Below are 545,272 nucleotides of genomic sequence, written 5' to 3'. Positions count from 1 at the left end.
GGAAGAATAGATAGATTGATGAGAAAGTGGATACATTAAGGAGGAGCATAAGCAGGGATGGGTACATCAGGGAGTAGGATGAGCATGGATGGATAGATGGATACATTAGGGATGAAACATGGATAGATGGATATGTTGGGGAGGAGGAGTAGATTTGGATGGATGGAAGGAAGGATGGACACCCTTCTGGAAGGATGGCTTAGCTAGAGGAGGAGCACACTTGCTTGGTAGCTGGGTAGCCAGCGTACCCATGGCTGGAGGTGGACAGAAGCTCTCTCTTGGAGAGCAAGTGGGCTGGGCCGGAGGGCAGCGGGGCAGGGGACATGGAGCTGCAGGTGTGACCTGGCTGCCTGTGGCTGCCCCTGCAGCTAACAAGAATGCAGTGGAGGCCGTGCAGTACGGGGTGGAGGGCAGCACCGCTTTCCTGGAGTGCCAGCCCCGCTCGCCCCAGGCCAGCGTCAAGTGGCTGCTGCAGAAGGACAACAGCGACCGGCGGAAAGAGGTAGGGCAGGGGGGTGCTATGGGGTGCTTGGAGGGGGCAGGGACCAGGCTACTGAGCCATGCCACCTCTCCCCCCACAGCTGCGGGTGGAGGGCCGGGTGCTGCGGACGGAGCAGGGCTTGCTGCTGCGTGCCCTCCAGCTCAGCGACAGCGGCCTCTACTCATGCACTGCCACCGAGAACAACTTCAAGCACACAGTGACCAAGGTGCAGCTCCGCGTCCTCAGCAGCCGCGCTGTCCACGCTGTGCTGGTGCAGGTGGAAACCCCCCCCGGCCTGCCTGGGGCCCCCACTCCCCGCTACCAGGACCTGCTGCAGCTCCTCACCCAGCCTGAAATGGGACTCCTGGACCAGTACTGCCAGGGCTACTGGCGGCACACGGCCGCTAGCCCCACCCAGCCGCTGGCTGGCCTCAAAGCCAAGGAGCAGCAGGAGCAGAAGAAACCTCGGAACCGCCGGAATCACCAGCCAGAGACCTACGGGCACACATGAAACCGTCATCAGGGACTTTGCTAGCACAGTGCTCTATTTTTCCCCCCTTTTAATATTAAAAATATCTATAAATAAATAAATAAATAAATATATATATATATATACATCCACGCACACACACACATGCAGACACACGCACTCTCCCCTCCCGCAGGAGACAGCATTTATTTGTAGGTTGTACGACGTCACTGGGGCAGTGCAACCCCCACCTCCTAGCCCCAGAGAGGAGCGGAGACCCCCAGGGTGGCTGCAGCCAGCGTCACTATCTTCCCACTCCTCCAGGACCCCAGGATCCTGGTGTGGGGGACCACCAGGCACCGTGGTTGCTGTCTCCCCTGAGCTGGGACATGTCACTGCACCAGGGACCAGAGGTGCAGGTCCCTATGTGGGATGGGGGTGATGCCCTGGGAAGGCGGACAAACTCCAGTCAGGGGGGAAAAGGCAAGGGCAGGGGTGAAGTGGTGCTGGAAAAAGTCTGACTCTCACAGCCTTGGTATGGCCCTCATAGCTTCCTGCCTCAGTTTCCCCACCTGGTTGTTGAGGAGCAAGTGCTTTTCGAGGAGAAGGTGCAGACCACTAGGCAAGCCGAGGAGAAGGGGGCTGTGGCGCCCAGGGGCTTGGGTGGGGCCAGACAGGACCCTCAGGACAGGACCCAGGTGTCCAAGCCATGGTGGGGGCTCAACCAGGGATTTTGGATGTGGAAGGGAAGGAGAAGGGGCTGTGCTGGGGTAAAACCTCAGGCAGCTGCCGATGCTTACTGGCATTGGCACCCATGGGTGTTCAGGGCACCCAGCCCATCAGCCGTCCCCTCAGGGCACCCTGGTGGGTGTGGGGGCCTGTAAATAGTTATACATGGGGAGCAGAGGGGCAGCCAGGGCTGAGCAAGTGCCCCCAAACACAGCCGGGGGCACCCCCAAATAAACACTGGCTTTGGGACTGATGAGGGCACCTGCTTGTGCTCTGTTGGGGAGTGGGCAGGGAGCAGGCAGCAGCCAGGGGCTGTGCTGCCACCTGCTCCCATCACAGGATCCATCCAGCTCTGCCCCTCAGCCCTGCCAGGGTGCAGAGGACTGGGCTGGAGCCAGGGAGCTGAGGAGCCTTTGGAATTCACATGGCAGGGCTGTACTGGGAACACTGGGGGTACTGGGTGGCATTAAGGGCACTGGACAGGCCATGGGAGGTGTCAGTACTGGCTGATACTGTCTAGGTGCTAGGAGTACGCTGGGAGGGTGGGTGCGCTGGGCTGGGCTAGTGACCAGTACTGGCTGTTTCTGGAGGCACTGAGAGCACTCAAGATCCAGTACTGGGAGCACTGGGGGAAGTACTGGAGCACTAGGATTCGGTACTTGGAGCCAGTACTTGGCAATACTGGGGCCATGGGGAAGGCTCTACCGGGGGCAGTGTCTGATACTGGGCTGTACTGGGGACATTGGTTGGTACTGGGGGCGATGTGGGTTGTACTGGGCTCCTCTAGACCGTCCCAGGAAGGCGCTAGGATCAGTGCTGGGAGGTCCTGGGCTAAACTGGGGGCAGTGCAGGGCTGTACTGGGGCGGTGCAGGGCTGTACTAGGGGCGCTGGGTTGCGCTGGGTTGCGCTGGGTCCTTTCGCCCCCTGGCGGCCGAGAACGGTTCTGCAGAAGCCGCACAGGACGGGGGGGACACTGTGGACAGCGCGGGGGGGTGCAGATCAGGACACGAGGGCACTTATATTTACTGGAAACACCTGGGAGAACCCTAGTAGGGCCTTGGAACACTGGGGACGGTGGCAGGGGGACACAGAGGGATTATTGGTGTGTCCTTGGGGACACGAAGTCTTACTGGAGGGGCCACGATGGCAATGCAGGGGGGATTGGGGACTCGGGAGACGGGGAAATAGTAGCCTAAGGACACTGAGGAGGGCTCTGAGTGGCCTGGGGACGCTGGAGGGGGGCGTCATTGCAGCTGGCATGGGAGCACTGGAGTGCTTCTGGACAGGGCTTGGGGGGGGCGGGGGGCGGTCCTGACTGGGAGAGGACTGGAATTTTTCCTTGGGATACTGAGGAGTGACACCAGGGAGGGGTTCTGGGGAGGGTACTCGGGTATCCCTGAGGACATTGTGCATGTGTTGCTGGAAGGTTCTGGGGACTCCGGGGGTGATACTGGGCTGGGGTGGTGACACTGGCAGTGTACGGGTGAGTGAGTGAAGACACTAAGAAGTGCACCTGGGCGTCCTGGGGACATTGGTGGAGGGTCCTGGAAGAGGTCCTGGGGACAGAGGATGAGGTGACTTGGGATGGCATTCAATCACTGAGTGCCCATGGCGACACTGGGCATGAGAACCTGGGGATGCTGAGATGACTTACTGGGGAGGTTGTGGGCACTGGTTCAGAGTGAGTGGCGATGACCAGCTTGTGCTGGAGACAATGGGGACATTTCAGTCCATGGCACCCAGCCCCTGCCAGACCACAACAGATTCGCCCCAGTGCCAACCCCCACCGGGGTCCACAGCAGAGACAGAGCTGGGGGAGTCCCACATCCCTTGGTCACTGTCCCCAGTCTCATGGCAGGGACAAAGCAGGGGGCTGGCCAGCCTTGGGCCCCCCCGGCAGAAGCGCTGACGCCGGGAGCCATGGGATTGCTGAGCTCAGCCCGCTGCAGACTTAAGGGGGTTTATCTAGGGGTGGACAGCTTAAGCCGTGGGTGCTGGCGCAGCACCGCACCGGGCGGCCCCCCGGGACCTTGGCCCCGTCCTTGGCCCACATTGGTGGGTGGTGGTGGCAGTGAGGTGGCAGTCGGCAGTGGGCACAGCAGGGAGGCGAGCGCTGGAGGCGGCGGGAGGCTGGAGCTCGCTGCCCATCCTGGTGCTGACCTCCAAGGAGCGGGTGAGCCGCAGGGCCGCGGGGCCAAGGATGGGTGCCGGGGCCAGTGCTGAGGAGAAGCACTCCCGTGAGCTAGAGAAGAAACTCAAGGAGGATGCCGAGAAGGATGCCAGGACCGTCAAGCTGCTGCTGCTGGGTATGTGGGGGACAACACCCTGGGGGAGATACCCGTCCCTTGTGCATCTACCCCAACAGCCCACCCAGTGTTCCTCTGACACCTCCTCGCACCCCTTAACCCAACCAGCCCACCTCAACAGCCCCTCCTAAAACCAACCAGCACACCCAACCTTCCCCTGGCCTCCAGACATGCTCCCTAACCTCCCCCCCCCAACAGGCCACCCAAAGTTCCCGGATCCCCCCCAAACCCAACCAGCCCAGCCCAACAGTCCCCCCAACAGCCCACTGCTCCTGAGCACTCCTAGACCTAACCAGCCCACCCTAACAGCCTGCCAACATTTCCTTTGTCACCCCTCAGCAACCCTAAACCCAGACAGCTGACCCCAAAAAACAACCCAATGTTTTCCTCTCCCCCAAACACTCCTAAGCCAAACCACCCTACCCCAACAGTCCCCCTGTTCCCATACTCTCCCAAACCAGCTCATCTCAATATCTTGCTCAGCAGCCCCCACCCTGCCAGGCATCCCAAACCCCACAGACCACCTCAACCAACCCTGTGATCCCCTGACTTCCAGGTTTCCCCCAAACCCAACCAGCCCAACACATCTTGAATCCCAGCCCTCCCCGCCCCCCAACCCCAACCAACCCATCTCAAGAGCCTTCACAAACACCCCCTATCAACACCATCCTGGCAGCCCTCCACCTTACCCCATCCTCCCAGGCACCCCACACAGCCCACACCAGCATCCCTGTGTCTGTCCCTGATGTCCCCCAGCACTGTGGGTCCCTCCCAGTCCCTCTCAGCTTCTCCAGTGGTGCCCAAGGACTGGGGTGCCCTGGACGTGGTGGGGTCATGCGTGCCATCACTGCCCCCCTGGCATGTCCTCCTGCACTGCTGCAGACTTGGGTATCAGGTGGTGTGTGGTGGGGTTGTGGTGCCACCATGTCCCCTACCCCTCCCCTGGGTCTCCAAGCACGTCCTTGGCTGAGCTGCCACAGATCCCATTAACCACAGCAGCTCAGCCCAACCTTAATGCCAGTGGCACCAGGCTGTAATCCCCTGCCCTGCGACATGGCCCTGGCACAGCCACCAGTGTCTCCAGGTGTGCTAGGCACTGGTGGTCCCTGGAGCCAGTGTGGACACTGCTGTGACCTGTGCTTTGTCCCCACAGGAGCAGGAGAGTCAGGAAAGAGCACCATCGTCAAGCAGATGAAGTGAGTACCAAGGGGTGCCATGCCCCACTGTGCCACATACGTGCCACACTGTGCCACATACCTGCCCCATGCCACAGCCACCCGGTGCCCATGTCCCACTGTGCCCAGCTCTGTCCCATGCCACATCCATGGGGTGCACCCAGCCCTCAGTGCCTGGCTCAGCCCCATGCTGCACCCATGGGTGCCCCCACTCCAGCTCAGCCCTGTGCCCCCCTCCCCGGCCAGGATCATCCACCAGGACGGTTACTCGCTGGAGGAATGCCTGGAGTTCATCGCCATCATCTACAGCAACACACTCCAGTCCATGCTGGCCATTGTGCGGGCCATGACCACTCTCAACATCCAGTATGGGGATTCAGCTCGCCAGGTGAGGAGCACCCCATGCCAGGCAGGGGTGTCCCCCCAGCTCCCTGGCCTTGCTGAGCTCCCCTGCCTGTAGGATGATGCCCGCAAGCTGCTGCATCTCTCCGACACCATTGAGGAGGGCACCATGCCCAAGGAGATGTCAGACATCATTGGGCGGCTCTGGAAGGACACGGGCATTCAGGCCTGCTTCGACCGTGCCTCCGAGTACCAGCTCAATGACTCGGCCGGCTAGTATGTGGGATATGGGTGGGGGTCTGGGCTGGGGTGGGTCTGGGGTACCAACCTGTGTCTCATGTTTACCATGTGCCTGGCCAGCTACCTGTCAGACCTGGAGCGCCTGGTGACACCTGGCTATGTCCCCACGGAGCAGGACGTGCTGCGCTCACGTGTCAAGACCACTGGCATAATCGAGACCCAGTTCTCCTTCAAAGACCTCAACTTCAGGTGGGGGCCATGTCTCCAGTGAGGGCTGGCACTAGGGGTGGGCAGGGGTGGGGCTGTTGACCTCTCTCCTTGTCCTGCCCAGGATGTTCGATGTGGGCGGCCAGCGCTCAGAGCGGAAGAAGTGGATCCACTGCTTTGAAGGGGTGACCTGCATCATCTTCATTGCAGCCCTCAGCGCCTATGACATGGTCCTGGTGGAGGATGACGAAGTGGTGAGAAAGGCTCACCAGCCCATGCCCCCTCCACTTTGCCCCCATCACAACATGGGAGGTCACCACGGGACTATGTCCCTCTGCAGAACCGCATGCATGAGAGCCTGCACCTCTTCAACAGCATCTGCAACCACCGTTACTTTGCCACCACCTCCATTGTTCTCTTCCTCAACAAGAAGGATGTCTTCCTGGAGAAGATCAAGAAGGCCCATCTCAGCATCTGCTTCCCTGACTACGATGGTGAGGGTGGCAGCAGGTCACCTGGCAGGTGGGGGGGTGATGGTGAAGGGTTGGGTGCCAGCACCCTGCAGCAGCACCCACCAGGTGTCCCCAGCACCCCATGCAAGCAGTGCTGAAGGAGCATTGCTCATGGTTTGCCCACCTGGGGGAGCACCCATGGCTTGGGGGAACACCAGCACAGGTGGGGCCCCCACTCACCCTCACACCACCAGGTCCCAACACCTATGATGATGCGGGCAACTACATCAAGCTGCAGTTCCTGGAGCTGAACATGCGGCGGGACGTGAAGGAAATCTACTCCCACATGACCTGCGCCACTGATACCGAGAACGTCAAGTTCGTCTTTGACGCCGTCACTGACATCATCATCAAGGAGAACCTCAAGGACTGCGGGCTCTTCTGAGCCCCAGCCCTAGTGCCCCGTCCCACCCTGGCCCCCCCCACCTCCTCTGGGGCCCAGACCCCCTGCTGTCCCCCACTCCTCCCCAACCATCCCCACTTGCCCCCAACCCCCAGGATTTGACCCACTCAGACCCGGAGCCGCCCCTGGGTGGGGGCATGGCCCCACTCCCCCCTCCCCAGCAGGCCTCCCGCCGACCAGCGCTGCAGGGCATCCAGTGCCACTGTATGCTGGGGAGCACTGGGTGACCCTGGGTGTTGGGGGGTCCTTAGGTTCCCCTTGGAGCTGGGGTGTCCTGGGGCTCCCTGGGTTCCTTTTGAAGCTGGGTGATTCTGGAGGCGGGGGGACCTTGGGTGCCAAGGGTCCCTGGGTGCCCCTTGGATCTGGGGGGCCCCTGGGTGCTGCAGGATGCAGCCAGGGGCATCCATGGGTCCCCCCTGTGGACTGCTTGGTGTGTGGTACTGGGGCCGCTTGGGTGCCAGGAACCCGTGGATGCCACCACCCCCCTACTGCATGGCCAGGGGGTGGTCATAGCCCCGACAGCAGCACCCCAGCTGCTGAGCCAGCACTCCTGGGGTCCACCCTCTCCCACCCCTGGGGATCCCCCAGCCCTCCCACAGAGGTGAGCCACCCACCCTTGGGTCATGGGGGGGATCAGTACATACATATTTCCGCTTTATTTTGTTTCAACATTTTATTATTTCAAACCATGTGAACGATTCGGTAAAACATCCTGTGGGAAAAGCGAGGCCGCGGGCACCGGCTGAGGGGGCCCCCCCGGGCTAGGGGGGGACAGCAGGGGCCACTCTGTACAGCGGGCTCTTTTCGCCCAACGCAACAGCTAGCCCTACAAAACTAGGCTTAGAAAGAGGGGGGGATACAGGCAGCGGGCAGCACCCCCTACCCACTCCCCTGCCCAGCCGCTGCCCACCAAGGGCTGCCCGTCCCTCGGGGTAGCGGGGCAGGGGGCAGCGAGGCGGGGTGGGGTGCAGACCCCCCCCAAGGCACACGGTTGGGGGGTGGGCTGGCCATGGAGGGCACCGCCACCACGTAGCACTTGACGCTTTTAAATAGTTTGGTAAAAAGGTTTCTGTAAAAAGCAACCTTGACCCAGCCAGTGTGGTGTGGTGTTTTTTTTGCGCACTGTTGTGTTTGGTTTTTTTTGTTTTTGTTTTTGTTTTTGTTTTTTTACTTTCTTCTCCTTCTCCTTTTCTTTCTTTTGTGGCTTACTAAAAGGAATGTTGTTGGTTGTGTTTTCAGCCGGGTGGGTGTCCCCAGGGGGACCCCTGTGTCCCCCCCACCCCGTGCCAGCAACACTTGCAATGTAAACAGTGAGAGCGCCAGGGCTCGGGAGCAAAGGAACAGGGGGGCTGGAGCAGTTCAGGAGTTAAAAACCAGGATGAAAACCTCATTTTCCGCAGGAAGGCAGAAAGGGTGACGCCAACAAGGAAAAGGAGGATGGCGGGGGGTGAGCGGGGCAGCGGAGGGGACACGGGCCCTGCCACTGCGCTGACACCCAAAAGTCTCTTTATGGGGTGGGGGTGGAGGGATGAATCCGAAGAGAAGCAGGAGGTGGGGGCGGCACGGTCCTCCCTTCGCTGGCATTGCCAGGGGTCCTAGGAGAGAGTGGGGGTGAGTGGGTGGGGACTGAGGATGGGGGACACGGTCACCCACCACCTGGTGGGGTCGGAGCCCCAGATGATGCTCTGCTCTGTGATCACCCCATTTGTTGGGGGCCACCACTGAGATCAGCACCCACCTGGGCAGTGCCACCCTCAGAAGAGCCCGCAGTCCTTCAGGTTGTTCTTGATGATGACGTCGGTGACGGCGTCGAAAACGAACTGCACGTTCTTGGTGTCGGTGGCGCAGGTGAAGTGGGTGTAGATCTCCTTGGTGTCCTTCCGCTTGTTCAGGTCCTCAAACTTGGTCTGGATGTAGCCAGCCGCCTCATCGTACTTGTTGGCCCCTGGGGAGGAGGAGGAGGAGGAGACACGGGGTTGGGTTTGCCCCATGATGCCTCCACCACTGGCACTGGTTTGGGCTCAGCTTCCCCCACTACCACCCCAATGTCAGATTGATGTTCCCCAGGCACAAGGAGCCTCAGCTCAACCCAGGGCTGCTGCCTCTTGTCTCCCCATCTTCCCGCATCCCTTGGGGCACCCCAAACACCACCACACCCCCCTCGCTGCCTCAATACGCTGCTCCCTGGGCACAGGAGAGCCACCATCTCCATCCCCAGCATCTCCTGCTACACTGCCTGGGCAAGGTGCCACCTGCTCCTCCTGTCAGGGCGACTGGAAGGGCACTGAGGGACCCTGCAATACCTGTATACTCAGGGAAGCAAATGGTCAGGGGGCTGTGCACGATCTTCTCCTCAAAGAGGTCCTTCTTGTTGAGGAAGAGAATGATGGATGTGTCCGTGAACCACTTGTTGTTGCAGATGCTGTCAAACAGCTTCATGCTCTCGTGCATCCGGTTCTGGCAGAGGAGAAAGAAGCTTGAGCCAGGCAGGGACCCCCAGGCAGCCCCCACCCCATTGCTGCCCCTCCTCCATTGCCACCTGCCCTGGCAGGGGATGCCAAGAGCCCTGCAAGGCTTGGGCCATGCTGGCCAGGGCACTGGTGGCCACCAGAGAAAAGGGTGCTCCCCAAGGAAGGGCTGGCTCACAGCACCGGCTCCAGCCCCTCCACTCACCATCTCCTCGTCTTCAGCCAGCACCAGGTCGTAGGCACTCAGGGCGACGCAGAAAATGATGGCTGTCACCCCCTCAAAGCAGTGGATCCACTTCTTCCGCTCCGAGCGCTGGCCACCCACATCGAACATCCTGGGCCGGGAGACAGTGTGGTGACGGGCAGCAGCTCCTGGCCCCACTGCCCTCACCCCACTCAAGCCTCAGCTTCCCTGGAGCAGGAGCTGTGCCAGGAAAAGGCGCCAGGACGGGCAGAGCACAGTGCCTCTGCCACAGGGGTGTTGCTGGCACTACACATCTGCCAGCACCCACTGCCCATCCCAGGGACAGGGCGGTGTCCAGGCTCTTCTCCCAGTCGGAGCAGACCCCAGATCCCCACCAGGAGCCAGGGCAGGACCAGGCAGCCTTTCCCAGGGGGTGTCAGCACAATGCTCCCTGAAGCCGGGCTCCAGGAGATGCTCTCAGAGACCCACTCTGGAGCGGGCACAGCGGGGCTTTGCTGGACCACGGGGAGCTGCTGGTGCTCAGCTGAGTGGCCGGCTCAGCGGGACGGCAGGCAGCGCCAGGTCTCAGGGGATGGTGCTGGAGCACTGCCTGCCTCTCCTGCTGCAGGCAGCAGAGGATGCTCTGCCTCCACAGACAAGAGCCTGGCAGCAGCGCCACATCTACAGCCAACCTCACTGCTGTGCTCCTCCCCACACCAGCCCCTCTGCCCCGCTGCCTCCTCCAAAGCACGCCCTGGCAACGGGCGACAAAACACTGCCTCCCCACCAGGGTGGCAGGGCATCCCTGCAAGCCCCCCGCACTCAGGGAGGATCCCAGCAGAAATTTCTGCCAGCAGGTCCGTTGCCAAGTGACTAAATCCCCCGGGATATGCACAATGCCAGCTTTTTAGCTTTGGAAACCAGAGCCCTGACTCTTTCCCACAGGCTTTTGGTGGAAAGCAACCCCAAGGTGCTGGTGGGCAGCGGCACTGGTTCCCAGCCCTGAGACCCCTGGTTTCCGCCCAGCGCTCTTCCCACAGCGGAAGCAGCGTCACAGCACCGGGAGGACACCTTCCCCCTTCCCCTCCTCGCCAGAGGCTGGATCCGCCCCCGGGCTGAGCCCTGTGAGACGTTTTTGAGGCTGCTCCAGCTATTTTGGCGGTTTCCGCTCTCTCTGAGGCAGCAGCTCCTGCCATGAGCAAAACCGGGAGGGTTTGACGTGTGCAGCACGCAAACAGGATCTGGTCAGCCATGGGCAGGAAAGGGTATTTTTTTGCCTTGGAAAAGGCAAAAGTAAATGGGTTGGACTTACTTGAAGTGCAGATCCTTGAAGGTGAAGTGGGTCTCTACGATGCCAGTGGTCTTCACCCTGGTGCGTAGCACATCCTGCTGCGTGGGGATGTAGTCGGCACGGGCTATTCTCTCCAGGTCATTCAGGTAGCTGGGGAGGGAGCAGAAAGGCACGAGGGAAGCTGGACTGTGGGGCACGACCCACCCAAATCCCATGGGGCATCCCCACACCACTCCAGAGTCCATTGCCCACACTCCAGCATCGCCCACTTGGGGTGGGCAGCGCCAAGCCAGGCAACACTGCAGACCCCATCCACACCCCAGGGTCACCCCTCGGCCCTACCAGCCACAGGAAGGGCAGGGCGGGAAGCTGCCAGGGTGGCAAGGAGACATGCGGGAACAAGGGCTGGGGGCAGAGTGCCAGCACCAGTGGTTGGGCAGAGGATACAGCTGGGGCTGGGGGGCTCCCCCCCTATTTTCCTGGCCGTTTGCACAGGGGAAGCGGCAAGAGGAAAGTATTCACTGCTATGGCAACCGGTCGCAGCGCCGGCGGAAACAATCGATGGCGCTGTGCCATTTATAGTCAAAAACACAAAGGGCCGGAGCCCTGGGAGGAAGCAGGAGGCTGGCGGCTGGAGGGACCGGGAGCAGCATGACCCGGGGGGCTGCCGGCCGTCCCGGGACCCCCAGGACCAGTACTGCCTGCCCTGCAGACCTCGGCAGCGATGATGCCTCAGTCTTGATGGTGCGGCAGCTGCCAGGACCAGCAGAGGGATGCCAGGAGGATCAAGGCGAGTTTCCATTTCTCCAGCTCACGTTCCTTTAATTGGGTTACAATAAACGGGCTCCTTTAAGCAAATTAGGCTTGTGTTAATTAAGGCCTTTGCAGCCCTGTAATCTGGTGAAAGCCAGATTACAGCTTGTGAGGCCACGGGGATCCTGGGCTCCAGTGGCAGCACGGCCGCTCGCCAGCTCCTGGGAAGCCTCTGGCATGCCAGGGCACAGCCGGAGCCGTGGGTGCCCCGGGACCCTGCAGCAGCGCGAGGGCGTGGGGGCCGGCACCCGCCACCACCGAGCAGCTCGACAACAGCCGGAAACACAGGCGGCTCCGGCTGACACAACAACAGGAAACACCGCGGCAGGGCCCTGCGCGGCACCAGCAGCACTCCGACTTCACACCCACCCGGCACCCCAAGCTCCTGCACCCCAAGAGGCTGCAGAGGAGGTGGCTGGGGGCTGCCACAGAGGGCTGGGTGTGGGGGGCTGAGTGCCGGGCACAGCGTGGGGCTCCTCATCCCCAGGGTGCCCTGTGCTGGTGGCACCATGGGTACAGCATGAGCCCCGCGGGGACAGACAGGGCATCGGCTGCCGCACTGGCACCTGTGTGGTGCTGGAGAAAGGCTGGAGCAACAGCTCAGCGAGGGCTCCTAATTAATACTTGTCCAACCCCCATAATGCACCAAACACCTAACAAATGCGCTTAAGGTGATAGTTGATTTGCAGACGTATTTGCTCAAACTGTGCGTGTGAGCTGCCAGGCACCTGCCGGGTCTCCACTGCCTCCGGATCAGCCCCCACGGCACAGCACGGCACTGTTGGGGACATGCCGGCACTGGCTGGGAGCGACGGGGCTGAGCAGGAGGGGACTGGGGAGGTGGGTGGATGCTGGGCTGGAGGAAGCGAAAGCCACGGGCGCTGGAGGAAAGTGCCAGCAGGAGCTTCCCTGTGGTTGGCGTTTGCCAGGAGCTCTCCTGCAACATCTTCCCCCCAGTGACCTCAGTGCAGAAGAGGGACCTGTTAGTGCCAGGAGGGAGGGGACAGCGGGGCTGGCACACAGGGGCTCAAGCAGCCCCCAGGATGGCAGCCAGTCTTAAGGGTGCTCAGTCCCTCGTGGGGCCAGCCTTGGCAGGGGTGTCCTGGCACAGCACGAGCTGCCCCCGGCACTGCTTTACTGCACAGGGTCTGGGCAGAGAGGGCAGGAGGGCACTGTGCGAGCTGAACACAGCCTTGGCCACGCCACCCACTCCAGCAATCATATTTTAGGCAGATTAACTTATTTATTAAATCTCTTCAGGGATAAACCCAAGCAGATGCAGGCAAATTATCCACACAAGTTAGCTGGCTAATATGCCTGTGTAATGCCAAGTCTTTCCATATAAACTTGGGCAAAAAGAAAAAGAAAAGCCTCTTGTGCATCCTACTGATCCTGTTCAGGCATAAGGGTCCCCAGTGCTTGCTTCGGGGCTTTTTCTTGCCTTTCTTTTGCCTTCATGGCCCATGGCCCATGAAGGGCCACAAGGACGGGGAAGCCCCCCGGGCTGTGCTCACATGGGGGGAGGCCAGGGGGAGAATCCCCCGGTGAAGCGCAGTGGGCACTGAGCAGCAGCAGGAGGGGGATGCCCTGGTGCCCCCCCCCGGGGGCAGCAGCACCCCACCAGAGGAGGAAACAGCTTTCGAAACATCTGCCTTCCCAGTTCTGCTCCAGCTCAGCCCCAGCGCTGGACAGGAAGTGGCAGCACCAGGCCCCAAGCCTGGCCACGGGGAACAGCAGCCTCCAGGGGGATTTTCTGTTGCTCAATAAAAAGGCTGTGGGCCACAGGGCTGGGATCCAACTGAGCTGAGCCCGGGTACTCACTAGGCAGCAGAGTCGTTCAGCTGGTACTCTCTGGAGCGGTTAAAACATGCCTGGACCCCGTTGTCAGCCCACAGCCTCCGGATCACATTGGCCAGGTCCTCCGGTAGGATGCCTTGCTCCTCGGCAGTGCAGGAGAGCGCAAACAGCTGCCGAGCGTCATCCTGCGGGAAAAAAACAGGACTCAAGCATCAGCTACGGGATACAAAGCTCATTCTGCCCCAAATAATCTGACTGGAGCCCTCTATGTGCCACCTGGACAGGAGGACAGGAGCTCCAGCGGTAGACAGGAATGAGACCCAAGGGACCCCCATCCTTGTACACATCAGGGGCTGTGCCAGGGCAGTCCACTCACAGGTTATGCTTTGGGTCCCCACATCCCCAGTGCCAGGGACAGGCAGTCACAGCCAGACAGGGAGCAGCAGGGCTTGGGCAGGGCCACCCTTAATCCTGGCCCAGCTTTGGGCACATCTGCTTTTGCTCTCCAGGACACCCCACCCCTGCCAGGCACAGCACAGTGGGCACCCACCGCTCTGGAGGAGTCTCCAAAGTCAATCTGCAGGTTCCCCATTGCCTTGATAATGGCCATGATGGACTGGATGGTGTTACTGTAGACCACGGCTTTGTACTGCCGGCACTCCTCCTCCGAGTAGCCATCCTCATGGATGATCCTGGGGACATGGGAGAGACACGGGCAAGGTCAGCCCTTTGCTGGGCATCCCAGGGTGCGTTCCCCCACCCACGCTCTGTGGCAACACCAATGGGAAGCTTTCCCCAGCCACCACTGGTTTCGGAGCCCGTGGTGCAAGGATCACTCACTTCATCTGTTTGACAATGGTGCTCTTCCCAGACTCGCCAGCACCTGCAGAGAAATGAGAAGGCAGGATGAGCAGTGAGGTGCTGCCTGAAGCCAGAGACCCCCACCCCACTGGGACCCCCAGCCCTGGGCGGGAGGGCAGTGGGCACCTCAGCCATCAGAGAAGAGCTCCCAGCATCGGCCAGAGCAGATGCTTGGATGGGCACTGGGAATGTGAGGGCCAAGAAAGGGGAAGGAAAAGGGGAGCCTGGGTGGGACCTAGCAAGAAATTACACCTGCTCCAGGCCATGAAAATGACACAAACACACTAACATTTGCCCCATGGTCCCAGTGTGCTGCAGCCAATACAACTGGCATCCATGGCTTCAGTTGAGTTTGGGAGTGGGGAACGACTGATGATGGGGGGGCGGCTAAGCCCTGCCTATCACCCTCTATCCCAGCTCCAGGCAGAGCTGCATCCCAAATCTGACATCCACATTGTGTCGGGGGACAATGGAGCATCAGCCCCACCACGTGCACACAGCTGGAGCTGGCAGCGGCCAGGACAAGGAGATGCTTCTGCCACCAGGTAGTGGCAGGGGCCTGGGCACCCCCAGCCAAGCACCCCAGGGAGCTGGGGAAGAAGCTGCCACCTCCACCAGCCATCTCGAGTGGCCCTCGGTGGGAGCAGCTTCCCCCAGGCTGCTTTTGAAATCGCGTGGACTTTGCAGCCTGATGGGTCCCACAGCCCAGCCCAGCTGCGGAGGAGGCTGCCAGCAGGAAAAGCTGGTGGATTTTGGGGTGGGTTTATTTTTCAGCATCCCAATTCAGAATGCCAGGGGTTCAGAGGAGACATGCAGCTCCCAGTCCAGCCCTTCCTCCCCAGGCTGGGAGTGGGGAGGGAGTGAAGTCACCCTGGCTGCAAGAAAGGGGAAGCTCAAAGGGGAAGCTGAAAGACACAGTGCATGTCCCTTGTCCCCTCTCCAGGCAGGGAGTGTCACTGAGATGGAGGAGCGTCTGGCTCGCCCCGGCGCTGGCAGCAGGACGAGCCCCCTTTGGCTGGGGACGAGCATGATCCCTGCCTCCAGGTGCCAGTCCCAGAGGAACCCTCGAGCCGAACCCGTCCCTGTGTCACTCCATCCCTCTGGGGGGTTGCCCCCACTGCTGCCCTCAGCCCTGGCACTACCCTTACAGGGGGCCCCAAGCACGCAGCAGCAGGGCTGTGCCAACACGGCCACAGAGGGGGAAGAGCGATTACAGAGGAGCTTGTTTTTTTTTTTTTAAATTGTGATTATGCTAAAATTAACCAGGAAAAACAGAGCCCATTATCATGGCAGCCAAGACACATCAGCACAGAAAAAACACCCTCTGCCCGTGCTACTGGCATAAACACAGCCGCAGTGACGGGCACACACACCTGGGGACATCACCGCAGGCACAGAGCCCCCAAGGCTGGGGCCATACTGAGGCTACACAGACCCTCTGTTTACTGCTGCAACCATCCCACTCCACAGCTTCCACACTGTACACGCTGGAGTGTTTTTCACGCAGGGCTCTCCGGCACCGCCGGTACCAGTGGCTCTGCTGCTCCAGCCTCAGTCGGCACCCCGGGACGCTGACGCGGCACCGGCGCAGCCCCGCCAGCGCGGCCAGGCCGGCATTCGTGGTCAGTGCTGGCAGCTCCTGCGCAGAGCTGGGGAGGGAAGGACTCTGCATATCCCTTCATTTTTTCCATTAAATATCTCTGGTTTCTGGCCACACCACCCCATACCACCCGGCTCAGGGATCATGGCCAGCTGCATTCACCGTGCCTGACCCCCCTTCCCTGTGGCTGCCCAGACAGGGAAACTGAGGCACAGAGCAAGTGAGGACCCTGCTGATAAGCAACCCCAGGGCAAGCTGCCAGCCAGTGGTCCCCCAGCCTCCTGATCCATCTGCCCCGCTGCCACTTGCTCCCTGCCCAGGACAGAACAATCTCCCAGGGACCTTCTGCCTGCTCCTGGCACTGTGACAGTCACCGGCACAGTGGCAGCCACCAGAGCCGGTCACTTCTGCCCCCCTGCAGAACACAGCCGTGCCATTGCCTCCCCAGTTCAAACCAGCAGCTCCACTCGTGGCTGGGAGCTCGCCCAGTACCACACGCCTGTGGCGAACATTAATTCAGGCCTGAATTAATAGCAGGTTCCCGGCTTCCCCCCGCTGTACTCCCCCAGCACCCCCAGAGAGGCTATTCCCACCCCACCGAGGGTGGGCAGGCCCTTCCCAGCCCCCCCGGGCAAGCAGGGTAGAGGGAAAGGGTTTCCAATCCCCGGAAAACCTCGGCTGCCGTCCATTCAGCCCCAAAACAATCCCTGGGCAGGGTGCCAGCCACCGGCTCCCACCCTCCTGCCCAAACCAGGCGGGAGGCAGTGTGCGAGGGGCTTTGCTTCCTTTGGACCCCCGTGCTGGCCAGGCATCGGGCGGACGGAGAAAAACCCCTCACCATGGGGTAACCCCGCGGCTGGGCTCCCTTCAGTCCTGCCCGCCGGGACCAGGCAGCGCTTGTTCCTGGAGCGGCGCCTGCCAAAAATAGGAGGAGACCTCTCTCTCAGGCTGATTTCCCTCATTTTTTTGTTAAAAATAATCATCAAAAATTTAAAACAAGCAAGCAGCTACCCCACTCCAAAACGCCCTGTTAATCCACCGGTGAAAAATCTGTTTAGCCAACATGTATTTTGCAGCCTATGATTTAAGATGCTTTCTGGCAGGCATGTATTTAATGTCGTATATTTAAGAAGTTGGTCACAGGTTCCGGGGTCCACCTCACCCGGCATTGCGGAGAGGGGATTTTCCATCTTGCTGCACAGCACTATCCTTTCTTATGCTGTCAAATATCCGGGCATGGATGGAAGCGATGCACAGCTGGAAAATATTCCTTATTATGAGAGAGAAGCTGGAATTCAATCCACCAGTGGGTCCGGGGCCCTCCTCATCCCCACAGCCCCATCCCCAGCCGCTATACCGGCAAATTTTCCCGGCCCAGCAAACAGCAGCTATCATTTGTGCCTGGATTTACTGAGGGTTTTTACAGCCAGACAGACCCACTGACCCCCTGCCTTGCAGGGCAGACAGACAGACAGCTGAAGAGCTCACCCCCTTGGCACCTATGAGGTCCCCGTCATCAAATGGGATTTTCAAAGGTGTGTGTTAAAAGCAGTTACCCTAAAGACTGAAAAAATAATAATAAAAAGAGATTCCCCTCAACATTTTCCTTCCTACCCAAAATAGATGGAAAATTGCTGTAAAAATAATCGCATTTTTTTAAAACCCCACAGCGACACAGGGCGTTTTTCCCAGGGGCCATCCCATTCCGGCACAGGGCTGGCCGCTTCCCAGAAGGAGCCTGCACGGCCGGTGGGATGCCACGTCCCCAGGCAGGACCCCCAGAAACTGGGGGACACCAGGGAGGTACAGATGTCTCTGTCCAAGGCAGCCAATGGAGACACAGGGAGAAAAAAGTCACAACAAAGAAATAAATAAAATATAAATAAATTGTCAGCAGGAAGGATGTTTGGAACACATGGGGAGGAGGTGGCGGTTTCCCGGGGGGAGTATGGCAAATGCACCCCCGGTGCCGACAAGGGCCATTGGTGTTCGCAAGCTGGACAAAACTATCCTTGTGCCCAGCTTTTTCCAGGAATCCCAGAACTTTGCTGCTCTGTTTCTGCCCCTGCCGTGGCCGCAGCCACCCTGCTCCCCACCAGCTGGCACCAGCCACCCCCGTGCCCCCATCCCAGCTGTGCCGTGACCCCGCATTTGGGTGCCGTCATCCCCCCCATCCCGCCCTGATGGGGCTGGGGCTCACCCAGCGGCACAGCCGGGATCCCGCCGGCACCCTGCTCCCCCAGGGTTTCCACCGGTGGGGATGGGGGGTTACTCGGCTCCCCCGGCCCCGGTGATTCAGCCACCTCGGGCCTGGAGCAGGAAACCTGGTGGCTGCGGAGAGACCAGGCTGCACCGGCTACGGCACCCGGGCACATCCCGGTCCCAGCACCCGCAACCCTGGGCGCGCTCAGCCCATGGGAGACCTTCCGTAAAAATATACATGTGTGTAAAGCTATATATATATATGCTTTTTAAGACATATATAAAAAAATTGATATACATATTACTCCATATAAAAAACCAATATGTATATACAAAAGAGCAACAAATATTTTTAAATATATAAAATATATTTCTAATACATATGTGTAAAAAAATATGTAAAATATAAACATATAAGCCTGCCGCCACTCCTGAGCAAAGGCTAAGCACTCATCTTGGAGTGGAGGGGAGCTGCCTGCACCTGGGACACCACCAGTGGACCCACCCCCATCTCAGTCACCAGCTCCAGGGAGATGGGTGCAGGGTCCCCCTGGATCTAACAGCATTGAGCTCTTCTCTGCCCACACCCCACCACGACACCTCCTGGTTCACAACCAGAAACACCACTGGGACCCCAACAGTGTTCCCATCAAAGGGAGGGCCCAGTCCCCTCCCATCACCCTGGGCTGGGGCAGCAGGAGGGACAAAAGCAAAACCCCAAGACCCAACAAAACGTAGCAAACCCGTCTGCTCGCACGCAAGCCCAGGGCAGGGCTGGGGCAACGCAGCCTCCGAAAGTCACAGCTGGTCCCTCCCTTCCTCTATTTTTATGCAAGCCCAAAACAAAATAAATATAAAGCTGCCAAGCCCTGCCTGTGCTGCCCTCGCCCCAGCCACAGTGCAGGATTCGGTACAGGCAGCTGCCTGCATGACTTATCCCAGTGTGACCCTGCCCAGGTGGGGTGCAAGGGGAGCATCCTCCCCCAGGGTTTGCACCTCCACCTAAACAGCACCGAAAACCACTGGGAATCAACCCACCGCTGACTTCCACTGCCCCAAGCATCTTCCCTGCCTCAAACATCTCCTGAGCAGCAAATAAATCTTTTTGCTTTCTTCATCCTTTGTAGAAGGATGAGAAATTAGGGGCTCTGAGCACAGTGGCCGCTTGCCTGCCACTGATCTTGCATCCCCCGGAGCATCCCAGCTCCTGTGGGCAGGGAGCTGGGCTGGGCAGGACCTGACCTCCTCTTCTGCCCAGCAGAAACGGCTGGTGACTCCAGCAGTCTGAGCCCTGGCAATGCCAACAAGCTGGCAGTAGCACCAGGAGCTGCTGGCAGCACCACTCTGTGTGGTAGGTGAACCGGGACCGAGGACCTTCAGGTGCCAGTGGCATCTCCCAGCCTTCCTCGGCATCAAAACCTTAGGAGGCTCTTGGTTTCCAGTGGCAGGGAAGGGGACAATGCTTCATTATGGACTTCTCCGCATCAGAGACCAGAGCTTCAAACCATCCGGCAAGCAACCTATTTGCCCAAGCCAGCAAACAGTGGTAGGTGCCGCGGGCAGGAGCAGTGCTGTGCCGGGTGCTGCCAGGGCGTCCTGCTTCCCCCACCGCACCAATGGCATATGTCCGTCTGTCCCTCTCCAGCTCACCTGCTGTGGAGGAGTAAAGGCCGAGGCAGGATCACGGCCACACACAGGGCACAGCACCAAGCCGAGGTGGCTCCACCAGGCAGCCCCAAGCCCTCTGCGGTGCCGGTGTCCGGCACAGACCTGCATTCCCGCACACCAACACCAATGCTCTCCACTCACACCGCGTCCTGCCCAGCTGCACCGGCAGCTCCAAGCCAAGTTGCTGGCAAAACCACGTGGTGCTTGGAAGAGGCATTTCTTTGTGCTGTGGGCTGATGTGGCACAAAGGGTGAAGCAATTTTCCTCCTTAATTTTTCCTTCCAAATTTTCCCCCAACCATGGGGAAAATAATAAGCCACAGGAAGGGTGAGGAACAGGCATGTCGGGAGTACCTCCTGGGCACTGCATCCCCACCTCAAGGGGTTCTTGCGGAAGGGGGAATGCTGCGAGCAGCAACCCGTGCGGGGGGGGACAGCCGGCCCCACCTCCACAGCCACTCCCTGACAGCTTGGGAGGATTTTCTGGCTGTGGCTCAGAAATGGGCAGCACCGACCCAAGGTTCCAGTGCTATTTAGACCTGAACAGCTGTGAGGGGAAAAAATAAATGCACATTAAAAACAAAAAATAGTAAAAAAAAAAAAAAAAAAAAAAGACCTGTTTTGCTCTATTTTTGGCTTTAGAAACCTGCCAAGATCAGAAACACCACTCATAAATGCCAGCCCCAGCAGATGGGAGCATGTCCATCCTCCTCCTATCCCGCTTCAGCAGAGAGCGGGACACGGGGTAAGGGATGCTGGCTGGCCGGCCGACACGATGATCCTCACCAACCAGTGAGCCCCTGGCTGCCCCTTGGTGATGCTCAGCACCCACCAGGCTCCCCAGTGCCAACAGCACTGGAGTGATGCTGCCCATCCCAGCCAGCCCTGAAACCTCCCCATGCCCTGAGAAATGGAGGTGCCAACCCCCCCGGCCAGCTGCACCCCAGCACCGTTATTTTGTGCCAGGCAGCAGTTCAAGAGGAGCCGTGGCTACAGCAAGGCCCGGGCGGTGAAGGGGGGACCACGTGTTTCCCCACCAGCCTGCAAACCCCGTGGGGTTTCACTCCGTCGGCACCGTCCCCTCCCCGGAAACAAGCAGGTCAGCCAGCTTGCACAACCAGCGAGAGCCCCCCCGGTAGCGTAGATGCCTGCCCGGCCCCCATGAGGATGGGTCTTGCCGCCGGCACAGCTCACGCCAAGGCAAAAATAAAATAAAACCAAAAAAACCTAAGCACTCTGTTAAACGAGTGCTTCAAGGCGTTAATTACGTATTTCTCAAGGCAGGCAGGGGTTGAGCAAATAAAGGACTGCCGGATTTCGGCGTGACTTCCTGCTGCTGGCGGCTTCCTCTGCCGACGGCGACGAGCCCAAAGACATTTTCTGCCGGCACTCCCCAGGCAGCAGCCGGGGATTTCTCTGCCCATCCCGGGTCCCGCCACCCCGCCACAGTGCCGTGGGAGCCCCCGTGCTCCTGCATCACAGCCGGAGCCAGGATCTCCCTGGGAATTTCGGAAAGGGAACAAAACCCTCAACTGGGAGTTATTAAAAAAATAAATAATAAATTAAAATAAATAAGTGGCTGCCTTGCCTGCAGGCACAGGGCAGGTCTGTGAACGCCCACAGGAGCATCGCCGGGCCGCTTTGAAGAGTGCAAGCGGCCCGTTATCGGTATGAAAATCGGGTGTCCGTGGGGCAGAGGGCCCGTGGGCTGTGGGCGGCCCTGCCCGCTGTGGGCAGCACATGGGGCAGAGCCAGCTGCCCAAGCCCTCTAACTCCGCAAGGCAAGTGGAGGGCAAAGGTTGGATGGAGGGGCTCGGCCTGTCCTGGTGCCCAGGCAGGGGGAGGTGTGGGGCAGCGGGTGCACATCAGCCCCATTACCTCCCCCCCGACCAGCCTAGGGCCAGGGCAGCCCATGGAGGAGCCCCCTGGCATGGCTTGGGGGGTCCTGGGCAGGCAGGATAGGGTGCCCAGGCTCTTTGCTTGGGGGCCCCAGCCACCAGGAGGGTAGGGATGCCCCCATTCGCACCCCAAAGGAATATGCCCAGGCTGGACACCGACGGGGCTGGGTGTACAGTACCACAGCTAGGTGGGATTGGCACTTCATTTCCGGGGGGAGCCCCACAGCCCAGGGTGCGGCTGGTACCCTGCTCCCAAGGGACACCCAGGGCTTGCTGTAGGGCCAGCGCCACACTCCTAGGGAGATGCTCAAGGACTGGAGTGGGGCTGGCACCCCACTCCCAGGGGAGTTACCCAAAGCCCAGAGTGGGGCTGGGACCCAGCTCCAGAGGAGATTCCCAAGGCCTGCTAGGGGGGCAGCATCTCACTCCTGCGGGAGAACACGGCACCCTGGGGCGGGGCAGACACACCACTCCAGGGGGATCCCCGAAATGGGGCCGACACGCCACTGGGGGGGAACCTCGAAGGATGCGGCCAGCATCCCACCCCTAGCGGATGCCCGGGGCGCGGCCGGTACCCCGCGGGCTGGTACCCAGGGTCGCTCCGGTGCAGCACGGTGCGGGTGTGGCGGGGCTGCCCGGTTCCGGCAGGGCCGGGCGGTGGAGCCCCTGCGGTGTGCAGGGGGAGGGGCCCGGGGGGCATCACGGAGGTCTCACCCAGCAGCAGCAGCTTCACCTCCCGCGCCGCCTTCTCGCCGTCCTCCCGCAGGTTCTTGTCGATCATGCGGGAGCGCTCGGCGGCCGCCTTGTCCTCGGCGCTCACGGTGCAGCCCATGGCGGCGGCGGCGGCTGCCTGCGCGCGCCCGCGGCTCTGCCCTGCCCGGCCCCGCCCGCCCCGCCCCTGCGCGCCGCCGTGGGGCGGGGCCGACGGAAGGGCGGGGGCCATGGGTGGGGCAAGGCGAGGGGCGGGATCTGGTGGGGCGGGGCCGCCGCGGCCAGAGGGGCGGGGCCTCATTCCTGCCCGGCGAGATGGGCCCTCCAGCGGCAGCTCCGGGTACCGGCGTGCGGGGATCCACGGTGTGTCCCGCGACAGGCGAGCACCGGCCACGGTGTGTCCCGGGATGGACATGGGGAGAGAGGTGGAGTCTGGGTGCTGCATTTTGAGACTGAGGTCCTTCGGATACAGACAGGCGGGTGCAGCCGTGGGACCAAAGTGGGGGGATGCTGTTTCTCGGAGAGGACACAGTGCCACAGGGTGGTGGTTCAGCCCTTGGGGACCTGCTTGTCCCATAATTCGCCATGGGGCTCAGCACTCGGGGATCCACGTGCCATGTTGCTGGAGGAGGGAGCTCCTTGGCCGGTGCCGAGGCCGGGGATGCCCGCGACAAAGGATGGAGCTGGGTGGCACTGGGCAGGATGGGGCACCCAGCAGCTCTTGCCCAGGGCGGCAGGAGATACCACTGGCACTTGACCCGTCCCCGGCTCCCAGGTTGGCTCTCTTGGGAATCGGACCCCCCACGCAGCCCGAGGAGGGATCCCGGCTGTGCCAGCTGCCCCGCGGGGCTGGCCCGTGCCCAGGAAGCCGCCCCAGCTCCATGTCAACCCCCCGGCAGAGCCTCGTCGCCTGCCTGGGCTCCCCAGCTACTCCTCACCCCTCAAGCTGGCACCCTCAAGCTGGCTTGGGGAGCAGCAAGGGATGCTCCACTCTAGAAGCTGCCATGCCAGCGGAAGGGGCGCAGCATCGTCCCACACAGCCAAGACGTGTGAAGGGCCCGTGGGCCCGGTGTGGAGGCAGCAGGGCTGTTCCCGTGGGAGCGGGACGCGGTGCTAACGAGGCTTCGCTAACGAGCTGGCGCTGTGCCCAGGCCTGGGGCCGGCTGCAGTAAAGCGCTGTCCGTGCCCGTGTGCAGGGGCAGAGAGGGGCCCGGGCTGGGGCTGTGCGGAGGAAGCTCTCCACGCCGTGCCATGGCACAGGGCTGTGGGACTTGGGGCTGCCCACGGGGGGTACTGGGGGGCACCCGCTGCCCTGGCACCGGGAACAGGATGTCCCCAGCCCTAACTACAGGAGTTCGGCTGCCGGGGGTCTCGTTCCTCGGGGTCTCACTCCCGGGGGTCCCGCCGGCCGATCCTTGCGTGAGAGCGCAGCGCCCCCTGGCGCCCGTGGAGCCCAGCGCCCCCGGATGCGTGTCCCCGCGGGTCTGCTGTTCCCACCGCTGCGCTGCTGGCCCCGCGTCCCTCTGCCTGTGTCCCGGCGAGCGTCCCGCTGTGTGTATCCGTGTCTGCCTGTCCGCGTGGTTGCGTAGGAGTGTCTGTATGTCCGTGCCGTCCCGTGCACATCTGTGCATGAGCCCACTGACCCTGTGCATGGATGTCTGTGTGTCCTTTGCTGTCCTCGTGTACACCTGTGCATCCATATGCATGTGTCTGTACATCCATGCCGTGCATTGATGTGCAGATGCTGTGCATGTATTATTTATTGTTATATGGACTTCTTAATATGTGCATGCTGCCCTCGTGTATGTCCGTGCATCCATGTGCATGTGTGTCCACATGCCGTGCTGTCCCGGGATGCTGTATGCCAGCTGCCAGCCTGTGTTCCAGCTCCTCACCCTCCCCAGTGATGCCCGAGACCTGGGCACATTCACATCTTTATTCTCAGTGCCAGAGAGAGCCAGCTGGCCTCCTCGCCAGCACAGACATCATCCCCACAGATAATTTAAAAGCGTCACCTGCCCAGCGTGGCCCAGGGGTGGCCACAGGGCAGCTGGGCTGGGGATGGGGACACCAGGGCCACGCTGCAGCCAGCAGCCCCAAGGAAATTGCAAGGGTCTGCCGAGCCCCTCACCGGCACCAGGTCATGGCCATTCCCCTCCACCCCATATAGATACATACATTATAACAGAGCTACCCAGAGCAACACAACACATTAAAAAAAATCTACTCTTATATACAGTATTTATAAAAAGCATCCCAGCCTCCACCACCCTGGTAAAAAAATACGTCTCTTATGAACTTCACTGCAGGACAGCCTCCGACCCGTGCTGCCCACCCTGCCGGGCTGTCCCCCCATGGGGAAGGGAGGTGCGGGGTGGGAGAGCTGCTCTCAGGATTTTGGCATGGCATGGGGCATCCCAGCAGCACGGATGGATGGTTGGATGGATAGGGGGGTAAGTGGGTGGGTGGATAGGAGGTGGGAAAGGCCAGTGGAGGCCTGCGCGCTGGCCCTGGGTGCAAGGCGAGAAGGGCCAGCTTGGGTTCAGGGGTGCCCCTTACCCTGCCATCTGGGCACACAGAAAGGGGAGTGGCTCTGGAGCCCCAAGCTGACCCCCAGTGAGTGATGCCCCCAGCGAGTGATGCCCCCAACCCCCACAACCCCACCCGCACCCCTCATAAGGGCCCAAGCCCTGGGCAAACAAACTGCACCATGGGCAGGATGCCAGAGGGCGTCGAGCCCCTGGTGGGCACGTCACCTCCCCAGAGCAATGCAGTTGGTTTCCAAGTATGGCCTGGGGGTCACCAGGGTCCTGTCCAAGGGCACCGGGAGCCAACAATTCCCTGGTGGGCTCAAGAGCAGCATGCTGGGTCCCACCAGCCATGGCAGCAGGACCATGCTCACCCGTGGGGCCAGGGTGCCCCCCGGATGCTGGAACAGTGGGGCAGCATGTCATCAGAGACAGGGGGACTAGGGAGAGATGGCAGATGGCTTGGGCATGGGCACTTCCAGGGTCTCACTGCCCTGCCAGACCCCAGTCTGCTGCAGACACTGTTCATCAGGGTTCTTGGTGCTGCCCAGGGGGACCAGGACATTGCCCCGGCCCTCGGCCCCCGTGGGGGGCAGTGCCCACTGCCGGCAGCTCGGGGTGTGCAGAGACGAGCTCCAGCTGACAGCCAGCTCCCGGTGAGGTAGGGCAGTAGTATGCTCCCCATTTTACAGATGGGGAAACTGAGGCGCGGAGCAGGGAGGGTACCCACTGGAAAAAGCAGGGGGCGCACAGCATCTGCCCCAGGCTCACTGCCCCATCCTGGGCATAGGGCAGGGGGTCCCTGCACCTGCCATGGCTCATGCCCCCACCACCACCACCATGGGTGACGGGCAGTGACAGCGGAGGGTCCCCAGGTTAGCCCACTGGGGCTGAGGAATGGGGCTGAGCGCGGGGTTGGCTCTCCCTGGAACACCAGTGGGTGGGGGGCAGGTTGGTGTGGGCATCCAGCGCCAGCTAGTGGCTGCCGCCGCCCTTCCCCCCACCTGTGGCCCAGTCGATGATTATGAAGCTCAAGCTCATGATCATGAAGAGTACCCCAAGGAGGGCAAAACAGGCAGCCTGTGGGGACAGGGCAGGGGGTCAGGGACAGCCAGGGTGATGGGGTCTCCAGCCCAGACCTGGGACCCCCATCCCTGTCCCCATTTCTGTCCCCCCACCTTGCGCTTACCAAGATTTTGGGGGTAGAGCGCAGTGGCTCCTTGTCCTTGGGCATGATGCGGATGTAGAAGATGGCAGGGAAGATGAAGATGAGGCAGGGTGCAGAGGTGGCACCTGGAGCAGACAGGGACAGAGCGGGCAGAAGCCCCCACCCCACAGCTCAGCCCCACTAGCCCCACCGCCAGGCCAGGTCCTGTCCACTCCCCATTATCCCCAGCCCTGGCAAAGCTTTCCAGGAACCCAGGGACACCGTGTCCTGGCACTGTCCCCATGACCCCCCCCAGCCAGAGCCTTGGCACCAAGCCGGGTGCTGAGAGGAGGGAGCTCAGCTTAGAGGATCGAGGGAAATACCCAGAGGAAGCACAAGTGCTGGCTGGCTATTCAGCAAGCAGCCAGCACTGCACCACAGGAACCAGCTTGCTGGGACAGGAATGGGGTTCCCCGTACACCGTCCAGTCCCAGCACGGTGAGGAAAGGGAAACTGAGGCACAGGGAGATCAGGCAAAGCCCAGTGCCAGGCAGGGGCTGCCTGCCATGCACAGTGCCTGGGTGGGGACAGGAGAGGGGCGCTGCCACACACCTATCAAGCCGAAGATGCCGAGGATGGAGGGGGCAAAGATGACCAGCAGGTTGATGAAGGTCAGCAGGACCACAGCAATGGCAATGTGGCGGATCCAGCTGAAGTCCTTCCCTTGGAACAGCATCTGCTGGATGGCACGGCGTACCTGGGGCCAGGGACAGGGTGTCACTCTCTGTCCTGGAGCTAGGGCCCATTTCATGTCCTGTCCCCACAGTCCTGACGGTCCCTGTCACTCCTTCCCCTGCTGAAGCCCTGTCCCCATGGCACTGCTGGTCCCCATCCCCCATGCCCCAGGCCTGTCCCTGACACCCATCCAGTCTCATTCCTCAATCCCTGCAGCCCCACCGATCCCTGCCACCCTGTCCCCATGCCTCAGCCCCATCACTGTCCCAGTTTCCCCTCTGAAAGCCTGGTGCCAAAGCCCTGTGGCAGCCAGGGGTGGCAGTATCAGCTGGCATCCCTGCAGGGTCACTCACCGGGAAGAGGACGATGGGAACAGTGAGGGTGACAGCTGTCAGCACAGCCACCCGCACGCACAGGATGAGCACGTCAAAGGGGTCCACCTTGATGTAGGTGTGCAGCAGCTCCGACTCCACACCACCTGCAAGCACCAGTGGGGAGCCACTGGGTCAGCCCTGGCCCCACCACCATCCCGGTACCGGCATCCCAGCAGGACCTCCAGCCCCTTCCCCCAGGGCTCACCGTAGAACGTGAGGTAGCCAAAGAGGGCAGCCAAGAAGTACATGAGGTACATGACAGCAATGGAGATGTTGGAGATGCACTGCATCTTCTTCTTGGAGGGGCTGCAGGGGACAGCAGTCTCAGCATGGCCCCCACAGCCAAGTCTACTCTGGTGCTATCCTACCACTGAGTACCCGCTCAGCAAGGAGGAGTGATGCTGGGACACCCTGGGGTGCACAGAGACTGTGCAGAGAGGCATTGTGTCCCCCTCCCCAGGCTGTGTGGTGGGTCAGATCACACACTACCAACCACCCACCCTGGGTCATAACAACCACCTCCCAGGGATGATACCACCCACCCACCCATTCCAGATTGTATCACCCACCTACTGGGACTGATGTCACCCATCCCAGGTCCTACCACCCACTCAGGTTCGTATCACCCACCGTATCCCCACAATGCCCTGGTGCAGGTCCCACACCCAGAGGGCACTGCCTTGCAGTGGGTGCCAGACAAAAGCCACAGATCACACTCTCCATGGGTGCTCCCATCCAGGACTCACTCCTTCAGCTCGGTGTAGATGGGCAGGACCTCTGGGTGGCAGACGAAGGCGAAGGCCATGATGGGGATGGTGTACGCCGTCTGTGTGAGAGGGGGGCAGCTGAGCAGCAGGACCCAAGCTGGCAGGTGCCATCAGCACCAGGACCACCTGGCTTCATGGGGTGCACAGGGTGGGGGCACACCCAGAATCCCAGGGCTGCATCCTGAGCACCCACCTGGGAGTTCAGGGTGAAGAAGCTGGGGGTGCAGGTGCCCTGCTCAGGGGTCTGGAGGACAGTGTAGCCATTCTGGTAGTCGCTGGTGCTGACAGGGGTGGCATTGAGGCTGCCCGTGAGGTTCCACTCCTGCTCGGGGAGTGGGCAGGGGATCTGAAACTTCTTATAGATGACCTGGGGTGGGAGGTACATGGGGACAGTCAGTGCCTTGTGCCAGCACTCCCCAGCACCACCTGTCCGAGCTGCAACAGCACTCTTTGCCAGCGGTGTCCTGCAGCGTTGCTGTCCCCCCAGCAATGCTCCCTCCCAGCGATGCTGCCCTCTGGCCTGCCCCAGCAAAGGTGGCAGCGGGTCAGAGCGGAGCAGTGGCACGTGGAGGGGCTGCACGCGTGGCTTTTCCCCCGGCACCCTCTGCCTTCCGTTTTGCCTGACACTTGGCTCCTTCAGCCAAAAATAAACCAGCAGTGTGACAGCACCACCACAGCATTTCCACAGCCTGGAGCACCCGCTGTCCCCGCTGATCCCACTGCCACTGCAGCTCGCAGCCTGGCTGCACACCAGTGGAGCCGTGCACCCTGGCAGAGGGGATGCTCAGTGTCCACAGCTGCCGGCCGGTACTCACCGAGATGAGGAAGAAGCCCATACAGCTGAGGGAGAAGCCGCTGGCGTAGCCGAGGTAGCCTGCAGAGGGAGGAGAGCAGCTGGTGGGTGCAGGCAGGACCCCCACACTGTCTGGGTGCCCTGTCCTTGCCCACCAGTCCCAGGCTAGCACCATCACCCCATGGGAGCCCTGGGGTCCCATGACTTACCCAGCTGCTTCATGAGGGCCAGGGGTAGGATAACAGTGATGGAAACCAGGATCACCAGGTAGTTCCCGTTCATGTACCAGTCCCTGGAAGCAGAGGGTCTGCTCACCACCAGGGCACAGGCAGCTATTGTGGGGGGGCTGTCTGCTAACAGTGGGGACCCCAGAGCTGGCAACACCAGAGACCCTGGAGCTGACATTGTTGGAGCCCTGAGCTGGCACCCTCAGAGACGCTGGCATCTCTGAGGCTGGCATCCCTGCTGTGCCAGCATCCCCAGGGACCCCTGAGGCCAGCATCCCTGGGGACCCAGAAGGTGGGGTCATGCCTACCCCCACAGTGGCACACACCCAAGGGCTAGATCTGCTGCGGGCAGGCTGAGAACTGCTCTTCTCAGTATATCTATTGATGAGCATCCTGGCAGCAGGAGGACATTAAGGACAAGGGTACCAGCACCTGCAAGGGGGCTCAGCCAGGTTCTCAATGCCCCAAGTGGAATGAGCTGCCAAGTCACCCATGGGGCAGGACCCCTGCCCAGCCCCAGTCCCATGTGCAGTCAAGCAGCTGGAGTCCAGCCTGGCTGGGACACCCAGCCCTGGGCTGGTGGAGGTCCCAGTGGCAGCTCTGCCCAGTATGCGCCCGGCTCTCACCCCTGGGGATGCGGGCACAGCATGGGGGGAACTCATTCCCAACCAGAGCTCCTGTGTAACCCCCGCTGCCCCAGGCTCTGCTCAAGGAGGAAAGCTTGATCCCAAGGGGATGTGAGGAGCAGGGATTGGAAGTTCAACCCGGTTTAATCCCACTCAGGGGCTTATTCAGCACTGACAGTTATCAAAAATAGTAGTGGCTTAATGGTACTAAATCCCTGCCATGGGCTGCACAGCTGGAGGTGAAGTCCAGCGCCTGCCCAGGGAAGGCACGCAGGCAGTGCAGGCAGGAGGCACTCACGTGGTCTTCTCCTCCAGGTTTAGGAAGGTCTGGATGACAAGAGGCACTTCAGATTTGATGATGTACAGGTAGCTGGACATGGCTGCAGGGCAGAGCAAGGTCATGCTGCGCTGGTGTGGTCCAGTCCCATGCTCCCCGCCAGCCCCACTGAGTCCCCTTCCCAGTCCTGTCCTCACCTCCGATGTTCTGCAGAGTGATGGCAATGGCTGCAGCCATCTTCCCCGGCGTGCCGAAGGCTCGGTAGCCCAGCTGCTCATAGGCACGGATGCCTGTGGGACAGAGAGTGATGATGGGGTGAGGGTTGGGAGGGGACTCCCCGGCATGGCCCCACCAGGGACCCAGCACTCACCCACGATGCCAGAGGACTTGAGAAGCAGGTGGATGGAGTAGCTGGAGAGAAGGGCCACCGCTGTCAGGAGGAAGCTGCAGGAGGACAGAGATGTCATCAGCAGGTCACAGCACCAGGCTCAGACACAGCCTTGGGGCAAACACACACAGGCAGGCTCTGCGGGCAGGCAGCTGTCCTGGCAGCCACCAGGCCCCTCGCCTCAGCACTGGCTCACAGGAAGGAAGGGCCAAGGGATGTGGACATCCCACAGCCATGGTGCTGCCCCAGCCCAGGTTGTCTGTGTCCGCACACCTGAGGGAGGCCAGCACCCACATCCTTTGGGTAAATCTGGTCAAGGCAGTCCAGCCTTCATCCTCCTCCTCCTCCCCAGTGAGGCACAGTGCCCGGTAGGGACAGACAAGGTCATGCCACGGACAGGCATTGCTCAGGTAGCAGAACACTGGTCGCTGTGTCACCTGTGCCTCTGGCACCCACCGATCCCCTTGGAGAAGCCCCCCACACCTGGCACCCCGGCACAAGGCCCTGCAGGCACATGGCACTCACAGGAAGAGGATGATGCCAGTGTTGGCCATGGCATAGGCCAGCCCCAGGATGCCACTGCCCATGATGGCATTGCTCAGGTTGAAGACAGACATCCCAAAAGACGTCTTCCCTTCGAACTGCACACAGGAGACACAACAGGGAGGGGATACAATGGTCACACCAGTAGCCGCCCACATCCCACCACCACTGTGGTTTACCGCAACAATACTCACATCAGTGAAGTGCGTCTGCTTCTTCTCAGCGCCGTGGGGCAGGAACTCCTCCATCTCAGCCACACCAGACTGATTCTCCTCAAACCTGGTCACCAGAAGGAGGGGATGAGGCCAAAGCAGAGCCGGGGCCTGCCATGCCCCCCCCATACCCAGGCAGCACTGTCTGGCATCACATGAGCAGGGAGCAGCTGGGAGGACATCCCCAGCATTGCCAGGATGCTGTCGTCCCTGCTTGTCCCCATGCCTCTACCTGTCACCCGTGAGCGAGGGGATCGTGGAGGCAGTAAGCATGGCCGAGTGCTTCCCATTAGGCACCAACTCCACCATCTCAGCCTGGAGGGGCATGTCCGTGGTGTCCATGGTGAGGAGGCTGCTGGGCTCACTGTGGGCTCTCCTTGGTCTCTGCAAGAGGGGAACAAAGGGGTCCAGCTCTGGGCAGGAGTTCCTATAGGTCCCTCATCTGCTGGGCATGCCAGAGTCAGTCTCAGCACCAGCGCTGGTGGCAATGCAGGGACAGGCACCCCAGGGATGTCCATCACCACAGCTGGACTTCTCTGTTCTACCCTCTCAGCACACAATGCCCTGAGGACCTCACTCCATCTCTGACAGCCCCACAAGGGTCCCCAGTGGGGACTATCCCCTTGCCAAGCCAGCTGTCCCACAGGCCACCCTGTGGGGCTGCCCCATTCCCCTGCCTGCAGCACAGTGCCAGCCCTGCAGCCTCTGCCCAGCTCCACTCCCGTGCCTGCAGCTCTCAGTGCTGTGCCTCAGTTTCCCCTCATGGAGACGGGTACCAACAGGCAAGTGGGGGCATTTAGGAGGGCAGCTGGGGACAGAGTGGGGAGCTCAGGGACCCCCCAGCCACCGCTGTTACATAAAGCCTGTGGCGCTGCCCGACGCAAAGGGCTCACTCGTGTCCCACTGCCTGAGGCTGGCGCTGCTGGGATGCCAAGGCAGGGGGCTCGGGAGCACGTCAGGGCTGGACAAACGGAGCAGGAAAGAGCGCAGGTCCGGGAGACAGCTCCTTGGCAGGGGCAGGCAGCCAGGCTGCCGAGCGCGGGACGCCTTGGCACGCCGCACAAAGCTGCCTCTGTGTGAGCCCTGGCCCTCCCCGTCCCGCTGGGAAACGGTACAAGGTGGCTTTCTGGGGCAGGCTGGCAGCCGGGTCAGGGTCCCCTGCCACCCCCAAAGCCTGGGGGGGCTGGGGTCCTGTCTGCCCGGCTCGGGGGGCTCCACCTTGGCTCCACATCCAACTAAGGAATGATGCCGCTGGGTCCGAGGTAAGGGCTGGCTGGGATGCAGCCATGCAGTCCCTAACCCCATGAGGATGCTGCTGCCCAGTCAACCCAGTGCCTGGGTTCCCTGCGGGGTGAGCAGGGGATACACGCGTCTTTGTGCTCCCAGAGGATCAGTGGCCCCAAGGACCAGGCGAGTCTTCCCAAGGCACTGCTGGTGTGGGGAGATGCTGGGGACAGCAGCCCCCTGGCATGCGGGGGAAGGATGTCACAGCGGGGTGTGGCTGCCAGCACCTCCGGGCTCCCGAGCTGCTGCCCTGCTTGTCTGTGCCCGTCCAGGCTACCAAGGAGACCTGGCAGGGTCATTCCAGGCCACATGCTGGTTACTGGCAGTGCCAGGGGGACAAGCCACTAAGGCTGGCATGAGGTGGGGGGCACATGGCCAGGTCACTCCGACAGTGGCACCCATCCTGGTAAAGGAACTGAGGCAGGGCACAGGCCAGTGGGGACCAGAGCAGGGAGACTCAGCTGTGCAGGGGAAGAGAGGGAAGAGCAGGACAGGCACTGGGTGATGATTTACCCCTTCTGCTAGGCCTCCACTTGGGCTGGATCCAGCACGAACAAGGCTGCCAGCACGTTCAAACCACCATTAACTCTGCATCTTCCCGCCCGCCTCAGGCGGGCATTGCCAGACCCACTGCTCCCAGTACTGGACTTGAGGGGCGTCACCAGATCCCTGGTGCCCCATCACCTCCTGAAACCCCCAGCACCGCTGGGCTGCCTGAAGGATGCTCCGCTGCATCCCACAGCGGTGAGCAGGAGCTGCCTGCTCCCCCTGCCCACTCCCCCGCGGGCGCCAGGGAGGCTGGGCGCTCTCCTCTGCAGCCCTGTTCTTCTCCCAGGTTATAATTACACCTAGCCGGCGGCTCAGGAAATAGCACTTTCTTCCCTCAAGCGCCTCTCAGAATAGCAAGCAACACAGGGCTCATTCGCATGCACCAGGCTTAGTGCTGTCACCCAGACGCTTCCTCCCGCTGGGCAGCACTGGCACAGCTCTGGTACAAGCCCAGCACAGCCCTGGCACTGCTTACCACCACTTCCCTGGCTGTTCCTGGCCTTTGCCCTTTGGCCAGGGTCTCCCAGTGGCGGCGACTGTGGACAGAGGGGAGATGAAAGGGGAGGTGACGGGAGACGCTTCGATCGGGCAGAGCGTGCCCTGCCTGTCGCTGTTTGCCTTGTGATAAGGCTGGGCAGAACAGCAAATACATGGAGAGGGTGGCCCTGTCATGAGTTCTCCCAGGGCTGGGGGCGGTGGGTTCACCCCTGTCCCCGTGTGCCCACCTCAGTGGGGACCCTCTGCTCTGGGCAAAGATCATCTCCCTGGGGATCTCCTCCTGCAGCGTGCCAGCCCCAAGAGTGCCAGCCCGTGGTGGGGCTGCAATGCTGCTGCATGGATGGCGTGGGCACAGTCACATGCATGGGCTCAGTCACCCCCACTGTGGCACTCAGGGCCGTGTCCCTGGGAGTGCTGAACCAGCTGCACTGGTTTCCCAGTGTGCGCCGCTCTGCTGCCTGCCAGCTCCGGCTGACAAGGACGGTGACAGCCCCACTGCACTGAGACCTCCCACCTCTCCCTACCCAGCCCAAGCTCTCCAGGGGGCTGTTCCTACTGCCCCACTGCTCGGTGACACTGGAAACATCATCCACCCCACTAACCCTCTTGTGTGGCCAAGCAGCCCCAGCCGGGCCCCGGTGCCGTCCCGCAGCCCCCCCTAGGGGGAAGGCCAAGCTGTATGCGAGGGGCCGCACGTACTGTCCTCGCCGGCCACGTCTGCGCGGTAGGGGAGGCTACGTTTGGTCTCGCACGCCGCGTCCCCGCCAGCACAGACGCCTGCCCAACCCTTGCCGGGACGGGGAGATGCATGTGGAACTCCCAGACCAGGCAGCCCTGGTGTCACTACAGCCTTCCCCAAGGACCAGGACACGGCCGCGGGGGATCCACTCCTGGAAGGCACTGCATCCCTCTGTTGACACCTCACTTCCACCCGGACTTGTTTTGAAAAGTGGAAGATCCCAGCTGGGAGTGAGGTGCAGCCGGGAGCGGGGTGGCCAGGAGAGGGGCGCTCTGTCAGCAATGCCAGTGGGACGTGTTGGATGGGGCTCCAGCACACCCACAGCGTCACCAGGAGGATTTGTACCAGCCAGGAAAGCCTGGCCCTTGTGCTGTGCCGGTTCCCGTGGTCAAACCTCAGCATGGCACGGTCCCTGCCGCAGCACACCGTGCCGTTGGGAGTATGGCACACACAAGGACCAGCAGCTGCTGCCTGCCAGTCCTGTCTGTGCCACACGGCACCAGCCCAGGGTGCAATGACCCACTGTGTCCTGTAGCACCATCTGTGGGCACCCACTGCTATCACCTACTGGGGACAAATGCTTCTGCCCGCCCTGGCAGTGAGGGGGTGCTCCCCCAGGGCTGCAGACCCCCACAGGGCAGACTCCCTCTCCATCTCTTCTCCCTTCGCAGATGAATCCCAGCTAATCCGTCCCAGCTGAGGCCGCGGGACTATTCCGGGTGGTAATCCGGCTTTAGCACCAAGCCTGCCACAGCTGCCAGCCTGCGTGCTCACAGCCAGGTACCCCACTGCTGCTGGTGTGTGCTGAGGGATTGGCAGCAAGACCTCCCCGCCTGCCTGCCCAGGTGGCTGTTCAGGTTTCAGCTGAGCCAGGCATGCACAGGTCTCATGTTCCCTGGGGCTGCGCTGCTGGCAGAGCCCTCCCAGAGATATGGGCAGGGATGCCCGCCATGTCCCTCCACTGCCATCAGCCCCCAGACCTGGAACTACCTCTGGCACTGCTGCCGAGCACAGGGTGACCCCCAGCCTGGGGTCCCTTGTCAGTCCCCTGGACTGCTATTGGGATGGGGTGACCCCAGCTTGGGGTCTCTGGCCAGCCCTCGGCACCACCACGGGGCACAGAGCAGATCTGGGGCAACAGCCTGAACATCGGGGCTCCCTAGGCATCAGCTCCCCAGAAAGGCTAGTCACAGCAGGGCAGGCACATGCAGCAGGGATCCCCACATTCCTCTCTTTGCCCCTCCACAGAGAAACCCCCCGGGGGTGGCCCTGGGAGCTCAGGCACTGGGAACAAAACAAGTGTGAACCTGCGGGAGCTGGGCCTGCCCTTCCCCTCTCCCAGCACACACAGATGTGGCTTTCCCCTGACTTGCCTCCTAAAATTAGCAGCTCAAACCTGTTTTTAAACCTAGAGCATTTCTCTGCCAACATCCCAGCCAAGTGAAGGTGGTGCCATCGTCCCACCTCCCCCAGCTCTGGTGGGTACTTAGAAGAGTAATTCCGTCCACCCAGGAGCATGGCTGGGCATCCCACCTTTGGAATGAGGGCTCTGGGGTGCACCCCGATGTGCATTGGGATACCATCAGCCGCAGGGAAGGACAGTTGGAAACAGCCTGCACAGTGCACAACTGGAGAGCCCCACTGTAGATCCTCCCCAAACAGATCACCTGGAGACCCCCATGAGATAGCCCCACCAGCCAGCCGTGCCAGCCAGCCCCACTCATGGTCCCAGCATAAGCAGGGCAGTGTGGTCGTCACTCCTGGGCTCACCTAAGCCCAGGGCAGCCCAGGGTTCCAACCACAAATATTGCACTGCATCTCAGCCTCGGGCCAGGTGGCGCTGCCGGTGCTCCAGCAGAGGCAGAATTGTCAGCAGCAAGAAGGAGTGGGTGGCTCTTGAAGCCACCATTGCAGCTAGCATTGTAGCAGGGCTCCAGTGGCACTGACACCTGCCTTGGCAGCTCCAGGCCACCCCTGTCATGCAGGGAGTGGTGTCTAGCCAGGGTCTTTCCTCAAAGAGCACAAGTGGCACCTGTGTCCTCAGGGGCAGATCTGCCCAAGCCTGGGGATGTGCCTGCAGGCAGAGCATGCCGGCTAGGCTGGCTCATGGCCACCAGCCCTAGCACCATCCTGCAGCAATGGACATGCAGGGTCTGGGACACACCAGGGAGGGGAAAGGCACAAGAGGGGAGAGTGTGGCAGAGCCAAACTGGAGGGTTTTCCAGTTCTGGAGCCATGGCACAGCCCAGTTACAGCAATCCACTGCCAGTCATGTACCCCAAGACAGGGACACAAGGAGAAGGAAGGGACCACAGGACAGGTACCAGCCACCACCATCACACCATGTCCACCCACATCCAAGCACTGGTACCGAGGCATGCTGAGAAGAGTGGTGGGGAAAGTGAGGCACATATAGGCCAGGCAGTGGCACGGGAGCCATGCCCAGCACCAAGACAGCCCGGCCTGCTGCTGACACAACCGGGCATGGAAGGAAGGTGTTGAGCCTGTGTGGGACAAGGTCAGGCAACAGACGAAGGTGGCAGCATGGGGACCAGACAGGGATGGGGACATGGTAGGCACAGCACAAGGCTGGCGGCACCCAGAGTGACTCTAGGGGAGGCTGGATGAGACAGTGGCTTGAGCCCAAGGTGTCTCAGTTGGCTCCAGGCTCCATGTCAGAATTTGCTTTAAACTTAAAACCTGTCAGGAGCTCAGGGAAAACAGTGGCATGGATGGTGGCACTGTAGGGATGTATGGGCAGGTAATAACCAAAAAAACATATGTTAGGTTTTCTATCACACCTCTGGAGATGCATTTTGCCTTGGAAGAAAGGTGCTTTCCAGGAGTTCCCCCTCCCTGAAACACACCCAGCCTTGAGCAGGATGACACAGAGGGCTCAATGGCAAAAAATCCGAGCTGCCATTTGCTGTGGGCATTGCTGGAGCCACCAGGAGGGACAAGCCTCAGCCACAGCCTCGTGTGTCCCCCAACACCCCCAGCACAGCACCCTGTCCCAACCGAGGGCCATGACCTGCCCAAGCTTGGTGGGACCACCACTGTCCCCAGCCCTACCACTGGGCCACCCCCATGCCTTCTCCCTGGTTTGGGGACAACAGGACCATGCTGATTGTACCCCCACTGGCACAGGGGACCCAGCCAGCCCCAGACCTACGTCAGTGGATGGGGAGGTGCACAGCGACCGAGATCCATGCAGCGAGGAGGGCTGGGGACATGGGGGGCCCGTCCTGTCCCCAAACCACCTCTGTTTTCTCAAGGGCTGCATCTCCAAAGGAGCCCGTGGGATCCCACTCCTACCCCCCGTCCCCACGCGCCAAGGAAAATAGGCTCTGCTGGTGCGTGTTTGTTTGCCGTGGCTGCGGCCCCGGCGTGTGATTACAGCTGCAGCGCGGTCGGGGGCTGCAGCGCCCTTTGCACCTCAGCCAGGCTCCCCTATGGTGCCGGCACCCCCACATTCTGCCCCAGGGCCAGCCAGGTTGCCCCCGCATCCCTGGCCATGAGAGCCAGGATGTGCTAACACTCAGTCCCTGGGGGACAGGACAGCACCATGGAGCACGGAGGTCTTTCTCTGGGGTGCCCCCGTGAAGCTGGGGGGTGAATGCACACTGCTGGCCAGCAGCAGGGACCAGGGAGATCTAACGGCTCAGTTTGGGCAGGATCCAAATGTCAGTGGAAAATTCCCCATCTCCTCCGTGGCGAGTCGGCGCAGCCATGCCCTCCACAGCCAGTCAGGGCTCAGCCTCATGCTGGGGCTCTGCCTGCCCTCCATCCCACCTGCCAGTGACTTACCAGGTCCCCTGGCTCGCCCATACCACCGCAGAGCCAGTCCCTGGCACGGGGAGCCCAGGGCCAGCAGCCGCATACTGTGCCTCAGTTTCCCCTTAGGGAAGATTTCTCTCTGGCAGGACATTTGCAAGCCAACCCAGGCAGAGCAGGCCGCCTTGCTGGTTGGCATGGGACACGCGTGGCCGGTGGGAACGCAATGTGCTGCCTGCCTTTCCACACTGCCATCCCGGCCAGCCAGGCTCTATAAATACCCCGCGTTTTGGAAGCACTGCACGCAACAGCCAAGTCGAGCCCCGGCAGACCCCGTGGTGACTAGCATTGCTCTCCCTGGCCGTGCCCCTCGCTGGGCATCGCTCCTCACCCCAGCACCCTGACACCCGATCCCCGCCACAACCGCTTCCAGCCTTAAGAAACATATGTCATTCCCACGGGCAATTAAAAATTAAAGCGGAAAAAAAGTGAAAGAAAAGGGGGTTTGTGTGTTGGTGTTATTATCAGAGAAGTGAGTGGCGACGCCGAACCCTGCCGGCACCACACCGCGGGTAGGAACTTTGCCTGGCCGTTAGGGTGGAGAGGAGGCAAGGCAGGGCTCTGCCTTCGCTTTGCCCTCGCAGGATTTGTTACCCATCCGCGGGCGGGTTTCAGCAGCTGGAGAGGGAAGTGGCAGGATAAAAGCAAAGCAAACAACCTCGGGGCGCTGCCACCTGCCCGGGCTGTTGGAGCCCCCGAGCCCGGAGCCTGCCTGTTCGGCTCCGGGAGGAGAACGAGAAGGAGGAGGGGAGCGGGGGATTGTGGAGAGCGCCAAGCTAGGGGAGGAGAGTGGGGCCGGGCAGAGGGTGAAGCGAGATGGGTAGGGGTGGAGGTTAAGAAGGGGTGAGGGGCGGCGGAAGAAGGGAAAGCGAGGGGTCCAAACCCTCGGCAGCCTCCAGGCACGGAGTTTCCCGAAGGAGAAGGCAAAAAGCACGGGAGTACGTGCATCTGGGGAGACTGGGAGAAACTGGGAGGGAGTAGGGGAGAAATTTACCTGCCCCCCTCTCCGGCGGTGCCTCTGCTGCGGGCTGGGGCGAGCAGCCCCCGGTGGCCGGTGCCGCGGATTAGAAACTATCCTGCGGCCGTAATCCCTGCCGAGCCGGAGATTAAACCGGAGCCGAGCCCGCCCCCAGCGCGGCGGCTCCCAATCTCCGCGCCGCCGGGGCAACGTCAGGGCAGCGCCGGGGAGGGACCGGCCGCGGCGGGCAGAGCACCCGGCCCCCGCCCCGGCCCCGCCTCGCCCACCACCCCGTGGGCTATCGCCGCCCACTGGCCATCGTCGCCCCACCGGGCATCCGTACCCCACTGGGCATCACCACTCTGCCGGGCATCAGTACCGAACCATGCATCCCCATCCCACTGGGCATGGCCACCTCACAGGGTACCGGTGCCCCACTACGCATCACCATCCTACCTGGCATCATCACCCCACCTGGCATCACCACCCCACTGGACATCACTACCAGCAGCACCTGGGGGCTGCTGCTGGACACCAGTGGCCGACACTCAAAGCAACAGGGCCATCACACTTACTCTAATCTAACCTGAAGGGCTAAATCCATTAGGTGTCAAGTGTGGGTGCTGGCTTTTCTCTCCTGTTAGGGAGAGGCAGATTCACTCAACAGCCAGGGAAGGTCCTCCCCAGCTCACCCCACAGTCAGCTTCTCTCCCCAGTCTGGGAAATTCAAGACACCTCCCCATTAAGGCAGTCCAGCTGGCTGTCCCACTCAGGGATGCCCTCTGCCCCTGAAGTGACTGCCTTGGCATCTCCAAACACTGGGAGCAAATAAACCAAGTGGGACCATCCCAATATGATGGGGGTGAAGGAGGAGGGCACTCCAGTTTCCTCCTCCAGTCTCCATCAAACTTCCCTGCTTGAGCTAAAACACCTCTTTTTTTCATGGAGGCAAAATTTTGGGGTCTATTCTTATGAAAGTGCCCCAAAGAGGAAATTTCTTCTCCTAAGAGCACCTCACAGACTGCAGGGAAAGCCAGGAGCTCCTGGCCAGCCAGCAACCATGTTCCCACAGGTTCCCTGCCCCTTCTAAAGGGCTGTAATCCCCAACCACCTTCTGCCCCACTCAGTAGAGCACCCCCTTCCTCTGCCCTGCCTCACTTTTACTTTGGAGGAAAATCTTTGGGGTTCTCACCACAGCGAGGCAGGGGCTCAATGCACCCACCTCCCCGTGCAGAGCAGGGAACCCTGTGCAGTGCGTGGGATGGAGCTGGACAGCCGCTGCTGCACGTTGGCAGGACAGCTCTGTGCGTTGCTGGGAGGCTTTATTTGTGTTACGCATATCTTTCATAAATCCTCGAGAAGCCTTGGGAGGCCTGGGATGGAAATGGCTCTGCTGGCCAGCAGCAAGCGTCGCCATCAGGCTGGGAGGAAGAAAACCTCCCCTCGCCCCGCCAGCAGCGGTGGCACCCTCTCGCCTGGCTGTTGTGGGACGTTAAATATTCAGCAGCAACTCTGCTCTCGTGCTCCCGGCAATCCCACGGCTCCTGTTACTGCTGCTCTCCTTTGGCCAGGGACATCCATTAACTAATTTCTAATAACAGCAGCATGCGTAAGTGCTGAACCAGCGCTGGCTGGCACGCCAGGGGACTGGAGGCAGCCAGGTTTGGTGGGGTGGTGAGGGGGGAGTCGGAGGTACACAGAGCCACGGGCATGGCTGGGCTTGAGCCGTCTGTTTAACCCTTCCCCTGCCCTGGCACAGGTGGGCACTAGCCACGTGGCACCCGTGCAGAGATGTCCTGGGAACGGGCAGGGATGTACCTCACCGGGGATTGTAAAAGGAGGTGGAGAGTTGCCGCCCTGTAAGCAAACACAGTACAGGCGGCTGCTGGGTACAGGGACAGGCAGCGCAGCCCCACAGCACATGGAGTGCAGTGTCCACCAGAGGGGTGGACAAGCCAGGGGACTGGGGACTGGGGTGCAGGTAGCGACTCAGAGATCTGCCTGCTCCTTTCCAGCCTCCAAATGCCACCCTTCCCCTTCTCTTGTTGGCACAAATGAAGACATGTCCCCTTTTCATCGTCCCTTCTCTCATCCTCCACCATGTTTCTCCATCATTTCCCCCTTTTCAGCTGGGCAGAGATGTCCACACCATCCTCATCACACCCAGCTGTAGCTTTGCAAAAAATCAAAGCAGTGAGAAGGAAAGGAGGAAAGAGGAGCAAAGACAGTCCCAAACCTCCCAGAGAATGCCTGCATCCCACAGTCAGCACATGATGGCCCCAGCCCCACGCTGCCAGGCTGGTCACACAGCAGGGAGCTGGCACAGGGACTGGTTCCCTTACCACAGCTGGGGGCTACCCGGGAGAGGGATGGACTTCTCTCGGTGCCCCAAGCTCTCCAGGCAGTGGTCCTTGCACGGTGCAGCCCAGGACAGTTTCACCACCAGCCCTGGGGGTGTCAGGCTCCGGCAGATTGTGAAACTGCAGCCGTGTGGTTTTCAGCAGAAGGCTGGAAAGTTTGACGCTGGATTCCCGGATGTGAGGAGCCTTTGGGGGAGGGCAGCACGGCACAGCATGGAGCGTCCCGCCGGCAGCATCCTGCCTCGCCGGCAGTGGGGAGCTGAGTGCCGTGTCACAGCCCTCACCCGCAGCCTGGGTGGTTTACTCTCTCACCAATTCGCCAAGCCAAAACCTTCTCTATTTTCCATTTTTCAGCTACGCTTGGAGACTGAGCAGATTAAGGTGAGCCTATAAAACCCCTTGGTCTCCAATGTGTCCTGCCACAGGATGAGGCCGGCCAGAACCCATGCACGAAGGAGGGGGTGCTGTGCATGGCTGGGGCGTGCTCTCCTTGTCATGCTTTGTCTCCTTGCCCAACCTTCGCTGCTGCTGCCTGTCACTGTCCACCACTGCCTGATGTTCCAAGGGCCAGGATGGGAGATGACAGGCAGAGGTGGCAGAGATAATGGTTAGGTCTGCATTCAAAGCGGTGTTACCCTCAAAATGCTGCCACCCTGACCTCTTGAGCAAGAAGCCACGCAGTACATGTCCTTGTTGGGAACATGCCAGTGGGTGCCTCTGGACCCTGGCACCAGCCATACCACAGGCACAGCCTCAGTGGCCAGTGGGGGCTACCTCCAAGCCCATCACGAAGGAACAAGTGAGGCATGAAAGGAGCTGGGAATGCCGGTGGCAGGAGGAGAGGGATGCCCGTGGTAGCAGTGCAGGATGGGGGATGCTGGGGTGACACCTGCCTGAAGCTGTGCCATGGGCAGGATCCTTCCTCCCCGCCAGCCATCCCCTCTGGAAAAGCCCCCAATGCCGGCAGCATGGCCACCTGGGCCCAGAGCTGGCAGGGGACAGGTCCTGACCCCATCCCTCGCCCTTGACCGCCAGGTCCCTTACAGCACATGCTGTCATGTGGCAGGGCACAACAACAACAAGGACAAATTGGTTAATGCGATTTCAAAACATGATTTGCAATTATAACTTGCCAGAGAGCATTCAATGATCCCATACATCAGGGAGAGTGGGTTTTTCTCCTTCGTTTGTTCCTGGAACCTCTAAACCAATTACCTTTACAGAAGCCAGAAGCAAAGCACTGCTCAGCAGACTTGAAGGGTGGGTTATCTCTGCACTCAATCACTTCCCTGCCAAGTACGGCACTGGGAACCAAGTACCCGAGGACAAACCCCGGGGTAACCCCACCACTTCTCCGTGCAGCACTGTGGGGTTTGGAGTGGGTCCTGGGGCCCCTCAGCTCCCACAGCCCCCACCAGGACCTTGATACCACACAGGCTCCTCCAGCTTCCAGCCATGGGAGGCCCTGAACCCTAAGAGATGGGAACAAACTCTTCCTCTTGGCGTAAGGGGACCATCCCTTCTGTCACCTCTGTGCCAGTAACAGCCGGCTCATCTCTGCCACCCAGGAAGGGCAGGATGTCCTTGCTGTCCCTGCTGGCAGCACCCACAGCCCCATCGGGGCCAAGGACTTTGCTCCTGTGGGCTTGCCGTTCTGCAGCAAGGACTTCAATGCCCTTAAATGCAACTTAAACACCTTTAAAGCCAAACAAGCCCTAGTGACCACGATGCTCCTACGACTCAGCTCCTCTGAGCCTCAGCCTGTTTCCCCAGTGTCCCCAGTTGCTCAGCATCCCAATGGAAAGCTGGGCATGGGTCCAGCAGCATTTTCCCTTGAGCAGGCAAAGCGGGACTCGGTACCAGCTGCTGGAGGGATGCTCTGGCAGCTGTCCCTCAGGAAGGTGCCAGGGTCCCGCTCTGCTGGGGGACCCCTGCTCACAGGGGGACCCACCAGCCCACAGGGGACACTCCCACATGCACAGGGCTTGAGGGTCTCCAGGCTGCAAACTGCTTTCCATCAGCTGCCCCAGCCCCAGGGTCTTCCATCCCATGTTTCAGCCACGAAGGGTTCCCAAGGATGGGAAAGGAGCCCAGGCAGCTCCTAGAGCCTCTGAAGAGGCATGGGACAATGCCAGCAGTGCAGGACAGCTGGGCTGGGCTGCACTACACCCCAAAACCTGCCTGGACCAGGCACAAAGCCAGACCCCCAGCCAAACCCCCCCCAGGATCTGTGTCTGAGCGGCAGCTGAGGAGGGCAGTTGACGTTTAGCAAAGAAGGAGCAGGGCTGCAGCATGGGACAGTGGAAGGAAATGTGGAGCAGTGTTGGGGGGTCTGCAGTGCCTGGGGGTGTCTCCCGTTCAAAGCTGAGTTCCCCAGCAAGCTGTCACAAGTATGGAGCCGGCTGGGAGAACCCCAGGTGGGGCCAGGCGTGCTGCCCAGGGCCTGAGCAGCAGATGGTTGGGGAGCTGGAGACCACGGAGCAGGGGAGGACTGGGGCCGCCTTTCAGCCCACATGACTGTGGCATCCTTGTTTAAAAGATATAAATAACTGGGCCAAAACCAGAGATGTGGCCACAGCCATGTCCCTTCTCTCCCCAGGGCAGCAGTCAGTTTGGAGCCAGCCCAGGAGCAGATACAGCTCGTGCATCCCCAGTGAAGCTGTGGTTTGCTCCAGCTCCCCAGGGGAGGCATCATCAGGGCCGTGCTGGGCCCCCACCCTGGGGTGACTGGCGATCCCGGGGCCAGACGGCAGCACACGGTCCTGCTCAGTGTGATCTGGCCACGAGGAGGAGAGGGGATAAAGGCCTTTTCATGGTCTGCCAGGGAAATGGATTCAGCAGGAGAAGCACAAAAGGACATGTTGGTGCTCAGGAACGAGGCTGCCATGTCCCCCAGCACTGAAATCCCCAAGCTTCTGCAGCAGTGGGAGGTGGGGGCAGTTGCCTCAACTAGGGGGCAGCTGGGGAGCATAGGATGCCAGGGTCCTGGTGGGCAACCCCCAGGTCCATGGCAGCATCACCCAGCTTTCCACTCGGGTGGGCTGAGCCTGGCATCGTTTCAGGCCAGGCAGTGCTGGCATGGTGGCTCCCTCCACAGCTGGGAAAGCCCAGAGGCTGCCCCTCTCCCTCCCCTCTGAGCTGGCCGACAATTGGCTGCCCAGCGGGACGCCGGCCTTGATCTGCATCGCTGGCCGTCCCCACGGCTGAGCAAACAGAGAGGGAAACAGCCCCAGCCAGCCCCTGCCACTGCCGGCACACAGCCAGGCACCCGGCACCCCGTCAGCACTCCCATGCGCGGGGACCCCTGCCACCGAGCAGAGCTGACAGCATCACCCTGCCTGGCAATACCAGGGGGGTTAACAATACAGACCCACCTGCCGCACAGCCAGGAAAAAGTCTGGGGGGCTGTGAGGGCTGAGATGAGAGGAGGGAGCAAAAGCTGGCATAAGTGCCCACTGCACTGGCAGAGAGGCTGTGCCAGGGTGGCCAGCACAGTGTGGAAAGTGCCAAGGCACAGCCAGAGCAGCCCTGCAACCACTGGCCCCAAGTGCAGGGCAATCCCTCCTTGCTCAGCCCAGAGGCTGGTTCATCCAGTTCAGTGCTGTTTGCTGTGGGGCTGGGCCAGTCCCCAGGGCCTGTGGGCTAGTTGGGGCCAGCTGGTTGGCAGTGAGCAGCCAGTGTATGCCAGGGGCATGTGCCCCAACCCTGCTCAGCCGCCCCATGCACTTCCCCCAGCAGCCTGATTCCCTGAAACCCTTTTCCATCTGCAGAGTATCACGGAAATTCACCCCCGGCCCCTTCCCAGAGCTCCCCGTCAGAGGGGCACCCCACTCCCGGGGAGATGCCAGAGGCTCCAGTCCCATTTTCCCCAGTGCACTCCATGCCACACAGAGTCCCACCTGCCTGCTCTGTGGCACCCCTGGGACAGCCACCCCGCCTGAAGGCAACAGGTCCCACCTGTCACCAGCATCAGCCTCGGATTGCTGCCGGAAGCCGAGGTGGCCAGGACGGGCGTGGGGGACACTGCCACCAGCTCATGGTGGCACCGCGGCCGGCGTGGGGATGGGGACACGGTCTTCCAGCCGCTCCCCTCGCACCGCAGCTTCGGCTGGTCCTCGGGGCGTGGGTGCCGGGGCACAGGCGGCTGTGCCGGCTCTGCCGAGAGCTCTGCCCGCTCCCCGTCCTGCCGCCGGCAAGGTGAGCGCGACTCCGTGGCCGCCACCGGCCAGCCGCTCCCGGTTCCCGCCGAGCACGGATCTGGTGACCCTGCACGCCACCCACGCAGGAACGCCGCCATCCCGTGACGGCGTGGGCAGGGGGAGCCGGTCACGGCTGGAAGAGGGGCGGGAACCCTGGCACCAGGAGCCCGGGCCAGCCCCATAGCAGCACCGGAACTGCCCCACGCCGGGCTCCCGCCGACCCGTCTCAGGCTCGGTCCCCACCCCGTCGCTCTGGGTCCCGCCCGCCCCGCGCCGGGCCCGCCCCGGCCGCGCCACATCGCGGCTCCACCACGGCCCGGCCGCGCGGGCCCTGATCGCCCTCTGACGGCAGCCGGTGGCACGGCCGGGCTGCTCCGGGACCCGCCAACTCGGCACACTCGTGTGACCCCCGGCCCGTGTCCCTCCCGGCCCGTTTGCCGCCGAAAGCCCTCTCTCCCCACACACCCTCATGTCCCGTTGCCAACCTGCCCACGGGGCTGCTGTCCCTTGTCCCCCGTGCTGGGGCGCTGGCAGGACAGCGCTAGCCCCTGAGAGCAGGGTGCTGGGACAGGGCAGGCAGGAAGGGTGCAGGCAGGGCCCTGGCAGATCCCGGCTGTCCCTCTCTGAATTGGGGGCAGGGCCCTCGGGAGTGGCAGTTGAGGAGGCTTGAGGGTGTCCCCAGCATCCTGGCAAACTGGATGCTCTTCTAGGGGGCAGCCCTGGCCCCTCCCAACCTCTCCGCAGACCCCCACCGTGCCCAAACGATCCCCGTGTAGCTCTACATTGTGCCCTGTGCCTTCACATGGTGCCACACAGCACGGCATGGTGTGCCATGCATCCGCACCCTCAGCAGCTCCAGGCCGTGCTGGCCTGCAGCGACACAGGCAAGAGCCCGGCTCTGTGTGGGCAACGTCCCGGGCTCCATGTTCCCCCAGCCCCTCTCCTCCCGCACAGGGCACAGCTCCTGGGGAGAGAGGCTGGGGTTTGGCGCGGTTCCCCAGCACAACTGGTGCTGGCAGAGCTCCCCAGCTGGGGGCTCCACAGCCTCTGGGGCAGCACCTGGCCACCGTTGCAACAGAAAAAACAAAACAAAACAGTTTCTTCAGATGGAATGTCCTGTCTTGTTTTATTATTGAATTGGTACCTCCCGTGCTGGCGGGCACCGCAGAGCAGAGCTCGGCTCCCTCACCCTTACGCCCTGCCACTGGGCAGATGGGCTGAGCCTGAGCCTCCCTTTCGGAGGTTGGGGCAGGCGTGGGTGGAGGGACAGCCTCCCTCCTCTGGGGACGGGCTTGTTCCTGTCCCAGCCCAGTGTGCTGCCCAACTCCTGCCCCGGCTGCGTGGCTCCCGCCCGGATAAAGCTGCCGCACCCCCGGCTCCCGGCACACTGGGTGGACGAGAGGAGCCGTGCGGTTTGAACTGCCCTGGCCCGGCCGAGAGCTCGTTACACATTTACCCCGCGTTAATGAGGCAGCACGGCTGCTCCTGTCCTTTGGACCACAAGGGTGCTTTGCAGGCAGCCAGCCGGCCCTGGGGCCCCAGCCGGGCAGGGCTCTGGGGGTCCCGCGGGGTGAGTCCCCCGGACACAGCCACCGCGGCAACAACCACGTCCCCGTTCTCTTCCCCCAGCCCCGCTGGGCCGGGCTTTGCAGGAGCAGATGCGGTGGAAGGACGGTGACAGCACAGTCGCCCTGGCACCCTTTCGGGCATAGACAGGACGAAGCGGGCAGGGACAGGTTCTTGGGGATGTCGGGATGCTCCATGGCTGCGATCGGGGACTCAGGGCTTGCCCACGGCTCTCCTGACTTTCCAGCACAGGCAGAGGGGTTGGAGGCACCCTGAGAAGCCACGGCGTCCCGAGGGGCTGTCCCTGAGCGGCCGGCCGGGTCGCGGGGTGCACAGGGAGGACACGGAACACAGTTGCCTTTTGTTGGTGCCGGCCCCGGGAGCAGGGACGGGGGCTTTGCGTCCCCTCCCTCCGCCCCCGCCGCCGGCAGGACTGGCGCCCGGCACCGGGGATTTGGGGTTTAAAGAGCAGGAGACAGCCGCAGCCCCAGCTCACCCACCAGGCGAGGAGGCAGGAGAGCTCCAGCAGAGCCAGCGTGCCATAGCAGGTGAGATGGTGGCTGCAGGGAACCGGGCTGCCCTGTTAAGGGGGGCTGCAGGGTCGGGGTGCCGGAGTGGTGGAGCTCCTTTGGGGGATGCCAGGTCACTGTCTCCCCTCTGTTGGTCCTGGGTGCTGGTGGTCTCAGGCACGATCCCGAGAAGGGTGGGGGGCATCATCAGGCATGTGCCGCCTCCTTGTCCCTGTCACCCCATGTCTGAGAGGGGGGTCCTTGAGCCCTCTCCCAGCTGGGGTGAGCATTGCTTCATTGGGGGTTTTCTATGCCGTGTCACTTCCCCAGGGCACTGGTTCACAGAAAAAGGGGGATTTGCTCAGTGCCTTCCCGTCTGCGGCTTCTCCACTGCACTTGCCGGCTCAGCCCCAGGCAAAGCTTGCCCTGGCTGGGACCTGGGTGAGCTCTGAGCCATTCAGGAAAGAGGGGAGCCCAACCCTGGGCACTCGGCTGGGCAGAAGAAGGAGCTGGGCCGGCAGACAAGGCCCTATTGTGCCCCACTGGGGCCGCCAGCTCGCCCATCAATAGCCGCATTATGCTCGGTGGTGGCCCCCCCAGCCTTCCCAGCCGCCGTGGCTCTGCGGGAGCACCGTGGGAGGCAAGCTGAAGTAACTGTTGTGTTCAGGTCCAGGGGTGAGAGGAGAAGGGTGGGCAGGGCAGGGTGCAAGGACCCTCCTGCCACTGCCTGTCTGGGTGCTGCTGGGTGCCGTGACAGTGGGATGCTATGCTCCACTCGCTTTGGGGGCATGATGCCCTGGATGAGGAGCAGGCAGGCTCAGGGGGCACCCAAGCACCCCTGTCCTCCCTTCCCTGCCCTTGTCATCCCACCAGGCATTGGCTGTGTCCAAAGTGGCCATGGCCAGGCTGTGCTCATGCACACTCCCCCAGGGCAGGGGTGAGCAAGTGGGCAGTGAGGGGCTGACATCAGCCCTGGGCACAGATGCCGCTGGGCCAGCAGGAGCAGATGCACAGTCCTGCATGCTTCCTAGTGAGACACTCCCCGGCTAAAATTACCGACCCCATGGCAGGGACACCAGCTTATTTTTAAAGCCTAGAGGAGCTGGATGCCACTGTTTGGTGTGCCACAGGGCAGGGCAGCAGGCAGGGGGGCTCAGCCAACATCTCTCCTGCCCTTCTGCTGGGACGGGGAGAGGGCCAGGCTGGGGCCAGAGTGCTGGGGTCCTGTGTTCCACACACTATGGCTCCACTGACACTCCTGCCCCATTGGTAAGGTTTTGAGGAGCTTCAGGCTCAGCATTTTTTGATGCATGGGATACAGCCCGTCTGCCTGCCCCAGAGCCTGGCTGCCAGCAGCCACAAAGCCAAGGGCAGATGTTTGCCCCGGGGCAGCAGGATGGGATCCTAGAAGCCCAGGATCCCTCCCTTTTCCAAAAAAACATGGTGCTGCATCGGGAGGATGGACATCTCCTTCATCACCAACCCAAAGGCTCACCATGCACCCCACAGCAGGGATACTTGGCACTCCAGAGATGTTCAGGCACAGGAGTGCACCCACATCCCCTGACCAGCCTGGCTCTCCCCAGCACAGGGTGAGGACAATTAAAAAGGGATTAACCAGCCTACACTGGTATGGTGCTGCCGGGAACCGGTACGTAATCCTGGCAGGAATGCATCGGGGCCATGCGGGTCCCTGCTGTGTGGGTCTCACACCAATGTGCTGTGATGGGGGGTGGATGTAGGGTCAGGAGGGTATATTCATAGACGCAGTGTGAGCCCTGAGCTGGTGACCCGCTGGAACATCACCACCACACCAGGCTATGAGGATGCAGCTGACTCAGGCATGTTTGCTCACCATCAGAGCAGGCCCTCTCGCTGGCACACTTGGCACCCCATGGGTCCTGTCGCCTGCCTGGTGTATCCTCCCTTTGTACCAGGGATGTGGCAGCCACTCGAGGCCGATGCCATCCTGTGACTGGACACCACATCCCATGGGGACACACAGCCACTTCACTGTCTTGGTGCACAGCCAAGCCAGGAATGATGGCAAGGAGACACTGGCATAGCCATTGAAGTGGTGATGGGAGAGATTCCTGCAGTGCTCATGGTACAGCAGGGCTCACCTCAGTCCCCTGGAAAAGCCAAAGGCTGTGGTAGGGAGCAGGGCTTGGGATGGGGACCCAGCCTGGCCGGGGATAGAGGGACCACACAGGCAGGTAGTGAGGCACCCTGCGCTGGGAAACTCCCAAAGGAGTCCTAAAGCTGGTGCTGTCACAAACCACTGAGGGCTTTTTGGGGTGGCCAGGCCCAGGAGGTACAAGCTTGAGAAGTCATCCCCATGCCCGGGCCACAGGTGCAGGCTGGGGTGAGGATGCCTCTCCTCCTTCTGCTCCCTCCTCTCCCCCGGGCAAGCTGGCAGTGTCACCAGAAGTGCTAGCAAAGGCCACCCTGCTGCACAAGCACATCTCTTGGCTGGGGAACAGGGCCATGCCAAGCACAGGTGGCACGAGGACAGCTACAGAACCAGTTGTAGCTCACCTTGCCCCCCCTTCATTTTGGCTGGCCCTGGCCACGATGGCTCCAGCAGGTCAGAGGGTTGATCCTCAGCCCTTACAGAGATGGGGGGGGTACCCTGAAGACACCTTGCTCCGGGTCACCCCACAGGTCCCTGCGCCATCGCCAGGGCCCTCCCAGTGGCTAGCAGGATGGGGACAAATCGCGGCTCATCTCTGTGCAGGCTCTCCAGCAGCCACTGGTGCTGGTCACCCACATGTTGGCACACATACATCCCATGCTGTGCCAGTGGGCAAGCTGGCACAGGAGGTGCAGGACATGCTGCCTGCTGCCTGCTGCCATGCCACTCCTGGGAGCCCTGCGGAGGTGGGAAGGAGCCATTTCCTACCACAAACACCGCTGGGGGTTCGGCTGCTGCTGGCAGAACTACCGATGCACACCAGAACCGGAACCACCAGGGGAGATTTGGCCGAGGCAGCAATCCCCCAGCATGGATCTGCCGGCGGCAGAGAAGGGATCAAAGAGCGAAGGAGCCGGCACCTGCTGACGCTGCCAGCGGTGACACACCCACACTGGCAGGGAGCCAGGTCGCTGGCACCTGGCCTTGCCGCCCTCTGCAGGGCTGGCAGTGAGCACAGGGATGAGGGTGGGATGCTGGTGGAGATGCTCATTCCAGCTGGGGACTGTCACCATGTCAGCAGCTAGCAGCTTCAGTGCTTGCCAAGAACACCCGGCGAGGCAGAAAGGGGTGGCCGGCGGGCGACGTGGCGCATCCCTCCAGTGCCGTTTTTTCCGGGATAGAAGCCCAGCCCTTCTGACTCCTGATGGTTTCTCCAGGCAGAGCTGCTGCCAGCAAGGTCCTTGCCGGGCTCTGGGGCTCAGTGACAGTGATACCACACAGCCACCTCAGCACACATACCGAGAGCAGCACCAGGTGGAAAGGTCCCACCTGGGTGGAGGGAAGCTGAGGCACAGTGCTGGCACAACAAAGGAAGATGCCCACTGTGCAGGGCTGGGCACAGCATCGCTGTCCCCCCTGCCTCAGCTGGTCCTGATGGCTGGGACTGTAGGGACAGAGACACCATGCCCAACCATGTCATGGCCACCCAGCCCAAAGCCCTGTCACAGCACCTGGGTAAAGTCTTGCCAGCCGCTCCCCTGCCACCTGTCCCCTTGATGTCCCCATCCCCTTTGCCACCCATGACACTGGACTGGCACTTGGCACTGCAGTGCAACTGGGAGGAGAGTGGGCGGTACACCCGTGCCAGCAGCAGGAATGTTACCGGCAGTGAGCCGGAAGGGCATTGCTTGGGCAACCAGCCTGGCACAGCTCCTCCTGCGTGCTGCTGGCCTGTCTGTGCCTGCCTGCATGGCTCCCACTGCCTGCTGAACCCACTGCCTGCCTGCGGCAGCTGTCTACCCACACCTGCACCTGACCTGCCCGCAACCACTGCCAGGCTGCCGGCACCTGCGGCCAGCCTGCATCCGCTGCCTGCCTGCGCTCACTGCCCGCACACCTGCACCCGCTGCCTGCCTGCACCCCCTGCCTCCCCACTCGCCCTGCGCCTTCCTGCACCCGCTGCTTCCTGCACCCACTGCTTGACTGCCCGCACCTGCTACCACCCCACTCATGTTGATCCAGTCTTCCTGGACTCTGGCAACCACAGGTAGGGACAGCCAGGGGCGCGGGAGGAATAAAAGGCAGGGGTGGCCCCCAGGGCAGCCCATGTCCCCCCCAGCCCCAAGTTCTGCCTGCCGAGGCACGCGTGGCCTCGCTGCCGGCGCCGTTCGGCACTTGCTATTCTTGGCAGTGGTGGCTGGAAAATGGGAGGCAGTGGAGGAATTTTGTTTGCTCCGGGCTGGGTCTGGGCCAGACATCTGGGCTGCAGCTGAGTGGGGTGCAGGACCAGCCCCCCACCGTCCACGGTATGGCCCCCGGTGCCCTTCAGCACCCCCTGGCACAGCCCCTAGCCCCCCACACCAGGGCAGACAGCATGCAGCCAGCAGCTGCTCACCCCAGGGACAAGGCAGCTGGGCCACCCGTGTGCTGACCGTGGCATGCTCAGCTCTGCCCCAGGGGTGGTGAGTGTCACCGCGAGTGTCACTGTGGGCCACGCGTTGTGGCAGCACGGCTCTGTATGAGTGGGTGTGAGGGTGCCTGGGGGTGTGTGCACGAGTGTGTTTGCACGTGTATGAGTGCGCGTTTCCACACGAGCGTACGTGTGCACGCGTGTTCGCGTGTGCGCGTGCCCCCGTGCCCCGCCCCGCCCCGCCGGGGCCGCCCCGCTCCCTCCCGGCGGACGCGGAGGGCGGGGCCGGGCCGAGCCGAGCGGAGCCGGGACCCAGGTGGGTGCTGAGGGTCGGGCAGGGTGCGGGGGCTGCCGGGGCCGGGGGGCTCCCGGGGCCGGTACGGGGAGGTGTCCGGGGCCGGGTTCTCTGCGCTGCCGTCGGGGCTCTGCCCGGGCTGGCACTAGGGCGCTGGAGGCGGGGTCCGTGTCCCCGCTGGCAGCGGGGTGCTGGGGGGAGCTGGGTCTGCCCGGGCTGGCACCGGGGGTCTCGGGGAGCTGCGTCCGTGCCAAGGCTGGCACTGGGGCGCTGGGGGATTGCCGCTGCGGGTCTCAGGGACCTCGGTCTGCCGGGCTGGCACCGGGGGTCTAGGGGCCTGGATCTGCCAGTGCTGACACCGGGGGTCTCTGGTGCTGCCGCTGCTGCCCACCCCCTCCAACTTCCCCCCGTACCAGCACCGGGCTGGGGCAACTGGCGTGTGGGGTCCGTGGCCGGGGGTCTGCCCTGACCCCTCCATGGGGGCTGGCAGGTGCTGGGCAGGTGAGAGGACCCTTGGTGCCCCCACGATGGCCCTTGCTCACGACAGTGGGGGTGTCTGGCAGAGCCTGGTGGGTCCCCCGCCTCATCCCGGCACCTCTGGAAATGTCATTAGCGCCTCACGCCAGGCCGCTGGGCAGCCCAGCCCTGCGGCACTGTGCCTGACTGGGGCTGCTGCCTGCCCAGGACTCGCTCCCCACCCTGCCAGCCCGGGACGGGGCTGCCCCTGCCTGTAGGAGCCCAGGGCAAGCCCCAGCCGGTGTGCTGGGCAGCAGGCAGACGTGCCCAGATCTGTGTTGGGCACTGCCATCCACACATGCCCTCTGGCCCGTCACCCACTGTGGCCAGGCTCGCACCATGCTGGAGCAGCGCAGCAGACACTGAGGCAGTTACACCAGCCCCAGTGCTGCAGCAGGGCTTCGGTTGTCACCAGTGTCCTGGCAAGGCCTTGGTGGCCACAGCACGGGTGAAAACCTGTTGGCTGTGCCGGGGGCTGATGACCAGCGTGGCCGGGCTTGTGCTTCACACTCAGTGCGGGGAGGTGCTGGCTGGCACATCCTGGCCGCCTGTAGCTGCCCGGGGCTGCTGTGGCGTGGCCGGCAGGTGAGGTGAGGAGCTGCGTGTTGGTGCGATGCTTGTGATAATCATCACCTCCTGCTCCCTGGGGGAGAGCGTGCCAGTGCCGGAGCCAGAGAAACTCTTCTCCTACCCCATGGTGGGCACCTGTGAGGATGGTGGGCATACCTGTGTGGGCCTCTTGGGGGGGATTTGGGCACCTGTTCAGCCAGAGCCTCCCTAAACCCAGCTGTTTTTCACATGCTGGTACAAGAAGGGCCAGGGGCCAAACAGCAGGGGCTGTCACAGTGGGGGAAACTGAGGTACGAGACCCCTTTTTTCCCACAATGGCCAGCTTGCGTGACACTCAGGAGCCCACCGCCTGTCTGGCATGCCCTGGCTGGCTGGCATCACCCCAGTGCTCGCCCTGTCCCTGCAGGACAGCTCTGTGCTCGCAGGCAGCAATGGGCAGAGCCCAGCGCCCTCCTGCCAGCAGGGCTCAGGCAGGCATGGGGAGGGGCTGGGTGCTGCTCAGCCACGCTGCCTCAGTTTCCCTTCAGGCAGGAGCGGGAGGGCTGTTCCTGGAGCCTATTTGGTTCAGGGTCAGATTAACAGGGGCTTAAAAAACAGAGAGGGGTGTGGCTGGCCTGTTGCCCCCAACAATCACCGGGTCAAGCCTGTGCTGTGCTGGGGTCGCCCTATGCCAGTACTTGGTGTTCTCCCAATCCCAGCAGCAGCGCCAGGGAGGGATTGTGGTCTGGGGGCTGTGGGGAGGGGGCTGTAACCTGAGCTGAGGTCTCGCTTCTCTTCCCCAGCCGCGGGGCCGCCAGCCAGGCCCCGGCCATGAGCCGCACGCTGCTCCTGCTCCTGCTCCTGCTGCGTGGCCCCGCTGCTGCCACCAGCCGCCCCCCACCTGCTGCCACCCCCCGCCTCAAGCTGGCCTTCCACGGTGAGTGTGGGACATGCGATCAGCCGTGGGTGAGACGGTGCTGGGTCAGCACCCAGCATCATTCCGGGGGACAGGGGACAGCATAGCAGGAAGGGTGCAAAACCCCCGCACTGCCTTGCACCAGCACCAGCGCTGCCCTCCCCCCAGGCTGCCAGGCATTGGCATGGGCTGCTGAGTTCCTCGCCTGATGCCAGCCCCCCAGGACCACCTGCCTGCCCTCGGGGCCGTGCCTGTGCTTGGGCCTTCACCCTTGGCCCCCAGCATGTGCCGGCTCAGGTGCCTGTCCCCCTGTGGTGCACCATGGCAGCACTCACCGGGCCTGGCTGCTCCAGGCCAGGCAGGACACCGTGCTGGCCGGGGAGCCAGTGCCATGTCCCATCTGGCCACCCCACGGGCTGCAGCACAGCGCAGGGGGCTTTGTCTGGTGACGGGTCCGGGCGAGCACTCTCCTCCCAGCCTGACAAAGGGCTGTTTGTTCCCGCCACAGTGGGATTAGCTCCACAGGGCAGGGAATGGCCCCTTCTCCCCCGCCGCCTGCTGCCAGGGTGGGGGGCATAGGAATGGGTGCTGAGGGATACAGGGATGCATGATGGGGGGTGTGGGGATGGCTGCTGGGCAGTGCAGGGATGGGTGTCAGGCTGGAGTGGGGATGGGTGCTGGGCCGGCTCAGGGTTGATGAACCCGGTCAAGCCAGTGGGACAGGTTTGGGGGAGGGGGCAACACAGCCAGGGGACCGTAGCCAGATCCAGGTCTGCCTGGGGCACATGTCCAGGGCCAGGGAGCACGGCGGGCAGCGGCAGGTGCTGTGGCTGGCCCGGGCTGAGCAGTGCTGCGGGTCCCACAGAGCTGCGGGCTCGTCACGGGCTGCGCCTCTTCACGCTGGAGCGCTCCTGCTGCTACGAGGCCCTGCTGCTGGACGAGGAGCGTGGCCGCCTCTTCGCTGGAGCCCAGAACAACCTCCTCTCCCTGGCACTGGATGACATCAGCCAGCGGGACAGGAAGGTAACGCGGGGGGAGACACACATGCCAGCCATGGGCCCCAGGTGCACCCCAGGGCTGTGAGTGTCCCCCCATTTTTTCCCTGCAGATCTACTGGCCAGCACAGGTGGAGTGGAGGGAGGAGTGCAACTGGGCTGGCAAAGACATCACTGTGAGTGCTGGGGGGTGCTGGGAGGGGTGCTGGGGGGCTGCCCCAGCATTGCTTCCCCAGCACTGCCTCCCCATGCATTCTCCCCCAAGGCCGAGTGCATGAACTTCGTGAAGATCCTGCACCCCTACAACCGGACCCACCTGTATGCTTGCGGCACTGGTGCCTTCCACCCCGTCTGCGCCTTTGTGGAGGCTGGCCAGCACCCAGAGGTGAGCCCCTCAGCACCGCCATGACCCCCAGCTGCTGCTGTCCACCCTCCTCCTTTTCTTACCCCCCTCCAGGAGCCCATCTTCAAGTTGGACCCCCGGCACATAGAGGATGGCAAGGGGAAGAGTCCCTATGACCCCCAGCACACAGCTGCCTCCGTCCTCGTGGGTAAGGGAGAGCTGAGCCCAGTGCTGGTGGGCAGTGCAGTTGGGGTGTGCCAGGGGGCCCCCATAACGCTTCCCTCCTGCCTGCTAGGCGAGGAGCTCTACTCCGGGGTGGCCACCGATCTGATGGGCCGTGACTTTACCATCTTCCGCAGCCTGGGCCGGCGTCCCTCCATCCGCACTGAGCAGCACGACTCCCGCTGGCTCAACGGTCAGTGCGGGGGAGCAGGAGGGTTGGGGGGCTGCTGGGACCCTGGCATGGCATTACTGCTCCCTGGATGCATCAGGGTAATGAGTTTTCTAGGCTCAGCCACAACCTGTTCTCTGCTGCCTGTGGAGGGTGATTTGGGGAGTCCCCATGCCTGGTGGGGTTCCACCCTCACTCTACCTCTGCCCTGCAGCTGGGCATGGGGCGTCTGCACCCTCCTGCAGCCCCAGTGGGTGCTCCAGGGTGCCCAGGGAACAGAGCTAGCAGGGACACTGGACGTAGCACCCTTCTGCCTCCAGAACCCAAGTTCGTGGCCATTTTTTGGGTGCCAGAGAGCGAGGACCCCGATGATGACAAGATCTACTTCTTCTTCCGCGAGACGGCGGTGGAGCGGCAGCAGGGGCTGGGCAAGACCAGCTTTGCTCGCATCGGCCAGATCTGCCGGGTAAGAGCATCTGTGGGCAGGTGGGCTGGGAGGGCCCTGGGGTGCCACCCACTCCTGCTGACACCAGCGCCCACTCTCTCCCCTCTCTCCCGGCAGAACGATGTGGGGGGACAGCGCAGCCTGGTGAACAAGTGGACAACCTTCCTGAAGGCTCGGCTCGTCTGCGCCGTGCCAGGACAAGATGGGGCAGACACCCACTTTGATGAGCTCCGTGAGTTGGGGTGGGAGTGGTCCCCCAGGTTACCCATGGGCAACCATGGCATGTTAAGGCAGCGCTGATGCCTTCCCGGCTTGCAGGGGACGTGTTCCTGCTGCAGACAAGGGACAAGCGCAACCCTCTGGTCTACGCTGTCTTCTCCACCTCCAGGTTGAGCCCTCCCCCTACTCCCCCCACTATGCCCAGCAGTGCCTCCCTCTCCCCTCACATTGTCCCCTCTCTCTCCCGTCAGCTCAGTTTTCCAGGGCTCAGCTGTCTGCGTCTACACCATGGCCGACATCCGCCGGGCTTTCCTGGGCCCCTTCGCACACAAGGAGGGTCCCAACTACCAGTGGGTGTCATACCAGGGACGCGTGCCGTACCCCCGCCCAGGCATGGTATGTGGCACAGGGGTGTCCCAGCTGCTGCCATCAGTGGGTTCCAGTACCTGAGGTGTGGGCTGTGGGGAGCAAGACCCCACTCAGCCAGCACCGCCCCCCCACAGTGCCCCAGCAAGACCTTCGGCACCTTCAGCTCCACCAAGGACTTCCCAGATGAGGTGATCCAGTTTGCCAGGCACCACCCGCTGATGTACAACCCAGTGCTGCCCCACGGCCAGCGTCCCCTTTTCCTACAAGCTGCTGTGCCCTACACCTTCACCCGCATTGCTGTGGACCGTGTCACTGCCGCTGATGGCCACTATGATGTCCTCTTCATTGGCACAGGCATGTGGTGACCCTGGGGCTGAGGGCACAGCTGGGGGATGTTGCAGCTGTGACCCCCAGCCTAACCCCTCTCTGCCTGCAGACATTGGCACGATGCTGAAGGTGGTCTCGGTGCCCAAGGAGAGCTGGCACCGCATGGAGCCGCTGCTGCTGGAGGAGCTGCAGGTCTTCCAAGTGAGACAGAGCTTCGTGCCCTTCCAGTGGGACCCCCCGGGCACCCCCTTGTGCTGCCTGTGCTCTGGATCATGCCGGAGTGCTCCAGCTACTGGGATACGGGGGCCGGCAGCCTGGATCACCCACACACCCTAACCCCTGCCCGCACTCTGCCCACAGGATGCTTCACCCATCACCAGCCTGCAGCTCTCCTCCAAGCGGGTAAGGAGTGCCCCGGGGGGTTCCCATGATCTGCTGAGGCTCTGCCGGGCCCCGTGCCACAGCACCGGGGTGCTGAGCTCCACTCTCCACCTGCCCTCCAGCAACAGCTCTACGCTGGCTCAACCACAGCACTGGCCCAGCTGCCCCTGCACCGCTGCAGCGCCTATGGCAAAGCCTGTGCTGAGTGCTGCCTGGCCCGCGATCCATACTGTGCCTGGGATGGCGCCACCTGCACCCGCTACATCCCCAACACCAAGAGGTAGGTGACATGCCAGGGCACGGTGCTGGGCTGGCCAGCCTGCCCTGAGGCCACAGTGACGGGCGCAGGTGATGCTGCTGCAGCCCCTGCTCCTTCACCACCTTCCCGCAGGCGTTTTCGCCGGCAGGACGTCCGCAATGGTGACCCCAATGCACTTTGCTCTGAAGGTGAGCTGGGACTTGGCCAGGGGTTCAGCCCTGCCAGGGTAGGGGGCTGATGGCCAGGCCATGTCCCCACAGACCCCCGGCGCGGCAGCGTGCCCCAGAAGCAGCTCTATGGGGTGGAGGGCAGCACCGCCTTCCTGGAGTGCATCCCCAAATCCCTGCAAGCCCACATCCTCTGGACATACCAGCGCACCCGGGATGATCCCCAGCGAGAGGTAGGCTCTCCCCAGCCAGGTGCTACCGGTAGGACCGTGTCATGCTGTGCCAACCTGACCAGCCATTGCCGTGGCTGCCACAGGTGCAGGTGGATGAGCGGGTGGTGCGAACGGAGCGGGGTGTCCTGCTGCGCAGCGTGCAGCACGCCGACGCCGGCTTCTACCTGTGCCACGCCACCGAGCACGGCTTCACCCAGCCGCTTCTGCGGCTCTCCCTGGAGGTGATCGGCACCCGGCAGGCAGCAGGCGTGGCCCCCGCCAGCGACACCCAGCTTGTCGCTGCTCCCCCTGGCCACAAGGTCTGGTACAGGGACTTTCTCCAGCTGGTGGAGCGCCCACCGCTGGGGGCTGTGGACAGGGTCTGTCAGCGGCTCTGGAGCCGGGGGAGACCTCCACCGCCCCCCCGTGCCTACGCTGGACCCCCCGGCCGCAGGCAGGGCGAGGAGCCGCGCAAAGCCCGCCGCCGGCGCACCCATGAGGGGCCGCGGGCCGAGCGGGGCCCCCGCAGTGCATCCCCCTGGTGACCCTGGGGCTGGCCCCGGGCACCAGGCTCTGCCTAGGAGCGGGGCTGCGGGCAGGGGCAAAGCCCCCACCAGTCTCGGCTGCCCCACCAGCAGCACTGGAGCAGGGCACGGGCAGCAGTGGGAGCTACAGCTCTGGGGCCAGGAGGGCAGCCGGGCTGACCACCGAGGGGCCACCAGCCAGCCACCTGTGCCACTGGCTCCAGCGCCGGTGCGGGGACTGAGCCAGCTGCTGGCACCGCAGTGTCACCAAAATATTTATTAACAACTGTTACAGATGAATGTAAACCTGCCCCTGGGCATGGCACCACTGGGGACAGGACAGCAGGGCCACCCTCGGGTCCCAGGGGTCTGTGTGTGGGAGCAGGACCCTGGGGGGGCAGGATGGGCATTGGCGGGATGTGGGGGCCAGGCTGGAGGAAGGGTGCCCAGAAGGAGGTGTCGTGGGGGCACAGAGGTGGTGCCCAGCAGCCCAGGTACAGAACAGCAACACATATGGGCTTGTACTAATTGAGCACAATAAAGCAGAGGATTCAGCCCAGGGTTGTGTGTCTGCCCCAGAAACACGGGGACCACTTGGGGGGAGCAGCCCAGTGCCCTACAGCAGGCACCCTGCAGGGACCCTGAGCCGAGAAGGTTGGGGTGCTTGGCAGCCCCTGGGGATGGGAAGGCCAGATATCACCAAGGCCGACCGGGTGCCCCTGGGCTCCCATCCAACCATGCTTTCGTTTCTGGAAGATGGAAACCGAAACTAGACTTGACATTTCCCCAGCGCTTAAGGCAGTGGCAGGAGATGACCTCGGGCTGTGCTGCCTCCTGCTGCCTGCGGTGGCACCAGGTGACACTGGAACCAGCCACATCCCATTGCCTGGGGTGGCATCGGGCCTCCCCCCGCCCCACCCGGTGACACCCAGCAATGGCAATGTCCCAGAGATGGCTGTGCCCCAGCCCAGACCCTTGAACCCCCGGTGTGGGCACAGGCATGGCACCCCCAGCCCTGGGACGCTGCCTCCTGCCAGCTGGACACCCAGGGGACACCCTGGGCAGAGCTGCCCTAGGGAGCTCCGACCACCTTAACTGCTTGACAGTCATTGGGGTGGTGGTCTGGGAAGGTTTAAAAGCTGCTGCAGGCAGAGGATGGAGCTGTTTTTTTCTCCTGAGGTCCAGCTGGCACCAGGCTGGCTCCCCTGACCCCACCTGCCGCCTCAAGCTCAGGCAGCAGCACTGCTCTGCACCCATGTGTCCCTGTGCCATCCCAGCACCTTGTGGCATGGAGGCCCCCCCTCATCCCAGTGGGGAACAGGATCCCCACCTGACAACCACCCCCATGCCACTTGGCACCATCCCCAACCCAATGAGCAGCACAAGGATCTACAGAGATTAATTTATTTGCAGCACGACGGGGGGTACAGAGGCGAGGGTTGGTGCCAGGGGCAATGCTCAGGAGGGTAAGCAGACAGGGAACTAGGCATGCCAGGGGCCAACACCCCCCCGGAGTCGCAGGAGCATGAAGATGGTGCTCCTGGGCTGGACGTCGTAGTGTGCCAGCGTGTACTGATCCTCCAGCTCCTTGGAGCCATATGTTAGGCGCTGTTGATTGGCGGGAGGCCCCTGCCGGGCATGGATCTTCTCCTTCAACTGCCAGACGGTGTCGGTGGGCAGCACCATGTAGGTGGTGGTCTTGTTCTTGTCATCCTTCACAAAGACCTCCATCTCCAGGGGCTCGGTGTGCAGCAGTATCAGCGTGGTGCTGTAGAAGATGCCATAGGAGGCCAGGGTCTCACTGTCCTGCAGGATGAGGGTTTTCTCACTCGTTTCCTGCAGTGTCAAACGCTGTCTGTACCGGGGGATGCCCCAGGTCTGCTCAATCTGCTCCTTCAGCTTCCAGACAGTGGTGCTCGGGCTGATGGTTCTGCTCAGGCTGGTGCCCACCAGCTGCTTCACCTCTATTGTCACGGGCTGCGCTGGCTGTGGGGACAGAAGAATGGATGGCCAAAATCGGCAGGGGCGGGGAGGGGCGCATTGCTTGCAGACACAGGCTGCCTTACCTGCACATCCCAGGGCTGGACACCACGGACACAGGGCAGCAAACGGTGGCGAGCAGCTTCCTGTGCCACCAGGTCCCAATTCTTGCCTTGGCCCAGGATCCCCGTGGGGTCGGCAGGGTCCAGGATGATGGGGCTGTGAACACAGAGGGTAGGTGCTGCCATCAGCCCTGAGCAGTGCCACGGGGCAGGTGGCAAAGGTCTCACCAGGCAGGGCTCTTACCAGGGGCTGCGCAGCAGCCTCTTGATGTGGGCACCAATCTGGCTGTGCTGGAGGGAGTAGCATGTCTCCCAGTAGATGCAGATCTCCTGGTACCGGCACAGCAACTCCAGCACTGTGCGAAAGCCCTTGGCCATGACGAAAGACTCACTGGAGTCCATACCCTTCTGCCAGGCATAGATGGTCAGCAGCTCCAGGGCATACTTGGGGGGCAGATCTGCAGTGGGGTACTGCGGCTTCAGCATCTGGGAAGAAGAGGGGGATGGGGTGAGCACTGGCTGGGGTGGGTGCCTGGTGGGTGCCAGGGGAGTTGGGCAGCCCCTCACCTCCTTGTACCAGTACTTGACGAGGCGCAGGAGGCTCTTCAGCTTGGCGGGGTAACGCTTCACAAACTTCTTCTGCAGTTCGGTGAAGCAGGGGGAGAACTCCCCGGGGCCACTACCGGCTTTCAGGAGCCCAACGTACGCCTCCACATACAGCTCTGGCTTCAGGGGGTCATCCCGTCTCAGTTGCCCTGTGGGGCAAGAAGGAAGGTGAGAGCCATCCCAGCACTGACACCTCAGCCCATCCCTGCACCAGCTCACAGCCCTTACCCAAGGCGTCATAGGCAGGCAGGATGTCCACCTCGATGGACTCCAAGGTGCTCTTGGAGCGGAGGGTGAGGCTGAGGGAGCGTGGCGTATTGCCAGGACCCTTGTACCGGGGCTCGCTGATGTCCACGGTGAATGTCAGGCTCCGTTTGCAGGCATGCAGCCTCCTCTTGATCAAATCCAGGATATGCTTTCTCTTTTGCTTCTGCTCCTGGTAGCCGGAGAAGCAGTCAAGGAAGAGCACCACATCGGCATCGGAGTTGTTCTGCAGGGCTGTGCCCTTGCCTGCCGAGCCACCCTGTGGAGAGATGCCCTGCCTGCTCAGCACCGCTGCCGTGACAAGCCAGAGGGACACTGCTGCTCCCCGTACAGGCAGCACCTGCCACCTTTCCTGGGGCTGCCAGGGGAAACTGAGGCAGGGCATGAACTGGAGTGGCAGGACAGAGGGAAGGGTGGCAGCAGCGGTGCTGGCTGGTCCCTGAGCTAGGCAGTGCTCACCTTGACCGTCTTGAGGACATGGATGTTGTTCTCAAAGCAGTTCTCTTTCAGGAAGTCACAGATCTGCTTAACAGTCTCCTTCACTTGCTTGCGGAAACCCTCGCTGGGCTGCAGGACCTCCATGATCCAGCTGTCCAGCCTGTTGGCAGGCACCGTGTTCAGCCCATTCGTGGGTATCATCTGCCCCACCTCCATCCTGCTCGGTGTGGTTGCTCCCACTGCACTCTCCTGCTTCGCAGCCTCCCCTCTGCCCGCTCCTGCCTGCAACTCTCCTCCCCGTCTGCAGCAGCTTTTAAACCTTCCCGGGTCACCTCCCCGATGGCGTCACCGCTGGGAAATTAAGGTGGCTCCAGCTCCCGGGTTTCGCCTTTCCCCGGCCGCGGCTCCCCGGTTTGGCTCCTGCCCACGGGATCCCCGGTGTCCCCGGTGCCACCGCCGCGGGGCTGGGAGGGGGCAGGGGGGGCTGTGCGGCACGGCCATCACCCCGGCTCCCAGCCGAAGGGTAGTGGTGACAGCCGTGGTGGCAGCACAGGCAGCTGCCTGCGGCTGGGTCTAGGGAGCTGCAGGGCTTCATAGCCCGAGGTGTCTGCGGTGGCACAGGGTGTTCCCTGGGTGCCCAGATGGCAGGAGGCAGCGTCCCACCCAGGGGACCCCACGCCAGACCCTGCCCGGGGGCTGGGGGTGTCCTGTCTCTGCCCCACGCCGGGAGGAGGCACAACAAGCACTGGGACATAGCTGGTGCCAGTGCCACCAGAGGCCCTTAGTATTACGCCAGGCAACGGGACGTGCCTGGCACCGGTGCCACTGAAGGTCCTGGTGTCAATGAATGCAGCGCAACATGGCTGATGCTGGTGTCACCAGAACCTTTGTTGTCACTGCAGGCAATGGGATATGGTTGGTGCCAGCATCACCGGGGGTCCTGGTGCCCCCCAGCAGCGGGACACGGCCGTGCCAGTATCACCGATACCCCGCGGTCCCCGAGCGAGCAGGACGCGGCTGCCCGCGCTGCCTTAAGCGCCGGCTGCGGCAGAGCCGGGAAACGGGAGTTTCTATTTCTGCGCCGGTTTCGGTTTCTGCTTCTGCCGGCTGGAAACGAAAGTGCAAAGGGGGCTCCGCGGCGCCCCTGCTCCCTCCCCCCGGCCTCTCCCATCGCCCCCGCGGGACCGTGGGTGTCGCGGGCAGCCCGGGTGCCGAGGAGTGGGTGCCCACGGGAGCCCCGCTTGCCTGCTCTGGGTCATCCCGGGAAACTGGGATGGGCCAAAACCTGAATGTCAGGCCTGGAAACTTAGGGCGGGGGCAGGCAGGGGCAGGAGAGTGGGCAGGGGGTAGGGAGAGGAGGCAGGAAGGGGCAGGGATGGGACAGGGCAGCAGCGAGTTCAGGGACAGGTATAATGATGGGGAGGGACGTGGGGCACTGTTTGGGTCGAGGATAGAGATAAGGATATGGGCAGGGACAGCCACAGGGCAGAGGGAGAGATGGGCAGTGACAGGGGCAAGGACAGAAGAAGAGATACTGGCGGGGGGAGTGGTGACATGGCCAGAGCAGGAGCAAGGATGGGTGTCCCCTTAGTATCAGCTGACAATGAGACAGCGACTGGGGCAGGAGTACAGGCCAGGGCAGAAGTATGGGCAGGGCTGTGGGCAGCGCCAGGGGTAGAGACAGGGATATGGGCAGCGTTATGGGCAGGAACAGTGACAGTGGCAATGGCAGAAACGGGGACAGAAGCGCGTATTTGGGCAGGGATACAGGCAGGGGCAGAGCCGTGGATAGGGACAGGACTCATGAACATTTCACATCTGGCCTGTGCAGCCTGAGGACTGAGGACAGGTTGCCAAGGCAAAAATGACAAGAACCATTTTTTATTTGCACCCGTAGGGTGTCTCAGCCAAAAAGGGGCACCCCAAATGTGGTTTCACATGTGGCTCTCACACCCTTCGAGTGTTGGGGCACAGAATGGTTCAACTAATCCCCACTTACCCCCCCACTTGCTTTGCAAGGCCATTGCGGCTCAATGGTACTTGTCACCCTTGTTTCCTCATCCAGATGTCACTGGAGTCGGTCTCACTACAGGTTCTTATCTGTGAGGCCAGGTCTAAGGGAGCTGTCGGAGGGGCTGGGGTGCTGGTCTTATCTCAGAGCAGAGCCTTCCTCCTTCATGGTGGGGCTTTCCGCCTCCTCCTCCTCCCAATGACCTGAGGTCCTGTAGCCATGCCTACTGAATCCTAACTATATAGCATAAACTGAAGAAATATATATCTTAAGAAAAGTTCGGACCATTTCATACTATAAAGACTAATTGGTACAATAGTTAGGGAATGAGATTTTCCTAATGAGATGCAGGCAGGGGCAGTGATGGGCAGAAAAATTGATAGGGGCAGGGTGGGGGTGGAAATAACGACAGGACAGGGGCACAGGCAGGGATTTGTGAAGGGACAGGGGCAAAGATGCAGGCAGGAGCTAGGATTTGGGTAGGGCCAGGGGCACAGGCACAGGGACACTGGGCCAGGGGCACAAGCCAGGACCAGGGTACAGGGACAGGGGTACAGGGACTCGGGCACAGAGACAGTGGCACAGGGACAGGGACAGGCACAGGGACAGGGACACAGGGACAGGGGCACAGGGTCAGGCACAGGGACAGGGGTACAGGGACAGGGGCACAGGGTCAGGCACAGGGACAGGGGCACAGGGACAGGGACACAGGGACAGGGGCACAGGGTCAGGCACAGGGACAGGGACACAGGGACAGGGGCACAGGGTCAGGCACAGGGACAGGGGCACAGGGACAGGGACACAGGGACACCCGCAGCCCCGGCTCGGCTCGGCTCAGCGCGCCCCCCGCAGGACACACGCGCAGACGGCGTCGGGCGCTCCCAGGGGGCCGCGCGGCGGGGCGGGGGGCGGGCTCGTGGGCGGGGACAGAGGCGGAGCCTCCCCACGGGGAGGGGCGCGGGGTCCGCGCGCGCCGGCCATGCCGCGCTCCCGCCGAGCCGCGCGGCGTGAGTGGGGTCCGGGCGCGGCGGCGGGGCGGGAAGGCGGCGGACCGGGAGCGCGGCTGGGAGCGGCGGGGCCGGGAGGGCCCCTGGGAGCCGCGGGGCGACGGGGCTGCGGGGGCCACCTGGCCGGGCCGCCCTGCCGTCCCCTCCCGTCAGCGGGACGCGGGTGGTGGCAGAGGCCCCGTGGCCCGCACAGGCCTCGGTGGCCCCCGTGCGGCCGGGGCCGCGCTGACAGCGACCTGTCCCCGGCTCCCCGCGCAGGTGGTCCCGGCAGCGCCCGAGCGGGCTCGCCCGCCAGCGAGGAGGAAGCCGGCAGCGAGGTTCTGAGCCACTGCAGCAGCGCCAGCGAGGGGGCCAGCCCCGCCGAAGAGGGCGCAGGTGAGCCCCGGGGGCTGCCCCTCTCCACCGTCCCCCGCAGTGTCCCCCTGGGGGTGGCGGTGCCGCTGCTGGGTCCCCCACCCGTTGTCCCGCCGCCTTCGTGCCCGGGCACCCCCGTGACGTGGGTGCCACCCCGGCAGGGAGCGAGGCAGCGTGTGAGCAGGGCCAGGAGGAGGAGGCAGAGGACAGGCTGAAGGAGCACATGGACAGCCTGCTGGACAAGAGGTGAGCGGCGGCTCTCGCCCTCCGCGGGCGCGCCTGGCGCGCTGCTCGTCCCGCCGGCGCTGCCGGCCGCAGCCGGGGCCGTGCCTCGTCCCGGGCCACGCCACCCTGTGACCGCCCGCTGTCTCTCGCAGCGCCAAGACGCGGCAGGCGGCACTGCAGAGCCTGCGCCTGGCCTTCTCCTCCAAAACCCTCTCCGAGTTCCTGCTGGAGCGCCGCCTCACGCTCACCGACTCGCTGGAGAAGTGTCTCAAGAAAGGTCTGGGCACAGGCTGGGGGTGGCAGGGCTGGCGGACCGGTGTCTGAGGGAGGTCTCTCGTGCTGCCCGCAGGTAAAGGGGAGGAACAGGCACTGGCAGGAACTGTCCTCACGCTCCTCTGCCTCCAGATGGGCTCTGGTCCAGAGGGGGAAGAGGTGTTTCGCAGCCTGAAGCCCCTGCTCGTCAGTGTCCTGACAGACCGCGTGGCCAGCCCTGGTGCACGGCAGAGCGTAAGGCCTGGTCCCTTTCCTCCTGGGCATGAGGGACACGTTGGTGGGGGGGGAGTCCAGGTGATGCCAAGAGAGCCCTGCAGTCGTGGGTGGGCTGCAGGATTGGGTGCTCTGGGGAGCAGTGGGGTAAAGCAGAGGCACCCTAACCCTGCCTCCCCTTGGCTGGGCGCTGGGTCTGACCTGGCACTGCCTCCTCCAACTGCCTTTTCCCCACATCTCTTGCCAGTGTGCCACGGCCCTGGGCATGTGTTGCTACATTGCTGCTGCTGACCTCGAGGTAACTAAGCCCATGTGTTGCCTGTACCCCCGCTGGAGGGTACCCTTGGGGCTGCCGTGCCACCCTCGGCCCACAGTGCCAGGGCAGCTTGGAGCTGAGCTGGGGAAGGGGCGTGGGGACATCAGTCACAGGTCAGGTCCTTTCCCTGGGCAGCATGAAGCTGAGCTGGGGGAGGGAAACCTGCCTTGCAAAGATGGAGTGTCCCAGGTGGAGGGGACCCTCCTGCTGAGGGGAGCTCATGGTGCCCCTGGGCAGGGTGGATCCCCTTTGGTGCACAGTGTGTGGCTTTGCTTTGGTATGTTCCTGGCAGTTGTGGCCTGATGGGTGGGTTTCCCCACTCCAGGACCTGATCTCGTGCCTGTCCTGCTTGGAAGGCATCTTCAGCCCTGCCAGCACAGGTGAGGGGAGCTCTGCACCCACCCAGCATGGCCCTCTGCACTGCAGTGCGCTCCAGTCATGGTCCCTGCTCCTCACCATCTGTCCCCCCTCTCACATTAAGAGCATCGTGGACAAGTGAGTTGGGCATGGTGGGATGTGGGGGCTGTTCTGGGGCAGCTGGCTGCAGACGGGGCAGCCTCTGGAGTGGCACCTGGCCCCCCTGACTGCCCTGCCTTCCTGCCCCAGTCGCTGGCTGAAGCTGCCACCACTGCTGTCCAGCAGCAGCGTTGCTCTGCGCATCTTGGCTGGGGAAACCATCGCGCTGGTCTTTGAGCTGGCCCAGGACATGGAGGTACGGCAGGGTGATGCGGCAGTGAGCGGCAGAGCGTCAGGGAGCTGTGGGCACAGGCACCCTCCCTGTGGTCTGGCTGAACTGGCACTGATGGTGTTGGGACACTCCAGGCTGGTGTCACCAGCAGGTGCCCAGGCAGAAGGGCTGGCCTTGGTGATCCCCCAGCCCTGTCCTGGTGATGGCAGTGGTGGGCAGTGCCTGGAACTGCATCCCCCCTGGAACCTCTTGGTTTTTGGACAGGAGGACTTGGGCCACCAAGATACAGAGTTTCTACGTGCCCAGCTTAAGGTGCTGGCTACTGAGAGCAACAAGTACCGAGCCAAAACGGACCGACGGAAGCAGCGCTCCATCTTCCGGGACATCTTGCGCTTCATTGAGGTACTGGAGGCTGACAGTGCCCTGCCGAGCCTGTGACCATATGGCAGCTGCCTGGTGATTCACCGCACTCTGTGGGAGCTGGGGGATGCGCTGGGCTGGCGCCCAAGTTCTTGCTGATGCCCCTCTCTCTTCTCAGACTGGGGAATACCAGGAGGAGACCATCCGATTTGGCCTGGAGTGCATGTACCTGGACAGCTGGGCACGCCAGCGGACCTACCAAGCCTTTAAAGAGGTGCTGGGCTCCGGCATCCGCCACCACCTGCAGGTAGGGGCCAGGCAGCCGCACAGGGTGATGCTGGTGGGTGGTGCTGGGCTGGTTCTGGTGGGTGCTGACAGGCCCCTGCTTCCACAGAACAATGACCTCCTGCGGGAGATCTTTGGCCTTGGGCCCCCCTTGGTGCTGGATGCAGCTGCTCTGAAAGCCAGCAAGGTTTCACGCTTTGAGAAGGTGGGTGCCCCCACGCAGATTTGTGCCCTCAGTCCCCTCCTCTGCTGCTGTGGGCTCCAGCCAAGCACCTGCCTGTGACCGTGGAGCCCTGAGCATGGTGAGCACCGGTGCAAGGGTGAGCAGAGGGACAGCTGCTAACCCATCTCTCCTTTGCTTCCCTCCCAGCACCTCTACAACTCGGCTGCCTTCAAAGCCCGCACCAAAGCCCGGAGCCGGGTGCGGGACAAGCGGGCAGACGTGCTGTGACGGGTGGAGGGGGCACAGCCCCCGGCCCACGTGGACTGCAGACCCACCACTGTGAGGGGCAAGTGCCCCCAGCCCCCTCGGGCTTTTATTCGTGTACAGCAGAGTATTTAATGCCTGGAGCTGCCCCGCTGGGGGCTGCCCCCTCTTTTATTTTTTTAACCAAAAAATAAGGATAAAAGAAGAGCAGGGAGGAGGTGGTCGTGTGCTGCTGCGTGCCTGCTCTGCAGCTGGGGCTCCCTGGGGCATGGCGGGAGGGGTCTCACAGGACTCCTGCAGCCCCTTTCGGCGGCAGGGCTCGTGTCCCCCCTCCCTCGTGCTGCGGGGCACTGGGGTGGCCTGGCACAGCCTGAAGGGCTGGGTGGGAGGGCAGAGCTGTGCAGGGCTGCGGGGCAGCTGGCCCTGGTGTCCTTGCCCGTGGCAGGAGTGCTCCCCCCGCCACGCTGGGCATGCAGGGGTGTTGGCAGGGCAGCGCAAGGTGACAGGTACTGCCCAGCCCTACCAGCTACCCGCTCTGAGCCCTTTTCCAGCCAAATGCTTTATATGAAATTGTCCTCTTGTGGGGAAATTAGTTATGAGGGGGTGGCACACCAGATGAGTCCTGGTGCTCCCCATGCAGCCTCAGGGGCCACTGCCTGGGTGAGCATGGGGCCACACTGGCCAGGAGTGCCTGTCACCCCAGGAATGTACCTATGGTGGTGATTTTCTAAGACTTTGATTACAGGAGGTAATTAAAAGACTAATTTGAGGGTGCCTTCTTGCCTTGTTGCGAAGAGGAAGGGCTGTCACTGGGGCAGGTGCTGGTCCTTCCAGCCCTGTCCCTTTTTCTTGCAGCCTGGGGTGGGGGCCAGCATTTCCCCCGCTGCCCCCTGCACCCCATGGGGTGATGCTGCCAGGTCTGAGCGGGCTGCAGGGGTGGTAGGGCCGCCAACTCCCCCCTCCTGCCCTTCGGTGCCCCTTCCCATCGTGTCCCGTTTCCCATGCTGGTGCTGGGAGCAGCTCAGCGATGCCCGCCTGGCTCAATGCTGGTATTGAGGCGAGCCCAGAGCTGCCCGCTGGCTGCCCGCAGCTGCCGCACGGCCTCTTCCTGGCTCCGCAGCCACTGGGCCAGCGCCCGCACCGACTGGCTCTGCAGGACTGCAGGGACAGGATGGGGACACGCTGGGGACGGGCGGCTTGGCCCTCCCGCAGCCCCCAGGGCCCCCCCCCACCTTGCCCAGTGCCACGTACCACTCAGGTAGATGGCCAGTGTGGCCAGGACCAGGCTGGCGAGTGCCAGGAGTCCCAGCAGGGCCAGGAGCAGGGGGTGGCCAGGACCGAGGCAGGGGCAGGGGCCGGCGGGGGGCACGGGGCGCAGCGTGGGCAGGAGCACCGGGGGGCTGAGGGGTGCAGGGCGAGGCGGGGGCCGACGCAGGCTGCTGGAGGGAGCCGGGCTGTTGTCTGCAAGCAGGGGAGAGAAGAGGTCAGAGCCCAGCTGGGGGCACTGCCAGGGCTGGCACAACCTCCCCGCACCCTGCTCTCACCCTCGGCACCCTTGTGCCCGCCCGAGGCCCAGTGCAGGTCGCTGATGGACTCCACGGGGTGCAGGCTGATGGCTCCGGGCTCACCACCGTCGGGGTCCCCAGGCTCTGCTGCCACAGCACTCTCAGCCCGTCCCATGCTGTCTGCCAGGAGCAAAGGCAGAGGGTGAGCGGGGGCCCTGTGGGGACCATTCCCCTCCTGGAGGTGACCCCAGCTGTGACACCAGCATGGTGCTGTGCCAGGGCAGGCAGCCAGCAGTGGTGTTCCCTTGGCACAGCCCCGTGGCTACAGGCGGGCAAGCATTGGCTGTGTCCCCTGGGCCCCAGTGCTGTCATCAGAGCAGTTAGCGGGTGCCTGGTGGCCATGATCCCAGAGCCTCGTTAGTGGGGCTGGAATCTGGCCCTGGCTTGAGGGCAGGAACGTGCCAACCCTGCAGCCCGGGTAGCCCAGGCACTGCAGGACCGGCTGGGACTCCCCTGGGCCAGTGGGCAGGACAGAGCCAGACCAGCCAGGGGCATGGCTTGGCATGCACTATGGGCACCATGCTTAGGGGTGCACGGATGAAGATTGGGTGTGTGTGCTGTGCCAAGGGGTCCTGGTGCCCCCTACCCAAGTGAACACATCCCCCATGGGAGTGAGGGGGGACAAGCACCATCTTGGGAAGCGACCATGCCCACGCTGGGGTAGAGGGAAGGGTTTTTTTTTCTGGGTGTCAGTGCATTTTTGAGCAGTGGGCAGGGCCCCGGCGCTGTGCCCATGGTGGAGCAGGGCAGGGTGGCACGGTGCCCGCTCCCAGTCCCTCCCAGGGCCAGTGGTGTGTCACAGGGTGCTGTGCCGCTGCTGTCAGGGCGGTGCGTGCCGACAGCTAGGTTGGCAGGCATCAGTGCTGGGGGGGCTCAGATGGTGCCCAGGGTCCCCCCCAGCCTCTCCCCAGGGCTCTGCCTTTGGCCGGGGACAGGCCCATGGGTACCCCCATAACCCCTGCAGCCAATTTCCCGCACAGCTGCAGGGCACAGCTGCTCATGAAAGTTTGATGTGGGAGGGTGTGCCAGCCAGCTGCCTGCCCCCTCCCCAAACCCTGCTGCCCTGCACCTGCAGCCCCCCCTAGGACCTTCTTCTTCCCCAGGCAGGCAGCTCTGCCCACAGCCCCCACAGTGGAGGGCAGCGTTTGGCCACTGCTCACATCCCGACCCCGTGGCTCTGTGCCCCACGGTGCCCCCCAGGGTGCCAGGGCCCCCACCAGCCCCCCAGCCTACCTTCTCCAGCCTCCCTGGGCATGGCTCCCCGTGCCCGGGCAGTGTGAGCGGGCAGCGAGGCAGTGCAGGGCCCCCGAGAGCTGGGCACTGGGTTCCCGGTGCGCCAACTGCACCACTTAAAATAGAACAGTGAGAAACACAGTTGGGAGGGGATAAAAATAACCGTGGGGAGGGTGGCCCAGTGGCATGGTCAGGGCTGCTGGCAGCACAGTGCCAGTGTGGCAAAGGGACAGCAGCCTGTGGCAGTGCTCTGTGCCCCCTTCCCAGGGTAAAGGGATTGCCAGCCCACCATAGGATCAAGGCAGAGCCTGTGCAGGGCAACCAAGGCACCAGTGGGCCCGTCCAGACCCAAACTGGGCTCTCTGCTGCCTCTCAGCAGCAACAGCGATTGCTCCCAGCCTGGAGCCCTCCCAGCTTTGCCAACAAGGACCATGCCAGTTGTACCAGGAGGATTTATTTAAGTTAATGAGACCCCAGGAAGCTCCAGGCAGCATTGCTGCCAGGGTAGAGGACTGCAGCGATCCCCAGCCCTGGTCACCAGCCCCATGTGCCTCGTGGTGGGCAGGTGTCGGAGGGCGGGAGGTCACTGTGCCCGTAGAAGCCATGAGCATGGGTGGGTGCCAGGCAGGAAGTGGCAGGGCTGGGCTGAACCCGCCGAGCACAGCCCTTGCCAGCCCAGCCGCGGTAGCAGTGGCAGCGGAACGCTGCTGGCGGGCTGGCGCTGATGCCGAGGTGCAGGAGGCTGTCCAGCTGCTGGGGATGCCGGCGCACACAGCGCCCGTGCCCGTGGCACTGCCCGTAGCTGCACTCCTGGGCTGCTGCCGTCACGTTGGCCACATAGGGACCCAGGGTGGACACGAGGTAGTGGTGCAGGCTGGCACAGCTCTCCTTGGGGAGAAGCACTGGTAAGAACCTGCCCTGGCACAGGGCATGTGGCTGCCCCATGCCCGTGCCACCACCACCGCATGGCAACTGCAGCGCAGTGAGGGACCATACTCACAGCCGAGCGGGAGTACGACATGTCTCCCCAGAGCACGAGTCCAGCTGCACCCAGCGCTGCGCTCTCTCCAATGGTGTGCACCAGGTCAGCCTGACGGGGAGAGAGATGTGACAGGGCTGGAGGAGACACAGGATGCCCCCAGTGCTCAGCGGGACCCTGGCACACTTGCAGTGCTTACCAGCTTCAGGAATCGGCGTGAGCGGCGGAAGGAGAGGCGGGAGTATGCGACCACGGGCAGGGGGCCCTGTACCCCGAAGGCAGCCACGCGCAGGGCCTCACGCAGCCGGTGGTGCACGTAGCGGCGGCGCAGGGCGGGCGGCAGCGCCAGCGGCAGGTAGATGCTGGGGTAGAGGGCGGCCGAGGCAGCCCAGAGCCAGCCCAGCTGGTTGTTGCGCTGCACCTCTGCCGGCCGACACTGGCCAGTGTAGTTGGTGTCCTTGGCCCAGTTGCTGTTGAGGCAGTCAGGGAAGCGGTAGAAACCCCAGAGCCCCCCCGGGCGCAGGGTCCGGCCCAGCAGAAGTGTCTCCTCCATCAGAGCCTGCGCTGCCTGCTCAAACTCCTGCCGGGCCAGCCGGAGCTGCCGCCGCACCGGCAGCAGGCCGTGCCGGTCCTGCACCCACTGCTCCGAGGCCACCCGGTAAATCCGCTTGGGGCCCCAGTTCTGGGCCCAGAGGGGCCTCCACTCCTCCCAGTCCACCACGGCCAGCCCACGGAAAGCAGGGCGTAGGAGGTGGCGGATGTCCCCAGCCACCCTGGCGAGGTGGGCGCCAAGGGGGACACGCTGAGGGATGCCCCCATTGCGGGATACACCCTGCTGTGACAGGTAGGGGTACAGCCCAAACTTGTTCTTGTAGAAGATGGTGATGTTCTGGCCGGTGAAGCGGCCATCCCGGTTCTCTATGATGCTGTAGTCGCCAAGGGGCAGCCCCACACCAAATCGGCGCTGGCAGCGGCCAGTGGGGACGTTCCACACCACGGCAAAGGGCTGTCCACCTGCCAGGGGCTCCGGAGCCGGGCTCTCCCCGCTGGCCAAGACCAGCGCCAGGCAGGCCCACAGCACCTGCACCATCCTGCGTCACCAGCTGCCTGTGGGGCCGGCACCCTGTGGGGAAAGGAGAGCGGCAGGGTGAGGTGGCAGGGTGCACCGGGCGCCCTGGTTGTGTTGGCACTACCGCCCTAGCATGTGCTGGGCAGGGATCGGCCACAGGGACTGGGCTGCCCCACAGGCACATGCTGCCCACCCCAAAAATCTGATGGGAGTGAACAAATTTGGAGGTTTCAGACACCCCCTGCCTCAGGACTGCCAGTGGGCACCTCTGCCTGCTGCACCCTGGTGCCCAAAGTCCCCGCCTGCACTACCGCAGCCATGGCACGGTTCTGCTGTGGCACTGCAAACTGCCAGCCCTGGTGCCTTGGCTTCCCTGCCAGCTCCCAACCCTGCCCATAGCAGAGACACCACAACCCCCTTTTTCCCATTTTGTAGCAGGGCTGAGCCAGGCTGGGAGTCCTGCTGAGGGCCTGAGCCCCTGGCTGGCATGGTGGAGTCAAAGGGGCAGCTCTGTCCCCTCAGCGCAGGCAGGGCCAGAGGGGGCTGGGTGCCCCTGCCTGGTGCTGGCCACCTGCCCAGGGCCGGGGCCGCCTGACGCCGCAAAGACGGTGCTAATCCCCCGGCGCCGGGCCTGGGCGCTCTCCCTGACCTTCCCGCTCCTGCTACCATGCCTCCAGCCCTTGCTGCCGCTGGCTGCCTTGAGGGGGCTGGGCTGCCTGTCCCCCTCGCAGCGTGAGGCAGGACACCCTGCAACTGCCCCACTCCCCCAGTGCCACTCCAGCCATCGCGTGCCTCAGTTTCCCCAGGCTGCTCAGTGGGGAGAGCAGGCGTCACACCGGCAGACACAGCATGCTGTCAGCCCCACACTGAGGCTCCTGGGTGGAGGACACACTGGTGGGACTCCAGCAGGACTCCTGGGACCAGTCCCAGCCCCAGTGCCTGAAGCGGGGCTGGCTCACTGCTGTGATGGTGGGCCCAGGCCCAGGACCTGACTGGGCTAGCCAGGGGTCTGGCAGGAGCGCAGCTGGCATGGCAGGGCAGGGTGTGGGGACCACATCCACACTGACACCCCAGGACAAAACAGGAAGGCTGCGGGAGCTGGTGCCAGCCCTGAAGAATGTCAGGCAGGCAGCACCAGGGCAGGCAGCTCCTGCCCACACTTGCTTTTAATCACCAGCTTGGGGCCCTGGCCCCTCAGATGTCCTTCTTCATCCAGAAGATGGGCAGCCCTTTGGCGTCACGGTGGGGGGTCTCCAGGAGGTTTTCCCCAACACTCTCGGCCAGAACTCCCCTTGCCCACACCACAGTTGGTGGAGGGGGTGGCGGGGGGGCGGCTGGGGGTGGGAGGGGAGGCGGGGGGCCAGAGAGCACCCTTGGCCTGGTGGTGATGGTGGTGGCAGTGCCAGGAGGAGCAGAAAAGAGCTGCAGCACCCCGGCGGATATGGCAGGGCTGAGGAAGGCCACACTCTGCACTGGCTCGCCCAGGACAAAGCCCAGGTGGGCGTAGAAGTGCTGCTTATCGTGGGTGGTGAGGTGCAGGCAGCTGAATCCCTGGGCCCGTGCCCACCGCTCTGTGGCCTCCATCAGCTGCCGCCCATAGCCCTGGCCCCGCAGTGCCCGGGCCACCACCACGCTCTCCACAAAGAGGTCACGGGGACGACCAGCCACACGGGAGAGCCGGACGTGGCCCACGAGCTGGCAGGGACCGTCCTGGGCAATGGGGGCCTCGGTGGGGCACTGGCTCCGCAGCAACAGCAGGCAGGCAGGGAAAGCATCCGAGGAGCGCTGGAGCGTGTGCAGCCGTGACGCCCGGCTCTTGCCCCACTCCTCGCGCAGCAGCTCGGCACAGGCCTCCAGCAGCTCCGGCCTCTGGTGCAAGGGGACCAGGGTGAGTTCCTCCGACATTTCTTCTCACTGATGGGAAACCAAGGAGGCCACAGCTTAGAGGTGGTAGGGCACAGACTACATGTGTGTCTGCTGGCCCAGCCCCGGTGCAGCTCCCCAGTGGCATGGTTGGATGGGTTCACGGGGGTTAGCGATGGGTACAAGGTTGAACGATGGCACTGTGATGGGGAAGTGCTGCATGGTGCCAGATCAGCCACCCACACCATGAGACCCATAGGTCGGTCTGGCACTGCCAAACCAGTGGAGGGGCAGGAGGCCAGGGCTGGTCTTGTCCCCTCCCCAGCCCTGTCACTGGCCCCTGCCACCTGGGCACTCACCTGAGACCAGCCAGCTCATCACACATGTCCCCAGCCTGTGAGAAAGAGCTGCAGCACCATGGAGCTGAGCAGACCCTGCCATGCTGCACCAGTGCATGGGCTCAGGGGGCCAGGAGCCCCTGCCATAACTGCTGAGCAGTGGGGACCCCCTCCCAGCCCAGCAGCCATTCCCCTTGCACAGGAGAAGCCAAAGGCAGAGGAAAGAAGGAACTACTGCACTGGCTTACCAGCGGAGTTGAGCAAGCTGCCCTGCTTCCCCCGCTGCAAGCGAGGAGGGCCTGGCTCTGACCCCCACACCCTCAGGGGGTCCCCCAAAGTCAGCTCCCCAGCTCCAGCCCAGCCCGCACTCCCCTCTTCACAGGCCAGGCAGCACCCCAGGCCCTGCTGCCAGCACCCCCAGCCAGATGGTGTTCTTCCTTCCATCCCCCCGGCTGGGACCATGCTCTCTACTCAGGGGGGGCCTTGAGTGCGGGGGCAAGCCCCTGTCATGCCTGTCCTCCTGCCTGCCGTCCTGCCTGCAGTGCCCCACCAAGCTTCACCCACCCTGGTGACCAATTTCCCATGTGTGCCCCTCTCCAAGCCCCGTGCAGGGGTGCAGGGCTGCTCACCTTGCCCGCTGCCCACCCTGCCCGCTGCCCACCCTGCCCGCTGCTCACCCTGCCCGCTGCTCACCCTGCCCGCTGCCCACCCTGCCCGCTGCTCACCCTGCCCGCTGCTCACCCTGCGCTCACTCCCCTGCTCTCACTCACCCTGCCCGCTGCCCACCCTGCCCGCTGCCCACCCTGCCTGCTGCTCACCCTGCCGCTCCCCCTGCGCTCACTCCCCTGCTCTCACTCACCCTGCCCGCTGCTGCCGGCTCCAGTGCCCTCGGTGCCCGCGCAGCAGGAAGCAGCCCAGGCTCGTGGCCAACCACAGCGCCTGGTTCTGCTTCCCCACTGTGAACGACACGTCTGACCAAGGCCTCACACATCCCCGCCCTCCCCTGGTACCCAAACCAGACCACACACCTGCAAAGAGATCCCCACGCTGTCTGCACCGCCCGTCACTCCAAACCACACCGCACCCACACACGGGGCACAAACCTGAATGGCGCCAACCTGCTGATCGCTGCCCTCAGCCCACAGCTGCACCAGCCGAACACATGGCCCCATCCCATCCCTGACCATCACAGACCATCACTGACCATCATTCACCTTCATTCACAACCACTGACCATCATAGACCATCACTGACCATCATTCACCTTCATTCACAACCACTGACCATCAGTGACCACCACTGACCATCACTGACCAATCACTGATCACCATAGACCATCACTGACCATCATTCACCTTCATTCACAATCATTGACTAATCAGTGACCACCACTGACCGTTCCTGACCCGTCACCGACCCACCACCGCCCCCTCTCCCTCTCGCCTTTTCCCCTCCCCTCTCCCCGCTCCCGTCCCGCCCGTACCGCTCTGCCGGCCCCGCCGCCACTTCCGCCGCCGCCACTTCCGCCGCCGCCGCATCTCGGCGCCCGCACCGCGCCGCCTGGCGGCCGGAGCCGCGTTCCCCGCGGGAGTCAGGGAACCGTTGTGGGGAAAGACCCTCGGGATCATCGCTGCAGCCGTTACCCGTCCAACCGCTACCCCAGCTCTGGCGCTCACCGCTGACCCTTGGAGCCTCGTCTGCGCGTCTGTTCAACCCCTCCAGCGCTGGTGGCTCCAGCCCTGCCCTGGGCAGCTGTTCCACTGCCTGACAACCCTTTCTGAGAAGAAATGTTTCCTCATAGCCAACTTAAACCTCCCCTGGTATAACTTGAGGCCATTTCCTCTCGTCCTGTCGTTTGTTGCTCAGGAGAAGAGACCAACACCCTCCATGCTACAACTTTCTTTCAGGCCGTTGTAGACAGCGAGGAGGTCTCCACTCTGACACCAAAAAATCAGACAGAAAACACCTTAACACCATTTTGGAAGTGTTAAAAAGCAGCAGACGTTCTTTATTGCAGCACGCCAGGCACTCTAAGGATCCTTCCTCTAACTGAGAGCACCACTTGCTTAAACTTCCCGGCATTTATTACAACCGAGAACCTTCCCCCCACCACCCCGTTTCTGGGCAGATGAGCCCCTGCATGGCAAGTGTGAAGTTCCAGGAAACATGGTGCTTGTTGCACATCTGTATTGCAAAAGTTATAGTTCCCTAAGGACCAGCGGCCTCCTCCTTCAATGTCCCTGTCACCTCAGCCTCCTGTTCTCCAGGCTGAACCACCCCAGGTCCCTCATCTGCTCCCATCACACTTGTGCTCCAGACCCTTCCCCAGCTCCATTGCCCTTCTCTGAACTCGCTCCAGCACCTCAAGGTCTTGCCATGAAGGGCCCAAAACTGACTCCAGGATTTGAGGCGCAGACCCGCCAGTGCCGAGTACAGTGGGTCGACTACTGCCCTGGGCCTGCTGGTCATACTGTTTCTGACACACCTCATCCTTGCTGTTGGCCGTTTTGGCCACATGGGCACACTGTGGCACATGTTCAGATGACTGCCGATCAACACTCAAGTGCAGGACCTGGACCCCATGTCTGCCTCCCCATGGCCGGGTCTGAAGAGCACCTCTCTGTCCTCGCAGCAAAGCAAGGCTGCTTAAGGAGGAGGACAAGAGCAGCCTCCTCCAAGTCTGCTTCAGCAGCATCTTCCACCTGCCTCCACAGAAGGCCACCGAGGAGTCTGTCTATGCCCAGGTATGCCATAAGGAGAACCATGGGGAGCTTCCCAACCCCCAGGCCCCTTCCTGGGCACTGCATGGCCACAGCCATGCCCCACCAGGCTACTGGGGTTGCCCCCCAAGACTCTGTCCACCTTGCAGACCCTGGCCGCAACGGATGATATGTTGAAATGCTGGTGTCTAGTGCTGGTGACCTCGGCTTCCAGGAGCTGCAGAACATCTCGGAGGTCTGACCTTGGCACAAGACCCCCATGGGCAGTGACCCCTTGCTTCAGTGGTGCCCCCTCAGCACCTGCTGCAAGGACAGAGGCAGGGAACATCCCTCCTTCCCACCATGCCTCCCCCACCAGCTACCTGCCTGCTGGCTACTGCCAGAGCCCCTTCTCCTCATGCCCCAGCCCACCACAGGTGGACCTTCCTGTGTGGCAAGGGGCACCCAGGCCTGGGGCTTTCACCCTCTGGCTCCACCACGGGCCACATCGCAGAGCCCTGACCCAGATGTGTCTGGGAACCCTCTTTCTTTGCCAGCGACTTTTCTGCCCAGTGCTTTCAGACTGCACCTCCAGCTCTGCACCCCCTCTCTGAGCACCCACCCTGCTTTTGCTCCTCCACAGGCAGGTGGCCTGAGTTGTCTCTGAATTATCAGAGCAGCAGCAGCACCTGGAGTGCTGGCAAGAGAGATATTCCCACCAGCTTTGGCTAAACACCTATGCCAGACAAAGTTTTAAGGTAAGAAGTGCCTTTGGCTCTTGGCCAGGGGCATCAGCATGAGTGAATGGACATCTGACACGCCCAGGGGGTGGAGCCCCGCCGAGGGGGCGGGGACAGGGCGGGGCTCAGTGCTGAGGGGCGGGGCCAGAGCGAGTGACAGCGCGACCCGCTGGTAGGAAGCGGGAGCGGGGAAGGGGAGGTGGGGCCTGGCCGCCTACAGCCAATAGATGTGGGCGGGGGCGTGGCCTGGCTGCCTGCAGGCGGGCGGGGTGGGCAGCACGTGTGGCAGCAGCAGCATGGCGGCGGCAGGAGGCCGGAGAGCCAAGGCCCCGCGCGGGGCGGCGGGACGGCGGCGGCCGCGGGCGGCGGTGAGGGCCGGGTCGGGCCGGGTCGGGCCGGGCCGGGCCGGGCCGGGGGCGCAGAGAGGGGGCCGAAGAGGGGCTGTCCAGGCGGCTGTCGTCGCGGCGGTTTGTTTTGCGCCCGTCTCCATCCTGTCCCGTCCCGTCCCGTTCTTCACCGCGGTTCGTCCCGCAGGTCCCGGGCGCCGAGGGGAGGCCACGAGCGGCGGCCGGCCGGCCCGTCGACGAGGAGGTGTCCAGCGACTCCGAGCCAGAGGGGTACGGGCTGCGCCGGGGGTGTGTTGGTGGGGGTGCCGGTGCTGGTGCCGGTGCTCACACGTGTCTCCGCAGCGCGTCGTTGGGACGGCGTCGGCGGGAGGCGGCGGAGGAGGAGGTGGAGGAGACGCCGCAGGAGAAAAAGCTGCGCCTGGCCAAGCTGTACCTGGAGCAGCTCCGCCAGTACGGTGAGTCCCGCCCGGTGCCCCGGTGGGGCGGCCCCGGGCGCTGAGCCCGACCCTCATGCCCCGTGTCCACCGCAGAGGAGGAGCGAGCAGTGGACGAGGAGGAAGAGGAGACAGAGCCGGTGGATCTCATCGGTGACCGCCTGAAGGAGGACGTGGTGAGCAGGGGGGCAGACGTGTCCCCTCGGCCCCAGTGGTGGCAGTGGGCTCTGCCCCTGTCCGGCGGGGCCAGGACCGGCATCACTGAGCCTCCTGCTTCTTCCTCAGCTCGAGCAGAAAGGCCGGCTGCAGCGCCTGGTCGCCAAAGATGTAAGTGCATGTTGCCGGGGTGCTGGACTTAAATGCTGGGTTTGGGGGACACCAGCCATGGCCAGTGCCCTGAGTTGTGGTGCCAGCTACGGGACAGGGCCCTTCTCCTAGCCGGGGGAAGGGACTGGGGCAGCCCAGCTCACATCCTGCTCTCCCTGCAGGTGCAGCCTCCAGATCCTGCCAGCATCCGAGTGCTGCGGGGGCACCAGCTGCCCATCACCTGCCTGGTCATCTCTCCGGATGACAGGTTCATCTTTTCTGCCTCCAAGGATGGTGCCCTCATCAAATGCAAGTGTTCCCTTGGGGCTGCAACTGGCTGTTTGCCCAGCCTGAACCCTGGCAGGGACCCTGCAGCAGCAGGACCACAAGTGCCCATGGAAGTGCCTTGGTCCTTCCAAGGACATGCCTGTGCACCGTTTTGGGCTCTGTGGAAGGCTTATTGGTGCTTTCCAGAGTGGTTGGAGGATCACAGGAGGTAACAGTGATGCCTTTCTCACAGGGGAGGTAGAGAGCGGGAAGAGGCTGTGCGTGGTGCCTGGGGGGAAGAAGGGCACTGAGGAGCAGCACATGGGCCATGCGTCCCAGGTCCTTTGCATGGCCATCTCATCAGACGGCAAGTACCTGGTACGAGGAGGGGGGAATGGCACTGCCACATGGAGTGGAGAGGTGGCTGTGGAGAGTATATGTCCTTTTGGGGTCCTGGCGTGTCTCATGCCCAGATGTACCTCACTGGCTTAAAGCCAGCCCTCCCCCTGCCAGAGTCAAAGGTGGGTCCCTCGGATCCCCTGAAGCACATGGGGTAGGAGCAGAGGCTGGGGCGGGCTGTGGGTCCCCAAGGCAGAAGTATCAGGCATCCTCTGCTCTCTGCCAGGCCACGGGAGACAGGAACAAGCTGATTATGATCTGGGACACAGCCACATGCAAGCGCCTGCACATCTTCACTGGGCACCGCGATGCCGTCTCGGTGAGTTGGAGCATCAGTCACAATGCCTGTCGGGCCGGGCAGTACTGTCCTCCCCAGAACCCCTCACTGCTGTCCCCATGTCCGTCTGTCCACAGGGCCTGTCCTTTCGCAAGGGCACGCACCAGCTGTACAGTGGCTCCCACGACCGCTCTGTCAAGGTCTGGAATGTGGCGGAGAACGCATACATGGAGACCCTGTAAGACCCGGGGAAGACACCCTGCTGACCCTGCTGCCGTGGGACGCTCTGGCAGCCCCGAGGGATGCAAGGCAGCAGGGAGCTCTGCCCACCACAGTTCTTTGCCACTTTCCCCTCCAGGTTTGGGCACCAGGACATCATCACAGGGCTGGACAGCCTGAGCCGGGACTGCTGTGTGACAGCAGGGGGACGTGACGGCAGCGTGCGGCTCTGGAAGATTCCCGAGGAGTCACAGCTCGTGTTTTCTGGGCACCAGTAGGTGTGGGATGGGAGAGGGGGCTGTGGGCAGGTGTATCCAGCTGGGGCAGCGGTGTGCAGGTACCAAGCATCACCGGGAGCCTGCCGGCACCTGGGGATGCTGATGCCCCAATTGACCCTAAATAAGGTTTGTAAATAGGATCCCAAGGCACACTTGTAACTGGTGGTAGTGCTCTTCTCCTCACAGGGGCTCCATTGACTGTATCCAGCTCATCAACGAGGAGCACATGGTGTCGGGCGCCGATGACGGGTGAGCGCTGGGCTGAGGCCTAGGCTGGGCAGGCACTGCCCGCATGGCCCCCTCACCCCTCCCTTCCCTGGCAGCTCCGTAGCCTTGTGGGGGCTGACGAAGAAGAAGCCACTGGCGCTGGCCAGGCAAGCACATGGCATGCAGGATGCCCAGGGCCTGCAGCAGCCATACTGGATCTCGGCAGTGGCTGCTCTGCGCAACAGTGACCTCGTGGCTACAGGTGAGCGGCTGGTGGTTTGGAGCGGGGGTTTGGCAGTGCAGGGTTGGCGGTCCTGCTCCCTTCTGCGCGTCAATGTTCATGGTAGTCTCCTCTCTATATCCCAGGCTCCCACAGTGCTAGCGTGAAGCTCTGGAAGTGCGGTGAGGGATTTCGGAAACTGGAGCCCCTCTGCGACATCCCCGTGGTATGGATGGGGAGGTTGGGGATACTGTAGCTGGGCTGGGGGTTGTTCCTCACTGGGGGCTGACCCTGGGCAGCGGGAGAAAGCTGCAGGAGTCCCTCACTCTGCCTTGTCCCTTCCAGGTGGGTTTTGTCAACAGCCTCAAGTTCTCAGCAGCTGGTGACTTTCTGGTGGCCGGCCTTGGGCAGGAGCACCGGTACCGTCCCTCCTCCCCAGCCCTGCCTGGGGGCACAGGCCCTCCCTCCACGGGGCTTGGTGAAGGGTGACCCCCATTTCTGTCATCTACAGGCTCGGACGGTGGTGGAGAATCAAAGAAGCCAAAAACAGCATCTGCATCATCCCCCTGAAGCAGAGGGTTGCAGCCCCCAGCCCCAAAGCCCCTGATGGATCCTAGGTCCTGAAGCTGGGTCATTAAATCCTGTTTCTAGAGCTGCGCCCTGTGTCCTTTGTGTGATGACCTTCCTGTGACCAGCAGGACATGAGCAGAGGGTGTTGTGTGTCCCCCCAACCCTGCTGGTCCCTGTAACGTGATGTGGGTCTGCCCCATGCGAGGGCCTGCTGCCTTCCCTCACATTCAGCCAGCCCTGAGCTTTGGAAGAGTCCTTTTTTTAAAAAACAAAACCACTTTATTTACATAAGTTACCAAAAAAAAAAATCACATTCTTGCTCACAGAAAAATCTACTCTTAAAAACTTGGGCTTAAATACTTGGGTCCTGTTACTCACACCCAGCCCTCCAACAAATCCCTGGCCCGGCTCTGCAGGGGCTGGCGGGGCAGTGGGCATTTGCCCCACTCCTGCCCTGTCTCCCACAAAGGGGTGAGAAGCAGCATAGCCAGCAAGGGGAGGGATGGAAGGGGCTTTGGCCCAGCCCAGCAGCTCTCGGCAGCTTTCCTGGGGCCAAAAACAAGGAGGAAGAGGTGAAATTGTGCAAAGCGCTGGGGGAAGAGTGACATTTGGCACAGGGGGGTAACAGGGGAAAGTGGATGCAAGATGGGGTGAGGGCAGTGGGTGGGTGATGTGGCAGGGGCACGGGCAGCGTGTGCTGGCACAGGGCTTGGTGTGAGCAAAGCGTGAGTCGGGAGGCGGGTTAGGGAGAGAGGCAGGTTGTGCACCATGGCCAAGTGCCGGGGGCAGGGGATGAGCACCAGGGCTCAGTGCAGTTGGTGCTGGGGGCGGGATTTGCATCAGGGCTCAGTGCAAGGACAAGGTGGGGGTCTTGCACCGCAGTTTGGTGCAGGGAATGGGGAACGTGCACTACAGTTCGGTGCAAGAGACGTGTGATGTGTGCTACAGCTCAGGACAAGGGCTGGGGGACACTCACCATGGCTCAGTGCAGGTGACTTAGAGGGACATGCACCATGGCTCGGTGCAGGCAATGGGGGGATGTCCACCGTGGCTCAGTGCAGGCAATGGGGAACGTTCACCATGGCTCAGTGCAAGGGACAAGGGCGGATGTTCACCATGGCTCAGTGCAAGGGACAAGGGTGGATGTTCACCACGGCTCGGTGCAGGGGATTGTGGCCCAGGGCTCAGTACAGGGGACATGTAACGTGGCTCAGTGTAAGGGCAGGGTGACATGTACCATGACCCAGCAGTGAGATTTGTACCTCTGCCACCTCTGGCCCCTGCACTGGCCGTGCCGTGGGCACTGCTGTCCATGGGGTGTGACGTAGCCGTGGGCAGGAGTGGTGTCACCACGGCCTGGTCCCCCCATCCTTCACAAGGACGACGTTGTGGAGTCCACCACCTCCCGACCATTGCACACTGTGGGCACGGACTGCGAGGCTGAGCCTGGGCCAGGAATGCAGAGGTCAGGGATGAACCATAGGGGATACAGCATCCTCCATCCCCCCAATTCCAGCTGTGCCCCACCCTGCACCCCAATTTCCTTCAGGAGCCCATGCTGGGGTGCTCCCCCTCTCAGCCCTTCCCCAGCCCCCCTGCACTCACCATGGGACTGGCTGGAGCCAGCAGCTGCCACACTGAACCGAGTGGTGCCCACGCGGTGACTGGCCACATTCTTCTGGGGCTGGAAGAGTATGATGTGGAGCTTGGGGGTGAAGAGGCAGCCAAGGACCACAGTGCCGCTGAGGCTCACTGAGATGCACATGGTGGTGGTCTGGACCTGGAGACAGGGGTGGGGGGTCAGGTGCTCCTGCCACCAGCCCTTTCCCCTGAGCAGGGCAGGATTAAGCCTTTGCTGTGGCACTGGCCAGCCCCCACCCAGCCGGGGCTGCTGCCTGTCCCCCACAGACACATCCCACCTCACACCAGGTCCCTCTGGCAGGGTGGACCTGCTGGAGATCCATAGGCAGAGAATGGGCACTGCCCTGATGGGGACTCACTGCCCCTGCAAAGGGGGTGCACCTTGAGCTGCACCCCCACCCAGCCTTGTCAACACTCCTCACCCCCATGCCCGCTCCCACGTGGGGGGGGTGCAGGTCCTCTACAGAAGCTCCTGACTGCAGCTTCCCCATGCACTCCTCCAGGCCTGTCAAGAACACAGCTGGGCGCGTTGCTGGGGGGAACAGAGGTGCTGCAGTGTATACCCCATGGTCCCCCAACCCCAGCACTGCTCAGCTCCCCGGGCACCACCATGGTCTCAGGACCACTTCCCACCCTTACTCTAGCAGTCTGCCAGGGCAGGGGTTGTCTCCCCAGGACTCACTGGCCCTTCAGCCACACTTCACCTTCTCCCAAGTACCCCAGTGCAGAGGTGACCATCACCAGGTCCACAGGCAAAGACCCTTCCCCAGGCCCATGCATCTCCTAGCCACAAACCCCACAGTGCCCAAATCACCAAGGCCCTGTCAGAGCCTCTTACTCGGTAGTCGCTGGAGGTCACGTAGAAGATGGGCAGGAAAGCCAGCCAGATGATGCAGGTTGTGTACATGGTGAACCCAATGAACTTGGCCTCATTGAAGTTTTCTGGGCATTTCCGTGTCTTGAAAGCATAGACCGTGCAGAGAATGATCAAGAGAACATTGTAGGTGAGTGAAATGAGCATGTTGGAGTCACGGTTGTTGCACTTGAGGGTGACGATGTACCTCTTGTCAGGCTCTGTTTCCTTGCCTGTGCCTGGAGTCTCCACCAGCAGCCAGATGATGACGATGATCAGCTGGCAAGAGATGAGGGCCATGCAGATGACCACCTGTGATGTGGGGCTTATGAACCGGGGGCGCTGGACCCCCTCCTTCACTCCACTGAAAATCCTGGCAATGCGATTTGTCTTGGTCAAGAGGGCCGAATAGCAGACAGCAAAGGATGTGCCCAGCCCCAGCCGCCGCAGCGTGCACACCTCGGTTGAGGGCTTTGCGATGAAGATGAAGGTCATGCTGTAGCACATAAGGACCCCAGTCAGGAGAATGTAGCAGAGCTCCCGGCCGGAGGCCTTCACGATGGGTGTGTCATTGTTCTTCAGGAAGACTCCAAAAACGAAGAGAGTGGAGATAAAACCCAGGCAAGAGATAGTGACAGGACCAATGGCCCAGACGTCTTTCCAGCGGATGTACTCTTGAGGCAACTCATAGCAGCCATTCAAGGTCTCGTTGGGCCAGTAACCCAGACCACAGTCCACGCATGTGAACTCATCCAGCAAGTACTCGTAGGGCTGGCAGGGGATGCAGATCCAGCAGCAGATGTCTCCAGGCTGCATGCTCTTTATCTCATTCTTCTTGCAGGGGTCGCTGCACTGGGACACAGGGATGGAGGTCTCAGCCCATGGGATGAGGCTGGTGTTGAGGATGAGCCCCTCAGCCCAGTAGCCCACCTTCTGGTACCGATACCGCCCATCCATGTGGTGATAGTTGAAGATGTTGTAGCGCCCAATCCCATCGCCATAGCGGTCAAATCGAACAATGCTCTCGGTGTCTGCTGGCCTGAACGGAGCTGGAGGGAGGAGAAGGGGAGACAGTCACTGTCGTGGGGCGGGAGACTGCTCGCTCCCAGCCTGGAGGCAGGGCTCCATCAAAGGGTCACATCCTACCATGGCCACAAGCAAATGTCCAACCTGTTCCCTGCCTTCACTCTCATACTTGTTGCCTATACCCGTGTTAGGAGAAGGAAAGCAGTGGTGGAGAACTATCTTCCCATGTGCCCGAGAGCTCAGCAGCCCCAGCCAGCTCTGAGGAGGCTCAGTGTGGGGTTTCGCAGCCTCCATGGCTCTCAGTGACTTCTGGGTAGTTGGGCTCACCCCAAGCCATGGAGGACACACTTGAATGCATCCCACTATGTGGATCCCTGGTGAAGGGTCTCCCTCCAGTTCAGTTTCTGGAATATGAATAAATTGTGGTGCTTGCAAGTGTGGTCTCTCAGGACCCACGTTACTGGAGGGTCCCCTGTGGGGTGGCCCCACCCACCGCTGGCAGGATGGAGCTGGTCACCAGCTTCTCCACACTGGGAACAGAAGGCCTGGATTGCTGCCCAAGGGTGACAGTGGGCTCTTGGCATCCTGGGACAACCACAGCTCACAGCTCCCCGGGTGTGGGCAGGCTGGAGGAACTGGACAGCACTGGGCCAAATCTGGATGTCTCACCTTCTTCCCTGCCCCTCCGCCCGTCCCTTTCCACTTAGACAGCCAAACCTCATCTCCATTTCTGGACTCACCATCAAAATTAACATTGAGCATAAAGTCCTTGTAGAACCTCTTGCCATTGACGGGCTTCATGGCATCGCAGAGCTTGGTGGTGTTGGGGCACAGTGCCTGGTGCATGTTGTGCAGAGAGTGAGCCATGGCATAGACTGCATTGACCACAAATGTGACCTTGGACTCCGGCTCAAACTTGCCTGTCTTGAGGGAATACCGGCTACAGTCCTGGGTGTGGAAGCTGCACCTGAACTTCTGCTCCCAAAACTCCCGAAACCAGGGATTTCGGCTGTTATTGTAGGGGTGGAGGTTACGGAAGTAGGCAGCAAACTCCTTGATGGGGTAGGCTGCCAGCTCGATGGTGATCGCTCCCTCCGCCACTGCTTCACTGCCAGCCACCACACTCTCCAGGGCTCCCCACCCATCGCTGGCCACCCACAGGAAGGACACGTTGGCTCTCTGGGCAGCCGTCAGCAGCTCCCGGGCATCTTCGCTTCGGGTGAACAGAACGACCACCCTGGCATTGGGCTTCTGCAGCAGAGCCCGGACCACCCCATCATAGGTCTTCTTGTTCATGGAGCGCCCCACCTTCTCCGAGGTGGCGATGCAGATGTTGCGCATGCGGGCTTCTTGCTCAAAGGCCTCAATCCCCGTCTCCCCGTAGTCACCCTCTGAGGCCACCGTGGAGACGTAGGTCCAGTTGAAAAAGCGGAGGATCTCCGCCATGGCTTTGGCTTGGTAGAAATCTGGTGGGACAGTGCGGGCAAAGTAGTCATAGCGGGACTTGTCGCTGAGCTTGGCACTGGTGGAGGCGTAGCTGATCTGTGGGATCTGGAAGAGCCGCAGCAGGTTGGCCACCTGCATGGAGGAGGAGAGGTGAGTGCCTGAAGACTTGGCCCAGGGAGGGGCATTCCCACCAGAGGACCCCTGCCCAACACAGAGTGTTGCCTCGTGCTCCCAAGCACGACCACGGGGCTGATGAACAACCCCTGCCATGCGTAGGGTTCCGGCTCACAGGGCAGACAGATGGACAGCACATGCACACGGTTGCCTGAGCCCTCAGATGTGCCCATTTCTTTTATTTTTTTTTTTAATATTTCATGCACTGCCCTCTGAAATTCAGGGCTGGGTAGAGGATAAATGGATTCATGGCAAAAGCAGAAAGTGCCCTGCAGGTGCCTGGTGGGAGACGCTCCTGGGCAAGGAGTGAGCCAGGGAGCCTGGCAGCCCCGTGGTGTGGGGAGAAAGGGCTGTGGAGGCCAGGAGGTGGGACAGAGCCCTCCATGCAGCCTGGGGACCAGTGCCTGTGCACCTGCCATCAGGAGCCCCAGCGGGACCAGGACCTTGGGCAGAAGCCCTCGTTAGCTTCAAAGGGGAAAAAAGCCCCACTAATGAGGCTGTTAAAAAGCCAGGCTCTTGGAGCAGCAAGGGGGGGCTTGGGCATGCCATGAAGACTTCTGAGCCTGCCCACATCTCGCTGCTCCCCAGGCAAGAGATGTGGCTTAATTAACGTGGACAAATGTTCTCCATGACATAGTCCCCGAACGGCAAGAAGGCCCCCGAGCACAGCAATGCTGCTGCCTGGCCTCGCTGCACAATGGGAGCTGCCAGCCTGCTATGCCACTGGGGTTGGGACGGTGGCCCTGGCCATGGGGACATGCCAGGTCCTCCAGTAAGGGAAGAGACGAGTGCCCATGGGGGCTGGACTGGGATGCTGCCTCTGTCACCCAGCCCTGGCTTCGTCCACCCCACAGCCAGGGGGATGCGGGGACCCTGGGGACCAACAGACTTAGTTTGACGCACCATGGGGACTCGTTAAATCTCAGCGAGTGTGTGGCCTCTACCAGCATCCCACAGGACTCCACTGGCCACACACAGCTACCTACATCCTCCAGGGATGCCTTCTCCCTGTCGAAGCCAGCCCCTGGCTACAAAGAGCCGCGGTTTTGGGGACTGAGCTGTACCCCAGCCAGGGTGACAGCTGCATCCCAGCCAGGGTGACAGCTGGGTCCGAGGTCTGAGGTGCCTGTTGCCCTGGGATCACTGGGACATGGGGGCAGTGGCCCCTGAACTGGCCACACCTCACGGGCTGGTTTGCGGGGGCAGAGGGGATGGTGCCCACTCATACCAGGCAGCTCTGCCTGCTGGGAGCAGTGTCCCCACATTCCCACTGCAGTGTCCCCAGCACCATTCTGACACGACGATTGTCATCACCATGCCGGAACGTGCCCCTGTGCCTGGCCACCACCCACCCATCCCATGGGGGACAGGACCCACGGGGCTGGGTGTGAGCAGAATCCCGCTCCCACACCACGGCAGACCCTGGAGACAGACACCCACTGGGTGCCAGGGCACCACAGCAGCTACCCCCGCAGCACTATGCTGGCCAGGGGGTACCAGGACAGCCACGGCGCAGCTGTGACCATCCAGGCCTGGTGGCGGGGGCAACTGGTCCGCCGGGCACTAGAGGTGGCCAACGGCAGTGCCCACCGCATCCAGGCCTGGTGGCATCGTGCTGTCAGCCGTCAGCGGGAGGAGCAGCGCCGGCGGGCGCTGGCAGCGTACGTCAGGAGGGAGAAAGCCATCGTCCTTCTCCAGGCCTGCACCAGGATGTGGCAGGCCAGGGAGCGGTACCGGCGCTGCCGGGAGGCAGCTTGCACTATCCAGACCCAATGGCGGCGGCGAGGGACACAGCAGCGTGGTGGCACTGATAACAGCGTGGACCTGAACATCAGGATTTGCCTGGCCTGAGGAGCTGCACTTGCTGCTACGGCCCCAGGAGAGGAATAAATCCCCATCCCAGCATGGGACGGATCCACCAGCTTGGCTGCCATGGATTACAGAAGGTGGAGGGGCTACCCACAACCCCCGGGGGGACCCCAGCTGCCATCACGGCTGCAGCTCCACCATGGCAGTAGCCAGGGACCACCCTGGCACCTCCCCAGTGCTGGGCTGGCTTCCCCCCACCATTGTGGAAAGGGGTACAGTGTCACCGCAAGGGACATGAGAGGATCCCTGTGCCATACCAGTAGTGGCATCACAGCCTGGCCACCAAGATTTTACCCCCCCACCCCATTTCTGCCATCCACCCAGCCCCATCTGAGCCTCTCTTGCCTGGGGGGTACCTGGATGGAAACGTCACTGTAGGAGCCCCCGATGACACCGGTGATGGCAGTGGGCACGTCATCGTGGACAGCATAAGAGCCGTCGGGGCAGATGTGCTCAGAGCCGTCCACTCTGGTGAGGGAGGCGCGGACAAAGTCGAGGGACTGCTCAAGGGCGTAGGTGTCCTTGGAGCAGGTGTCGAGGATGTGGGCACCCAGCCTCACCCCCGGCAGGATGCTTCTGTCCTTGTTGATCTCGTCCAGGGCAAAGAGCATGGCCTCCAGGCGCTGGATGCCCCGGTGCTCGTTGATCTTGCCGCAGTCTTCGCTCCCCACTCCTTTTTCGTGGACAGGAAATAGGCCCCCGATCACCAGATCCCCGTCTGTGCTGATCTCCTTCTTCCCAGCCATGCCGTGCCCGGCAGCCAGGCAGGTGGCCAAGCACATCAGCCACAGCCAGGCAGCCAAGGGGACCGCCATGGGGTGCGCTGGGCCAGCCAGGGGTCCCGTGCCACCCCCGTGTCACCCGCTGCCACCTGTCAAGGCGAGGGCAGGCAATCTCCAGGCATCGGGGGTGGGAGGTGACACAGCGTGGTGTCCGCAGGAGGGGGATTGTGCTGCCCTGGCAGAGCTCTCAGCACCTGGAAAAGCAAAAAGCCACTGGGTCTGTGGGCTGCGAGGTGAGGCAAGGACTGTCCCCCAGGGACAGTGTCAGCGCTGCATGGGTAAGCAAGGGCATGAGCCTGCCTGTACCCCCGCCTCCAGTGCCCCCCCAGCACAGGGTGCCCTTAGGAAGGAGCCCTCACAGAAGGGTGAGCTGAGCAGATGCAGCATCTCCCACAGTGACCCAGGAACCCCAGGACAACCGCAAGTGACACAGACCCCAGGGGACAAGCAGGAGCACAGGGTCTGGTCCCCGCACAGCACTGCCTGGGCTGCACCAGCATGGGCGGAGGGGCACAGAGCTGGGTCCCGCAGCACCGGGCAGAGCAGCCTGCCAGGGGGCAGCTTGCCAGACCCTAAAGCATTGAGGGTGGGGGAAGGAGTCAGGGGGGGTCACCCAGGATAGCGACATCACCCTGGGCAGGGGGCCTGGGCTGGTTGGGCAGAGGCAATGCAGGTTCCAAGCCAAGCCCTGGTCCATGCAGCAGAATTAGGGGTTCCGACAGCTCCCCACCTCCAGGCAAGAGTGCTGCCAAAAGCAGCCGGCCGTGAGCCGGCCGTGCCTGTAGCACCCAGCACCCTGCCACCACTGTAGCTTAATTCCCACCTCATAGCCCCGCAGCCCACCTGCTCTGCCACTGCCACCAGTGCTGCCCATGGCACCGGAGCTGGGACACGCCACTGGCTTCCTCCTCCCACAGCAACGTGCCAGGCGGGCACCGGCAGCCACAGTGCTTCGGAGCCTGCTCTCTCACCACCGCCCCTTCCTTCCCTTTATACTAAATTCAGAGATTTCAGTAAAAGTAAGAGCCAGGTTTGCTGACTCCCTCTGCAGAAAGCACAGAGGCGCGGGGGAATCAAAGGCTTTTGCAGCAGGCAGGCCTTTTTTTGGCAGGAGATGCAGTCCCCTCTGAGATCAGTTGTCTTTTCCCAAACCACAGGAGAGATTTGTTTCCCATTTGAAGCTGACTGCTGAAATCCCACAGGGCGGTTGTTTTGGGGGTCATGGGAGAAGGAGATCCCCTGACAGCCCAGAAACCTCAGGCTGTCTCAGCACGGGAAGCTGCCGTGGCAGGTCCTGGGGCTCCCTCGCAGAGCAGGGTGCTCGTGAGGGCACACGGGGTGGGAGGGCGATGCCAAAGAGTGCTGGTCCCCCCTGCAGCCCCCACATCTTCTACCAAGGCCACTCCCCCCAAGCAGAAGCAGGGCACCCCTCCATCACCCCATGGTGCTCCCAGGTTGGTGATGTCTGTGGCTACAGGAGCCCGCTGGCAAGCAGCCAGAGCTGGCGGTGATGCCCAGGGGATGCAGGCAGCAGCATGGCATGGGGGAGAATGGGATGGGGTGGTGAGATGCTTGCAGCCCTCCTCAGTGCCCCCAAAGTGCCTGTACCCAGGTGCTGCCTGCCTGCAATGATCCCCCAGCCACTTCAGGGCATCTCACACCTGCCCCTCCAATTTAAACGAGTTTGGGGAAGAGGCTGAGGAAGGGTTCCTGCCTCATTTCAGGCAGTGAATGCTTTTGAGGGACTTGGGATTTCCTCAAGCAGGGAAGAGGCTGCAGGTAAATTGATTGGATTGATGGAGCCCATGGGCAGCAGGCTGAGCCTGGCTTAGAGGTCCAGCAGCACCAGGAACCCAGCTCCTTTGGGTCCATCTCTTCTGGAGCAGCTGTCAGCACTCGCCAAATGAAAGGCACTTTCAGGCAGAGCTCTCCCAAAAGGGCAAACCATCACCCACCCTGCAGTGAACCCTGAGGGATTCTGTGAGCAGGGCTGTGGCCATCCCTGCAGCTGCTCAGCTGGGCTGGCACAGTGCCAGGGGGAGGACAGTACTGCAGGAACATCTGGGGAACTGCTGCGGAGGTGAAGCACTGAGCAGGGCAGAGCCCAGTCCAGCCTGATAGCTACAGTGCAGTGAGAAGACTTCTGCCGGCTGCCAGCAGCCTCCCCTTCCAAAAGCATCAGTGAGTAGGATGGGTGAGAAGGTGCTGTTGCTCCTACGTGCCCTAAATGCTTCCCACCCACCCCCTGCCAGGAGACCTGACTCTCTCCGACACCAGCACCCTTAGAGGTGGCATGGGGTGCGTGTGAGAGCAGCCAGGCTGGGAGGGCACGGGACGAGCCCACCTTGCATGAGCATCCATCAACACCTCCCCTGGGGGTCCTGGAGATCCTGCCAACACCGAGATCTGCCAGGACCCCCACACCTCTGTTCTGCCCCACAGCCTGCGAGACCTGGTGCTCCATGAAGCCAAAGCACCTTCCCCGGGACGCTTACCCTGTCACCCCCCACCATCACGGCCCTTCAGCTGCTCCTGCCCAACCTGGCAAAGGTGAGAGGAGCTGACGAAGCCCTCACCCGTGCGCCCCATCAGCCAGGTGGCAGAGGAGGGGTCTGCCCACCCCACCGCAGCTCCTCGAGGGGCTGGGGGTCACAGGCTTAGGCAATCCACCCCAAATCCCATCCCAAACACGCTCTGAAGTCCGGCTGCCCCCCAGACCCACTGGTCTCCCCATCTGCGGACAGCTGGAGGAAGGACCCAGGAGTCAGCAGCCGGGGGGAGACTGTCCCCGCCGCCCGGGTGGTCACCCCCGCTGCCCTGTCCCGGTGCCGGCGGGCAGCCGCTGCCCGGGGCCGGGGTCTACGGCGGTGGGGCCCCTCTGGGGGCTTCTCCCGATGTCCGGCGCCCCGGCGTCCTGCGCCGGCCATGGGGAAGCCCGTGGGACCCGTCCCTGTGCCCCCCGCCCGCCCGCACCTCCAGCCCAGCCCGTGCCGGGGCTCGGGTCCTCTCCCGCAGCCCCGGGAGCCCCGACACCGGCTCCGGGCACCAGCTGCCGAGCCCCGCCGTGCCGCGGCCCCGACGGCTGCGGGGGATCGCTGGTCGCAGTGTCCCGCCGCCGCGAGCACCGAGGACTCTGGGGACGCCGCCGAGCCACAGCGCGGCCCGGGGCCACGGGGACAGGCGCGGCCGGGAACGCCCGGGTGGGACCGCAGCCCTTACCTGGGCCCGGCGGGCTGCGCCGGGAGCCGGTGCCGGTCCAGCTGCTGCCTCGGAGCTGCGCCTGCCGCCGCCTCCCGCCGCTGCCTCTGACACTCCGCCAGCCCCAGCTGAGCGGAGCCGCTCCGCCCCCCGCCCGGCCCGGCCCGGCCCCGGCCCCCGCCCCGGCCCGGCCCCAGCCCGGCCCGCTCCACCTGCCCTCCGCCCGCTCCCGGCACCGCCGCGCCGGGCAGGGCACCGGCAAAGCCGGAGGCTGGCAGGGCTTGGGCAGAGCAGGGAGGACATGGCCAGGTCCAGGCAGGACATGGTCAGATCGAGCCGGGGCACAGGCAGGATACCTCCAGAGCAGGCAGGACCTGCTCAGCATCCGGGCAGACCCGCAGCTCAGCACCTGCTCTGCCGCGCCCCCGTCTCAGTCCCAGCCCACCGAGAGGGGTCCCAGCCCCGACTCCAGCTCCACAGCTGCAACCCGGTGCCCCTGGGGCCGTTCTCCCTCTTCCCAGAAAGACCTCTGACCCCAGGCCCCTGGGGGACACCCAGTGCCCCAGCATCACCCCACCATCCCTGTGCACTCAGCGAAGCCTCCAGCACTCACTGTTGGCCCAAGCACCAAGCTGGGCAAGGCTTTGGACCATCTGAAGGTAGAAGCAGCAGCTGGATTTAGCATTCCAGGTCTCCACTGCTTGCACAAACCTTTTCTGGAGCTATTTGGCCACCCAGTAACCCACCACACTCTGTCCCCATTGCTCTCACGCTGGCAGGCCGGCCGTCCCAGAGAGTACAGCATCTCAGGGACAAGAAATGACACAGGACCCGCAAGGATGGGCAGGGATCAGGGGTGCATCCAGGTCACCACCCCAAGCGACCACCTCACTGCCCTGCGCCTCAGTTTCCCCACTGTCGGCTGCTCTGCTTGCAGGCTCGGGTTAGGGCGCTGTAGCAAGAATCAGATCTGCTCTGTTCCCCTGCAGCAGTTGTGGTTTGAGGAGGGGGGAATAACCGAGGAACTCCGTCACAGTGTCCCCCCTGGGGATCCACAGCACCAGGACCCCGTCCCCTGCCAGCTCGTCTCCTTCCAAGGCTGTGAGCACAGAGCAGGCACTGGGGAGAAGAGGGTGCCTGGCTGGGGGACCTCAGTGCTGCTGGCTGGGGGGCAGAGCTGGGGAGGGCTGCAGACATGCTGTGTTGAAGGATGCTGGCACTGCCGAGGTGCCGCTTCCCCCGCAGCAGACAGGACCTGGCATGAGCCTCGCACGTGCGCTGGCACCGGCTGCGTCCTCCCGGCTGCTGCTTCAGCACTGCTGACAGCAGAAGGATGATGGCAAAACCTCCCCGGCCCCATCTTCAGTGGGGTTAGGGGACAAGCGGCGTCAGGATCTGCTGCCTGGCTCCAGCCCCCCCAGAGCCTCAGCCAGCCATAAATATTTCAGGGGGCTTGGCAGTTTTGTAATAACCGGCAACAAAGATAAACACCGGGAAGAGCAATATTTTTCCATGTGGGCTGGAGGAGTTTAATATTTTATCACTGAGAGCACAAAATATTTATGAACAATCTCATGTCAATCACTGGCTGAGGACTAATCATGACCTTTCCAAGCCAGGGAGGACAATGTCCCCACCACAGAGGGACAGTCAGCCGTCCCCTGCCCCTTGTCCCCCCACCTCAAGCCCTGGTTTTGGGCCACCATGTCCAACCACTGGGCTGCCAGAAGCACCGTGGGCACCAGGGCAGGGGCTGAGCTCTGCCAGTCAGGCAAGGCGCTCCAGCCCCTGACTTTGCCCCAGGGCACCGTGGTGGCAATGTCCAGGCTGCTCCCTCATCCCCATGCTGGGTAAAAGGGAACTGGGAGCAGCATGGGCAGCCCCATGGCTGCAGGACCAGGCAGATGAGATGCTAGGGGGACACTGCACAGGCAGGCTGGTCCCCCCCACCGTGGGACCTGATGCAGCCCGCCAGCGGGCCAGGGACCTGGCTTTACTGGTTTTACTTAGTAAGGTCCCAAGATGAAGAGGGGCACCACCTTCTTCCAGCCCAGCCCTGCCCAGATCAGCATTGCGGCCAGGACCCCTCCCCACTTCCCCCACAGCTTGCAGAGCTGGGAACAGCCCCCACGGCCCCGCCGGGTTGCCCGGGCAGGGAGCGAGCCGAGCAGCGGGGAGGCAGAGCCATCGGGCAGCTCCCCAGCTCAGTTGGGGCACAGGGGGCAGCCCACCAATAGCCCCCCACCCACAGCCCTCTCTCCACCACAGGGCAGGACAGCACGATGGGCCGAGGGGCAGTCAGCAATGCCACCGGCCACCAGCGAGGAAAAGCATCCACTTTATTACAGACCCCAAAAGCACCTGTGGCAGCTCCAGCAGGACCAGGTTTACACGGGATGTTTCCATTTTTCAGGAAGGGGAAGCGGGGAACAAACCCAGCTGGCCCTGCTCACGGCTCTTTGGTGCTAGAAAATACAGGGCGGTGCGGCAGAAGCTGTGGGTGAGAGGGGCACCGGCAGAGACGAGAGGGGACACCTCTGACACCCATCACCACCCCCCGAGATGCCTGCAAGGAATTTTCCATACATCTAGAGACACACAAACGGCAAATGCGTTTTGCTGCCCCCGCCCCAGTCTGCACCTACCCCACATTGCTGAGCACTGCAGAAGTCCCCCCCAGTTTCCCGGCACCCCCAAAACAGTCAAACACCCTTTCTGCAAAGAGGGAGAGTGGGTCCCAGGGGGAATCAGTGACCAAAATCTCTTGGTTGGAGAGGAAGGAGGTGGAAAAGGCAACTGGTTCCCAGTAACTCAGGCCCTGGCGGGAGGTGAGGCAGCTTCACTCTTCTCCTCTCTCAGCAGCGACAGGCTCCTTGGTCCACTTGTCTGTGACCTCCTGGTTGCCCACATAGCCCACATCAGGCAGCAGGCCTGGGGCTCCCTCCCCGTCTACGGTGACCTCCAGATCCAGCTCCTCGAAGGAGGAGCCGCTGGCTCCCGACTCGCTGTAGCTGTGCTCACTGCGGTTGTCCGCCTCCTCCCGGCCCCGGCTGGCTGGGAAGGGCAGCAGGACAGAGGTGGCCACTGAGGTGTCTCTGCTGTCGGTTGTGGCTTCCATGCTGATGGAGCTCGTCTCACTCATGGTGTCAGCCCCTGGGATGGATAGAGAAGGGGAAGGAATGAATGAATGCTGCGGGAAGGTGATGTGGATGGGGTGCCACAGCCTTCAAAGCCACCAGAAACCTCAGAGACGTCAGGTCACAGTGGAGAGCAGCTCTTACCTCTTGTCACCTCTTGTGCCTTTGAGACTCAACCGGGCCAAGAAAAGCATGAGCTGGACTTGTGCAGCTCCCTGAAGCCAAAGCACCACCCAGCAGCACAAACAATCCCTCTTCCCAGCCATGCCCTGACCTCTCGCATGCCCGGGCCCCGCCGCTGCTCCCTGCGCACACACCGAGCACCCAGAGAGTCCTTCCTTAGGGAGAACACATGGCCTGGGAGCTGGAGAACACCCCTGCCCCTGTCACAGCACCAGGAACGAGGTGAGGAGCGGGACGCCGTGCTGTGAGGGTGATGGGGAGCAGCAGCATTGCTTGAGCACCCAAGGAGAAGGTGGCACGTGGGCAGGTCCTTGCATGTGCCCCTGTCAGAGGCAGGTGTACATCCAGCCCCACTTCGGGGAGCCAGAGGATGGAGGGAGTCTTCCCAGCTCCCTCAGCACTTCTCCGTGCCACCCGGCTGCCAGCCCACAGCCCCTCTCATGGCCGAGCCCCTGGGGCTGCCCTGCCAGCCCAGGTGGAACCCTCAGCCCACAGCCCCCTCCCTGGATCCCTGCCCCGTTAGTTCAGTCGACGACACAACTACGGAGTCGACAACAAGACGAGCATGTCAGATCGAGACCAGCAGCTCAGTGCTGTTGCCGGAGCAACCAGCCAGAAGAGAAAACTCTCCTGTAAAACATTAATCATTGCTAATTAGGGCATCAAAGATCCACATGGTTAATTATGATATCACAGATCCATGTTGCTGATTACGACATTGCAGATCCACGTTGCTAATTACGACAGCAAACACCGGGTGGACTCCTCCATCACCACCTGCCTCACGCTGGCGGGACACGCGTGCCGGGCTTGGCCGCTTCCTGGCACCGCCGCTCCCAGGGGCTCCATCCACACGGGGCTGGACGCCCCTGCCCAGGACCGTGCCCCGCACCAGGAGGGAAACCAGGAGGAGCCCTGCTCGGCAGTTGCATTGGTGGAGGACCACAGCTCATCACCAGAGAGTCCGGGAAGTGGCAAAGAGGATGGTGATGCCGGCAGAGGGGTGAGAGGAGATGAGGAGGGAGAGAGAGGAGAGAGAGGAGAGAGAGGAGAGAGAGGAGAGAGAGGAGAGCCCTCTTCTCCACCCTGGCTCCTGCCCCGTGGCTCCATCTCCAGCCACTGACACGGGGCTGCCCCAGGACCCCACAGGCATCTCCGGCCTCCTCGGGCTCCTCACCCTCCTCCAGCTGCATGGCAGCCACCCATCTCCTGGATGAGACCTGCCAGGGAGGGAACTTTCCTTCCAAACACCCTTAAATCCCTCTTTTTGCTGTTTTTCTTCCCAGCCTGGGGAGCTGCCAGCAGAACTCCTTGTAAATGGCAGTCCTCTGCCTTCCGAGCAGCATCATCCCACGGTCCTGCAGGCTGAGCGAGGGCTGTTCGGAGAGGACTGCGCAGCAGTAGCAGGATGAGGAGCAGCTGGGAAAGACCCACAGACACAGCATACCCTCTGCTTCACCCCACCTGCATGGGGTATCGGCTCCATCCCACCCTGTCAGTGCCCAGAGAGGAGCCTCCACCCTCTCACCTTGCCCATGGCACACAAGCTCTTCGGCAGATGGCATGAGCCGAGCCCTCAACCACCTACCTAAATGACGCCTGGTGACCCCCCCATGAAAAGGAGAAAAGAACTGTCGCCTGCCGACACGCTCTGCCCTCGCTGCAGCATCAGAAAGCACCTCGACATGGAAACTACATTTACTCTAAGTTAAAAAGGATGTTCTGCACGCTGCTGGTGAGGCGCTCACTGAAGGGGATGGTGACCACCAAGTCAGCAGTAGAAAGGTAGGAGATGTCATTCCACCCGGCAGGACCATGGCAGGGCAGTGGGTCAGCAGGAGCCGCTGGGAAGATGGAGAACCGTGGGGGATGGAGGGGAGCGTGTGACCCCAAGCCTTGAAGCCAACTAGGGGTTTGCAAGGTCTCTAGTGGGGATTTCAAAATTTAAAAAAAAATCCAGTTTGGCCAAATTGGTGGCCTGAGTTGACACAGACACATTACCACCATGGCTTCATGACATTCATGGTCACCTTGCATCCCTCTGAAATCCAGGACAAGAATGAATCCCAAGCTATGCCCTGCCTGTGCAGCACCCCTCTTGTGTCACCCCGGGGACCCTTTTGGCTGGGAAGCCACCACGTAACCACATGCCATAAAGCAAAGGAGCTTTGGAGAGGAGCAGCAGCGTGGGAAGGGCAAGACAAGAGATGAAGCCGACCCACGTGCTGCTCCGAGCCGCCACCGTGGGACAGCACCACTGTCCTCACCCCTGGCAGCCACCTCCCTCTTCCCCGCTCTGAGGGCGACAATCGAGCCCCGTTTCCTTTCAGCCAGGCACTTTTCCACCGCTCTGTCAATTCTGATCATGTTTGAGCAGCCTCAGCTGGCGAATTTACCCATTTCAGCAGCCTCGCTCTCTGCGCAGGACAAGGCTCCGGCACGGCCACCAGCGTGGCAGGGGATGGATGGCCCGGGTGGGCAGGGCGAGAGATGGAGCCGCTGCTGCTGGGGACGGTGTGGGGTCAGCTCTGGCAGGGGGACACGGCAGGAACCCCCAGCTGGCCCAGCACAGCCCGGAGAGGCCAGGCACAGAGTGTGGTGGGGCTGCAAGTGGGCAACCAAAGCCTCGTTGGAAGGCGCCTTGTGGGCGAGCAGGGGTTCAGCTCTCATCTCCTGGGCACAGAGGTTTCTGTCAGCCCCCACACCCATCTCTCCATCCTGCCCCATCACCTTGCTTGGTGCCCCAGCCAGCTGCATCCCACCTGCCAGGGCCGATCCCTGCACCGGCAGCTGGCCCAGCACTCGGAGCCAGTGTGGCTTTTCTGTGGCACATGGCGAGGTGCCAGCCGGCCCACGGGAACTCCCCCCTCCACTCCGCTCCCCCGAGGACAGTGTAGCTACCCCGCTGAGCCTTCACTCAGCAGAAACGAGGAACCTGGGAAGTCTTGATTTGGCAAAAAGAGGCACAGCTTGGGCCTAAGGCCAACCAGGGTATTGAGTAGCCCCACAAAGGCCAGGGACACCTAGGAAGATGGGAAGCCAAGCAGCCAGCACCAAGATATCAACCAGAGGTGGGGGCAACAGGAACCACTCACCCCATGCTGCTGTCAAGCCTGGCAGGGAGCCGGCACTCCCAGGCAGCTCAGCCCTGTGCCACCACAGGACCCTGCATCCCCAAACCCCCGGGAAGGACCCGCTCCCCTCCCACATGGCCCCAGCAGAACACGGATGCCCGAGCGTCACTCCCTTCTTGGTGCACCGGGGCCCTCTCCTTCCATCCATTCAATCAAATATTCATTGTCTCTGTTGCTAAATAATAGATCAATGTGCTGCCAGGAGGGGCACAGGCCTCCCGCGCTTGCCAGGGCACGCACACAGCCGTCACTAGAGGGGCTGGGGCAGGCAGAGCAGCAGGAGCTGCCCGCTGAGCCCCTTCTCGTGATGCACAGGCAGGCAGAACAGGCAGGGCTCTTCGGAGGATGGAAGCAAGCGGGGACGAGGCAGAGCACGCCAGGGAAGGTGCCCCCTCCTCACACTGGGGGTCAGCAGGTAATGCCATCAGTTGCACCCAGATGTTACTGGACAGACTCAGCTCCAGGAAAATGAGCACCTGAGACGCTGGGCAGAGCCACGTGCTCAGAAACCATCTGTGTTCATGCCAGCACACCCGTGTCGAGAGGCTGCTTTTGTTTGCTTTTACCTTCCAGGCGGCGCAGCGGGGTCACGCTGGAGAGCACGCTGCTGAGCGCCCGCCGGGAGCGAGGGCCCGCTGAGCGCCGCGCTGACGCCAAAGCCCTGGAAAATAATTAAGTACAAAACAACTAATCGTGATTGACACTGGCCCCCTGGAGACCTGTCAGCCGCCTTCCAAAAATGCTTCCTGTCTTTCCGATGACCCTGACGATTGCAAAGAAGAGACAGAATCTGTGCAGAGGCAGCTGCAGCCCCCGGCCCCTTCATTGTGTGCTGAGTGTGTCCATCCTCAGCAGAGCTGCCAGCATCCTGCCCTCTTCACAGAGCAGCACCAGAATGCAGAGACCCCGTGCCACATCCCACAGCATTTATGGCCACTGGCTTTGCTTGGAGCCGCAGGCACCCAGCACCTTGCAGGGAGAGCTCAGGAGCAAGAAGGACAGCAGACAACCTAGATGGAGAGATGTGCTCCAAGGAACAGTGGAAGAGCTAAGGTGGGTCAAGAAATAACCCAAACCCAGGCAATCAGGTTTGAGGGGGGACCGCACTGAAAAGCGGACGTTGCTGCACCCAGCCTCCAGCTGGCAGAGGAAAGCTTGAAAGCTGCAACAGACACCCTGAGATCTGCAGGGTCAGGAAGATCTTATGGCCATCATGCCTGTTGAAAGTGTCTCCCTTGAGCGGCTCCCCAAGCAAGAAGGGAGTAAAAAAGGATGGGGAAAGTTTGTGGCTTTCTCTTCCTCCATCTCAGAGGTGGTTGCATGGATCCCAGCACAGAAAACACTTGGGAAGGGAGGACCAGTCTCAATCCATAAGGCATCATCTTCAAGGTGGTGTCTTCAAGGCATCTCCAGCGAGCAGCTGGGCACAGAGGAGATCTGCTGGCTGTCCCCTCCTGCTGGATCTCCTCTCGCACTGGGGCCAGAAAACCCATGCGGGACTTCAGCAGCGAGATGTGAACCCCGAGCAGGCCAGACGCTGCCTCCCACCTTGCCCCCCAACTTCGACCCTGCTGCTGAACCCAGGGCAGCCCCACAGCCACTCAGCTCCTGCAGCAAACCAAGTCCCTGGTGTAAGCAAGCCAGCAGTGGTGGGACAAGGATGGTCACCAGCCACCACCTCCCTTTGCACAAGCCCAGGACCTCCCCATGAAGTGTCACTCTCCCCAGGTGACAGCTGTTGTGCTGGTCCAAGCTACTGTGATGTGACAGGGATTCAGGAGATCATGTGGACCTCCAAGATCCTCTGGCAGGAGCAGCACAAGCAACCTGAAAGCTTGCCATGTCCTCAGCCCTCTCCGACAGCCGGAGGAGGGATGTGGTGTCCCGTCACACCTGGTTCTGCTGCCGTGCCCAGCAGTGACTGTGATCACAGTGCTGACATCCAAGCTCAGCTCTTCAGTCTTAGAGGCAAGGCCAACCTCTCACAGCTACTATTATTTTAAGCTGGTTTTGTGCAGACTCAGCAGGTGACACCACATCAGACTGCACCTACAAAAGCCCGTCTATGCGACTGGAAGGGGAGGGGAGGTGGAGAAGCTGCCAAGAGCTGCTGCTGGGAAGCCCAGCCTGGGGTAGGGGTCTCTCACATGAGAAAGTCCAACATCATTTGCCATCTAAAATTGGAAAAACCTTCCCAGCCCTTCTTCCAGCTGGGCAGGAGACTCCCCCACCATGGGCGCACTGGCGGTGGCATCCCAGGGAAAGCACCGAGACAGCCGGGGCGCAGGGCAGTGGCTACACCGAGCATCCCCCAGCGGTGCAGAAAGGAGCACGCACAGCTGCTGAAGCCACCAAACTGACACAGCTTTTGCTCACACGGGTCCTGCTGTCCCTCTCCGAAACCACAGGGCAACTGTGGGAAGGTGCTGAAGGCAGTGGACTGCGAGGAGCCTTCAGCCAACCCGGCCCGGTACCCAAAGCTGCCACCTCGACAGCAGGCAGACAAAAAAGCAAAGAGCCAAGTGAGTGCTGTGAAAACACGGGACCTTGAAGCACTGGGAAACCACTCCAATTAGACTCTTCATTGCAGCGCTAAATGGACAGAGCTCCCAGAAAGCAATTTCCAGGCTTGCTTTTACGCTGCACGCGATTAAGAATTAAAGCAATCCAAACCTGAAGATGCGTTAAATAAAATGACCAAACTCCCCGGCAGGCGAGGAGAGCCGTCATGGTTTTTTCATGCCCGTTACGCAAACGCGGGCAACCTGCGGGGCAGGAGGAGGCGGCTGCCCCCGCCAGCGGCCAGCTCGGCCATTCTGTCCAGCGCCTGGGAACGCTGGGCCAGCCGCTCCTGCATCTCGCAGACACGTGAGCACGTGGGCTGGCGATGGCAACTAGCATTTCGGGTTACTATAGCACTGCTGTTCTGCGCCTACAGCCATTGTGGTCCCTTCCTGTATGAATACATCCAGGCTCCAACAGATCTCACTGAGCAGATGCTATCAGGCAACTCCACCACCAGCTACAGCAACCTGGTATTTAAGCTCTTCGCAATTCCAATATGTAACAGATGAAGATGAGATCAAGGAAAATGTATATGACAAGGAGAAAAACAAGCCCAGCTGCAACCAAAAGCTGCAAGATCCAGCTCTGCTCTGACAACTGTGGGTCGGCAGCTTGGCCCCCATCCCGATGCCACAGGGGTGCCCGGATGCTCCCCAAGGAGCGATGTGACACCTCAGGGTTGAGATCCCATCTCAGTCCGGGGTGAGGGGAGGAGGTGTGCTGAGACTCAACTGTTGGGTGCCAAGTGGGCGCAGGTGGGCCCCTCTCTGCCTGCCCAGGTGGCAGCACCGGGGACACCAGGACCCCCACCTTTGGAAGGGCTGATGCTGATCAAAGACAGAGCCCGTGTACAAGCCACAGATACCTGTGATGTCTGTCTGGGCATCCTCGGCCTCAGCTGCAGCAGCCCTGCTCTTCCTCTCCAGTTCTTTCATTTCAGGCACGTAGAAGTCCCCTTGGCGGGCGAGGGGACACACAAAGTAGATGCGGTCCTCCTTGTAGATCTCGATTCGGGGGTGGGCGCACAGCTTCCTCTCCTGAAAGACAGCAGGCAACTGCAGGTCAGGGATCTGCCCCCCCAGCAGCCCCCGCCACGTGGACCTGCTGGCCTGGGAGTGTCACAGACAGACCCGCTTCACCCACAGATATGGGGGCCCAGGGAGAAGCAGTGGTTCCCATCCTGAAACCGCAGTGCTGCTTTCCCTATTGCAGCAGCCCACCATGTGCCAGGGCCGGCGGGTTTGGCCCTTGAGGGTGAGAAGGTGGCCGGGCTCAAGGAGATGCTGAAGCCCCAGGGAGACTCAGCTCCCCTGGCTCAGCCTGTTTTGGTGTGCTTATTTGGGGCTGGAGCAAGGGGGTTTGGGGAGCCCAGCAGCTGCTTCACACAGACTTGCCAAGTCTCTGGTTCCTCCTGGCAGCACAGCCCCACAAGCAGGCGTAGCACTTCTCAGCTAATTAATATAATCCAGAGCCGACAGCTCAAGCAGCTCCTTTCAGAACGGCGAGGGCAGGGGGACTGGGAGATGAATCCCTGGCATTTCAGACAGCTCCCCCTCCTCCTTTTCCTCACCCACCTCCCCCTGGCAGTGCACTTCAAGACCTCAGCCCCCCCGGTCTGCCAGGGACACACAATGGGGGCTCATCCCCCCCAGCCATGCCCCAGCCCACACCGAGCTGGGGCTCCAGGGACTCTTGGGGTACCAGGGCCTGGCCGAGGAGCAGCTGGACCCCTCACACCACCCCCTCTTTGCCTGCTGGCTGCTCGCTGGGAGAGGGGGAGGCTGATTACAACCCTGGTGAGAAGGGAGAGTGTCTCTTCAGTGGGTTTTCTCTTTCTTTTTGTTTTTTTTTCTTTCCCCTTTTCAAATTGCTGACAGCTTTTATTTCACCCCACAACCACCCTGATTATCCTCCTTCTCCCTGCCCTGACTACCCACCTCTCCCTCCTCCCTGCCCCAACTATCCTCTTCCTCCCTGCCACGTCCCCCCAGCACAGTTTGCCCAGACACCCTCAGTCAGGGTCCCCATCCCTCTGAGGCTCCCCAAATCCAGGGCTGACCCCTCTCTACGGACACATCAATCGTGACCTTACAAGAGCCTGTTCATTCCCAGCTCCTCTCGTTCCTGGGGATGGATGGGGCCAATTTCAAGTTATTTATTTCCCAGTCAAACACTGGCACCAGGCAGAATTGATGACAGAGGGGAGCCAATGCTGACCCTCTCCCCGCTGCTGGCAGCAAGGCCACCTGGAGAGCCACCTCCATGATGGCAGGATGCTGGGGAGAAAACCCCACATGAGCCATTTTTGGGTCTGTTTTCCCAGGAAAGCCCACAGGAGCTGGCTCTGCAGAGCCCGCTTCACCCATTGGTATCACCATGGCAAAACCCAAAACTCAGCAGAAGCTTTACTCATTCCATTCCAACACCTTCCAGCCTGCATTTCAGCCGAGTTCCTCCAACCGAGGAGGAACCACATTCGCGATCCTGGTGCAGCAGGGACACGCAGGGACACGGGAAGGCTTCCACGGCACTCGGAGCCCAGAGTTCCCACTCGCAGGCAGGTGAAACACTGACACACGCAGGTCAAAACTGTATTAAATAAAAACACGCTGGGCTGTTTTTAGCAGCAGAGCAGAGGCGGCTCATATCACTCCTGCTTTTTCAGCAACAACACAGACAAGAAGCCTCCCCGTTGCTCTGCCCCTTGCTCTACCAACCACGAGCCCACCAACCAATCTTCAGCTGAGCTCGTTATTTTAGGTTACTGCAGCACATAACAGAGATGGGTATCTCCAAGGTTCTCAGGATTTTTGGATGCATCCAGCTGGCTCTCCACCACTTAATGCAGACAGGGACAACCCAAAGAATCTTAAAGAGACCTTCACTAAACTCATATGAGGTCTCTAAACAGTCTATAACCTCAGGGCTCCAGTCCTGCCGCCAAGACATCCCAAACTGACTTCCCAAGCCCACCCAGGGATTCCTACAGAGCAGACCTGGGACGTACCCTCTTCCTACAGTTTACCTAGGCTGGTACAACTCCCCTTCCCATTACACAGCCATAGTAATGACTCCCCAAAAGCACAAAAAAATGCCCCCTCCACACACATGAAAGGTGGGAATCATGGCTTTTTAAAGAATGAAAATGCACACCTGCATAAAGAGCAGGGTCCTTGACTGACTCTAGCATCAAATGCTGCTTCACACTCAAGGACTATCCTACAAGAGAGATGAGGATGATCCCCAATGCCACGCTGGGAAGCGGCTTTGTCTCCCTGCAGCCAAAACCCACAGCCATGGACCAGTCAGTGGGATGATGCTGAAGTGGCTGGATATTTACAGTTGAAACCAACCCCTGCCTCGTTACAGACAGCTGCAAGGATGCTTAATACTTGACTTCTTCCAAATTCACCCAGGGGTTCTCCCCAAAGGAAATGGAGGGAACCAGAGCCTGGCAGTCCTAATTGATGCCTGCAGAATTCAATCTGGGAGCCAGGCTAGCGAGCTGGCCCCTGCTTCTGTGCTTCTTCCCGGAGCAGCCCAGCTCCTGGCAAGGCTACTGCAGAGCTCAGTGCTGGCAGCGGGCGCAGGAGAGGACAATGTCCCCAAGAAGGAGCAAGGAGGTGGCAGCTGGAAATGCTGTCCCATCCAGGCTGAGACCAAAGTGATGAGGCTGCATAAAGACTTGAGGAAAGGGAAAAGGTGATGATGTGGGGAGCAGGACAACAGAAATGGATAAGGGGATCATCCAAAGGGGATCAGGAGGCAGGCAGAGGCCAGGCAAGCACAGGCAGAGGTGCAGGAAAGTGTAACTGAGAGGCAGGTTCAGTATAGGATAGAGCGAGGTTAGGATTGTCAGAGCACAGAGAAGGGCTGAGAGGATGCTGCAAGGGAAAGAAGAAACCTGGAGAGACTACAGAGCAGAGTCCAAAGGCGAAGGCACAAGCAGAGGGTGAAACAGCGGAGGCTCAACAACATGGCAAAACAACAGAGACACTCAACAGGCAATAAAGCGCTCTGCAGCCGAGAAGGAGCCCCTCACTAACTGTGCAGCTAAGCCAACAGATGGAGCAGTGAGGTGGACGTGGAGCTTGCAAGGCAGAGCCCTCAAGTCAAATCAAATGCAGTCTCACACGGGCGGAGGAGCCCAGCGAGAGGTGAACAGTGGGACGGTGACAGCGTCAGGGCCAGGCTGCTGACCAGGACAGCAGGACCCGGTAAGTAGGGCAGGGAAGGGGACTTGTCCCTTCGCAAGGTCACGCTGTGCCACCTCCCTTCCCAGCCTCTGCTGGGAGCTCGTCCTCCCTATGGCCAGCAGAGGTGGAGGCGGCAGTGCAGTGCACAAGGCTTATTTCTATGCAGGACCCTCCGCCAGGCATCTGGAAAGTGGGATTAATTGCACGTAATCCATACTGTCAAGCTACACACACAGAGCAAAGGGCAATGCATACAGAGCTCACCAGTTCAGTGCTGACACGTGCAGCAGCTCTGGCGTACGGCTGCTGTGTCAGACGTGCTGCTTCCCATGAAGCCAAGTCCTTCTTGGCCCACCCGAGGGCCATGGTGGGTGCTGCTCACAAGCCCCTGGGGAACAAGGGTTCATGTAGGGGAAGACTCCTGCACTCCTCTGTCTCAGGTGAAATTACACCCCACCTAATCTTTACCCCTGGGTTGTTTCCAAATCATCCACCACCCCCGACTCCCTGCAGGACTTTCTCCAGGTTGGCCTCATTCCTCTATGGATACATTCCCTGGACTCACGCATCAGAAAGGAGGACAAGGATCATGGTCCGAACCAGCATTCTGGGACACCTTTTCCAGCAGTGGGAGGTGGCACCTCCCCAACAGCACAAATTTTCCTCTCCCCACTTGTCTGTTAAGCAACAGACCACATAATCTGTCCATGGAACAGCTTGGGCATGGCCTCCTGGCCAGAAGTTACCCCTGTGTCCCTGGCTGGGCAGGAGAGCAGTCCCAGCACTATGGGACACAGGATGAGGCAGCTGAGACATGACATGCAGCCATAAAAAATCCCATCAGAATCGTGCCAAACCAGAAGGAGGTGGCAGAGCGCTTGTGCTGTGCCCCTTGGGGTTGCCGGGAAGCAGAAGGCGAGCTGGGGCACTGCAGGGACTGGCTATGTCACCCTGTCAGGCTCCTCTGCTCAGGAATTCAAATGCCACCAACTGGGTCTGCTTCACCTGCCACTACTAGAAGAATTCAGCCTGTCAGATCAGCCAACAAGCTTTGCAGATGTTCTCAGGATCTGTTCCGAGCCTGGGCACGCTAGCACCCAGGCTCCAGCTGAGCCCACTGTCTGCCCAAAACAATGTCTAGGGTCACTGGGAAAGCAGTGGGGAGACAGCTACTGTCCTTGCCCTGCTCTGGGCCATAAGCCCTCTGGCTCCACACCCATCTCAACTCATCACCTGGGCCTCCTAGCACAGCTCACATGGTGATGGTTAAGCCACATCAGCCCACTGAGTCGCTGTTTTGAGGCTGCAGAAGCAGCAAGGAGAGGCTCTTCATGCCACCTCTGAGCTTCCACTGGAGGCTCCGTGCCACCTGGCAGCTCTTGGCTCCAGTGCAGATGTCCACCAGCGTGTCACATGCACACAGCTGTCACCCGCCTATGCCCGAGGGCCTGCCAGTAACACAGAGAAAAACACAAAAACACACAGGACTGGCAAAGCTGTGCGAACAAGCAATTGGTCACCTGGTAGGTGCTGCCTTTCTTCTGCCTTTGGGGAACCAAGCAGCTCCCAGAGCTGCCACCAGCCAGCGATCAGCTGCCACCACCCTCAGGGCATCGGCCACGGGGCACTGCCAGAAAGCTGGGCCAGGCTGGAGCCCGCCAGCCACTGCGAAGGCGGTGGTGCAGGATCCAGCCTAAGCATCAGCTTCTCTCCACACAGTCCCAGTCGATAAAACAACTTCCCGGAGGGGCCAATGAGCACATTGCCCCAACCTGCACTGGGAGGGGAGCCAGGCTCAAGGAGAAGCCACAGGTTGTTTACCAGGGGCCATCTGAACATCAGTTTGGCACAAGTGCCCATTGCTGCTGCTCGCCTCCGCTCCCACAGCGATGGGATGTGCTGCTACTGATACAGCAGAGCAGAAGGGCACCGGGCACACGGGGTCAGCTCCGTCCGCATCCTGCTGTGAGCCGAGCAGCATCACCCGTCTGACAGGGCTTCCTGGGGGCAGGTGCAGAGCAGGGTCTGCCCACCCCAGGTTACGGAACCCGACCATTTGCTAAACACCAGTGACGCAGAGCGGGTGTTTGGCTCCTGCCCCAGGGGGATGTGAAGGGACACCCCTCCAGCCCCCACCACTGCACCGGGGCTCCCCTCCCTCCATTTATCGCACCTGGAAGGGGAACAGATTGTGGGTGCACACACATGGCGGGCTTGTGCCCATCACGGGGAGTTGCCCACCAGCACCCCCCAGCCAGCTAGCCAAAGCATCATCACACCCGCATTGTCACCTCACTCCCCTCACCACTGGCACTTGGGTCGCTCCGTTTAGTGCTGGCAAGTCAGCTGGCACCCAGGGGAGTGCGGGGGACCCCAGGGGACACACCAGCCCTGTCCCCGCGCACCAGCAACTCCTGCCTGCTCAGGCAACACGACTGCCCCACGTCTTTCTCCCAGCTGGAGGCGATCTCCCTCTCCTCCTCCAGGGGAAGGGGTTGGATGCTTCATCCCAGGGATTTTATAGAAACAACAAAACCACATGGAGCCGAAGGGCCCTAAAATCAGTTGCTAAAATTAGAGTTGAAACTGAGCCACCAGCGAGGACCGGAGGGAATGTGCGGCGTGCCACATCCTCCTCTCTTTGTCACACGCTCCATGCTCGGTGTGTCATCCCCGCTTATCTTAGACCACAGGCACTAGGTAGTGCAGAGAGGCTTTGCAATTCAGCTTGCACAGCACCCAGTGCACACAGCACCCCTCGGTGCTCTCCCAGTTCAGCCAGGGGACAGGCTCCTTGCTGGGCCATACCGCCGTCCTAGTCCCCGAATGGGGATGTCCCTGTTCCGTTTCTCCTTGCCCGGGCAGAAGCTCGGGATTAACAGCTCCTCAGCCCCAAGCCCGAACTGATGAAAGCGTTCAAGGCCAGGCTGGATGTGGCTTTGAGCAATCTGATGTGGTGTAAGATGTCCCTGACCACTGAATCATTTCGGTTGGATGAGACCCTTAGGATCATTGAGTCCAACCATAACCTAACTCTAGCACTAACCCATGTCCCTAAGAATCTCATCTAAATGCCTTTTAAACACTGCCCTGGGCAGCCTGTTCCAATGCCTGACAACACTTTCCGTGAAGAATTTTTTCCTAATATCCAATCTAAGCCTCCCCTGGCACAACTTGAGGCCATTTCCTCTTGTCCTATCACTTGTTACTTGGGAGAAGAGACCAACCCCCTCTGTGCTACAACCTCCTTTCAGGCAGTTGTAGACAGTGATAAGGTCACCCCTCAGCCTCCTTTTCTCCAAGCTAAACAGCTCCAGTTCTCTCAAGCGCTCCCCATGGCAGGGACGGGATGATCTTTGAAGATCCCTTCCAACTCAAACCCTTCTGTGATCCTGGCCCTCTCTGCCAAGCTGCAGCCTGGCCACAGGAGACAAGGATGGAGCCTGGGTGCCCGGGGCTGAGGAGGAACCACCTGCCCGAGAGATGGTGCGGGCAGAAAGGAGGACAAGCTGCTGGTGGGCAGATGTGCTTTCCACTGGTAACACCTCAAGCATCAAAGAAACCCCAACATCTCAGCTTGCTGCTCAAGGAGGGTGCACATGGAGCCAGCGCCGGCACAGCCATGAACACCGGGCTGCCAAGGGCTGCGGAACAGCTGCTGCTTCCCAGCCTGGAGAAACTCCCGTTTCAGAGGCGGTGAGACTGCTCCCACGCACGTGCACTTTACTTTCAAATCCTCCGGGGTGCGAGGTGTTTCAGAAACAGAAGGTGATATTATTGCAATCAAGAAAAGGCCGTTTCTATCAGCGAGGAGGAAAAACGAGAGCCACCACCAGCACTACAGCAGCGGAAAATAAAAGTCTCACCAAAGGATAGCAAATCCTCTAGGTAGCAAAATACAGCACCTGGCAATTAGCATCTCCCATGCCCATCAGCATCAGCTTCCCCCTGTCCTGCCTGCAATCAGGACACCATCCTCCTGATGCGGCAGCACCACGGCTTTGGGACAGGCAAGTGAAAATCAGCCCTCACCATCTTCTCCACAGCAGCGAAAGGCAGCACAATTGGGCAATGGGAGCTGTGAAATGCCAGGCTCGATAGCTGGGAGAGTTTTTCATTTTCACCTTGGCGAAGGCAGCCCGCCATGCAATTTACACCTTGCCTGCCTGCGCTTCCCAGGGCCGAATCTCCCGGCTGCTCCCGCCCCGGCAGAGCCGCAGGAGCTGCAAAGAGGCAGCTGGTAGGCACGGCCAAGCTGAGGCGAAGGAACGAGCCCGGGTGGGTTGGTGGATACAGAAAGTCCCAGTGCCCCAAGAGGGCTGAAGGGGACCAGACACAGGCTCCGGCTCCCAGGTCACTGCTGGAAGCTGCTGTGAGAGCCGTGAACGCTCTTCTCCTCCCTGGGTTGGAGATTCCTTCCCGTCCCGCAGCAAAAGGGAAGAAGCTCTAGTGCTGCCCTGCTGCAGGTGCAGACGTGCTCCGGGACCCCTTCCCCTTCCAGTGCCCGGCTGAGCTGAAAGAGAATTCCCACAGCACATCCAGGAGCATCCCCCATCTTCAGAGATGAGCCTGGCAACAAGTCTCAGTGAGACAAAACCTTTCAGAAAGCAGTCACTGGCAGCGAGAGCCCCTGGCGTGGGGGAAGGACAAGGCTGTCAGCCCGGACATGCTCAGGTACCTTAGTCCGTGTGCTTCCAGGGACATATTTGACTGCCCCCAACTATGGGAACGTCACCTGCAGAATAAGGAGCAGATGGTGCAAACACTCACAACTCATGGGGCTTGGGTCCCCCCTGGTGTGATGGTTATTTGGTAGTAATTAGTCCTGGAGCAGAGTTTCAGAAGTGAAGCAAACTTTTGCATTAAAAAATTTCCTTAAAACTCAGTGCTTTCCAAGTCACCAAGTCCTGCCTTGCTCCTGTACCCATGACGGGTAAGCAAAGCCAGTTAGGCAGACAGTTCTCACCAGCTTCCCAGAGCTCCACTGGATGTTCTCACACTCTTCCTCCTACCCAACCCCAGCCGCATCCCTTCCTCTCCTCCTCCTTCCCCATCACCGCCACACACAAGCTCTCAAAGGGGACTTTGGTTTTAACCACTCGGAAAGCTCAAACACTGCTTTTTCATTGTAAAACAAGAAACCTGCACAAACCCATGTAATCTCCTTCTTCCAGGAACCAGTGCTGGGATCCTATCCCTAGGAACTCCATCGCTACAGGAGTGTGTGGGTCAACAGCCACACGTGAAAGGAGGTGGCTGAGGCTGCGGGAGGACCACAGCTGGAGAGGGCTGCCTCTGCTTCGGAGCACACATCTCCGGGGACCAACGCTCTCCCTCCAGCCCTCAGAGGATGCTTTTTCAGCATTAATCACAAAGCTGAAGAGGTTGATGCAATGATCTCTGCCATCACGGATGGCTGGAGCGATGCTAAATCGCTTTGTCTGCTCTGCTGCCTCGGCAAGGCTGCCAGGAGCAGCAGCTGTGGCAATTTCTCTGCCTCTTGTCAAGGCATGATCTTTGAGGAAAGGAATCATCACCCCTGACATTCTCCTGTCTGAGACAGGTAGCCCACCGGACAGCAGCCTCCCACCCTGAGACATCCAACAACAGGTTGGTTCTTGCAGTGAGGGATCTTCTTCCATGGCTAACTCACAGCTGAAAGCCCAGAGCGCTCCTCACTCAGGTAGACATTCCCAACCCACCTTGTTGGCTTTATCTCCTAGGCCACCATGCGCTTGAGTACTTGCCCTTCCGCAGCAGGGATGTCCAGTGGTGGCTTGTTGTTACCAATCTTCTCATGCACATCCTCGCCTGTAAGAGGTCCTGTGGTGGAGCCCTTGTGCAGCAAAACCAAAGTGACAGAGATGGAGCAGGACTGCCCAGTGCCCGCAGCAGTAGGAGCTCTTGATCTCCTGAGGCAAGGTCCGGGCCATTTTCCACAAATCTCAGCCCTTTCCTCTTGCTCTTCAGCTCCACAAGCTGTCCTCTTGGAATCACGGGCATCTCCAGCTGCTCTTCTATAGCTTGTTTGTCACCAGGACAAACTTAGGACATGTGTCACCTAAATGCCCCCGGGAAAATGGCACAGTGAAATAAATACCCCTTCATCCCTTCCTACCTCCTTGAACAACCTCGTCTTTCTGCAACACCCCCAGCTCCCAGGCTTCATGGAATATATTTCACGATGAGCTAAGCTCAGCCTCACACCACCCCTTCACAGCCGAGAAAGCTGAAAAGAGAAGCTGAAGAACCTGACCTTGCTAAACTTGCACAGATAAAGCCACTGGCAGACCAGAGCAAACCAGGATGCAACCGCCTCATTCCCAGACAAAACAGTCCTACCCTTCCCACTGACACGGACTTAATGTCAGGCTTACCGGTCAGGCTTACCAACCTCATTTAGTAAGCAAGGAAGGCCACCAAAGAGGAAGATCAAGCGGGTTTCAGCCTTGTTTTTCAAGGAGGAATGGTTAAGATGACCACAACATCCATCAGCACATCCCCAGTACAGCACGTCGGCAAATTTGAGGGCAGAAAGCAAGTTTCCAGGACAGAAGGATCTTCTAAGCTATCGGCTAAGTGAAGCCAACAGTGGAGAAAGACCATTTGAGCTCCTGCTCAGCAAGGTCTGGGTTTGCCTCGGGTGCCAGAGCTCCCTCTCAGGCTCTGCTGCAAGGCACTTGCTCAGGGGCCACCACTCACCCTCGCTTCACTGCTCCTCCTGCTTCTCCTTCTCTGCCCCGGGGGACAGATGTCCCTGTGTTTTAACAGCAAGCCCAAGCCAAGGACAAGCACCTTTCTGAATTTTTATGAACGAACAAGAGACATTTCCCTGCAGGCTTCTAGGAAAGCCAACTTTAAACCCCCATGTCAAAGAGCTTGCACCTCGACTCCAAAAAGCCGGCAATTCTGTGAGGCAAACAGCGAAGGGCCAGTGACCCCGGCGAGCCCCAGTGTGGTGACAACTCCCGCCAGGGAGCTCAGCTAATTAATCCCCCAGAGCCTCCAGCCACCACATGCTGCCAGCGGTAGCGATTCGCCCGAGGAAATCCCCAGCGCGAACAAACAGCACTGGCGGGCAGAAAGCAGAAGGCAAAGAGACAGGCAGGCTGCCTGCAGCACGGGAGGAGCTGGAAACACAGGCAGAGGTGAGCGGGGGGTAAGGGAGGAAAACATCCATTGGGGACCTCAGGACAGCTTCAGACAGCTGGAACAGCTCTGCTGGGAGGACAGGATGAGAGAGTTGGGGTATTCAGCATGCAGAAGGCTTGGAGAGACGTTACTGCAGCCTTTCAGTGCTTAAAAGGGTCTATAAGAAAGATGGGGACACACTTTTTAGCAGGGCCCCTTACAACAGCACAAGGAGTGATGGTTTTAAACTAAAGGAAGGGAGATTCAGGCTGGACATGAGGAAGAAATTTTTTTACAATGAGGGTGGTGAGAGCCTGGCCCAGGTTGCCCAGAGAGGTGGGTGGATGCCCCATCCCTGGAGACATCCCAGGCCAGGCTGGACGGGGCTCTGAGCAACCTGAGCTGGTGAAGATGTCCCTGCTCATGGCAGGGGGGACACTGGGGGAGCTGTGAAAGTCCCTTCCAACCCAAACTGTGCTATGATTCCACGAGCAGAGAGACAATCCTGCCCCGCACCTCTGCAGCCCCATCCTGGGAAGGCTGCTGGGTCTGGAAGGGTTTGGACACTGGTTCTGTGCCCCACAGCACAGCGTAAAGCCAGAGTTGAACTGATGCTATGGATACCACAGTAGCTCTCACCAGGAGACGCAGCTTTGTAGGGGAACTGGTGGGAGATGCAGGTTGGGGCTTCTTGGGGAGGCAGAACCCCAGCAAGGGAGGGACAAGTGAACGTGGCATATAGAGATACATGTGAGAGAGGAGGAGAAGGATGCAAGAGCAGAGAGAATTCAATGGCCGCGCTCCTCCACTGCGAGCTCACAGCACCAGGCAGCTCCCGCAGCCACACCAGCCGCTTCCACACGGCTTGGCTCTGAACCGCTCGGCAGAGAAGTACCAGAGGAAGTCTTTCTCCAGCACTGACCTCTCGGTAAGCTTTTGCTAACTCACAGTCTGGTTACTGTACTGCTGGGCAGACGCTACCCCAAGCTGTGAATCTGCACAGCATGAAAAGAAGAGCAGCTGGCCACAGCAGATGATGGATATCTACCTTCCTGCATCTCAAGGAGCTGCCATCAGCTCCCGGCAGAAATAAAACCCAGAGGAGCAGCTGAGAGTAACCGGCCATCCAGCGTCAGCAAGAAAGTGCCAGTGTCCATAGTGGGAATGAGGCCACAGTTTCCCTCCCTCCAGCCTTCCTGGGACGCCCTACAACCCCCCGGAGCAGGAACAGAGCCCGGTGGCAAATGCACGAAGCTGGCAGACAGCTGCTGACAGGCTCGCTCTGTGAACAGCCACAGCGCATCCTCTTCACCCCCATGGGGCCAGGACACCCCTTTGGGGTTCATCTGAAAGGCAACAGCCCCCAGCACCACGCTGGGATAGGGATTCCCAGACCGACAACTCTCCCAGATGCCTTAAAGGTTTGTCCTTGACCTTCAAACAGCACTTTTGCCTTTTTTGCCTGCAGAGCTGTGAAGATAAGGGAAATGGACACTCTAATAGCTTTACATATACCAAGAGATCTTCCGGTTGGCAGTGCGTGGAAGGGGGAGACAGAGGCAGAAGTTTCCAGGGGTCCTGTGAACACGTTATCACTGCAATAAGCAGCCAGAGTCAGGGATGTGGAGCGGTTACCAACCTCCTCTCCCTGCTGCACTTGGTTCTGCCACCCCCCTTCATCCCCGTGGGGTCATTATAATTCCTCACATTAGCAGAAGATGAGCAGGTAAAACCATCCATCTGCAGAGCGTGCACCCAGCGGGCATTGTACAAGCCATCCAAAAAAAAATAAATCACCCCAATTACTCCATAGCACCAGAAACTCACAGGTATCCTTCCGCTCCCTCAGACCCTTTGAAATGTAAAGCCGCACTGTTCGGTGTCATTTAATTTGGAGCTCAGCCTCAGACCGGCAGAGCCTTGCTGAGCTTTAGGAGGAACGCAGTCATGCAAAATGTAGATGTGCCAAATCCAGATGTCAGTGGCCTGAAAGACAAGCACACCCCAAGCCCCACCAGTGCCTCCATTTCATGGCCCCAGCGTCTCAGTTTTGCCATCCCAGTACCAGGGGACGCTGCTGCCAGTTCCTGCCCGCTCCGTGCTGCCTCAGGACTCCCGGCTCTCCCAGAGCATCGAGGAGCCCAGGAAAGGCAAACGTTGGCTGGGTTGGGGACAAAGAGAGGGGACGCTGCCTTGGCACAGCCAAAGGCACTGGTCCATCAGGTGCTGCTCCCCTCTTGAGGGTAATAGGTACCTTCAGTCTCTTACCAATGCCAGACACCACAGAAGAGATCTGGAGAGAAGTCAGCTCAAGGGTGACAGAGGACAAGCAATGGCGCATCCCTGAGCCGGTCCCCAGGGAGCCGCTGCCCACTGGGGTCTGACAGCAGGGGAACGAACACCTTTTCTCACTCCTATGCGATCAGGCGAAGAGGAGAGGTAGTAGATGCCTATGCACCCTGCCCACTGGCCATAAAGGCAAAGAGGCTTGCCACAGCTTGCTGCTCACCTGGGATGGAGCAGGGGAAGCAGTGCAGAAAGCCTGGGCACCCCCACCTGTCTGCAGACCTCCATCAGCTGCCTCGGGGCACTTCTTATCTGGAGACATCCCTGCCAGCTCTGGGTATGGGTGCTGGAGTTACAAACTGCCAATGTTTCTATCAAAGGCTCCAATTTTCTCCAGTTTGGCTGAAGTAGAGAGGCTATAATAAGCTGCCACATGCTGGAAAAGAAATGGGACAAAAGGAGTCCTGGAGCTGAGGGCTCCCCGGCACTCTCCAAAAGCCTGTAAGCCAAGAATTGAGCACAGCTTGACCTGCCTCTTTCAAGGAGCTCACAAAGCAGGCTGCAAGCTGTTCCGGAGCCCTGCGATGGCAGAGGCAGCTGGAGACCACAAAGATGAACTCAGTCCTGGAAAGTCCAGAGGAGTTCAATAAGGATGGGATTTGGCAGCATGATTTTCCGCAGCCTTTTGGGACAATGTGAGTTCAGCACCAGGTGTTTGCTCCTCAAAGCAGGATGAGATGTACTGGTCGTACGTAGGTCTGCACCAAACCATTTCACCTCTCCGTACTCTGCACCTCCTCAGCAAAGGCTGCAAGTCCCAATGGGTGCGGGCAGAGTGATGACCATCAGGCAGCAGCACAGACAGAGGAGAAGCACACGCTGAGCCCATGAAAGTCTCCCGAGGCGCGAGCGGCTCTGCAGACCACCGTGCCTGCCGCTGTCACGAGGACTGACAGCTCGGGACACCTCCAGCCTGCTGCCTCCAAGTGCAGCCACCAGCACACAGCGGCACCAACTCAGACAGCATCCCAAGGGCAGGCGGGCAGAGACAGCAGGTCAAGATAGATATATAGACATCCCTGTCGAAAGGAGAGACCCTGAGGGACTCTCAGTGCAACCTCCGCAGCCTTGCTGGTGCTCCAGCCACCAGTGCAGCCCCAAAGCCTGAGCCTCGCCTATGGCACGTCCGCTCTCGGCACAGGAAGGAGCGAGAGCTGATTCTGTTCTTTCATCCCTGTGATCTGATCACCACCCAACCTCGCGACTCATCCGTCCATATTTTGACTCAGTGCAAAAGAGAAACGTTTTCTTTCACCTGCCCTCCCTGAATTGGGACCTTTCCTACATTTTATACCTAACTAGCATTGAAAAAGTGCAAGTTAGTCATAGCACAACGGTCCCTTTTCTAGAGGTAAAAGTGCCACTGCTTTCAAATGTATTATTTCCCTGCTCCACAGGTTTCAAAGTGGGAGCTTCATAGCCACGGAAACTGGGCCAGCAGCATTTGCTGGAAAAGAGCAGTATTTCTAAGAAGATGTTTCGCATTTGATCAGGTTCATTTTGCTATTTCTCAAGCCTGGCACAGCTGGCAAGGTCTGGCTCGAAGTGCTACGGGGAAGAACCAGCCCAGAAAAAACTCATTAGGACACTGCTAAAATAATTGCAGAGAGGCAGATCAATCTCATCCTCAAATTAATTGACAAGCTGGCAAGGAGGGAAGACTCCAGGGTTTGGGACTATGTCGCTGCTTAAGAGAGCTGGACCGGTCTCCAGTGCCTGACAAAGAAAATTTTGAGCTGACTGCATCCTCTGGGATTCTCTATAAATACATCCAGGGAGAGCACACGTACACACTGAGTCGATAAAGAGATCTGACAGAAAAGCACTGTAGTACTTTACCTCCTTGCCCAAGGCAAACCATTTCAGTTCTTTCTCTCCCTTGGACAGCTAAATGAAACATCCCGGGCTTGCTCCATGATCATTAATCCTCGCTGCAAAGGCAAGACAGGGAGCAAATCTTTGTGACAATTTTGCAAGGCTGGGTAAGTTGTTATGAGGCTGCAAGCCCCAGCTTTCCCCAGCTGGGTGCTCCCCCCAGGATGAAAAAGACCCCCAGCAGGACCAGCAGCTGGCAGGCAGCACTGGGCTGGGCTTTGGGCCGCTGGGCCAACAGGGATGCCTGTAGTTTGGCACGTGTGGGAAGGCAGGCTCTTGAAGTTTGCTCTCCTTCCAGAAGCTGCCTTTGGAAATACTTCTGGAAAAGGCGCTGGGATGGGAATAGGATCAAGATGCCAGATGTCCCAGGAAAGTACCCACGATGGGAGAGACCTGGGGCTGAGCTGCCAGCCAGAACAACCTCCCCAGGGAAGTGGTGGAGTCTCCATCACTGGAGGCTTTTGAGACATAATCGCGTGCTGGATAACCTCATCCGGGCTCCCTTTGTCACAAAAGGTTGGACCAGATGATCTTTCCAGGTCCCTTCCAATCTGGGCTGTTCCCATTTTGTGATCAATTAGAACTGAGGGAAGCACAGCAGCCAGAAGCCTTCAACGCACACCAGCCGCTTCCTCGGGACCAGGACTCCTCTGCCTGCTGCTGGGGCTGATGCTTGCACAGACTCAACAGAAGTTGTGGAAAAAACAGATGATTTCAAATAAGACAAGCTGCAGAGGCAGGGAAGGCCTTTGTAATTACCGGAGCTCAAAGCTGGCCAGAAAACCTTTTTTCTGTTCAAAGCAGCAAAACTGCCATAGCTGTGTTTTTACACCTGCCCCCGTGGAACCGAACGTCAGAGCTGGAACAGAAGCCGTGCGCTTGTGTGAGGAAAGGTGTTTGCGACCACAAGGCACCAGAGCAGCAGGTTTGGTGCTGGCACACAGACCGACCAGCCCGAGTCGGCCATGTCAGGGCAGCACCCAGCACTGAACACGAGGCACGGCCAGCGTTAAGTCACCGCTCGCCTGCAAGGACCATGGAAAAACTGAAAGCAGATGAGTAGTGGCCTGGGGTTGCCAAACTCCTCCTGGAAAAGTGGGAAAGCGGGGATACCTGCTGCGAGCGGCAGGAGACGTGATGAAGAGCCTCGGATCCCCATATGTTCCATTAGCGGCGCAGGAGGAACGTGTTTCCCTGCAGACACAGGTTAAGCGGACCTGCTCTGCTCAACAAGCTGACCCTGAGCCAGGTCCAAAGGTCCCTACGGCATGAAATGACATTGCGCATGAAAATCTTTCCACCTGGCTCAGCTCCTGGTCCGACCTCATAGGTGTCCTGCCCTCCCCTGCACTGAAGGCAAGGTCACTCATGCTCGCAGGACAGAAACTTCTTAGAAGGGTTTTGTCACTGAAAGTATTTAGTAAATAGAATTCACTGCAAACGTACGAACTGATGCGATGTGACATGCAGCTGGGGGTTGCCAACCAGCAGCGAGAGAGCGGCTCGCTGGACAGACGCTGCCGAAAACCAGCTGTCAGTGCAGGTCAGCGGAGGGGAACATGCCCGCGAAGGCACCAAGCCCGTGCAGAGACATCTCAGGTCCGACTCCAGCTCCTGCAGTCGCATGTCACCTTCAGAGGGGCTCAGGCTGGAGCACCGCGGAGCCCAGCCCGGCATCAAGAGCTTCACTGGCTCCTGGCAGACAGCACCACCAGCATTGGGTGACCCCCACGGCTACTGGCCGAGCTGCTTCAGCGCTCAGTCACAACATCAGCCAGGCTGGTGAGGAAACAGGGATGGGTAGGGAGAGACATGTATCTTACTGGGATCCCTGTCCTTACAATGTCTTTCCTTAAAATCAGGTAAGGCCAAAATCTCCTCTGCTTACATCACCTATTCTACCAGAAACAAGGTCCATAAAGCCCAGGTGAGAGGAAAGAGAGTGATGAACCCAATGTGCACCACCACATGCCCCAACACCCACCAGCCCCCAGGCAACCAGCAGCACTTGCTCAAAGCCATTCCTCACCTTGCCCTCTTCTGCTGTCCCTTCCTTTCCCGTGGCCACGAGCAGTGGTGGAAGACCTCAGCAGCACGTGGCAGGTTGGATGCAACACTCCCCGTGCCTCAGTTTCCCGGGCTGCAGGGAGATGCTGTAAGCATCAGGCAGTGCTCCACTGCCCTTCAGGGGAGCAGACTGTATCCCTAAGCCCACCGTGGTCCTAAAGGAGACAAGAGACTCAATCCACTATGTAGTACTCACGGATATGAGTGACACATGACAAAGACAACACCATCAAGGGCTTCCTTGGTCATAGGATAAACCAAGCCAGAGCAACATTTGAGTTTCTAAGTAAGTGAGGAAAATAAGTAGGATGGGTCCTGCTTCTTCCCCCTCATTTTCAAACCCTGCTGCTGGCTGGCTGTCACCAGCAGGGAAAAACCAGGGAGGTGGCTTGTCATCAGTCCCCGACTCTGAGTCAGACCATAACGCTGAGGTCAAAAAACAACAAAAGTGAAAAAAATCTGGAAAGGAAAAAAGTCACACACTCCACCAGGAGTCTACACCATCCACACCTCCCCAGGGTTTCCCACCATCTGCCATCCCCACCGCCCAACCAAGCACCAGCCACTGGAGCTCTTACCAGTCTGTGGCTACACCCACACCAGCCGTACCTGAGGGACAACCACTGGGGACAGCCCCAGCCTGCCACTGCTGCAGCCCCCAGGTGCACAACCAGTGGCACCAGCGCCAGCGAGGTCCCTCTGCAGTGCACAAGCCACGTGTGACCTGACCTACATGCAAGGGCTACCAAAACACTTCCCTCAGTCTGTATCCTTACTCCAAGCCCTGCCAGCCCAGGGCCCAGCAGCCTGCCACACTGTCAACTCTGGTCTCATCTCTGCCATCAATACGGGTTAGACACATCAAATCTTCTGTGACTCTCAAGGGCTTTTTTTTTCCTCACCCTGTTTTCATTTGATGCATGAGGATCGCTTAACAGCAGCATCAGACAACTTCTTGTCTTCCTAGAAACTCTACAGACTGATATTCAGGTGCATGTGGACTTAAACTGGAGGTCATCCAAGCTATCCAGGCAGCCGAGGCACCACCTCTCTCCCCAGCACCCCAAACCTTTCTCAAGGCACCCACAAACCAACCCCCATGGTTACCTTGGGGCACGGGAAAAGGGAAGGAGGGGGATGAAGAGCTCCATCTCTCAGAAAGCTGCAGGCATATTCTGCAGAGTGACCCACTGATGCAAGCAGGGAGGTGGTTTTCTGGATGAGTCCTTCCAGGCCCACGTGATGAGACACTGAGGGCAGCAAAGCCACAGGTTGGTGGTGATAGGTTCTGGATAAAGATATCCTGCTCCTCAGCCTCCCTGGGGAGATGGATACACAACTTTGGATGGCCCTGGCTGACAGCACTGGCAGAGAGGGCTGGGCATCTACAGAACTTCCCACAACCCTGGAGGAAAACCTCATGTGGGAGTCGATCGGTTGGAGATGCCTCTGCCACTGGGTCTCTCACAGACGACAAGCTGGTGTTCAAAAAGGGTTCATCCACAGAACCCAAAATAAATGAACTAAATCAGCCAGGAGAAAGAATTTAAGTAGAAAAACATCCCAATAATTGATCCCTCTTTTAAATGTTCTACCAGCTGCCAGTCCCTGACCCCAACCACCTGACACAACCAAGCAAAAAAGATTGCTCCATGGTTTTGCTGTTAAACACAAATCACCTGGGATGGGAACACAGATCCACAGACCTTCATTTATAACAAGTGGGAGAAAAGCAGCATCAACAGATCTGAGCAAAGGCGGCAGCAGTGGAAAGGCGGTCAGGGGAGCAGGAGTGGAAAGACGAGGTGCAGCCAAACTCGCCAGGGCACCGAGGCTGAGCTGCTGTACAACACCAGGTGTAGGTTCCCAGTCCCCTACAGACAAAAAGCCCTTCACGTTAAGAAGCCGTTCGGGGCGCTGGGTAGGGGAGGAGAGTCTGGAGGATCGCACAGACCCCAGGCACGTCAGCCAGGGGAAACCTCGGTGGCACCACTGAGAAGGGAGGAGCATTCAGCGAGTATTTCTGCAGTGGATTTAGGACAAAGCCTAGGACAACATGGGCAGAAGACACGGACAAAATATTCGCTCTTCTGTGGGGAGATATAACACATGGCTCACAGGTCCAGATAACATACATTTAAAACATGCTGGAGTCTCAGCTGACAAGCTGTCCACATGTCAAAGAGTGATCTCTGGCCAGCTGGAGATGCTAGGAAGTCCCAGGAGAAGCAGCAGCCTGTACCTGCCAACATTCAAATGCATAAATAGCTGACTCGGGCAAGCACAGGATGGCAAAATAAAGGGATGGCTGCAACTGGACCAGATCACCAGAAAGCAAAGGAGACCAACATAATTAATGCCAATCAACACACATTTACAGCTGTCAGATCCTGTTGGCAAATGTGATGTAATTTGGGGGGTTGCAAACTTGACTGATAAACAAACCAGCACTTGTGCCATTCATTTGAACTCAGAGAAGATGTAGGACTTGGTACCATTTCCCATTTTTAATCAAGAAACCACAACTCCATCAAAGGACAGGGGCACATGTTTGAAATCAGAACAAGCCCATGATTGTGGGGTGCAGCAGCAGGGGCCAATATCTCCACCAGAGATCTGGGCACCACAGCAAAAAGACCACTGCTGAAATAAAGCATCCATTTGTGCTATTGACAAATCAAAGAACTTTCCAAACTGACAACCAGTCAAAACAAAGGTCCAAAAAGGGACCCAGGAATTAAGATTGGAAAATACGTCAGTGGAAGACTTGACTCTGTATATTTAGGTTATCAAAGACAGAGCCAAGAGGCGACTGCATCCTGAACTGCCACAGCCGACAAGGGAAGCAGAGCTCACTCCAAGCTAGCGGCCAGAGGAATAACCAGATCACCCCAGCTCATGCCTTAAATAACTCACACTGGGAGCCACAAGCCAGCAGGCTCTCCTGGGCTTCTCCAAAGCCACTCCTGCCACCAAGTTGCTACAGCTTTCCAGAGGAAGGACGTCCTCTTACCTGCTGGGGACAGCCTGGAGGGCTCCAGCCATTTCCCCACAGTTCCCAAACACTCACAGAAATGCCAGCTCCTGAGCCCCAGGAGAGCCAGGGGAGCAAGGAGGCACACTGCAAGGGCAGCCGGGCCGCAGCGCATCGCACTCCGCATCAACCCGTCTCCCTTCCATCCCTAACAAAAGAAGACTCTGACAGCCTATTTACTTTTCTTCGTTACTGTTATAATTTTATTTTTAATCTTCCTGTCTCTCTGAAGCAACAATAGGCCAGGACACGTGAAACCCAGGCTGCTGAAAACTGCCACCACTGCTCCTGCACTCCTCAGGAAACCTGATGAGGAGCATCTGAGGGAACTGGGACTGTTCAGCCTGGAGAAAAGGAGGCTCGGGGGAGACCTTATCGCTGTCTGCAACTGCCTGAAAGGAGGTTGCAGCATGGAGGGCATCGGTCTCTTCTCCCAAGTAACAAGTGACAGGACGAGAGGAAATGGCCTCAAGTTGCACCAGGGGCGGTTTAGATTGGATATTAGGAAAAACTTCTTCATGGAAAGGTTTTTCGGGCATTGGAACAGGCTGCTCAGGGAAGTGGTGGGGTCACCACTCCTGGAGGTGTTTAAAAGGCATTTAGACAAGGTTCTTAGGGACATGGTTTAGTGCTAGAGTTAGGTTATGGCTGGACTTGGTGATCCTGAGAGTCTCTTCCAACCTAAATGATTCTATGAGCCACATGCAGCCCCAGTAACTTCAACATCGTACCAGCATGTCCAGAGGGAGCCACACCAGCCTTCAGCCTGATGTCCCCAACAGTTAACCTCAGGGGACACCATGGGAAAGGCACTGGAGGGCCACCTGTGGTGAGGCTTCCTCCAGCTCTGCCCAGACCTCCCCAGCACCTCCCACCATCCTGCTCCCTCTGCCAGTCCCCAAACCCTTAGCTCCTTCACCCCACACATTCCTTCCAGTCCCCTTCTCCTGTATTTTTCAGCATCTCCAAAGCTTTCTGCATGCTCCTTCCATCTTCCACTCCTCTCCCCTGCTTCCTCCACCTCCCTCTCCTTCCCCTGCTCTTCCACACCTCTTTCCTATGACTAGACAGCCATGCCATCCTCCCTCCACTCCAGCTAATTCCCTCTCTCCGTGGGAGCCAGTGTTTCACCCCTGCTGCTGAGCACCCTCCTTTCATGCCTCCTGGCTTTTGGCATCCTATCCCCCTCCTCGCTGCTGCCACCAGGATGGGAGGGCAGGGGGGGGACCAGCATGCTTGGCAGCCTTGACCCCAAGCTCTCATTAATGGGGCCCTTCCCAAAGCAGGCACAGCATGAAATAAATAAATAAAGCAAATCTCTGTCTCGCTGCTGTCTCGGGTTGCTTAAGGGAGCTGGGCGTCAGGGGTGGGATGAAGGATGCTATTTGGAGAAGCTGTCTCCATGGCAACCCCCATTCCCACCACCAAGCGGACACAGGTCATCTGTTTCCATGAAAGTTTTAGTTTTCCCCCTGCCTCCCCATCCCTCCAGCCCAGGTAGTGCCAGCACAGCCCCAGGGGTGCAGGCGGTCCAGCCAGCGCAAGAATCAGCGGGGGAAGGCGGGGAGCGGGGGAAAAGGCCTCCAAAGGCCCCAATGCCATGTCAGAGGAAGCCAAGGCATCCCCATAGTGCAGAGTGCAGGGACCAGCAGCACCTACCCCCCTCTGTCCCACACCAGCAAGGCAACCCCACTGCCTCCCTGCCTGCATCCCCATGGTCAGTATAACACGGGCAGGGCAGCCACGCTCTGCCACAGGACTTGTGGATGGACACAGGCACACACCCCAACACACGTGCCCTTGGGACTGGGGTAGAGATGAAAATGTGTCACCTCCCTCTGCATGTGGCCCTGGGTGCTGCGTTTCTGTACGATTTCAGTTATTTATTTTAATTTGCAATAAGCCGCTCCCATTAAATGCTGCCAGGTGCTCCCAGAACCACCCGTGGTTCCCCTTCTAGCTCTAACAGCTCCATCTCTCATGCGACAGATGCGCTCGCCGGGACCTTTCCCCAAGTACAGCAGCGTCAGCCCCGCGTCGCCAAGCGCTCCCGCAGCCAACCTGGCGCTCCCACCTGCGCCAGCCCCCTCCCCGCACACCCACGTGTCCGCCGCAGGGCTGGCAGCAGTGCCCAATACCCCCGCACCAAAACAGCCGGCAGAGCTCCAGGGAGAGTCAGAGAGAGGATGGAGAGAGGAGAGAATGGGGAGCTGGTTCTGCTCTCCACCAGCTCTCCAGCACGGGATGAGGACAAGCAGCAATCTCAGCCACTGCCGGCATCTTCCTCAGCAGCTGCGTAAGGCCGGGGTGGACAAGAGGGTCGGCAAAGAGCCCCCAGCTAAAGCTGTGGGGTTGGCACCCAGGCAGCCATCCTGCAGCACAGCACAGGCTGGAGGGATTCGCACAGTTCCCCCACAGGCCTGGGAGCTTTGCCAAGAAAAGCAAATGTATAAATAGTGCGTTTCAACACGAACAAACGAAAGCAGCAGAACTTGACAGTCGGATAAGGCAGGGGCTGAGCGTCAGCCCCTCCCCAGCATCCACCTCCTCCAGAAGGACAGTCCCGTCCCTTCCCTCCACCACCCAGCTGGCCAGGACCATCCTCGCTCTCTGGAAAGCTGGGATCTGGACGCGGCTGTGTCAGATGTGCTGCTTGGGAACACCCTTGCTGCAGCCGGTCTGGCAGCCAGAGCACAACAGCAGAGCTGGCTTCAAAAAGACCAGAAGCAGAGGGCAGAGCCACCTGCTCCGCTCGGGGGCAAGGGCAAGCACAGCCCACAGCGGCCGGCTGCACAGCCAGGGCCAAGGGCCACAAACTGCCATGTATTGCCTGAAACCAAGTTTTTATAAGCCCACGGGACAGAAAGTTTCTAGCTTCTCCCTCCACCCCTGCAGAAGACAGCTGCCCCATGGGTGAGGCTGACACTCAAAATAGAAGTTTTATGGCATGATGCATTACACCAAAGGGCCACATACCTCCCAGATCCTAACAACAAGCAAGACGCTCAAGGGGAAAACCAGCTTTTATCTCTGCGTTAAGCAGAAAAGCAGCAAGTCACCAGATGAGAACTTGCTTCTCGTAAACACAAAACAGCAGAAAAGACACCCCTGTGAAGCAAATGGGAGGACATCCCTGCTGGGGAACTACCTGCCAGTTTGCAAAAGGAGGAGATCTTGATGGTAGTGCCCTAGGGAAAACATGAAGAGATGACAGATCTGAGCAGCCCCATCAGCTGTTGGCAGGAGAAGCCTCTGACAGTCCACCAGACACGTGAAATGCTCTTCGTGGTACACTTGCTTACCTTGATGTAGACGTCAAGGGCTGGGTGGACACGGTTGACTGCTAGATGGATGGACAATGGCGTGGTGAATGGGAAGCTCGCCATGACCACGTGGCTGGGAGCAGGGAAGGTGAAGATCTTGAAGCCATACTTCTGGAACCGCTTGATCTGCTCTTCCGATGGTTTTGAGTCTCCCTCACACAAGATTCTGCCTATGGCAAAGCGGCACTTCTCTGGAGACACCTGATTGAGGGAGACAGACAGATGGCATCAGGAGAAGAGTCCCCTGGACACATGACCCACCAGCATGGGCCACCAGCACTAAGCTGGAGAGAAATACAGAGGCTGCTGGGTCACTCCTAACCAGGCACACTCAGTCAGGCACAGCTTCAGGGGTGGGGAAAATGAGGCACATAAGACTTGCATGTCATCACCGAGCTGTTTGTAGCAATACAAAAAGAAACACATCCCCTTCCATCCTCGATTGCAACAACAGGCAAAGCATACAACATGCTCCTTCCAGATTTGGGGATGGCTCCCATTAAGCCAGGAGGCTGCAGGGCTCCCAGCCCAGCAAGGGTAGTGTTGAAGGCTCTGCTACCAGCACAGTGATGGCCCACAGGACTCCTGCCATCTCTACGCCAAAGCTGACCCAGGTTAAGGCTTTCATTTCTGGTATTTATCAAAATCCCACCACTCTAGTCCCCATTTACCTGTGGTACTTGGCAGGAACATGGCAGGGGCAGGAGAGCCTGGGAATTTCCCCCTGAAGTATCACCAAAGGACAGGATGCACCTTCCTATGGCTGGGGAGCCCAGGTCCCTCCCCTAACTCCAGCCTCTGTCCCCAGCACAGCTGCTGTCCTTTCCACCCTCAAAGAGATGCTTGAGGAAGGAGCCCGCAGGCAGAGACAAGGCTCCTTCCACCAGGGGACACTGGCCTAAAAGAGGAGCCCCCCGAGAAGAGGGAATATGGGGGCACCCAAGGAAGGAGGCATCATCCGGGTGTTTCTGCTCCTGCCACCTGCTCTCAAGCCTGTTGGATGGAGAGACAACATGGCAGCAGTGACCAGGAGTGGCAGATGCACGAGCCTGGCCACCTTCTGCTGACCATTCCTCTTCTGGCAAGGCCTGGAGAAACGAAGTCTCCAAACTCCCACCATACAAGGTGGCAAAACTCACCAGGACCTGCCAGGACACCTGACAGTGGCAGCAAGACAGATGGACACCCTGTAGGTACTGACATCACGAAGCAGAGAGAGGGTTCAAAGAGACCAGCATGTTACCACTCACCCACTTCCCATCCCCACGTGCCCCCCAAGGAGATCTCTGCTCCGCGCTCCCCAAACCTCTGCTCCGTGCTCCCCAGTGTCATCCCTAACTTTGCCAGTGCTAGAGCTCAGCAACCTCTCCTCCCGCAGCATCAACCACCCCACACTGCACTCCCCACCCTCCCTTTCCCTAAGACAGCCTTGAATGTTGCACGGCAGGACCATCCCAATGGGGAAGCACCAGGAGGTGTAAATAGGCAGAAGCCAGCCCGTGAGCAGCAGTGCCTGACAGCTCTCTCTTGCCCTCCTGTGCTGCCAGAGGGAGCTGCAGACCGGCTGAGCGCAGCACAGCAGCTTTGGGGCCAGGATGGAGAAGCAGATCCAGCCCAAAGACAGAAAGAGGCAGCAGAAAAAGTATCCATGGGGAAAGGGCCAGGTGAAGCAAGGAGGTAAAGGAAATCTAGATAAAATGCCTTTAAACATGAAATCCTTATTTACATCCGGAGCGAATGTAACCCCCGACCCCAGAGGAATCAGCTAAAGGACTTGTGCTGCCGGAGTGGGCAGCACCATTGGCCAGACATGTTCACTTCTTCCCTTCTTAACTTTCTTTTTCATAAAAAAAGCCCTGCAGGTGCTTTCTCAAGGGCAGCAGCAAAGCAGATTTGCCTCCTCCCCTGCGTGGCAAAGCCCATCTCAAGGGAAGGAAGGAAATACTCCAGTTAAAACCAGCCTTTCCCTAGCAAATTTATCCTTTCAGGGTTAGCAGATGCTGATTAAAGCTCCTGCTCCCCCAAGCACCACAACAGAGAAGGTCTGGAAACTATTAGTTAACCTACTCATCTGCAGCTTTGCCTATGGGAGCAAAACCCATTCCTGCATCTAGAGAGCATTTTGGACTCATCCATCCAACACCTGGGCGCAGGCTGGGTGCTGAGCACACGACCATCCAGACTGCAGGCAAAAGGCCCTAGCGTGTGTCTATGGCTGGAGCGAGCACAAACCCACCCGTCACATCCAGTCCTTGCTAGAGGAGTTATTTTTGTTCCTGCCAGAGGCGGGAGAAGAGGGAGAAGTCCTCTGGGCTGCTAAATATTAAACAAAAAGGAAGAGAGGAAAAAAAAAGTGCAAATTAATATTAATCTTGTCCATTAAAACACATAAAACATTGCTGGCAGGGGTTCGGCAGCACTCGAGGAGCATCCTTGTGTGAACACCAGAGAGCCAGGAGCCAGCAGAGAGCCCTGGGGACGTCAGCAATGGCCCCAAGGCCTGGTGTGACCCCCCCCCAGCAGCCCGCATGCTCTGGGCCACGGGGCTGCCCCCGGCCCCGCTCCCAGCTGAGAGCCAGCACACAGCCACCGCTCCCCAGCTCTCGCATCCCCATCTTCTCTCCTCAGAGAGCCTCCTTTGGACACAAGTCCACCAGCACAGCAAACACCACACTGGTACCTGCTGGTCATCCTTCCTGCGGCAGCACTGGGAGCACCAAACCTCCACAGAGCTGCTGGCCAAGAGCCCAACAGGAGGGTCTGCCTGGCCAGAGCCCACTGGCCCTTGGCCAGGGACACTGCAGGCAGCAAGCACGTTCTGCTGCCTGACAACAAAAGGTCTATTTTTGGTGACAAGTCAACATCTGTGGCGGGTGGCCAGCTCTGGGTGGACCAGGCTCTGCAAGAGGGTGCTTCATCAAGGTCAGGAGAGCAAGGAAGACAAAGAGGAAGAGGAGGAGGTCACCTCTTCTGGGCAGCATCCTTCCAGGGGAAAGGCAGCCTGGGGCACTGATCCCACCCTGCTGGTCCTCCAGGAACGAGGAGCCAGCAGTGCATGTCATCTGCCGCACCACCACGGCTACAGCAGGTACAAGCACACAGGGGCACCCCACGGGACACTGGGGTGCTCAGCGCCTGAGCCAGCACGCCCAGCACAAATGTTGCAGCCATTAGGCAAGGGACCCACCAAAAACTGGGCCCTTCTTTAGCTGCCTGGAGGCAAGGCAGCCCTCTGCCCCTCCTGCCCAAGGACACCCTCACTCCAGCGCCCTGCCTGACCGGCCCGTCAGCGAGACGCAGATCTGTGCCAGAACAGGGCAGCACGGAGCACAGACGCCGAACCCTTCTGACAGCATCGACTGCCGCACTCTGGCCCCAGGGGAAGAAGCAGCAGCACTGGGGTCCTCAGCTCCAGAAGACGACTTTGACACAAGGACAAGCACACAAATTAGTGGCAGGGAAACTGGCCACTCTGACCACAGGCACCCTAGTGCACCAGGCTCTCCCCATGGCTCCCACCCCTCACACCCTCCAATGCAACACTTCTGGCAGACAAAAGTGTTGAAGCACATCTAGTGGAACCCTGCCTCTGCCCGAGGACATCCTCCTTGCCAGCCCCCTTCCCAGGCCAGGAACAGGCACTACACTGTCTCTTCTCTGCCCCCATCATCCAGAAGCAAAACCGGGAAGGTAAAGATAAGTCAGCTCCCCACAGAATACAAAGACACAAGGTGGCTGAGCACACCAGGCTCCGCTGAGCAGTCAGCTCAGTGTTTTCTCACCTCCGGTATCTTCCTGCTACAGCGCTCCAAGGAGCCACTCAGCATTTTTTCATGGACATGTTCCCTCTAACAGGGTCCAACCCTTGGGAGAACCATCTTGCAAGCAATTAAACAGGGGCAGGTACTGACTGGCAGAAGCACTGGGCAAGAGCTATCAGCCAAACACATGCCCTACACCAGCCCCCAGCACACATGCCCAAACACATGGCTGCTGGCCACCCCACTGTCCCTCCCCGCCACAGCATTCCTCCACGGTCACACTAGCTACAGCAGAATTACTGAGGAGCCAGGCTGTCTGGCACAGACAAATGCCCACATGCTGTTATCCGGAGACCCCGGTGCCACCAAGCATCAGCAGCCAGGCTCCCCACCTCCCAGCAAGTTCTGACGAGCTTTTGTTTGCTCCCTGTCCAGAACCACAGCCATTGGAGCACTGAGCTCTGGCTGGCAGCCATCAGGCAATGCGCTTTCTGCTCACCTCAGCCTGAAGAGCATCATGGAGCAGCTGTTTCATCAGACAGGAGCCCTCAGCACGCACCACCTGAGGTTTCAGTAAGAACTCTCAGGGGATGTAAGGATGACAGGGAAGCTCAGAAATACATGAGAGCACTAGAAACAAGAGAAGGACTATGGATGAGGTGACAGCAAGCTGAAGTGACCATCTGCTTTCAACCACAGAGTGACAAGTCCAGAAGAAGCCTTGGCTGCACTTCCTGCAGCCAGGGGATCTGCCAAGGAACACCTTGCCTTAGGGTTATGGACATTTGCCCCTGCTCCATAACCAGCTCCGTTATCCTGCTGATAACCTGTTCAGCAGGAGCTACCAGAGGACAGCAAGCTTTACTTGCCCAATGCCTTCCAGTCAAGGTTATCCAAGAATCCATCTGCTTTCAGGTGCCTCCCCACAGAGCGTCGTCTACAGATCTATGACACCTTGTGAACCCCAGTGCCCATCTACAGAGGATAAGCTGCAAGTGCCTAAAATACAGTCAGGGAGCATCCTGAGCCAGGAACCCAGGTGCTGACCACAGGAGCTTGCCAGCCCCACCAGGCACACCTTACCGTGTGAGGGTTGTCATAGTAGACACCGATGGAGTAGAGCTTCGAAGAGATGCTGCAGCCATCCGTGAAGAGCTGCCCGGATTCGCCGTACGGGCCCACCCTGAACTTGTAGGCCAGCGTGATGCTGCCGACAGGCGGGGAGCCGGCACTGACAACCACCTCCGTGAAGAGCCCCGAGTAGACAGCGAAACCAAAGACAGTCAGCAGCAGCAGCGTGACCAGCACCGCTATCATCCCGAGGAGCACCCAGTCGGACATGATGGACACGTGGTGCTCCAGCTTTCCAGATGTACTAGCAGCAAGAGGAGAAAAAGGAGGGGAGTTAACGCAGCACTAGGACAGGACAAGCAACCGCTCTCTAAAGCTTCTTATTTGCAGCAGAACACACCTACTTCCAATTGCTCTTTCACGTGAAGCTTAAAAGACAGTGAAGCCCTCCCTGGAACCTCCTGTATATTAGTCCCATGTTGCATCAGCCTGTTCCAATTGGTCACCAGGTACAAATTATACTGTTCCTGCACCCCTTGGGAATGAGGTGGTTATGGAGGGGGGAGGGAGAGGCACTGTCCCCATCGCCCCCGAGCCAGGCGCACTACTCGAGTCCAGCCTTGCATCCAGGAGACTAAAAACCATCCTGGGAGCCCACATCACCCAACAGATACACAGCACTGGGCTAGGGATTTGGGACCATAGTCAAATAATTTATCATTTATAGGTACCAGAGAAATACTGCGATGAGGGCAGCCTCTTTGGCAAAAAGTCTAGAAGCCCAGGCCTTTAATGTCCCAAACGAAGACCATGCTGGTCCAGAGCTGAGCCCTGCATCCAGATCCAAGCACCCAGAGAGGCCTGGAGGAAGCTGAAGCACCATCTAGAAAAAGCAGCCCCAACACACTCAGGTGCAACAAATTATCAGTATTCCTTTTAGATGTCTCTTTTTCAACCTAAAAGAGTTTTTATAACCCCAACCAAGGCTTCCTATTTGGCGTCTCTTCCTCTCTTGCGCTGACTGCAGGACACAGCAGCCTGGCGAATGCCTCCTGCTTGTTTTCACCCACAAAGCACAACCGCTCTAGGGAGCTGTGACCCAACCCAGCGCAGGAGAGTTGTTTGTGTTTTATTCTCCCTTGAAACACGGCTCTGGTCACAAGGGCTGGTTGTGACGTTCCCCTGGGACTTTCACAGGAGCCAGGTTTGAAAGCAAAGGTTGAAGTAAACAATTCACCTTTACCTCTGTGTTATAAACACACTTCGTGTAAAAAAACAGTCACTTGTGGCAGCTGCTGCTTGCTCAGCTTCACGGTGAGAGAAAAGCCACATCCTGGTAGGAATCGCGGGCGGTTCTGCCCACCCCGGTGAGCTGGGGTGCAGCAAAACCAAGCCCTGCAGAGCCAGCACCGCCGGGCACCATTCCGTGCCACAGCCCTACTCACCTGAAAAATCAGCTCAGCCCAGAACCAGTTCACGACATCTGATCCACAGGGGTGTGGGATCCGCGGCGCTGCAGCAGGAAAAAATAAATATCATTGCTTCCTTTCTAACTCAAGAGGCCAAAAGCCAAACAGAGCGACGGCAGAGCACCCAAAAGGGGTCTGGTCACCTCCAACCTGCCCCCCACAGAAAGGGCGTTCCCAGGAGCAGGACCCCAAAGGCCAAGATTTCTTCCCAAAACGCTCTGGCCAAAGACACAAGCACCAAGAAACACAGAAACTAGAAAGTGATGGTGAAGGAGGACCACGGCCTGCAGCCACCTCTGCTGGCACGTCCGAGCCGGGGTGTCCCCGCTGCCCCGGGACACCTGAGCCGCACCTGGTGCTGCTCCCAGGTGACCCCAGAGCAGGCGCTCTCGCACCTACAGCTGGGCCAGAGCCACACATCTGGCGCCAGAGCCACACATCTGGCCCGACCCCGCAGCGCCTCGGCTCCTCCCTGTCCCCGGCACAGATTTATTGCTTGTAAATCACGGGTTTGGCGGTTCCCTGTGAGCCCGACGCCCGGCCCGCGAGCCGGAGTACAGTCGGCCCCGAAAGGAAAGGGGGAATTCTCGGCTCCACTTCCCGGTTCCCGGGGCCGGTTCCCCACCGGCGGCGGGCGCGGGCGATTTCCCACCTGCCCGTCCCGGAGGCCGAGCCCCCGCGGTACCCGTGCCCGGGCGCGGGGGTCAGACCCGAGCTGCCCCAACAGGTGCCCGCGGCGGGCAGCACCGGCCTGCGCAGCTGCCGGCCCTGCCTGGCTGCTGACACCGCCCTCGGTACCGGTACCGGCACCGGCTGCAAACCCCGTCACCGGCCTGGCCGCCGGGCAGGAAGGGACCCGCTGAGCCGGCGCTCCCCGGCTCCCAGCAGGCCGCGGCCTGAGGGGGAGCGGAGTGGAACGGCGTTGCCTGCCCGGCCCCGCCGCTGCCCCGCAGATCCCCCCGTCCGCGCCGGTAACAGCCGAAGAACTCCCGGTGCCCCCTGCTCTGCTCACCCGGGGCTCGCCAGTGACGGCCGGGCCGGAGCGCTCCCGGCGCCTCTCTCGCCCCGCCCCCTGCCCCGCCCCTCTCGCGCCGGGCCGCCAGGCCCGCCCCGGCTCCGCCAGACGGCGGCTGCGCGCGGGACCGGCGGAGGAGGGGCGGGGCCGGCGGGAGGGGCGGGGCCGCTGGGCTGTGGCCACTGGCAACGGGGAGGGGCGTGGTTTCCTGCGGGGGGCGGAGCTTCCGGGGACGGTGCCGCACGCCGCGGTTCAGTCTGTCTTGCCGGGGCAGAGGAGGCGGCGCCCAGCGGATGAGAGCGGCCCCTTGCGGGCGGGCGGGCAGCGCCGGAGCCCGGTCCGGCGGCCGCGTCCCGGCCGGGCGGTGCGGCGGGGCCAACCCGGCTCCCAGTGCCTCCCGGCTCTTCCCAGGGCCTCCACGCCACGCAGCACCCGCGGCCCGCAGCCTGGGGCCCCTCGCTGCGCCGCGGGGGTGCAGAGCCGGCGGGGCTGGGCCAGCGCTGGGCAAACAGGAGCCCCCGTGGTGGGGGACGCACCCGCCGCTGTCAGGGCCCTGAGCACAGGGCTGGGCCGGTCGGGGCAGCGGGCAGATAGTTCAGCAGACACAGACAGCACTAGTCAGCAAGGGGGAGAACCAGGAGAGTTAAGTTAGGCGTTTGTTTGATTCGGGGGGTTTGGGGCTTTGGCCAGAGGTTCTCGGCTCGTTCGGCAGCCCCTCAGCGCTGTGCAGGCGTGGGACGCTCCCCAGCAGTGGTCAGGAGCTGACCGCTTGCTTTTCCATCAGCTGGGCCTGATCACCCAGAGGGGAGCTGCATTAGCTGGTTGCTGAAGGTCTGGAAAGCTTCAGCCAGCACAGGAGTGTGCCAGGAGCACCATCGCTGCCCCCGGCTCCGCTGTGCTCGGACAGCTGCCCCATGGCGGTGCCACCTCTGGGAGCCCGTGCTGCCCCACAGCACCACAAAGCCCACTTTGCCACTTCCCAGGCAACTCCTCAGGTCATCGTTTCTTTTCAAGGAGTGGAACCAGGCACAGTACCTGAGAGGAGCACAGTCCTCCCCACCTCCTTCAAGAGAGACATGCTAGAAGGGTCCAGACTTAATTCCTGTTTTCCTTTTCTTCCACCTGTATAAAAGCAACCTTCACACTGAGCTTTCTCCAGCCCTCTTAGCAGGGAATGTTTGCTCTCTGCTGGCACTCCCAATAACCTGCCCAAGCCACCTCCAGGTGCAGCAACAAGAAGCAGTGACGTTTGCTGCTGTCTCTCCTGCTGCAGCATCACATCCATTTCCCACACATCTCAACCCCCTCCGTTGTGGCTGAGGCAGTTCCAGGTGCTGCTTTTCACCCATGTGAAGCTGAAGAGCTCGTTTATGAACAGTGGTTTGAAATACAGTAATGCTTGCCTTTCTCCAGCAGTTCCCTAGTGAGGATCTTGAGCCTCTCTGTAAACTGGAATTAGCTAAACCTCAGAGGCCCTCCTTGTACTGGTGTCACAGCTCTTTTGCAGCTGGAAGAAAATACTTCAGCCTGGTTACGTGTCTTGCCCGGAGCCATGCAGTGAATCACAGGCAGGAAGAGGAACAGAACTCAGAAACCCTTTAACTGGCAGCCTTGGCCATCAGATACTTCTCTCTCCTCCAACCTTGGAGTTATTTAACTCAGGATGCATTTAGTACTTAACATGTACATTTTCCCATCACAATAGCAAATGCTAAAATTTGGGTCTCATTTAACAGCTTTGTGCCTTTGCTCTGAACCAGCACATCGAGAGGAGCCGAGGCAGAAGGACGTAAAATGTGTGCTCGCTGGCAGGCTCCCCGGTTGTCCCCACCTGCTCAGCCATACCACACACCCACCACTGGCCCTTGACGATGGCAGCCAGCCAGGCCAGCTCTCCGGCGGGACCCTGGGTGGCCAGTTATGCCGGACACTTGGTTGCATCAGACTTGTTTGAGTTGTGCTGGGCCCCACAGGTCTCTGATGGGGCATACAGATCAGCCCCTTCTCATTTAAATCCTCTTTTTTGGCAGACAGAAATGGGGCAGGTTGTGAGCAGGAGCAGATGTGAGCAAGCTGGCCCTGCGCCGTCACACCTCTCAGGCTCTGGGCAACATTTCTTCGTCCACCTCAGCCGTCATACGGAGGAACTTCAGCTTCCTTCCAGCAGCAGCAGCTGGTGGTGACACCCAGCAGGGCAGACCCTTCACCCCACCGCCCCAGTGCTCCACATCATCTCAGCAGGGCACGTGGGACCTGTGCAGGGGTACTCGTGCCCCAGGCTCAGCCTGTGGCCCAGCCCCTGGCTTCCCAGCTCTGCTCTCACCCGCTGGACCCTCCATCCCTTGCCCCAGCAAGCTGGGCTGTTGTCCTTCCTCTCTCAGTTGCCCCGAGTGCCTTTGTCTGCTAGAGAAGGTGAGCTGAGCTTTGTAAAGTTCACTTTTGGATGTGGTAAAGATGCTTATCACCTTGGGAACAAGGCAAAATGCAAACAGCTCTGACTAACTCAGCATGGAAATACCCTCCCTAGAGGGACAGGCAAGAGGCCAGAAGAGAGCATGCGGCTCTGGGGAATTTCCATCAGCACCAACACAGACTTTGAAAGTCCTTCCTGGCTGCCAGAAACATGGCAACTCTGCATCAACATAGATGAACCAACACCAGCACTTGGTCCCTTACAAACAAGGGGGACGGGAAGTTATGGGACTAAATGGAAGGAAGGCAGTATAGACATGTGGAAAATGCTCATCTGGTGGGCAGGAGGCTGCCTGCAGGGGCAGAGCCAGAGGCCAGGGGCTGTTTCTCAAAGAAGCCCAATGCTTCATTCCTCAGAGCAAGCTGCATGACCAAATGGCACGAGCGTCCCACACACTCACATATCGTGACATGCCGTTTGGCCCACACCTGCCCCACGAGGCAGGCGCCACGTCCCAGGAGCTGCGTGTGCCACCTCCAGCCGTCCCGCTGCCCGAGGATCTCCCACCGCCCTGCTGCCCGCCCATGCTGCTGGGACAGAGTCCCAGAGTGCCAGGGATTGGAAGGGACCTGGAAAGCTCATCCAGTGCAATCCCCCCATGGAGCAGGAACACCCAGATGAGGTTACACAGGAAGGTGTCCAGGCGGGTTGGAATGTCTGCAGAGAAGGAGACTCCACAACCCCCCTGGGCAGCCTGGGCCAGGCTCTGCCACCCTCACTGGGAACAAGTTTCTTCTCATCTTTCAGTGAAACCTCCTGTGTTCCAGTTTGCAGCCATTGCCCCTTGTCCTATCACTGGTTGTCACCGAGAAGAGCCTGGCTCCATCCTCATGTCACTCACCCTTTACATATTTATAAACATCAATGAGGTCACCCCTCAGCCTCCTCCAAACTAAAGAGCCCCAGCTCCTTCAGCCTTTCCTCATACAGGAAATGCTCCACTCCCTTAATCATCTGGACTCTCCCAAGCAGTTCCTTGTCCTTCTTGAACTGACCCGCTCGGAAACCTTGGGACCTGCTTGGAAATCTTCCCTGTGTACCGCCTGCCCGATCCACCGCTCTCTGGGAGCTGGAGAAATCCTCTCCAGAGGGGAGGTGCAGCAGAGCGCAGGGGCTGTGCTGGAAGGGCGCAGGGCAGGACTGGGCGCTGTGGTCAGGGTGAGGGCACAAAGGGTGCTGCTTGGGCCAGTGAGCCAGGAACAGGCTGTGGCTCAGTATTTAAAACAGGTTGGCCACTGGCCTCCTGACACACAGGTTGGTGTCACTGGGGTGCCAGGAGCAGGAGACCCTCTGGAAATTGTCCCCAAAGCCACACAAGACAGCACAGGTTTACTCCTCTGTGTAACTGCTTCCACTTTCTCATCACCCACCATCGGCACCACAGACTTTTATTTGCCACTGTGGAGGTTCTTGTACTGATTGATAAGTTTTCTAAAATATTATTAATTTGTTGAAATGAAATTGATTTCCATGGGAAAACCTCAACAGGAAACTAGGAAGGGCAAACACACGTCCTGGCACCCTGTGAGAGCCACACGGCTCAGGGACAAACAGCACGAGGAGCACAGGGACACTTCAGCCCTTCAGCTTGTGGTGCCTCTGCTAACACACAAGAGGAAATACACTGAGGGATTAACTATTGAGCTGTTGTTTTGCCCTCAGACTTAAATTCATTTCCCACTGCATTCTTCTATGTTTCTTTCTTGGGACAGGAATTCAAAATTCACAGTGTTAAAGAGTTTCAGACAAACTTGAAAGTGCTAAGAAATATGCAAATTAGTGTTATGGTTAACTGCCTATTTAGGCCACAAATGCTAAATGCTAAATATTTTCCTCCTGGATCTGTTAGCTAAAATGGTTTTGTAATTAAATACAAACTTTTAAAGTTATGGAATGAAGTTTTCTGGCATACACGTAACCTCCCCCACTCCTGCCTGCTGAGACCAGAAGGGTCAAGTTTAGATTTTCATCTTGTTTTCAGATCCCAGTCCCGAACCACATGAACCTGGATGGGGTAGGGTCCGCTTGCTAAATTAGAACTCAAGCTACCAAACCAAACAGAACAGGCTACAGTGATGGACAAAACCCACTCAGTAATGCCCGCACAGTGTCTTGAGCAGCAAAGATTTACAGCAGTGGGACAAGGAGGAATGTTCCGTTTGGAGACCAGTCCTGTCCAGTCTGATTCATGGTGTCCTAGGATTTCTCAATAAATTTACCATGTGCTACCTTTAAAATAACCAGGCTCCTTGCTCCTGTAAATAGCTTTTCCAGATACTTCCTTTGAAGAGATGGGGGTCAGCAGAAGGTTCCCAACTCACTTTTATTTAGAACTAGTATGTACCTATCTTTTCCTGTGCGTATATTGACTTTGTTCTCTGGTGAGTTCTATTACTTTCAGGGGAGACATCTCATTACAGCTTGAATTTTGCTGGGGAAATGAATAAAAAAAAATCAGTGTTCTTACAAATCACTCTCTATTCCCCTTCTCTACACCTATTCCATTTTGACTTAATATTTTCAGATAGTAATATATAGAATTAGATAGATCACTCCAGGTGTTTTGTTAAGCCCTTTGTCTTAATAGTGACTTCTGCCACAGGGAGTTTCCATGGATATCACAAGCAAACTTTCCCAAAGTTATGTAAGAAGAATCATTTGCAGGTTGTAGCCTATGAGCTTCTCCTTTTGCTATTGAAGCACTGAACAGCAGAACAGAATTCTGCACCTCTGATTGTCAGCTATTTAGTGAGATACCGAGATGGTTTTTATTTAACAAACTGTGATGGAGCTTTCATCTCCTCCTTTTAGATGCCACATCACCTCTGGTAGCTACTGTGAGAGGGATCAGCAGTCATTCAGACCCCCCTCCCCAAGGCCAGCAATCGCATTTGTACATTGATTTTCTGTGAATGCAGAGTTTGGCAGGATGCATTATTCAACTTTGAGCTCCCATGAAAATAATTTTAAACCATGTATAGCTCCAGTTGTTTGGAACTAGAGGACACAACTCTGACTCATGGCCAAACGGGTCTGGTCAAATCCCTGCCGTGACGCCGAGCAGGGCTCAGGAGGGATCTCTGCTCCGCAGCGCTGTTCTGTTCTCCTGAACTCGGCAGTGATGCTTCTCACCGCTGTCTGTGTGTGACCCAGAGGGGAGTACCTCCCTTTACCTGCGCTCTGAATATTTGCACCTCCTACCGCAGTGTATCGCACATGTGAAGAACAGGATCCTGAGCATCTTTTCCTGGTGGAAATGTATTTTGGGGGGCCATTTGCATTGAAATATTGTCTTAGTTTCTCCCCTGTGGCACGCCTTCAACTTTCATTGTCTTAGTGGCAATTGTGTGCTTCCTCCTTCATCCTCAGGATGATCTTATACTGTTTTCGAGCTACAGAAGAATACACATATACAAACCACATTTTTCTGTCTTTGTTTTTTTAACCTCCTCTCTTGTTTGTGAAGTTCAGATTAAGTTTAGGTTTTTTTTCATGCTGAAAACATGAGATATTTTACCCATCCAGACAGAAACCAGAAGGAAAGCATGAACACCCTGCACTCTGTCTCATTGGGTTTGCAAACTGCGCTTGCAAAAAGCGCTGGGCTTAATGCATCTTGCCAACAAGCTCATCCTCTAAAGCGAGTGACACTGCCACCCAGCATTTCTAATGATGGTTCTCCTAAGAGGCTGCAGGGATTTCAGCAGGATGGGAAGGGCTTTACACAACCGCACTCTAACCAGGGAGGAGCAGAGCAGCCCAGCGGGAATGACACCAGCACAGCTTTCATGTCAGTGGTTTCCCTTCAGTTTTACAAGAGTGACTGCGGAAGGAACAACAAACACGAGCATTTGTCCCACCCTTAATTGCTAGCTTCAAAAACGGAAGATTAATTTTTTAAAGCCATGTTGTGCTCCTGCTTTCAATGCACACGTGCAAATAGTGCTTTTATAAACCTCCCTGGCAGCTCTGTGAAGAATTACATTACAATGACAACTCCAAACTTAGAGTTGAAAGACATTTTTGTTTTAAGATCTTCATCTCCTTCCTGGCAAAATAAAACTGTCTTGGAAAAATACTTTGTAAGCCTCTTCCAGCTAAAGAACATCTGTGGGGAGCTGCTGTAAGTCTGTGGAGCGGGAGCTCTTCCAAAAAGACCTTCAGAAGCCCTGGTAATGAACGCTCTCCTATTTCCCTTTCTTTTCCTGCTACCTCAGCGTTGCAGTGGACACAGCATTCATAATAAAAGCTATTAAACACAAGCGATTTCTGACATTATGCCACTTCAACGTGACCCCCCTTCCCTCCTACAAGTGTCGTTGCCTGTCAAGTGCGCTACCACCCGCCATGGGTGCACTTCTCCCCGGTGACGTTTTTCTAGATAGAAATAGCCCTTTACTGACTTAAAATGTTCTTCAAAAAAATTCAGCATGAAATGAAGAGATAAAGCCCCAAGTTTATATCCTGGTTCTTCTTAAGGAGGTTTTTGTGCAGCTCTACATTAGTCTGAGCAGAGTTGCCTGGAACAAAGGCTCCTGTTGGTCCGAGTGACCAATTTTAAACTCTCCTTAAACTGAAGAGTCTAGCAACGTGCTTTACCCAATCCCCATGTTTCAATATGAACAACTTCAGAGGAAAACTTACAAAAATTGCCATTATGAGTTGCAAAAGCTCTGAATTCACAAATATTTCAGTGTGTCAGGGACATTTCTTTGGCAAATTTGAGTGTTATTTTCCTGGAATAAGTGATCGAGTGAGCTGATGTGAGTCAGTCACCGCTGTACAAGGCACACAAGTTTTACCATGAATTCAGACCAGCTCAGAACCATTAACGCTAAGCTGATGCATCAGCTGAGGTGGAGGAAAGGCTGCTGATTTCTAGCACCAGGACCTTGTGGAAAGACAAACAGGATCTGGAGGACTGACTGGGGCTGAAAAAATAGTGCATTTCATATGGCATTTGGTATTCCCTCCTCATTTAGCCTTAGCCAAATAACAAAATCCATCTTCTTTGGGCACAAAGTGACACACCAGAATCAGAGCCACAATGAGGATGGTGTGTGCTCCTAAATCATCAGCTCAGGGTTTTATGATAATTTAAAATTATGTCATCTAACAGAGGGATTATTTCCACGGCTGGAGAAATAAAGCACAATATCCTGGGTAGGAAGACACGCTGCCTTGACTTTCAATCACTCAGCTGCTGTCAGAAGACAAGTGTGGTGGAAACCAGTCCACAAACATGTAACACGGCCACCACTTTTTCTTACTTGCCTTTTCCAACGGCTAACGAATGAATGCCTATGACTCGCAAGAATTGGGTCTAAGCCATATTTCTGAAGGCAGAAAAGACTGCATAAAGAGAGCTCCAGTATAAAGTAGAAAAAGATCTTTGTGGCAAATTGAATTTAGCAACGTCACCAGGAGCTTCTGACTCAGAGCCCCATTCTGCCCAGCTGCACACACCAACCACCACCACACACCTGCCAAACCAGCGCGATTCAGCCCACTTGGAGCTCCGCCACGAGCAGTTGGACAGAAGACGATGGATGCAGCCATAAAGCAACATGTAATGAAAATATTTTTATTTCAGGGTGTAATTAAGCCGTATTTTGTCACACTGCTACTGGCTGAGGCAGGAAGGCTACTGATGAGTTGTACCAGGAGAAATGGCAAATGGGATGAGGTTGTTATTCCACTTCAGACCAGTCCATGCTGGCTTGAGTCAACCTCAGAACTTGGATATTTCTTGCCTGTTTCTGCTGCCTGGCAGATATCCCAGATAAAAGGGCTGCTTGCATAGCTCAGACACAGAGGAGGGTGCTCTGTCTCATGCCATTAGCAGGAAGGTGTCGCACTGGCTGTAGTTTTCTGGGGGTTCTTGGGGCAGCAGAGGGGGGCATTGCTACAGCAACAAAAAGCACCAGAGCCCACAGCCAAAGATTCCACCTCCAAACAGCTTCTCAGGACTGCTGCTCCCACTGTCCCCACAAAGGAGTAATTGTGGTTTTCATTGTACAGGGACACAAAAACACTCCATATATACAACTAAAGCAAAACATTTAAGCACTTTCAGGCTAGCATCCACCTCCTGCAAGCCAGGCTTAACATCTTCCTTCCGTGGGCCACCTAGACAGCTTAACCAGCTTGCAGGTGGGCATCCCTGCTTGCAGAGCAGTTCAATGGTGAGCTGACAGCTCCCTCCTCTGTCAGAAAGCACTAAATGCAGCCTAAAAATCTGTCCTATCGTCACTTGGAACAGGAGACTTGAATAACAGAGGATATTAGGCATTTTCTCTCATTTTTTACACATAGGTAGGGAGATTCTGCAGACAGGTGGTACAGGACATCCCAGCCAAGCACACTCAGTGCTACTCAGGCTTCAGTTCTCATCCTGCTGCACTGCAGCTTATTTTGGGGAGCCTTACAGCCAACAGCAGGGCATGGCCAGGACTTACTTCCCCTTCCAGCTGTATAAGCACACGCCAGGTGTCCTGCTTGGGTCCTCCTGGGATCTAGCTTCTCCAGGGCGTAGCAGCACAGCACAGGAAGGGAGCAAAGCAGGGGATCTGTCCTGCTCAGGCGGGACTGCAGGTTCTGGCAGGTCACGGGCAGGTCTGTCCTTGCTGCTCAGGCACAGCGTGATTCACGCTGAGGAGGTATCACTTAGTCCTTCCCTTCTGCATGCAAGAAAAATAGTGGTCTTACTGAGTGTTAATGACAGGTTGAAATTACATATGAAAATTTAGTCCCAGCAGGATGTTATTTCTGCTGTGTTCCCTCTGCTGACAGGCCAGCCTGGGATATAAGCAGAGTGTGCTATACACTTGTGCCACCTGCAGAGGTTGTATCTGGAATGGAGCAAATAGCGTAAGGGCTTTTTTGCTGGTTCTTGAAATAAAACCAGAATCGGGGGGTGGTGGAGGCACTTAACAGACAAACAGATTTTAAAATACTGGTAAAATGGTGTGGAAAATATTTCAGAATCAGGTTGTATCAATACATTCTGTTCAGTTTCATAGCATCATAGAACAGTTTGGGTTGGAAGGAACCTTCAAAGCTCACCCAGTCTAACCCCCTGCAATGAGCAGGGGCATCTTCAACCCGATCAAGTTCAAATGTAGAGTTTTCTGATGGAGTTTTTAATTCAATTAAATCTCTCTGCACATACCACAAGGTAATTTTATTTTCATTGCATTTTCTTGCCATAACACAACTGTGCTCTTAAAGCCTGTAGAATGCCATGTACGAACTTAAAGCAAAGGTGCTATGTTGGTGTGAAAGAAGCTAAACAATTGTGACTTGAAATTCAAAGCAGCTTTCAACTGAAGTACAAGTTAAAAGAACCGTGCAGAAAAATAACTCGCAGCAATAAGAAAATGAAAGTGAAATGTAAGAAAGGTTTTCAGAGCCATGACCAGCTGCTTGTGCCCTATTTGTGGGAGAGAGGAAGGTGGGTCAGGCTAGGATTAAGAGATGAGCTTGTGAAAGTCACTGCTGTCTGAAGCCATCATGCCCAAGAGCCAGCCAGGGTCTCCAAGAGGTTCAGACCTTTGGGTGCATGTTCCTGGGTAGGAAAGCCAGATGATAAACTTTCAGTTCATGTAGCGAATCACCTTCACATGAGGAGATCAGGAGGATCCCACAGCTGAACAGGAAATACAGAACACAAAGAACTCTGGTCACTTTGCTGTAGGATTTTAAAGAAGGCTTGCTGCAGCTGGGGAGGAAGGGGAGCAGCTGGGACCCAGCCTGTTCTTGGAAGGCCTTTGCTCCTCTGGACCTTGATGGTTTCTGTACCAGGTTTCTCTTGGAGGGAACAAAGAGCTGCCTCCTCCTCCAGCCATCCCGCAAGGGAGCTCACTGCTCCTGGCAAATGCCGCCTGGGAGGTGTCTTAGCCAAGAGCAAACCCATGCCAGTGCTACAGACCTCAGCTGCACCAAGCTGGGACTCCAAGACTCCGTTTCTCCCACTGTGGATAAGAGCCTGCGTTTGACAGAGGTCAGCAGCTTTTTGGAGCTTCTGCTCCCCCTGTGCAAATCAGAGGCTTTGCATTTCCTGGTCCCCGAGGAAGGGCAGTTCCTTCTTCTGTGAGAATCCCCCATCCAGAGCACCAGAGTTCTCCCCGTCATTAAGGCTATCACGACAGCAACACTGATTAACACAGTGCCCATTGGTCCATCTGCAAGAAAACACCTGTGAAGAGACATAAGTGAGTTAATTGCCAGAGCAAAAGGGAAAGAGGATACTAAAGGACTGGCTTGTGAGGCCACCACTTCCTTTAGGACTTTGGACAGGCAACTTGGCCTTCAGGCTTCTTTGTCTACGAGACAGGTCAAACACCAACATCATCAAGGCCTGTGCTTGGCCTAAATGCTGCAGAAACTGGGAGAGGGGAAGCATGTTGTCCTAAATGGAAGAAATAGGTCTGTCCTTTTGTTTTGGACTCTGCTGGTTTTACCTTTTTTTTTTTCTTTTTCCTTTTTTTTAACACTGGCACCATTGGGAGAGTTCCCATTTGCTTAACTAGGCCACATAAGAGGAACCTGGGAAGACACGTAACATGTTTGGAGTGGCTTGACCTGCTAATTTTCATCCTTCCTAAGTCTGAGCAGGCTGGGTTCAGATAAAAGTTCTTGGCTTTGAGAGGAGCTGGATACCCAAATCAGCTTGGAAAAGTAAATAGTTGGTGATTTTATTTTTAAACAGCACATACACCACCACCTTATAAATACATTGTTACTGGGGTGGACAGATGCTTCACACTGCTTAGCTGATAGTTCTAAAGCAATGACAACATGAACATACCAACATGTTATGTTGGTGAGCACATCTGAAACTGGGAATGGGATCTAGAAAAAAAAACTTATAAAAGCAAATTATGGTACAATTAATAAAGAGAAAACATTTGAGCCAGGTAAGTTTTGGCAGGACTTCTGCTAAATAATGTCATGCTGTGGTGTTAAAAGTAAGCTCTCATACTTTCCTAGCATGGAAACCGTTCACTCTTCAATCAAGTGTATAGCTTAACTAAAAATATAACCCTTGTTATGTTCTCCAAGAAAAAAGAAATCTTATCAGCTGCTTTTTTCTATTATTTTCTCTCAGTTTTCATTGTTGTTTATGGTAGCTGTAAATACACTTGAGAGACTGCCTGACTTAAGTGGAATTCATTTCAAAAGGTATCTTCGCAATAAAATATATCTGCAAAATACATTCTGGAATGTTTTAGCTGCTACTGCTATCACTTAAGAAATCTTTTTTCCCCATATAGACTCTTATCTTGGCAAAGAATAAATTGAGAAAGGAAAAAAAACCCAACAACTTACAGTTAGGACCAAAGTAATTGTTTTGAAACATATTGCTCTAACTCATAAATGAAGCTTCCGCACGTCACCCAAGAAGAGCTGCTGCTCTCCCCACCTCCGCGTCCTCGAAGCTGACACCTAGGGGTGTCCTGACCAGAACATAAAAGTCAGGAGGAAGACTTTGTTTTGAACCATGACGCACAGGAGACAGAGGTAAGAGAACATGGCAAGATAGCACTATGGACACCTTGAAATTGTGTGGTTTAACGGCGAGTTAGACCGAGGATCCTCCTAGCTGGTAGCACAGCTCATTGGCTACCACCTTCATTAAAATCAAAGCTCTCAACCATTAAAAGCTGCCCATTTACCAAATTGGAAAAAAGTATCTCCTGAAGCACTTCTATTAACATGATGTCTGCAGGAACAGGACTCATCTGCCAGAACAGGACCTGGGGCCATAGAGTCGTTGAAATCCAGAGAGGTCTCTCCCTCGGGCAAGGAGATACTGTGCTAGAAGGAGGAACACACACACACGCTGTGATCGAAACACTCAACACTGTTCTGTAAACAAAGGACAAACTTACCACTGGAGCATGAAAACAAGTAGTAGACCACAAGGATCTCTATCAGACAGTAAGAATTAAAAAAAATATATTTTGAAAAGCCCATATGACCTAGGAATGACTGATTTGTAGTTAGAGCCCCAAGCTGGTGTCCAAACCACACAGGTGATTTCACTACTGACTTCAGACAAATGAACTTCTGTCTTATTGTTCCTATAATGTTAAAGGTATAGGAAGACACACCTCTGCACAGGACAAACTATCACAAGACCTCCTGAGCGCACACACCATTGACTGCGCATTGAGAATCGCTACCAAGCTGTATGCATTCAAACCAGTTATCCGTTTGAATCAAATGTTTGCTCTATTAAAAACAGTCGGCTTCCTCAAAATGCTTAATAGAGCTAGTCCTGGAGACTTGTTTACTGCCAGGGGTTGGGGTTAAGCAGCTCCTTCCTCTACAGACACCAGAGAGCGGTCCCTAAAAAGGTCAGTCTAAAGTTAGCTGGCAATGCAAATGCAGCCAAATGAGGAGGGAATAAAAGAGGCGCCTACTAACAGGATCACATACCAGGATTGGCACAGCACCCAGTTTCCCTTAGGGGAACCTGGATTAACCAGGCTACCCCCAAATGCCAGCTAAGGGCTTCCATGCCTGTTGCACAAGGGAACTTTGAGAGCCATACAGAGGCTGTGTGTCACCAACCCCCTCCATACGTGTGAACTCCGTGTCACCCTAAGGCCAGCTTCACCTCTTGAACCTTCTCAGGTGTGCAGTGAGGGAAACAAGACAACAGGTGACACACAGACCTGCACTAGGGGATATAAAGCAGGCACTGCATCAACTGGGAGGTTTTGCATCCCAAAACAAGGGCAACCCTTGCCACCAGGCACATCAATAGTGTGATATTCAGATGATACTGGCAGCAAAATGTGGTGCCAGGTCTGACCTTTCCAGGTCTCTCTCACACCACCTGCCAGCACCCCAGCTCAGCTTCTGTGCAGAGCTCAGTGGCTCCACTGGAGGAAATACAGAACCAACTCCCAGCCTCAACAGGCACAGCTGAAAGGCTCATAGGAAAACGGGGCACCCAGATACACCACCTCCCCACCACACCTGCCCAGCAAGAGGGAGTTCTGCACAGCAGCAAGGCTTGAGGGCTGCTGGCTCGGCTCTGCCCTACCCAGGCCTCGCACCGCCTGGGACGAAGGGAGCTCTGCAGGAGAATCACAGGCACCTTTTCTCAGCCCTACTCCACCAGACAAGGCCTCGGTACGTACGCCAGGCCCTGAAGCGAGGGCGCCGGCGGCGTTAGGACCCGGCACAGCACCCGCCGCCGAACACAGACACAACCACACAGCCCGCGCGGCGTAAATAGCACCCGGGCTTTTATAGCGCCGCTTCCCGGCAGCCCCCGCGCCCGGCCGCGCCGATTGGCCATCGGGCAGGCGGGGGCGCGCGCGCGCGCGGTCCGGGGGCGGGCGGGGCCGGGCTGAGGGAGCGCAGCGCCGCGTCGCGCCGGGCCGGTGAGCGCGCACGCCCCCGCCCCGCCCGTTTCCGTTCGCCGCTGCTCGAGCTCGGGCCTGTGGAGCAGGAAGCGGCGGGAGCGAGACCCAGCGCAGGCCGCAGGTACCGGGAGGGGCTCTCCGCTGCCTGGGGTGGGGGAATGCGCATCTCACCGGCTCTCCCCCTCCCCCCTTTTCTCGGCGCCGCCATCGCTGCCGCCGCCGCCGGGTGGGGCCCGCCCGCCCCCGCCGGGAACCCGCGCCGCGGCCTGCCGGCGGGGGCGGACGGGCCGGGCCGGGCCTTTCGCCGCCGCGTCCGGGCGGCATCGCGCGCACAAAAGGGGAGGGCGTATGCGGCGGCACGGCCACCCCCCTGAGAGCCCCCAAGTTTCCGGGGCCACTAACGGGGCCTTTTCCGGGCGGCGGGAGCGGGAAGGGGGGGCCGGGTGCGCTGGGGCGCGGCCCCAGGGGCTCCCCTGCTGGAGCCGCCCGCGCCTCGCCTGGCCCTCGGCGCCTGGGCCGCGGCGGGGACCCCGCTCCCGCCAGCTCCGCCGTGGGCGGTGCGGAGGCGCTGCTGCCCCCCTCTCCTCCCCCACTGTGGGGTGTGACACGAGTGGGTACCGGGCGGTGGGGGTGACCCGGCTGACTGGCAGCTTGTTGTGGTGACGTCACCCCGGCGCGCGGGAGGCGCCGCCACGCCGGAGCGCGGGGCCGGGGGTGAGCGGGGCCTCGGCCGCGCCTCGCGCGTGGGGCATGCGGGGCTCCGCGCGTGTCCCGCCAGCTGCGCGGGGCCGGGCCGAGCCGGCAGCTCCTGCGGAAGCGCTTCCCGGGGCTTGGTGGCGTTTAAACTTTCCGCTGGGCCAGAAAAAGCCTTTTGGAGTAGAACTGCAAACTTTTAATTTTGGTGGGTTTTTTGGGTTTGTTTTGCTAGGTTTTTTTTCTTCCGGCAGCCGAAGCCGGTGCAGCCTCAGCAGGCCAAGGGCACACAGACAAGTGTGTAGCAAAGAGCTCAGTTTGGGATTGAAATGAACTGGTAGCGCATTTAGCTTCATGTGGCACGACAGCCTTACCTTACTTAGACTGAAAATTGCCCAGCTTCAAATTATTTGCTGCCTAAACCTTCTTTTCCAAGAAGCCCGTTCCTTCAGGGGCAAGAGGAGCCTTGAGACCACTTCAGTTGTGTTTGGCTCTAAAATAGCCCCGCAAAACTAATTTTACAGATTCACAGAGTTAAAGTTATTAGAGAGACTCGGGGAAAAGTATTGTCCCCAGCGAAATGATGCCGTACCTACTTTGATATCCCTTGAAGTCTGTCTCTGTGAGGTATCTGGAATGGGGGGTTGTTTGTTTTTAGTTTGCTGCCTCATATCCAGCTTTTGTTTCGCTCCTAGTACAGTTCACCTGTTTGTGGCAGGGAACCCTTCACAGGCAGCGCTTCCCACATGCTCTTTCTGTATGGGATGCAGGATTGGGAGAAAACTAAATCCTAAGACCTTCCTAGGGAATGTTAGGTTTGTTGTTGCCTTTTTTTCCCCCCAGAGCATAGGCTAGGTAACAATTCTGCTGTTTGTGTGATTTTTAAGACAGTGCATGTCTTCTAAAAACAAGCTTTTATAACTCTCTTTTTATCTCAGAAATCTCAAAAATTAGTTTTACTTGTCCTAAATGTTGTTTGTGGCTCAAACTATTAGGCTCTTCAATAGCCTCATGGGGGATTTGTTTTTTCAGTAGGGAAATATGAAGTGTCTCCCTCCCTAAAAAGATTGTTTGTGAAAATTTTTTCTTTCTGTTGAAGGCTCTTTTAGTGCATCTGTGCCCTCGTCCTGCCCTGTTCTGGCCTTACCCACATCTCCAGCTACACAACACTAGCATTTCTGTTTCAAATACGCAGGCTAATTTTGGCTCTGATTTGGACCAAGGTTGCATGTTTAAAAAAAAAAAAAAAAGTTGCCATTAGCCTTATTTCATTTTAATTAGTTCACTGGAATGCTTGACAGCATATTCAGCATAAATGCTTGACATAAATTAATTTTAATGGGTGATTTGTATCATTTAACACTAGAATATGTGTTTGGGTTTTTTTTTTTTTAGTAATTTCTCAACACATAAATGCACCTTCACACAAGGGGCAAAAGAAATGTAGTCGGAGAGCTAAGCTGAGCAACTATTATGTTATCCCTCCTAGTTCACCAAACTTACGCTCTGGCCGAGTGCCACAGCAACTGAGCGCCAGAGGCGGGGAGTTCTCTGAGCCAGGAATTGACAGTAAAAACATCCTAAATGATCTTAACCGCCACCAGGATGCAGGACTAGCGATGGCTCTTCAGATAAGCAAATTCCAAATAAAAACAATTTGATAGTTAGGGGCTTGGAAATATCATTGTCTTTACGCATTTTTAAATCGTAACTTGTGTTTTTCCTACTTTTTACGCTTCATCTTTTTCCCCTCAATGTATTAATGTTGCCCCAAGTCCTGTTGGCTTGTCCTTATGCCATCTCTGCTCTCCACTCAGCCCTAGAAATTTCTAGCCTTGACTACAACCTTCTCACTAGCCTGTGGATCTTCTCATTGAGTCTCTCTGTAATATTTTATTCCCTGCTGCTCTGATATCGTTAGGTTCTTTCCAAGCTTCCACTCAGACACTTTTACACTGAATTGTAATCTATCTTATGTGTTATTCCACATCCTTTCAAGCTCTCATGTACTGTTCTGTTCTCTTACAACTTGTCTTCAAATGCAGTTCAGCTAATGGGGAGGAAAAGTTTAATCAGTGAGTGTGAGGAAGTCAGTATGTCGATAAAGGTGAGCCAGCATGCCCTTTAAATCTTAAATTGATTCATGATGAGTTTGTCCTAGTAGACAAGTAATAAGGGTGAAACGCCGTAATACAGAACAGTGCTGCGTGAAGTAAATGCACCTGATGGCAGCTCCCCTTCTGTCCCAGAGATACCGCTGTGCAAACGTGCACACTTGGATGCACCATGAAAATCCTCTGCTGCTTGTGTATTGGTGGGATTTCTCTCCTGTCACAGGGGGTGTTATAAATAGCTAGGCAGCTGAGTAGCAAGCAGTAGTTGCCTGTTACTTTTGGGATCATCTTAAAAATAAGCACAAATATCCCCAAAGACTGTCTTCAGTATGCTTGTTATCATTGCTTTAAGCCATTTTACACCACTGTTGGGTGTCCGGGTGCCTTCTAGCCTTGATATGATCTCTGTTCTCACCTCATTCTGATCTGTGAACAAAAGCATAATTGGGGTTGGTAGGGCAGCTCTGATGTGTCAGGACATCCTCTCTTCTATCCTTTTCCTATCACAATGTTTTCACTTGAGAAGGGCACTTGGGACAGTAAAAGAACTAAGATATCCATAGGCAACCTTTTAGTTACAATCTTTGCTATCCACTGTTGCATACGCACAACTAACAGCAAGTTCTTCCTAAGTTAATCACCTAATTAAACTAATCAGAACAAGGTTCACTGTCCTTCTCTGACCGGTCTTCATGACCAAGGTCCCTGGTAGAAGGAATGGATGGAGAGTCACTAGTATACCAAGCAAAACTGGGCTCTGTGCCCACGGGCTTTCTTTTACCTTGAGCTCTGACAGTTTGGGGGTTTTCATTTGTTGTTGTTTTTAATCAGAAAAAGGGCTTAATTCAGTCTCTTTGCTCAGTTAATTAGCAGTGCTTTGCAACAATAGGTAGTTCTGTCTCTCCTGACCATGTGCTGACTGATTGAACTGTCGCATTTGGAGCAGATCTCTAGGTATGGATGTGGACAAAGTGATTCCTCATCCTCACAGCTTTAAAGAAGGTTGTCTTTGCCTGCATCACTAGTTTGAAAAACTCGCAGCTCTCCAAGTACCAGTTATCTCTGTTTGCATTCTTCGCTAATGTTTCATTTTTCTTATATTTTACACCTGGAGGCTCTTTGTTTTTCACCTTCACCCTCTGTTCAGTTGAAGTTGTGCGAGATAAGAAGGTCCTCTTACAATAGGATCTTGACTTGGTCCTGACAAAGTGAATTGGCTGGTTTTTTGAACCTCAGTCCAAAAGCTGTTTGGAAAGGCAGGGTTCCATGTAAACCACAGCAGAACTAGGCTTCTGTGCTTGAAATTGACGATGTTGTTGGGAAGATTTTAAATTATACTGTGGAATGTTGACAGATGAGAATGAGCATGTCGTTTGGGATAAAGAAAGTATTAGAAATAAGAACACAGCCTTCAGAAGGTTCAAGTCATGAAGTTGACCAGAAAAATAAATAGGAACGTGAACTCTAGCAAGTTAAATGAAAAATATAAGGAACTGCCAGAAAGGCTCTGAGCAACATCATACTAATAGCAAAAAAAATTTCTTTTCCAAGCAGGAAGGTTGTTGGAGTCTAGAGGGCCAATAGACGATGAAGAAGGGAAAGAAATATTTGATGATGAAGCCATCGGTAGAAAGTTAAATGACTTATGTGCATTCCTGTTTACTGTGGAGGAGTCCAAAGAGGTTCCTATGCCAGAAATTCTCTTTATAGGGAACAGGACTCATTGGACAATCTGTCTCTGCTTGAAGTGTCAGCAAATAAGTTTTTAGAGCAAAATGATAAATATAGTTGCAAAATGCCAAGGCCAGATGGTGCTTGCCGAAGTGTTCCAGAGGAAGCTCGGGGATGAAATGACTGAATTATTAATTATGCTATGTAACTTTTTACTTAATACCTTGAAGCCAGGGAAGTAGAAGATGGCTTGCAAGGCAGCAGTTCAGCAGGATATTACAGAGTTCAGTGCCCTTCTTAAAAACAAATTTAAAAAAAAAAAAAAGGAAAGTAAACAGATGGACCAACAATTTAAGGTGGGAGAAAGTCAACATGGCTTTTGCAAAGGAAACAGTGCTGATTAAATCTACTGAAGTTTTTGAATGACTTGGCAAGCACAGAGAAGGGAAGTTTGGGACAAGAGAAGAATAGGGATCTGTGCTGCACCTCTGCTGTTCAGTGTACTCACAAATGGTCTGGTGAGAAAGGCGTTGAGTAGTAAGGGAAGAAAAGACAAGGGCTGACTAGGGAGAATTGCATCTTAGCCTTCTGAGACCGAATGACAGGCAGTGAAATGTTGAATGAAATTTGTGCCAAATAAATACAAGGGGGGGTGGGGGGGTATGTATCTTAGCTTTTTTTATGCAATGATGGGGTAAAAGTTAATTATTGCCACTTAGGAGGAATAGCTTGTCATAATTCTATGAAAATGTGAGTTTAATGTTCAACAGTGATCATATGAGCACAGGTGAGGGGCTTTGGGGAAAGGAATAAAGAAGAAAAGAGGGGATAGCATCATGGCTCTCAGTTCTTAGCACACTGATTGCCATGGGTTTGTGTAAAGGAAGATGGACTTTGAGATACAGTGCAACTGGAAAAGCAAAGAAGAGGCTGAGAAGAATGATCGGGGTAAGGAATGAATTCCATAGAAGGGATGCTTAAAACGATTTGAACCCTCCAGTTTGGCAGAGACATGACTGAGCTCAGTCTGATCTAGATCAACACCAATGGTGCCTCTCCTGCAGTCTGTACAGACACCACAGACTGCACACACAAATTGTTTTGAATGAAAATGGTTTACATGGCTTCAGAATCCAATAGATGAAAACACAGGAGAAAATGCTATCAAACTGGCTGTTGAGCACAAAGAGGAAAAAAACTGAGAATAGCCCCAAGCTGGAAACTGAGAAAGTAAACTTGCAGGGGTATCAATAAATTTGCTGCTGCTTCTGGTCTGTGTTTGTCATCTGAGAACCCTGCATGTGGGGTGCTGAGCTTGATGGGTGTTCGATCTGAACCAGCGCAATCTTGACAGGTGTCTTGCGGTGGGAGAAGAGGAGGAACGCAGGTCAGAGTGCCAGCTCTGGGTACAGCAGGAGTTGGGTTTAGTTTCTCTTGTCCGTGTGTGCTTTTGCTGCCAGCTCCGGGGCACTGGTGGGTGCCTAAAGACCGTGACCTCAGCCAAGCAGAACCTGCCTTGTTCAACGCGTGGTTGCCCATGTCCTCTTTGTCATGCTGGGGGTCTCTGGACAAAGGGGATTCCAAGAAATAATGTCACAACTGTCAAGTGTTTTGCAGATTGCACAGGAGTGGAAATCCACAGATCTACTATAATTACCTCAATATTAAGCCCTAATCTCATTTTGTTCAAAGTAATCTTGGGACTTGGTATTGCATAAGATAAGTGCTCTCGTAAGTCATCGTACCTACAGATAACAAGGATCTAGCCAGCAGTGGCAAAGTAGCAAGAATGTGAAGTGTGTGTGGAAGGATGGCAATGGCAGCCATGGGTCCTGGGGACAAAATAAAGCTTTCTGACCCCATAGTCCCAGCTTTGCCTTCAGCCTTGGAACAGGGACTTGTCATGGTAGAGTAAGGCAGGGGAGAAGTGCTGTAATTAGACTTCTTTCCTGGGTTCTGAAATGGTATTAATTTACTAATTGTATAGAAAAAGGGAGGTGAACAGCATAGGGGTGAACTTTGCAGGTAGCTGAGAACAAAGAAAACTTGTAGTAGACCAGGAGGACCTTGCTAAGTTTGGAGTTTGCAAAACAGAATGCATTATGACAATGTTAAGACAGAGAGTTTTGCTTGCATATATTGCTGTTTTAGTTTCTAACAATTTTGGCGTAAACAGGCTTAAAAAATACATTTCAGGAACCTACTTTTGTGATATTTTCCCCCCAATCAAGTGTTGAAAACAAACTAAATAACCTGACTTGGAAAGGAAATGGAGGCATCTGTTTTGTTTGCACTTAAAAAAACAATGCAAGTAAGCCCTACAGCTGAAATGGAGAAAAGTAAAAACTGGAAGTAGAAATATAAAACACAAAGTCAAAAGCACGAAGAGCAACTGGGAGAAAAAGGGAGCTCAAAGAGAAACTTATGGCAAAGAAATGATGAGCCTGAAGAGTTGAAATGTGTCAGAAACAGCGAAGCCTTGCTGTGTGCCCTGCCATGAACCTGGCTCGTCCCCGGTGCCCTTGTCCTTGTTTTACCGACTGAACGCTCAGGCACCAGCTTTTCTCACCACTGCTTAGGATCTTAGAGAAGGGTCTGTAGTTGTTTTCTTCCTTGGTTGTCTCTCTTCCGGATTGTCCTTTTTCCAGTTCTGCCATAGTTGTTCTTCATACGGACGCTGTGCTGTAGTTAATCATCTGTGTTGCTCTGCTCTGAGTCACTTCCAGTTCCTTTGTAGCCTTTTGACATGGGGAGGATCAGAACTGCACACAAGAGTCAAAAGATGTAGGTGTGCTTGGGGATTCCTGTGTCAGCTTAATGATTCCTGATTTGTTCATTTTTCCTAATTCTTAATACTGGAATTTTTAGTGTGAGGTGTGATTTTTTTTTTAATTATTTAATAGCTCTTCAGAGTGTTGAGCTTGTATTTCAAAAGAATTAACTATATAACCCTAAAATATTGCCCTTGAATAGCAGCGATCAGCTGCCAGTCCATCATTTCATATCAGAAGTTGAATCTGGTTTTTACCTTGTATATCACTGCACATTTATCTATTTCAAATTTTATTGGTTAGCCACAGAGCCTGTTAAGGTTCTGAAATTTATCACAGTAAGCCCTTGCCTTTATTACCTGAACATCTTGGCATCACCAGTAAATTTTATTGTATTGCTATTTGTCCTCGCGTTTTTGGGTCATTTATGTATGTCAAGCTGTGCAGGTTCCACTGGTGATCTTATGTGAGAGCTGAGCATTTCTTTCTCTCTGGTTTCCTATCTTGCACAAGTTATTTATCTCTACACAGGGAACTTCTCTGTAATCAGGTATTTTGATTATCTCCTTAAATTAAAAAAAAAAAAAATTAAAATAATAGAAAGATTGAATGGTGTTGCAGGCCTGATCTGGCCGGGCTTGGTAATTGACACCTCTGTTTTGATACATAACTCAGCTCTGAAGATCTCTGGCCTGAGAATGGAGGGGTTTTATATAATTTTTCTTTTCCCAGAAAGTTCTTTACCTACTGCAGCAGTTTAAGGAATCTGAAAGAATGCTAATATGCAGTAATAATAAGGAGAAGTAGGACAACCTTAATGATTATAATCCCATCAGACTAAGGTATCAATCCCAGGTACAATAATGGAATAAGTAACAAAGCGTTCAGGAAAGAATTAAGGCAATGTCACTCAACCTGGACTGGGGGAAATAGAAACAATTAGTGTTAATTGTTTCAGTTTGGTTCTTAAGTACAGGTGTTCATCTTAGCCTTCAGCTGACACTTGACAGTAATTGCATGTCATTTTCAGTGAGAAACGAAGGCAATAGAAAATCAATATGGTTCATATTAAATTTAGTAGAAACAGGACACTTTAAAAGGCAAGTGGAGACTGCAGTGCATCTGTGTCTAGTGAGAACATGAAGGAGTTAGCTCTTGGGCTGTATTTCTTACCAATCACCTGAAAGAAATGCAAAATATCAGTATGAGGAGGCCAAATAAACGAGGAAGTGACAAATAAAGCCCCATTAGTAATGCAGAAAATGTAACTAACTGCTGGAGCAAGAAGCACAGTAGGGGATTCTCTGTTATCACCTGTTAAAGTCAAGCTAGTCCCTGCTTGAGTCAGTGCAAAGAGTGAAAGGTGTACAGGGAATGGCCCAGCTGCTGCTTGTTTGCACTTGAAACGCAGCTCAGGGTGTGGTTCTCTGATACGGGCTGAGTGGGTCTAACAGCACACCCTTGTCAAAACAGGGGCGTCTCTGGGCTCCAGCAGCCCCGCTGCCCTTGGGGGATGGCATGGGGTGGGAAGGTACGTGGTGCTGTGCTGCTAGGCTTCCAAGGGCCCTCCTGGCTGAAGCACCGTGACACCTCTACGGCTTTATTACTGCTTATGCTAGGAGCAGCCAGCTGACAGATAAGGCAGTCGCTACTGTTGAAGGTGTGAAGGTATTTAAAAAAAAACCATACCACCACCAAAAAACACTGCAACTCTGTGGTAGGATGCTTCAGTCTGGAAGGTCTGTTACGTGAGCAGCAGAAAGAGGGTGAGAGGCATAAATTGTTCACTCTCATTTTGTTCTCTCATTTGGGGGTTAGGAGGCAGTAAAAGAAACTTACAGGGACAATCCTGAATTTGAAGGAAGTGGCTTTATACACAATATGTAATTAGGCTGTGGGAACTCCCTCCAACAGGATATTGTGAGTGCTGGAAGTTTACATGGGTTCAAAGGGAGTCTGGGCAAGCTCATGGAAGAGAAATCTGAGGTTACCAAATTCATGGGCACCACATCTGACCCAAGAAGATCCTGAGCTGAAATGGTTGGAGACTGGAGGGCGCAGAGGGGGAAGTTTCTCACTCTTTTTTTCCCGCTTTTTTTCTGTAGGAATCCACTCCTAAGCTGGTTCTGAATGCCAGGCGCTGAGGTGGAGAGACCAAAGTCCCAAGCCCATGCACCCATTTTTATATGTGTGTAGGCCTGTAGTGAAGGATGGTCTGGGGGTCTTTATATGTAGGAAATATAAGTTTAGCTGCAGGGACAAGTTGGTTCCCTGGTCGGTGTTTGTGCTGGAGCTGCTTGCAGGACATAATGCTGGGTGTAGTGGGCTGCAGAGCTCACAGCTTGGGTGTTAGAAGATAGTTTGTGTTCCTGGGAGAGTTTGGTGCTGAGGTGTTATTCCTGCAAAGCATGGGTGGGTGGGCTGTACGGCGAGAGCGCGCAAAGCAAAATGTTTTGCTCTTTCCTGTGGTGGTTAGAAATCAAGAAAATTTATCAGAATCAAAAGCAATTTTCTTTGAGAGTCAGATAAATTGTATGTTGTCATACAAGATCTATCCTGAAGAGGAGAGCAAGGGCAAAGGCTGTAATTTGATAGGATGAATCCAGCTTTGAGGCTTCACATGATATCTCAGATTAGACGTTCTGTGTCCGCATGACACACAACACGGATCTAGTACTGCCTGCCAATTCAGGTTTCCTCAAAAATTTTGCGCTTGGCAGGCTTTATGCTGGATGAGGTATCACCTGCCCCATCGCAGCCATCATAGAGGCAGGATAAACAACAGACTGTGTGCTAACTGAAATGCATTGTATGCGTATGCCTGTTAAACACCAATGTTGTACCTCTGGATAACTCTTTATGACTGTATAAAATTCATCGGTCGTTAAGGGTTCACCGGGGCTGGCACTGAACCAATGTTGTTAAGACCTAATGTAGTTAAGCTGACCCTGCTCCCGGTTCTGGTGATGTGGTACAAAGAGGCTTGAGCTGGTTATTTGTGGAGTTAGCTGACACCTGATGAGGTTTATTGGCCAGGGTTGTAACACGGTTATAGTGCTCCCAATTTAAAACTGGCTCTGGAAGTGCACGGCTATGCGTGCAAAGCACTTTTTGTGAACTAGTAAAACTTGCTGGGCTGGAGCCTAGTTAACACACAGTCTGAATAAGCTGCTGGCAGAAAGCTGAATGCTCTGCTCGCCCTGTCCAAGGACCTTCCTGAAGGACCTGTGTCCAGTATTTTAAACCTGTTGGATACTACGCTGACCTTCTGTGTTATTTTTTCAGTTGTACTTCAGTCTTACAATTGATAATTTCTGTTTCATCATGGATTACATTTAATGTGCAATGTCAGTAGCCTGCCCTGTGCTTTGCCAGTTTTGGAACTTTTTTCAAGTGTTAAATTTCATATGTAATTCTCAAAAAAAACCCCCCATCAGCTATCTTTTTCTTAGCAACTGCTCCCACATAGAGCCATAGTTGGAAATAGGTCTATTCTGCAGTACTGTCAAACTGCTTTATGTGCTGGATGCTGTAAGGCATATAAATATAGTTGTTTCCCAAAGGCCTTGTTAGCAATGCTGTAAATAATGTGGCTTATCAGTTTATGAATGCATGTGTCCACAGGCAGATTTGCACAGAATTAAGTAAGTGTTAATTATTGAAATAAGCTGTGTTTACTGTCTCCTGTATAGTGGTGACTGCATTCATGTTTTTAGAGTTTGTATCCCATTGGCTTGTAATTGAACTGTATTTGTACCCCAGTAATACTTGATTTCAAGTTGTATATGGTACCAAGTGAGCATGATTACTCTGGGCATGGAGTTCATTTGTCTTTACTTGCAGTGCAGCTGTACAGGTGGGTTCTATTCTGGATGTCTTTAGAAATAAAGACAATAAATAAGTGGTCACTTGCTGCATGGTTTAGTGTGTGTAGTTTTTCCAGGACTTTTTAGGAACCTGTAACAGAAGCATAGGATGTATCTAACTCCTTCATGTGATTGAATCTCCCTCCTCTCCCCCTTTTTTCTTACTGCAGTCCCATGGTGGTTTGCTACCCATTTTGCAACTTCTGCAAGAGGTGAATTAGGGTCATAGTTTCCTTTACTTCACAACTGTTGCTATTTAAGAGCATAGCCCATCCTGTGTGGGTTATGTAGAAAAAAAAAATAGCACATATGGGATTACGTATGCTCAAAGGAGCTGATTTAAAGTAACATGGATAGCATTTCAACAGCAAACTGCAAGATTTCTGACATTTGTTTGTACATACTTTCACTAATGAGAAGTGTAGTGGAGGGAAAAAAAGGTACAGAATATATGGTTGCTGACATTTTCCATTGGTACTTCCATGCAGGAGAAGGTTTTGAGACACTCACCTCCTGTTGGCAAATAAGCAGCTGGGAGATGTGGGAGCCGTGGGTTCTGCGCTAGAGGAGGGTGGATTGGAGTGGTTACGTCCTTCTGCTGTCCTCTTCCTGGCCTGTTTGCCTGCACCCTCCCCATTTTCTGCTCATGGTCTTTGGACCATTTCTCCCACCAAATGCTCCAGTTTCCTCACTGTCTGTATGCAGCTGCCCTAAAAGCTGAGCTATTTGCTTTTTGGGCTGATCTGCTTTCTGCTCCAAACTGTTTTGGTGGTTCTTGGTTTTTATGCCAGACTTTGCTAAACAACCAGAAGAAAACTGTGGAGAAAGCCTGTTCATCCATGTCCTCTTCATCACTGGAGTCCTTGGGGAAACTCATTCCTCCTCCCACTCAAGCTTGAACAAAAGTGAGCATATTTTAAGAATAAATGCAGATCCTGGTGCAGAGGCAGTTCTCCTCTGTGGTAGGTAGAGGGCAGGGCTTGACTGGTCAGGATGGGGGACGCTTGAGTAAAGCTTCATCTTCTGGTCCCTCAGCCTTGCTCTGGTTCCTCCCGCTGGCCGAGGGCAGGGGAAGTGCCGCAGTTGAGAAGAGGACCAGGCTGGGAGTGCTCAGCTGCAAACCCTGCGAGCGCCGGGTGTAGGGGGGACAGCGGCAAAACAGCCTCTACAAGGTTTCAAAACCCTCACCAACATTTTGGTTTGAAGGACTTCAGCAAGATGAGGTGGGAGAGAATTTAAAAGATGTTTCCCCCTCAGCATCAGAAACATCGTTAATGGTCCTGCTGAACTGTTTTTTCTGAGTTCTTGCTAACATATGCAGTCATCCAGATCTTTCTGGACAAAACTGTGCATTATACAAGGGATCTGCTGGTATGGCATAGCAGGCAATAGAAATTTGCTAGTAGTTGACTGGTAATTGACATTAAGTCTAGTTGGGATGCCTATGTGATGGTAAAGGGCTGTTTCTCTCACTTTATTACTTTCTCCAGGATGAGATCCAGAGTGACACAGGCAAACCTGGCATGTTTGTTACCAGCTTATCCAACTTCAGAATGTCAACAGTATGTCCGTAGTTCTCACTCGTGCTGTGTGGCCTTGGGATTTGCAAGAGAGGAGGCACTGGAAATGTTCTTTGGAAAAATACGTAGCATGCTGGAGAGGCAATTCCATTGCAGTAAACAATACTTGGGGGGAATACGTTTAAAACATGGAAAAAAAATATTTTCCCTATTTATCATTCTTCTGGAGTATTTGCTAGATTCCCTTAACAAGCAAGGCTTTATGCTGCGTGAGTCTTGGAAATAGCAGCCTCATGTAACAAGGATATTAGTGTGGCAACTCTCAGCAAACAGGAGCTCCTTGTGTTGTAACCTCCTGTGATGTTATTGGGATTGAGTAAACGATGTCTAAAGCTCTTGTAATATCCGTGAAAGGCCCTGGCCTAGGTTGAGGAAATGTCATAATTGAATCTCTTCCATTCAGATGAGTCACTTGACTCATGTTGTGAGAGTTTCCACTTTGAATCTAGCAGACTAGCTGGTTTTAAGAAACCCGTAAATGCAAATGTGGGAGGAGTGGTTCATTTAAGAGTAGGAAAAACTGCAGATCTGTCATCTTGCTGCAAAGACGGCACAGATTCCTCTAGACCAGCCATTGTCCATGTACAGTCCTAAAATGACATTTGGCCCTTTGAAGACAATGGCGAGGTTGATGTGGCACTGGTGAAAATGCGTTTGACAGCCCTGCCCTAGAAGGTCACTGCAGCCATTCTGCTGCACTAATTGGGGTAGAGTATTTCTTGCTCAGTGTTCTGTGTGCATCGTCAGTGATGCTTTTCCAGCAGCTTTCTGGATTTATTGGTCTCTCCCTACTCTATGCATTGCATAAAAGGATGAATGTGTAATACGTATGTTCAGTTACAGTGAGGCAGTAGTACCTTGTATTTGGTCTGTTTGTAATATCCTCTTAGGTAGTTCATATAGTTTGGCATTTTTTTAACCTCTGAATGTAGACACATACTCACTAGCGACATGCTGTACTGCAGCAAATTCTGGGTTGCATGTAATGTGAGTACTGTATGTCTGAGTATTTGCCAGACCTGACGATCACTTACAGCTCCCCACTGGATAGGAATGTTTTTATTTTATCTAAAAATAATTTGATAAGAGATGCTGATCTGTACACTGAATTCTCTAAATTAGGAATTTATTATTGTAACTATGCTAATGCATGGATTACAGGAGGCCAGATATCTGCTAAAATTTGAAGACCACAGATGGGGGTTTGGGACATTGTAGCACCACTAGGACAGTTTCTGTGTGCACGGAGGCCTCCAGCACTATGGAGGAGATGAGTCTGTTGTAAGAAGAAAGCTGGTGCAGGCCTAGCAGCAGCATTCCACCCTTGAACATCCACATGTTGAACAGAACTGAAATATATTGTTCTGGCAGCAAGTAAGGGTTCAGCCTCACCAGCAGAGAGGAAACTTCAAGTACCATGAAGCTGTAGAGTTTGTAATCACTAGTGTCCAGGAACGAGTGGCTGTGATGTTTGGTGATTTCTGAGGTTGATGGAGGGGTCTGTCCCGTGATCAGACCTGGCATCCTGAGGCACCTCTGTCTACCCAGCATTTACAATCTGAGCTGTTTCTGAAAATCTGTTGAGATCCATAAACAAAGGAACCTCGGCCTATGCTACATGCCCAGGGAAATGCCTGAGGTGAGCGAAGCAAAAGCAGGTGCTAGGGCTTTGGAGACAAGTGAAAGCTCCAAGGATAGCAGTGGTGATCTTTGCATCCTGAAATGAATTGTATACAACATATTTGCTCCAAGGACATTATGCAGAAGGAATTATTCACTGGTAATGCTCTGGAAGGTGAAACTAAAGTAAAAAAGGTGAGAGTGCCACAGGTCACCAAGAACAGATAAGGTAGCCAGGGCTTTCTGTGAGAATCTTGACGGGATGCTCTAGAAGTTGGTGATGAGGGAAGTTGAATTGCTTAGATGTTCAATGTACTAGACAGAAGGGACCGTTCAGCAGGTTTGAGATGTCCTGGTGACCATCCTGCACGTAAAAGACTGAGCAGAGGAGTCTCGGGGTGGGTGGTGAGCAGCGGGAAGGAGGCGGCTGGGTGCACGCAGCTGATGGGCACTGGTCACAGAGCGCTCTGCCACAGGGGGTCCAGGTAACGTCAACAGAGCTCAGGAAGGGTTCAGGCAAGGAGACTTTTCTCAGGAAAGGGGTACTGAGATCAAGTAAAACTCCTGAAATAATTTTTTAGATATATAATTTTCAAGCTGTTGGATTTTGGGGGTGGTTGTTTTGGTTTGTTTGGAGGGTTTTTTTTGTTTGTTTGGAGTTTTTTGTTTATTTTGGTTTTGTGTTTTGGTGTTAGGGGGGTGTTGTTGTTGGTTTTAGGGAAAGATTTATAGAAATCATTAGTTCAAATTATGATTTTTTTTTACAGAGTTACAATTGTCTTGTAGACTTTACACATAAGTATGTAGAAGCCAAAGCATAAAATGAGATCCAATGGACAAGGAACACTTAAAAAAAAAATCTAGAGTGACAGAAGTATTTGGAGGAAGGTAAAGGCAGAGTTGATCTGATAATCCACAGAAAAAGACAGTTATCCGTAGGTGATGCTGGAAAGGTCACCTGCCCTGGGTACTATTGCAGGTCACACACGTGCTCAGCATGGGAGGGAGAGGAGGGAGGATCCTGAGGAAGGACGTGTTATCCCATTCCCACATCCACCTGCGTTGTCTCCAGTGGCGTTTCATCAATGACCTAGATAATTACCTGGGAATCGTGATTATTAAGCTGGCACCTGAGAAGGGCTGTGATTAAGCTGCAGGACAGCACTAGAACTTGGAGGTAGAAAAAAACGTCAGAGGTGAGAGAAAAGCATGACAGAAGAACATTTAGCTGGGTGAATAGAGAACAACTCACTGTGTAGCAGTCCTGATGAAAAGACCTGGGAGTTGCCATGAGTTAAAAGTGGAATGTATCAACAATGTTGTCTTCTGGGAAGGTATGGGGGGCAAAGATGGACACTTCCAGTATGGTGTTTGAGCAGTAGTATATCCCGGAATATAAATAAAATAATCCTTCAGCTCTAATTAATGTGGGTAAAGCCCTAAGTGAAATACTGGATTCAGCTTTTAGGCTCCATGCTTTGGTAAATTTGTGCCAATTGGACTGTGTTCAGCAGGGAACAACAGGAAGGTCTAGGAAATATGATTTACAGCGAAGGCTTAAACAAACTGGAATTGGTTGGCCTGAAGACTACATGAAGGCATATATTCTCAATGGCACTAGGGAAAGGGAATAATCTCTTCTCCTATGCCTGTGACAAACAGGATAAACAGTAGTGGGCTTACATTGCATCCAAGAAGGTTGAGGTTACATGTTGGGGGTTATTTTCTCATAGTAAATATTGTGGAGCACAGGAGTAGATGGCTTCAGAGGTTTTGTAGGACTCAGCAACACAGGTTTTAAGGTCAGATTAAACAAAACTGAGAGTAGGTAGAACTTGTAAGTAGTTGATCTTGACTTGGTACAGAGGACAGATGATTTTCAGTTCTGCAAATATCAAATATTACCAGTGCTAGAAACTCTTCAAAATCATCTAAAATGAATGAAAGAATACCTTTTTAAAGCTTGGATCGTTTAAAACCTTCCACAGATTTAAAAATAACCCCCAGTCCCTAAGGTAAATAACTTGAATGTGTGAACATATATATTTACAAGGTGAAAGAAGCTTATTTTAGAGATAGATTTGAATTACTTGAGCAGTTGTGTCTGACAAGCTCTGCAAGCCCTTGAGCCCTTCCTGCTTCATGTGCTGAAATGGTCCTGCTCTGGCTGCACCTGGAGCAGAAGGACAGAACCTCTGTAACACCCACTGCTGCTTCACCACCTAATAGTGCTAAAGGTTGCTTCTAGGTAGTTAGCTTTGCCTTTCTACTTAGAGAAGAAAAGAGGTGGAAAGGAGAAAACATTTTTGCAATGTCTTTTAATTCTCTTCTGTGCCTCTTTGTACCCTTTTGCCCTTGCCTTGTCAGCAGCCCTAGTCGTCCTCACAGAGCTTTGTACTGGGATTGTCATGGAAAAAGTTAACTCACAAGGGTGCTCCCCTGTGCTGTTTTGGTCATGCAATGGGAGGTATTATGATGGCGTTGCTATTTGCTCCATTTCCAGGAAGCTCCATGGGATGACTAAGCGGCTTCCCCTGGAAACGCCTTCGTGTTCTAGAGAAGAAAGTAGTTACGGGTCTGTCCTCATTCCAGTCCTTGCAGCCAGATCCCTCCCTAAATCTTCAGCTCATTCCTGCAATGGCTGCAAGTAAATGCCCAGAGAAAAGAAATAAGAGAGCAGGCGCATGTATAGTGCTTTCCAAAGTACTCTCACAGCCCCAAAGTACTTTTACTGTGGGGATTTTCTAAGGCAGATGTGTTTTCTGCATTCTTTAACTCACGCAGGAAGCTTCTTCCATGTACTTGCCCAGTCTCCTTTAGGCCTGTATAAATTTATTGTGTCCACAACATCCTCTTGTTCCTAAGGCTCCTTGCCTTGAACCTCATTTGCTTAAACCTCATTTACCTGAATCGTTTTCTACTGTCTTTTTATCCCGCCCCCCGCTCACATTTGTTTGTGGGAAGTGTTGATGAACAATCAGTCTCTATCTGTACTATTTGGGTTCACTTGTGACTTTGTAGAAGTTTGCAAAATAAATCCAACACAATCATCTCGTTCAGTCCCACCCTGACTCTAGGCTTTTGTTAAACCTTTAGAAGCTTTTGTAACATCTTTTTGAGGTCAAAGCTGCATGTAAGCAAGCCATGAATTTGTATAGTCCTGGTACAAATCAGTATGTTGAACAGCACAGGTCTGTGGAGCATCAGGGTGGTGTCTCCCTCTATGTCCCCCTTTGCTTACAGTAAGCTGATAGCAGGCAAAATAACCTGGTAACAGTGATGTCCCGGAAAGCAGGGTGCGTACTTCCAAAACCCTTCGCAGTGTGGCGGCTGTAACCCGAGGAACAGACTGGTTGCCTTGAGTTCCTTCCGTGGGTGCTCTGATGAGGCAGCGGCTCCTCAGCTTATGGCACTTTGTCATTAAGACAATTCAGCGTGACAGGAAAACGTTACTGCCCCGCATCTCATATTCGATTACCTACAAGACACTTTTCAGAAGGTGCTTTAGGGCAGCGCTGCTTGCTCACTCGCAGTCTCTGGACATTCCCATCTTAACCTTTAGAATGCGTAAGGAAATGCCAAACCAGGCTGGGCTCCTCTCCGTTCTGTTATTTTTGCACCCAGTAGCTCAGTGGTGTGTTGACGATTCTAGAGAATGTTTTTCTAAAAAAGAATGGGAATTTCAACTTGCGTGATTCCAAACACCTCTCTGCGTCTCTAATGGACATGTAAGCTCAATTTGAAAGTTCTTATTAACTGGAAACTTAGTGCTTGTTAATTACTAGCATCTCAGTTAAAAGCTGCAGTGGAAGAATTAATAAGTTGTCGTTTTGTTTTTCAGCTATGGCAGCCATTCGAAAAAAGCTGGTTATAGTGGGTGATGGTGCCTGTGGAAAGACCTGTCTGCTGATTGTATTTAGCAAAGACCAGTTCCCTGAAGTGTATGTTCCCACCGTCTTTGAAAATTATGTAGCAGATATTGAAGTGGATGGAAAGCAGGTATGTGTACGTTTCTGTAACAGTCAAAATGAACTTGCATTTATTCAGAATAGCATGGAGATCTCTACACTTCTTTAATAAGTGATTAGTACACATGCTTAGTGTTTATGTTGTAAATACATTTCTAAGTATTAAGCATTTTCCTGTGGAACAAATATTAGCCTTGCTAGGACCTGCTCATGTCCAGTGTCTGTTTAACATCCTATTTCTAACCTTACACAAATTGAAATGCTAAAGTGGCCAAGCATACCCACAGCTCCCTGAGCTTTATTCATAGTTTATACTTCAGTAAATCATTAAAATATTTCATTTTAGTTTAAAATATTTTGAAAATCGGTTTTCAATCCGTATGACCCCAGCTCCTTTCGTTTGCCAAACCAGCGAGCACGCTGGACCGCGGCTGCAAGGGGCAGTTTTCAGCAGGCTGCTCTCTGAACGCTGGATGGGTTGCCTTCTGCATTTATGTCACGCAAGGTAATAGATGACATGTAAAAATTGCCACTTTCAGGGATACTCTGGGAGCACAGAAAGCTCGTGCCTTGAAAGCTCAGCTATTTGAGCTCACTGCCTTGCCCCTTGCTGCGACGTGCGCCTTTGCACTGGGTTCAGGTGCAGCCAGAACATCTTTCAGTCAGTTCTAGTTCAGATGCAAAGGCAGATTGATTGAAACTGTTTTGATCCTGATTTGAACAAAAACTTTTTGAACTGGTTTTGGGCTTTATGTTAAATTTGATTTCCTACTGTTACAGGCACGGGTTGTTTGTGGGTTTAGTCATGGTAGTTTACGCTATTCGAGCCTAAAAAGATCTTTTGGCTCCCTTATATGAATCGGTTAAAAAAAAAAAAGGCTTTTAGATTAATATTGGAACATACTTTCCCCCCAGGTGATAGTTTCTGCAATTTCTATATTGTATCTTAGACTCTGAGGACTATTGGTTAAAATATGCATGATATCAATTTCCCTCTCTTATTATCTAGTCAAACTTATCATTCCCTTCTGCCTAAATCTCTGCATCTCTAAATGGGTTGAACAGAGTTGTGCCCTATCAGCTACTTGCAGCTGGCATCCAAATAAAAACTATGTGAGCAGCTTGAGCAATGCATTTTCTGTTGTGGAAATAAAAGGTGCATTTTTTTGTAACTAGATGACATACCTTATCCAAGCACTTTGTCTTCTGAAGACCTGGTTACAAAAGTTGATAGGAGAGCGGTGCTTCAGACCGTTCTGTTTGACAGCCACTTCCCTCTGCCGTCCCAGAAGAGCGTTGCCAGGAATGTTCAGAAGCCTCGTGAAGACAAAACGGTGATGGTACAACATGTAGTTTTTTTAGATAGAGCCATGGGAGCTGATTTCAGCGCCCAGACATCGCTGTACAAAATATGAACATTTGCTACAGAATTTGCATTTGCAAATTGGAATGCAGAAGTGACTCTGAGAGAAGCTAAGGTTTGGTACCTTCGCAATATAACCAGACAGTTGCATCGCACATTCAGGCTCACATTCGGATTCCAGTTCTGCCTGCCTGTCTTTATCTGAGCTGCTGTTGACTTTTTTTACCTGAAATTTTTGAACATAAGAGCTTAAACAAGAAGGAACCCATGCTGTTGCAAAGGCAGATGCATCAGAGGATCTCAAGCAAGAGTATGCCTTAGGAGCTTGATTATAGTTTTAAAATTTCCTAGTTTAAACGTTGGCTATTCCTTCTGCAGTGCTAAACAATCCTATTAGGGTGTTCTCCCCTAGTTCCACTCTAAGTAGAAATATTGAGAACATTAGCTGCTTTACTCAGTTCTTGGTAAGAAGCTGCTTTACACACATCAGGTTTATTTCAAAGCAAATTGCAAGTGTAAATTTCTGCTGTGGTGGGGCTTCAATGAACTTGTGCACAAGTAGGTACAGTCTTGACATTTCTCAGTCACTACAGGTTCCAGATGTAAACCAATTGAAAATATGCATAGTCCTAAAAAGCATATACTTAGAGCCTATTTTCACTGAAAATGGGCATTTCTTGAATGCTTATCAGAGAAATTCCCAGCCCTTTGGAGCCACTTCCCTTTGATTCTTCTGTCTTGCTTTTCTGCTGGTAGGTTTTATGTCCTTTCAGAGAACTGACACTGGTCATGGGTATAAATAAAAGCCCCATAAGGTGCAGTAAATTGGTTTTTTTTTGAGTTATGGCAGGTAAAGTTTCTGATAGTTCTCCTGTCAAAGTGGTTTGTTCTGTAGTCTCCTCCTTTTGAGTGCTGTTGACTGAGATATTTTACCCACTTCTCTTGGGTTACTAGCTTCAAAACTTCCCTGGTGATCTGACTAACTGCCTTGATCTTTCTTCTGCAGGTTGAGTTGGCTTTGTGGGATACAGCAGGACAAGAAGACTACGATCGACTTAGACCGCTTTCTTATCCAGATACCGATGTTATACTTATGTGTTTTTCAATTGATAGCCCTGATAGTTTAGGTAAGCAGAGCGTTAACTGAATTGTAACTATGTGTCGCTATATTCTCATTGGAAATTGTGCTGTAAAATATATTTTCATGTGCTGTAATGGCTGCCAGCTTTCCTAGTTTCAAAATTCACACCCCAAGCGAGCGGGAAGGCCCTGGCTGCGCGCTGCTGCGTCTGGGTGCAGCCACAGAACCGCTGCTTTGACTGTAGTGCAAAAGCTGGCTTCAAAATGCTTGCCTAAGTTGTTCTTTCAGGCAAGAAAACAGTGCCATGATAGCTAATGTCTCTTCAAAAGCGGAATGGAATTTTGTGAAGAAAAGCGGTTACGTAGCCTGCAGGTACATCCAGTGCTGAATCTCAGGTGTCTGAGAGCTGCTGAAGGCAAAGCCAAATGTTTTGGACTGTTCAGCACTTCCTGCTATATAGAATTTATCAAGGTTTTGCTTTCAAAAGCTCTCAAGTTTTCCTGTGTACAAATGTGGATTAATTTGCTGCATATAGGGAGAAATGGCAAATCTGCAAGTGACTTACACAAAGTCTTTGTTTCTGTGCATCTGTAATTATAAGGAAGAAGTGATGTAAAAACTTGCGCTTCATGGTTACACTTCGGGGTTGTGCCCATCTTCAGTTTCGGAGAGAAAGAAAATGTTTCTCTTGAGGCAAAATATTCTGTAACGCTCTACTTAGAATTCTGCATGCTGTTCTTATGCCGACCCTAGTCAAGTAGCTACTGAGAGATGTAGAGAAGCCACGGGTCTAGGCGTCCTTCAGCCTTAAAATCACCATAGGCAGGCTTGACTTTTTTGGTAATACCAGAACAGGTCTATTTGCTTCCCAAATTAAAAGTAGAAAAAAGGCATCGGTGTGGATTAGCAAGTTAAAACCACCCAGGCAGCAGGTAAAAGCTTTAAAATAAAACTCTCCGCAGAAGTGGGTTTTGGTACAGTCACACTTCTATTGATTTTTTTTCAGAAAACATCCCAGAGAAGTGGACCCCGGAGGTGAAGCATTTCTGCCCCAATGTGCCTATCATCTTGGTAGGAAACAAGAAGGACCTGAGGAATGACGAGCACACAAGACGAGAGCTGGCCAAAATGAAGCAGGCAAGTTCCTTTCTGATAGTCGCACAATGAATGAAAAAGGTGTAGTGGTTGTAGAGCATTAAATGAGTGGCCGCAGCCGCCAGCTCCCTATGGGCTGCATAATGAACACTTCCCCGTGACAGAAACCAGAAAGTATGTGTTAGCTTTAATCAAGTGTTTGTTTTTTAATATTTGGAGATTTAATTTTTAGAAAAAGGCACTTTCAACAATGAAAATGGCTTTATGGGGTTACTAGCAGTCAGCTGCTCTCCATGCTGGAGAGCCGGATCCCTGGGCTAGAAAGGAATCCAGTAGCAGCCATCAACACATCAAGTGCACGCACACTTGCGTTGTTCTTTATTCTGTATATTCAGGATATGAAATGAAACCATTTAATGGGTAAATGTTTTGAGGCAATAACCACAGGTGCTGCAGCTTGTTCCTGAGCCTATCACTATGTTTCATATTCCAGTTGTGTCTGAAACCCCCTGCTTGGGTATGAGACTGCAAGTACTCTGCTTTGTCCTGGAATTATTGTTCCTGTTGCATAATATTTGTTGTAAACAAAGACTGAGGCATTAGTTTTGGGATTTGTTCATAGGCTTTTGTTACAATTGTGGCAAAGAGTTGCATAAACGTTTCCTCAGAAATAAACAATTTGCTCAAGTTTCAAAGAGTCTTGCAGCTTTCAAGCTCAGAGGTGTTAGAAAACCAATCGTGCCCTCAAGCTTTGGCGCAGCACGCAACTCTGCGTCCTGTCTGTGTAATCCAGTGCGTGCTGCACCTGGAGAAAATAAGCAAATTTCATTTTAAACCTGCTCTTGTTATTTACAGGATCGCTCTCAGGGGAGCAATTAGTTACTAACTAACCAATTACTTAGGTGCATTTAATCCAGAAATTCCTCTGCCTTCGTTGGGAAGCTGGCTGGGAAGGGGAAGGCGGGTGTGCGTTGCTGTGGCTTTGGATCGCTCTCACCTGTGGCTTTTGTGCTGTTGCAGGAGCCTGTCAAACCCGAAGAAGGAAGAGATATGGCAAACCGCATTGGTGCATTTGGGTATATGGAGTGTTCGGCAAAGACCAAAGACGGTGTGAGGGAGGTTTTTGAAATGGCCACTAGAGCTGCTTTGCAAGCCCGGCGTGGCAAGAAAAAGTCCGGGTGCCTTCTCTTATAAAATGTGGCCAGAGGAAGATGGCCAAAGCAGCACCCTGCACTTGAGTAATTTTGAAGTGCTGTTTATTAATCTTAGTGTATGATTACTGGCCTTTTTCATTATCTATAATTTACTTAAGAGATTTAAAAATCGAGTCATCTTGCTACCAGTATTTAGAAGCCAACCATGATTTTTATAACAATCTGCATCAAATTCATCTGTGCACCCAAGGTTAACCTCAACATTCCTCTAACAAACCTTTTCTGCACTCACAGGATATGCCAGGCGCTAATTGAAGACAATTCTCTATCTCGTTTCTTCTCTCTAGAAAGAGAAAAAGCTGTCAACACAGAGGATTGCTCTGTAACTACTTTATAACTAACGTCCTATTCTAATTGAGTACAACAGTTACATGGCTGTATGTGGAATCAAGTGTAGCTTCAGTGCTATCACATTTAGGAAGATCTGATTTTCATGGCTCAGTGGTGTAAAACATTAGTTTGAAAATGTGATCACTCTGAAATGACCAAGTCCCATTCAGCTAAGGAAAAGTGAGGGTTCTGTGGTTTCATGTTAGTTACCTTTTAGTTACTGTGTAATTAGTGCCAGTTTAAATGTATGTTACCAAAAATAAATCTATTTACCCCAGCTTAGATGTAGTATTTTTTGTATAATTGGATTTCCTAATACTGTTACTTGTAACCTCTGCGTTAAGGTGTTCTGGGTTTTTTAAGAAACTGTATTTGAAAATAAAGTCCGATGGAAAGCAGCTGATCCTCTTCCCCTGTTCGTTTGTAAGTGTCTGACCCATCTGAGTTACTTGAGCGGTCTGCACACCCAGGAAGAGCTTTTCCGTGATGTGCCGTAGGGATGAGAAAAGACAGCCTGCTCACACTCAAAGCTTCTGAACTGTTCAGTTGCCTTAAGTTCATTGCTGGACCCAGTTTCAAAACAAAAAACAACAAAAAAAAAAGAAACTTTTTGTGTAAGTTTGGTTACCATGTAGTGATCAGACTCCTAACCTGTGAACTTCTTGCTGTTCTGCAGCCAACTAAACTCTTTCTGTATTTTCATTTTTCCAACAACTAATAGAATAAAGGCAGTTTTCTAAGCTCCCTGTATCCTGGTGTCTGTATTCCTCACTCTGGGTTTTTGGCCTGGCATCTGACAGCTGGGATCAGAAATACCATTTTTTATACAGCTGTGATAGGATTTGCTGAGCAGTTGCAAGTGCTTTAATACTTATTGTTTCCCAGCAAGTGACACCCATCTGCTGCTTGCAGCGGTTTCCAAACGCCGCAGCTGAGCAGAGGTGGAACTCCCGGCCCCCGCGGGGAGTGGCAGAGCTTCCCGAGACCTGCTTTTGACATCAAACCACATGAGGGAACGTCGGTTGAGTTGAATTTGTTCATCTCGAGCATGGGAATAGACGCGCAGGAGGAGGATGTGCAGGAAGAAGGGAGAAGACAGCGGTGTTGCGGTTGCAGCGTGCGAGGGTTTGCAGCGTTGCTGGTCTGCACGGGAGCACGCTGAAGTGTTGTGCTGTGCTGTTTTCAAGAGGGGTGGGCTCCAGGTTTGGGCTGTTGTGCTGCTGCTGGGTGAGAAACTACATGGAACAGCAGCACGTGTCCCTGCGCTTGCTCTGGCATTTACAGCAGCTGCTGTTGGGCCGGGAGCCTCTGCCCACAGGGCTGAGCAGGGGGAGTCCAGGTGCCGATGGCAGCCCATGTCAGTGACACCGCACTGCATCCCAGTACTGTCCTAAAAAGTGCCAATGTAGCATGTTTGGTTTGTTTTGTTTGTTTGTTTTATAATATTACTGATTCCAATCCCTGCAACAGAGGAGAAACAGACGTGGCCGTGGGGATACCCGGTACCTCTGATCCTTGTCCTCCCTCTGCAGCCACAGACAGCCCCGAGTGAAGCGTGTGGCCAGCCCGGCGGTGGCACCGTCCCCCCTGTCCCTCCTTCCTCTCCTGGGTGCCCGTTCTCCACCCACGCAGGGTGACAGGGTGCAGGCAGTTCCCAGCTGTGGGCTGCCCATGAGGATTTCACTGTCTGCTCTGTTAACAAGCTCAGTCGCTTCCCTGCAGTTCCCTCTTTTTAGGGTGGTTTTTGTTGCTGTTGGGCAGTTTGAATGCGGGCGCGTGGGGGTGGTTGAAATTGAGCAAAAGTGGGTTTTTTCAGTCTTGCAGAGCCACTGGGTTGCAGTTCTCTGTGGTCACAAGAGCAGCTCTTCAGCCGCAGGGGTTTTGAGGAAGGTCTGCACACGCTTCAGACCCAGCTCGTGGGTTGTGGATCTGCCAATGCGCTTCAACCCAGAAGAGGTTGTTATCCCAGTTTTAATCTAAGCTTCTGTTAACCCGTAGCACCACCTCCCCATCTCCTCTCTCCTGTCCACCACCTGGTGTTAGGTTTCCAGAAGTTCCAGCTCCTCTCCTTGTTCCTTGGACCACTGGCATCAGAGTGGAAGCCTGCATGGTTATTTTCAGTCCTTCTCGGCTCTCCTGCCTACAAGGGCTGGCAGCCTGGATGCCCTTGGGTTCCAGTCCCGTCTGTCACCTCTGGGGGCCACGTTTGTTCCAGATCGAAACAGAGCTGAGGACACAGATGGCCAGATCAGAGCCAGAAACTGAGAGCTCAGCACTCAAGGACAGCGACCCAGCTGGGCAAGGAGCTGCGAACAGGGCAGGGAAAAGCTGGGAGCCCGGAGTCAGCCCCCTGGCCAGGGGAAGGAGTGAAGGAGTCTGGGACCAGGAGTGGGGGGAAGATGGAAGCAGGAGGGTGTGTTTTGCAACCTTTGCCATTACCCATTGCTGTGACTGTTCAACAGCAATCTTCTGACCCCACAGGACAACCGCCACTTGTAACGCATCTCAAAAGGGGTCCCTCGAACCCATCTAGTCCTTTGGGAGCTCCTGGCACCCCAGCTGGCTCTACAGCATGTGTCCAGGCACAGGGTGTAGCTCCAAGACAACAAGGAAGTTCAACTCGGTTTCCTCAAAACTCACTCATAGAGGAAGAGAAAGCCTTATTCTGCTCTTGTCTGAAAAGGGCAGGGCCCCTGAAGAGAGCTCCCTCCTTCAGATGAACTCCCCATGTCCAGCCAGAGGACTGGAGGTGCCAGCCTGAGCCAATGTCAGACGTGTCAGCAGAGGTGCCTCTGTGGCACTGCCCTAGAGGTGACCTCTGAAGAGAAACTCCTCTTCTCCAAGCCACTGTGGCTCGCCATGCGGCTGAGGAGTCTGCATGGACTGTAACCGTCAGTTTGCTCAAGAGCAAACACGGGTCACGTGCCGCTGCTCGTCCCATCAGCCGTTTCCTGGTTGCTCTGATCTCCCTGGGGACACTCTTCATGGCTCCTACAATCAGTCCTGCAACGCACTGCAGAAAAACGCAAGATAATTAGTTGAGCCCCCAAAACCCGCTGCAGCCAGGAACTGTTCCAGTTCTCAGTCACGGGGGCAGGTGCCAAGAGCAGCCCAAAGCAAAGCCCCAGGATCCTGCGGTCACCGCACCAGGGATGCAGCGTTATATGGTGGCACATTAGTGACAGCTGGTGTTTTGTGACAAGTCCCCGATACCAAGCGTGAGAGAGAACAGACGGCAGCAGAGGGGGCCCTGAGCGCACCCCCCCGCGCTGCGGGGCCCAGGGTGCCTTGGCTGGGGGCCAGCACTGATAAGCAGCTGTCTGACCTTGGGGCTGCTGCGAATGGAGCTCGCTTGGTGCAAACATGGGCAGGAGCCTTGGCGGGGGCTGCCCGCTTCCCTGGGGAAGCTGAGGCCTTTGCTCCTGGTCCCTGCCGAGCTGTGCTGCCCCACGGTCGCTGTTGGTCCAACCCACGGACATCACCTCTGGGCCTGACCCTGGACCTGCCTCTCGCAGTGTGCTCTGGAGGGGGGTGATGCTTCAGCACAAAGACCCGTGCAGGAGCAGCTGGGCCATGTTGCCTGGTGTGGGTATGGTCAGCAGTCGGTGTAGCTCACCTAGGCCTGCCCAGGATCCATGAGAAGAGCACTCGCTGCTGCGTGATTTAAAACTCCTCAAAATAGGACAAAGCATTAAGGCAGGAAAAAAAATGAAAAGCCAGGGACAGGGAAAGAAGCAACTGCTAAAGTAAGGGAAGACTTTACCAGCCTCAAAGACGTGGAAAATCTATAAAAGGAGGCTCAATAAGGGAATTTGTGGGCCCTTCTTGACCGTGGCACTTTGGGTTCAGCATACCTCCTATTCCTCCTCCCGGCACACAAACTGAAGGTGTTTCTCTGCCAAAAGCTGCTCTCAGTTGGCAGCAGGAGGATGCTGCCGCCCGTGGTGCTGCACTGTGCCACCTCCATGCTCTGACGGTCTTATTACCCCAAGCGTTTTAGCTCCTGGGACCACTTTGTGTTTTGCTGATATTCACAGCGGTTTTGAGAACCAGTGATACTTCCCCGTGTATTAACCGCGGATGTACAAATCACCCAATTCTGAGCTTTTAATTGATCAGAAAAACGCCAAAGCTTTTCCGTGAAGACCGGAGGAAGGCGCGGGAGGAACGGGGGTGCCGGGGGGGCGGTACCCCCCGGGCAGCGCAGCGGGGCGGTGCAAGAGGCGGGGAAAGGGGAGCGGCGGGGCGGGGCGCAGCGCTGGCGGGGCGCGGAGCGGGGCGGGCCCGGCAGTGCTGACCATGGCGGCCACGGGAGCGGCGGGAGCGGGAGCGGCCGGGCTGGCTGGGATGTCGGCGCGGCCGCTGGGAGCGGCGGAGCCGCTGTCGCTGGGCTCGCTGCGCGGGAAGGTGCTGCTGGTGGCCAACGTGGCGTCGCTCTGAGGCACCACCACCCGCGACTTCCTGCAGCTCAACGAGCTGCAGCAGCGCTACGGGCCCCGCGGGCTGCAGGTCCTCGGCTTCCCCTGCAACCAGTTCGGGCACCAGGTAGGGCGGGCGGAGCGGGGCGGGGGCCGGGCCGGGCAGCGGGGAAGAGCCGCCCGTCCCGCCGGGGCTCTCACGGGCTTTGCTCGGGGCGGTTTCTTGTTTTTCTTTCCTTAGGAAAATGCTACGAATGAGGAGATCCTGCTGTCGCTGGAGCACGTCCGTCCTGGCAAGGGGTACAAGCCCAATTTCATCATGTTCGAGAAGTGCGAGGTGAACGGGAAGAACGCGCACCCGCTCTTCACCTTCCTGAAAGAGGCGCTGCCCTTCCCGCACGACGACCCGTCCTCGCTGATGACCAACCCGCAGTTCATCATCTGGTCCCCGGTCTGCCGCAACGACATCTCCTGGAACTTCGAAAAGTTCCTCATTGGCCCGGATGGCGTGCCCTTCAAACGCTACAGCCGGCATTTCGAAACCATCAAGATCGAGGCCGATATTGAATTGCTTCTGCAGAAGGTTGCCAAGAATGTCCTTGAATAAAGCAAAGCGCCACAGAGTTTGCTGCCTGGCCCCCTCACTTCCTGCTCAGCTCACTGTGCTCCTGCTTGGTTTTCTCGCAGGTGGCTGCTGCTCTGGCAGAAATCCCGATGTTTCGTGCAAGTTTTGCTTGTGATGGTGCATCTTCCAAATTCTCGAAATGTACCTGATGTTTTCAAAAGTTGCATGTGAATGTTTGGGAAACTATGCTGGGGAAAGTGGCTGTGAGTTTCAGTAGCTTACTGTGATTCTCTGAATAATAAAAAAAAAAAATAATTAAAAGAAAAAGTGTAGTTTCTTTAAGGCTGTGGCTTAATACATCTGGGCAAGCTGGGTAAAGCATGGTGGCCACGTTACTTGTTCATCAGCTCGCATGGGTGCTCACAGGGGCCGACTGAAACCCACGCAGTGCAGTCAGGCTGGAGTCAGGATGCAAACGCAGGGCAGCGCGATGGGCAAACAGTGACTGTGAGCTCTGCAAACTCGGATTGGGTGCCATGTCCTGCCTGTGCGTGATGAGCTCAGCAGAGCGGGAGGGCAGCACAGAACAGAAATACCTTGCCAGACGGCTCACTGGGCCTCGCTGGGGGCTTCCCTGTAGAGGAGAGACACGGTGTCGCACGGACAGGGGTGATTTTACACTGGCTGATGAACTCCCAGCTTGGCTACCAACAAGCCGTGACAGGATAATAACTATTCAGACAGGCAGAGGAGCTCTTCTGCAGCCACACTGGCAGAAGGATTGGAGAAGAGCCCATCAGCCAAGGCGCATCTCGTTATCCGGCCCCTGTCATGGATACCCAGGGGACACCTAGAACAGGAGCAGCACCCACCGGCCCCCTCCTTGTGGCGGAGCTGCCAGCCCCTTGGCTGGCTCAGCTGTGTCCCGGCTCCATCCCATTTTGCACCGGTGGCAGCCCAACACAGCTCACGCTGGCCCAGTCCTCCAGGAAGCCCATATTGCCTTTGTGCATCCCCAATGCCTTGCAACGCAGGGATTCACACAAAGAATCATAGAATGTCCTGAGTTGGAAGGGACCCACGAGGATTATCGAGTCCAAATAAATGGTTCTTTTGTGTTCCCAGTGCAGAACACCAGCCTGTTCAACCACTTCTCCCACCGAAACCGTGCCTTGCCTCAGGGTGTCCTTGTTGCCCTTCAGGCACAGGAATTGCATGTGACACTCAAGTGCAGGTACACCGGGATTCAGGCAATATTTTCTTCCTCCTCCTTCCCTAACACATTTTTTTTCCACTGCTGCCAGTCACAGAGCTGACAGGTGTTTCATGTAGTTGTTAAAATAATCCTGACAGGTTCCTGAGCAGCAACCCTGGGTTTACAGCGTGCTGCGGAACAGCTGGAATTAGGAACTGGGATGGGCTTTCCCTGGGAAACAGCGAGCCTGTGCCAAATTTCACCTGCCGTCTCACTGCCCAGTGGCTCGCGCCCATCTGCAGGTCAATTTTCACTCCATAAATGACTCTGCGAGCATATTTTGTTTACAATTCACCCCTCACAGGGCCCCGTAGCACTGAGTATAAACTTGGTGCTGGACTGAGGAGTACCAACGCCGTCTGGAAACTCGGGCTTTCAAAGGGAAGGCATAACATTTTCAAGCATTAGTGCACTGTTTCTGTTATTAAAAACACTTGAGATTTGAGTTTTGTTGGGGTTTTTGTTTTGTTCTTTTTTTTTATTTGCTTTTTTTCTTTTTGTTTTGTTTTTTGGGGGGGGTTGTTGTTGTTGGGTTTGTGTGTGTGTTGTGGGGTCTTGCCTTTTTCTCTTTTCTTTTCTTTTCTTTTCTTTTCTTTTCTTTTCTTTTCTTTTCTTTTCTTTTCTTCTTTTCTTTCTTTTCTTTTCTTTTCTTTTTATTTTTTCTTTTATTCCTTTCCTTTCCTTTCCTTTCCTTTCCTTTCCTTTCCTTTCCTTTCCTTTCCTTTCCTTTCCTTTCCTTTCCTTTCCTTTCCTTTCCTTTCCTTTCCTTTCCTTTCCTTTCCTTTCCTTTCCTTTCCTTCCCTTCCCTTCCCTTCCCTTCCCTTCCCTTCCCTTCCCTTCCCTTCCCTTCCCTTCCCTTCCCTTCCCTTCCCTTCCCTTCCCTTCCTTCTTTTTCCTTTTTCCCTGTTCCTACCATCTCACCTCACCAATTCGCTGGCTGTTTTGTTACTGTACCTACATGCCAGACCCCCCCGGGCTGACCTGGGACACGGGGGCAAACCCTCCAGCTGCCTCCACCGACCGGCTGCCCACTGAGTCATCCAGCTTTGAACTCACATTGCACAACCCTCACCGGCTATTTTTTAACTTCCAGTACAGGTCTGCAGAAAAAAAACAGATGTTTTCAGTAGCTGTTTCAGCTTTGGAGCAGAAGCTGCTGGACTTAGGGCATTATTTTTTCAGTTACTTCCCTCATTCAGGCAGGATGTTGCGATACGCGGAGAGCACAGAGGATCACGGGCAGCAGGAGCTCATGGTGTTGGACAACGGCTCTCCGCATGACCTGTGGAGCTTCCTTAACCTTGACTCACCAAACTCAAGCCATTTGAGCGGGACCTCCTTTGCCTCGCCTGCTCCTATCAGCCCGCGGCCCCCGATGGGCCCCCCAGCAGGGGAGCAGATCACAGCACCGGCTGCTGTCCCACCCCATGGCACCCTGCCAAAAAGGGGCTCTGGAACGAGCCTGCAGCTCAGAACAGCACCTTACATCATGATTATTCAGTGCTGATGGCCAAGGGATTTATTCTTTCTGGCTGTTGGGGCTGCGCGAGCAGAAAATCAAAGCGGCAGCCCCCAACAGACACGGCCACACCAGCAGAAGCGCAGCGACGCGGTTCTGGGGTGAAAATCAGACATGCCAGCTGGGAAGCGAATGACCCCAGTGTGAGCACACCGGAGGAACGCTGCAGTGGAGATAGAAGCCTCCCAGCCCCGTTATCCACCACCTCGTCCCAGACCCGACTTGTAGCCCTGCCGAGGAGCAGGACCCGCGCAGGCCCTGAGCGCGGCCGGCGCTGTGAGCGGAGGGGACGGGGACGTTTCGCTGCAGGCAGCAGCTCAGCGCTGAGAGCAGACCTGGGGAACCCCAGGTGATTCCTCAGGGCTTTTAAAATGGGCCAGTTCTGCTTCTGCCGTTCCAGACAGAAACAGACTGACTCAGTAGGAAAGCTTAAAATAAATAAATCAATACTGCCGCTTCAGCATGCGTGGAGGCTTCTGTGGCTTGAGGAGGTTGTCCCATCAGCATCTCCTGTCTGTCACATCTACACTCCTACACTCTTTTTCTGCTTCTACACTTCTATTGCAAACAGCTAACCTCTTAGTGTTCACCCTACTTTCCCATTCTTCTGCATATCAGAGTCCCAAATATCCCCATTTCCAGAAAATACACCTGCTTCTCCCCCCCGCAAGAGCCCCCTGCCCCCTTCCCTGCTGATAGTTGCCATCAACTTCTTAAATCTTGAAAAAGTTCAGATATTTGAAGCTGTCAGGAGCTTTCCCAAGTGGGTTTTTGGGGTTTTTTTTGGCTACCTATAAGACACTTGTTTATGGGTAAAAGAAAGGGGTTTTTTTTTATTTTATTCTTAGGTTTTTGCAGTGCCAGTCTGTGGAGCTCATGAATGCCAGTCATTACACCAGTAATAACCACCTGCAAGGAAAATGATCCTTTCTGCCCTGTCTCCTTCTCCTGGGTCCCCTGGTGTTCTGCCCACCAAACCCCAGCACATCTGCAATCATGGCTGTGAGATGTGGTGTTCAGAAGCGTCTACTCAACGGAAATCCCATTGAGTGGAGCTGAAGATCTTTCTTACTCAGCCTCTTAAATGGTCTTTCAGCTATTTAAAATTCCTTTCTCCTCCTGCTGAGCTTTGTTGCACCCACTCACTTTTAAGACAGCTTCCAGTCCCCGGTTTTGAGCATTGCCGGCTGGGATCCCCTGGGCGCAGGAAGGCAAATGGCTGAAGGGAAGAGACAGGAGAACACAGACACCCCCATCGAGAGAGAAACTGCCAGAATGTCATTTCCTAGGACTGAATCAGAAAGTTTGGAACGAGGCGGTTTTAATTGTTTACTGCACTTTCTATTAGGAGCAGGTAATTCATTGGCAGAGTGAGGTCAGCCGTGTTACTGTCTCAGGATAGCTGACTCATTTCAAAAACACATCCAGGCTTGCCAAAACAGGGCGTATTAGCTTCTTGAAGCCCAAAGGGGCCCTGCCCTTTGAGAAGAGCAGGACTCAGTGACAGGACTCAGCTCTTCCTGGAAGGAGAAAATGGTCTTTCTTCTTTTTTCAGTGTTAACTGGATGGACTTTCCCTGCTTTCAAAACTACAAGAGGCCGCTGGCACGTTGCGCTGGACACTGCAGCGCTGCCACCCAGCCACCCCCAAACCCGCTGCCTGGAGAGCGTCCCCTGCACACACAGCCCAGCACGTCACCCCCACATTTCTTTCCATGAGATAAACCCATTTCCACCAGATACCGACCGTGCTCTACGCAGGTGCCACGCTGCAGTTCCTGTGTCCCACTGACCTTCCACTTTTCATTTTTTGTGAGAGGCTGTAATACCCCACAAACCTACTGCTCTGCTATACTTCAACATTTTTCTGCATTTCCATGAGATAAGTGCATTTCAACTGTAGTAGTTACAGTCCTAAAATGACATTTGGTGCTTTGAAGGCAACTGCAAAGCTGACGTGGCCCCCCGTGAAATGAGTTTGACAGCCCTGGTCTATCAGTTTAAAGGGGGTTTTGTAAGTGTCTGAATCGCCGTGCGAATCCTTCTGTTTTCCCGCTTCCCGAGGGTGGGCTCCCTGCACAGCACAGGACGTGCTACCAGAGAGACAAATGCCTACATCACCTATCGAGAGGTTCTTTCCAGAGACACCTCCGCACTCCTGAGCGGTCCCCAGCTGGTTACTCGGCCTGTTCTCAACAATTTGAAGTCTCCTTCCCCAGCCAAGGCCCTGACCGTGAAGTCTGTTATGGGGGAAATGGAGCCCTTATCACTGAAACCACACAGCCCACACCCAAGGCTTCTGCCACCTGCTTTGGAAGAGGCTGCCCGGGGGTCCCCTTTGCAGGAAACCACCATCTTGCCAATGTGAAAGGCCCAGGCAGGATCTCTATTTTATTAACGTATTTTATTAACGATTTTGCAAGACCAGGTGTCCTGCCTAAAGGGATGCACACAGAACAGGGCAAAAAGCCCCTGCTTACATTACCCGAATCCCGGCTGCAAATTCCCTGCCCTGTCCCCACTGGTTGGCGCTGCAGGGTTCACAGACCACCCGACCCTGCCTCAGTTTACCTGTCTCATTCATCTATTTCTAACAACTCCCCCTCCTTATGGATTTATTTAAAGTATGGATTCCTGGCTCTTTGGCTACCCTTCCCCCCAGCTTAACTTTTTAAATACAACAATCGGTTTGCATCCCAGGATTGTTTGGAGAGACTCTGTTTCACACGAAGGATCCACAGCCTGATGTCTCTCAGTCCTTCTGTCCCCGCTGGGACCGGGTGCCGGCTCCCCAGCTTTGTAAAAACCAACATTCCTTCTACAATGGCTCCTTATGGAACGAAGAAATAAACTTAACAGCAGAGTCCGTTACGCTATCAAGTGCTTTATTTTATCAGCATCGGATCATCCTCCATGAGTGCTCCAGCAACTGGATGCTCATGTTGCTTACATTCACATAATTATTACATAGGGATTACAATTTTTGAAAATTTTGGCATCCATCTATACTAAGAAATAACTGATGATGTTAGTTATAATTGTTTCAGTTATAATTATTAGTTAAATATAAGCTAATCTTCTGTCTCTTGTCATGCAGAAGGATCTGAAACTTGAAAAATATCCCCCCGTTTTGCAGGTGGTCAGAAAGCATTTTTAACGTCAATCGGTTAACGATGGGTACGTCTTTTACAACTTAATCACAGTACACATGAATTTGGCAGCTTCACTTCAATTACACCCTTGGCCGCGGAGCCACCCCGGGGACACGGCCCAGGCTCGGAGCGCCCCGAGGCCTCCAGCCCTGGCTGCTCTGCTCCCCGCCGGCCGCAGAGCCCGGGGGGTGTCCGTGGGGGTGTCCGTGGGGGTGTCCGTGGGGGTGTCCGTGGGGGTGTCCGTGCCGCGGCCCCTCAGCGCAGACCCCGCTCGGGCCGCCGCAAACCCGCCCAAGTCCCGGCCCAAGATGGCGCCACCGCCCCGGCAGCCCCGCCCCTGCGCGCGGCCCCGCCCAGCTCGTCAGCGGGCGCGCGGGCGGGGCGGGACCAGCGCCTCGGGCGCTCCCAGCGCGCATGCGCACGCGGGCCGACGTCCGCCCGCGCCGGGGCTCGCGCACCGACATGGCGGCGGCCGGTGGCAGCGGCGGCCCGGAGCGGCCGGACACGGCGGTGCAGCGGGCGGAGCTGGGGCCGCTGCTGGCCACGGCCCTCAGGCCGGGGGAGTCCTGGTGAGTGCACCCCGCCGCTCCTCCCCTCCGCCCCTTTCCCCTCTGGGCGGCGGGGCCTGTGGGAGCGGGCCGGGCCGCGCCGTCGCTGAGGGGGCCGCGCCGGCCGGTGCCGGGTGTTGCAGGTACCTGGTGGACAGCCGGTGGTTCAAGCAATGGAAGAAGTATGTGGGCTTCGACAGCTGGGACATGGCCGGCGCGGACGATCCCTGCCTGTTCCCTGGGCCGGTGGACAACTCTGGTCTGTTTAGCGGTGAGTGGTGCCCGGTGCGGGGGGCTGGGCTGGGCTGGGCTCGGGCACTCCCGTGGCCGTCTTGTGCAGCTTTCGCTTTTGCGGTCCTGTGCTCTGGGAGTGCGAAAGCGGCCGTCCCGGCCTTGTGAATGAGGAGCCGGAGAGGTTCCTGCCGCCCCGCGGGGTGTCGGTGTTTCACAGGAGCTGTGTGTAGGTCTGGAGCAGGAGAGATTGTGTTTGATGCTTTCTCGCACGTCCCTTCTAGATCCAGAAAGTCAGAGTTTAAAAGAACACCTCATCGAGGAGCTGGATTATGTATTGGTTCCCACCGAAGCCTGGAATAAACTGGTAACGTGGTATGGCTGCATAGAAGGACAGCAGCCTATTGTGAGAAAAGTAAGTATGAGTGAACAAAGTTATCTTCAGCCTGGTCTCCTTGCCTGATCTCTGCCAAGCATAGGTGATGCTTATTTTGCTAGATGTGAGTTCAGACAGAATGCACAGCAGCTCATTGGAGATAATATGACGTCTTTTTGCCTTGTTGTCTGAAAGAATGACTTTCCAGTATTACAGTTAAAGGGCCTGAATCTTTAGTGGTTCTCAGTTGATGGGCTATATGGGGTGAGAACCATGACCCTTTCTCTGGTTAGCTTTTGACATTATGGTTGTTTGGACTGGTGCGGTGCCTTTATGTTGTATGGATTAGTTTGTGCTTTGTTGAAAAATGCATGTTGTTAGTCAAGAGCTACAGATCTTCCAGGACAGAATGAGGCATTGGAATCAATTGTGGTTTAGTACAGATGGCTTAGGGACTTCCTATGGAGCTTAAGGTGGTTCTTGTTTATTCTTCCAAAATTCTGTTACTCTAAAAGTCTTGAGACTTATTTGTGGTTTTGTTCTGTAAGTCTTATCTTTGTTTGGCAAACAGTCATTAATGCATTCTGAGGATCTAACCTGTTCCAGAAGGTGTAATTTGCAGGTTGCTATTTTTGGAAATCTGTCAGATGCTTGTTTATGGATAAAAGGTTTTTTTTTTTTATTCTTAGGATTTTGCACTGACTAAATTGCGCAGTGCCAGTCTGTGGAGTTCCTAAAGACTAACTGCTGCACCAAGTGAATAGTGTTGATATAATGTACAGAATTAATATGGGTTACATTTAAGTAGCATTACGTTACAACAGAGGCTGCTGTAAGCTATGCAAGACCCTGGAAAGTGTGGCACCTGAATGGTAAAAGGAAGTGAGATCCCTCTCTTGCAGACCCACTCGTGCTGATCAGTGGTACTGGAACATTGCCATTCAGTGTGGGCTAGAAATTGTGCCTAATGAGAAATTTTGACATCTTCAGAAAGCGGAATGTTCCCAGGTTCACTCTGCTCAGTAGACAGAACTCCTGTGTAAACTGAAAGTGGAGGGAGTTTTGAATGGCTGTGAGAGTTTCAGTTTTGGTTTGTTTATTGTTAACCTGGTAGTTGAAGTGAGTTTTTTCATTTAAAAGAAAACTGTTGAAGTATAGTGGAGTAGTAGGTTTGTGGGATATTACAGCCTCACATGAAAAATAAAAAGCGAAAGGTCAGTGGGACACGCAAGCTGCAGCGCAGCACCTGAGTAGAACATGGTCAGTATCTGGTTACAGAATTCTCCAGGTAGCATTGGAAGTAAAGCATTAAAAGCATTCAGGGACCACAAGCTTAATCCTTTTCCTGAAGCTGGATCAACTGTAATTCTTACATCAAAATATCCATAAAAGTAGGATTTGGGAAGTAATTTTCAGGCATCTTTGTAATTTTACAAGCTGGTTTTCTGTTGCTATGTGCCTGATGGTCAGAGACAAGTACAGGAGGTTTAGATTAGGTTTATTTGTGGTTCAGGTTTCTTTTTATAATCTCAAACCATATTTTTGGGCAGTCTTCTGTAGAGTCCCACTGTGAAGGGCATTAATGTGCAAAGTACAGAACGGTGCGCTGCTTCAGCGGCTGAATGCGTGTTGTGCTCAGATTGCTGTCTGACAGGGTGACCTGAGTTTTACCTTGACAGAGAGCAAGCTACCCGATCAAACGCTGTTTAAACGACATCGGCAGGTGATTAGAGACTCTTGCCATTCCTCTCTCCTAACAGACACAGTTATCTGATCAGAAACTTCTTGGAAGGAGTTCTTCCATTTCTGAATACAGTTCTTATTTATTTGTTTTTTACAGAATCCTGGAGAACAGGAAGTTTCATTTAATGAAATTCCTTCTGAAAAAATAATCGAAAATTTGTGAATTGGTTCCTTTGCACTCTTTAAAAAAAAGAGTCTAATTTACCTGTCAAAAAGCTGTTTAAACGGGAAGTTTTACTTTCTGTTGTAACAGCAAAATACTGAACATCTTTCCAAATGTGTTCGTTAATTATTTACCTTTAAAGCACCTTGCACATCTAATACAACCCTATAAAAGTTCAGAAGAGGAAGCATATTTTAGCCAAATTCTCACAATAAATCTTAGTCTTAGTTCTTTGTTTCTTTCCAAGGCTAAGTAAAGTTTATTTCTGTAAAATGGTACATATGTAGATCACAGCAAGTCTACTGTCACGAGAATGTAGTCGAATAGAATATTTCAGTTGGAAGGGACCAACAGCGATTATCTAGTCCAACTGCCTGACCACTTCAGGGCTGACCGAAAGCTAAAGCAAATTGTTAAAGGCACTGTCCAAATTAATCTTAAACACTGTTACTTTGCAAAATTATACTTGCTGGTTCAATGAAATACCATCGCAGTCTCATAGGCTTCATAGTTCCAAAGAACTATGGAGAGAATTGAGGTGTGTTTTGTTTTGGCCTTCTTCTCCAGTTACATCAGGGTTGTCTCATAACTGGCCTCTGAAATGTGCTTTTCTTTCTGGCATAATGTATTTCATTATCTGTAGGTGAAGAGTGGTGTTAGTCTTGCAGGATAACCTTTCTAAAATATGCTCAAAGTTAGGGGATGGGCAGGTGTACCTACTACAACATCCTCTCAAATGCAAAATTGATTTGAAAATGACTCTGAAATAAAGGCATGTCATCAAGGTGAGTTCTGACGTATTTGTCTGGTTTGGTTTTGTTTTGTTTTGTTTTTAATATATACACCTTAGCCAAAGACTGGAGGCAAAACATTTTTTTTTTCTAGAATGATCTAATTGTGTGATCAAATATTTTTCACGGGTAATTAGCTCGCACTATCAGTTCAGCTGTGATGACGGACCTTTGGAACTTTGCACTGTGGAAGGAAAGCACTGGGATTTATTTAGTTTTAAAAACAAAGCCCCAAAACAAGCTGCCAGAGGTTGTGACTGAATCTGGACTTCAGAGCAAGTCAGCGTTCTGCTTATGGCTTGGCTTGCAAGACTCCTAAAGACAAACTGTTTAGATGAGTGTATCTTTTGGAGGACTGTTCAGTATTTTGTTAATTGCATCTGCCTTCTGTTTTCAGGTAGTGGAGTATGGTCTGTTTGTGAAGCACTATAAGGTTGAAGTTTATCTTCTTGAGCTGAAGTTGTGTGAGAGCAGTGATCCTGACAATGTAATTAGCTGCCACTTTAGCAAAGCAGATACTGTTGGTAAGTGGTTCTCTGATACATTAACCTGTGCTCTGATGCTGCCTCTGGAGATACTTTGTGCCCTCCAGAACAAGAATGATGTTGATAAACCGGAGCGAATCTAGTGGGTACTGATAGGACAGGTGGGGTTGGGGAATGTGATGTGCGAGAAGAGGCAGAGGGAGCTGTGTTTAGCCTGGAGAAGAGGAGGCTTTGGGAGGACCTTGTAGCACCTACGAGGAGGTTACTGGAGCCTGGACTCGGGCTATTTCCTGAGTCATAAACCAAAAAGACAACAGACAACGGTCATAAATTGAAACAGGACAGATTCCAACTGAATATAACAAAAAACTTTTCCATATTAGCATAGCTAGACATTTGAACAGGGCCCAGAGAGGCAAGGGAATCGTCTTTCCTGTAAGTTTTGGACACCTGCTTAGATAAGTCCCAAGCAGCCTGGTCTGAATTCTGTGTTGACTCTGCTTGGAGTGGCTGGACCAGGAACCTCCCGAGTTTCTTTGAGCCACTGTGATTCTATGTGCAACACAGGGAGTTGTGGTTAAGAGCTTTGAGGAGCACATTGGTTACTAACTCATGTCCTTAAGAAACATCCACGTCACTCATGTAAAGCAGTTCTGTCTCTGGTTCTCCTACGATTCCTTCTTCCCAGTGTGTGCATGTTTTAGACACCTTCTTAAGGGCTCTTCCTACACTTCTTCCTGAAATGTCTTCTCCCTCTTTCTCTCTGTGTCATCACTATATTTTTTCATGTAAGAATGCTGAATGTCAGCTGTCATATGTGTCCATAAAGATCCTTTATTTCACTTTGGTGATGTATGGCTTGACCATAGTACCTGAAAACACTCCCTTCTTGAACCTGTGTTTTCAAATGGAGGCTGTTTCACAGAAGTTGGCCTTTGGACAGGAACTTCTAAATGTGTTCTGAATGTTACTGGTTTGAGGACTTGATGGGCAAATACATGACTGAAAACAGAAGTTCTTCATTCTTTCAGACTAAATATCAAACAAGCTACATGAGCAATTCTAAATTTCATAATACAGTTTCTACTCAAAGGATTTCGAGGGATCAGGGATGTATCTGTTTGCTGAATTTCTGGCTTGCCAGGTTTTTCAAAAGCACTCATGTTTTAGGAATCTTGGTGTTGTTTGTTTTGTTTTGTTTTGTTTTCCTCCTGAACAGCTACCATTGAGAAAGAAATGAGAAAACTATTTAATATCCCAGCTGAGAAGGAAACCAGGCTATGGAACAGGTATACCAGTAACACTTACGAGCAGCTCAGCAAGCTGGACAGCACTGTGCAAGACGCGTGGCTCTATCACGGTCAGGTGAGGGGCAGAACTTTTTGGTGTTTGCTTTTGGTGTGTGTTTTGTTGGATTTTGTTTGTTTAGGTTCTTGTGAACTGCTTTCGCTGATATGTAATTTTTTTTCACTTTAATGCACTTTGAGCAAACATTGAAAATGTGGCTTGTTGAGGATTTTGCGAAATGTGTAGCAGACTTGCAGTTACTTTTCTTTATTATCTGAACTCTCTTTCAGGTTGTTCTAATAGAAGTGAAAAATGAAGATGGCACGTGGCCTGGGCAACATTTCCTGGCAAAGTAAGCAAGCATGTTCTCAAGTTTTCTGCTGTTTTGTTTAGCTTGTTTACTTGGTTTTGGTGGACACATGTTCTCTGTGAAAGCCTGGTTATCACTGGCTCTTTTGGATTTCTTTGCTTTGGGTATTTTGAAGGAGGAGAGAAAATCTTCAGCAGAAATGCTCTTTTGGTGATTCTGCTGCTGGTTTCTTGTCTTAGTAGCAGTCTTCTTTTGTAGAGTTGATTTCAAATAGGTTGTCTAAGCACTATAGACACCTAAGCTATTTAATGCTTACGAGATGAAAGTGCTATTTACATTGAGCTAGTGTACTTAAAATCTGCCTCTGAAGACTGCACAGCAGGGAAAAAATAATCTGTCTTGTACCATTGTAGAACAAAAAGGATCTTGGAGTGTATTTCCAAAACTGCCAGTAGTGAATGCTCAGAGTTCTAGTAGTTCCTCCTTAAAAAGGGTGTAGAAATAGCTGAGCAGCCCCTCCTACCACCAAAGCCAGTTATAGAAGCCTGTAAGTATTGACACAGATACTCCCTCTCTACTGTCTAATTTAGAGATGAGTAAGAGAGTGACCGATGAAATATTGTGTGTATAGAGTGAATGGTGTAGAATGGAAGTTGCATGCAGTGATAACGAACTGCTCTTAGCAAGTCATACCACAGAAAGTAAAATTCTGTGATTTTACTAGGCTGGTGTCCTACTCCTTTTCCCATGAGCAGGCCATCAGATTTACATTGATAAAATGTTCTTCTGCACAACACAGTTAACTTACAGAAGTTGCTGCCAAGTGATCTCATTTGAGATCAAGATGTTGCTCATCTTAAAGAATGGATCAAATAAGTCAGTGAAACCTGTTTTGAAACAATTATCTACTTCTGAGAGAGAAGGCTGGGTAAAAGGATCAGGAGAGTGTTCATGGAACTGTAAGAGTGCAATGTGAAAAGCATCTAAACATTCCTACCATGTGCCTGACCGAGTACTGGTTGATGGTCAGTATTAGAGATACAGCGGTGCAAGACCAGTTATAACCTTTCGTTTCAATGGGAAGCAAAGCTAAAAGGGAGCCTGTAGCATTTCCAGTCCTCAGTCTTTCCTTTTTCAGCAGCTAGTCTGATAGGTACTTTTAATTAGCCTCTAGTGATACTTGAATGAAAATGGTTATCAGTATGCAGATTAATATTTTCTAATGATGTAGAAACAAAGATTTGTTTATTATAATCTAGAACGCATGAAATTGTTTGCCTTGATGCTGATAATGGTGGCTGAAAGAATTGTAGTAAGTCATACATGTAGGATTATTTGTTCATTTGTCTTGGCTAACTACCTCCTTTGCCAGGATCTCTGTTAGTTAAGAAACTAAGATGTATATTCCACATTGGCTTAGCAAGTTCTACTCCCTTGCTCTTGTGGCCTTATTTAGTCTTGTAGGTTAAATGCATAATAACTGTTTGTTCAAAAACACTCTTTGGGAGGACAAAGAGGGGAGGAAGCAGCTGGACTGCCCCTCCTCCTCAGGACTGACACTGGTGTGTGCTGATCAGCACACAAACTGCTGATCGAATCAGAAGGGCCTGTTGAAGTGGCCAGGGCAAAGGCTGTTTCTCAGGAAAGCAGTTGTACTTCACTGTTTTTGGGTTATAACGAGTCCTGCTAGACTAACTTTGTGCCTTCCTGTGCCAAGGGTGGCTGTGTCGTATATGGCAAGTCGGATAGAAAGACTGGACTTGAAAATTCTGTGTTTGAAATGGAAGGAGGAAAAAGTTGAGAACTTATTCTTTCATAGATGTATGATAACAAAAAATGACAGTGAGCAAGTTTTCCTGTTAGGTTCAGTGCCATTTTATGACTTTAAGCTACTAATATTGTACAGCCATTGCCTTGATAACCCCAAGCCCACATACGAATCGCACTCGTGCTGTTGAAGATGATGAGGAACGCTATACTGGATCTGGCCCCCGTGTGCCCAGTAGCGTGGGCAGTAGCAGATGAATGTAGGAGGAGTAAAAAAAAGCTCCCTGTAAGAAGAGGGAGTAATTAGCAATGTGTCTGCTGTGATAATACTGCTGTGTGTCCATAGCCTGCAGTTCAGACTTTTCCTGAGGTGGCTGAGTCGAGATATTTATGTTGAAATATATGTTGACAGTCTGGGGGGGCTTTTCTTGTGCAGTTCTGTGCTTCATCTGTTGCATGTCATCACTGCTGTCAAATAGGAGTGGGCTGGTGACAGTCTAGGCTGGATCATTTGTAGATGTTAGGTTTTTTTCTGCTGCCCTTCCAAAGGTTATTTCATAAAGCTTTTAACCTATTTTTAAGGGGTTTATGTTCAAAAGAGAAATAGTGAAGCTCTGTTTTTCTTTGTTACATAATATATTTTTAGTGAGGAAGCTAAGTTTAACTTTTCTTTCTTGAATCATGGCGTTGCTCCATATTAATGTGTTTATAATTGCTCTGTGCTTTCCTTTCACGACAGTCATAATTCTGAAGTTTATTTGGTTTTCTTCCCCTTTTTAACATATCTTCCTATAAATGCAGAAATACTTCATACTCTTTAGTTTGTACTTTATTCGATGTTTGAATATTCTCCTGCTAGTTCTCATGTTTTATTGAGAATCCTTAATTTTTTCAAGACACTCCTTTTATTAAGGCTAGTTTAGTATTTCATTTAGTTTTGAATACACTCTAAATTCCACCTCCCTATGAAGTTGAAGTCTAGGAAAGCATAGGGTAAAGATTTCTTATTAAACTCAGGTTGAGTCTTTTAGTTAAGTTAATCTTGGAGCAGCACGGATTTAGTTCCCTTGGAGAGCAGCAGTGTAATAAAAAAAAATCATTAATAAAGGTTTTCTATATAATTAAAATGGCTGCTTGTTTAACTACGTTCTTTGATTTCCGCGTTGATATTTTAATTTTATTTTTCTTCCGTTCTGGAAAGACGAGATGTCTGCAGTGATGTGAAACGTTGCCGGCATTCCAACTGTTTCTGTGAGCTGGTAAAAGACTCACTGACCTGGAGCGCAGGGTTCAAATCTCAGTACTGGGTTGGGATGCAGTTTGTCTCTCCACGAGCGTTTGTGTGCATATGGGTGTTGCATTAAATCAATACTATGTGTTTAAGACTCCAGAAGCCAGAGGGATGGTAGAGTTCCCAGCCCAGAAGAGTGTCAATGTCCTCTCCTGCGCGCTGCTGAGGTGTTCGGGGTAGGTGACCCTGTGCTAACATTGCAGGAATTAATTCTGGAGTGAGGGACGTTCTTGTCTGTAGGAAACAGCTGATGCTGATAGCAGAATCGAGTTGCAAGCTGCGTTAACAGCATGACTAAGAAGGATAAGTGGGACTATCACTCTGAAAACCTGTTCTGCTCTTTTGTGAGGCTAAGCAAGTCTGTCATCTTGATAAGCTGTTAAGTGTTGTAAATAAACTTACATTTTGAAGTTCTGAAGAATCCGGCTCCTAGCTGCATCTCGTGTCAGCAGGAACTGCAAATGCTCTGTGCTCAGGTGTGGTTTGGAAGAAAGTTGCGTAACTCCAGATTTTAATCCTAGCTCAGGAAAACATTGTGTTCCAATATGCTTTTTCTCAGCTGGAGAAAATACTGTTTAGCCAAGACCATAGGTAACTTTATATTTGGAGTTCTTTCTTTCAGCTACATCGCTTTAATAGTTAAAAGCTTATGAGAGAGATTTTCTGTGGTTGGAGTTTTGATGATGTAAACCAAAGGGATGCAGAGCGCTCTGCTGTTTGTGGAGGAACAGCGAGCAGCCGCATTGCTGCGGGTGTGCCGAAGAGGCCTCGTGAAGCTGGGAGTTCACGGCATTCCCTGCTCGCAGCATCTGCGTGGGGTGGGTGGCTTCCCTGTCCTGAAGGCTCTTTCCCACCGTTGGCTGCTTGTCAGAGGCACTGGACTCCTACCGGGGAGGCCACATCTCCACGTCTGGCAACCTTACGCATGTTTCCCCAGCCAGCAGGCAGGCTGGTGTTTCACAGAAAAACCCCTCCACAGTAGTCCTTGGCTGGAACATTGAGAGTGTGCCTGGCCACTGCTCTTTGTTAGTTTGCTGCTCCCTAAGGAACAAAGTATTTTCTTCTTGTTGTAGTTTGAAAATGCTTTTATTACTAGAGGAGATTTCAGAAGAGGGAATGGATTATACTCCAGAAACTTCAGAATTGGAGGCATACTTTGTTTCTGAAGGGGAGTCATACATGGAACTTAGTCCTCTCTAAGTGTTACACAGAAAAAACTCTAAAAATGAAATCCTGAGCTAGCAGAGTTCCAGCTCAGTCCTAGCACACACTTTTTTATCATGGGTATCATTTTATTAGCACAAATAAACAAGAAATTGTGTCAGATCTATAAAAATAGCACATTTTCCATCAGGTATTGCATTTGAAAACAGGAGTAAAGTTGTATTTAGCATCTGCCTGGTAGCTGCCTGCCTCCCTTTGCAATACATAGTAGGAAAATACCTCTTGGCTCTTTGGCTGCTGTTTCTTCTGCCTGCTCTCCTGTTTGGCTCTGTATACTCAGTGGACTTTATTTTCCCCACCTGGCACTGTCCTCAGTACAAATGTTGAGTTGTTGCTTAGTTCACCCATCTTGTAACACAGGAGGATTGTCTCAACTGCTCTGTCTTGATTTAGGCATCTGTTCAGCCCCACACAACATTCAGTGGTATTGCATGCCAGACATTACTGTACAATTTTAAGACCTTAGTGGTTGATATGTATTATGTGGGTACATAATACCATAATTAAATGCTCTTTCATATTTAAAACTCATCTCCTTCCCCCAGTTCCTTGTATGCCAATGATGTCAGAGGATCCCTTCAGCAACAGGGCTAAAAGTTTTGTGGTCAGATCTTTATTACGTGATTTTCAAGTGCTTGAGTTTGCATCAGATGAGTATGTAAGATAAGGAGGCTTTTGCATGTAAGAACTTTCTAAGTGAAAATCCACTATGGCCTCTGCTTTGCATATTAAATATAAGTTCTAGCTTCTCCTGCTTTGACAAAAACTTGTCACAGTAATTTTAATGGTGTGGATTTGTGTTGTGGGGTTATTTTTATACTGGTAGTTTAAAGGAGGACTAATTTTACTGTATGCTCTGAAGGCAGCCTCAACTGAATTGAAATACTTTTCCTATCTCTGTCTTCCAGTCACTTGCAAGCCGTTTACAGTATTTTTTTTCAAGCTGTTCAGCTCAGCAGTTTTTCGGTTTATTAACCATATGGCCTCACAGTTTCTGTACTGGGTTATTCTAATTTTGTCCTCTCTAGGCTGCTAGCCTCCAGATTTCTCCTCACTTGCCATTTGTGTGGGTTTTTGAAAGGTTGTGTGGCAAGATGTGAAACAACTCTTTGATTGACAGGGACAATGTGTGTTGGTATTGTGAAGCGTGAAGTTGTGTACGTGGGGATGGAGAACATGAGCCCAAAATAGATGCTGGACTCTGAGGGAATGTGATTGCGGTGTTGGTTCCGTCTCCTGAATGTGAGCTCCTGTAAGAGCCTTGAGGCAAAAGCAAACAAACAACCTCAGTGGTTCAGCAGGGAAACGCTGGGCGTGCATCAGACGACTTGTGATCACTGGCACACTGCTAAAACCGTGTGTGAAATGATTGTGTCTTGTGAGGTTGTCAACACATTTGAAAAGTAGCCTAATGAGAGGTTTTGGAAGGAGCCAGGTGAATTGTTGAAGAATTGGCAAGTATTTTTTGTGCTAGAGGACCTAGAAGTCACGGCATCATATCAGTGAGAAATTCAAAAGTTGATTTTAACACTTAAAATCCTCTGTGGGATATGAGAAATGGAAACTGAGGAAGGAACTTGACAGGCAGCAGATGGAGATGAGCACAATCCAGTGTCCAGGTGATGAAGCCAGATACTCATGCTGCAAATAGAATGTAAGTTTCTCCTGACCATTAGCATTATTGGTCATTGCAACAGGTTATCTGTGTTCTGCTGGATTGGCTCTTGCTGATGACTGTGAAACCATGATGGTAGATTTTTCTAGAAGAGGTATTTTGGCTCAGATGGGAGTTATATTGAGAGGCTGGAGTTGTGCTTAAGCAGGAGGCCTGATTCAGCAGTCACACCTCGCCCATGCACGGTTAGATGAACTTTCTTTGCTGTAGTTTACTCCTGAATAGATTCCCCCAAGATCCTTGGTGATTTTGTGACTTGTCTCTTATCTTTGCTTTCTGATCCATTGTTTTAATCTTCCCCTATATTTCTTACATTTTGTGTGTGTAGCATGTTATTGAAGTACTTCTTGGAACTCCTCAGTGGCTGTCTGACTCTTCATAGTGCACTGCTGCTATGCTTCTGTTGAACGTTCTGAAATCCCTTAAGGGTTGTCCTCCTTTTCTTTTCTCCCTATTAGATTTTCTTCATTTTATTTTCTGAGCATCTTATCCTGTTCTCTCACTGGGATCACACATGTCAAGCAGACATGCTACATTTTCAAGTCTGGCATTTTCTAGATTGCCCTTCTTCTAGATAATTCACTTCTTCTTCAAACTTTGTGAATCTATTAACACACTTTTTTGGCTCTTGTTAGCTTAATTATTTTATTCTTGACCTTTGAAACTCCCGCATGTGGAGCATAAGCCTGATAGTTGCTTTAGTCTAGACCCTCTTGTTCTCTCATTGATCTTACATTTGTGTCCAGGTAGACTTGAAGTTTCACCTCCAATATGTAATGACCAGGCGGTTGTGTGTTGTCCCAGAAATGGTTGTCTTAGTGATTTTGGTAGACTGGCTCATTGTTGCTAGTATACTTCCCAGTGTAATTTTGGTTGTGCTGGCTGCTGGGGTTGGTTGGTTGAGGTTTTTTTTAGCGTGCTTCAGGTTTAGGTTGTGTTTGTGGTTTGCGTTTTCGTGTGGAAGTTCCTGTTTTAACTTGTTTACTTCTGGGTTTATTTTACTGCTGTCATATTTCCAAACTGGCGAGGCTGTCCAGCTGGTTTGCTTCCTCTTGGCCACTGTGGCTTTTTCTTTGTCTTGTAGTTTTTGCTCCACAGAAGTTTGCCAGCATTGTGTTCTTAGTAGCATCTGAGCTATGAATATTCATTTTATGTTTGTATTATTTGAGAGTCATGGCCACATTGAAAGAGATCCAAGAAGAAGCTGAAGCTTGATGGCACTATCCTCTGCTGTGCTTGGGCTGGATCAGCCACTGTTGGGTGGCTGTTGGTGTCTTGCACCTTTTTGCATTCAGTTGTGCACGTTTATTCAGGTAGAGATGGAGAGAGTAGACCATTTCCCAGTTAGAAATGAATTGGTATCATAATAGTTTCTTTAAGCCTATTTATGTAGCACTATCTGATGGTTTTGCTTTTTTATGGAGCCAAAGCTGTGACAGAACATGGTTGAGTTTTAGAGCCTTGTTGGTCTTTTGTAACACTGTGTTCAGGTTCTGTTCTGGACCGGGAGAACAGTCGTGTGGAATAGCCTGGGATTCACAACCGGATAGACTTGAGACTTAGGAACTTTTAAAATCCATTTCAGTATCTCCAGTCTCAAAACACTGAGGGTTGCTGAGCGCACTGCACGTACCTCGCAGTGTGTCTGCCCTCCAAGCAACGTGTAATAGTTGTGTCAGCTAGGCTCAGTAACAAAGTTTGTGCCTGCCCTGGTTATCTTTGTACTAATCAATGGTTTGTTTGAGTGGGTGGTTTGGTTTTCAAGTAGGAAGGACTTTGCCATTTTTATCATGGGGTGAGTGTTTTATGGTCATAAGATTGGGATTTTTTTTGCTCGCTTGTTTCAAGATGTTTTGCTTGTAAACGTCAAGCTTGCTTCCCTGTCACTCCTCCAATCTGAATTACATACTATTTCAGTCTGGGACCCAGATTTTGCTCTAAGCAATAACTGTTACTTCTGATACTTTTGTCTGAGGTTCCTCTTCCAGACAAGTGTTTGGAAGTGTGATCACACAGATCAAAACAGTAAATTCAGTGTGGGAGAAAATAACTGGAACGTGGCAAGTCCTCAGAGTTTTGTGGGTGGTGGGGCTGGAGGTGAGAAAAGTAGTAGCATTGTTTCTACTTCTTTTTCCTTTCTCCCAGATCAAGCACTGCAACTAGCAGAAACTTTACTACCTCTTCAAAATCATCAGCAAGTTCTTATTCCTCAGTGTCTGCCACTTCTGGCATTACTAACGGTGATAGCAGTAACTCCTATGGACTGAACAGCTCCCACTTGGGCAGGGGGTAAGAGCAGGAATGTTCTTTTTGTTTCTTTGTCCCTCATGTGAGTGAATACTCCTGTGCACCCTCGCCTGTATAGAAGTGGAGTGTGGTGGTGCCCTGTGAGGAGTTCTGCTACTCTTCTGTACCTGTTTATCAATCTTTTTGCTTTTGAAACCGCTGCGTTCTGCTGTTCCCTGCTCACTTGCACAAGTAGCGCATGTTCCAGAGCTTACTAACCGCGGGGGCACTGCCTGGTTTTTGAGGTGATGTGGGGTATGAGGGAAGGGATTAGATTCTTCGCTCCATCTGCCAGCGTGGTAGAAGCCTTTCCAGGTAGAAATCATAATTTTTGTATTAGTTCTTAAAGTTTATCATATAGACTCTTGCTGCATTAGGGTAGTGTGCTGTGTACTTGTAGACAGAGAAAATTAATGTGTTATGAGGCATACATTAATATAGTTAATTTCAAAAGTTAGCACATATACTTCACATTCCTTGTATTCAGTAATAGCCACTATGAAGAAGCAGAAACACGTAGGCTGGTTAAACAATTTAATTAAGCAGGTTTTTTACTCCTATTTAGTGTGACTCTTAAACAGTATCGAGCATTGGTGAACTCATTGTGGAGTTCACTGTGTTGTCTTTCTTCCAGAGGCTCTGGATTTGTCTCTAACTCTTACAACTGCAGGGACGGTGCTTCCCTGTCACAGCCTGGGCTCTGCGGACTCAGTAACCTTGGAAATACCTGCTTCATGAATTCTGCGTTACAGGTGAGAATTGGCAAGAGCCCTCTTTAGAATTAAATAAGAGTGCAGTCTTGCAGAGATTGTGAAATCTGGGGAGAGGAAAACGTGTTTTAATGTGATTCAGTGAGGAGACTGCGACTGGAATGGAAGGGAAAACAGAAAAGCACCCAAACCAAACAAACAAAACCAGCAACAATGCCCTGCCAAAGAATAAAAAAAAGAAAAACCAACCCCAAACCAAAAAAGCGGTTCATATTTAGGTTAGCTTATGCTCAGCATGTTAGTACTATAAAACATAGCGCAGTGTGGAGGAGGCCTGGATCTGAAATATGTGGCTGCTGAAAGGGCTGTGGGGGAAGCCATACCAAACAGATGCTTAACTGTAACGTCAGGTCATAATGCTGTGTCCTGGCAAAAGTGGCCTGGTGTGGAGGACGTTTTAACCTGTGTGTGCAGCATAAGTGACATGAGCAGGGGCACTGCACACAGTTCTGGGGTGTGTTTTGGTGTTTTGTTTGGTGTGTGTGGTGGGTTTTTTGATTTTGTTTTTGTTTTTTTTTTAATTATTACTAACTATATGTATATGTAGACTTCGTCTCACCAGTTTTAATAGCTTAGTACACGTTCTGATGTGAAAGCTAGGTTTGTTATTTCATTGTTGCACAGATTTATTGTCCTCTGCAGTAAGTTCATCTTCTTAATGCTTTTTCAGTGTCTGAGCAATACCCCCCCTCTGACTGAATATTTCCTGGAAGATAAATATGAAGCTGAAATAAATCAGAACAATCCACTGGGGATGAGAGGAGAAATTGCAGAAGCCTATGCAGAGCTCATCAAACAGATTTGGTCTGGGAGACACTCTCACGTGGCCCCACGTATGTTTAAAGTAAGTGGCAGCTAATATGTCTTCCACAGACTTTGGAGTTATGAAAGCAATAATGATGGAATAGCCTTTCAGTTTGGGCTCCCTTGCACTTGTCATCTTGAGTTGTAACATTGTACTGAGCGTAATTCTGCGAGTCTGTTGGACTCCTTGTGTTTATGAGAAGACTAGTGATGGTCGCTAGGACTGAGCACTCCTTTAGCTAATTGCTGGTTTTCCTGTGGGACCCCTTTCTGTATTTTTTTTAGAAGCAGGAACACTAAATGACAGTGTTGTGAGGTAGCACTTATGAAGTAACACGCTGTATACAGGTGTGCTGTTTCTGTCTCTCACTAACTCAGACTGTTATCTATCTTAGGTTTGTATCAAATTTTTTAGACTAGCTAGAGATTACTGTGGGAAGGATTTTAAGCTTAGTTTTAAGCCAGTTAGTTCATAAATATCTTCTGCAAGTGTTTTCGGTCTTGCAGTCCACCTGCTTCAAGATGGTACCTCATAGCAAGTCTGCATTGTGGAAACTCTAGGTTTTTGAGAGAGAAATTAAAGTAAAATGCATCAGGCAGGTTATATGTACTGATTGTTTGCAGGTTCCTAAATTAATATTGATAACTTAGATTTCTAGTGTCACAGCATTTAAGTGCATTCTTCCCTCTCAACAGTAGGGGGAAAAATAGTTGTGAAAATTATTCTGCACCCTTAGTGCATTAGCATCCAGCTCAGTGTGTTCTGCTGCTGACATAAGGTGGCATGGAGTTGATCTCTGCAAAAGCCAGGGTGTGAGTGCTTTTATTTCTGTCTTTCACGCATAGGTGATGCTCACCCCTCTCTGACTTCTGCTTTTGTGTTTCAGACGCAGGTTGGACGATTTGCTCCTCAGTTTTCAGGATATCAGCAGCAAGATTCGCAGGAGCTCTTGGCTTTTCTGCTAGATGGCTTGCACGAGGATTTGAACAGAGTGAAGAAGAAGCCCTACTTGGAGCTGAAGGATGCCAATGGCAGGCCCGATTCGGTATGCTGCCCTTGGCTGAGGACGGGGCAGGCCGTGCTTCTGAGGCAGTTTAACTGGGTTTTCTGACAATTCCTGGCCTTCTTGCTCACATGCCACACAAACATCTTCCCTACAAAGCAGTGTACCTGGGAGCAGAGAAGCCTGTTGTGCTGTATGGCCCAGCTGACTCTTTGTGACACCTCGTAGCATGTTGCTGTTGCTCTGTCTTACAGCAGGATGTCTGTTCCTCTGCAGAAAGATGTGCTTGTCATAGAACACTGACCTGGTTCGGCAGTGGGAAGGAAGGCAGTTGATCTTGTGACGTAACAGCTGTAGTTACTACCATAACCTTTCTTCCTAACTACTTAGGCCCACCATCTTCTACAGATAAGACTGAGCAGCAGCTTTTAGCACCAGTTTGAGGAGAGCGCTTTGTGCATAGGCCATCGCACTTGCATGTAGACCTGGGTGGGATCGAGAGTGCTCTCACGCGGAGGTGCGGGAGTGTCCCTCAAATAAGGGTCTGAGCACGTGCCCTGGTTTTGGGGGTTACAGACAACCAACCTGGTGTCCCACTGGTAGACAGCAGAGTGTCAAATGTAAGCGGGTCTTGTTTTTTCCCCAAGAAATGTTGGTAATTGTGGGATGGAAAGGATGCCCAACATGCCTTAATTTTATTTAAGTACTTCCCTACCCTGATGTAGGAGATACATGTGTATTTCTGCTTTGCATCCCTATCACTGCAGTTGTTGGAGCTTATTACTCTGTTCCCATCTCAGCATCCTGGTCAGTGACAGTAACATTGCAGTGTATGTATATCTATGGCACTTAATTAATTTGAGGTGTACATGAAATTTACAGTATTGTACCATAAACTAAGAGTCTCATGCGGAGAAGAACCTCTGGTTGCACTGAATAGATAAATGCCAGTTATCAGATGCTCTTAGGTAAGGAGTTTATAAGTTGTGTCGTTAAAGCCTTCAAGGGATTGTAATTTGTCTGCTTTTTATACTTCCTTTGTGAGACACTGACCATCATTTTCCCAGGCGAAAAAAGCAGGGGCAGCATTCTGTTCCTCGTGGAGGAGAGCGGGGCGGATCCTGTCAGCAGCTTTGTCCTGAAGAGCAGCCTGTAACCCTGTCACTGTCCCCTCGGCTCCGTTCGTGCTTCTGGCGTTGTGTGCACCGAGGAATACCTGACCAAGTGACCCTGCTAAAATAGATATATTACATTTGACTTGATGTAAAGCCTTAGTTTCATTGAGAAAAAAAAACCCATTGTGTTATGTTATGCTGGACACACTGGTTGATCCCCCCAAGCCTTTCTGTGAAATTTACTCATCAAGTGTCAGTTGTCTGAGTTTTCTTTGACCCTTGTGCTTGCCATGCTATTGATGTGTTTGTGAGAAATAACTTTTAATGCATGTATTTTTTTCTTTTTCTAGGAGGTGGCAAAAGAGGCCTGGGAGAATCACAGACTGAGGAATGATTCTATCATTGTGGATATTTTTCATGGTCTTTTCAAATCCACCCTTGTTTGTCCCAAGTGCTCCAAAGTTTCTGTGACCTTTGATCCCTTCTGTTACTTAACCCTTCCCCTGCCCTTGAGGAGAGATCGTCTCATGGAAGTTACCCTGGTATATGCAGACCCACAGCACAGACCTGTCCAGGTGAGGCGTGTTGAAAACACACATTTCTTGTATCTTTTATTGTGTCGTCCGAGTCTTTCTCTTAGGTTTTAAAGTGGAGACTTTTCAAGTAATCAAGAGGACATTGATGTCCACCTTTGAGTGAGACAGGGTGGGATTTTTAATGTGAAAACGGGGAGCTGAACATGTGAAAGCAGGTGACTTTGTAAAATCTCAGTTTTTGAGACTAGGGTCATGGGTCAGCTGGAAGTGGCTTTAGCTGTTCCTGTGGTGGGATTACCTGGCTGTGAGGCATTGCTCCCTGAAAGCAGTAATACGTTTCCGGTGGCATGTTTACCTGCTGTTACCTTGGAAAATATAAAGGTGAAAATTACCTAAATGGGTAAGGCGTCTGAATTTCAAACAGGAATTAAAAACAATCCCTGTTGGGTGGGTGCAGAGATCACTTGATTGCTTTTAAAGCCTGCTCGATTTCGAGGTAGGCTTTTAAATTTATTTATTAAGTGGGCCTGTGGGCGGGCGCACACGTACCCAGGGCAACCTTGTGCTTGCCACATGAGTCAGAACACACGATCTGGGAGGCCCTGGCAGAGTGACTAGATGCCCTGGTGGCAGATGGGCATTTACCAAAGGAAAAAGCAAAGCAGTTTTGGAGGCTCTTATTGGCACTATTTGCATGTGCAAATAACTGTAGGTGGTAAAACTTGTGCTTTGTATATACAATGACTAAATGCATCAGTGTAATATTGATGCTGGTTTAGCCACAAATCCGAAAATGTGACACCATACAGGGTGCTATAAGGAAAGTACCTCCCAGCCAGCCCAGTGCGGTATGTCACACGTGGTGTGTCCTGTGCTGGGTGAGCTCTGGGGATTTGGTTCAGTCTGAATCCAGAACAGAACACTTAAAATAAGTAAACTGCAGCCTGAGTCTATGACTTTGCTCATCGAATAAAGATTTTGGTGGTCTAATCTGCTTAGGAGGGTTGGTTGGTTTGTTTGGCATTTTTTGGTGTGTTTTACTGCTGCTGAGCCTGACCAAAACAAAAGTCCAGCTGTTCAAGGCTCTTGCATTCCCTCCAAATCCCTGCTTTGTAAGATGAGGCTGAAATCCAGAAGACCTTAAAGTGTGTGACTGTGACCTAAACTTCAGCAGAACTTTAAATTCGAGGTTTTGTTTCTATTTTCTTGTGCCCTGCCTGGGTTTATTTTGCCGGGTGTAAACATGATGTTATCTTTGTTTCTAGTACCGGGTCGTGGTGCCAATGATGGGAGCCATCTCGGATCTGTGTGAGTCGCTCTCCAGACTCTCTGGTGTCCCTGCAGAAAATGTAAGGATGAATGCAGCACGGTAGTTCTGATAAATGTTTGTTCTTGAAGTATTTTAGTGATTTAACTTTTAGATGGGTGATAAGCTAAACTTAACAGAATAGCAGCAAAACTCTAACAAGTTTGAATGCTGTTCTTTGATTGGAAAATAAAAAGAAGGATGAAACAATCCTCATTTATTTTGATACTTCCATTGCAGTAGATAGGCCTGAAAGAAGGGGAGGAAAGCTAGTCCCCACCCCCAACATTTGTGATAGTGTAGTTTAAGTACTGAGAGATGTTTAATATCTGGTTTGGGTCCACCTCTTCTTGGATATCCTTTTAATAACAGAATGGGTTTGTAGTTGCTGGGGTGTTTTCAGGATGCCAGTGTAGCACTTCAGTTTAATTTCAATTAATTATAGATGTGAGTGATCTGTGCCTGAAATCTTAGCCTGTTCCCGCCTTGATGTTGGGATCTTTGCTGTCGTTTCCGTCAGGCTGACTTGCAGCTGTTGGAGTTGCATCTCCTCAGTACCTCTGTAAAAATGAATCTGTTATTTGCTTTGTTTTTCTGGTCCATCTTTACAAATACAACTGATTAGCTTTTGGGTGCTGTTATAGAAAATAGTGTTGATGTTGGTGTGCTGAAAAAAATCTGATAAAGAACCAATAGGAATAAACTGTTGCTTGATTTTAAAGTTAGTTTTCCTAAATTTATGTAAGCTTTTATTATAATCGCTTTGCAAATATCACTTGCTGTTCTAGATGGTGGTGACAGACGTGTATAATCATCGGTTCCACAAAATCTTCCAAATGGATGAAGGTTTAAATCATATCATGCCAAAAGATGACATCTTTGTGTGAGTAAAGTGGGAAGGTGCTATGATGTGAAGAATGCTACAAAACATTTGCTTTGATTTCAGGATATAAAAGCTGGTTTTATTTTTATTTCCCCTCTCAAAACCTGAGCCTTCCTGTAGACCTTTTGCATGACTTAGGAGTAATGCAGCCCTTCTAGCAGCAGGTCAGCGTGTGCAGTGTTCAGGAGGTGTTTTCCTCACACAAAGGAGGTCATGGCCCTGGGTAATAAAGAACTTTTTGCTCGGTGTCTCTTCTGCAGTTTGGAACTTTCTACAAGCCTGTTGGAGAGATTATGATCTATGTCTGCATTACAGTTACACTTTCACTGGTGTTTTTAGGCAAGCTCACGCTCCAAGTCACCCAAAAGCGTTGGGGCTGTTATTAAGATAGCATGAAGTCTAAGCTGTTGTATTCTGCCTCTACTAACGCCCAGCGTAGTTGTGCAGCACCCAGGTAACCATGACTGGGGGTTCTCAATAGACTCTTGACTGGCGCTTAAACTGTTTGTTCCACTGCGGTCGTGGAAAACTTCAGCGAAGCCGAGGATTTGTTTGTGCTTGATGTTTTACGTATGTGTGGTGGATGAGATGTCTCCAGTCGTCTGTGAGATCTGGTGAGGAGAGCAAACGTTCTGATCCTCTGTTGCAGCTGGAAAATAAAAAATACTGCACATGAAGTGCAAAATGAACTTTTGAGGCTCATGGCTGAACCTGGGGCTTGGGACATCAAATCCAGCCCTTCATCACAAGTTCAGCCTTCCTCATCTTAGAATGTTCCAGTGCAAGGATGTTGCTTCCATAACATTTTTGTGCCAGTGTGAAGTCCTGCACTAATATGCTCTGGTGCAGCGTGTGCCTTTCACTGGGTGGGTTGCTGTGACAGGGCGCTTGGTGCTGTTCTGTCGTGACCTCCTTGCTGAGCTGTAACATCTGAGCCTTTCTGAAAGCTCCTGTGTCATTGTTTTCTTCAATTGCAGCCAAAGGCGTGGGGAGGTAGGATGCCTGGGAAGGACATTTGGCTTCTCTCAAGTCTCTTGTGTGAGGGTATTGTGAAGTGTTAGATTGTAAGTTTGTCTGCAAAGCTAGTAAAACACTGAAAAAACAAGAAGCATAACATTACAATGGTAATTACAAAAATTCTGCACTTTCCTACAGGCATAGCACGTTGCATATCCCTCCAGAGAACACAGCTGTGTCTGAGCTGGCTCTGCTCCAGGGAGGGAGCTGAACTGCAGCTCCGTGTGTATTTTCCTTTGCAGTCACCACTTCCTTTTATGTGCAGGCACAGCTGTAAATGAGGTGCTGCTGTGAGCTGTAGTCATAGTGAATGTACTGCCCTGGGTTAAAAATAACCCTCCAAGGAAGAGGGGAGGTGGCAGGAGGAAGTTTTGCTAAGCCTGTTTTTCCATGTACACCCTCTCAGATGCTTTCAGCACTGCAGGGAGAGAGCAAACAGCCAGGCACCGGGGCAAGAATGAGGAGAAAGCTGCTCATAGGAGCTCCCGTTACGTACCTTTTTTTCCAGGCAGTGTCACCCATTAAAGTAATGTTCTGGTCTACAGCTGAAACCAGCATTCTTTTATTGAAAGGGAGTCTTGCCTCAAAAATGCAACAGAGAAACACTTGTTCATAAAAAGCAAAGCTTTTTATTTAAAGGCAAATGCTTAATTACTTTTATCATGGACAGTCTGCTTACCTTGTCTGGTTATGAAAAGTCTGCCCTTAGGTGTTCTAAGATTTAATTAAATGATTCAAGAATGCTAATAGTGCGGGGTTCCACTGTGTTTCCATCTGTTCAGGTCTTGCATCTGCTGAAGCGGGTGTGAAAGGAGGGGTTGACGGTACAACAGTTCTGTGTTCAGATTGGTACAAGGGGGAGCGATCAGGGTGGGTTTTGAGCTCAGGATTTCCGAACTGCAGCTCTGAGTGGTTCTTGGGGAGTTCTTGCCTTGCAGAGCTGAGGTGAGCAGGCTGCGAGAGGGTAGTGGCACTGGCAGAAACTTTTAACATTGTTGCTGGAAGGACTTGGTTGGATTTAAGACTGTGTTAGGGTTTTGTTTCATCGTGCTCTTGCAAACTGACAGTGTTAAGGATATACCAAAGGTGCTGCGGTTGTTGTTACTCCACGTGTTATGTGTCTCTAGTATCTTTCTAAGAGATTATTATTTTCTTTAGTTTTTCCTTGCAGGAGATGGTTTTTTATTTTTCTTTATATTTAGCACACGGTCTGAGGAATTCTTGAGATCCCTGTGAATTAACTCTTCAGTAACTTGAAACTGTCTTGTGTAAGTTTTTTAGGCTTTCTGAACGTTAGTCTAGGCTGGTGAAAATTATCTCCGTTGCTTTCGGAGGGGTAATATTCTCTGTTTGCATTTGGTACATCGTTACTAAAAAAGTGCATAACTTCCAGAGTAATGTGAATATTTTTGTCCTATTGGATTCCAAACTTGTTTTCCATTGGGGAATGTACTTGTAGCCATGGAGGTGCATCTCGCACAAAGGGTGGTTTGACTCCTGCTGGGGAGGTGTCCTGCACAGATCCCCACCCCGGCACTTTTAGCTGTCACACTGGCCCTTGTACGTTTTCCTTCAGTGCTGGGACTTCTCTTGGCTTTGCCCACCTGCTCTTCTTGGTGAGGAACAAACGCCGCTGTGACTTGTCCCTGCCACGGCTACCTGCCTTTGGGCTGACCCACGCTCTCCTGTGCGCCTCTTCTCCAAAACCAGAGCGGGAGCAGCCCTGTTCACTCCTCCTGTGTTCTCTGGTTAACTTGTTCCTTCTAGCCTGACTGGTTTACTGTGCCTAAAATTTCCTTAGCATGAGAACACAGCTTGTGCTTATCCTCAGTGCTGATTGAGTGACACTCAGCATTAATTCCTGCACCTTAGCTGGGTTCATGTGCCTGTGGAACTGGACAATAACCCAGGACAGGGCAGTGTAAAAATACCCGTTCTCTCATCCGATGTGCGGGTGCCACATCACCCCACACAGCTGGCCTCACGAGTGGGATGGGGTGGATTAAACAGAAACTTCTCAAGTGCCCCTCAAGCTGCAGTCCCAGTGTTGCGTTCCTGGCAGAAGTTATCACGGGTAACGTGTCGGATCAGGGCCAGGATGCTGCGTGGTGCACGGCTGGCAAATGTGGCAGCCTGGGGGTTGGATGTTCGGATCGCTGCTGCTGCCCGTAGCTTCAGGAGTTTCTGATACCCCAGCAACTTAATTACCTTCTTGGGTTATAGGTACATACCTTGCTGTTTGTTAAATGGAGGAATAAAAAATATTGCATAAAATATTGTCTTTCAGAACCTTCCACCTTGAAAGAACAAACTTGCTTCCACTTGAAAACTAAAAATATGTAGTTGAAGTAATGTATTGCTAAGAAATATCTTATTCACCCCAAAGTCAATGAAGAAGACTTGAGTACCCACTAAAAAGCATGTTGTTATTTTGGTTTTAAATTAAGGTAAATTCTTTAGTGAAGTAACAGAAAATATGGGGTTTTTAATGACGTTACTTATGTTACAAATCAAATAGGAAATCTGCTTCATTTTAGGATATTGTGCTCGGTGCAGCAAAGCTAAGTGAGGTCTGTCAGCTATCAGCTGGGAAAATAACTGCAGAGGGATTTCTGGTGGTCACGGTACATTTTTCAGGCTATGTTCTTAGGTACCAAGTGTTAACCTAGCAGTGTTTAAAATTGGTATATAATATGCAACCTAGGATATGGCTCATAGTTCGTATTTAGAAGAAGCTGTCTTTTTTCCTGCTTTCACTGTAGGGATATGAGGGAAGACATGTTCAGCCTTTTGTGATTTTTGCAGGGCACCAGGGACATCTCGAGACCTTCATTGCGAATTTTCAGTTCCCACTAAATTGGTGGGAGATGCTGAATCTTGGGTGGTGTGGGCAGGGGGAAGAACTGGACTCTTATTTGGAATGTAAGCTGGATAGGTAGTAACTGAGGGGGGGAAGACCAAGCTGCCCTGGGTGGCTAAGATATATTTTTCTCTTTCAGCTGCTTGGTTTCTGGCTCATCAGTTCTTGTGGTTTATTTACCTTACCTGTTGTGCTCTCTGATAGTAGAACTGTAAAGAGAAGAAATGCAAATATTACTGGGCTTCTTGGTATTTAAGTGACTCCTTTTACACAAACGGGTAAAACTATACATTTTCTTCTCCAGGTCACCTGTAAGGGTACAAAAATTTGGGGCTAGAATTCTCTAATCCTGTTCTTTCATGAGGCTTCACACTCTCATCTCTTTCTTACCATGGCAGGCTTAGAAACGTAGTGTAGTCTTCATGTGTTAATATTCAGTATCAGAGAAGAGGGATGGTGCTTGCAGAACCAAAGGGGTTTGATATGAGACTTGAAGCAAGGTCGCTGGCACGATGTGCAGAGGCAACGCAGCCAAAGGACAGCGGGACTCGCCTCTTCTCGCAGTGTTCTACGTGTTTCTCTCAAGGCATGTTGTTCCTCTCACAGGGCAGGGAGATCTGTGGCAAATGATCGGAAAGTTGCTTACATAAAGGTGGTCTGCAAATCAATTTGACGACGCTGGTTCAGTGTTTGTGCTGAATGCTCTCATTCTCCAGGCTAAGCAGAGGACGGCGTCCAGCACATCACCGAAATGCTTACTATTTCTTTTCCTCAGGTTCTGTGAAGTCCAGCCCCGCTAGGACCTCCGGCTCCCGCTCCCCTGTAACACCCACGCATGCACCATGCTGGTGATAACACATCAGCCGGGGATCCTGCTGGAGCTCGGAGCCGGCCTACAAGGGGTCAGGTAAGTACCGTTGAAAACAAACTCCACAGCCCATTTCAAGGGTGTCACTTTAGTATTTCTTCTTAGTTCTCAAGGCCTAAGAAGAAAAACATTTTGATGGATAAACTGTTCTCTTAGCCTGGCTGATGAAGCATATCATATAAAAATGTATTGTTTATGTTGATGAAATTTCCCAAATTGATTTGCAGGTCACCTTTAAACTATAAAAGTGCACATATTTGGATAAGGTATATTTAGTTTGCCATACATACCATGTTTTCTGCCTTCTTTTACAACATGCTGTGGATTGTTTTAGATGAGTTCATGGTCTTGAAAAACCATTGTTGGCTGCAGAAGTGTCAGGTTTGTTAATGTGACCGAGGCAACAACAATCACTGAACTCGGGTCAGTGAACCAGCTAGTCCAGTAGTTTCGTATGAAATGTTCAAGATCTTGTAGCAGACTGATCTAGGAAATCTGCTCTCACTTGCTGAAATTAGTATTTTCTTGTTTGAAATGAGGGTTTGTGTCCTTTTCAAAATGAGCTTTTATTTTTTAAGCTTTGAAAAAAATCTTGCTGGTTGAATTCTCTCATCCTTTTTGATTTTTCTCATCTGTAAGACTGGCAACATCCTGTGACCAACTTCTACAGGACGAGCTACCTGTTGTCTGAAAAAGCTATGTTTGCAATTTCTTATGTCCTAGTGTACTTGTTTGTATGTGTTCTGGTATTATGAAAGAAAGTAAACAGATGAGGAGTATTTACACTTCCTCAGAGAGATCAGAATGTGTGCAGCATTTTCACCCAGGTTCCTTCCAGTCCTCTGTTCGTTCTCACTGTCAGCTTTTGAACCTATTGTAATTTTGCACCAGCATCTCAGGGTCTGTGTGAGGTAGTAATCCCATTCAAGATGAATCTGTTTGTCAGCTTCTGCAATGGCATTTTTTTCTACCCTTCTCTGTTCTCTTACAAAGTATTCTGCTTTCCTTGGTTGGTGCAATAGACTGACATGTGATCCACACAGTGTTTTCTAGGTGGAATTAATACCATAGATCCCAGAATGTGGGAGGGAATGTCTCAATAACCCACAGCATATATATTAGCCTGGTGTTTAGCTCAGAGTATTTTCTGCTTTCAATGCCATTTCACATAGCTCTGCCTCATCTTTCTGTAGCTTTTCATGCTCCTGTGCACCTGCTGAACTTTAGTTTGCGAAGGAACATAAGTTATTTACTTCATTACTCACTGCCTCCTTTCCAAATTAGAGCCACAGACCTGAAGCCTTCGTGGTGCTGATGAGGACAGGTCAAGCCGTCCCCTATTGCTTAGCTGTTCTCAGACACTTTTCAGAGCTGTCACGAATTGTAAAGGCAACCAGCCAATATCTGACAGTGCGGTGGCAGCTCATCTAGCGGCTCTGACCTCCGAAGCTGTGCTGTGTGGTCTGGTTTAGCATCATCTTTATCTTCTATTATTTCATTTAAGTTGTAAGACACATAAGTGCAGTTTATTGTCCAGTGATCCCTGCTATCAGCTCTGTAGCCTTCCTTAAACTATAGATAAAGTATTTTATCTTGGATTTTTTTCTTTTTAGAGAGCGTGGCTGCTGCTGTAGAGATTCAGCTCCTGATTCTCATGTGTTTGCCTCTAATGTTTGTATGTCAAAGCTGTTCTGAGGGGATAGAGGGGCACCTGAGTAACCAAATTTGTTATATCTAAGTGAGGAGTGTGCAAGATGCTTTTTTTGCAGAGTGTTACAGGGGTACAGCGTGCTGTTTGTGATGGGTGACACCTGTGTGCCGGTAATACTCAGCTTTTTCTTTCTGTCCTGTCTGTCCCATCGCATGGGCACGGCTCTGCTCAGGACGTGCACGGGGGGGAGCAGGAATGAGGCTGCTGCTTGCAGGGCAGCGTCGGTGGAACGAGAGCTAGTCACAAGGATGCCCAGGAACGTGTACATGTCGTGTACGGATCTGTTCTATAGGAATTCAGCTTAAGGGTCTCATAGGACCTGGAGTTAATCATAGATGTTCTATGACCCAGTATGGTCTTTTGTTATTTAAGCAGCGCTAAGTAAAATAATTCATCTCTTTGTGGTGCTATTTCTTAGGAAACTTTGGAAGGTGTGAACTGTATCCAGTGCTGGTGTCCAGCTGAATAGCATTGGCAGCCTAGCAAACCTCAACAACCATTTGCGTTGGCCTGTCTTATGCTGACTCTGATCTCTAACAGTCTTGGGGGGCTGGGGTGGGATTCTCTGGAAGGATTTTTTTTGGTATACTCTACTGACCTAATGCAGGCCCCAAGCTGGGATCCCTTTTTATTTAAGTAGGATGGAGCAGAACTACAACACGGGTGTCTCTACAAGGACATTTTGAACACGGGAATAAAAAACATCAGTTACTTAACTCTTGAGAGAATGGGAATAGCTTATCCGAAGCTGTTAAAGAGTTGTTACATTCAGATATATGATTGTGGTCTTGGTAGTTATGTGTAGTTTCTTTCCCCTTTGGTGTTAAGATAAGTCTGGAACAGTTGAGTTGCCAAATTGAAGAGCAGAGCCACTTGGCTTTCCTGAGGATGAATCTATTGTAATGAATAGTGTGAAATCTGTATCATGAGCGACCAATGCGATAGTGTTGGACCACGTAGTTTCTTTTGACTGACATCTGCGAATATCTCATTTGCTGTTTCACCCAGTTGTACGAGCTGTGTTTCAGGCTTCTCTCTGTCCTCCAGAGCTGTTTGTTTCCTTCCAGAATGTTTTTATTGAGTTTTTACTGTCCTCTGATTTTTTATTTTTTATTTCTGTGAAGCAGGTGTTTCTGAACTCTTAGTTTTCTGCAGTGTTGACTGCTCAGTGGTGTGAGGTCAGGTCATTAACTGTACGAGAGGCTGGGAGAGTGCAAGGTCCAAGATATTAAGAGGGTTTATTTCTCCGGGGGAACAAGCACTGTCCGAGGGACTTGAAAGTGCAGTTAGTATTTTACACTGATGCCGTGATCTGGTTGAAGCAACGTGTAGCTGTCAGGGTAACATTTTGATAGCTGAGTGGCAATAGAGATGTGAGTTAGGAATACAGACTGGGGAAGGTGGCAGTGGAGTGGTGCTGGGTATGTGTCCTGTGCCATGGGAGGGGTTCAGGAAACTGCTGTCTGTCGCATGCAGGGCACAACCCCTTCTGTCCTCCTCAGGAGGAGCCGGTGCAGAGACTTGTTGGACTGAGTTCATGTTGGTTCTACCTGCTGTGCTTCTTGGCAGTGCAAATAACCCATGGAAACACCTGTCTTTTGAACAGATATGAAGTTCGCAAGCCAAGTGAGGATGGCACAGAGTGTGTTACTCTCTCTGTTTATTTTCGGGAGAAGACAATGAGGCAATCCAGCAGTACTTCAGCGACCATGCTTTTTGGTCAGCCGCTGCTAATATCTGTGCCGAAACACAAGCTCACTGTGGATCACTTGTACAGTGTGATTTTGGAGCAGATCAGGTAAGTCACATCTGTATCTTTGAATCATATGCAAAGTTCTAGTGGTCATTTATTCAGTTACACTGTAATAGGATTACTGCATCCTTGTGAATACAAATAATTTTCCTTGATTTGTGTGTAGCGTATAAACCAGGATTTGCATTGCATTAGTGTCTGGAGGCCCCAGGGACATTTCAAGGTCTTTTTTTTGGGGTGGGGGTGGCTCTGTAAAGCCGGTTGTAAGATGATGCTGGTGGTGGTCACAAGGGAAAAACTACCTGGTTGGTGTTGCAAAATGGGTCAGGAGCAGAACTCAGGCCATGTTTTCAGGGCTCTCAGATGGGGCCACCATAACTTATTTTTGCCTTTTTCATTTATTGCGATTAAAACTTAAAAGAAGCAGTGAGAACAGAGACTTACTGAATTGTTGTTTGACTCAGAATGAGAGCTCCTGGACCGTAAATGGTGCTGTACAGGGTGGATTCTGGTTTGCTGAGGGGGACTGGAGAGCAAGAACTGATAATGGAGAAGGGCGCTGATGTTATGATGTACAGCCTCGATATGATTGTGTGATAAACACATTCCCTCTGTTTAGCCGCTATGTGAAACTACCTTTGGCAGAAGAATACTCTACACCCTGCCCAGACAAAGGAACCTGCAATGGCTCCAATGGTGTGGTTGAAGGTAAAGTCCTTTCAAAATTGTCTGGAAGCTTTTCAGCACTTAAAGATTTTATTAGCATTTGGTTTTGCTGTGTGCGTTCAGCTTCAGCTCTAACAGATCGGTGTTTTTTCACAATGCTTAAACCATGCTATTACATGGCACTTCTGCATGGTATGGTGAGAATTCTTGTAGACCATTTTCCTTCCAAGGGAGATCGAATGCACATAAGCAGCAGCAGGAGAACAAGGTGTGGTGTGCATTCATGTTGACCAGTGTCCTTGCTTCCCTACGGGCTGTTCACGTGCCTCCCGCCAGAGGCATCTCCTTTCCTAATTGCCCTTTGGTGATGAAAAGCACAGATTTCTTTTTCCGGGTGTCTTTCATTACTTTCTGAGGAATCAGTGTGTGTTGTAACCAGCTCACACAAAGAGCTGCCAATGTGAGGTGTCAGTCTGACCTTCACTGGACCTCTTTATTGTTGTGCTTGTTTTAAATTTTGCCAGGTGATGTTGAAGAGATGGAGCATCAGGATGGCGGACAGGAAGGCAAGGAGAAGATGGCAGAAGCTGATTCCTGCCACTCTGAGGGTTGTATGCAGATCGAGTCAGCAAGAGACCTGCAGCCCTGCAAGAAGCAGTATTTCACTTTTAGCCTTGTAAATTCCTCTGGGACCTCTGAGATAAACTCTGTTGTAGAAGGAAAAATCTTAAAACTGAATGGTAATTACTGTCTCACTGTCTTCTTTTCATTCCTCCTGCTTACACCTTCGCAATAAATGTTCCTTCTTTCTTGTAGCTTTTTCTGTACTTGCTGTTGACTGGGATTCTGATACACGGAGGCTACTTTTTGATGAACAGGAGGCACAGGTTGTAGTATACTCTTTTCTTAAATAATCTATGTGTAAACTTGCATGGTACCTAAAAGATTACAGTGAATGGTGATACGTAGATGTAGTTCCCTTCATAAAAGCTGAGGTCACCAAGCACGAGATCTGTTTACTTAATCTTTTAGTGATAAGGTCTATAGATCTGTAATTGCTGATGTGTTTCCAGTGTGTTCTGAAAAGTAGATACTTTGATTTCAAAGCTAAGTACTTGAGTTCATAGTCCAATCACAAACCAACCAACCAAAACAAACAAACCAAACCAATCCAACGCGCTGAAGCACATAAGAACCCTGAAACCAATTTCACAGAGCAGAGTAGAAAGCTCAGTATTTCTGTGAGAGTTCTACTAGATTGTGTTTTGTGACAGAATAACCTGTTTTTCCTCTTTTGGAAGAAAACCCAAAGCTAGCAGCTTTGAAGTAAAGATATATTATAATTTCCTTTAGGGACTGTTTTTAACACAAAAAAGGAGTGGCTGAAAGCTTGAGACAGTTGTGTGGGTAGGGAACGGGGGGCAGCAATAGGCAGCATGGTGAAGGTGGGCATGCTCCTTTCCATGATGTTGAGGATTAAAGACTCTGTGGAACTGAATAAAGCATGTGTCTCCTTCACCAGGCATTTGAAAAACATGGGAGTATGTTACAACCCCAGAAGAAGAAAGCTGTGGTAGCCCTCAGAGACTGCATAGAGCTCTTCACCACTATGGAAACGCTTGGTGAACATGACCCGTGGTAAGAGCCTCTGTCTGCCTGGCTTGTTTATTGTAAAATGCCATAACTATTTGAGTTCACATTATTTGTCATGGGATTCCAATGATTTGCCAGGTCTATCTTTTTGTCTTTGTCTATAAGAAGCTTTTCAGTTCTGTGTTCCTTGACTCAATAGGCTGCAGACACAGGTTAATTAAGTCTTTATTTCCTGCCTTTATTAAAAAAAAAAAGCAGCACTGAACACATAGCTTCAAATATCAGGCTATTTTTAATTCCCCAGCATACATCTCTCTTGCCGATTAGTGTCAGAGGAAGCAGTTATGGTAATAAAGAGTGAAAGCATGTGGCTGCCTCAGGGTTTAATCCTGTATTATTTCTAGCTTGAACCAGTCCTGAACTGCTCCTAACATTACCAAAAATCTCTAGTCCAGAGGAGCTGGGTACAGCAGATCCTAAGTGACCAAAATGTGACTACTATGTGTTCAGAAGATCTTTAGAGGTTGCTTGCTAGCTGTGTAAGAAAATAATTTATAGCGTAGTAGGTGATGATTATTAATTTCCCATTACATGCCATAGATATGTTTGTGACTGTTACCTGTTTGAACTGTATCAGGAGACAATAAAGAAGTAACAAGACCTTTAAACCTTTTTTTAAAATCACAATGTTTAGGTACACACTTGTCATTAATTTCCTTTTTTGTTACTCCTCGCTCAGGTACTGCCCTAACTGTAAGAAACATCAACAGGCCACAAAGAAGTTTGACTTGTGGTCTTTGCCCAGGATTCTGGTCGTGCATTTAAAACGCTTCTCATACAGCAGATACTGTAGGGATAAGCTTGACACTGTTGTGCTATTCCCTATCAGGTAAGATTCTGCCCTCAGTTCTGGAAGAGCTTGAAGAAGCTGGTCAAGAAGGCTACTTCTGGTGCTACTGTTGGGTGGGCTTGTTATTAAAGCTGTAACTGAACAGCTCTGCCATTGGGTTTGAACTGTGAGACTACAGGCATGAATTAAGTTGGTTGGTTGTGTCTCTTTGGTGTGTGTGTGCGCACGTGTTCTTTGTTGTTGTTAATCTTAACCTCAATCAGTTCTACACATCTCAAAGAACACTAGTTACGGGCAGGTACAGTTTCTTCTGAAATTATTTTAAAACCATGCGGTTCTGCTGAACCAAGAGAACTTGTACAGAGCGTTTAGCAAATTTGTTGGGCAGAGCTGCACTTGCAGTACTGAGGATTGCTCAAGTATGAGATGAAAACTTGCCTCATTCCTCTGCTTCTGCTTGTTAGCATCCTGCTGCAGGATGAAGTGTATTCCTTACCACTCCTATCTCACTTTTCCTGCCTACACAAGGACACTCTGAACTGTCTTTTATTGAGCACCTGCCTCTAAATCTCTTGGCAGTGCTTGATGTGTTTACCAGGACCTGCCCTGCGTGGGATGGGTGACGTGTCTGCTCTTCAATGACACGTGGCTGTTGAGCAGCAGAGTGCAGCACTTCTCCCCGAGTGCTGCCGGCCTGCAGAGCTTCACCACTGTCCTGCATCACCTTTTAGAAAATGCTGATCACTGGTGTACTGATACTTTTGGGTTTCCTTCCAGGGGTTTAAACATGTCAGAGTTTGTCTGCGACCCAAGAGCAGGCTCGTACGTGTATGACCTCATTGCAGTTTCCAATCACTATGGAGCCATGGGAGTGGGCCACTGTGAGTAACCACTGCGCTGCCCTTTGTGTGTGAGGAAACGCAGGCAGAGGGTGATGGGAGGGCTCTGTGTGCTGGGGACCTGCAGGAGCCCTGACCAAGGGTATCTAGTCCCAGACTACCTGTGTTCTGTCTGCAGGTGCATATCATGTGGAAGGTGACATCCTTCCTGTTAGGATTTGCAGAGCAGCCAGACAGTTTGTGTCGTTTGCAGCTGCCTGAGGTCTGACTGATTCCTGTGGGACCTTGGTTAGTAGCCATCAGTGTGTGATGGTGTTGCCCAGCTTATGAGTGAAGTCAAGACTTTCAATGCTGAACGTGAAATTGTGGAAAGGAGCTTCTTACAGGAGGGTGCTGGGGCGTGTCTTCAGCGTAAGCTGTCGGGTCCAAGACCCAGCTTCTTGCCCTGCAGCACACCAGAGTGCGGCTGCTTGTCCAGTGCGGGCGCAGCATCACAGCTGCAGCGCAGAGATGGCCAGCAGCAGTTTGCTGGGTTCCCTCAGCGGTGGTGAGACAAGGTCTGAGCAGCAGCAGTTGCCTGCAGGCCAGGAAGACAGAGCAGAGGGCAAACCTCATCGCGAAGCTGGGACTGATGCCTTTCTGCAGTTCTGTCTTAAATTCTGTTGGCTGCAATAGCTATTTAAAGCAGATTTTTTTTCTTTCATCTTCCTTTGTTCTAGACATTTCCTACAACAAGCCACAGACAAATGTGTAGTTCTTGGACCTCTTGGTTTCACAACTAGCACTAGCTTGCAGTACATTATCTCAACCTTTGTGCTGACAATGGCTCACATAGCACGGAAAATGTCTGATATATGGCAAGTCTGTATTCTCTATCACTGGTTTTGTTGCAGCACAGATGAAATGCATCTGTAGGTTGAGTTCCCTGTATCAGGTGTCCATGCAGATCCAGGCTGTAGGTGACACTTTAAGAGCATTTTACTTTGAGAGGATGAGGAACTCCCATTTGGTGGTGTGTGTGCTAACTCAGGTATGTTGCTGCAGGATTGCATTAGCTGAAGGGGGATGTGTTTTGAGATTGGAGATCATAGTCACTGAAGTCTTGGTCAGAAGACGCTTTGCCAAACTTTAGTTCTGCTTCATTCTTGATTGAGGACTCTTGCAAGCACTAGATCAGATCCATCATCAACAGAAAATTTCACGTGAAAATGCAGAGTCTGAAACTGCGTGTTCAGGAAAGCTCCAGCTGGAGTATGAACAAAACACTAACGTTGGCTTTCAGGGCTAAGTCTGGTATGTTGTACATGGTTCTAGACTAGCTGGACCAGCCAGTGTGTTCTAGAAGGTGTGTATGTTGGTGAACTGGATTTGGGGTAGTTAATGTCAAAGCTGCTCCTGGCCTCCTGTGCACGCTCAGTTTGAGTCTTAAGCTGGTGTGGCGTTACCTGCTGGTCTTCCCTGGAGTACTGAGCTGCAGTTTCTTCTCCTGACAGACACTGCCTATGCAAAGAACAAGGTGAACGGCAAGTGGTACTACTTTGATGACAGCAGCGTATCAGTGGCTTCGGAAGACCAAATAGTGGTGAGTATTTGGACTGAGGCTAATGTAAATTTGTGCTGGAAGTGTGGGTCCGTCCTTTGTGTGTTACATTTCCAGACAAGCTGTGTGGGTTGTTTCAGACGGTTTTCTTTTTTCTTTGGTAGACAAAAGCTGCCTATGTGCTGTTTTACCAGCGCCGAAACAGTGAGGAACATACTGTCCCATCTCCTCCCCAAGAAGAGTGTGATGGCATGGATACCAGCTAAACATCACCTCCGGCACTCAGCCACCTGTTAGTGGTTGCTCTTCTAGAGCCGTGCCTGAGGCATATGAAAATTTTTCTTCCTTCTGTAGGAATGAAGCAGAAAACTAGCACTGAAAGATTTGGTGCTGGGGGGTTGCAGAATAGCACTGGAGAGCCAGGAATAGGAGCTGACACTTGGGTATTTAGAGGCCAAAAATAATATATATTGGAGCTTCAATAAAGTTCTTTTTAAACTCTGGCTGAGCTGCGTGGCTAGAGGCAGGGGCTGGGCCGTGGGTCTCGGGCCGAGGGTTGCAGCTGGGTTTGGTAGAGCACAGCCTGAGCTGAGCGCAGCTCACAGCTGAGTTTTACAGGGGCCTGTGGAGGAGCGTGGTGGGTCCGATGCTGAATCAGCATGGGGGCTGCTTGCCAGCCCTCTATTGCTGTTGTGCCCTGCCTGTGCCAGGGAGCCGTGCTGCACCCTTTCTGGAAGCTCAGTTCAAATCTTTGTACATCTGACCTGTCTCTTGCCATCTCTGCCATCATACTTTGGTCCCCTTGCTGCATAGCAAAGGTTTCTCTTTCTTCTGTCGTTTCATTGATGCATTTGAGATTCTTCTGGGTGGTTTTGACTCAGCCTTTTTAATGTGAATGCTGAATCCTGTAATGTAGGAAACTTAACCAGAAGCGAGTCATCCCTGCCTGCATGGCTGGCATACGTGCCAGCTGGTCCGCACCGCAATGGCAGGTACTGCTGCTCTGGTTCCCATTCTTCTGCACAGAAAACATCATCCATAGGTTGGCGGTTTCTTGGTCTCTCCACCCATCTCCTACACCGCTCACTTCCAGGCTGCTCTGTGAGCACTTTTCTGCCTCCACCATTTCTCTTATGGTTTGTGCAGTGGCAGCATTTGTATCCCTTTTTTTTTTTAACCTTGTTTATGTTTTTCTTTGGAACTTTTTCTCCAGCAAAGCTCAGCACTGTGTCCCTAGAGCTGTCACCTGTAAGGATGACAGCCCAATGCAATGAACTGTGTGTTTTCAGCCTTTTCTCTTGCAATTTTTGTTTGTGCAGACTGCTCTTCCAGCCTTTCTCCTCTTCCCTTGAGCGCTGCCCTTTAGGTCCCCCACCCTGTCATCTGCTGTGAGGCTGCGGGTCTGGACGTCCCATCCGAGGTCTCTCCCAGCTGCTCAATAGTTGTGCTCCTTCCTTCCAGTGCAACTCGCAAATGCTCTTCCCTCTGTTCTCTGCTGGCTGTGTTCCTTGTGGGACTCAAGTCCAGATTTCTTCTTGACTGGAGATTCCCATTAGAGTAGATCAGGTCAGTCCTCACTATAGAAGTGGTCTTCCGTGTGAAAAATTGAGAGCCTTAGTCTGTGTTTTTTCCAGGAAAGATCTAGCACAAGGCGGTGAACCAAACAGGAGGGTTTTTCCTTCTCAGAGCCAAGTACGTTGGCAGAACAGAGGCTAACCCAGGCTGCTGCCCTGCTTTTTGTTGTTTCCCTGCCAAACGCATGTGTGCAGCCATGACCTTCTCTTGGGATAGTCAGCGTAACAACCATCACCCTTTTAACTCCAGATACGTCAGCTCAGCTCCCTTTCCCAGCTCTCGTGACAGTCCCCACAGCCAGTCGTTGTGCCCGTCGCTGCAGCTCCGCTGTGCCGCAGCCCAGCCAAAGCCAAAGCCCCGGCTGCCCCACCAGGCCTGGGGTCCGCGTCTGCAGAGCTTGGCTTTTAAAGCATTGCAATTTGAATTTTGAGATCAGAATTCCTTAATTGCTTCTGCTGTTCTGGTTTTGGGGGTGTTTGGCATCTTTAAAACTCTTATTTCTGCTTTTTTTTTTTTTCCTCGTTACTGAGGGGAACATGCAAAAAGCAATTTTTTTTAAGCTGTAGCACTGCACTGAATTACTCTGATCAGCACTTTTTTTTAGTTTTATCCTGAAAGAAAATCAGGTGGGCATTCCAAAATGGGAAAGAGAGGGGAGTAAGAGACCTTATTAGAAGGAAAATCAGTCTGAAATAGCCTTTTTTTCTCCTCCTCGCCTCCATACCTGTGCTGACACAAACGCGTCAGTGGGGCTAAATCTCTGATGCTCAGATGCTGAACAGACTCTTGTTCTGCAGAAAAAGTGGCCCAGTTCTTTCTTTCTCTGCCTCTGAGCTGTTGGGCTTTGGCTGGTGTGTGTGTGCTGTAATACCAGACCTGTTTTTTAGACTAGCACTTTGTAAGTGACTGGCGCTGTTGTACAAAGAGGAAAATTAAAGAGTGGTTTGCACTGAAACTGGGTTTTGTTGTATTTTCACCTTTTGTTACGTGACCTGGTTGTGGGGATGCCTGGTGCGCCAGGAGCTCCTGCAGCTGGAGGAGGGTGAGCCCTGCGGGGCCACCCCCTGCTCTGCCGGTGGGGATTTGGGAGAAGAGCAGCTGTTCCCGGCACAGCTCCGTTCATCTGAGCATTCGTGCTTGCTCCGGGGTTGCCGTTTCTCCCCTGTGGCAAGGGATTGCTGTAGCAGAGCCCGTCCTTGCCTTTCTGTGGCACTGGGCAGCCTCAGCTACGGCTCGTTGTCATCCCCCTTACCCTGTGGATCTCGGGGGGCTCCTGGCCTTCCTTCTGTCTGTTTTCTTCAGGGCTGCATGTGGCTGTACCACTGAAATAGTTGTCCTGCAGTCGCTGCGGTTTCCTGAACACCTCTGCGTGAGCAGGCTGGAAAAGACCGAGGACGCTGAACGCAAGAGGCGTGTGTGCGTTTAGCATCGGTGTGTGCTGGGAATCCGGGAGCTCTTAAAGTCCTGCAGGTCAAGGGAGGCTGTGAAGCCCCAGTAAGAAGGTTTGAAGACTTCATGTCATGATTGCAGTGCCTGGAGCCTCAGCCAGGGTTAGAAGAGCCTTGACGTAGATCAGCAGATGGTGAGCTTGGCTGTGATGTGCTGATCTCTGAAGTGTGGTGTGAAACCCGTCTCAGGAGGGAGGGAAAGCGAAGTGGCAGCTGTCAGATGCAGACGTGTTGGGGTGTGTGTTTGCGTGTCAGTGTGCAGGAACGGCTCGTGCAAGGATGCTGAGGGCATGAAGTAAGATGAAATTTCCCATTGCAAAAAGGAGGGAAAAATAACTAGTTGTGCTGCCAATGAAGCACTTACTGGTGTTCAGGAAAGAGGTCTTTGAGGCAGAGCAGAACATTTCTGAGCTAAGGCTGTTGAGAAGGGAGAAGATTTTGGTAAGAGCAGAAGACAGGCTGTGTCTCAGCCCTGGCTCAGCTCTTGCTGTGAAAGGGGTGTGTGATTTCACCCTGTAACAAAGAGCTCAGAATAGAGAGGGGGGATAAAAATAACAGTTGCACAGTACAGAAGAGCTGCTGCTTAAGAAGCGTTTTCCCCAGGTTAGGACTCTTCACCCAGGGAAAGAAAGATCTAAGGAGCTCCTGCAGAAGGACAAGATGGGAACAGTTGCTGCTGCTCTCTACAGTGCAGGAGGCTTAATCCAAGGCATTTATTTTCCCCACCTGGCATAGGACAGGACTAAGAGGGACTCTGCATTTCTTTAAAAGGATAGAACCACAAACACAGGTGCTACTGGTACTTTTTCAGTCTCATGAAGTTTTAAGTTCCTTAGCTCAAGCAAGCTTGCTCTTCGTGAACTAGAAATTTTAGGTCTTTCCTCCAGCATATACCTTTCCCAGGAAGAGAAATGAAACTCCAGCAAGAAACACACACTGAGAACCTTTGGCTCAAATACAACACACTCTGTCCTGGGCTCAAATCAGAGTTCAGTAACTGCAGTTCTGAACATGGTGTTTTTCTTTTATTCTCAGCCTTGCTAAAATACATTATGTAGTTTTAAGTAACAGATTTATTTTCAAATTAGTTTTACAAGAAGAGACAAAAGCATATTCTCAAATTCAGAAGATAGAGGTCTGAAGTTCTTCCTTAAACATGCCTTCAAAATGGAGGTCTTTTGCCATGAGCTCTTCTTCTACATCTTCCAAGGCCCACTGATGATCAGTCAATTCTAAAGCTTCCCATTCTGTCTGCATTGACAATAAACAGAGAGAGGAAAGCAACACAGCATTAAAGGAGTTAGAGAAGAACTATACAAAGCAGTGCTTACCTTAAAACTGCAACCAAAATGAAGTTTTATGACAAACCTGACAATCTGTCAGTTCTCTGAAATCAGTGTTTTATGCTTAATTGGGTATTAGATGGTTGGTCAGTGCATCATAAAAATTACATTATCTACTTTTTGAAAACCCACTGACCTTCTGGAATAGTCTATTTCTTCTAAACCAGGTGTCTCTAGAAACAGCTAATTCTGTTCTGAGAGGATCAAGTGCTTTGTGGTTCGTTTGTGACCGAACAGTCACTGTCACAAACTGTAGCCGCGCTCCTCCCTGGCTGTGCCTCTGGCTGGGTGATGGGGGTTTCACCAGGAAGGTACCGAATACAGGAACCTGCAGGAGCAAACCAGCCTGACTTCCCAGGCAGCAGGTTGTGTGTGGGTAAATCTGTGCTGTCAGAAATCAGGGCCTTCCCTTCGTGCACAAGCCGGGGCTGTGAAAGGCAGGAACAGTCTGATAAGCGTCTGTGACACTGCTTAGACTGCAAGACACAGTCAAATCCTGGCAGATTTTCAGATGAGCTAATTGGCTTACTAGATTTTTCTTACCCAAGTTCTACCACGTGCCTGCTGGACTTGTGCTCAGCTCTACTATTAGCACGACTTTTGGGGAGCCAGTTTCTGCTTTGGAACTAGATCTCAAAGGACACAAGTCTTCCTCTGCAAAAGCAGAAGATGGCACGTGAATTCAGCTCTGTATCAGGACTGACTAACTAATCAGGTTTGCTTCAGGGTATTAGAGCTCTGCCAGACCCAGGGCAACTGCCATACCCTTCGTCAGTTGTCAGCTCTAATTTTAGGAAGAGAAATCCAAAGCAATTCGCTTGCTTGGCTAAGGCAGAGGCTGGGTTACATACAGTCCTGTAAGTTCACAGCAAAGGGGAGCGCAGGTGTGAGCACGGTACCTTAAACGCTTTGTTAGTGTCTGCTGGCATGGCCATCGCTGCCCCTGTCATTTGTTCTTGCATCACCCTGGACTGATCTGCAGCTACAAAAGAGAAGCAAGAGGTTCATTTTTATTTGCAACTTTTAAACAGCGTTTTTTGGAGCACAGTGCGACTGGGCTGGTTTCCAGCTATAGGTTAAAAAGTTGCAAACACCCAGAATGCAACAGTAATGTCCCAGAAAGTGTTTTCACAAGACATCTTCTTCCCACCCCCCTACTTCTTAGCTAAATTTACATAAAACATGCAGACAAATTGAGGCAAATATGGTCTTCTACATTCCCCATATCCTCAGAAATGGTATCTGTCCTGCCCTGCATCTAGCATTAAGAAATCTTTGCAGCTTTCCTTAAAACCGATACTTGCTAGACATGAAAGCAAGCCTGAGAGCAAAATTTCTGCACACCAATTAGATGGGAAGGAAAGTATGGATTAATTACCATGGATGTTTACGAGCGGTTTGCCAGTGGCTAGTGCAGGAGATTTGGGTACTTGCTGCAGGTGGTGTCAAACCTGGCCGGTGGAGAGTAACCTCACAGGACTGAGAGAGGCTTTCAAGAGCCTTTTTTGGCTGGAATGTTCAAAATCCTTCCCCAGCTTCCCTCAGAAGTTGTTGCACGGCCGGAGAAGCCAGCTCTTTCACAGAAATGACAGTGACTTACCATTGTCTTGGCCCAGGATAAGGGTGTAAATGCTTCTGAGTCCAAACACATTCAAGAAGTACCAGGAAGCAGAGCTCACCCTGATAAATCAGAACAAGCACAGTTGATTTCAGTTCAAAGCTGGCGTGTGATCTCATTTCAGAAGCACACACAGACCACTCAAGGGTTTTCTAACACATTCAACATTTTCCAAGTGAGTATTCGACCTTGCTTGCTGAGGACACAGGCTTACCAGGACGCATCCAAAGTGAGCAGTTCAATTCCCTGCTGCAACATTGGTTTAAAACGCAGCGTCAGAGGAAATGGGACCTTTGCTGCAGGATTAAAAAAAAAAGCCCAGTTTCACAAAGTGACACTATGTAACTGTGACTGCGAAGGGGAATGTCTTTTTGTTAAGGAAAAGTAAGAAAAATAAATAGTATTTTTGATGCATACACCCTGCATTATACAGTCACCAATTCCGTGGACAGGTTCAGAGGACAATCCACTGTATCAATTTGAAGTTTAGACAGCTTTAATGAATTTTAATATTGTTTTAGTCACTAGAATTGTTGCCAAATACATGAGCTATTTTATTTGTGACCATAACCGGTACTCTGAAAACCATTTTCCTCCTTTGGTATGGGGCAAGCAAATCAGAGCAGTTCATGGTGTGAACAGCAGCAGCGCCACAAGCCAAATTCACGCTGCTTCCACTTAACTGATTTCAGGTAGGAGAACAAATCTCTGGTGCAGCCCAGACCCCTGAGGTCGTCACCAGAAACACGGCCAGACCCGTGGGCTGCGTCACTTCAGACACTTACTTGTGACAAATCCCGAAAACGTCATGTTGATCCAGCCACCGATGAGGATCATAGGCAGAACGTTGGTTACATTCCCTTTCATCATGTCTGTCAACATGGTAGGATCTGCAAATCATAGATATGATATAAAGCAGCAGCTTATCACAACAAAGGGAAACAAGGCATTACTTAACCACCAACATCTGCTATTTGAATCAAGAAACTGCAAGACAGAGAACAGTCCTGTCCCACGGTCTATCCCCTATCTATTATCTTCCCCTGTTGTAAAATACTTTGCAAAATAGCAAATGTGCAGCTGCTGCCGCTGAAAGGTTCTTGTGTTGTCTGCTGTGTCTGGTCCCGTCCCTTGCTCCAGATCTCTGAACTCGCTGGACCCTGCTGCAAGCTGATTTAGCTAGAAAAGGGACAGTGAACTATCCAGCCCATTTGCTGCTGAGGTCTTTGGCCACGTTAGTAAGTTAAATCGGTTTAGAGAAGATGCTGAAGGAGATGGTGCAAAAAACTGGAAAAGGAGACCCGTGAGAGCAGGACTCCCCATTTCTGGTAACACCGAGGTGCTCGTGACCTCGTGAGACGCTGCAGGCAGCTGGAGGCTGAAGTTAAGCAAAATGAAGTGACCCAACGTGTTGCTACCAAAGAGAGGGATCTCGCTCCCCACAGTCCCATCCCCTCCCTCACATTCACTGAACTCTTTGCAAAGCCGATTCGCCTTCCTGCCGTGGAAGAAAATTACAGTTTTCTACCCAGCTTTATTTATGGTACCTTAACATACCTGTCATTGGTGAAGGAGGCACTACCTTTCTTTTTGTTTTCTTAAAAAATCCATCCTCTGGGTTATTAAAAAAATACTTCCGGGTCAGGAAAGACTGAAAACACAAAAAGAACGCAATGCCAACACCATAAGACATGAAAGGACAGAAACGTTATTGCTTGTTCAGACATGTGTGGATGTTACAAGCTCTTTCATAACATCCTTCTTTCCCGGAGAGGTACTTCACTGCCGTGTGCTCCACAGCTCCTCGCGTTTCTGCTTCCCTGGATCCAGAGCACCAGCTCTCTGGCTTTCTAAAATTCTTAAACTAATTCTAAGAATTCGCTGAAGAAGAATCCGGGTTAATTAAAGAGCTTTTAGCACTTTGTGCAAAGTTCTTGCTGGCGCTGTAACCTCACCTGGGTGTTCCTGCTCCAGCAGGGGGACTGGACTGCATGAGCTCTCGAGGTCCCTTCCAATCCTTCACATTCTGTGGTTCTGGTACATCAGACATTTTCATCCCCCCCCAGCTGACTTCTGGATTTCACAACATAGACATTTGGCAGCAACAGAGCCAATACGAGCAGATGATTTTTAGTCCAGCAAACGTTACGGCTGACACGGTACAACCCCCTCGCTATCCCAAGCTTTCATTAAGTCGCTGTGTATTTGTTGGCAGATATTAAACACGACGGTTTGGACGCAGCCCCCATCCTGCAGGCAGCTGACACCCCGAGCGGTGGAAGCCACCGTCAGGGTCCTGTGCGCGGGATCCCCGAGCACCGGCCGCCGGGCGCCCCGCAGGCGCTGCCCCGGGCCCTTGTGCGGACACCGCGCGACACCGCGTGCAGCGCCCGCACTGGTCACCCTCCCCGCCACGCGCAAAGCCGCTCGCGCAGCTCCGCACCTGCTTGGGGATGTATTTTCCGTTTTCCCGAAGGACTCTGCTCCGAATGAGCACTTGGCTGCAAAAGAGACAAGTGGCGTCAGCGGCGGGGGGCCGGGGCCGGGGCTGCGGGGGGGTGGGAAGGGAAGGGCAGGGCTGCGAGGCGGCGGGGCCGGGGGCGCCCTGACCTGTCGGACACCTGCTCCTGCGTGAGCCGCTTGTCGCTCTGGAGGAGGATGGACACGTAGTGCCGGATCATGCCCACGAAGAAGGTGATGAAGACGATGGGCAGCACCACCCACAGCCGGATGTTGGAGTCCAGCAGCAGCTCGGGCTCGCTCATCTTGGCGCTCCGGGCCCCGGCCGCCACCGGGCCGCCCCGGCTCCGCTTCCGGGCCCAGCCCTTCCGCCGCCGCCGGAAGGACGTCACCGCGCACTGGTGGCGGGAAGCTCGAGCGGGAGCGGCGGCTCCGTCGCGTCTCCGTCGCGTCTCCAGCGGGGACCGGGCGGCGGCGGCGGCCCCGAGCGGCCTCGGCCCTGGGACAGCGCTGCCCCGCAGCCCCGGAGAGGCCTCTCCTGGCCGGGGACACTGAGGTACCGGCGACGCGGGCTGGCTGCCGCGGGATTCGCCGCGTTGGGGGCGGGTGCGGGTGTGGCACGGGGAGGAGCGGCCGCTGCCGGGGCCCGTCCGCCCGCACCGCAGCCCGGGGCTTGTCCCGCTTCTCCGGGGCCGTTCTGCCGCCCCCGGTGTGTCTGTGGCTCCTGTGAGCGGCCAAACGCCTGAAACTGACCAGGAGGTGATCAAGCATGAGTTCCACGAGAAACTGAATTTTAGAGAAGTGATGTGTTACACTGCTTAAATATAACAAGGTCTAAAGTCTTAACCTGTACGGCAGAAAAATGTGGTGTGATACTGGTTAATCAGGCAATCTGGTTTTCTCTGAGGAATTTCAGTTTCTAGTGCATTTCCCTTCACTATTCACCAACATGTTCTAGACCCGCTTAAAAAATCCTGAATTAAACTAATGTCTGCTTTGCTCACTTGTCTTTTTCCTGCATTTTTCTAGGCAGCAACAAAGGGTTTGTCACCATGGTTTCGAAAAGGAAATTGTCAAAAGTTGACGCTTCTGAAGAGAGCTGCAAGGCGGACTTGTCCAGTAGGTGCCCGGGTACCACCTCAAGGGGATGGAGACCTGTTAGTAGACACAGCGGCTCCCAGGCAGGGGGAAGGGCGAGATGCCAGTTTTGAAGGCTGATTGTTAGGGACATTGTAGATCTTCAAGCAGTTGTTAAAATAAATCGCAACGAGGTGCCATATCTTTTCTCAGCCCCTGTATTCTCATACCTTCAATCAGTGTTTGTCATCTTGAGCTTTGCTGCCTTCAGAGTCTGCAAATTAATCACATTTGATCAAAACTGACATCTGTAAATCAAACCAAAATAACCTCTCTGTGTAGCTGGAAGAAAGATAGGGCTTTTTTTCCTAAGAGACAGGTCTGGTGGGAGAATCTGTATTAGGCCACGGTTTATTGTCGCCTTGCAGTAAATGTTGATACGTGTTCCTCTCATTTCCGACTAGAAGGTTAATTTTGAATTCGTTGTGTATATAAAGGATCCTTGCAGTTTTTCTTGGTGAGTATATGTGATATAGTATGTCTTGTTTTCTCAGAAACAAAGAAGTCACGGATTTCTGATAAGGAAAATGTTTCTGCCCACGGTGGAGGGGAGAATGAGGGAGTCTTTGAAGAGCTCCTTAGAACATCAGGAATTATACTGAAAGCTGGGGAGGGACAGAATGAAATAGGTATGGCTTTAACACTCGCTCTGTGCTTGTATCTGATGAAAACCTGCAGAGATGACTGGAACAAAGTAAAGATGCGTTTTACTTGTAGAGCAAAAATGCTTGAGCCAGCTTGTTCCAGAGTTCAAGCAAACCTTCATCTGGCTTCATAGTTGTTATATACCTCTTGAATTGCACAGTTTGTGCTGAATTCATTGCATTGCCTGAACTCATTACACCAGCTTTTTGGGTGTACACATGCTAAGTCAAAACATTTCTGAAAGATTTTTGGAGGTATATTGAAGAAGATTAGATGGCATCTGTGATTACAGTATTGAGTTACAGAGGCAGGAGCTCTGAAAGAGGAAAACAAACACGTCACGTTGCCTTTCAGCTCAGACAAGGCCTTCAGGAATTTGTGTATTAAGCCCTTTTAGTGCTGTTAACTGCTCTCAGCCCAGACTGGAGAAAGCACAAGTGCTGATACCGCTCAGGCTTTTGCGAACTGGACTTTTCAGTAGAGCAAACGCAGAGGTATTGGCAGACAGGCTTGAGAGCTTGTGCTTAGTGTAGCTGTTGTTATGATGTCCTATGGATAAAATATGTCCAGTTCTTTATTTGCTTTTTAAACTTTCTCCCTAGCTGTAGATCAAATGGCTTTCCAGAAGAAGCTCTGCCTGGCCCTGGAGAAGCACCCTGCTTACCCAAGTGTACGTAACAGCCTGTGCTTCGGCAGGAGCCAGCTTTAACGCTGTTTGCTGTGTAGCAAAAGATGCAAATGCAACTGCCTGTCCCTGCAAGTCCCTTACAAAAGTATGCAACACGGGAGCTTATCTTGGATTTCTCTTGTCCAGACTCTAATTCTCAGTGTTGCTGTCCCAGCAGTTTGGTCCTGTTGTCCTTGTGCTGTATCTGTCTCTTCTCGGCTGTTACATCTGAATAGTCAGACACAAAGATGACCAGCATGTGTCTCTGTTAAACCAGCCTTGGTGTACGTGCTCCAAGTTTGGTTTCGCATAATTCCAAGTGAAAGTGCTGCGCTTCCATCACCTTGCCCCGTTGAAGTACTAAATTGGCGATATTATTCAATAGGCAAGGACTCTTAAGGGAGAAAAATCACTTGCTTAACTTTCTGGTGGAAGCTGCATCTGGTTTCGTGATGGCTGGGAGCTGGCACCATTAAAACTGCCACCATGTGGTGCTCCTCTGCAGTCAACAAGCCCAACGTGAAAGTCCTGAGGCCAGTGATTTGAATCCTGCAAATCTTGTCCCATTAGGTGTTTTTGTCTCAGCTGAAAAGGAAGAAAGGCAAAGCCCTTTTAAGTCAAAGTAAAATGTGAGACTGTTGCTTAAGAGTTATTTTTTAGAATAATCAGTGTTTCTTTTTGGAAGCGGTTTAGACTAGAGTTCATTTATTATCCAGCATTTCTTTCTGTCACAGTTTCTGTCTGCCCGCAGTTCCCTGGCTGCCTCTTCCCCAGTTCTCTGCTCACAACCAGCACCCTAAAGACAGGGGTTGATCGGGGCATCTTTTCAGCAAGTGGGTAACTTCTCTCTGCTTTGCAGGTTGTGAAGCAATTTATCAGCGGCTTGGAATCTCACATCAGGGACAGAAACCAGTTCAAGAACTGTCTTTTGCCGTGTGCTCCCGTACGGACTGAGGGGTCGAGGTCAGAGAAAATGGTTTTTGTCTTCTCCTTCAAACAGAGCCAGTCTCTAGTTAAATGTCATGTAATGTTGAGCAAAGCACAACAGCACTTGTTTCTTATGCAAAAGTGACAAGTGTAATACATTGCTATTTAATAGCAGTAAGTTTAAAGTGGTAAGTCACAGGCTTTACTAGCTGCCTGTTGCATACATTGGTCTCCATGGCATTTTATGGCAAGAACTAAATACTGGGGGAAAAAAAATTGACAGGGCTGGTGAAGGTAAACTGTTTTTTGGCAATTTTTCCAGGGCATACAGGTTAACCACAGAGACTTTTGCATTTGCAGCTCACACTATTCTTGTAGAGAGTAAACTTGTGCAGAGCTACAGTGCTGTTTCAAAACTTTGTATGTGTGTCTGTGGTTACTGTATGTTACCATAAGTCATTGTAAGTGGTGGGGTTTTTTGTGTTTTGGGTTGTTTTTTTTGGGGGGGGGGGGGGGAGGGTGCTATTTGTTTGGTTTTGGTTTTGTTTTTTAAAGCAGCAGTGGAAAGAGTTACAACCTGTTCTAACATGTTTTTATTACAATTGTGGTGGAATCTTTCATCTTGCAGCACTCTGGTGCACTCGTATTGTGAAAGCCTCATTAAACTGCTTCTTGGAATTAAGATCTTACAGGTATGGAAACCCTGGTTTGCTCTTTACAGTGATGTTGGTTTATTTAGGGATCCTTTTAGTTATATCAGTAGAGGATTAACAGAACAGCTTGTGAGACAGATGAGGCTACATATGGAATGATGTCCAGTTTCTTGTTTGTTTAGGGACACAAAGATGCTCAGGGTGTGGAGCACAAGGCATACAAGAACAGACAGAGGGAGCTGGGTTTGTTCAGTCTTAAGAAGAGAAGATTAAGGGAGATTTTGAGGTCTTCAAATATCTAGTTGTGCAGTGTAGAGAAAACAGAGCCAGACTCTTCTCAAAAGTGAACAGGGGCAGGGTGAGAGATGATGGCTCAGGTCAACCATGGGAATTTCTGATAGGATATAACCATTTCCACTGTGGAGAACGTTTTCTTTAAGTGCTAGAACAGGTAGGCTAGAGAGGTGATGGAAACTCCATTATTGGAGGAGTTTAAATCTTGGAAGTGTTTAAAAATGGGCAAGATGCTGAGCAACCTGCTGGCAGGAACACATTCTGTTAAGTTGTGCACCAGTTGCATCAAGATGTATATGGAGTTGAAGATGACAGATGTCTTGCCAAGGAACAGGAAACCTTAGAGCAGCTGTGGATTTAAATACTCTTATGATTATGTGGTTTGTTTTTAAGTTCTTGTCTTAAATACATTTTTATAATTGAATTTGGGCAAGGATTAAAGGGGGGAAGCATCAGAACTGCAAAGGGAATGGGAAGAGCATGTGGGCACTGTTTTCAAACTTACCTAAAGTTGATGCTTTAGATTCCTCTGTAGTGAAAAGCAACTCAGCTGGGTCTGCGAGAGTGAGAGAGAGCACAGTTTGGCCCAGAGGAATTGTACATCCCACCTGTATGCTCTGCTTCTGTTAGAATATGTGGATAGTTTATACCACTTTCAGCATTTGTGGTTTTCAGCTTGCAGGCTGGGTGCCTCCTTTCTGGCATTAGGGAAGAGATTTCTTATACAGGAAATATTTTTATTTGTCCTTTTGAGTCTTCTATTCTCTGCACGTATTTCATCTTCTGTGGAAAGTCGGTTTTGGTGGCAATGCCACAGCACAAGCAGTAAATCATCATCCTAACACCGTCTTTTTGCCTTTCTTCTAGCCTGCTGTTGTAACACTGTTGCTGGAAAAGATCCCTGAGTTCTTTTTCGACACGTGAGTATAGACTGTCTTCTCTCTACCTTGAAATAAAATTTCAAGGACAATCACCAGCTGTGTGACTTTACCTGTTACTTGCACTGATGTTTTTTTCTTACATGTGTAAAAATATCCCTGAGGTACCATGACGTTAAACTGGTGGGTGCATAAGCGGAAGATGAATTTATAGAAGCAGGAACACAAACATGCCTCGTGATTCATTACATTTAGCTACTGGCACAAGCTTGGGAAGTATTTCAGCAGAGGGACTATGGAGTGTCTCACTGTTTAAAAAAAAGATGGAAATAGCTGGCAAAGTTTTAGGAGGCTGCTAGATGCAAACAGGCCGCCTTTTAAAAATACAGATTGTGTTCAAACAAGGACAACAGAAATGTTTTTGAATGTGGAACATCATAGCAGAGTGAAGGATCGTGAGGCGCAACATTGGCAAGTCTTGAACGCTTAAACTCTTTTTTCAGTGTCCTAGATGCTTGATACAGAGTTAGTGAAACAGGTCAAGGGACAGAAAGAACCTGATACAGTATTTGTTTCAGCGCTGAGCATCAAGCAGGATACAAATGCCGTACAGGGGTTGATTCTAAGGAATTGTCTCTGAAATATTGCCAGAGGAAGGTTCAACACAATCACAGGGGCTGAATTGTTTTCACTCAAGAATTCTAAAGGTTCTTTGGTGTAAAAGTGATAAGCTATTGATTGTGCTGTGAACCCTTTACTAAGCCTTAGAAATGGATGGTGTTACAGTAATCTATCAAGCTGTAAGAAGAGTGAAAATTTTCGGTGTATTAGTGACCAGTTAAAAATGGAAAGAAAAAATGGAGCTAAGTGGTCCATTTTGCAATAGGAGGAGCTTGTTGGAACGGTCCCATGGAGATCTAGGTTGTTGGGCATGTTTGGAAATGAAGTGTGTGGTAAAAATTTATAGTGATGATTTCCATGACCTAATCTAAAACTAATTGTGACCTATTTTTTTTTTTTTTAATTTTGTTTAATTATGGGGCAAGTAACAACATTCATTCAGGTAATCTGTAACCACACCCCTACTGACCAGCCAATTTCTCCCAAATCTGACATAAAAGCACAGACCTGCGAGACCTCTGCAGGGTTAATGCCCGTTGATGCCGGGACAGAGGACATTCAGTTTATTGACTTACTGTAGGAAGGGCTGGAGAACTTGGTTTATCCACATGATTTGGCAACAGCCACCTGACTAATACGTATTTGCTCACAGACCAGTGTGCCCCGATGTTACAGAGTAGGGAAGGCATCTTAGACAGTACAGCTCCATAAACCTGGTTTTCTTAAATACTCAGAGTAAAAATAATCCTGATTGTATAAATACAATTACAAACTCAGTGTTCTCACTGAGGAAAGGCATCTTGTATCGGTACTTCTCTTTGTTTCTTATTTTTAGTATCAGTTCCATGCTTAGCAGTAGTCAAAGCAGCAAACAGAATGTTAGGGAGGGAATGTGGAACAAAATGGAAACCATCATGTCACTAAATGCGTGGTACAATCATGTTGTGCGTGTTGCATGCACTTCAGGTTGGGCTGTCACAAAAATATAGTCAAACAGTTTCTATGTAAGTAGGAAAAATATTCTAGATAGAATTCTGCCTGCCTTCAAAGGAGATGATAGATGTCTGTAAAAGCAGGAAAGATGTAGAAAAGGTAACTGAGGAAGGTTTAACCGCTGCTTTTAACAATGCAGGGCAGCAAACAAAAAAAACAGAAGTACCTTTTCAAATTTTACATAATTACCCTGTCAAATGCAGCGCTGGAGAATGTCAAGGTTAGAAAATACACACAGTTGTGTTTGTGAGTGGTGTGGTTTGTGGTGGTTTTGTTTTGGTTTTAAAAGCTTAGGGAAACTAATGGGGGATAAATGCACTGCTGCATAGCAGACATTGAGTGGGCACCGGCTTCTGCCTTGGAGATTTGCTAAACTGCTCATTGTTGGAGACCGAACAGAAACTCTGTGAAAAGATTGCTCTGTGAATTCCCTGTTGCCTAAAACTTATCCAAAAGCATCTTAAACTGCTTACATTTGGGGACAGGGATACTGGGCTCAGAGATGTAGGCTAAGCTGGCGTAGCCAGCCTTACAGTAGGGTTCTTCCTAGATGGTGCCAAAATCTGTAGGGCTGTTAATATTTTCATAACATGGTTTTGATAGTTGATTAATTTGAACTGCATCTCATGGTCTTGCTGGCCAGCAGCAAAGCTTTTGAGTCTGCCTGTAGGTCTGACTAATCTCTGTTTCACTTTCTGCTGTTTTAGTGTGGGCACCTTTGGAACTAATTTTCCCCGGCTCATCGTCAATCAGTTTAAATGGCTTGACAGGCTTCTTGACAGTCAGGTGAGTACTGATGGTACAATCACATTTGTGTTTTTTCCAGTCAACTTCTGTCAGGTGGGATGAGATCAATTATTGTGCTAATGAGAACTGATGTTGTTTCCATATTCACATGCTGAAGGAGAGATTTAATTATTTCTGGTTTATTATGGTTGCCTTCAGTGATTTTGAACATCGCCTTTTACTATTTTTCTCCTTCTCTGCTCTAAGTCTCCTTGTTCCTCTTGTCCGCAGGATCTCGTCAAGAAGTTAATGCAGATGGTCAGTGTCTCTCCAGTAGCAATCCAGCATGATATTATCACCAGCTTACCTGAGATCCTGGAGGATTCCCAGCAAAGTGAGGTTGCCAGAGAGCTCAGGTACAGATCATTTGGTTGGGTTTTTTTGTTGGTTTTGTTTTTTCCCTTGCACTTAGCAGAAAAGGACATGCTGCATTCCTGCAGGTTGCACCGGGACTGACTGAAGTAGTAGGACAACAGTCTGTTTCTGTTATCGGTGACATACAGGGACAGCTGGCACTGGCTTACAGTGTTTCACTTGAGCTGTTATGCTCTTAGGGCTTCAAACATACTCTTATCTAAAAAATTATTAAGCTCTTGACTACCTGGATACAGCAAAAGTAGAGTCCAGTTAAGTACTCATTGTTTTTGTTGGCTCAGTCTGTGATCAGCCACTTGGATATTACTATAGCCAGCTTTTGATTTGGCTTGGATTCTGCTACAATAACAGTCAACGTTGGTTTTATTGGTTAAAAAAAACCCACAATACATGAAGCAGAACTTTCTGGCTATTTTATACACATTTCTCAAGCTTATTTATTGACCCAAAGAACAGGGAACATAAACCAAATAGCTATCCTCCCAGAGAGCGCTACCTTAAGCTAAGCCCTTCCATCTGTCTTTTTTTATAATGTATTCATTTTAAACAATTTTTCCAGTAGTCTTAGCCTATATTTAATTATACACATCACTGTTTCTAATTCTTATCATTACACAGATTACTTACATTTATGCCCGTGCTAATTCTTTTCGCACCTGTGGTCGCTATTTCAGCTTACACCTGCGAGTGGCGCATCCTATTCCTCTACCCTCTCAAAAGCAGCTGTAGCTCTGTGTTTCCATTCTCAGTTTACTGTCTCAGCTCCCAGATGAAAAAGTTCCACACAATTACATATTTTTTTTTAATCAAACTCCTCAAACTTCTGTTTTCTCTACCTGTATTTTTTCAAAGCTGAGAATTGGTATCAGCAAGGCCTATTTATTTCTATATTCTCAATAGCCTCTGCCCATTTCTGATGTGGGAAACTACTCATTGCGTGTTGTAATGAATCAGGGAGCACAAAGAGAATTACAATAGAATTATTGTTATGCTGAAAATGACATATTTTTCAACTAACACAATTCAAGTGGAACTTCTTGCCAGAGAAAGGTTGTAGAAACTTAGATGGCAGCCAAGAATGATGAATTTTGGGAAAGGAAAATCCACAAGGCTGTTAAACACAGCTGCAGCCCCTTGGTCAAGAAGGTGCCAAACAGCAACTTGCTGGAAGCCAGACCAGTTTATAAAGGAAGTATTTGCAAATACTTTTCCAATTCTTAGTCTATTTGTTCACTATTGACTAGTATTGGGAAAGGGACACTGAATTAAACAAGTATCTGGTTGTCACCATGATGCCTCTCGTAACAGGTTTGTAATTCTTAGAGCAAATACTGTGACTAGGGGAGAGGTCACACAAGATGGATTCAACCCCTGGCTTTGGTGACAGTCTCAGTTACACTTTGCTGATGGCACGTTCAGAGGACAGAAGTGTGGCTAGAAGGTATCAGGCCCAAGTGATGTGTGCCGTTAAATCACATGCCAGCAATTTCACTAATTTGTTCTATTATGGTGAACCCCAGACCTCTCAGTTTTCAAGTTCTTGCTTGAGGCTTGTACCAGGTCTTTGTCCATTCTCCCTGTCTTCACAAGATTTGAAAAAGGTAGATTCTTCATATCTGCTCCTAATCAGCATCCACAGAATCACAGTTCTTTGTGGTCAGAGATACGTGATAATTTAGAGAACGTTTTCTGTATTGCTGGTGGCATGTTTAGTTGTCAGCTTCAGAGGTGTTTTTTTGCAGTCACCACAGAAACTACTGGAATCATACAACTTACTAAAGATCCATTCATGGATCTATTAAAGCGAATCATTTGTTTTCTCTTCCCTGTGTATCAGCCTCTTACTGAAGCAGGGCAGACGGCTAACAGTTCCGATCCTGGATACCCTGTTTCGTCTGGATCTTGATGCAGAACTTCTGGCTGAGGTGAGAGCTTTTACCGAGCAGTTGAGCAGAACCCAGCCCCTGCTTAGCAACGTGACAGCTAGAAATGTTTGGTCATTCAAAGTATTTTGCTAAATCTGACTCCTACAGGCCTTCAAAAGTCCTGAGCTAGCTGAAACTGGAAAAGAGTCAGAGAAAATAAACCAGATTTGGATACATGCGTGAGGGGTTCAGTGAGGAGCAGAGAGAAGTTTTTTGGCTGTTACAGCATGCATTCAGAGATTTCAAACACATCTCTCTTAGTAAATGCAAAAGCATTTTGTTCTGCTGCAGTGAATGTTTACTGCCCATCTTAAACCTGCTTTTTGTCACTATTTCCTTTTCTGAGGTGCAGTGACCAGACTAGACAGCTGTATTCCAGGAAAAGCAGACTGGCGAATAAATCATCCCATGGTCGTAGTTTTTCTCTGCAGAATAATGATAAAGGAGATGTTGTGCCTTGGGTCTTCTGCACGTGCTGCATTGTTGCACTTCTTGCAGTTAGGCTTCTTATGAACAGAATGAAATTGGTTCATTTGGGTCCATTAAGTACAATTTTACATACTGACCAAAGGCCTGTGCTGTGTAACAGTGTACACCTCCTCCATACTTTTCCCTTTTAAAAGCCAGTTCTTGCCAAGCTCTTCTTGGCAGTGACAGGTCATATGTTAAGGGTCACTGGCTGAAAGTGGCAGCCTAGGAGGTTCAGATTGAACGTTTGGAAGAAACAAGTTAGGGTGTGCAGCACCGACATAAATTATCAGAGAGGTGGCAGGGACAGGGGGTTTCCGCCATCCTTGGGTTGTCTTCAAGACTCAGTTAGCAAAGCTGAGGCCAGTATTCCTGCTCCGAGCTGAGGGCTGGGCTGTAAAACCTCCAAAGATTCCTTCTCACTAACACGACAACGTTTCTGCGAACCACAGTCTGACAGCTGATCCGGTATTATGTTCTCAGGTGCGGCAGTCTGCCATGACCATTGTGCCTTCTGTAAAACTGGAAGATTTGCCTGTAGTAGTAAAATTCATCCTCCATAACGTCAAGACAGCAGACGCAGTAGAGGTACAGTATTTTCTCTATGCTAAAGACCAACAAGTTGTCTAATCCAGTGCATGTTTTAACAGAGAGCAGTTGCTTCACACACAGAGATGTTTCCTTTAATGTTTTCAACTAAAATTTTTAATATTGCCAAGGATCAAAGCCCGTGCAGAAACTCTGTCTGTCCTTTGACATGGATTTGGGTCTGCCTTAAGGCACAGGGATTGAAACCACCTCCTTTCTGCTGGCTATTGCAGATTTTTCTCATTTGTTCTTAGAATTTCTTTTTGTATAAACATCTTAAAGAACTGAAAGCAGTCAAACTGTCTTGAATTAAACTCTTAGACTGAAAATCTGTGGTTAGGTGGCAAATTTAAGCCTTTGAATTTTATCTAAGAGTTTTGTATTGTACAGACCTTCTAAGGGTTTTAAATTCCAGAAGTATCCAACAGACCTGGGACTGCAACTCGGTAATTCTCTTCTTCATTCTCCACTGAGTTCTGTTCTAAATCATGTTTTGGAAACATCCCTACAAGGGTGGTTCTCCTGTTGGAGGACTGTTTTCTTTCTAAGATGTAAGCTTCCTCAGTTTTTGAAGTTGCTTTATCTATGGAAACATACTCAGAGTATTTTTTAAATAGACCAGATATGATTTGTCAAGCCCGCCTTACTGTACCACTGAACATGCTTTTTTTCATACTTTGAGAAAGCCTCAGCTTAAGCCAGATGTGGATTGTGATCTGCCTAGATCTTTCAGGGAGACCCCTGTGAAAACAGCATGTGTACAACATGCAGCCCAGTCTGTGCCGGTCCACTACAATTTGACAGCAATTGAATGGGTAAATTCACGTGCCCCGGTATTCCTGTGGCTGTCATATATCTTGCTCTGCTGCTAAACAGGATAAAACTAGTTCACAGCAACACAGAGCAGATACAGGTGGGAAATTCATGGAGTAACTCTTAAGAATCCTGTTCTGCTTTCTTCATGCATGTGCCTGATGGTGAAGTGTGGCTGGTTCACTTTCTAACTATTAAAAAAAAAAATTGAGCTTATAAGACTTTACAAATACATGAGGTTTTGATTTGTCGTTTTAAGTGTGTTCTGTGAGATTGTGTTTTCTTTTCTCAGCCTTTTCTTTCCTCATGTGTTGCTGGGACTTGTGTTTTACAGGTGATTTCTGATCTTCGTAAGAACTTGGATCTGTCTTCATGTGTCCTGCCCCTGCAGATCCTAGGTTCCCAGAAGAAGCTTAAAAGCCAAGTCCAGGGCAGGTACTAGAGCTGATTTACATGATTCTCCAAGGGTAACATGGGACAAGAGAATGTTTGCTCTCCTTTAGCTGGCCTCTCTGGCACACCTGGTTACATACTTGATCCTCATTTATCCCAGGTAAAGGTGCTGACATCTTTATTCCTTCCCGCTTGGTGCTAATATAACACATTTGTCAATCCTTGTGGACCCGGCATCCCCTGCTGTGCCTGTTGTCCCTTTTGAGCCATCTGCATCCATGTCTGTATGGGGGTATGAGACTCCTATTACAATAATGTTGCTGCTAGTTCATCTGTTTCAAGTTCCCTCCAATATGTCTTTGGTTGATTCTGCAACCTCTGCTTCCACCCTTTTGTGAAACTCTCTCCTGAAACTCACTCTCCTTGTCAGAGCATTCCCTCTAGAGAAAGGCTGCTCTAAGTAACTGCTGGGCTGCCTTGTTCCTTTTACTACAGTATTTGTAATGACGGAGTCTCCTCCTTTCTGATCATTTACAGTTCTTCCATGAGCCAAGTAACCACCAGCCAAAATTGTGTGAAGCTGCTTTTTGATGTGATCAAGTTAGCCGTGAGATTTCAGAAAGATGTCTCTGAAGCTTGGATTAAGGTGAGATGCTTCAGTCCTTGTTTTCCTTATGTAATTGGACTCATAGGTTGAGCCTGAGCCTTTCTTGTACTCAAATGTGATACCAAAAGACAAACATTAGTCCTTCGTTTTGCTGATACAGGCTTAATCCTTTGTGCCAAATTAGCTGTACTTCTTCAGAAGTCTGCTTTCTTCCTCAGTTACGGATTTCACAGTGCTTGAAGGTGGCCACTGGGCTCCACCGCACAGACCCCAAATCTTGAAATGCAGGATAAACCTGTTTCTGCATGTTTACAAAAGGGTTTTGGAAAAAAAGAATCTTAGGATTTTTTTCTTTCTGCAAGAAAGAAGAAAGTATGAATGTTGAGACTGAGCTGTGTAAAGCCCTAAGGTGACTGAAAATGTCCAGGAAGAAATCCATATTGTCAGGTATTGGGCTAAATTTAATTTTAAATTGCATTTCAGTGTAAACCATGAGACTGTTTCTTGTTCTCAGCCCTTTGTTTCTCAGTTCCTTTTCAAGCCTCATGTTATTTGAGAATATCCTTCTTCAGGCTGAATTTTTATGCTGGTTTTTTTTTGAGCGCCTTCTGGATTCTTTGCTGTTGGCAAGATCCAGTTTTCTGGCTGTGATAGCTGTCCTGCTGTAGAGGAGAGAAATCTGCGAGCAGTGCTGCTTTCAGTGGCTGCCCCTCGGGAGTTCATACTCTGGCATAACATCTTTCTTGTGTGTTTGTTTTGTTTTGTTTTTGCCCTTAGGCTATTGAGAACAGCACGTCTGTATCTGACCATAAGGTAATACTTCTGCCTTGGCACTGGTCTGTGGGAGTGTCCTCTTCTGCTTCTGTTTTCAAGGGCTTTCTTAATTGCTGTAGGTGAAGAGACTTTTCTAGTTGGAGCAGAAACTGCCAGTGATGTTGCACGGGTGGTTCTTTTGGTATTTGACTTGTTCCTAGTATACCAGCTATCCATTTTCTTTGTAACTCCTTGTTCATCCCTTCTAAATGCCAAGGGACGGAGTTATCCTGCTTTAATTCTGTCCTGTTGGGAAGATGAGGTTTCTCTACAGTTGTGGCTGTCGGGGCTTTTCGAGCTCTTGACTTTCTTCTCAGTTTTCATTTCAAAGTGTGTTTTTGTCTGGACTGTTTATCTTTTGAGCATGATAATTGGTGACTATTTCCTCAACAAGGTTCTGGATCTGATAGTTTTGCTGCTAATCCACTCTACAAACACCAAGAACAGGAAGCAAACCGAGAAAGTATTGAGGAGCAAAATTCGGCTGGGCTGCATATCGGAACAGCTGATGCAGAACGCCTTCCAAGATCATTCAGTGGTCAGTGCTGATTCTGCTTTGGGATTCCCTCTTTAACCTTTCAAAGACCTTGTCCGATGATGATTTAACCTTGTGCTGCATTATTTATACTATTCCTGTTATGTACACTCCTGTTTTATATATTTTTGGTCCCAGACCAATCTCCCAAGCAAGGCACGTGTCCTCTGTTGTAACTGATACATAGGGTTTTTTGGGGGTGACCTTTCCTCAGATTTGGATGGGCTTTTTATTTTGGTGCAAAACCTCTCAGCCTAAGAGATGTGGGCTAGCCCAAGATCTCCACTGTGCTTTCCAGAAATACTAGTGTCTTCCACAATGTTTTTAGAAGTTCCTATACATACATACACCATTTTTCAAATGTAATGGTTTCTAGGTCTAAATATATGTATATATATATTTGGCATATGTTTGTAATGTAATGTAAATTACCATTTACTATGAGAAAACTAAAAGATCAATGAAAAATTATGAGTGCTGCTTGTCAGAGGTAGAGGGCAGATGAGAAACACTGAAATATAAATTTTAAATTAATTAATTGAACTGTAATAATGCCTTAAGTAGGCATGTTTTATTCTGAACATAATTGGGTTTAATTAGTTTTTCATTTAACTCCCTTCCAGAATAAGATCAAGTAAATTAGGCTACTTTATATCTGAGTAAGAGCTTGTTATTCAAAGGAGCTCTGTGTGATTAAGCTAACTTGAAAAGTTAACTTAGATTTTTCTGAGTGTCTTGATGTAGCACAGTCCTTCTGTTAAAGTGAGGCCAAGAGTGCGTCTGTCCTGGGGCTTTTGTTTAGTGGTATGTTGCTGTAATGTGACTTCCCTGGTGTCACCCATGAGGGATATGCTGCTGTGAGCTCTGCACGTTGGCTTCCTAACCAATCTGTAGATCCTTTCTGTGGAGAAGGTTTGGAGAAAATGATTCTGGTGTGTCTTATCTGCTCTTGTTACCCATCTGTGTGGGAGGGGGCTGTCAGAGAAGGCAGGGAAACACCTACTAAACTAGGCAAAGCTTTCAGGATAAGCTCCAGCGTATTCTGTATTTAGAGAACAGTGTGTTGAAAACAAACAGCATTAATCTCCTCTTTCATTATGTCTGTATTTCAGGTTATCAGAGACTTCTTCCCTTCCATCCTAGCACTTGCTCAGACGTTTCTGCACTCTGCACACCCAGCCATAGTCTCCTTTGGCAGCTGCATGTACAAACAAGCTTTTGCAGCCTTTGACTCTTACTGCCAGCAGGTACAGTGTGATGACAGCAGCTGTTTTATTAGTGTTTTCACTTTGTTCTAGAATGTATGTCATGATCCTTTAGAGGATGAGGGTCTGAGGCAGCTGGAAGCCTTGGGAAGAGAGGTCTGTGCTGTAGATAGGCCAAGCAGAAGATGGGGAACAATCACAGCAAGACTCTGGTAGCCCGTGACTCAAGCGCAGAGACTGCTGGGAGGAGCAGGGAGCGAGCAGGCAGGCCTCAGAAGTGACAGAACGAAAAATACTTATGGAGCAGAGGGGACTGTGCAGGGTTTGCTGCAATTCAGAAAGCCAACAAGTTGGCTGAGGTCATTGGGAATGGACCCCGCAGTCGTGGAGGAGATTTGTTCATAAATCCGTATTCCTGTACTTAGTCACTTGGAGCATCCTCTGTTTTAAAAAGCCATCTGTGTAGTTTGTATTGAAACTTTTTTCTCTTTCCACGGATAACGTGCTGTGATGGAGAAGTTTAAACATATTTCCCTCAGAGCTCTGACCAACTTGGACTCCTTCTGCAGATTCTGAAACAACCACATACTAGACTGTCAGCTCTGACTGGGTTCCTATAGACATGCTGACATCAGAAAATTTGGGGATTGAAGACAGCTCTGCACAAACTTGTGAATGTATTTGCTCTTTTTTGGGCACAGTATGTTTATAATTAAGACTATTTCCAGTGTTGTATCTGTATTACTTATTACAGCAAACTTTACAAATAGACAAACAAAAAATCAACAGTAAAAACCTGGGATATGAAGGCATACGATGTCATATGCAACAAGCTAGTGAGTCTAGTAATACTTCGAGATGTCAAGAATTTCAAAAGAGGATGGCTGTATTTGCATTTAGTGACATAGAAAAGATCCAGAGCCACAGATAGGGGGTGGGAATAGAGAGGTCCCTGTCCAGACGTCAACTGAAGTAAGGCCAGGAAAGATTTTTTGAAACAAAAATGTCAATTTTTGAACTGCTGGTGATAAAGATTATGAAGACACTGGACCTGCTGAAGTTAGAGGCAATGTATTGCTGGGTAAGGTGCAGTGTTCTGCGTGCCTAAGAAAACAGGGTAGATTTTTATCATGCTGTGTGATGGTGCAGCAAAGAGCAGAAGCTGCAGCAGCGTTGGCAAGCAGACAGGAAAAAATTGGTGTTGAGCTGCTTTATGGAACTGTGGAATCTTTTAGAATGGAATAAAATTCAGGCTCAAGCAGAAAGAATATTGTGAACATCAGGAGTTAAAGAGCAAACTGAGAAGGGCCTTAGAATAATATGGTTGAGTTGAGGATGATTATCTGTACTTGATCAACGTATTCTGTAGGAGCAGAACAGGGCATTTTTCTGCTGACATTTGACGATGGTTTCTCTGGGGGCTTTTTCCTCAGGAGGTTGTGACTGCTTTGGTGAATCACGTGTGCAGCGGCAATGAGACAGAATTGGACATTTCCCTGGACGTGCTCACTGATTTGGTGGTGCTACACACATCGCTTCTGATGCGCTACGCCATCTTTGTGAAGGTAAGAATACACACTGCAGTTCAGGACCCTTACACCACTTTGCCTCAAATCCAGAATAGGTCAGTACTTTTCAGAAACAGAGGCAATGGAACAATTTGTACCTGTGAGGCTGTCTGTCTTGAGAGACGCATCTGCTGTGAAGGGTGAGCTGTAAGAGAGGGCTGTAGGACTTTTTGACAGGGGAAACCGAGACAAAAATGTTACCCTTCCCTGTAAGTGGAGAACGCTTACATTGCAGGCGTGGAATGACACCTATGACAGAAGGAAAAAGGTGTCTTTATTAGCATCAGCTATTTCAACTACTTGGGAAAAACCTGCCCCCTTTGTGGACTGCCTGCTCTACCATATGGAAAGACTGACAGTTCTTCAGCCAGTGTTTAAATTCTAAAACAAAACTCCTGGCAGGGATGGGGAATGACTTATGTCCTAAAATTTAAAAGAAGTACTCAATGGGGAAACAAAACGGGTTCCTAACTCCTAAGAGAGACGGGCAGGGTCAGGCCTGCCCAGTTGCTTGTTTCCAAATGCGGCAAAAGTGGAGACTGAGGGAAGAGCAAAACAGCAGGACAAGCGTGTAGCAATACTTTTCTTGAACACTCCCCCATCTGCGGTGATTTGTAGCTTAAGGACATCCTGTATTTAAGAGCCCTTGAAGAGTGAGGCTGTGTGGATTCCCCCCACCCTGCTGACTTCTTTGATGCCCACTTGGTGGATTCTGTAGTTTAAGTACACACTGTGGGAAAACTGTGTACTTCTTGCTGTTTAGCTGGTTGATTGTTAAATTTAAATTACCTGCTTAAAGTATGCTAAAAAGGCATTAAGACACACAGTAAGAATTTGCAATGCAGTCTCTCACAATTCGATGGGTATAAAAGGAAGAAACGGGACTCGCTTGGCTCCTGGCAGAGGGAGGATGTGATAAGGACTCCGGTTTCAAAGTAGTCATCGAAAGAGACAACGTAAAACTCCTGCTCAAGGTTAAATGTGTTGTCAGAAGTGCGATGGGAAGTACTTGCCCACAGCAGTCTGCTGAGACCTGCTGACCTTGCTCCGGACCTTGTTTGCATGTTCTTGTGCTGGCAAATCATTTACAGATGATGGTTTCTGTGGGCTGATCTTTGCTACATTACCAGAGCTTGTACGTGAAACACATCAATCAGTGCGCTGGTCAGACTTCAGGCGCTGGCAATAGACCGTGCTTGGTGCATCTTGGAGGTGGCTGAGACACCAGCCAGTTGCCTGTAGAAAGATCCATGGGGCTGCAGGTGCCTGGTGCATTTACACTGAGCTGGAGCCTCTCCAGCATGGAAAGAACATGCAGATCTTAGCACAAATAACCTCCCTAAACAGCTATTTTTTTAATCTTAAAGCTGGGTGAATTTTCTCGAGGGATGCAAAAGCGCTGATCTAATCCTGTCAAACTCAACACTTAGTTTCAAATCCTCCTTGAGGTTAGCCAGTAATAGGAGAAAATCATGGCAACAAAACGCCATCTCAGTGCTAGGGAAGCCAGTGTGGCTCTGGGAAACAGTTGGACTGTTTCTACTGGAGCACTGTAAGAAGAAATATCCTGAGGATGCCAGCCAGCACAAAAAAATCCACCCCTACATTGTTAATGACTCGGATGTTACAGGGCTTGTAATGGAAACGTTAACAAAAAACCATAATGTTCATTTTGTCAAATACTTTGAATGCTGTGACCAAACCTGGTTTAGCTGTCGCTAATGAGATGGGAGCGCTCCGAAAGTGCTGTGGTAGCCAGATTGTTCTTCCCATTCAGCCTCTGATAAAACAAACCGCAATAATTGAGGGCAGAGCAGTAGTTCTGCATTCATGTTTATTTAATGCAAATGTTACTTTTTCCTGCCTGTACAAAAAGGTAAAGTTAATTGGTTTCCCTGCTGTTCACAATTGGTGTATTATTGGGAACATGGAAAGGGATTCTTGACATATAACATCTGAGCTGGTTTGTGGCTTCTCTCTTACAGACCATTTTAGACTCTACACAGAAACTGAATCCATGCCAGATCCGGAAGCTTTTCTACATCCTCAGCACGCTCGCATTCAGCCAGAGGCAAGCAGGAAGCTATATTCAGGTAAGCAGAGACACAACAGAAAGGAGTTCAGTTGTTTCCTCCTTAGTCCTTCCATCATTTGGAAGCATTCAGAAAGCACAGTTCAGCTTCTTCCCCAAGATGTTCACCTTGATTCAGCTGCTTAATGTTTGTACTCCAGAGACAACAAAGACTCTCATGTTGGAAGAACTGAGCAACGCAGCATAGAGGACTCAGCTGTGGAGTGTTAGACTTAACACCTTTTGTTGCCTCCATTTTAAATACGAGAAGCTATCAAGCTTGGCCTGTCTAACTTCGTATTCATTTTATTTTGGATACCTGGTGTGACTCAGTTGCAGCATAACAGTGGTGGTATCAGATACCTTTGTCTCCGTGTCTGACTCCTTGGGCATGGCAGGCATCCGATAAAAAATATCTCAAAGACATTTATTTCACAATGGAGATGTCTGGGTTTAAAATCTTCCCATTCATGAAGCTCTTCTCCTAGAAATTAGGACTATTTGTCTTTCTTTGAGTCCCTGCACAGTTTCTAGTTGCAGGTATGTTTGCACTTGGTAGCTTGAGACAATGAAGGAAAACCTGCTCTTCTCTTCCTGATTGATCTGTGGCATGGAAAACAACATCTCTGTACTTGTTTCCTCACACTCACCCTGTTAAGATGGAGCTCTTCACTAGCAAAATTTCCAGTTGTATGGCAGGTTTAGCTCATTTCTGAACTGCTTTGCTCAGGAATTTCCACCCCTGCAAGTCTCTCTGTCTTACAAGTGACTTGTGACAATTGCCTTGGCAACATACAATGTGACTTTGTGGCCCAGAAGTACTAGCCATCAGGAAGAAGTGTTCTGCCTGTCACCCTCAAATAGCAAGAAGAACGGGAGGAGTATAAGATCCAAGATTTATTCTGAGCTGACAGTTTGTGTCTGTGAGGATCCAGTGTTGGCAGTTTGACTCTGTCCTCAGTGATGCTAAAGACCCCACAGGTGGATCACCAAAGAAATTGGACACGAGAATCGTTGGAGGCAGATTAGGCATTTGTCCTCTCATTGCACAGGTTATTCCAGAGGCGTGTTGTCTAGTGAAGGGCAAGGAAGGATGGTATAACTATGTACTGTCCTTTGCGAGACCTTTGCTTTTATGAAGCTGCTTCTGAGTTCTCACCCATGCTCTGTCGCAGTCTGAGAATGCTGCTTCTCATAGCAGGGATGCTGCTCTTCTGCCATAGTGGCTGTTTAAGCTAGCAATAGCGCTGTTGCTAACTGGCTAAAATACGTGGGTTTTCTGCTTAGTGCATTCATTGTTCAACCCTGCTTCAAAATAAATTACTTACTCATACCTACTTTTAGATAACAGGAAGCTGAGCTCTCCCTTAGATTTGGTCAGGACCCACTTGGCAGCCCCCTCCCCTGACTGACTGCTTAGCTAAGGTGTCTGTCTTTTTTCACCCACCGTTTATCAGTTTAAGGGATCAGGCAGAACACACCCCTTTGTCAGAGACTATTCTGGACCTCTTGGTGGCTTCCCTATTTTAGCCTCTGTCAGCCGTCCATCCTCATTTCTCAAGATGACGACTTCCTTGATTAGCGTTCTTCAGCCGGCAGTGCAGGTGCAGCTTGGATTCCTGCAGCGGATTTGCTGCACACTTCTGCGCTTTGCTTTCCATCTCTTCAGCAAGTGTTAGACTTCTCATCCAGAAGACTGGTCTCTCAACTTTCCTGAAGCATCACACTTCTATGACTGAGCGTGCTTCAAGCTTTCGGTGTCAGGAGACCTCTCAGTCTATCATTAGCAGTCCAGGTTTTCACAAGTCTTCAAAGCTGCACCCATTTGGGGAAAGTGCAGCTGATCAGCTGCTTGACACAGTGTTGAAATAGAGCATGCCACATCGAGACCTGCCTTGGGCTGATGGAGCTGCTGCAGAGAAGCCTTTATAATTGTGGTGGACATGTTTGCCCACACCCAGGGGACAAGGAAGGCAGCACAAGGAATGTCTTAATCCCAAGTGTCCGATATGCTGTAACCTACAGCTCTCTTTGGACCTTCACCAAAAACTTCTCTATCCCTCAGCCTTCTGAAGCTGACAGTGTTTCCAAGGGCAGCTCTGCAGCTGTTTGTGTGTGAAGGGCTCAGAGACCATCTGCTACTATTTTTTAAAATATATTCTTCTAATAATTATAGAAGAAACCTGGGCCAACTACATGTTCTGTGTAGCAATTAGAGCAAGTCAAAGTGAGTCACTTTTAATGCTGTTTGCAGCATTACCTAGAGTTGTAACCAGTAGCCTCATAATAAAGGAAATTGCAGAATGTTGATTCCTTTTGAAAGCTGTAATCACAGTAAATGCCAGTAAACCCTGCCCCTGCTGCTTTTGGAGATGACATTAAGGGAAGACAGCAACAGAACTGTGAGTGATGCACACAAGTTCCCCTGTTGTGACATGGTCTGTATCATTCTTTTTAGGATGATATGCACATGGTGATCAGGAAATGGCTCTCCAGCACAGTTCCCAACCACAAACAAATGGGCATTATTGGTGCTGTAACCATGATAGGCAGTGTGGCATTAAAAAGGTGAGAAAGAATGCGGCAAATATGAGTTTAACGTGCTTTCGGTTCAGACCAAACCAGGAGTGGGACAAAGAAAGGAGGGCATTGCCTTCTAGCTCATTAACATCTTGGTCAAATCCAGGAATTTAAAACTTTACTGCAGACTGCAGTGTTTGGTGTCACAAACTGTTCAGTGCTGCTCGCCTGCTGCTAATCTCAAAGGCATCCTGAATTTCCTGTTAGTGATGGATGCCTTGAGTAGCACCAGTGCTTGGAAAAAAACCACTTGAACACTGTGTTGGACTGACTGCAGACCAGCTGCTGACACTAGGGATGAAAACCTAGTGCGCTCCGTATTTGAACACAGGGAAATCCAAAAGGGAAGCAAGGAGAAAGATGGTTACTGTTGTGCTGGGCATCGGCATGACAATTTCTGATGTACTGTGTAAATAATTTACTAACAACGTTCATAAACCAGGCAAACTCCTGACAAAAGCTGTGACAAAGATTAAAGCAACCTGGAAAATAAGAGTTTGACTTGACTGATGTTGGGAAGCATTATGTAGCTTGCTGATTTTGCACTTAGTAATAAAAAGATTTTGCTGTTTATTACATGAAGACAAAAGCTCATCTTAGCTCCAGGCCCTGAGTGAACTGCGTTATGGGGGAGACCAGAGGGCTTTAGGTTTCAACAGGCTAAAAAAGCATATCCTTGAAGAATACATTGAGTCTTGTCCCAAACAGCAGCAGGTCCAAAAAGCATCTTTTTCATGCATAATCCTCCAATTCATGGAGAGAGAACTTTGTGTGATACAGGTTTTGCCATCACTTAAGTGTTATGCAACAAAAGCAAGGGTATCGATTGCTTTCAGAAATGAAGGAGATGGTTCGTTGGAGAGACCAGAGCTGAACAGCGAGCGTGATGGGCAGGTGAGTACCAGGAATGGGGCAGCGGGGGAGAGAGGGAGGTTGTGGTTGGCAAGGGGGTATGACTGAAAACACCGTCCTCGGTGAACCAGTATGTGTAGCTTTGCTGAGTCTGGGATTTTCGTGCATTGACTACAGAGCCAAGAATATATTAAAAATCGTTTTGGAGAAATCAAAGGTTTATACTAAGTTAGCACCCGTTGGTCTTGCCTACGGCCAGTCCAGGACAAGTGGTACTGCCGCCATCTAGTGAAAGTCTTCTATCCAGGCAGTATTTCAAACACAAAAGAGCAGGACAATCTGCTTCAGTGAGCCACAGGCAGCCTTCACCTTCCTCTCGGCTTGGCAGTGGTGTCTTTCGGACCATCTAGAGAAAGTACCTCTGCTGTACAGGGTTGGCCTAGTCTTGTCCTGTTTCCTTAATTCCTGTTGAAGAACCTTCTTCTAGGCTGGTACTATGTAAGTGTGGTCCTGGGCAGACTCTTTTGTGTTATTTCATAGTGGAACAGGGCTGGGACCTTAAAAGACACGTATTCCTTCATAAAACTGGGTCTTTGCAAGGATGGTCACCATGGGCTATTACCATAGAGATAAAACTTTGGATACGCCTCAAAGTAAATCAGTGTAAAAGTGGAGGGACTCAAGGTAGAAGCTTTGGTTGGATTCATTTACCCCATTCATTTCTGCAGAGGGTTCTTTCCTTTCAGCTTTCAACCTTGCTGGATCTCGTGGGCTTCTGCTGTGAGCAAACACCAGAGGTCTTGGCTCTGTACTATGATGAACTTGCCAGTTTGATTGAGAAGCAGAAGGGGAATTTGGACTTGCAGCTCCTGGTATGTTGCAGAATAGTTTGTACTTAATCATTTAAATGAATTCTTCAGAAACATGATGTTTTTCAGGCATTGGCTGGACATATAATCAATTTGAGGATTTCACTGCAGTCTGAGAACTCTCTTTTTTTGTTCTAGTCATGCCAACGGTTCCTTCAAGAGACTGATCAGATGCAAAATCCTCTCTCAGCTTTTTTTGATTGTGGCGGATTCCTCACTGTGCTGTAACAGCTTCCTTTATGTGAACTTTTACATGACAGCAGGGAAGCCTTTTAATATAAATGGAATGACATTTCAGAGCCTGCCTTTGAGATTCATGGATAAAAGTAGAATCTGAAAGAACTTTAACCTTACTATTGAAATTGGCTTCTGGCCAGACTATTAAGGCTATCTGATGCCTAAGGGCTTGGGAGAGCCACAGTCATTTCTGGTAATAAGTACACAAATGGTATTTATGTTAGCAGCAAGAGGTTTGTGAAGGCCACTGGACAGCTCTTTCTTCTTGCTAGGGACCATTCTTGCATGTGTGTTGTGCCCTCCAGGAGGGCAGAAGGCCATCTTGAGGCCTCAGGGAGCACTGGGGGCTGCCGTGGAGTTGATCACTCATTGTAACACCGGTGCAGTTTGCACCTGCTGCCATGGAGAGGAGGAACTGCCTCTTGGAACAACGGAAAGTCACCAGGGAGCTGTAAAATACTGACAGTCACTCTAAATGCTCTGTGCCTGGGGTTAGAAATGCCAGTCTCCTGAGCTCCAGCTGGGTGCTCCAAGGAGGAAAAGCGAAGGAAGGAGGGTCTCTCCTTTTTCCTTCCAAGACTGAAATGTAAAAGCAAGCCAAGGTTCTTCTCACAATTTTTGTGCACATTTTTTGGGTCTTTTCATTATCTGTTTGTCCAGTCTCTGCCACATCTTTTACTTTACATCTCATTTAATTGTTTCTAATAGTGTAACCATGTGAAATATGGGGGGACACATTGTGTGAAATAAAACTTTACCAGCACTTTATAGCGATTTCATTCTGATTATTGGTTCTTAGGAACCTCCCCTGGCTGCTTTCCTCTTGCAGCCATCTGCAGTACTGCAGAGCTGGTAGACAAGCCCAGATCCAACGAGCAGGGAAGAAATTGGTTGTGCATATGTAGGAAAGTTTCCTGCGTTTGTCTCTAAAGGCAGGCCCTGGCTCCCCTTGCAGGCTGTGGGCTTCATTGCTGCGGCTGTTCTAGGATACTTTTGCTTGGCCTTATCTTCTGCATGTTCCACTGTTGCTGTTGGAGCTTTCTTCGCTGAGCACCTTTGCTGAGCAGATTTTTTTTCCGTTCATTGTAGGAAGAGTTTGGGAAGAGTTTGGTGGAGGACTTCCCCAGTGACTTCGTGGTGGATCTCAGCCCCACAGTGGATGGGTATGCTAATCACAGTATTTATAACGTTTCCATCACTGAGAACTGAATCTGTCAACAATAGCTTGTCTGTCTTTCCTTGCAGTTCATTCTTGTTCCCAGTGAAGTCCCTGTATAATCTGGATGAAGATGAAAGTCAGGGAGCAATTGCTATTAACCTCTTACCACTGGTGGCTCAGAGCGAGCTTGGCAGGGTCGCTGATGGAATGAGTAACCAAAGTAAAAGGTACTTTGACACTTAGGTTTGCAGTCATCCCACAGCCGAAGGAACTGTTTTCATGTGCACTACCCTGCCTGCCAGAGTGCTTGATAAGAAGCTAGTCAGAGAATTTACCAGTTTCCAGTATTCTTTTCCTCTCTCAGTGTTCAACATATTCAGGTAGGTCTAGAGGCACAAGCTGGTGCAGAACCAGCAGGTTTTTCTGGCTCGGGCTGTTTAGGTGATCTTGGGTAAGATGTGCTGCATCTGCCTTGTTTCCCATCTGTCATATGAGAACAGCAGCTCTTTGTTCCAGTGTTATGGTGATATTAAATGCCATATTGAGATGGATAGGCAACTCTGAGGTGGCAAGATTAATATTTTGAGTGGCGATTCTGAAACAGAGAGTAACCAAGGACTTGGTATGCATCAACAGTACACGAGTCATTCTCACTTTCAGTTCTACTTTGACAATGTAGACCTGTGCTCCAGAGCAAAACTACAAACATGCAGCCACGAGTGTAATTTGAGTGACAAATATCGGCTTTGTCTTTGGAGAATGGAATAAGAAGCATGTAAGAAATAAAAACATGCAATTAAACAGCAGGGCACCAAAGTAAAAAAGAAATAAAAGGCTTTTTTTTAACTGGCATCTTCATATCCTGCATAATTTATTGTTATAAGATCTTGTCATGCTTAAAAAAAGACATGATCACTTTAAAATGAAATATAGCTACTTTACATGTGTCTATGGAAAAACAAATGATTTTCTTCACTCAGAATGTGAGCAGACACATGCTACAAAACATTCAAGAAAGTTTCTCCACTGCTCACAGCTGTCTCTTGCACAATTTCTTACAGTTCATTCTGAATTATTCAACTTTGCTTTCTACTAGAAATAAATCTGATCCCATTTTTTGTCCATTACAGCAGTATTTCTGTCCCTCTATACTTTTCCAGACAACTAGTGATCCCCAGTTTTTAAAAATATTTTAACCATATGGTGCATTTCTGTTCTGTGTCACTGGGACTTACAAGAAGCAAAATAAAGGCATAGCCAAGGTGGCATGGGGAGGACAGAGGACATAGTGGAAAATAAATGATGAAAATTCTGGAGGCTTATAAAACATTAATAAGACCCACTGTTTGTTTGTTTGTTTGTTTGTTTTCTGTTGTTCCCAGGGTAGTGTCACCAATATGTCTGTCACCTTGTTTCCGATTGCTGAGGCTCTACACTGCAGAGCAAAACGGTGGAAGCCTGGAGGAGATCGATGCCTTACTAGGTATGGGAAACTGACCTTTACAGAGTGAGTCTGTCCAGCTCATTCTTGTCTCAGATCTGTGGAGAATTCCTGCAGTGGTAGGAATAATTGTGAACTTTGTGAAGGAGACTGAGATGCTCTGTTGCCCACAAAGTTCAAGGGAGGCAGGAGAGACAATTGCTTTGTCTGGGGATGGAGTGGCTGTCCAGGCTTACTCCAGATAGCCATTGGAATTGATACAGGCTTTGGCAAGAGACTTTGTCCTCATGAAGGCCAAGGGATGGGTAGCAAACTCAGTCCAACGCGTTCTGTTCCTGCTCTGTCCCAGGTTGCCCCCTGTACCTGACTGACCTGGAGGCTGAAGGGAAGCTGGACTCTCTGTCCAAGCAGGAACGGGAATTTCTGTGCTCACTCCTATTCTATGCTCTTAACTGGTTTCGTGAGGTGAGTAGAGCTTTGTCTGCAGGTTCTGGAGTGTCACTGAGGAGTAGCACTTCCAAACACTAGTCCTAGGCTTCAAGGGTGCTAATTGTTGTTGAAGAAGAGTCTCGCCTCTTGGAAACCTTCTCCAGCAAAGTCCTGGTGATCTCTCAGTGTTCTCTTCTTTATCATTTATCCTTTATCCTGCTGCTAGCAGCAACTCTGCTTTCTTGGCCAGAGGCTCTAAGGGCTGCCTCAGTGATGTGAATTTTCCACCTGCTACTCAGCACAGTCTGTACACTGGCACAGTTTGGTGTATAAAAATTGCTTTTGCTGTCACAGGGAGGATGCTGTAAACCCCAAATATATGTCTAAGCTATGAGGTACTATATGTCTAAACTACGAAGGGGGCATCAGAAAGAAAAGATCAGTCTCACCGTGCTGGAGAGCAGAGTTGTCACCAGCTGGTCAAGGGCACAGATTGTTGCCCTCTGCCTGGGATGTGGGAGGCCCTGCCTGCACTAGTGTCCAGTTTGGGGCTCCTGTTGTCACTCTGAGGAAAGTCCAGTCGAGGCCACCAGGCTGGAGGGGCTGGAGCACGTGGTGGTTCCTTTCTTGGAGATGCTCAGTGCCCTACTAGAAATGGCACTAAGCAACCTCTTTAGTTAAAGATGCTTTGAGCAGGTTGTTGGACTAGAGGATTTCCTGGGTCCCTTATAAATTTGGTTGTGATTGTGTGCTTTATTCTGTACCTCTGTGAGCTTACAGAAGGGTGAAATGCATTTGGACCATGTATTTGCTAACATCAGTGGTCAGTGGGAATGTTCCCTGCTGGAGTTATTACATGAGCTATGTCAGAGTTGGTGCAATTCCACATCCCCAGTCCTCCCTGTTCCTTCTCTTGTCCCAGGGCTGCCTCTGTCCTGGCACACCCGGGAAGTACCAAGGGGTCTCCAAAGCCCCAAGCAGCACAGAAACCTGGCAAGGTGCTGTCTGCTAGTTCCTCTTCCTTAGTTAATATTAGACCTGTAGATGTTTCTCTATTGCTTTCTGTAGATTGCACCAATTATGTCCATGTTCTCATGGGGGTTTGAAGAGCTTTGTTCGTGCAGTCTGGATCTGGTCACACAGGCCACTTGTGCTGTGTTGTGTGCTTATTCAGAACTTGAGGATGTTATTCAGAAAAGTAGTAAAAGTGGGTACAAATCTCCCTAGGTCAGTGAATTTGGTTTGTGTCTCTAGGTTGTAAACGCCTTCTGCCAGCAACAGGATGCTGAAATGAAGGGGAAAGTTTTGACTCGACTACAGAACATTACAGAGCTGCAGACTGTGCTGGGAAAATGCTTGGCAGGTGAGTATGAAACATTTGTATGTTCTAGGCCTGCATTAGCTGTGAAGTCAAAGAGATTGGCTTAAACATCAGTGGAGGAAGTACAGGTAACACATAGTGCATTTCTACGGTGGCCGAAGAGTTCACACATGGACAGCTATTGTTTTCAATTTGTCTGAGTCCAAACTGCCCTTCTCAGTGACATCTCTTTGACTGTTCCTGGTCAGACTTGGCAGAATCTGCCCAAGTATGATGGGTACTGGAGTAAACCAGCCTCTGTCCTGAAGAATCAGCGTGTTTTTCCAATATTCAGGTTGTAACAAGCTGCTAAGGGATGTTATAAACATCTGCTGCCTCCAGAAGTCTTCCTGCCCAGCTGCTGGAGCCCAGCGTGGACACCTGGGGGTCTCTGTCCGAGGCTGATGGACCGAACTGCATGGACAGCCACAGACAACGTGCTGCCTTTGACAGCACCTACGGATAGGACTCACATAAAACATATGTACAGACAGCCAAGTTCCCTTCCTGCTCTTCAGCTGGTTAAGACTGAAGTTCACTAGTGAAGGCACACAAATGACACAAACATTTGCAGATCCCGCAGGATTGGCACAGCCTGTCCATCTGCCCAGTAGTCTGCCCAGATCCCAGGGATCTGCTCCACAGCTCCCCTACTCACCGGCTGTTCCAGCTCACTGCTCTCCAGCAACACACACACTCATCGCATAGGCTCCAGGCACAAAGTCTGTGTGACCAGTAGAGGTGCTCCCAAGAGCTATAAGCACCTTTTATCCACTGCCACAGACCCTTGTTCACTGCAGTTCCTGGCACCGCAGGCCCAGGGTGCTCCAACTGTCGCTGCTGGCCCAGGGTTTACTCACACAGGTCTCACCAGTAGCTGGCATAGAGTCCTTACATCACGCACACACATACGCAGAGGATAGTGAGATTACACTGAAAGACAGTGAAGAAGGTATTAATGAAAAGATGGGACAGACTGTGGTGATCAGGCACAGGATTAAGCCAGACAAGCTTCCTGATTGGAGAGTTCTACTGGCTAGCAATGCTTTACTCATGGCCAGTCACTTTTACATTGTTTCTACCCATTCACCTCTTTGTTCCTCCCCACCCCATTTCCCTGCACACTCCATTAATTTACATTATTCTACCCTTCCGCTCCATCAGAATATCCCAAATCCTCAAGTTCTTTTTCGTCCCATTTTATCAGTTACAAAATCCAGGTATCCCACCCCAAAGCCATGCCTGGGCTTTCGGAGTTTTGTAATGGCCCATCAATTATAAACTGGAGACTTCTGACCTTTGGCATTGTCTCCATTATCCCTTGTCTACCAGGTTTGTGTCTGTCCTTGTTTATGGCTTCCCTCTTGTAATCTCCTTTTACATTGAAAAGGTCATTGATAAGAAACATAATTATGAATGCACTGTTACCTTCCACATACCCTTACACAAGTTATCCATCAAGAGCTGTGTTTGTAAACTAACAGACCAACTTCATCCTAAACGAAGTGCAGCCTCAACCCCTTTCTGCTGCTTCCAGAGCACAAGACCAGCACCAAAAGGGCTCAGAAATGCTAGAACAGCCTTTAAAGCTTCACCAACATGGAGAGATGTCCAAGGGCAGCTGAGCATTTGTTATCCTCCCTGGCTGGAGAAATGCAGAGACCTGTAGTTCCAGAGCAGTGCAGACACGATAAGGCTGATTTGAGCTCAATGCACTTAAGAGGAGAGGGACATTGAACAGGGTGGTGAAACTGTGTGCGACTTGCCTGTGTTTTGTCATTCAGGAGCTGAACTAACCGAATTTCTACATTTTGGCTCTTTCAGCAACACCTGGTTATGTCCCACCACCAGCTACTTTTGATTCTGAAGCCCTGGAGGCCATACCATCCATTAATGCTGTTGGTCCAGTGAGAAAAAGGAATGGTAAAGGAAGTTTAAAACATTTAAGCAAACAGACGTGATGTGGGGGTTGACTGGTATATTGCACTGCAGCCATTCCACTTGTGTGTGCATAAAGCACAGAATTCCTGGCAAAGTCTTTCTAGCTTGAAATCTTGTCTGATCAACTCCTGTTGCAGCTGAAGTGGAGATGTAAAAACACCCTACTCCAAACAGGTGTTGGATAGTTTATATCTTGTTGGGAAAGCTGATTCCCAGCACGTAACAGTGAAAATCCAGGGCTTTCATTTACTGTTTTCACCTGCCAAGGTATTTTCTGCAGCAGTCAGTTGTTTTGCCTTTGGGTTGGTGCAGTTGTTCAATACTGAATGTGTGGCTAGTTTAGATTCTAGTTTAGATTGACATTTCATAGAATTGTAGAATACTTTGGGTTGGAGGGGACCTTTAAGGTGGTCTAGTCCAATGCCCCTGCAATAAACAGACACATCCTCAACTAGATCTCATTTCCTGGAAATGTATCTTGCCTTCAAGCCAAACTGGACAAAAATTCATATTCCATTCAATGAAAACAACTGGAGGAGGGCAAACAGAAGGAAAGTTACAAGAATGTTCTGCAGACAGGACAAGGATCCATCACTTTAGATACTTTGTTTTGAAGGAGCAGGAGTAAGTGCTCAGACTAGCAAGCCCAAACCAGAGCAAGAGATTCCTGAGTTTAGCTTGTCATGCCTGGAAAAAAATCAGGGAGTGCTGTGACCGTGGGTCACAGCCTTGAGCACATACAGTTTTGACACTGTGTTCCTCCTTTAGGTGTGGTGTATCTCTTGGTAGCTGAGCTAAATTGAGCACAGTGTAGCCTTTGTTCCTGAAGTTGCTTTTCTCTTTAAGGACGGAAAAAAAAGGCTGATGGCAGCAAAGCTGGGTCTGCAGATCGTTCTCAAGCAGATGACAGTTCTGAGGGAAACCAGCCTGATACTGAGCTCTCCGAGCTGGAGAAGGTAGGTGTACACTCCAGGGACTTGCAAGAAAGACAGGCTAGAGGAGATGAGATAGAAGCACAAACAAAAGCTTTGAGAGAGGGATTGTTAGTATCAGAAGTTAATCACAGTCAAGTTTAATTCTGCTTCCTGACAGCTGCCTCCCTTCTGAATTTTGATAGTCTGCTGCAGAGGCCAGCCACTGTCCCGCAGGCAGTGTGGTTCAGGGCAGCGCGAATGTGCAGTATTATCAATAATGACAGATAGGATAACTGAGTCAGATATGGTAATGAAGTCACTTAAGTTACAGGGAATAAGCAAAGTCTCAGATAATTTGGGGAAGGAATGTATCTAATCTTTCTTACTCAACTAGAGTACTGATTCCAGACGAGTCCTTAGATGCCATGCCCTGCCTGGGATGACAGAATAGAGAAATCCTGTTGTGAGCCACATGTGACATACATCCGCTTCTGTGGCAAGGTTGTGAGGAGCAAATCTCTAAGAACTCACAGACTGTCAGCCAGAGGCAACAGAGCATCCCATAGTTTACCATCCTGGTATTTATCAAAGATAAAAACTTTTGCCTTCATCTCTTGAGGTGCTTATGGGTGCTTGTGATGCAAGTCCAGAATGGTTTTCATAATGTCCACTGATTCACAGAAAGGAGATGGCAAAGATTATTTCAGTTTCCTATGTATTTTTTTCCTAGAAAATTTTTGATGACTTGTACAGTCCAAAATTAAAAAGCTTCAGATTCTATGTGCTTGTGTCTCTACTGGCTATCGTGAGTTCTTCTCAGTCTGTTTTTTTCAACCTGGCACAAAACCCAGAAATCTGTGTGAAAGAAATAATAGCTTTATTTGAGCTAGAAGGCCTTATAGTCTTGCAGGCTACAACCTTAATTCTACCGTTTACTTTTCAGGCTGCTGCTGAGAGAGAGGCAGGAAATCCTCTGGCACAGCTGCAGAGCTATCGCCCGTACTTCCGAGAGTTAGACCTCGAGGTGTTCACTGTGCTCCACTGCGGGCTGCTGACCAAGTCTGTCTTGGACACGGAGATGCATACAGAGGTGAGTGGAACAGCATAAAACCGTCCCGATAAGGCTCTGTGTAACTGCCTCTCCTGGGGCCTTGGCCCCGTCTGCTCCATTCAAATGGACAGGAGATGGATGTTCAGATGTGTTGGCCCACAGCTGTGAGCTAGGCACCAGGAGGGAACTTGTCCCCAAAGAAACTGCAGTACTTTGAGGAACTGAGATAAAGAGGATCTTCCTGAGAATAGCAGACAGCGTAGGAACATTAAAAACAAAGTAATATAAATGCTGCATAAAAGGAAAAAAGATAGAGTGTAGACCTAATGGAAAGAAAGAGGCTTTAACGTTGAACACTGCTAAGCTGTAGGATGTTAAATACACTAAGAGGCAGCTTGCCTATTAAAAAGAACCTATGACATTTAAGTAAAGCCCATGTTTCTAAAAGGCAAGTGTCTCAAAGCATCAGCAGATCATAAACTCAGCACAAATGTGGGACTGGTGTTGTGGATGTGCCCTCAGTGTGCAGGGTCCTGTTTTATCATCTGAGAACTTATATAAAACCACATTGCTATGGATGTGGAAAGCAGAAGTGCTTTATTTTGTTACCCTCTTTGTAGGCAGGCTGAGTCCATCTGGAGTCTGGTTTTGTTAGGCTACCTAAAGATTTATAGAATGTGAAGAGACCGCAGCAGCCTGGCCAGCTCCAAGGGCAGCTGTCTCTGTGCATGCGGTTCACAGGCCAACTGGAAGACTGTTTGACAAGTCTCTTGGGCTATGTGGCATTATTTCATATTACTGCTTGACTGTTACTCAATTGGTGAATTTTGTGACTATTTGGACTTAAACCTCTTTTTACCCTTACAAACTTATTTTCAACATCTATAATTAGTTTTCTCTCAGTAGTTACACGTTACTGACATTGCCTCAGCTATGTTCAGAGCACCAGCTTTGCTTCACACTTCAAGTAACCAGAACCAGTGCCCCATACCTGCACTGGGGGAGAAATAAAACCAGAGCACCTACCAAACAGGTCCCTGGCTGTGGTTAACTAAGCCAGAAGACATAACTGGAAATTGAGGGGCTGCACTTGAGCTTCAAGGCACTACAATTACGTGCTGGCTCCTGGGATTGACTGTTCTTGTGATTGCAGGCTCGTGAAGTTGTGCAGCTGGGGCCTGCTGAACTTTGCTTCCTTCTGGACGACCTGTGCTGGAAGCTGGAACATGTGCTGACCCCGGGCTCCACCAGGAGAGCGCCCTTTCTAAAGGCGAGTGTGGCAGCAGCCGATGGGCTGAGGCACAGCACGTCAGGGGCCTCCAGGCCTTTCCTGAGATTAATGTTTTCCAAAATTATTTTCTCCTAACAGTTAAATGGAAGTCCTGATGCCCAACAGTGTATTAGAGCAGCACCTGCTCTTTCCAAATTGATTTCTATACTGCTTTCCTCTTTGTTTTGCAGCATCTGGTTCTCTGTATGTCTCGGGAAAGGGTGTATAATTGAGACCTTGTAGCCTTAAAACTCAAGTCACCCTTTTCCTAACCCTCCCTGGGGAGACCGGCTCTGCTGCTCAAGAAGCAGCTCTGGTTAGGCAGCCCAGATAGCTGCTGGATGCAACACAAGCTGCTGGATCCGGGTTTCTGCTTCTTCTGTAGTCTTTAGAAGAACACGCTGAGCACAGTGATTCCTTGTGTTCCTGGATGATGCCTTCAGGAGCAAAGTAAGGATGAGTGGCCCATTGCATTAAATTATGAGAAATTCACTACAACCTGATGGACTCCATCACATCCAGCATTCCTTCTCCTTGTAAAAGAGTTTCATGTCACACCGGTTTTATTCTTTCATTAAGTGTTATTCACTTGTCTGAGTTGGTGTGGGTTGTTCAGCAGAAGCCAACTTTCTTCTTCTGTGAGCATTCCTGGCACAGAGTGTATGACAGCAGGAATTGCACAGCTCAGAAGCAGTCTGAGATAGGGCTCGAAATGAACTTATTCTCAAGTAAGGCTGATGAAGTGACTTTAATCTTTTGGGTTTGCTGCAGGAAAGAAGCTACAGGGATATTGGCTTTTCCCACCTGTGTCAGAGATCCCCCAAGGAAGTTGCTACGTTTGTAGTCAACCTACTAAAGCCATTGTGTAATCACATGGAGAACATGCACAACTACTTCCAGGTCAGTGGGCAGTAATTTTGACTCAGGTTTTGTTGCCTCTAATGGCATTTTTGGTTTTGTTTGTGGGGAAAAATAGAGTGGTTTTGTTGAGGTATTTTTAACATGGAATTTATGGGTATGGATTATTGTGCTATTATCTGCCTGTGGAATAGCATTTAATGAATATTTTTTTCTGTATTAAAGGCAGTTGTTATACAAAATCAGGATGTGGAAGATGACCCAGGAGTGAACGTCCAGGAGCACCAGCTGATGTCCTCTTGTTACCAACAGCTGTTACTAACTTTTCGCTCCCTATTTGCTTGGTGAGTTTAAACAAGTGCATATAGTCGCCTAAATGAGCACAGTCTGTTTATTGCTTCCTCTTGGTCGTTTTCTTCAAAGTGTTTGTGCCCAACAAATGGCCTGTCAGCCATGCAGAGCAACACACTGCAGTGGTTGGAGACTTTTAAGCACTATGTAGTTATGTCAAGCTTGATTGCCTGACCCTGAGCAGAACTAAAACTGTAGGTGATTAACAATGAATGCACGATGAGGCACTGAACTGGCTGGAATTTGATGTGGTGTTGCACCAAGACCAGCATAAGTGGCAGACTGGCACACCTAATTTTAGAAATCCCATCCTGCCTAGGGATCTCGGAATAGCTTACCCAGTAACTCCCCTCATCCTTTGCTAAATTGTCACCACCTGAATCCTGAGCAATGAAAGAATTTCTTTTGCCAACAGGAAGGGATGAATGTGAACTTCATTGACAAAAAGCCTGTGCTGCTAAGGCACTTGAACAGGATTCATAAACGCCAAACTCAACAATGTATGTGCAGCTTGGGTTTGACCTCTGCATCTGCTAATATAATCCAGGATAGCATCATAAAAGCTTTTTCTGAACCCTAATTTCTGCGTGCAGAAAGTGCTTCACCTCTGTACTTAAAAAACCCAATATTAATTGTATAAAAAGCGTATGAGGTCTCAGGTCTCCTTCTCCTACTCGCCACTCCTGGAGCCTCAGGGACCCTGATCCACCCCTGACCATTCCCAGACTGGTCGTTTTCTCATTATCCAGTGTGAATGTTGGCTGTTCCTGAGTGTGCCCATCTTGTAAACCAAAGAACCTGACCCACTTTGTAACTGCAGGCAACTTAAGATCAGTTTTGCTGCTTAGTTTGGATAGAGCGTAATAATTCTGTTTTGCAGTAAGTCAGGTAGCCATATTTTGGGGCCAACTGTCTAACCACTTAAATCCAACAACCAAATCACAGCTCCTTTTACACAGATTTCATCAGGCCCTCTTATATTACAGACTGTTAATTGACTTGTGTGCTAAAGGTGCACTTGAGCATTACCATTATCAAGTCCATGTGTTCAGTCTATAGATCTAGAATGTGAAAGCATTTGAGCCTTTCCAGAACGCAGATCCTTGCTGAATGATATCACAGACACCTGTAGTTCAGAGAATTAATGAAGATGTACAGTTTTCCTCTCCGTTAGTCTCCTACCTGATGTTCAGGGGTGACCAGCTACTATCACTGCACTTTCACAGCAACTGTCATTAGACATCTTCTTTTTTCAGGTCTGCATAGCAGTGTTTTATATAGTGTTTATATAGACCTTCACTTATGTGAAATGGCTGGTCCCCTCCCAGACAGTCAAACTGAGAAGTATTGTGTGTGCACAAGGTTTTCCATTCCCTGGGAAAGATAAAGTGTCTATGAACTAAGCTGGCTCTCAGATCAGTTTTCAGTTTTGGTGTCCCCTTATAACTTTCATGTTGCAGGGTTCTTTTTGCATCTGATACCTCCCTTCTACTCTGATGATGAACTGGATTATTTTCCTTTTTTTCTTCTCCTTCAGGAATGGCTTTTCTCAGCACGACAACTCTGACTTGCTACGGTCAGCTCTTCAGGTGCTTGCAGACCGGCTAAAGCCAGGAGAGACAGAGTTTCTTCTTCTTGAGGAGCTGATAAGGTAGAATCAGTGTTTCCAAAGCTATGAAATGAATTGAATGAATTTCAAGCTGTTTTCCTGGTTTAGTGTGGGCACAAAATGGGTGTTTGGGAGCTCTCACAAAGACCATACTACCTTCAGAGAGCTTCGTATTTAACTGAATGGCAGTGCAGTCAAACCTAATGAAAAGAAACTGCTGGATTATAAAATATGCATTAATCTATGGATATAATTCATTTGTATGCTATTTGAGATTAGTAGGATGCACAGAAGGAATGAGTATGTTCTGGGTGGTTTAAATGCCTACAGGAACACTAGGTATGAGCAATGTATGAAGATGTTGCTAGACTTAGAGTGACTGGGGCTCGAGAGAAGTTTCTCAGTGACTGAATTTTTATCTACTAGTGGTTCATTACCTGTTCTTCTTCAGAAGGGCACTGCCAGACGCAAAATACTGGGCAGGGGAGACCTTGGATCTGAGCTGGTCTAATACTTCCTTTTTATTTATGTGTTTCTGAGAGATTACCCTATCTACACTGGTTTTACCTTTTGCCTTTCTTGTCATCCCCAGTGAGAGTTTTCACTACCTACTGAATTTCCAGCAGAGTGTCCCCAGCTTCCAGTGTGCGTTCATTCTTACTCAGCTCCTGATTGACATTGCTGAGAAACCAATGGCTGGCTGGAAGAAGGAGAAAATGGGTAATGTCTGAAGAACTTCTAATTCGTTTTCATGCTGTCCTTTGCCTGTAAGTCATCTCTCTCGGCCATACCTTGTCATACTAAGGCACCTCTAGAATTTGTACTTCTCAGATCCCCATAGCCACTCAGAATTGTAAGTTCCTACTTAGAGATTAGTTTACTATTTTAAACAGTCTCACATTGGGATAACTGCCCACTGAGTGTGGCAGGGAACCAATTCTAACTACTAGATTCCTGGTTTTAAACATTTTTGCAAGAGACAAACAGGTTTCTTAGCAGTTTTGATTTAAGAAATCTGTAAACTTTAAACTTGCCTGTTCACATGTATTATCATAGCACTGTGGCCAAAACATCAAGTCACTTGTTATTTGAATTCTGTCTCCAGGAATGGATGCCCTAAGAGTTGCATATTGCTCTAATTAAAAACAAAAAGTTGGCATACTGTAGGATTTACCAAACAAATAATGCTTAACATAAGTTTGTCAGGGAAAAATGGCTGGAGATAGATCACAGCTCTGATGTGAACAGCTATTCCAGAGCAGGAGCACACTAGATATGCGTGTATTTTATTATCATGGTACATGTAAAGTGTGGCCTTACTGTTTTTTGAGGAAACGTATTCTGACCTAATGAAGTTCAGGCACACTGAGGGGCAGCAATATTGTGATCTTTCAAAAAGCCATGGGGACACACTGCCTTTATATGGAAGAAGGAAATTGTCTTGGATTCTTGCAACACATGGGAAACAAAACAAATCCCTTTCCTTCAGTAAGTTATCCCTTGTGTTTTACAGCTTCCCTAGCAAAGCAGTTCCTCTGCCAGTCGTGGGTGAAGCCTGGTGGAGACCGAGAGAAGGGCAGCCAGTTCAACAGTGCGCTGCACACTCTGCTCTGGTAAGGCTCCAGCCATTGTCTCAAGCATGCAGGGATGCTCTTTTCTAATAATTACTGTTGCTGCAGGAGAACGCCTCCTCAGTCACAACCCTCATACTTACAGAGCTTGGCCTAAAGCACTGTTTCTACAGCACTGAAAGACAGTGAGTGACAGGAAGAATTCTGTTAGCCATTGGCCATAGAAGCATGTTGGGACCTCATGTTTGCTAGACTATAGTTTGTCAGTATGCATCAACAAATCTATACGTGGTTGTGTGCATACATACACATGTTAGTGCAGATCTAGACCAAAGTGTCAGGTTTGATTTTTCTCATAGAATCACAAAATGTCCTGAGTTGGAAGGGAACCACAAGGACCAACAAGTCCAACTCGTGTCCCTGCACAGGACAACCCCACAGGTCACACCGTGTGTCTGAGGACATTGTCCAGTCTCTTCTCGAACACTGTCAGGTTGGGGCTGTGACACCTCCCTGGGGAGCCTGTTCAGTGTCCAGCACCTCTGGGTGAAGAACCTTTTCCTCATGTCCAACCTAAACCTGCCCTGGCACATGTTCCTGCCGTTCCCTGGGGTTCTGTCATTGGTCGCCAGAGAGAAGAGATCAGCACCTGCCCTCCTCCTCCTCCTCTTGTGAGGAAGCTGTAGACCACAATGAGGTCTCCCCTCAGGTGTGTTCTCCGGGACATCAGTGAGAGCTCTTTTATCCTTACTCATAAGCTGTCAGTTGGCTCATCACCTGCCCTCAGGCAGAACTCCATGCATTCTAGCTGTTCGCTCACATAAAGGACAACTCCATTTCCTCCTCATCCTGACATGTCCCTTCTAAATACAAGAATGTGGAAATATTAAATCTGTTCATGTTTCAGATCATGGTAACTTTTAATGATGTTACTGTGACAGTTCTCAGTATTGCTTTGGATTTCCTACATATGATTGCCTTTGGCATAAGAATGAGTTTGACAGTTTTAGGTAACATGTTGCAGGCAGGGCAGTGTTCAAGAACTTGCAGTGTTATTCTGGGTAATATTTACTGATGAACTAAGCTAGTTTTGGATTTAGTGTCTACCTGGAGCACACAGATAACGTCCTGAAAGCTATAGAAGAAATTTCCAGTGTCGGTGTTCCCGAACTGATGAACTCTGACAAAGATGGATGTTCTTCTACTTATGCTACACTAAGCAGGTAATAAGTTCAAAAGAAACTTTGAATTTCATTAGGTGCATAATGGCAATTTTTGCTTTTTAATATCTAATTTTCTTATTTTGTGGTCTATTATGGTTTCGCTTTAGTACGGCTGTGGACTACTCTGCGCATTTGTAAACACTTTTTTGGTAGTACGCAACAGTCTAGTACATGGTTAGCTTTGTGTCAAGGTGGAATGTCCTTGTGCATTAACACAATGATTTGTCAGCCATTTTAACTGGAGAATGAACTGCTGTTTGTCGTCAGGTATGTTGCCACTTCCTGTGCTCCTGTGGTGGCATAAAGTGCTCCAAAAGGCAGCCTTGGAGGCCTGGGGCAGCTGTAGGCAATCCTGGGCTGGCAAAAGCGCGCTCAGGGCGTTCCTGCTCCTGGAGTAGGAATTTGGAAGCACTGTTTATGCAGGGCTGGCCAAAGATCCTGCAATTTGGAACTACCAAAATTATCTTTCACTGAGCAAACCTTTCACTGTGTACCCCCAGAGCTACAAAGAAGCGGGTGGTGTCTATGTATGGTTAATATTGGGGAAATGATAGTGACGTCCCAGGATTCTCCATCTGTCTGGGCGATGGGGCAAGACTAGACGTACTTTTGAGTCCTAGGGTCAATCTCCTGTCATTTCCTATTGAGAAGGATGCCCTGCTGGGTAACCTTCAAGTTTTCCACATTGTTCTGGGAACAGTGCCTATCTGGATGCTCAGAGCCAGCTTGTAGTTTTGCTCTCGCTTTCTCCACAGGCAGACATTCCCGGTTTTCTTCAAAGTAATGATGGCTCAGCTAGAGAGTTCAGTGAAAAGCATCCCAGCTGGGAAACCATCGGACTCAAGTGAGGTAGGAAAATACATGCACTGGATTCTTTGAGGGGAAGACGACATAAGTTAAACTGTACAGTACAATAAAGATGGATAAATTGAAAAGGAATCTATTTCTGAACTTCGTCTAGGAAATGCAGTCAGCTTCATTCATCAACCAAACCTGATACACAGGGTGACAAATAAGCAGCATCCTTTTTTTTTCTGGTTTGTACCACATCAAAAAGCCCGTAAATCCAGCAAACGCTTTAGCCAGAAAACAGGTAGTAATCAGCAAGATACTAAGCAGTTGGTCTGCATGCTTGTGTGAGAGCAGAACATTATTTTGCAACCAAGAGCTGCTGCAAGAGCAAGGAAGTACATTAACTCTAAGCATTTTAAGCCATGTGAACACTGATCGAGTTGGAATTGCCATTAAGTGGTTTTGCTGTGATAAATTTACCTGTGGTGAAGCTTTGTTTCTCTGTCTTCAATGCTTTGGGTACAGCAAATGCTGCGAAAGCATCCAGCAAGGTGAGCGGAAATACAGCATCTTGGGTTATTGTCCCCTTGCATCCCATTAGGTGCAACTGGAGAAGCTGCTTCGGTGGAACATTGCTGTGCGGAATTTCCATATCCTCATTAATTTGGTCAAGGTGAGGTTCTGTGGATTTTTTTTTTCTGGCTTTACCTTCAGATTCCCAGCAAAGCCCGGTGTACCCACGTTCATGAGCACAAGGGAAAAATGTCAAGTATGGCTGACTAGTGGAACAACCTGGAGGTGCCAGATAATGTCAGTGATAATCTCTGTTCAGGGGTTTCCATTTAGCTTTCACTTCAATACAACTTAATTCTTACAGCCTGCACATCTTACTAACATAGTACTCATGCAGATAAGAAGTCTGCGCAAAGGATGGTGTAAGGAAGTATAGAAAAAAGACTGAACAAACACACCAGTTCCGTAGTGCAGTGTTTTGTGTCTGAGAGTCCACTGCCAGCTGTGAAAGAGGCAGATGGGAGAAACTCTTCAGGTACATCTGGAATAACATCTGACAGAAGGAAACATTCTCCTGCTGTACTGAAGGCAGGCTGATACTCTGAACAGGAGGCCTGGATTCGTATCTGTAACCTGCATTCAGTGGTTTCCCAATAGACATCAGCTTCACTTGCTCTTGTGGTAACATACGATCTTCCATCTGCTCCATTTCTTTGTTTGCTGCTGGACCACAGCTGTGTGTGACCTGTGCAGTGACACCTGCTGTCTTTTGCCAGCTGGCACCGTTAATGTAATAGCTTCATTATTTCCTCTGAAATACGTTATTTTGCACATCTGTTTTGCTTTGTCTGTTATGTGGTTACTTGCCCATCATATAGACGTGGGGCTCTTGGGTTTCAAAGTGTTAAGAACTTCAGACTCGTTAATTTTGTGCCATTTGCAAAAGGTGCACCTTAGATCACCAAATCCTGCCAGGTACTTGTCTGACAGCCATTACATCACACCACTGAAGTGGTGTTCCCTGTTGAAATTTGAGAACCCAAGTTGCCTCAGACCAGGTTTCAGGCTTTAATGAAGGGTATGTATTGAAGGGCTATTTTTAATCGGCTGCTGTGCTTACATTGTTTCCTTTACACTTGTGGACTGATCTGGCTCTCATTTTTCCTCTCGCCTGCAGGTATTTGACAGCAGGCCTGTCCTTACCATCTGCCTGAAGGTAAGCAAGAATTCAAAATAGCTGAAGAGAGCCGTTTAAGCACCAGCTTTCTTGGGTCATTGCCTCCGGTGGAGCAGAGTGGTTACTGAATTCTTTGGAAGAAGCAGATACTGTTTCTTATACCTTTAACTGTCTTCCACTAGGCCTCATTGTATGGCTTGCCCGCAATGAGCTTACTGCAGTTGACATTATTGAGTTTAGGCCCTTTCCCCGTGGTACATCACAGCTGAAGGTCTCCCTTGGAGCCCAGAAAGATCATGCGTCCCTCTGCAGCTCTTCCTGGCTGGGAGTCAAATACATGCACGGTGATTTTAATGTGTTTAGTTCAGTTTTATTTCCAGTTTACTAATGAATAAAACCAGGGTTGTGTACAATGATGAGACCTTGTCCTTCAAGGCTCTCTTCACAGTGATTAAAGTTGGGACCCTTTACTGATCCTGTATGTTCCTGTACAGCCTTCACATAAATATAGTCTTTTACCAAGTGAGAACGGTCTCCTGGGTAGCTTGAAAGAATGTATCATTATTTTTATCTGATTTTGTGATGATTCATTGAAAAGGAATTTATATTTGCCTTTTGATATATTTATCATTTTTTCATAGTACGGCCGTCTCTTTGTAGAAGCATTTCTGAAGCTTGCCATGCCTCTGCTGGACTACAGCTTTAAAAAGCACAGGGTAAGCCTTTTGGAGACAGCACAGTCTGGAACCAGTTGGGGAGCATGAGCAGTGCTTGCTAGGAGGAGATTCCTGTCTCTGCTCACATGCTGGTGTGACACTCGTGACACTTCGCTTTACTCTCCACACCTTGCATCTCCAGTAGATAACTCCTTTCCATTACAAATGCAAGATCTGTTCTCATGGATGTTTGAGGGAACGGGGTTATCAAACAGATATCTAGTCACTGCCACTGGACAATGGAAAGCGCTATGTAATTTGTTCAGTAAGAGAGGGCTGATATCCAGAGTTTGTGTTGGATGAGTTTGAAATACCACAGTCCAGATGTATGTTTTATACTTTCCCTCTGGTTCCCCTATTTTTGAAGGCTGTGCTCAAGGCAAGGTGTTACAAGGTTATCTTGATTTTTAATTGCCCAGCTTTCATTGATATGTGTTTATTCCAAACTCTGATTCAAAATCAGTTTCAGTTCAAAGTGCTTGGCCCTATGGCTTGTGGTCATACTTCTATTACCACTTACTTGACTTAGATGCACAGTGCAAGTCTCCTGTGGCTTAATCCTGTTTGTCTGATGTTTCCTGCACACGTGCATCACATCTCTATCCCATAACCCTCTGAAAGGATTGCTAAAATTAATGCTGTTTAATTATTCTTGTTTCCCTTATGGAAAAATCCTTTGAGAATGATTTGCTGGTCGACTTATTTATTGCAGGATGATGTGCAGAGTTTGCTGAAAACCTTGCAGCTGAGTACCAGACAACTTCATCACATGTGTGGCCATTCTAAGGTGAGGTAAATTCGAATTGCAGCACAAACTCCCCTTGCACTGCCTTTCCAGGGCATAGGCAGGTTCTACTTGCAGGACTGCAGATCCAGGCCTAGCAGGAAGAGGTGGTCGCCCAGAGCTGAATCTCACAGTCCCTGGCGTAGCTGCCCTTCCTCAGCTGGTTTGTGTTTACAGCAACTCCATCTGTTCCCTCCTGTCCTAGTTCTCCAAAAACCAGCGCTTCTTTGGTCTGGACAAGCTGGCTTTGGAGTTTATAGTGCACACACATTCCCTGTAGCTAGTGTAAAGGAAATGCATCAGACACTGTGCAAGAAAAAATATTGCGGTGGCTTATTCAACACCTTTCTCATTCTTTCTTCCCTGTGCTTGGGAATTCAGCAATTCCCTGACATGAAACTCCCTGCAGCATTAGTCTGCAGCTGGTGGCTGTCAGCAAGTAACCATCTCCCTTCCTCGGTAGGTAGTTTTGGGGTCCAGCCACTTGTAGCCTTGCTTTTTGCTTTGGACTGGAACGTTGTGATTGTCTGTTGATAACTTCCAGAGATAACTGCTGCTTCACCAGCAGTAGCTTGTACGTGTGTCAGACATACCCCAACATCATGAGCTGCACACACGCCACCAGCAGCAACGCAGCGTCCACCCGTCTGTATGCCAGCAAGATGTGGCTGCCACGAGCAAGCTGGCAGCGGCGTGAAGTCTGTGCGTGAAGAGCTGCGCGTTGTTCTCGAAGAACAGAGCGAGTGACACCAGTCTGTTGCTGAGGTGATGGAGTAAAGGAAAAGGAGATTCTCAAAATAATTCTCCAAGGGTCAGCAGAATTCATCTGACTTAGGTAGAGCAGTTACTAGCCTGTTTCTAAGGTTCATGAGAAAAGCTGAGGCTTCTTCTATTTTTATCCAGAGTGGATATGGTTGTTTGGATTGTTGCAAGACAAAAAATGCTTATCTGAGTTTTATTTGTTAACAAAAGCTAAAAACCAATTTGGCCAAGAAGTTACATAACCTGGGCAAGCTTTGTGGGAATCATGTCCCATCCCTCTCGCCTGTAGGACCAATGGCTTTTTAAACAGGAAGAATACAGGCAAGACTCAACCATAGTCATGTTTTACTGTTTCCTATCTAGATTCACCAAGACATTGGACTGACCAACCACGTGCCCATGCTGAAGAAGTCCCTGGAGCAGTTTGTGTACCGCGTGAAGGCAATGCTGGCGTTCAACCACTGCCAGGAGGCGTTCTGGGTGGGCATCCTGAAGAACAGGGATCTTCAGGTGAGAATCGCTGTCCAGCCTGTGGCAATTAAAACCTGGGAAAGGACAGTGCCCAGACAGCTGTAACTCTGCCCTTATGTGCGGGTAGAGCTTAAAAGGCCAAATTGACCGTGACCGTATTGCAGTCATGCCTAGTGCTGCAGAAATAAGTGTTTTATTTGAAGATGAAGGGCCTGCATCTCTGAGGGCTTCCTTGCAGCACCAAAGGGGTCATTTTCAATGGGTTGTAACGGGTGGGTCTGGGGGGGCAAGAACCACATGCAAAGGGAAGAGGTGAAGGCCACTTGAATGTCTCGTCACACTCTTGTGTGTGGCTTTAACAGAAGCCAGTTCAGGCCATTTTTTTCGTGTTTCACTGCAGAAGCAGGACAGTTGAAACAAAATTTGCTTTTGACTCAAAAGCTTTTTATTTCAGATGGTAACAATGCTGCTTTCTTCTATTCCACCCTCGTATCTGTGGCTGCGCAAACACTCAGTGCAGGTCTTTTCCCTCTAACCTAGGGAGAAGAAATTCAGTCTCAGGTGTCTGAAGAGCAGGACTCGGATGAGGAGGACTCCGCAGAGAGTCCTGCCGAGGTAAGGCCCTCCGGGCCGGCCCGGCTCAGCCCTCGTTATAACGCCGAACAGGCGGGTGCGGGCGGGAGCAGCTCCGGCTCTGACGGCGCCGATCCCCGCAGGAGCGGAGCGGCAGCAGCACGGACGGCAGCGACGAGGACGCGGCGGCCGGGGCGGGCCCCGCTCCCCGGGAGCCCTGAGACACCGGGCGGCGGCGGCGGCGGGTGGGGCCGGGGGCGGCCCCGGGAGGCGGGCGGGAGCGGGCGGCCCCGCGCAGGCGCGGTGCGGCGGCGGCGGCCATGTCGGTGCAGGAGGACCCGGTGCAGCGAGAGATCCACCAGGACTGGGCCAACCGCGAGTACATCGAGGTGATCACCAGCTCCATCAAGAAGATCGCGGATTTCCTCAACTCCTTCGGTGAGGGGGCCGAGGCGGCGCTTGGCGGGAGGGGGCGGCGGGGCGGGCGCCGCGCTCTCTCACCGCCGCCTCCCTGCAGACATGTCGTGCCGGTCCCGGCTGGCCACCCTGAACGAGAAGCTGACGGCGTTGGAGCGCAGGATCGAGTACATCGAGGCCCGGGTGAGCGGCGGGGCGCGGGCGGGCCCGGGGGTGGGTCTGGCCGGCCTGGCCTTGGCTGAGGCGGCTCCTCTTCCCGCAGGTCACCAAGGGCGAGACGCTGACATAGGCCCGGGCCGCCCCGCCGGAGCCCCGCACCGCCCCGCCCCGGGCCCGCCGCCGCCGCCTCTGCTTGTGTTGCCAATAAACCGCTGTGCTCCTGCCCTGCCTGCTCTCTGCCTGCCTGCGGCCGGGCCGCGGGATGCCCGGCTCCCTGCCACCGTCCTGGATGTCCAGAGCCTGCCCTTCATCCCGCCTGGCTCACGGGGCTCGCACCCGGGGGCTGTGACGGGAGGGGACGCACACCCGGGGCTGCTGGCGGCTCTGGGAGGCACCTGACCCCCCGACTCCAGCTGGGAGTCGCAGCAGCAGATCTGGTGATGCTGCTGGTTTGGAGGGTGTCTCAGCCTGCACACCTGGTCAGGGCTGGTGGGGACAGCAGGCTCACGTGCACACGCCACAGGAGAGTGCCCTTTGCTGGCACCTCGGGACAGGTGCTCATTCTCGGAGGCAACTGGCAAGGAAAAGGAAGTATCTCTTCCCTTCCCACCACTCTGTTCATCTCTAGTTTCTCAATGGGCATCTAGAGCTGCAAACTCGCTGCTCATGTTTGTTTGGGTCCACGCAGTTGGTGTGAGTAAAGATCTTTTTGCTTCCCAGCAGACTTCAGATGTCTTGGTATATTATTCTGCAATTGGAAGCCATTTTTTTTAAATTACGGCAGTGTGATGTCTGCAGTGTTTCCTGGGCACCTGGTTAACTTTAATGTTCTTTGCATTTTTGAGCCTGGCAGGTCTGACATCAGCCGGTGGCTCCTCAGCATAGGTCTTCCCCCAAGCTCACAGTTTTGTTTTCCAAAGGAAGTTCTGTGTTTTCCGTTGTTTGAACAAGTGCTCCCCCAAACTTGCCCTCAGCTCACCTACCCAGTTACACTTCACTGGCAGGTTTGGCTACCTCTGGTGTGCGGTCCCACGGGAAACAAGTGCTTCATGCCAACCGCAGAACTCGGAGTGGAGCAACCACAGATCATCGCACTTTCACTCAGGGGTGATACCAAGTGGTGAGAGGTGATGCTGTCACACAACACTAGCAGGTAGAGGTAAAGCACTGATGTCTTTCATCAGAGGCAGTTGCTCTGCGGCCCAGGTACACCCAGAGTACACCTGTGGCCCATGCACTGCTTATTTGGGGTGTGCTGGAGTGGAGTCCTGAGGTCTCTGTCCTTGGAGATAACCCAGTACCTGGCTGGACAAGGTCCTGAACAGCTTGATTTGACTTTAAGGTTAGTCATGGTTCAAATGTGTGGGAGAGGGTGGGGCAAGCTGGAGATCACCAGGTCTGCCTCACTTACCTGAAGGTTTATCACCCAAAGTCTGAGCACGAGACAGAGGGTACCACAGACATCCCGGGACTGTGGCTGTGCCAGGCTGACTGCTTGAGATCCATTGTGTGTTCCTGAGCAGTACGGTGGTGTCTCGCATCCCTTCCTGGTCCCCTGGCAGGCTGTTGTTCTGGTTCTCCCTTTTCCCTCTGACCTCAGGCTTTCCCACAGGAGTAGGTGTTGCCACACGGTGTGACCAAAGCCATTCTGATGCAGGGATCTGTCTCCTGCAGGGTTCCGCTCCTCCCAGCACTCGGCTCAGCCTGTCTGGTTCGTGTCCCAGCAGGGATGCCGGGCAGCTCGCTGTGGAATGGAGAGCTGCCCTTTTCCTTTCAGGGAGTCTCGGGAGTTCCCAAAGTCTCTGCAAGACCTGACTCTCTAGTTTGGCCATCTCTGCGAGGTGAAGAAGTCTCCAGGTCCTCGGGCTGATCCTGCTCCCAGCAACTGCTGCTGGAAAGGCTGTAGCCTTGTAGTAGATGAAGCTTTGATATATTTAAAGCATTCAATTGTTTTTAAGACTCGGGAGTTCTGCTCACCTTTTTTTCTTGTACTGTGTCTTTTTTTGGGATATGATGCCCAGGAACCCACATTAAACTTTTCTGGAGTGGATTTGTGTATTCTAAGTCAGGAGATTGATTTATGTACTGTGTTGGTGGTGTTTTCCCTACCATACATTTAACATAGCAGGAGACGACAATGTGCTTTGTGTCCTCAAAGCTTTACTCTTGTCCTGAGAGAACTAGGTGCTTGGGTGCCCTTGAGCACAACTTGTTCATAGCTGAGACCTTGTGGTGGTCTGAGATCTTTCCCAGGGCCTGAACTGGAGAGCAAGCTGCTTCCAAGCCTCTAATGAAGGTGCCAGATTGAAGCAGTTACATTAGAGCCTGAGCCACATCTGTAGCTTCAGACGGGTCCGCACTCCCAAGATGCAAACAGCAGGGTTTAGCGCTTGCTGCCGGCCCCACAGGCTGCCAGACCTCCCGCGGGGCTGGGAGCAGTCCCGCAGTCCTCATTGCGTTGACAGTTCTGAGGTTTGGAAATAAATGATAGGACTGAATTTTGACCTTGGGAAGGAGGTGAGGGGATACTGTGGTGACATCACCATTTTTCTGATGTCAGAAGAGGGAGGTAGAGCTTGAATGCAAACTGTGCATACCCCATAAAGGTGGTCCTGTCTGATCCAAAGCACATATATTAAGATGAGTGGGTGGATTGGACCAGACTTCTCAAATAATTCTAGCCTCTAGAAAATTAACTTTCGGGCTCTCTAGGTATCTACTGGTAGCAGGGCCTTGATTTTCAGAGACGGCTTCAAAGTCAAATGTACCTTCATACCCTCTATGTTTCAGGCGATTGAACCTGATAGTAATTCAGTGACCTGAGGTGATCTCAAGAGAGGAATGTGTCAGGACACAGGTGAATTGTTGAGGAAGAGCTGCTCATTGTCCCTAATGGCTTTGCCAAGCCTGACTGTTCTTTAGTGTTCCCAGAAGATGGAGTCTGCTTGTGTTCTAGTGCCAAGGCGCTGACAGCAGTGGAAGGCACCTTGAGTAGTTGTCTCTCCCCCCAAAAATAGTAAGATAAATAAGCATCATAGGGATAACGTGTTAAAAGACCAGAAAACTTAAGTAATAGCTGTGGTTGTGACAGGCTGAGGCTTTCAAGTGTGCAGTGTGTACTATGACTGTTGAATCAAGTCATCTTTCTTCAAACCTTCTATTTGGTAGAAGTGGCCTCTTGGCCACGCCAGGTCAGTGAGCTGGGAGAGTCACGGGGGTACGGGAGGTCTCCAGGTTCACTTAGAGCTTTGTCTGGTTCCAAGAAGCTGCTAGCAGTCTTGCTCTGAACTCGGCAAAGCATCAGGACCTGGGACTTGGTCCCGGTGCACATAAAAGCTTTAGGGTCAGCTTCCCTTTCCCCTCATCCTCCCTCTTCCCTTCTGCAGTCTGACACATCCTTGTGCCTTTCCACTTCAAATCACAGAAATGTGAAGCCAGTAATTGACAAGAGCCCTTTTTGGGGGGAGGATTCTCACTGGGTACACCGTGGAGCAAAAGTTTGATAAGGATATCCTGGGGAAACAGTGGATGAATCAAACTCGGAGTCCTGCCAACAGCTCACCTTGACTTGTGTTCACAGGAGATCCATGTGCCTCTGTAGGTACAGAAAGAGCAATCTCAGGAAGTCTCCAGGGACACCTCTGATATTTAGCCTGACTTAAAAGCTGGGTGTGCGTAGTGTGTGCTGCCTGTGGCCCTTGTGGCAGAGAAGGGCACAGATGGTGTCGGAGCTGAGGCTGGGTTAAACATTGCTTTTAACTCAAGAGAAAGGAACTGCAGGAGGGCTCTCTTGCAATAAAATACTGCTTGTGTGTTGGAGAAATGGGTGCAAGAAGTGGATTTACATTACCTCTTAGAGGCCATTCTCCACCCTCTGCTGCTGGTGACTTTACTAACCTTGGCTGTTTCCCCTAATAAAACTGGGATAGCGGTACCTGCTTTGGCTGCCCTAGCTCTGTAAAAAGGTGAGGGTGGACTGTTGACATCCTTTGTGCTGCCTGTCTGCCCAGAAGTGTGTAGGAAAGGGGCTGTAGCAAGGAGGATCAGCAGGAGCAGGGAATGGGCCCTGGGCCTTCCCTGAGCTTCCCAGGTAAGTCCCCCAAGCCTTCCCTGTGCTCCTCCCCAGTCATTTGGGAGCAGGGCAAATGTTTTGTATTAGTAACAACAGACAATTACAGGTGTGATGAAACACATGTTCTTCAAAATACTCTTTAGCCTTGGCTGCTGGTAACAGCACCTGCGGAGGTCAGTAATTCTCCAGAGAGCAACACCGCTCATGCCAGAGCCAAGGGGCTGTGCCAGGCCCCTCCCAGCCCCAGTCTATTGCTTGTTTTTGCATCAGCTGGGAAGAAAATTGATTCTCGGGTCCCGGGCTGTGTGCTGTCTCCTGTATGAACAGGCTGAGGCTGGACACACCACGCCAAGGGCTCCTTTGGTCTCCAGTGATTGGGCTGCCTGCTTATTGTAGGCCCCAAAATCCCTTCATGAGCATGGCGCTGTGGCTGCTCAGGCACCTGCAGTGCTAACTTGCTGCTGCTGCCCCCCAATAAACAGTAGCTCAGCACCCCGGTGTCTCCCATAGTGGTGTTGGTGCCAGTGCCACCTCCACTCCTGGTGCCCCTGGGGCTCATGGCCACCAGCCCCTCCTTCCCCAGGGGTCAGTGTGTGTGCTGCCAGGGCCGCGGTGCCCCATGGCGGAAGATGGGACCTCCCCGTGGCTGCGGGCAGGACAGGCAGCGCCGGGCAGCTGGAGGGCTGGCGCCGGGCAGGCCCCTGGCGCCGGCTGCTCGCGCACGGCCTGGCAGCCTGCCGCGCTGCCGAGCAGACGGTGCCAGCGGCCCAGCGCGGCGGAGCAAGGCCCCATGGATTCGGGAGCTGAGCGGGGCACAGAGGTGGGCAGGGGAGGCTGGGGGCTGCGTGGGTGGGTTCAGCCTCTGTTTGGTGGGTGGGAGTAGGCGGAGGTGTGAGCCATCCCCCCCACCAGCATGCCTCTGCCCCTACCCAGGCGGCCGCCAGCCCTGCTGCCTGCTACCGGGAGCTGAGACGGTTCCCGGCTGTCACCCGTGCAGCCCTTGGCAGCGTCGCGGGGGGACAGACCTTCCTGCTCTACACTGGTGAGTGGTGGGCACAGCAGCTCGGTGCTCTCTGCCTGCGGGCCCGCTGCAGGCAGGCAGTGGCAGCGACGGTCCCGTCCTGCAGAGTGCAGCCGCCACGATGTGCCCCGCCACCGGCTCCTGCGCTTCAGCCGCCACTACAGCCTGCAGCGTACAGCCAGCGGCCTCGCCGTCAGCCAGGCAGCGCTCAGCACCGAGATCCACAACCAGTATGGCACGGACGGGCTGTGGGTTGGGGCGGTGTGGCCGGTGCCCATCGCGTGGCCGGTGCCCACAGCACGTGCCCACCGCAGCCTGCCTCCCTCCCGCCTGCAGGCTCCTCAGCCAGGACTCGCCCTCGGGGCAGCACCGTGCCATGCTCAGCCGATGCCCGCGGCAGGGCCACGAGCTGCTGGAGGTAACGCGGGCTGCCCCAGCCACGGCAGCCTTGTGGCTCCCCAGGCTGGCTGGAGAGCTAGCACGGAGTGGTGGGCACTGCGGCCATGGTGTGCTGGTGCTGACCCCCGTCCCTTCAGGTGTGGGGCAGCAGCGGGCGCAGCCACAGCGTGGACCTGACAGCACTGGGGAAGCACGGGGAGGTGTATGCGGAGGGTAGGGCCCCTGCCCCCTGCACCGTGCCCCCCGCCTGCAGCACAGACAGTGGCCCCAGCGCCTGCCTTGTGCCCGGCTGTGCCTGTGCCAGCCTGGGCTCTGGCACCTCTTTCCATGCCAGGGCCCTTTGCCTGCCTGGCCTGGTCCCACTCGGAGGCACGACTGCTCTATGTGGCTGAGAAGAGCCGACCCAAACCACGGCCCCCCAGCCCCTGGGATGTGCCAGGAGCAGCCAGGCTGGTGAAGGAGGATGAGGATGAGGGGGTGAGTGCCATGTGCTCTGTGAATGTGCCACACACCCTGTGTGTGTGCTGTGTGCCCCATAAGGATGCTGTGCACCCCAGAAGCATGCCATACACCCCACGAGCATACCATGCACAGAGCCCTGTGTCTGGGGCCATGGGGCTGATGGGGCTGTGCCACAGGGCGAGCAGTTCGTGTACCACGAGGACTGGGGGGAGGCGCTGAGCACCCGCAGCGTGCCCGTCCTCTGTGTCCTGGACCTGGCGAGCAGCAGCCTCTCGGTGCTGGAGAACATCCCAGAGCACCTCTCCCCTGGCCAGGTAGGACGGGGGGCAGGGAGAGTGCCGGGGGGGGCAGCCTGGGGCTGTGGGATGAGCTCAGCTGTTGCACAGGCCCTGTGGTCCCCAGATGACAGTGGTGTGGTCTTTGTGGGCTGGTGGCACGAACCCTTCCGCCTGGGGCTCAGAGCCTGCTCCAACAGGAGGTGGGTCCCCCAGCACCACGCCGGGATGCCTGCACTGTGCTGGGTCAGCATGGCGGTGGGGGCCAGCATGCCCATGGGGCTCCAGCCTGACCCACGCCTCCTCCCCAGGTCAGGGATTTTCCACCTGGACCTGGCCAGTGGGTGTTGCGGTGAGTACTGGGATGTGGGGCGTTACTTGGGGGTCCCCGAGGTGCTCAAGCCTGCCACCCACAGAGCTGCTGTCGGCTGAATGTGGTGCTGCCTGCTCCCCCCGGCTGAGCCCCGATGGCCAGCGCCTGCTCTACCTGGAGGGGACTGTGGGGGGGCCCCACCGGCAGTGCCTGCGCCTGCGCATGGTGAGCGGGGCCCTGCGGGTGCTGGGCACGGCTGTGCCACGCTGCACTATGGTGTGGTACCCAGCCTGGGATGTCACAGCCTCCCACTGTGCCCGGCTGGGGCCGGGGGTGGGATCAATCCCCAAGCCCCCCTACCCCAGTTTCCCTGGCTGGGGCCCATCCCTGACCACTGGCTCTCTCCAGCTCACCTGGCAGACAAGGCAGACAGTGACCGTGCTTGAGGTGGTGCAGGAACCCACGGAGGGTGAGTGTGGCACAGTGGGCAGGGCTGGGTGCTGCCAGGGGGATGGGACCCCCCATGCCAGGTGCCCATGGCCCCGGCTCACCATCGCTCTGCCCACTCCCAGCCTTTGCTGGGATCTACACAGAGGAGCTTCCACTGCGGTGCTGGGCAGCCGACAGCCGGCGAGTGGTGCTGAGCACCCCACAGCGGAGCCGTACGGTGAGCCCTGGGGACAGGCGGGTCAGGGATGTGGCTACCATGCCCTGCAGTGACACAGCTGCCTGTGCTCTGCCCCCTTGCAGGACCTGCTGCTCGTGGACACAGAGGCAGCCACTGTCACCAACCTGACAGCAGGTACATGGCACTGGGCTGCCCACAGTGCCCGGTGAGCATCTGTGAGTGCCGATGTGCTCTTTGTCCCCAGAGTCACCCGAAGGGTGCTGGGAGCTGCTCACCCTCCAGTGGGACCTGCTGGTGGCCACCTGCTCAGCCCCAAACCGTCCCCCCAGCCTGGTGAGCGGAGCCATCGCACTGTCTGGCACAACAATGTGGCACGGCAATGCACAGCCAGGCAGAGCATGGCATGGCACAGCATGGCACAGTGTGGCACTGCATGGCACAGCTAGGCATGACCAGGCACAGCATGGCACAGCCATACCCAGCACAGCATTGCAGGGCACAGCCACGGCATAGAATCACAGGATCATAGAACGTCCTGAGTCGGAGGGGACCCATAAGGATCAGTGAGTCCAATTCCTGTCCCTGCACAGGACAACCCCACAGGTCACACCGTGTGTCTGAGGACATTGTCCAGTCTCTTCTCGAACACTGTCAGGCTTGTGGCCGTGACACCTCCCTGGGGAGCCTGTTCATTGTCCAGCACCTCTGGGTGAAGAACCTTTTCCTCATGTTCAACCTAAACCTGCCCTGGCACATGTTCCTGCCATCCCCTTGGGTTCTGTTGTTGGAGAGAAGAGATCAGCACCTGCCCTTCCTCCTCCCCTTGCGAGGAAGCTGTAACTGCAATGAGGTCTCCTCTCAGTCTCCTCCAGCTTGAACAAACCAAGTGACTTCAGCCATTCCTCATACATCTTCCTCTCCAAACCCTTCACCAACTTCCTGGCCCTCTTCTGGACACTCTGCAGTAGCTTAATATCTTTTTTATCCTATGGCACCCAGCCCTGCGCACAGTGAATGCTCCAGGTGAGGCTGCCCCAGCGCAGAGCAGAGCGGGACAGTCCCCTCCGTCCACTGGCACGACACAGCACAGGGGAGCACAGCGTGGCGAGGCACAGCCAGCTCCAGCGCGGTGTTGCATGGCACAGCGTGGCAAGGAACAGCAGAGCTTGGCAAGCGTGCTGGGACCCAGTGCAGCATGGTGTGGCCAAGGACAGCATGGCATGGCACAGAGTGGTGTGACAGGCACAACACGGCACATCCAGACGTGGCATGGGGTGGCATGGCACAGGATGGCACCACAGAGCACTGGCATTGCAGGCACATTGGAGCCAATCACCCCCCAGCAGGGGACAGGGGTGCCCTGTTGCCACCCTTTGCGTGTCCCCAGGTGGTGGCGGTGCTGCCACCAGCAGGACAGGAGCTTCCCCTCTGCTGGGTGCCAGTGGAGGATGCCCCAACAGTGCCCGGTGTCACCTGGAAGACCCTGACGGTCCAGCCACCCTGCAATGGGCAGAGCCGCACTGCACACAGTGAGTGCCTGGGGGCCCCCACCGCACCTGGGTGCTGCTTGGGTGCTGGGGACCCTCAGGAGCAGGGGGAGGGCAGGGTGCTGGGTGCCTGGGGTGGTGGGTGCTGAGCAGGACCTTTCCCTGGTGCAGGCACCCAGACTTTTGAGGCTCTGTTGCTGAGCCCGCCGAACAGCATGGCACCACACCCCCTTGTCGTGTGCCCCCATGGTGAGTGAGGGGAAGGTGGGGACACCCTAGCAGTGCTGATGGCACCCTGGGTGACGTCCCCACCGGCCCCAGGTGGCCCCCATGCAGTCTTTGATGCCCGCTGGCGTCCGAGCATGGCTGCACTGTGCCAGCTGGGCTTCGCCATGCTCCTGGGTGAGTGCTGGGGAGCTTGGGGACACATGGGCCCTGTGCCCTGCCGGAGATGTGGCACCCACGGCCCCCATGTCCCCAGTGAATTACCGTGGCTCCCTGGGTTTCGGCCAGGCCAGCATCACCTCCCTGCTCTCCCGCGTTGGTGAGCAGGATGTGGCGGACACCCAGGTGAGGGGTGCTGGGCTGGGGGTGCTGGATGGGGTGCTGCCGAGGGGGTCTGAGGTTGGGGTGCTGATATGTGGGTGCTCCACGGGCGCAGCTGGCAGTGGAGCAGGCGCTGCATAGCGAGCCCTTGGACCCGCACCGCCTGGCCCTGCTGGCTGGTTCTCATGGAGCCTTCATTGCCCTGCACCTCCTCGCCCGTGAGCCCAAGCGCTACCAAGCCTGTGCCCTGCGTAGCCCTGTCTCCAACCTGCCCGCTCTGCTGGGCACCTCTGACATCCCTGACTGGTGAGTGCTACCCCCTACTCCATGCCACGCCACATCCCCACAGTACCCATGGCTGCCTCTGTGCCACAGGCGCTATGTCTCCCTGGGGCTGCCGTACTCCTTTGAGCGGGTGCCCCGTGCCGAGGAGGTGGCCACCATGCTGCTGCGCTCACCCATTGCCCAGGTGGCCCAGGTAAGGCAGGGGCAGGATGGGTGCGGAGTGCTTGGTGCAGGGCGCTGGGCACCCACTGCTGGCTGTGCTGCAGGTGCAGACGCCAGTGCTGCTGTGTGTGGGTGGCCGGGACCGGCGAGTCAGCCCCACACAGGCTCTGGAGTTGTACCGGGTGCTGCGGGCCAAGGGGGTGCCGGCACGGTGAGTAGGGTTCAGGGGGGTGGGGGCAGGGAAGGAGCCCCCGCGAGCAGCTGAGCATCCCCTGTCCCGTCCCGCAGGCTGCTGTGGTACCCAGAGGGCGGCCACGCGCTCACTGGTGTGGAGACAGAGGCCGATGTCTTTGGGAACTGCGCCTGCTGGTTTCTCCAGCACGTGGGACAGCCCTGGCGGGACAGGATGGACTGGCACAGCACCTAGCACCCACTGCGGCCCTGCGGCTGTGCCGGCCCCAGGGTGACCGCTGGCCCTGGGGACCACACCAGTACCAGAGCAGGATGGAGTGAGCGTTGCCAGGGGCAGGATGGCGTGGGTTGGAGTTTGGAGCTAAATAAATGTCTAAGACTCTGTGCAGCACAGATATCCACAGCCACGCCTTTATTGCATGGTGGCGGCTGTGCCGAGGCTGGGGCTGAGCTGTTTCAGCCCATCTTCATCACCTTGTGGATCCAGTCGACATAGAGGGAGACGCGGATGAAGAGGGCGGGCTGGTCAGTGCGGGCACAGACGCGGGAGGGGGTGATCACCCCCTCCAGCACCCAGCAGTCAGCGGTGAGGCAGGCCAGCGGCCCCCCGTAATCTCCCTGTGGCACACGGTGAGCGGTGTCACCCCCCGGTGCTGGTGCCCGTGGGCTCCCAAGGTGGCGGTCCCCAGCCCCGCTCACCTCGCAGGCCCCCACGCCGGCACGCAGCGGGGCGGTGCACAGCTCGCTCTCCTTCAGGCGCCCGCGCAGCGCCGCGTTACACTCACCGTGGGCCAGCACCGGCAAGCGCGCCACGTTCAGCACGCTGCTGTCCCCCATGCCTGCGGGCAGGTGGCACACGGGGCAGCAGGCAGGGGATGATGGGGCAGGGGATGCACAGATGGGGATGCCACGGGCAGGGGGATGGCATGGCAGGGGGTGTCATGGCTGGGCAGACGCTGTGGGTGGGGGCACACAGCATGCGAGGTGACACCCTTGGAGGAGGAGTGCCCTCCCAGGAGGTACTGCAGGCAGGGGATGTTGGGGTCGGGGAATGCTGTTGCTGGGGAATGGCATGGACAGGAAGATATGGGGAGGAGGATGTTGTGGCAGGGGGATGCTGTGGAAGGGAGATGTCATGGAAGAGGGATGCCACGGACAGGGGGATGCTGTTGGTGGGGGAATGGCATGGGCAGGAAAATGCTATGGAAGGGGGTGTCAAGAAAGGCAGATGTTGTGGACAGGAGGATGCCAGGAACTGGGGAATGCTGCGGGCAGGGAGATGCTGTGGTCAAGGGATGGTCAGGGGATGCCATTACAGGGAGTCCCTGGCAGGGGCTGCCCATGGCAGGTACCTTTGGTTTCCCCCCAGCCAGCAATCTCACAGACAGTGCTGGCGGGCACAACATAGCGCTCAGGTGGCAGGCAGATCAGCGCCACACGTCTGTTCAGAACAGCTGGCCTGCGGCGAGAGGGGCAGCAGGATGTGGTGCCAGCCCGGCCAGCAGCGGGGCACAATGGGGCCCAGGACATGGCTGTTCACCTTGCCAGCTTCAGCATCACCAGCTGGGACTCGGAGGGGCCACAGACAATACGGACGATGGGGATGGTTTGCTGGTCAGGGTCCCCAGGGCCAGGGTCCTTGAAGAGTGTCCCCAGCTGCACCTTGTAGCCCGTCAGGTCGGCATCGCTGCAGGATGGGGATGTGTGGGTGTGGGGGGCTCCCAGCACCCCCCACCCTGGCCATGGCCTTACCAGGAGGAGAAGCACTGGCGTGTGCTGATCACCCACTGCTCCTGCACCAGGGACCCCCCGCAGAAGTGCACGCCGGCCCTGCAGGGACGGGGGGTCAGCTCCTGTTGGGGATGCTGGCCGTGCAGCAGTGCCAGCGGGGCACCCGCTCACCGGTTGCGGATGCTGACGGTCCAGGGCGAGTTGCCGGGCTGGCCACCAACAATGCGCCCTTTCCGCTGCAGTCTCTCATCCCGCCGGCCACACTGCTCGAACGCCACCACATCTGCTGGCAGGGGAGACATCAGCCAGGGCCATGCCACTGGCACCCACCCCACAGCACCCACGGGCCCCCACCTGCGTTCTCCAGGACAGAGGGCACTGCACTGCCGGCTGTGGAGAAAAAGGAGAGGGTGGCATTGGGGTGGGACCCAGCCACCCTGCAGGGACCAAAACCACCCAGGGGGTGGCTGGGGTCCCCCTTGGCTCCACAGGGTGTTGGCTTGTGCTCACAGCAGGGCTTGATGGCACAGTAGTCGAAAGGGGTGCGAGGGTCCATGGTGTAGCACCAGGGGCCATGGCTGTCGTTATCGGGGTTGCGGCAGTAGTTCTCCTCCAAGTGTGCCTCAGGGTGGGTGACGGGCGAGATCCTGCCGGGAAGAAGTCACCATCTCCATCCTCATCCTTGTCCCCATTCCCACATGCTGCCCAGCACGCTCCCTCACACACTCACTGGGGCATGTGGGGCGCCTGGGCAGCCCACGGCTGGCAGGTGATGCCCTGGCGTGTCTTGCTGATGTGGCCGTGGTAGTGCTCCCCGTGGCCGTGGTAGCACTCTGGCGACAGGCAGAGAGGGCTGGCACCCCTGGCAGGCACCCCGGGGACGGGTGCCTGGGGGCAGCTCACCTTGAGTGCTCAGCTCATCGGAGCAGCGGCGGATGTGGAAGCAGAAGGCGATGCGGATGGTGGGGCGGGCAGTGAAGCACCACGGTGCCTCTGAGCCGTCGGGGTTGCGGCAGTAGTTCTCCTGCAGGTCCCTGGCGCAGGGGCCGTGTGGGTGTCTCCCCCCTGGTCCTGTACCCATGGGTGCTGCCTACCACCGCCCTCCCTGGGTGCACCTCCTCCACCCCCTTACTTGCATGGGTACTTCTCAGGCACGAAGTGGTGCTGGTGGGGGGTCTGGGCGTCCCAGCGCTGGCAGGGGATCCCCGACACGGTGATGTTCACCCGGCCCCGGTAGCCTTCGCCCTTGCCCCTGAAGCAGCTGGTTGTGACATTGAGGGGCCGCGGGCGTTTTTCTGCTTGTGGGGCAGGAGTGGGGCAGAGCGCAGGGTGAGGGTGGCACCTGGGACACCTGGCCTGTGCCACGCGGTGCCACCAGTGGGGACTTACTGCAGATGCGGATGCGGCAGTACTCGCGCTCCCGGCTGGGGTCGGTGGTGTAGCACCAGGGCCGCTCAGAGCTGTCGGGGTTGCGGCAGTAGTTGTCATCCAGACCCTTGTCAGGGTACCTGGGCCGGAGACGGGGAGCAGTGGTTGAAGGTGCCACCACTGCCCCGGCACCTGGCGTGGCTGGGGCACTGTGCACTGCCCAGGGCCAGGGGCCGGTACTTGTCAGGGTGGTAGGGGTGCTTGTGCGGGTGTTGCAGGTCCCAGCGCTGGCACTCGGTCCCCGACTCGGTGTGGTCCACGGTGCCACGGTAGTCCTCCCCGTTGCAGGTCATGCAGACAGCTGCTGACAGCCAGGGGGGCTAAGTGGGCGGTGGGGGGGACAGAAAGCATGGGGTGTCCCTGGTCAGTGGCACTCACCGTCCTCACACTTCTTGATGCCGCAGCTCTGGTGCCGGACGTTGGGGTCGACGGTGTAACACCACGGGCCCCGCTTGTCCTGGTCGGGATTTCGGCAGTAATTTTCCTCCAGCTTGTTGCGGGGGGATGGCAGGAACCTGCCGGCAGCAGGATGGGTAGGAGGGCTGCCGGGAGCCCCTCGCCTCGTGGCCAGCTCAGCCACAATGATGTTTCACCCCTGGTCAGTGCCATTGCCTCCGTGCTGTCCCCATCACCCCCACGCTGTTCCTGTTGCCCCCACGTTGTCCCCAGCCCATTCCCCACTGCCCCACACTGCCCAGGGCCACTGACACGTGTCACGGGGCAGCTGGGGACATGGGGGCACCTGTGGTCATGGGGTGTTGTGGCTTGCCAGTGCTGGCAGCGCAGACCCTTCTCCGTCATGGCCCGTGTGCCACGGTAGCTGCTGCCATCGTCCACAATGCAGTCCCGCAGGTAGTCTGCGCAGAGCCGGGCACCGTGTCAGAGCCCAGGACCGAGCTGTGGCACGTGGGCAGTGGGGGGCCTCGTGCTGGGTGGCCCATGCCCAGTTTGTGGTGCCCCCATGCTCACCCATGGCACCAGCCCACCTTTCTTCTGGTACAAGTCATAGTGGATGTTTTTCTGCAGCTGGACACGGGGTGAGTGCTGGGTCCAGGGAAGCAGTTGGCACAGCTGGCTCTGCCGGTTGTAGTGGAAAGCCCTGTGAGGAACAGCAGGAGCACCGTGTGGGGCCAGGACCCGTGGGCACACACATGGGCACACATATGGGCCCAAGCACATGGCGTGACCCCACTGTCACGGCCCCTGCCCTCCCACCCGCGCCATGGCACCACCACGTCCCGCTCACCGGCAAGCGAGGCTGGCAGCACAGTGCTGGGCACACTGCCCCACAGAGCCCCGCTCTGGCAGCAGCAGTGCTGGGTCCGTGGGCACTGCTGGGTTTGCGGGCACCGCCACCAGCTCCGTGGCTCGCAGGCGCTGGAAGTCATTGAGGGGCGAGCGGTGGCCTGGGCAGCATGGCAGGAGCTCAGCCTGGGGACACAACGGGCACACCCCGGCCGCACGGAGCACGGGACCCATGTCCCGCGGAGCAGAGGGGTCCCTGCCCTACAGGGCACCCGCTGCAGCCCCCGGTTCCTGCAGCCCCCGGTTCCTGCTCCCCCCGCGCCCTCCAGCTCCACGGCGGCCCAGCCCGGGGCCCTACCTGAGCCCAGGGCCGCGGCCAGGGCGAGCAGGACGCCCAGCACAGGCGGCATGGCGGCGTCCCCGGGGCTGCTGCCGCGCCGGGCCGGCCCCCGGCAAATATTTGCCCGCGGGCTCGGGGCCAGCGGGGCCGGGGTCACCCCGCGGCGCGGCCGCACGTGGGGCGCGGGGCGGGGCCTGCGAGGCTGGGGGCGGGGACTAAAGGGCGGGGGCGGGGTCAGTTGGGCTGTGGGCGGGGCTTGGAGCGGGGCCAGAAGGGAGCGGATGGGGCGGCGGGGCGGGGCCGCGGGGAGGGCGGGGCCGCGTGGGACGGCCGCAGCGCGAGGGGGGAGGCGGGGCCCCGAGCGGCCAGGTGGGGCGGGGCGGAGGGGGCGGGGCGGACTCGGCCGCCGGGCGCCCATTGGCCGCGGCGCGCTCGTGCCGCCCGTTGCTAGGCGCCGCGCGCCCCGCCCCCAGGTACGTGCCCGCGCGGGGTCGCGCTCGCGCCGCGCCGCCCGCTCGGTGCGTCGGGGCCGCTGGCGGCGAGAGCCGGCGGGGAGCGGCCTCCGGGCCCGGCCGTCGCACGGTGAGGGGCCGCGGGGACGGGGGGGCTCGGCCTCTGCCCGGCGGCGGCAGCGCGGAGCTGCGACGGCACCTGCCGGGCCGCCCTGCCCTTGGCCTACCGGGTGGGCTGGGGCCGGGAGCGGGGCCGGGAGCGGCGGCGCGGCCTGGGCAGACGCGCGGCGGGCTCGGCCTCCCGGTGCGCGGGCAGCAGGTCGGCCCGGCGGGGGCGGCCCGGCGCCGCCTCAGCCCCGGCGCCCCCTCCGCGGCCTGCCGGGGCCGGGCGCGGGCGGCGGCCTGGGCTGCTGCGGGGTCCGGCCTCTGTGCCACTGTCCCCGCCGCGTTCGCTTCCCCCTTCGCAGTGTTTTCCCGCCGCCGGGGCCACTCTTCGGGCGCCGGCCAGGGCCTGGGTGGGCGCCGCGCCCAGGGGTGCCCGGCGGGGCTGGCCCTGCCGGCGGGCGGCAGGCGGAGTGGGCCTGGCCCGGGGCACCGAGCGGCTGTGCCGGGTTGGGCTGTACCGGACGAGGCGTGAGGCTTCACTGCAGCCGCCGGCGGGGGCGGTGGGAGCGGCCCAGGTGCTGGAGGTGGCGGCAGCCGGTCCCGCATGTGCCCTGGTTCCTGGCGAGGTGTGCCGGAGCGCGGGCGGGATTCCCGGGCTCGGCCCGTCGGCGTGTGCGGGATCCCGGCGGCTCTCCGCGGGACCGGCCTGGCTCCGCGGGAGTGCAGGTGGATTTGCAGGTGCCCGGCGGAGTTGGTGTCTGCCCGGGTGTGCTCCGTTCAGGGACCCGGGCAGCCCCGTGGCCCCCGGCCCCGCCGTGGGACGGGCTCCTCTGGCCCGGGCTCGGTGGGGCCCGGGGGCTCCGGGGACCGACGTTGGGCTGGGCACTGCGAGTAGGGGCTGTTTGGGCCTAATAGACGCACAGCCAAACTTTTATCAGCGGTGCAGGTGACTAAATGCAATTAAATAGTTCTGCTGCACAAAAACGTGTAGATGCAGAACATTCCTTGTGGCCACCCTGGCTCCTCAGAAGCAACAGGCTGTGGAGGGGCTCACCCGAGACTCTGGCGCCCGTCAAGTCAACAAGTATGAGTTTAGTAAGTTTTGCTGCAGGTTTGCAAGTCGCAAACTCACGGAGTGTGTTTTTAGAGCTTAACTTGGTCTCCGCTGCTTGGAGTGGGAAGGCGCAGGCAGGGGACGTGGGAGCTGGCAGCAGGGCTTGTGCTCACTCCCTGCAGGGCTGTGTCTCCCTTGGACCTGGAGCTTTGGCTCTTAGGCTTGGGAAAATGGCACTGATATTGCTCACCCGTCCAAAATGAGACTAAAATCCTTTTTTATATATATATAAAAAGACCAAGTATTCATCTGTCTTCTCTCAGCCCCTCCAGGCAGGGGCTTCTTTCCACCATTTGCTGCTGTTATAGGATGGACCGCTAGCATCTCTAGCCTTGGGAATACTGTGCTTAACAAAATTTGTTGTTTAACTTTATGTATAGAATGCTGTCTCTTCCCATGTTTAGCTTTACAGATTCCTTTCCTCACTTTGAGAGTTTCTAATTCAGTACAGTTTTCTTCACGCAGTCTCTGCCACTATTCTGAGCATCCTAAACCACTTATTCATTCTTCCCGATGCTTGTCATTGCACTCTTCTATCCTAAATATAGGGTAGTATGCCAACGGGAGAAGCTTGAGAGCGAGCTGAAGTGCTGGGAACACCACTGTTTACTCAGAGGAGTAATCAGCAAAGCCTGGCTGATTCCAGGTCGCGCCGTCTTCTTGCTGCAGGAGTTTGCACTCACTTATTCGAGAATTTGTGCCAGCTCCCAAAAAACTAGAAGATGTTGTTTATGGCGCATATGAGTTTAGAAATACCCATTTCTTTCAGCATCATGTAAACTTGGTAGTAAATTCTGCTTATTTGCTGATATTAGGCCTGGAGAATTATCAAAAGCTGTGGGGCTGATATCAGTAAAGGTGTTCTGTGCCTTGCTGTAGGTCTTGTATGGGATTTATTAACACCAGGTACTTCTTTGCTTCTAGGAACAGCTGGTACTCATTGCTAGTTCAAGTGCTGCTTGTCCCCTTCTTTCTCCTCTTGTCTCTCATTGCCCAGTGTGCTGGGCTCAGCTGCTACAAGAAATGAAGGAGGATGCGTGACAGAGTGAGACCTTTTGTCAGCTTCAGCTGTGAAGTGCACAGTTAGAATTGGCTCAAAGCTCTGACCGTAACTTGTCTTCCACGGGCAGCTGGTCCGGAGGAATTCTTGTGTGTCTCTTGCTGTGTGGGTAACGTAGGAAGGAGCGCTGCGTCCTGGCCAGTGTGAGCATGCCGGCTGAGAAGCCTCGGTGGTGCTTTGCACTAGAGAGCAGCGGTCCTGCTTGGGCCTGATGAAGAATGGAACCACGTGGGTGCAGCAGTGGGTCCTGTGGGGATTTCCGTGCTTTGGTGTCTGTGCCACAGGTGTGAGCTGCAGCGTGTTGTCAGCCTGGCAGGGAAGGTGTGATTGTTCTGCCCTGGCACGAGGGGTGTTGCTTAACAGTGGGAATGGTGTCTCCTCAACTCTTCCATGTCCCTTGGACAGATAACAAGAGAGATTGTCCTGGAGAGAGACCAGGGTGCTGTGCCAGCCTGGGGAGGAACTCCAGCTGACAGCAGGGAAACCGTCTGTCTCCTTTCGGCAATGGCAGCTGTCTGAAAAGTTTTGTTATGAGGATGATTTTGGATGGTTTCTGCCTTTCCTCCCATTACCTGAGGAATAGTAGAGAGGATTTCATTCTAGTAATGGTTAGTTTGAATGAGGAAAATGCAAACTCTGAATTCTCCTTGGGCAAACAGGGGTCACATAAATAAATGCCTCTGACATTCTTTGTGGTGCTTGTAGACTGTCTACCAATTACTTCTGGTCTCTTGCAGAATCAGTGGGAGGCTGTCAATCCTTCAGCGCCGAGTACTTCGGCAGTGATTTGGGAGAAATACAAATAAACACGTTTGGATTGACCTACTGTATCTGAGCTCTTGGTATGCTGGAAATGTTTGTTCTTAGGATGTTTGTGTGGTCTGGAGAGCTCTGTACCTTAAACCCGATTCAAAGAGGTCTATGACCATGTTTAAGCTGTGAAAAAAAAAAAAAAAATCAGCCTGAAGAACCTGTACTTCTAGGGCTTGCTTGTGAGATTGCTCAAGTCTGAGCAAACTACTGGTGCTGCTGAAAGGAAAGTTAATATATTAACCTGCATGAATACACTAGGTAGGTGCGCTTCCTAGTCTAATGTGTTTTTCTGTCTGTGTATCTCCCTGCACTTATCCATTTGCTTAAACTGTCACTCGCTCAGCTTTTCTGGGATAGAAGTTTGGCTTGCTGGTGGGAAAGATGGTTGTATATATTTGATGTTTCTACTTTTATTGTTGCTGTACTGTTAGTGGGCATCTGAGCTGATCTGCTGGTGCAACTCAGTCCAGAGATGGTCTGAGGCCCATGGCCAGGCAGACCTGCTCCCTTTCCCTTGCTGTGCCTGCTGGGTCCATGTACTTGTCTCCTGGGGACCAGCAGAAAGGTCCCAGCACTCGCACGTGGTTCGTGAGCTGTTCTGGGTGTCTGGTGATGAGATGGGGGAAGGTGTGCAGTGTGGCTTTGATCGGGGTGTGGGCAGGCAATGGGGGCCCGTTCTGTCAGCAGTGATGTGCTCATATGGACGCATGTCTTGAAACCACAGCCTGAGTTAAAGCTGGAGCTTCTTGCCTGGTGATGGTTCTGCCTGAGCTATTTGTTGGGATGCAAGTGATATAAGGCATGTACCCTCTTTTCCCAAGTGCTGTGTCCTGCTCAAGGTCACCACAACCCAGCAGTGTTGTTATCCGGGAGCCAGGCTTGATGCACGTTAGGAAATTCCCCGGAATATCTGCCGATGGCAGCGGCGCAGCCTTGCGGCTCTTCCACGTCCCTGGGCAGCATGCTGGGACCCCAGAGCTGGAAGTGGGGGTCTGCTGGGCCACCATGCGCTCACTACAGCCACCGAAACCTTGACACAAGTGGTGTTCTGCCATGTGGCCTCCTGCGTCACTGGCAGGTCACGTCAGCCCTGGTGGCACCACGGCCGTGCTGGCCGCGGTGCCGTGAGCAGCTGAGAGTGGTGTGCATGGGCCGGCCGAGCGGGCGCGGGACTCCCTGCTTTCCAGAGGAGAGGTCTGGCCTCCAGGCACACGGTTGTGGCTGTGGTGTTTGCAGTCGTCTTGCTGAGCTGATATATCTATTTTTTCCCTATGTTAACTTTCTGCAAGTTAGTGACCTGAGTTGTCCCTGGAAGGAGCCTGTCGGCAGCTGGCAGCGTGGGTGGGGAGGAACCGAGGCCCAGGCCGGAGGAGCAGGGAGAGGTGGCCGTGGTCCTGTGCTGTGGGGTGGTGGGTTAGCTCAGGACAAACCTCATGCCTTGGTGCCCTTCAAAGGGCCCTTCTCTTTCTGTGCTTTCAGCTGTGCCCTCCTGCCTCCTCCCATGTGCCAGCTGTGGTGCTGAGCTGGTGCATTGACAAACTGATGCTGTTAATTTGGCATAAAATTGTTCTTTTTTGCAGCTGGACACTTTTTCCACTGGCTTAGCAAACCGGTCGGGACGGGAGCCGGACCATCCCCAGAGGCAGGGAGCTGCTGTGTCAGCAAAACACTGCTCTTAGCTGTGATGGATATTTTCTTCTTCAGGATAGAGTTGTCCCCCAGTTTCACTGGCCTGCAGGTATCCTCTAGACCTGGAGAGTATTCCTTGGTGGGATTCAAAGTACGCTATCTCAGGTAGACCTTCACACGCAGAGGCTGGGGCTTGGAAACAGTGGTAGAACTAGTTCCAACCCCATAGGTGGACAGTGTTCAGCTTTGGTTTGGGTTTTTCTTTAGAAAAACAGGCTCCTCGCCTCATCTGACCTGTAAAGAGATATTTGAATGAAGGTTTCCGCTGATGACTTCTCCTTTTTCTCTCCCTTTTCTTGTGTTACGATCTCACCACAGTGCTCAGCTATGGCATTCACCATCGTTGCAACCTCGAATAAGGGTCTGGTATATATTTTCTACTGTGCTTTCTGAGAAGGGTTACATGGGCAGCTTCAGAAATATTTTGGATTGTGGCTCCTTGGAGCTTTTCAACAAATTGCTTTAAAAGCTTCTTCGTGCAGTACTTGATTTTGCAAATAAATACTCCTCAGTGAGGACCTGATGAGCGGCATTCCTCCCCTCCCTCCTCAGGGCCTGAAAAAGTGATTACGGGAGAGGTTTCAGTTTACTCTAGCATAGGTATAGGTCATACAAGTGTTGAAAGCATATAGGTGATGAATTCGCACTGGGTCTTGTCTTTTTTTTTGAACTATGTTGTATGTTTAGACTTCAGAAAGCTTAATCTTCTGTGAAGTGTGTTCCTTAAGGGTGAGGATTAGCATTCAGTAATTTTGATAAGTTTCCAGTAGCAGATACTGATCATTTTGTATCAGTCCCAAGGGCTAGGGATTGATTTTGGATGAGCTTGGGTAAGAATAGTTTTCCACTGAAGTCTTGAATTACGACAAGTGATGCGAAAGCCTAGTGACACTGTCACAACTTCAGATCACAATCTTTTCTTATCTTTCTGCTGTGGTGCTCGGGATTCCTACAGGAAGACCTTGCACAGGTATGGACTTATAGGTGTGTAGCCAGAGGCGTTTTGAGCCAGGAGGCAGAAAAAGATGAGTGTGTGCAGATACTGAATGCTTTGGGGCTCTCTTTTTCTTCTGAGGAAAAGACCTTCCCTCTAGATCTGCTTTCTCTGAGGGTAAGTACTTTGCTTTTCCCAAAGTAAGGAATTCTTCTAATAAAGTGGTCTGGCTGTCATCTACAAATGCGGTTTGATGCCAGTGGAAAATCTGACATGATGATTTTGACATTGGGATTGTATTGATACAGATATTTGAGGCCGCAGTGATTCCCTATATGTGTCCCTTAGGCTTTATAGTTTGGTCTTGAGATCTGTGGAGTGTCTGAGCTCTCTGTGCTGCAGGAGCTGATTCCTGCATGACAGATCGTGCATGGTGTTTTCCCACCCCAGAGGAAATATTTCCAGTGGAATTTTAATGATACTGCCTGAGGCTTGCATTGGGGAATAGCAGGTGGTTGTTTTAAAACCTTATCCGAATTAAACTTTGCAGGATCCTATTGGGAAGATAAACACAATCAGTGTAGCTGTGTGTCTGTGTTTAGAAAATTAGACTTCTGCCTTTACAGATGCAGTGGAAAGACTGGTTGGAGACAAGAGTGGGACTGTGCCAGTTCAAAGGGACATCTTCCTCTAGTGTTTCTCCTAAAATTCAAAACCCCCTTGCATATCTACTCCCGAAATCTTCAGCATCTTTCCTTTCTCCTGCATGCTGTGCAGCAGCGTGTGCTTTAAAACACATTTGAAAGTATAATTTCAGCACTATGGGCAACAACTGAACTTAATAGGCGCAAACAACTTGTATCATTGATTACATTAGTTCTCACACTGCGTTAATTTAAAGCTTCTGCCACGTAGTGTTTTTGCACAAGGTAACTCTTGAGTGATCCCCCGAGTTTTAGAGTGTGGTCACAACACACATCTGTCCATCTCGTGTGGAATAAAGCATCAGGAATAGGGCAGTAAACATTATTTGAATTAGTGTCCAGGTCAGGGCACTAAAATTTTCCTTGGTGGCAGTAATACAGAAGTGATTGGACTAACAGTCTCATGTAATCTAACGCACAGGTGCTGTATGTGTTTGCATGGTATCAGTTCAGCTCCCCCATAGTGAGCCATGTGGCCAAAATGTGAAACTTGTGTCCCTCTGTGGGGAATTCTGTGCTCCCAGCCGTGTTTGTGAAGCTGGAGCTTCATGTTTATCCCTATGCCAGCAGCCTTGTGCTGGTTGCTCTTTCAGGAAACACTTTATCACATCTTGGAATAAAATTTTATTTGAATATCAGGGGTCAGCCTTTAGGGAGGTAAGAAGTTTGATCTTCTCAGAATAACAATTGCTGAGAATAAATACAAATTTCCTTCAGAAAGGTACAGAGAAGGCTAAAGCAACATGTTCTAACAGTGCTGCATGAAAACCCCGCCAACCCTTGGTAGTAAACTGTTTGTAACAAAAGTATAAGAACAGAGCTTTATAGCCTCAGGAAAACTTTGTAAATTAAGCTATTGTGAAAAAAGGCTTCATTTGCTGCTGGGAAAGATGTAAAATTGTGTATTGTGGACTTGAAGCACTGTGAAGGCGGTGGTGTTCCTGTGTGGTGATGGTGATAAGCCAGGATAAAGTTGTGAGCGGTTCTGTCTGCTGAAGGTGGCAGAGGGAGGCACTCCGTGATTACCATGGCTAATTGAGGCGTGAGAAGGTTTGCTCAAAAGCCTAGATCAGAGGTGGAGGAGCTCCTGGAGTCTAGAAGCAGTGCTCCAGCCCTGTGATGTGGTTCAGTCACCACCCTGCCCTCAAACCAGTGTCCCAGCGCTGGCACCATAGCGCTGCACGCCCAGTATTCCTGGAAGCTGGAATCCTGACTCTCCTCTTCCTTCTCACCACCACACTGGTTCTGTGCAGCCGCACCAAACCCTGCTGTGTCCCCAGAATGTCCCAGCCATTGTGTCAGGTGGGAACTGCAACCGCTCATGGCCTTCGGCTGCCCCCCCTGCCCCAGCTGTGGTGGCTGGAGCTGTGACCTGCAGGGACAGGTAGGGCCGTGTGTCGCTCGCTGACTGTCCGTCCGCAGGCTGGACGTGGTGGTGAGCTCAGCGGGTCTGGCAGGCGGCCGCGGGCGTCCCAGGGGACATGGCTCTGGTGCTGTCCTGCCATCACGGGAAGAAGCCGTTTCCTGCAGACATCCAGCATGTCCTGCTGCTGTGCGCAGTGCTCGGCGTGACCCGTTCCACAGCCTCCAGACCTTTTCTCTTCCCTGAATTGCAGGCTCCGAAAGCTTCTCCTGGAGATGCATAACTTTGTGTAGTGAACTTAATCCCTGCTGACTTCAGGTAAGCCTTTTCACACCTTTTATGGATTTCTTAGTGTGTTCATGTGCTGGTTGAAAACGTTGATATGATGCTTGAGGAGATTATTTGAGGCAGCTTCTCCCCTGCTTCGTGAAGACAAGCAGAGAACAGAAGAGGCAATGAGATTTAGAATTTGCGTTTTCTTGAAGTTAAGTTGAAATCAAGGTACTGCAAACAGGGACTGTCCTGCCCTTTGTGCCTTGGCCACACATACCTGTGTTTTGTGATGGGTCAGTCAGCTCAGATCCTGCTGGAACTGCAGTTCCCCACCAGCAAGTGGGAGCTTAGAGAGCAAGGCTGGGTGCAGAGCTCATCCCTGCGAGTGTCTTTTGGACTGATGCAGCGTGTGGCTTGGTCACTCCAGCTGTGAGCCCAGAGCAGAGTGCTTCACATGCTGAACTCCTGTTTTCTGGTCATATATGGGAATTCAGGCTGTCAAGTGTTTAGGGGTGGTGTTCTTCTTTAAGCAGTGACTTAAGATGATGATTCTCAGCGAGTTCTGGGCAGCTGACTCCAAGCCCTGTTTGGGACCAGCAGCCCCGGGCTGTGCCAACTGGAAAAGGTCAGCTGGAGCTGGAGCTGCAGGGCACAAGGGGAGGTGTCTGGTTTGCAGCGAGGAAGAGCCGCCTTGGTGTCGGTAAAGCCGATGGCTGAGCTCTGCAGCATGAACTCAGCCAGGAGCAGACACCTTTAATTTCCCAGCTTGTCAGGCTCTGCTCCACGTCAGAGCAGACCCAGGCATGTACAGAAGCTTGTAAGCACACGGGGCCACATCTCAACAGGGCAGAGAAGCTGTCTGATCCCCACTGCGAGTGGAGGAAGAGTCTTGGTGGGGAACTCGGTGATAGAAGTCAACTCTAAGGAAAGGGTCTTGAGGATCAGCTGGAGTAACTGAAGTGGCCAGTGTCCTGCTTGGGCTTTGTGGCAGCAGCCACCTGAGCTGATTTGCAAAGCACTTTCAGAGGCAAACGGCTGTTCTTTTTACCTCGCCTGTCCTCAGTGGAGAGAAATTACCTGTCAGCAGAGCTGGGAAGTTATTTTTCTTCCTGAGGTTTGGTTGGGAGGAGCACACGTTTGAACTCTTCTGGGTGTAACTAGTTAAAGATCCTTCTGGAACAGAAACAACGCAAAACATTGCTGCTCCCCATCTGGGTGGTGATCCTGAATGGAAGCGCAGCCATTTGGGGAACGCGGTTCCCCAGCAGCAGCTGATGCTGCCGAGCAGACGGCGTTATTGCTCTGGGGTTTTATCTCAGGCTGGTCTCCTGGACTCAAACAAGTTGACGATGCAGAGGCCATTCGTGCAGGAAAGAGTTCTTGCAGCAGTGTCTCGTTCCATTTGCTGTTGGCAGGCTTTAAACCAAGCCCTTGCATGGAAAAGTCACATGAGAAAAGCATTTAATGTATTTTTAGATGTCTTTTAAAGTGGCTTAGTGACTGAAAAGAAACCTGCGTCAGGTCACTCGCCTGTTTGCTACAGTTTGCCCAGAAGTGCTCAATTGGACTGTTAATGTGGAATAGATCCAGTCGGAGACGTGTGCTGTGAGGGAACTGCAGTGACGGGGACACAGCTGGTGCTGGGAGGTGACCCTTGCTGTCACTGTTTTGCTCAGATGCTGCTTGGGACAATAGTGGGAAATGAATGGGAGATGTCCAGCTGAAACCAGTTTAGTTCCTTGTTCACTTTACCTTTTGGAATTGTTTGGGTTTTCCTTGGTGACGGATTTTTGCAGGGTCCAGACTTGGCGTGCTCGGCTGCTCAGCTGGTTCGAGCTGGTGCTGCTGGCAGAAGTGGTCCTGCCTTTCACTTCTGCTGCTGAAAAGAGAAGTGGTCTTGCAGACCACACATCCAGCCAGGAAGCCAAGCCAGATGGAAACTGCTCTCTTGTTTGTCTCTTACTGGTTTCTTTAATGTGTGTCTGTTCCCCAGTCGCTTCTCCGTGTGGCTCTAACGCTTGTGCCAACACAGAGGGGACAGAGGACTGGGACAAGGGACTGTAAGTGCTTCTTCTGGAAGGAGCATCAGCTTACAGGACCGTGAAACTGGTTGTGATGCTTCTATGGGTCTTCAAACAGGCCAGGGCACGTCTGCCCTGGGAGGAAGAGTCAGGGAGAAGGTTCAGCCATTCCTTTCTCTACAAAAGGTTTGAGTTTCCAAGTCCTTGCCACCACGGGAGAACATGTGCTGCTTGTGGGTCCTGTGGTACGTGATCTCTTGAGATCTGTGTTGGCTGTTGAATAGGAGGAAAAGTGCACTGGAGTAGGAAGGAAGCATGATGCACTGCACTGCCCTGCGCCAGCGACCCGAGTGTCACTGTGGTCCACACCTTAGGTGGTGGAAGTTACTCCTGTGGAGCTTTGAGCTGAGATCCTGGTTTGAGATTATTGGTATGTCAGTTATTTGGTGGTTATTTGGTGGCTGGGCTCTTACACCAGTGCCTACCAGGTAAAGAAAAAACTTATTTTCAGGAGTCCTGCCCTTTCAGAATAAGCTAAAAGTATGGGAAGCGATGGCAGGTGAGGAGAGCAGGGGCCTTGAGAGAGCAGCAGTATTTGTGTAACAGCTAACACAAAATATTAATGTAAATAAGACAAGCTGTGATTTGTACCTTGAAGCATCTGGTGAAGTGACTCTTCAGGTGGGACAAGAGAGCTGGAAAGTGCCAGATCAATCTCCTTGTTCTTTGAAACAGTTTTGACCGTAAATGATGAAAGTCTGTGTATAACGAGGAGGAAGCCAGGCAAAACCTGGAAAAGGTGCGCTTTTTTCTCATGTATTTGCTGGGATGCTTAACAATGAGAAGAAATAGCTGAGGGGAGGCTATGGCTTTCTCATCTCTTGAAGTCTTTGGCTCAAGATTTGCTTTAATCAAGTGGGGGAAACTTTAGGGACCTATGTAACTGGTCTCTCTATATGCTAGCCTTGAATGTGGTGTGAGCATCTTTAAGAACATAATCTAAAATACAAACGTTGAGCTTTTCAATATGACCAGCTAAACTAAATGTGTATTTAGCAAGCAAATTTGTTTTTCTTGTCCCTGTCGCTTAAAATGAGTGTGGCAGTGCTAAGAGCTCTTCTGAGATGTCACTGCATCTCGCCCAGAATCGCTGCTTAATTTATGCTGCTTCAGTTTGAGCCTGGGTTTCTGGAGGTGAGTTTTAACAGTGGAAGCAGAGCCGGCGCTGGAGCGCGGGCTGTGCGGGGGGTGTGCTGGCAGAGGTGGTCTCGGGGGGTGACACAGAACAGCGTCTGCCCCGGGTTGCCTGTGGTTAGAGCCATAGTGAGCTCTGGGGCTGCGGCGGAGTGAGAGGAGGCGGCAGCAGACAGACAGACAGACGGACGACTGCGTGTCCGCTGTCCCGCTGCCTTGTAGGGAGATGTGCCGCGGCCCGGCCCTCTGCACCGGCTGCTGGACGTTTCTGGGAAGGCTCCTGGGGCCGCTGGCTCCTGTGAGCTTTGCCCACAGGGCTTGGGCCGTGTGTGTCTGGTGTTTTGCCTTGGGTGCCTTTTAGTGCACGTATAAATACCAGCAGGTTTCAGATGTGTTGCAGATTCTCCTCTGCTCCTTTTTTAAAGCCTGAGTCATAAATACATCGGTGCTTGCTTGAGGGTCCGGCTGACCTGTCATCAGAAACGATGTAATGATTAAACTGGGGGTTGTGGTGGTTCTCCTGCCATGCTGCTCTCCTAGGTCTTGTTTTTCTGTTCCATTCAGGCCTGAGCATTGCAGGTGCCATGTGAGATACATTTAGGCCCTGGGAAAACGTTAATTTAGCAGAATTTGCTATAAAGCAATGTTTCTTACGGTCAATCAGACCAGCCACAGTCTCTCTTGTTCTTTTGACGCAGACGCTGCTTCGTGGGAGCCCGTCCTGGCTGCAGCACAGCTTTGCACTACATTTTACAGCTGATGCTCTTTGGAAGAAGTGTCACTTTAAAAGTATCCAGCCCAGAAGGAGCACAAGATGTAATTCTCATGAAGAGTTTGGGTTTCTTTCTGTCTTTTTTTTTGTCCCCAGAAGGATGATAGTTTCTATGAAAGGGAAGCAGCGCCTGGCCTTCTGGCCTTTAGCCCTGGGTGGGAGATGGGCTGTGACGGTGCGTCTCTTCACCGCGGGGCCGAGCTGGGTTTCTGAGCCGCTCCAAAGAGTGCAAAGCGCAAATCAAGACATTCCTTGCACGTCTGGGATTTTTATAGTTAACCTGCGAAGCTTTTGTGCACGAAGCAGAGGTCCTGGGAAGGGATGAGAAACAAGCTATTTTTACTCCATCACAAATAGGGCTTGGCATGTTTATTTTAGACTCCGGAGCCGCTCAGACCAGTGCGGGGTTTTTTTTATAGTCTTCTACTGTTACTATCAGATTAAAAAATAAACTTGAACTCTGGAAATCACAGGAAAATAGGGTGTCCTGATGTACTTGCCTCCGGTGAGGCTGCGAGGAAGCTGCAGGGGGGAGTTGGTGGTGTTGTCTGTTGTGCAGCGTGCTGGCCTTGTGGTCTCCTGTGTATCTCGGTCTTTGAGCCACCAGCTGACGATGGACCGTGTGCCCTTCTATTGCGTAAACTGCCCCGCGGAGAAGTGGTTGCCTTGCTGGGTGTCCTGACTGGATTTTTACAAGGCCCCCAGCTGAATGATTTGCAGAGCTCTGGGAGCAAGAGCAGAGCTTGGCCATCAGGTGAGTGATGCCTTTGCCACCTCCTGCTCCTGAGAAAAGTCGAGTTGCCAGGTCACCAGCACAGCTTTAAATAATATTTTTTGCTGTGGAGAAGTTCACTAGGCAGCAGGAGGTGAAATTAATGAGACCAGCTCATTTTCCTCCTGCCACCGGAGTCTGAAAGAGGGAGGATTTAGGTCAGTCCTGCTTGAAGGGTGGGAAGATGCGAGGTGGCCCCATCCCCAGCCCCGCGTGGCCGGCTCTCTGCTCTTGCTGATGTGGTGTGGTTGGGGAGTGTCCCTGCAATTGCAGGTGTGCTTTACTTTACACAGGCACTTCAAACTTTAAAGCTCTTTATCCTGGTTTATTATTAGAAGCTATTAAAAGCGTGGCCAATGGGATGTTCACGCCGTGGTGGTGGCGTGCACAATTTTCAGTGGCAGGTCGCAGCCTCTTCGTGTCGGGCATTGTACAGACGTGTAACACAGCAGCCCAGATCGCGTCTGCCCACGCCGGCTTAACCAGGCTCTGTTGTTTAACTGAGATACCCAGACCTCCGGCCAGGAGATCCTGGCTGAGTCCCTGGCTGATCCAGCCCTGCTGGGGTGCGGCTGGAGATGTAGCTGATGTGAGAGACTGTGATGTTAATTATGAAGCAATACTCTACCGAGAAGCTGGTAGAGTTATTGACTGTCTAATTGATTCACTAATAAACACCACTGATACTAATTTACGATTAGAGCGTTTTGCACACTTACAACTTTAAAGCTAGTAATTATTACTGCTAAATGTGACAAATAGCACTGCTGCTGAATAGCAAATCTGTCACCCTTCCCTCCCACACCATTTCTGTTAGGGTGCGAGTCCGGTCCTGTTTGCCCTCCCACAGCCAGTCTTCTGGACACAGACTGGGTGGAGAGTCCAGCAGGTTGTCCGGGGGGCTCCCCAGCATCCCGGGGGGGTCATGGCTGTCCCCAGGTGCACCTGCCTCTACCACTGAAAGACTGACCCTCCTTTGTCCTTTACATTACACCTTATTCGCAATTTTTTCTCTATTTCAGGACACATATCTTCATTGCCTCATCCTTCCCTTTCTCTGCCCAGGCTCCCAAGCAACAGCCCCTTATTCCTTTGTGCTCATCCCTTTCAACTCTGCTACATCCGTACTCAAACCTGCCGTTCCTGTCACTTGGAGCTCTCAGCCTGTCACGGCTGCTGTGTTCATCCTGGCGCAGGTGGCCTTGCAAGTCCCCACACCCCAGAGTGCCCCGACAACGTGTGACACGCGTTGGGTACCCTACACCTGAGACAATTTGCTCCACTTTAGCCTCACTCCTCTACCTGTATCCAATTAAGCAGTATCTTAGGTGCAGTCTGCATACCGGTGTAACAAATTAACATTTTTCACGGTTTTTAGGTTTACCGGCATGCTTGCCCTGGGGCCGCTGCCGTGGCTCCCTGCCGAGCTCCTGGCTAGCCCGTGGCCAGCAGTGTTCCACCAGGACCTCCTCCTCGCAGCTGCCCCTGAAGAATTTACAGCCAGAGCTGTAAGGATGGCAAAGGAGATAGAGGGGCCACCCAGTCCCTTGCTGTTGAGTGGTCAGGAGGCTCCTCTAACCGGGTTTACCGGTGACCGGCGAGGCAGCCGGCAGGGAGCTGCCCGCCCCGGCAGGCACATCTCATCAGCAGCGCTGGCAGAGGTGACCGCAGGACCTTGGGGCTTTTCTCCCCCTTTCAGTTGCATCCAAGAGCCTGAAAAGCAGGAGGTTTTGTGGTGAGGGTTGGTATTCCAGCTGGGTCGATACCTGGTTGACTGAAAACTGGCATTCAAAACTAGGTAAGGCAATTGGGCTCGGGGTGTCTGGTCTGTTCTCCAAAGAAAACACATGCTTGGCCACAGCCGTGTGTTTTTTGATTTAAGCAGGCCTGGATTTATTTGCAAATATTAATACTTGTGTACTGTAAAGCCTTGGTGGAAATCTGTGCTCTGAAGGCTCAGCCATGTCTCGTTGCTATCTCTGGTGCACAAGAACCCATGTCCTTGGGAAGCTGGAGTGGCAGAGCTGGGCTGCAGGATCCACCTGTAGTCCTGCTGTTTGCCATGCTTTGGACCTTCCAGAACCATGGCTGCTGTGTCTGGGTCTTCCCTTTCTGCCTGTCAGGCGAGAGCGTTAGATATCGCTGGGTTTGGGCTGAAGCAGCTCATGGGTCTAGACCGATTTGCGGGCAGGGTACCCTGGTTAGGACGCAGGAGGATCCGTTCTCCCTGCGCACGTGGCTTTGCCGTGTCTTTAGAGGAGGAGGGTGTCGGGGAGATCTGGCACGTCCGCGGTGTAGTTGGCTTGTTACGTGCAGTGCTTGTGTCCTGGCAGCCACGCTCACCGCCCAAACGGAGCTCCAGCAATCGCTGCCAGATATATGTGCTGGGGTTTTGTCAATGCAAAACCACCTAGTTCTAGAGAGAGTTCCTTTGCATGCAGAATTACTCATGTATTTTCTTTTGCTTATTGACCTGCAAAAATGGAGAAAAAAAACCAACCTAGATTTGAAAATAAAACCAGTGTTGTTGATTTGTAACCAAAGATGTGTTAACCCACAGAACTCGGGCTCCATGTGTTGGTAGAGACCTAATGTTATAATACAGAATAAAGGTGTTTGTAGAAAAGCACCTGAGCAAACCCCAAAGATGATCCTGTGCTACAACGTAGGTAACATGGCACAGTTTTAAAAATCAGCAGCAAATTTGGCTGGCAGCCTCCAGGTCTAAAATTTGAAGCATTGCCCTGCACTGGACTAATATAATAAGTTTTGAAACAAAGCAACTTAAAATACTTATTTATAGGAAATATACTCAGGGACTGGTCTGCAACTGTAATAATGCTTTAAAATATCCCTGGAAGAGTTGCATGGCTGGTCAGTGCATGTTTTCCAAACTCAGTTTTTGACTCTTCCAAATGTTTCTGTTGATCTCTGGGGCAGTTTTTCCCCGGAGGGCTAGGAGGGATGGTGTGTGGTTTATGTCCCATTTTGCTGCACTGGTCAGCCTGGCTTTTCCCCTCCTGGTATCCTCAAAGCTGTCAGGTGCATTTTTGTCAACTGAACGTCCCCAACGGGCATCTCTTACCACTTAAATAATCCTCTCAGGAAAGAGGAAACCAGAGGGTTGGGTGAGAGTGTCTATCACTTGCAGCTTCCAGCCCTGGAAGGAGTTGAAATCAATGTGTTTGCTGCTCCTGCAGAACAAACAGCCTCGCGAGGACTTTGGCAAGCGGAGCCGTCGCTGCCTTTCCGAGGCCGTTGTATAGTTTGCTTTCTGGGACAAAGGCTACTTAGACATCTGGATTGCCTTGGGGATTTTAGGGGGCACATAAATTATTAGTTTGCTGTGAATGGGGAATGACTTTGATTGCTTTGTGACCGTGCTCTCACCAGCTCTCTGCTGCACGGGCTAAACGCACCATCTCCTGCATTGGAAGGAGAAACTGCAAGCGTGGAGGCTGTTTGCTGTGTCCTGGGAACAGCGGGCTGAGCAGACCTTTCCCGACCTTCTGGTGCGTTGAGAAAACATGCTCGTTTTATGGGCAGTTAATTTATAGAAAGTTCCTGTTTAAATTTCCTCCCAGAGCCGTAAAACCGGAGGACAGCTGCACCCACCAGCCAGCTAATCAAATGCTGCTCACACCTGGCTCGCCCTCCCCTTCCCCTCACTGCTGTTCACTTTTGGCTGCTTGGTAAGAAGAGCAAGTGGGGCAGCTTTGGGAAATACCCCGAAAAACTGGTTGGAAAGCTATTCTGTGCATGGGGGTGACTGGCTGGGGATCGCGGTGCTTGGGGTGTCTTGCCCACAGCTTTCTGGGATGGGATTTTCCCCAGGATAAGTCAGATTTTTGTATTGTATTTGCCCTGGTTTATAAAGCCTGGTTTATAAAGTCTGAAAATACAACCGCGTTTGCATTTTGCCCTTTTCCAGGCGTGGGGAAGCTGCGTTTATCTCCTGCTGCCTTCTCCCTCCCTCCCCAAGGACTGCAAATCAGCAAAAACTCATCGACTTGTTTGTGGTTGTGTTTGTGCCTCTTTCAGTGAAGAAAATCACTTTGAGAAGGGTGCTGGGGCACCTGAGCTCCAGGAACGCTGCTTTGCCTTGGCTCCATGTGGCAACCAGGCTGATAGGATTTCAGCATGGGTATGTGCTCTAATAAATTCGATCCTAATAGCTAATTTTGATCTAGTTTGACAGGGAGGTCAGATCTTAAAGGCACTGAGCTTTTACTAGAGCTCCTCAGAGCCGCTTTTCTCTCTTCTGACAACAAGCAGCTCGCGTTCCACCCCTCTGCTTTGTGGGTTCGCTGCACTTGTGTGGGTCTATTTTCCTTCACCTTCTTGCTATGTTAAAACTGACTTGAAGAAAAGGAGGAACTTCCAGTTCATGTCCAGGGCTGAAAAGCAGAACTAAACTCCTGCTCCTGCACTCCCAGAAATATCTGTTGGGGCTCAGAACAGCTGTCCTGGCCGGTCCCGGCTGTCCCCGCTCGTCAGCCCTCTGCTGCGGGGACGCAGCGAAGCTTCGCCCTTCGGAAAGGCTGCCGTGTTTTCACCCTTATCTCCCTTGTGTTCTAGGGGTGGCTGAAGGGTGCAGCCAATGACTTTGGCATGAGCGGCTGGAGGGTAGAGAGACGTTTCTGGAGCCCCCTGCTTTATGTACCAGGAATTTAATAGAGGTGTGATGGCAGGAGTGAGCAAAGGGGAGCGCTTAACGCCCGATATAAGTGTCTGAACCTGTGAGGGCTCCTGGAATAAACCCCTTCAGCCAGTTCCCCCATCTGATGCAAGAAAACTGCTTTTGGCATGCTGGGGGCCTGAAATCACTTTGATTTGTTTAAGCTGGGGCCTGTTTCCCTTCCCTTCCCTTCCCTTAAATCTCCTCTGCAGCAGTTGATAAGCAGCCGGTCCCTTCTTGGGGAGAAAATGCAGCAGAAAGAAATGCCAGGAATGTGAACAGCAGGTGGGGACTGGCAGATGTACTTATCAATCATGGCAGGCTGACGGAGTGGTTTATTCCTCCAAAGAGCTACTGTTTGCCTCCGGCTTGGTTTGCAGTGTCCTCTCCAACCCCCTCCAGATAAGAGCAGGGTAGTTTTCCCATTTTTTTCCAGGGGCAATGCTTGCTCTGTGCAGGACTCCCTGTGCTCCAGCAGGCCAGAAGAATGGGGTGGTGGAGGCAGATCCTTTAGATCACAGCACCATACCTATAAATAATGTATTTGGGATGGGCTTTGGGAAATCCTGCTTCCATGTTGCCCAAGGAGAAGGCAGACTCGATTCATTAATTGAATTTGCTGCACTGTTGCTTTTCAAAACATGACTTCATATCTCAGAGGAGTCTGGAGTTATTTCTGTGGTCAAAACCCTGTTTTAAGGTGGCGATGCTTTGAGATGACCCGCGGTGACAAGCGAGAAGACTGTGCAGCTCTGGATTGCGGAGCTGCCCTTGTAGAAAGGGGAGCAGGAGTGGGTCATTGCGGAGGGGTCTGAAGGATTTGGCCATGGTGTGAGTGCTTCTCAAACTTGTTTTTTTCTGTGGCTGCTCCTCATTTTTTAAGCACCTTGCACTTCATATGGAGATGCCTTTTTGTAGCAGGACAACCTGATTTACATGAAATAACAGGCTGAATGGTGAGAAGCCTTTATCTGTTGATCTCTAAGCAGCTTTCCTGTGTTACAAGCAGAGCAAACCTGCTGTCCCAAATGACGTTTAGGTGTTTTTCCCAGCCTCTAAGCTTTCATTCTGGCTGATGTGCTTGTGTCAGAATATGTGTCACCACAGTGCTTCAGATCCGTTCCAGTTCTGTGTGCTGGTCCTTGCAAAACCCAGAGTAAGCCATAGACTTATAGATGATGCAGTTAGCCCTGTTTTGCAAGGCTACTTCAGCTGGTCTGGCTAATGCTGTTGTCTACAGCGCTTCAGGGCACCCATCTCTAGTAATTTGCCTTGGTAGGGACATTGCTGATGTAGGTAGTTGATATCTTTAGAGAAAATGAAGGCACATCTGCCCCGAGTTCTCTTATCAGGTTTTCTTCAGATTGTTGCTTGTTTTTTGTGAAGGAGCGGTGTAAGAAAGAAATAGCTTTCCCAAGGAAGAGGAGCAGTGGGAAGAAGGGAGCAGTCAGTACTACGGCATGGAATGAAGACCTTGGGAACACAACTTTTCGCAGCAGCAAAATGTGATTTTCAAACTCTGCTGAGACAGCACCATCTCACCTAGACAGGGCTTGTATTTGGGAGACGCCTCCTGCAGCTTTTAAAGTAGTTCAGATTCTGGAGCAAAGGCAGTGATACAAGCAGTGACGGTAATCAGGGTGTCATTTGCATTGCTACCTGGCTGCGTTCTGGGGAGCACCTTGCCCAGGGATTGAGCATCAGCCAGAGGCAGCACCTGCCTGTGCCCAGCTCTGCAGCCCTGGATCAGCACAGGGGGTGTTCCCCTGGGCTGGATGGTGTTCCCCTGGGCTGGATGGTGTTCCCCTGGGCTGGATGGTGTTCCCCTGGAACTGCCTTCCAGGGGAATCATGGTCTGTCGGCCGTAACCAGGGAGCACACATGTCCCAGTGCTCAGCACATTCCCTAGAAGTTGCCTTGCAGTTCCCTCTTGCAGGACTTCCCAAATTAATTCCCATTTGGGGTGGGTTCAGTCTAAACCTCTGGGCATGGGGCTGCCTGCTTTAGCTGCTGGGGCGGTTTTTGCTCCAGGCCTGCGTGGGGGAGCCATGAGTGTTTCTGTATCACTGGTCACACCATCTCTGCAGAGACCTGGCCTGACCTGGAGATGCATTTAACTCTTGAACTTAATGCTCACGCTTGGAATTTCCCATGCTGCATCCCTCCATCAGGCTTTGTTTCAGCTTTTCAGCAAAAGCAGTTCAAGCATTTCCAAGAGTTAAAGGATAAAAAAAAAAAGCTTTAGGTTGTCAGTATTTACAAAACCAAACAGAGCCTAACTGCTTGCATTGAGAGGTGCTTGGTCTGGCACAATGGCTGGGAGGTTGGCAGCCGCCAGGTCTGATCACAAAGGATGTGCCATCTTCTCTCCCAGCAAAAATGCCCCGTATCTCATGGATCTTATCAAGTTACAGGCGCCTGGAAGGCTCCCAGTTCACCTGTGCTTTGTAGACTTGATCTGCCCAGTTAAGGTTTTCAAAGATCCTGTCCAGGGCCTCCTTCAGCCCTGAATGGCTACGGGTGAGAGGGAGGTGCTGCCCCGGGCCACCCCCAGAACAGGGACCCGGATCCCTCTCCAGGGCTCTGCCTGCTCACAGCCACGGGTGGGTGACCGACCTGCCTGTCTCAGCAGGAGACAGAACAAAAGCTGCAATAGGAGCGGTCTGTGATGCTCACTGTGACCAGCTCATGGATGATCTTGGTTCTCAGGTATTCTGACATTTTTAACTCATTATTTGCAAACTTGCTGTTTTACGTGGTTTTTTTTATGTGTGTGTTACTTAGAGCTACATCATATGTTATTAGGAGAGGAGGGTTTAGGCTCAGCCTACAGCAATGAGCAAAGTTCCTGACTGGCATAAGGTCTTGAGGAATAGATGAGCGGCAGTCTGTCCCTGCGGTGGAAGGCACTGCTCTTATCTTTGAAAGTTTTTGTCTTGTGTGGTTTTTTTAGAAGATGCTTCAGTTCTGTAAGCTAGTTTGGTTTGCTCTGGACTTTGCTGCAGTAGGACAGTGGAGGCCTTTGGAGGACAACACTGAACTTACAATTATGTTTGGGGAGTCCCAAAGCTGAATCATTCTTGATCGTTATAGCATGCTTCTCGCTGCAGCTGCTGGCCAGCTGTTGTGGCTGTTGTCATACATGGCTCTGGGAAGCGCTGGGTACAAAACTGCCTGAGGAGTCCAGTCCATCCAGCAGAAAGACTGAAGATGCAGAAACGCTGCTCAGGAGACCTCGGCTGAGCTGGAAGAAAATGCTTTCTTTGGGGAGGCTGGCGAATGAGTCCTGGCTATCTGCTGCTTTAACAACCGCTAACTGCTTTGTGTGAAACACCTTGGAGGTGCAGGGGAGGGCACCCTCTCCTGGGCTGTGGTACAGAGAGAGTGTTGTGGTCCCTGATCAGAGACCTAAGTGAGCGCTTGGTGACTGTAACTAGTAACCTAGGTTATTTTTGGCATAGTGTCTCTGCTTCATAAGGGAGGGACTGAGCTGCTAAAACCACATTTTCCCCCTACAGCCCTTTATTAAGCCCAGAAGAGGCCCAAGTACCAATCCAGAGTTGCACTGAAGAGCTGGGCTGCTGTGGAGCTGGAAATAAACCCTGGCTGCAGCCTAACGGGGTTTTTTGTTTTTAAACTGTAAGCCGAGCCCCTCCAGGTGAGGATACGGTGATTGTGGCCAAGCTGTGTAACTAGCTCTGCTGAATGGCTTCTAAGTCTCCTGCCCACATCTGGACCGCTCTGCATCCTCCAGATGTGGCACAGTGTGCAACTGGGTCCTGCGGGACCAACATGATCTCAGTTGGGACCTTGCAGGTTGTCCCGAACCTGCATTCTCCTAATAACGATAAGCCAAGGAAATACTATATAACCACCAAAGTAAAACATAAGCCAAGTGAAACTTTGGTGCAGGTAGTTTGGTACCTAATGGCTGGGACTGGAGTCGCTCCCCCGCTCTGGAGGCTGAATGAGACATCAGCAGTTTGTTTCCTTGCATCTGCTGCAGCACTGTGAAGCGAAGGAAAGTGAACACATCTTCAGAGTTTCACAGCCTCACTGCAACTCTAAGGCTTCGTTTTTCCTTTGGCACGTGAGCCCTTGTTCTCATGCTAAAATTCTTATGTTCTCCTGTGCTGTTTGATAGCAAGGAGCCGTCAGGTTTTCCGAGGAGTGTTTCAGATTTACTTATATCTAAGAACAGTCATAGGAATGTGTGTGAGCAGCCAGGAAAGTCCAGTGGGTGCTAGTAACAGTATGCCCTCCTAAACTAATTAGCGGGATTTGGACATTGCATTAGTAATGAAGATCAGAGCAGAAATCAAAGCAGGAGTGACTTGGGAGCGTGTATTCAGAAGAACAGGCTGGCAGTGATTAAGGACGAATGTATTTCTCTGCTGTTAGAGCTCTCAGGAACACTCAGGACTGCTGTGGCTGGTTGTTGGGCTGGAAAGTGGGGTTCTCCTCGTTTCTCTGTGGGGTCAGCACAGCCTGTGCCCAGGGCTGGGCTGTGTTCTGCGTGCCTCACGGCAGAGAAAGGGACTCTGTGGGAGAAGAGATCAAAGTAATTAAAATATGGGCTGTTGCAAAGGGTTACGAAGTCTGAGAACTCCTAACTTGGCTAAGAAATGCAGGCATGAAGGGGAGAGTGGGTTTTAGGTGTCCAAAGCACATGTGAGCAAGAAGAGACGGTGCTTGGCTCAGAGAGGCTCGAACTGGTACTAAACCCGAGTGCTGGTTTAATTTTCCTTGTTGACTCAGAATGGCATCCAGTTCTGTTTTCCTGGGGCATAAACTGGAGCTGTGATGACTTGGCCCCATTCCTGGGATTCTTGCAGAGGGAGCTGGTCAGTCATCACGTGCTCCACTTTGCACCAGGAAGTTGGTACAGGATTTGTCCCATGCTATTCCAGTTTTTTTTCTCTTTACAACCTAAAATAACGTTTTAATCTTCCCACTTGAGTGGGAAGGACGTGGCTGTTGCCGTCTTCTGTGTCGAGCTGTGAGTCCTCGCTGCTGTCACGTGGGGAGCAGTGTGATGTGGTGTCAGCGTGCTGGGAACACAGGAACCGTCTTTCGTCTTCCGTGTAGAAACTGCAATGGCAAGTCAAAATAAAGAGATGCAGCCTGTGCTCATACTATTTGTAATACGCTGTAATTTGGGGTTTTTTTCCTCTTAAAAACATGTTTCCGAGCTCTCTGACCTGTACAAGATAGATTGCTGGTGAGGAAGGGAGAAATTACTGGATTTTTCTGCTGCGGCAAAACCTTGGGACCATTTTTTGAGTACTGATACCAGATGCCATGCCAGCTAGTTAACTGTTGTAAATGTGTTACACTATGTGGGCTCTGTGGCTGCTCACAGAAGAAAACCACCAGTTTTCCTTGTCTTGTCCTTGCTGTCTCTCTGCCTCCCCCTTTTCCTGTGAGCACTTAGCCTTTACCCAGTTTGTCCTTGGGTCCCAGTTCTAAATCACTTGTCTGTCTGAGCAGGGCAGTTTGATCCAATTTTCAAGTCCTTTGGACTTTCTTGTTTGTGGAATTTGGGTGCTGGGGATGCAGGATGTTTGTGTTGGAATTGCTGCAGGGGGGTTGTTTGGAGCAACACTGGAAACTTCTTTGCCGTGGCAGGTGCTGTGCTGCTTGCAGAGAGGGACACGTTACCCCGCCGTGTATTTAATCAATCATGCTGGTTTTGTGCATGTCGGGCTTGTTTCTCTCACTCTTTTGGCCAGATCCTGAATACACTGTCTCTGGTGTAAGAAAAGTTAGTGTTTAAAAAAAGAGGCCTAAAAGCCACTGATGCTCCTTACAGCGAAGCAGTCTGGTCTCGCCTCGAAATAATTCAACTTGTCTCTTATTTCTCAATACCAGAGCAGGGTGGGGAGAAAAGCTGGAGCCATCTCTGCGTTGGTGTGATGAGCAGCTCCAGCCGGATTCCCCGCTCCTGGCTGAAGCCAGTAAGGCCATGGCCAAAGCCAGCTGAAGGTTATTTTTTAATTATGCAGTGCAGGTAAACAAGGTAATTTAGCTGAAAGATAATGCAGTGAAATTAATGCTGCAGGAATGCGATGCAGACTCTGTCTGTCTTGTATTTTAAGGTGCTCATCTTTGCTCTTTTGTGTAAATCAATGCTCTTGCACTGGAGCAGTGAGGAAGCAGATGGACCTGTGGAGCCACACTCTGTCGCGCTGCCTCGGTGAGATGGTGCTTTCGGATTTACTATGTGAATGAAAGGCTGGCCAGCTCAGGCCAGAGGTTATTGTGAAGAGCAGATGGTTTTACTGAAGCAGTCCAGCTCTTTGCTGCCTGGTTTCTAGCAAGAGGAGGAGGCACCCATAAAAATGTGCACCTGCAGGAAAAGGTTATCAGCTTGATGGTTTTTGGTGACTCCTGAATTTCTGCAGGTTTAAGGGAACGTGCTGCTGATATTGAGGCAGTTAATTCCTCCTCCAGAAGCTTTCTCTGCCTCTGTGGCATGGGAGCAATGCTGCTTCATTTTGCTGTTTTCCCATTTTATGCTTGATGGTTAAAGTTAGAACGTTTATATCTCATTCTGCCAAAAAGCGTTTAGAACAGATTTCCTGAGAAACGTGACAAGTTGCAGGTCGGTGGCTGATGCCCTGGCTGCTCTGCGCTAATCACTGGGTGGTAAACATATTTAAATGAAGAGCTATGGCAGTCCTGCTAGCTGAGTAATACATCAGGGCTGAGCAACTCCATGAAGTTGGATCTTAATGCCTTGGCTTGGAGTTGTAGGGTGGGGCGGTGAGGCTGACGGATCGGCGGGATGTTTCTAAACAGAATGTGCCTGCCCTTAGTTACGCTGCCACAAGGAATATAAATGATGCTGCATACGTAACCGAAGTGCTGGAAGTGGCTTTTTGGTGGTGTTACTTGCCTCGTTCTGTGTGTCCGCTTAATGTCAGCTGGTTGTGCTTTACGTCCCTTCGGTGGCAGCCGCAGATCTCGTGCCCGGCAGGTGGGGGAGAGATCCTGAGCCTTTCCTTCCAGCCCTGTGCGTAGTGCTGGAGCCCTGGTGCTGTGACATCAGCCCATAGGAAATTATGCTGCTTAGACACTTTCAGTGACCTTCTTGAAATATTTCATTATCTGAGGAATTTTGTGGAATACCCAGAAGGTGATTAGAACCCCTTGGAATGTGGCCGCCTCTACACAAAGCAGTCCAGCCAAACAGCATTTTGAGGCGACTCTGGAAAGTGAAACCTCATCAAGATTTTTTTTTTTTTTTTTTAAATTTTATTTTATTTCCAGATTTGGGTTTGGTTCTTGCAGCCCTGGGGCTGCAACACCTGCCCACACTGCCTGCTTCAGCACTATTAGCAAAGCCCCTGCTTCCTCGTGTGTCCTAGGGAGGCCCAAGTGCTGTTCTTGGTGCATCGGGCTGTTCTGGTGATGAAAAAAAGACTCTGCTCTGCCATTGAGTGGCCAAAATGTAGGTGAGAGTCCTGCTGCAAGCCCTCTGGCCAGGCCCAGGTGTATTGCCAGAGCCGGAGCCTCCTGTTCCTTCAGAACAGCATTTGAAAGTATGATCAGGTTTCCTAAGAGGCTTTGCAGGGCTGCCCTGCCAATCAGTCACCTCTTTAATAGCTTCTGCTTGTTAATTTGATAAAAAGAGCTTTATACCTCTATTTTATTAAAAAGGTGGCAAGGTAGCTGGGAGAGTTTTGGCTAACGGGTCACACCGAAGCTCACCTCTCTTGTGTGCGGCTCGTGCAATGTGTGATGTGCTCCGAAAGCCAAACTGGCAGAAGCTTCAGTGAGATTTCCTGCCTTGCCAGACAGGGGAGTTTATCCCTTCATGTCTTTCTCCTTTTGTGTGGACTATTTAGTGCTCGGTAAGACAAAATGTCCAGTGGAAGCTTCCTCTTTGATTAGGATATTCATAGTTTCTCATCCGTGTGGGTTCTCTGAAGCCTCATAGGGGGTTTTGTTCAGCCTTTAATTCAATTAAGAAATCAAGCAAGAGATGCAAATCTTTTTAGCCTCATTGGTTTCAGCTCCAGAGAACATCTCCTACTTATTACAGCAGGGCAGCTTAGCGAGCAAGTGTTTTTCTGGGCTTCAGCTGAGATTTCAGGTGCTGCTGGAGGCTTGTGGATGGTTTTGTCCGTTTGGAGCATGGTGTGGAGCAAGAACTGCAGCCACCTGTTGGTGCCTTGGTTTTAAACCATTTCTGGAGCAGAACCTTCGACAGAAAGCTGCTTTCCAGCCGGGTGACTTCTCTCAAAGGCTGTTAGCTGGTGTGAATGGGACGTGAAACAGCCGGTGGATGGTGAGTACTGGCAGGGGACAGGGCACACGGTGGTGACTGTCACGCCAGCTGCTCTCATGTGTCCTTCGGTGCTCGCTGGGGAGCGACCTGCCTGCTGAGCACCGTGAGGTGGGCTCCGATACCACACAGTCCTTGCGTTTAAAAATGACGTCTCGTCTCTTGCTTTGTGCTGCTGCTCAGGTGCCTCAGCTGTACGTTCTGGCTAGAGATGCTGAGGGGTCCTCTACCTACCTCGTTACCCAGACTTTGTTAGACAAGGTTTATTTTGCTTTCTGAGAAGTTGTCATTTGTGCCTTTCACAGATGGGGGTGGCTGAGATGCGGTCTGGGCTCGGGGTGCTCGGGGAAGGCGGAGGCGGGCTGGGCTCATCTTGGTATACTGGAGGACTTTATTTTGGTACGGAAATCCACATTAGTTTTAAAACTATATAAAACAGCTTTGTCCCTGCAAATTCACATGTAAACCAGTTGGACCCCTGTGTAAATTGTTTCTAGAGAGCCCGGAATCAGACTGCAGCAAACACAAGCTGTTATGGCACGGTGAGCCCGCAGAGCTATGGCGAATTTATCTTGAGTCCTAAATATTCCAATGATTCTAGCAACTAGCGCCCTTCAAATCCGAGTGCGGTGTCACAGGGATTGCTCTGCCTTGTGTGCGCTAACCGGCGAGGTAACTGTCTTGTGGTCAGAATTACGAGTGCTCCGGTGTCCCAGAGCAGTGCTTTGGTCTCACCTCGGTCGGGCCAGCCCGGGTGTCCCCTGTCCCAGGCTGTCCCACAGGGCAACTTCTGCTGAAACGCTTCTGTAATGCCGCTGCCTTCACTTCAGAATTAACTTCAAGCAAATTCAGCAAGATATGATGCTTCCTTGACAAAAGAGAAATCTAGAGTCAAAAGTACCTATTTTATCTTGGTGCCTTGAGTTCTGTTTTTTACTAAATCTTGGAAACTGATAAAGCATTTGTATGCATGTATACATACATGCCTGTCGTGTTTGTCTTCAAAATATGCATTTTTACAGCATTTGTATGGAAGGAGCTCTTAGCCCCATCCTTTTTTAGTTGATTTTTTGTTTGCTTTAACCTTTAGTAGTTTAATTTCATGTGGATTTTAGTACTACCTTTAGTTTACACTCTCTTAATCACAGGATTAAATATCAGGATTTTTACACTCTGTTGCTCTGTTTCCAGGCAAAACCAGGAGTTACAAGTAGGGTTTTAAAGGGCTTGCCTTGGCTGGCTGCACGCTGGAAACCCAAGCAGAGCCAAAGCCAGGTTAAGCCGTGTGTCCTTAGGCAGACAGACCCTTGCTCTGCCCTGCTACAGATGTATATTTAGCCTGTGTGCCCTTTCCAATAACAGCCGGGAGAAGATGCCTGGAGAGGAATGCGAGTCATCGCTTCTCCGAATGCCGTCTCGGGATCCTGCTCTCTGTCACGAAGTGCTGCCTGAGCCAGAATCGCTGCCTTTGTAACTCTGCCCTCTACAAAACTGTCCCATCCCACCTTTTTTTTCTTTTTTAACCCACATGAAGTTTTAACGTTCATGTTTACAACCCAGTTGGGTCCTGGAGGGGGGATGTCCTCATTTTCTTTTGAGCCTGGTTCAGGTGAGTTTGGAGTCCTTTTATTAGTGGAGAGCCTGGACCCTTGTTCCCCATCATCCTCATACCCCGGTACATTCCGCTTTGCTCCAGGACGGATCTGTTTTGTACCCTTGATCCCCGTTGCCCTTCTCTGTCCGCCCTCTCTCGAGATGGGGCAGTGTTTAACCTGTGGGGTGGCACTGGTGATTATTTGGGTCCCCTGCTTGATGGATGTTTATATCCTAATTTGCCTGTTTGCTGCCAGCAGCCTGGAAAATGGCAGTTCTACCTGGCTGCGATGTTTGTAATTAGAGGGGAAAAAGTGATCTCTGAGGCCTTCGAAATACTTGGGAAGATAATATCTGAGTTTCCTTTCAACTGAATGCACTTGAAGATACGATCTGAGTTGGCTGTCTGGGAGTAACAAGGTGGGAGGAAGGGATTGATTGTGGTTGCTGAAACTTTCATCAAAGAGTCAGAAGTCTTCCCAGCCAAAATCTGTGGCGGGTCAGTCGGCACAGCCAGAGCACAGGACCTGTGGGCTGCGAGGGGACAGGCCAGCAGCAGTGACAAGCAAAGGGACATCCACGGTGTTCTAGCAAGTGTGTCGGGTCGGTGTGTGAGTGTGTAGCCGTGAGGTGCTTGTGGGTGCCGCAGTCACCCCCTCCTGCCTCCTGAAAAGTCTTATTGCTGCACCTTGCAGGGGAAATGTGCTCGGCAGGGAAAGAGAACCACGCTCCATGTCTGGCTGGCAGGAGTGCTCTGGTGTCCCCCATGCCTCTGCTGCTCCGCACTGCCCTGTGCACGCATCTCCGTGGGGTGCCCCGGGTCTGGGGGGGGCTGGAGGGAGAGAGACTGCAGCACATCCTTGTACAGGGCAAGAAGCCTTCCCGGGAGCAAAGTCCCCAGCTGGGAAGGGCAGTAGGGTGGACAGGCAGAGGCAGCTTTTTCCATCATTTTGCATCGTTTTATCTTGGAGCAGTAAGTGCTGGAGATCACATGGAGATCACACATCCTAAAGAACGCAAACCCTGTATGTTCTCTGGACTGGTCCAGCTCCCTATTGCTGCTCACTCAGCGCTTTGCTGTCTGTCAGTCGGTCTCTCTGGCCCCAGGCTGGGGGAGAACTGCGAGCAGGTTTTGGTGTCCAAGGAGAAACATGATGTGCAAACGAGAGGGCTGTGGGAAGGCTCCATCCCTTCCTGGTGGCACGAAAATGTAATTTTCAAAGAAAAGCAAGAGGAAGCTTTCTACTATCTTCCATTAAGCTACTGGAAAGTTAAATATCTTGATGCTTACTCTAGCAGAATAAAAACCGCTGCGAGGTGTCGATAGCTGTGACCACTTCCCGTATGAGCTTCACCAAGCTGCTTGTGGTGTCTGTGACTTGAGGCAGCATGTCAGTGACAGTTTGCAGCCGAGTTCCCTCCCGGCAGGAGGGTGCTGCTTGTTTCCCTGCCTGGCACACACTTTTAGCACTGCTGGTTTGGGTTTGTTTGGTTTATTTTTTTTTTCCCCTAGATTATTTTTCAGCATCAGAGTTTCCTGTTACTGACACTAGATGTGCTGGAGATGAGCAATGCAGAAATACAAGAAGGGACGAGACTGAAAAAAAGCATCTTTTTTGTGCGTTGTCCTTTGTGCTAGGTGTCAGTTCTGTTGGCTGTTTAACTTGGTGACAATACAGGGTGGGCATAGCTGCAGAAGAGTGTGTTAATGCAATTTTAGGGCAGAGAATCAAGTACAGCTTGGTTGGGCTGATGGTATCTGGGGTGAGCAGCTAATGATGGTGAGCTTGGGGGCTCCATGAGCACTGATGGGGGCTCACTGCTGAGCAGGCTTTCCCTTGCAGTTCCATCTCAGATGATGAGCTGCCCGCTGCTGTGTTTTTGATGTACGCGTGGCTATAGGAAGGCAGCGTTGAGCCAAAAACTTGTGAATGAACCTGTCTTTTAGAGAGACAGCCAGTCTGGGTGTGCAGCCGCTGTCCCTGCGGGTGCCTGGTCAGCACCTTCCCCCACCGTGCCCGCCGGTGCCGCTCCGTCTGCGTGACCAGCACGTCTCTGTGCCGTCCCCATCCTGCATGTCCCTCTCCGTATCTCATCCCCAGCGCAGCAGGAGCCCGGGCCATCCTCTGACAGCGTACATGGAGGTTGGAAATAACCCCCCGAGTCATTTGCAGCACATTGTAGCTTATACCATAGGCTGCCTTTGTTCCAGGGGTACATCCAGAGCTGAGCAACGCAGAAACTCCTACTGTTTCCTAAATTTCACTCTCCAGAATGTTCTTTGTGCATATAATGTGCCAAGCTTGCAGACTGGCATACTCTTAGTCTTGAGGAGTCTGCTTCTATTAGCTCATCAGTTGGGTGCTGGGTTGCTCTGCCCAGGTGTGCTGCCTCCCAGCTGTTTTCCCCTCTGCCCTTCTTTCCTAGACCCCTTCGGCACAGCGCAGATGTGCCCGGAGCACCCGCTGCCTCTGCCCACCGCCGGTGCCTGCTGTGGCGTTGCGGAGCGGGGAGCACGCACGGCAGAGTGCCATCTTTGTGTGCCGGGCCGGTGACGCCGGATTTCATCATCCCTCCTGCTCCCTGCCTTGACACGCAGACGCGCGGTAGCTGACAGGGCTTGCCCGGAGACGCTCCTGTGGAAACACGCACAGATCTCTGCAGAGACAATACCTCTCTGCTGGAAAGTTGCACTGGCCCTTTTTGGTTGAGTTGGAGTTCGCTTCCTTAGAGAGAGGCCTCATGTTTACTGCTTTCTTTAATGGGGCTATTGGTAAATAAGCAATCAGGTAAGTGGGATTCCTCCTAACTCTCCTAAATACCTTCTTATCTGGAGTAGAGAACTGCACAGCAGTCACCTGAGCCTCCTGCATGCTAGGCTCAGTGGCGCTAATATGCTGGCAGTGATTAATTACCGCAGCCCAGTGATGTGATGGTGTGCTTGAGCAATTGGATTAGATGCAGCTGGACGGAGACTTCACTTTCGCTGGTTCTTGCTGAAGCAGTGCTGTGATCGGCCCTGGAGGAGGAGTGGTATCTAGGGCAGCCGCGCTCATGCTGTCAGGACACATCCCTGGCCCAATACTCCTCACTCTGTGCTGTGCAGAAGAAAACGTCCCCGGGAAGATGCGTGGCCAGGAGTAGATACTTTGTCCTGCTCTCAGTCCCATCTTCTGTCTGCGCTATTCTGCGTTCCTGAATAATGAAGGTAGAGCATGTCCTTAACATGCCAGTGGGCCTTGTTGCTGCATGGAGAAGGAGCAAGCTCCAGCGTTGTCTTAACAAGTCAGCATCATATCAAGTGCAGCATCATATCAACATAACTTCACCCAGCAGGCCCAGTTCCTTGTCTCTGGGATGGGGTTTTGGCACTGGAGATCAGGCATCAACATTGGCACGTGCACCGAGCGCTAGCGCTGAAGCAGATGTTGCTGCTCACTTTGATGTTTCATCCAACGCTCTGGAGGTTCAAGGTTGAGACCAAAAGAGCGCGCTCAGAAGCAGGATGATAAAGAGAAAGTCACTTCTTTCAGAAGATCAGACAGAACGAAACATCCTGAAATTCAGGACTAACCTGAACCTTTGTGTTTGTTCTGTGAAACTGGGCAGTAGGGATCCTGCTGGAAGAAGGAGCACTGTGCCATGCAGAGAAGCTGGGGTGGTCTAGCCTTCCCTTGTAACTGGGAAATGCTGTCCAAGTCCGTTGGCCTTGTGGCCTGACGCTTCCCAGAGATCAGCAGACCACCTGCAGAATGCCATCTGCGTTTGGGGCTTGGCCCTGTTTTGAGCTTGTGGGAAACTGTCTGAAGCACTGAGTGATCCAGAACACTGACTTTTCCCACATACAACTGGCACGATGTCTCAAACCAGCTGGGTTTCACCCATGGTAGTACCGTGTGGAGTGATGTGGGCTCTTGAACCTGAGGCACCGTGCATGTCCCCAGGGCTTGTTGAGCCCCACTGCAGGTGACATCTGCTCTGTTCTGCAGCCACATCGGGACCTGCAGTGCTGGTGGCCGCGGGACTCGCTGGGCAGGACTGCTGGCTTTCAGGCAGAGAACCTTCTTTCACAGAAGGTGTTGAGCCTTGAAGCGATGGTCCACGTGGACCTCAGCGCTGCGGGCAGTGCCTTGTTCCAGCTCTCTGCCGGGCTGTGCACCCTGCCTCTCCTCTGTGCATGCTGTGAGAGGCTGGCACTGTTTCAGCCTCTGTCGATTGTTTGGTGAGGTGGAGCTGTGTTAAGGGATTTTTTTTTTTTGGTGGTGGTGCAAGTTTGTTCTCAGATCTTCTGTTTGTGGGTTGTTTTTTTTTTTTTCCTTATCAGCTACTGAATTCCTCCTATACCTCCCATGTGCGCTGCTTCCATATGCAGAGGCTGTTCTTCTGTAGATCTGCTAAAATGAAATTCTGAATTTGCGTGACCCGCAAGTGTCACACGAGGCCTTCATGGCCAGTGCGTGAGTCGCTTGGCTGAGGGGCACGTATCAGATGGGCAGGGTTTGTTGCCTGCTCTGATAATTGTTTCTGAAATGGGCAATGACTTCATCTTCCTCTCCTGCTCGCCACAGATATCAAAACCAGCTCCTTTCTGCCCAAATACTCCTCTCCATCCAACAAAAACCGCCCCAGGCTGGATCCTGTCATTTGGCTGAGCAACACGGGGCCGCGCTGTGCAGGAGCTCCACTGCAGCCGTGACAGGGCCGGGACTGGCCTGAAGATGTGGTGCCAAACCCCTCCAGGCATCTTCAGAGCTCCGTGTGGCTGTACCAGCGTGTCTGTCTGTCTGGTTGTCTGGGGTGTTTCTCCCCGGCTCAGTGAGGCCACATTTCTGTGCTGATGGCATCTGGGCCCTGCAGCAGCCACGGGGCTGCCGGGTCCTGCTGCTGCCACTGCTGCTTTCCCCCTCTGCTCCCAGCGGGTCCCTGCTCCTGCCTGTTCTTGCTGTGCGGGTTGTGTTCTGGTCCCACATGCAGCAGGACTTCCCAACGAGTAGGCTTCAGGAGACATTGCTCACGGGACAAGGCATCATCACAGCACTGTCCATACCCCGCGCACCATGGAGGCTGGAGGCGGTTCCTTTTTCTGCTAATTTAAGGCACTGCAGGGATGAGAGTCCCTCATTTTCCTGCTGTGATGATCAGTGGCCTCCTCAGGACCTCTTGCAGATGTGTCTGGAGAAGCAGCTCAGGCATCTCGCTCTGGGTGAAGACCACCATGTGTTTGGTTGCCTTTGGGAAGAGCCTGGCCTTGGCTTCGCTGTTGTTTTATGTGGTGTTTTGCTGTCCCAGTCAGTTCAGGCAGTTGGAACAATGACAGCAGCAGGGGAATGGGCTTTCTTCTGGCACTGGTGTCTCTCACCAACCATCTTCCCGTCTCTTGTGGTTTCCAGCAGCGTTATTCTGCCTCTGCTGTCTCTTGCCTTCTACTTGAGACAGGGTTTCTGTGATTGGCAGCGGTCAGATCAGATGTCTGCTGTAGCCCGTTATTATTGCATTCAGCTCATAATTTCCACTACCTAAGCCCTCTTTGATAGCTGCGACTGCTCGCTGGGTCCGTTACGTTGGCATGGGAGATACCAGCCCCTCTGCATGGGCGGTTTGTTGTGAAAAGGCCCATCAAGGGGTGAGGGTGTGCTAGTGCTTGTGTGCTGCCTCAGCTTCTCTAGAGTGCAGGTTTTGGGGTGAGCAACCAAATCTTATCTTCTGTCATTCCTAGAGCCTGCTGTGGTAACCTTGGCTTGGTTGCCAGCACGAACAAGCCCTCTGCCTGCTTCTGCAAGCCCATGGTGAGCAACATACTCTTACCTGGCCGCAGGACAGCTCCTCGTGCTGCCCCGGGAGCTCTGCAAGGGCAGGACGCGGTGGGATTTCCCTTCTCACCCGCTCTGGCTCCGGGGTCTCTTGGGACAGTGTGATACAACACAGCTGGAATGGGATAAAATAAATCAGAGTGTGCTCAGAGGACTGGGAGCTAGTGGTGAGGAGTTGGGCTGGGTTTGCTTTGGGAATTTGGAGCCGCTCCTCTCTCAGCCTGGACAAAGGCGAGTTGTTTCAAGACACAGGAGTGTCCGTCCTCCCGTCCTGCATGACCTGCTGCCCCGCTTATTGCCTCAGATCAGTGACAGAGAGCTGTGCTGGCTGCACGCTGAGATGCTGGAGTGGGCAGCGTGGCTTCCCCAGGGCCCCAAATGGTGAGCGTGGCTTCCCCGGGGCCGCCTCGGTGAACCCCCTGGCTCTCCTGCAGACAGGCCGGGCAGAGGAACGTGGGGGCGCACACAGATCCGAGACTCCACACAGCCAAGGGAGGAGCAGTGAAGGAAATAACGCACTGTAGGAAGAGAGGAGGGAAAGGAGAGCTGTGACCCAGGGGACCAGAGGGAGGGTGAGGATGGGGAGGAAGCAAATGAAGGAAGAAAACAGCAAAGCGAGAGAGAGCTGGAGGTGTTTCTTGGCAGAGCATGAGGCTGGGTGAGCTGGACGGCCTTAGTGGTGACAGACACAGTGTGTGTAGCTTACTGCAGTCTGAGTTTGGGGGGCATATTGCTGGCCCCAAAATGAAGTCTAAACATACTGGCTAATGCCAAAAGCTGGAACTGAGGAGGAGCTTGGCTCATGGGTCAGAAGAGTAGAAGTGTCTGTTGTGCATCAAGTTGTTGATGGAGTACCAAGAGGTTTCTTGGGGTTTTCAGATAGGGTAACTGGCATTTAGAACCACTGATGCCGCAGCCTGGCTTCAGCTTACCTGGAAAGGTCCCCTGTCACCGCTCTGCTCTCTCAGCTTCAGTTGTACCTGCCCAGGTGCCGTCTACCTCCTTGTGCCTATCTCGGGATGCTGTGGCTTCCGAGCAGCAAGAACGTGGCAGTGTGCACGCAAAAGCAGGAGGATCTTGTTTCCCCAGAGAAGCTGCATGTCAGAAAAGGAGCTGAGAAGCTTTTGGTCTCTTTAATGGTAGTGATAACTCCTGCAGTTAAATAAAAATAAAGAAAAAACAAAACTAAGAGGGTAGCGTGGCAGGGCGCCCTCTGTCCATTGCAAGGTGTGTGTGTGCTAGCACCTGGCTTGGATATTGTGATAATGCCCTGACTTGGTTCCCGTTGTTTCCCCAGGTTCACAGGACTCCTAGGATGAGGCTGCTGTGAAGGACCAGCGGATCCCCTGCCCGCGCTGCTGCAGATTCCCCGCCGCCCCATTCTGGCCGGAGCACCGTCGCCGCCGGGCAGAATGACTGTTGGGTGCCCCATGCAGCCCCCGTTCCTGGGGAGGACTTGGCTCCCCGTGCTGCTGCTGGCGGCCTCTGCTCACTGCCACTGGCCCAGTGAGCCGGCAGACGTGGTTCGGGACTGGGAACACCAGCTGGAGGCCTCCATGCACTCTGTGCTCTCGGACCTCCGGGAGGCCGTGCCGGCCGTGGTGGGCATACCGGACAGCTCTGCCGTGGTGGGACGCTTCTTCAGAGTCTCCATCCCCACGGATTTAATTGCTTCCAATGGAGAGATTGTCCAGGTGAGAAGTGCCGTTCCCTGAGGTTCATTTTCGGTTCTATTCTCCCAGGAGTTGAGCTGGTCACCCCACTCATAGGCTGGGTCACGAGCAGACTTAGGGTTTTGTAGAACTATGGGAGAATGGTTTAAAAAAAAAAAAAGCCTCACTTCACTGCAAAGTTCTTTCCTTGCGTAATAATGAAGAGAGGAGACTTCTCAGGGGTGACCGATCGGGTTTGTTGGCTGTATTTAAACTGTGAAATACTCTGCCCCTGCAGTGATGGGCACAATCGTAAGAAGATGTTGCCTTGGGCCCTGGGGAGCCACAGATTTCCTGCGCCTGCTGCTCTGACGCGCGGGGAGTTTGCTTCGCTGTGGTAACAAAACATTGCTGGACAAACAGACCTTGTTCTGCCAGCGGGGCTCTGGGCTGCCTTTGACACAGTCTCTTCTGACCTCGTCCCCGAGTCCTCTTGGGAAAGATGGGAGCCTTTCTCTTTATCCGACTTAAACACATGCTGCTGGCGCTGCAGACACCTGAAATCTGACTTTTGGAGCTCATCCTGAGGGCAAGAAAGTGTCAGAATAGCCCAGAGGAGGGTGGGCACGCTGCTGAAAACACACGTGCTCGTCTTTAGTCCTTTCCTGGGAGGGTGCTGAGAAGTTATCTTCTCAGTATCTGCTTGCCTGGATCGTGTGGAGTTCAGAAAATTCTGTTCTTAAACAGAATTACCTTCCAATCTTGGGATTTTTTTTCAAAGAACAAAATTGCAAAATAGTTTTAAAAATCCATTTTTAGAAAACATTATATAAAAGACAACCTTCTATTGTGTCTCAGAAGATCAGAGGGAGAGGGAGATGGAGAGCAAGTCGGGAGAAAGTCTGACATCTCAGCTTCTCAACCCAGGCAGGATTGTTTTAGCTCTGCGTACTGTCACGCAGTTACCTCGATCCAAATATGTGATCCCGCTGGCTTCAGCGCGGGTGCCGGGACCGTGACGTGCCCGTGGTAGGCAGAAAATCTGAAGAATGCATCTGTTACCGACAGATGGTCAGATGGGGAGGAGGAAGGTGGTGGGTGAGCCCCTGGCTGGAGCAGTCGGAGAAAGGGCCGGGCTGGTTTTGGAGTAAAGGCTGTGACATTTAATTGTCCCTGCGGGCCAGGAGGCTGGTTCGGGGGGAGGCGGCGGTGCCTGCCCTGCTTTAACCACAGCAGCTTTCCTGAGCACGGGCACCCGTGTAGTGCTGGGCTGGAGCACTCCAGGCGGGTGCAGCGAGCCCAAGGTCTGTTGTGATGGAAATGATATCTTTGGTTTGGGATTTTGCATCGGAGTGGCTTGTTCTGGTGTCGTCTAATGGCAAGAATGATTTTCAGCGTTTGTATAACACCACAGCTTCCTCTGTCTCCTTTTCTGGGCACAAAAGCCACCTGTGATAGCTGCAGGAAAATCCTGATAGATTATTTTAACCCCATCTGATAGCTTTGAGCAATACCTCTGCGGCTCTGGACATGAGGCATGTTTGGGAACACCAGCAGGTCCCTGAAGAGCTTTGCATGGAGCAGGACCCAACAGTTGCTGGTCATGTGTAGTTCAGCGAATGCTGGGAGCGATTTTCACGCTTGACGGTGGGTTTGCCCAGATGCACGTTGCATCTGTTCACCTTGAAATTGATTTTTAAAAGTACAGCAGGCTGACTTAGCCAGCGTCTCTGGGAGGGCTCGTTTGAGGAGAACGTGCTGGCTGCGGAGCACGGCTGACCTTTGCTGTGGGGACTGGATTCCTGGCTCATGAGAGCTGCGTGGGCAGTGTTGGGTGCTGGGGTGCATTTTTGTTGTGCTGGAAAGTTTCAGGGCAAGTCACTCTTGTCTTTTTCCCAGGCTGCCTTGCACTTCTCAGCCAGAGCAGTAAAAGCGTGACACTTCTGGGTCTGGCTAACTGCTGTACTTAAATTGTAATAAGAAAGAGTAAGGACTGTGCCCTCTGAGGTGAAGCACTGGCTCAGGGTTTACAATGAGTCGGGGTTGCCTATACACAGACCCCTTAGATTTCTAAGAAATTGGCTATTATTTAATTCAGTTTAAAAAAAGCTGATAGTTGATGCCCCCAAGTTCCCAGGAGCTTCCCATCTGGAACCTGAAGAAGGTGTGATGGCTTCATTTCTAGATAATTCTCACCCATTATTTCTGGGCTCAGTTTGTTTGGTGGCGGGGGAATCGCCTTGAAGCTGCTTCTCAGATCCCCTCCCTACTTGTTAGCAGATTCCAGCCGGCCATAGACAAAATACTTTTCTCTGCAAACTTGGTTTGTGGGCTGGAAACAATGCCAGGCATCTGCAGCGTGGCGGGGGAGTGCCGTGGGCACATCTGTGCAGACACGGCGCTCTGGGCACAGGTACGGGCTCCTGGGAGCCATCGCCGGCGTTTCCATGCCACCCCCAAGCTGCTCGAGAACAGGTGAGGTTTTTATGGTTAAGTACAAAAGCAAGTTTATTCTAACGCACTCAGGGAGCAAGTCAAGATGCCAAGGTGGACACACAGAAAATGAGTAAAAAAAACTACCTCATGTCTTAATTTCAGAGTCTGGTTTTCACATTGCTCAGAGCCAGCTGTCAGCAGGGCTTTGTGGCCATTGTAACTCATGGCTGGCAACTAGAAACCCCTGTTGCCTGTGCCTTGGCTTGCTGAGCAGATGTGATAAGCTGGGTCAGGCATTAATGTGTCATCTGAAGGGCGGCTGCAGCTTGCAGGTATTTCAGCTGTTGTATTTGGGGGCAAGTTAGCCCAGACGCTGTCCTCTAATCCTCCTCACCGCTGCAAGATTGCTCTCCTGGTGTCTGAAGGTGTTTTGGACATGAACGCTCTTTGCTGTGCCTTCCCAAAAAAGGGTTAACACCCTGCTACAGCTGCGTTTGACACCAAAACCTTGCCATTTTTACAAGGGTTGAGTTAAAACATTTGATCTCCCCCCGTATCGTACACCCCTATTGCCATGCATAACGGAGGTGCTGGGGCTGGTCCCCGTGGTCAGTCGTCACTGCCTGACCGTCTCCTACCCCATTTCCACCCGAGGCTGTGCCGAGTCTGACCCGTCACCTCTCAGCTGTGTCCTGTTGTTGGAGAACAGGTCACGCAGGGACCAAAGACCAGGTTGGATTTCCCGTTCCTGCCACTTCCATTGGAAGCTACTCCAGAATCTGGCTGCTCTGATTAAAAATGCAGCTTCTAGCCTAAATTTAGAGATGGGTAGAAATATTTATATGTGCTGCCCTTTAGCTTAAATCAATTCTACCTTCATAATATTTACTTCCTTTATGTATTTATAACTGACAGGCATATTCCCCTGTCTTGATTTTTATTTGGTTAAGCAAGGAGCCTCTTTAGTCTTTTTCATAAAATAAGCTTTCTTTTCCTCTCCCCATCTCTGCAGCTGTCTTCTGCACCTCTTCCAGCTTGAGTTTATTTTTCTTATGTTTGCGTGAGCACATATATTCCAGATGAAATTTTACCAGAGCCTCTCATAAAGGCATCAGAACTTCCTTTTCTCATCTATAAATAACCTTTTTTTTTTAATGTATCCTACAATTGTTTGCTTTTCCATGTCTGCCTTGCTTTGGCTCGAACATCTTGCCATCAGCTGAAATATCCAGGTCTGTGGTTTTTTCTGCTTCCAGTCGTTGGGGTCCCAGAAGAAGACACGAGGCAAGGCACAGGATCGTTGATTTTGCGCTGCCGATCTTGGTCTCCACGAGATCTGCCAGTCCCATCTCCAAGGTTGTCCCATTTTTCTTATACAAAAACATAAGCCTCCCGTTGCTGTCTGGGTGATAACACAAGTAATGGAGGTGAGAACAGTGACACTGGTGTCACTCTGTCTGCACTGGGGATGGTGGCTGCTCTCCACCCATCCCACCTGCGAGGACACCCTGGCACAGACCGGGAAAGCCGACACTGGCCTTGGCCCACAACAGAAGACATTGGCTTGGTCATCACCTCCATCCTGCACGCAGGACGTGGGTTGCACTTGGTGCAGAAACTGCTGTAGAAAGTATCTGGCATTTGAGCTGTCGCACAATCCGATATCCTAGATGTACATGTCTGCTGTATACAAAGACATGCCATTTCATGGCTTTTGTTTAAAGGTGGGTCTGTAAGATATGCTGGAAGGAGAGAAATCTGCGGTGTGCACTGCTTCCCGAGGCACATCCCCGCACAAGCAGGTGATTTGATGTGTGTTCCTTGAAGGCGCCTAAAGCTGCAGACCTGGGCGTGTTGGACGTGGGATGGATCCCACGGAGCAGATCTGCTCAGGTTCATTCACCGATGCTGAGAAGGTCTCAGGTGAGCACAGCTAAGTCTTAGTATTCTTGGCTGTTCTTTTGTTTCATTTTGTAGCGCACCATCTCAGCGATGCTTTGTTGGGAAGACAGATAAAACATGTAGTGAGGGCCCCAAGAAGCTGTATGCAAACAGAGCTGGTGGCAAGTGATTAGCACACCTGAATTAACTCAGAAGGCTGATGTACGTGGTGCAGCTGTGCAGTGGGTTTGTGGGGTTATCAAGCACTGGATGTTAATCTGGGCAAAAAGGAGTCCTGCTTTCCAAGCAGGAGCCTGATTTTTCCAGTGGTTGTTCTGTTTAAGTGGCTTTTACTGAACAGCTTTATTCTGTTCAGACTCCAGGGACCTTGTTTTCTAAACAGGATCTGCAGGGTTGGGTTGCAGGAGTCCTGACATCTCGTACGTGCTGCCGGGACTGTCCCACACACCTCAGCCCTGCTCCGACCCAAAGCGAAGGGCTGGCTGTTGGCAACCAGCCTGCAGTGCCAGGATGCTCCGTTTCAGGCAACAAAACTGTGAAATACTGATTCGTTTATTTTCTTCTCTTGCAATGATCCTTATTCCAGAGAGTTTGAACTGAACGTGAATTTTCAAGTGGCATTCCTCAAAGGAGGAAGACAAGCAAAGAGCACTCCTGAAGAGCCGTGTCATCACTCTGGGTATCTTAAAAGGCTCTTTGTGTTGAAGCGTTTGAGCTTCACCTCGTCCCTGGGGTCGCAAGTTTTCTTGCACTTTGCCTACCCAGAAGGTGTAGCAACAGCAGCTGTTTGGAGGGGAGCGCGCTGGGATAAATGCCAGTGCCTGGAACAGGTCCAGGCAAAGGACTTCTTGGGCAGGGCTTTGCTCAGCTGCCATGCTGCAATCTCATTGATAAGATGGGTTGATAAGATTTCTGCTGGGGGGTTCAGGGGGCTGCTTATCTTTTTCCTGCAGCAAGACCGTGTCGGGGAATTTGGCATTTTCAGTGCACGCTTAGTAACAAGCTCTGAATTTGGAGGAGTGGAAAATGTGACTCAGTCTTATTATAAACTTAGCTTTTCAGCTGGGCTGGGAAGTTCCTTGTTTTGTCCTGCTCTTAGGGGTCCTTGCCCTGAGCATGCGGGGAGACTGAAGAATGCGACGGTGGGGAGAATCCTTCGACAGAGCCGACCTGAGCTGGCAGGACCCGGCTTGCCTTCCCTCACCGCGCTCCCCGGTGCCGGCTTTCCCGCAAGCTGCTGATGGCAGGAATAAATTGCCAGGGCTGGTGAGCTGCGCGGCGGCAGCGCTAAACCCCCAGCACTTGGCATCCCTGCTGTGCGGTATTTTTGCTTCCCTTTGGCCTTTCACTTATAAAAAGTCGTGCTGAAAGAACAGCCTGGCTGAACTTTTTTTTTTAAAGCCGTTTGAGGCTTTTCCTGCCCCCCGAACAAGGGGGAAAGCGGGGTGTGGGCAGCCCGTGCTGACCCCGGCCCTGGCGCGGGCGGCTGCTCCTTCCCGCTCCAACAATAAGGCTAAACAAATCCTTCCAAGCTGCTTGCATGGGCCGATGAAAGGAGGATTTCTTGGGACACTCAATGTTTTGTAGTGACCTCCCCGTGAAACAGCTGTTGTGTTCCCTTGCCCAGGCAGAGTGGGACGCTGAATGGTGCCCTTATAGCAAACACAGAGGCACATCTGGGAGAGAAGCCGTCATGGTAGGAGTATGCGAGGACGGCATGAGCTGGGCGTAGCCGCTCAGCCTGCGCTGTTCCGAAACCATTTTGCTGATGGTGGAGAAGTTGGTGAGACAAAGCATCACCCTTCAGAGAGACTGTGGCCGCACAGCACAGCCCTGCGCTCTGCGGAGGAGAGGGGATGCTTTGTGTGCTTGCCTGTTTAACGGCTGGAAAATGCAGATTAGCGGCAAACACATAAACTTCTTGTTCAGGTTTTCATGAGCATGTAGAAGTAGAGCAGCTACTTCAAGTAGCTTTGGCACCTGGCCCTTCAGGGACTGAAGTTCGAACTGGAAGTCGAGGGCCAGGACCTGTGATCCAGCCTCTGCATCCTTGCTCTCCCTGAGCTCAGCTTTCGGAGCTGAAACGTTTGATTTTTTTCTAAGGCGACAGCTTCGGTGCACAGGGGCGTTCAGGAAGAGCTCTGCAGGGCTTTCACTGGCACCAGCTGGAATGTGGGGTTAGTTTGACCATCTTGCCCTGTGCACAGAGGAAGCACCAATTACCGGCTGTTCCCTTATAGCGTTTGGTCTGTGAACAGAGGTGATGAGCTCCTGCTGGCTGTGAAGACTCAGGTCACCAAGGCTGACGTACTTCTGAGAACCAGTCAAGCCTATGGGCTGTTTTTAGACTTTCAGGGGCAGATGCGTCTGCATGAAATGTCCTGGAGCAGCTTGTTTTTGTCCATGAGTTCGTGCACTTTGGTGCGAGGCGTGCAGGAGAGCAGTGTGGGCTGAGGATACCCCACAGCTCTGGCAGGTATCACAGTCTCCTCCGTGGGGAAGCGCGTGTGCTGCGATTCATCCCGCTTGCTGTGCCAGGGAAATGCAACTTTCCTTTCTGCAGACTGAGCTTTCCTGTGGCACAGCGCTATGTGGTGGCACCAAGGCTGTGCCCAGCAAGTGGAGACTCCGAGAGGTGTCCGTTCTCCTTATAAATGTCCGTTCTCCTATAAATGTTTTCTGAGCTTTGTGTTTCTAGGCAAGACCCATCTGATGTCCTCCCTAGCTTGTAATTCTGCTGTATTTGAGGCAAGGAGTGGGGAGGTTGGATTGGAGGCTCCTTGTGTTATGTGGTTGCACACAGGTGAGCGTCCCTGTCAGGGCTGCTCCTTGGGGCCAAAGACTCGTGGCCGTTGTGATCTGAGGTTTGTCACCTCCTGCCCTGAGCTGTCGTGTTCCCCAGCCTGATGCAGTCGCATCTCCTGCAGGACCTGCACGGAGCAGCAGTACCCAGATGCTTTGGCTGCACTTCAGGCACTGGCTCTATCTTCGTGTTGGTGAAGAAGAGGAGCGCAGAGCCTGCTTCCCAAAACGAGGGCTTCATCCTCTGACTCGGGCCCCACGTTCTCATCGCTTCTCTTGGCCCCAGATGGGCTGTACCAGCACCATGAACCATTGCAGTGCCTGTGGTTCCAGCAGCACTGTGGCACGTGTGGAACCGTGTCTCTGCCATCACATGTGAGACAAGTCAGCCCAAAATCTGCCTGCCACCATCTCTGGTTTCACCATCTGTTGCTTCTGCTGCCAAAACTGCCCAGTGCTGCTGCATTAGCAGGGGGTTAAGATGGAGCTGGGTTTAGACAAACAGCTTAGGTTTGACTCTTTCTCTGCAGCTGTATTTGCATTTGAATTGTCTCTTGGTTTCCATTTTCTCTCCCCTGCCCGCTGGTTAATTGCTCGCAGGAGCCTGAGGCTGCAGACTTGGTTTAACAGCAGTTAGGTCAGCGTGCTGGAGCGCGGTTCAGCTGCCGGCTGTTCAGATGCTGGGAGGGCTCAGCCGGGGTACTTTTCATTATTGGCCGTGTGTGTTAGGGTAACGCTGAAGGTGCAACCCAGAAGGGGAGTCTGTCGCACCATGAGTTGTCATCAGTAATTATACTCCAAATAAAATCCTTGGCACGGGGTCGATGTCTCACAACAGCTGGATGCAGGAGGGGAAGGGGGCGGTGGGAGACCTGGCAGAACCCAAAAGCAGTGATTTTTTTATTTTAGGGCTGATTTGGAGGGGCAGAGGAAGGAGCCGAGTCCTTCATTGTTGTGCTAAAGGGGGACCTGTAGCAGGATCATACAGTACCTGGCTCCTCACCACCTCCTTTTTGGAGGGTTCATGGGGAGGAGGAGGAGGACTAAATTCTTGGAGGATTAGCGGGCGCTCTGGTAGGCAGGAATGCGGTTTTTGCCTGAATTCCCTCGGAGGCAGCAGTTTTGCTGGCTGCTCCTTTGCTTATCTTTGTCTTGTTGGCTAAAGGGCTTTTAGATCTAAGTTCAAAAAAAAGAAGTCAAACCAAGCTATCTTCTTTCATGAGCTGACTGCTCTTGGCTGGCCTAAAAATAACAGGCCATGTATATCCGAAAGGACTTTGTGATCAAGGTCTTCAAAACCAGCCAGACCACTGTATGTATTTAAAATCTCAAACATGGCTAATTTTTTAATGGTGTTCAGTACACTGCCGGGCTTGTGTAATCTTTACCCGATAAGCGTTCACTTACAATTATCGCAAATAATGGGAAAACAAAGGCGGCCTTCTTTTTCTTGAGCAACGGAAGAGTTATTTTGAAACCAGAGAGGGAAATGACAGGGCTTAAGGCTGATATTTATTGCCTACATAGAAAACTGGGAAACTTTTAACATGAAAACTAGAGATCCCAAATGATTAACTATGTGTAGCCTTACCACATACCTTTGAAGCAATATTTGAAGGAAACATTGCAAGAACAGAGTCCAGGGCTCCCCGCTTCACACCACACAAACACAGCAGCCACCGTGACCAGGACGGGCCCACAGCGAGGGCTCCGCTGCTCCGTGTTCATTTAGGATCAAGGATTTTTATTCGGTCTGATAACTGCTTTGATTATCTAATCTTGCTGGGCTCTTCCTTGATCACGCAAGCACGGATGGGTTTCGGTGCCAGGGCAGCAGCTGTGCTCGAAGCGGAGCCGTGGCATCCAACGCCTGGGACTTGCTGCCCTCCCAAAGATGTCCCAGGGGAGGCACAGGCGTCTTCATGGGTTTCATAGGCACAATTCACAGAAATTTGATTTTATTAATCACCTCTTGCAGAACCCTTAGAAACAGTTCTCATCTCCTTACAGGTTGAATACAGCTGAACTAGCTCAGCTCTTTTTAAATCAAGTTTAAGTGGCTTCATAACTGTTTTGCAGCCCTGGCATCCCTGTTAGAACAAGTTGTCCCAGCAGGTGATTGCCCAGCCTGGTTTTCAATGTGAATCTTTCTAGCAGCAGTTTCATTTTCTAGCATGGGCCCGTAAGAGTGCGAGCTCAGATGTAAATTTTAGCTTTAAAATGGGTTTCCAAGAAGAAGTATTCAGACTGGCCTGTGCCTCCCTCACTGTCCTGTTTGCACATGGGGTTGGCCACCTTTCCTGCGTGAGTCTGGCGATCGAGCATAGGAGCACACACGATTGAATAGAGAACCTCCTAGTGACATGAGATTAAAGGTAGCGCTGTGCCCAGGGAGGAGGGATCACGCATTTAACCACTCAATATTAAGTTTTTATTATTCTTGATTGTGTAAGCCTCAATCATGCTGCGGCTTTGTCCCAGCTCCTGGTTCTGTCCGTAACGTGCACCCAGCCCTGCCGTTCCTCCTCCCTGGGGGCCGATTTTGGCACATGGGGACAAAGAGCAGCACCATCCAGCTCCTGATGTAGATGCTGGATCGCACTGGGTGCTGTCCTGGCATCTCTGGTTTTAGTGAGTGCAACAAAATTCCACTTTTTTTAAAGGAATACAAATGCAGGCCGACCCTTGTTCTGGCCGGGCAGGAGCAGCCCCTGCCTTTGTTCTCCCTGGCAGCAGAGGTGCCAAGGATGGACAATTTGGTCCTTTGTTCCCGCAGGAGGGAGGTTTGGCTCCTGTGCCCGTCTCAGGTGAAGGGCTGGGGTAAAGGCAGCTCCTGTTCTTGCTGTGGGGGGAGCGAGTGCGTGCAAAACTCCCTGGGTAAACAGCCAGGCCGAGGGGAGGGGTGTCCATGTCTCGTTGCCTCGGTTCAGGTGGCATACGTGGGGGTGTGGGGCCCGTGGGGCGGCTTTCTCCAGGTGGTGTAAGCAGGAACCATGATTTCCTGCTGTCGGATATTGCTGCTCAGGAGTTAACTAGAAGCTGTGCTAACAGCTTTAAACTCTGCTCTACAAACTGTACCCGACGTGTCTCATGATGTGCTCTCCAGCTTGTCCAGGCTGGCGGGACACGGGGCTGATCCCATGCAGAGCGCAGGAATGAGGGTGTTGCCCCTGCGGTCATGGCCAAAGCCCTCTGCAGCTCTTGCACAAAACCTTTCTCCTGCTGCTCTCGCCGGAAGACTTTCAGGTGCTACATTATCCTTGCAGAGCTGCGCATCCAGACCCTTCAGTGTGCTGAGACCCGCGGCGAGGGGTCTGTGAGCCCCCTGCCCTTTGGTGTGCTGCATGGATCCACCTGCGGCAGGGAGCGGGAGAGGGCCCCGAATTCGCCACCTGCACAGTGGTGCAGCTCTGGCCACGGCTCTGTGCATGCCAGGGGCTCTCCCCAGCACGGCCGGACCGGGCGAGTCCAGCCCCAGCTCTGCATCGGCACATTGCCTTGCGAAGCTCCTCACCCAGCTTTGAGTTTGGATAAATTATGAAACATGTATGAGCTTTACAGAATTGCAGAGTAACCCAAGCACCCTTTCAGGAGGAGAGCTGGCGCACAGCTCTGCAGTGAGCCCGGAGCCTTGACCAGGCTGTGTCTCTGTGGGCCCCAAAAAGTTCTATTTTCTTTGGGTGGGAGGAGATACCTCGTGGCGAGCCCTGGGAAGCCAGGGCCGGCAGCACACGAGACCCCGCTGCCTGCAGCTGCGGTGCTGCCAGGCCCTGTGCTGGGAGCGCTGGTGGTGAATTCCCGGGGAGGCACTTTCCAAAACGCCTCCAAGCCCAGGGAGGTGGCGAAGCTCAAGTTACTTGTCCCAGGGTATGTAAAGCCCTGGGAAATGTCACAGCCCACCGAGCTGGCAGCGTCACCCCTTCAACCCGTGATCAGCAAGCGGTTGTAGTGCAGACGGACAGACATCAGTTCATGGGAACGTGGGGAAGGGATCCAAGGTGGGAAGAGGAGGGTGGGCTCAGAAAGCACAAATAGATAAACTGGGAAGCAAAGGCAGCTGGTGGGGTTGCTGCTGCTCCCCTGCACCCTGTGGAAATGCCATCGCTGTGTAGGCTTCCCCCGCGGCTGGGCTGCACGGTTTAAAGGGAAAGCTTGAGCTCTCAGACTGCACTTGGCCAAGCTGTACCATAAGCTGTGTGAAAAAGAAGCATTGCTGTTGAGGCAGTAAATAGTGCGTTGGAGTCCTGAGGAGCCAAAGCCACCTGTTGTTTCCAGTCTGCAGAAGCAAGTTGTTATGTGAAGTGAAATCTGTCATTTTGAGCTAACTCTGAGCATAAAGCCAGGCTGGCACGCTGTCCCGTCTGGTGTCCGGCAGCGCCCCAGCCCCTTGCCACATCCCTGCCTGCTCGCGCTGCCCATCGCAGCCCTGGGGTGACAGATGTCGGGTTTGCTCCCCTCCCTTGCTGTTCCTCCGGCCATGCAGGAGGATGCTGTGTTTTAGGCAGTGGTGCAGCGCTCGGGATTTGCTGCTGTGTGGTGAGAGCGGCTGTGCTGCAGCCAGGTGGGGGCCTCGGCTCCGGTTTGCCGGCTTCAGGCCCCTCCAGCTCAGCGTGGCTGCTGGGGCAGCGGGACAAGGCTGAAAGTTAACAGCGAATGTACGTTCTGTGGAGCTGCTGGAACAGTGGGCTTGCAGGGTGGGATCGGGTGAGGAGGGCAGCGAGACGGCAGGGGTGGGCGAGGAGGAAGAGGGAGCAGGAGGAGGGCAGTTGTTGGATCACTGAACTTCACCCTCAGCTTCGTAGCTGCCCCCGTGACTTGGACTCCCCTTCTGCCCTCGGAGAAAATAGACCACTTGTGATTAGTGGTTGCACAGGAAGTGCTAGAGAGCTGGTGGCTGCAGGCGAGGGACCTTGGCAGGACTTGCTGACCTCCCATGGCTCCTTTAGCCCACTGGGACCAGCACACCCTGCAGAGCTCATCCTTGCCACCGTGCAGAGGAGACATGGGCACGTCTAGTTTTTTTCTTTAATCCTTTAAATTAAGTATTACTGCTGCTAGAACCTGTCCTAATGCAGTACTTCTAAAAGCATCTTCTCTCTCCTTTGGTAGATCTCTGAAGCTGGGAAGGACTCCTTGCCTTCTTGGTTACACTGGAACGCGGAGAGCAGCTCCCTGGAAGGGCTGCCCCTTGACACGGACAAGGGCGTCCACTACATCTCGGTGACCACGCTGCAGCCCTTCCCCAACGGGAGCTACGTGCCGCAGACCGCAAACGTCTTCTCTGTTGAGGTCCACCAAGAAGACCACAACGAGCCTCAGTCGGTGCGAGTGGCCGTCCAAGACACGGGTGACGCGGCGCCATTCGTGTGTGGCTCGGAAGAGCCGGTCACTATCCTGACCGTCATTTTGGATGCTGACTTAACAAAAATGACACCAAAGCAGAGGATTGAACTCTTAAACAGAATGAGAAGCTTCTCAGAGGTGGAACTTCATAACATGAAGTTGGTTCCTGTTGTAAATAACAGACTTTTTGACATGTCAGCCTTCATGGCTGGACCGGGAAATGCGAAGAAGGTGGTGGAAAATGGGGCCTTACTCTCCTGGAAACTGGGATGTTCTCTGAGCCAAAACAGTGTCCCCAACATCAGCAAGGTGGAGGCTCCAGCTAAGGAAGGAACCATGTCTGCTCGCCTCGGCTACCCTGTTGTTGGCTGGCACATTGCTAACAAGAAACCTCACCTCCCAAAGAGGATGCGGCGGCAGATCAACGCCACCCCCACGCCTCTCACTGCCATCGGGCCGCCCACCACTGCCGCGCAAGAACCACCGGCCAGGATCGTCCCCACCCCGACATCGCCCGCCATCGCGCCTCCCACGGAGACAACAGCACCCCCCGTCCGGGAGCCCATACCACTGCCCAGGAAGCCCACGGTCACCATCAGAACGAGAGGCCCCATCGTCCAGACCCCCACTCTGGGGCCGATCCAGCCAACCAGGGTCACAGAAGGCACCGGCACGGCCTCGGTGCCGATTCGCCCCACGATGCCTGGGTACATTGAGCCCACAGCGGTGATGACACCGCCCACAACCACCACCAAGAAACCCAGAGTTTCCACTCTGAAGCCAGCCACTCCATCCACGACGGATTCCTCCACAGCGACGACACGAAGACCTACTCGAAGACCCAAAACGCCCCGTCCCACGAAGCCTCCCAGCACCACCAGATCCCCCATCTCCAAGCTGACAACAGCCTCCCCGCCGACCCGCGTGCGCACCACAGCCAGCGGGGTCCCCCGGCCCTGGGAGCCAAATGAGCCGCCCAAGCTGACAAACCACATCGACAGGGTTGATGCGTGGGAGGGCACCTACTTCGAGGTTAAAATCCCATCAGATACTTTCTACGACAAGGAAGATACCACCACTGACAAGCTGCAGCTGACCTTGAAGCTGAAGGAGCAGCAGATGCTGGAGGAGAATTCATGGGTGCAGTTCAACAGCACCAGCCAGCTGATGTACGGCATGCCAGACCGCAGCCACGTCGGGAAGCATGAGTACTTCATGTACGCCACCGACAAGGGCGGGCTCTTCGCCGTGGATGCTTTCGAAATCCACGTCCACAAACGCCCCCATGGGGACAAGTCTCCGGTGAAGTTCAAGGCCAGGCTGGAAGGGGACCACAATGCGGTGGTGAACGACATCAATAAGAAGATCATGCTGGTGAAGAAGCTGGCTCTGGCCTTTGGCGACAGGAACAGCAGCACCATCACGGTGCAGGACATCGCCAAAGGCTCCATCGTGGTGGAGTGGACAAACAACACGCTGCCGCTGGAGCCCTGCCCCCGGGAGCAGATCCGGACTTTGAGCAAAAAAATTGCAGATGACTCTGGCGGGCCGAGCCCGGCTTTCTCCAACGTCCTGCAGCCCGAGTTCAAGCCCCTGAACGTGTCGGTGGTCGGCTCAGGCAGCTGCAGGCACATCCAGTTCATCCCCGTGACGAAGGATGGAAGAGTGATCTCGGAGGCGACACCGACGGTGGCAGCGGGCAAAGACCCTGAGAAGAGCAGCGAGGATGACGTGTACCTGCACACGGTCATCCCTGCCGTGGTGGTGGCCGCCATCCTCCTCGTGGCCGGCATTATCGCCATGATCTGCTACCGCAAGAAGAGGAAAGGGAAGCTGACCATCGAAGACCAGGCCACCTTCATAAAGAAAGGTGTCCCTATCATCTTCGCCGATGAGCTGGACGACTCCAAGCCCCCGCCGTCCTCCAGCATGCCCCTCATCCTCCAGGAGGAGAAAGCCCCGCTGCCCCCCCCAGAGTACCCCAACCAGAGCATGCCGGAGACCACGCCGCTCAACCAGGACACCATCGGGGAGTACACGCCGCTGCGGGACGAGGACCCCAACGCGCCGCCCTACCAGCCTCCCCCCCCCTTCACCGCACCCATGGAGGGGAAAGGCTCCCGCCCGAAGAACATGACCCCGTACAGGTCCCCACCGCCCTACGTCCCCCCGTAACGACCGGGAGGCTCTCGGGGGGAGAAGGGGCCTCCAGCTCCACACCGGTGCTGTCTGTGGGCCGGCAGCCCCCTCGCCAGCCGGGAACCCTAAACCCCAGCCGGCCCTCCCTGGCTGTGCCCGCCGCACCGGAGCACTCGCGGGACTCGCGGGGACACTCGTTTTATTTTTGCCTAACAAGCTTTGGTTTTATTTTATTCATAGAAAAAAAAAAAATCTCGGCTCAAACACGCCTTCCCGGTGGCCGGGGCTTCTGGCCGGGGCGGAGGCGGCGGGCGGGGAGGGGGACGGGGGTTTGGGTCGGGGGTCGGGAGGCGCAGGCAGCACTGGGGTAGCACTCTGGGTCTCCGCTGTTTGCCTTTAACACTAACTGTACTGTTTTTTCTATTCACGTGTGTCTAGCTACAGGACGTAACATGAAAGGTAGCCTAAAAATAATTAAATTCAAGGGACTTTCTGAAGTCGATGTTTTTAAGTTTTTACATTTAATCTGCTGTTTACCTAAACGGGGGTGTGTAGTTTTGGGGAGGGGGCGGGCAGTGCTGTGCTGCAGGCGAGCTCCAGGGGCGATGCGGGCTGGTTAGGGGGAGCCCCTCGGGGACAGCCACCCTCCTCCTTGGGGGATCGGTTGCTTGGTTCTGGGGTTGATTCTTTTACTATATTTTTTTTAATCAAAGAAATCCTGTTTTTCTCACACATCACAAAATAACCATCGGTTGGGTCGGGCTGGCTGGGGGTGGCTCAGCTTGGGGGGCCGAGCCCTGTGCCGTGACGGCTTCCTGACGAGCGCCGGGGTCGGAGTGCGCTTTTTTGGGCAACACCCCCTCCCCATGGGGGGTGTTAGCGACGGGGTTGTTTTCTCTGCCCCGTCCTGGGTGGGAGCGGTGCCCGAGCAGCCGTGCTGGCCCTGGCCCTGGCCCTGGCTCTGCCCGCACGGCTGCTCCTGCTGCTCCGCACCCGATGCTGTTGGAAAAGTTTAAAAGTTTGGGGGGGAAAAGAAAAAAACAAATAAATAAAAAGCTACAGGAATAGATAATAGTAAAAAAAAAAAAAAAAATCAGTGAACTCTCAAATCTAATTTTTTACTAAATTTTTGATACAGCCTCAAATTGTTTTATTAAAAAAAAAAAGACTGAAAACCCGGTGTGCCGCTGCCAGCAGTTTGTACGAGCGAAGCGCCCGGTACCGGCTCCCGGGACTCCCCGCCCTGCCCAGGCCGCCCCCCGCCCGCCCGTTCCTTCACTTTCTAGACGTTGTTTTTCTCTCCTCCGCTCACTCACGTTACCGTTGGGTTTATTGTGTTTCCCCGGGGGCACGTTCGGGAGCAGCGATCACCCGGTGCGGCGGGGGGTCCCGGCGCACCCCGCAGTGCCCGCCCCCAGCACCGGGCGGGCGGGGGCTCCCCCTCCGCTTGCGGGGTGTCTCCGGGGGCTCTCCCGGGCCCCTCTGTGCCGGCCGGGAGGGAGGCGGGGGGGCGGGTGGGACCGGGGGGCGCTCGCTCCTCTCGGCCCGCTGTGCTGTCGGTGTCGCGGGGGCGGTTGCCGCGTTGTGTAACGGACCGTGTGTCGGGTCAATAAACCGTGTGCTTTGCCCCCGCGCTGCCTCTGCCGCCGCCGCGGGACCGGCCCCGGACACCCTCGGGCGGGGCGGCGGGAGCGCGGCGCCCCCTGCCGGCGGGACCCGGGCTTCACGTTTCCGGTCGGCGCGGCGCGCGGCGTCGCCGCACCCGTCCCGGCCCCGCCCAGGAGGGGCGGCCGCGCTGCGCCGCCATGTCGGGAGCGGCGGGGCCGCCGGCGGGACCGGGCCGTTCCCCGCTGCCCTGCGCCCCCCGCCCCGCCGTCCCGCTCCAGCTGGGCGGGGGGACCGAGCCGGCGCGGCCCGGCGTCGCCGTCATCGACATCCGCTTCCCCCGCGGTGCCGCCGCCGACGTGAGTGCGGCCCGGCCCGTGCGGGGATGCCAGTACCGGTGTGGGCGGGGGGGATACGGGGAGGTGGTCCGGCGGGGGATGCCGGGGTGGTGCCCGTCCGGGAGGGGTACGGTGGGGGCGGCAGCGACCCTGGTTGGGAGGGGATGCCGGGGTGTGTGCCGGTAGCGGTAGGGGCGGGGGATGGCGGTGTCGGGGTATTGCCGGGGGTAGCACCTGTACCGGCGTTGGGCGGGATGCCGGTGCGGGAGGACTGGGTGTTGCTGCCGGCTCCGGGGTGGGGATGGTGGTGCCCGTGCCGGTCCCTGTTCGGGAGGGGTGGGCGATGGTGCCGGTGCGGGAGGGGCGGGTGATGATGCGGGCCCCGGGGTGCGGGTGAAGATGCCGGTTCCTGTACGGGAGCGGTGCCGGTGCCGGTGCGGGGCTGATGCCGCCGTCCCGCAGGTGCAGGAGATCGTCTTCAGGAACTTCTACACGGCGTTCCTGAGCGTGCGGGTGCAGCGGCCCGGCCCCGGCGGCCCCCGCCGCTGGGTGACCTGCCTGCGGGACCACCGCCTCATGCCCTGTCCACACACCGAGGAGGGCTCCCAGGACTACTTCTCCCTCCACCGCCACCAGGTCGGCACTGCCGGGACATCACCCACGCCTCGGCAGATCCCCCTCTTTGCCTGCACCCCAGGATAGTTCCCGGTCCCCGGGGCCCTATGCTGATTCCCCGCGTGCTGTCCTGCCTGTGCCCTGCTCTGCCCAGAGAGCCACCACAGGGTGACATTTCCCTCACACTCCTTCCATCTAGGGTGGGTTTGGGTTGTTTTGGGAGCAAATCCCAAAAGCTGCCCCAGAGTAGCACCAGCCTGGCCCCCCTGGCAGCGACAACTTCCCCCGTCCTCGTCCCGACAGATGCTGTGTGACATGGACCAGGTGACAGCAGTGCGGTTCATCCTGCGGCAGCCCTCCCCAGTCTGGCTCCACTTCACCATCGAGGAGCTGCAGATTTTTCCCCCCGGACAGAAGGTGAGCGGGTGCCGGTGCTGCCCTCCCTGCCAGGCACGGCCAGCAGCTCCAGGACACGCCACTGTCCCCAGCCCTGCGCCTGGCATTGCTCCCCGCAGCTCTAGGGGCTTCAGGCACCCTCCAGAGGACACAGGGCTGTGGGTCCAACTCCTTGTCCTTCACTGGGGCACTTGGGGTCCCCTTGTACACTGGGTGCAGAGTGAGGGACTGGGGCTGGCTGGAGCAGTCCCAGCCCTGCCCATTTTGGAGGTGGGTGTGTGTCTGAGCAGCGAGATGGAGCTGGATGTTCCTGCAACAAGTTGTGGTTTGCAAACATCCACCCTAAACACAAAATTTCCTTTAGTAATTGTAAAGCAGTACTTCTACCTATACCAATATAAATATGGCCTCCAAACTGCAGTGTGCTCCATGGTATGAGGGATAAGGGTGGGCTCGGGAACACCGCTTCTGTGACCCTCTGCCTCTATTTCAGAGCCCCCAGAAGGATTTCCCCTCCTGGCTCTCCCAGCTGAGCCCTCCGGAGCAGCCAGCCAGCCTGCATGGGGTGAGTGGTCCCCGCCGAGGTGTTGTGGGGAAGGAGGGACCTGTGTGGGGTGCCAGCTGTGCGGCTGAGTGTCCCTTCGAGGCTGCTGGCCGCATCCCTGCCCCGTCAGCTCTGACCAGGAGCAGCTGTGGATCCCTGAAATGCCCTGCCTTGGGCGGGGAGTAGTTTGCAGTGTTGAGAAGAAAACTGTCTCCATAGTGATGTGTGATTTGAGGTGACACTTAAGTCTACCTGCCTCTAGTCTGGGCACAGGAGCATCCCCGTGGGAGCGGTGGGTGCGCAGTATTGCTCAGCTGGCAGGTCAGATGTGTGGGGACAGGGTGGCCTGGCTGGTCCCCAGTGCTTTGCAGAGCATGCATCCTGGGGAGCACGTTGCCCAGCCAGGGCGGCATGCAGGCAGAGGGAGCTCACAGCCATGGTGCATGTTCACAGCTTGCGAGCCACATCTGTCTGGCCAGCAGCCTTTGGTGAGCAAAGTCCAGCAGGAGCAGGGCAGAGCACGCAGCTGGCTTGGCCACAGAAACCTGCGGGATCAGCCGCTGGCGTTGCCTGTAGGGGCAGGCTGTGCCGGGAGTGGTGCCTGTAGGAGCAGGCAGTGCCGGGAGTGGTGCCTCTAGGAGCAGGCTGTGCCGGGAGTGGTGCCTGTAGGAGCAGGCTGTGCCGGGAGTGGTGCCACACTGTCAGTGCCTCCGGGACAGTTCTGGCACCAGGTTTCAGGGCTACAGATCTCGCACTGAGGCGGTAGCAAAGCTTCTGCCACCCCGGCAGATCTGGGGGTTCTAGTCCCTGTCCAGTTGTTTGGCAGGTGGGGGAGGACACCCAGTCCCTCGCTGACCACTTGGATCACGTACCCCTTTGCAAGGGAGGGTCTGGGGCAGATGCCGGGAGGTGCTCCAGGCTCAGCCGTTCCCAGCATCACCACACGGCACCCACCAGCAGCTCGGTGCGGAGCTTGCCCCAGCCTGGGGAGCTGCTGCTGAGCTTGTGGGCCCCCGGGGGAACCAGCCGCTGCAGGGAGGTTTCTGCCAAGCCCAGGGTGTGCTGCGCAGGGAGGCTTTTGAGAAACTCTGGACGGCGCGATTAGGTTTTTAATCATTAGCCAGAGGTCTGCTTTCTGTCCTCACCCTGGACACCTGCCAGCAGACGCGGGCTGCGTCAGCACCACGGCCCCCAAGGCTCAGGGTCACCCGTTTCCCCAGCTGCCTGTTTTCCTAGTGTGATGTCCTGCTCACCCCGTGTTGAGAAACCACCGGCAGGTTGTGAGTGTGGGCATTATCACGACAGTGCCCAGCTCTCTGGGGAGCACAGCCATCCAGCCACACTGCTGCCTGAGCACAGGGCGACCAACCCATCTGGGCCATCCCTGCTCTACAGCACTATGCCCCATTTTTTCCAGGAGCTCCCAGACCCAGAGAAGGTGTCGACCGAGGTCCAGCAGATGTGGGTGCTGACAGAGGTGATCCGGGCTCGCCAGGCAGCTGCCCGCATCGGGCGCTTCGACGTGAGTTCTGCCGCCCCACCCGCGAGGCTCCGGCCTCACTGCATGGCTGGGGGAGCCCTCCTGGAGGGGCTGCTCCTGACCAGATGGGATGGGGGTTTGGGGGGTGTGCCCCGGCAAAGCGATGGTGCTGTGCAGGGATCGACGGCTTCTCTCTGTTCCAGGTGGACGGCTGCTATGATATCAACCTTCTCTCCTATACATGAGCTCCACCGGCACTGGCTGGAGGAACTTGGTCCCTCTGTGCTCCCAAGGACCGAACAGGCTCCTCTGCTCCTGCATCAGCCTTTGTCCCTGCGGCCCGGGGGGGGTTCCAGGCCCTCCCCGTGCCCCTGTCCCAACTACTCCTGCGCTGGCTGGCAGCAGCGGGAGCGCTGCTGCCCCGAAGTCCCCGTGACCCTCTTCCAGCCCGGTGCCTCCAGCTGCTATGGCTCTGCTCCTGGCGTGTCCTGTGCTGCTGGGGCAGAGCCCGGAGCCCCCACCCCGCCTCTGCGCTGGAGCGGCCACTGGCGCTGCCTGCAGGACGAGGCTCCGCAGACAAGGGGCTGCTGGGCCTGGCGTCCGCCATGCTCGGTGGACCGAGGAGGCGCCGGGGGGGCGGCGGGAAAGCCTCGGTCACCACTAAAAGCTGCTACATTGTCCAGCCTGTGCCTGCCTGTCTCTTTTGGGGCGGGGGTGGGGGCGGGATGGCCGTGGCCGGGCAGGACCCGCACCCAGCATCCCCCCGGGCCGGCGGCGGGGGAGGCGGTGCCGGTGTGCGGGGCGGAGCGGGGGCCGGCCGGACTCCATGTCCCAGGGGCCCCGGGGCCAGGCCGGGCCGTACCGGGCACGGAGGATGCTGCGGGCGGGCTGCCGCGCCGCGCTGCCCCGCCGGGCCCCGGGCTCGGCGCCGCTGAGCGGGGCCGGGGGGACCGAGGCGGGGCTGAAGCGGACGCCGCTGGACGCGCTGCACCGGGCCCGCGGCGGGCGGATGGTGCCGTTCGCCGGCTGGAGCCTGCCGCTGCACTACGGGCAGGGCCATCTCCAGTCCCACCTGCACACCCGCCGCCGCTGCTCCCTCTTCGACGTCTCGCACATGCCGCAGGTAACTGGGATGGGATCGGGGGTTGGGGATGGGGGTGCACCCACAGTGCCTCACACCCCCCTGGCCCTTTCCAGACCCGGGTGTACGGCCGGGACCGCGTCAGGTTCATGGAGAGCCTGGTGGTGGGGGACATCGCTGAGCTGAAGCCAGGACAGGTATGGGGGTGCTGGGGGGGAACCAGGCATCTGGCAGGGCCAGAGGTCCCCAGGGGCACCCCAGGTGGGCAGGGGGGTCAGGCAACCTGCCCATGCTCCCAAGGGTCACATCCGCAGGGCACCCTGACCCTGCTCACCAACGAGAGGGGTGGCATCGTGGATGACCTCATTGTTACCAACACATCAGAAGATCACCTCTACGTGGTGTCCAATGCCGGCTGCGCTGACAAGGACTTGGCCATCATGAGGGTACGGCATTGCCTGAGCCCCACGGGAGGTGGGGACGCACGGTGGGAATGAGTCCTCCCACTCTTCGGTGACGTCTGTGGCTGTGCAGGGTGAGGTGGCCGCAGCCACGTGGGGGCCTGGCACCAGTCCGGCCCCCACGCCGACAGCCCGCTGTCACCCTGGCAGGGCAGAGCGGCAGAGCTGCAGGCCACCGGCAGTGACGTCCACCTGGAGGTGTCAGACAACGCGCTGTTGGCTCTGCAAGGTAGCAGGGGCCTCACACGGGCCTGCCCTCCTCCAGGTCCTTGTCCCATGGATGTCAGTGTCCTCCCCGTTTCACCTCCCTTCCCCAGACACTGCCATCCCCCAAAGCCACCTGTCTCCACAGGTCCCTCCATGGCACGGGTGCTGCAGGCAGGGCTGTCAGATGACCTGGCCAAGCTCTCCTTCATGAACAGCATCACCACAACGGTCTTTGGCGTGCCAGGCTGCCAGGTCACACGCTGCGGCTACACCGGCGAGGATGGCGTGGAGGTACCCCAGGAGCTGCACCAGCACCCCCGCTGCAATCCTGAGGGTAATGCTGTGTCCCCTGACCCTGCCCCTGTCTCCACACAGATCTCGGTGCCCGCAGGGCAGGCGGTGGAGCTGGCCGAGCGGCTGCTGGGTGTCCCCGACGTGTGGCCAGCGGGGCTGGCAGCCAGAGACAGCCTGCGTCTGGAGGCTGGGCTCTGCCTCTACGGCAACGACATCGACGAGACCATCACGCCTGTCGAGGCCGGGCTGCTGTGGACCTTGGGTAGGTCAGGGCCCTGTCTGTCCCCACCTCCTCCTTGGGGTGGGCAGAGCAGCCCCATGTCCCCAAAGGGTTTGAGGGAGCCAGGTCATCGCTGACCCTCGTCCATCTCTGCCTCGCAGGGAAGCGCCGGCGCGCGGCCATGGACTTCCCCGGCGCGGCTGTCATCATGGCGCAAGTGAAAGAGAAGCCAAAGCGCAAACGCGTGGGGCTGACATCGGAGGGACCCCCCATCCGTCCCCACACGGCTATCCTAGGCCCTGAGGGCACACCTGTGGGTAGGTGGGGGCAGCAGGGATGGTACAGACATGGCTCAGAGCTGTGCCCATGGCAGGGGAGGGGGCTGGGGCTGCCAACCCCCGCTCACCTCCCCATGTCCCCAGGCACAGTGACCAGCGGCTGCCCCTCGCCCACCCTGGGCAAGAACATCGCCATGGGCTACGTGGAGGTGGCACACAGCCGGGCCGGCACCGCGCTCACTGTCGAGGTGCGGAAGAAGCAGCACCCGGCCCTCGTCACCAAGATGCCCTTCGTGCCCACGCAGTACTACACGGCCAAGTGAGGCCAGTGCCCACCGCGAGCACGGTACCCCAGCCCAAATAAACGTCCCTGCCCCCTCTCTTGGCCTCCTCTCTGGTGATGGCAGGCGCCAAAGCAAGGGGCAGCAGGTGGGGCACAGAGCTTTAATGGAGCAGGCAGTGCCCAGCGGGTCCCGGCACTTATCACTCCCGGTGCGTCTTCACTGGCTCCACTGTCGAGCCCTCCCTGCAAGAAAGGGGCAGCATAAGTGGTGCTGAGGCAGCATGCTGGCATGGCACCCCAGTATGGCACCCCGACACAGGGGGAGGGTACCTGCCTGCCTACGTGGGCTAGGCAGCACTGGGGCAGCACTTACTGGGGCGTACTGGTTGGGGGCACGGATGGGAGGGCGCTCACTGGGCTGTACTGGTCTGGGGGTGTAACCAGGAGGATGCTCGCTGGGGCATACTGGTCAGCGGAGCACTCACTGGGGTGCACTGGTTTGGGTGTGCTGTTGGGAGGGTTTTCGCTGGGCTGTTCTGGGGTGGGGGCAGATGGCAGGGCGCTCTCTGGGCTGTACCGTCTGGGGGTGCAGCGGGGACGGCATTTGCCGGGTGTGCTGGTGCAGGGGGGCGCGGGGGGGGCCGCAGCGGGGCAGGCGGGGCCGCGGGGGTTGCGGTCGCGGGCCCGGTCGCGGTCGGGACTCACCGGGGCGGGCAGTGCCGCTCGGCGGCGCCGTTGCGTCCGGCCGGGCCGGCGGGGGACAGGGAGTGTGCGCGGGGCCGGGCGGGCGCGGGGCCGGGCCCGGAGGCGGTGGCGGGGCCCAGGCCGGTGTCGGGGGATCGGCGGGCGGCTGGGCCCGTCCGGTAGCAGAGCGCGGCCACCGCGCCGCCGTAGGCGCGCCAGGCCAGGCGGACGCCCAGCAGGCTGAGGCCCAGCCAGAGCAGCAGCAGTTGGCACAGCGCGGCCCGCACGTCCTGCGCCGCCCACTCGGCCGCCAGCTCCCGGCCCAGCGCGCCCAGCGCCCGCCACGGCGCCTGCCAGCCCGCCACCGCCGCCATGGCTACCCGGGAGCGGGGCCTGCGGGGCGAGGGCGGGCGGGGGCGGGGCCTGAGCAGTGAGCGCTGCCCGGGGCGGGCTGGGGGCGGGGCCTGCGCGGTGGGCGGGGCCGCCATGGCGGGCAGCAGCGAGGAGGGGCTGTACTCGCGGCAGCTGTGAGTGGGGTCGGGCCGGGACCGGGGCTGATACCGGGACAGGGACAGGGACCGGGAGCGGGACGGAGTGGGGCGGACCCCGCTGACGGCCCCTGCCCCGCAGGTACGTGCTGGGCGGCGGGGCGCGGCGGCTGGCCGGGGCGGCCGTGCTGGTGTCGGGGCTGCGCGGGACGGGAGCGCAGGTGGCGGCGGCGCTGGTACTGGCGGGGACCGGGCGCGTCGTCCTGCACGATCGTGGCGTCGCCTGCACCGCAGACCGCGGGCAGCAGGTACCGGCGGGGGCGGGCGGGGTCCTGGCTATAGGCACGGGGGCGGGCGGGGTCCCCATAACAGGTACAGGTGAGGATCTCGGTAACAGGTGTAAGTGGGGATGCCAGTAGTAGGTGCAACTACGGGTGAGGGTACAGACATGGGTCCTGGTGATGGGTATGGGTACAGGCAGAGCTCCCACTAATGGGTACAGGTGTGGGTGGTGGTCCTAGTAATGGGTACAGGTATGGGTGGGGGTCACCATAATGGGTACAGGTAGGGGACCCACTGATGGGTACAGGTGGAGGTCCCAGTACCAGGTATGGGTGTGGGTGGAGGTCACAGTAATATGTGTGGGTGCAGCTGGGAGATCCCTATTGCAGGTATGGGTACGGGGTGGGTGGCTCCCAGTAATGGGTGCAGCTTGGGGGTCCTGGAAGTGTGTGAATGTGGAATGTGAGGTCCCTGTCATGGGTGTCACCCATGATGCCCCTCATTGTCCCAGATAGGGCCTATGGAGTATCCTATGTCATGGGTATGGTCCTCAGCAGAGGGTCCCCCACCAGTGCAGGCAGGGCCCCGTGGAGCACCCCACTGTGGTGAGCAGCACTGCAAATCCATGGGGTGCCCTGCTATGTGCCCACCCTACAGTTCCTTCTGGGAGAGAGTGATGTTGGCCAGAACCGTGCAGAGGCATCCCAGCGGGCCCTGGCCGAGCTGAACCCCCGTGTGACAGTGGCAGCTCACACGGGAGAGCTGTCAGAGGCTTTCCTCGCCTCCTTCCAGGTGAGCCTGTGCCCCCACACCGCAGGGCCCCCCAGGATGGTGGTACCTTGCTGACAACCCTGATGCAGGTGGTGGTGCTGACTGAGTCCCCGCTGGAGGAGCAGCTCCACGTCGGGGACTTCTGCCATGACCAGGGCATCTACTTCATCGTGGCTGACACCAAGGGGCTAGCAGGGTAAGGGGTCTCTGCCGTCGGGTCCTCCTGTGGCTCTGGCTCACTTTGTCCTCAGAGCCCACAGCCCTGCTCTGCAGCCCGTGTCCCCATCCTGCTGGTGGGGCTGGGACAGGACCTGCCAGCGCTCTGCCAGCTTGGCGAGGCGGCTCCTCCAGGAAACCCCCATCGGTCCTCTGCAGGCAGCTGTTCTGTGACTTTGGGGAGTGCTTCATCGTTAACGACCCAGCAGAAGGGGACCCAGAGCATGCTGCCGTGCAGCACATCTCCCAGGTAGGAGAACAGCCTCAGCAGGCTCCTTAAAATGCCGCTCCTTCCTCCGGTGCCTTCATGCCACCCAGGTCCAGTCCCCTGCCCTCATGTCCCTTCCCCTCCTCAGGGCAACCCAGGTGTGGTAACGTGTATGGGGACAGAGGACAACCACACCCACCTCTTCTGTGATGGTGACCTCGTGACATTTTCTGGTGTGGAGGGGATGACGGAGCTGAATGGCCAGGACCCCATCCCCGTGCGTGTGCTGGGTGAGCTGCCCTGGCTGCCCTGGCCCAAGGTCAGGGAACTTCTTGGGTCCTTAGCAGTGACCGTGACATCTGTCTCTCTCTTGTCCCTAGATGGCTTCAGGCTGGAGATCGGTGACACCAGCTCCTTCTCGCCCTACCGCTGTGGTGGCTTGGTCTCACAGGTTCGGCTGCCTGAGGTGCACTCCTACGTAAGTCCCCCATAGCCCCACAGTGCTGCTGCCCAGGCTGCGGCAGTGCTGTGCTGTGCCATGCCCTGGCCCCGGGTGAACACTCACCCAAGCCCTGGTGCTGTGCCGGCAGGAGCCCCTGCGCCAGGCGCTAGAAGAGCCCAAGATCCAGGTGGCAAATCCCGAGGAGCTGCTGCGCAGCCGCAGCCTGCACGCTGCCTTCCGGGCCCTGCATGCTTTCCGCAAGGAGCAAGGACACCTGCCCCGGCCCAGGGCACCGGTGAGTCCCCATCCTGCCCTGCGTGGCCTCTCCAGCCCCTTGCCACCCTGCCCATGGCTGCCCTCACACCTCTGCCCACAGGCTGACGCTGAGCGGGTGCTGGAGCTGGCGCAGAGCCTGGGAGCACAGCAGGGTCCCCTGGACGAGGACATCGTGCGAGCCTTTGCCAGTGTGAGCGCGGGGGACCTGTGCCCCGTGGCCGCCGTAGTCGGGGCCATGGCCGCCCAGGAGGTGCTGAAGGTGAGCGGGATGGGAGTGCCCGGCTCTGAGGTCCCGCTGGTCACACTCTGCTCGGCTGTCCAATGGCGTTTGGTGACCACGAGAGGGCACTTGCTGCATGCCTGGGGACGCCGGGCCGGGCAGCAGCGCTGGGCTGGAGAACAGGGGGACCCCGCTGGCCTCAGAGCCGACAGATCCCGTTTGCTCCAGGCCATCACCGGCAAGTTCCTGCCCCTGGACCAGTGGTTGTACTTCGACGCCCTGGAGTGCCTGGCGCTGGAGGGGGCTGCGCGGGTGACGGAGAAGGACTGCGCCCCGGTGAGAGCACGGGCCGAGCCCCTCCTGGGTGCCAGGGGTGCTGCGGACTCCCGCAGTTATGCGGTTCCTCTGTCCTGGCAGAGGGGCTCTCGCTATGATGGCCAGATCGCTGTCTTTGGGGCCGCCTTCCAGGAGCAGCTGGGCCACCAGAAGTACTTAGTGGTGAGCTGGGCTGGGTGCTGTGGTGCTGGGATGGGCTGCAGAGCGGCTGGCCAGCGCGCAGGGAGCTGCAGTGGCTCTGCCCCGGCAGGTGGGAGCTGGTGCCATTGGCTGCGAGCTGCTGAAAAACTTTGCCATGATGGGGATGGCAGCAGGGCAGGGGGGCAACCTCACCATCACCGACATGGACACCGTCGCCCTCTCCAACCTCCATCGGCAGCTCCTCTACCGTTCAGCAGATATATCGGTGAGATGCCGCAAGGCACCTTGGCTGTCCTGGGGGCTCCCCGGGGCTGTGGGGTGGGGGAGACCTGACCATCCCCTTTGCCCTGGCAGAAGCCGAAGTCAGCAGTGGCTGCTGCGGCCATGCGGCGCATGAACCCCGACGTCAGGGTGACAGCTCACCAGAACCAGGTGGGACCTGCCACCGAGCTGCTCTACGGGGATGACTTCTTCCAGCGCCTGGATGGAGTTGCCAGTGCTCTGGACACGCTGGAGGCCCGTGAGTGCTGGGTAGAGGAATTGGGCCGAGCCCCAGGATATGACCCCAGCTCCCCAGCACCCCTGGCTCCCTGCAGGTGCCTATTTGGAGAGCCGCTGCCTCCGCTGCCGCACACCGCTGCTGGACTCGGGCACGGAGGGGCCACGGGGGAATGTGCTGGTCATGGTGCCCCCCCTGACCAAGCCGCTGGAGCCAGCTGGCACTGCCAGGGATGGCACCTTCCCCCTCTGCACCCTGCGGTACTTCCCCCGCACCATCCAGCACACGCTGCAGGTAGGCTGTGCTGCGTCGGCACCCAGCAAGGAAGCCCCGGCACCTCTGTCTTCCTTTCCCATTTCCCCCTCCGGCCGTGTCCAGGCGGTCAACCACGGGCAGGATATGGCCCCAGCTGCTTCCTGCTGGCAGCCCAAGCTCTGCTGCTGGTCCTGGCCCCAGCACAGCTTTTCCCTCCCCCTGTGCTTGGGCTAGAGGTCCCAGGAGGCACAAGGAGGGGAGGTCCCAGTGCTCAACCCCTGCTCCTTCTCTGCAGTGGGCCCGGGATGAGTTTGAGGGGCTCTTCCAGCTGCCAGCAGAGCACGTCAACCGATTCATGGAGTGAGTGGGCTTGGGGAAGCAGTGCTGGGAAAGACCTGCCAGCCCTGTTGGGGTGCTGCCTGCCTGGGCTGGGGAGAGAGGGACAGACCACCGCATCCCACCCAGGGCATCCGTGGGATGGCTCAGGTGAGCAGCAGCGGCAGTGCCTGGTTTTGCAGAGACCCAACTTTCTTGGAGCAGCTGCCGGCAGGGAAGGCCCTGGAGGTCCTGGAGCAAGTGCAGAGCAGCCTGCGGGAGCGGCCACGCGACTGGCGGGACTGCGTGCGCTGGGCGCGCCGGCGCTGGCAGAGCCGCTACCACGATGCCATCGCTCAGCTGCTGCACAACTTCCCCCCGGAGCACGTGAGCCCAGCACCCATGGGGCTAGTACCCCCTGCACCTTGTCCCCTATGATGGCCAACCCGCCTCAGCCAGGGGGACACATACGTGAGCCTGACTCTGCTCTTCCCTGTGCCAGGAAACCAGCCCGGGTGTCCCCTTCTGGGCGGGGGACAGGAGCTGTCCCCATCCACTGACATTCAACCCTGAAAATGTGAGTGCAGAGGAGAGCTGTGGGGTCCCCCAGCAGGGACAGTGCGAGCAGGGGGAGAGCTGAGCCTGTGCCAGGGTACAGGGGATGCCAGATCGTCACAGCCTGTCTAGGGCTGCCAGTCTGTCCATGTCCCCTGGTCAACAAGGGCACTGCTGGGAACAGCGCACACGTGCTCTTGTGGCTGGAGGAGAAGAGGCACCTCCATCCCCACCTCGGGGCAAAGCCAGGCTGCTCTGCCCGCTCATGGCAGTACAGGCAGCCTTTGCTCACGTGAGCTTGTGACCCTGTGTCCCATGGCGCCCGCTCTGCCCCGCAGGACACCCACCTGGAGTACATCCTGGCTGCTGCCCACCTCTTTGCCCAAGTATACAAAGTGCCACCATGTAGCGACTGGGCAGCTGCCCAGACCATCCTCCGCAGTGTGGTCCTGCCACCCTTCATGCCCCAGGAAGGGCTCCAGATCCCCCTTGCAGAGGAGCAGGAGGAGGCGAAGGAGCCTGCGGGTGAGGCTTCTCATGTCCCTGGGTCCCCCGAGTCACATCCCTGGGTCCCCAGGTCCAGCCCGTTGGCAGTGGGGCTGTGGTGCTGGTCCTGCCCCAGCACCCAGGAGGACCTGGACCCAGAGTGGGGGCAGCGTGCTCTCTGGGCCCGTGCTCCCCACAGTGCAGGGGTACCATCCCTGTGCCCCCAGACTGTGAGCGGCTGGCGGAGCTCACCCAGGACCTGGCACAGCAGAGACAGGAGCTGGTAGGGGGTGAGGAGGCGCAAGTGCCCCTGATGGAGCCCATCCACTTTGAGAAGGTATCAGGGCCAGGCAGTTGGGCCCAGTCAGCTCCAGGGGTTGGTGGCTGCCAGTCCATGTGGGACACCAATGTCCCAGTGAGACGCTAATGTCCCCAAACTTTTCTCTGTAGGACAACGACATCCATGTGAACTTTATTACGGCAGCATCTAACCTGCGTGCAGAGAACTACGGCATCACCCCCGCTGACTGGCTGACGGTGAGAGGGGCAGACTGGGGGGTCACGGGTCCTCACTCCATGTGGGGCAGCCGGTGACATCCCTCCTGTCCTCAGAGCAAGCGCATTGCCGGGCGGATCGTGCCTGCCATCATCACCACTACAGCGGCCGTGGCAGGACTGGCGTGCCTGGAGATCTACAAGCTGGTGTGGGCATGCCGGGACCTCAGCTGCTACCGCAACAGCAACTTGAGCCTGTCTGACTGCCTGCTGCTCCGCATTCAGCCCCTGCCACCCCCCACCTACTGGGTAGGACCCTCTCACCCAGGGCAGGGCAGGTGGGGGGTGCCCAGGGGTCTCAGGGTGCTCCAGCCCCCAGTGGCAGCTGCTGTGGGGTGATGTCAGGGGGACTAAGGAGCAGGGAAGTGTGCTGCAGTGGGCTGGGCATGCCACCGGGCAGCAAGGAACCGGCTCCTTCCTGCAGCCAGCCCCCAGCACCGAGCAGCTGCCGCTGTCCCACTGGCCCCAGCTTTGGGCCCAACTGGGGTGCTCTGGGGTGCCTGTGGGGCTGAGGCAGCCCTACCACCCCATGGCGGGCCCCACAGCGAGCCCCATGGCCACGGGACAGGGCCGCGGCAGCCGCACACATCTGGCTTATGGAAACCAGCTGCAGCAGCCGGAGAGCAGCTGGCACCGGGCCGGGAAGGGCCGCCCTGGGGGGAGCGGGGCCGGGGGTCCCAGTGGTGGGGGGCCAGGCTGCAGCCATACTGCTGGGGAGGGAGAGCGGGTGGGGGCAGGTCCAGATTGGGACTGTCTGGGCGATAGAGGCCCCTTTGTCTGGGGGTTTATGGCGTGCGAGGCGAGGCAGCCCTTCCGGCGTGGCAGGAAACGCCGATTGGAACCAGATTGGCCCGAGGGGCCCAGGGCCAGGGGCAGGAAGAGGGGGAGGGAAGCGCCTCCACCGCCTGGCCGGGCTCCGGCACCGCTTCGGGCTGCCCGGCCACCCCACAGCCCCCTCACATCCCACAGGCTCCCGAGCCCTGTGCTGTCCTGGCCATGGTGCCCCCATGTTGGCACCATCCTTGGGTGGAGGGTGCTGCTGGGGCTGGCCGTGCCCTCGGGTCCCCGCCGCAGCGCCTGGCACCTATATGTTCCACAGTGAGGATGCCTGGTACAACGTTTCGTGCCCAGCCGCTCGGCCGCAGTGGGAGCACATGTCCCCCAGGCTCACTTGGCATGACCTGTGGTCCCATGAGGGGCTGGGGAGCCTGCCTTGGTGGCAGCCTCAGCCTGAGGGATGCGCTTTCCAGGGCGCTGGGACGGGCAGTGGCGTTCCCTCTGTAGCCGCCGCGGTGAGGATGGGGTTAAGCCCTTTCCACCCGGTGGGATCAGTGCAGGCAGCAGGAGGCAGGAGGTGAGAAGGCAGCAGAAGGCAAGAGGGGAGGGTGGCCAGGTGCGAATGCCCCTTCCTGCGCGGGGCTGGCGCTGCCTGCGGCGAGGGCAGATGGCCGGGCGGCCGTGCCAGACGGCGCGGGGCCGCATCCAGCACTCAGCCCCGAGGTCGGCGCCTTGCTAGCCCCCTCGGGCCGGAGCTGAGGTCGGGGGCCACCGGTGTGAGAAGAGGCGATTGTGCGGGACTGGGCAGCGCTTCAATGGTCCTTTGTGTGCCCTTCCTGGCCTGGGGCTGGGGGCAGCGCCGGCCCCACGCCAACTCTGGCCCCTGCCGTGCTGTGGGGATGGCTGTGCTCCCCATTGTGGTTGCAGTCCCCCCTGTCCCCAGGCTGGTCCCTTTGCCTGCCCTGCTGTACCCCAGCCCTCGTGCCTTGCCAGTCCCTGCCCCATGGGGCCGGGCAGCCAGGGTATGGGGTGCCAGTGCCAGCTGCTACCCTACGCTTTCCCTTGCAGTACGGTGGGCGGGAGTGGAGCTGCTGGGACCGGCTGGAGATGCAGGCGGTTGGCACAGACGGGCAGGAGATGACGGTGCAGGAGGTGCTGGACTGGCTGCAGGTGAGACCTGCACGAGCAGTACTCAGATGGGTCACTCTGAGGGGGTGTGGGGCCGGATCCTGACACCCACCACTTGCAGAGGACACACGGCTGGACTGTGACCACGCTACTGCGCGGCCACACCGTGCTCTATGACAGGGAGGAGGACGAGGAGACACGGGCCCAACAGCGGGCGCAGAGGTAGGTCCATGGCTCTGGGGCCTAATCCTGCCCTGGGGGGCTGCCAGACCCCTTTCGCTCCATCCTGAGCCATTCCAGCTGCAGCGCAGCTCCCAGCCGGCTGCTGGATAAACATCCTGCCGGCAGCATTTCCCGTGGCGGGACCCCTGCCCGGCCCCTTGCTGCCGAGCCTTGCGTCCCCCCAGCGGGGGGACGCTGCGGGGATAAACCAGCATCCTCAAAACCCCTTTTCCCTGCTACAGGTTATCAGAGAACCTGGAGGATGCTGGGCAGCCACCGCAGCGGGAGCTGGAGCTGTACTATGTGTGTGAGGGAGAGGATGCTGAGGCTGAAGATGCCCGTCCCCCTCTCCTCTGCTTCCTACCCTGAGTGGGGGGGGCCAGCACCCCCCAAGCCTGTGCAATAAAAGCTGCAGGATGAGCTCTGGTGCATTGGCTCTCATCACAAAAAAACCCTGCCTGCCCCTGCCTGGAGTCAGGGTGCAGGCAGATGCCACCACCCCAGTAACCATTGCTCTGCCCGTACCGTAAAAAACTGGGGTTTATTTACAGCGGACGAGGGTGCAGGCAACGGTGGGAAGGGCTAAATGTAGCCGATAACATCATTACAGATGATGGGCTGGCGGCTGCGGCTGTTCATGAGGGCGGTGAAGCGGTGGAAGTCTGTGGCCAGCTGGGCAATGTTGCTGTGGGACTGGTGGAAGCAGGTGCCCTTGGGCTGCCCCCCAAGCCCCAGCGGGCAGGAGAAACGCTTGGTGGCTTCACGGCCCGCCGGCCGGGCACCCTCAGCACCCCGGGGCCGGGCCATGTTGGCCAGCTTACGGCGTACATTGCCTGAGAGACTGAGCAGGAAGGCGGGGGGCTTGGCCAGGCGGCGGGAGGGCTCGGCGGGGGTTCGGCGCCGGGGTTCAGCACCCACCTCAGGCAAGTCCATCCAGTTCTCCACCAAGTCAGCGAAGCAGTTGTCACCCAGCACCAGGGGCTGCCGGTTCCGGCTCTGCGACAGCAGTGCCACAGTCCAGTCCTGTGTGTCAGCCGGCTCCAGCGACCGCCACTGCTCCAGGCAGGCGTCCGACGTGGATTTGGGGCGGGCACGGCGGGTGGGTGCGGGTGGTGGGGCGGCGGGGCCAGCAGAGAGCCGGTGTGCCCGCTGGCAGGGCGGTGGGTGCCGGCGCCGCACGGGCACCTCCTCCTCCCGCCATGTGCCCCCCGATGCCTCCGAGTACCCTGAGTCAAACTCCAGACTGCGCTCGCTGGCTGGGGGAGAGCGGGCAGCCGGGCAGCCCCTCTCCTCCTCCTCGCCCCCCGGCTCCAGGCTGCAGGCTGAGTCCGCCGCTGAACTGGGGCGTGGGGGGCACGGGGGGCGGGGGGCCGGCCCCGGTGCCCCTCCCGGCTGGTGTGGCGCCTGCCGCGTGCCGGGCATGTGCGCCCGCAGTGCCGCCCCCGCCTCCTGCCGGCACCGCTGGGGAGAAAGGACAAGTCAGTGCAGCCGTCCCTGCTCCCCCAGCCAGCACACCAAATCCCAATCCCACCCCCCTGGCACCCTGCACCTCCCAGTCCCGGCTTGGGGGGGCTTGGCTCACGGGGCCGGGTGTGCAGCAGGGTGCAGGGAGTGGGGCGCAGGTCCCAGCTTGCCCACAGCCCCGGGCCCCGCTTTCCCGCGGCTCCTGCGTGGAGCCGGCCGGCGTGCAGCAGCATGTCGGGTGAGCAAGCAGGCACCCAGCCCTGGCTGTGCCTGCGGGAAATGACACAGGGCCACGGCACGTAGGAGCTGGGCATCCCGCTGCCCCCCGCTGGCCCCTCATTTCCCCCTTGCCCTAGTGGGATGGCAGCCGGGACACCCTGTCAGCAGGACCCTGCTTGGTGGCACAGGGCTGGCTGCAACCCCAGGGCACCCACAAGTGATGGGGTGGGGCACTCCCCCCACGCCTTGGCAGGGCCACTGCACCCACCCTGTGCCCTCCAGCTGGGGACACCCTAGGTGACGTCAGGGTGCAGCCAGGCCTGCACCCAGGGCTGGGGCCCCCCAAAACACCAGGGAGCGCAGGGCGGTGGGGGAGATGGGGCTGAAGGGAATGCGGCCAGGCGGGCGCTGGAAGGGGCGGCTGGCTCCCACAGCTGGGCCGCTCCTTGCTCTTGAATTCCTATTGTCTGAACCCAAAAGCAGAGAGTTACGTCCGCTTTCCTTTCCGTGCTGGAGCCACGGGAAGATGAACGAGCAGGAGGGTTTGCTCCCCCCGGCCTCTTACAGCAGCCCACTCCAGCTGGCCCCAACAGAGCTGCTGGCCAGGCAGCACCCTGTCCCTGTCCTGTTCCTGTCCCCATCCCAGTCTCCGTCCCCCTTCCCGCCAGCCAGGACCCTCTCAGCCAGCCCTGCTGGCGATGTGCCACGGCTTCAAGCTGCCTTGTCCCGGCTCTGGCCGGGGACGCCGGCACACCCGGCTGCGGGGAGCTGAGTAGGCGTGTGGCAGGGCCAGGGGAGCCGGCTGGGCCACCCTGTCACCTCTGGTCCCCTTGGGGCAGTCCAGGCGGGTGGCAGCTCCGGGGTGGTGGTGCTGCTGGCACCCTGATGGCTGGACACCCGTGTCCTATGGCCACCCACATCTCCACCATCACCCGTGTCCCCACTGCCACCCGTGTCCCACCGGACGCCCACGTCCCCCGTGCCGCCTTGGCCGTGTGCGTGATGTCACTGCGCTGATGTCATTGGGAGCGCCCTGACATCACAGCGAAGCCCGGGCGGTGCGGCGGGGCGCAGGCAGGGTGCCCCCGTCCCCTCTCGGTGCCCGCGGCGACACTCACCCGTTCGGCGCCGAGCTGGCCCGGGACGGCGTCCGGGCGGGCGCTGTGCATGCCCGGCCCGGCCCCGCTCCCGGTCCCGCCGGTGCCGGTGCCGGTGGCGGAGCAGCAGCAGCGGAGCGCGGCGCAGCGCCCGGCCGTGCCCGCCGCCTCCCGGCGCTGCCTGGGCGGCACCGCCCCACCCCGCCGCAGCCAATGGGGCCGCCGTAACGTGAGCCCGGCCCGCACCGGCACCGGCACCGCCGCCCCGGGGCCCCGCCCCACCCCGCCCCGCCGCCGCGGGGCCCCGCGCCGGGCACCACCGGCCCACGGGCACCGCCGGGCACCACGGAACCGGGCACCGCCGGGAGGGGCGGGACCCGGGGCAGCGGTCGGGGAGGGCAGCACCCGGTGCCCCGGTTGGCAGCACCCGCGAACACCGGGGGTCCCTGGGCGCGCAGGAAGTAACCCCGTTAAAAGGTCCCGGTGGAGGCACTCGCGGGCACCGCGCTGCCAAAACGAGTTTGGGTGCTGTAGGAGGGAAAGGTGACCCCGGCCACAGGGGCCGTGCTCTGACAGCGCCTACTAATTGGGAGCTAATAACAATTAATAGGAATTCCAGGACAAAAGGCTCTGGTTTGCAAATGAAGGAGAACACGGCCAAAAATTACCTCCCAGCTAATTCTCCCGGTTCCTGAGTGTGGTGAGGCAGCAAAACCCCACGGAGCATCACTGCCCTCCTGCCCTGCACCGGCTGGGGCTGGCACTGAGGGGGTGGTGAGGGGCTGTGAGTGGATGTGTGCAGGAGCTGGGGACACCGGAGCCATGCCCTGTCCCTGCCTTAGGGCTGGGCTGGCAGCCACAGATGACCGGTGTGACGCTGGGTCGGGGTGGTGCCCAGCACCCCTGGCAACGGGCACCAGCTTGTCCCAAACAGCCAGCAAGCCATGGGCATGCACAGACGCCTCATCTTCCTCCTCCTCCTTTTCCTTCTCCTTCTCCTCTATGCCCCAGGTAGGTACTTCAGGGTCGGGGGCACTCCTTGCCAGACCCTGAGTGGGGGACTGAGGAAGGGGGAGAGGGGATGGGCCTCCCCCAGTTGCCCCCCTGTACCTGAGGCTGAGCCTGGGGTGGGCAGAGGGGCTGGCAGCTGCCTGGCTGGGTTCAGGCAGGGAAGGGACATCGCTGGGTTATGGCCAGGGCATTGCTGGTGTCCTCAGGGCATCGCTGTGGCATCCTTGAGGCACCACCTCAAGGTAGTGGGCCATCTTGGGGGCATATCCAGGCATTAATGGAGCATCTCTGGAGCTTCACAGGGCATTAGTGGGCCATCTTGGGGGCATATCCAGGCATTAATGGAGCATCTCTGGAGCTTCACAGGGCCATCTCTGAGACCTCCTCAGGGTATTGCTGGGACCTGGCAACCTGGGGTGACTCTCTTCTCTTTCCAGGGACTTTTGTCAGAGCAACAGGTAAGAGCGGGGTGCCCTGGGCCCCACTGCACCTGGCAGGGAGACCTGTGCTTGCAGAGGTGCAGGAGGAGGACTCCCTAAGCACAGCCAGGCAAGCCATCAGTGGCACTAGCTGGGTGTGAGGCCGGTCCTCGGGGTCTCCTGCCAGACCTGCCTGACCTGCCACGTGTGGTGGCCCTGAATGAGGATGTGGCACCGGGCACCCTTGTGGCCAAGGTGAACGTGTCCTGCAGCAACGTGAGCAGCAGCCCCAACGTCACCCTGCATGGCATTGACCCTGGCCACCCCTTCAACCCCATCGCTATCAGCGCTGACCCTGTAGCCACCACCACATTTTGGGCAGAGGTGCGGCTGGGGGATGGGGAGCAGGGCAGGAGCCTGCCAGCATCCCGCTGAGCTCTCTGTCCCTGTGGCAGGTGACACTGCGTGCTGGTGCAGAGCTCGATGCCCGCCAGGTGAACCAGTACACCCTGACCCTGTGGGCTGCCTGTCCCGGTGAGGAGGAGGTGGAAAAGCAGCTCTTTGTCCGGGTGACAGCAGACCAGGCACTGCGCTGTGACACCCCTTTCGCCAGCGTAGGTAGGAGCAGGGGGCGGCAGGGGCCACGGATGCCAGCTGGCACTGGGCTCTCATGGCTGTTCTGTGCCACAGAGGGAGATGTGGTACGGGTGCTGGCGGACGTGGCGCCCTGGACACCTCTGTACGCGGTGCTGCCCCAGCCACTTGGTGGACTGACGGTGAGTGATGGCTGCCCCAGTGGCCCAAAGCCCCCACAACCAAGAGCAGCCTTGGGGACAGCAGGTCCCTGGATGTGTAGGAGGGCACAGGGGTTCCCACCCTCCTCTCACTGCCCATCTCACTGCAGTTCAGGCTCCGAAACCATGACACGCCACTCATGCTCACCCGCCGGGGCCTGGTGCTGGCGCCTGCAAGCGGCTTTGACCCTAGCAAGGACATCCAGGTGGGCAGCAGCATCCCCGGGTTCTCACAACCACCTCTCAGCCTGACTGGGCTCAGCACCTCACTGGCACTGCCCACAGCAATTCCCATCCCGCTCCTCCTGCCTGCCTCCTGGCTTGTCCCAGCCCTGGGAGTGCTCCAGCCCTGTCTCTGTCCCCAGCTCCACCTCCTTCTGCATCTTGGGTCCTGTCTCAATCCTTATCCCTGTTTCTATTCCGATTCCCAGTCCTATCTCCAGCTCGTCCTCATCCTCATCTCCATTCCTGTCCCTGCTCCAAGCCACATACTTGTCCCTGTCCCCATTGCCTTTCCTGTCTGTGTACCTGTCCCCATCCCATCCCTGTTCCTGTACCTGTCCCTATTATTATCCTCCTCCCCATCCCTACCTGTCTCTCTCATCCCTGTCCCCATCCTGATGCCAATCCGTACCTCTACCTCCATCCCAAACCCTGTCTCTGGTGCCACTCGGGGCTGTCCCACAGCTGCCCTGGCGCTGCTTCACAGACGTTCAGGCTGGAGATTGAGGTGATGGACCACCATGGGCACAACTGTAGTGGGGCTGTGAGAGTGGAAGTGCTGCCATCGCGCCGTCCCCGTGTCACATTCCTGTGAGTGGGGCTGGGCTGGGCTGGGAGTGCTGGTGGCACCCGGCCATGCCACCCTGCCTGTCTGTGCCACAGTGAGCTGCAGCAGGCTGTGACAGTGCCGGAGGGCACCGGCCCCTTGGAGCTGGTCACGCAGGTCCGCGCCAGTGGTGACAATGTCCGCTACGCCATCCTGGCTCCCACGGCACCTGTGCTCTTCACCATCGATGAGAGTGAGTGGGGGAATGGGGGCCCCCAGGGCCACGCCGTCCTCACCCTGTGCCTGGTGTGAAGCTGTGCCATCTCCCACAGTGACAGGCGAGATCCGCAGTACCCACCAGCTGGAGGTGGCCCACACACACCTCATTGTCCGGGCTTACAACGCCTTGCACCCCACCGACCATGCCACTGCCACACTGAACATCACTGTACAGGGGACGGACCAGCGGGCACCCAGCTGCGTCCCAGCCATCGTCGTGTACGGTCTGGGGTGGGGAGCAGGGTGTGGGAGTGCTCCACCGTGCCCAGGACAATGGGGACAGAAGCTGAGCAGATGGCCACCCCACCGCAGGTCCCAGGTGCCTGAGACGATGTCCCCTGGCAGCACCCTGGTGACACTGAGGTGCACTGGAGCTGAGGGGGACTTGCGTTATGCCCTTGAGGGACCTCCTGCCTCCCGCTCCCGCTTCCGCATGGATGGGTCACAGCTGCAGGTGAGTGGGTCTGCGGGCAGCAGCCAGGACCCAGCGGGGGGGCAGCAGGACCTTGGGGACCCTCTGACATGTGCTGTCACACTGGGTCCTCAGCTAGGGCTCCCCGGGGCTCCCTGCCCCGCTCAGCCTGCCTGTTCCTCTGCCTCGCTCCCTCCTGCTCCCCTGCCAGCACAGCCTTGTGGGACACCCCGGCTGTGTGGGACAGCCCAGCTCTGCCTGACAACCCCCGTCCTGACTCGGCAGGTCAACACCACCCTGGACTATGACTCAGACGCCGCAGACACCATGGGCTTCCAGTTCACAGCCACCATTGTGGTGACGGTGGGAGGGCAGCCCCCACAGAGCAGTGAGTGTCCCCAGAGGGGTGTGACAGGGCAGGTCATGGGGGAGGTGGGAAAAGCCCCTTCCCGACCCCAAAACCAGCAGGTTGTAAAGGAAACATTGCTGCTGGTGTTGAGATGCCCACCCCAAGGGTGTTGCCACTGTCCCCATGTTCCCCAGCCCGTCCGGGGGGAGTACACCCCACCCAGTGTGTGGTGCCAGTACGGCTGAGCCGCTGTGTGCCACACAGCCCGCGTGCCCATGCTCGTGACAGTGACACCCGTCAATGAATTCACACCGGTATGCCCAAATGGTGCCACCTTCACCGTGATGGAGACGGCAGCTTTCGGCAGCACCGTGGGGCGCGTGACCGGCACCGATCGTGACTACCCGCGGGACAGCCTCGAGTACAGCCTGGAGGGGAGCCCCGGCCCCGCACAGCCCTTCTCCATTGACACACATGGTGAGAGCAAAGCCCCTTCCCCAACCCCGCTGCTCTCTGTGGCACCCACAGGTGCCCAGCAGCTCATACCACCCCACAGGCGAGATCCGTGTGGTAGGACCCCTGGACTCCCAGCGGCACAAGAGCTACAGGCTGATGGTGCGGCTGACGGACACCCACAATGACCTGGACCCGGCAAACCGGCGGAGCTGCCTGTGTGATGTGACTGTGCGCCTGCAGGTGCAAGTGCAAGCCCGTCAGGTGAACCACGGTGGGTGCGAGCACCAGGGGTGCCATAGCACTTCCCCCTCCTCTCGGCAGGCTGTGCCGGACCAGGTGCCGGTGTGCACCCCTGAGGTGCAGGAGCTGCGGATCATGGCTGGGGTGGGTGTCCACCAGCCTGTCACCCGCGTAGTGTGCCAGGCCAGCCCCAATGGTGCCACACTGGCATACGCCATCACTGGAGGTGAGCAGCGGTCCAGCCACAGCCCAGCCCAACCCATCACTGCTGTGTGGCCCTGAGCAGACCTTCTTGTCCAGGCAATGAGGACGGGCACTTTCGGCTGGAGGGGAACACCCTGTTCTACCTCCCTGGTGACCTGGCTGAGCCCCGCACCTTCGTGCTGCTGGTGGAGGTGTGGGGTGGCCCCAGTGCCCCCCGGCGCAGCACTGTGGTGGCACTGGTGGTGCACGTCACCCCCCAGAGCACCGCAGTGCCACCCAGCACCACCCCCTGGCACACGGTGAGCAGAGCCTGCTGGCCAGGCAGTGCTCCCAGTCCCTCAGACCCCCTGACCCTGGCGTGTCCCCTCAACTCCGCACCTCTGCAGACACTGCGGAAGGAGCCACTGGTCATCACACGGACAGAAGCGGCATGGCACCCGCCGGCCTGGTTTGTGGCCGTGCTGACCATCTCCGGTGCACTGCTGCTGGCCACCCTGGGCTGCGCAGCCCGGAACCTGCTGTGCAGGTGAGCCCTGGCCCCATGGCACTGCATGGCATAGCACAGCATGGCACAGTGAGCAAGGCCAAGGGCTCACAGCTGCCTTCTGCTCCTCCTGCAGCAATCAAGACCCTGGCAAGCTGCTCCTGGGTAAGAGGTGGGTGCTGGATGGCTGGGATGGTCATATCGGCAGCAAGGGGCAGCCATGCATGTTGCCACAGGCTCCTGTAGTGTCCTTGCAGGCAGCTGGGGAGACACAGCACGTGGAGTGTTTAACGTACCCCATGTTTGGCTGTGGTCTGTGGGTTGCTGCACTGCGGCATGGTCTCTGCCCCAGGGTGAGGATGCAGCACTGATGGGAGCCATGGGTGCAGAGACAGTGATTTGGCTGGGGGACACCCATGTCGGTGGCTAGGCTGGGGCAGGAGCTCTGTGGTGGGCAGGGTGGGATGGCACAGCGTGAGTGCTGCCGCCTGTCACAGGGCTGGGTCCTGGTGCCAGGGCTGGGCGTTGCTCACAAGGGGGAGCCCTGATTTGCTGGGGAAGGTGCCCCGGGAGGAGGTGAGCAGGCTGCACACCCCTGGAAAGGATGAACCAGGGGTGAGAGGTAGCAGAGGGGAGAGCCTGAGGAAGCACTGGAGCTGGCCCAGCCTGTGCCAGGCGTCTGCATGGTAAGGAGGAGGCACGCAAGCCTGTGGGCAGGATGACAGCTGCCTGCAGCAGCGTAACCACCTCAGGGCGGTGCACAGCTGGATCCATGTTCATTGGTGAGGCTGGGGACATGTTGCTTGGTGGCATCAGGGCTGTAGTGACCATGAAGGGGAGAAAACTTGGGCTCAGCCCTCGTGGGCAGTGCTGGCAGCAGGGGGGCTCTGGTGCTGCATTTCCCCCAGCACACTGTCCTCCAAGCACAACAGCGGTGTGCACGGGCACGTGGGGACACACGCAGGTGTGCTGTCGGACTGGCTTCCACTCTTGAGCATTGCTGAAAGGCAGTCGTGCTTGGGGAGCACAGCCCTGACTGCGATCCCCTTCAGCACCCAGGGCCACCCAGACTGGGTAAGGGGATGATCAGGTAGGTGGAAGTCACTTGGGGTGATGGGCTTGATGTGTCACAGCCAGCAGTGCAAAACCCTGCTGGTGACCCGCTCCTGGCAGCATCACTCGGGGTCAAGGCTGGGAGGCTTTCACTGACAATGTGTTCCCCCCCGCCACCTCCACAGCTCCTGGGATGTGGAGGAGCAGAGGGGCAGTGAGGAGGAGCAGGGCCACCCCCAGGCCAGCAGCCCGGTGAGTGTATGTCACAACAGCGAGGGTGGGTGCCCTGCCAAGGCATGGGTGGGCACCCTGGGGCACTCAGCACCTGTACTTATCTCTCCTCCGCACAGGGGCAGTTCGATGGCCGTGCCCAGGACCCGTGTGAGTGCCCTGTCCCACAGCCCCTGCAGCCTTGGGCTGTGTCCCTCGGGGCAGAGGGGTCTCGGGGATGGGAGGGATGGGCACAGGGCAGCAACACCTGGGCAGCTCCCACAGGACAAGGGCTGAGTGCTGCCTCCCACCGCAGGCACCAGAAGGGACTATCTCTTCAACAGCGTGACTGGGTCACGGCGCTGGATCTGAGTGGCTTGACCCAGTGAGGGACTCCTGGTGAGCTGCAGCTCCCCGTGGGCCATGCCGGGCAGAGCACCGGGCACCGGCAGACACCCAGCACAGCCCTTGGGCCTGGGAGAGGGAGGGGATCCCTCCCCTGTGGCTGAACTCACTGCCCATGGGGTGCAGCCACCCCCTGAACCACTCCGGCCAGCACAGCCCAAATAAATGGTGGCAGAGATTGCACCCACTGCCGTGATTGCCACAGGGAGTGCTGTGGGCAGACAGTCCCACCGGTGGCTGTCCTGCTGTCACTGTCATTAGCGTCGGCTCCAGTCGGGGATGTGGGTGGCATAACCCAGGACCAGGATGGTTGTTACAGGAGCATTGGCCCCGGGCTGGGGTTGGCACTGCAAAAAATGCGCTGAGGGCTTTGGCGGGGTCTGCTCCAGTCGCAGCAGCGTCTCCGTAGCCTCTGGATGTCACCCAGCCAGGGCAGCGCTCTGCAGAGACGTGAGCTGGGGCAAGAAAACTTCATAATAGGCAGTTTTGGGAAACTTTTGCCCCATGTCCCATGTCCTTCTCAAGCTCTTCCTTGCTCGAGCGCTCCCAGGTACAATCAGGCGGGACGAGCTGTTCAGCGCGGGGGATGGGTTTCTTAATTAGGAGGAAAAGTGAATTAGCGCGCACGGGCGAGTTAGCAGGGGCCGGCGAACGGGCGGGAGCGCTTTGAAGAAGTCAGTGAGCGCGGGAAGGTGGCAAACCGGTAATTTGAATTTCAAAGAAGCGCGCCAGGGAATGCTCCCGGCAGCTCCGGGGAATGAAGTGCTGGCAGGTCAGAGGATGGAGGCGGGTTTTGGGATTAGGTGGCTACGCGGGCAGACAGGAGGGCAGGAACCGGCTGTGAAATTTCACAGAGGAGTCACCTATGTGACTGCGCTTGGGGGCCCGCTTGCCCCGAGCCCACAGAACTGTGACTGTTGGGAGTTAAACCTTTGTTGCGCCGGGTCGGTGTGTGAACGCGCACGGCTGGCGGGAGAAGCCAAACGCCAGGAGCTGCTCGGAGCCAGGACGCGGGGAGCTGGGTTAGCCCAGCGCGATGCACCGCCGCTGCACGAGGGCGCCCGAGGCCCCGGGGACAGGCGGCGGGGCGGAGGCGTGAGCGCGGTCCCGCTCTCTGTCCCCACACCCCGCCAGGCGGCACCGCGACTGCCGGGCAGCGCCCGCGGCCCGCGCCCATTGGCTGAGCGCCCCCTCGCCCGCGGGTAGCCAATGAGACGGCGCAGGCCGCGGGGAGGCGGGGCACTAGGGGGCATCACGTGTGCCCAACGTGCGCGGACTGCGTCTGGACGGCCGCTCACGGAAAGGGGCGGGGCGGCTCTGCACCGGAGTGGCGGCTGTTTTGGCCTATCAGTGTTTCCAGAGAGCTTCCGGAGGGCGGAGCTCGGCTTTGGATTGCCGCAAGAGGCGCCGGGGCGGGTTTTGGACGGCGCGGTTGCTATGACGGCCAGCACGGGGCTCCGCCCCCTCGGTCGCCGCCATCTTGTTGTTGATTCGAACGGCGGGGAGCGGCGGCGCTGGGGCTCGGTGTCGCCAGCTCCTGGCTGAGCAGGCAGGGCCGGCCCCGGTGAGCCACAGCAGGCGGGGGCCTGGGGCGGGCTGAGGGGTGGGAGGGCTGTGGCAGGTGCGCTGCCGTGAGGGGAGGAAGCGAGAACCGGGCGCGCTGCCGTGAGGGGATAACCGGGCGCGGCCCCGTGAGGGGGGCTGGGAGAGAGGAGAGCCCGGCGCGGTCTGACTGAGGAGCGGGAGAGCTCCGTGAAGAGCCGGGGTGAGTCAGGGACCCAACGCCGTGCCGTGGGGAGGGAGCCAGGGACAGACCTGTCGGGGAGTGCAGCCGTGGGGCCGTGAGGAGGGGCCGGGGGCGCCCGGCGCGGCCCCGTGTTTGCGGGTGCGTGTGAGGCCCTGGCGCCTTCCCGCGCCAGAGCCGTGCGGGGCGCAGCTGGGGCGGGAGAGGGGTTCCCCGGCGTGTGGGGAGCGCTGGGAGCCGGGGTCCCTGCCCGGCAGATCGAGCATCCCTTCCCTTTGTGCCCTTCCCTCTGCAGGGGCTGCGCGCAGGACGGAGATCGGGAACCGCGGCGGGACCATGAGTCCAACATGGTGAGGAAGCTGGTGGGGCTGGGGGCCCTTCCCGCGTCCCGACCAGCCCCGCAGAGGAGGGTGTGGGCGGGCGCTGCTCAGCTGGGGCACTGGAGGATGCCTGGCAGTCCCTGGGGACAGATGTGCTCATGAGTCTGCAGAGCTGGACCGTCACCAACAACCCTCCCTGGCGGTTCCAAAGAGGACTTGGTTTGGGAGAGGTGGTAATGGCTCCCGTTCAGTTTTCAGCTACCCTGAATTGAAACTGGTGCCAGGCTAAGTGTCCTTCCATCTTAAAGCTCTGAATCAGCAAGACCCCCATTTTTCCTTCCAGTGATGTGCTTTAGTACCTGCTGCCTTTCTCATTTCAGCCTGTGTTTCTGCTTCATCTGCTTTTCCTCCCTTCAGGTCCACCTGGCTTAACTTGGTATTCAGAGCTTCCAGAGCTGTATTCCAAGATTAGGCTTTGCTAACGAAGCAGTGAATGCGTGGGCTTGGGTCTCTTTTCATTGTTAATGTAATATTTCTATAGTTAATGGGCCTGTTTGTGTAAACTTAGTTGGTAGCTTGTCTCATGAAATAATATGCTTTAATGTCTTGTGCAAGTTTCTTTGCACTGAACTGTCTGTCATCTGTGGCAAATATACTGACCTATGTGCATATGGTCAGATTTTCAGTGGAGAAAAATACTCATTACATATCACTGAACTAAGACTTTGATTTCCTCTTTGTAGAAAGTCTGTCAGGAGCTTGGAAATGTTTTAGGTGTTGTCACTATGACTCTAAATAGGCCTATTAGGGACGTCCTAATTCCATGTAACAGTTTCTTGTGATTGAGAAACATTTTTCTGTGGCTGGGTTAGTTTAGTACTGACCTAAGGTAAGTGCTTTGTTTTGGAGCTGGAAGGAAAGCGGTATGTTTCGAAAAGATTAGGTGTGAACTCTCTATGTAGCAAGATTACATCGAGTTGCTGTTTCAACTGTGTAAAACCTGTTTTGTCGATGTTTTGAATTGTCCTAATGCTCATTTTTTCTTCTGATAACGTTAGAGAGTGTTTCTGACCCTCCCCAGCATTTTCAGCACAACTGCTTCCAGGTGTGTGGATGATCAGCCTGTGCCATCCTGGTTAGAGCCTGACAGGCAGATCTGGTGGCCTTTTGGTTCCTGTCTAATAAGGACTTTTGGGAGAGCAGGGGCAGTGATCCTTGGCTCCTTGAGGGGGAAGCTGATGTACCACAGGGCTGGAAAGGGTAGGATATGCTGGTAGGACTCTAGTGAACAGGATTTACGTCATTCCTAGATTAGTTTCTAATCTGGTTATCTAGTAGGTCCCTTGTAGCAGTTTTTTGTGTTTCTTATATAGAAAAAGAGAAAGTGAGGATGATTTGCTGTTGGAAAAGGGGACAGTTTCTAGGATCAGCTTCCAGTCACCAGGAGTTTTGGTTGTGCCACCTCCCATGTGTAGCTTCAGAGTCCCTTTAAGCTCATGGAAGTATAGACTACAACCAGCTGGAGATTCTTACCCTGTCACTGGTGCCAACTGGGGTGTTTGTACATACGGGAATGAGAGTTCCCTGACTCACAAACTGATCAAACTGAAGACCAACAGCACTTTTTCAATCTCCCCACCATTTTAGGCATTTTGCTGGTGCAAGGGCAATGGTGGGAACATAGTGGTGGTAGATTGGAGTCTTTTTCTTGTTCAGGGTGACCTGCACTGTGACTGTGAAACAGTGCAACAATGTGCTTTTATATATTTATTTTGTTATATAAAAATATAATTTAAAAAATTTACATATATTTAAAAATTAAATGAAGCAGTGGTGCACATGCTTCTTTCCTGCCTCTTTTGTGACTAGTGTCATCCTGTGCTTCATCATCAGGATGCCAGTACTGGGCATGTCCTTGTAAAAATATTCTAGAAGGCAAAATTAGATGCGCTTTGGAATCCCATCTCATGATAGGTTGTGCAAGTCAACTGACTTGCAAGTTATTCTGTGTGACATTGCACAGAGTGAAAAGTCAAGGTTAGAATCACAAGCACTCAGAGGCTAGAAAATGCCCAGGCTGACATAGTACTTGCACCCTTAATCAGTTAATTAGCCTTCTGAACAAGCATTATTTCTTCTTAATCATGCAGTTGGATGCTATTCTCATCCCATCCGAGGTGCCTAGTGTGTTTTTTCTCTCCTTTCCCCCCCACATATGGAGCTTATTCATTTTGGGTAGAATTATCAAACTCTGAAAATGTGACCTTGTTGAGCTTGACTTGTGCACGATGATGAGCCTTGTACAAGCATAGAGCTGTTTCTTGGCTACCTGCTCACAGGACACACTGTCTTTGGTTCAGTGGATCACCATATGTTTGTAAAAAGGTTTAATCGCTTGTCTTTTTAGTTTTTTTTTAGTGGATTTCTCTGTGACTAAAGGCTGTCACAGATTTGGTGAGTTTTGACTAGCGCACTGGGGTGTGGGGTGGCACTGTCTTGTTTCCATTGGAATAAGAAACGTAGGTGGTAAGTTTGAAGTTGAATATTCGCAGTTTCTGTTTGATAGGAGGCATGTTTCTTCTATCTGTGTTTGAAATGCAGATACTGAAGCTACAGAAAATCTGTCAGAGGCCTTGTATGGGCCATTGCTGGTGCATCGCATTTAACCCAGGCACTTCACTTGCTGCTGTCTGGTTCCCCCAGTCTGCTCACTGGGAATTAGCTTATAACGCGTTTGAGACGTGTGCATCACAGTTGAGTGTTGACACTGGGATTTATAGTCTCAGAAGATAGTATTGAGAGAAAACTGCAGCCTGAATTGTTGACTCTTACATTTGACAGTGTCACACCATTAATCCTGGTGCTGGGCAGGGTTTAGATTTGAACTTGAGTTGCAGAGTTTGTCTGTGGCAGCTCAGTAGAGCTGTGGCTCTGTGGTTGTTTATATAGTGTGACTTGCCTCAGAACAACTGCTTTTATTTCTGACTTCTCAGTTTTTTGAGAAGGAATGTATCAAAACCAAACCTAGAAAATACAAGGTGTCCCTAGTAAGCTCTGAAATGGGTGAGCTAGAGAAAAGAAGTGAAAGGAAAGAAGAAAATGCGACAGAAACCTCTGCAAGAATCATGTCAAGTGTTTGTATTACTTGCTGCAAACTGAAGGAACCCTTCAGATGTTTGGAGAAGCAGCTAGCAGTCTCCCCCTTTTACATTCCTGATGTGACAGGAATGCAGAGCAGGATGCTGGTGAGTGTTTAATCTCAGGTTTGTTGCTGCTGTTGCGGGGGTGGTGGGGGCGGAAGAGGAAGCATTTGTGCATGGCTGCTTGGTTTCTGTTTTGCAGGCATCGCCTGTATGCAGTGCTTGTGCTGTTCTGATGTGGCAGCAGCTGTTATTTTTGGCTTTCCCAGCGTGCCATTCGGGTAGATGTACTTTCTGATGGATGCAGTTCTCTTAATTGGCATGTTGGGGTGCTTGCGCTTCCTCTGTAGTCCCCCTCGGTGTGAACTCCGCTCTGCAGATAGTACTAAGGTGCAAGTCATTTGCCTTCATTTATTTCTGTAGGCTTGTCTATAGGCATTTTGGGTGGCATTAACTGTGTATAAAAAACAAGCTTCTTTAAGCTTTCTTTTATTTTGCATAAACCTTGTCAGTATGTGCTTAGTTTCATTCGCAACAAATGATTTTGTCCCGTTCTCTGGGAGTGAAGGAGTAAACTTTGCTATTACAGGGTGCCTCTTTATCTGTATAACGATATCGATGGTAGTTAACATTGGTGCAATTGTTCCTGTTCATAAATAGCATGGGCATAGCTGCCATAATTATATTAGTAGAAGATCTGTGGCAACCAAATCTGATAAAAGCAGTAAAAAAGGTTATGAGATGTAATGTGCCTATCCTGGTAGGATGTTACTACACGTGGTTGAGAGCTCCAATAGATAAGCTGTCTCTGATTTAGCTTTTGTAGTTAGATTATCTGCTCTAGCAGCTGTCCTGCTTCTTTGCCAAACGCTACCTCCCATGTATTACGTTAGGGCCTTCAGCAGTGCCTGTTTGGCTGCCACAGTTTAATATACTTGAGCCCTTTTTCATTAATACCCATTGGTGTCTTGTGAAGAACAGGCACGCATCCTGTTCGGTTTCACCTGCTGCTTGGTCATCTTCAGCTGAGGTGATGGAGGCAGCAGCGGGGGACAGAGGTTCCCTCAGCCCCCAGTGGTATGTGTGGTCAAGAGCATCTGTCAGAGTCCAGAGGAATGAGTGAGAGCATTTGCATCCTGAAAGGAGCTCACTGTGAATTCTGGTCCAGACTCGAGGGAGAGTGTGCTCTCAAACGTTCTGAACTGATGAGCAAGTGAAGATCTAAATAGAAGCTAATTTAGCGCTTGCTAACTCATTTCCATACAACATCTTCCAGGCTGACTTGCTTCTGGCATCCTGCTCCCTCTTGATTGTGAGAGGTTGGCTCCATATTCCAGTGACTGCTCAACAGAGAGAGCTTGGGTGACATCTCTAAGGTAACTTTTTTCTGTTTTGCCCAGAATACATATGCTGCAGCCACATTAAATACCATGCAAAGAGAAAGAAGCTGCTTGCTTTTTACCTCTCGCTTTGTAATTTCACTCTTCAAGTAAGTATATGTAGATACGGTTTGTGGGAGGTATGCTTTCATCCTTGGAGGATACTACAGGCATGCCCAGGTAAGTTCACTAGTCCTGTTTTATATTTGTTAACTTTTAAGCAAATTGGTGTAATTTCTTTGTTAGAAGAGCTAAGCTTCCAAGATTTGGAGGCTAACTCTTATTCTCTAGGAGCTCTGGCCATTTAGGTGGTTGAATTGCAACTGAATTGTCTTATGATGATTTTGGAGCTTTAGCATTGTCTGGTTTTTTTTTTTTTCTTTTCTGAGATTAGTTAGCTGCAACATGATAGGCTGGTTCGACAGTCTTCCGGGCTGAAAGGGATTACTTTGTGCTGTTCTAAATTTGGAAGAAAGTCTAGCATACCTGTTTTTTCCCCAGTTCTTTATCAACAGAGATATGACTCAGTAGTAGTACCTGTGGTAAAAGCAGCTGTTTGCCAGCAGACTCAAATGATGTAATTTTTGAGAGACTGTGGGTTTAAATAGTGGCTGTATCGCATAGTTCACTTTCTGGTGGGGAGGCCCCTGACCTATGTGACTGACTGTCTTTGCTTGGTTGAAGTACAACAGGTAATGACCAAAGATGCCAAGCTCCACAGCTGCCTTCCAGGGGTGGTGCCTTCTCTACAGGGGATGCTGCTGTGTCTTTGTCACAGCTGACTTAAGTGCTGATCTAAAGGTCAAATATTGTATAGTGCTCATTCTGCCTTGACATTTCTCTTCCGCCCCTCCCTTTAATTCTATGCTGAGCTGCATTTTCCCCGTTTCTTAAACTACCAGAGGGGGTTTATGCGTAATATCATGGAGTGTTTAATTGGTATTAGTATTGTCCACTGTTGGTATCAAAAGTATTGCCAAGCATTTAAAAAAGTGAGTTTAGAAATCTTAGAAAGGCAGAAGAAGATAGGGCTGGCTGTTTGTTCTGTGTCCTTTGACAGTACTGTCTGAGCAGCTTAAGAACGTGTGGGGAGACAGTCATGATCTCATTACAGCTAACTATAGGCGATAAGCAGCTTTGAGCACCAAAATCAGTGCACCAGTGAATGCAGATGTCAGTGAGTTATTTAAAGCAGGAAGGATTGGGGAGGGAAGCCTAAGGGCTGTGTAGTCCCATGTCTTAGTCAGTAGCTGAATCAAACCAAAGAATAACTTAGATGAAAATGTTGGAGCTATTGCGGAAGATGAGGTTTAATTGTGCTCTTGTGTTGGTTTGGGTACTGTTGTAGATTAAGTAACGCTGGTAAAGTTCTGGAGCTTGGGAAGGCGCTCGGAACACTTGCTGCCTAGTGGAGTGTATTTCAGTTTTCCAAACCATGGTCTGTGTGTGAAGCTATGTGGCAGATCTGAAGAAGGTGTACCTGTTAGATCATGGGGTTGACTCTTACCCCACAGATGTCAGTCTTTTGAATGTTTCAAAAATGTTGTTAAAACAGTCTGAAGCTCACTTTGTGTTGAAACACTACAGGGTTTTTTTAGGTAGTTTCTTGAACATCCCCACACCTCTCACAATAAACCCCACATCAGGTTAATCTTGAGTATGTGGATTTTGCTTAAATTAAATGGATATTGTGGATAACCTTACTTTTGCAAATATTGGAATGGTTTGCTTTATTTCCTGTTTGTACCAAATATTTTTTGGTTTTGTTTTTTTTCCTTGTGCTATGCAAGTGCCATTTTCTTTGGCTGGGTACAAATCTTCTTTATGTAATTGAGGTCTTAAATATTCTGCAGTTCTTAACCACAAGTGTTGACCTGAATACAATTATTAAAATTTGAAGTTAAGCTAAATCTGAACCAATAAGCATTATCAGGCATGTTTTACACATCTTCTGGTTTTACAGAACGGAGAGAGAACCTCTAACTCTGTTAGCCAAGCTGCGTAGGTACCACTGGTTTGCACTATGCAGAATCTGAATAGTTTTCACTTTTTCTTGTTCAGGTGCTATGCACTCTGATATTTCTTTTTCCCATACAGCACTAAGGGTTTCTGGTTTACCCCTTAACAATTTTTAACTTTAGTTAAGTAAGATGACAGGTATTTCTGTTCCTGTGGTCTGTTCATGATTCATGTAGCATCCTTAGGACTGACAGTTCCATATGTATTTCAGCAGTTGAGAATACAGTGGACCTCCTGACAACTTGGTCCACCTAGTTACAAAACTCAGTTGTCTTAAAATTTAAGTCTGATTTGCAAATGTAGCTAGACTCAAATATTCTTTGTTAAAATAGTTAAGGGTATTGTATCATTCACCAGACAAATGTAAACGGAGCTCTTTATTCACTACAGTTAAAATATCTTCCTGAAACCTGGCAGTTAAAGGTTACAACTTAGATTGCAAAGTGTTTCCAGACTTTGTGGTTTTTGTATTTCATCCTATTATGACATGACAACTAGAAGAAAATTCAAAACCTTTAAAAAGTTCTGGTAAGGTCAGTGTCTTGTGGCAGTGAGCTTGGCAGGTTGACTCTTCCGTGAGCGCAAAGCAGCTTCTATTCTTTCAGGTTTGTTATCATCTTATGACCTTCAAAGAGGAGAACTGTATGTTATTTTCTACCCTTACTGCTTGTTAGTTTGTGTCTTTCAGTCTGAGAGGGTTCACTTCTGGCACCTCTTACTATACTGTATTGGACTGGAGAAGAAAATTAAAGAGTAAATTTACTTTCCTTTGCTATATATGGCCCATCATGTATTGTAACCTAGATGGCTGTGAAAATTCATCTGATTTAGCAAACTGATGTTTTGTAGAACCTGCAACACACTTTTCCAGTATCTCAAGATGATTTTAAGGTGTGAAAAATCGAGGTAGCTTTTATGCACTTGAGACAGACCTGCTATTAAAAGCAAACTTGCCACAGTCTGTGCGTCTTCTAAGTGAATGTGTGCTGTGCTTTTTTAACATATGAGGCAAAAGTAACTTATTTATGTATAAATATGAGGTGCTGCACTTAATAATTAGATGCAAGCAAATTGACACTAAATGAGGTTTAACACATTATTCTTTTTTTGCTTTGGCTTTACAGCTCTGTTACTCAGCCAGCGGCCTCAGTTGTAAGTGGCACTCGGGAAAGCCTGTTGGAAAGAGCTTTGAGCTCTACTTCAGCAGCTTAACATTTAGATAAGATATTGGAAATTTGTGACCTGTAGAGTGTTTACAAGAACTTGTTTGCAACTGCTGCAGTGAATAGTTAAATATAGGCTTCGTCTGTCTGATTGTTCACTTGAAAAGGAGTTTCTTGTTTCAAACCTTCAGAACAGAACTGGCTGGTGTGGTAGAGTGTTCCAAGAAGCCAGCTGCCCCGTGTCAGTGTGTAAGGGGAGTAATAATGAAGTTTTGGAGTATTAAAGGTCCCTTTCCTTTGGAAGGAGCTGAAGAAATATAGTAGGGTGAATTGTGTTCAGGACCTGCAGCTTTGGCATCTCGGAGCTCCCATCTCCTTGAATATTTCTTTTTGCAAAGGCAGAGTTACGTTAAATCCCTCGGAAGTGTGAGGTTTGTTAGAAGAAGGTACTAAAGGATGCCAGTGCTGGCTCCTGATCTGGTAAAATGATCTTGCAGACATTTTAAAATGCTGAGTTTTGTCTTTTTGCCCTTCAAAACTCATAGCACCTTGCCAAGCTCAAAGCTATGACTAGCCGTCCAGTTCATGTACCTTCTGAGCAGACAGCCTCAGGTTCTGATGCCCTTTCATTTTCACTCAGGTGGCTGGAGGCGCCTGTTAATTCTTTGCCCTTTACCTCCCAGAGCGTACTGAAAGCCACAAAACAACCCCTGAGGTATTTTAACAGCTTTAAGATTTTTCAGTATGAGTGATTGAGAGTCTGACAGATTATGCTGATCCCCAGAAGAGTAACAGGATAATAAAAGGCCCAGATCAAAATCCCTTCCATGACGCTGAGCTGTGTGTCCTGTATATTTTGCCCTGTTGGATTTTTTTTTTAATGTCACAAAGGATGTGAGAGTATCCTTGTATGAAATTCTCTTTAGAGTTGTAGCTAGTTTCAAACAAAATCTGCTCCTTAGCTTTGAGGGTCATCACATACTGTGTCATATGTTTTACTTAAATTATGTACTAGCTTTAATGCACTATCTGTGTCTAAAATAGGTTTGTTATGACAAAACTTTAAGTTATTTCTTATTCAAAACCTCAGAACAAAAATGTTGCACTTTATACCTGTATTTCCATGGCATTGTTTACTTTATTGCAGCACCTGCATTGAGGCTTTTTTCTCTAATACGGAGCTCAGATTTTTCTCTTCTGCTCTGTGTTTTTTTTAATTTTCTTTTTTTTTTTTTTTTCAATTTTTAGTGGCTTGACCATACAAGATAATGTACTGTATATGAGAATGTACCTTTGTTTGGTACTTTCTCATTGAAAAGAAATCACAATGAAAGTGTCAAGTTCGGAAGTTAGAGCTCGTGTTTTTTTGCCTGTGACCCTTGAGGGTCATCTGCTTAGGAAAATTAAACTGATATCAAGCAGGGGACATGGATTTGCAATGTGATTATGTGGCTTTAGCTCCCTGTGGACGTGCTTATAAGGTCATTTCTGCTACAAATGCTTGGGACAGCTGTGTTAATCAGCATGTTCACCCTTGCCTACTGCAGCTCTGCCAGTGGAATCCCTCAATGTAGATACAGTTACAGTGGTAAAACCGCACTTTTAAAATAAAGCTTGTTTTGCTTGGGGTATTGAGAAGGTAGACAGTGATGTGAGTGCTTTTTTTGTCATTGTGACTAGCATGTGAGCTATCGGCACTTCTTCTAAGGAAAGAAGGATTAGGTAGAAAAGTAGGGCCCCAAAATGTGTCTTTTTCCAGCTGAATTAATTTTTTTCATCAGCAGTGTAAAAATAGAAGGGGCTGCAGCAGCAGTAGAGGGCACCTTCTTTCAGTTGGCCTGGTAAAAGATTTTTACCTATCCTTACAAATCTTGCTAGACTTATTTCAGAACGTGTGGCCACTCAGCATTGCAGGGCAACCTTTCTCATGCAGTAGATTGTGTCCTGAGTGTTGATACAATTCAGAATATGTCTGATTGCCTTACATTTCTTTTCCTCTCTGACCTTTTTCAGAAGCTTAACAAAGCCCCAAACTTTGTTTAATGTCAGTATCTCAGAACTCTGTTAGCAGAAGAAACCACTAGATAACAGCTGTTCCTTGTGCTTTTGGCAGAAGAATTTGTTTACCAGGGTGAAGTGAATTTGTTTGGATAATCTTGCTTTTATGCTCTGAAGTCTTTCCCTGGAACCGATGTGCTTGTAGATTGTCCTTTTCTATTTCTGCTATTTGAGCAGAAAAGTTGCTAAAGGGTTTGGTTCTTCAGCCAAACACAGCACCGCATTCACTTGCAAGGGATGCCCTAATTCAAGTGTGTATTGACAAACTCAATTCAATTGTTGATAGACTAGGACACAAATTCTTAACACCTTGAGAATTTAATTATCAGGTAAAACTAGGTTGAAATGGAGTGTAGTGGGATCATGGAAAAGGAAATGATCATAAAATGGCAGTATTTTCAAAACCAATTTACCGATGGCTCAAGTACACCAGGACTGAATGGTTTGTCCAAGATCACTGAAACGTTCAGTGGAAGCACCAAAAACAGGAGCCTATTCCTAGATCTTTTCCATTTGGATGACCTCAGATTATGATTATCTAAATACTCTCTTAACCAAACCAGCTCAGCACTTTGCTGACCTGTTAAATTTCAGTGGAGAGATGTAAGTAGTGCTGTATTTCTTCTAGCTTTAAGTGTTTTAGCAGCATTCAGACAAAAGCTGGGCTGTCCGGTAAAACCACGTGATGCCATTTGGGACCTGCCAAATATAAGTGGTGTCAGTTTCTTCATGTGGAAAAAGCCAAGTGTAGCTAAAGCAAAATGTTCGTTCAGCTTTATCTTCACAGTAAGACAGAGGAGGAGAAAATTCTAATGCAGGTGCCCATCCATTCACTCTCAAAGTCACTTCAGGCTGCTGAAGTGCCCTGGTATATCTCTGCCCACATATGTGAGATTAAAGTCCCCTTGAGCAGTGAAATTCCAGATGGTGTGTGACTGTGAGGGTTACTTCTACTGGCTTGTTTTACATGGAGGGGTAGGTGGAGCTCGTGTGGACAATGCATTAAAGTCACAGTATTAAGTCTTTTTTTTTGTTGAAAACCACTGTTTGTGTAGCCCCTGCAGTTTGGGCAGAACTTCCTCAGGTCAAGGTGCTACTCTGATGAGGTCTGGTGGTGTCAAGGTGGAGGCAGGACCCACGCCATGGCTAAGCACACGTTTGCTTCTGGCTACAAGTGAGAAGATGGGTGTAGTACTGATGTTTGCTTGTTTCAGTCTTGGGCTTGTTCTTTCTACCAGCACAAGTTGTACTGAATGGACATTGTTACGGATTTCTTGGAGGCAGAAATTCTATAGTCCTCATTTCCTTTTAAGGGAGCCAGTTACTTTGGAATCCCTTTATCTAACACTGTTCCATGTCATTAATTCTTGGACAGCTCAGAAAAAGGGCAATGTATAGATCTGAGGATGATATAGATCAGAGTGGTGTCACAGCCTACAGCGTATCATAGTAATTGTAAAGTTGCTTTACAGTGAGCTTGAAGCAAACCAAATTAAATGATGGTTTTGAAAGGCTCTAAGGGTGAGATTAGTTTGCCGTGATGGTTCTTTGTGGCAAGTTTGTGTTCGCCTTTGATGCATAGCTCTCAGACTTGATAGGTTTAAATCTAGATGTTGTCCTAATTCCTAGGAAACAAAACATTTGTGCTGCTTCCTGAGTGCTGGAGCCAGCTTCTGCTCCTCACCAGCTGACTTTGCAAAGGAACGGGGGAGCGTGGAACATGACGTTGCTCACAATGTGCTCTTTGGATAGAGTTCCTGGGCCTCTACTGCAAGGTCAGTCTCTTCAAAATGAGAAACAGTTCACTTCACAGATCCTAAATGGCTGCTCAACAGTAGCCACGCTCTGTTCCTTTGGAAATTCCCTTCCCCTGTCACAGCTGGGAGCGGTACGTGGGCTCTTTGCTTGGCTTTCCTCCTCAGTGGCCCACAGGAAAAGCAGAGACAAAGGAAAAGTGTTTGAATATCTACTGAAGTTTTCTGAGCAGCAGAGTGTTGCAGGACTGCGCTCTGGAGGTGAAGAGGAAAGTGCAACTCTTTTTTGTTGGTGGTGGTTGTTTTTTTTTTTTTTTTAAATGCTGTGAAATGCAAAAATGCTCCAAGAGTATCACAATGTTTTCCTTGTTAGCAGTGGGAGGAAGAGGCAAGTGAGAGAATTTTTCTTCTCTGGCCCTAATGAGGTCTGTTTATATTTTGCATTTAAGATCTCTGGGTAAATATGTGGGGTGGCGAGTCACTGCAAAAGGATTTTTGCTTAAGTCAGGTCTCAGTCAGCAGCGTAATAGAATGTGGTTTCCAGAACTCGTGGAGAAGGTTTATGAGCAGTTAATGCATATCGTGCAAGTTTTGCTCTAGCTGCTGTAGCTTTTTTGTACAATTTATTTTGAGGGATTAAGTATTGGAGATACTGGGGTAAAGGACAGGGAGTCTGCGTTGCGCATGTGCATCATGACCTGAGAAATGGATCGGCTTAGTCTTAACAGCTGAGTTGTAGTGAATTGTCAGGGTATTTTCTGGCAGGCATGAGGCTTCAGTGTACGGGTAAAAAAAAGGCAGTTTGATTCTGTCTCTCTACTTAGTAATATCCGTGTCTTTACTGAAGGGACTCTTGCTTGAGGCAAAAGCTCTTTCTGGTTTTCTTTTGGTTGCTTGCCCAAGTAAACAATTTTATCATTGGAAATAAATACTTAAGTTTTCAAATCTACCTTGTTCCCAGAAGGGGGCAGGGGAGACTTGCGAGTTATGCAGTCTGATAAAACAGACTTTTGTTTGCTTCTGTTCCCCTTCTGTGCTCGCTTTCGGATGCAGCAGGCACTGCTGTCGCTTTGGTAGTGTGAGTGTGGCACAATGAGGTCCCTCCTCCCTGCCAGAAGTCTGCAGCGATCACACAGGCTCTGAGCATTTTGTGTCCTTTGCTTCTTTTTCTTTGAGTTTTCTTCTGCCATTCCCCCTCACCTGATATGCTGAGATATTACACATATAAAAACCATGAGAATATGGAGTCTGGCTTGTTGGCATCTAACTGGGTAAAAATCTTAGCTCCTTATTCCATCATTTGGATTTTTCTTCTTAATTAAAGCTGAAAAGAAGCTTCTCCGTGAAACTTTTTTTGGGATTTTTCAGGAGGGGCCTAGGTCTGCTCTTTAGAGAGCTGACTTCCCTTTGCTAAATTCACTCGGTCTGGCTGACAGTGAGAGGCAGGATTTTTTGCCAAATGTTTTAGAAATGGGGTCATGCAACTCTCCAGCAAGCTGGTTTTACATCCTGCAAAGAGGCCTGTGGTTTCTTTGACAACCTGGAAGACGGACAGAACAAACTCAGCTATGTTAGTTTGCATTTCTGTCTTTGAATTGTGGAAACAGCTTCTTTCTCTCAGGATAGTGTGCTTATTACAACATCCCTGATAATTATGAGGTAGCTTCTATTTCCACATCAGCAGTAAAAGGCTAAACAAAGACTGTGCTGAATGGTGTGGCTGAGTGAGTGATGGTTGGCACAGACTTGTGTGAGGTATTCAGAGCTTTTTTTTATGCCTCACTCTTCAGCCATGAGGTCTCCTGGGCCCCTCTGTTCAAGACAGTGTTCAAAGAGGAAACAGCAATCGGAAGTAAATGAAAAGAGAGTGAGGGATTGAGAGAATTTGAGCCATGTGAGTCCGTGGGACCTGATGGGTTGCACCCAAAGGTGCTGAGCTGGCTGTGTCCTAATGCTGCTGCAGAGATGTTGTGATGTCTCTGATCACGTCACAAAGGCACGTGTTGCATTTGTCTTCAAAACAGACCTAAAGGATAATCTGGGGACCTACTAGCTGGTCATACTCCCTTCAGTCCCGGGACAGTTGTGGGTCAGGTCCTTTTGGTGTACACCTTTCTGGGCATGTAGGAATGTGATTGGGAACAATCAGGATGGATTTACCAAAGGTAAGTTGTGTCTGACCCACATTGTTGTCTTCTGTGATAAAATCTGTGGATGAGGGAAGAGCTCTAGATGCCGTTAATTTTACTGAGTGTTTTGGTGCTGTCTCCCACGATATTCCTGTATCCAAGTTGGGACATTGCTGTCTGGGTGAGTGGAGTATGAATTCAAGCGCATCGGAGAACTGTCAAGAGAGGAGGATGAACTGGTGATTCATAGAGAGAGCTGTTCCACACAGCAGGACAATGGCTTCTGAAAGCAGGTTCTTAATCAGTCTTTGTTTTCCTCCTGAACATCATTCTTTGCCACAATATGATAAGAATGGATGGAAGACAGTATTTAAGAGGCTGGTTGAAATTCATCAGGTTTGCTTGTTATCAGTGTAGAAGATTAATCTGTCTTTTCTTGGGAAGGAGGACAGGGATTGATGTGACCTTCTTCAAGGTTGCCTTGTTTTGTTTTTCCCTCAGTCCTATGTGTGTATATGATAGCCACTGAACTACAGTTAAGTACAGTACATGTCAGTGTTAGAGATTTTAGTCATACCTGACTTAACCTGCCGTGGAGGATGTGGGTGGAATGCTGAGAGGTTGGTTTGTAAAGAAGAAAAACAATCACTCAAAATGTAATTTCCTTTTCAGCAGGTTACATCCTCTTTGGGTTTGACCCACTTTCTAGTAGCAAAGGTGAGCTGGAGGTTTTCCACCAGTCCAAGTCTACCGGGTACCTTGATTTCTCTTCAGTGTTCTTAAAATACTAAAGAGCATCTGATAATCTTTTGGGGATTACTAATCTGGAAAGAATACTGGGCAGACTCACGCATATCTGCCTTTGCCCAAGGGACTATAAATGCAAAATTCAGTATATGATACTTGGTTTTGAATTTTTTCCTTTCTGTTATTGCTGCCTTGCTGCAGCCTGTGGCTTTGGCATTAAGAATTCAGTTTAAGCTGTCTAGTGGGGAAGCGTGCTAAATGAAGGTGCCAGTTATGAGCAAAGAGGTTAATGGTCTTACATAATGTTTGTCTTGAGGTTTTTTGTCACTGCAGAATTAAAAATAGCAATTAGAAGTTCTGTTTTGCCCTGGTTGTGAATTTTTTTTCTGTGAAAATCAATTATCTGCAGGAACTGACTTTTTTTTTTTTTTTTTTTTAAATCAAAGCTGGGTTTTTTTGTTTTAAAAGCACCATGATTCAAAAGTAGAGAACAGATACTAAGAATGCAAGTTCACTGCAAGCTGCTTATGTTTGTCTTTCAGTTAGTGGTCTCTTGCTAAGCTGTAGATCATTATTTTATCAAATTTACTTATGGAATGTAATTTGAGCTCCTCTCTGCACTTACAGCTTTTGTAATAATTCTTCATGGGTTCAGGTCCTTGTGGCTTTTGTGCTTCTGTGGTTAACCCTGTAGCTTCTGTGTACGTTACTGGTTAAAACTTTTAACTCTTGGCTTCACTTGGCTATTGCTGTATGTAGTCCGAAACAGCCAAAAATGTGGAGTGTTCTTACAGATGAGTCTGAAAAGATCTTCTGTTGTGTTAGCTACACTATTTTTTTTTCCCTTCTGAGAACTATTTTACCATTTCTCCCAAGTTGGAGCTGACTGTATCTATTGGAATTAGCTTGTATATGTGTCTAATCTCATCCTAAATATCCATCCACAGAGATTCTGCACCCTTGCTTGCAATGTATTCCTATGTGTTAAGGTTTCTCTTCATGTATAGTCTTCGCAGTTTTTGTAACTATGGAATTCATAATTCATTTAAACTTTGATTACTTTATGAAGGAGAAACTGCATATGTCCACCTGCATGGCAACACAGATTGCTTCACATCTGTGCCCTATTAAGTGGCAAGGAAAATGGTTCCTGATTACTGTTGTCTAGGGATTAGTCAGGACTTGCTTCATAGACTCTGTTCAGAAATGCCCAAATGGTGTCTTGTGGGAAGGTGCAAAAACCAAAAGAATGGGGTAGAAGTTGTCCTCAAATTCTTGGTTCCTGGTGTCTGTGGAAAACAAAGCTTTATGTAATTGAATTTGCTGCAGTCTACTCCTTGGTGTTCCATTTGAGACGTGTACGTTATTGCAGTAATGCTACTGCCCGTGGCTTTCCCTGCTTGCGTTAGAGGTTCCATTTAAAGTCCTGATCTTTGAGCAGTGTCCTCATAAATTCCGTTAATATCTCTCTGCAGATAAGAATGAAGAGACAAGACATAGTATTAATGTGTAATATCAGGGGAGCCAGTAGCTGAGCAGAGGTCTCCCAAGGGTAGGATCCATAATCCTCTTAAAGGAAAGGAGAGTCAAAGAGGCTTTGGGAGGTCACCTTTTGTGGGGTGAGAAACAATTCTTCATTGAAGCTCTGCCTCCTTGTGATCAGTTGCTCTCCCTTTTTCATCTCCTATATTTCATCTCACAGCGACAAAAAATATATCTAGATGAATCCTACAAGAGTCTTGACCGCTGTAAAACTCCTACTGCCTCAGGTTTGCACAAGCAGAGAGTACCTGCAGGAAGACAGCTGTATGTATATGGGTTGATGATCTAATGTGACAGGGTTATGATGTCTTACTCTCTACAAGTACTGGTCTATTACTCAGGAGACACTGAGAACGTGCTTTGATCTCAATGGGACCACGTGCTTCTGCTTAGCACTCTGCAGCTTCACTGCAGTTTTACCTTTGCCTTATTTTTGTCACATCTATATTTTACTTGTATTGGAGAATTGTGAGAAATTAGGTGTCTAGATGCAGTCCTAAATGATGACTTTACTGAATTTCCTTAATGCTTTAAAACCCTTTAATATGTGTATTTGATATTTAAAGAGTAATACTTCCAATGTCAGTAACTGTTAGCAGTTGAGAATCTGAGATAAACTTCTTGCTTCTGAGTTATGATATTCTAGTGGTTTGTTGCAACAGAGATGTTGTACCATTTGCTTATGAACACATAGTTCTCTTTGAAAACACCTTTTTTTGCAAGATTGTGCAAATACAGTAGTACTGGAAACTTGCTGCTTATTCAAGGGGTGGCCAGAGCTTGAAATCTGAATTTTGGAGGAGTGAACTGTGCATGGAGGTAGCCTGGACTGTTGTTTGAGCATGCTGTTTTCTAAGTGACAGCGGGATAACAAGCAGGAATTGAATTTGTTGCATCTCTGAGTCAAAACTAGGGCTTCCAGGAATCCCGTTTGATCAGTGCTGTGACAGGAGCTCACTAATGTATTGATCATGAGGAGATGGGTGTCAGGCTAAAGTCATGAATTGTATCTAATGAATAAGTGGAGTTCTTCTGAGAAGGCCCTCTAATGTCACCAGCATTAAGGTATTGCAGAGCACAGGGAATGGTGAGGTGGTGACGGGTGCGTACGTGCATCTTTTGGAGCTATGGTGGCCCAAGAGCCCTCTCATGGTGAGGCAGGAGACAAATTACTAGTTCCTGCTTCATGTCATCTTTAGTGTCACTGCAACATATCTGGTGAGGCTTTCACCTTTGAGTATGACAGCACCTGGGGAGCTCTGGACTGATGGACAACTACCCTGAGTGGTACCTGTGCTGAAGTTGTGTGCATTGCTGCTGAAACTGGTTTGATTACAGCTCATTTCACAGCAACTGCTGCACTGGTTTCCTCCATAAAGCCCTTTAGATGGAGCAGCTCTTGCTTCCAAAAAAGTGTAGTTGTGCAGAAGCAGTCAGCTTTCCGAAGTGACTTTCTTAATAGTTTAACCAAGGTAAAGAGAGCCTTGGGTATAACCCAGGCAGCAGTTTCTAAGAATTCTTTGTTGTTCATGAATCAGTGTTGTTTGTATAATGTTGTTGTCACTGTTCCTCCTGGCTTTGCTCCCCAGTACTGCTTGCACATGCTGCTACTGTTTGTCATGCTCTAGTTAATCACAACAGGCTGTTTATCACTCTCCCTTATATATTTTTAGGAGCTCTCTTGCTCTGAAAATTATGCTACTAACAAATAAATTAAAGATTTATTTTTGAGGAAATAGGACGTTTTAAATATTAATGCTATGTTGTAGAAAATGAAAACATTAAGAACTAGATCTGCTAATTTTTTCATGTACAATTTAAATCTTTTGTACAAAAGTGTTTTCATATGAATGTTACGTAGTGATGTTGTGATATTTTGTCTATGTTGATTAAGAGTGCAGCTTTAACCTTCCCTTGCTTTTAGTCACAGATTCCCACCTTCTCACTTCTTTTGATGCCAGCGGCATTGTTGAACCACATGGTCAGATCTGTTAGGAACCTGATCTAGCTGAAAATAAAGGGTGTTTTGTTTTATAAGTTGCTGTTTTAGTTTCCTATCAGATCAGGTACGTAATCTAACTGTCTGCAAGAGTGCTGATGTACAGAAGACATCCAGAGAGAGGTAAAAAGGTTGAATGAACTCTCTGCTGGAAGAGCAACTCATGTCTCTTTCAAGTCAGGGTGAGTCTGTGCTCTGGTGAGGTTGCAGGACAGCTGAAGCTGAATTAAATTGGCATTGCTACTTTTCTGCCTGCCCTTGTCCTGCTGGATGATTCTCCCCTTTTAGTTTTGTTAGGCACTGGCACTAAACCAGTTCAGGAAGCCACATTGGCAAAAACAACTTCTTTATCCCCGGGTGTACATTTTTGCCAAGCTGGTTTCTGAGCAGGATCAGGTGAGTGCCAGTGCTGACTCAGGAGAGAGGGCGGGTTTGAAGAGTGCTGGCTTAGGTTTGTTTAGCTGTCATGGAACTATAACTTGAGATGCGTGTTAAGGAGTGAAGGGTAAAATTTACCAAATACCTATTTTCTTTGTTTTCTGTGTCCTCATGGATTTGATGACATATACAAAACCAGGCTGCTGAACAGCTTAGGGTCTGTGATTCTTGCCCGCTAGAGCAGGCGAAACAGAAATTGTAGAAATCGCGTTTCCTGAAGCTGTTTCATTAACTTGCCTCCTGCCCTGTTCCTAAAGTCAGATCTTAGTGGTTATTCAGTCTTTTGTGCCTCGTTTTCAATGAGAAGTCCTTACGTCAGTGTGTGGCTGATGTAGGTACCTGTCACCAGCTGGAAGCAGGGAACTGAAAACCTGGTCCTTTGGGTGAGTAGGTTGCTGGGCAGCCATCAAATAGGAAGCATTTTCACTTGGTTTCATTTCAAACAGTATTCAAGCCAGAACCTTTGGTCTGTTTCTCATGGTAATTTCTAAAGCGTTCTAGCATTTCATCATTGCTTAGTGTTTATTTTGGTTTTCTATCTTTCTTTTTGTATTTTCATGTTAAAATTCAACTGCAATTGAAGAGTTCCCACAACTATAGATAGACTCATCGCTCCTTGAATGTCAGAGTCTTCAAATCAGTGGGAATCTGCACATCATCTTAGACTTCAGGTTTTTTGAATGTAAGATCACCAAGATAGTTAATGGTTATGCAACTTCTAGTAGAGTTTTGTTTCAGAACTTGGCCCAAAGCTGTTCTTTCGCATCAGTGACTTTGTTAGTCATGTTTTTATATTTATTTCAGCATGCGGACTGCAAAAATGACATACAATTTAGGACAAGCAACAGCTCAAGGGAGCTCAGTAGCCATGCCTTACTTGTAGGGTTCTCGTCAGCATGACCTCATTTTGTCTCATTAAAGAGACCCTCCACGTGGTTGCGAGCTGCAGCAATCAACTACCCTACGTGTTCAGTTTAGCAAGTAATCCTGTTCTACAGCAGCTGTGAAATAAGAGGTGAGCTGGGAATGCAAACGTTGGCTTTAGGTACAGGGATAACCATCAGCAATTCAGGCACTTCGTGCTGATACAACTGTTTGTACAGCTGCACAATAGATTGGGGATCTGACCTGGGCTGAAAAGTAATCCTTAAAAAAACAAAACAAAGTGCTGGTTTATTTTTAACTGCGATCAGTTCCCCAATTTGATTCATGGTGAGACTGCAAACAGTTGTACCAGTGCAGCAGAGCTGAGTGGGAGGGTGCTGCTCACACGGTTGCAGCTGTCAAAGGATTGCCTGTGTAACCATGGTCTGAAGAAATAACCGAAGGAGGAGTTAGAAACTGATTTGGCTTGATCAGTGCCAAAAGAAATTTGAACATAATACTAGATATTTTTTTTTTTTTTTTAGGCTAGGCATTTGGATGGAGTTGGGCTCATTGTGGAGAATCACTTTAAAGAGCAACCAAGACAAGCAGTTGTCTCCTCCCCAAATATCTGTTTTACCAAGCTAGAGAGAATGAGGTGGATGAATAAAGTATCAACATGCACTTTTTCCTTGTGCAGACCAAGCTTTTGATATTTGTTTGGTTGTTTGTCTCTGCTTCCCTATGACGCTTCTGGAGACTGAGCTCTTCACCCAGGTTTTCTTTAATTCAATGTTTTTACACATTCTGAAAACAGAAGAAAATTTACGAAGTGCAGGTAGATCACTTGACTTTTTATTTTGTTCTTTTCAGGTAGGTCTTGATTTTTCCCTTATCCTCTGAGGGTTCCTTATAAGATTATGGAGGGCAAAGAGCCAGAAAACTCCACTTCTTTCCCTTCTTTGGCAGCCCACATATGGTCTGAAAGTGGAGTATATGTGTGCATTTGCCCTTGAGTTGGGAGTTGAGTGTTTTTCCTGTTGCAGAATCCTCACTTTGGTCTCTGTGCTTTGTGTGTGGCAGGTATAAAATGCAGCACATTGACTGTTCCTTTCAATTCCTGTCAACTGCCCTCTCAAGCCTCAAAACTGATTTTATGACTGCACAAGTACTTTGCTTTTCTGGGATTTTGGTGCTTTCAGTCCTCTTGTTCTTACTCAAGCTGGGAGGATCTTGTCTCATCTTGCCACCAGCCTTCCAGATGTCTGTGCTGGCCAGGAGCCTGAGGGACACCAGCCTGAGGTGCAAAACATTTGTGTCTATTGAGTCTGTGTGGAGGTGTGAGTGGGAGCTCCAGCAGTGCTTGCACAAGTGTGTGATGACAGCATCTCTCCAGCTCGGGCCAGCAGGTACTCCGGAGGTGATCAGGCCAGACTGACTCCTTGGCTGTGGCTTTGACACCTCCAAGGACTTCTGGGGCATTTTTAACCAGGAGAAGATGAGGTAAGAACTTACTTTGGAGGTGCCAGTTGTTCTTTTCCCCCCTGTTGTGTCACAAACCTGAGACTGCCACTCACCTGATTGCAGTCTTCCCCGGTGCCATCCATCTGGCTAAGCTCTGTGCACATTACCACAAAATCACACCTTCCTTTTCTTCCAGCGGAGGCTTGCTGGGTGGTGTGTTTGTGTGCTGGTTCCACACAACCACCACCAGCTCTGACTCATTCAGCGTCAGCAGATTCGTGTGGTGCATCTGTCCCACCTTCTGATGCTGTTGAGGTTGTAGAATTTGGTACCCGCAGCTGCCATGGAAGTGCAGTGTTTCTGAACATACTCCTCCTCGTGCTGAGCTCAGCGTAGTTGTTCCATTGTCTTTCTACTGGGGAGGCATTTGGGTGGAGTTACAGGGATGTGTCTGGTTTATTTAAGCCGCTCTTGGGGAGAAGGCCAAGGTCTGTGACTAAAGAGCAGGTACGCTTTATTACCAGCATTAATGAAAACTGTAAACATAGGATTTTTTGAAGCAGGAGGTGAAATTGTTCTCTATGCTGAATTCAGTCTAGAAGTGGAGTTACAAATTCTTTCCAAGTTAGTCTTTGAGCCAAATCTCTTCCATGAGATTGATGTGATTTTTTTTTTTTTTGTTTCCCCTTTTTCCCCCGTATGAACACAAGGACTATTGTTTTCTGCCATTGAGTTTTCTGCTATGAGCCCCTTCGCTACTGTGAATTCAAGAAATGTCTTTTCTTGGTGTGTTAGGTTGATTCCTTATGGTTCATGACTGTTGAAAGTACGTTCCTTTCTGTCTTTGACTGTTGGATCTGAGAGCTGTGCTGAACAGCAGCATTTGTGTTAAAAATAACCTGTGTCCACCAGAGACCTTTTTCTTCTTTGCAAGATGAAGAGAAGCCAGAAATTGGCACATAGGAAGCTGAGCAATGAGGCCTCGCAAGCACTGATCTTCCTTAAGCTCTTCTCTAGAAAACACGTGTCTTATTCTCATCTTGCCAATAAAATGCAAAGCTGATATTGGATGACCCTGCTCTCCTAGGCACAAGCTTGGAAAAAAGTCTTCTGGGCTGGTACTGATAAAGCGACCTTTTCTTCATGTACGTATTTCGTCAGGTCTTGCTGCTATGGAAACTCTTGGGCTTGGGCTGAAGCCAGCGCTTCTGAATGGAGAAGGAAGGTGCCCTTTACTGTTGAGGTAGGGTATGTTTGTGGTGAGGTGCAGCAGGATTCGGTGCTCATCCTTCCTGCCTACTGGAGAGGAAAGAGTGGTGATGACCTGACCAGGGCTGGACCTTCCTCCAGTGTCCCCTTTGCAGTGAGACTGATAGCACTGACAAGGACTGGCAGGTCCCCAGGCAGCCTGTGCCCTCCTGCCAACGCGCTGCGTTTCTCCAGTGAAGCAGGGGAGGCCTGGAGAGAAAAGCAGCAAGGGAATTAAATGAGCTTATATCATCCCTGTTACGTGCGGTCCTCTCCTGCTCCCCAGCCTGACGTTATCGCAGTCGTGCCAGCTTTTCCAGCACCAGGCAGAACAGGAATACGAGCTGGAAGAGGCTGTTTGAGCCCTGGCTTTAGTAACCCTCACTTGTAGACAGCTGCATGGCAGATGTTTGCAAAGCGTTTCAGAACACTTGCTCCTACATGTTGCCAAACATGACAGACGTTCCCTATGCACTGTTCTGTGCTGAGGCTTGGCATTAAAAAAAAAAGTTGCCACTGTAGTGTGCCAGTGTGAGAAAACAGTGTTGTCTGTGCCCTGGGTCTGGATCAGAGCAAGGAATTCAGGTACCTCAGCCCTCTGTGCAAGCACGCTGTGCTTTATTGGGTAGGTGACAGCAGCAGGGCCTTTTGTAATTCCTGCTAATCTGGCCTCTAAGAAAAAAGCCTTCTTTAACCCCAGATCTAGGTAGTGGTTTTAATGAGTGGTTTAGGCATTCCAGCCATAGTTACAAGTGCATAGCTCAGCCTCTCTTTCTGCAGAAAGAACTGAAAAGGTTTGGCTTCTGCTCCTTTCTTATGAAGAGAAGAAAATTCTTGGTCTCACAGGCTGCTGGCAGAAGTGCTGAAGCTTTGTGACTAGTGTGATTTATATATATATATATATATATATATATGTACACACACATGCATATATGTATATATATGTGGCACAAATAGTCTTCCTTCAGATCTCTAGGAGGCAGAAACACGGGGTATGCCTAAGGACTCATATTACAAGCCTAATTTTGCTCTCCTTTCTGTAAACTCAGTCAAGATCTGTCTTAGATTAGGCTCTTTCCATGTGTGCACTTCAGCAGTTGGTGCATTGTGCCCTGTTGTTGAGGCAGGAAGAGTATTGGTGAAGGAAACACGGTTTTGTTCAGCTGCTGGCACAGGGTGGAGCACACCAGTTAGTGGTGGTTGTCCTCTCCCTGGCCTTTGTTTAGTGCAGTTCCTCCACCACCCTCACTATTGGCATTCTGCTCCCCAGCTGGCATTCTTCAGCAGCTTTCCCTAAAATGATGCATAAGGATCATATTCCACTCTCTGGCTTCAATCTGAAGAGCCACACTTGCCTTGGTGAGGGCAGCATGTCCAAAAAGGGCTGTACAGGGCAACAGTTGAAGCGCTGGACAAGGTGCAGGAGGGGGCTCAGAATTCAAAGCCATGTGCTCAGGCAGGCCAGGAAGGGTTGTAGCTTCCTGGATACCAGGCTGGCCAAATGTTTCTGGTTACGTCCTACATGCTGCAGGTTCTTGCAGAGCTGTGCTCTCTGCCTAGGGCTCATCTCCATTTTCTGCTGACTAGACAGACATGTCTCAGGTTTGTGGGTCAGCTTTTGCACTGGAAAGCTGATCTTATAGCACAGTGGGAGACTGGCTCACAACAAGCAGTCACCAGGCACCCGTTGGCCAGATGCTGTAGTCCTCTTGCCTCATATACTGGTATTTTATGTTAACTTCCTCTGGGGTTCTTAAAGTAAAGTCCACCTTTTGTCAGCATGACCTTGAGGTCAGTATTTATCCTCCGCCTGAGGCCCAGCTCCAGAATTGTCCGTGACCGTCTGCCTTGGTCCGCATCACCGCAGGTCCTGCAGGCTGGCCACGGTTGGAGGAGCCGCAGCAAGGTGGTGCTGGGAAGACAGACGTGCAGGCTGCTTACAGCGAAGGTGCTTGAGGCAGTCAGCTTTCTTACTGTGTTATACATCACAATTTAAAATGTTCGTTCATTTTATTTTGGAGAATAGCTTTACTAGTGAGTTGTGAAGCAGTTTTTCTGCACAAGACAGCTCATAAAGAGTGGGAACGTCAGCATCGTGGTGCAGTGCACGGTAATTCTCACACCTGTTGCAGTGCCGCTCTCCGTCCCCACCTCTGAGGACATTCTCTGTCACCTGAATTCTCAAGGAGGACATCCCTGCTCTTCCCACTGTGCGGTTCCCACAGTGGCCTCCGTGGGTGGTGGTTCTCTGGCCCTGTGAACTGGCAGGAGCAGGAATGGCCTTGGTTCTGGTGGTGGTTTGGTGAGACATTGATAGTCTTCAGCCAGGGTACTCTGGCTGGTCATTCAGAGCACAGCACAGTTTGTTCCTGTGGAGGGGCACATTCCCTTCTGGAGAGTAATGTTGGTTTTGGGGCAAGGTTTGCCCTGCTTGATGGCTGGGAAGAGCAGAGTTACCTTCTGTGTCTTCCTGGCTTTTTTTGGACATATTTTGTGCATTACTACAAGAAAATGCAGCTTATTGCTCTTCTTTACATACATCCTGCTAATAAGTGTTTGAACAGTGAGGTATGCAGTTCACTTTTGGAGCAGGTATACTGACAGGCATCTAAACTTAAATGTAGAGTAAATTCTCTCGCAATACAAGAGCTTTTTACTGGGCTTGGTAATGGAGTGTGGGATGTGGTATGTCCTTCCGTAGCTGCCAAAAACTGCTCTTGACCCTCACCCCCTGTCTTTCCCAGGTCTGGCTTGATGGGTGGTCTGTCTTGCTAACTATAGATCAGTCTGTTGGAAGGGAGATGCTAAGCTGGCCTAAATGCCGTACTGCCGTTTGAGCTATAGCGGTGGCGTTGGACGGTACCAAAGGGTCTGCCGTGGTGAACTGGTCTCCCTCAAGCTGTCATGTGGATTGTGCATTTCACAGGATAATTGGAAGGACTCTGAATTTTATAAGCCAGCTAAAATAGTTGAACTCATGCCTTTTTTTTAACAGATGAAGGGTGAGAGTAATATTTAGGCCTTCAAATAGTTTTCTGTTATATGTGCTTGAAACTGCTGAGATTCTTCTGCCTTTATTTGTGGATAGTATCCACGTTTAGTAATGACCTGTTACCGTTAGTCTGAAAAACAGTAAGCTGTATCTCAGCTATAAAGCATCTTGTTTTTCAAGCCCCGCAGACAGCTTCCTCTTTAGAAATGTTGTCTCTGACATGCTGCTTAGAATCATGGAATCATTTCAGTTGGAAGAGACCCTCACTTGCTACAAAGTATTTTTTCTTGGGTTCACTTGTACCTGGGAAGATACTGGATATATTGCTCTTTTCTGTAGGACAGTGAAAGTGCCTGAAGCTATTGAGTCTGTATTGATTATCCTCTTCCTCTGCAGTACAGGTACTAGTGCTTGCAAAACTGAGACCCCAGGACACTTTGTGACCACCTTTCAGTGAAAACTGGGACTAGTACCAGACTTGAGCATCACGTCCCTGTCTCCTAGAGTATGGTAGCTACTGTTATCACACAGATGAAGGTCTTGTTTCTCTTGTCCCGTGAAGTTTAAACTACGGGAAGGTGTGAAGTTAAACTTCTCGTGTGTTGTTTGGAATAACTGGAAACTCTGCATTAGCCATTGGCAAGATAAAAGAAACCGAATCCAAGACAAACCTGCGTCAGCAAGGGGAGATTTAAGTCCCGTAAAGCATTTGTCTGAAATCTGTGACATGCTGATCTGTTGCAGATGCTGGCATCTTGCTTGTTCTTGGGCATTAACTACTGTTAAACCAAACTAAACCGTATGTGATGTAAGCAAGCCTCTGCTGCTTAAATTTCTTCTTGGTGATAAAGCAAATAAGAGGGAGGAGATAAATCCACAGTGTGTTTTTTGTCGTTGTGATAAGACTTAGGTTCTGAGTGAGTTTAGGAGACAGACTTGGAATGATACCTTCAAAAGACTTTGGTATGAGTTACTACAGAAAGAGACCATCTGTGGTGGTGGTGCTTTGTTGTTTTCATTGTGGTTTTTTTTTTTTTTTTTTCCCCTTCCTATTCCCTGCCCCACACCTTAAAAGCCAGCTGAATATGCACATTGTTCCCCTTACACTGTATGTAGCTGTGTGGTCATGTAACCACAAAAGGAAATGTTTTCCATGGGATCAGTGAGATGATTCAACCCAAATGTACGTACACTCATACGATGCTGAAATCCAGGGTGAGGGAGCAAGCGGGAACATGTGGGCAGGGAGAGGGGAATGTTGTCATGTTGTGGGGAGCTTTTGGGTTAGATTGGGTTCAACATGTTATGAAGTATCGCCCCTCTTTTTGAATCTCTTGAGCAGCATCTCTTCCATGATGAAATAGGAGGGGAGGGAGAAGAGCCCATCTCCACTCAGGCTTCCCAGCCTGGCCGTGTGGTGTGGCTGTGGAGACATCCCGTGGCCAGATGAGGAACAGCCCGAACCATGTCCCTCGTTCAGCCCCCCAAGATCCCTCCGTTCTTAAATTATTGCCCTCAGCTGTGGCCATGTGAAGAAACTGGAGACTTGATGAATTCATAAACTGTAGTCACCATATGGTTCTTGTACCAAAGACCAAATAACTCATCGTTGTGAGGAGATCCTGTTGTGTTTTCCCCAGCAGCCTTGGGAGCAGCTATGATCTAAGCTGGAAAGGGCAAAGCATCTGGAGAGAATTTGGATGGCTTTACTTTTCCATCTTCCTGTGGCTGTGCCCGGCACTCTGCAAACATTAAAAGAGCATCTGTCTTCTCCAAAGCATTTCTAATCTCACTTGGATTTGGCAATCTCTTGCCTACTTCTGGAGATCAGGGGCCTGTTGTACATGCGGGTGCTGTAAAAGCATCAGGAAATAGTTGTTGTCCTGAAGGGCTCAAAGTAATAAAGGAGAGAATCAGAGTGGAATTTGTTCAGTTACAGCATGCACACGGCGACAGAACAAATTGTCTTATTCTGAGAGTCTTGCTTCTGTTCAAGCTGTGACATGTGAGTCGGTGAAGGAGGAAACAGTGTCAGGGTAGGAGGTGAACAGGAATTATTTAGTTGTTTAGATTTAAAAATGCAGAGGCACAAGGAGTGGAATGCAGATTCTTGAAATGTTTGTTCTGCTTGTGTTAGTTCTGTCACTTGCTGACAGGCAGGTGTGGGCTTGGTTTTAATTGTGCTGTAGCTCACAGTTTGTGCTCCACTGTCGCATTGCCTTGCTGATAAAATGAACTAAAGGAAGGAAATAGGGAGGCTCAAAATATTAATATCTCCTCCTTTCCCCGTCTCCTGTCAGCCCCACTGGAGAACCTCTAGATGCCTCTGATTCAGTGTGTGTTTACCTCAGAGACTGAAGAGGTGGTGAGGCATGTGCTAGAACAAGTGGGATGTAAACAGAGGACACAAGAGGAGCGGTTATGGATATAAATAAGCGCCAAAACCTTTCCTAAGAAATAGCGAATGCAAGCGGTCCTCCCTTCACAGGAATCTCCTTTGCTTTTACAGATTGTTGTAAGGAAGCAGATTGCCAGGATTTCCCCCCTGTGGCTGCCTGACCGCTGCTGAGCTGCCCCTCCCAGCCCATGTGGCTCTCCCCATGCTCCAAGAGTGCACCTGGTGCCCAACGCAATGTGTGTTTGTCAAACCATGGAAGTGGGCAAGTATGGCAAGAATGCCACTCGATCCGGAGACCGGGGGGTCCTGCTGGAGCCTTTCATTCACCAGGTGGGCGGCCACAGCAGCATGATGCGCTACGACGACCACACTGTCTGCAAGCCCCTCATCACCAGGGAGCAGCGCTTCTATGAGTCTCTGCCCCCAGAAATGAAGGAGTTCACGCCCGAGTACAAAGGTGAGGCCTGTTTCATTCCAGAATGCAGTTATGTGCTTCAAGAGCCAACCCTCTCATGTTCCAGCAGCTGCTCATGTCTTCTGGTGTCATGTTAGTTGTTGTTTTTATTTCTTCCTCTTTTGTAGGCTAGCATTTGGACAGGAGTACTTGGAAAGGAGGAAGTTTGGAGGTTTTTTTGCATGCAGAGTTTAATGTGCTTCTCTTTTAGACAGAGAATTTGCAGTGTGACAGTTGCAGTCTGAAGCTTAAGGTTATGAATGTCTAACTGAAATAATTTTACTACCAAGTTATTGCCAATTACAGCCTTGACCTTGAGCAAATGAAGTTGGGTCATATACTGAGCATTTGCACATTCCAGTCCCATAATTTATTGCTTCCTCATCCCATCTCTTTTATGGGCCTGTCCCAGAAAGCTGCTGAAGCAGGAAGCATTGCTTTCCCAGTCCTGAGGTAAAGCCTTGTCCCCAGCCACTTTGAAGGAATGGAATTTTCCAGTGTCTGTATCATTGTAGGAGGTTGTCAGCTCATCTGTACCTTTCAGAAGCTCCATATGCCTTTGGCCATGTGTTTTATTCAGGATGGTAACAGTGGCAGGTAGCATTCTGGGGGACTCAGCATTCCTATTGCCCCTGCTTCTTTGTCACCACCTGGCACTAGGAGGATGGTGCTCTGCAGACAGCTGGGATCCCCAGCTGTTCAGGGTCTTGCCATTTGATCTGGCTGCAGCCTGAAGGTCTCGGAGCAGTGTCGGCTTACCTGCCTGTGTCTGCGTGCAGGCTGTGAATGAAAGATACGCTCTCCAACAGACAGGTCCTCGTGTAGTCTCGAGCCACTCTGAGGCCACATGGTGCTCTAGTGACCCATTAGAAATGCCAGGTGAAGCCTGTATGGTTACTGGAATTGATATGGTGTCAGGCTTTCCTTGAGAGATGTGTTTAAAACTGATGAAGCTGATAGTCCAGATGGAGACATGTCTTCTCAAAGTCAGATACTTCCTGGTAACCTAAAGGCATAGGACACACACCTCCACCCCTGTGTGCTATGTCATCTGAGAGTTCCATGCAGTTTCCTGATAGTCCCAGAAATTGTTTTTACTCTCCTGGGAGAGGAGAACGTTTGGGATGGTGTTTCCTGTCTGAGCACTGAGATGTAAGGTTGCCCTTTCACAGACATGTCTTGAGGAGCACATCCGGGCAGCCAGAGCGCTCGGGGTGGCATTTAGTGACACACTGGAGTTCTGAACCGCTCTGAAGCTGTGTTGAGCTGCCTGAACCTTGTCAGCATAGTCACGTGCAGATGAGGAAAAAGGAAGGACAGTAACGTGATGGGCTGCATCAGCTGAGCAGTGCGAGGTTTCCTCATGTTTGTGACAAATGATTTTGTTCGGTGCATCTAGCGTCTGGTGCTACTGGCAGCTATTCAATACTGGTGACAAACTAATGAAAGATTTTTGTCAGTGCAAGGTGGGCTGACAGCCTCATTTTCAGAGCTGGGGTAGTCCCGAAGATGAAGATGTCAGCCCTGACTGAAAGTACCAGCTGTCCTGCTCTGTGGCTGGCCAGCTAGATAGGTTCAGTCTGTGCTATGAAAGATCTGTACCTTCCCTTGGACTGTGGTGCTTTCCAAGAGCTTTCAGAAAGGTAAAACTGGACAGGACACAAACAGTCCTGCTTGCCTGCACCTGACTAAGAACAAACTAACCCCCACAAACTAAAAAAAAACCCAAAAAACCCACAAAAAAAACCCAAAACAAAAAACAAACAAAAAAACCCAACAACAAAAAAAACACCTAAAAAACCCCCTAGCTGAGGTAGTTTTACTTCCAGGGCCTCCTGTTTTGATCACTAGGAAGCCTTGGGACCTTGTAGATCCCTCTGCTGTGAGACTGGCTGACTTGTGATAAGGGTGGCAGGTATCACCTCAGCCTCAGAGCCCTGTTCTTCATAGCTCAGGTGCTAGAGAGCTCCTTTACCAGAGAAAGCACATTCCTCCTTGGCCAGCAGTGTCTTTGTCAACAGCAGGAATGATTCTGCAGGACACAGATACTTACCCAAATGAACTAGGTATATATTTCATATGCCTTGCCCCCCTCAGCATCTTGGTAGACTGTTTGACCTTCTCCAGGTTGAAAACATTTGCTGCGAGACTGAATGAAAGGAAATAATCACCCCCCTCAGCATACCAGCTGCCCTTTTGTGCTTAGTTTCCTGTGGGTGGCAGAGCTTCCCCAGCTGCTGCCAGCTGCTTGCTCAGGTAGTGACACAGAGCACTATTTGGGGGATTTCTCCTCTGTGCTCTTCTAACAATATTTGGACACTTGTAGTCTTAAACCTCCTTTCATTGCTCTGGATTTTGTTCTGCTGCGCTGTGAGCTGTTTTCCTCTCTCCTGTTGAACATTTGGGTGCTAGTGGTTTTGTATTCCCTCCCCGTAAAACAGAACTGACATGTCTCTTCTTTCTGACAGGGGTGGTGTCCGTCTGTTTTGAGGGAGACAGCGATGGCTACATTAACCTGGTGGCCTATCCCTACGTGGAGAACGAGGCTCTGGAGCAGGATGACATGCCGGAGAGGGACCAGCCACGACGCAAGCACTCGCGTCGGAGCCTTCACAGATCAAGCAGCGGCACTGAGCACAAGGAGGAAAAGCCTGGCCTGGCCAGCGACGGCTCTGAAAGGTAAAAGCTTTGAGAGCCCAGCAATGTGGTGAACAGGAAATCTCTTGTCCCCTTTCGGCTGTGCTGCTCCTTTTGTTGAGGGCATTTTGCACTTCCACATAGTGGCCAGGCTGTCGTGCACTTGCTAGCCCAGAACACTGGGGCACTGCAAACTGTGTCAGGAGTTTTGCATTCGGGATGAAGTCATCCCTGTGAAGTGTTTCTGACACAGGATAACCCTTGCAGTTTGTTGGTTGTGGAACCAAAGTGTGTGGAGCAGATTCAAATGCTCTTTGGTCCAGTTGGATATTAAGCCAGAGGTTTCTTCCCAGGGTGTTTGAATACAGGTCTCTGTTTTCTCACACCAGCTGGAGGTCCCTGAGAAGCAAATGTTCCTGCTTACTCTGTCAATTACAGAACAACCTGGCAGAGATGTTAAACCAGATCCTCGAGCGTGGGTCCACAGCCCAGGGCATTAGTGAGGATTTGCTGTTAAGAAGGTTTGTGTGGTGTGAAGTGTGTGCAGCAGGAACAGGAGACAGTTGTGTGCAAGGGGAGGGTGTGACTGTTGTAAGTACCTGAAGAGCGTGTAGATTCTAACAGGCAGGTTTGTTCTGTCTTTATACCAGCAGCATCCAGGAAACGAAGAGTCCCAGGGTGGACTTGCACATCCATTCGGATGTTCCATTTCAGATGTTGGATGGGAACAGCGGTCTGAGCTCTGAGAAGATCAGCTATAACCCCTGGAGCCTGCGCTGTCACAAGCAGCAGCTGAGCCGCATGCGGTCAGAGTCCAAGGACCGAAAACTCTACAGTATCCTTTGGGAAGCAGAACGGTGCCAGGAGGCGGCTGCTGCTCTGGCCGACACGTTTGTGCCTGAGGCAGCTTCTTTGCTTTGCTTTCCTGTCGTTCACACAAGCAAAGCTGTATGACGTGTTTCTTTTTGCATTTCCATTCTGCTTCCCATACAGTGACGCTAAGGTTTGACACTGATGCTCAGAGAAGCCATGTTTCTGGCTAGGTTGCATGTTTTCTTTCTTTTCTGGACCTTCATTGGCTTGTGCTTGGAACGGTAGTTTTTTGTGTCGGGCTTTACCCAGCAGCAGATGCAGGTCTGCCTTGTTCAGTAATCCCTTGGGAGGGAGCTGTGTTCATCCTTAGCACCTTTCTTGAATTTCTTCCAGTTCTACTTTGTTCTGGAGAGCATGACCAGAATAGAACACAAATATGGAAGATGCAGGCGAAACAGAGATTTCCACTGTTGTTTAATGCTGTTGTCTTTTCTCTCCGTCATGATTCCTAACGTGCTCTTGTTCCAAGTGCTGTTTCGTTACTCCAAGGTTGCACTCCTGACTGGTAACAGTTGTCTCAAAACACACTGCTTTATGCATTAAAAAAATATTTTTATCTTGCCTGTTACCTCTGAAGAATTATGCCTGCCCGCTTAATGGGCAAGTCAGTCTCGTAAGATCCCTGTGGAGTTTTTCACAACTGTTCCTCATGTTTGCAACACTGAGTAACTTAGTACTGCAACCAAATTTGTCATCTCGCAGTTCACTCACTTTTCTGGATCACTTGTTGAATGACATGGATCTCCACACAAAGACCCTGCTGGTGACTTTGGCTGTAAGACCAGTCTGGCTGGTTTGTAGTTCCCCAGTAATGGTGTGGTAGCTCCCTTCAGTCTCCTGTTAAATGAGTTAGTTACACATCTCTTATTCTCTGTTCAACATGCAACCTCTTCTCTTGGCATTTCAGTTTGAGAATCCTCTGAACTGAGAGAGTTCTGGCTTGGGAATCCCCTCAGCTCTTGCCCAGTAAACAAAGAAGCAAAATCTTTTAAATCTTATTTCTATTTTTAAGGGGTCTCTTCACACACCCCCATCCCACCCCACTCCCCTGTAGCTCCATTTGTACTTTAAACCCTGCAGGCAGCCCCACTGTGCCTTCAGGTGGGTGAGGATGGATTTGTTATAGTCTGTGCCTTCCCAGTGGCCCCTCATGCTTTTGTCTTGAACTTGCCAGCTTATGGGGTGTTCTTTTGTTTCACTTGCTGGAACTTGATTCTGTTTTCCTGACATGAAAACGACCTTACTTTTAGTAGCTGTATTCTTCATAATTTAACTGTGTGGGTGTCTTTTTCCTATTCTCAAACGTGTGCTTTGAACCTTCAACTTTTATTTTTAAATAGCCTGCATCAGTTGCGGAGAAGTAATTATTTATGGCTGTCTTATTCTTTTTAACCACATTTCCTTATTTTTATGAAGTTCCTCTTTCAAAATCAAACATAGTTGATATAAGTTTCTTCTGAATGTTCCTTCCTTGCAGGTTTAATCTAGCTGTGCTCTGGCTGCCATTTCAGTCTAACATGCTCAGCTGTGCCATGCGGGGCTACTCGGGGCTAACTTAGGGGTTATTTTTTTCCCATTTGGAACAAGCTGCTGCACTGATTGTCCCAGGTTTGTCCCCAGTGCTGTGCCCTTTGTACATGCTGGTGATTGAAGGTTCCCGTTACTGTTGGGTTTCCTGCCTTTGTTGCCTCTCCGGTTTCCCCCATGTGTCGGGCAGCGTTGTTGTTCTGGGCAGGCCAATAGCAACAGTTCTCTGCTATTACTTGAGCCTTGAGTTTTTGGTCCGTGGGGATTGTATTGTTTATCCATATGGTTAAATTGCTGATTTGATTAGGCTTTAAGCTCTCCCTCACTGTATCAGCAATTCTTGCTGGCATGCCCTGTCTTTCCTAACACTGGTGTTCTGCTCTGTGGTTCCCCCTGCTGAGTCTCCAGCACACCTGCCTGTGATCTCCGTGCTACTGTTGGCCAACTACACCCCCATGTCTGGGGGTTTTGTCCTTTTCTTCACCTCACCAAACAGTTTGTTCTGTCTGTTCTTTGGTTCCTGTTTGCTTGTTGCCTGACCCTGTCTCATGCTGGCCCACGGCACTGTCTGGTTGCCGCGGGAAGTGCTGTTTCTCTCCTTGACGTGCCTCCCAGAGTTCCTTTTGCTGGAGAACGTGGTGCACCACTTCATGCTTCCCTGTGTGCTTGATCTGAAGATGGGGACCAGGCAGCACGGAGATGATGCATCTGAGGAGAAGGCTGCTCGGCAGATGAAGAAGTGTGAGCAGAGCACGTCCGCCACCTTGGGTGTGCGTGTGTGTGGGATGCAGGTAGGGATCCCCAAGGCTGCAGGTGCTGCATGTTCCTTTTCACAGCCCTGTTAGACGTCCCAGTTAATGTTTGCTGCTGAGCACTGAGGTACAGAGTCTTCCTGTTCATCAGGTACACCAGTGTTTGTGATACCTGCATTTTTGTCTTCATTTCTATGCATAGAACAAAGGAACGTGCTTCCCCCAAGTTGGCGTGCTTTATCCAAAGCTGTCTTCTTTACAGACAGTTAGATGATTTTCTAATCATTTTTGTGGCTTAGTATTCAGCTAAAATCATGATGCCGGGTCGGGGTTGTCCCTCTGTCCCAGCATCAGTTGACAGTGCTGTGTCGGGGTTAGGAAGTTACTTTTCTCTTGTGGCCAGGCCTGGCACACAGGGATTTGCTGCTGTGGTTGTGCAATAGTTGCTCTTTTCCCCACCCACAGAAGGATCCTGTAATCCAGATCTCTGCACACAAGCTCTGAAGCAACGAGGGCCCTTCGTTAATCACATGCCATGTAATAACAGCAATGCATGCCAGCAGCTTCTGCTGCCAGCGGACTGCCTGAGTTGCTGTAAGACTTTTTTCAAGTGTCAGTGTCAGGGTCTGTTGTGTTGTGCCTCTTGGGGACACTCAGACTGACAAACTGCTCTTTGGGTATCCTGGGAGAGTGCCTGGGCACCTTGCCTGTGCCTGTGGGATGTACCTGTGAGCTGCTGTGGGATATAGGGAACAGGCAGGGCTGTTAACCCCTCCTTCTGGGACATGGTGGTCACACAAGTTCCCTCTGCCCTGTCAGCACAGGGTGGCTCAGGGCTCTGTGTGACCTTAACCTTTTCCTCCCACTTGATGTGTTTTTCCTTTGGCTTTCTAGGTCTATCAGCTGAACACAGGGCATTACTTATGCAGGAATAAATACTATGGACGTGGTCTTTCCATTGAGGGCTTCCGCAATGCCCTCTACCAGTATCTCCACAATGGCATTGAGCTGCGCAAGGACCTCTTTGAGCCTATCCTTGCCAAACTGCGAAGCCTGAAGGCGGTTTTGGAGAGACAGGCCTCCTACCGCTTCTACTCCAGCTCCCTCCTCATCATTTACGACGGGAAGGACAGCAGGGCAGGGATGTTTGTGGAGCGCCGGCCGGAGATGCGCCTGAAACGGGTGGAGAGCTCTCTCCCGGAGAGCCTTCAGGATGGCGGCGGCACGGAGCCCGGCTCCTCGGCCCAGCCCAAGGTGGACGTGCGTATGATTGACTTTGCACACAGCACGTTCAAAGGCTTTCGCGATGACCCCACTGTGCACGACGGACCCGATGTGGGTTATGTATTTGGGCTGGAAAGCCTCATCAACATCATGGAACAGATGCGTGAGGAAAACCAGTAGCCCTGGGCTACGGCCTCTTATTCTTGTCCTGGTGGCAGGAGCAGACAAGACCACCTACTACCACAGGAAAAAAAGCAGACAACTTCGGTTTTAAACAATTGTATTGCTCCATTGTTTTTAAATGTACTTGGATAGAAGAGCTGAGGGGAGGCAGGATGGAAGAGCTCCTCATGCTGCCCGGGTGGTTCTGACTGCGCCAGCCCTGCCTTCTGGAGGAGGCTCACTAGATGCCTGCTGGGTGTTGGGTGTCCTGGTTCTTCTCTCGTCGCATGTGCATTCTGGAGGGAGGACCTGGATGTAGGGAAGAGAAAGTAGGAGAGCACGGGGCTCTTCGTGGGGCTGGAGCTGTGGCGTGAGTAGCCTCCTGCCTCAGGAGCCTCCAGGAGAGCCTTCCCTTCAGAATTCTCCTGGGTTTGGAAAGGGCGACCGGCAGCATCTATGGCGCTGATGGTGAGCAGCACAGGTGCTGGTCTGTGTGTTCGCTGACGCTAGCTCTGCCCTGGGTTTTACTGATGGGGCTTTGCTTTTGATGCTGCCTTTTTTCTGCTGTTTGGGCACTGTGAATAACCAACCCAAACACAGAAATAAAATGACCAAATGCAACCCCTGGCAGAGCTGTGGCCGGGAGGGAATGCAGCACGCCTGGAGCTGTGCTCGGGCCCGGGGCCTGCTTGCAGGCAGGCACGGGGGCTGTGTGAGAGTAAAACTCTACCTTGGACCACTGACCAAGCAAGAACTCAAATTGTGGGCTAGCAATAGTATCTGTAGCAGTTAACGCGACCCCAGCCCTGCAGTGGGCGTTTCGGACCATTTCAACCCTTCCTGTTGTGTGATGTTGGTCCCACAGGTTCTATGCGAGTGTCTCCCTGATGCTGTTGGCCCTCGAGGCTGCTGTGGGGCTGCTTGTGCCCCCACATGGGGCCCTCTGCCCTGCAGCCGCTGCTCTTTGGGCAGGTCCCTGCACAGGGGTGGTGGGAGGCCAAGGATTAGGGCTACCTCCTCTTCTGCCTGGGGGTTTCAGGGGGATGGGGAGGGGAGACCTGGCTGAACAGTGACTGCCATCACCTGTTTGGCTTTGCTTCACAGAGTCAGTCTTTCCAAAAATAAATGATCTGTTTGTGGGTGAAACAGCCAGCTGGGACATGCTCTGCTGCCTGGGCCGGTGCTTTACCTGCAGCTTCCCTTGATGAGGGCATTAACGTTTGATACTGCGGCCTGGTGGTACTGAACCCCATGCTGCTCTGCATCACCCCCTGTGTGTGTCTGTGCTGGGCCCCCCACTTGCTCCCTCCCTGGTGTCACTGACTTGTTCCATGGTGTTACCATTACCCTGACTGGCTGTGAAACTGCCTGGTTACCTGCGAGGCCAGGGTTGGGTTGTGGGTTTTGTTTTGGGTGTGTTGGTTTTTTGTTTTGTTTTTTACTTCAGGAAAGCTTGTTTGGGGAGTACTCGCATGTAGCATGTGTGCTGACTCTGTGTGTGCACGGTCTGTTGGGAAGTGTCAGTGCCCGGCTGTAGTTGCGGCAGCGGGCAGGGACAGTGCCGGCGTTGGTCTTGAATCGTACCTCTGCCTCTCTCTCATTTCAGAGCTTACCCACGCCACTGCTCCTCTCCAGCTCTCTGGACGAGGACCTTCATTTGCACCCCTCCCCTGTGCTTGGTTACTACTTTCATTGCTTCTGCCGGGCTCCCGGGGTGTTCAGGGAACAGGTTTGCGGGAGGGAGGGAGGCTGGGTGGGGCAGCGTCTGCCCCAGGAACCCGGAGCAGCCCGGGCTGTGCGTGTCCTTGTTCCCGGCGGGCTGGGGCAGGTGCAGGTGCAGGGCCGTTCCTCCTGGGGAGCAGCTCCGGCTCCCGCCGCTCCCCTGCCCGGCTCGGCCGGGCTGCGCGGTGCCAGAGCCGCCCCTCTCCCCTCCCTTCGGACCACGGCGGTGGGACTCCACAGCTTGTACATAGCCTTGATCCCCGTTTGTTTTTACATGAATAATCACCCTGTTTGTGCTTCACAGAGAACCAAAAACCATTAAAGGATCTGTTTTTGTCCGTGGTGTGCCGTGCCTGCCTTCCCTGCCCGCCGAGCCCGCGTTCGGGGTGGGGGGGAGGCGGAGCCGTGCTGGGGAGCCTCGGGCAGGACCTTTGTGCGAGTGCCTTCAACTTCGCTGCCCCGTGCCCCTTCCTTACTCTTGCCGACGCGGGGGCAGAGCACCGGCCCCATGCAGGCTGCAGCCCCCGAGCCGCCACCGGGCTGTGGCGCCGACCCGACCCGACCCGACCGCGGTGCTGCTGCTTTTCCTGGGTGTCCGGCCTCGGGCTGGTGGCGGCGGGCGGCGAGGGCCCGGAGCGGGTAGCAATGCGCGCGGGAGGTGCTAGGACCCGGGGCGGGCGGCGGGGGCGGGGCTAAGGCAGGGGCGGGCGGCAGGACCCGTGGCGGGCGATAGGACCCGGGGTGGGCGAGGGGCGTGTCTGGCGGCGGTGACGCGCACGGCGCGCGCGGCGCTGACGTGTCGGTGCGGGCGCGGCGCGGGGGGATGCGGGCGCTGATCCTGGTCGGCGGCTTCGGGACGCGGCTGCGGCCGCTGACCCTGAGCCGGCCGAAGCCGCTGGTGGAGTTCTGCAACAAGGCGGTGCTGCTGCACCAGCTGGAGGCCCTGCGGCAGGTGGGCGCGGCGGGGGCAGCGGGGGGCGCGGGGGCCGCCCCGCCGCCGGCTGACCCGCGCTCCCGCAGGCCGGGGTCAGCCATGTGGTGCTGGCGGTCAGCTACATGTCGGAGACGCTGGAGGCCGCCATGCGGGAGCAGGAGCAGCGGGTAAGGGCTCCGCCGCCTCCCCCGGCCTTCCCCCACGACCCGCCCCGCACACGCCGCTCACCCTGTGCCCGCAGCTCGGCATCCGCATCTCCCTGTCCCACGAGAAGGAGCCGCTGGGCACAGGTAGGGGACGGGCAGGGGCGGGACCGAGGGGGCCTGGGGACAACAGGGCGGGCTGGGGGGGGCGGGGACACCGGGATGGGTACGGGTAGGGCTGTGCACGCTGGGAAGGGGACACCATGGACAGCAGTGCGCGTATGGGTAGGGCTGGGGACACTGGGAGGGGACGCCGTGGCGGCAGGATGGGTGGGATTGGGTACGACTGGGGGGGCTGAGGACAGCAGGAGGCGCACCAGGGACATCAGGACAGCCCTGGGAGGGACCAGGGATGGCAGAGGTGGGTGAGGATCCAGGGGCACTGGTGACCTGGGAGGGCTGGTGGGACAGGGACACCAGGAAGACCTGGGCACTGGGCTCACCCCATCCCTGCGGCATCACTCATGGCCGGGCAGCGGGGCCGCTGGCGCTGGCGCGGGACCTGCTGGCCGAGGGCGAGGAGCCCTTCTTTGTCCTCAACAGCGACGTGATCTGCGAGTTCCCCTTTGCGGCGCTGGCCCGATTCCACCGGCAGCACGGCGGTGAGGGCTCGCTGGTGGTGACCCGTGTGGAGGAGCCGGCCAAGTACGGTGTGGTGGTGATCGAGCCTGACACCGGGCGCATCTGTCGCTTTGTGGAGAAGCCGCGTGTCTTCGTGTCCAACAAGATCAATGCTGGCCTCTACATCTTCAGCCCCGGCATCCTGAAACGCATCCAGGTAGGGGCTGGGGCGCCGGGCCGAGTGAGGCGTGGGAGCTGGGTCCCCCGCTCAGCCCTGTGCCCTGTCCCCGCAGCTGCGCCCCACCTCCATCGAGAAGGAGATCTTCCCGGCCATGGCGCAGGAGGGGCAGCTCTACGCCATGGAGCTGCAGGGTAAGGCCCTGCGCAAGGTGCGGGCAGCACAGAGGGGTCTCGCCTGTGCTGCTGCCCCAGTAGTGGGGGCTGTCACCATGGCCGTGTCCCTGCAGGCTTCTGGATGGACATTGGGCAGCCGAAAGACTTCCTCACGGGCATGTGCATGTACCTGCAGGCGCTGCGGGCTCAGCACCCTGAGAAGCTGCACTCGGGGCCCGGTGTTGTGGGGAACGTGCTGGTGGTAAGTGCCAGCCCCCAGCACAGTGGCCCCAGGCATGTGTCATGGGCTCTTGCTGTCCTCCCACCGCTGTCCTCGAGCTGTGCTCTACGTCACACGCTGGGCCAGTGGCACAGGCTGTGCCAAGAGCTCTGGCTGCCCTCCCAGCCCCAGTGCGTCCCCTCTTCCTTCCAGGATCCCAGCGCCAAGATTGGGGCAAACTGCGTCATAGGCCCCAATGTGACAATAGGGGCTGGTGTGGTGGTGGAGGATGGGGTGCGCATCAAGCGCTGCACCGTGCTGCAGGGGGCCCGCATCCGCTCCCACTCCTGGCTGGAGTCCTGCATCGTGGGCTGGAGCTGCTCCGTGGGGCAGTGGGTGAGGACACGGGTGTCTCCGCAGGGATCAGGGCTCAGTTCTTGCCCTCCTGCCTCCTCGGGCTGCAGCTGAAGGCGTGGAGGGACGTGCTGGTGCCTGCGGGCAGGAGTGTGGCACTGAGCCCCAAGCCAGGGCAGGTGTGACGGGGCCTCTCTGGGGCAGGTGCGCATGGAGAACGTGACGGTTCTGGGCGAGGACGTCATCGTCAACGACGAACTCTACCTCAACGGGGCCAATGTGCTGCCCCACAAGTCCATTGCCGAGTCCGTGCCGGAGCCGCGCATCATCATGTAGCAGCCCCCGGTGGGCGCTGCACTCCCGGCTCTGCTTGGATTAAATATTTATATTTCCATCCACTGCTGAGTGTGATCGAGCACAGCCCGAGCGCTGGGTCACTCGCCAGCGCTGGCCTGGCAGCCGCTCCCCACATCACAGGGCACATAAGGAAGAATAATTTAATGCTGCATTTCATGAAATCAGCCCCCAGCCAGGGGCAAGTTAACAACCCGAACCCCCCGCCCGGTCCCCCTGCCCCGGGGCCGCTGTGTGTCCCCAGCGCTGCCCCAGAGCCCAGGCCTCGGGCTCCCCTCCCTGAGAAAGGCCCGTGGGGCAGAGGCTGCCGTGGCAGTGGGCGAGGGGACACTGTCCCCACAGCCTGGCATTGGGCCTCCCCCTCCCTGCAGCCCCCACCCCACACCATGCTGGGTCCTGACTCTGCATGAGGGGAGGAGCTGGGGGGGTGTGTGGTGGGGGGCCACCCGCTCAGCTGGGGAAGCCCGTGGTGCGGGACTGGGTGCTATGAGCTGGCTGGTTTGGTGAAGTCGTCCACCCCTGTGATGGTGGCCTTGCAGAAGAAGCAGTCCTTGTTGTTCATCAGGTGCTGGTTGATGCAGGCTCTGGGACAGAGGAGGAAAGATCATGAGCTCCTCCCCGCACAGTATGGGGGGCCAGGGGCCGGCAGCTACCCTGGGCGGGTGCAGGGGTACACATGTGAGCTACTCACTTGCACGACTTGTGGGAGCAGGGTCGGAAGATGGCTGAGATGGGGTGTGCATAGCAGATAGGGCACAGATCTTCCTCGCTGGTGGGCTGTGGGGGGGCACCAGGCAGTTAGCGACGACAGCAAAGACCCCGTGTCCCAGGGCAGCTGCGCCAGGAGCCGAGGCTGCTGCTGAGCACTGGGACCAGGCTGGGGGACTCACCAGTGTGGTGGCAGCCGCCTGCTTGGACTCCTCGCTCAGGTGGCTCAGCATCTTGTCCACCTTCGCCAGTTCCTCGGCACTGATGTAGTCTGTGTCTGTGGGAACAAACAGAGGGGAAATGTGACCCTTGGGCTGCCCCAAGGCTGCTCGGGGGGCTTAGTTTCTTTTGGCCCTCTACACAGCAAGTTGTCCCCTCTTTGTAACCCATTCTGCTGGGCAGAAACACCATTTCGGAGTGACTAGCACCTAGAGTCTGGAAAAAAAATTAACATTGATATAGATTTAGTTGAAATGTAATCTATTAAATCTGTCCAAGATTCGTGGACCAGCAGGACAGGGAGCCTGGTGCTGGGGGACAGGAATCCTAACACTGGGGACGGCAAGCTCGACATCAGGTGCTGCATTGGGACAAAACGGCTGCCAAAAGCAGGCACTGGACACAGCCCCATCCCAAGTGCCACCACTGGGGGACAGCAGGGGAGACACAGACCTCCGTCCCCAGGACTAAAGGGACTGGGATACATTGCAGGGGCTGCAGACACCAGCAGACCCATCCCAGCCATGGCCGGGGACTGGTAGGGGGTGAGCACAGCCCAGCTCCCAGCGCGGTGCCAACACTTACAGGTGTGCAGGGAGAAATGGCGCTTGTCCGTGGCCGGGGGAGCAGCCGCCAGGGCCAAGGGCTCGGCGTGGCCCAGCAGGTACTGGATGGAGCGCAGCTGGAAGCAGGGGTCTGCCAGCAGCACCGCCGTCGCACGCTCAGCCCTGTGAAAGGACACAGTCAATCCTCAGCCCTATGTACAACACACCCTGTGGTCACCACGCCACCTGGCTGCGTCCCCAGCCGGTGACCCCCTCTGCTCCTGGCAGCACTGAGCCGGGGAAACATGCTCAAATGCAGCCAAAGTGCAGCAACCTTCCTCCTCCTCCTCCACACCCCTGCTTGCAGGCTCCGGGGATCGATACGGTGCATTAGCACTTGCTGAGGCTGCAGCCCTTGCACATGGGAGCACAGGGAGCTGAGAGGTGAAGCAGTCAGCACCCCTTTCACAGCACCGCAAGGGTGACAAAAGCGGTGCTGGGCACCAGCCTCATGCGGGGCTGTGGCCCCTGCACCCTGGGGACAGCTCAAGGTGCCCCCAGGGCAAGTGGGTGCCCCCAGAAGCCAGGAGAGAGAAGCTGTGGCTCTCCCTGGCTTCAAGCATCAGCAGGGACAGCGAGGACAGCTGAAGGGCATCGTGAGGAGCGTCTCCATCAGGCACCAGTGCCACGGGCTGCCCCTCGGCAGGGAGCAGCACTGGCTCCATGCTGGCCCTTGGGCAGAAGGCGAGCAGGGTGAGGGACAAGCCCGGCAGCACGGGCAGAGCCAGGGTCGGGGTGCAGGGGGTTAACAGCCCCTGGTGCGCAGCAGCCGCAGCAGCCAAATTAGCTTTTTGCTGCCCTAATGGAAACGAATTCCCCAGCCTGGCTTCCCACTAACACACCCGGGCGCTGGGTAATGACATTCCTGCATGTCCTTCTCCATGTGGCCACTCCCTCCCTGCCCGCAGCCCCTCTGCCCTGCGGACCCCACAAGGCTCATCCAGCCCTGCTCGCCCCATGGCCGGGCTTGCTGGGGAGTCCCTGCTGGCTCGTGCAGGGGGTCGTGGGGACAAGAGCAGCGGGAAGGACCCACCACTGGGTGCTGAGCAGCGGGTGCCCGGGGACGACCGCCATCCCCGCTCCAGCCTGGGCGCAGGGTTGGACACGAGGGGCTCCCAGAGCTGCTGCCGGGGCGGGTTTATTCCAGCATCCTCCCAGACGCTGGGCGGTCACAGAGCAGCCAGTGCAGCTGCCTTACGGATCACAACCAGCCGAGCGTGCCGCTCTCCAGCGGGAGGGATGGTGGCTGCGCATCCGTGAGGCCGGAAAGTCAGCAAAGTGGCCCTGAGCACCCCTGGGGACAAGGGACACCACGCAGGATCAGCACCGGCTGCGCATCGCCCTGCCCACTCGCGGGACGGTAAGGGAGGGCCACGGCCACGGCCACCACGGGGACCAATGGGATCCTGCCCAGCCCACACGCCGCACACCCCCGGAGTGTAAATAGGGGCAGGAGCGGGACCGCGCGCCCACAGCCAGCCCAGCTCTCCGGGAGATGCTGGTTGTGAGGGAGCCGGGCACCAGATGAGGGTCAGTGGGGGCCAGAGCAAGGGATGTACCTGAGGGATGCACCACGGTGGCACCAAGCTGTAAGAAACTTTGCGCTCCAGAGATGTGTGGCTCTGGAAGGCAGCGAGGCGTTCGCCCAGCCCGAAATGCAGCGCTGAAACACCGGAGCGTCTCAGCCCTCTGATGCCAGACACCGGCCCCCACCCGCCCCCCTGCACCCGGGCACCGGGCAGCCCGCGGCCGGCCGGAGCTCAGGGACGCGGCAGCCTGGCGTGAGACGCAGCAGAGCCAGGCAGGGCGATGCCGCCCTTTAACTCTTTTCAAACCCTGCGTCTGGAATCAGAATCCTCCTTCACGAGGGGCAAAGGGGCATCTGTGGGTGCTTGGTAAGAGACAGCACGGGGGAGAGCGGGGAGGACCGTGGCACGTTTTCTCTTGCGTCTGGTCGAGTCTGGCTGTGCAACCGGGCTGCACAGAGGCTCCCGCGCAGCACAATGTCCCCGCGGGTGCCCACAGACCCGCTGTGGCCACGGGTGGTGAAGCTGCTGGTGCTGCTCCAGCTGTGCGCCCAGGGCCGCGCTGCCCACTCCTCCCCGCCGCCCCACGGCTGCCCCAGTGCCTGCATCTGCACCTCCGACCTGCTGAGCTGCAGCCGGCAGACGCTGCACCACGTGCCCCCGGCGCTGCCGCCCACCACCGCCACGCTGGACCTCAGCCACAACGCCCTCACCCAGCTCCAGGACCGCTGGCTGGCCGCCCTCCCGCACCTTGAGGCCCTCCACATCAGCCACAACCAGATTAAGGATCTTTCTCCGCAGGCTTTCCACAATGCCTCCTACCTGCGGCACCTGGACATGTCCTCCAACCACCTGCACACTGTCGAGACGCACTACTTCAACGCGCTGGTGAGCTTGGAGGAGCTGCTGCTCTACAACAACCGCATCAAACGAGTGGATGAGAATGCCTTTGCCAAGCTGAGTGTCCTGCGGAAAGTCTATCTGAGCTGGAACAACCTGACCACCTTCCCCTTCCGCGCCGTGCAAGGGCTGGGCAGCTACAGCCTCCGCACGCTGGACCTCTCCTCCAACAGCCTGAGCAGCATTCCTGTGGAGGAGCTGGCAGCTCTGCCCGAAAACATCAGGAACGGCTTGTACCTGCACAACAACCCCGTCAGGTGCAGCTGCCCACTCTACCTGATGCTCCAGCGCTGGAAGCAGCGAGGTTTCAGCTCCGTGAAAGATTTCTTTGAGGAACACACCTGCAAGGTGTCTGACAATGTGCCTCGGTCCCTGATCAAGTTCCTCAAATACAGCCACATGTTTGAGAACTGCTCGGCGGGCCCTGAAGACGTGCACCCCGTGTCCTACCCTGTGATGGTGGGCCAGACCCTCCTGCTCGCCTGCAACACCAGCCTGCCGGCCACAGCCACCACCTACATGTGGATCTCCCCTCACCATGAGCCCATCAAACACCCGGGAAACAGCAACCGCTCCTTGGAACTCTACCACAATGGCAGCCTGAAGATCGCAGCTGCCAAGCCCTGGCACTCAGGGGTCTACGTGGGCTTGGCCATCAACAGCCCCCACAACTTCAGCAGGCTGTGCGAGATCAACGTGACGGTCCACTACCCCAAGCCGGATGGGGAGACCTTCAGCACCGGCCTCACGACCCTGCTGGGGTGCATCGTGAGCCTGGTGCTCATCCTGGTGTACCTGTACCTCACGCCTTGTCGCTGCCTGAGCTGCTGCAAGAAGCCGGCACCGCTCAGCCCCCCGCAGGAGTGCAGCGCACAGTCCTCCATCCTCAGCACCACTCCCCCCGCCACCGATGCGCCCAACCGCAAGGTCAGCGCCAACAAGCACGTCGTCTTCCTCGAGCCCCTCAGGGAGACGCAGAACGGCAAGATCCGCCTGGCCCTCGGCGAGGACTTCCCTGACGCCAAGCACCCCAAGGTCCTGCAGCTCAAGTCGGACTCGGAGTCCATCAGCTCTATCTTTTCAGACACCCCCATTGTGTCCTAGTGGGGCAGAGCTGGGAGGAGAGCCGGGGCCTCCTGGGAGCTGTTTTCCTCTATTGCAGGATTATCAGGCACCCCGAACTCCAGGCTTGACTGCAACCTGTGAGGGTGACCGGCATCACCCATACCTGCTTCAGCCATCAGCTCCTGCAGGGTTTTGGGCCAGGGGCCTCTTGGTGCCCAGCAAGAGCTCCTCACATAAGCCACTGGCAACGGCCTCGTTAGCACAAGGGCAAGGCTGCTGAAACCAGCACACCTGAGGAGCCCCTGCTTTGGCCAGACAAACTCCATAAGAGGCACCTGGGCCAGCAGTCTGAAATGGCCCCGCGCACGTGACACCCAACCTGGTGCCACCACCACGGACCCCCAGCCAGGCAACAGCCGTGGTGAGTGGGACACTGTCCTCACTCATGCCAGGGCCCCTGGGGATGGCAGTGCCACTGTCCTCTCCCAGCCTGTGTGGGTCTCCAATACCGTAGCTGGGAGGGGGGGAATTGTGACCCTGTCGCCCCCTCCCCAGACATGGCCATGCAGGAGCGATGGAGCTTGGTGTCAACCAGCCACGCAGCCAAGCAAATGTTACAAGCTTTTGCCTCCCGAGAAGCTGTAAATAGTCAAGGCAGGATTAGGTGACGTGATACAGCGCCCGCATTGCTCAGAGCTCCCCGTGCCGCCAAGGACGATGAGGTCTCGGATGCACCACCCTCCTCCACTGCTTCTCCTTGAGGCGGACAAACGCGCTGCTACAGCACAGCTATTTGGGCAGTAATCTAATAAGCCTATTGATAAATGTGAGTAATCCTCTCCTCTCTTGGGTCGTAATTCTCTAGTTACATTGGAATAAAAATGCCTATTTTTTTAAGCTCACGCTGGGCTGACGGTCTCCTTGTCCTCGCAGGGCAGTGGTGCAGAGCTGCTCCGCGTCCCACAGCACAGCAGCAGGAGTTTGGGGGTCTGAGGGAGCCCCAGATTCCTGCTGGCCCAGCACATGGAGCCAGGGGATTTGCACTGGGCTCACAGCCTCTGTTCCCATCAAACAGTGTCAGGTCGGCCTTGGTGGGGGGGTTAAATGTGCTGAGACGGAGCTGGTAGTCCAGGGATGGTGTGAGAGGAGTGACGGGTGGCTTGTCCCTGGGAGGGCAGGTCTCCAGTGATGGCTGGAGCAGGGAAGGGAGCAGCACCCACCAACACACGGGCACATCCAGCCCTTGACAGGGACAAGCAGTATTTATCTGTGGGGAGAGGCACCCTGGGGAGACCCACGTGGGGTTGGACTGGCCCTGATTTTGGCTGCGTCCCCACACCCTTCGCAGCTGGAGCCCACCCACCTCACCGCACACCTGCACCATTCTCCCCAGTGCCCAGCCATGCATCACCCTGGTGCAGGGGGCGGCTCTGCCCCCCCAAAACACCTGCCCGATCCCACAGAGGGGTAAGGGTGTCCCCCCTATCTGCCAGCCCCCAACACAGCAGAGCAGGAGCACACAGCTGCCAGGGCCATCTCACAGACAGGAGTACAGCTCAGACACCACCCAAAAATGGGCACCAGGACCCTTCACAGACCTTCCCCCCAACCCACAGCCATGTGTCCCGGCCCCCAGACCTGTCGCTGGGAGGGGAAGGTCCCTGCAGCACTGGGACACTGCCAGCACTCGCCCTTCAACTTTTTCAGCTAGGGAACAAGCAGCATTTTTCCCAGCAAGAAGTCAACCATGCCCAAAGCGCCTGTCAGAAACCCCTCACCAATCCAAGGAGGGCAGAGAATTTGGGAGAGCCGCTCTCCTGAGCCAGCTGCAGCCACTCAGTGCTGACCTGACACCGACCTTGCTGCAGCTCCATGCGATCCGTGTCCCGCTGCCCTGCGGCTGCTGCTCAGCGGCTGGCGAAGGCGATGGGATGTGGAGTGACAGCCCCGCCAGCCTGTGCCCTCGCTCCCCACGTGCACATCGCTGCCGTCCCTATCACCCCATGTTATCACAGAGCTCCTGACAAGCCCAGGATGCCGAGCCAGCCACGCTGGGGTGCTGCCAGGGGTGATAAGGGGCTTTGATGTCGAACGGATGGGTGGTGAGCAGCACCCTGCCCCTTGAGGATGTAGCTGAGGCAATGCCATCCCCTGGCTCTGCACCCGGGCAGGGATCCCATGGGCAGGATGGTTTGAATTTGCCCTGGGAACACCTGGGAAAGAAAAGAGACCCAGCCAAGAGGGCCCAGGCCCAAACTCAGTGAGGACACTGCCCCGAGTGTGGCACACGCCTGCCTAGGTGGTGCTGAGCCCGTGATGGAGCACATGCTGCATCTCAGCACCACGTCCTGCTCTGAGAGGAAAGGTGACATGTTATCCACCCGCTGCTCTTCTGTCACTGTCCTTGTAGGGCTCCTCACAACCTCCTTCCTTCCCAGATGCCAACACCAGCTTCCTGGGCATTAGTGCTCCTGCAAACCCGCATCTTCAGCTGAGGCTAGTGACTGAAGCTCAGGGAAAGATCAGGCCAACTGCAGCATAAGAAAAGCTCCCAAAGGCTTCTCCAGAGACACACCAGCCTGGAGAAGACAAGGAGAGCGCTTCCAGCCTGGCTGCAGCTCTCTTGTCCCTGCAGGGGAAGGCGCATTCAAGGGTTGTATCAGTGCTGCTCCCAAGGGCTCCTCACTGTCTTTACCTGGGAAAATCCTCCTGCTGCTGCGTTTTACACCTTTCTGATGCTCAGAAAGGACCCCGCACCACATTGCTGCTCCAACGAGCAAGGCGAGGCAGTTCAAACTGCTGAAGCAGCTAACTGAGCAGCCTGGAAGGCAAATATCTCAGTAAGGATGAACAGCCACAAGCACAGCCTCTCTGACAGGCAGGAGCTGGGGAATGTAATGGATGGTCCCGGAGGAATACACTGTCCTCTCCCGGCAGCCATCCGCACCATTACAGCCCCTGCTTGCTGCCAAACCAGCCTCCCGCTCCGTGACTCCACAGGGTAAAGTAACAGCTCAGCACGAAGCACGGTGTCCCCGGCACGCGGGAAGACCCACAGGGGAATGAAGGACCGGCTTTGGGGACCAGCCTCCAACGCTGACTCCTGTCTGCCCTGGCACTTCTCATCTCAGCCAGGACACGCTGACTGCCAGTCCCTCCCTGTCCTCCTGCCACCAGGGCTGGACACACGAGGTACATGGTTGGACCTGGATCCTTTCCTTATGATGATCGCAGTTTTCCCAAGAGCTCGAAGCAGCGAAGCCTGGTGCTGGCCAGCACAACACCTGCTCTTGTCACCCAGCGTGTGCCCGACAGCTGGGAGGGGCCCAGAGGCCCCAGCCTTGCAGTCCCACTGCCCACAACACAGCATTTGGAGTTGGCAGCTCGTAAAAACAGATCAGTAAGGCCAGACTCCTTTTTTAACTGCAAAACCTTCGTCTGAGCTAGTCATTCCTCTGTGCTCTGGCTCACACTCACGCTGGTCTCTGCAAAACTCAAGTACCACTCATTTTCTAAGTTTGTAAGGCAAGGCAGCAATGACCCCTTTAAACTGAGTGATCCATGAAATGTTTATTCCTGCATCTCTTTCCACCACATCTCACTCATCAACATCTGTTGAAGGAGCATCAGTGTTTGAGTGATCAGTAATCAGTGTCCTACAGGACTACAGAGAACTACTACGTCTGGGGGGACCAGCCAAGTCCCCAGGGTCCCAGCAGGGCTTGAGCACACAGGCGGTTGGCCAGACTGAGGTCAGTAACCTGCAGACTGGGATCTGCTGTGACTTTTCCAGTGGAAGTGACCCCAAAACCATCTAGCAATTGAACAGTCTGCTTAGCCTGCCTTCCCCACCTGCCCTTGTGCCTCCTCACCTTCCTGCTCACCAGTGTGCTGCTTCTGCCCAGGGAACCTCTGTCTCCTCCCTCCTGCCAGTCCATCCCTCTGCACCTCTGTACTGTGCAAAGGAGTGTGGAGATCCAGCCAGAACTACCCCAACATCATGTCAGCCCAGTGCTGCTCCTCCTGGCAGGTCCCATGGCTCATGCTCAGCACCCCACTGGCACAGCATGGATCCCCACCCTGTGCTCTGCTGGTTGGTACCACCATGTTCTTGGTGACCACACTGCTCTTCCCTCTCTCCTCTCCATCTTTTAGGCAGAAGTCCCTGGGAGACCCACCCTGAAGGCTGCTTGGGTCTTTTCTTATGAAGTTGTGCCACAGACAAGTTCACTGGCTCCTTGCATGTGCCCCAACCCTTCAGACTGACACTGGGAGCAGAGTGGCAGCTGAGCCCTGGTACAACACGGCTCATGTCTGCTCTGGGAATGTCACCTGCTTCCCACAAAGCCTGTTCCAACTGATGTGCCCAGTAATAACTACAACGTGCCCTCTCATGCAGGGAACCAGCAGCCTCACCATCCTTCCCCTGCTGCTCAATCTCGCCAGGATCCTTACACAAGCCCTGGCCAACGCTGCTCCATTAGCTCACTCCAAAGGAGGCTTAATAGAAAATCTGCTCAATTATTTAGCAGGCAAACGGGGGAATGATACCAGCTGAAGGCAGCCAGGGTCTCTGGCATGGACCCAACAATTCAGCCCAACTCCTGGTTCAGCCTGCCAGATCCTGCCTCCCCTCTCCTCCCTGCAAAACCCAGGCTCAGACATTAAGGGCTGGCAAACAGGCAGCACACGGGCATCCCTGCCTTCTCCACCATCCCTGCCTCCTCCCCCATCCCTGCCTCCTCCGCCATCCCTGCCTCTTCCCCCATCCCTGCCTCCTCCGCCATCCCTGCCTCTTCCACCATCCCTGCCTCCTTAGCCCAGCAACAAAGGTGCTGCCCAACTATACTGTCAGACCCAAGGGCTGGGAGGGGGCAGCACATCAGGAGGCCTGAGCAGTCCCAAAACAACACTGCAGAGGCAAAAGGGGTTTTAAACCAAGGAGCTGTTGCGGGTTAGTGGGACAGGCCAGCCCCCAGTGCCAGGTTTAGGTCCCACCCTGCAAGCCCTCGAGGGACAGGCAGCCACAGCCAGGAGACACAGCTGCTCTTTGGGAACATGAAGACCCTCTGCTGAGGGACCCCAGTACGAGCCAGCAGCCTCCCCACCTGTGCCCTGCACTAAAGCTCCTTGCCTGTTTGCAAGGCTCGTTGCACCCTGCAAGGCAGCTGAGCCTCCCCAGTTATCAGCACAAGGTTTTCCTCCCCACCCTTTGGCCCCCAGCAAGCATTTTGGAGTTGTGGTGAGTGACCTATGGAGGCTTTACAAAGACCAGTAAACCTGGACGGGGTGAGCTCTGTGGCTTTGGTTCACCATGAGCAGACCAGCTGTCCTGCTGGACCCGGAGAAGAAATGCATTTCTCCTCTCTCAGCAGCACAGCCCGCTCCATCCAGAGGCTACAGCGTATTATGTATCAGCTGCCTTATCACATCCCAGCCGGGCAACGTTCCCCCATGCCTAATGGCCCTGTTCGGTGCCAGAAGTCCGTAGCAAGAGGACTTGATGCCTGGCTGAGCGTCCTGTGCTGGGCAAGGAGCAGCCGAGGCATCCGACTGCATCCTGATAATGCGGCTGGATGAGCCGGCAGGGCTGCAGCTCTCCTCACTCCCACCCTTCCCCGCTGGAACACTTTGCCTGTACAAATGGGACCTCACTCCTCTACCTCCTGACAAACCTGTCCTCTCTGTCCCAGGGCAAAGCTTGCAGCACCTTCCAGCACAGCATCAGCTCGCTGGGTTAGAGGCAACCAGAAAAACCACAGCCAAGCCAAGAAAGTCACTCGAGGTCCTGTCCCCTGTCCTTGTCCCCTGGGGCAGAGCCTTCTTGCAGGGAACCAGTCAGGGTGACAGCAAGTGTCTGAGGCAATTCTCACAGAGAAGTTTCTACAAGCAGATGTGGGCTGTATAATCCTGCTCTGTTAATGATTTCTGGTAACCTGGAAGTTAACAAATGAGACCTGGAAGAGAATTCTACCTGCTCCCAGCACTGCCCAGGCAGACTGCTTCCAAGGAAGGGAAAAAACCCATCCTGTTAAATGCTGACTGCACTGAGAGGAAGGGAAAAAGGAAAAAGGAAAGTTGTCTCCTCTAGAGTTCATATAAAAAAGGTCTGCTCTGGAGAGCCTGGTTACCTATGGCGTTCTTTGACATCTTCAGTTACTTTCTGCAGCAACACGACCCACGGAAATCATCTCCCATGGGAGCCTACAGACTCAAGGAAGGTTTGCATTCTCCTTTTCCATTCAACAGACTATCTTCTTACTCATTGGCTCAGAGACAGACTCTTCCCGTCACCCTGCTCCAGGTCACCCATACCATCTCCCTGGTTTTTGGGTGACTGTGGGGAGAAGACCCCTGCAGGGCTCTGCTCACCCCAGCTGCACCTCAGCCCTCAGCACCCTGTGGTGCTGGTGCCAAGAGACTTGCAAACAGGATCAAACCAGGACCGAACCCTTGAGGAATGCAAAGGCAACAGAAAACTTCTCATACCTGCTGTTTTTCTTCACCCTGTCCCTGTTTGCTGTTTTTGATTGTGCCTGCATGAGGCAGAATCACCCCATAAGCAGGGTACAACACCCACACCCCGCTCCCCAATTCAGAGTGCTGCAAAGAGGGCGGGAGGCTCAGTGTTCCCCTCAATGTGAGGTTCTCTGCCTGCGGCCAGGCTGATTGCTGCCATCAGGGTGCCCATCGCTCTGCGCAGGCAGAGGGTCTCCAGGTCACTTAGCCTTGGCTCCTTTGTCTTGATTGACCTCAGTGGTTCCTGTGCAACGTTTGCCTGCCTTTTATAGATCAGTGACGTATCCAACCTCAGACTTACTGCAGGGCTTTGCAAAATCACACAGAAGCATTTTGTTTTATAGACAACATTTCCCTAGGCTTCCTTCTGTTTCACCTTGTGTTTCTCTGGCTAGGTCCACCATGAGGACATGATGCTTTTTTAGCATCAATCCCCAATTTCGTATTTATTTCTGCTTTCCAGCACAGAAGGAGGTGACCACAAAGACCTTGATGATCAGCCAGAGACTTGCCACATCCCAGCTGCACACCCTGGGATACGGCACCTCTGGTTTGCGACCGCGCAGCTGGCTGCTGCCCCAGGCATGGAGGATGCTGCTGGCAGGCAGGGGTCAGTACTGGTGGCCACATACAGCCCCTGTCATACCGTCTGCCCGGGTTTCCCTAACTCAAAGCACGGCTGACTTTTCAGGTAAAGGAGACAGGGTCTGGAAGCTTTCTGTCTCCCCAGAACTGCCTGCAGGCTGGGAAGGATGCGTTTCATCACACCACCATTCTCCCAGCGCTCTTCTGAGGGCCAGAGAAAGAGCTTTATCCCTTCCCCTCTCTGACTCTACCAGTGACCTGCTCTGGGACAGATGTTCAAGGGACAGGGAACCAGGAAAGGATTTCTCATCCGGCTTGGCATGCAGGGCACTGCTTTATGACCACCCCGCGTCCCTCCGGGAAGAAGCGTCTAGTTGTGGCGTCAAATTCATGATGTTTGCCCTTTCCATGAAGTAAGATACTGAGGGTGAGCAAAATCCACCCTCGTTCACAGATCAGAAAGGCCAGTGATCAGTGACCTTGTGCTAAGCTCTTGGCACTGTCACACTTGGGGCTGTGACACTGGTACAGCAACCACAGGAGGCAGGATATAATTAGATATATTTGTGTACATCTTTGAGTCCTTGAGAGAAGAAGCTGAAAGACTGGCTGCAGGGCTGAACTGCTTGGCCAGATGGGGCTCCGCTCTCCACAAAGCCAGAGACTACCGTGTTCTCCAAAAGCAAAAACAAGCAGGATGGGCAGCGCGGGCAGAAGAGTCCCATCTCCCACAGCATCCTACAGGGCACGGTGGCCAGGCAAGACACCTACAAGCAACACTGGGACAGCACAATGGCAGAGCTGCAGAGATCAGCACAAGCCTGTGTTTTCAGGACTTGGTGCAAGCAGGCACAGACACACATAAACCACCATGTCAGCTGTGGCTTTGACCAGCCACATCATTCCCCTAGTGCCACGTCTCTGAAGAGCTGGTTATCATAAAGACAAGAAGATTCGCTTCATCTGAAAATCAGCATCACCCAAGTGCCCGGACAGGATTTCTCCCACCCTTGTGCCACAAGTCTGGGCAGCCAGAGAGCTCTGTACACATTTTGATGCCTCCCTGAGATGTGCCTAGAGCAAAGGAGCTTTAATGAACTCCCACCCATCGCTGTGTGCTGCAGCACTTTCTCTGCATCATCACATCAGCACAGCTCTTCCACGTGCGGTGCCCACAGCCTCCGATGGCAGCTGTCCTGTTGCACAGAGAGCCAGACCCCATCCTGGGGATGAAGGTGCACACGTGCTGTGGTACAGCACCTCATGGCTACCTCTCATGAGCACAAGGGCTTTCCTGCACCAGGGGAAGGAGTTTTGCACCCAGCAGTAGCACTGGGATGCAGCTGCTGCAGGGGTACTCAGGCCTGTGGCGTCTGCCTGCTCCATGCACATCTGCCTCACCTCAATTCAGTTTTGATGCACCCACATAGCTCCTGCAACGCCTCCCGTGGCACTGAACAAGGCAGCACCCAAAGCAATGCCACACGCAGCGACTTCAGGCTTTGGAAGTCAAAAGCCACTCACCCCTGAGCATCAGTGTCCACAAGCAGCCGGACCAGTATCCCTGTCACAGCCACAAGGATTGGGTAATGGTCCACGCTCTCCAGCCCTGCAGAAGCAAAAGAGGAAGAGCCGCTGCCACCACACGACAAGCAGAGCAGGGCTGCACTGTGACTCCCGGACTTGGTGGTGGAGCAGTGCAGGAGGTGGGGATTGTGACTTGGGCTCCAGTGGGACCAAGGGTTTCAATGAGGACAGAGAAATCTTCCCTGCTAATGCAAACCCCAGACTCATGCACAGCTCTCATGATGGAGCATCCCTGCCTTTTCCAAGCCTCAAGAGGAGAAGGAGGTCTGTCCTCTCCTAAACAGGCAGGAAAATTCAGCTGTTGTATGGGAAATATCAGATGCCCATGTGGGGCCAGGCTCCGCTGCCCGGCCCAACTCAGCTGCCTGCAGTCACCTCCCCAAGGGCGAGGGCTGACTTTGGTGAGAGCAGGTTCCCCAGCAGCTCAGCGCACCCTTTACTCGATGCAGACCACAGCAACCGAGCCTGCTACTTAACTGAAATCTGCCCAGGGCGCTGAGCCTTTCAAACAGCTCCCCCCAGCCTGTGTCAGGTCGGTGTCTAACAAGGTATCTCCCCATCCAAGCACAGCTCAGCTCCCACTTCCACCAGGGATAGCCAGACCCAGGCATCAGCTGCCTTGTGTGGAAGAGATCCTGGCGGGAACTGGGGCTACTGGGCAGACAGAGGCTGAGGGTCTAGGAAGAGCAGCAATGCTCACGTCCATCCAGACCATTTACATGTCTTCTGAAGGCAGCATTTCTGTGGCAGTCTGTGGGACCAGATCGGCTCTCCAGCCAGGGATGTGGCAGGCCTTCAGCACCAGCCACCCCTCGCTTCCCAAGGGCACGTCTCCAGCATGTTGTCAACAGAGAGGGACAGAGTGTTAGTGCATGGACTCACCTGGCAGACGGAGGTTGACCACTCTGTCAAACAAGTTCCTTTCAGCTGTCACACGGTTCAGCACCTGGTTCAAGAGCTGTGTAGAGAAAAGCAGAGAGTGTTTGTGTTTTCTGGATGAGCACTCCTGTGAGCAGCACCCAAAAAGCAGGCTTTGGGGCAGCACGTCCTTACAGCTCAGGCTCAGTGCCTGGAAGCTGGTGGATGCACAAAAGGAGGCTCACAGCAGAGACCCAGCTTGACCCTGGCACAGAAGGAGGTGGCACCAAACCACAGTGACAGATCCAAACCTCCCAGGAACAGCCAGTCTGAGGTAAGCACCTGAAACGCAGCATCTTCCACCTGAATCTGAACCTCACCTACAGATGCCAAGCAACTTCTGTGGATAAAAGCTCTTGGCAAGCAGCAGCTGCAGTCCCTAGGACAGCCACAGCCTGTGAAGAGCGAGGTGGCAGCTGCTGCTGGGCACAGTGTCAGCAGGGTGAAGCACGATCCAGGTCCTGCCCTGCCTGGAGCTGGCAGCAGGACAGACCTAGCAGCCCTGAAGTGCGGGATGAAGGCAGAGGGTGATCTGCTTCTCTGCTTGACAGAGCAGAGATTTCTGCCTGTGACCGGCACAGAAGGAGTCACTGTGAAGACACTTAATTAGCCACCATTAGCTCTCACCCAAACCCGCAGTGCAATGAACAGGGGACTGCTCCAGGCTTGACACAACTGCTGCGAGCTCAGCATCACCTCTGATACAGCATCCCTCCTTCTGTTGCCCTCATGCATGAAGAGCAGAACGTGGGGCACAGCTTCACAGCAGCACCAGGACATGAGGGGAATGCTGCGGCACCCTGCTCTCTGCTAACTGTCCCCCAGCTTGCCCAAAACACCTGCCAAGGGCCCTTCCCTTTCCTCCTCACACAGGGAAAATCCTAGGACCCCAAGTTGAGCACTCACCTCAAGATTGCTGTACTAGATCCCACTGTCTTGCTTTGCCTCATCTGCTCAGAGCCCTGACGCTCAACCCTTGGAGCAACCCAAGCCCTGAGGTACAGATAAAGTATAGATTGCTCCCCACCAGGCCGGCTGTACAAGAGCAGCCTGTCCTCAGGGCTTTCCAGGGTCACTCATTCTTCAGAATAGAAACTAATTTACTGGAGCCTAAGGGGTGTTGCAGGTTGGCATAGGGCTGTTCTGGTCACCCCAGCAGGGAAGTCTAGGACTAAGGGACAAAGGACTGGGATGCCCGTCCAAACCCTAGGGCATGTTCCCTGTGAAGCCAGCTGTACTCTCCACAGCTTTTTGCTCAGATGTACCACACCTCCACATTTCATGGCACCACTTGTCACAGGAGCATTCAGCATTTACTGGGTGTAAGAAACAGGCCACAGCCACTCTGAAGGTATATTTAAGAAGCTGTCATCCTGCCTCCCAGTAGAGGTAGAAATCAGCTGTGCCCAGACTAGTTGCAAAGGAGGGGAGCAGGTGACATGCAGCAAATTTAGGGAGCACCCCTTGTTCTGCAGCAGGTGGGTTTGCTGTAGCAGCTTTAACTACAACATTTATAGCAGGAGCCCCTACTTCACAGCACATCTGGAGAGAGGGCAGAGGGGTCCCCATGCCCCTTCAGAGGATGCTTCTTCACACCCCTCTAATGGATGGTACCTGGGCAAGCCTCCGAAGCAGCAGCTCAGATGATGGGCGATTCCAGTCGAGAAAGATCTCCGGCGCCAGCGTGACAGTCATCTCCAGCACCCTGAGCAAGCTCACCGACAAGTCAAAGCAGGTGGCACACACCTTCAGCTGGCGGCTGTCCACAAAGTTCCTCTCCAAGCGCTCTGCTGCCTGCTGGATCTGCCAAGCAATGCAGAGCAGCTTAGCAAGGTGCCCCTTCCCAAAAGGAGGGCTGTGACCCCCAGCCCAGCCCAGCTCCCACATGTGCCAGGGAATTGCTGCGCTCCCCAGGAGTCGTGCGTTGAACCTCGCTCTGTGCAGGACACGGGCGCCCATCGAGTGCTGGACCCCAGGCAGCGCGCTCACCTCCTGAATCATACCGATGAACTCGGAGAAAGCCCAGTTCAGCTGGTTGAGGACGCTGTTGAGGAAGCTGGGGGCCAGTTCACGGTCACTGCGGAGAAGGTCTGCCATGTGCCGCTGCAGCAAGGTGGAGGGACACGGCTCTGAAACCAGACAGTGACAGTGTTGGTGGCCTGGCCCCGGAGCGGCTGTGCACGGGTGCAAGGACTGTTCGGAGCAGAGATCTGGCTTGTCGGGCCTCCGAGCACTTTTTTGCAATGCCAGCCTGAATTAAGCCGGGAAGAGTGCTGTGTGTTGGCTGCTGCCCACATACACAGGAGCACTGCCCTGCAGCTCAGCATCTCTCCCACTCAGCTCAGCATCAATCGCTCCTGATACCAGCGTGGCAGCAGCTGCCTGGAGCCAGCACAGCCACCCCTGGCCTCACGTGGCTGTGCCTGCCCACATCCGAGCAGCGAGGCACGGAGCAAACCCCGCTGCTGAGGGGCTGGCTGGGGCTGCCCACGCTCCCACACAGGCTGAGCCCCAGCACAGACTCATGTCCACGGCACGTGGCATCTTGCCTCTGGGCTTCTTCACTATCACGAGCACAGACAGGGTCAGACCCAGCAGCCAGGAAACAGAGAGTCTGGGATGTGTGGGGCACTGGGGTCCCCGTGGATGGGCATGGAAAGGAGGGGAGCACAAATGGGATGGATGCTTCTCACCGGGAAGGGTACCGGAGTTCAAACCATAGACTAAAATTCAGGGCTTGGAGAAAAACTTCAACAGATTTACCAAGTATACCAAAAAAAAAAAAAAAAATCCAACTACTTTTCTCTCTACTAGAAGCTATTTGTAAGTGAGAGCAGGTGGAAACTCTGGTGGTCCCGGCCCAGCCATGCTGTGGCTGCAGGTCTCTGCAGCACAGGCACGGGGATCATGGGCAACCTCCACCACATCCCCAGGGATGGAGAAGCGAGGTGTAACTACAGGCAGATTGATAGCTGGGATTAGCAAAGTCAGAGAGGGATGGCAGGAGACCGTCAGCTCAGGAACAGGATAAATTATTTGGTATATGCCAACTAATAAGCACAATAAGGTTCTGTTGTTCACGAGGACACACAGTGATGTCTCACAGTGCATAATCCCTCCCAGGCAGGCCAGCACACACTGGCTTTGATGCTGGCTAAAAGCACATCTTCGGGCAGGATTTCATAATGAAAAATGTCTTTGATGTCCTCTTCCCACCCACAAACACTGTCCCAGCCCTTGGCTACACATGGTGCAGGGACTGTTACAAGCCAGATGTCCTTTTTATTTATTAAGTGATCTTCAGTGGATTTCTTGCCCTGGGTCCCCTGCAACTGCGTGAGCCTTCAGCACTGAACGTGACCTGGAGCAACATTTCACAGCCCAGCTATGTGTGGAGGGAGGAATTCAGACTTGAGCTTGGCTCCCACTTGCTTTATTTGATAATATTTATTCTTTGCAGCCCCTCCTTCTGGTGGGGGAGGTAGAAGGATGCTGTTCTGCAGTCACTTCCTCCAGCTAGCCATGATTTCAGACCTTTATAATTGTCTTCTGAATGAGAACAGCCCTGGCCTGTGCAGTTTCTCATGCAGAAACTGCCAGGTCTTTGTCTCTTTCACCATCCCTCCCTGAGCGCTGCTGGTTGTCTCAGAATTTCTTAGGAGAGGTGGAATCAGAAGTGCACGCAGCATCCAAACCACAAGCACGTGGCAGATTCGCGCAAAGCCATAATGTGGTTTTGTTTTTGTTCTGTTCTCCTTTCCTCATAATTGCTGTTGTGTAACTTGTTCCTTTGGGCACAGAGCTGATATTTTCCAAAAGATTACAGTAGGAAGACAATCAAGGATAACCCTTTAGTTAGAATTACAGTTCAAGATCCTCAGGAACTTGCTGGTCACAACACGCAAGTAGAGAAGCTCAGGAGTCAATGCTGGAGCCCATCTTGTTGTCTTCTCCATCCATGATAGACAATGGGAAACAGCAAGGGCATTCTAAATTTGCAGATGACACTAAACAAGGGGCTTTGTCTGGTGTGCTAGAGGCACCCTGAGAAACTTGAGGACTGAGACAAAAAAACTGATCATATTCAGCAAGAAGGGGAAGAATGGCCCCAAGTATCAGTCCTGGCTGGGAAACAACGGTCTGGGCACCATCCCATAAAGGGGTTTTGTAGGGTACCAGCTTGAACAGGGCACAGGTGAGGGTGTATGCTAAAACTAAAAGGTAGGTGGTGGCAGGATGATGTGCTCAGCAGATCAAGGGAAGGTGCCACCGCTCTGCTTGGCCCTGGGGAGGTCACACCTGAAATAGGGTGGCTTTTTCTCAGAAAGTGCCCAGGGAGCCCACCCTGGAATCTTGTCTCTAAGGGTTATGCTCAGCTCGCAGCCCACTCATTTTTAATGACATTTTCCCGTTATGTTCACCATCCTACATCCAGTGATGCTGAATTCCACTTACATTTTCTCTCCCCTCATTCAGAATTGGAAGGTCCTTTTGTAGTGTTAAGCTTTTTGTGTCTTCTATTTCCCAGCCTCCCCTCAACGTGTAAAAAGTGCTTTTTATTAAAACTGCTGACATATCAGCCCCTTCCAGCATTCGAGCACTGAAGCAGTTCTGGGCGAGGATCACCACTCCCTGAGGACGAGCTCTGTGGGTTGTCCTGCTGGTCCATCGCCAAAGCCTCTTTTACCAACAGTTCAAGTCAGGACGGATCTCAACATGAATCACCCAGCCAAAGTCTCTCTCATTTGAAGGCAGCTCTGGCTTTTTGAAGGATGTCCCTGTGCTTGTAATAACCTGCTTTATTCTGATTTTTAGCCAATGACTATTTCCTCATGGTCTTTTTCCAATAAGTGGTGTGAATTTGCTCCAAACCTCCAGTTCTATGTTCTTTAATGCTTTCCCTGCTGCTGGCAAAGACCGTGCCAGTCTATAAAGGCATTAAGAAGTGATGCCTCCCGTCAAACTTCTCCACAGTTCTGGAGGGGTTTTTTTAGGTTTTAAGCTAACACCAAGGAGCAGTGGGCTTCTTTGGCTTTTGCCACTCCCAAGAGGATTCTGAAGCTAAAGATACAGTGATTGCTTCTCTCTTTGAAAGCAACATAAGGAACCAGCAAGAGCAGCTTCACCCCTTGGATGAGCTCCCAGATCAGGTTCTCCATGGGGCAATCATTAGTGGTATGTAGAAACCCAGCCTCAGTGTTAGACCCTGGTCCTGTGTTCACCTTGGTCTGCAGGAAGTTCACCTTTTGCTGAGGTGTTTCCATGTACATCCCAGTCACTGCTGCCCTCCAGGTAACGCCACAGCCCTTACGTGTGCCGTTTCAGACAGGGACGTCATTTCATAGAGAGTTTGTGGTTACTTTCTTGATTTTGGCAGTAGTATGTCATTAGTGTTTCTAGAACTTGTAACTCCTTAATACAAAAGCCGCTCAATCTTGGCTTAGGCTTCATTATGACAAATGAAGACCAGTCATTGGAACAGAAATCGGTGGTTTCCAAGGCCAGAAATTATGACCTCAATACATCTAATGTGGGCAACAGAGTGTGACCCCAAGTGGTTATAGATATATCTGATGTTTCCACAACAGAAACTTCCTTGTAAAAACATAAGCAAAATAGTCAAAGGGAAAAAAAAACTAGGTGGGGGTGGAATGGTGAATAAAAACAGAGGTCTTTAAGAAGATTATTAGGCAGCCAGAAAGCCCCAGCGCTACAGCAAGCACTTGGTTTAAAAGGCTCATGGAGACCAGGATAAGACAAGTTAAAATGCAGAAGGTAAAGTGTACATAAACATAGGCAGTGGTTGATGAAAAGAAGGAGAAAAGGGGTGATAGGAGAAGACATGAAAGAAACATCCACAACTACTCATGCTACATGCAAAGTTTCTTAAACTGCAGGAAAAAAATTCTAGCAGAATTATTTTTAAAAGCAGTAATGGGAGAAAGTCTAACCATAGCAGAGGCCAAGTAATAGACAGAGTTAAAAATTAATAAAGCAAACAAAGTGGAAGCCTTCAATAAGTGCTCCTACTAGATAATTGTAAAGAAGCAGGGTCATGTGCTTTCATCACAGGAAGATAATTATGTGCTTTCTAGTTTGCTAATGACCCAGGAAAATTTATAACATGGCCATTTGTGAGACTTCTTGCTCAACAGTCCAAGGGAGGCTCTGGATGCTGCAGCATTTATAACAGAGCTGGGAGCACAGAGGAGGAAAACCCAAAATGGACCGGATTCAAAGGCAAAGCAGTTCCACCCAACATTAATCTGAGTTTTCAAAAGGATCCAGATGTAAATGTGAAACAGCCACCGCTCAGCAGCTGCGGCTGTCGGACCAGTGGACGAGCAGTGGAAGAGGAAAGCTGGGGATGCAGCGATCCACACCACAGGTGAACTGTGCCCGTCCAGAGATGTGTTTAGAGAAAAACAGAGAATGTTGCGGGGTGAGGCAGCAGGAAAGCAAGCTGTGTTCAGAGAGGAGATCTCAATAAGGTGGAGCGCAAGGCATCAGGATGCATCAGTAAGCACCTGGGACTTGCAGAGGCCTCCAGAGCAACGCACTGGCAAACAAGCTAATGCGAGTTTTGGCTCTGTGACCAGCAGATCAGGCAGGTGTTCTAGCCAGCACGACACTGGCAGGCCTGGGGCTGCTAAAAACATGGGAAGGGTGAACACAGGGGCTCACAGAGGAACAAAACCCCCCTTGAATAAAACACAGAGGCTGCACTTTCTTTTCACCGTTAGAAAGGATCAAGAAGCGAGTTTACCTTGGTACACAAGCACTTTTGAAATGTAATGCACAGTTTAGCCCAGCAGAGAAAGGCAGAGCAGAAGCAGTGGAAGACAAGACAGAAGATGGGGTTAAGCGCATTCCCATCAGGAAAAAGTGATGGATTGATTTCTGAGGGTGAGGAACCACCACCAGAAGGGCGTGCAGAGTCCAACTGACACCAGCTGACGCTTTTGGTGTTGTCAGATCGAGACAGGATTTCTTCCTAAAAGACCTCTGTAGCTTGGGCAACTTGCTGGACTTGGGAAGGGGACGTGGGTGAATTCTCTGGGCCACATCGCACAACAGCTCAGCTACATGATCTCACAGTCCCATCCACCTCCCCTTCACCGCCTGATGGATGCACGGGCAGAAGGCCTGGGGCGGAGGAGCCCTGCCTGCAACCTGAAGCCATGCTGCAGCTCGCCGCAAGCAAGAGCGGCTGGGCCTGGCACGGGGCCACCACTGCTGCTCCCTGCGTGGGTGCAGTGGCAGCACCCAGCCTTGCCTGCGAGCCACGATGGGAGCAACACAAGTTCCTACAGCAGCCGCCAACCAGAACTGCCCCCGCCTCTGAACAGAGACCCCATCTGCTCTCGGGAGCCAAACAGGAGGCAGAGCCCTGTCTGCACAAGAGCTGTTTGGTGCTGGCGGGGCTAAGGAACAACCTGGGGAGCAGGCAGGGACACACACAGCCTTTCTGAGCACCTCCCCCGCGCTGGGCTAAGCCAGACAGTATCTCATTGCCCACCATTGGTGAGCACGGGCTAAGGCAGCGCAGGAGCCCGGTGGTCTGTGCTTTGCGTGTTTCATGGATAACTCATGCTTGCTCAGAAACCAGGCATCGATCCTTCCCTTATGCCACTGATAGGCCATCTGTGCCACAGCAACCTGGCTGTAGTGAGACAAAGCAGCAACTGCAGGCCTTGCCATGACAGCCTTGTCTCTCCTTTCTCTAATGGGGCTGCATGCATTGTGCAGGAGGTAAGGAGGCAGCCAGCATTGCTAATAAACAGAGTAGCAAGCACAAGTACCTAGGTGGAGTTACTTCACTTATATATACTATATACAGTTACTTCCTATGAGGACAGAGAGTAGGGGTTTTTCAGCCTGGAGAAGGCTCCAGGGAGACCCTATTGCGGCCTTTCTGTACTTAAAAGGGGCCTATAAGAAAGATGGGAACAGACCTTTTAGAAGGGTGTGTTACAATAGGACAAGGGGTAATGGTTTTAAACTATAGGAGGGCAAAGACATGAGGAAGAAGTTATTTACACTGAGGGTGATGAAACCCTGGCCCAGGTTGCCCAGAGAGGTGGTGGATGAACCATCCCTGGAGACATCCCAGGCCAGGCTGGACGGGGCCCTGAGCAACCTGAGCTGGTGAAGATGTCCCTGCTCATGGTAGGGGGGGCACTGGATGAGCTTTGAAGGTCCCTTCAACCCAAACCATTCTATTATCCTATGATATTGCAAGGCAGCACCAGCACAACTTTGCCACCTGTGCAGAGTCCTCCAAGGAAGTGTCCGCAAAGCAGGATGAGGCTGGAGCACCAAGAGGCATTTGCCCAAGCTCCCTTCAGACTGGCCTGCAGAAGCAGATCCAGACAAACAGGGATTTCGTTCAGCTCAGCAGTTTGTCCCCTTGTCCCTGCCAATGCTCAAATTGCAACAAAGTGAAGATGACGGGTGGGAAGATGGGGGGGTTGTCTCCTCCTCCTTCCCCAGGCAGCATCTCAAGGACACCTCTGAGTCCCATGTCCCTCTTCAATTAAATCGGCATTCATTATTGATTTGGTTGCACTTTAAAATAGCAATCCCAGGAGCAAGTCCCCAGTAGCCAGCCCAGCCCACTCCAGGCTCAGACTGTGCGGAGCCATCCGGAGATGGATGGAGAGGCCTCAAAAGCTGAGGAGCTTTGCTCCAGCTCCAGAGTTCCCTGAGGCTGGGGGAGCTCAGTCACCACCCCATGGGACTAGTGGCAGCCACCCAATAGGGCTTGCTTGTGTGGTAGCAGGGTCAGAGGACAGTCACGAGGTCCCTCTGGCGTGTGTGTCAGGGCTTCCCCATCGTCCTCCATGGACGAGAGGAACCCAAAGCTGGCACAGCCTGCAGCAGGGCTCTGACCCCAGAGGGAACCCTGATAATACAGAAGCAAGAGTGGGCCTGTGATGCAGCCTCAGAGGCTGCCACGTGGGCACCAGCCCCTCCGGCATCTCCCAGGGATGTAACTGAGAAAAGGGACCATAGCGTAAGGCCCTCTGCCCCCCAAAGCAGGGTCTGTCTAGGCAGAAGAAGGGAAAGAGGGAGCTCTCTACAGCTACTTCACCAGGCAAGAGGGGGTCACACAACAAACTTACTCTGGAAACTAGCAACAGAGAGATCTCCTGGGCACCCACAGGCAGGAGAGAGAAAGAGAACAAGAGTGATGTTAAAACAGAGACAGGCAGCCCTACCTACTGATGGGGATCAGCACGCACGTCCACATGCAGCCTGCCCGTGTCAGGCTGCAGTATCCTCTGTCCCCCAACCCCGGGCAGCTCCCCAGGAGCATGGTCTGGCACAAAGCCTTCTCCACTCTAGAGGGGAGTCAGGAATGTAACCAAACGGGCCCAGACCCTGCAAGGCTGAAGCTGGGGACATGGTCTTCAGCTCAGGTAAGGTACCTTCTCCTCCCCGTGCCCTTCTCAGCCGCAACAGAGCCAAGAATCCCCTCAGCTTGGTGACAGCTCAGAGAATCAAATTGCCGTGCCAAAGGCAGGACAGACTCTGCCAGGCTCTCAGATGCCTGATCAAAAGACTCCCTGCTTGCAAATTTGTCCAGTGCCCTGTCTCCTTGGGCACTCACTCCCTCTCACAGGGTACCTGCTGGTATGCTCACCAACACTTCCCCACAGCAGCTGCTCACTGCAGATGTCAGAGAGCCTTCTCTCAGGCTCACATTTTGGGGTAAAGTTCTGTCGAGGACCTCTCACCTTTCCTTTGAAGGGCAGAACTGCTCCTCATGATAGATCTAACCCAGCACTCAGCAGGCAAAAAAATCACCAGCCAGTGCAGAGAGACTGGGGATGTCCAGGAAAGGAAATGCTGCCTGCAACGGTCAGGTCTGGATATTTGGTCAGGATCCCCCTACTTCAGCAGCCATCTACCCAGCAGGCATGGTCCGTAGCAGGGACGGCTGCTAGGGAAGAGGCTGGCCCACCACCCATCACAATCCCAAGTGCCAGTGCCTGGCCCCACTCACTCTGCAGGCTGGGTAGGCTGGCGTCCTCAGGCTTGGTTTTCAGCAGGTGTGGGAGCCGTGTGTATCTGTACCCAAAGCCACAGCCCTGGTAAAAGAGATAAGGAAATATCTTGGAGCTGGAAGCCAGCTGGCTTTTGGTGGTACTGGAAACTGAAATGCTCAGTGTCCACCCAGCCCCAGATGGTGAGAGAAGCAGGGAATGCAGGATGCTCACCCGCCACAGCCTGACGAGAATCCAGTTGGTCTGTGCCCAGGGTCGCTGCTCATAGGGAGCCAGGAGGTTCTTCATCATGGAGATCCGCCTGCCAGACAAGGACATTGCTTAGCCACAAAGGGTTTGGCGGCAGGGGATTAAATAGGACCCATGGTAGGACCCACAGAACTGGGACAGAGCAAAGCCGCTGGTATAAGGGTGAAGGGAGGTCCTCAAACCAACTCCAGCACCCTGCTGCAGCTCCTGGACCTTTGGCAGTGCTTGGCAACCCACCTGCTCCCCCACCCAGCCTTGCCACCCCCCAGCCCTGCCCCCCGGGACAGGCAGCGCAGCACTTACTGCTCTTCTGGGATTCTCTCCACCGCACGCAGTGAGTGTGGATAGCACACGTAGCTGGCCAAGGCCTGCATCAGGGAGTCCCGGATGTCTGCGGAGGAACAAGAATGGGCTTGGACAGATGCTTGAGGACATGCAGCATGCTGGGGAGCACCTGAATGCCGGAGGCTGGGAGGGATAGGCCCTTATTCACAGAGGTTTGCCATCCCAGCTGAAGAAGAGAGCGTGCCTATGCCCAGGCAGCTAAGAAGTAACCCCAGATTTGACATGCAAATAGCTGGAACACCTCTAAAAAGGCTACCTTAGGTCATGTATCTAACCCTGGAACAAGCAGGACACACCAGAAAAGGGCAGTGCTCAGCCTCTTCTGGTACATGGAGGCGTAAAGCACTCAGTGGATTCAGCAAATGCATCCCAACGGAAGTCTGGTGAGTCACTGGCAATAGGACTGGCCAGAAGTCCAATAGAATAATAGAATAATTTTGGTTGGAAAAGACCTTTAAGATCATCGAGTCTAACCACTAACCAATATATCACCCCAAAGCGAGGAGAGCAGTTTTACCTGTGCCCACGATCCTCGAGTCAGCAAAGTGCTTGGCCAGGATGGCAGCGAGGCGCATCAGAGTCTCTTCGTAGCCTGCAAAGGGAAGGAGGGAGCAGGGGTCACGCCAATGGCCCAATGGGCAGCCCTCTGGTCCCAGCTTTCCTGTGGACACAGCACAGGCCACAGCACTCGTTCCTAATGCAGCTAACTGGAGTTTCATCTAGTTGTCAAAACAGACAGCTGGGAAAGCACATTCATCTCCAACAGAGCCGCTCACCTCAGTCTGCAGAGTTTGAGTCAGTTACTTGGAGAAAGATAAGACCATGCAGCTGAGTCAGACAAGATGTCTAGTGTAGAAGAGGCTGAGAAACACAAATAACACCCTAGATCTACATGGAAAAGCCCTGTGCAGCCTGCATGCGCTGAAGGAATCTGCTGCCGCTTAATTCTGCTGCTCCCTGAACAGCAGGCACAGTTCCCACTTAATGGATGTGAACACTTAGCTATTTCCTGTTGGTGGGAACAGAAGCTCTTCTTACCTTCGCAGGCTCTGGAGAACACAGAACAATTTGCTAAGAGCTTGCTGGGATCACTTAGTCAGGAATAGCACAGAATGTGCACAGAGGGAATACACCTAAACATAGACTCTTGGCATCAAGAGGGTGGTCATCTCCACAGGAACGTTTACCCAGTGCCAGGGGGATCCAAAAGCAGTCCCAGCTCCTGCACTCGTGGCACACCTCCCACACAGAAATCAGCAGGCAGCGGCAGCCATTGCTGGGGCAAGCACATCTCCCAGCATCCCAGCCCATTCCGGGTGCCTCCTTAGAAACAAATTCCACAGCTGCCAGTGATTTTCACTGCAGCCAACACTGTGCCAGCTCTGGGCAAGGCCTGGGCTCCCTGCCTGAGCTCAGCAATGGCCACAGCTCACCAGTGGCATCTACTCGAGAAACGGCACTCAACACCTGCCTCACAGCACACAGACAATATCCTGGTGCAGCACATCACAGCCAGGAAAGGATACAGAAGGGACAATGCTCAGCTACCACTACTTCACCATAAGGATGTGGCTTTATTTAGACTTCATCATGTCAGAATTAGCAAGGCCTCCCCATCCCCTTACCTGGAAGTTCCTCCATGCTGTTTACAGGGCTGAAGTAGTTCTTGAGTGCGCTGTAGCTGTTCATAGCCACGCTGAGGTAGAACTCCGGCATGAAAGCGAAAAGTGAGCCCGTCCTGTCGCCGTGCTCGATGGTGCGGATGCAAACCCGCAGTAGCCAATATATGTCCTGCATCTTCTCCTGGCCAGAGAGAACACAACAATCCCCATTCAGTTTTGTCCAGCTCCTCTTTGGAGAAACACAACAGTCAGCACCATGCTTAGACCTCACAAACTTCCCCATGTCTGAGATGTTCCTCAGGCCACTGCTCTCAATTCATTAACCAGATCTGTGCCATTCGTTCTTTCCATAGAGTTACAGAAGCGTCAGGTGGAAGGAGCAATGTGAGATTTCTACATCAACATCAGGATCAGAGCACGACCATCACCAGTGTGGCATCAGATCGACTGTGGCTTTGTCTCACTGAGCCTCACAACCCTCCAAGAACTGCTCCTGGGTAGGGCACATCTGACCACGCGGGCCTGACTGCAAAGGGCCATGCTAGTTTTTATTCCAAGTATGCTGGCTGAAGGAAGGCAGGCATAGGTCTGCTGGAAAGAAAGCCGGTCCTTTGTGGGAATTAAATGGGAACAGGCAGAAAGCTCATACCAATAGGCGGCCACAGCCCTTTGGACTCTGTGCCAGCCATTCAGCCAGATTTAGTGTCCTGAGGAACGTCAGCCCCTTGCTTCTCTAAGCAAAACTCAGGGGGTTCTAAATTAAAAACAGGAAATTTAAGGGCATCTACATGATTTTAAGCTATAAAAATCAGCACCAATAAAGCCATAAAAAGAGGAAAAAATGTTTCATATCCTGCAATGCCTAGAAATATCATAAGCAATAGCAATTTGCATAAAAATAGATGGAGGAGGGTTACACTTCCAATTAAAAAAAAAATAAAATCAGAGGTGCAGATAAGTGACTTCATTTGCTTAGTGGCTTCTCTAAAGTATCTAGCTACCATCTTTGGGAGATTTACATGGGTTTGTTCTGAAAATTAGACTGAACTAGTGTACATCAAGTAAATTGACTAAAAGACATCTTCATCTTGACACTGACACACAACAACTGTTGCTTAGAGGATAAAAAGCAATTGTGCAGATGTTAAGGTGAAGAAAGCTGCATTTGGGTTTATTAAGAATTGATAACCTCAAAACATCATCTCAGTTATTGTCAATCCAGAAGAAAGCCTACACCAAGAGGGTACAAAGATGTGACTACCTACAGTGTGATGGGTAAATAAAGCATTGTAATAAAATAAGCTGAAATGGTCTTCCCACAGGAATGTTTCGAAGGCAGGATTATCTGCTTTAAATCTCAGAGTGTTTTTAAGATGTAGCGTTACCTCTTATCTAACCTTGATCCCTCAGCTCAGGATAGACTAGTGACTAATTCCCCTGAAGACGGAGCAGCCTCTCCCGAGCTCTGACACCCCAGCACTGAGCAGGACTTCGCCTCCACATAGAATCACTTTCTTTCCATCAGCACCAGCAGTGCCTCCAAAACTCATACAGACGTGTCCCTACATTTCACACAAGCCCCAGGGATGCAGGAGTCTGCTGGCTGGATGTCCCAATTGGGAAACAGCAGTAACACACAATGGCCAAGATGGAGCTCTGAAGGTCCAGGCAGTGTGGACAGGCTCCTTGTGCAGCTACGCTCCTGTCAAGAGCACATGTCACAGCCGGCCGTGCAGACCATGGAGGAAGCACAAGCGGAGAAGGCTGTGACCTTCACCACCAGATGCTGCTGATTCATCCGGAAAGGTGACACCGCACTCCTGATGGGAGGCGGTACCTGCATTTAATATGACAATAGATCATCTAGAGACACAAGAGTGGTTCTGCATGGGCCATGGCAGCGATCCCTGCAATGCACACACTGCTAATGCCCCGCAGCCTCTCCAGGGCAGTCTGGGAAGAAAGGTTTATTTTCTGGCAAGCATGGGCTACACTAATGCACAGAGAGCTGCTGCAGCGCTGTGCCCTGCGGTCCCGCTCGGGGAGTGAAACAGGGGATGAACAAAGAGCTCCTGAATCAGGATCTGCCACCGCAGTTCTGCCAGGTGTGTTCATAGAAACTACCACTCCTCCCCTTCCTCTTCGCATCCTGGGACACAGCAGAGACCCTGCTGCCACTATAGGTTTAGGGAAATGCATCTTCTTCCCCCACACAAAAAAGCTACAGAGATGGGGCAAGGCAACGTTTGGGGTACAAAAGGATAAGATCTGCAGAGTGTAAGAGCACAAACTGCTCGTGAGAAAACTGACCAGAGACTTTATTATGGAAAACGGTGGATGCAGGGAAGAAAGGACAGCCTGTGCAAAGAGTCACTGCATTACTAAATGTGGAATGCACCCTCTCTGTGTAGGAACCAAGGGAAGAAGGGGACAACACCTGAACAAAAAAGACATAGGCTTGGATCCTACAGATTTCAGGAAGAGCAGCATTAGTGAGATGCCCCCGTGACACACAGCACAGCTCAGGGAAATGGTTCACAGCAGCCTCTGTGCTCCAGATATGCCCTGAGAAGTGAATCTCCCTCTGACCCACACCCTCCTGCCTGTACTCCAGAGGTACAATGCCCCAAGGGACAGCCTGCAGCACCACACACAGCTCAGAGCAGGCTGGGCTCTGTCCTAACAAACACTGGGGGACCAAGCCTGGCTCAGGAGAGGGTCCAGGCCTAGGATGGAGTGTATGATGTGCAAGAAAGGAAAAACAAGCCACACAAACCATAGACATTGCTCCAACACCAGGAAATACAACACCTGTGACACGTGAGCCGAGCAGCACAGACACAGAGGCACGTTTGCTCGGTCTCCTCCAAGCTGCTCACATTATGCTCTTGCCCACCTTTGAGTAAATGGTGACATTTATCCAGGCAAGGCGTCGACTCAGGTGATTGAGCTTCTCAGAGAAGACTTTTTGGCTCTTCAGCAGCTCCTCGTGGATATCCCTCCTCTGAAAAGAGTGCAGAGATGTGAGGGCAGATGTCACTGCCATTTATAGCATCCTTTTCCAGAGCTGGACAAACAATGCAAAAGAAAATACCACCCTGGGGATAGCTAGGGAGTACTGGCAGGAGGGAAGCGGGTCAGCAGCCTTTCTGGGGAGGGAGTGGGAGTCAGTGCTATGAAGAGCACTTCGCGGCCTCGGCTGCAGCCCACAAGGCCACTGTGGGCAGTAGCTCTAGGGTCAGCTACTTTCTGATACTTCTTTAATGGATCATCAGATACGCTCAGTCTCTGGCGGCTGGAATAGGACAGATGTGTCCCCAGCCCAGCACTGGGGGTCCCCACCCCAGGAGACAAGGTCCAAGGTGTCTGCAGCCCATGGAGGTCTGTGAACTGCTATGTTTTTCCTGGGAGGAGCCAATGCAGCTGGTCCCTCTGTTCCTTGAGGCAGCGGTACAATGGGCTGGCACAGTATGAAATGCCACTGACAGCTCCAGGCATGGGTTATTTACCCCATCCAAGACATTGGTCACTCCAAGGCTGGAAATCACCCATTGTGCTTCATCCTGTTTGCCAGATACTCAGGCTCTACCAGAAGAGAACACTGGGAGAGACACTTACCCTCTTTGGGCAGCGGCTGATTTTTTCCTCTGTGTCTTTCAGTGCCATAGCATATTCATTTACATCATCTGACACACCAACCATCTGAAAAACAGCAAACTCCAAAAATAAACAAAGGTATTTTTTCCCTAGACATATGAGCACGCAACCAGACCCCACACAGGGTTAGGAGGAGAAGGAAACAGCACACAGAGTCACTTAATAAGCAGAAAAGAGAAAGTCAGTGTAGAAGCGTGGAGGTTGGGGAACGGATTCCTGCTTACCTTCCCAAGCTGCTGGTGGACACTGAGGTTGTACATCATCACTATTCCATCCAGGACTTCTAGGAGGGAGTTCTCTGTGATGGGCTGGTCTGGCTCCTCTGGGGGTCTGCCCAGTAAGAGACCCTCATTTCCATGGCTGCCTTCAACTGCAATGGGCCCCCCAGACAGGAGGGGAGAAGTTCTCAGCAAGGCATTTTGGCACCTCTGCTTCTGCCTGCACCCCTCTGAAGTCAAAGCCCTACTGTGTCTCTGTAATACACCACTCCTTCCCAGCCCATGGGATTCACTAGATACACAAACACACCATCCCCATCCCACTGCCTGCATCAGGTTGCCCTGCCAGATCTGTTCAAACAGACCCAGGCCATGCCAATCCCACCTCCTCAAGCCCTGTATGTGCTTCAGAGGCTGCCTGGCCCAACCAACAGCAATGGGGCTGCTAATGCACACCTCATCCTTCAGGTGGCCTGTGTTCAGAGCAAATGTGGCTACAAGCTGCCTTCGAACTACCTCCCTGCAATGTGTCACTGCCTTTGCAGGGACCAGGGCAGCATCTCCTTACACAGAGAGTGACAACATCACCAGTGTCATGTTCATAACAACAACGTGGTTAATGTGGACTTGTGGGTGTCAGCATGTCCTGAGAATGGGAAGTAGCAATGCTGGTCATAAATGGATTGCTCTCCACTTGAGAGTACTGGGAGCTGGAAGTCACCATTCTCCCAGGGACCACCTGGACCACAGTAGCATGCAGCGGAAGTACTCACTGTCCTCCTCTGTCCGCTGCTCCACACTGAGCGTGCGCACTTTGATCTTCTCCAGGGTGCCCAGAGGCCTCCGCGGGTTCATCAGGCTGACAGCCGCCGTGCTGAGAAAGCGGTTGGCACGGCCCAGGGTCGGGGAGCTGAGCCAGCCGGGTCTGGCAAGAGCTCCACCGATGGCCAGGGCGGCAGAGGGACGCTGAGACTGAAAGAAATGAAGGGAGAAACAGTTCTAGCTGTTTGGCTGCCCGCTATCCCTCCCTTGCCCCTGCAAAAATGTTGGTACAGATGCACAGTGGCCACTGGAAGGTGAGCAGATACCCTTCCTATCACGGCTGGGCCAGCAGTGCCACATGAGCAAGTGGACATTCATTCCTCCAAGGGCATGTGCCAGGTACAAGCAGCAGATCTGCACAGCAAGAAGCTGCTCTCTCTGCAGTTGCCTTGTACCCGTCCAAATGCAGGCATCAAGAGCTGTCATGGAGGGCAGGGGGCATATTCAGATCTGTGGGCAGTGAGAGAGTAGAGCAAAGAAAATTTTGCTGCTCAAACTTGGTGCATCTGGGACCTTGCTGACTTCCAGTGACTCTCATGCAAGTGCAGCTGTTTATCTGGTTGCCCGTGGACAGGTTAGAGCCCTGGCCCAAACGTTGCCTTCCTCTAAAGGAAAGCTTTTCTAGTCAGAGGCTCAGCCCTTGCTGCCTTGGCACATGTGACCCCACAATTGAATCACAGCCCATGGCTCACCTGTGCTGCTGATGTTGCCGATTCCTCATCTTCATCGAGATCGTCCATAGTCACGGCCTGCAGCTCCGCAGGGTCGATCAGGACATTGGCATTTGCAGCCAGGTCATCTGCACAGAGCACACCAAAGCTGCTGTGAACACAGGAATCACTCTTTGCTTCCCACGAGGCAGCCCCAGGTTCATCCTTCTTCCTGCTTCTCAGCAGCTGAGGAGCAGCCAGCAAAGCTGGATGTGGCATCAGAACAAGCTCACCTTCCCTCCAGCTTCCTATGTGAAATAGGTCTGCCCTTGCTAACACAGCAGAGACCAAGCAGTGATGGGTGCTGCTCACCCAGGACCCATTTCTGTTCCTGTTCCTACCAGCAACAAATAGAATAACCAAGGAATCACAAGACAACTGCCAGGGCCAAACTGGATTAGTGTAGGGAAGGAAACTCAGGGCCTGAGAACATTTGTTAAGCCTCCAGGTCTGCAATGCTGTCCCATGAGATGCCCCCAAGTCACCAGAACTGAGACTCAGACCAGAAATCATTCTCAGCCCAGAGGAAGGCTGTGATGGCAGCTATGCTGTACAAAGCCTGAACGTGTCCTCTAGTCATAGCCCTGTCTTTAAAGCTGGCCAGGAAGACCTTGGTTAGAGACCAGAGAAGATTACATGCTTCTCAAGTTCAGTAATCTAATTCTGAACAGCCAGGGTTCAATTTGAGACAGAGAAAATTGTCCTAATCTTGCAAACACACAGGGAAGAAGAGTGATCTGAGCCAAAGGAAGTGCCACATTAGCCAGAAACCAGACACAAACCTAGTCTGACCGAATGGCAAGAGGTTTCTAACCCTTCCAAAAGGGAGGTTTTAAAAGTTTCTTGCCAGAGCAGCGTGCTGCCAAAACACACACAGCTGTCATACACGCACAAGGCTGCTACTGCTTTCCTGGTGTGGTACAGCCAGTAATCCCAGACATCCTTCATATCCAGCAGAGCCAGGCTGATCGGCAGCGCTTTGACAGAGCTTTGACAGCCCTTGGCTGTGATGCAGCGAGAACAACACACCAGAGGGTATTCCCAAAATACCCCCTTCCCTCCACCAGCCACAGGCCCCATTCAGGGATATAAAGAGTAAACTGTTAACTTAAATGATTTTCCACCCACAAGGGATAGTGTCTTCTTCAGCGTGACTTTCACCTCATAAAAAGTCAAGTCTCTCCTTAAATTTAATCACAATTCACTACCCACAGCTCCCTCCCTGGGATGTCTCTTGGGTGAACTCCAGTCAGGACCTGGATGCAGGTATTGGAAATGAGAGCACTTACCTTTCAGAGTTTTCTTAAGATGAGACAGGAGACCTCCAAGTCGCTGAAGGTCAAAATAATCCACCTTCCCATTATAGAAGAGTTGAGGAGGGACATACGCCTCTAAAGCAGAGAAGATTTGTTTTTTCCATGAGTCCCATGCACAGAACCCACACAGACAAGTAAGTCCTCCTAAGACAGACCCCACAGACCAGCATGGACCTTTACTGGGTGACAATTCTTGTTGCCATAACAGCCCAAGCCATTAAGGCAGAAGTGATTTTCACAATGAAGCAAGAATTAGATTCATGTAGATACAGGAGCAACCCACAGCCCATCGACAAGCCTCCCCAGTCACTGGGGGAAACTGGATTGTCAGAAAACTCAGCTGCTTTCCAGCTGGCTACTCCAGCTCTGTCACTAGTCTTGCAGGGATCATAAGGCACTTACTGAGTCCAGAGAAAAGGTCAGCCTCGAGCAAGAAACGGGAGTGACAAGTAGATCATGGCAGGAGAAGCAAGGTGGGGTTTGAGGGTGGGAAAGCAACTGGCACTGACTTGGTTTCCCCTGAATCCCAGAATCTGGCAACCACAAAAACAAATATCTTCCCCTAAACTTTGACTATGGGATCCCTGAGCTGCCCTCCTACAGACCCATCATCAATATTGGACCCTGCTCCAGCGCATACAGTGGGAACTCACAAACAGTACAGGCGCTGCTTTGCAAGTCTCATGTCTGCATGTTAACTGGAACAGATCTGTGGACAGGAATTTCCACAAAACTACAGACACAGGATAACAGAAGGCTCAAGCATCCATGAGAAACACAAAATTTCCAGCATCCCAGAGAGCACTGCCAAGAGGTAACCCTTCTCCCAGCCACAGAAATGCCTTCAAAGCTTCTCCTCCAGGCCTTACCTTCACTGTTTAGTGCAGCAGGGGTCTTTGCCTTGTGGTCATCCCAGAAGAAGCGCAAGGCAGCGATCAGCCGGTGCAGGAAGCACACCATGTACTCTGGCGGGCACAACACAGTCAAGTTCTAGGGCAAGAATGAGAGTTCAGCCATCAGGGCAGGTGTGAAAGTGCATCTTTGTCCCAGTGGCTACATAGGGCAGGAAAAAACTTTGCGTTCTCAGCCTTGCTATCATCTCTAGGTTCCAGCACTGGGAGAGAGCCCAGCTCTGATGGCAGGCAAGAGTTTCCACCTCTACAAACTCCTGAGCACTGAAACAACAAGCTGGTCTGACAGAAAAGATGGATACTATGTGCTCCACCATGAGAGATGGGGCTGATCATGAACACAAGAGATGCAGGTGAAGAAAGGGTTTCCTGCAACAGTGGATGCCTACCTTCCAAAGCTGCAGGCCAACAGCCTGATCCAGGGCCAGAAGAACAGTTCCCACCCAAGCAGTGAAGAGGATGCCAAAGCCAGCAGGCCAGTTGTGGCAGAGCACTCCACAGCCGTGCTCCCTGAGAGGTTTTAGGAGGATGTTCAGCTCCTACCCGACGAGTTTCCCAAGGAACACCTTCCCATAAATCACTACATAGGACTTGGATAAGCTGCCTGGTTTCTAGCCTCACATCTTCTCCCTCCTCCCCACTCCCTGTCGTATCTAGATCTTGGTTAATCAACTGCTGGAAGCAGCCCCACCAAAAGGGCAGAGCTCCCAGCCTGAAGGTGCCAGTGAGCTCTCCGGGTGAGGCTCAAGGGAAGGCTGGCGCTCTGACTTACCCCTCTGTTGCTCGCGTTCTCCTGAAGAAACTTGCGGAATTTGTTTAAGAAGATGTATCTGGAGGCTTCCACCTGGTAGGAGGAAAAGCAAGTGGTAAAACTATACCTTACAAGTCCTGTGACATGGAGATAGTGCAGCAAAAGATCCACAGGGCGCTTACCCCTCCTCCTCTGTCCTTGTTGTTCAGCAGCAGCTTCAGAATCTGAACTTGGAGACCTTCAACCACTAAAATGGTGACACGTATGCCATCAGAAAACAACTACTGGAGAGCAACTACTCATATTAACCCCAACTGCAGGACCCTGTCCCCAGGAGAACGGCCACCTCCTCAGCAGAGGGAGGCTCAGGGACAACCGGTACCCACAGAATGCTAATCCCATCACCATAAGAATTTTCTCCTCCACCACATAGCAATAAACTTATCTACAGCTGACAAGCAATGCCCCTAGAGGGAAATTTTGGTTTGCTCGTGTTCCATGGTGGGGGTCCCAGCACTCATACCACTCCACCAAATAATGGCACGGCTGGCCCCCGTCTCTGCTGCTCAGCCTGTCCTGGCAGGAGCACAGCGGAGTTCAGGTCGTGAAGGGGATTTGGGAGCAGCTCAACGGTCAGTCCCTCTGGCTGCGCAGAAGCTATGAGATCTTGGCAATTTCCCTCCTTCCTCACAGACCTTCGATTCGTTTTTTGAGCCGCTGGCAGCCTCTTTCATACGCTCGCCGCCTCAGTCTCTCCTCAGCACTCTCCTCCTTCACCTCCTTACTCTCCTTGCCCTGGTTGGGGTACAGACACTGGTTAGTCAGAGATCACTGCACAGGGAAAATGTCTTGCCAAATAGAGAGTGGAAACTGCCTGAAACAATGTGCATGAGTGCAGCTGGCAGCACACCTAAACAGGCCTTCCTTGGCCTTGTAACCAGTAAGGACAGGAGATATTTTGAGGACACACAAGTCAAGCTGTAGTTCCTTAGACACTGTGAGGTTCCCTTTCAAATCTGTTGCCACAGAAAAGTGTCCCCCTCCCCTGTCCTGAGTGACACACCCCAAACGTCCCCTCTAAGGGCTAATTAAGATAACAGGGCAATGGAGAAGCTACAGCTCTCACATAGCTCTGCAGGCTCCACCAGTGCTAGCGCAGCTGGAAACATAGACCATCCAACTTCCTCTGCCAGAACACGATAGGGACAGCAAGCCATAACATTTCTTACACCTCCTTAGCAGACGTGCCCTTACTCACTTCCTTGGTGAAGCGGTTTGGCCACCACGTGGTGGGAATGAGCTCCTGCAAACCCGCCTCCTCCACACGCAGCGGGCTCTTAATGTAGAAGAACACAACCGAACGGAGCACATCAAAGCTGTGGCCAAGTTAAAGCAAGCACAGAAGCTATGTTGGGAGATGGTACAAGGCACGTTTCCAGAGCTGCAGTGAGAGACCTCTTTCCAACAACCACTCCAAGCTCTGCAAGATCCAGAACCCCCTTCTCCTGGGAGAAGCCCCATGAAGTTGTCACAGCAGCTGCCCAAAGACTAGCATGGCAGCTGGACTGCTCTGAGTGTCTTTTTGCTCTAGGGACATTAGAGAGGTCACACAGGCAGAAATTAAGTCCTGTGTGTTAGTAGGACATGACCTATATGGCACCACTCCCCCTCCTCAAACCAGAACTTTGTAGTGAATGGTGTCAGGCAGACAGGAGACCCGAGAAATTAGAAGTGACCTCTCAAAGCCAAGGTGGCTTCTGCCTGCCAGGACCTGCAGATCCATGCAGCCTCCTTGGCTGCACTGTTGAGGGCGGGGAGAACTGAGACTAGAGCAGGCACAAAGGATACAGAACATTGCTGAGTAGATATTTCCTGGATTTCTCATGCTTCAAGACCGCAATGGTGAGCCGGAGGTAGTGAATCTAGCGAAACAGGAGAAGCAAAATTGACTCAATTTACAGAAGAGGATATGACTCTAAGAAGTAGAGTGTTACAGAACTGCTACTGCTGGATCAAACAACTGCAAAATCCAAAACATCGTGTACCTTTGGACAAGGGGACATAACAGAAGCTGACTAATCAGAAGTGCAACTCACTTGTAATCCCAGGTCTGGGACGATGGGTGAGAACCTGTAAGCCCGCAGCAGAGACATCAGTAGCTGCTTGAGGCACTCATGTACTTCATATTCCTGAGAAAATAAGAAATACATTGAACAGCAACAGCATGGAGTCAGGAACAGCTACAGTTCCCAGAGTGTGGCCTTCGAAGGAAAAAGCAGGTGCTCTGAACCCACAGTGTTTGCCCATCTGACTCCACAGGAGAGAGTCCGAGCAGAAGTTGGTGCCATTGCTTTGCTATGGGAAACAAGCTTCTGCACTAGTAAAACCAACTGAAAAGTCATCTGCAAAAAGCCAAAGTCCCAGGTTCTGTTTATATGGGCTGAGTCACCCATCCCTGTACCTCCTGAACCCATCCAACACATGGTGTTGGCAGAACCAACCCAGAAAGGAAAAAGTTACTTCTGTGTGAACATGGTGATAGAAGAGCTGTTTTTTTGAGTCCAACTCCCAGCTAACCAACAGGGCAAGTGACAAGTCTTCCACAAACACAGAGCCCTACCTACTTCTAAAATGATGGGCCTGAGGGGGTCATGAAATTTTTCTATTAAACTTTTCATGACAGCTGGCTGCCCCAGTGCCCATATCTGTTATTTTTTACCCCAAAGGATCTGCTGCCTCCAAGCAGATCTCTGGCAGTGATTGGCTCTGTGTAAGCACCCCAGCAGCAGCAGATCCCTGTGGCTGACAAATGCTGCCTCAAACAAGTGTCCCAGGAAGGAGCAACCTCATCCAGTTTGGACAGGAAGGGGCACGGGAAGCTGGAGGAGATTCTTCCCCAGTGGTGCTTGCTGGAGGTGGTGAGACTGCAGTGCCCATCTCCACCCCAGTCCTGCACACTCTGATCAATCTCTTGGAGCACAAGGCAGCATTTAAACCTCCACAGTCACATAATCACTAACAACATCCAACAACTCATGTCTTATTGATGAATTTGATGTTCCCAGCAGCAGGAAGTTATTCAACATCACCAGTTCCTTTGGCAGTAGGAGAAGCTTAGTAATGCCTTGTTAGCTCCTTGCCAGTGTCACCACTACCAATTACTCTGCATTCAACCCTCATCCTCTGGGTGTGAAGCAGCCAGTTGAGCTATGTGAGAGGGTGGTCTACTACAAAAAAAAAGAAGGGAAAGAAGCTGGCCACTGCTAGCATTTTCTATAGAAGGCTCCTCTCCTCAGCACCTCCCAGATCTCCCTGTGATCCCTGGGGAGGAACCAGCACTCTGACAACTCACCTCCATTAGAAGCCACATGAGATCCAGCAGCTGCTGTATAAGGGGATGGGCCTCCACTGCCCCTCCTCGCTCAAGGATGCTCAACAGGAAGGTCATGAGCACATCTTCCACCAGGTACACCTTGCACTGCAGACAGAGAGCCAGGTCAACAGTCCTCCAAGGCACAATCACTTCCCAGCAAAGGCTGAGGTTTACCTCCCCTTGCAAAGCACAATAACAGGCACCTACAGAAGCTTGCAATGGGCAGGCAAAACTCACCATAAGAGGAGAGAAATAATTGAAGATGTGGGCTAGTGTAATCAACACTGTGGGCTCTCCCTGCAGCTGCCACATGGACATGTCCTTCTCCACCAGCTTCCCCTCCTGCAACAACAAACCCAGAAAAACACACAGCTTGGATTCAGCCCAGTCCATCCAGACACCAGCACCTGAATGAACTGGAGGCCTGAAGCAGTCGTCGTTTGCTGTCCCACGCCTGACTGCACTAAAAACCTTGAATACGGGAATTAAGGATGGCAAAGCAGCCAGGCCCTTGCCCCTGGAGAGCTGCAGTGCAATCCAGATGTCAGATATTATCAACCACATGCACACACCTTGATAACCTGTTTTTCGAAAAGAGTTCAAGTGTACATGATAATTTCTAAATGGGAATCCCTACAGAGGAGGTCAACTAGTAAAGCAGGCCTCTACTGAAGCCAAGACAATAGCAGATGGCATTCCCTATGCTTTGGGCATAAACAGATCATCTCAGACCCTAGCAACAAAAAAAATGGATTCTAGCAAACAGTGTCAGTCAAAAACAGCTGTCAAGGCAGACCTGCCAGAATTTCAGCACATCACTGCACCAGGACATCTGTAAAAAGTTTACAACATGAACAAGCTTCTTTCAAGTCTGCAAAATCAAATCCAGCAGTTCTGAGCCAAATAAACACCACCTTTTGCATACTGGGACTGAAACTTCATAGGATTGAGAATAACAAAGCCCAGTGTGATTTAACTTAAGTCCTGGAACTACCAGGAATCCCATTTTGCAAGCCAAAAAAGGGCTCCAGGGATGTGCATGCCCCATGCAAAAGCACACAAGTGTTTAGACTCTCAGGTGTACAAAATATCTGAGCTGCTAGCATCTGCAGAGAAGTGTGGAACCACACTTCCCAGCACAGTGCCCCACAGATCCACGCAGTGACATTAGCCTACCGTGACATCTATTCCAATATGGATCACATTCTTCAGGTAGCCTAACAGCTTGTGAGCCTTCATCAGGTCTGTGACAGGAGGATCTTGCAAAGGGCGGTAACCTTCCACTGGATAAGTAGGCAAGTGTTAAGGTAAAATGCAATCTGATCCTTTCAGGACCTCTTTTGTTTGTGCAAGAAAAGGACTCTCCATTTTGCTTTATACTCATGCATGCCTCAGTCACAGTTCAAACCGCAGTGACTTCTAAATGGATGATAAGCCACAAGCTCTTATTCCCACTTCCTCAATATTGCAAGCAGTAAGTATTTCACACCACACTTCTTATCTCACCAGAAGGATGGACAAAAGACTCCACTACAGCTATCACCAGGCACAGCCAGGACGGCTCTGACCTGAGCTGCGGGCAATGCTGATACCACGTCAGAGGTCCCATATGGCTGGGAGGCAGAAGAGACCAGTGGCCAAGAGCAGCACAGGAGCATTCGGGTTTCCAAAACCAGAGGGTGAGATCTTTGCAGGACCCGAGTGCCTGGGAACAGGCAGCCCCCCGCTGCAGCAGTAGCTGCTGCTTCAGAGCTGAAGCGTGTCTCATTTCAGAAACCCCCAGGGACCAGCACTGATGTTTGTGTGCCCAGTGGTTCTGCCCTGGTGGTTCTCTCCTTGATCCTGCTCTGCGCCCAAGCGCAAACAAAAGAAAGCAACCTGCAGTCACGTATGTGTATTCTACAGCCTTCAAAGATGGTTTCAGGACAGGTTCTTCTCCTTTCAGACCTCCTCTCCCCACACCTAAAGGATATCGGAGTGGACGGCTTCCAAAGTTAAAAGCAACGGACTCTTTGAAGGAGAGGCTGATGGCAGGGAAGTAAGCCATTCCAACACCCCGCGTGATGTTATCAAAAGCAGTTCCCAGAGATATGCCGTTCCTGAAAGAAGGAAAACCCACAAGATTTTGGTCACAGGTTTTGAGGTCAACTGGGCAATCTGGGTAGCTGCATTCCCCTCCCGGCAACCTGCCAACACAGACATATCAGTCAGTCATGCCTCCTGTCACTCTTAATCTGGCACACATGTAAATGTCACAGCTTTGCTGAGTTACAGCCACGGGAAGCACAGCTGCACTCCTGTTTTCATACGACGGCAGAGGAAGGCACTGGAGTCTGCACTCACTTCAAGGGCAACTCAAATCCTCACGAAATAACTAACCAGCAGGACATTTTAAAGGCAGGTGACATTTTTGGCCTCACCCATTTGATGCTGGTGGAAATAGGATGATGCTCTCTATCGACTTTTCTCTAGAAGATGACACAGAGCATTTAACAGTTTTTAATCCCAGCTGACTTGTCACAGGCTGTAGTTTAGGGCCAAGGAACAATTCTTATTCAGGCTGGCCTCTGCTCATTGTGTGCAGGAGTGGGAGGCTGGGGGTTTATCTGCCGTTCCACAGTTCCCTGTGAATCTATGCTGACCACAAAAGCAATTAGTGTGGCTCAGCCCACTGTAGTATTAAGTATCACAAGGGATGCCCTCCCCTCCAAAATCCTAGCAAACTTGACACAGACTTCGTAGCTTGAACATCTTTCTGCCAAATGCTCTCACCTGAACTCAGCAGACTAAACAGCCCCTTTAGATGGTTTCTGAACACAAAGGAGAATACAAAGGCTGGAACTACCAAGGAATTTAAAGGGGAGAGGGCAGAAATAGGGCTCAGCAACTTGCTGAGCAGTGAGGAAACCTTTGTGTTACACACAGACATCAACAAAGCAGGGAACTGGGCAAAGATGCTTACAAGCAGAAAGCAATGGTGCCCTCATCAAGGTCTATCAGACAGCTGACGATGTCTCCTGCTGCCCAGGACTGCAGTAAAGAGAGAAAAAAGATTAAACATATATTCAGGGTGTTCCCACATCAGAAGAAAGACTGCAACCCAACCAATCCCTTGTAATTCAGGGTTGAAGAAGAGAGAGTTCCTTCTCAGAGCAGCTCACACAGCATTTTCAGACACTTCTGGAAGCTGCGTATAAGCCACTGATTGGAATCTTTTTTCCCTCCATCCAGCAGTAGGAACACGCACAGGATCAAACATGTATTCATCCCAACAGCACATCATCCTCTGACGTGCTACAGACAGCCAGAGTCTTCCAGAGACCAACAGCAGCACTACGCTGGGAATCAGTCTGCTGGGGCTGCTAAACAAAGCACCCACATAGCACATCCACCACCCCAAAAGTACAATTGCTGGCACACAGCCTCCCCAAGAGCGGACTGACGCAGGGAGGACAGCTTGGGGGCATTTCACAAGGCCTGGCAGAATGAAGCGAGAAGGAGCCGCCTGCTTTTTTCTCCTCACTCCACATCCCGTTCCCAGGACAGCTACTCACTTTGCCATAGTTGGTAGTAGTCACGTTCCACTTGCGCACTCTGTTTCCATCATACGCATATGAATCTGGTGTATCTCCTACTCCTTCCTGTACCCAAGTATGAAAGAGGAGACTCAGACCAGACCAAGCACAGAGGATCCCTCTCATTGCAAGAGGGGCTTTAAGGGGGAGACCAGCAGACAGGGAGAGCGGCTGACAGTGCACATGCTCTGCCTGGGAAAAGCTCTAGGAGTGAATCCAGTGGCCTGTGATCTTTGGTTCAGAGAAATACACCGCCCCCTACTCATTTTTGGGTCAGAAGAAGAGTACTGGCATCCTACACTTCCAACGTCTGCCAAAGCAGCCCCCAAGGATGCCCATCACCTCCCCTCTCACGTGTTGCAGCATGGCAAGTTAGTGAAGCTCTGCAGCTGACATTCCTTCCCAGCAACAAACATCCCACCCAGTGCCTCAAAAGAGCTGGCCTGGGCCTGACTCTCTTGGCCGAAAAAGCCAAATAGCACCAGCTGCTGAGGGCCATCCCCAGAGACAAGTTGCCAGCATACTCTCCGGAGAAGACACCAGCTGAAAGTCAACACACATCAGTGGCTATGTGCAGCAAGAGCACAGCAACGCACCCAGTGTGCGAGGCTTTCACACCGTGCACTATTCTGTGAGCACAGATCAGGGGCTGGTAAAGATCTTTAAAGCAGCAGACCTGGTATTTCTAATGTGTGCACTGGGTACAAAACACCAGCAGGGCAGGAGTGCAGCACCAATGTGATGCTCCACACTGACCTAAATAGCAGTGGAGGCACAGAGCAGCCCCGCACCATGTGCAGCAGTTACATTACCTCCTGATTAAATCTGCAGTTGAGAGTACACCAGCCAATCTGCATGAGTCCCTGGGAGGAGATGAGCACCTCATAAATCCATTTCCCTGAAAGAAAGAGAGATGCCACACAGTAAATCCCTGCTGCCTGGCTCATTGTTGGAGAAGCAGAAACTGACACTACTCCCATAGAAATAAATGTGGCACACAAAGGAGCTCTGGGACATCTCCAAAACTCCCCTCCCATCTCTTCACTCCAGCATCACACAATCCCCCATCCTTCTGACTTCCTGGAACAGCCAGTGGATGAACTGGGGAACAGGGAGCTCAAATCTGGAACATACTCAAGATTTCCCAAGCTATCTAATTGTGTAACTCTCTGAACACTCTTCCCAGGGTCTTTTCTCAAAGCATCACTGGTTTACCTCCTTACCTTTATACACGCACGTCGTGGCCCTGATGGACCCGAAGTTACTGTGGCCAATCACCTAAACCAACAAACAAAAGACATTTTAAAATAGAAAAATGACAAGAAAAATGACATCCTAGCCCTCAAGCCAAAAGTGAGAAACAGAGCTATTCACGAGCACAGTGTAGGGAAGAGACGGGGCATCTTCCCCATCCCAGCAGCTGTACTCAGAGCTGACAGGTCCTGGGGAACCATCCAGGTCCTCCTCACAATCATCTGTGCTTGACAGACTCCAGTGAAGCATGCAGCACGGCAGCAGCACAAGGGCAACGTGGTGGCAGGCAGCTTTCTAGTGAATTGTAACAGGTACACAAAAGTGACAACTATATTGGAAAGATGTCTGAATCCTGGAGAATTTGGAATAAATTCTGCCCAGTGCTGGCAGGCAACGTGCTGCCCAGAAACTGAGCCCTGTTAATTCCTGCCTCGCTCAATCTCAGGACAGATCATGAAGAAGATCAGAAATCACAGGCAAGCCAGTCTGATCCGATACAGGGGTAAGTTCTATGTACAGCCGAGGTGAGCTACAGCGGGTGGTTAACAGGAAAGGGGAGAACAGGGCAGCCCCCTCTGCTAGAGGTAAGAAAGGACACACAGATTAAGGAGGCAATGAGCACAGGATGTGCATTCTCAGTGAGAAGCGCAGAAATTACTGAAGTAGGTAAGGATTAAATTCCAAAGGATTCTTTCAGTTGATTTTCTGCATGAGGAACAGCTAAGGAGTGAGCAAGGAGAAAGGAAAGCCTCATCTTCAGCCTCTCACCACCATTAGAGAAGAGCAGAAGGAAGGAAGGAAGAGGCAGTCTGGGGGAGGGAGGGACAGAAAAGCTGGCTGCTGGCCTTCCCTCTGCTTAGCCAAGCTCTTAAGTGAGCCCTGGGCCAGGGTGGTCCTTCCACTTCCTCGCAGCTCCATTCAGAGCTTGCTGAGACTTAGGGGTACTGCTAGACCTTCCCCCAGTAGAGCTCATTTCCTCCAGGATCCTGCAATTTTCTGGGCGGATTCCATTTACAACACGCTACAAAGCCAGTGACAAGGATCTATTACAGAGAACAAACCAAGAAGCCCCAAGTGCTTTTAGCCCCACAAGACCATTTTCTGCTGCACCGAGCATCACACTCACCCCAAGTAAGTCATCATCGACCAGCAGCAGCCCCTCAAAACCGCTTGTGTGGTCCAACACCACAGTAGAGGGACCAAGCCGGCCTTCTGCTACCTGATCTGAAACAAGAGTTGCAGAAAACCTGTTAGGGAAAGCTATACAGGATTTAACAGTAAACCTGATGAGTGCCTCCAGCTATATTACAATAGCAGCTGGATTCTGTCATATTGGAGGAAGACTAAAATAGTGTAACCTATGTTAGACCATGAGAACCTCAGGAAAGGAGACACAATTGAGATTTAAAAAGAAGTTTTCACAGCAACACATAAGGTCTTAGCTGTGCTGTATTCGGGCCATGTGTGAAGTTTTCTACATTGCCTGAAAATTTTACTTTGGCAAAATTCAAAGACCAAACTAAACTCTGAGCCAAACGTTTGGCCAACATATCACACTTTGATTGCAGTCACCAGGAAGAATTCTTCTTTTTAGGAGAGGAGCCAGGTTATATCCTGCCACATCCCAACTCATTGAGGGAAATGAATGCTAGCATGGGTCTCAGGCTGTTGCCTGTACTCTAAGTGAATACCTACAGTGGAGATCAGCATGCAAAAATTGTCAACAAACCTCTGCATTTCCCACTGAAGACAGCACTGCATGCTGCTGGTCGCAGCAATGGCTCTGCATTTCATTGTTAGTGAAATATCTCCAACAAATACCCTCAAACTGCTTTTCAGGCATTTTCACCTGGAAACATGCCTCCTCCCTCCACAAGCAGACCTGCTCCAGGGCTGCCTGATGAGCCCCTCACAAGCAGGATTTAAAGGTCCAATAAATTAGAGCACAGGAAGGCAGAACAACACTCAGGGAACTGCCTTTCGTGATACAGCCTGTACTTCCAATCAGGCAGCACGAGCACAAGCACGAATTGGACAGACACTCAGTGTCTCCTACCTCGACTGTCTTCGGAGCCATCCTCCTCTGCTAGCAACCGCTCAAGGTGCTCCTGCAGGTTCTGGAACGTCAGATGCTTTCTAGGGAATAAACATGCACAGGAAGCTCTTCAGAAAACTCTTGTTTCCAAGATTTAAAGAGTTTCAGCCCAAACACACGTGCCTGCACAGTCCTGCGCTGTCAGACATGAACCAGGAAGTTCTGTGGATCTGTGTTTCTTGCCATGAATCTGAGGAATTTGCTGCCCAGCACGTTGGGACAATGAATGAACCAAGGACCAAATACAGTGTGAACAAGCAAAGTAGTTAACAAAAGTTCTTAAAGTCTTCAGTCTGCTCAGGTGTATTTTGTGGCAGTAAGAAACCTGCACTGCGGGACAGTGGCAGGAAGAAACCAGCTGTACCACCAACAACTGCGCACCACGACTTTGCTGCAGTCAGCATCACACGAACATGGCATAAGTCAGAATTCGTTTTTTTTTTCCCCAAGTATTTCGTAATATAAAAGAAGAGAGAAGACCACACCAGCAGCTGTGGCAGTTCAGACAAAGGTCACGTTAGCCTGGCATCCTCTCTGACAACCACCAAAAACATTGTGTTTTCATACTGAGGAGAAGTCTCTCGGGCACTCTCTCTGGCCACTGTTTTAGGAACCTTTCTTATACTGCCCTCCCCTAGTTCTCTCTTTTCAAGGCTAGTTTACTTAGCTGTTCCTTGTACAAGAGCTGTTCCAGGCATCTGACTTGCTCCTACCCTTTCTCAAAACCTCTGAAGCAATAAAATACTCTTTTGGAGTTGGAGAGGCCAGAACTACATGTTACTCAAGGTGAGGGTAAACCACAAATTTATTCAGTAGCATGATATTCCTTATCCTACATCCTTTTCCTAACTCCTAACTCCTGCTTTCTTTTTCTGACATACTTAAGACTTAGTATTCCCACCCCAACCTCATTCCTACACAGTAAACATCAGCTCAGAGCCCATCATTTTACGCAGAGCGTTGAAGCTGTTCCTCTTTCAATAATACATCCCTTTGCATTTCCCTCCACTGAGTTCCACAGACCATTTCACTACATGGTCACCATATCACAGCCACCTGGCATTTCCTTTGCTCTAAATAGCTTTGTAACAGCAACAAACTTTCCCACCTCGTGCTCTCTCCCTTCCAAATCTCCCAAGTATGTATGCAATAACAGAGGTGATGTTACAGGTCTTTGAGGGACCCCAGCAGGAACTCCTTATACTGTAAGAGTCGCTAGGTGCTCCTGCCCCTGCTTCCCATTTCCAAAGTCATCTGTGGAACAGTTTCCCACTTCTCCAGGACTAGGGGTTTCCCTAAGACTGCAGCAACAGACCCTTTGAAAGCCTGGCGGATGTGAAGATGCACAAAAGTGGAGTCAAAGAATCCAGTTTGCTTGGCATGAGAGATGTTGGCTTCAGCAAAGCAGCTTAGGCAGCAGCTAGCATGGAGGAGGAGTTCTGGGAGGAGGTTAGAAGAGAATTGGACAGCCGGAGAAATGTCTGCAGCGAGCTCCTCTATGAGGAATTCAGGCTTCCAAAGACAAGACATCATACCATAAAAGTTGTTCTCATATGGCAAATGTTATGTTCAAGACCTATTTGACCGCTACTGGGCTTTCTACCAAATAGCCAAGTTCAGGCAAAAGGGTGGAAGGCAGGAAAAAACAGAAAGAGCAGTCCAACAAACTATCAGTTCTGTGCTTTCAAGTCATTAATCACCAAGCAAAGAAATTAGAAATACTGAAAGATGAAATGCTCCGGCAGATGGAATATTCCGAAGCATGCTGGCAGAAGAGCTCGTGGCAAAGTAACATGACCCACTTTGCCTCCCCCCTGCCATAACCCTCGCTCACCAAGAGCAGAGAGGGCCAAGAGCTATTTTTAGCAGCTCTGAGCTCACATTTGAGCTGGCAGGACTAAGTATAGCCCATGGAATGTGACCCCAGCCACTCTGCACCGCCAGCCAGCAGGAGCTACACGCCTGCCTCGCTCCACCACACTCATACCTGTCCTGAACCTGTCTGACTTGCCTCTGGCAAAAGAGCTAAATGCAAGGGAAATCCTTCTTATCCAAAGCTACAAGTTTCTGGGCAACAAGGTGAAGGAGAAATAAAAAGAAATAGAAGAAAACAGACACTAAACAGGAATTTTGTGTTTCTTTTCCTTTGGTGACTCCTAATAATAAAACTACCACGGCTCTACAGCCAGAGAAATGTATGGTATTCTGTATATCAGTAATAGCCTTGTCTTTAGTTTACGGGGCACTGACAACCTGTCTTTCATTCCTGTAGCTAAAACCTGTGCATTTTTCCCTTTCTTACAAGAAGGAACAATGAAAAAAGGTGAATGCCTATTGCCTATTTATTTCAGAAATATTGCCTAACGATTTCATTTATGGGGTTTTTAATGCAAAGAATTCTGAAGAATCCTTCCTAGCAAGGCCTGCAATTTGAAAAAGCTGTTATAAGGCTAAGACCTGAGATTCATGTCTATAACACGGTGCTGCTGTGCTTTTAAAAAAGATCACTGTGTGGCACTAAAAGATCTTTCCTTTCATCGCAGTGCTGTATATCTGGGGACTGACACAGCATCGCTTGCCATCTAGTGAATGAGAAGAAGTCCGATACCTGTAAGCAGCGGCAGGCTGGTTCCCATCAGCATTGGTAAAGACGCGATGCAGATAATCATTCAGCAGCCTGCTGTTCACAATCCCTTGTGAAAAACAGAAAGGAAACAAGCTTAGCGAGTCAGGAGGCAAACTCAAACATCACTTTTCCTGTACAAGCAAGAAACTGGTAACTATGGGAAAACGATGTTCAAGTTTGCAGATCAACACAGTGGAAAACACAGCCTCAAGAAGTCATTAATCATCTCACTGTCTTCACTAGCAGCCCTAGAGTCCAGCATTATGGGGTGCATCTCCACAACAAGGGCTCTTTCCAATTTGAGCTGCTCAACGATAGAGAATGGGAGACTACAAATTGGTCCCTACAGGTGGAACTACATCCTCAGGAGTCCTGCTGTACTAACTTCCAGATAAAGTAACTTCAAAAGCTGGAAGTGGGAATCCAATTTCATTTCCAAAAAATAAAAATAAAAATCATATCACTACTGCAGTTCCTGATGTCCTGGGACATTTTAAGCACCTGCATCTCTTAACTGCACTAGAAGATGCTGAGACAGAAAGGTTTGCAGATGCAGCTCTTCTCATCTAACCCAGCACCCTCTTTAATGATGTATGCCTCACTTCAGCTTTTGTTGTGCAAAACAATCTCTAGTGTCACATTGATGCATCATGCTTTATTTCTGGATGCAAAAGTGCCCTCAAATGCCAGATCTGTGGTCTCGAAAGCACTCTCCTGCTGGAATGGTGAGTCCAAGAAAAAACAGACTGCCTAGGAGGCACCAAAATTTCCCAGAAAATAATTAATCTGAGAACTTGATGAGCTGTTCACCCTAGAAGGGGAACTCCCTGAATCAGATGGGACAAAGGCAGGCAACATGACATTCCCCATCCTCACGAGGCAGGGCTGGGTGCCAAAGAAAGGGCACTGAGACATGAGCTTCTGGAGTCCTTCGTACTACAGGAACATCTGTTCCAAAATCTCACCTCAGTCATTTACTCAGCTTCAGCCCCACCACACCTCACACCAGCAAGGTAACTGCAACTGGGAGGCAGCTGATGTCAAGTGAGGCAAGGAGCGCTCACCTGATCCACAGCAGTCCTGCTTTTACACATACAGGCCCATACCTGTGACCTTGGACTTCTCTGGCTCGGTGCTCAACCTGTAGTTCTTCCTGGAGAAAGCAGTCCCAGCACCTCTCGACGTCATTCTTCACAGGCACCACTTCCAGAGTGGACATAAGACGGACAGGCGCCTAGAACAACACTTGTAGGGGAGGATGCTGCCTTTAGACTTCTCCCTTTCTCGGAGACTGATGTACCTGGGTTGAACAACAGGGGTAAACCACAAAGTAGCCAGAGTCCTTGCACTAACCACATCATACAAGAGCCCAAAGCCAACTAACTGCCAACCCTGCTCTCAGTCCCACCCGTCCCAAAATCTTCCCAAAGCAGACAAGGCATTAAGCCTCACTCCAGAGAACCACACAGACCCCACTCCAACCAAAGGCACAGGCAGAACAAAGCCAGAAACACCAGCAACCTTTGCACCAAGTCTCAGCCAGCATGGGGCCACAACTGCCACTAAACACCATCAAAACTGGCAACTGCATCACACTGCCACTCATGTCTGTATGAGACACTTCTGCCCTTCTTTCCCACACTGTAGTCTTTAAGACAGAAATAAGTATCCGGTTAAACTTCTGTTTAACAGGTTATCAGATTATTCTGCTATCCAAAGTAGAGAGAGCAGGAGAAAGAGAAATGCAAGTGAACTATACTACAAAAGAATATCACTGACTGCAAAGCAAGAGACCTAGAGACCAGCTGTCAGTTTTATAGGGACAAAAGCAGATGCAGATACAAATATACAGAGGTGTATACAGGTGAAAACCTATCACAAGACTAAAGATTCATTACCCTTCCTGGCATCACTAGAATGCAAAGGATGCTATCAGAGCTGGTCTGACATGCATCAGGACAAAAAAAATAAATTCAAATTACTAGTTCCATCCAGCTTCAAAATGTTATGTTACACTCCTCTCCCATTTCTGATCGCACTGATAGCCGACCATCAACGAAGCCTCTCTTGTTCACTAGACAGCTGTCTGACAAACCACTTAGAGACACATGGAGCAGCAGGAAGATGCAACAGGAGCAAAGGCTGAGGGAATTAAGTGCTTGCTGGTGATCTCATTCAAAGCAGAAACTAAGGTGAACCCATGAAAAGTTAGTGAACTCGCCAAGTGACGCAAGTGCCACAGCTGCTCCACTGGCAGAAGCCCACCTGAGCTCCAGGTAGACTCAGGACAGGATTTCCCAAAACCCCTTTCCTGGGGGCCACCACAGCATCCCGCAGTGGAGCGGCCCTGCCTGGCGTCCCTCCTGCAGCACTGCCAAGTGAAACCGCAGGAACAAAGCAAAAACCAGCCTGGATCAATGGAACAATCTGCACCAGAGATTCAAAACCAGGAATAAAACAATTCAACCATAAACAGAAACACATAATTTACAACCAAAGAGAACAGACAGCACAGCGTGTACTACCCTAAAAGTACTCTGAATGTGTGAGACATGAGTTCACCTTCGTCCAGACAAATTAAAAACACCTGAGGATGGTGGGGAGTGTCCTGGCTCTTCACAAGGGCAGCCAGCTTGGTACCCACGCTGCTGGAACTGCCTGACAGCCCAAACAGAGAGAACAGCACCAACACAGCGGCACTGCACGAGCTGCACTGCTGGCATTGCTGCAGTGCCAGTGTTGGGTTTTTCTTTGTTGGAGCAGATGCTGCTTTCAACGGGTCAGAGAAAGGGCAGAGCAGGGGGACACACGCCTGCCCCTTTGCTGTTCCCGTGTGCGGTTCACAAATCTGGCCTCAGCTCTGAGCCTGGCCACGGGTTAAACTCCCCTCCCTGGGCACGGCAAGCAGCTTCCAGCAGAAAGGCAGAACAAACAACACGGGGAAGCCAGATCTTGGACTGAGCCAAGCAGAGGCGGCCGGGGCCGGGCCAGCAAACACGGCTTTGTCTGGCAGCTGCGGACCGAGCGTGGCCGCTCCCCGGGGCAGCGGGGATGGAGCCCCGAGGACAGCGGGGGGCACAGGCCCCACACTGCCCGGACACCTGCTCTGCGATAGCGGCGAGCATGGGTCCCTGTGGCACCCCCAGAGCTGAGATACCCAAAGCTGGTACGTGCCCCTAACGCCGGGCACACGGCTCAGCTGCAGCACCCCCGAGCTGGCAGCGGCCCCAGCTCAGCGACACCCCGAACCTACAGACACCCCCAACACTGGGCAGCACCCCCTGCAGCCACAGACACCCCCAAACCCGCTGGCCCTCTCCATGCCCACAAACAGACCCAAACTCGAGGGAGCCCCTGCACCTGCCCACAACCCCGGAGCACAGAGACCCCGGCCGGGCGCGGGGGCGCACCCTAGTCAGGCGCCTCCACCCGAAAAACGGACGACACCACCCGAACCGGCCGCACCCCAGAGACCCCCCAGCCCCGCGGCGTCAGGGGCAGCCCCGTGCCAAGCCCAGCGGGGGACCCGCGCAGCCGGGGCCGAACACAGGGGAGCCCAAAGCACCCAGGCCCGGTGGACACCGCACTCACCACCGGCCCGGCCGCGCCGCCGCCGCGCTACGGCGAGCCGCGAGGCCCATACCGGGCGGGCGGGCGCGGCCCGCGTTGCCGGGAGACGGTCGGCGGCGCTGGACGGGCCTCTTAGCGGAACCCGCTCCGCGCACAGTCCGTGCCGGGACAGGGGCAGAGAGCCCCGGCCCTGGGGGTGGCTGTGAACTTCCCCTGGGAAACTGATGCCCTGATGCCCTGATGCCTCTTGGCCGGTGGTGCTGGGGCTGCTGGTCTCAGCTACCGGGGAGACGGGTGGCCCCTGCACCTCGTGGCTGGGGGTGCTGCTCTCAACACTCGGGGATGGCCCACGGCACCAGGAACTTGTAGACCGATGGATGACTATGGTCATTCACACACCCTTTGATTGAGAGACACCCCCCTTGACCAAGGAAAAGTGCTTTGGTTGAGAGAAGTTTCTGGACCACTGCCATAAATGACCACAACTCAGATTCAGCTTAGGGAACCCCCTGGCTACCCCCTTTAAGTTGGTGTTCTCAGAGCAGCAGGTCTGCAGTAGAAGTTTTGTCCAGTCAGTTTCTTTCCTCTTCTCATCTCCACCTTCCCTCAACGTCTTTTATTTCTGCCTTGCCGGCTTCTGTGCTTCCTTGGCCTGACGTCTGACTCTCTTTGGACTCTTGTTTTACAAAGAAGCTGCGGATTTTGCCATCTAACATTCCTTGGAAAAAGCAAAGGACAAGTCTGGCAGCCAACCCCCCTGTTGCTATATTCTGCACCCCTGAGCAGGAAACACAGGCAGAAGCACACAACTCTGAATGTCATGGAGGAAGGCACCTTTTGGGACCATTTATTCCAAGGGCCTGCTCAAGAAGGTTGCCCTGGATTACATTGCTGAGTCGAATTTTTCCTGTCTCCAAGGCAGAGCGGGTGGCAGGTGGCCGGGCTGCCCTCCTGGAGCAGGGGCAGAGAGCTCCGGCCCTGGGGGTGGCTGTGAACTTCCCCTGGGAAACTGACCAGCCTGCGGGGCCAGCCAGGCCCGAAGCACAGGGCCATGGCGCTGGGCAGCCGGCCAGGGGCAGCCCGCAAGGATGGGGGTTCTGGAGAAGGTGCTGCTGACCCTCTGGGAGAGGACAAACCTTTGGGCCTGGCCCCTAACGCTGCCCCTCGAGAAAGGGAGAAGAAGAGGAGGAAGCCAACAAACAAGCGTGGAATCTCCCAGTGCGGAAATTCATGGCAACTTTATTGTGCCTGTGCAGGGGGTCAGGGCCAGCACTCAGGGACAGTGCATGGCTCGTGCCACGGCGTCGTCCAGGCCGGCAGTAGGGATTTTGGGCCCTGGCATTGCAGCCATGAGCAGCTTCATATATGATCAGCTCCAGGGGGCTGGACAGGCTGCTGCCCTGAAGTGCTGGGGAGCCGTTTAACGACCCTGGTGGCGCAGGGCAGCGGTTACTGGTTTCCAGTGCCTGGGAGCCATACATAGCACAGCCCTGGTTGTGACTGGATCTGGTGCCAGGGAATGAACACTGCAGTCCACAGCACGGCTGTGCACGACCACAGCTCTTTGCCCAGCTCCCTTTCAGCTCCATTGCTCGGGGGCACCTGGGAGCACCCAGCACAATCCCCATGAAGAGCATGGCCCGTTCTGGCCACACCTACGGCTCATGTCTTCCCAGTCACAGCAGTCAAGAACAAAAGGACAAAGAGCTGCCACTGACTTCTCTTTTGGACCCTCCATAGGTCCTTTCCTTCCTCATGGCCTCTTCACTGGCAGAAGAGCCCATCAGGTCCCCCAGGTTCCTCTGCCTCCCTCCGAGAGGATGGCTGCTCCCCACTTCAATAAACCAACGTTCAGGCTGCAGTAAGGCCTGTCAGGAAGGCACTTAACGCACACTCCAGAAGAACAGCTGTGATGTGCCTGAAGAACAGAAATTAATGGCAACTTTATTGTGCCGGTGCAGGGGGATCACGGCCGGCACTCCGGGACCGTGCACGGCTGGCTCCACGGCGACGTCTGGGCCGGCTGTAGGGATTTTGTGCCCGATGCTGCAAGCGGGAGCGGCCTCGTGTTCGCACAGGCCCAGGGGACCGGGAGCGTTGGCCACTCTCCTGCTCTGTGGAGCTACCGGAAGACCCCGAAGACTCCTGGCTGTCAGTGATGGGGTTGCTGGTTTCCTCTTCCACAGAGCGGTGGGACGGCCCTGATGCCTCCTGGCTGGCGGTGCTGCGGCTGCTGGTCTCAGGCAGCCGGGAGACGGGTGGCCCCTGCACCTCCTGGCTGGGGGTGCTGCTCTCAGCACTCGGGGATCGCCCACGGCTGGACCCACGGCGACGTCTGGGCCGGCTGTAAGGATTTTGAGCCCGATGTTGCAACCGGGCGCGGCCTCTTGTTCGCACGGGCCCAATGGAGCTGGAACGTCCTCCATTCTCAGGCTCTGGGGAGCCGTGGGAAGATCCTGATGGCAACTGGCTGGTGGTGCTGGGGCTGCTGGTTTCCAGTTCCAGCAACCTCGGGGAAGGCTCTGATGCCTCCTGGCTGGCGGTGCTGCGGCTGCTGGTCTCAGCTACCGGGGAGACGGGTGGCCCCTGCACCTCGTGGCCGGGGGTGCTGCTCTCAGCACTCGGGGATGGCCCACGGCTGGACCCACGGCGACGTCTGGGCCGGCTGTAAGGATTTTGTGCCTGACGTTGCAATTGGGAGCGGCCTCTTGTTCGCACAGGCCCAGGGGGGCTGGAGCGTCCGCTGCTCTCAAGCTCTGGAGAGGTGCCGGAAGACCCCAATGGCAGCTGGCTGGTGGTGCTGGGGCTGCTGGTTTCCTCTGCCAGGGAGCTGAGGGACAGCCCCAATGCCTCCAGGTTGGCAGGGCTGGGGCTGCTGGTGGACTCGGGTATCGGGGACAGGTGAGATGGTCCCAAAGCCACCTGGCCGTGGGTGCTGCTCTCAGCACTTGGTGCTGGTGTGCCGCTCCTCTCACGGTGTCTTGTGGGCCGGCTGTACGGATTTGGTGCCCGCCGTTGCAACCGGGAGCGGCCTCTTGTTCGCACGGGCCCAATGGAGCTGGAACGTCCTCCATCCTCAGGCTCTAGGGAGCCGTGGGAAGATCCTGGTGGCAACTGGCTGGTGGTGCTGGGGCTGCTGGTTTCCAGTTCCAGCAACCTCGGGGAAGGACCTGATGCCTCTTGGCCGGCGGTGCTGCGGCTGCTGGTCTCAGCTACCGGGGAGACGGTTGGCCCCTGCACCTCCTGGCTGGCGGTGCTGCTCTCAGCACTCGGGGATGGCCCACGGCTGGACCCACGGCGACGTCTGGGCCGGCTGTAAGGATTTTGTGCCTGACGTTGCAAGCGGGAGCGGCCTCTTGTTCGCACGGGCCCAATGGAGCTGGAACGTCCTCCGTTCTCAAGCTCAGGGGAACCGTGGGAAGACCCTGATGGCAGCTGGCTGGTGGTGCTGGGGCTGCCGTTTTCCAGTTCCAAAGAGCTGTGGGATGGCCCCAGTTGCACCAGGCTGGCTGTGCTGGGGCTGCCTGTGTCTGGTCCCAGGGAGTCATCAGATGGCTGCGATGCTGCCAGGCTGTCCAGGCTGTGGCTGCCGGTCTCCAGTGCTGGGGACCCAGAGGAGAGTCTCGATGCTTCCTGGGTGCCTGTGCTGGAGGTGCTGGTCTCCAGTGCCGGGGAACTGTGGGACGGCCCCGATGCTTCCTGGCTGCCTGTGCTGGGGCTGCTGGTCTCCTGCACTGGGGAGCTGTGGGATGGCCCCAGTGCCACCGGGCTGGCTGTGCTGGGGCTGCCGGTGTCTGGTCCCAGGGAGCCATCAGATGGCTCCGATGCTGCCTGGCTGTCCAGGCTGTGGCTGCTGGTCTCCAGTGCCGGAGACCCAGAGGAGGGTTCCGATGCCTCCTGGCTGCCTGTGCTGGGGCTGCTGGTCTCCGCTGCCAGGGAGCTGTGGGATGGCCCCGATCCTGCCTGGCTGGTGGTGCTGGGGCTGCTGATCTCTGGTGCTGGAGATCCAAGAGACGGCCCTGATGCTGCCTGGCTGGCGGTGCTGGGGCCAGCGAGCTCCGAGCTGGCACTGGCGGCTGTGAGGCGAAGCAGGAAGGTCAAGGGCACGGCCCCCCAGGCCTGGGGCAGGATGGGCCAGATCAGGGCCCCAGCCCTCCTGGAGCAGAGAGGCTCTGCCGAGCCCAGCCCATGTCCCGCTGCCAGGCCCTGCCCGGCCCCAGTCCCGGGACACCCCTTGCCTCTCACCAGTGCCCAGGCCAGCACAGCTGTCACACTCCCAGAGGGACTCGCTGGTCCTCAAGCCGAAGCAGCCTCTGTGGGTGCCCTCGGCGGCGCAGGAGCGGCACAGGAACAGTTGCCAGGACCTGGGGAAGCAAGGGGCTTCATGGCTCTGCGGACAAAGTGACCGCAGCACAGGCCGGTCCGGCAGAGCTCTCGTTCGCAGTCCTTCTGCTTTGAGCCCTTGGGGAGACAGAGATCGCACACAGAGCCCCAGGGTGCAGCTTGGCCAACTTACCCCCGTCCCTCTCTGTGCTCCCTGCCTTGGGGACAAAGGCACTCCCTGGCATCACAGCGGCTGTGCCTGTCACCGAGGTGTGCGTATGCATTGTCGTTTTCCCACAGCGGCATCCTGATGGAGAAAGGAAAATGGATGAGCTCCTGCTGCCGTGGCATATGGCAGCTGCAGGACGTCCCTGCTCTTCTTTCCCCACTGTCCTGTTTCCAGTTCCTCTATGAGGCTGAAGGCCAGACTCTTGGGACAGAGGAGGGCCAGGACTGCTGGGGCAGTCCCTCCGTGGCACAGCTCGCACCCTCCTGTCCTGTGGGCCAGGCAGAAGGACACCGACCTGAGAGGGACTCGGATCCCCAGGATGAGCATTACTGGGACAAACTGATCCTTATCTCGACAGAGAGGGCACTGGAAACAATAAATGCCAGCGCCCATAGCCTGTCCCTGCAGGAGAAACACAAGGGGTGTGAGTGAGGCCCTGGTGCTGCTGAGCCCTGCGGTGCCCCGGGGCCTAGGGAACGGCTCCCACCTGGATGCAGCCCCTGTGGAACCAGGCGTGCTGGCACGCCGGGCACACCATGGTGCCGTAGGACGTTCTCTCCTCCACAGGCTCCAGGCAGATGAGGCAGGCGGTGTTCTCCGGAGCTGCCTGCGGTTCCTGCTGGGGACGGTGCTCCCAGCAGTAGGACCTGGGGGCAGGAAGACAGGGATGGGTGAGGTGAGAAGTGCTGGGTCCTTCCCCAGGGCTGGTGAGGAGGGCACAGGAGGTACCTGTAATGAGGAAGGAACTGGGTGACGCATCCACCCTCCAAGGCGCAGGGGAAATGGAAGCTGCGGTTGCAGCCTCTCTCCTGGCAGGTGATGGTGGCCCCGCTCTCGCTGCAGACGAAGCAGTCCTGAAAGGGCAGAGCAGCCCCTGTCAGCTGCAGCCTCAGGGTGCCACCGCCAGCCCCGCAGCTCCCAACAGGGCGCAGGATGTGGCCACTTCTCGTCACACCCCGCAGCTCTGCCTGGCAGACGTGGCTCCTGTGCTGGAGCCTCTGCGGAGCTGCTGGGACCGTTGTCCCAGAGCTGGTGGGAAGGTGTGGCAGAGGTTCCCCCACCGCTCCCGAAAAGCACCAGGAACTTGTAGACCGATGGATGACTATGGTCATTCACACACCCTTTGATCGAGCGACAGCCCCCTTGACCAAGGAAAAATGCCTTGGTTGAGAGAAGTTTCTGGACCACTGCCATAAATGACCACAACTCAGATTCAGCTTAGGGAACCCCCTTTAAGTTGGTGTTCTCAGAGCAGCAGGTCTGCAGTAGAAGACTCTCCTCCTTAGACTAGGACACCATCTAAGGTAGATTTCTTGAGGACTGAGACCCCTCACTGGCAAGCCATCTTCTGGGTTCTCTTGAGAGTCCTATCACATAAGTGGTAAGATTTGCATTTTGAATCATCTTTCCAGAGTTCTGGGGTCCCTTGGGTCTGAATCAGCTGTGCAGTAATTGAACTCCTAACCAGCATCAGAACCTGTGATTTATAACTCTGTCAGAGTCCTGAATATTTTTTGGTAAACCCTGTTTCTCGTTGCTTTCTGCTAAACAGTTCTGGTTGGAATATAGACTCTTTGGAGCTTATCACCTATCTAAATTAGTTTTTGGGGTGCCTCCATGACAGAAGGGCTGGGATTTCTTTCTCAGGGTCTGGGGCAGGCTCCTGCAAAGTGCTCCTGGCACAAATCTCCCTGTTCCTGTCAGGTCCTCACCTTCTGCTCTGCCCGCTCCACTATATGAAGAATGTCCTCAGGGAGAAATCCCATGAGTCCATCATTTCTGGGCCGACGGTGAAAAAGCTCGTTGGCAAAAAACTGCAGAAGAGAAAAGACGAGGAGCTGATGAGGAGAGTGTGTCCGGGACTGCCCGGAGGGAGCAGCTGGAGGGAGCCCCAGAATAACTCACCAGGCAATACTGATGGGCACAGATCCCTTCTGCCTCCAGCATGAGCCCGCAGAGCTCCGGGTCAGTGTCTGCCCGGCGACACAGCAGGCAGGCTGCAGGGGAGAGAGCAAATGCCACAGGCATGGGCATCTCTGCGGGGTGGGGGAAGCGTCCCTGAGGGGTTGTCCCCAGGGGGCTGCTCTGTCCCTGCCTGGCTGATGAGCAGGGCTGGAGGCCCTGGGGACCTGGGTCATTGTGGGCACTGGGGTCCCAGCAGGTGCCCACAGCCCAACCTGGGCCCCACTTGCTGAGGAGAGGAGGGGCCCTGGCCTGGAGAGGCTCAGAGCTCCTGCCTCCCCTGCCACGGCTCTCGGCCCCTACTGGCCGCCCCAAAAGCCCCTGTGCCAGGCTGCGGGAGGGATGCTTTGCTCTCACCCCGCTCCATTGTGTCAGGGAAGTTTCTTCTTCCTTGCTGATAAGCCACTATGGCAACAGTGAGTGTTTGGAGAGTCTCTGTCCCAGCAGCGCTGAGCTGTCTCCTCCAAATGCTCCTCTGCTACCTCTGCGGGAGAAGCCAGGCGCGGGTGGGCTTGCAGCACAGCCCAGAGCCCCGAGGTGTGGGGCCCCCTCCTGCCTCGGCAGCCCCGTCCCTGCCCTGCCCTCTCCTCACCTCGCCAGTTCGCACTGACACGCGGCCTGAGCCCAGCGCTCCTTTTTATGGGCTTGGGCCCGTGGGTCACAGTGGCCACTGTGACACCAGCACCGCTGCCCTGCCTGCACACGAATACGGGCGGGGTCGCCCTTGGCCACATGCCACCCACTCTGACACGGCCACCGCCTCACAGAGGGGCTGTGAAGGGCCGAGACCGGGCCCGAGCCCTTGGCACCCACATAACCGGGGTGGCTGCTCCTGCAGCAAGTGTCGCAGGTGGCCCAACATCTTTCTCCCGAACACATTGGTGCTTTGGTGATGAGCTGACTCCAGAAGAAAAAGCAGTGGGACCACAAGCTGGGGAGCCTGAGTGGAAATGGGCTTTTTCAATGGCAATAAACTACCTTTCAGAGTCAGTGGGAGCCTGTCCTCGGTGGGGTAGGAGACTGCAAGTGGCTGTGGGGCTGCTTTGTAGGTGCCAGAAAGGGGCACTTGTGAGGAAAGAGAGCAGGACAGCCTCCATCCTGGGCAGCCCCAGCCCTAGCCTGTAGCTTCACAGGTGATTTTGGGGACTTCTCTGATGGAAGAGTGGGGAGGGAAGGCTTGGATCTCCAGAGGTCATTGCCAACCCCAACCATTCTGTGATTCTGTGCGAGCATTTGTGGCTCAGCTCTCTAAACCTTGCCAAACATCTCTGCCCAGCTGAGAGTCTTGTGCCAGCCACATCGTGGTCTAGGCTCTGACACCCTATGATCAGTGAGTAAAGAAACTTCTAAAACAGAGTTTTAAGATTTCTGAAGCAGCATTCGTTTATTGGCTCCAGGCACTCACAGGGATAGGTCCACCAAGCAATGGCACTGGTTAGTATCCAGACAAGGGTTATATTCTCACAGATCAAACATATTCATTACATATCTGGGAAGTGCTTTACATATGTATTACATTTCTTGGAACCACTAAGCATATGCAGATGTCTCTAGCACCTGCAGAGAGCAGTGAGTTGGTGGTCTTTCGAGGGCTATGGGAGGAAGTAAGAAGTCTTCATCACATTGTCCTTGCACTGAACTCAAGTCCTGGGCTTGCACAGTTCTTCTGTTACTCTACTTGGAACCTCACGGTCATGCTGAACCAGTTCCTACACTAGTTGGTCTTTCTTATCTACTCAGAGTAAGCGTGTCACCCTTCAGTTATTCACTGCTTGTCTTAACAATAAATACCATTCTTGTAACCTAACATCTGTGTAACCTTTTTTCTAACTTGTATCTTAGGTACCAGCTCTCTCCTCTGGGCAGACCCTGGGGTGGTGGCCACTCGCTGACATGGGCCAGAGCCCCCAGGAAGCTCCTCCAGGGCAAAGGCTGAGCTGCCTGGAGCCTGGACCACAGGGTCTGGACCTCCGGGGATGGCCCATCAAGTGGGGGAGCTCCCACCAACACTGTCTGTTGGAAAATACAAGTTTTGTCCAGTCTGTCACTTTCCTGTTGGTTACCAAAAAGTCAGCAAAAAGACTACTGAACATTGTTTTGAAAGTGCTAAAAAGCAGGCATTTTTATTGCACTGTGCCGGATGCTCAGAGGACCGTTCTTCTCATCGAATGTGCACATGTCTGACACTTCTTGGTATTTATTGCACATACCAATTGCATATTCATTGGTTTCGACTGCTTAGTTCATACACTAAGCATGAACTGTTTACATAATCCCTCCCTTAAATCCACCTTTGGTATTTGTGGGTCTTTACTGGAGGTTTCTAGTTGTCCCCAGTAGTCCTTGCAGCCTGGTGCCCCCAGCCCCGTGTCAATTTTTTGACCTAATTTCTTCAGTGTAAGTGTATTGTCGTTTTGTGCTACTACACAGCAAAGGTCACAGAGCTCTTCCTTCAATAAGCGAAACATTCGACTTTCCCAGCTTGCAAACCAAGGACATCCTGCTTTGCTTCATTTCCAGTCTCCAGATAGCTATTGTTTCTCTCTTAAGTTACTGTTAAATTATGCCTAGTCTTGTTACATTAGGCTTAGGCTGGTTATGTAATAGATTTTGACTCGAAATTTACTTGAATAACAGAAGTTTATTCCCGATGGATTTCAAGGCAATCAGCAAACACAGCGCCGGGCGGCCGGGGAGTCTCGGCTCCTCCAGTGGCGCGCGCGGGAAAAACTCCTTCTTATAGGGCCGACAGTCCCGGGTCCGTTGCTCAGGGTGCCACGTCACTCGTTCTTTCTGCGCATGTGTCCTCTGTTGTCAGGCCGTTAATCTCCTGTCTTCTCACCTACCCCTGCCCCCCCCCCCCCACCTTTAGAGGGTCGAACATTTAAGGCAGTTGTATAACAAAGGGCAGGGGCTTCCCGTGTTGCACAATAACCCCTGAGCGTTTCCTTTTAAGAAGCTTTAATGAACAAACATCTCTAACTCTTAGAATCGTTTATTAAAACTCCCCCCTTTTCTTTTTCTACTTATTTTGTCTACTTATGTGATTGAGAGACAGCCCCCTTGACCAAGGAAAAGTGCTTTGGTTGAGAGAAGTTTCTGGACCACTGCCATAAATGACCACAACTCAGATTCAGCTTAGGGAACCCCCTGGCTACCCCCTTTAAGTTGGTGTTCTCAGAGCAGCAGGTCTGCAGTAGAAGTTTTGTCCAGTCAGTTTCTTTCCTCTTCTCATCTCCACCTTCCTCAATGTCTTTTATTTCTGCCTTGCCGGCTTCTGTGCTTCCTTGGCCTGACGTCTGACTCTCTTTGGACTCTTGTTTTACAAAGAAGCTGCGGATTTTGCATCTAACATTCCTTGGAAAAAGCAAAGGACAAGTCTGGCAGCCAACCCCCCTGTTGCTATATTCTGCACCCCTGAGCAGGAAACACAGGCAGAAGCACACAACTCTGAATGTCATGGAGGAAGGCACCTTTTGGGACCATTTATTCCAAGGGCCTGCTCAAGAAGGTTGCCCTGGATTACATTGCTGAGTCGAATTTTTCCTGTCTCCAAGGCAGAGCGGGTGGCAGGTGGCCGGGCTGCCCTCCTGGAGCAGGGGCAGAGAGCTCCGGCCCTGGGGGTGGCTGTGAACTTCCCCTGGGAAACTGACCAGCCTGCGGGGCCAGCCAGGCCCGAAGCACAGGGCCATGGCGCTGGGCAGCCGGCCAGGGGCAGCCCGCAAGGATGGGGGTTCTGGAGAAGGTGCTGCTGACCCTCTGGGAGAGGACAAACCTTTGGGCCTGGCCCCTAACGCTGCCCCTCGAGAAAGGGAGAAGAAGAGGAGGAAGCCAACAAACAAGCGTGGAATCTCCCAGTGCGGAAATTCATGGCAACTTTATTGTGCCTGTGCAGGGGGATCAGGGCCAGCACTCAGGGACAGTGCATGGCTCGTGCCACGGCGTCGTCCAGGCCGGCAGTAGGGATTTTGGGCCCTGGCATTGCAGCCATGAGCAGCTTCATATATGATCAGCTCCAGGGGGCTGGACAGGCTGCTGCCCTGAAGTGCTGGGGAGCCGTTTAACGACCCTGGTGGCGCAGGGCAGCGGTTACTGGTTTCCAGTGCCTGGGAGCCATAGCACAGCCCTGGTTGTGACTGGATCTGGTGCCAGGGAATGAACACTGCAGTTCACAGCACGGCTGTGCACGACCACAGCTCTTTGCCCAGCTCCCTTTCAGCTCCATTGCTCGGGGGCACCTGGGAGCACCCAGCACAATCCCCATGAAGAGCATGGCCCGTTCTGGCCACACCTACGGCTCATGTCTTCCCAGTCACAGCAGTCAAGAACAAAAGGACAAAGAGCTGCCACTGACTTCTCTTTTGGACCCTCCATAGGTCCTTTCCTTCCTCATGGCCTCTTCACTGGCAGAAGAGCCCATCAGGTCCCCCAGGTTCCTCTGCCTCCCTCCGAGAGGATGGCTGCTCCCCACTTCAATAAACCAACGTTCAGGCTGCAGTAAGGCCTGTCAGGAAGGCACTTAACGCACACTCCAGAAGAACAGCTGTGATGTGCCTGAAGAACAGAAATTAATGGCAACTTTATTGTGCCGGTGCAGGGGGATCACGGCCAGCACTCCGGGACCGTGCACGGCTGGCTCCACGGCGACGTCTGGGCCGGCTGTAGGGATTTTGTGCCCGATGCTGCAAGCGGGAGCGGCCTCGTGTTCGCACAGGCCCAGGGGACCGGGAGCGTTGGCCACTCTCCTGCTCTGTGGAGCTACCGGAAGACCCCGAAGACTCCTGGCTGTCAGTGATGGGGTTGCTGGTTTCCACTTCCACAGAGCGGTGGGACGGCCCTGATGCCTCCTGGCTGGCGGTGCTGCGGCTGCTGGTCTCAGGCAGCCGGGAGACGGGTGGCCCCTGCACCTCCTGGCTGGGGGTGCTGCTCTCAGCACTCGGGGATCGCCCACGGCTGGACCCATGGCGACGTCTGGGCCGGCTGTAAGGATTTTGAGCCCGATGTTGCAACCGGGCACGGCCTCTTGTTCGCACGGGCCCAATGGAGCTGGAACGTCCTCCATTCTCAGGCTCTGGGGAGCCGTGGGAAGATCCTGATGGCAACTGGCTGGTGGTGCTGGGGCTGCTGGTTTCCAGTTCCAGCAACCTCGGGGAAGGCTCTGATGCCTCCTGGCTGGCGGTGCTGCGGCTGCTGGTCTCAGCTACCGGGGAGACGGGTGGCCCCTGCACCTCGTGGCCGGGGGTGCTGCTCTCAGCACTCGGGGATGGCCCACGGCTGGACCCACGGCGACGTCTGGGCCGGCTGTAAGGATTTTGTGCCTGACGTTGCAATTGGGAGCGGCCTCTTGTTCGCACAGGCCCAGGGGGGCTGGAGCGTCCGCTGCTCTCAAGCTCTGGAGAGGTGCCGGAAGACCCCAATGGCAGCTGGCTGGTGGTGCTGGGGCTGCTGGTTTCCTCTGCCAGGGAGCTGAGGGACAGCCCCAATGCCTCCAGGTTGGCAGGGCTGGGGCTGCTGGTGGACTCGGGTATCGGGGACAGGTGAGATGGTCCCAAAGCCACCTGGCCGTGGGTGCTGCTCTCAGCACTTGGTGCTGGTGTGCCGCTCCTCTCACGGTGTCTTGTGGGCCGGCTGTACGGATTTGGTGCCCGCCGTTGCAACCGGGAGCGGCCTCTTGTTCGCACGGGCCCAATGGAGCTGGAACGTCCTCCATCCTCAGGCTCTAGGGAGCCGTGGGAAGATCCTGATGGCAACTGGCTGGCGGTGCTGCGGCTGCTGGTCTCAGCTACCGGGGAGACGGGTGGCCCCTGCACCTCCTGGCTGGCGGTGCTGCTCTCAGCACTCGGGGATGGCCCACGGCTGGACCCACGGCGACGTCTGGGCCGGCTGTAAGGATTTTGTGCCTGACGTTGCAAGCGGGAGCGGCCTCTTGTTCGCACGGGCCCAATGGAGCTGGAACGTCCTCCGTTCTCAAGCTCAGGGGAACCGTGGGAAGACCCTGATGGCAGCTGGCTGGTGGTGCTGGGGCTGCCGTTTTCCAGTTCCAAAGAGCTGTGGGATGGCCCCAGTTGCACCAGGCTGGCTGTGCTGGGGCTGCCTGTGTCTGGTCCCAGGGAGTCATCAGATGGCTGCGATGCTGCCAGGCTGTCCAGGCTGTGGCTGCCGGTCTCCAGTGCTGGGGACCCAGAGGAGAGTCTCGATGCTTCCTGGGTGCCTGTGCTGGAGGTGCTGGTCTCCAGTGCCGGGGAACTGTGGGACGGCCCCGATGCTTCCTGGCTGCCTGTGCTGGGGCTGCTGGTCTCCTGCACTGGGGAGCTGTGGGATGGCCCCAGTGCCACCGGGCTGGCTGTGCTGGGGCTGCCGGTGTCTGGTCCCAGGGAGCCATCAGATGGCTCCGATGCTGCCTGGCTGTCCAGGCTGTGGCTGCTGGTCTCCAGTGCCGGAGACCCAGAGGAGGGTTCCGATGCCTCCTGGCTGCCTGTGCTGGGGCTGCTGGTCTCCGCTGCCAGGGAGCTGTGGGATGGCCCCGATCCTGCCTGGCTGGTGGTGCTGGGGCTGCTGATCTCTGGTGCTGGAGATCCAAGAGACGGCCCTGATGCTGCCTGGCTGGCGGTGCTGGGGCCAGCGAGCTCCGAGCTGGCACTGGCGGCTGTGAGGCGAAGCAGGAAGGTCAAGGGCACGGCCCCCCAGGCCTGGGGCAGGATGGGCCAGATCAGGGCCCCAGCCCTCCTGGAGCAGAGAGGCTCTGCCGAGCCCAGCCCATGTCCCGCTGCCAGGCCCTGCCCGGCCCCAGTCCCGGGACACCCCTTGCCTCTCACCAGTGCCCAGGCCAGCACAGCTGTCACACTCCCAGAGGGACCCGCTGGTCCTCAAGCCGAAGCAGCCTCTGTGGGTGCCCTCGGCGGCGCAGGAGCGGCACAGGAACAGTTGCCAGGACCTGGGGAAGCAAGGGGCTTCATGGCTCTGCGGACAAAGTGACCGCAGCACAGGCCGGTCCGGCAGAGCTCTCGTTCGCAGTCCTTCTGCTTTGAGCCCTTGGGGAGACAGAGATCGCACACAGAGCCCCAGGGTGCAGCTTGGCCAACTTACCCCCGTCCCTCTCTGTGCTCCCTGCCTTGGGGACAAAGGCACTCCCTGGCATCACAGCGGCTGTGCCTGTCACCGAGGTGTGCGTATGCATTGTCGTTCTCCCACAATGGCATCCTGATGGAGAAAGGAAAATGGATGAGCTCCTGCTGCCGCGGCATATGGCAGCTGCAGGACGTCCCTGCTCTTCTTTCCCCACTGTCCTGTTTCCAGTTCCTCTATGAGGCTGAAGGCCAGACTCTTGGGACAGCGGAGGGCCAGGACTGCTGGGGCAGTCCCTCCGTGGCACAGCTTGCACCCTCCTGTCCTGTGGGCCAGGCAGAAGGACACCGACCTGAGAGGGACTCGGATCCCCAGGATGAGCATTACTGGGACAAACTGATCCTTATCTCGACAGAGAGGGCACTGGAAGCAATAAATGCCAGCGCCCATAGCCTGTCCCTGCAGGAGAAACACAAGGGGTGTGAGTGAGGCCCTGGTGCTGCTGAGCCCTGCGGTGCCCCCGGGCCTAGGGAACGGCTCCCACCTGGATGCAGCCCCTGTGGAACCAGGCGTGCTGGCACGCCGGGCACACCATGGTGCCGTAGGACGTTCTCTCCTCCACAGGCTCCAGGCAGATGAGGCAGGCGGTGTTCTCCGGAGCTGCCTGCGGTTCCTGCTGGGGACGGTGCTCCCAGCAGTAGGACCTGGGGGCAGGAAGACAGGGATGGGTGAGGTGAGAAGTGCTGGGTCCTTCCCCAGGGCTGGTGAGGAGGGCACAGGAGGTACCTGTAATGAGGAAGGAACTGGGTGACGCATCCACCCTCCAAGGCGCAGGGGAAATGGAAGCTGCGGTTGCAGCCTCTCTCCTGGCAGGTGATGGTGGCCCCGCTCTCGCTGCAGACGAAGCAGTCCTGAAAGGGCAGAGCAGCCCCTGTCAGCTGCAGCCTCAGGGTGCCACCGCCAGCCCCGCAGCTCCCAACAGGGCGCAGGATGTGGCCACTTCTCGTCACACCCCGCAGCTCTGCCTGGCAGACGTGGCTCCTGTGCTGGAGCCTCTGCGGAGCTGCTGGGACCGTTGTCCCAGAGCTGGTGGGAAGGTGTGGCAGAGGTTCCCCCACCGCTCCCAAAAAGCACCAGGAACTTGTAGACCGATGGATGACTATGGTCATTCACACACCCTTTGATCGAGCGACAGCCCCCTTGACCAAGGAAAAATGCCTTGGTTGAGAGAAGTTTCTGGACCACTGCCATAAATGACCACAACTCAGATTCAGCTTAGGGAACCCCCTTTAAGTTGGTGTTCTCAGAGCAGCAGGTCTGCAGTAGAAGACTCTCCTCCTTAGACTAGGACACCATCTAAGGTAGATTTCTTGAGGACTGAGACCCCTCACTGGCAAGCCATCTTCTGGGTTCTCTTGAGAGTCCTATCACATAAGTGGTAAGATTTGCATTTTGAATCATCTTTCCAGAGTTCTGGGGTCCCTTGGGTCTGAATCAGCTGTGCAGTAATTGAACTCCTAACCAGCATCAGAACCTGTGATTTATAACTCTGTCAGAGTCCTGAATATTTTTTGGTAAACCCTGTTTCTCGTTGCTTTCTGCTAAACAGTTCTGGTTGGAATATAGACTCTTTGGAGCTTATCACCTATCTAAATTAGTTTTTGGGGTGCCTCCATGACAGAAGGGCTGGGATTTCTTTCTCAGGGTCTGGGGCAGGCTCCTGCAAAGTGCTCCTGGCACAAATCTCCCTGTTCCTGTCAGGTCCTCACCTTCTGCTCTGCCCGCTCCACTATATGAAGAATGTCCTCAGGGAGAAATCCCATGAGTCCATCATTTCTGGGCCGACGGTGAAAAAGCTCGTTGGCAAAAAACTGCAGAAGAGAAAAGACGAGGAGCTGATGAGGAGAGTGTGTCCGGGACTGCCCGGAGGGAGCAGCTGGAGGGAGCCCCAGAATAACTCACCAGGCAATACTGATGGGCACAGATCCCTTCTGCCTCCAGCATGAGCCCGCAGAGCTCCGGGGCAGTGTCTGCCCGGCGACACAGCAGGCAGGCTGCAGGGGAGAGAGCAAATGCCACAGGCATGGGCATCTCTGCGGGGTGGGGGAAGCGTCCCTGAGGGGTTGTCCCCAGGGGGCTGCTCTGTCCCTGCCTGGCTGATGAGCAGGGCTGGAGGCCCTGGGGACCTGGGTCATTGTGGGCACTGGGGTCCCAGCAGGTGCCCACAGCCCAACCTGGGCCCCACTTGCTGAGGAGAGGAGGGGCCCTGGCCTGGAGAGGCTCAGAGCTCCTGCCTCCCCTGCCACGGCTCTCGGCCCCTACTGGCCGCCCCAAAAGCCCCTGTGCCAGGCTGCGGGAGGGATGCTTTGCTCTCACCCCGCTCCATTGTGTCAGGGAAGTTTCTTCTTCCTTGCTGATAAGCCACTATGGCAACAGTGAGTGTTTGGAGAGTCTCTGTCCCAGCAGCGCTGAGCTGTCTCCTCCAAATGCTCCTCTGCTACCTCTGCGGGAGAAGCCAGGCGCGGGTGGGCTTGCAGCACAGCCCAGAGCCCCGAGGTGTGGGGCCCCCTCCTGCCTCGGCAGCCCCGTCCCTGCCCTGCCCTCTCCTCACCTCGCCAGTTCGCACTGACACGCGGCCTGAGCCCAGCGCTCCTTTTTATGGGCTTGGGCCCGTGGGTCACAGTGGCCACTGTGACACCAGCACCGCTGCCCTGCCTGCACACGAATACGGGCGGGGTCGCCCTTGGCCACATGCCACCCACTCTGACACGGCCACCGCCTCACAGAGGGGCTGTGAAGGGCCGAGACCGGGCCCGAGCCCTTGGCACCCACATAACCGGGGTGGCTGCTCCTGCAGCAAGTGTCGCAGGTGGCCCAACATCTTTCTCCCGAACACATTGGTGCTTTGGTGATGAGCTGACTCCAGAAGAAAAAGCAGTGGGACCACAAGCTGGGGAGCCTGAGTGGAAATGGGCTTTTTCAATGGCAATAAACTACCTTTCAGAGTCAGTGGGAGCCTGTCCTCGGTGGGGTAGGAGACTGCAAGTGGCTGTGGGGCTGCTTTGTAGGTGCCAGAAAGGGGCACTTGTGAGGAAAGAGAGCAGGACAGCCTCCATCCTGGGCAGCCCCAGCCCTAGCCTGTAGCTTCACAGGTGATTTTGGGGACTTCTCTGATGGAAGAGTGGGGAGGGAAGGCTTGGATCTCCAGAGGTCATTGCCAACCCCAACCATTCTGTGATTCTGTGCGAGCATTTGTGGCTCAGCTCTCTAAACCTTGCCAAACATCTCTGCCCAGCTGAGAGTCTTGTGCCAGCCACATCGTGGTCTAGGCTCTGACACCCTATGATCAGTGAGTAAAGAAACTTCTAAAACAGAGTTTTAAGATTTCTGAAGCAGCATTCGTTTATTGGCTCCAGGCACTCACAGGGATAGGTCCACCAAGCAATGGCACTGGTTAGTATCCAGACAAGGGTTATATTCTCACAGATCAAACATATTCATTACATATCTGGGAAGTGCTTTACATATGTATTACATTTCTTGGAACCACTAAGCATATGCAGATGTCTCTAGCACCTGCAGAGAGCAGTGAGTTGGTGGTCTTTCGAGGGCTATGGGAGGAAGTAAGAAGTCTTCATCACATTGTCCTTGCACTGAACTCAAGTCCTGGGCTTGCACAGTTCTTCTGTTACTCTACTTGGAACCTCACGGTCATGCTGAACCAGTTCCTACACTAGTTGGTCTTTCTTATCTACTCAGAGTAAGCGTGTCACCCTTCAGTTATTCACTGCTTGTCTTAACAATAAATACCATTCTTGTAACCTAACATCTGTGTAACCTTTTTTCTAACTTGTATCTCAGGTACCAGCTCTCTCCTCTGGGCAGACCCTGGGGTGGTGGCCACTCGCTGACATGGGCCAGAGCCCCCAGGAAGCTCCTCCAGGGCAAAGGCTGAGCTGCCTGGAGCCTGGACCACAGGGTCTGGACCTCCGGGGATGGCCCATCAAGTGGGGGAGCTCCCACCAACACTGTCTGTTGGAAAATACAAGTTTTGTCCAGTCTGTCACTTTCCTGTTGGTTACCAAAAAGTCAGCAAAAAGACTACTGAACATTGTTTTGAAAGTGCTAAAAAGCAGGCATTTTTATTGCACTGTGCCGGATGCTCAGAGGACCGTTCTCATCGAATGTGCACATGTCTGACACTTCTTGGTATTTATTGCACATACCAATTGCATATTCATTGGTTTCGACTGCTTAGTTCATACACTAAGCATGAACTGTTTACATAATCCCTCCCTTAAATCCACCTTTGGTATTTGTGGGTCTTTACTGGAGGTTTCTAGTTGTCCCCAGTAGTCCTTGCAGCCTGGTGCCCCCAGCCCCGTGTCAATTTTTTGACCTAATTTCTTCAGTGTAAGTGTATTGTCGTTTTGTGCTACTACACAGCAAAGGTCACAGAGCTCTTCCTTCAATAAGCGAAACATTCGACTTTCCCAGCTTGCAAACCAAGGACATCCTGCTTTGCTTCATTTCCAGTCTCCAGATAGCTATTGTTTCTCTCTTAAGTTACTGTTAAATTATGCCTAGTCTTGTTACATTAGGCTTAGGCTGGTTATGTAATAGATTTTGACTCGAAATTAACTTGAATAACAGAAGTTTATTCCCGATGGATTTCAAGGCAATCAGCAAACACAGCGCCGGGCGGCCGGGGAGTCTCGGCTCCTCCAGTGGCGCGCGCGGGAAAAACTCCTTCTTATAGGGCCGACAGTCCCGGGTCCGTTGCTCAGGGTGCCACGTCACTCGTTCTTTCTGCGCATGTGTCCTCTGTTGTCAGGCCGTTAATCTCCTGTCTTCTCACCTACCCCTGCCCCCCCCCCCCCACCTTTAGAGGGTCGAACATTTAAGGCAGTTGTATAACAAAGGGCAGGGGCTTCCCGTGTTGCACAATAACCCCTGAGCGTTTCCTTTTAAGAAGCTTTAATGAACAAACATCTCTAACTCTTAGAATCGTTTATTAAAACTCCCCCCTTTTCTTTTTCTACTTATTTTGTCTACTTATCTGATTGAGAGACAGCCCCCTTTGTTATAGTTGAATTGAATTTTGTGGGCTGGGCTCTGTTTCTGATTCTGTAGACCACATCCAGGATTCCTACCTTATCGTAAAAGCTATGCAAGTTGTATACGAGCTCATATTTTAGAGAAATGAAAATTAGTTCTGTTAGTTCTCAGTAAGCTCTTATCTTATCTTGAAAGTGCTGAGAAGGTACATTTGCTATCATCCAAGAATTTGTATAATTTTATACGAAGTGCGCATGTGCAGTGACAAAAGGTGAAAAGTACACTAGTGATGAAGACTACTTACTTCATCCTGAAGACCCCCTGAACGACCACCAGAGGACACTGCGCATGCTTAGAGTAGTTCCAAGGTGTTGCAACTGATATTGTGAAATAATTGTGTAACCTAATGAATATGCAATATACACGTTGTAACTTTAAAGAATATGTATGTAACCAAATTGTATAAAATGGTGAAGTTTGAATCAGTGGTCGGAGCCAGCTTTGGGTGCGAGCCCCTGGTTTCCCCAGCGCTGAAATAAAGCACCACATATAACTACGCCCGTGGTTATGTGTCCTGATTGCTAACACCTTGACCAAGGAAAAGTGCTTTGGTTGAGAGAAGTTTCTGGACCACTGCCATAAATGACCACAACTCAGATTCAGCTTAGGGAACCCCCTGGCTACCCCCTTTAAGTTGGTGTTCTCAGAGCAGCAGGTCTGCAGTAGAAGTTTTGTCCAGTCAGTTTCTTTCCTCTTCTCATCTCCACCTTCCCTCAATGTCTTTTATTTCTGCCTTGCCGGCTTCTGTGCTTCCTTGGCCTGACGTCTGACTCTCTTTGGACTCTTGTTTTACAAAGAAGCTGCGGATTTTGCCATCTAACATTCCTTGGAAAAAGCAAAGGACAAGTCTGGCAGCCAACCCCCCTGTTGCTATATTCTGCACCCCTGAGCAGGAAACACAGGCAGAAGCACACAACTCTGAATGTCATGGAGGAAGGCACCTTTTGGGACCATTTATTCCAAGGGCCTGCTCAAGAAGGTTGCCCTGGATTACATTGCTGAGTCGAATTTTTCCTGTCTCCAAGGCAGAGCGGGTGGCAGGTGGCCGGGCTGCCCTCCTGGAGCAGGGGCAGAGAGCTCCGGCCCTGGGGGTGGCTGTGAACTTCCCCTGGGAAACTGACCAGCCTGCGGGGCCAGCCAGGCCCGAAGCACAGGGCCATGGGGCAGCCCGCAAGGATGGGGGTTCTGGAGAAGGTGCTGCTGACCCTCTGGGAGAGGACAAACCTTTGGGCCTGGCCCCTAACGCTGCCCCTCGAGAAAGGGAGAAGAAGAGGAGGAAGCCAACAAACAAGCGTGGAATCTCCCAGTGCGGAAATTCATGGCAACTTTATTGTGCCTGTGCAGGGGGATCAGGGCCAGCACTCAGGGACAGTGCATGGCTCGTGCCACGGCGTCGTCCAGGCCGGCAGTAGGGATTTTGGGCCCTGGCATTGCAGCCATGAGCAGCTTCATATATGATCAGCTCCAGGGGGCTGGACAGGCTGCTGCCCTGAAGTGCTGGGGAGCCGTTTAACGACCCTGGTGGCGCAGGGCAGCGGTTACTGGTTTCCAGTGCCTGGGAGCCATACATAGCACAGCCCTGGTTGTGACTGGATCTGGTGCCAGGGAATGAACACTGCAGTTCACAGCACGGCTGTGCACGACCACAGCTCTTTGCCCAGCTCCCTTTCAGCTCCATTGCTCGGGGGCACCTGGGAGCACCCAGCACAATCCCCATGAAGAGCATGGCCCGTTCTGGCCACACCTACGGCTCATGTCTTCCCAGTCACAGCAGTCAAGAACAAAAGGACAAAGAGCTGCCACTGACTTCTCTTTTGGACCCTCCATAGGTCCTTTCCTTCCTCATGGCCTCTTCACTGGCAGAAGAGCCCATCAGGTCCCCCAGGTTCCTCTGCCTCCCTCCGAGAGGATGGCTGCTCCCCACTTCAATAAACCAACGTTCAGGCTGCAGTAAGGCCTGTCAGGAAGGCACTTAACGCACACTCCAGAAGAACAGCTGTGATGTGCCTGAAGAACAGAAATTAATGGCAACTTTATTGTGCCGGTGCAGGGGGATCACGGCCGGCACTCCGGGACCGTGCACGGCTGGCTCCACGGCGACGTCTGGGCCGGCTGTAGGGATTTTGTGCCCGATGCTGCAAGCGGGAGCGGCCTCGTGTTCGCACAGGCCCAGGGGACCGGGAGCGTTGGCCACTCTCCTGCTCTGTGGAGCTACCGGAAGACCCCGAAGACTCCTGGCTGTCAGTGATGGGGTTGCTGGTTTCCTCTTCCACAGAGTGGTGGGACGGCCCTGATGCCTCCTGGCTGGCGGTGCTGCGGCTGCTGGTCTCAGGCAGCCGGGAGACGGGTGGCCCCTGCACCTCCTGGCTGGGGGTGCTGCTCTCAGCACTCGGGGATCGCCCACGGCTGGACCCACGGCGACGTCTGGGCCGGCTGTAAGGATTTTGAGCCCGATGTTGCAACCGGGCGCGGCCTCTTGTTCGCACGGGCCCAATGGAGCTGGAACGTCCTCCATTCTCAGGCTCTGGGGAGCCGTGGGAAGATCCTGATGGCAACTGGCTGGTGGTGCTGGGGCTGCTGGTTTCCAGTTCCAGCAACCTCGGGGAACGCCCTGATGCCTCCTGGCTGGCGGTGCTGCGGCTGCTGGTCTCAGCTACGGGGGAGACGGGTGGCCCCTGCACCTCGTGGCCGGGGGTGCTGCTCTCAGCACTCGGGGATGGCCCACGGCTGGACCCACGGCGACGTCTGGGCCGGCTGTAAGGATTTTGTGCCTGACGTTGCAATTGGGAGCGGCCTCTTGTTCGCACAGGCCCAGGGGGGCTGGAGCGTCCGCTGCTCTCAAGCTCTGGAGAGGTGCCGGAAGACCCCAATGGCAGCTGGCTGGTGGTGCTGGGGCTGCTGGTTTCCTCTGCCAGGGAGCTGAGGGACAGCCCCAATGCCTCCAGGTTGGCAGGGCTGGGGCTGCTGGTGGACTCGGGTATCGGGGACAGGTGAGATGGTCCCAAAGCCACCTGGCCGTGGGTGCTGCTCTCAGCACTTGGTGCTGGTGTGCCGCTCCTCTCACGGTGTCTTGTGGGCCGGCTGTACGGATTTGGTGCCCGTCGTTGCAACCGGGAGCGGCCTCTTGTTCGCACGGGCCCAATGGAGCTGGAACGTCCTCCATCCTCAGGCTCTAGGGAGCCGTGGGAAGATCCTGATGGCAACTGGCTGGTGGTGCTGGGGCTGCTGGTTTCCAGTTCCAGCAACCTCGGGGAAGGACCTGATGCCTCTTGGCCGGCGGTGCTGCGGCTGCTGGTCTCAGGTAGCCGGGAGACGGTTGGCCCCTGCACCTCCTGGCTGGCGGTGCTGCTCTCAGCACTCGGGGATCGCCCACGGCTGGACCCACGGCGACGTCTGGGCCGGCTGTAAGGATTTTGTGCCTGACGTTGCAAGCGGGAGCGGCCTCTTGTTCGCACAGGCCCAATGGAGCTGGAACGTCCTCCATTCTCAGGCTCTGGGGAGCCGTGGGAAGACCCTGATGGCAGCTGGCTGGTGGTGCTGGGGCTGCCGTTTTCCAGTTCCAAAGAGCTGTGGGATGGCCCCAGTTGCACCAGGCTGGCTGTGCTGGGGCTGCCTGTGTCTGGTCCCAGGGAGTCATCAGATGGCTGCGATGCTGCCAGGCTGTCCAGGCTGTGGCTGCCGGTCTCCAGTGCTGGGGACCCAGAGGAGAGCCTCGATGCTTCCTGGGTGCCTGTGCTGGAGGTGCTGGTCTCCAGTGCCGGGGAACTGTGGGACGGCCCCGATGCTTCCTGGCTGCCTGTGCTGGGGCTGCTGGTCTCCTGCACTGGGGAGCTGTGGGATGGCCCCAGTGCCACCGGGCTGGCTGTGCTGGGGCTGCCGGTGTCTGGTCCCAGGGAGCCATCAGATGGCTCCGATGCTGCCTGGCTGTCCAGGCTGTGGCTGCTGGTCTCCAGTGCCGGAGACCCAGAGGAGGGTTCCGATGCCTCCTGGCTGCCTGTGCTGGGGCTGCTGGTCTCCGCTGCCAGGGAGCTGTGGGATGGCCCCGATCCTGCCTGGCTGGTGGTGCTGGGGCTGCTGATCTCTGGTGCTGGAGATCCAAGAGACGGCCCTGATGCTGCCTGGCTGGCGGTGCTGGGGCCAGCGAGCTCCGAGCTGGCACTGGCGGCTGTGAGGCGAAGCAGGAAGGTCAAGGGCACGGCCCCCCAGGCCTGGGGCAGGATGGGCCAGATCAGGGCCCCAGCCCTCCTGGAGCAGAGAGGCTCTGCCGAGCCCAGCCCATGTCCCGCTGCCAGGCCCTGCCCGGCCCCAGTCCCGGGACACCCCTTGCCTCTCACCAGTGCCCAGGCCAGCACAGCTGTCACACTCCCAGAGGGACCCGCTGGTCCTCAAGCCGAAGCAGCCTCTGTGGGTGCCCTCGGCGGCGCAGGAGCGGCACAGGAACAGTTGCCAGGACCTGGGGAAGCAAGGGGCTTCATGGCTCTGCGGACAAAGTGACCGCAGCACAGGCCGGTCCGGCAGAGCTCTCGTTCGCAGTCCTTCTGCTTTGAGCCCTTGGGGAGACAGAGATCGCACACAGAGCCCCAGGGTGCAGCTTGGCCAACTTACCCCCGTCCCTCTCTGTGCTCCCTGCCTTGGGGACAAAGGCACTCCCTGGCATCACAGCGGCTGTGCCTGTCACCGAGGTGTGCGTATGCATTGTCGTTCTCCCACAGTGGCATCCTGATGGAGAAAGGAAAATGGATGAGCTCCTGCTGCCGCGGCATATGGCAGCTGCAGGACGTCCCTGCTCTTCTTTCCCCACTGTCCTGTTTCCAGTTCCTCTATGAGGCTGAAGGCCAGACTCTTGGGACAGCGGAGGGCCAGGACTGCTGGGGCAGTCCCTCCGTGGCACAGCTTGCACCCTCCTGTCCTGTGGGCCAGGCAGAAGGACACCGACCTGAGAGGGACTCGGATCCCCAGGATGAGCATTACTGGGACAAACTGATCCTTATCTCGACAGAGAGGGCACTGGAAACAATAAATGCCAGCGCCCATAGCCTGTCCCTGCAGGAGAAACACAAGGGGTGTGAGTGAGGCCCTGGTGCTGCTGAGCCCTGCGGTGCCCCGGGGCCTAGGGAACGGCTCCCACCTGGATGCAGCCCCTGTGGAACCAGGCGTGCTGGCACGCCGGGCACACCATGGTGCCGTAGGACGTTCTCTCCTCCACAGGCTCCAGGCAGATGAGGCAGGCGGTGTTCTCCGGAGCTGCCTGCAGTTCCTGCTGGGGACGGTGCTCCCAGCAGTAGGACCTGGGGGCAGGAAGACAGGGATGGGTGAGGTGAGAAGTGCTGGGTCCTTCCCCAGGGCTGGTGAGGAGGGCACAGGAGGTACCTGTAATGAGGAAGGAACTGGGTGACGCATCCACCCTCCAAGGCGCAGGGGAAATGGAAGCTGCGGTTGCAGCCTCTCTCCTGGCAGGTGATGGTGGCCCCGCTCTCGCTGCAGACGAAGCAGTCCTGAAAGGGCAGAGCAGCCCCTGTCAGCTGCAGCCTCAGGGTGCCACCGCCAGCCCCGCAGCTCCCAACAGGGCGCAGGATGTGGCCACTTCTCGTCACACCCCGCAGCTCTGCCTGGCAGACGTGGCTCCTGTGCTGGAGCCTCTGCGGAGCTGCTGGGACCGTTGTCCCAGAGCTGGTGGGAAGGTGTGGCAGAGGTTCCCCCACCGCTCCCGAAAAGCACCAGGAACTTGTAGACCGATGGATGACTATGGTCATTCACACACCCTTTGATCGAGCGACAGCCCCCTTGACCAAGGAAAAATGCCTTGGTTGAGAGAAGTTTCTGGACCACTGCCATAAATGACCACAACTCAGATTCAGCTTAGGGAACCCCCTTTAAGTTGGTGTTCTCAGAGCAGCAGGTCTGCAGTAGAAGACTCTCCTCCTTAGACTAGGACACCATCTAAGGTAGATTTCTTGAGGACTGAGACCCCTCACTGGCAAGCCATCTTCTGGGTTCTCTTGAGAGTCCTATCACATAAGTGGTAAGATTTGCATTTTGAATCATCTTTCCAGAGTTCTGGGGTCCCTTGGGTCTGAATCAGCTGTGCAGTAATTGAACTCCTAACCAGCATCAGAACCTGTGATTTATAACTCTGTCAGAGTCCTGAATATTTTTTGGTAAACCCTGTTTCTCGTTGCTTTCTGCTAAACAGTTCTGGTTGGAATATAGACTCTTTGGAGCTTATCACCTATCTAAATTAGTTTTTGGGGTGCCTCCATGACAGAAGGGCTGGGATTTCTTTCTCAGGGTCTGGGGCAGGCTCCTGCAAAGTGCTCCTGGCACAAATCTCCCTGTTCCTGTCAGGTCCTCACCTTCTGCTCTGCCCGCTCCACTATATGAAGAATGTCCTCAGGGAGAAATCCCATGAGTCCATCATTTCTGGGCCGACGGTGAAAAAGCTCGTTGGCAAAAAACTGCAGAAGAGAAAAGACGAGGAGCTGATGAGGAGAGTGTGTCCGGGACTGCCCGGAGGGAGCAGCTGGAGGGAGCCCCAGAATAACTCACCAGGCAATACTGATGGGCACAGATCCCTTCTGCCTCCAGCATGAGCCCGCAGAGCTCCGGGGCAGTGTCTGCCCGGCGACACAGCAGGCAGGCTGCAGGGGAGAGAGCAAATGCCACAGGCATGGGCATCTCTGCGGGGTGGGGGAAGCGTCCCTGAGGGGTTGTCCCCGGGGGGCTGCTCTGTCCCTGCCTGGCTGATGAGCAGGGCTGGAGGCCCTGGGGACCTGGGTCATTGTGGGCACTGGGGTCCCAGCAGGTGCCCACAGCCCAACCTGGGCCCCACTTGCTGAGGAGAGGAGGGGCCCTGGCCTGGAGAGGCTCAGAGCTCCTGCCTCCCCTGCCACGGCTCTCGGCCCCTACTGGCCGCCCCAAAAGCCCCTGTGCCAGGCTGCGGGAGGGATGCTTTGCTCTCACCCCGCTCCATTGTGTCAGGGAAGTTTCTTCTTCCTTGCTGATAAGCCACTATGGCAACAGTGAGTGTTTGGAGAGTCTCTGTCCCAGCAGCGCTGAGCTGTCTCCTCCAAATGCTCCTCTGCTACCTCTGCGGGAGAAGCCAGGCGCGGGTGGGCTTGCAGCACAGCCCAGAGCCCCGAGGTGTGGGGCCCCCTCCTGCCTCGGCAGCCCCGTCCCTGCCCTGCCCTCTCCTCACCTCGCCAGTTCGCACTGACACGCGGCCTGAGCCCAGCGCTCCTTTTTATGGGCTTGGGCCCGTGGGTCACAGTGGCCACTGTGACACCAGCACCGCTGCCCTGCCTGCACACGAATACGGGCGGGGTCGCCCTTGGCCACATGCCACCCACTCTGACACGGCCACCGCCTCACAGAGGGGCTGTGAAGGGCCGAGACCGGGCCCGAGCCCTTGGCACCCACATAACCGGGGTGGCTGCTCCTGCAGCAAGTGTCGCAGGTGGCCCAACATCTTTCTCCCGAACACATTGGTGCTTTGGTGATGAGCTGACTCCAGAAGAAAAAGCAGTGGGACCACAAGCTGGGGAGCCTGAGTGGAAATGGGCTTTTTCAATGGCAATAAACTACCTTTCAGAGTCAGTGGGAGCCTGTCCTCGGTGGGGTAGGAGACTGCAAGTGGCTGTGGGGCTGCTTTGTAGGTGCCAGAAAGGGGCACTTGTGAGGAAAGAGAGCAGGACAGCCTCCATCCTGGGCAGCCCCAGCCCTAGCCTGTAGCTTCACAGGTGATTTTGGGGACTTCTCTGATGGAAGAGTGGGGAGGGAAGGCTTGGATCTCCAGAGGTCATTGCCAACCCCAACCATTCTGTGATTCTGTGCGAGCATTTGTGGCTCAGCTCTCTAAACCTTGCCAAACATCTCTGCCCAGCTGAGAGTCTTGTGCCAGCCACATCGTGGTCTAGGCTCTGACACCCTATGATCAGTGAGTAAAGAAACTTCTAAAACAGAGTTTTAAGATTTCTGAAGCAGCATTCGTTTATTGGCTCCAGGCACTCACAGGGATAGGTCCACCAAGCAATGGCACTGGTTAGTATCCAGACAAGGGTTATATTCTCACAGATCAAACATATTCATTACATATCTGGGAAGTGCTTTACATATGTATTACATTTCTTGGAACCACTAAGCATATGCAGATGTCTCTAGCACCTGCAGAGAGCAGTGAGTTGGTGGTCTTTCGAGGGCTATGGGAGGAAGTAAGAAGTCTTCATCACATTGTCCTTGCACTGAACTCAAGTCCTGGGCTTGCACAGTTCTTCTGTTACTCTACTTGGAACCTCACGGTCATGCTGAACCAGTTCCTACACTAGTTGGTCTTTCTTATCTACTCAGAGTAAGCGTGTCACCCTTCAGTTATTCACTGCTTGTCTTAACAATAAATACCATTCTTGTAACCTAACATCTGTGTAACCTTTTTTCTAACTTGTATCTTAGGTACCAGCTCTCTCCTCTGGGCAGACCCTGGGGTGGTGGCCACTCGCTGACATGGGCCAGAGCCCCCAGGAAGCTCCTCCAGGGCAAAGGCTGAGCTGCCTGGAGCCTGGACCACAGGGTCTGGACCTCCGGGGATGGCCCATCAAGTGGGGGAGCTCCCACCAACACTGTCTGTTGGAAAATACAAGTTTTGTCCAGTCTGTCACTTTCCTGTTGGTTACCAAAAAGTCAGCAAAAAGACTACTGAACATTGTTTTGAAAGTGCTAAAAAGCAGGCATTTTTATTGCACTGTGCCGGATGCTCAGAGGACCGTTCTTCTCATCGAATGTGCACATGTCTGACACTTCTTGGTATTTATTGCACATACCAATTGCATATTCATTGGTTTCGACTGCTTAGTTCATACACTAAGCATGAACTGTTTACATAATCCCTCCCTTAAATCCACCTTTGGTATTTGTGGGTCTTTACTGGAGGTTTCTAGTTGTCCCCAGTAGTCCTTGCAGCCTGGTGCCCCCAGCCCCGTGTCAATTTTTTGACCTAATTTCTTCAGTGTAAGTGTATTGTCGTTTTGTGCTACTACACAGCAAAGGTCACAGAGCTCTTCCTTCAATAAGCGAAACATTCGACTTTCCCAGCTTGCAAACCAAGGACATCCTGCTTTGCTTCATTTCCAGTCTCCAGATAGCTATTGTTTCTCTCTTAAGTTACTGTTAAATTATGCCTAGTCTTGTTACATTAGGCTTAGGCTGGTTATGTAATAGATTTTGACTCGAAATTAACTTGAATAACAGAAGTTTATTCCCGATGGATTTCAAGGCAATCAGCAAACACAGCGCCGGGCGGCCGGGGAGTCTCGGCTCCTCCAGTGGCGCGCGCGGGAAAAACTCCTTCTTATAGGGCCGACAGTCCCGGGTCCGTTGCTCAGGGTGCCACGTCACTCGTTCTTTCTGCGCATGTGTCCTCTGTTGTCAGGCCGTTAATCTCCTGTCTTCTCACCTACCCCTGCCCCCCCCCCCCCCCACCTTTAGAGGGTCGAACATTTAAGGCAGTTGTATAACAAAGGGCAGGGGCTTCCCGTGTTGCACAATAACCCTTGAGCGTTTCCTTTTAAGAAGCTTTAATGAACAAACATCTCTAACTCTTAGAATCGTTTATTAAAACTCCCCCCTTTTCTTTTTCTACTTATTTTGTCTACTTATGTGATTGAGAGACAGCCCCCTTGACCAAGGAAAAGTGCTTTGGTTGAGAGAAGTTTCTGGACCACTGCCATAAATGACCACAACTCAGATTCAGCTTAGGGAACCCCCTGGCTACCCCCTTTAAGTTGGTGTTCTCAGAGCAGCAGGTCTGCAGTAGAAGTTTTGTCCAGTCAGTTTCTTTCCTCTTCTCATCTCCACCTTCCCTCAATGTCTTTTATTTCTGCCTTGCCGGCTTCTGTGCTTCCTTGGCCTGACGTCTGACTCTCTTTGGACTCTTGTTTTACAAAGAAGCTGCGGATTTTGCCATCTAACATTCCTTGGAAAAAGCAAAGGACAAGTCTGGCAGCCAACCCCCCTGTTGCTATATTCTGCACCCCTGAGCAGGAAACACAGGCAGAAGCACACAACTCTGAATGTCATGGAGGAAGGCACCTTTTGGGACCATTTATTCCAAGGGCCTGCTCAAGAAGGTTGCCCTGGATTACATTGCTGAGTCGAATTTTTCCTGTCTCCAAGGCAGAGCGGGTGGCAGGTGGCCGGGCTGCCCTCCTGGAGCAGGGGCAGAGAGCTCCGGCCCTGGGGGTGGCTGTGAACTTCCCCTGGGAAACTGACCAGCCTGCGGGGCCAGCCAGGCCCGAAGCACAGGGCCATGGCGCTGGGCAGCCGGCCAGGGGCAGCCCGCAAGGATGGGGGTTCTGGAGAAGGTGCTGCTGACCCTCTGGGAGAGGACAAACCTTTGGGCCTGGCCCCTAACGCTGCCCCTCGAGAAAGGGAGAAGAAGAGGAGGAAGCCAACAAACAAGCGTGGAATCTCCCAGTGCGGAAATTCATGGCAACTTTATTGTGCCTGTGCAGGGGGATCAGGGCCAGCACTCAGGGACAGTGCATGGCTCGTGCCACGGCGTCGTCCAGGCCGGCAGTAGGGATTTTGGGCCCTGGCATTGCAGCCATGAGCAGCTTCATATATGATCAGCTCCAGGGGGCTGGACAGGCTGCTGCCCTGAAGTGCTGGGGAGCCGTTTAACGACCCTGGTGGCGCAGGGCAGCGGTTACTGGTTTCCAGTGCCTGGGAGCCATAGCACAGCCCTGGTTGTGACTGGATCTGGTGCCAGGGAATGAACACTGCAGTTCACAGCACGGCTGTGCACGACCACAGCTCTTTGCCCAGCTCCCTTTCAGCTCCATTGCTCGGGGGCACCTGGGAGCACCCAGCACAATCCCCATGAAGAGCATGGCCCGTTCTGGCCACACCTACGGCTCATGTCTTCCCAGTCACAGCAGTCAAGAACAAAAGGACAAAGAGCTGCCACTGACTTCTCTTTTGGACCCTCCATAGGTCCTTTCCTTCCTCATGGCCTCTTCACTGGCAGAAGAGCCCATCAGGTCCCCCAGGTTCCTCTGCCTCCCTCCGAGAGGATGGCTGCTCCCCACTTCAATAAACCAACGTTCAGGCTGCAGTAAGGCCTGTCAGGAAGGCACTTAACGCACACTCCAGAAGAACAGCTGTGATGTGCCTGAAGAACAGAAATTAATGGCAACTTTATTGTGCCGGTGCAGGGGGATCACGGCCAGCACTCCGGGACCGTGCACGGCTGGCTCCACGGCGACGTCTGGGCCGGCTGTAGGGATTTTGTGCCCGATGCTGCAAGCGGGAGCGGCCTCGTGTTCGCACAGGCCCAGGGGACCGGGAGCGTTGGCCACTCTCCTGCTCTGTGGAGCTACCGGAAGACCCCGAAGACTCCTGGCTGTCAGTGATGGGGTTGCTGGTTTCCTCTTCCACAGAGCGGTGGGACGGCCCTGATGCCTCCTGGCTGGCGGTGCTGCGGCTGCTGGTCTCAGGCAGCCGGGAGACGGGTGGCCCCTGCACCTCCTGGCTGGGGGTGCTGCTCTCAGCACTCGGGGATCGCCCACGGCTGGACCCATGGCGACGTCTGGGCCGGCTGTAAGGATTTTGAGCCCGATGTTGCAACCGGGCACGGCCTCTTGTTCGCACGGGCCCAATGGAGCTGGAACGTCCTCCATTCTCAGGCTCTGGGGAGCCGTGGGAAGATCCTGATGGCAACTGGCTGGTGGTGCTGGGGCTGCTGGTTTCCAGTTCCAGCAACCTCGGGGAAGGCTCTGATGCCTCCTGGCTGGCGGTGCTGCGGCTGCTGGTCTCAGCTACCGGGGAGACGGGTGGCCCCTGCACCTCGTGGCCGGGGGTGCTGCTCTCAGCACTCGGGGATGGCCCACGGCTGGACCCACGGCGACGTCTGGGCCGGCTGTAAGGATTTTGTGCCTGACGTTGCAATTGGGAGCGGCCTCTTGTTCGCACAGGCCCAGGGGGGCTGGAGCGTCCGCTGCTCTCAAGCTCTGGAGAGGTGCCGGAAGACCCCAATGGCAGCTGGCTGGTGGTGCTGGGGCTGCTGGTTTCCTCTGCCAGGGAGCTGAGGGACAGCCCCAATGCCTCCAGGTTGGCAGGGCTGGGGCTGCTGGTGGACTCGGGTATCGGGGACAGGTGAGATGGTCCCAAAGCCACCTGGCCGTGGGTGCTGCTCTCAGCACTTGGTGCTGGTGTGCCGCTCCTCTCACGGTGTCTTGTGGGCCGGCTGTACGGATTTGGTGCCCGCCGTTGCAACCGGGAGCGGCCTCTTGTTCGCACGGGCCCAATGGAGCTGGAACGTCCTCCATCCTCAGGCTCTAGGGAGCCGTGGGAAGATCCTGATGGCAACTGGCTGGCGGTGCTGCGGCTGCTGGTCTCAGCTACCGGGGAGACGGGTGGCCCCTGCACCTCCTGGCTGGCGGTGCTGCTCTCAGCACTCGGGGATGGCCCACGGCTGGACCCACGGCGACGTCTGGGCCGGCTGTAAGGATTTTGTGCCTGACGTTGCAAGCGGGAGCGGCCTCTTGTTCGCACGGGCCCAATGGAGCTGGAACGTCCTCCGTTCTCAAGCTCAGGGGAACCGTGGGAAGACCCTGATGGCAGCTGGCTGGTGGTGCTGGGGCTGCCGTTTTCCAGTTCCAAAGAGCTGTGGGATGGCCCCAGTTGCACCAGGCTGGCTGTGCTGGGGCTGCCTGTGTCTGGTCCCAGGGAGTCATCAGATGGCTGCGATGCTGCCAGGCTGTCCAGGCTGTGGCTGCCGGTCTCCAGTGCTGGGGACCCAGAGGAGAGTCTCGATGCTTCCTGGGTGCCTGTGCTGGAGGTGCTGGTCTCCAGTGCCGGGGAACTGTGGGACGGCCCCGATGCTTCCTGGCTGCCTGTGCTGGGGCTGCTGGTCTCCTGCACTGGGGAGCTGTGGGATGGCCCCAGTGCCACCGGGCTGGCTGTGCTGGGGCTGCCGGTGTCTGGTCCCAGGGAGCCATCAGATGGCTCCGATGCTGCCTGGCTGTCCAGGCTGTGGCTGCTGGTCTCCAGTGCCGGAGACCCAGAGGAGGGTTCCGATGCCTCCTGGCTGCCTGTGCTGGGGCTGCTGGTCTCCGCTGCCAGGGAGCTGTGGGATGGCCCCGATCCTGCCTGGCTGGTGGTGCTGGGGCTGCTGATCTCTGGTGCTGGAGATCCAAGAGACGGCCCTGATGCTGCCTGGCTGGCGGTGCTGGGGCCAGCGAGCTCCGAGCTGGCACTGGCGGCTGTGAGGCGAAGCAGGAAGGTCAAGGGCACGGCCCCCCAGGCCTGGGGCAGGATGGGCCAGATCAGGGCCCCAGCCCTCCTGGAGCAGAGAGGCTCTGCCGAGCCCAGCCCATGTCCCGCTGCCAGGCCCTGCCCGGCCCCAGTCCCGGGACACCCCTTGCCTCTCACCAGTGCCCAGGCCAGCACAGCTGTCACACTCCCAGAGGGACCCGCTGGTCCTCAAGCCGAAGCAGCCTCTGTGGGTGCCCTCGGCGGCGCAGGAGCGGCACAGGAACAGTTGCCAGGACCTGGGGAAGCAAGGGGCTTCATGGCTCTGCGGACAAAGTGACCGCAGCACAGGCCGGTCCGGCAGAGCTCTCGTTCGCAGTCCTTCTGCTTTGAGCCCTTGGGGAGACAGAGATCGCACACAGAGCCCCAGGGTGCAGCTTGGCCAACTTACCCCCGTCCCTCTCTGTGCTCCCTGCCTTGGGGACAAAGGCACTCCCTGGCATCACAGCGGCTGTGCCTGTCACCGAGGTGTGCGTATGCATTGTCGTTCTCCCACAATGGCATCCTGATGGAGAAAGGAAAATGGATGAGCTCCTGCTGCCGCGGCATATGGCAGCTGCAGGACGTCCCTGCTCTTCTTTCCCCACTGTCCTGTTTCCAGTTCCTCTATGAGGCTGAAGGCCAGACTCTTGGGACAGCGGAGGGCCAGGACTGCTGGGGCAGTCCCTCCGTGGCACAGCTTGCACCCTCCTGTCCTGTGGGCCAGGCAGAAGGACACCGACCTGAGAGGGACTCGGATCCCCAGGATGAGCATTACTGGGACAAACTGATCCTTATCTCGACAGAGAGGGCACTGGAAGCAATAAATGCCAGCGCCCATAGCCTGTCCCTGCAGGAGAAACACAAGGGGTGTGAGTGAGGCCCTGGTGCTGCTGAGCCCTGCGGTGCCCCGGGGCCTAGGGAACGGCTCCCACCTGGATGCAGCCCCTGTGGAACCAGGCGTGCTGGCACGCCGGGCACACCATGGTGCCGTAGGACGTTCTCTCCTCCACAGGCTCCAGGCAGATGAGGCAGGCGGTGTTCTCCGGAGCTGCCTGCAGTTCCTGCTGGGGACGGTGCTCCCAGCAGTAGGACCTGGGGGCAGGAAGACAGGGATGGGTGAGGTGAGAAGTGCTGGGTCCTTCCCCAGGGCTGGTGAGGAGGGCACAGGAGGTACCTGTAATGAGGAAGGAACTGGGTGACGCATCCACCCTCCAAGGCGCAGGGGAAATGGAAGCTGCGGTTGCAGCCTCTCTCCTGGCAGGTGATGGTGGCCCCGCTCTCGCTGCAGACGAAGCAGTCCTGAAAGGGCAGAGCAGCCCCTGTCAGCTGCAGCCTCAGGGTGCCACCGCCAGCCCCGCAGCTCCCAACAGGGCGCAGGATGTGGCCACTTCTCGTCACACCCCGCAGCTCTGCCTGGCAGACGTGGCTCCTGTGCTGGAGCCTCTGCGGAGCTGCTGGGACCGTTGTCCCAGAGCTGGTGGGAAGGTGTGGCAGAGGTTCCCCCACCGCTCCCGAAAAGCACCAGGAACTTGTAGACCGATGGATGACTATGGTCATTCACACACCCTTTGATCGAGCGACAGCCCCCTTGACCAAGGAAAAATGCCTTGGTTGAGAGAAGTTTCTGGACCACTGCCATAAATGACCACAACTCAGATTCAGCTTAGGGAACCCCCTTTAAGTTGGTGTTCTCAGAGCAGCAGGTCTGCAGTAGAAGACTCTCCTCCTTAGACTAGGACACCATCTAAGGTAGATTTCTTGAGGACTGAGACCCCTCACTGGCAAGCCATCTTCTGGGTTCTCTTGAGAGTCCTATCACATAAGTGGTAAGATTTGCATTTTGAATCATCTTTCCAGAGTTCTGGGGTCCCTTGGGTCTGAATCAGCTGTGCAGTAATTGAACTCCTAACCAGCATCAGAACCTGTGATTTATAACTCTGTCAGAGTCCTGAATATTTTTTGGTAAACCCTGTTTCTCGTTGCTTTCTGCTAAACAGTTCTGGTTGGAATATAGACTCTTTGGAGCTTATCACCTATCTAAATTAGTTTTTGGGGTGCCTCCATGACAGAAGGGCTGGGATTTCTTTCTCAGGGTCTGGGGCAGGCTCCTGCAAAGTGCTCCTGGCACAAATCTCCCTGTTCCTGTCAGGTCCTCACCTTCTGCTCTGCCCGCTCCACTATATGAAGAATGTCCTCAGGGAGAAATCCCATGAGTCCATCATTTCTGGGCCGACGGTGAAAAAGCTCGTTGGCAAAAAACTGCAGAAGAGAAAAGACGAGGAGCTGATGAGGAGAGTGTGTCCGGGACTGCCCGGAGGGAGCAGCTGGAGGGAGCCCCAGAATAACTCACCAGGCAATACTGATGGGCACAGATCCCTTCTGCCTCCAGCATGAGCCCGCAGAGCTCCGGGGCAGTGTCTGCCCGGCGACACAGCAGGCAGGCTGCAGGGGAGAGAGCAAATGCCACAGGCATGGGCATCTCTGCGGGGTGGGGGAAGCGTCCCTGAGGGGTTGTCCCCAGGGGGCTGCTCTGTCCCTGCCTGGCTGATGAGCAGGGCTGGAGGCCCTGGGGACCTGGGTCATTGTGGGCACTGGGGTCCCAGCAGGTGCCCACAGCCCAACCTGGGCCCCACTTGCTGAGGAGAGGAGGGGCCCTGGCCTGGAGAGGCTCAGAGCTCCTGCCTCCCCTGCCACGGCTCTCGGCCCCTACTGGCCGCCCCAAAAGCCCCTGTGCCAGGCTGCGGGAGGGATGCTTTGCTCTCACCCCGCTCCATTGTGTCAGGGAAGTTTCTTCTTCCTTGCTGATAAGCCACTATGGCAACAGTGAGTGTTTGGAGAGTCTCTGTCCCAGCAGCGCTGAGCTGTCTCCTCCAAATGCTCCTCTGCTACCTCTGCGGGAGAAGCCAGGCGCGGGTGGGCTTGCAGCACAGCCCAGAGCCCCGAGGTGTGGGGCCCCCTCCTGCCTCGGCAGCCCCGTCCCTGCCCTGCCCTCTCCTCACCTCGCCAGTTCGCACTGACACGCGGCCTGAGCCCAGCACTCCTTTTTATGGGCTTGGGCCCGTGGGTCACAGTGGCCACTGTGACACCAGCACCGCTGCCCTGCCTGCACACGAATACGGGCGGGGTCGCCCTTGGCCACATGCCACCCACTCTGACACGGCCACCGCCTCACAGAGGGGCTGTGAAGGGCCGAGACCGGGCCCGAGCCCTTGGCACCCACATAACCGGGGTGGCTGCTCCTGCAGCAAGTGTCGCAGGTGGCCCAACATCTTTCTCCCGAACACATTGGTGCTTTGGTGATGAGCTGACTCCAGAAGAAAAAGCAGTGGGACCACAAGCTGGGGAGCCTGAGTGGAAATGGGCTTTTTCAATGGCAATAAACTACCTTTCAGAGTCAGTGGGAGCCTGTCCTCGGTGGGGTAGGAGACTGCAAGTGGCTGTGGGGCTGCTTTGTAGGTGCCAGAAAGGGGCACTTGTGAGGAAAGAGAGCAGGACAGCCTCCATCCTGGGCAGCCCCAGCCCTAGCCTGTAGCTTCACAGGTGATTTTGGGGACTTCTCTGATGGAAGAGTGGGGAGGGAAGGCTTGGATCTCCAGAGGTCATTGCCAACCCCAACCATTCTGTGATTCTGTGCGAGCATTTGTGGCTCAGCTCTCTAAACCTTGCCAAACATCTCTGCCCAGCTGAGAGTCTTGTGCCAGCCACATCGTGGTCTAGGCTCTGACACCCTATGATCAGTGAGTAAAGAAACTTCTAAAACAGAGTTTTAAGATTTCTGAAGCAGCATTCGTTTATTGGCTCCAGGCACTCACAGGGATAGGTCCACCAAGCAATGGCACTGGTTAGTATCCAGACAAGGGTTATATTCTCACAGATCAAACATATTCATTACATATCTGGGAAGTGCTTTACATATGTATTACATTTCTTGGAACCACTAAGCATATGCAGATGTCTCTAGCACCTGCAGAGAGCAGTGAGTTGGTGGTCTTTCGAGGGCTATGGGAGGAAGTAAGAAGTCTTCATCACATTGTCCTTGCACTGAACTCAAGTCCTGGGCTTGCACAGTTCTTCTGTTACTCTACTTGGAACCTCACGGTCATGCTGAACCAGTTCCTACACTAGTTGGTCTTTCTTATCTACTCAGAGTAAGCGTGTCACCCTTCAGTTATTCACTGCTTGTCTTAACAATAAATACCATTCTTGTAACCTAACATCTGTGTAACCTTTTTTCTAACTTGTATCTTAGGTACCAGCTCTCTCCTCTGGGCAGACCCTGGGGTGGTGGCCACTCGCTGACATGGGCCAGAGCCCCCAGGAAGCTCCTCCAGGGCAAAGGCTGAGCTGCCTGGAGCCTGGACCACAGGGTCTGGACCTCCGGGGATGGCCCATCAAGTGGGGGAGCTCCCACCAACACTGTCTGTTGGAAAATACAAGTTTTGTCCAGTCTGTCACTTTCCTGTTGGTTACCAAAAAGTCAGCAAAAAGACTACTGAACATTGTTTTGAAAGTGCTAAAAAGCAGGCATTTTTATTGCACTGTGCCGGATGCTCAGAGGACCGTTCTTCTCATCGAATGTGCACATGTCTGACACTTCTTGGTATTTATTGCACATACCAATTGCATATTCATTGGTTTCGACTGCTTAGTTCATACACTAAGCATGAACTGTTTACATAATCCCTCCCTTAAATCCACCTTTGGTATTTGTGGGTCTTTACTGGAGGTTTCTAGTTGTCCCCAGTAGTCCTTGCAGCCTGGTGCCCCCAGCCCCGTGTCAATTTTTTGACCTAATTTCTTCAGTGTAAGTGTATTGTCGTTTTGTGCTACTACACAGCAAAGGTCACAGAGCTCTTCCTTCAATAAGCGAAACATTCGACTTTCCCAGCTTGCAAACCAAGGACATCCTGCTTTGCTTCATTTCCAGTCTCCAGATAGCTATTGTTTCTCTCTTAAGTTACTGTTAAATTATGCCTAGTCTTGTTACATTAGGCTTAGGCTGGTTATGTAATAGATTTTGACTCGAAATTAACTTGAATAACAGAAGTTTATTCCCGATGGATTTCAAGGCAATCAGCAAACACAGCGCCGGGCGGCCGGGGAGTCTCGGCTCCTCCAGTGGCGCGCGCGGGAAAAACTCCTTCTTATAGGGCCGACAGTCCCGGGTCCGTTGCTCAGGGTGCCACGTCACTCGTTCTTTCTGCGCATGTGTCCTCTGTTGTCAGGCCGTTAATCTCCTGTCTTCTCACCTACCCCTGCCCCCCCCCCCCCACCTTTAGAGGGTCGAACATTTAAGGCAGTTGTATAACAAAGGGCAGGGGCTTCCCGTGTTGCACAATAACCCCTGAGCGTTTCCTTTTAAGAAGCTTTAATGAACAAACATCTCTAACTCTTAGAATCGTTTATTAAAACTCCCCCCTTTTCTTTTTCTACTTATTTTGTCTACTTATCTGATTGAGAGACAGCCCCCTTTGTTATAGTTGAATTGAATTTTGTGGGCTGGGCTCTGTTTCTGATTCTGTAGACCATATCCAGGATTCCTACCTTATCGTAAAAGCTATGCAAGTTGTATACGAGCTCATATTTTAGAGAAATGAAAATTAGTTCTGTTAGTTCTCAGTAAGCTCTTATCTTATCTTGAAAGTGCTGAGAAGGTACATTTGCTATCATCCAAGAATTTGTATAATTTTATACGAAGTGCGCATGTGCAGTGACAAAAGGTGAAAAGTACACTAGTGATGAAGACTACTTACTTCATCCTGAAGACCCCCTGAACGACCACCAGAGGACACTGCGCATGCTTAGAGTAGTTCCAAGGTGTTGCAACTGATATTGTGAAATAATTGTGTAACCTAATGAATATGCAATATACACGTTGTAACTTTAAAGAATATGTATGTAACCAAATTGTATAAAATGGTGAAGTTTGAATCAGTGGTCGGAGCCAGCTTTGGGTGCGAGCCCCTGGTTTCCCCAGCGCTGAAATAAAGCACCACATATAACTACGCCCGTGGTTATGTGTCCTGATTGCTAACACCTTGACCAAGGAAAAGTGCTTTGGTTGAGAGAAGTTTCTGGACCACTGCCATAAATGACCACAACTCAGATTCAGCTTAGGGAACCCCCTGGCTACCCCCTTTAAGTTGGTGTTCTCAGAGCAGCAGGTCTGCAGTAGAAGTTTTGTCCAGTCAGTTTCTTTCCTCTTCTCATCTCCACCTTCCCTCAATGTCTTTTATTTCTGCCTTGCCGGCTTCTGTGCTTCCTTGGCCTGACGTCTGACTCTCTTTGGACTCTTGTTTTACAAAGAAGCTGCGGATTTTGCCATCTAACATTCCTTGGAAAAAGCAAAGGACAAGTCTGGCAGCCAACCCCCCTGTTGCTATATTCTGCACCCCTGAGCAGGAAACACAGGCAGAAGCACACAACTCTGAATGTCATGGAGGAAGGCACCTTTTGGGACCATTTATTCCAAGGGCCTGCTCAAGAAGGTTGCCCTGGATTACATTGCTGAGTCGAATTTTTCCTGTCTCCAAGGCAGAGCGGGTGGCAGGTGGCCGGGCTGCCCTCCTGGAGCAGGGGCAGAGAGCTCCGGCCCTGGGGGTGGCTGTGAACTTCCCCTGGGAAACTGACCAGCCTGCGGGGCCAGCCAGGCCCGAAGCACAGGGCCATGGGGCAGCCCGCAAGGATGGGGGTTCTGGAGAAGGTGCTGCTGACCCTCTGGGAGAGGACAAACCTTTGGGCCTGGCCCCTAACGCTGCCCCTCGAGAAAGGGAGAAGAAGAGGAGGAAGCCAACAAACAAGCGTGGAATCTCCCAGTGCGGAAATTCATGGCAACTTTATTGTGCCTGTGCAGGGGGATCAGGGCCAGCACTCAGGGACAGTGCATGGCTCGTGCCACGGCGTCGTCCAGGCCGGCAGTAGGGATTTTGGGCCCTGGCATTGCAGCCATGAGCAGCTTCATATATGATCAGCTCCAGGGGGCTGGACAGGCTGCTGCCCTGAAGTGCTGGGGAGCCGTTTAACGACCCTGGTGGCGCAGGGCAGCGGTTACTGGTTTCCAGTGCCTGGGAGCCATACATAGCACAGCCCTGGTTGTGACTGGATCTGGTGCCAGGGAATGAACACTGCAGTTCACAGCACGGCTGTGCACGACCACAGCTCTTTGCCCAGCTCCCTTTCAGCTCCATTGCTCGGGGGCACCTGGGAGCACCCAGCACAATCCCCATGAAGAGCATGGCCCGTTCTGGCCACACCTACGGCTCATGTCTTCCCAGTCACAGCAGTCAAGAACAAAAGGACAAAGAGCTGCCACTGACTTCTCTTTTGGACCCTCCATAGGTCCTTTCCTTCCTCATGGCCTCTTCACTGGCAGAAGAGCCCATCAGGTCCCCCAGGTTCCTCTGCCTCCCTCCGAGAGGATGGCTGCTCCCCACTTCAATAAACCAACGTTCAGGCTGCAGTAAGGCCTGTCAGGAAGGCACTTAACGCACACTCCAGAAGAACAGCTGTGATGTGCCTGAAGAACAGAAATTAATGGCAACTTTATTGTGCCGGTGCAGGGGGATCACGGCCAGCACTCCGGGACCGTGCACGGCTGGCTCCACGGCGACGTCTGGGCCGGCTGTAGGGATTTTGTGCCCGATGCTGCAAGCGGGAGCGGCCTCGTGTTCGCACAGGCCCAGGGGACCGGGAGCGTTGGCCACTCTCCTGCTCTGTGGAGCTACCGGAAGACCCCGAAGACTCCTGGCTGTCAGTGATGGGGTTGCTGGTTTCCTCTTCCACAGAGCGGTGGGACGGCCCTGATGCCTCCTGGCTGGCGGTGCTGCGGCTGCTGGTCTCAGGCAGCCGGGAGACGGGTGGCCCCTGCACCTCCTGGCTGGGGGTGCTGCTCTCAGCACTCGGGGATCGCCCACGGCTGGACCCACGGCGACGTCTGGGCCGGCTGTAAGGATTTTGAGCCCGATGTTGCAACCGGGAGCGGCCTCTTGTTCGCACGGGCCCAATGGAGCTGGAACGTCCTCCATTCTCAGGCTCTGGGGAGCCGTGGGAAGATCCTGATGGCAACTGGCTGGTGGTGCTGGGGCTGCTGGTTTCCAGTTCCAGCAACCTCGGGGAACGCCCTGATGCCTCCTGGCTGGCGGTGCTGCGGCTGCTGGTCTCAGCTACGGGGGAGACGGGTGGCCCCTGCACCTCGTGGCCGGGGGTGCTGCTCTCAGCACTCGGGGATGGCCCACGGCTGGACCCACGGCGACGTCTGGGCCGGCTGTAAGGATTTTGTGCCTGACGTTGCAATTGGGAGCGGCCTCTTGTTCGCACAGGCCCAGGGGGGCTGGAGCGTCCGCTGCTCTCAAGCTCTGGAGAGGTGCCGGAAGACCCCAATGGCAGCTGGCTGGTGGTGCTGGGGCTGCTGGTTTCCTCTGCCAGGGAGCTGAGGGACAGCCCCAATGCCTCCAGGTTGGCAGGGCTGGGGCTGCTGGTGGACTCGGGTATCGGGGACAGGTGAGATGGTCCCAAAGCCACCTGGCCGTGGGTGCTGCTCTCAGCACTTGGTGCTGGTGTGCCGCTCCTCTCACGGTGTCTTGTGGGCCGGCTGTACGGATTTGGTGCCCGTCGTTGCAACCGGGAGCGGCCTCTTGTTCGCACGGGCCCAATGGAGCTGGAACGTCCTCCATCCTCAGGCTCTAGGGAGCCGTGGGAAGATCCTGATGGCAACTGGCTGGTGGTGCTGGGGCTGCTGGTTTCCAGTTCCAGCAACCTCGGGGAAGGACCTGATGCCTCTTGGCCGGCGGTGCTGCGGCTGCTGGTCTCAGGTAGCCGGGAGACGGTTGGCCCCTGCACCTCCTGGCTGGCGGTGCTGCTCTCAGCACTCGGGGATCGCCCACGGCTGGACCCACGGCGACGTCTGGGCCGGCTGTAAGGATTTTGTGCCTGACGTTGCAAGCGGGAGCGGCCTCTTGTTCGCACAGGCCCAATGGAGCTGGAACGTCCTCCATTCTCAGGCTCTGGGGAGCCGTGGGAAGACCCTGATGGCAGCTGGCTGGTGGTGCTGGGGCTGCCGTTTTCCAGTTCCAAAGAGCTGTGGGATGGCCCCAGTTGCACCAGGCTGGCTGTGCTGGGGCTGCCTGTGTCTGGTCCCAGGGAGTCATCAGATGGCTGCGATGATGCCAGGCTGTCCAGGCTGTGGCTGCCGGTCTCCAGTGCTGGGGACCCAGAGGAGAGCCTCGATGCTTCCTGGGTGCCTGTGCTGGAGGTGCTGGTCTCCAGTGCCGGGGAACTGTGGGACGGCCCCGATGCTTCCTGGCTGCCTGTGCTGGGGCTGCTGGTCTCCTGCACTGGGGAGCTGTGGGATGGCCCCAGTGCCACCGGGCTGGCTGTGCTGGGGCTGCCGGTGTCTGGTCCCAGGGAGCCATCAGATGGCTCCGATGCTGCCTGGCTGTCCAGGCTGTGGCTGCTGGTCTCCAGTGCCGGAGACCCAGAGGAGGGTTCCGATGCCTCCTGGCTGCCTGTGCTGGGGCTGCTGGTCTCCGCTGCCAGGGAGCTGTGGGATGGCCCCGATCCTGCCTGGCTGGTGGTGCTGGGGCTGCTGATCTCTGGTGCTGGAGATCCAAGAGACGGCCCTGATGCTGCCTGGCTGGCGGTGCTGGGGCCAGCGAGCTCCGAGCTGGCACTGGCGGCTGTGAGGCGAAGCAGGAAGGTCAAGGGCACGGCCCCCCAGGCCTGGGGCAGGATGGGCCAGATCAGGGCCCCAGCCCTCCTGGAGCAGAGAGGCTCTGCCGAGCCCAGCCCATGTCCCGCTGCCAGGCCCTGCCCGGCCCCAGTCCCGGGACACCCCTTGCCTCTCACCAGTGCCCAGGCCAGCACAGCTGTCACACTCCCAGAGGGACCCGCTGGTCCTCAAGCCGAAGCAGCCTCTGTGGGTGCCCTCGGCGGCGCAGGAGCGGCACAGGAACAGTTGCCAGGACCTGGGGAAGCAAGGGGCTTCATGGCTCTGCGGACAAAGTGACCGCAGCACAGGCCGGTCCGGCAGAGCTCTCGTTCGCAGTCCTTCTGCTTTGAGCCCTTGGGGAGACAGAGATCGCACACAGAGCCCCAGGGTGCAGCTTGGCCAACTTACCCCCGTCCCTCTCTGTGCTCCCTGCCTTGGGGACAAAGGCACTCCCTGGCATCACAGCGGCTGTGCCTGTCACCGAGGTGTGCGTATGCATTGTCGTTCTCCCACAGTGGCATCCTGATGGAGAAAGGAAAATGGATGAGCTCCTGCTGCCGCGGCATATGGCAGCTGCAGGACGTCCCTGCTCTTCTTTCCCCACTGTCCTGTTTCCAGTTCCTCTATGAGGCTGAAGGCCAGACTCTTGGGACAGCGGAGGGCCAGGACTGCTGGGGCAGTCCCTCCGTGGCACAGCTTGCACCCTCCTGTCCTGTGGGCCAGGCAGAAGGACACCGACCTGAGAGGGACTCGGATCCCCAGGATGAGCATTACTGGGACAAACTGATCCTTATCTCGACAGAGAGGGCACTGGAAACAATAAATGCCAGCGCCCATAGCCTGTCCCTGCAGGAGAAACACAAGGGGTGTGAGTGAGGCCCTGGTGCTGCTGAGCCCTGCGGTGCCCCGGGGCCTAGGGAACGGCTCCCACCTGGATGCAGCCCCTGTGGAACCAGGCGTGCTGGCACGCCGGGCACACCATGGTGCCGTAGGACGTTCTCTCCTCCACAGGCTCCAGGCAGATGAGGCAGGCGGTGTTCTCCGGAGCTGCCTGCAGTTCCTGCTGGGGACGGTGCTCCCAGCAGTAGGACCTGGGGGCAGGAAGACAGGGATGGGTGAGGTGAGAAGTGCTGGGTCCTTCCCCAGGGCTGGTGAGGAGGGCACAGGAGGTACCTGTAATGAGGAAGGAACTGGGTGACGCATCCACCCTCCAAGGCGCAGGGGAAATGGAAGCTGCGGTTGCAGCCTCTCTCCTGGCAGGTGATGGTGGCCCCGCTCTCGCTGCAGACGAAGCAGTCCTGAAAGGGCAGAGCAGCCCCTGTCAGCTGCAGCCTCAGGGTGCCACCGCCAGCCCCGCAGCTCCCAACAGGGCGCAGGATGTGGCCACTTCTCGTCACACCCCGCAGCTCTGCCTGGCAGACGTGGCTCCTGTGCTGGAGCCTCTGCGGAGCTGCTGGGACCGTTGTCCCAGAGCTGGTGGGAAGGTGTGGCAGAGGTTCCCCCACCGCTCCCAAAAAGCACCAGGAACTTGTAGACCGATGGATGACTATGGTCATTCACACACCCTTTGATCGAGCGACAGCCCCCTTGACCAAGGAAAAATGCCTTGGTTGAGAGAAGTTTCTGGACCACTGCCATAAATGACCACAACTCAGATTCAGCTTAGGGAACCCCCTTTAAGTTGGTGTTCTCAGAGCAGCAGGTCTGCAGTAGAAGACTCTCCTCCTTAGACTAGGACACCATCTAAGGTAGATTTCTTGAGGACTGAGACCCCTCACTGGCAAGCCATCTTCTGGGTTCTCTTGAGAGTCCTATCACATAAGTGGTAAGATTTGCATTTTGAATCATCTTTCCAGAGTTCTGGGGTCCCTTGGGTCTGAATCAGCTGTGCAGTAATTGAACTCCTAACCAGCATCAGAACCTGTGATTTATAACTCTGTCAGAGTCCTGAATATTTTTTGGTAAACCCTGTTTCTCGTTGCTTTCTGCTAAACAGTTCTGGTTGGAATATAGACTCTTTGGAGCTTATCACCTATCTAAATTAGTTTTTGGGGTGCCTCCATGACAGAAGGGCTGGGATTTCTTTCTCAGGGTCTGGGGCAGGCTCCTGCAAAGTGCTCCTGGCACAAATCTCCCTGTTCCTGTCAGGTCCTCACCTTCTGCTCTGCCCGCTCCACTATATGAAGAATGTCCTCAGGGAGAAATCCCATGAGTCCATCATTTCTGGGCCGACGGTGAAAAAGCTCGTTGGCAAAAAACTGCAGAAGAGAAAAGACGAGGAGCTGATGAGGAGAGTGTGTCCGGGACTGCCCGGAGGGAGCAGCTGGAGGGAGCCCCAGAATAACTCACCAGGCAATACTGATGGGCACAGATCCCTTCTGCCTCCAGCATGAGCCCGCAGAGCTCCGGGGCAGTGTCTGCCCGGCGACACAGCAGGCAGGCTGCAGGGGAGAGAGCAAATGCCACAGGCATGGGCATCTCTGCGGGGTGGGGGAAGCGTCCCTGAGGGGTTGTCCCCAGGGGGCTGCTCTGTCCCTGCCTGGCTGATGAGCAGGGCTGGAGGCCCTGGGGACCTGGGTCATTGTGGGCACTGGGGTCCCAGCAGGTGCCCACAGCCCAACCTGGGCCCCACTTGCTGAGGAGAGGAGGGGCCCTGGCCTGGAGAGGCTCAGAGCTCCTGCCTCCCCTGCCACGGCTCTCGGCCCCTACTGGCCGCCCCAAAAGCCCCTGTGCCAGGCTGCGGGAGGGATGCTTTGCTCTCACCCCGCTCCATTGTGTCAGGGAAGTTTCTTCTTCCTTGCTGATAAGCCACTATGGCAACAGTGAGTGTTTGGAGAGTCTCTGTCCCAGCAGCGCTGAGCTGTCTCCTCCAAATGCTCCTCTGCTACCTCTGCGGGAGAAGCCAGGCGCGGGTGGGCTTGCAGCACAGCCCAGAGCCCCGAGGTGTGGGGCCCCCTCCTGCCTCGGCAGCCCCGTCCCTGCCCTGCCCTCTCCTCACCTCGCCAGTTCGCACTGACACGCGGCCTGAGCCCAGCGCTCCTTTTTATGGGCTTGGGCCCGTGGGTCACAGTGGCCACTGTGACACCAGCACCGCTGCCCTGCCTGCACACGAATACGGGCGGGGTCGCCCTTGGCCACATGCCACCCACTCTGACACGGCCACCGCCTCACAGAGGGGCTGTGAAGGGCCGAGACCGGGCCCGAGCCCTTGGCACCCACATAACCGGGGTGGCTGCTCCTGCAGCAAGTGTCGCAGGTGGCCCAACATCTTTCTCCCGAACACATTGGTGCTTTGGTGATGAGCTGACTCCAGAAGAAAAAGCAGTGGGACCACAAGCTGGGGAGCCTGAGTGGAAATGGGCTTTTTCAATGGCAATAAACTACCTTTCAGAGTCAGTGGGAGCCTGTCCTCGGTGGGGTAGGAGACTGCAAGTGGCTGTGGGGCTGCTTTGTAGGTGCCAGAAAGGGGCACTTGTGAGGAAAGAGAGCAGGACAGCCTCCATCCTGGGCAGCCCCAGCCCTAGCCTGTAGCTTCACAGGTGATTTTGGGGACTTCTCTGATGGAAGAGTGGGGAGGGAAGGCTTGGATCTCCAGAGGTCATTGCCAACCCCAACCATTCTGTGATTCTGTGCGAGCATTTGTGGCTCAGCTCTCTAAACCTTGCCAAACATCTCTGCCCAGCTGAGAGTCTTGTGCCAGCCACATCGTGGTCTAGGCTCTGACACCCTATGATCAGTGAGTAAAGAAACTTCTAAAACAGAGTTTTAAGATTTCTGAAGCAGCATTCGTTTATTGGCTCCAGGCACTCACAGGGATAGGTCCACCAAGCAATGGCACTGGTTAGTATCCAGACAAGGGTTATATTCTCACAGATCAAACATATTCATTACATATCTGGGAAGTGCTTTACATATGTATTACATTTCTTGGAACCACTAAGCATATGCAGATGTCTCTAGCACCTGCAGAGAGCAGTGAGTTGGTGGTCTTTCGAGGGCTATGGGAGGAAGTAAGAAGTCTTCATCACATTGTCCTTGCACTGAACTCAAGTCCTGGGCTTGCACAGTTCTTCTGTTACTCTACTTGGAACCTCACGGTCATGCTGAACCAGTTCCTACACTAGTTGGTCTTTCTTATCTACTCAGAGTAAGCGTGTCACCCTTCAGTTATTCACTGCTTGTCTTAACAATAAATACCATTCTTGTAACCTAACATCTGTGTAACCTTTTTTCTAACTTGTATCTTAGGTACCAGCTCTCTCCTCTGGGCAGACCCTGGGGTGGTGGCCACTCGCTGACATGGGCCAGAGCCCCCAGGAAGCTCCTCCAGGGCAAAGGCTGAGCTGCCTGGAGCCTGGACCACAGGGTCTGGACCTCCGGGGATGGCCCATCAAGTGGGGGAGCTCCCACCAACACTGTCTGTTGGAAAATACAAGTTTTGTCCAGTCTGTCACTTTCCTGTTGGTTACCAAAAAGTCAGCAAAAAGACTACTGAACATTGTTTTGAAAGTGCTAAAAAGCAGGCATTTTTATTGCACTGTGCCGGATGCTCAGAGGACCGTTCTTCTCATCGAATGTGCACATGTCTGACACTTCTTGGTATTTATTGCACATACCAATTGCATATTCATTGGTTTCGACTGCTTAGTTCATACACTAAGCATGAACTGTTTACATAATCCCTCCCTTAAATCCACCTTTGGTATTTGTGGGTCTTTACTGGAGGTTTCTAGTTGTCCCCAGTAGTCCTTGCAGCCTGGTGCCCCCAGCCCCGTGTCAATTTTTTGACCTAATTTCTTCAGTGTAAGTGTATTGTCGTTTTGTGCTACTACACAGCAAAGGTCACAGAGCTCTTCCTTCAATAAGCGAAACATTCGACTTTCCCAGCTTGCAAACCAAGGACATCCTGCTTTGCTTCATTTCCAGTCTCCAGATAGCTATTGTTTCTCTCTTAAGTTACTGTTAAATTATGCCTAGTCTTGTTACATTAGGCTTAGGCTGGTTATGTAATAGATTTTGACTCGAAATTAACTTGAATAACAGAAGTTTATTCCCGATGGATTTCAAGGCAATCAGCAAACACAGCGCCGGGCGGCCGGGGAGTCTCGGCTCCTCCAGTGGCGCGCGCGGGAAAAACTCCTTCTTATAGGGCCGACAGTCCCGGGTCCGTTGCTCAGGGTGCCACGTCACTCGTTCTTTCTGCGCATGTGTCCTCTGTTGTCAGGCCGTTAATCTCCTGTCTTCTCACCTACCCCTGCCCCCCCCCCCCCACCTTTAGAGGGTCGAACATTTAAGGCAGTTGTATAACAAAGGGCAGGGGCTTCCCGTGTTGCACAATAACCCCTGAGCGTTTCCTTTTAAGAAGCTTTAATGAACAAACATCTCTAACTCTTAGAATCGTTTATTAAAACTCCACCCTTTTCTTTTTCTACTTATTTTGTCTACTTATCTGATTGAGAGACAGCCCCCTTTGTTATAGTTGAATTGAATTTTGTGGGCTGGGCTCTGTTTCTGATTCTGTAGACCATATCCAGGATTCCTACCTTATCGTAAAAGCTATGCAAGTTGTATACGAGCTCATATTTTAGAGAAATGAAAATTAGTTCTGTTAGTTCTCAGTAAGCTCTTATCTTATCTTGAAAGTGCTGAGAAGGTACATTTGCTATCATCCAAGAATTTGTATAATTTTATACGAAGTGCGCATGTGCAGTGACAAAAGGTGAAAAGTACACTAGTGATGAAGACTACTTACTTCATCCTGAAGACCCCCTGAACGACCACCAGAGGACACTGCGCATGCTTAGAGTAGTTCCAAGGTGTTGCAACTGATATTGTGAAATAATTGTGTAACCTAATGAATATGCAATATACACGTTGTAACTTTAAAGAATATGTATGTAACCAAATTGTATAAAATGGTGAAGTTTGAATCAGTGGTCGGAGCCAGCTTTGGGTGCGAGCCCCTGGTTTCCCCAGCGCTGAAATAAAGCACCACATATAACTACGCCCGTGGTTATGTGTCCTGATTGCTAACACCTTGACCAAGGAAAAGTGCTTTGGTTGAGAGAAGTTTCTGGACCACTGCCATAAATGACCACAACTCAGATTCAGCTTAGGGAACCCCCTGGCTACCCCCTTTAAGTTGGTGTTCTCAGAGCAGCAGGTCTGCAGTAGAAGTTTTGTCCAGTCAGTTTCTTTCCTCTTCTCATCTCCACCTTCCCTCAATGTCTTTTATTTCTGCCTTGCCGGCTTCTGTGCTTCCTTGGCCTGACGTCTGACTCTCTTTGGACTCTTGTTTTACAAAGAAGCTGCGGATTTTGCCATCTAACATTCCTTGGAAAAAGCAAAGGACAAGTCTGGCAGCCAACCCCCCTGTTGCTATATTCTGCACCCCTGAGCAGGAAACACAGGCAGAAGCACACAACTCTGAATGTCATGGAGGAAGGCACCTTTTGGGACCATTTATTCCAAGGGCCTGCTCAAGAAGGTTGCCCTGGATTACATTGCTGAGTCGAATTTTTCCTGTCTCCAAGGCAGAGCGGGTGGCAGGTGGCCGGGCTGCCCTCCTGGAGCAGGGGCAGAGAGCTCCGGCCCTGGGGGTGGCTGTGAACTTCCCCTGGGAAACTGACCAGCCTGCGGGGCCAGCCAGGCCCGAAGCACAGGGCCATGGGGCAGCCCGCAAGGATGGGGGTTCTGGAGAAGGTGCTGCTGACCCTCTGGGAGAGGACAAACCTTTGGGCCTGGCCCCTAACGCTGCCCCTCGAGAAAGGGAGAAGAAGAGGAGGAAGCCAACAAACAAGCGTGGAATCTCCCAGTGCGGAAATTCATGGCAACTTTATTGTGCCTGTGCAGGGGGATCAGGGCCAGCACTCAGGGACAGTGCATGGCTCGTGCCACGGCGTCGTCCAGGCCGGCAGTAGGGATTTTGGGCCCTGGCATTGCAGCCATGAGCAGCTTCATATATGATCAGCTCCAGGGGGCTGGACAGGCTGCTGCCCTGAAGTGCTGGGGAGCCGTTTAACGACCCTGGTGGCGCAGGGCAGCGGTTACTGGTTTCCAGTGCCTGGGAGCCATACATAGCACAGCCCTGGTTGTGACTGGATCTGGTGCCAGGGAATGAACACTGCAGTTCACAGCACGGCTGTGCACGACCACAGCTCTTTGCCCAGCTCCCTTTCAGCTCCATTGCTCGGGGGCACCTGGGAGCACCCAGCACAATCCCCATGAAGAGCATGGCCCGTTCTGGCCACACCTACGGCTCATGTCTTCCCAGTCACAGCAGTCAAGAACAAAAGGACAAAGAGCTGCCACTGACTTCTCTTTTGGACCCTCCATAGGTCCTTTCCTTCCTCATGGCCTCTTCACTGGCAGAAGAGCCCATCAGGTCCCCCAGGTTCCTCTGCCTCCCTCCGAGAGGATGGCTGCTCCCCACTTCAATAAACCAACGTTCAGGCTGCAGTAAGGCCTGTCAGGAAGGCACTTAACGCACACTCCAGAAGAACAGCTGTGATGTGCCTGAAGAACAGAAATTAATGGCAACTTTATTGTGCCGGTGCAGGGGGATCACGGCCAGCACTCCGGGACCGTGCACGGCTGGCTCCACGGCGACGTCTGGGCCGGCTGTAGGGATTTTGTGCCCGATGCTGCAAGCGGGAGCGGCCTCGTGTTCGCACAGGCCCAGGGGACCGGGAGCGTTGGCCACTCTCCTGCTCTGTGGAGCTACCGGAAGACCCCGAAGACTCCTGGCTGTCAGTGATGGGGTTGCTGGTTTCCTCTTCCACAGAGCGGTGGGACGGCCCTGATGCCTCCTGGCTGGCGGTGCTGCGGCTGCTGGTCTCAGGCAGCCGGGAGACGGGTGGCCCCTGCACCTCCTGGCTGGGGGTGCTGCTCTCAGCACTCGGGGATCGCCCACGGCTGGACCCACGGCGACGTCTGGGCCGGCTGTAAGGATTTTGAGCCCGATGTTGCAACCGGGAGCGGCCTCTTGTTCGCACGGGCCCAATGGAGCTGGAACGTCCTCCATTCTCAGGCTCTGGGGAGCCGTGGGAAGATCCTGATGGCAACTGGCTGGTGGTGCTGGGGCTGCTGGTTTCCAGTTCCAGCAACCTCGGGGAACGCCCTGATGCCTCCTGGCTGGCGGTGCTGCGGCTGCTGGTCTCAGCTACGGGGGAGACGGGTGGCCCCTGCACCTCGTGGCCGGGGGTGCTGCTCTCAGCACTCGGGGATGGCCCACGGCTGGACCCACGGCGACGTCTGGGCCGGCTGTAAGGATTTTGTGCCTGACGTTGCAATTGGGAGCGGCCTCTTGTTCGCACAGGCCCAGGGGGGCTGGAGCGTCCGCTGCTCTCAAGCTCTGGAGAGGTGCCGGAAGACCCCAATGGCAGCTGGCTGGTGGTGCTGGGGCTGCTGGTTTCCTCTGCCAGGGAGCTGAGGGACAGCCCCAATGCCTCCAGGTTGGCAGGGCTGGGGCTGCTGGTGGACTCGGGTATCGGGGACAGGTGAGATGGTCCCAAAGCCACCTGGCCGTGGGTGCTGCTCTCAGCACTTGGTGCTGGTGTGCCGCTCCTCTCACGGTGTCTTGTGGGCCGGCTGTACGGATTTGGTGCCCGTCGTTGCAACCGGGAGCGGCCTCTTGTTCGCACGGGCCCAATGGAGCTGGAACGTCCTCCATCCTCAGGCTCTAGGGAGCCGTGGGAAGATCCTGATGGCAACTGGCTGGTGGTGCTGGGGCTGCTGGTTTCCAGTTCCAGCAACCTCGGGGAAGGACCTGATGCCTCTTGGCCGGCGGTGCTGCGGCTGCTGGTCTCAGGTAGCCGGGAGACGGTTGGCCCCTGCACCTCCTGGCTGGCGGTGCTGCTCTCAGCACTCGGGGATCGCCCACGGCTGGACCCACGGCGACGTCTGGGCCGGCTGTAAGGATTTTGTGCCTGACGTTGCAAGCGGGAGCGGCCTCTTGTTCGCACAGGCCCAATGGAGCTGGAACGTCCTCCATTCTCAGGCTCTGGGGAGCCGTGGGAAGACCCTGATGGCAGCTGGCTGGTGGTGCTGGGGCTGCCGTTTTCCAGTTCCAAAGAGCTGTGGGATGGCCCCAGTTGCACCAGGCTGGCTGTGCTGGGGCTGCCTGTGTCTGGTCCCAGGGAGTCATCAGATGGCTGCGATGCTGCCAGGCTGTCCAGGCTGTGGCTGCCGGTCTCCAGTGCTGGGGACCCAGAGGAGAGCCTCGATGCTTCCTGGGTGCCTGTGCTGGAGGTGCTGGTCTCCAGTGCCGGGGAACTGTGGGACGGCCCCGATGCTTCCTGGCTGCCTGTGCTGGGGCTGCTGGTCTCCTGCACTGGGGAGCTGTGGGATGGCCCCAGTGCCACCGGGCTGGCTGTGCTGGGGCTGCCGGTGTCTGGTCCCAGGGAGCCATCAGATGGCTCCGATGCTGCCTGGCTGTCCAGGCTGTGGCTGCTGGTCTCCAGTGCCGGAGACCCAGAGGAGGGTTCCGATGCCTCCTGGCTGCCTGTGCTGGGGCTGCTGGTCTCCGCTGCCAGGGAGCTGTGGGATGGCCCCGATCCTGCCTGGCTGGTGGTGCTGGGGCTGCTGATCTCTGGTGCTGGAGATCCAAGAGACGGCCCTGATGCTGCCTGGCTGGCGGTGCTGGGGCCAGCGAGCTCCGAGCTGGCACTGGCGGCTGTGAGGCGAAGCAGGAAGGTCAAGGGCACGGCCCCCCAGGCCTGGGGCAGGATGGGCCAGATCAGGGCCCCAGCCCTCCTGGAGCAGAGAGGCTCTGCCGAGCCCAGCCCATGTCCCGCTGCCAGGCCCTGCCCGGCCCCAGTCCCGGGACACCCCTTGCCTCTCACCAGTGCCCAGGCCAGCACAGCTGTCACACTCCCAGAGGGACCCGCTGGTCCTCAAGCCGAAGCAGCCTCTGTGGGTGCCCTCGGCGGCGCAGGAGCGGCACAGGAACAGTTGCCAGGACCTGGGGAAGCAAGGGGCTTCATGGCTCTGCGGACAAAGTGACCGCAGCACAGGCCGGTCCGGCAGAGCTCTCGTTCGCAGTCCTTCTGCTTTGAGCCCTTGGGGAGACAGAGATCGCACACAGAGCCCCAGGGTGCAGCTTGGCCAACTTACCCCCGTCCCTCTCTGTGCTCCCTGCCTTGGGGACAAAGGCACTCCCTGGCATCACAGCGGCTGTGCCTGTCACCGAGGTGTGCGTATGCATTGTCGTTCTCCCACAGTGGCATCCTGATGGAGAAAGGAAAATGGATGAGCTCCTGCTGCCGCGGCATATGGCAGCTGCAGGACGTCCCTGCTCTTCTTTCCCCACTGTCCTGTTTCCAGTTCCTCTATGAGGCTGAAGGCCAGACTCTTGGGACAGCGGAGGGCCAGGACTGCTGGGGCAGTCCCTCCGTGGCACAGCTTGCACCCTCCTGTCCTGTGGGCCAGGCAGAAGGACACCGACCTGAGAGGGACTCGGATCCCCAGGATGAGCATTACTGGGACAAACTGATCCTTATCTCGACAGAGAGGGCACTGGAAGCAATAAATGCCAGCGCCCATAGCCTGTCCCTGCAGGAGAAACACAAGGGGTGTGAGTGAGGCCCTGGTGCTGCTGAGCCCTGCGGTGCCCCGGGGCCTAGGGAACGGCTCCCACCTGGATGCAGCCCCTGTGGAACCAGGCGTGCTGGCACGCCGGGCACACCATGGTGCCGTAGGACGTTCTCTCCTCCACAGGCTCCAGGCAGATGAGGCAGGCGGTGTTCTCCGGAGCTGCCTGCAGTTCCTGCTGGGGACGGTGCTCCCAGCAGTAGGACCTGGGGGCAGGAAGACAGGGATGGGTGAGGTGAGAAGTGCTGGGTCCTTCCCCAGGGCTGGTGAGGAGGGCACAGGAGGTACCTGTAATGAGGAAGGAACTGGGTGACGCATCCACCCTCCAAGGCGCAGGGGAAATGGAAGCTGCGGTTGCAGCCTCTCTCCTGGCAGGTGATGGTGGCCCCGCTCTCGCTGCAGACGAAGCAGTCCTGAAAGGGCAGAGCAGCCCCTGTCAGCTGCAGCCTCAGGGTGCCACCGCCAGCCCCGCAGCTCCCAACAGGGCGCAGGATGTGGCCACTTCTCGTCACACCCCGCAGCTCTGCCTGGCAGACGTGGCTCCTGTGCTGGAGCCTCTGCGGAGCTGCTGGGACCGTTGTCCCAGAGCTGGTGGGAAGGTGTGGCAGAGGTTCCCCCACCGCTCCCAAAAAGCACCAGGAACTTGTAGACCGATGGATGACTATGGTCATTCACACACCCTTTGATCGAGCGACAGCCCCCTTGACCAAGGAAAAATGCCTTGGTTGAGAGAAGTTTCTGGACCACTGCCATAAATGACCACAACTCAGATTCAGCTTAGGGAACCCCCTTTAAGTTGGTGTTCTCAGAGCAGCAGGTCTGCAGTAGAAGACTCTCCTCCTTAGACTAGGACACCATCTAAGGTAGATTTCTTGAGGACTGAGACCCCTCACTGGCAAGCCATCTTCTGGGTTCTCTTGAGAGTCCTATCACATAAGTGGTAAGATTTGCATTTTGAATCATCTTTCCAGAGTTCTGGGGTCCCTTGGGTCTGAATCAGCTGTGCAGTAATTGAACTCCTAACCAGCATCAGAACCTGTGATTTATAACTCTGTCAGAGTCCTGAATATTTTTTGGTAAACCCTGTTTCTCGTTGCTTTCTGCTAAACAGTTCTGGTTGGAATATAGACTCTTTGGAGCTTATCACCTATCTAAATTAGTTTTTGGGGTGCCTCCATGACAGAAGGGCTGGGATTTCTTTCTCAGGGTCTGGGGCAGGCTCCTGCAAAGTGCTCCTGGCACAAATCTCCCTGTTCCTGTCAGGTCCTCACCTTCTGCTCTGCCCGCTCCACTATATGAAGAATGTCCTCAGGGAGAAATCCCATGAGTCCATCATTTCTGGGCCGACGGTGAAAAAGCTCGTTGGCAAAAAACTGCAGAAGAGAAAAGACGAGGAGCTGATGAGGAGAGTGTGTCCGGGACTGCCCGGAGGGAGCAGCTGGAGGGAGCCCCAGAATAACTCACCAGGCAATACTGATGGGCACAGATCCCTTCTGCCTCCAGCATGAGCCCGCAGAGCTCCGGGTCAGTGTCTGCCCGGCGACACAGCAGGCAGGCTGCAGGGGAGAGAGCAAATGCCACAGGCATGGGCATCTCTGAGGGGTGGGGGAAGCGTCCCTGAGGGGTTGTCCCCGGGGGGCTGCTCTGTCCCTGCCTGGCTGATGAGCAGGGCTGGAGGCCCTGGGGACCTGGGTCATTGTGGGCACTGGGGTCCCAGCAGGTGCCCACAGCCCAACCTGGGCCCCACTTGCTGAGGAGAGGAGGGGCCCTGGCCTGGAGAGGCTCAGAGCTCCTGCCTCCCCTGCCACGGCTCTCGGCCCCTACTGGCCGCCCCAAAAGCCCCTGTGCCAGGCTGCGGGAGGGATGCTTTGCTCTCACCCCGCTCCATTGTGTCAGGGAAGTTTCTTCTTCCTTGCTGATAAGCCACTATGGCAACAGTGAGTGTTTGGAGAGTCTCTGTCCCAGCAGCGCTGAGCTGTCTCCTCCAAATGCTCCTCTGCTACCTCTGCGGGAGAAGCCAGGCGCGGGTGGGCTTGCAGCACAGCCCAGAGCCCCGAGGTGTGGGGCCCCCTCCTGCCTCGGCAGCCCCGTCCCTGCCCTGCCCTCTCCTCACCTCGCCAGTTCGCACTGACACGCGGCCTGAGCCCAGCGCTCCTTTTTATGGGCTTGGGCCCGTGGGTCACAGTGGCCACTGTGACACCAGCACCGCTGCCCTGCCTGCACACGAATACGGGCGGGGTCGCCCTTGGCCACATGCCACCCACTCTGACACGGCCACCGCCTCACAGAGGGGCTGTGAAGGGCCGAGACCGGGCCCGAGCCCTTGGCACCCACATAACCGGGGTGGCTGCTCCTGCAGCAAGTGTCGCAGGTGGCCCAACATCTTTCTCCCGAACACATTGGTGCTTTGGTGATGAGCTGACTCCAGAAGAAAAAGCAGTGGGACCACAAGCTGGGGAGCCTGAGTGGAAATGGGCTTTTTCAATGGCAATAAACTACCTTTCAGAGTCAGTGGGAGCCTGTCCTCGGTGGGGTAGGAGACTGCAAGTGGCTGTGGGGCTGCTTTGTAGGTGCCAGAAAGGGGCACTTGTGAGGAAAGAGAGCAGGACAGCCTCCATCCTGGGCAGCCCCAGCCCTAGCCTGTAGCTTCACAGGTGATTTTGGGGACTTCTCTGATGGAAGAGTGGGGAGGGAAGGCTTGGATCTCCAGAGGTCATTGCCAACCCCAACCATTCTGTGATTCTGTGCGAGCATTTGTGGCTCAGCTCTCTAAACCTTGCCAAACATCTCTGCCCAGCTGAGAGTCTTGTGCCAGCCACATCGTGGTCTAGGCTCTGACACCCTATGATCAGTGAGTAAAGAAACTTCTAAAACAGAGTTTTAAGATTTCTGAAGCAGCATTCGTTTATTGGCTCCAGGCACTCACAGGGATAGGTCCACCAAGCAATGGCACTGGTTAGTATCCAGACAAGGGTTATATTCTCACAGATCAAACATATTCATTACATATCTGGGAAGTGCTTTACATATGTATTACATTTCTTGGAACCACTAAGCATATGCAGATGTCTCTAGCACCTGCAGAGAGCAGTGAGTTGGTGGTCTTTCGAGGGCTATGGGAGGAAGTAAGAAGTCTTCATCACATTGTCCTTGCACTGAACTCAAGTCCTGGGCTTGCACAGTTCTTCTGTTACTCTACTTGGAACCTCACGGTCATGCTGAACCAGTTCCTACACTAGTTGGTCTTTCTTATCTACTCAGAGTAAGCGTGTCACCCTTCAGTTATTCACTGCTTGTCTTAACAATAAATACCATTCTTGTAACCTAACATCTGTGTAACCTTTTTTCTAACTTGTATCTTAGGTACCAGCTCTCTCCTCTGGGCAGACCCTGGGGTGGTGGCCACTCACTGACATGGGCCAGAGCCCCCAGGAAGCTCCTCCAGGGCAAAGGCTGAGCTGCCTGGAGCCTGGACCACAGGGTCTGGACCTCCGGGGATGGCCCATCAAGTGGGGGAGCTCCCACCAACACTGTCTGTTGGAAAATACAAGTTTTGTCCAGTCTGTCACTTTCCTGTTGGTTACCAAAAAGTCAGCAAAAAGACTACTGAACATTGTTTTGAAAGTGCTAAAAAGCAGGCATTTTTATTGCACTGTGCCGGATGCTCAGAGGACCGTTCTTCTCATCGAATGTGCACATGTCTGACACTTCTTGGTATTTATTGCACATACCAATTGCATATTCATTGGTTTCGACTGCTTAGTTCATACACTAAGCATGAACTGTTTACATAATCCCTCCCTTAAATCCACCTTTGGTATTTGTGGGTCTTTACTGGAGGTTTCTAGTTGTCCCCAGTAGTCCCTGCAGCCTGGTGCCCCCAGCCCCGTGTCAATTTTTTGACCTAATTTCTTCAGTGTAAGTGTATTGTCGTTTTGTGCTACTACACAGCAAAGGTCACAGAGCTCTTCCTTCAATAAGCGAAACATTCGACTTTCCCAGCTTGCAAACCAAGGACATCCTGCTTTGCTTCATTTCCAGTCTCCAGATAGCTATTGTTTCTCTCTTAAGTTACTGTTAAATTATGCCTAGTCTTGTTACATTAGGCTTAGGCTGGTTATGTAATAGATTTTGACTCGAAATTAACTTGAATAACAGAAGTTTATTCCCGATGGATTTCAAGGCAATCAGCAAACACAGCGCCGGGCGGCCGGGGAGTCTCGGCTCCTCCAGTGGCGCGCGCGGGAAAAACTCCTTCTTATAGGGCCGACAGTCCCGGGTCCGTTGCTCAGGGTGCCACGTCACTCGTTCTTTCTGCGCATGTGTCCTCTGTTGTCAGGCCGTTAATCTCCTGTCTTCTCACCTACCCCTGCCCCCCCCCCCCACCTTTAGAGGGTCGAACATTTAAGGCAGTTGTATAACAAAGGGCAGGGGCTTCCCGTGTTGCACAATAACCCCTGAGCGTTTCCTTTTAAGAAGCTTTAATGAACAAACATCTCTAACTCTTAGAATCGTTTATTAAAACTCCCCCCTTTTCTTTTTCTACTTATTTTGTCTACTTACCTGATTGAGAGACAGCCCCCTTGACCAAGGAAAAGTGCTTTGGTTGAGAGAAGTTTCTGGACCACTGCCATAAATGACCACAACTCAGATTCAGCTTAGGGAACCCCCTGGCTACCCCCTTTAAGTTGGTGTTCTCAGAGCAGCAGGTCTGCAGTAGAAGTTTTGTCCAGTCAGTTTCTTTCCTCTTCTCATCTCCACCTTCCCTCAATGTCTTTTATTTCTGCCTTGCCGGCTTCTGTGCTTCCTTGGCCTGACGTCTGACTCTCTTTGGACTCTTGTTTTACAAAGAAGCTGCGGATTTTGCCATCTAACATTCCTTGGAAAAAGCAAAGGACAAGTCTGGCAGCCAACCCCCCTGTTGCTATATTCTGCACCCCTGAGCAGGAAACACAGGCAGAAGCACACAACTCTGAATGTCATGGAGGAAGGCACCTTTTGGGACCATTTATTCCAAGGGCCTGCTCAAGAAGGTTGCCCTGGATTACATTGCTGAGTCGAATTTTTCCTGTCTCCAAGGCAGAGCGGGTGGCAGGTGGCCGGGCTGCCCTCCTGGAGCAGGGGCAGAGAGCTCCGGCCCTGGGGGTGGCTGTGAACTTCCCCTGGGAAACTGACCAGCCTGCGGGGCCAGCCAGGCCCGAAGCACAGGGCCATGGCGCTGGGCAGCCGGCCAGGGGCAGCCCGCAAGGATGGGGGTTCTGGAGAAGGTGCTGCTGACCCTCTGGGAGAGGACAAACCTTTGGGCCTGGCCCCTAACGCTGCCCCTCGAGAAAGGGAGAAGAAGAGGAGGAAGCCAACAAACAAGCGTGGAATCTCCCAGTGCGGAAATTCATGGCAACTTTATTGTGCCTGTGCAGGGGGATCAGGGCCAGCACTCAGGGACAGTGCATGGCTCGTGCCACGGCGTCGTCCAGGCCGGCAGTAGGGATTTTGGGCCCTGGCATTGCAGCCATGAGCAGCTTCATATATGATCAGCTCCAGGGGGCTGGACAGGCTGCTGCCCTGAAGTGCTGGGGAGCCGTTTAACGACCCTGGTGGCGCAGGGCAGCGGTTACTGGTTTCCAGTGCCTGGGAGCCATAGCACAGCCCTGGTTGTGACTGGATCTGGTGCCAGGGAATGAACACTGCAGTTCACAGCACGGCTGTGCACGACCACAGCTCTTTGCCCAGCTCCCTTTCAGCTCCATTGCTCGGGGGCACCTGGGAGCACCCAGCACAATCCCCATGAAGAGCATGGCCCGTTCTGGCCACACCTGCGGCTCATGTCTTCCCAGTCACAGCAGTCAAGAACAAAAGGACAAAGAGCTGCCACTGACTTCTCTTTTGGACCCTCCATAGGTCCTTTCCTTCCTCATGGCCTCTTCACTGGCAGAAGAGCCCATCAGGTCCCCCAGGTTCCTCTGCCTCCCTCCGAGAGGATGGCTGCTCCCCACTTCAATAAACCAACGTTCAGGCTGCAGTAAGGCCTGTCAGGAAGGCACTTAACGCACACTCCAGAAGAACAGCTGTGATGTGCCTGAAGAACAGAAATTAATGGCAACTTTATTGTGCCGGTGCAGGGGGATCACGGCCGGCACTCCGGGACCGTGCACGGCTGGCTCCACGGCGACGTCTGGGCCGGCTGTAGGGATTTTGTGCCCGATGCTGCAAGCGGGAGCGGCCTCGTGTTCGCACAGGCCCAGGGGACCGGGAGCGTTGGCCACTCTCCTGCTCTGTGGAGCTACCGGAAGACCCCGAAGACTCCTGGCTGTCAGTGATGGGGTTGCTGGTTTCCACTTCCACAGAGCGGTGGGACGGCCCTGATGCCTCCTGGCTGGCGGTGCTGCGGCTGCTGGTCTCAGGCAGCCGGGAGACGGGTGGCCCCTGCACCTCCTGGCTGGGGGTGCTGCTCTCAGCACTCGGGGATCGCCCACGGCTGGACCCACGGCGACGTCTGGGCCGGCTGTAAGGATTTTGAGCCCGATGTTGCAACCGGGAGCGGCCTCTTGTTCGCACGGGCCCAATGGAGCTGGAACGTCCTCCATTCTCAGGCTCTGGGGAGCCGTGGGAAGATCCTGATGGCAACTGGCTGGTGGTGCTGGGGCTGCCGTTTTCCATTTCCAAAGAGCTGTGGGATGGCCCCAGTTGCACCAGGCTGGCTGTGCTGGGGCTGCCGGTGTCTGGTCCCAGGGAGTCATCAGATGGCTGCGATGCTGCCTTGGCTTACAACCCTCATCTCTACTACAGCAGGACCATTGATTCTCTTAATGCTAGTGTTGATGTTTGGACCATGTATTTTTAATAAAGTAATAGCTATTGTGAGAAGCAGGCTAGAAGCAGCACATTTATTATTAGTTAAAGCAAAGTATGAGCAGTTACACAATGAAGATGATACTGAGTTATTTGTATTAAGTAGTCAATAATTACAACGCTTTAATGAACAAAATAAGTAGAAAAAGAAAGCCGTGTGCTTCGGGCCTCGCTGGCCCAGGAAACTTCTATTCCGAGACAGCCTCACAGGCATTTGGTAATAGCTGAGGAGCTCAGAGAACTCTGAAGTTTTCTTTGAATGGCAAGAGCTGTTTCCATGCCTTTGCCACACAGCTTCATAGAGTCCTGGCTTCTCGGCACTGGGTTCAGAGCAGGGGTAGCTCTCACTGCATCTCCCTCAGGGCTGTCAGCAGGATCTGGCCACTGGACGAGTGTGCTTGGTCATCTGGGTCAGAACACTCCCTGGCCTGAAGCTTGTCTTTGTGATGCCCTTCCTGGGAGCCCCAGTCTCTGTGCAGCCACCCAAGAACCAGCAAGACATATCTGGAGACTATAGGGTGCTTTATTCCTCTGTAACTTTCTATTTAAACCCAGGTAGCTTATAGCAGACTTACAGAAATACAAGGGTTTCTCCCTGAGAAAAAATGACTTCACATCTTGCTCTCTTCCCAGTGTGGTGGTTTAACCCATCAGGGAGCTAAATGCCACATGCAGCCATTCGCTCACCAACCCCCCCCTCACTGTGGGATAGGGGAGAGAATCAGCGGAGTGAGAAAACTTCTGGGTTGAGATAAAGGCAGTTTAATACATAAAGCAAGAGCTACACCCACAGCAAAGCAAACCAAAGGATTCATTCACCACTTCCCACGGCCAGGGAGGTATTCAGCCATCCCCAGGAACGCAGGGCTCCATTACACGTGATGGTTACTTGGGAAGACAAATGTCATAACTCCAAACGCCCCCAACCGTCCCTTCTCTTCCCCTAAAATATATACTGAGCCTGACATCACATGGTAGCAGATATCCCTTTGGCCAGTCTGGGTCAGCTGTCCTGACCATGCCCCCGTCTCAGCTTCTTGTGTACCTGCAGCTTTATGGCTAAAAAGTCCTTGACTTGGTATAAATATTGCTTGGCAACAACCAAAACATCAGTGTATTATCATCATTCTTCCTATATTAAAACACAGCACTATACCAGTTATTATGAAGAAAATTAACCGTATGCCAGCCAAGACCAGGACACCGAGGTACGATGAAATCACAGCACCAGACAATTCAGGAACTCTTTCCACCCTAGCAGCAGACATTGGGACTCAGCCTTAACAAGCTGCAGACTCACTGGCTACTTCACATCTGGAAAGCAACTGAATTTCTCAACTTCTGCCTCTGTTTACTTTTGTCTGCAAATACAACAATATACTTTCCAGCCAGGGGGGAGGAAAACATGAGGAGTCACTGTGCCTGAGGGTAGGGGGGACAGGGCTGTCAGCACCTTGGCACCAACCTGAGTGCATGAGGACAGCCACAGTGGGGAACAAAAAGGGCTAAAGAGCCATCTACTGCCCTACTTAAAGCTCCAGATCTCACCCTCACCAGGGAATGTGCAGCTGCCACAGTGACATTTTATATTAGGCCTAAAAGTATATTGTACTAGAAGTGTAGTAAATAGAGTGTGTAACCGTTGTCTAAATTGTCATCTAAATTGCTACTTAAACCATTGTCAAACCACTGTTTAGGACTTGTGGGTGATGTGGTGGTTGGAGGCTGTGTTGGGTATAGTGATCTTGAAAAGGTAAAGTTCCTTTCCTTCCTCATGGCTTTTTCACCAGCAGAAGAGCCGATCAGGTCTCCCAGGTTCCCCTGCCTCCCTCCGAGAGGATGGCTGCTCCCCACTTCAATAAACCAACGTTCAGGCTGCAGTAAGGCCTGTCAGGATGAAACAAAGAAAGAAACAACATTCCTTCTTCAATGGCTCCTCACACCTTGTTACCCTACTGCAGAGCACATGGGATCTTTTTGCTCTACAGGGCCTATGATGGGGACCCAGACCCTCAGTCTCAGGTGTTGCTTCGACCCTCCTGAACTCTGTGGAGTTAGAGAGAAGCTGCTAAATTAATGTATACTGTGATTAAGTTATAAAAGACGTATCCATCATTAACCAATTGACATAAGATAAACACTTTCTGACCAACTGCAAAACAAGAGGATATTTTTCAAATTTTAGATCCTTCTGCATGACAAGAGGGAGACAGAAGATTAAATGTAGGAAAAATTATTTTGCAAATATAATAGGCCCAGGCAGGGTCTCTTGGCAAAGCATATTTTAGTAATGATTTTGCAAGACCAGGTGTTCTACCTAAAGGTAGGCACACCGAATAGGGCAAAAAGCCCCTGCTTATATCTTCCCAAAATCCTGGCCGCAATTTCCCTCCCCTGTTCCCCATTGGTTGGGTACTTCAGGGTTTACAGACTACCCCGACACATACAATACCCTTCCCCTTATCAATCTATTTAAGATATGGATTCCTGGTACTTTGGCTACACTTCCCCTAAATTAACTTGTCAATACAGGTATCAGTATGTATACAGGTGTCAGTACACATTCCGGAAAGAGACTGTGTATTACATTAAGAATTCATAGTCTGATGTTTCTCAGTCCTTCCCCCCTAAATTAGCTTGTAAATACAGGTATCGGTATGTATATAGGTATCAGTATATATTCCAGGAAAAGACTGTGTGTTACATTAAGCATTCATAGTCTGATGTCTTTTGCTCCTTCCCCCTGCTGGGGTCAGGTGCCAGGTATGTAAAAACAACAGCTCTTCGTTAAATGTTCCTTACATTAAGTAATACATTGTTTAGAAATAGAGTGCTTAGTTTTATTTAACTAATAATGTATTGTAAGTAAGAAACGAAACAATTATAACCGACATAATCAATTATTTAAGTGTAGATATATGTCAAAAATTTCAAAAATCGTAATGCATATGTAATAATCATGTGAATATAAGCAACCCAAGAGCATCCAGTCTTGGGAGCACTCTCGGAGTATGATCCCCAGTGTTCCCCAGTGCTGATAAAGAACGTTGCTTAACAGCATAATTGGCTCTGCTGTTATTTCTCCATTTCAACAGTATAATTGACTCTGCTGTTAAGTTTATTTCTCTGCTTCAGAGTAAATTCCTTGCCAGGTGTTTGCATTCTCTATTAGAAAGGATTTCTTGGCTCATGCTGCAAGAAGGAAGCCTTCAGTTGGTACAGAGAGCAGGGAATGGGGACTCCACTTGGGAATTCCAGCTGAGGAGCTGGTGTGACCGAGGAGAGCCGGGTGAGAATGGCGCACGGGGTGCACGGGAAGGTGCAAGCAGACCGCATGGCGCCCCCAGGGCCCAGCCCCGCTCTGCTCTGCTCTGCTCAACGTGACCCCCGAGTCGCTCCTCGGGGGGCACCGCCCCAGCGGCAGGAGCCGAGCGGTTTCCCGCGCTTTCAGCGCGCGAGACAGCCCCGCCCCGCGCGCGGCTCCTCCCGCGACCGCGTGTGGGCGCCCCGGGGACCGGAGCTCCGGCTCTGACCGTCCGGCGGGGGAGAAGCGCCGGCGCTCATGGCAACGTGGCAGGGCGCGTTCGGTCTCGGTCTGCTCTGCCTGCTGCCGGCGGCCGGTGAGTCGGGGGCGGGCGGTGCCGGGTGCTGCGAGCGGCGGGGCGCGGCGCTCACGGAGCGCTGGCGGGTTCCGGCGTCTCTTGCTGAGGCGGCTTTTGGGAGCTACTGCCGGGATCCTCCGCGGCCGGGGCTGCTTCCTCCTGGGTGGCCCTGCCGAAGCCCTGGGCACGGGAAAGCCCCTGGCTTCGAGCGGAGACCCCTCAGCTCAGCCGTCCCGGCAGTGGGCACGACCGGCCCACCCGAGAGGAGGTGGTTTGTCACAGGCCCCGGGGTGTGCAGGTGATCTCCACACCTGGACAACGGGTTCTGGTGCGAATTGGGTCCACTGAGAGAAAGATACACTGGAAGCGAGGTAGGTTTGTGTTCATACCAGTGTGGTGTTAGCAGCAATTAGCGTCCCAGTAATGACTGTGTGGACCCATCTAATGAGAACTGTCTACTGGTAAACCTGAGGTAAGGAGAGGGAAACGATGAACCACAGAGTGGCTGCTGGTCACTTTTAATGCTTCCCATTAAACCCCTTCACCTTTTCACCCCCAGGACAGTAAATTTTAGCCCTTTAGGACAAGATAATATAAATACTTGGGTGTTAAGTGAGGATATGGCATAAACAGCATTGCTTATATAAATGCATTTGATATTTGAGTTCGTTCAGAGTTATCACATGCTGACATTGATAATAGTTGTTTTCTTTCAGCAGCCCTATGTGCAACTATATTGTTATTGTGCTTAAAGGAGAGAGCATGTGGTCTTCCTCAGTTTTGTCATGTGATGAGAAAAAGTAGATGTAATCATAGAACTTATCAGAAAAGGAGAAGCACTCTTGATGTTGTATGTGTCAGTGACATCGCTTTATCTGATGGATCAAATGTTGCACGGACGTGTGCAGGAAAGGTGAACGTGATCTTTTGTGGATATGCAAGAGGATGTTTAACTTGGTCAGAGTAGTAAAATATAACAGTTTGTCTGAGAGCTGAGCTAGAGCATGGCTGAAATGGTCAGAATTTTATCTCTTAAGTGCTTCAAAGGGTGAGCATCAGAAAAATGGCTCTTTAAGCTGGTTTACAGTGATGGTGCTGATGCAGCTGTAAGTTAGAAGTTTTCGTATTGGAATGGTTGGGGACCTTCAGTGGAAATAGTCTAGCAGTTCTGCTCTTGAGGTGGAACTTGATCACTTTGGTAGAGGGTTTTTGTGATATTGTTTGTGTGAAATCATCAGGTTGCTGTTCTGCAGGGCAGGACAAACCCCTCAGTAGCAGATATATCAAACAGGAGGTCATTTCTGCCTCCCTCAGCTTTAGCCCTCATGTTGTGCTGCATTGGACATACACTGGACCTCTTCTGAGGAGGCTGAAATCATTAATGTGGCAGAAAACCAACAGGGGAAAAAAGTCCCACAAGCCCCTCGTTGATTAATTGAATCAGTTAAGGAAGAGTCTCAGGACTGCCACAATCTGATGGAAAAGAGAGGAATAAAGTTATTTTATTGTGCTGCAGTATCACAATTGTGAGATGGAGGGAGTAATTTTGTTGGTTGCCTTGTTTTGTTTGTAATTTCAGAAGGTATTTTGGAATCGGTTTAGCTACCTCTCATTTCCTTGTTGGCCATACGGAAAGGAGAGAGTTGTTAGGTGATGTTATGTGTCTGCAGAGGGAAAATCTAGTGAACCAGACAAAACCATGTGTAAACACATTAGCAGAAGTCGTGGGGTATTGGTACAGTTGTTCCTCCTTGCTTGTGTTTAATAAACCTCCACATTTACCCCCTTAGAACTTTTTTTTTTCCTTTTTAATGTTGGCTGAAATATTCAGTTATGTCTTGGTGCCAGAGAGTCAAGACTGAGTTTTCAAGTGGCAAAATCAGTTTAAATGTTTCAGGAAATACCCCTTACTTTTCTTCTGAAGGGACATAAATTTGTCGTCTTTGACTCTTCTCATTTGCTTTCTCCGAACAACTACACCTTAAGTAATTTGAGCGTCTCGGATGGAATGTGGCTTAGTAGCAAAACATTGCGGCATGTTTTGATAGCGTGATAGGAAGGAAAATGAGGAATAGAAACCAGCTGCCACCAGCGTTTATGACTGAAAACTATAATGATACTCTTGCTAAAGATTCTTCTTGGGAAATGCTTTTTGCTTAAGCTTTGGGAAATATTTTCTTTGTGACGGTTGGAAGCTTTTAATGTGCCGTTCTTACATTGCAGTCATTCAGGCTTGAGAGGGCAAAGAGAGAGAGAAAACAGCCAGTACTATATAGAATATATCAAACCAATGGAGTGCTGAAAAGGGTGGGATGTGCCCCAAGAAACCCATCCTAGTATGTGAACATGTCAATTTCCTTACTACTGTAGCTGCACTGGTTGAAGCTTGCAGAACGCTACTTGACCAATTTTAATCCTTGGAATCTGTGTTTTAGGACGTCTCTGTTTTATGCCATGGATTAACAGGATCAGGATTTTCTGTGAAGTAAACAAAGCAGCAGATAGAAACAACCAAGTCATGTGGAAATCCAGATCTACAGTGAATGTGGTTTTGTTATACCTTCGGCATTGAGTCAAATAGCTAGGAAAATGTATCATTTTCTTCTAACTGATCTTAGGGCTTGTGTGGGATTTCTGCCAGGTCTGGCTGTTCACGTTGCGCTTTGAGTCTTTATAGTAATTTGGTAGCCACCAGCAGATGAAGTGAAGGGAGCATCACCAGTATCTCATCTTATCTCAGTATATTTGCATGGAGTTTAGTCCTTTGTGTCTGTGTGAACAGTTGGGAAGAGCTGCTTGATGAAGACGAGATACTTTGTTTGCAAGGAGCAAGTAATTTGCCTTTGCCATACTCTAAAGAAATAATTTATTTGTAAGACCTAACCAACATACTTGAAATATAGTTAAATGTTAACCTGACTGGTCAGTATGAGAAAGAGACTTTGTATTATTATTTCTTTAGTTACTAACTATGGGATTTTATCTTATTTTCAGTTTGGGGTGAGGGTTGTCTGCAATATGTTGATCGTCATGGCAAGACACAACCTGCAAAATCCTGTCCCGACTTCTGCTGCGGAGATTGCAGGCATCAGTACTGTTGCTCGGATGTGTTCTTGAAATTTGGTGAAGAACAACAATTTCAGTGTAATCTGCTTGGTGGAAGGTATGAGGCAAAGTGAATGTATGCAGCAGGTTATAATTCTGTTCTCAAATGGCAAAAATACACATTTTAATGGTTAAAAACTCACGAAGGGACCTTTCAGGTCTGTATCTGGCTGTATCAGGGATCTATATTAATGCATGTAACTTACCTGTAAAATGGAATGAGGTGCGCAAATCAATGCGTGAACTGGTGTATGTTTTCTTTAGCATTTTCAGATACTTTTGGCTGATTTAATTAATCTTTGAGGATGACAAAAAATACTCGTTCTCTTTTTAATGTACATTACCTTTCATAAGCATTTGGAATTTAGCCAGGTACTTCAATAAGTTGTAAATTCCATTTTTGAGATGAATTCTCTTACTACAGGAGCACTGACTTGAGCAATGTAAATTACATGCGGGTTTTTTCGGACCCTGATGATGACATTCCTGGCCCCAGGTAAGGCATGCAAAGTCTCAGCTTTTAAAATGATGTTTATTTGCAGGTTCTTCATTGTGCAATTAATACATGCTCATAGAAAATGAAAAACTGATTTGTGTGTTAAGAATGTGAAGCACTCGAACTCTGTGTCCATGTAGTGATACCTGAAGCAGCAGATATGAGGAAGACGTTACATTGTGCTGTTTAGATCACAACGATTGCTGTGTGTAGCAGTCTGTATTGTTACTGGAGGGGAGGTTGTCCTCTAAAGCATTAGCGTGTGTGCTCTGTACTTGTAGATACTGACAGGTTATGTCCAGAATAGCTCAGTAACAGAAGCTGCTTTTGTTTGAAGCATCTCCTTGCTTTATAGCATCTTTTGCGCTTAGTTTTTGTCAATATTTCTTGTTCTATTTCAAAGTATGTTCTTTTAAGCCTGTGCGCTATGCTGGTGATTACAAGACACCTGCTGTAGAACGTTCCGATTTTTCACAGCGTGGAAGACCAAAAAGCGCGGACAAGGGTTAATGCTGAGCTATGAGTATTTGAGACATCGTATTTTTGAATAACTCCGGGAAAAGGGGACCCGTGGATGTTGCACAGGAGCCCCGGCCGTGGCTGCGGCCCTTTTAAAAGGGGGCGGGGCGAGCGGAGTGACGTGCGCGGGGGCGGAGCCGGGCGGCGGGCGCGGGGCGAGCGGCGGCGGAGGCGGCGAGCATGGGGTGAGCGGGCGCGGCGGGCGGGGGGACCCTGCGGCACCGGGAGCCTTGAGCCAGCGGGGCCCTGGCAGCGACATCGCCCCCGCCTCCTGGGCTGGGGCGGCGGGTGCTCGGGGCCGTGCCCGTTCCGTGGCACAGCGGGTGGGAGCGCCCACTCGTCCCGGGAGCTGCCCGCGGTGGGAAGGAACCTCGCCCCGGGCTCCTAGAGGCAGCGCTGCCGTGGCAGGGCCGGGGCATCGGTGTGGGGAGGGCACATGAACGTGGTGGATCGTCTTTTGGCCCAATAGCCTTCCACAAGGAAGGAGTTGATGTAAGGAATATTTTGGAGGAGGGATGGCCCATCTTCTTTGCTCGGCTGATGGGCCTGTCTTAAATATCTTCAAATGGTTCACATACAGCAGGCATGAGCCTCATCTTGCAATCAGTGTTCACTTCTGGATGCATTTTTTAGTAGAAAGATATGAAAAAACTTCCATTTCTCATCTTCGTGGCTGCAGAGATATTGAATCTGTGCGAGTAATAAAAGTTAAATGTAAAGAATGTAATAACTATTTTTTTCCATGCTAGCAAGCATAGTTATTAAAAAACACAGAAAAATAAAAGAAACAAAACCAAACCAATCTGCACAATTATTAAAGGAATTGTAACCAAGGCCCACAGTCCATAAAGGTGCATTTGTAAATGACAGAAGTCACTTAGGAAGTAGCAGCTAAGTTGCTTTTGTTAACTTTGTTTTCAGCTGTGGAATGTCTAAATAAAGACAGAATCATTGATGTCCTTGAGAAAACGGGTCGTTAGTGATTTCTCTTACCTTTCAGTTACATCACAGCTTTGAAAAAATAATGTGTTGTGCAAAGGCCTAGACTGAAGATCAACCTTGCTTTCTGGTTAGGCAATTTTAATAGAAAGTTGGTAATTATTCATGAAGTACCAACCTTGAAAAACTAACCAGATGTGACTCCAGACCACATCCACATCCCAGAACTTTCCAAAGTGACTAATGACGTTAGGTGTTCGATTTAGAATGTTTCAACTTTGGGAATTAAAGTGGTGGGACCTTCTGTGACTGCGGTCAGTGGGACATCAAGTAGATTTCTGTTTCATTACAGACTTTGCCCAGGTTTTTGTGTGGTGGTGGTTTTTTGTTGTTGGGTGTTTTTTTTGTTTGTTTGTTTGTTTTGTTTTTGTTTTTTTTTTTTTTTTTTGTGTGTGTGTGTGGTTTTTTAACCATGTAGTAAGCTGTATTCCTTCTGGAAGAGGTGTCCCTGGTTTCTGCCTGCAAGGTATACTCCACCCTCACGCTCCATGCCAGTTTTTTTTCAAAAGACAGGTTTTACATTGCTTCTTGATAATTATGTTTCATACTTTACTGTCTGGAGAGGAGGGCTGGTGTCAGTTGAGATATGTCTTTGTATCTCCAGCAAGAGGAGCTTAGTCTTTAAAGAGTTTATAACAGGAGGAGATGCAAGACAGGGCAACTTCCTTTGTGCCTCATGAGTTGCAAATCTGCCCTTCTCAGGGAGGAGCTGATGGTTTCCTGGATTAAGGGTCAGAAAGCATTTAGTTCTGCGTTCCTGCATCTTGCTTCTTCCTACATTGCTACTACCCTGGCACATTGCTCATAAATCCTGGCTTTTAAAGAGGATTTCACCTCTCTGAGGGCTTATCACAGACTGCATGAGAATTTGCCACTGGGCTGAGTGAGCTGGGGTGTCTGTTCTCCCTGCTTGCAAAACCTGCCACAATTATGCTGTGATCCTGTGGGGCAGTGTTAGGGAAGGGTTCATGGCGGTATGGATCTTCTTCCTTGTCTTGTCTAGATGAGGAGGTTTTAGTTTGCTTGTGCTTTTGATATTTTTTTTGCCATGTTTATTCTGGAGTCTTCTGCAGAAGTCCAAGTGAAGAAGGCACCAGGTTTTTTTAGTAGGTTTATTCTCATTAGTATCCTTTAATGTTCATATCTTTCAGTATTTAATATTGAGTATCGAGTGCTGTTGAGGTGCTTTGGGCAACTCTATTAAGTGTTGTTCACAGTGCAAGCAGTTCATGTCCTATAATCTTCTTTTGGATGTTTTGAAGACAATAAATGACATTCTTCAGAGCATCTTAATAATGTACTTTAAAGTACTTGGAAGCATTGTGCTTCCCAGACACTGCATTTGGAAGCAAATGTAAGTATTTTAGGAAGAGTATAAAAGTCAGCATTTACTCAATTTGGGCTTTTTCCATTGTTGCTTAATTCTGAAAGATCATTCAGAACTTTTAGGTCAGAGCATAGGCATAGATTTCATACCAATGAGCTTATTAAATTTGCCACCTTTTTTCCTTGCATGTAAGATGACCATACACAATTTGTACAATTTCCACTGGTAGTGAATACATTGTGGCAAGGATTTACTACTGGAAGGTGTTTCACTCTTTTTTTTCCCTTTTAATTGGATTACTGAATTTTCCCCTGATCTGCTCTGGTTTCAAAGATGGATTGTGAGTAGTAAGGTTAGTTTAGTTGTTCTTCCCCTTTCATTCTGCAGTATATAGTATTATTGCTTTAGGAAACTACAAAAAGCAGAGCACCGATTTACTGGAACCACAATTGACATGCATTGGTAACATGGTTATTTAGCCTTGGTGTGCCAATTTTACAATAGTGACTCTTACTGGAAAAGGAGATTAGATGACTCATATCCATAGTTCAACTAATTGTGAAGTATTTGGATGTTTAAATAGTTGAAGTGATTCAGAACATCTGTATCACAGTTACAGAAGGAAATAATATAGCTGGGGCAACTGATACCAGTTTTTCTAAGCAGAAATCATTCTGATTTTTGTCATGGGCTGATCAATGTGTTGTCTTGTCTTGGTTCTGCTTTTGTGACATGGACACAATCCATGTCATTCTGCCCACCTTTGTCTGAAATGCAGCATCTGTAATGGTCTACTTGAATTGGTAAATGTCTAACTCTGAAAGATGTGGTAATCCTAGTTTGCTATCTATCAATTTAGATGTTTTTAAGCATGTTTTCTCTGTAGACAAAGTATAAAATGCTGTGATATTGAACTAAGCCCCATTTCTCCACCTCATCCCTTATCACTGTCACAGATTTCAGTTTACGCTGTATGGTGTGTTTGGCATCTTCAATAGGTTGTCAATGATAAAAAAGAATTAGGAAGATTATTCCTTGGAAAAGAACTTCTAGAAATGTAAGCAGTCTCTATTTAATGAGCAGAGGACTTGTTTTCCAGTTTTGGTCCTTAATATTTTCTGTAATAAGTGAGTTAAACTGCGTACAGAGCCTGTTCTATAAGGCTTGCATTCAGACACAGGCTAATCTCACTAAGGAATGTAAGCTTCTTGTCTGGAAACAACTGAGATTTGGATTGAAGCTATTAAAAAAAAATTGTTCTGTGTTTTTAGTAGCCTGAAAAGTAAATGTAAGCTTGTACAATTTGTAGTTGTAACGTGTATTGTAGAGCATTTGGTTTTGTGTTCACTGTTTTCTCAGTGAGGAAGCTACTTAAAGCTGACAAAGCAGTTGTGAGTTGCCATTAGTGAGTTCTCGGCTGCCTGCTTGAGGCAGGGGGTTTAATGCTTGTGTAGGTTCATCTCTGAAACTGAGATGGAAGGAGAGATTGAAAAATGCTGTCACAGCTCGAGAGACAGTTGTGCGCAGTTGGGTTAGTGTGTCCTTCTGACTACAGAAGGCTGTTTCATGGCAAAAAGCAAGACAACCTGGCCTAAACATGCAAAGACACAGTAAGATTAATCACTTGGATTACGTTCCAGAGTTCGTTTTTCTGTGGTTGTGTGCTTCATTGACTGTACGTACTTACTAGAGTGTTCCATCTTCTATCTCTGTGGGCTTTGCTATGCCTCTGCACAGTGTAACTCTGAAAACAGTAAATTTTTAGCATACAGGTTGGGTCTGGAGATAGCTTGTCAAACAGCCCCAGGCAGGGTGACGCTCAGAGAAGGGTCCTGTAGCCCAAGAAACAAGAGTCAGATGCAATTGTGTTTTGAGTGCAAGATGTTGTCTGGGGTGGGGGGAGGTTGAGCACAAGCTGAGGTCTGGAGTTTGCCATCGGTGCTCAAGTGTTTACTACTCTGAAATGGTGTTGCCATCAGAGGAGGAGTGAGCAAACAGTTGCCATGCGTCTAGATGCCAGCTGCTGCTAAGCCAGGACAGTCCTTTTTGGTGCCCAACATGGGGTATGAAGGGTTGGGATAATGACAGATCTGACCAGAGCGTGTTAAACCAAAATTTGTTGTATGCATTTATTAATTAGTTAAGTAGTCCCTGTTCACAATGTTTTGCTTGCCCACATGGCTGTACTACCTAAGTTCTTACATGCTCTATAAATTCCTGGTGGTGCTGTTTATCACCTCTGGGAGAAGAATTAGTGTTATCATATTTCTGTCCTGTGTAATATTGATTTATGATATGACAACATCTATGACCAAATGGTGAAGCTGGGATTTGTGTATGGGATTGTTGTCATTCCCATCCCTCGGGCACCATCTCTTGGCATTGATTAGTAATCACATCCAGTCCATGGGGAAGGCTGGGTCGGGGATAATTCCCCCCACTCTTTCACCTCCCCCTTCATCAGGCTAGGTACAACAGTATTTGAGAATTTTTAACGCCCTGGGCATGTTGAAGCCAGCATGCTCTCATTGCTATGTCCTCTGAATGTGTGCCAAGTTATGCTTAGAGTTACAAAAGATTTTTTTTTAGGATATCGCTCAGAGGTTTGTCCTGAGACTGGATGGTCCTGGGTGGCATGGCACCTGGGAGAATATAAGCAGTTATCTAGAGAACTTCTCAGCTGCAATGGTTTGGAGCTACAGGACCCTGATGAAGTGATAGACTATTTAGAAGGAAAATGCTGTGGCTGTTCCTAAGAGGCACAACTTACCACACTCTCCACTACTGTGCAGCACCCTCAGGGGAAGGGAGGGAGAACAGACCGACAGGCCCTGCAGCTACTCCTGTCCTCTTGCCAAACACTGCAGCTACTCATACCCAGGTGACAGGCACATGGCTACTCAAACCCAGGTGACAAGTACTGCAGCTGAGCCAGAGAACCAGCCCGTGTCTGTACCAGTTGCCCCTATACAGAAAAAGAAATACAGAAAAAAATCAGTTTGCTTGGTGAGGGATGATGATGAACCAGAACAGGAAGAAGAGGCAGAACAGGAGATAATCACTGAATCCCCATCCCTGAGTGAAGTGTGAGATGTGTGAAAAGATTTCAGCTGCTGTCCAGGTGAGCACATTGTTACCTGGCTGCTCCGATGCTGAGATAATGGGGCTGGTAGCTTGGAATGAGAGGGTAAGGAAGCCAAGCACCTGGGTTCCCTGTCTAGGGTAGGGGGCATTGACAAGGCAGTTGGGAAAAAGACACAAGCCCTCAGCTTCTGAAGGCACCTTCTGTCAGGCATGAAGGTGCCCCTTTAAGGAAGATGTTCCCTGTCACCCAGGCAAGTGGACCACCATGGGGAGAGGTATCCAGTATCTTAGGGAATTGGCGGTGCTGAAAGTGATTTATAGTGATACAAATAATGAGCTATTACCCACAGATCCAGGTGAAGTACAGTGCACGCAACCCATGTGTTAGAAGTTTCTTCAGAGCACACTGTTGTCATATGCCAACTTATTGACAGTAATGTCCTGGAAAGAAGGTGAGGGACAAATGATGGATGAATTGGCTGGCCAACTCCAGCAATATGAAGAAAGCCTGTGTTCTTCAATACAGGCTTGCATCTCAGCTGTGGAGAAACAGCCAGACATGCTGAGAAACTGTCCCAAAAGTTCCAGTGATTTGAGGATAAGTTCTACTCCTCACCTGTACATACCAGTATTTCAGATATTAGGGGTAGGTGTTCTTTGTCTCAAGAGGGAGGATATAAAGGGTACACACAATGGGGCAAAGTCTGGTTTTATCTGCGTGGCCATTGGAGGGGACATGAGGACATGGAACACAAAACGTACCTCAGTCCTAGAGGCATGGGCGCATGAGTTGTAAGGAAAAACAATCACAACAGGGGGTTCTGCCAGGAAAAACACTGCTCCAGTTTCCAGTGGGCAGTTCTCCAGACAGAGTAGGAGAGCTGATCTTACCTCTGATCCCCTTGAAGGGACTTCTGATTCATTTTTACTAAAAGTGAGTAATGAATACCATGACTAGGACTAGAGGGGCCCTGCCTTCAGCCAGGTGGAGGAGAGGGACAACAGGTTTATTGGACTGTGTGGATTCGATGGCCTGGCATGTCAGGCACACAAGAGTACAAGGCTTTAGTTGGCATCGGTGCACAATGTACCCTAATACCATCAAACTGTGAAGGGGCAGAGCCCATCAGCATTGCTGGCGTGACTTGGAGATCCCAGGAGCTGACTCTATTAAATGCTGAAGTGACTCTAACTTGGAAAGAGTGGCAAAATCGCCCTACTGTGACTGGCCCAGGTGCTTTGTGCACCCTTGGCGTAGACTACTTCAGGAGAGGGTATTTTTAAGGACCCAAAAGGGTACTGGTGGGCTTTTGGCATAGCAACTGTGGAGACCGAGGACTTTCAACAGCTGTCTGCCTTGCCTGGTCTCTCAGAGGACCCTTATGTTGCAGTGTTGCAGAGGGTCAAAGAACAGCAGGTGCTAGTTGCTGAGACTACAGTGCACCAGCGGCAATATCACACTAACCAGGACTCTCTGATTCCCATCTGTAAGTTGATTTGTGAACTGGAGAGCCAAGAGGTGATCAGTAAGACCTGCTCACCCTTTAACAGTCCCGTGTGGACATCCAGCGGAGGGTGGAGGATAACAGTAGACTATTGTGGCCTGAATGAAGTCACGCTGCTGCCATGCTGGGTGTGCTAGAACTGGAGTCAAAGGCAGCCAAGTGGTCTGCCACAGCTGATACTGCTAATGTGTTATTCTCAATTCCTTTGGCAGCAGAGTGCAGGCCACAGTTTGCTTTCACTTGAAGGGCATCCAGTACACTCTGTTTTCCTCATCCTCTTCGCCATGGCACTGGGTACAGGGAAAGGAGAGTTAACGGTTGCCATGGGTCTAGTTGCCAGAGGCAGCTAAACCATGACAGCCAATGACCAGAAGGGCCAATTCCCATTAAGAACATATGTAGGCCAACATGTTACGTAAAGCTGCCTTCCGCCGGCATTGTACCCATGATGTTGGCAAAGGCTAGAGGCCCATGTGCCTGGGGTGCCCTGGATGGGAGTATGAAGACCCGCCACATGAGTGCCCAATGGATAATCCCCAGCTTCTAACCCTAAAGCCCATTTTCAAAGGTCCGAGGCCTAGCTTTATGTTTTCTTACAGGGCAGGACATGGAGATGCAGGTCACACTAGTGCTCTCACTAGTGACAGGAATAGTGACAGATACAGACTACAGAGGCTTGGAGGTCTGTGTTGTATTCTGAACATGTCGTTAAAGATCCAGGATCATCTTGACAAGCTTGCCAAGTTGGCTGAAGAAACAAATGAAATTGCTGCTGCATTGAGACCAAGCAGGTTAGGAATGGTTTTCAGTATGTTTGGGTTTCTTTCTTGGTGTGGTTAACTAGTTTTCCCAGTGATGATAGTTGCAGTTATTATAGTTTGTATTGTAATAAGTTGTATTAAGCATTTTGTAAGTCAGTATATATTAACTGGAATATACCCCCTTGAAAAACCCATATGGGATAATTGATTTACCTGATTTAAACTTTGTGTTTCTAACTTTCATGTATGTGATGACATGTGAGCGATGTGGGTAAAGAAGGAGGTGCGTTTTGTGTAAGAGCTGGGTTATATGGTAAGCAAAGCTGGTGGGTGTAACCTACTCTAAACTTCCTTTGATTGCAGTTTCAGTGTGTTTGGCAAGTCATACACCAGGTTGCAATTTGCCAGAAAAAATCCTTTTTAAGAAACTATTTAAAACATTAACTCTTTAGCCAAGCTAGTTCCTAATTAGTTACTTAAATCTGCTTTTTAGAATTAGTATAGTATTGACAGTAGCAAATTCATAGTATTGCAGATGTTGTTGAGGTGGGGAAATTTTCTGCAGTACTTAACTTTTTTTTTTTCTGTTAAACTTGTTCTGTTAATTCCATAGGCCACTTCAAAAAAATCCCTCCCATTGCCTTTATGTTAGTCTAAAATTTCAATTAGGGTGAGTGGTAACATCCTGTATCATTAAAGTGGGATAATAACAGTAGGAGGGGAACTGACTCACTGTCATGTCCATGCCTGTAATCAGTCTACATTCTTTTTTTGCCACTGAAGGAACATTTTGAATGTATTTATTATCTGTAGAAGCAAGAGCTTGTTGTGTTGAAGGCCAGTTTTTATGCTGAGCGTCCAATGGACTTGCCTGAAATTCTTGTGACCTGCCTGAAGCTGCAGTGTTAATTCACCGTTGATGAAATACTTTAGTCCCGCTGACTGCAGCCCTGAGTTTTTTCTGCTTGTTATGTGCGTATTTTTAATGTAGCAGTTACCTATAGCAATTAACTGTCTACAAAGTGTGCAATAACATATTTCCTGGTAAACTTCCCTGGAAAGTTGTATTTTTAGTTTGCACTACAAAGGAATTTATGTAAATAGGCATATTTGGAACAAGTGAAGTGTTCACAGGCCAAGAAGAGATGCTTGTATACATCCTCCATGATATCCTGCTAGATCCAGGTGTCTGAGTAAAACTACAGACTCCAGGAAGTTCCTTCCCTGCCGCTTTCTCATACAGGCTGTTTAAGAACCTGTTACATGTTACTTAAAGAAATCGAGATGTTAGCATCCTTTAAAAAAGTAGTAATTAGCTTTACTTCCTGTAGGTCTTGTGTATGAAATTAAAGTTTATTATTTTGGGCTTAAAGTAACCCACATCAGCTTTCCATTTGAACAAATATAAAAAGGACCCATTCAGTACATATTTAGCAAACTTTTTCTCAAAAGACTCGTGTATTCTCTTTTTCTGTAACACTTTTGCAGTTGCAGGGCTCCTTGGCTTACCGTGGCGTTGTCGGTCATGGCAGAGCCCCTTGCCGATGCTCAGGGTCACTGGGCTGTGCTCAGCTGCTCACGGGGGATATGGCTCAGGGTTGTTCAGGCTGCAGGTGAGCAGAGGTGGCTCAGGGATTGTGTTGGGGGGCTCCTGCTCTGAACTTCCCTTCTTTTTGAGGGTACCCAGAAAGTACTATGGAAGGTCGCGACAAGTTTTACTGGTTTTCAGTGGCATTTGATGGGTGTCCATGCTGGAGCAGTTTAGCAGTTTACAATTAGTGGTTACTTGAGCTGGTACCACACTGATGGGTTAACCAAAAGGAAATAAAACCATTTTCTTCATGTTAAGGAGCTGTCTGTGGGCAGGACCCTCAGAGGGACACTCTCAAGTGCTAACTGGAGTTAACATTTGTCTGAAAGACCAACGCAGACATGGCTGTTCCAGTCCACACTTCACTGCTTTGTGTCGCTTCTGAACCTGCCGGTCTGATGAAACTACTGAAGATTTTGTAATTTTGAAACCATGCTGTTCAATCTGAGTCTTAAGCTGCCTGTTGCCCACCACAGGAATCACTGGACCCTTGTTTCTTAGACACTTCTTGATCATGCAGAGTTCTCATTTTGGGAAGGGAGGCTCTGGGTTAAGTGGCTGGAGCAGGCCATGGCTGGCACCAGCAATTAGTGTGATTGCACCTGTACTGTGAGGCTTAACTCTTCGGTGTACATTTTAATTGTCCACATGTGCTGAAGTTCCTGCAGGCCAAAATCCAGCTGTGCTAAAATAGTCCAGTCAGTCTATCAAGTGCTAAAGTCACGCTCGTGTTTTCCTGTGAGTGTTAACCTCACAGGAGTTTACTTTTTGTGTAATAGTAAATGTTGGTTTTGAGTCTCTAGCAAAGTGGTTCTTATGTTTTGAATCTTCATGCTAAAATGTTAAACTGAGGAAGTGTGTTATTGGTAAAGTTATAAAAACTAATCCCTCTGAAAGACTCTTAGGAAGTCATATTGCTTTTTCTTTAAAACAAAAGAACAAAAGTAGTTTATTTTCCTGCTAAGCTTTAGAGGCAGTATGTGGCATTGTATGGCTGTGACTAAAATATTGGATTTATGGGATCACCTTAGTCAGGGGATTTGTTTGGTCATGCCCTATTCCTGGGTCAGGGCAAGTCTGGACATTTACCATTCTGACGCATTTCTGGGAACTGTATCCTCTTCTGGAGCAGTGAAGAATGATACGCCTATACTCATTTTTTTTGGACTTTTAGGAGCGGCCTAAATTATCTTCTGAAGTCTTTCCAGACCACCCTGTGTTACAGCCATTACTCAGTATTTGTAAATGTTTGTTCTTAAAACCAGCCATGCTTTTGAAAAGGACCCTGCCAACATGTGTTTTTGTAGCATGGAACAAATCTTAGAATAGACTGAAACTTGCAAAATAAATAGGCTGCTTAAACTATTTTTTTCAGAACTAAGTGATCCTGTTGTTGCTCATTTGGGTATTTTTTTTCTTTTTTAGAGACAAGAGGTGCAGTGTGCACTATTGTCATGAATGCATAGATAGGCAAAAACTTCCTTTACAGCAGGGCTTACAAAATGTCTCCAACTTAAGTGACTCAAAATATTGAGGTTTTGAAATATGTTACAGAACTTGAAACTTGGATATTTTAAAAGGCCTTAAATACACTCAAAGAATTTTACGTTTTTTTTTCCCACTTGACGGTGTTTAAGATTGAGAATTCTCATATTAACAGCTGCCTTGAGAATTAACTTCTACAAATGAGTTTGATTCTCTCATTTTAACATGTCCATTGCAGCTCATTAAGTACCAAAAAGGAGTAAAACAGGCACCGAGCACAGAACTCCCTTTTTGTGAATTCGTACAGGTTTTGAATAATTAGAAGGCTGTAAAGGTAAGGTGAGCCTGCGAGGAGTGCTCGTTACACCTAGAATTTAGTGCTTTCCAAAGGTGAGAGAACAGGGGTGGAAGTGGAGCAGGCCCAGGAAAGAGAGCGGTGGTGGTAGGAAGGGGCAGGGGTCCTCTCTTCATATTCACTTTCTCATGATTTTATGAGAAGCTGCAGTTTATCATTGCTGCAGTAAAACTGCTGTTGGGTTTGGTTTTGTTCTCAGTTTTGTTTTCTATTAAATTATTGGCAAAAGTTAGCTGTTCTGTGAAGAGAAGGAAGCAGGAAATGGCAGTGAACGAGCTCAAGCTGTTTATAACTGTGTGTGCTTTATTTAGAGCCTATGGTATATATAATGTGGGAGTCTGGAAACCCATTCAAACTGTGATGCCAGAAGAGCATTCTGATCTGGTGCCGTGGCCACCCTGACTTCTGAAGTTTGTTTGCAGAACGCAGGGTGTAAAGTGTGTGGGGGGGTTGTTTGATTTTTCTTTTTTTTTCTTTGTTGGTTAACCGTTCAGTGGAAGAATCTTTAAGCTACAATCTTATGTCTTGTCTTTTTCATTTATGTGTAGTGCTAACAGTTGGTAATTAAATTATCATTTAATGTGAATGTATTTTTTCCGTGTGTTTTAGGAGACTTTTCAGACAGATTCATCAAATGAAAGCAATCAAATGAAGTAACAGTTTTATTTAAGAAAGGAGTATAGGCTTTCTAGAGTTAGCACACTGCAAAAGAGTCTTAATACAATAACTGGAGTATCTTACAACCTGAAGCTTAGATGGTTCACTGAGTAAAATATACTGAGCACCATTCTGGCCTCGCTTGAGTCACATTTTCTATTACTGTGAGCCTTCCTGCACTTTTCTCAGCAGTTTCACTAGCAGGATATTACTGAATGTTCAGGAAGGGGTGCTCAGTACTGCTGGGGCAGTAAAAGGACAGACGTTATTACAGTAAGGTAGTCCCTGGCCATTCAGATACTCCAAAAGAGTATTGCTAGTTTTGATTATCAGTGGGAATGGTTAAAAAAAATACCGCAGAGCTCCACTGTTGAAGAGTGGTGCAGCAAGTTGATAGCACACACTGTTTTGTTTTCCATGTCACGCTGCCTTCTGCTGTTTCACTATATTAGTCTGCATGAGCCCAAGCACGGGTGGGAAAATTATGCTTCTGCTCTAAAGCAGCTGATAAAATGCCTACAGTAATCCAGTTGTGTATACTCCTTAGAAAACCCTGGGAAGAGCTGACTCCCGTCTGTTGTTTCACTCACTGGGCTGTTTCTGAAGGCTTATAATTTGGTCAGCAGTAATCACAGAGTGTTTCAGTGGGAAGGACTGAATCACGGTGTTTACACACACAAAACCACACTCTGAAGTGTACACACTTGACACACCTGTACTTTAAATACGTGCCTCCATTTAGCTCTTTAAAACACGTATGCAAAATGTCATCTTGCTGTGGTCATGTCATTTTAGCAAAGACACAGACAAATGATGAAAGCGCACAGGGTGTCTCTAACAACTTGGTGAAAATAACTATATGGCGGGGTTGTTTTCCCCTGAGCTTTGCTTTTGTTGCTTTCCTTATTAGAGATAGTAAATAGGCAATGAGATATGTGCTTCAGTAAGCAGAAAACTTTATTCCAAACAAGCAAATGGAGCTTATGCTTCAAACTGACCAATGTTTATATGCTGGTGGTGGGCTCCTGCTGTTTTCTTCTCATATTACAATGGAATTGGGTAAAGATAAGGGCTGTTTGCCAGTTTGCTGCTGTGCTAGTTTATTTAGGATGAGTAGACGTTGCTCCACTTTGTCTGTTTTGTCCATTTCTCAGGTTTGTTTGATTTTGCCCAGCCTCTGCTAGAGTTCAAAGCCGGTCATTGTCTGTAGAAATGGAGAATCCGAACTGTCCTTGTCAGGCTAAAACTCTTTTCTTCAAACAATTTCTTTCCTGGGCATAGTTCACTAGCAAAAAAAGTGTTTTCCTTCTTTACTGGGGAAAAAGCCCAAGGAAGAACCTGGAAGACACTTTTCTTTTGTTGTCTCTGCTATTGTTGCTTGGTAATAATTGTGTGTAATGGAAATATTAACTTCCTTAGCGAGAGAGCTTTCTCAGGTTGATACAGAAAGCAGCAAGAGCAAGGAAAATGCTGTTGGCACTCTGAAAGCAGCAGTAATTGTAGTTAACATTGATTGTCATGCAGTTTCCAGAGGTGTCCATAGGTCGTTACAGACACTCATGCTGTTTCTTGCAAACATTGCAATCAATATGGTTAAGTCTAGTGAATTAATCCGTCTGCACACTTCTCTCTCTTTCTCTTCTTCAGTGTGTATATGTATATATATAATTAGTATTTAATAAGGACCCTGTATAATTGATCTGAATTCCACAGGTCACTCTTAAATCTAATCAGTTTCCATGTAAACAAGTATTTGATGTGTGTTTTCAAACCAAGTTGATGGATGTTTTCTGTTGGCCTCATGGACAGCAGGCAGCCTGTATTTCAGGATGCGATATTATTGTGCGTGTTTATCTCTCCCCCCTTCCTTCCCCCTCTTGAAATTACATTTCTATCTTCCTTTCTATACCAGTCTTGTAAGAGAAGATCTTTTTGGATGGAGATGAGCTGGGTGTGACTTTACTGGGCTGAAGTGAAACTAATGCTCATGAGGAAGGGGGGAGCACTTAAATGCAGCATAGTTAGGAAGGCATTTGCATGTGCAACTTACAATACTGTGAAGGTGCAAATAACCGTGACAAAGCATGCGCACATCTTTACGTTTTTCAGCTGTGTTGCAATCATCTGCTTTCCTGGCAGTGTCTCTGACCTCGCTTGTGTGACTTCAGGAGGCTGCAGCAGTTCCTGTTTCAGACAGAAATGCTTGGGTGCAGTGACTGTAGGCAATGCACGGCATCAGATTGAGTACTTGAGGAGAAATTCCGTAGCGTTCATTTAGTACATCACTAAATCAGTGCACAAGTTAGTTACAGTTAGATAAAATTGTTGCTCAGATTCTTTAAAGAGATTTGAACCAAGCTTTTTCTTCTAGCTGTTGCAGAAGGAGAATAAAATTGATGGAACCTCTCTTAGGGGAAAAAAATGTGTTTTAAATTGAATGTGTTTTATATGTCAATGCTTAACCCTCAGTAAACTGGACACTGAACATAAGTTGCTCTAGAAGACTGAGGTGAAATCTTCTGAATTTGGGCTGAGGATAATAAAGCGCTTTGCCTCTTTTCTGTCAGTGATTTAACCTTCCAGTGTTATTGATGCTCAAAAACAATTTTCACATTTGGTGGCTGTTTGATAGCCAAGTCAAAATTGCTGGAGGTTCCTGAGATGTGTAATATTATTTAAAGCTGTTAACGGGAAACTGAGTGGGGAAAAAACGTAAAGAGTTCTGTAGCCACAATCTCTATGAAGGAGCAAAAACAGGATGGATATAAAACTGGTGCTTTACTCGTTATTTTAGAGCTGCTTGTTCATTAAACCTGACTTCCTGCAATTGTTCCCAAAACTGATGCCTGGTTCATTTTTTAAGAAGTAAAAATGCTGGGGACTTTGCCATCTATGGAAGAAGGGTTTTATTAATTTCAGGCAGTAGGAAACAAATCATGTTATTTAACACTTAAAAAGGAATTGTCACTAGGCATTTAATGCTTTACAGAAGCTTTACATCTGCCTCCATCATTTGATACACCAGCTTTAACCTTTATAGTGAGTGATCTTTGGCCCTTCCATACGAGGTTTCTGTGGTTTAGCAGTGTTTCTGTCTCCCATAATGTACTGTAACATACTTGCTGTTGCAGTAAAGTTGGCGAATTTCAGATCTTACAAACCTTGTGAAACGTGGCTTCTAAAGATGCCAGGCGTGAGGGAATAGAACACAAGGAACTCGCCAAGAATCTGCAGCGTGGAGGGGTTTGCTCAGTACCGAGATCATCTCAAGGTTGGGCTGGGAGCTCTTGCAAATGTGCCAAGAACTCACCGTCACCCCAAGGTCTGGGGCGCTTCATTTCAGACACTCCTGGGTGTTCAGAACAGTCCAGTAATGCTTGGAAAATCAGGTCATCAAACTGGTGGCTTTGAAACCTTATCGCTGTAGCCTTTTGGAACACATAAAGGGACCCGGTTGCACTAAAATGACAAGAGTTGCAGTCACACTAAAACAAGAGGGATCAGAGACTCGCGTTGGGTCCTTTTTCTGTCCAGGGGAATGCATTCTCTGTCAGGTTGGTCAGCTCACTTGCAGACCTGACCTCACCTGGTGCTGCATTTAACAATTGATTCTTGTTTGAATGCATGAAGTAGGAAGAGTAACAGATTGGGGGAGCAGCAGTGTGATTGCTGCAGAATGTTAGGTTACGGTAAAGGGTAATAAATCTGCGGGAAAGACTCTAACTACTTCTGGTGGTACCTTTTTTGCAGTTTTGGAACCTTTGTTGCGATTGGAATTGGTATTTTTGCGGTGATTGCAGTTACTCTTATTCTGTGCCTCACCTGCTCATGTTGCTGTTTGTATAAAGCATGTCGAAGACCACGGCGTAAGTACCTGTGTGGTTTTTTTTCTTTTTCATATATTTGAACAAGACTTTTTGTTTTCTTTTTTCTGGAAAATTGTGTTCTTATAAGAGGTGAAAATAATGTTGCATTACATCTCTGCTACAAAACTTGCAATATCTAAACATTAAAAATAAGCAGTTTAGCTGCTTCAGAGTGTGAAGTTGCAGAGCAATGTTTTGGGATATTTTTGGAGGAGTTAGAAGGTCTCTGTCCCCACCCCCTTAATGTGTGGATTTTCAGATTTTTGTGTGTGTGTTTTTTGTTTTGTTTTTAAGTGAATGGGGGATAGAATTAAATTCAAATTGGTTCCAAATATCTTAAAAATATGCTTGAAAAATATGCCACAGGCCCGGGACTGCAACAGTGCAATCTTGAACAAAGTCTGTAATTGTAGCATAAAGAGGAAGGAGATCTTGAAAACAAATTATTGCAATTTATTATAAAGTGTTATATCTTCTCCCAGTAAAAGAAATGAACCAATGATGCAACGTCAGCTCCTACCAGAACTGATGAGCTAATGTGTATTTGCCTTTCTGACTGTTATTTGAAGACAGACCTACTAACATGTGGGTGCATTAGTGTGTAGACAACATACAAAAGGAAACTCATTTGGGCAATCCTGGTAGGGATTTCCTTACTTAATAAAGGAGATCTTTCTCACCTTAATCCTTAAAAGCCAATCACATTTAAAAATGAGCAGTTTTTCCAGTCTCATACCAAATGATAGATCGGTTGGCTGCAGGATTGAGTTCCTGGTTTTTGAACAGTCCGAGAAAAATTCTTTGCTCTTTGTGGTTGTGAAACAAGGAGATAAGTTGGCTGCTGTCCCGGTATGCAAGGGCTCTCATTACCAGCGAGACCACTGGTGGGACAGTCAGAGGCACAGGTTTCTAAATCTTTTGTGGAACTTCAGAAATGAAATTACCCAGATTTTGAAGAGATAAATTGATCTGAAGAGAGAGCATTTTGTACATGACTGTTGTTGGCTGTCCTGGGTGATCTCCTAGAACCACCAGCACTAACCATGTTCCTTCTGCTTGTTTGTAGCTGTTGTCACCACCACGACGGCCACAACGGTGGTTCATGCTCCATACCCCCAACAACAGGGAGTGCCACCCAGCTACCCAGTCGCCCCATATCAAGGATACCAGCCAGTGGCCATCCAGCCACAGCCGGGCATGCCGGCAGCACCCTACCCTGCACAGTATCCCCCCCCTTACCCCATGCAGCCGTCAGGACCCCCAGCTTATCATGAGACGATGGCAGGTAAGGCAATGCTGGGTGTTCCTTCATCTTTGAAACAGCTGAAGAGACAGTCACTTTAGAGTCCATCTTCTATTACTTACATTTATTATTTTCTGTGACTATATTAAGTAAATGTAAACAAATTATATAAAACTGGGGTTATGGTGGATGCTGTGATTCACCCTTGCTGAAACTTCCCCATCACCATTTCTGTGTTAAGCATGGCAAGAGGAGATGTACCTGGAGCTGTATTGGCGAAGTCTGGTGGCATATCAGACTGCCAGTGGATCCAGTAGAAAGTTTTACTAATGCAGCTGAAATTTCATATTAAGATCAAAGTCCAGTTAACATATGCATAGTAGTTGAGTGTTTCTACACACCCTTTCTAATCTAATATTTGCTAGATGTTTCAGTCTATACACAAATGGCGTTTTCTAGTAGTTCATCACTATGTTTATAGAATACAGAGTCTCTGATCAACTTCAGACAAGCTTGCTGATGACTAGCAGTTAGAATTATCGGAATTTCTTTTCTTCTGCTTTCCTTCTTTCACAGTATTGTTTTCATGCAGCTTCATTGTTGCTGTGACTAATTCCCACTTCCGCTGGGAATAGCTGTTCTCCTGGCTGTTCAGAGGGGCCAGAACTCAGCTGTTGTCTGTCCCAGGATCTTCATCCTCTCACAAAACTCACCGTTCATCCTTCTGAATAGCAAGCAAAGCGTGGTCCTGAAGAGTAGACAGTGCCCTTAGGAACTAAGTCTTTCATGACAACTCAAATGTAAAATAGCTGTTCATGGTCTTAGGTAGAAATTGCACAATAACAATGTGCAAACTGACCCCCCCATGTAAAAACACTGACTTGGCAAGCCTTGCGACTTTATTTTTCTGTTGTAGACTCTGAAGAAGCTGTGGGTTTTATGGGATTACCCCAAAGCACTTTGGCCTCATCTTTATCATGTGAGGGAACCAATCAGCTTTGCTTCTCCTACTCGCTGGTTTCTCAAACTGTTGCTGGTTTCTTAGTTCTTTAATATTATTTTTTTTGTTCTCCTGGGAGAATCTTGAAGCACTTTCCATGTTGCCAGCTGAGAATGCCTTAAAATGAGAATGCTTTCCTTTATTTGTCTATTAACCAAAGGGTAGTCTCTTAATTAGGTCACAGGCAAGGGAGAGAATACCTGCTCTGTCACACAGGAGCCAAACCCACTCGCTTTACAAGGTCAGCGCAAGATGAGCACATCTGTACATTCCAGGGATCTGATCAGGTGCTGTGTTATTTAAGACACCTGAAAATGAAGAGAGCAGCTTGTCTCACAATGCTAGAAAATAAGGATATCTTCTGAGTGATACAGTATCTATGTCAAACTCTTTAATGTGTGCTCAGTTAGTGGGGGTACATTTTTTCCACTGTTACTGTACTTTTTAATTAACTTTGTGCAACTTCCCAGGAAAGCATTTTCTCTGGAGGAGTCCTGAGATGCTTTCTCTGGTCCTTTGCCCAGTGGTTTATTTTCACTTCTTGGCTTACTGTAGGTATATCCTGTTGTCTGTGCTTCTCTGACTTCCACTAGCTGTTTTTTTTGACCAGATCCATTCCTTTTGTTGTAGACTATGTTCTCCCCAGAGGCGAACCATGTTCTTGTGGCTACCATAATACACATGTACACTCAACCATCAAAAAAACCCCACAAGAACAAAGGGTTTTGTGATCTTTCTTTTGAAATGTGGATGCTTTATGAGTTTGCACAAATTGTTCTCAAATCCAGTTAAGACGCTAGATAAATTGAACCTCTGTGTGCTCAAAACAGAAATTGCCATTATAGATGTAGAATTTGGAATATAAATTGTACAAATCTGCTTTTTCTTGTGTTTTGCTTTTGCAGCTGGTGCGGGAGCACCGTACCCAGTCAGCCAGCCCCCGTACAACCCTGCTTACATGGATCCTCAGAAGCCCGTCTATTGAAAAGATCTTCTACTATGCTTCTGCATACAAAACTTTTAAAAGTATAATTTGTCCTGTTTACACTGTGCACCTGCAGTATATTTTTCTGGAAGACAGCAGTCTTTTTTCTCAGTAAAGTGAAAGTTAATTCCTTATTTTTTTTTTAATGTGAGTATGAGGAAGGAGTATTTTTCTTGCAAAGGTTTTTAATTTATACCTCAAGCAAATACAAAAAGATGTTTTGTTCTATATACAATGAGAAGAGCATTGTCAGACACCCAAAGCTGTAGCAATCTTTTGCACAGTATTAAAACATAAAGACTTAATCTCTAAGAAACTACCTGATGCATGTTATGTATGTTTTGCCTGTTTTGAAGCTACTATTGTTAGGTAAGCTATAGTGTAATACATTTCATGTACCACTCAGAAGGGAATTTTCCTGTTTTTGAAACACATTTGCCTTCAGTAAGGGGTAGCAAACCACATTTAATTGTCTTTGGACTAGTTGATTTTTTCTATGGTAAGTAGCATAAGTTAATAATTTCCTTATTTTCTTTCCCAATTTTAAGGCTTTAAAACTGTGCCTTTATTGGGTGTTTTCTCAGGCCATTTTAATTTATAGCTAGAAATGAGCAAGAAAACCAAACTCTCTGCCACTTCGTAGGACAAATAGATCAAAAGCTGAAAACCTGAGGATTCTTGGTAAAAATTGTTGGACAAGTATTTGTTGTCCAAGTATTATTGGACAATTTACTTAAGTTGTGTGTTGTTGATGAGTTTGGAAGAAAAATTAGCACCTTAATCATACGTTAAGCAGAAGCTCCTACCAATGTTCAGTCCTGCCTCATCACAGGGAAGGAATTTAATTTACAGGAGAGATGTCAGAAGTAGATTGGGGTTTTTAAATGCTTAGGGTTTGTCACTGTCTGTAGTGAGAACCGCAGCTGGCAGGAACCTGGGGATGACAGATCTTTATAAACTCAGTCTTCATTTGAATACTGATATGCAAGGGGGGATAAGAAATCCCAGCTCAACACACAGGAGAGATTAAACCACCCTTGTCTTCAACATTCTCATAAAGCTGAGCAGAGAACGAGAAGTCAGGGAAAGGAAGAGTGGTAGGGTCTGGTCACAGCGAGGTAAGGTATGTTCAACTAGGTAGTGCTTGCAGTCATGAAACGTCCTGAGACATCCCCACGACTATTATTGCTGTTTGCAAGGCTTTTGGCTCTGTACGCCCGGTATTGATCAAAAGAGTAATGATTTTTTTTTTTAGTGTACTTTACAATTCTATCTTTCCTAACATTGAAATATAATGTGTAATTCCTCAGAAGAGCTGTCTAGTCCCTATGTATCACGGTGACATAATTGGTGAAATAATTTTGACGTATCTCATACACTGTTTTTACTTTCTTAGAGAGGCCATTAGGCCATATGTCCTGCAATTCTATATTTAGGGTGTATTACTGTTTGAAAAACATAGACAGTGGCATTGTTTTACCTCATGATGGATGGAAACTGCTGCTGTCAAAGGCAGCCTTATTTCTCTTCCTGATTTTTTACGTTTATTTCTGGGTTATTCCGATTATTTTTTCAGTAAAGTCTTCAAGGCATTTCAGAAGAAACTTGTAGAAAAGCTTTAGCATTGTGATTCATGACAACCTGTGCCCTTGTGTTACACCTTTCTAAGAGTCTTGAAGTTAATGGCTAGAGTACAACCAAAAATGGACAGTGTCTTCTGTATGGGGGGTTAAGTGTTTCCCTAGAAATCTGGAGCTTTTATGCACAGGAGGGAGCTGAATAACTGCAGAAAGGATGGAGTCTGGCTGGTGAGGTGCGGCCAGCTAGCCGAGCACAGGGACAGTGTTCCCGCCCTGGGCTGTGTGAGGTGGTCACTCTGTACCTCTCCTTCTTTCCTCTTCCTGCTTTTGTCTGATGTGACAAAGCACACAGTTTGTGACACTGTTAGTAGGGTTATGTTTTGGTTATAAAAGGAAAATCTGCAATTTCACAAGAAGTTGGCTCAGTCATCTGCCATCATCCCAAAGGAACAGGTTGTAGGAAAGCAAAGTGACAACAATAGAGGTCCCCAAATCTGAAGTTTTCGTGTAGATGTTGTACAGACCAAATAAATTGCCCTGAACCCCACTGTATGTGGAGTGGTGGGAGGAGATGAGGGATAGGGTTAAAGATCCTGAAAATGTATAGCTTTCCTTCAGTGAACATATGCTAATAACTATATACAAGTGAAGAGGTGGATCATTACTATATGAGAAGTTACTTTAGTAGTAGTATTACCACTTCAGTTACAAAACTCTGAAAGAAAATGGTTCACCTTCCTCACTTCATAATTGGAGCGCCCGACCAGACAGATCTCTTATTGTTAATGTATGAATCATCATTAACAATGAGGCATAGGACCAAATTTTATTAAGTTGTCGCCATGCAACCCATTGAAACTTGTTTTTATGTGGTTAAGAGAATGGGATGGTTATGGGAAAGATGGAGAAGTTGATCCATAGACTTTTAGTTTAAGCACTGCTGAGTTGTCACTCCAAGCAGCCATTGCCTTCATGTTGATGAGTCGGTTCTCCACAGGGGAGGGGGAATGGAATTAAAATTTTAAATGTCAAAAGAGTCTATGTTCATTTTTAAAAATTCTGTAAGTGCCTTTGTTTCAGAAATGTTTTGTGAAACTAAGTACAGTAGAATACTCTGTACTGAATTTACTAGATAATCATTGTTGATTTTATTACACACTGTAACCTAGCTCTGTATTTTGTTTGTCGTTTAAATGTAAGTATTCAAAAGAAATGGCATAAACTTTCTGCACCTTTGTAATAAATGCAGTGTTTTAAGTATATTCTATCAATTTTGTTTTCTTAGCCACAATTTCAGTATTATCTATGAGTGTATCTGCAAAAGTACATTATATTTCATTGTGTTTGACAGCTGATGTTACCAGTTGTACTTTTAAGTCATCTTGTATCATGAATATTATTTTTGTTAATAGAGACTGGAGCCTAATGAAAATTACAGGTCATATCATAAAGCAAGGACACTGTAAGCTCCTGAATGATTTTCTGGCAGTGCTTCAGCGCTAAGCTGAAAGGATTGCTTCCAAGTCCTTGTCCAGCATAAAGAGTAAATTAAATGCATGAAGTTCAAATGCAGTAGCCAACAAATCCCAAGACATTTGAAAAGTTCTAGTGTCGACTTCAAAGAAGTCCATAATTTGATTAAAGTTTAATATCTTCTCAACACATATTTTGACTTGTGCTGAATACCGTGCCTCCTTTATCAGTGTGACAGATTCAACATACGGTAAGTGATACTTTCTGCTCTGTGTGAAAACATTGTCGCTAATGGATTTGTATACTTTCAGTAGGTTTGAAAAAATGCTTTCGTAATTTTGTATTCATGCCCCTGACTTACTAGTCCTTCACTTGAAAATATTTTCTTTCACCAGGTCAAGAATGCTTTTTATAAGACGCAAAGTTGTACTGAATTAGTTGAGGGTGTTCATGATATAATTATATAATAATTGAATTGCCAGCTAAGTTTCCCATGTGGGATTTAAAATAAAAGGGGGAAGGGAAATAAAAAGCAACAACAAAACCCAAAACCCCAAACTTGTTCTGAAAGAGTTGTTTATCATGGAATAATTAGGTAGTTTTGTAATATTACTACTTGAATTCGTTAGAGTTTCAGCTGCAAACTGCTGATGTGTTGCAGGTGAAATGTAGGTCACAGAATCACAGAATGTTAGGGATTGGAAGGGACCTCAAAAGATCATCTCACTTCCAATTTTATTTCACATTTTCTCAACAGAATTTCTGTTAGTTAACTGGAAACAGCAGACAAAAATGTGTGCTGCTGAAAACCTTAATCTAGAGAACAAATCTCATTAATGCTTGGGCTAGAAATTACACCAGAAAAATGCAGAGTTGTTTCTGATGTTTTTGTCACCACTGCTTTTTAGTTCATCTGTTTTTCTTTTCCCATGAGTTTTTAGCAGGTGCATCTGTGCAGCGTGACTGAATGTGAGAAGCAACAAGCAGAGGAGCCTCCTCCTGTTCAAAGCAAAGCTGAGCGCCTTCCCTTCTCTGCACACAGGGCTGAGAGCAGGAGCCAGTGTGATGTTCAAAACCTCCAGATTTCCTGTAACGAGCATATAGCATTTCAAAGGTACCTTCACCCTCTAAAAGTACAGCACAATGTTGTATCGGAGAACAAACAGCTGAGAGCCCAGGGTTAGGTGAGGAATACTGCTCGTTAGGTTTTTGTAATGTTTAATCAGCAGTTGTTTATGGTAGTGTGCATTTTTCCAGGACAAAACTTGATGTGCATCTTAAAATCCACGGCAGGGACGTGTGGAGGAGCTGGACACACAGGAGGGAAAACTTTAGCAATTACTGCCAAGCAAGCAATTGTATCTTCTTTTTTTTTTTTTACCCCAAGTATGGAAAATGAATATCTCATCTAGGCATGTATGATAACTTGCCAGGTTTGTTTTAGCCAGTGCTTTGGGGCCTTATTTTGTTTTTCCTCTGGTTACTATTTCACTTCATCTCCCTGTTAGTACAGCCTGCATCACAGGAACCCAGTCAGATTCACAGCTTTTAAGTAAGCTGTATAGGAGGAGGAAAAAGTACCTGAGCTAAACCTGTTAGAGGTGAGAAAAAGCTGAGGAAAATAAGTTATTTTATCCTTTCAAGAGCGCAGGCATCTGTATTGTGTGGTTCACAGCTGCTATGCTGTGCATTCTTCAGGGAGTGTCTGATAAGAACAGTCTGAGGTCTATTATTTTTTGGTCATGAAGATAGTAAACCAGTAGCCCCATGATCTGTAAAAATGCTTCAGATCTTTTGAGGAGATGATCAGCTGTACATACATGATTGGATCTCTTTAAACGTCCCAAGAGAATGTAACAAGGAATAAAAAGGTCAGTACAATCATGTAATAATCCTGACAAAAGATTGGTCACTATAAGTGACTTAAAAGGCAGACAGAAATCATTATTTGTTCTCTTTAGGAGTGCAGCCTCATTTCAGTTCACAGAAAATGCCTTCATTTTCGAATGCTACAGTTTAATTTCATAATACTGTTATGTTAGTATAATTTTTACCGGTGAAAGTGTAGGGGTTTTGGTTTGTTTGTATACAGCCTGGGCTATACCACTTAAAAGTGGGAAGAAAACAGAATGTAGGGGGACGCACTAGGGTGTTGTCTCTTAGAGTGGGTGGGTGGGAGAGGATGCAGTGCCAGAAGGGAACTATTTTATTTTCTCAGCATTTTTTTCCACAGATAATACTTCTGTTTATATAAAGTTTAGCAGTAATACACTTCTCCCTTTTACCACATTGCCGTACACACGCCCTTTAGATGAGGCCAGGAATTTTTTAAACAAGTTTTTATAACTGGATTGGCTTTAACAACTGGGTTTCCTTAGCTGGTTTTCATCCAAACTCCTCTTAACAC

The 545,272-nt window shown here is 53.3% G+C and overlaps 34 protein-coding genes across 92 annotated transcripts in view; 20 read left to right on the top strand and 14 right to left on the bottom strand.

Moving 5' to 3' along the window:
• Positions 1 to 1,084, top strand: part of SEMA3F (semaphorin 3F) — a 22,504-nt gene extending 21,420 nt beyond the window's left edge. For both annotated transcript variants that reach the window (XM_065075060.1, XM_065075059.1), the window contains 2 exons: positions 369 to 502; positions 582 to 1,084. In XM_065075060.1, coding sequence (XP_064931132.1) covers positions 369 to 502; positions 582 to 992 — 545 coding nt within the window. In that variant the 3' untranslated portion in view covers positions 993 to 1,084. The remainder of the gene's footprint in view (positions 1 to 368; positions 503 to 581) is intronic.
• A 2,676-nt stretch (positions 1,085 to 3,760) lies between these two features.
• GNAT1 (G protein subunit alpha transducin 1) lies at positions 3,761 to 7,463 on the top strand. Its single transcript, XM_005508861.3, has 8 exons — positions 3,761 to 3,986; positions 5,140 to 5,182; positions 5,408 to 5,549; positions 5,622 to 5,779; positions 5,864 to 5,992; positions 6,075 to 6,204; positions 6,291 to 6,444; positions 6,657 to 7,463. The coding sequence occupies exons 1-8, from the start codon at positions 3,881 to 3,883 to the stop codon at positions 6,845 to 6,847; spliced, it is 1,053 nt and encodes a 350-aa protein (XP_005508918.1). The 5' UTR covers positions 3,761 to 3,880; the 3' UTR covers positions 6,848 to 7,463.
• A 56-nt stretch (positions 7,464 to 7,519) lies between these two features.
• Positions 7,520 to 22,554, bottom strand: GNAI2 (G protein subunit alpha i2). Its single transcript, XM_005508913.3, has 9 exons — positions 22,361 to 22,554; positions 14,259 to 14,301; positions 13,969 to 14,110; positions 13,443 to 13,603; positions 10,830 to 10,958; positions 9,539 to 9,668; positions 9,169 to 9,322; positions 8,604 to 8,810; positions 7,520 to 8,460 (listed from the first exon to the last, which is right to left on the bottom strand). Exons 1-8 carry the CDS (start codon positions 22,476 to 22,478, stop codon positions 8,620 to 8,622), a joined length of 1,068 nt encoding a protein of 355 aa, XP_005508970.3. The 5' UTR covers positions 22,479 to 22,554; the 3' UTR covers positions 7,520 to 8,460; positions 8,604 to 8,619.
• A 1,725-nt stretch (positions 22,555 to 24,279) lies between these two features.
• SLC38A3 (solute carrier family 38 member 3) lies at positions 24,280 to 39,056 on the bottom strand. Its single transcript, XM_065075050.1, has 16 exons — positions 38,873 to 39,056; positions 31,207 to 31,358; positions 30,957 to 31,041; positions 30,745 to 30,860; positions 30,202 to 30,275; positions 30,029 to 30,121; positions 29,853 to 29,934; positions 28,911 to 28,993; positions 28,724 to 28,782; positions 28,102 to 28,275; positions 27,888 to 27,967; positions 27,347 to 27,447; positions 27,121 to 27,245; positions 26,645 to 26,789; positions 26,075 to 26,178; positions 24,280 to 25,965 (listed from the first exon to the last, which is right to left on the bottom strand). The coding sequence occupies exons 2-16, from the start codon at positions 31,314 to 31,316 to the stop codon at positions 25,861 to 25,863; spliced, it is 1,536 nt and encodes a 511-aa protein (XP_064931122.1). The 5' UTR covers positions 31,317 to 31,358; positions 38,873 to 39,056; the 3' UTR covers positions 24,280 to 25,860.
• Positions 39,057 to 51,052: 11,996 nt separating this feature from the next.
• Positions 51,053 to 59,481, top strand: SEMA3B (semaphorin 3B). The gene is made up of 18 exons (XM_065075047.1): positions 51,053 to 51,651; positions 54,178 to 54,311; positions 55,156 to 55,313; positions 55,399 to 55,461; positions 55,551 to 55,670; positions 55,743 to 55,836; positions 55,924 to 56,043; positions 56,340 to 56,485; positions 56,582 to 56,696; positions 56,783 to 56,852; positions 56,935 to 57,079; positions 57,187 to 57,406; positions 57,489 to 57,580; positions 57,740 to 57,781; positions 57,883 to 58,040; positions 58,152 to 58,207; positions 58,280 to 58,419; positions 58,503 to 59,481. Exons 1-18 carry the CDS (start codon positions 51,068 to 51,070, stop codon positions 58,941 to 58,943), a joined length of 2,898 nt encoding a protein of 965 aa, XP_064931119.1. The 5' UTR covers positions 51,053 to 51,067; the 3' UTR covers positions 58,944 to 59,481.
• Positions 59,482 to 60,312: 831 nt separating this feature from the next.
• Positions 60,313 to 62,567, bottom strand: LOC102086122 (2'-5'-oligoadenylate synthase 1). Its single transcript, XM_005508863.3, has 6 exons — positions 62,294 to 62,567; positions 61,799 to 62,093; positions 61,532 to 61,719; positions 61,209 to 61,450; positions 60,989 to 61,121; positions 60,313 to 60,908 (listed from the first exon to the last, which is right to left on the bottom strand). The coding sequence occupies exons 1-6, from the start codon at positions 62,486 to 62,488 to the stop codon at positions 60,405 to 60,407; spliced, it is 1,557 nt and encodes a 518-aa protein (XP_005508920.1). The 5' UTR covers positions 62,489 to 62,567; the 3' UTR covers positions 60,313 to 60,404.
• A 2,573-nt stretch (positions 62,568 to 65,140) lies between these two features.
• On the top strand, positions 65,141 to 69,200 carry IFRD2 (interferon related developmental regulator 2). Of its 2 annotated transcripts, XM_065075048.1 has the most exons (12): positions 65,141 to 65,290; positions 65,549 to 65,665; positions 65,806 to 65,890; positions 66,022 to 66,146; positions 66,219 to 66,376; positions 66,603 to 66,653; positions 66,997 to 67,166; positions 67,278 to 67,383; positions 67,624 to 67,761; positions 67,898 to 68,026; positions 68,114 to 68,209; positions 68,375 to 69,200. In XM_065075048.1, the coding sequence occupies exons 1-12, from the start codon at positions 65,263 to 65,265 to the stop codon at positions 68,453 to 68,455; spliced, it is 1,284 nt and encodes a 427-aa protein (XP_064931120.1). In that variant the 5' UTR covers positions 65,141 to 65,262; the 3' UTR covers positions 68,456 to 69,200. The 2 variants fall into 2 exon arrangements, with proteins under 2 accessions (XP_064931120.1, XP_064931121.1); XM_065075049.1 differs by lacking the exon at positions 66,603 to 66,653.
• Positions 69,201 to 69,347: 147 nt separating this feature from the next.
• Positions 69,348 to 71,523, bottom strand: LSMEM2 (leucine rich single-pass membrane protein 2). Its single transcript, XM_065075057.1, has 4 exons — positions 71,230 to 71,523; positions 69,976 to 70,116; positions 69,683 to 69,892; positions 69,348 to 69,589 (listed from the first exon to the last, which is right to left on the bottom strand). Exons 1-4 carry the CDS (start codon positions 71,249 to 71,251, stop codon positions 69,453 to 69,455), a joined length of 510 nt encoding a protein of 169 aa, XP_064931129.1. The 5' UTR covers positions 71,252 to 71,523; the 3' UTR covers positions 69,348 to 69,452.
• A 144-nt stretch (positions 71,524 to 71,667) lies between these two features.
• On the bottom strand, positions 71,668 to 76,929 carry HYAL3 (hyaluronidase 3). The gene is made up of 4 exons (XM_005508864.3): positions 76,507 to 76,929; positions 72,408 to 73,331; positions 72,230 to 72,319; positions 71,668 to 72,117 (listed from the first exon to the last, which is right to left on the bottom strand). Exons 2-4 carry the CDS (start codon positions 73,296 to 73,298, stop codon positions 71,764 to 71,766), a joined length of 1,335 nt encoding a protein of 444 aa, XP_005508921.2. The 5' UTR covers positions 73,299 to 73,331; positions 76,507 to 76,929; the 3' UTR covers positions 71,668 to 71,763.
• On the bottom strand, positions 74,411 to 77,140 carry NAA80 (N-alpha-acetyltransferase 80, NatH catalytic subunit). Of its 6 annotated transcripts, none has more exons than XM_065075054.1 (3): positions 76,338 to 76,498; positions 75,500 to 75,547; positions 74,411 to 75,191 (listed from the first exon to the last, which is right to left on the bottom strand). In XM_065075054.1, exon 3 carries the CDS (start codon positions 75,180 to 75,182, stop codon positions 74,472 to 74,474), a length of 711 nt encoding a protein of 236 aa, XP_064931126.1. In that variant the 5' UTR covers positions 75,183 to 75,191; positions 75,500 to 75,547; positions 76,338 to 76,498; the 3' UTR covers positions 74,411 to 74,471. The 6 variants fall into 6 exon arrangements, with proteins under 6 accessions (XP_064931126.1, XP_064931127.1, XP_064931125.1 ...); XM_065075055.1 differs by having other exon boundaries at positions 75,500 to 75,534; XM_065075053.1 differs by lacking the exons at positions 75,500 to 75,547; positions 76,338 to 76,498 and adding an exon at positions 76,962 to 77,140.
• Positions 77,141 to 79,140: 2,000 nt separating this feature from the next.
• On the top strand, positions 79,141 to 82,528 carry RRP9 (ribosomal RNA processing 9, U3 small nucleolar RNA binding protein). The gene is made up of 15 exons (XM_065075044.1): positions 79,141 to 79,285; positions 79,452 to 79,534; positions 79,607 to 79,719; positions 79,795 to 79,874; positions 79,984 to 80,025; positions 80,187 to 80,313; positions 80,525 to 80,649; positions 80,897 to 80,989; positions 81,085 to 81,185; positions 81,306 to 81,440; positions 81,631 to 81,693; positions 81,768 to 81,913; positions 82,018 to 82,097; positions 82,217 to 82,290; positions 82,383 to 82,528. The coding sequence occupies exons 1-15, from the start codon at positions 79,145 to 79,147 to the stop codon at positions 82,486 to 82,488; spliced, it is 1,509 nt and encodes a 502-aa protein (XP_064931116.1). The 5' UTR covers positions 79,141 to 79,144; the 3' UTR covers positions 82,489 to 82,528.
• A 164-nt stretch (positions 82,529 to 82,692) lies between these two features.
• On the bottom strand, positions 82,693 to 93,606 carry GRM2 (glutamate metabotropic receptor 2). 2 transcript variants are annotated; one of them, XM_065075042.1, is made up of 6 exons: positions 93,452 to 93,606; positions 89,807 to 90,426; positions 86,702 to 87,539; positions 84,921 to 85,984; positions 84,047 to 84,270; positions 82,693 to 83,887 (listed from the first exon to the last, which is right to left on the bottom strand). In XM_065075042.1, the coding sequence occupies exons 2-6, from the start codon at positions 90,263 to 90,265 to the stop codon at positions 83,788 to 83,790; spliced, it is 2,685 nt and encodes an 894-aa protein (XP_064931114.1). In that variant the 5' UTR covers positions 90,266 to 90,426; positions 93,452 to 93,606; the 3' UTR covers positions 82,693 to 83,787. The 2 variants fall into 2 exon arrangements, with proteins under 2 accessions (XP_064931114.1, XP_064931115.1); XM_065075043.1 differs by having other exon boundaries at positions 82,695 to 83,887; positions 84,047 to 84,221.
• A 2,146-nt stretch (positions 93,607 to 95,752) lies between these two features.
• Positions 95,753 to 133,881, bottom strand: TEX264 (testis expressed 264, ER-phagy receptor). Its single transcript, XM_065075046.1, has 6 exons — positions 133,735 to 133,881; positions 132,699 to 132,766; positions 131,266 to 131,557; positions 126,401 to 126,622; positions 103,315 to 103,486; positions 95,753 to 96,583 (listed from the first exon to the last, which is right to left on the bottom strand). Exons 3-6 carry the CDS (start codon positions 131,521 to 131,523, stop codon positions 96,270 to 96,272), a joined length of 966 nt encoding a protein of 321 aa, XP_064931118.1. The 5' UTR covers positions 131,524 to 131,557; positions 132,699 to 132,766; positions 133,735 to 133,881; the 3' UTR covers positions 95,753 to 96,269.
• Positions 133,882 to 141,768: 7,887 nt separating this feature from the next.
• Positions 141,769 to 147,915, bottom strand: LOC110363556 (bcl-2-binding component 3, isoforms 3/4-like). Its single transcript, XM_065074807.1, has 4 exons — positions 147,200 to 147,915; positions 144,141 to 144,407; positions 143,762 to 143,858; positions 141,769 to 142,890 (listed from the first exon to the last, which is right to left on the bottom strand). Exons 1-4 carry the CDS (start codon positions 147,913 to 147,915, stop codon positions 142,873 to 142,875), a joined length of 1,098 nt encoding a protein of 365 aa, XP_064930879.1. The 3' UTR covers positions 141,769 to 142,872.
• On the top strand, positions 147,554 to 171,707 carry RHOA (ras homolog family member A). Its single transcript, XM_065075040.1, has 5 exons — positions 147,554 to 147,712; positions 165,748 to 165,905; positions 168,244 to 168,364; positions 169,325 to 169,455; positions 170,434 to 171,707. The coding sequence occupies exons 2-5, from the start codon at positions 165,750 to 165,752 to the stop codon at positions 170,605 to 170,607; spliced, it is 582 nt and encodes a 193-aa protein (XP_064931112.1). The 5' UTR covers positions 147,554 to 147,712; positions 165,748 to 165,749; the 3' UTR covers positions 170,608 to 171,707.
• Positions 171,708 to 175,237: 3,530 nt separating this feature from the next.
• GPX1 (glutathione peroxidase 1) lies at positions 175,238 to 176,255 on the top strand. Its single transcript, XM_065075039.1, has 2 exons — positions 175,238 to 175,502; positions 175,617 to 176,255. The coding sequence occupies exons 1-2, from the start codon at positions 175,257 to 175,259 to the stop codon at positions 175,980 to 175,982; spliced, it is 612 nt and encodes a 203-aa protein (XP_064931111.1). The 5' UTR covers positions 175,238 to 175,256; the 3' UTR covers positions 175,983 to 176,255.
• Positions 176,256 to 182,264: 6,009 nt separating this feature from the next.
• USP4 (ubiquitin specific peptidase 4) lies at positions 182,265 to 218,687 on the top strand. Of its 3 annotated transcripts, XM_065075031.1 has the most exons (22): positions 182,265 to 182,434; positions 182,557 to 182,684; positions 182,929 to 183,059; positions 186,115 to 186,241; positions 187,422 to 187,567; positions 187,780 to 187,841; positions 195,902 to 196,045; positions 196,677 to 196,794; positions 197,483 to 197,656; positions 198,504 to 198,662; positions 200,086 to 200,310; positions 201,537 to 201,620; positions 202,366 to 202,460; positions 210,523 to 210,714; positions 211,289 to 211,377; positions 211,860 to 212,075; positions 212,152 to 212,222; positions 212,858 to 212,973; positions 213,668 to 213,817; positions 214,556 to 214,659; positions 216,111 to 216,199; positions 216,322 to 218,687. In XM_065075031.1, exons 1-22 carry the CDS (start codon positions 182,280 to 182,282, stop codon positions 216,421 to 216,423), a joined length of 2,877 nt encoding a protein of 958 aa, XP_064931103.1. In that variant the 5' UTR covers positions 182,265 to 182,279; the 3' UTR covers positions 216,424 to 218,687. The 3 variants fall into 3 exon arrangements, 2 of the variants coding, with proteins under 2 accessions (XP_064931103.1, XP_064931104.1); XM_065075032.1 differs by lacking the exon at positions 195,902 to 196,045; XR_010475018.1 differs by lacking the exons at positions 211,289 to 211,377; positions 211,860 to 212,075; positions 212,152 to 212,222; ... (3 more) ...; positions 216,111 to 216,199; positions 216,322 to 218,687 and adding an exon at positions 207,113 to 207,244.
• A 1,491-nt stretch (positions 218,688 to 220,178) lies between these two features.
• On the bottom strand, positions 220,179 to 224,990 carry EMC3 (ER membrane protein complex subunit 3). The gene is made up of 8 exons (XM_065075038.1): positions 224,752 to 224,990; positions 224,585 to 224,642; positions 223,699 to 223,792; positions 222,927 to 223,031; positions 222,356 to 222,437; positions 222,124 to 222,203; positions 221,423 to 221,505; positions 220,179 to 220,431 (listed from the first exon to the last, which is right to left on the bottom strand). The coding sequence occupies exons 1-8, from the start codon at positions 224,904 to 224,906 to the stop codon at positions 220,303 to 220,305; spliced, it is 786 nt and encodes a 261-aa protein (XP_064931110.1). The 5' UTR covers positions 224,907 to 224,990; the 3' UTR covers positions 220,179 to 220,302.
• Positions 224,991 to 225,015: 25 nt separating this feature from the next.
• FANCD2 (FA complementation group D2) lies at positions 225,016 to 269,352 on the top strand. The gene is made up of 44 exons (XM_065075030.1): positions 225,016 to 225,157; positions 225,631 to 225,720; positions 226,233 to 226,367; positions 226,986 to 227,053; positions 227,910 to 228,013; positions 228,606 to 228,669; positions 229,792 to 229,844; positions 232,124 to 232,202; positions 232,434 to 232,558; positions 234,415 to 234,502; positions 235,454 to 235,558; positions 236,706 to 236,806; positions 237,302 to 237,410; positions 238,149 to 238,184; positions 238,579 to 238,722; positions 239,832 to 239,966; positions 241,358 to 241,489; positions 243,478 to 243,585; positions 246,022 to 246,131; positions 246,980 to 247,037; positions 247,742 to 247,867; positions 249,191 to 249,264; positions 249,347 to 249,487; positions 250,643 to 250,743; positions 251,051 to 251,166; positions 252,385 to 252,493; positions 254,315 to 254,413; positions 255,278 to 255,387; positions 256,289 to 256,435; positions 257,550 to 257,666; positions 258,438 to 258,566; positions 258,750 to 258,868; positions 260,413 to 260,526; positions 261,077 to 261,204; positions 261,998 to 262,097; positions 263,156 to 263,278; positions 264,034 to 264,127; positions 264,672 to 264,743; positions 265,761 to 265,799; positions 266,402 to 266,476; positions 267,189 to 267,263; positions 268,386 to 268,532; positions 269,034 to 269,108; positions 269,210 to 269,352. The coding sequence occupies exons 2-44, from the start codon at positions 225,654 to 225,656 to the stop codon at positions 269,285 to 269,287; spliced, it is 4,329 nt and encodes a 1,442-aa protein (XP_064931102.1). The 5' UTR covers positions 225,016 to 225,157; positions 225,631 to 225,653; the 3' UTR covers positions 269,288 to 269,352.
• Positions 269,327 to 270,366, top strand: BRK1 (BRICK1 subunit of SCAR/WAVE actin nucleating complex). The gene is made up of 3 exons (XM_065075041.1): positions 269,327 to 269,504; positions 269,584 to 269,666; positions 269,746 to 270,366. The coding sequence occupies exons 1-3, from the start codon at positions 269,387 to 269,389 to the stop codon at positions 269,770 to 269,772; spliced, it is 228 nt and encodes a 75-aa protein (XP_064931113.1). The 5' UTR covers positions 269,327 to 269,386; the 3' UTR covers positions 269,773 to 270,366.
• A 3,209-nt stretch (positions 270,367 to 273,575) lies between these two features.
• LOC135580446 (acylamino-acid-releasing enzyme-like) lies at positions 273,576 to 279,888 on the top strand. 3 transcript variants are annotated; one of them, XM_065075034.1, is made up of 22 exons: positions 273,576 to 274,534; positions 274,648 to 274,756; positions 274,842 to 274,965; positions 275,072 to 275,153; positions 275,272 to 275,347; positions 275,469 to 275,611; positions 275,773 to 275,910; positions 275,983 to 276,074; positions 276,183 to 276,223; positions 276,288 to 276,409; positions 276,593 to 276,653; positions 276,757 to 276,851; positions 276,935 to 276,986; positions 277,057 to 277,145; positions 278,200 to 278,341; positions 278,471 to 278,548; positions 278,621 to 278,701; positions 278,781 to 278,869; positions 278,961 to 279,151; positions 279,221 to 279,323; positions 279,397 to 279,503; positions 279,581 to 279,888. In XM_065075034.1, the coding sequence occupies exons 1-22, from the start codon at positions 274,334 to 274,336 to the stop codon at positions 279,717 to 279,719; spliced, it is 2,355 nt and encodes a 784-aa protein (XP_064931106.1). In that variant the 5' UTR covers positions 273,576 to 274,333; the 3' UTR covers positions 279,720 to 279,888. The 3 variants fall into 3 exon arrangements, with proteins under 3 accessions (XP_064931106.1, XP_064931107.1, XP_064931105.1); XM_065075035.1 differs by lacking the exon at positions 276,288 to 276,409 and having other exon boundaries at positions 275,999 to 276,074; XM_065075033.1 differs by having other exon boundaries at positions 275,999 to 276,074; positions 276,183 to 276,409.
• On the bottom strand, positions 279,869 to 284,421 carry MST1 (macrophage stimulating 1). 2 transcript variants are annotated; one of them, XM_065075036.1, is made up of 18 exons: positions 284,247 to 284,421; positions 283,890 to 284,049; positions 283,630 to 283,742; positions 283,386 to 283,500; positions 283,022 to 283,158; positions 282,824 to 282,944; positions 282,605 to 282,723; positions 282,348 to 282,513; positions 282,119 to 282,249; positions 281,946 to 282,048; positions 281,726 to 281,862; positions 281,570 to 281,605; positions 281,387 to 281,498; positions 281,237 to 281,314; positions 281,025 to 281,171; positions 280,837 to 280,943; positions 280,184 to 280,323; positions 279,869 to 280,102 (listed from the first exon to the last, which is right to left on the bottom strand). In XM_065075036.1, the coding sequence occupies exons 1-18, from the start codon at positions 284,296 to 284,298 to the stop codon at positions 279,941 to 279,943; spliced, it is 2,136 nt and encodes a 711-aa protein (XP_064931108.1). In that variant the 5' UTR covers positions 284,299 to 284,421; the 3' UTR covers positions 279,869 to 279,940. The 2 variants fall into 2 exon arrangements, with proteins under 2 accessions (XP_064931108.1, XP_064931109.1); XM_065075037.1 differs by having other exon boundaries at positions 282,348 to 282,510.
• A 228-nt stretch (positions 284,422 to 284,649) lies between these two features.
• DAG1 (dystroglycan 1) lies at positions 284,650 to 334,636 on the top strand. 14 transcript variants are annotated; one of them, XM_065074992.1, is made up of 4 exons: positions 284,747 to 284,810; positions 301,536 to 301,638; positions 319,163 to 319,559; positions 331,767 to 334,636. In XM_065074992.1, exons 3-4 carry the CDS (start codon positions 319,278 to 319,280, stop codon positions 334,173 to 334,175), a joined length of 2,691 nt encoding a protein of 896 aa, XP_064931064.1. In that variant the 5' UTR covers positions 284,747 to 284,810; positions 301,536 to 301,638; positions 319,163 to 319,277; the 3' UTR covers positions 334,176 to 334,636. The 14 variants fall into 14 exon arrangements, with proteins under 14 accessions (XP_064931072.1, XP_064931062.1, XP_064931064.1 ...); XM_065075004.1 differs by lacking the exon at positions 301,536 to 301,638 and adding an exon at positions 323,210 to 323,309 and having other exon boundaries at positions 284,749 to 284,810; XM_065074994.1 differs by lacking the exon at positions 301,536 to 301,638 and adding an exon at positions 292,716 to 292,780 and having other exon boundaries at positions 284,774 to 284,810.
• Positions 334,637 to 335,888: 1,252 nt separating this feature from the next.
• NICN1 (nicolin 1, tubulin polyglutamylase complex subunit) lies at positions 335,889 to 339,799 on the top strand. The gene is made up of 6 exons (XM_065075028.1): positions 335,889 to 336,103; positions 336,545 to 336,718; positions 337,001 to 337,114; positions 337,587 to 337,658; positions 339,055 to 339,159; positions 339,321 to 339,799. The coding sequence occupies exons 1-6, from the start codon at positions 335,945 to 335,947 to the stop codon at positions 339,360 to 339,362; spliced, it is 666 nt and encodes a 221-aa protein (XP_064931100.1). The 5' UTR covers positions 335,889 to 335,944; the 3' UTR covers positions 339,363 to 339,799.
• A 140-nt stretch (positions 339,800 to 339,939) lies between these two features.
• On the top strand, positions 339,940 to 342,038 carry AMT (aminomethyltransferase). Its single transcript, XM_005508925.3, has 8 exons — positions 339,940 to 340,240; positions 340,315 to 340,395; positions 340,513 to 340,644; positions 340,810 to 340,888; positions 341,012 to 341,157; positions 341,242 to 341,422; positions 341,542 to 341,697; positions 341,803 to 342,038. The coding sequence occupies exons 1-8, from the start codon at positions 339,944 to 339,946 to the stop codon at positions 341,979 to 341,981; spliced, it is 1,251 nt and encodes a 416-aa protein (XP_005508982.2). The 5' UTR covers positions 339,940 to 339,943; the 3' UTR covers positions 341,982 to 342,038.
• Positions 342,039 to 342,662: 624 nt separating this feature from the next.
• UBA7 (ubiquitin like modifier activating enzyme 7) lies at positions 342,663 to 351,217 on the top strand. 2 transcript variants are annotated; one of them, XM_065074988.1, is made up of 24 exons: positions 342,664 to 343,152; positions 343,256 to 343,421; positions 344,053 to 344,187; positions 344,256 to 344,362; positions 344,542 to 344,632; positions 344,739 to 344,880; positions 344,971 to 345,068; positions 345,181 to 345,327; positions 345,409 to 345,567; positions 345,757 to 345,864; positions 345,946 to 346,026; positions 346,115 to 346,270; positions 346,360 to 346,525; positions 346,602 to 346,798; positions 347,055 to 347,119; positions 347,278 to 347,461; positions 347,577 to 347,651; positions 347,968 to 348,154; positions 348,343 to 348,452; positions 348,566 to 348,652; positions 348,728 to 348,919; positions 350,516 to 350,617; positions 350,697 to 350,797; positions 351,040 to 351,217. In XM_065074988.1, exons 1-24 carry the CDS (start codon positions 342,998 to 343,000, stop codon positions 351,164 to 351,166), a joined length of 3,138 nt encoding a protein of 1,045 aa, XP_064931060.1. In that variant the 5' UTR covers positions 342,664 to 342,997; the 3' UTR covers positions 351,167 to 351,217. The 2 variants fall into 2 exon arrangements, with proteins under 2 accessions (XP_064931061.1, XP_064931060.1); XM_065074989.1 differs by lacking the exons at positions 347,968 to 348,154; positions 348,343 to 348,452 and having other exon boundaries at positions 342,663 to 343,152.
• Positions 351,218 to 351,319: 102 nt separating this feature from the next.
• Positions 351,320 to 353,766, bottom strand: INKA1 (inka box actin regulator 1). Its single transcript, XM_065075027.1, has 2 exons — positions 353,599 to 353,766; positions 351,320 to 352,258 (listed from the first exon to the last, which is right to left on the bottom strand). The coding sequence occupies exons 1-2, from the start codon at positions 353,647 to 353,649 to the stop codon at positions 351,380 to 351,382; spliced, it is 930 nt and encodes a 309-aa protein (XP_064931099.1). The 5' UTR covers positions 353,650 to 353,766; the 3' UTR covers positions 351,320 to 351,379.
• Positions 353,767 to 353,964: 198 nt separating this feature from the next.
• Positions 353,965 to 360,845, top strand: CDHR4 (cadherin related family member 4). Of its 13 annotated transcripts, none has more exons than XM_065075012.1 (20): positions 353,966 to 354,588; positions 354,955 to 355,046; positions 355,195 to 355,391; positions 355,463 to 355,625; positions 355,698 to 355,783; positions 355,912 to 356,007; positions 356,511 to 356,614; positions 356,687 to 356,823; positions 356,885 to 357,068; positions 357,162 to 357,303; positions 357,478 to 357,649; positions 357,875 to 358,087; positions 358,167 to 358,306; positions 358,388 to 358,532; positions 358,607 to 358,809; positions 358,897 to 359,036; positions 359,131 to 359,159; positions 360,233 to 360,299; positions 360,398 to 360,428; positions 360,602 to 360,845. In XM_065075012.1, exons 1-20 carry the CDS (start codon positions 354,440 to 354,442, stop codon positions 360,644 to 360,646), a joined length of 2,535 nt encoding a protein of 844 aa, XP_064931084.1. In that variant the 5' UTR covers positions 353,966 to 354,439; the 3' UTR covers positions 360,647 to 360,845. The 13 variants fall into 13 exon arrangements, 11 of the variants coding, with proteins under 11 accessions (XP_064931077.1, XP_064931084.1, XP_064931081.1 ...); XM_065075009.1 differs by having other exon boundaries at positions 353,967 to 354,588; positions 360,398 to 360,426; positions 360,574 to 360,845; XM_065075013.1 differs by having other exon boundaries at positions 353,969 to 354,588; positions 359,131 to 359,166.
• A 1,261-nt stretch (positions 360,846 to 362,106) lies between these two features.
• IP6K1 (inositol hexakisphosphate kinase 1) lies at positions 362,107 to 399,749 on the top strand. Of its 10 annotated transcripts, none has more exons than XM_065075019.1 (9): positions 362,115 to 362,226; positions 362,702 to 362,756; positions 367,143 to 367,242; positions 374,115 to 374,260; positions 390,172 to 390,517; positions 392,983 to 393,193; positions 393,802 to 393,986; positions 396,167 to 396,342; positions 397,198 to 399,749. In XM_065075019.1, exons 5-9 carry the CDS (start codon positions 390,295 to 390,297, stop codon positions 397,705 to 397,707), a joined length of 1,305 nt encoding a protein of 434 aa, XP_064931091.1. In that variant the 5' UTR covers positions 362,115 to 362,226; positions 362,702 to 362,756; positions 367,143 to 367,242; positions 374,115 to 374,260; positions 390,172 to 390,294; the 3' UTR covers positions 397,708 to 399,749. The 10 variants fall into 10 exon arrangements, with proteins under 10 accessions (XP_064931095.1, XP_064931096.1, XP_064931097.1 ...); XM_065075020.1 differs by lacking the exons at positions 362,115 to 362,226; positions 374,115 to 374,260 and adding exons at positions 362,263 to 362,427; positions 365,888 to 365,971; XM_065075023.1 differs by lacking the exon at positions 374,115 to 374,260 and having other exon boundaries at positions 362,107 to 362,226.
• A 387-nt stretch (positions 399,750 to 400,136) lies between these two features.
• Positions 400,137 to 402,414, top strand: GMPPB (GDP-mannose pyrophosphorylase B). The gene is made up of 8 exons (XM_065075026.1): positions 400,137 to 400,363; positions 400,432 to 400,512; positions 400,587 to 400,635; positions 401,025 to 401,326; positions 401,403 to 401,481; positions 401,577 to 401,704; positions 401,876 to 402,058; positions 402,221 to 402,414. The coding sequence occupies exons 1-8, from the start codon at positions 400,235 to 400,237 to the stop codon at positions 402,350 to 402,352; spliced, it is 1,083 nt and encodes a 360-aa protein (XP_064931098.1). The 5' UTR covers positions 400,137 to 400,234; the 3' UTR covers positions 402,353 to 402,414.
• An 85-nt stretch (positions 402,415 to 402,499) lies between these two features.
• Positions 402,500 to 454,282, bottom strand: RNF123 (ring finger protein 123). 6 transcript variants are annotated; one of them, XM_065074983.1, is made up of 39 exons: positions 454,128 to 454,282; positions 451,643 to 451,836; positions 450,519 to 450,603; positions 447,872 to 447,951; positions 446,942 to 447,039; positions 445,785 to 445,839; positions 445,374 to 445,459; positions 444,541 to 444,627; positions 443,949 to 444,016; positions 442,949 to 443,085; positions 442,163 to 442,269; positions 441,224 to 441,328; positions 440,966 to 441,091; positions 439,710 to 439,802; positions 439,462 to 439,535; positions 438,872 to 438,989; positions 438,309 to 438,408; positions 437,796 to 437,860; positions 437,635 to 437,706; positions 436,821 to 436,941; positions 435,925 to 436,026; positions 434,618 to 434,724; positions 433,877 to 434,075; positions 433,110 to 433,255; positions 432,847 to 432,930; positions 432,125 to 432,232; positions 429,232 to 429,409; positions 428,124 to 428,198; positions 427,565 to 427,652; positions 427,226 to 427,313; positions 427,012 to 427,096; positions 418,992 to 419,131; positions 418,617 to 418,805; positions 416,967 to 417,042; positions 416,022 to 416,106; positions 403,883 to 404,025; positions 403,261 to 403,355; positions 403,062 to 403,147; positions 402,500 to 402,954 (listed from the first exon to the last, which is right to left on the bottom strand). In XM_065074983.1, the coding sequence occupies exons 2-39, from the start codon at positions 451,722 to 451,724 to the stop codon at positions 402,855 to 402,857; spliced, it is 3,933 nt and encodes a 1,310-aa protein (XP_064931055.1). In that variant the 5' UTR covers positions 451,725 to 451,836; positions 454,128 to 454,282; the 3' UTR covers positions 402,500 to 402,854. The 6 variants fall into 6 exon arrangements, 5 of the variants coding, with proteins under 5 accessions (XP_064931055.1, XP_064931058.1, XP_064931057.1 ...); XM_065074986.1 differs by lacking the exon at positions 454,128 to 454,282 and adding an exon at positions 454,002 to 454,123; XM_065074985.1 differs by lacking the exon at positions 454,128 to 454,282 and adding an exon at positions 452,802 to 454,121.
• AMIGO3 (adhesion molecule with Ig like domain 3) lies at positions 404,025 to 408,295 on the top strand. The gene has a single exon (XM_005508873.3). The coding sequence runs from the start codon at positions 405,906 to 405,908 to the stop codon at positions 407,430 to 407,432; it is 1,527 nt and encodes a 508-aa protein (XP_005508930.2). The 5' UTR covers positions 404,025 to 405,905; the 3' UTR covers positions 407,433 to 408,295.
• Positions 454,283 to 483,533: 29,251 nt separating the features above from the next.
• Positions 483,534 to 489,091, bottom strand: LOC102098068 (serine/arginine repetitive matrix protein 1). Its single transcript, XM_065074982.1, is given in 9 exon segments — positions 483,534 to 486,056; positions 486,226 to 486,344; positions 486,497 to 486,610; positions 486,828 to 487,013; positions 487,015 to 487,179; positions 487,262 to 487,386; positions 488,245 to 488,346; positions 488,438 to 488,529; positions 488,852 to 489,091. Coding segments are annotated over 9 exon segments (2,979 nt in total). The 5' UTR covers positions 488,862 to 489,091; the 3' UTR covers positions 483,534 to 483,990.
• A 27,596-nt stretch (positions 489,092 to 516,687) lies between these two features.
• On the top strand, positions 516,688 to 542,652 carry SHISA5 (shisa family member 5). Of its 6 annotated transcripts, none has more exons than XM_065074509.1 (7): positions 516,694 to 516,852; positions 519,829 to 519,997; positions 520,364 to 520,435; positions 528,469 to 528,660; positions 536,469 to 536,584; positions 537,651 to 537,869; positions 539,733 to 542,652. In XM_065074509.1, exons 1-7 carry the CDS (start codon positions 516,795 to 516,797, stop codon positions 539,810 to 539,812), a joined length of 906 nt encoding a protein of 301 aa, XP_064930581.1. In that variant the 5' UTR covers positions 516,694 to 516,794; the 3' UTR covers positions 539,813 to 542,652. The 6 variants fall into 6 exon arrangements, with proteins under 6 accessions (XP_064930583.1, XP_064930581.1, XP_064930585.1 ...); XM_065074512.1 differs by lacking the exon at positions 516,694 to 516,852 and adding an exon at positions 517,196 to 517,205; XM_065074511.1 differs by lacking the exon at positions 528,469 to 528,660 and having other exon boundaries at positions 516,688 to 516,852.
• The last annotated feature ends 2,620 nt before the right edge of the window (positions 542,653 to 545,272 follow it).

Source organism: Columba livia, chromosome 10 (assembly GCF_036013475.1).
Source record: "Columba livia isolate bColLiv1 breed racing homer chromosome 10, bColLiv1.pat.W.v2, whole genome shotgun sequence".
Classification (NCBI taxonomy): domain Eukaryota; kingdom Metazoa; phylum Chordata; class Aves; order Columbiformes; family Columbidae; genus Columba; species Columba livia.
Note: the sequence above shows the minus strand (reverse complement) of the source record. Positions and strands in the feature narration are given on the sequence as shown.

Excerpts from the sequence above, each read along its gene's own strand:
- IFRD2 (XM_065075048.1), top strand. The coding sequence starts at position 65,263 with ATGCCGCGCTCCCGCCGAGCCGCGCGGC. Across the intron at positions 65,666-65,805 it reads CCCCGCCGAAGAGGGCGCAG|GGAGCGAGGCAGCGTGTGAG; the intron begins GTGAGCCCCGGG and ends CCACCCCGGCAG. Across the intron at positions 67,762-67,897 it reads ACATCTTGCGCTTCATTGAG|ACTGGGGAATACCAGGAGGA; the intron begins GTACTGGAGGCT and ends CTCTCTTCTCAG.
- GNAI2 (XM_005508913.3), bottom strand. The coding sequence starts at position 22,478 with ATGGGCTGCACCGTGAGCGCCGAGGACAAGGCGGCCGCCGAGCGCTCC. Across the intron at positions 14,111-14,258 it reads ACCATTGTCAAACAGATGAA|GATCATCCATGAGGATGGCT; the intron begins GTGAGTGATCCT and ends CCATGTCCCCAG. Across the intron at positions 13,604-13,968 it reads TTGGAGACTCCTCCAGAGCG|GATGACGCTCGGCAGCTGTT; the intron begins GTGGGTGCCCAC and ends TTTTTCCCGCAG.
- TEX264 (XM_065075046.1), bottom strand. The coding sequence starts at position 131,523 with ATGTCCGACTGGGTGCTCCTCGGGATGATAGCGGTGCTGGTCACGCTG. Across the intron at positions 103,487-126,400 it reads CCCTTGACGTCTACATCAAG|GAGAGGAAGCTGTGCGCCCA; the intron begins GTAAGCAAGTGT and ends GCTGTCTTTCAG. Across the intron at positions 96,584-103,314 it reads TGCCCAGACAGACATCACAG|GGGCTGACACCATGAGTGAG; the intron begins GTATCTGTGGCT and ends TATCCATCCCAG.
- SHISA5 (XM_065074509.1), top strand. The coding sequence starts at position 516,795 with ATGGCAACGTGGCAGGGCGCGTTCGGTCTCGGTCTGCTCTGCCTGCTG. Across the intron at positions 516,853-519,828 it reads CTGCCTGCTGCCGGCGGCCG|TTTGGGGTGAGGGTTGTCTG; the intron begins GTGAGTCGGGGG and ends TCTTATTTTCAG. Across the intron at positions 536,585-537,650 it reads AGCATGTCGAAGACCACGGC|CTGTTGTCACCACCACGACG; the intron begins GTAAGTACCTGT and ends GCTTGTTTGTAG.
- AMT (XM_005508925.3), top strand. The coding sequence starts at position 339,944 with ATGTCCCAGGGGCCCCGGGGCCAGGCCGGGCCGTACCGGGCACGGAGG. Across the intron at positions 340,396-340,512 it reads CTGAGCTGAAGCCAGGACAG|GGCACCCTGACCCTGCTCAC; the intron begins GTATGGGGGTGC and ends TCACATCCGCAG. Across the intron at positions 341,423-341,541 it reads CGGGCTGCTGTGGACCTTGG|GGAAGCGCCGGCGCGCGGCC; the intron begins GTAGGTCAGGGC and ends TCTGCCTCGCAG.
- SLC38A3 (XM_065075050.1), bottom strand. The coding sequence starts at position 31,316 with ATGGACACCACGGACATGCCCCTCCAGGCTGAGATGGTGGAGTTGGTG. Across the intron at positions 27,448-27,887 it reads ATCTACACCGAGCTGAAGGA|CCCCTCCAAGAAGAAGATGC; the intron begins GTGAGTCCTGGA and ends TGTCCCCTGCAG. Across the intron at positions 25,966-26,074 it reads GCTCTACCCCCAAAATCTTG|GCTGCCTGTTTTGCCCTCCT; the intron begins GTAAGCGCAAGG and ends CTGTCCCCACAG.
- HYAL3 (XM_005508864.3), bottom strand. The coding sequence starts at position 73,298 with ATGGTGCAGGTGCTGTGGGCCTGCCTGGCGCTGGTCTTGGCCAGCGGG. Across the intron at positions 72,320-72,407 it reads CACGCCGATTCCTGAAGCTG|GCTGACCTGGTGCACACCAT; the intron begins GTAAGCACTGCA and ends TCTCCCCGTCAG. Across the intron at positions 72,118-72,229 it reads TGTCGTACTCCCGCTCGGCT|GAGAGCTGTGCCAGCCTGCA; the intron begins GTGAGTATGGTC and ends CTTCTCCCCAAG.
- UBA7 (XM_065074988.1), top strand. The coding sequence starts at position 342,998 with ATGGCTACCCGGGAGCGGGGCCTGCGGGGCGAGGGCGGGCGGGGGCGG. Across the intron at positions 345,865-345,945 it reads CGGAGAAGGACTGCGCCCCG|AGGGGCTCTCGCTATGATGG; the intron begins GTGAGAGCACGG and ends CTGTCCTGGCAG. Across the intron at positions 346,526-346,601 it reads TCTGGACACGCTGGAGGCCC|GTGCCTATTTGGAGAGCCGC; the intron begins GTGAGTGCTGGG and ends GGCTCCCTGCAG.
- GRM2 (XM_065075042.1), bottom strand. The coding sequence starts at position 90,265 with ATGGCGGTCCCCTTGGCTGCCTGGCTGTGGCTGATGTGCTTGGCCACC. Across the intron at positions 87,540-89,806 it reads ACAGTGACGTTTCCATCCAG|GTGGCCAACCTGCTGCGGCT; the intron begins GTACCCCCCAGG and ends TCCTCCATGCAG. Across the intron at positions 83,888-84,046 it reads TGGCTCCAGCCAGTCCCATG|GCTCAGCCTCGCAGTCCGTG; the intron begins GTGAGTGCAGGG and ends TTCCTGGCCCAG.
- GMPPB (XM_065075026.1), top strand. The coding sequence starts at position 400,235 with ATGCGGGCGCTGATCCTGGTCGGCGGCTTCGGGACGCGGCTGCGGCCG. Across the intron at positions 400,636-401,024 it reads GAAGGAGCCGCTGGGCACAG|CGGGGCCGCTGGCGCTGGCG; the intron begins GTAGGGGACGGG and ends ATGGCCGGGCAG. Across the intron at positions 401,482-401,576 it reads CTACGCCATGGAGCTGCAGG|GCTTCTGGATGGACATTGGG; the intron begins GTAAGGCCCTGC and ends GTGTCCCTGCAG.
- LOC102086122 (XM_005508863.3), bottom strand. The coding sequence starts at position 62,488 with ATGGAGGTGGGGCAGATGATACCCACGAATGGGCTGAACACGGTGCCT. Across the intron at positions 61,122-61,208 it reads AGGCTGCTGCGCAGCCCCTG|CCCCATCATCCTGGACCCTG; the intron begins GTAAGAGCCCTG and ends CTGTGTTCACAG. Across the intron at positions 60,909-60,988 it reads TCCAGCCCTGGGATGTGCAG|CCAGCGCAGCCCGTGACAAT; the intron begins GTAAGGCAGCCT and ends CTGTCCCCACAG.
- LSMEM2 (XM_065075057.1), bottom strand. The coding sequence starts at position 71,251 with ATGCCCAGGGAGGCTGGAGAAG. Across the intron at positions 70,117-71,229 it reads GCCCAGGGAGGCTGGAGAAG|ACAGCATGGGACGGGCTGAG; the intron begins GTAGGCTGGGGG and ends TGCTCCTGGCAG. Across the intron at positions 69,893-69,975 it reads CGGGCACAAGGGTGCCGAGG|ACAACAGCCCGGCTCCCTCC; the intron begins GTGAGAGCAGGG and ends CCCTGCTTGCAG.
- EMC3 (XM_065075038.1), bottom strand. The coding sequence starts at position 224,906 with ATGAGCGAGCCCGAGCTGCTGCTGGACTCCAACATCCGGCTGTGGGTG. Across the intron at positions 222,438-222,926 it reads GTTTTCGGGATTTGTCACAA|CAAAGGTCCCATTTCCTCTG; the intron begins GTAAGTGTCTGA and ends TTAATCCTGCAG. Across the intron at positions 222,204-222,355 it reads CTCACTTTGGATGCGTCCTG|GGTGAGCTCTGCTTCCTGGT; the intron begins GTAAGCCTGTGT and ends CTGATTTATCAG.
- LOC110363556 (XM_065074807.1), bottom strand. The coding sequence starts at position 147,915 with ATGCCGCCCGGACGCGGCGGCGAAAGGCCCGGCCCGGCCCGTCCGCCC. Across the intron at positions 144,408-147,199 it reads AACTCCCTCTTGCTGGGCAG|GTGTTTTCTTGCAGATGGAC; the intron begins GTGTGGTGGGGA and ends GTCTCTTCACAG. Across the intron at positions 143,859-144,140 it reads CCCAGCTTGGTGCAGCTGAG|CTGTGGGATCCTCCTGATCT; the intron begins GTCTGTAGCACT and ends TTTCCTGTTCAG.
- RNF123 (XM_065074983.1), bottom strand. The coding sequence starts at position 451,724 with ATGACGTCGAGAGGTGCTGGGACTGCTTTCTCCAGGAAGAACTACAGG. Across the intron at positions 433,256-433,876 it reads GCAGCGGACAGAGGAGGACA|TTGAAGGCAGCCATGGAAAT; the intron begins GTGAGTACTTCC and ends GGCCCATTGCAG. Across the intron at positions 417,043-418,616 it reads TGCTTCGGAGGCTTGCCCAG|CTCTTGAACCAGGTGCTGAA; the intron begins GTACCATCCATT and ends TTCTCTACACAG.
- BRK1 (XM_065075041.1), top strand. The coding sequence starts at position 269,387 with ATGTCGGTGCAGGAGGACCCGGTGCAGCGAGAGATCCACCAGGACTGG. Across the intron at positions 269,505-269,583 it reads GGATTTCCTCAACTCCTTCG|ACATGTCGTGCCGGTCCCGG; the intron begins GTGAGGGGGCCG and ends GCCTCCCTGCAG. Across the intron at positions 269,667-269,745 it reads TCGAGTACATCGAGGCCCGG|GTCACCAAGGGCGAGACGCT; the intron begins GTGAGCGGCGGG and ends CTCTTCCCGCAG.
- LOC135580446 (XM_065075033.1), top strand. The coding sequence starts at position 274,334 with ATGGCGGAAGATGGGACCTCCCCGTGGCTGCGGGCAGGACAGGCAGCG. Across the intron at positions 276,654-276,756 it reads GGTGCAGGAACCCACGGAGG|CCTTTGCTGGGATCTACACA; the intron begins GTGAGTGTGGCA and ends GCCCACTCCCAG. Across the intron at positions 277,146-278,199 it reads CAAACCGTCCCCCCAGCCTG|GTGGTGGCGGTGCTGCCACC; the intron begins GTGAGCGGAGCC and ends GCGTGTCCCCAG.
- NAA80 (XM_065075053.1), bottom strand. The coding sequence starts at position 75,182 with ATGTCGGAGGAACTCACCCTGGTCCCCTTGCACCAGAGGCCGGAGCTG.
- MST1 (XM_065075036.1), bottom strand. The coding sequence starts at position 284,298 with ATGCCGCCTGTGCTGGGCGTCCTGCTCGCCCTGGCCGCGGCCCTGGGC. Across the intron at positions 282,514-282,604 it reads CTGCCGCATCCGCATCTGCA|CAGAAAAACGCCCGCGGCCC; the intron begins GTAAGTCCCCAC and ends CTGCCCCACAAG. Across the intron at positions 280,103-280,183 it reads CCGGCGTGGGGGCCTGCGAG|GGAGATTACGGGGGGCCGCT; the intron begins GTGAGCGGGGCT and ends CGTGTGCCACAG.
- DAG1 (XM_065075000.1), top strand. The coding sequence starts at position 319,278 with ATGACTGTTGGGTGCCCCATGCAGCCCCCGTTCCTGGGGAGGACTTGG. Across the intron at positions 319,560-331,766 it reads CCAATGGAGAGATTGTCCAG|ATCTCTGAAGCTGGGAAGGA; the intron begins GTGAGAAGTGCC and ends CTCCTTTGGTAG.
- FANCD2 (XM_065075030.1), top strand. The coding sequence starts at position 225,654 with ATGGTTTCGAAAAGGAAATTGTCAAAAGTTGACGCTTCTGAAGAGAGC. Across the intron at positions 243,586-246,021 it reads AAGCAGGAAGCTATATTCAG|GATGATATGCACATGGTGAT; the intron begins GTAAGCAGAGAC and ends CATTCTTTTTAG. Across the intron at positions 269,109-269,209 it reads CCGCAGAGAGTCCTGCCGAG|GAGCGGAGCGGCAGCAGCAC; the intron begins GTAAGGCCCTCC and ends CGATCCCCGCAG.
- INKA1 (XM_065075027.1), bottom strand. The coding sequence starts at position 353,649 with ATGCACAGCGCCCGCCCGGACGCCGTCCCGGGCCAGCTCGGCGCCGAA. Across the intron at positions 352,259-353,598 it reads GCCAGCTCGGCGCCGAACGG|CGGTGCCGGCAGGAGGCGGG; the intron begins GTGAGTGTCGCC and ends CTTTCTCCCCAG.
- CDHR4 (XM_065075005.1), top strand. The coding sequence starts at position 354,440 with ATGACCGGTGTGACGCTGGGTCGGGGTGGTGCCCAGCACCCCTGGCAA. Across the intron at positions 354,589-354,954 it reads CCTTCTCCTCTATGCCCCAG|GGCCATCTCTGAGACCTCCT; the intron begins GTAGGTACTTCA and ends GGAGCTTCACAG. Across the intron at positions 359,167-360,232 it reads AAGCTGCTCCTGGGTAAGAG|CTCCTGGGATGTGGAGGAGC; the intron begins GTGGGTGCTGGA and ends CCACCTCCACAG.
- RHOA (XM_065075040.1), top strand. The coding sequence starts at position 165,750 with ATGGCAGCCATTCGAAAAAAGCTGGTTATAGTGGGTGATGGTGCCTGT. Across the intron at positions 165,906-168,243 it reads TTGAAGTGGATGGAAAGCAG|GTTGAGTTGGCTTTGTGGGA; the intron begins GTATGTGTACGT and ends TTTCTTCTGCAG. Across the intron at positions 169,456-170,433 it reads AGCTGGCCAAAATGAAGCAG|GAGCCTGTCAAACCCGAAGA; the intron begins GCAAGTTCCTTT and ends GTGCTGTTGCAG.
- USP4 (XM_065075031.1), top strand. The coding sequence starts at position 182,280 with ATGCGCACGCGGGCCGACGTCCGCCCGCGCCGGGGCTCGCGCACCGAC. Across the intron at positions 212,974-213,667 it reads CTTGGTGAACATGACCCGTG|GTACTGCCCTAACTGTAAGA; the intron begins GTAAGAGCCTCT and ends CTCCTCGCTCAG. Across the intron at positions 213,818-214,555 it reads GTTGTGCTATTCCCTATCAG|GGGTTTAAACATGTCAGAGT; the intron begins GTAAGATTCTGC and ends GTTTCCTTCCAG.
- GNAT1 (XM_005508861.3), top strand. The coding sequence starts at position 3,881 with ATGGGTGCCGGGGCCAGTGCTGAGGAGAAGCACTCCCGTGAGCTAGAG. Across the intron at positions 5,550-5,621 it reads ATGGGGATTCAGCTCGCCAG|GATGATGCCCGCAAGCTGCT; the intron begins GTGAGGAGCACC and ends CCCTGCCTGTAG. Across the intron at positions 5,993-6,074 it reads TTCAAAGACCTCAACTTCAG|GATGTTCGATGTGGGCGGCC; the intron begins GTGGGGGCCATG and ends TGTCCTGCCCAG.
- NICN1 (XM_065075028.1), top strand. The coding sequence starts at position 335,945 with ATGTCGGGAGCGGCGGGGCCGCCGGCGGGACCGGGCCGTTCCCCGCTG. Across the intron at positions 336,104-336,544 it reads CCCGCGGTGCCGCCGCCGAC|GTGCAGGAGATCGTCTTCAG; the intron begins GTGAGTGCGGCC and ends GCCGTCCCGCAG. Across the intron at positions 339,160-339,320 it reads CCCGCATCGGGCGCTTCGAC|GTGGACGGCTGCTATGATAT; the intron begins GTGAGTTCTGCC and ends TCTCTGTTCCAG.
- RRP9 (XM_065075044.1), top strand. The coding sequence starts at position 79,145 with ATGTGGGCGGGGGCGTGGCCTGGCTGCCTGCAGGCGGGCGGGGTGGGC. Across the intron at positions 79,286-79,451 it reads GGCGGCGGCCGCGGGCGGCG|GTCCCGGGCGCCGAGGGGAG; the intron begins GTGAGGGCCGGG and ends TTCGTCCCGCAG. Across the intron at positions 79,720-79,794 it reads GGAGCAGCTCCGCCAGTACG|AGGAGGAGCGAGCAGTGGAC; the intron begins GTGAGTCCCGCC and ends TGTCCACCGCAG.
- AMIGO3 (XM_005508873.3), top strand. The coding sequence starts at position 405,906 with ATGTCCCCGCGGGTGCCCACAGACCCGCTGTGGCCACGGGTGGTGAAG.
- IP6K1 (XM_065075023.1), top strand. The coding sequence starts at position 390,295 with ATGTGTGTTTGTCAAACCATGGAAGTGGGCAAGTATGGCAAGAATGCC. Across the intron at positions 393,194-393,801 it reads GCCAGCGACGGCTCTGAAAG|CAGCATCCAGGAAACGAAGA; the intron begins GTAAAAGCTTTG and ends TCTTTATACCAG. Across the intron at positions 396,343-397,197 it reads TGCGTGTGTGTGGGATGCAG|GTCTATCAGCTGAACACAGG; the intron begins GTAGGGATCCCC and ends TTGGCTTTCTAG.
- SEMA3B (XM_065075047.1), top strand. The coding sequence starts at position 51,068 with ATGCCCAACCATGTCATGGCCACCCAGCCCAAAGCCCTGTCACAGCAC. Across the intron at positions 54,312-55,155 it reads CCTCAAGCTGGCCTTCCACG|AGCTGCGGGCTCGTCACGGG; the intron begins GTGAGTGTGGGA and ends CGGGTCCCACAG. Across the intron at positions 56,853-56,934 it reads GCTGTCTTCTCCACCTCCAG|CTCAGTTTTCCAGGGCTCAG; the intron begins GTTGAGCCCTCC and ends CTCTCCCGTCAG.